Source organism: Spermophilus citellus (genome assembly GCF_964194105.1).
Source record: "Spermophilus citellus genome assembly, chromosome: 2".
Lineage (NCBI taxonomy): Eukaryota > Metazoa > Chordata > Mammalia > Rodentia > Sciuridae > Spermophilus > Spermophilus citellus.
In genome coordinates this window covers 175,878,966-176,455,681 of record NC_138183.1, presented here as the reverse complement: position 1 = coordinate 176,455,681, position 576,716 = coordinate 175,878,966, and the positions used below count along the sequence as shown (strand labels likewise).

Genomic DNA, 576,716 nt, shown 5'->3' with positions numbered 1-576,716 from the left:
ATTTGAACTCTGTTTTGCCTCTTCTACCTTGTGCATTCTAGATGATATGCTGTTGACCTTGGATACTTTAATGATAGAAATGAAAAATAATAGGACAAGCCAAAGAACATTGGCCACAAATGCTGGTGCTTACTTCATATTTGTGTGCAGAACACTGTGAGACTGAATTCTGAACTGTTTTTCCTTGTTGCACACTTCTCAGGGGAGCAGAGTTTACTTCACTGCCTTGGTTCCCACAAATGAAAAACAGAACATGAATAGTTATCTAGAGTGCAAATGAAATATGTATTGAAGTGGTTAAATGGTAGAAACCAGTCTTGGGTGGTTTTAAGGACATTAAATCATCTCTGTCCCTTCGCGTGAAACTATGCATTTAGAAGGAGGTGAACCAGTAATTCTAAATGACCACTGTCACATACCATACACTTACTGTGGGTGAAATGAGGTTGCTATTACCATGGAAATAGTTTCGTTTTCTCCTTTTTGGAGTATAAACACACATAGATCGAATATAGTTCAAGGTTGCATTTCACATTTATCTTTTCTAAGTTCATTCTACAAAGACAAGGACAGGAGGGAAATACTAGTCATGTATGCTTAGTGTTATTCCATTGGCTCTCTTACACCCAGCTCTTTGAGGATGTCCTGGAACTTAGTTGTCACTAGATGATGCTGGCAACTTTCCTTAAGGACAGTCATGGTGAAAGATTAGATGTCTTTCTTCTTTAGTGTTGCCATTCAAAGATTGACACATTTATTTCAACTTGGATTTGAAATCTATATCTCCTTGGCAAAGAGGATTCCAAGTCAGTTACTCCTTTAGAGTGTAAGGATGTAATTCTGTGACTATCCCTGGCACTCAGGAAAAAATAAATAAAATAAAAGGAAGAAGAAGAAATGAAATAATTTCTAGGCCAAGTGTCTAGTCATCACCATGGCTCCCTGGAGTTTTTTATGCTGAGGTGTCCTTTGCAACTTACTGCATGAGTTAGGAGGACTACTGAAGAATCAGCTGTAGATGGTCCCACTACTTCTTAAGGGATTGGAGGTCTATATTATTTGAAAGACAAAAAAGGAAATTATTATTGCCTATGCTTGGTTACATTAACAACAAAAATTGTTGAGGATATTAAAAAGAAAGAACAAAATTTGACTGCCCTTTTCCCACTGTACTCCACTGTACTCCCTTCTCTGTTTTGCTTCTCCTTCTTCCACCCTCAAATATCAAATGAATGCCAGACGTTGTACTGGTACCTGTAAATATTTTGTGAATGGAGCAGACCTCTTTTTCTGTCTTCACAGAGTCCCAGTCTCATGGGGAAGACAGATGAATGAACAAGAAATCACAATATGGTATTCATAGTCTCAGAAAATTCTAGTGCTGGGGAAGACACTTAGGTTGGGTGTCCCAGATCATTAGAGCTGCTTTAACACAAGCCATTAAACAAAGTAGCCTGTAAACAACAGAAGTTTATTTATTTACTTTTCATGGTTCTGAAGGTTGAGAAATCCAAGTTCGACACACTGGCAGATTTGGTATCTGGTAAGAGCCCATTTTCTGGCTCATACATGGCACCTTCTGGCTGTGACCTCACATGGGACCTCTTTCAGAAAGACAACTGTTCACACCCATAAGGGTTCTGCCTTTGGAGTTTAGGTATCAGCCTTTGAATGTGGAGGACACAAATCTTCAGACTATAGCAATGGGGAAAGGGCAGGAGACCCCAGGCTTCTTTTCTCCTTCTCTGCATTCTTTCTTTCTCTTTTTCCTCCATCTCTGTTGTTATTTGAACTAAACTTCAGCACTTGTCCCAACTGAAATTATGGCTTCAATAACTACTTTTTGTTATTAAGCATAAGATATAATTTGTAATATTTTCCTCCAAGTCTTGAACTTAGAAGATTTATCTCCATTCTACATGCTTCTTTTAGAGGCATGTCCACTAGTTTTTCATTAAGAGAAAGGGGTAATAAATAAGCCACATTTCTTTTCAGCATTTGTTGAGGTAGCTCTCTGAGCAATTCATGCTGTTTATTTCATTCTCTGGTTGGAGAAACTGGCCTCACTATGAAAAATAATGTCCAAATACCCTTGAAACTATATTTTCTCTTTAGTATGGGCAGGACCTAAAGAAGTGTCTTAAGGACTGAAATGCTATTTATTCCATGTTTGACACGTACAAATCCTCCTATATAAAATGTCATTAGGGAGGCATATTGAGCTGTGTGGCCTCAGCTGATAGGTACTTTTCAGCTTTTATCACTGTCTGTGTTGGAAAATTAAGTGTAATCAAGGGTGCTTTCATTTCTTTATTAACTCTAGTGGGCATATTTTATATTAAGAAATTTAGTACAACATTTTGCCTTGGAGAAATGTGTATCCCTTTCTGCTCTAACAGCCTCAGCCTTCCCAGTCTGGAGTGCTGAAGGCTTGGAAAGGCCTTATGCCTGCTCCCTGGTTGAAAGCTGTCTGCTCAGGATGACAGCAATTGTTTTCAGAGACTCAATTCGTTTATAGTTCTGTTTTGCTGAAAGAAAATATCTTCCAGTTGTAGGGGTGGTGACCATTTGCCAGAAGTTTTATAGAAATGCCAGCTGAAATTTGGGGTGTGCTTTCCGGGTGTCTTGTGCTGATTCCACCTGACAACATTCATTCTCTGTGATTCATGCTCCATAATTCTCAGTTAACTCTGGCACATCATCCATGGAGTTACATTTCGTGAGCAAATGGCCCATTAGCATGTGTCTGTGTGCCGCCCTGTGCTCATATAAATCTTCTGAATAACTCTGGACTTAGCCACTGTTCCTGCCTAGCGTGCAGAGGCATGGAAGGCTGCTGGCCTGACACTGCCTTGCCTGTCCCGTGGCCACAGAAGCTCCATAAATTCCCACCCTGTCAACTTTTGTACCAGCACATTCATTGAAAGTATTCACTGGAAAAGATATCAGTTTGACATTTGGGAATTTTCTCAAATTCTTATTCAGGAAAGAAAAGAAAAAGGGAGATAGAGAATTCTTATTGATCTGTATGTGCCTGCACTTGTAAAAGATTAAAATAATATAAAGACTGTTATTGTGAGCACATTCTTTCTTGTTCTTGAAGAATTTCTATGTGGAAATCCCCAGCCAGGAATCTAATTAGTTAACTTTAAGGATAAGAAGAGAGTGATAGGTGTGTCTCCAATGGGGACAAGGAGTGAGAAAGCACAGCAGCATGGACAGGGCACAGATGTTGGTAGAGGTTCTTGGACCAAGAACAGCAGCTTGGGAACAATTCCTGTTAGGAAGGAACCAGCCGCAGTGGGTGATGGTAAGTGATCCCAAAGAAACAGAGCTACCAATTAGACCTCTCACCTCCTGTGTGTTTGATTTAGCCTCTTAATCAGATGCTGAAATATGGTTTTACCTCAAAGTATATTAAAGGCACTTAAAAAGAAATCTTTAATTCTGACAGTTCTCATCAGAAGCTATTGATTAACGTTATTTATTTACAAAGACTCCTTATGTTAGGCTAACACCCTAAAATCCTTGAGTAGTCCAAGTCTGTGAAAATTCTTTGTGGGACTGCATAAGGTTGTATCCCTGCAGGATGACATGTATGAACATGTGCTCATTGGAACTCAGAAATTGGTTCCTCATTCATTTCCTTATGCAGGCAATTAGATTATTGAAAACTCAGGTTCTTAAAATTTTAGAGTACATTGTTAGCATTATTGTCTTTTTCTTTTTGTGGTGCTGGGGGTTGAAGCATTATTGTATTTTAAGATATATAGAGAATTTAGCTCTAAGTCCCTCTTTTAAAAAGTAAACAAAATCAATTTATCCCTTAGAGATAAAAGGGGAAGGAAACAAAGACTGGTTCCAACTTTGTATTAGTAATCACTGTCATTACATTATTTCATTTAATCTTAACCTTGTCTGTCACACAGCTTAATTATCCTCATTTCACTTATGGGGAAACTCGATGCTCAGAGAGGCTGAGGAACTCACCCAGGGAAACACAGAAAAAGGCAGAGATGGATTTTCAATTTAGATCTATCAAGGCTGATGCCTGTATTTTTTCCACTGCCCATTAGTAAAGCCACTGAACTAGTTGGTGACAAAGAGTATGGGCTAGGTCCCAGGGCCTTAACTCTCTTAAATATCTCTCTATTATTTCCACATATTATTGTACTTAGTTTAGAAACATTTGAACATGCGTGCTTATTGTAAAGAATATTAATATTAATATAGAATCCTATTCTTAATTTTTAAAAAGTAAAAACTTACTTGAGGCTATCATATCAAAATCCACCCCCTCTCATTCTTTTTAATATTTGGCTCTTTGTATAAAAGTTAATTGGGGTCTCAGATGCACCACTAACTTAATTTTAATCTCTGGCATTCTTCTGTATTTATTTCTTTTCCATTCAGATGATAAGTATGCATTTGGGGTTACCCTGATTAATGTTTTACACATTTCTCCAGGCATTCATGGAAAATTGACTAAAATACAAGTTACCCTTGGCTTCAGAAAACTTCTGATTGGCATTTAGAACCATGCACAAAATATACCCCTTAGTAAGCAATGTTCCACTTACAATTTTTTTCCTTTTAAGGAAGGAAGAGGAAGAGGAGTCATTTTCATAGGAGATTTTGATTACAGTAAAGCTAGACCATGATTTGAATTTTTTTTTCTATTTCAGTCTTTTACCTGGCATAGGAAGAATTAAAAAATAGATGTATTCAGGTGTTTTTTACATGATGAGCTGGAATGGAATGCAGAATCAGCTTTTTCCCCCCCTCTTCATCTCAGAGCTAAAATATCACCATATCTTAAATTGCCTTGGGTCAGAACACTCTTTGTTGAATTATTCAACAGTTTGAACTGGTAGAATTAGAGGATTCATTAGACTGAAGGTCAAAAGTTAAGTTAAAAACATTTCCTTATAGTTATGATATGACTCATAATGTTGACAGTCCAGAAAGGCTGTTGGAGCTGAGAGGTGTGTGGTCTTAATGAGCTAGAAACTGTTTGGCTTGGCCATTTAGCCCCCCAACTACTCAGGAGTGCCCTGAATTCAAATCATATAGGTCTACGTTCAGACGTGCAAGCAACTATGCAAGTACAATGTCCTCTGATTCTTTTCACAAAAAGTTGAGAGTCAAAATTATCCCATTGATATATTTTAATTTTCTTGTTTTTTACTGACATCTCATGAAAGAATAAACCTGGCTCACAGAGTTCGAGCAAACAGAATATTTCTTTTCTTCAATTGAACTTTAAGTTACTTGTTGGAAGAGCCTTGACTTGAAGTTGTAAAATGGAAACTATATGAAAAAGATTTCTCATTAGAAGTGATGGCAAAAGAAATGATAATAATATTGTGCATGTTCCGAGTACCAAGCTCTCTTGGGCCATAAGATATTTACCCATCTTTTTTCCAATACAATTGTATGTATAGAGCACTTAGTATTAATTATCACCACTTTAGACACGGGGAACATGGTTTGCAATCTCCACATCTCACCACTCTTCCCATTTGGCACCTTACTTGAAGCATTAGTTGTTGGTTTGGATGCTTCAGAAATAACTGGTGGTGAAGCCATATGTGGAATGAGATTCTGACCTTGGCTTTGGCCCTTGTCCTCTCCAGGTGATTGGTGACATCTTGTGGATTTGAAAGGTAAGATTCCAAGCTGCCAGGGGGTGATAACTCTGAACATCATTTGGTAAATATGACCACTTTCAGTTTTCAGAATACATTGCCTCCTGGGCTTCAAATATATTACCCTACCATGGTTTCCCTCTATCTCACTGGCCTGTCCTGCTTGATCTCCTTTATTGACCTTCCTACCAAACTCTAAATTTTCAAAGTGTTTCAGAGTCTGAACTCAGGCCCTCCTCTTATCTATACTATCCCCTATACCTCTAGGGAGGTTGTCTAGTCTATTGGTTCTAAGAACTTTCTATACTCCTACGTTTTTATACATAATTGAACTCTCTTGAGTACCTAAGGGACATCTACAAATGTGGTGGAAGAAAACTTATTTTTCCCACCATGGCCCTAAATCTGCTTTCATTTGAGTCTTTCCAGTCTTTGTAAATAGTACCACTCTTCAACTAATTTCTTAAGCCCAAATTCTAGAAGTCATCCTTGATTCCTCTCTCCCTTATTTCCCATGTCCAATCCATTAGCAAATCCTATCTGTTTTTACTTTCAGAATGTATCCCAAACCAGAATACTCCCCACCGTCTTTACTGTTCCCACTGTGTTCAGTCTCTCCCCCAGATACTCCTGCAGCAGCCTCTGCTCCTTGCCTCCAGTCCTGCCCTGCGATGGTCCATCCTCCACGCTGAGCCAGGATGTTCATCTGACCAGATCTCTGACAGTTTACTTAAAACCTGCCAGTGGCTTCTGTTGGAGAGTATAACAGACTCCATGCCATAACCTCAAGGTTCCTTCCTACTCTGATTTTATCTTCCTCTGCTGAGCCCCTGGTATTGGGTGCCACACTAACTTTATCTGCATCTTGAATCTCTCAAATGTTCCTGCCTTGCCACTTCTATCTCTGCTGCTCTTCTGCTTCCTGTTCCTCCCAGGTTTACTCTGCTGTTCTGTCCTCACTGGTGTCTAGACTCCTTCTTCCCAGGAGTCATTCCTGACCACCCTGGCTAAAACAGTTTCTCCTCTGTCACTCTGTTAGGATGATCCTCTATCACTCTCTTCATTGCACATTTTAGTGCTTAAAATGATCTGTGTTTGTATTCTGCTCTCAGCCTCCCACCACAAGAACTTAAGTTTCTTGAGGAAAGGGAATCTGTCTGCTTGCTTCACTGCTCTACTCCCCAGTTCTCAGAAGGGTGCTTAGTACATAGTAGCTGTCCAATAAACACTGGTTGACTGACTGATATTTAACACTCAGCATTTTTCTCTTCATTTCTGTAGCCCTTTTGATTTATCCTTTGAAGAAAGAAAGAACGATTTCCTTTGATATGCTGGACTGAGTAAATTGGGTTTGCCCCATTCATCTGAAGAAATTATGCTGCCAGATCCCATAAATCTTTTTAATGTAACTTAGCTTTTTTCTGCCATCCTCTAAGTTCTCACTTTGGGATAGGATTTATTTTATGTTGCAAAACTGTTGTCCCATTTTTAAACTGGTGTGTGACAACTTTTGGAAGTTGACTATACTGATTCCTTTCACTTCTGTCATGGATTGGGACTTGTTGGCTATGAGACTGCTTCTTTTTCTGATGGCTGTAAAAGAATTTAGACCAACTCTCCTAAGCAGTCTTTGTCTTCCATCTCATTTTTTTCTGAATTGCAGAAGAAAAAAAAATCTCTGGTTTATGCATTGAAGAGCTCTTTTTTTATATTTTTTTCTAAAGTCCTCATATCAGATGTGGACATGATGATGGGAAGAAGCAGTGAAGCCCCTGTAAGGCATTGGAGGGAAATTGAGGGGGTCCCATATTCACTGTACCATGTGCCTGTGGGAGTCTCCTCTGGCTGGAAACCAAGCAGGGAAGAAATCTACTATGGAATACAGAGTGGGTTTTGCCAACCTTCTGGTTAAGGATTCTCTATCCCAACATAAACCTTGCATTCCTATAACTACTTTTGAGTTCCTGAGTAGTTTTATGAGTTACTGAGTAGTTGTGATGATGGGAATTTGGATGGGATGTTTGGGAAGATGAATGATATGAATTGTATGCTCAGGAAGCTCCTAATTAATAAATACAAAAATAACCAACATAAAAGGCAGAATATGATTTGAACCATAACATAGAAAAAAGCAAGATGCAATGGATGTTTAAATGGGGGAGGGGGACTCATATGCAGGTTGGAGGTAGAATGCAAGAGAATGAAGAGGGAAAGTGGCATAGGAGAGGGACCACTTGAAGAGGACACGTGGCATGGGTTGGGGCAGCCCAGAGAAAAGGTTTCAAAAATAAACAAAATGTTAAGGAAGGGTATCCTCAGGTATCCCTCCTGTGGGTTGTTGTTTAAGACCTTGGAAAACACCATAAAGGAAATAATTGCCAAGGAAGTGTGCTAGACTTTTTGCAAAAGTAAGATCTGATGGAATAGTCCGAGAAGGGCGATAGCTGGGTCAAATGGTGGATCCATTCCCAGCTTTCCCAGGAATCTCCATACTGCTTTCCAAATTGGCCTCATCATTTTGCAGTCCCACCAGCAGTGTACAAGTGTACCCTTTTCCCCACATCCTCGCCAACACTTATTGTTGTTTGACTTCATAATGGCTGCCAATCTTACTGGAGTGAGATGGTATCTTAGGGTGGTTTTGATTTGCATTTCTCTGATTGCTAGAGATGGTGAGCATTTTTTCATGTACTTGTTGATTGATTGTATGTCCTCCTCTGAGAAGTGTCTGTTCAGGTCCTTGGCCCATTTGTTGATTAGGTTATGTGTTATCTTATTGTTTAATTTTTTGAGTTCTTTGTACATTCTGGATATTAGGGCTCTATCTGAGGTGTGGGGGGTAAAAATTTGTTCCCAGGATGTAGGCTCTCTATTTACCTCTTTTATTGTTTCTCTTGCTGAGAAAAAACTTTTTAGTTTAAGTAAGTCATCAATGATTATAGCGGCACAATTCACAATAGCTAGACTGTGGAACCAACCTAGATGCCCCTCAATAGATGAATGGATAAAAAAAAATGTGGCATCTATACACAATGGAGTATTATGCAGCACTAAGAAATGACAAAATCATAGAATTTGCAGGGAAATGGATGGCATTAGAGCAGATTATGCTAAGTGAAGCTAGCCAAGCCCTAAAAAACAAATGCCAAATGTCTGCTTTGATATAAAGAGAGCAACTAAGAACAGAACAGGAAGGAAGAGCATGAGGAAAAGACTACAGTAAACAAAGACAAATGGGGGGAGAGAAAGGGAGAGAGAAGGGAAAGCATATGGAAATGGTAGGAGACCTTCAATGATACATAAAATTATAAGAGGTTATGAGGGGCAAGGGGGAGGGGAAATAAGGGAGAGAATTGAACAACAGCAAAGGAGGTAGAGAGGGAAGATGGGAGGGGAGGAGAGGGGAGGGGGGATAGTAGGGGATAGGAAAGGTAGCAGAATACAACAGTCACTAATATGCCATTATGTAAAAATGTGAATATGTAATAGATGTGATTCTGCAATCTGTATTTGGGGTGAAAATGGGAGTTCAAAACCCAATTTGAGTCAAATGTATGAAAGATGATATATCATGAGCTCTGTAATGTTTTAAATAATCAATAAAAAAAAGATAAAAAAAAGTAAGATCTGATGAGCCAAATGGAATGTTCATCTGCAGAGCTGCCATCCAGCTGACAGATGGAGACCTGGCCCTGAGCCCTGCCCAATGTTGTGTCTGTCAGCAGGGAAGCAGGGGAAGCCCCACCCGTGGCCCCTGAGGGCTGGGTTTCCCACAATCAGATTTTCTTATAACTCCTTGCACTCTTTTCCATAACTGGCAACCCTCCCCAACCACTACTTACCTCCTATTTTTTCCTTAAATCTTCTATTTTGCTTAAATAAATCTGATCCTATCCTAAACAATAGTATCTTTAAAATCACAAGTCTGATGTACCAGTTGTCTGTGTTCCAAAACTGTAAATCCACTGCATTAGTTTCATCTATTATATATAATGATGCCAAACTGTTTATAGAGAACCTGTATATTTTGCGTTTAAAATCATTTTAGCTTTTGGAGAGAAATAAAATAAATTCTTCAGCCTCTTTGTAGCAGTCCAATTAAGTCCTTCCCCTTCGTCTCCTCTCTTTCCCCCTTCCACAGTCTGTAACATTCTGAGCCTGCAGGGATTGTAGAGGACATAATAAAAAAAGATCTTAGTATTTTAGGATTTGAAGTGCAATGAAAGGAAATTACTGACACACTGAATCGCCATTTAATGGGAGATGGTGATATCGATCTGGTAATGTTTCCTGCAGCCCTAGTTGTAATAACTGTATAATATCACACACTTTATCAAAATAATTTAAAAGCTGGCAAATGAAGTTGTTATGGAGCCTCTGAGTAAAATGAAATGAAAGTCAGAGGGTCTAGAAGATGGTGAGGGAGGAACAGAAAGGCCTGTAGGACTACATTATAAGACTATGAAGCTCTGGGTCAGAACAGATTTCTGAGGGTTAAGTTAATGTCTACATAGGGCTGAATTTCTTGGACATTGATATTTTTCAGAGTGTACAAAATGACGCCCTCATCTCCTCATTTGCTTTAGCCATTTTTCTTAATGGATCTAAGTTAGCATGTGAATTTGTTTGACTTGTAGAATTTGATTATTAGAACACTTCTGGTATCACAAGGAGACTTTACGAGGAGTGTGTTATTAGCAGGTTGCAAGCCAAGTGCAGAACTCAACACATTGTTTTTTATAGCCCATAAAGAAATGGGTGGTCTTACCAAAAATTTAATAAAATTGTGATGGAATTCTTCAGCTTCTTTATTAAAAAATTAGGTTTTAATATTCCTGGAACACTATTATTTTAATCAGCTTGTGCTCTGATTATCCTTTATAGGTACTAACATTTTTGAATTTTGAAATTTCTGCAGTATAATTTCTACATTGTTTTCTTTGCGTGCATGATCTAGAACATGACTACATAGACATGATTGAGCTTAATTGAGGAAGATTCTTCTTTTGTTTAGGAAATAAACAGGTATTCTTTTATTACTATAATACCATGAAGTGTACTCTAAAGCCTTTTGGATTTCGTTCTCCAATTAAATATTTCTAATAACTTGGAGTTATTAGATTTCTAATAACTAATAATTTGATTTCAGATGAGTGATAAAGAGTGTTTTCTAGGAAATTAAATAGAACAAATTAATTTCAATGTTGAGTTAAATTTGGAGACCCAGGTTTTTCTTAGCATTTCAAAAACATTAATTTACTTGACTACTTCAGGCTTATTCTCAAACCTCATTCTCTGTAACTGTGATATACCAATTGTAAGACATTCTTTAACAATTAAGCAATTTGAGATTTCCTCTAGGAAACATTTTAGCCAAGAGCATAAACCTTAAAGACTTGTTACCTACTAAGAGACTTTCTATAATATTGCATTTCTGTGTTTCCTTTACCAGTCTAAGGAGATAAATGGAATATTTTGATCTTAAAATCATTTAATAGTCTTCATTTGGCCATTTTTTGAACCCAGAGGAAAATAGAACATTGAATACTTGACTTTTCCTTTGACTGTGGGCATACCACTTTTCCAGGCTTTTATGTGTTTATTTTGCTGTATTTGCTCTATGGATGCTAACGTAAAGAACATTTCACAGCTGTTGGAAACCTTTAGATTTTTATGAACAGTGACTTTGTAAATGAGGATTTTGAGAAGATATGTTTTAAATGAGGTCCCATTCACTCACATACATGATGTATGCTTTTGCATTTTAGTTATGCTTACTGGGTATTTACTGCAACCTGAATACACACTGCAACAATAGCAGAGACTTCTACTGCAGTGTGTGTCATCAACCCTAAGCCCTGATTTCCCAGGCTTCCCAGCTACCACACTGAAAGAAGGTGCTGCCCCATCCCTGTCCATCTCTCTGTTAGGGATGCGGTCATCCTAAGCAGACCCTCATCTCCCATCTCTTGCTGAATTAAGGCCACAGCATTCTCTCAGACTTCCAGGTGTCTTCTTTCTGCCACAGCATTCTCTAGGACTTCCATGTCTTTTCTTTCTGCCTAGCAATGAAGCCACAAAGCCAGAATAATTTCTCAATTTTGGTCACTTTCAACATTTAACTCCCTCATTACATCAGATCCAAACTTCTGTGTCTGAATTTATAATGCTGTGATTATCAGCTTGAAGTTCTATATTCACCCTTACTTATTTCCCAAATCCCAACAGCCCTTCTGCTCATGTCTCTTCTATTAATTGGCAAACATATAAATATATGCAAATTCTTCTACCATAATTCTTCTGTAAGCTCAATTATGAACCCTTCCTCTCAGCTTTTCTGGAATCTATTTCCTTTTTTTTTTTTACTCCAAATGTGTCTATTCTGTAATACTTTCTAAAATATTTATTAATGTATTTATTTATTGATTGTTAACCTCCTCATGTATCTAAATGCACTTACTTTTCCTCACTTCTGAGGACCACATTTTTTGGGGGGTGGAATTGAATCTAGGGGTCCTTTACCACTGAACTATATCTCAGTCCTTTTTGTTCTAAATTTTGAGACAGGGTGTCACTAAATTGGTTAGGACTTTGCTAAGTTGTTGAGGCTGGCCTTGAATTTGGCATCCTCCTGCCTCAGCCTCCCAAATCTGTGGGAATACAGGTGTGCCCCACCATACCCAACTCTGAGGATGGCATTTAAGTTTCTACCACCTAGTTAACATGTAACTACCAACTGCTCATTTATGTGCTGTATAACATTAAAAAATTTCCAAATGTTCATTTTGATGACAGTGATGCTTAATTTAAGACTTATAGACTTATATATATTTTTGTTTGTATCACAACTTTTTATTTCTAAGAATCCCATTTTTCCAGCAACTGTCCAAACCTATAAAATGAAGGAGTTGGATTAAGTGTATATCTTTAGAATACTTTCACCAATGAAATTGGAATAAAATTAAGAGTACACAGTTAAACTTATGTTTATGCTGTCATATGTATGTGATACATATAACACAAGACCTTTTGGGGGGTGGGGTTACTAGGGAGTTAACTCACAGGCACTCAATCACTGAACCACATCCCCAGCCCTATTTTGAATTTTATTTAGAGAAAGGGTCTCACTGAGTTGCTTAGTGCCTCACTTTTGCTGAGGCTGGCTTTGAACTCAAGATCCTCCTTCCTCAGCTTCCTGAGCTGCTGGGATTATAGGCATGTGCCACTGTGGCCAGCCTGAGGTCCATTTTTTTTAAGAGCCCTGTATCTTCTCCCCCATTAAATCAAGAACTGAATGTGAAGAGGATGTTGCTTTATTGTTAAATGATGGAATGCATTTTCTGTTAAGAAATTTTCTGTGTTTGCATCTGCATTGGCAAATAGTCCTGAACCAAAAGGCTTTCTTTAATTCAAATTATTTTACAAAGCAATACCTTACACACTATTTTAAAATTTTCTATTATTATTTATCAGTCTAGCAATGCAAAATAGTCATAGATTTATAAAATCATAGAATGTTTGACCAAAAAGAACATTAATAATCAGTTTTTATCAGAATTTTGACCTGTTTGAGACTGCAAGTAGACATTTTGCTTTGTTCTGTGTGGCAGACTAGGTGATTGTTGGAAATCTTCGCTCCTTTTCCTCATCTCCATAGGAGGAATGGATATTAGACTTGAACTTGCACCTTGCTTTGGCTTCTGGTTGGTAGAATCTACTTCTGATACGGCCATGTGAATTTCTTTGAGCAATGAATGGAATGTCAGTATTCATGACACTAGGAGAGGCATGAAACATGTCTTGTTCTTTTCCATTATCATGAAAACTTCCCTAGATAGCTGCTTCCCTTCAGCATGGGTGCCTGAAGGGAATGTGTAGAATCTGCAGTGAGAAGTCAAGGCCTTGCTAATCCCCTGCCCCCTCCTTTTCCCTCCCATCCCTCTTCCCTATCTAGAATTCATGGATTAGCAGGATGGTGGAATGTGATGGACATCATTATACAAAGTACATGTATGAAGACTTGAATTGGGTGTCAACGTACTTTATATACAGAGATAAGAAAAATTATAGTATATGTGTATTAAGATTTGTAATGAAAAAAAAAAGAAACAACAACAAAGTACATGTATAAAGGCATAAATTGGTGTGAATATATTTTACATACAGAGATATGAAAAACTGTGCCCTATATGTGTAATAAGAATTGTAATACTTTCCACTGCTGTCGTGTATTTAAGAAAAAAAAAAAAAAAAAGAAGTCAAGGCCTGCTAAGACTACACACTGAAGCAGAGCTACTGACCTGTTTAAATCACAGCGGAGTTGTGAACCCATGAATGTGGAAAAGAAAATATTTATTATTGTATTATATTGAGTTTGGTTACTTTGTTATACAGTATTATTCTAACAATAGCTAACTGATAATATCCTCATAGGACAACTGTATTTGTTATAAATAGTTTTGATTTCTATTATAAACTTCCTTAACTAACTCTCTTAAGTTTTTTTCTGACTTCACAGACACCCCATTTTTATTCTAAAACAATCTGGTGCTCATTATTCATGGGCTGCTTGTACCTATAGCTCACCCCTCAGTGTGCCCACAAACTTTTGCTCCCACTGTTTTAGGTGCTTTTGCAGTTGTAGTGGTGCTTAAATTTGTTAATACCAGTTGAACTTATATGTTTTTATGAAATACTATGTAAATTAGTGAAATTCACGTGAGGGAGATCTGCTTCTATAAAATTGTGTAAAATGCTAGGAAAAAGCTAGATTCCAAAAGTTCCTATGAAATCATAATATCCATAGGATGCTTTGTGAATATCTCTCTGTTTTACTTTATCTTAAAGAATGCCTAATTAGAAATCCTAGGCAGTGACCCCTGTGTACTGTTCATGCAAGACAGTGTTGAAATTCCAACCAGAAGAAATACACTCACATGCAGGGGAGGTGGGATGGAGAAGTGGACTTGGCCCTTCTCAAGTGACTGAATGAACTCATATGTTTATGTATTTTATGTTAAAAAAATACATGTTTGAAGAATGATTTATTATTTAATGCATGTTTAACATTAATTAAGCAATTACCAGATTAGAGGATAGCTTTGTTAGGAATATCACCTTGAAGATTACTCTCTATAGAAAAATGTTGGGATATTTATGAAGTCTCTGACTTTGGTATAAACATTTTCTCATGCTCATTCTTAATTATGGTAGTTGTTAGAGGTAGGCGTATACTTGAATGCTCTATACCTTTATCATTTTGTTGGGCCTCTTTGGATTTTCCATGTGCAACTTTAGGGTCATATTTTTTTTGTTCATTAAATCTAGATATCTCCTTAGATAATCTAAACTAATGGGAATGCTAGTAAATGGAACACACACACTGCAAAAAGACTTGTGAATAAACTCTTCTTTGTGGCAGGTATTTGGGATCAAACCCAGGGCCTTACATGTGGTAGGCAATCTCTCTACCACAAGTTACACTCCCAGCCCATGAATCAATTCTAATTTTGAACTCCATTTGCACAAAGTTAGTTTGTAACCTGCAGTGATTCACATTAGGTCTTCCTGTCATTAGTGACAATCAGAAAAAAAATATGGCTCCAAAGTGAGGCACATTTCTCTGGAGACCAGCTCATCTTGAAAGAGAGTATGTCTAGAGTATAATACATGCTGATCGAGTCCTGTTTGTTCCTACATTTTCCTATCTTGGATGGCTTCCTGTCCTCTGGTGGTAAGTGCCATTTTGGATCTGCAGAACATAGGAGTGCCAAGAGCAGCTGAGAAAATGAGAGCTATACCTCTTAAATATAAAATGTCTGTAACAAACAGATGAATCCCTAGCATGAATCATGTAAAGGTGATCCAAGAAAAGACAATATCATTTAAAATCATATTACTGTGCCTTTTATCTAAGAATTTATAGGCCTTTTGTGCTGTGCATAAGATGAACTTAAGGTATGCATTTAAGCTTAAATGTTTATTAGGCCCTACTTGCCTTCTGTCCATGCTGTGGTCAACTCCTGTGTAGTCCATCCTCCCCCTTCACTGACTGCTGAATGTCTTCCCCATAGGTACAAAGGGTAAGTGTAGTTCCATTTGGAGACAAAGCCCTAAGAATTGAGGGCACATTATCCCTCAGGACTAAGCAGGAACATTTAATGAATGTCAATAAGAGGAAAGTTCTGGAGGGAACCTGAACAGCACATTTGCCAGGAGAGATGGGTGAAATCCCTTTACAACCTCTATCATAATTCCTTTACAACCATGCTACCTTCCCGCTCTTAAATAGCAAGGGCTATCTACATTTCTCCATCACAGAGGTTCTTTACCATCTTTGGAATCAGTCACCAAATCTTTTATATTCAAGCAGCTTAATATCCTTTTCACATATCCCTCTTTTTTTGAACAATTGTAAGATTAATTATAATTATTTAGTTTACTGAACATAAACTGTTTAATTTAATTTTATGTGTTTTACATGTTTTAATTCTCTGTCTCTCTTCTAAAGAGGAGTTTCTTTTTATATTCCCATTAAGCAGGAAAAATAACAAAATTGAAGAATATTTCTCCAAGACTCATAGCAAGTTGGTTGTGAATGAGGATTTGAAGCCAGTCCAGTCTTAAACCAGAGCCCATGAGCTCAGTTATCTTGCCCTATCAAATCATTATGAAATGATCTGTGTTTCTCAAGGAAAACATATTTGTAGTAAAAATTAGAAAAAAGTCATTTTTGCTTTAGATTTTGCATGGAATCATAAGGCAAAATAACTTTAGCATTCATTTAGTGCTGAAGCCTCCTTTCAAGGAAGGGGTAACTTTAATGATTTGCTTAGAAGAGATCCAAGACATGATCTGAGATTCTCTGACTCTCTGACTAGCTTTTATATCTTGTCATACAAATTTAATATCACAAAGTCCCATTCTTATAGCAATCATGAAGGTTCGGTATAGAAGGAAAAATAATCTGATAGAATTGGATGTGAGTGCTGTGAAATACCTGTTTTTAATACTTAAAACATATTTGGAATCAATTCAAAAGGCAACTTTTTTTCTGTTGTTTGAAAAGCATCATTTAAGAAATACATTCAGTAACTAATTAGTGGGAATGGAATGTTAGACAATTGTGTCTATCCCTTTTTCTGTGGTGCTGTTGTCTTGCTTCAGGCCAGAATTATTGCAATAGCCTTCAAAATGGCTTTTCTGTCAACATAACCATTATCTGTCATTGTCACAAGCATGACCTTTCTCAATCACAAATATGATCATGTTCCTCTTTCCCTTAAAACATTTCAGAGGTTCTCATAACTAACTGTGACAGAGTTAACTCATCTCCAGGGCTGTTCTGGTTTGGGCCTGTCCATCTCTTCAGCTTCGTCTCTTTTTGACCACTCCCTCACCCCCATACATACTACTGTGGTCTGGCCTTACCAATTTTGCTTGCCCTTTCTGGAGGTGCCATGCCATTTCATACCCATGTGCTTCAAACCCAGCTCCTTGCATCAACACTGCCCTTCTCTTTCCTAGTATTTTATTTTTAACCTCAGTTCTATTTTTTAAACAATTTGTTCTCTTTGACTTAATAATTTCATTTCTGAGAACCTTTTTCAATGCAACAAATATTTATGTGCAAATATGTTCATTGCTACTACTTAAAATAGTGAACTCCAATATTTTAAGCAACTGAAATACCTAATGGTAAGGGAGTTGTTTAATAAATACCATGAAGTATTACACACCCAATAGATTGATATTTTTACCAATATTTGATAACATAAGAGATCTATAATATTATATTAAGTGAAAAGAGTCCAACACACACATATGTATTTCCACTTTTATATTTTGGTGTCTGTGATTATGTTAAGTTGGGAGGGGAAGAGAGTGCAAAACATCATTGTAAGGATGTATTTTAAAATTCATAGAAGCTCTTTGAGTGACAGGATATACATGGTTTTTATTTTTTCTTTATATTATCACTTATTATTTTTTGTAAGTTTCCACAAGTGTGGGTGTATATTGTAACCAAGGAAAAAATTTTGATTAAACACATGCAAACGAGTGCAAATTCTGCCCTCCAGGGATCCCCTTAAATCCCCTTGACAACTCCCTGCTGCTGGTTGCCTCTCTGTTTCCTCAGGCCCTGCACTCAACTTCAGCTGTGCATCTGTGGTGCTGAATGCTCATCAATGATTTACACATCTCTTCCTAATGCTGCACTATGATATTCATAAGGGCAAGCATGAGTCTTAAATGACTTTCTCTCATAGCCTAGCACAGTTATGATGAGTGCTCAATCAAATCAATAAACTAGAAATGAGCCCCTTCCTGGAGGTAGGCATCCCCACCCCCACTCCCTGCCACTCTCTCCCTGATTTCCAGTGTGATGACTTTAGCCCTAGAGAGGACTATGGCCTTGGAGAAATGGTTGTGTGTTTCTATCACTCTTTTTCCTAGTGAAGTAAAACTGAAGTTCATATTCAAGGCTCCTACTCTTTAAATCCCTACCTCTACCATCTGACCTGTACAAACTATGTCTCCTCTTTAAAGTCTGTTTTAAATGTCATCAGGTTATTAAAGCCTCTCCTGGTGTCCCTAGTCTGAACTGGAGATTTAAAATCTCTTTATCAGGACTTCTTGTCTCTTGCCTTGTTTTTTGTTCACATCAGTTTCTGAAACTTTAAAGATTTAGTCATTCCTCAATGTATATACACATCAGAATGTGGTATTGTGCATCATAAATAATTACAGTTTTCCATCTGTCAACTAAATGAATTAAACTATTGCTTTTAAAAAAAAAAAAGACTTTAAGTATGGTAAGCATTAATGCATGTCCTTTCAGTCCTTAACAGTGCTTAATGGTATTGTTTGCATGGCAAGTACTCTGTTAATGATTGTTTCCTTATATTTTACTAAGACCTTTCCTTACCTGGAAATTTTAAATTTAGAACTTTCTTTGCCCAAGAACTTCATATGTTTCTTTTTTGTTCCCACCTCTCCAGGGGTTATTTTTCTTTTTCTTTTTGCTCAAAGTGAAATAAGGACAAGTATGATTACACTACTGGTATGATTCTGCACCATATTCATATATTTCTTTTTTTTTGAGAGAGAGAGAGAGAGAGAGAGAGAGAGAGAGAGAATTTTTTAATATTTATTTTTTAGTTCTCAGCGGACACAACATCTTTGGTTTTTTTTTTTTTTTTTTTGTATGTGGTGTTGAGGATTGAACCTGGGCCGCACGAATGTAAGGCGAGCGCGCTACCGCTTGAGCCACATCCCCAGCCCTATTCATATATTTCTGATCCTGTTTTTCCTTTATTTTGTCTTGCTCTATAGTAGTTATCACCATCTGATATGGTAAATGGTTTACTATACATTTATTGATCTGTGGCCTTGGATAGATAGTAGAGATAACTACCTCTTTGGTTCATCACTTTATCCCCAGAATGTGTGATTGTCTGATACATAGAAGGTGCTTCGTAAATATTTGTGAAATGAACAATGAAGTATGAATAAATTCAATTCTAATTAAATCAACAAGCAGGTGCTAAGTGCTTACTATTTACAAAGCACCATAAAAAGGATTTCAGATAAATCAAAGATGTTGAACCATGACTTCTGGTCCACAGAATTTGTTTCCCACTCTCAGATATAAAGTACAGTATGAGCTTTGATGAGAAATTTTATTTAAGAATAAGAGACAGCTCTGGGTATTGAGCAAGACAATGATTCAAAGTCTTGGGAAAGGTCATTTGTGGTGAGGGAGAACTGAAAGGGAAGTATGGGAAACTGACCTGTTGGGACTCCATTGGTATCCACCTAGTAAGAATTAATAGAGAACAGGTCTCAGGTGACCATGGGCATACTCGGGAAGTTTCAGAGTTTATAATACAAAGTGCTATAAAGAGACGTATTGAAGATGGAATCAGTAGAACTCAGCTTCTTACTTTATTTCTTCATTCATGTTATAAGAATTGGCCAGCTCTGTAAAGATTATTTAGAAAATATAAATTAATTTGTGTTCAACATTAACTTTTGTTATGAATTCAGGTAATCTCCGCATTGGATTTGATTCAGTAAACACATGGCTCTATCTTCTATACATTGCATTTAATTGACATTTACAATATGATTTAAATTCTACAAAATAAAACTTTGAGGTAAGCATCTTTGCTTTATAATGAAATCATTGCAGTTACAGAAATTGAGTGATTTCTCCATAGTCAGGAAACAAGTAACTTATTGCTCTAGTGCTAGTAAGTGCTGGACTAGTACTAAAACCTCACTTTTAGACTCCTATGAAAATTCTAGTTTAGTTCTCTGTCTACAGCCCAGTCCAATTCTCTAAATAGATACCTGGAAAATCTTCCTTTATTATCTTGGTGTATTGCCTCCCAAAAGATCATACCAGCTACCATTTTATTTCCATAAAAGCAAAAGCATATCTGAGGCTTTCTTATCAGTGAAAAGCTTTGTTCATGAGTTGAAAGACAGCCATATTTTCACTCAACTTATAGGTTGGAGCATTATAAAATTGATCAGGTAAAATTTTGACACCGAACTGCCACCTTAAGAATTAAACCTTGGGGCTGGGGATGTGGCTCAAGCGGTAGCGTGCTGGCCTGGCATGCGTGCGGCCTGGGTTCGATCCTCAGCACCACGTACAGACAAAGATGTTGTGTCCACCGATAACTAGAAAATAAATATTAAAAATCCTCTCTCTCTCTCTCTCTCTCTCTCTTTAAAAAAAAAAGAATTAAACCTTACATCGTTTTCTGAAGCATCCTAGCTGCTGTCACAGCTAAACTTGGTTCTAACACTACACCAGCTCTGTTACACCTCCTAGATTCTCTACTCATTAGTTTTCATGGTTTGGGGTTCAGAGAGTTTTTAGCTAGCAGTTCACTGAATGCCCAAATAGTTGAATCCAGTTTCTTTGCAACTTTTACAGATAATGATGACCTATTTGGTTGAATAGATTCCTGGTTACACCTTTGATTCAGAAACAACTAAGCAATGTACTTCTCCTACCCTTTTTCAGTGGGATTGGACTGACATGTTTTCATGCTTTATGGAAACATTTGTTAAAGTGCCCTGTGGGTAAAACATGAGATCCACAGGATGAATACAATATGTTATTCATTCATGCATGTGTTTATCACTTTACCTCACAGACTCTTTATTCTGCTAGTGCACCTTGACAGATGTGAACCAGACATTGTCCTTGCCTTCATGCACCTCCAAATCTACAGAGGGATAAGGTACTGCTCCCTTGAAGCCTTTGGTAACCCACCCAAGGAAGTGGTAGTCTTCCTTTTGCTTCTGGGGACAAAAAAAGATTTCCTTTGATTTTATTAAATCCCTTATCCATTGTATTGCATTTCTATATTTATACACCTCTGTGGATTTTCTAGGGCTTAGAGCAAATTATATTCATTCATTTCTACCTTCTCAGTACCAAAGACAGCATGGGATAGTTACTTAAAGAATGCATTATGAATAAATAAGCAAATAAAAATGTTAGGTGCATAATAAAATACCCTTCCAATTAGAGGGTAGTGGAGGAAGTGGCTTTCGAGCTGCCTCTGCTGGATGGATGTGTAGAAAAGGGCCTCACAACAGTGCACAGATCACATCAAGGATGGAGGTGGGAAAAGATAAGGCCTCTGTGAACTATAGGAAATGGTTCCATCAGGATGGAGTATGGGGTTCACAGAGAGAGGGATAAAGAAATAATGTTGGAAAAGAAGCATGAGGTCCACTGTTTTCAGAGAGAACACTGAGTGAACACAATTAATGTTCACTGGACTTTACTAAAATTCTAAAGATTCTATATCTCTTAGGTTTCAAGGTGAAAAAGGTGACTGGGTCAGTATAGATATATTATCATGAGAGATGAAAGCCTGGAAAATTCTTCATTGAGTCCTGGACCAGCAAAGACTATGGTGGCAAGGATAGCCAGAGCTCTTGAAATGGGCCTATATGATCTCAGGGTTATTGCATGTTGGATTCATTTGTCAATCTTGAGGCACACTTGCTTCAAACAAAACCTGTGTTGGGTGTTATTTTCTTTTTTATGTAACTTTTTCATTTATATATGATAGCAGAATGCATTACAATTTTTATTGCATATATAGAGCAAAATTTTTCATATCTCTGGTTGTATACATAGCATATTCACACCAATTTGTGTCTTCATACATGTACTTCATACATGTGATGATCATCATATTCCACCATCATTAATTACTCCATGCCCCCTCCCTTCCTCTCCAACCCCTCTGCCCTATCTAGAGTTTGTCTATTCCTCCCATGATCCTGCTCCCTATCCCACTATGAATCAGCCTCCTTATATCAAAGAAAACATTTGGCATTTGTTTTTTTGGGATTGGCTAACTTCACTTAGCATTATATTCTTCAACTCCAATCATTTACCTGCAAATGCCATGATTTTATTCTCTTTTATTGATGAGTAATATTCCATTGTGTATATAGGCCACTTTTTTTTACCCATTCATCTATTGAAGGACATCTAGGTTGGTTCCACAGTTTAGCTATTGTGAATTGTGCTGCTATAAACATTGATGTAGCTGTGTCCCTGTAGTATGCTGTTTTTATGTCCTTTTGGGTATAGTCTGAGGAGAGGGACAGCTGGGTCAAATGGTGGTTCCATTCCCAATTTTCCAAGAAATCTCCATACTGCTTTCCATATTAGCTGCACCAATTTGCAGTCCTACCAGCAGTGTATGAGGGTACCTTTTCCCCCACATTCTCGCCAACACTATTGTTATTTATCTTCATAATAGCTGCCATTCTGACTGGAGTGAGATGAAATCTTAGAGTGGTTTTGATTTGCATTTCTCTAATTGTTAGTGATGATGAACATTTTTTCATGTATTTGTTGATTCATTGTACATCATCCTCAGAGAAGTGTCTGTTCAGGTCCTTGGCCCATTTATTGATTGCGTTATTTGAGGTTTTTTTGGTGTTTAGCTTTTTGAGTTCTTTATATACCCTAATGATTAGTGTGCTATGTGATGTGTGAGGGGTAAAGATTTGCTCCCAAGATATAGGCTCACTGTTCACCTCACAAATGGTTTCTTTTGCTGAGAAGAAGCTTTTTAGTTTGAGTCCATCCCATTTATTGGTTCTTGATTTTAATTCTTGGGCCACAGGAAGCTTATTAAGGAAGTTGGAGCCTAATCCCACATGATGAAGATTAGGGCCTACTTTTTCTCCTACTAGATGTAGGGTATCTGGTGGTATTCCTGAGTCCTTGATCTACTTTGAGTTGAGTTTTGTGCAAGGTGAGAGATAGGGGTTTAATTTCATTTTGTTGCATATGGATTTCCAGTTTTCCCAGCATCATTTGTTGAAGAGGCTATCTTTTGTCCAATGCATGTTCTTGGAACCTTTGTATAATATAAAATAATTGAAGTTTTGTGGGTTAGTCTCTGTGTCCTCTATTCTGTACCATTGGTCTACCAGTTTGTTTTGGTGCAATACAATACCATGCTGTTTTTGTTACTATTGCTCTGTAGCATAGTTTAAGTTCTGGTATAGTGATGCCACCTGCTTCACTGTTCCTGCTAAGTATTGCTTTAGCTATTCTGGGTCTCTTATTTTTCCATATGAATTTCATTATTGCTTTTTCTATTTCTATGAGGAATGCCATTGGGATTTTGATCAGAATTGCATTAAATCTGTATAGTGCTTTTAGTACTATAATCATTTTGATAATATTAAGTTTGCCTATCCAAGAGCAAGGTAGATCTTTCCATCTTCTAAGGTCTTCTTTGATTTCTTTCTTTAGGGTTCCGTAATTTTCATTATATAGGTCTTTCACCTCTTTCTTTAAGTTGGTTCCCGAGTATTTTTTTTTTCTTTTGAGGCTATTGAGAATGGAGTAGTTTTCTTCATTTCCCTTTCTGAGGATTTGTCACTAATATACAGAAATGCCATTGGTTTATGGGTGTTGATTTTACATCCTTCTAATTTGCTGAATTCATTTACTAGTTCTAGGTTTTTTCTGGTGGAACTTTTAGGGTCTTCCAGGTATAGAATCATATCATCAGGAAATAGTGCCAAATTGAGTTCTTTTTTTTTTTTTCCTATGTGTATCCCTTTAATTTCTTTTGTCTGTCTAATTGCTCTGGCCAGTGTTTCAAGAACTATATTGAATAGAAGTCGTGAAAGAGGGCATCCCTGTCTTGTTCCAGATTTTAGAGGGAATGCCTTCAATTTTTCTCCATTTAGAATGATGTTGGCCTGAGGCTTATGGTAGATAGCCTTTACAATGTTGAGATATGTTCCTGTTATCCCTATTTTTCTAGTGTTTTGAACATAAAAGTGTGCTGTATTTTGTCAAATGCTTTTCTGCATCTATTGAGATGATAATATGATTCTTATCTTTAAATCTATTGATGTGATGAATTACATTTATTGATTTCTGTATGTTGAACCAACCTTGCATCCCTGGGATGAATCCCACTTGGTCATGGTGCACTATCTTTTTGACATGTTTTTGTATTCAATTTTCCAGAATTTTCTTGAGAATTTTTGCATCTATGTTCATTAGAGATATTGGTCTAAAGTTTTCTTTTTTTGTGTGATGCGTCTTTGCCTGGTTTTGGGATCAGAGTAATTTTGGCTTCACAGAATGAGTTTGGAAGTGTTGCCTCTTTTTCTATTTCCTGAAATAAATTAGAGAGTATTCGTATTAATTCTTGTTTTAATGTTTTGTAGAACTTGGCTGTGTATCCATGCCGTCCTGGGCTTTTCTTCTTTGTAGACTTTTGATGGTGTCTGCTATTTCGTCACTTGAAACTGATCTGTTAAATTGTGTATATCATCCTGATTCAATTTGGGCAAATTATATGACTCTAGAAAATTGTCGATGCCTTTGATATTTTCTATTTTATTGGAGTGCAAGTTTTCAAAATAATTTCTAATTATCTTCTATATTTCTGTAGTGTCTGTTGTGATATTTCCTTTTCTTTTCTTCACGTATGTTAGTGATTTGAGTTTTCTTCTCCTTTTTGTTAGCATGGCTAAGGGTCTGTCAATTTTATTCATTTTTTCAAAGAACCAACTTTTTGTTCTGTCATTTTTTTTTTCAATTGTGTCTTTTGTTTCCATTTCATTGATTTCAGCTCTGACTTTAGTTATTTCCTGTCTTCTGCTGCTTTTTGTGTTGATTTGTTCTTCTTTTTTTAGGGCTTTGAGATGTAGTGTTCACTCATTTATTTGTTGACTTTTTCTTCTTTTAAGGAATGAACTCCATGCAATGAACTTTCCTCTTAGAACTGATTTCATAGTGTCCCAGAGACTTTGATATGTTGTATCTGTGTTCTCATTCACCTCTAAAACTTTTTAATCTCCTCCTTGAGATCTTCTGTAACCCATTGTTCATTTAGTAGCATATTATTTAGTCTCCAGGTGTTGGAGTAGATTTTATTTCTTATTTTATCATTGATTTCTAATTTCATTCCATTATGATTTGATAGAATTCAGGGTAGTATCTCTACTTTTTTGTGGCATAGTATATGGTTTATTTTAGAGAAGGCTCTATATGCTGCTGAGAAGAAAGTATATTCTCTCATTGAAGGTTGGAATGTTCTTTGATATAATGAGAGCAACTATGAACAGAGTAGGGAGGAAGAGTAGGAAGAAAAGATTAACTTTAAACAGAGACATGAGATGGGAGGGAAAGGGAGAGAAAAGGGAAATTGCATGGAAATGAAGGGAGACCCTCATTGCTATACAAAATTATATATAAGAGGTTGTGAGGGGAATGGGAAAATAAACAAGGAGAATGAATTACAGTAGATGGGGTAGAGAGAGAAGATGTGAGGGAAGGGGAGGGGGGATTGTAGGGGATAGGAAAGGTAGCAGAATACAACAATTACTAATAGGGCATTATGTAAAATTGTGGATGTGTAACCGACGTGATTCTGCAATCTGCATTTGGGGTAAAATTGGGAGTTCATAACCCACTTCAATCTAATGTATGACATATGATATGTCAAGAGCTTTGTAATGTTGTGAACAACCAATAAAAAAAAGGAATGTTCTATATATGTCAGTTAAGTCTAAGTTATTCATGTGTTATTGAATTCTATAGTTTCTTTGTTCAGCTTTTGTTTAGAAGATCTATCTAGTGATGAAAGAAGTATGTTAAAGTCACCCAAAATTATTGTGTTGTTTTCTATTTGTCTCTTGAACTTAAGAAGAGTTTGTTTGATGTACATAGCTGCCCCATTGTTTGGGGCATATATATTTAGAATTGTTAAGTCTTGTTGGTGTATGGTTCCCTTGAGCAGTATGTAGTGTCCTTCTTTATCCTTTTTGATTGACTTTACTTTGAAGTCTACTTTATTTGATATGAGGATGGAAACCCCTGCTTGCTTTTGCAGTCCATGTGAGTGGTATGATTTTTCCCAACCCTTTACCTTGGAGGCAGCATATTATTGTTTTTTTTTTAATCCAGTCTCCTAGACTATGTCTTTTTATTGGTGAGTTTATGCCATTCACATTCAGGGTTATTATTGAGACATGATTTGTATTCCCAGCCATTTTTGTTTATTTTTAGTATTTAATATGACTTGGTTTCTCCTCTGATTAGATTTTCCTTTAGTGTAATCCCTCCCTCTGCTGATTTTCATCATTTTTTTTTCCATTTTCTTTCCTTGGAATATTTTGCTGAGGATGTTCTGTAGTGTAGGCTTTCTAGTTGTAAATTCTTTTAACTCTTGTCTATCATGGAAGGTTTTTATTTCATCATCAAATCTAAAGCTTAGTTTTGCTGGATATAGGATTCTTGGTTGGCATCCATTTTCTTTCAGGGATTGGTATATGTTGTTCCACAAGCTCCTGGGTTAAGGGTCTGAGTTGAAAAATCTACTGAGATACCAATTGGTCTCCCCCTGTATGTGATCTGATTCCTCTCTCTTGTGACTTTATCCTTATTCTGTATGCTAGGCATTTTCATTATAATGTGCCTTTGTGTAGATCTGTTGTAATTTTGTACATTTGGTATCCTCTAAACCTCTTGTATTTGGTTTTCCAATTTGTTCTTCATGCTTGAGAAATTTTCTGATATTATCTCATTGAAGAGATTGTACATTCTTTTTGAATCTCTGTGCCTTCCTCTATCCTAATAATTCTTATATTTGGTCTTTCAATGCTGTCCCATAATTCTTGGATGTTCTATTCATGGTTTCTAACTTTCTTCACTATGTAACCAACTTTATTTTCCAGATTGTATACATTTTCTTCATTATCTGATGTTGTTCTTCCAAGTGATCTAGTCTGTTGGTTAAGCTTTCTATTGACTTTTTTATTTGATTTATTGTATCCTTCATTTCAAGGATTTTCTGACTTTTTTTGAGGTCTCTATCTCTCTCTTGAAGTAATCTTTTGCTATTTGTATTTGCTCTCTTATCTCATTGTTGGAGTGATAAAGTTTTGCTTGCTTTGCAGTCCATGTGAATGGTATGATTTTTTCCAACCCTTTACCTTGGAGGTATTTGCTCATTTCAGTCATTCTTTAATTCATAGATTATTTTAATTATGAATCTCCTGAACTCCTTCTCTGACATTTTATCAACTTCACTGTCCATAGGTTCTGTTATTATAGTGTCTTGATTTGTTTGGGTCACTTTCCTGCCTTGTTTTTTCATGTTGTCTATGTGTCTTCCTTTCCTGCAGTGTGGATCTTGTAGTACCTGTGCAGATTGTCTGTACCTCACCTTGATGTTGGGCTTCCAGACCCTGCTGGTGTTCCTCAATGGATGCCACTTCATCCTGTGTCTGGGACCTGCATAAGTTGGAATGGGTGGATCTGGGCCATTGGGCTCGACCTCCCGAGGTAGTCTGCTGGTAGGAAGGGGCAGTCCTGCACCAAAGGCTAAGCTTTGGCCGTATCTGCCTGACCCAGGGAGTGGTGAACCCACCCTATTGAAATCCTGGATCCTATGTGGGCTGTTGTGAGCCTTCTAGGCTGGATCTTGGCTCTTGTTGTGCACTGGTCAGCAGTGAGGGGTGTTCCTGCACCAGAGGTTAGGCTCTGACAGTGTCTGCCCCACAGGGAAAGGGGTCGACCCAGCACGCTGTGCATCTGGGCCCTGCAGAGGCCTGTGTGGATGGATCTGGTATGTGGGATGTTTTAAATGAACTTTGCAGAGACTTCATTGCTCTTCTACCTAAGTTCTTTGCACATGCTTCCAACAGATTACTTCAAATATTGTCTGGGCAGTGCTGAAACTCTGTGTTCTCCACAAGATGGCTGTGACTGGCTGATGCTTTTCGTGTTTCCTCAGAGCCAAGTGCAGTGCTGGCTCATGGAAGATCCTCTATAAATATCTTCCAAATGGAATTGAATTTCTGAAATGTAGACGGAGATACTATTACCTCAGGGACATCAGAGACAGTTGTTGTCTGGACTGGGGGTAGGTGCTAATAGCTCATGGGTAAATTCTCTGTTAGGAAATTAACAATGCAGGTATTCTTTTCTTGCTTCCTTGATACAATGGGAATAAGAGATGAGCAAAGACACAGTGTATTGTCATCACACCAGTGCTTATCTCTATGACATGAATTGAGGAGTACTCAGAAGGCTTGAGGTAGAAAGTTGAAGACAAAAGACTGAAATCTTCCTTTATATATATAATCAGTTCTGGGGATCTAACTCAAGGCCTTGTACATGTGCTCTACCCCTGAGCTACACCCCTAGCCTTGTCTCTCATTTTTAATAAGGAAGAAATGAGAGAGTGAGTTTAATAGAGCTATATGGGCTCTGCTTAAGATTTACATGTGCACAGCTAAGGTCACAACCTCAGAAAACACACCCTGTCTTTTTGTTTTTTGCTTAGATACATACCTGCACACACATATAGTTTTTACAAAGGACAAATTCTTTTGTATTAACATAGTATTGTTATTTTCCATGCGATTATTATTTTGCCACATGCTACAGTGGAAGTGCCTGGATACACTGTGCAAGCCTTTATGTGTGTAGGAATGTGAAAGCCCTAGGATAGTGGGCAGATATAATGCACATTGCAGAGTGTTAAGTGCTGAACTTGTTTCTTTCAGAGAATTATTCCATTCTTGCAGCAACAGTGCAACTCATTTGAGGAGTGCGCTCCAGTGGCTATTTGATCATCTGTGTGACATCTGGGGATGGGCAGTTAGGTTTCTCTCTTTTTTATGAAATAATCTGTCTTAGCCAAATATGAAATTATTTCCTTTATGCTCAGGAAAAAACCAATCATCTTGGCAGAAGAATCTTGGATCTGGTTGTTTGGGGCATGTTCCGTGTTTTGTCTTATAAAAAGAGGCATTTTCATGTTTTGAATTCAGTGCCAAAATTATGAAAGTTTCTTCAGTTATTTATGTTTTGTGTCTGTGTGTTGAATTGAAGCAGTGGAGGGCAGAAATGGCCATTGGTTTATTTGGATATTTTCTATGTTTTTTTCTAGAATGCCCCACCTGGCTTCCCCTGCCCTCCTCACAAGCTCCTGGGGTTGCAGTGGGCAGGATGGCAGGCAGTGGGTAAACAGCTTGGCAGCAGTCCTGAGTGCCACTGCTAATGCTCTTCTCAAGATGAGAGTGTTGGCAAAAACGGCTGCTTACCGACAGCAGTTCCCCTCCCTCTCCCTGGGGACTGAGTGTCTTCCCTTTTCTGTTGGCCTGAGGCTTTAGATCAGACATGGTTCCTAATGGGAAGCGCTCCCCAGTTTTGGCAGTGGGAATATGCATTGCTGGTGATGCTTTGTCATTCCAGCAGCTGATTTATTGCAGAGGTTCAGTATGTAGTGTCTGTAAATTGGAAAACTTCAGGGTTCAAGTGTTTTTTATTGACTTCTAGGCAGACAATCATTGTGCCAGGGTTTTTGATTATTCCAAGCTTTATATCAAAGAAACATGGATGATCTGGTGGTGAGTAATGGATTTGAATGCTGAGATCCTGGAAATAGCTTTGAGAACCTTCTTATACGCACAGAGGGAATTTACTCCATTTTTTTTTTCATTCAGTTCTTTATGTAATCAGCAAATAATAACTGAGTGGAATGGATTGTGTTATTCAAATACAGAACATGTTTTTAGTGTAGCTGTTTTCCTGAATGACCACGCTTGAATTAGCAATAGTTTTTGATAACGAGTCTATTTAGGAAAGCTTCATATTTCCCTTGTTTTAATAATATATGACACACTTAGGGCACAGTTATGGGTATTTAACAATAGTGATAGCATGGGAGAAAGAATTCTAGCTATTGCTAGCTATCTGTTGATTATACACTAAGAGCTAATTTGGCTTTTGCTATTAAGTCTCATGGCATCTGCTAGAGAAACTGTTTCTGGTGGTAGAGAGTAAGTTAGTGGTGCAGCCTGAAATATTCAATGAATCAAACTGTGACTTCAAGTTGGCTGTTCCTCCCTCTTAAGCAAAAGACAATATGTGAAGTATTCTGATTACAGCTCTGATCTTCAGCTTTAAGAAGTTGCCCTTTGAGCTTGCTCTGTAAATAGTGATTAGTTTGCAAGGCTTCAATTTTGGTCCTTCACCACCCAGAATGGTGCCGGGGCACTGAAGGAAAGTGCTTTTCCCACTGCAGAGGTACTTTAACAGTACATTCTTTAGCAGGGAGACTAAAATAGGTTTCCTATTGTTCCAATGGGTGTTTTAAGTGCTTTGCAGGTGTATCTGAGAGAATAGAGGTATTTATTTTTAATGAGAAGAACTGAAGAATAAAAACAATCACTGCCTTGGAGAATTGCAGATCAAAGCTTTCTTCATTATAAAACAAATGAAGGCCTCCATCCTAGGAGCTAGTAAATTCATTAATTTTTAATAGAGGAATAGGATATAAATGGTAATTTAATTCTTTGGGGAAAAGATCGTTTAAGTGGTGTTTAAAAATCTACATACTTAGGTGGTTTGCACTGAAAACCTGCCATGATATCTAAGGTAGTAAAGGTACCGTGCAGTTGAGAAACTTGTTCAATAGCACCAAGGGCCCCTCATAATTGTTCTGATTGTAACCAGGGTATTTGTGCTCTAGCCATGTGAGCTGTTCTTATGGAGCTATTCAAATCAGGAATGTAACTCTCAAGAAGTAGAGCTATAGCTGGGCGTGGTGGTGCATACCTGTTATCTCAGCAGCTTGGGAGGCTGAGGCAGGAGGATCTTGAGTTCAAAGCCAGCCTCAACAAAAATGAGGCACTAAGCAACTCAATGAGACCCTATCTCTAAATAAAATACAAAGTAGAGCTGAGAATGTGGCTCTGTAGTAGATTGCCCCTGAGTTTAATAATAATGATAATAATAATAATAATAATAATAATAATTAGAAAAAGAAGAGGAGGAGGAGGAGGAGGAGGAGGAGGAGGAGGAGCTGAGTGCAAGAAATGATAAGCAAATTCCAAATCTTTCAGATCTTCTACTCAATGCTTTTCCTAGTCAGTTAACATCATCCCTCTCCCTTCCAAATACTGGTGCTCTATCTTAAGTGATCCCCTGGTAGATGGTTTCTTTCACTCTTCAAGCAGCAACCATGATACTCATTGAAGAAATAAGCTCTGCTGTTCAAATTACAAATAGTTCCAAGGAAAGCCAGGCTGCTCAGAAAGTGCCACAGGTTCCCAGGGGCAGCTCCTTCAGAAAGCATATCTGCTATAAACTGACCACATTGGAATGGTCGCAGAGTTGGGGACGTGGCATTTGTTTGAGTGGCTTGCATTAGAAACTTTACTGCAAGTACAGAACAATCATAGAGCAAGTGATTTGATATGGTACAGGGGTACACATGGGGCATGCATTTGCAAAATAGTCACTCTAGGGCTGAGAAATATCTTCTGAGAAATAAGATGAATTATGAAATAAAAAGTATTGAGACATGTCCACTGACAGATGACTGGATAGAGAAAACATGGTATACACATAGAATGTAACAATATTTAGTCTTTCAAAAGAAGTCAACTCTGCAATATGTGACAACACTGGTGAACCTTTAGGACATGATGCTAGTGAAATTAACCACTCACATAAAGACAAATAAATCTAAGTAAATAAATCTCAAAAAACAAAAGTGATAGAATCAGTGTAGAATGATGGTTACCAATGACTTGAAGGCAGGGAGAAATGGGGGTTAATCAAAGAGCATAATGATTTATTTAAGCAAGATAAATAAGTTCTAGAGATTTTGTGTAAAACATTGCACTTCTAATCCACATTGGAAACTCATCTTGTTCCTTCTCTGCTTTAGATATGAGGAAACTGTGGTTCATGGTGATCAATGGACATCTCAGGACTTTAAGGAAGTCAGTACTTCTTGCATCTCCTCTTCTTTCACTTGTCATGCTGATTATTTATACTTTTCCGCATGCTAAATCCTTTCCTGGAACAAGGCAACACATAAATAAATGAATGCATTTATGCATGCTATATTTTAATATGTTCGTTATCATCAATCTGTTTATCTGTATGATAAATTTACATTGGTTTGCCTATCCTGCTTGCTGTCCCTCTTCCACTCCTCAAATTTAGAGTTATATGAAGACAAGGTCCTTGCTTAAACTAAAATAAACAGCATCTAAAATTCTGTCCTGTGCCTGAGTATTAAAAAAAAAAAAAAGAAAGAAAAGAAAAGAAAAAGAAGAACATTGCTAGAGAAGGAGCATCATAAATAAAATACTTACATTTTTGGCTCCTGGGGTGGTAGGACCACACTTAGTTAGCTCTTTGGTGGAGGACAGTAAAGCCTGATCCAGATAAAAGAAGGGTTCCCCATGTCACTGACTCCCTCTTCCTTTCTTGTGAATGTGCTCTCAGTTCTGCTTCAGAACTGCTCGTGCCTGAATAATGGTGGCTGTGTGCTCCAGTCCGGGCTTTAGGACTCACCACTGGCTTGGGGTCAGAGAGTTTGGTCAGGCCTTAATGCAGAGAGGTACAGGGCTGTGAAAACAATCATAGGTATCCTTTTTGTGGTCCATCCAAGAGCATGTGTTCTCTAAATTATCTCTTTGGTGGTTTTAGTCGCATGTGTTGGGTAGCAGCTTAAAAACTTCTAGGGTTTGAAAGGCGAATCCCCCAGGAGGGACAATTCTAGTGCTTTCCACGTTGGGGTAATCAGTTTTCCTTGCTTTTATTCTGTGTTTTAGTTCCCCTAAATTCCAAATTTTAGTGTATTCAGTGTTTTCCCAGCATCCTGAATAGGATCTTTAAAGAACTTCCAAAACTTGACATGTCCAAAATACATCTTCAGTCATTTACCCCACACACGAGTTTCTTCTGCAATCTTATTACTTGTCTCATCTCAGTAAATAACAGCTCTGTTATCTTTCCAAATTGGAGTCTCCAGTTTGTGTGTGTGTGTGTGTGTGTGTGTGTGTGTGTGTGTGTGTGGAGACAGAGAGAGACAGACAGACAAACAGACAGAAAGAAACATATTTTACACCCAACCTTTCAGCAAATCCTCGTGGATTTGTCTTGAGAATATTACCAGAACCTGATCACTTTTCATTGTTACCAACTTGGTCCAGGTCACCATTCTCTCTCCCTAGGAATAATTGCAGTAATCTCTCAACGGGTCTCCTTACTTCTATTGTGCTTTGTTGTGGTCAATTTGCAACACAGAAGCTCCTTAATATTATTGTACTTTGATCATATCATCTCTCTCCTCTGCTCAAAACACTAATGGTTTTCTATGTAACTCAGAGTAACCTTCATGAAAACTGCAGAATCTGGCTCCTGACTTTATTTTTATCCTTCTCCGGTCCTTGGCTCTCCCCCACTGCCACCCTCCTATTCCTTGAGTACATACCAGCCTGCTTTTACCTGAGGCCTTTGCTTTAGCTGTGTCTTCAGCCCAACATGCTCTTCGCTACACTACACTCCTTTACTTGCTTTACATCTTTATTTAAGGGTCCCTTTCTTGGTAGACCTTACCTGAATACACTATTGAGAACTGCCTGCCTGTCCCCCATCCCAGCCTTCTCTCTTTCTCCACTGTCCTTGGCATCATTTGACCTTCATATATTGTAGTTATTTTCTGCATTTCCTTTCAGTCTCCCTCAACTAGAATGCAGACCCCTTAGGGGCAAAGATTATTATCTGGCTTTTGTCTGGGCCTGTATCACTAGCTCCTTAATGGTTCCTGTCCCATAATAAGCCATCAGTATATTGAATAAATGAATGGATGCCTTCCAGAAAAATCTACCTTTTCATGGCCCAAAGGTTCTGTTTTCTGTGCTATTAATATTTAATAAGAGATATTCCAAGCTCACCAGCAGGAGGAATATATTGAGTTTATACGTTCTCTCCAGCTGCACACCAGTCACCTTGTGACACCAATGTTACTTCTCTAACTAATTACAAAATGTCCACATCATTGTAGTGGTGATATTATAAATGCTAACTGGAAAAGTTTGGACTGGCAAAGACATGTAAGAAGCTACATGCACCCTTAACTGTCTTCTTAAGGGACTAACGCAGCAAAAATATTTAACACTCACTGAGCATTGACTCCAGGTTAAACTCTGCTTTTTATACTCTTTCTCTCTTCCTTTCTGTCTGTCTGTCTGTCTCTCTCTCTCTTTCTTTCTCGGAGGTAGGTGAATGTTTCCTCCATTTTATAAATGAGGAACCAGAGATTTAAAGATCTTAAGTAATTTATCGAATTCAAAGTGTACTTGGTAGCAGATGCAGGATGCTAACCCCAAGGTGTTTTCATCACTCTCCTCTGCTGCAGGGCTTCCTCCTGAGCACATGGACTGAAGGATACTTCCTTTTGCCTTTAGTGGGAGTCTGATGCTTGTACTCATAAAATTGGGCCCAACCTGGAGAGTGAGAACAGGGTGAGAATATTACTTCTCAAAAGGTTGGGACAGTGTCTAATCCATAACCCTCAGCTTTTCGGCCTCTGAGGCGAAAGAGCATTAACTAATTAGAAATTCTGTTGAAAATAGGAGCCCAAAGTTTCTGTCTCCTCTTCCTGAACAAAATGATTTGGTCTAAATGCATATTGTGCTCTGACAGCCAAAAGTAATTACTACTTTCCTAGGCCTGAGCCTCAGAGAAATCCACAATGTACTCTGATCACCAAAATCAGAGGATTTCACGACTGGAATAGTTTTTGGAGATTTGCAATACTTCTCTTCCCAAGGGTACTCCAGCCATTTAGAAACACCTGTGAGTTCTCCAGCCCATTGCTGTCCTTCTCACCCTGGGCCTTTGCATGCTTTGCTCCCTGTCCTATTAAACTTACCCTCTGGTGAACCCCAGGTGAACCCCAACTGCACTTTAAGTTTCAGTAAAGAAGAGTTTAAACAATTGAAAATTTGCAGGTTTATTTAAAAAAAAAATAAAATAAAACCAGACAGGACTACCATGACTTGCTTTTTTGTCTAATGTTTTTTTTTCCCCAAAACAAAATATTTAGGTATATAATGGTATGTGTGGATGCTAGCATATGAAATTTTGGTTAATGATTAAATCCCTTTATCTGATTCGTGAAATCCAAATAATTGTATCTATTAACTGATATTAATGGCCTGCAATCAAGACACAGCCTGTTGGTTAAACATATTCTTAGATTGATGATAAACAGAGGAATAATTTTTAAAATATGCTAAGTTCGTATCTTTAGCACAAGAGTATGACTACATTAAGTATGGGTTTATCATTATTATCCTCAGGGAAAGAAGGCGTCAGGTTATTTTTTAATGAATCCAGATGTACAGACTGTATTTTTCCTCAAATTTAAACGTACCTCCAGCGGTAGTTTCAAAGGTAGAGCTGTTGAACATGACCGTGGGGATGGTAAGTGAGGTGAGACAGCTGCTTTTGTCTGTGAGGAAACTTAATTTGTGTGACACTTGCCTTCTGTCTCCCAGAAAATTAGCATGTGCAGTTTTAAAACACAAAATGGGATGCTACCATGTTTATTAAGCAAATTCAGTTTATGTCCCTGCATATCAATGTGATGATGGAAAAAATATATACTTTGTACTGCACATAGAAAACTCTTCCCACCTGAAATGCCACTTTTGTTTAAGAGGGACATTTAAATGTGGAACCCACTAGGCAGGGAGGGAATTGACATTTATCGAGCATCACTTTTGTGCCTGGCAGTGGGCTAGACACATGCTTTGTGCAAAAGCTGGCATTTCTCACTGGATTCTGACATCAGAGGTGTTGGCACATCTCAAACTCTTCTGAATAAAATTAGCTCTCAATTATCTGCACTGATGGAGGAGAACAGCAATGTAGGGACCCCAGCAAGTGATCTCCCAGAGCTTTTTTGGATGCCTGAGAAGGGACAGGAGAGGACTTTCAAGAAGATGAGGTTTCTATTGCTCCAAACCCTGCTGTCTTATCTGATCCTACTGAGGGAAGGGGGTCAGTTGTGAGGTTGTTGGTAGGTTATCAAATTGGATAAGGAAAAATTATATATGTAACATTAGAGGCACTACTCCCCAAATGATTAGCAATAGAGTGTTATGTCATAGGCATAGGCATGATTAGATAGGTCATAGGCATGATTATATTTTTTCTTTATATTCACACATATTCTTTAAAATTTTAAGGCCTATTTAGACCCTTTATCCTGTTTATTTTTCTTTCCTTTAATTCCAAAGTAATTCAATTGTTGAAAATTTAGACATGAATTTAAGCAAGAAAATTATAGTCATTGCCTGTGAGATCAAGTGACTTTGGTACATAAACATTGCTACAATTTTGAAGTAGAGCCTCCAATATTACACGTATAAGTTTTTCTTTTGCCCAATTTGAATATATGGCACATACTCTTTTATTTAATATATTAGCAATCAGTTCTTTAAACTGGGCAATTAAAAAACTAATAGCTTTTCAGGTAGTGAGACATCTCAAGCAAAGAATGGGGAACTTCTAGCCTTCATAGCCACTGGAAACTAATTATTATATAACAAAGGCCGTCAGCTCTGTTTATAATAATAATGCAGCATGGTCTTTCAAATCATAAAAATTTTAAATATTAGGAGGTACCTGACTCTTACAGTGTTACTAAGAGTAGATAAAGGAGGTTTCATTTTGTCCATATTCCCTCATGAGGGACTGAGGTATTCTGCTAGAGCCGGTCGCCCACAAGTATATATTCGGACAGGTACTCAGATTTCTAATGAAATGGCTTTTCTACCACATTATTAAATCCATCAATGTCTTAGTCAGCTTGGGCTGCCATATCAATAGACACCATAGACTGGGTGACTCAAATGACAGATATTTATTTTCTCACAGCTCTGGAGGCAGGGAAATCTAAGATCAAGGTTTGCCCAATTTGGTTTCTGGTGAGGGTTCTCTTCTTGGCTCATAGACAACTCTTTTTGCTTTGTCCTCACATGACCTTTCCTTGGAGTATACAGATGAAAAAAGAACATCCCCTGGTGTCTCTTCTTATAAGAATGCCAATCAGAACAGATCATGGCCACACCCTTGTGACCTTATTCAATCTTAGTTGTTACTTGTTACTTGTTAGTTCCATAGAAGCTCCATCTCTACATCCAGCCACACTGGTGTTTAGGGGTTCAGCGTATGAATGGAGCGTGGGGTGGGCACTCACATTCGGTCTGTAACAGTTGTCCAACAAAAAAAATATGATGTTCCTATTGTTATACTCCCAAGGGATGGAGATGTATCCATAAGCAATTGTCATATCATGCTGTACTGGAGAAGAGTGTGGACCTATTAACCCTAAATTCCAGACGGCATTCATTGGAGAGTCACATGTGTGTCATTCCGTAAAAGACAAGTAGGTGTCAGACAGAAGAGGGACAACGATCAAGGGTTGTTGAAGCTATTGCCTACCTTTGGCACAAAGAGAACTTATTTTTACCTTTTCTTCCTTATTTTGTTTTATTTATATAATTTTGCTAAATTATATAAAACTTTGTAAGTCATACAAATCTTCTACCTCATACCTCTGTTTTGTTTGGTAATACAATTAATAAAATTAAATTAAATTTAGAACCTTGAGTTAGGCAGTTGTCATAGTGTTAATTCCAGGCATGTCTGTTTTCCTCTTCCAAGTCATGTCTTTTTAAAGAGAGTTGAAAGATTTGGCAGTGCCTGTATAATCTCTATCAATCCCTATTGATCTCTCCTGGTGTAGGTTGCTTGCTTTATTCAGTGGCCATAGGCATGATTTCTTCCCTCAAGGTCTATCTGATCACCTTGGCAGGCACAAACCTGAAATCTAAATGTGTCTTCTAAGAAAAGGACTTCAGAGAACTGGAGGTTTTCCATAAAATACATTTCTCATGTCATGATCTCATTTACTCATTCAACTCATATTTATTGAGCAGTAACGACTTGTCATAAACTCTTCTAGGTGGAACTAGTATGTACAAAGGAAAATAAGGTAATTCTTTACCCTGGGGTGCATATAGGCTGGAACAGAGTTGGGAAACAGCCTTCAGCTCACACACAGACTTGGTTCACAGAGGCTCCAGGCACATCTCTGGACAAGGTTTCTGAGATTGCATTCAGACTTGGCCAGGATAGCATGCTGGATTAATGAGGCCACCATGGGTCACAGGCAGGGAATACAGGGAAAAGGAAACAATGACTTGCAAACTGAATGGTATCCTGTCTGAACCCAATTTTTTCACTGAGTTACCAATAAATGATCAAACTAATAATAAAAAGGTATCACTTTCAATGGGAAAAAAATCATTGGGTCCATAATGATCAGTTATTGTATCTTTACATTTTGGTTATGAATACATTTTTATCCTCTGGTAAGATTTTCTGCCTAGTTTTTCTTCCCTTTCCTTTTTAAGTTTTACATTGGAGTTTGAAAAATTTCCTCTTGAGAGAGTGATCCATTGTTGGCAGGGATTTATTAATGTACTTCCATAAAAGGCCCAGATGAAGCCAGCTGATTTGCTGCCTGTGGAAAGAAGGGGACTTAAACCCTTGACTTTTTCTTTTTCCTTTTACACAGTAATCCTGACATTGCATGCTTTTAAAAACCCAGGACCCAGCCTAGATCATAGAATTTCTGAGATAAAACTCAGGCATCAGATTCTGATGCATGGCCTTGGAGTACCATTGTCTTACCAAAGCAAGCACAGCCTCCTCCAGGTTTGGGTTGGTTGGACAGCTGGTGCAGTACAGCTGTTCTTTGCAATCAGGCAGCTAGAACGTGGGAGTAAAAAAAGGACGCCACAGAAGAGGTTTCTCCTGGACCATGGTCTTTGGGCAAATGCTGGGCAAACAGATAAAGCAGAGGTATACTTGTCCAACTCTACAACCATAATCTTTATGCTTCCCCTGATTAAAACTTAAAATTCTATCTCTAATTCCCACAAAATCTTTAGAAGGCAGAACAGAGTTGTGGCTAAGAGCACATGTTTGAGACCACAGACTTTAGAGTTAGAACAAACTGAATTCAAATTCCAATGAAGTAGGTACCCTTAAGCATGTTACATAACTTTATCATGACTCAGTTTTCACCTCTGAAAAGTGGTGGAATAATACTTAGATTTATGATTGTTTAATGATTGAAAGAGACATTGTTCACAAAGAGCAAGCACTTCATTATACTGGTTGTAGAGGGAAGGCTCAGTAAGCATGTGTTGTCATTGTAGCTGTATATCTGGTGTGAAGGTCAATCACATCTGTGGGCCATGAGTCCCACCACAGCACTGTCAATGCTGGGGAGTCACCATCCACCTGAGGACCTAGGAGCGGGAACCAAGTTCAGGAAGCTACTAGTGGCAAAGTACATATTAAGTCCAACTGGTCACAGTCCTTTTGTTTCACAGGTTTTGGTAATTAGTGAAATAAATGCATGAGATATTTAAAAATTATTATGAAACACTGTGAAAAGGCCCAGAATGAAATGGAGCTATGTCAGCAGTTAGCCTGCCCTTTCCATCTCATCCCGACTTCCCGAGTCTCCAGGATGGTGCATGAGGGATGGCTCCATTGTACTTGCTGCCCTGAATCATGGTCATCATCATGCTATTGCATTCTCCAGGCTCGGAACCAAGATAGGACAACAGATTTCCTTCCTGGATTTGAATGTGTTATCCTAAATGCATTGGACAACACATTGACCCAGAATGGTAAATAGTAAGTGATCCCTAGATTTCATTTTGTAATTTTTTTTTTTAAAGAGAGAGTGAGAGAGGAGAGAGAGAGAGAGAGAGAATTTTTAATATTTTTTTTATTTTTTAGTTCTCGGCGGACACAACATCTTTGTTGGTATGTGGTGCTGAGGATCGAACCCGGGCCGCACGCATGCCAGGCGAGCGCGCTACCGCTTGAGCCACATTCCCAGCCCTTCATTTTGTAATTAAAGCCTCTCTGCATTGGATTACCCAAACTTCAAATAAGCAACAAAGTTGAAGCTTCAGTTTTAGCTTTCTTGTTCCTATCTTGTGCTCTAGCAACATGCAAAGCAAGGTGCGAAAGGATCTGCAGAAGGGACCAAAGAATTAGATGGTCTATGGCTTTGTCACTTCCTAGACTTAGATCCTCCTTCCTGAAGTTCTTCTTGAATTTCTGTCCTTTTCAGCCAGCTTCAACGTCTTTGCTCTGAATTCTCAGTGTTTCACTGACATTTTTTATGCCATTTTTTCTTTTATTAAAATTATGCCCAAATTTCTACAAGCCTTATATAGGAGAGGACTTACTTGGTTATTTTTGCATTTCTTCCTCATATCTAACACAGAGACTTTTACATATAAGTACTTAACATTTGTTAATTAAATGGATACAAATTTGGGGATATCAAAAGAAATAAAACCATATCACTGTCTCACCATTATTCTGACCATCAAATAATAACATTTAGTAAAATGTTAAAATTTATTTTTAAATATTTTACTGTAACACAGAATTCAGACCATTTAGATTCCTTTTATGAATTTGTTTTTCCAGACCTTAGTTCATTCTCCAAACAAAATCTGTGGCCAGACTCGATGGAAAGCTTCTACCATTAATTTTTCCCTCCAATCACACAGCCATTTTGTAAGAATGCAAACATATTGTTTTCTGTGTTCTTCTGGTTTCTAAGTGAGTGTAGTTATCATTTAGAATTCTCCCACCTGCTTCCAGATGTCAAAGTAAGGGGGAGATTACTCTTGAGAGCTCATCAATTCTGCTTCAGTGGACACTGGGAGGTTGCAAGATGGATAATTTTGCCTGTGAATTCTTTTTTGAAATCTTAAATTGTTCACAATCTGTGTAAACTCTTGCTTTACTGAATAGGTTGGGAAGGTGAGATGGCAATAATTTAGTAAAAAATTCTGTCCAGCAAAAGGTGAACTTAATAAACCAGCATTTACTTGCCTGGTGTAAGCTCTATTTTGGAAGAATATGCTTGTTTCTGTGAGCACAAGGAAATGGGGGTGGTGAAGACATCCAGGATAAGACAAGTGGTGATTGACAGCCCAGCTGGTGGAGATGGGTAATTGGAAATTCATGGCACATAAATCTCCTAGTACTTATCTTGAAGCACAGGAAGAGAGGAGATCTGAGAAGAGGAACATTTAACTCTTTCAAAGGGATCTAATAATGTAGCAGATCTTTAAGTTCTTCGTTTTAACTTTAATTAAATTATGGTTTTCTGTCTTAGAGAGATAAATGCATTCTGCTTAAGAAAATGGCTTTGTGCATAGTAAATGGAAATACGCAAGACTGTTGGAGAAGCTCTTTGTTTATTTGTTTAGAATATGGAATCCTTTCCCATGGGTCCCCTTCTTTAGAAAGCAATTGTTTCCCCTTACTTTTGATGGGTTTCTGGTTTCTTTGTATACAGGGGTATCTGTCTTATGTGTTTAGTTTCTAATTTCCAAATTGGTGATTTTTGTGTTTTTTTTTTATTTTTAATGAGGAGATATTAGATCATTAGCAAGTAACTCAAACCAAAAATAGTAGTTCGATCATTCATCTTTCTTATCAAAGTTCCGTGCTTTCTTTGACAGTTGGGGTCCTTGGTTTAACATCACTGAAATGGACAACCACTTTTCATTCTCTTCTTTATGATAGCCTATCCTATTATTAAATATGATCATTAAGTCATTTCTAATTTATTTATTTTTTGGTCCAGGCCTACATAAATAACTACAAATTTTCAATTTCAACAAAGTTAAGTATGTTGAACTTGTTGGGGTGTGAATGAGCTGGGCTGATCTCCCCGGATCCTTTCTATAAGTGGATGGATCTCTTGAAGCAGTGGATCTATTTTATCTGCTGGACTTGCATTGTCTCTGCCTCCTTTTTTGTTGATGTTCAGAACACTTATCTTAGTGCCCTGTATGCTCAAAGATTTGTTGCCACATCTGTGTTGTTTCTGGCTGGCAAAGTGTTGCATCTGTTGTAACTCTGGAGTTCCTGCTGGTGAACAGAGCTACACTGTTGGAGGCTAGCTTTCCATGGCTTCAGAGCTTGAAGGAGCCTCCTTTCCTAACATCTGGTAGAGAGGCCTGAAGGGAGCAGAGCTGGAGGGGTGCACTGAGGAACAGAGACAGAAGTGAGAACAGTTATAATGATGGGTATGTGAGGAATATTAATCAATACGAGAACTAAGCTTTGGGATTGCCGAGCATTTGTGTTAAGCATCTTGAAAGGATCCAAGAAAGGAAAGGTGAGCTTTTTCCGAGTATCTAGAGTCAGCAAACCCAGGTTATCATCTGAATTCTTCCAGGAGCCAAACTAGTTACTTGGGTTGGACTAGGTCTTTACAATGAGAAGGATGAGAAGAGCTGGACTAGACAATGGGTTCAGTAGAGAAAAAGATGCCATAAACTTTCTTGCCCTTTCCAAAGGCCATGAAGGCTCTTTTCTGACTGTGTAAAGTGAATGTTATCTCACACAATGCCTTGGAATGCGCAGAGGAAGACAGTGCATACATACAGATTGTCTGGTTCCATGTGAAACAAGGTAATGGCAGGAGGTAGATGCCAGGGGATAGGGGAAGACTTATATTTGACAATCACAGTAGGAAACCTTAGGTAGAAGTGATTATCAAGCTTTTAAAACCATATTTCCTGTCTTAAAGAAGCACTGCAATTAATATATGCTTCTTCAGTGAAGGAAACAAAAAGCCACATCTTCATTGAAACGACACCAGCAGCAGCTGTCAGCAGGTTTTACCAGGAAGCTTCCGGGTTCACTGCAAGGTTAGATTCAGTTCTGTCACCCTTAAGGACTGTTGTGAATTGTAAAGCAACACCCAAAAACAAATATAAAATTTACTAGCAACACCCAAAATTTTGATGGACCCATACCATACCTACAGAAAGAAGTCCAGCTCTGTAGCCTGACACATCCCAACCTGTACAAACTCTCATTCACACCTTTCTTTTATCCTCATCCCATTTACCCAATAGATACGAACTGACTCGGTGCTAGGCATTGTGCTAGATGCTCATGATTCAAAATGAGTTATGTTTCCTGTTGTCAGTGAATTCACATTCTAACCTTGTGGTCAGTGTGGAACAGATCACACCATTAGGCAAGTGTACACTACAAGGGGCATTTCAAAAGGGTGCAATGAACTTGTATTTGCTTGTTATCTTTCTTATGCTTAAATTTTGTTTTTCACAAGTCTTAGAGCAAAGCCTAATTTTTCAATCAAGTCCATGTTTGTAGTTTGCTTTCATGGACTCTTTTCAGTGGTATTCATGTGAGGGGTTTGCTTATGCAGTTACCATGTTACCAGGTCTTTTGTTCCCCAGAGGCCATAAGAACTTCAAAGGTAGGGTATTTGTCTTATTTGCTTTCTTGAAAACTAAGAGCTCAATGAAGTTCACAAGAATGTAGATAGGCTGTTGTGTCAGAAACTTTGCAATTGCCATTCCCTCTGTCTAAAACACTTTCCCTACATATCTTTTAATTGATGACTTGGTCTCAGAGAGGCCCTTCATAACTACCATGTCTAAACTAGGCCCTTCTCTTCATTCCAGTCTCTCTTTATAATTTGGCAAGCTGTATTTTTTTCATAGCACATGTCACTGTGTGGATTTTCTTTTCTTTCCCTTTTTTTTAAGGTACCAGAGATTGAACCCAAAGGTGTTTAACCACTGAGCTTTTTCTTTTTTATTTTGAGACAGGGTCTCCCTAAGTTACTTAGACACTCGCTCAATTGCTGAGGCTGTCTTTGAACTTGTACTCCTCCTGCTTTACCCTTGCTAGGTGCTGGGATTACAGGTATATGTTACTATGCTCTGCACTGTGTAAAATTTTATATTTGTTTTTGGGTGTTGCTAGTAAATGTGAACTTCTTTAAGAGTGGAGATCTTGTCTTTCTCATAAACTGTATTTTTTGCTGATAGAACTTTACCTGGCCTGTAGAAAGACTTCAGCATGTATTGTCAAATATATGAATCACATTTGGTTTCCTTTTTGCCTGGTTGTCCTTCTATTAAAAGATGAGCTCTTTGCAATTTTTCATAGCATCTTCCCTCTCTCTGGGATTGTTTGAATTGTTCTGGCACCTTAAAGATCACAGCAGCAGGATGGCATTTTGCTCTTGCCACATTTGGCTCTGTGCTGCTGACCTTTCCTGGAGTCCTCCTCAGCAGATGCAGCACAGAAAAGGAGTTTTTTTTTTAATCATGGATCCCCAAACCCTTTACTCTTGAGCTTTTGGTGACCAGCAATCCTAGGGTCAGGGTTTGGCTTCTGATCTCCTTTGTCTTTCTCCGCAGTCTATCTCCTGGGAGTCAGCAGGCCTATGCTGATATATGAGTTACATTGGAGAGGGGAGAAAATTGACTTATTTTTTTCTTTCTCCTCTGTGATTGCTAGCTGTTTTGTAAGGAGAAAGGGCATGTGAATGAAGGAAGAGGATAGGTAGATAACAAAGAAGAGAGGGTAAGCCTATCAAGTGCCTTAAGTGCAGAAGCCCTACTCATCTGGCTGGAGGGGGTTGGAAGAGCATCTTTCTCACTTCCCTGTAGGATCTATTCCCTTCCCCCTGTAAAGAGGGAGGGACATAGGCACATATTGCTCCATTTCAGTCTGCTCCGACTCTCATCCAAGTCCTCCTTCCCCTTTGACTATCATGCTTTTTGTAGTCTAGGGGGTGTGATGGGGTAAGAGGAACAGAATTAGCTTTGCTTAGTGGCAAGCCTAGCCTCACTCTTGACTGGGGTCAGTCTCAGTTTGGGGACTCAAACAGCCAGTTAAATTGCTATCATTATTCCTGAGTAAGTTTCTTAATTGTTTCACAGTTATTTCAGGAGAACAGGGAGCTCTCAATTATTGAAGCGTCAGATGTCTTAACTATATCATCTCTGTATCCCTTTTATTAAGTCTAGAATTTTGTTGCTGTTTGTTTCCATTAAGCTATAAGCCCAAGAATTCACAGGATTTCTCTATTCTTCCCAAGGAGCCCTGAAGCATTCAGTGTTCAGCCTCCTGCAGCAGTAGCTCCCAAAATCCCACTGACATAATCCTAAGGGAATTAACCCTTCCCTTTACTTTGGGCATGGAAACATGCACACACCCAGGCACAGAGATGTATGTATATAGGCATACATGGCCCTCTCCACCACAAGAACATGGTTGCCTGCTTTGCACAGGTGATCATTAGCATAAGTGGTGGCAGCTGCCTAAGGACAGGAAGAAGTTTTAAATACTCCTGGATAATAAAATTCAAACCTCCTGGTGGTTTTATGTCAGGGAAATTGAAATTCTAGGGGAAAAAAAATAGCCTTTGTTTGCAGCATGGCTACATAATGAACTAAACTAGTATTTAGCCAGCTGAAAACTCTGGCAGCTTATTGTGAAAATATAAATCATATTACCCACCTACCCTTTTCTCATGTTAAGCTTGGTATGGGAAGGTTATTTTATTTCCTATTTTTTTTATTTTAAACTTGAAGCTACTTATAAATTAAGTTTAATTTAGGGAAAAAAAAGAAAAAAATTGCTGAGAACAACTGGTAGATATCATCCATTTGTGGAATAGTATCTGACTTCGAGAGCATGGAAGGTATTATGTTTTCAGACAGTCTGTATCTATGTAAATATCTTTTTTAGTTTTTCACCCTGATGGAAAAATCCAAATTGAACTCATAGCCCTACTTTGAACGAGAAATAGTCTCAAGTTAGAATGAATTATTATAATCACTGTTTTTATTAATCACTTAATGATTATATGGTGTTGATTAATTGTCTGACAGTGTTATGTTAATAAGATTTCCAGGAAGGGAAAGAAATCATTTCATGTACCTGGGTTTAGTTTAATTGTATTCACCCAAACAGTATTTACTTAATAACAACTATGGAAATAAGCACAGATTCAGGCTTTGTCCTCGTCATTTTAGTGCACAGTTAATGAATGGAATGGGTGCCTGTGGAAAATTTTTTTGGGAGAGCTATTCAGAGGCCTGAGTCACAGGGATGTGCTCCAACCTCATTAGAGTGTTTGCAGTTTGATTCAGAAATGTTCAGTGCCTACCATAGTTCCGTGTGATTGATACTCACTAAGGAGAAGGACTGAGAACTCCTGCATAATTTTAAATCTGTGCTGGGTTGAGTACAAATAAGGAAAACTCTTTATGTGAAGAGTTTAACTGGCTAATTTTCCTAGAATGCACTTTAAAATTTGGAGCTACTTTTTGGATTGAGCCATTTGCCCTAGTTTTAAAATTCTGTTGTGTTGTTTTCTCTTGTCTTTTCCTTTTGTTGCACAGTGATGTAAATTATTTACCTACCTGTTGGAAAGGAGACCCCATCCCTACAAACCAGCACTTGAATTGAAGTGTCTTGTGAATGTCTTCGGAAGACTTATATGGGAGATCATGCAGTTTTCTAACTCTTAGAAGGGCCATCTGGATATTTAACACTTTGAGGGATGAACATCGTCTTGATCATAGGATTTGAAGAAATGAATCCTTTGTTTGCAACTGAGTGGCAGGCATTGCTTCAGTATTTTCTTCTTCTAGCATCTAGAAGGTCTTTGAATTTCTGGCCATAAAAATAAACTTAAGAACAATGAATTTATTGTTTAGCTCAGAGTTCTAGTAACACAGCTTAGTTGCCAATCTATCTTTTAATTTTTTTTCCTTTGTGAAATATTTGTAGTTTTGGATGGATGGATAGAAAAACAAGTTGCGATAACAGAGGTGAGTGAAGTTACCTGATCATTTAAACATTTTATTTTGAACAAAAACTTAGCAGTTGGTGCTGTAAACTTTGAGAAAGCATTGAGAGTCTATTGAAACACAATTTAGAGGGTTTTAGAATAACAATAAATAATAAATACAGAATCCTGTATCGAAATTGTGTGCTTATATAAAGATTTCAGTTGAAAACCCATGAGGTTGGACAATATATTTTGTTTTGTTTTGAAGGTGTGTTTTTAGAATATTTTCTGGAAAATTAAAGTGCTTTGTCATGTAGTTTTCAATCCACTCTCTAGTATGCTCCTCATAATATTTCTTCCTCCTTTATCCTTTCTAGGAGGTCTCTGGTCAGGAGTGTGCCTGAAACAGCTCCAGCAGCTCCCTTGCTGGCCTACAGCTTCCCTCCTGCATAGCACAACAGGGTTCCTCCTGGGTCTGCATGGTAATTCTCAGACTGGTTTCTCTGGGAGTCACTGAACCAATGGTCTCTACCTGGCAATCTGATGGATGTGGACTTAAACCCCAGGTTCTGGGGAGAAAGAGCTGGTGAAGACTTGTGTGCTAGTTGGGAAGGTGCCCCAGTCTTAGTAACAGTGTAGCCTTCTCTTTCTGGAATATACACTCTTACTGTCACAGAATTTCCTCATAGTTGAGTTTAGTTGTATGTATATAGCTTGTATAACTGAAAATTAAGTCTAGCAGCTTATAGTTAAGCCAGCTATGTGATTGTCTCATAGCTGTTTGCAGATGTAAAGGGGCAAAGATAATTAGTATCTGGGTTCTGTCTTTGATCAGGGAAGAGGAGCGTGGGACAGATGAAGTCTGTTCTGTTCTACCTGGGTAGGGGGGCATTAGCTGAAGAGCAAAAGTTAAGAAGCAAGCGTATGTCTGGGACATAGACAAATTAGATCTCTTGTTCACCTGAAGGAGGTGAAGTAAAGCACAGCTAAAATGAAGCTGAGATTTGGCAACCAGTGGGCTGCTAGTGGTCAGCAGGGGTGAACACTGGAATATGGGCCACCCTTTGGGCCCTTTCTTCAGAGACAGGTGTAGCATGCTGGGCAGGGGTGATCATCTAAATGGGTCAGACCAACCCAGGCATGACAATTAAAAGTGTAGGTTGCTGAATTCAATCAATTCTGGCTCAGATAAAGGATATAAATGGAATATGCTGGATATGTTTGATTAATAGACATTTGTTTTTTTTTTTTTTTAAGTTATCCATTTGTTTCAAAGTTCTCTCATTATAAGCCATGGTTGCTAATAGGAAAGTGGCGGCATTTTTCTGTTCTCTCTGCCTCTGCCCTCTCCTTCACAGCAGTGCAGCTGCTGAAGAATCTTGAAATGCCAGCAGAAGGCTAAAAGGAAGGCTTTGAGTTTTCACATTGTCAAAAAGCAGGTGGTCCTGAGAGATGCTATTTTATATATGAACCAATTATGTTGGTTTGGGGGTAATTTGATTTTTATAATTTTCTCTTTCCAAAGTCCCTATTCTAAAAGAAACAGATCCTCCATACGGTAGAATTCTAATTAATGAATGTGGAAGGAATGATGGAATAGAACATCACCATGTGTTCAGCATCAAAGCAATGACTGTCATATACAGAATCATCAACAGGTGCTGAAATTAGTGGGTGAAAAGTGTAATGAGAAACAAGCTATTTGCCTAATCCCAAAGTATCTCCCTGCAAGAAACTTCAAAAAGGAAAGTTGTAATTTCACAGTGGAGTTATCACTAGTAGCGAGACACATCGTTATCTCCTGCCTCTTGATATGGTGCTAGAGAAAACATTACTTCTAGGATATTCTGTTTCAAGATGTACACCATGGGCTAATCATGAAAAAACATCAGATAAACCCAAATTGAAAAACATTCTACATAGGTAACCAGTGCTCTTCAGCTGCCATAATCATTAAAGACAACAAAGATTTAGGACATGTCACAGATTAGGAGAGACCAAAATAGACCTGAATTAGATTCTGGATCAGTAAAGGACCTGGGTTAGTGGCATAATATCAATATTAATTTCCTGTCATTGTTGGATAGTTAATATCTGGGAAAGCTGAGTGAAGGGCAGGTGAAAACTCCTTTTAGTTTTCAGACTTTTTGTGAATTTGAAATTTTTCTTAAAGTAAGACTCTCCTTTGTTTAGGAGACATGAATGTTTATTGGATTAATGGATTCATTCATTCTCTCATGCCCTGCCTCTGCATTCAGCTAGTTGTTCTTTTTTTTTTTTTTTTAAGAGAGAGTGAGAGAGGAGAGAGAGAGAGAGAGAGAGAGAGAGAGAGAGAGAGAGAGAGAGAGAGAGAGAACTTTTAATATTTATTTTTTAGTTCTCGGCGGACACAACATCTTTGTTGGTATGTGGTGCTGAGGATCGAACCCGGGCCGCACGCATGCCAGGCGAGCGCGCTACCGCTTGAGCCACATCCCCAGCCCCCAGCTAGTTGTTCTTGTGAGAAAACAAAAGCAAAGAATAGACTTCCTTTTCATGTTCTTATTTTACTTGAATATTTGGACATAATTTTTTTTAGTTTCTCAGGGTGACATTAAGGAAGCACTAGTAAGAGCAACTCCCCCTGGTTCTGTGGCCGGGGAGGAAAGGCCATCTTTCCCAGTAGCTGTCCTTCCGTAGCAGTGCTCCCACAGACAGTCCCATTGGCAGTAAAGGCATATTTCCTGCAAAGTTACTGTAGCTTAAGTTTCAGAATCCCTCACTCTCAAGGAGCCTTTTCCAAGCCCTCTACTTGAATTTAAATTCATGATTTTTATATTCCTAAAGAGGGTCCTCCAATAGGAATAGCCATCAGTCCCCACAGTATCTGGACCAGCTCCTTAAGGGGAACACATAGCCTGAGGTAGCCCCATACAGAACAACACAGCCTGTTTATTTACATCCTGGCTTACTTTCAAAATAGCACAGAGGAAAACAGCACCCTGCTGAAGCCAAAGTAGAATATTTCAAAAGTTGTCCATTGTTTAATTTGGCGCACTACCTGGCTAGGCAGAAATACAATCAAGTGAAACAAAAGTAAATGGAAATGGGAAGCATTCCCATAAGCAGACTGAAATTGAACACATTCAGTCAGAAGATCAGCTTTGGCTCATTCAAAAGATCACTTTCCTGAGGAATGTACTTTGGATGCTTGGAAGTATCATTGCTTAGAATGTGCCTTGAAACTGCAGCTGTAAAATATCAGCTTACTTACTACCACCACCATCCCCGGCCCAGCCACCATCTCAGATAAGCTCACCGCACAAGGTCTTTCAGCATTGTATGTTCAAGTACCAGACCTCACAAGAAGAGGCAAATTATTCATATGTAGAAATCTGTGTTAAATAAAATTCAGAATGAAGCCAAGGAGCATGAAATTTGGACTTGGTGTTGACAGTCCCTCATTCCTGTCGCATATTAATTTTATGTCCCTCCTCAGCTTGTGTCATTGCCTGAAGATTATTTAAATGTAGGTTTTCATATTCTGTGATTTAACTCTTTAAGACCTTTAGTAACTCATGGGAATTAGTGATCTCTTCTTTTATGAGCATTTTAAATTGAGCTTATTCTTATGTAAATTTGATCTTCAGTAATTTTATCAGAGGGATTTTTAGCCAGATGTGAACCTAACTATTGTAGAACTGAACTTACCAGCAACATTTTGTTTCCTGGTCATAGGGCATCTGAAATTGTAGGATTAGAACTATAATACAAGAAACAGGGCACTCATTTTGAAGTTATTTCTCATCTCATGATTTTTACAATTTGTGTGTTTGTGTATGCACACGTGTTATTGGAAAGTTTTCTTCCACAGGTTGGTTGGATATTTGTGCTTCCAGAGTAAGCAAAAGACAGAATATTACAAACCACTTACAAGTGGTTTGTAATAATAAGTTGAACTAGTTGCCCTAGAAATAAAATACTGCTAAATGAAGAGCTGTGGAAAAAGCCTCATGTGAGAATAGTTCCTTTATTTAAAAAATGCTTAAAAGTAGCAGTGTTGTTTTGGATGTTATTTTATCTCTGAGCTATGAAAAAAATCAGTTGTTTGGTAGTGAAATGAAACTAGAACCATAAAGAGAATACCAATTTTTAAGGAAAGCATACCATGTAGGTTACTGAGTTATGTTTTCCAGGGAATGTGTATTTATCACTCATTTGCCAAAACATCAGAATTATGAGATAGAGAATGCAGTGAGCATTAGCATTCCCTGTGAATCAAACTTGGAAAAGTTCATTTATGAAATAGCCCACTGGCCATAGATGTAAGGTTGGCTCTTCATCTAAGTTGTACCCCCCCCCTTTTTTAAATTAGTTGTTGGTGGACCTTTATTTTATTTATTTGTATGTGGATTGCTGAGAATAGAACCCAGTGCCTCATGCACGATAGGCAACGCACTACCACTGAGCCACAACCCCAACCCCAAGTTGTACCCTTTTTATCCTTAATGTCTGATATATGTATGCTCCCCACCCCGGAGTTGGGCTTTTATTCTACAAAGAATTTTTTTTTTCAAATCACCAGACGTAGGTTCCGGGCAATTTTATTTTATGGAGATGCTAAAAGGCAGTTTATTTCATATTGATCATACCAGGGAGCTTGCCAAGTATAGTGCTAATTGGGTCCTCTGGAATTCTACTCCCTCGGGACCAAGAGCTTTCTAGTAAGGAGGGGAATAAACCCACAGGCTGCATAAAAATAAAATCCAGGAACCCTCAATATCTCGATCACTGATTGCTGGTGATTTGGCCAGCTCATTTTGTATCCAGTTGCTTATTTCAATTAGTTTGTTTTGTGTTATGTTTCCCCACACCCTTCTTTCCTGCAAAGCTCTGAAGCCTTGTTTTGAAAACTGCTGCCCCAGAGTGCACTGGCTTGGCGGTCCTGTTCTCATTGTTCCATGCTCATTCCATATGTGGGTCACATCCTCTGGCTCTCCCCCTAGCCCTTCAGCCAACCCCCTTCCCTTTCTTGTCCATACATTGGTGCATGTTCTCTCTCTCTCTCTCTCTCTCTCTCTCTCTCTCTCTCTCTCTCTCTCACACACACACACACACACACACACACACACACCCATACACACACTGCATACTTTTCTCCCTTAAGAGGCAGAGGCAGGGTAGATTCTTTCAGGACCTTGGAAGCAGTGCCATTGAGACTTAAAAAGATGATTGCTGTGCATTTAGTTTATGGCAAACACCACTTCACCTTCATGAGAGTAATTATTCTGTTCTTCTCCCTTTTTCCTTTTCCCCACCCCATGTCCCTTTACCCTCACTTCTTCCAGGACAAAGGTTTTTTTTTTTTTTTTTTTTTTTTTTTTTTTTTTTTTAAGAAACTAAGATTGCTGCTTCGGCAGGCCCTTTCTTGTTACCCTGGTAGCGGGTATCTCAGGCAGTGAATGAAGGATGGAGCAGGCAGGCAGAAGTTTTGATGAACAATTCTTTAGGGACGGTGGGAAGAGTCCACTGAGAAATGTGCATTGCAGGCATGCCTGCTGGGTTTATTATGCTGGTTATCTGTCACTTATTCTGACTAAAAGGTAAGGGCTTCTGTAATTTGTTGCTGCAAAGAATTGTTGCATTGTTCTCTTTCTAAGGCTTCCAACTAATTGGCTCTTGAGGGAAGTTTGGAATGGGAGTTTTTGCTTGACTTCTGTAGCTTATCCTGTTAGGTCGATCTGTTTTTTGAAAAATATATGAATGAGAAATAACCCTGGCTATCAATGGAATGTCTATTGACTTGTTTCTGAGGAAAAACAAACAAACAAAAAATAACTTTGATTCCATGATATTTCTTCCTGTTTATTTAAGACATTTTTGTTTGCCAGTTAAGAGATGTGGTGTAGTGGAGTCAATATTTTCAGTGATTTGGCAATAGGAGCCTATGATCTTATACCAAGATAAGAATATTTTAATTCAGCAGATTGCATTTTTACCAATTCAAAATAATTTAGTAGTCAGAGTGAGGGGAATTATTTAAATGGATTAGTATCCACTGGTGAGTTATTCTAATATGGGAAAATACTTGTTGATAAATACAAAGCATCGACTGACTTGCCTCTTGTTTTCTATGGGTTAAAAGAGAATTTTCTGTGTTCCTTCAGAATTCAAATATGAATTGAACTATCGACAAAAAGAATCAGCAATCAGAACTATTAGAAAAGAATATAGATTTCAAGGTTATATTATTAAACTTATCTACTTAAAGTAATCGAAACGAGGAGAACATCAGTTGTCTATTATCTCAGAGAAAAACTTGCATTTGATTAAGAAACAAATTTCAAAGAAGATTGAATATCGTGTGGAATTATATAGTTGAAAACTAAGTTTTTTTTTTTTTTTAAAAAAGATGATTACACCTTATTTTCTTAAGTGCTGGTGATTTACAAGGACTCTGGTAGCAATATAAGATGTATTTTATTGGGATGGAAATCCCTTTAATGATATTTTATTTTATGGCTGCTTCTCAGGGCATATGATGTGCATTGCAGTTTAGCTCTGTTTATCAATCTGTCTCCTGAGTCATAAATGTAGGAAAGATATGTTTGACTACTCAATTTACGACCATTTATTTTATTTGCTACTTTATGGAATTTGTTCAAAGGTCATGTGGGAAACATGTCCTCCAAAAGATGTATGTATGTATCTACTGGAACCACTTAGTGATGTGAGCATCACCTACTAAGTTTCCTTAGTGATTGGAATTAAGAAGAGACAAGAAGTGCTCCGGATATTGAAAGGAGAATGTCATCTGCAAAAGGGTGAAGTTTTTTTTTTTTTTTTTTCCTTGACCCTAACTCAAAGCTGCTAGAAATTGAGCAGGTAGCATAGGACCCAGGTTTTCCAGTATGCTTCTCTCCCACAACTAACCTTGACATCACCCTCAGTCCCTTGTCTTGTTAAATTTCCAGTAAATTTCCTGTGTTTCTTTATGGTGTCAGCAGACAGTCCTTTCAAAATCAACAGGGGTTGGCCCAGAACATTGCATACCTATGAAGATCACAAAATTTTTCTTTCTGTTTTATCTCAATCATATCTGACTTAGTACAAAGAAAAATATAAGCTAAGTGTTTCATATCCATTTTTTTCTCTTCTGAGTTTGTAAATTTTCTTACCTTTCTGAAATTTTAACCAGATATACTCCTTACATAAATGTCCATCTTAGAGCTTTTCATGTACTAACCCAGTGACTTTCAACCTGGGATGTTCAAAGGCTCACTTGTGAAACATTTAAATAATGTAGCCTCCAGGGAGTTAGTGATTCTGAGAGTTTGTGCCTGGTTCTCCGTAGTTGTTCAGTAATATTCACTGAATGTTAAATTCTGAGATGTTTTCAAAGTAGAGTCTGACAGGTCATATAGAATAAGAATGACTCATTGCAAAATTTTTTCCTCTTCCTCTTTGGTTGAATTTTTAGAAGGGCAAGTCACTACTTGTATGCTTCTTACAAATAAGGTTTCTTTTGCAGAGATTTCCAAACCACTGAAAGTAGATGAATTGCCCTTAAAAGGCTAATTGGACGCAACAATGATTTTCCATCACACAAAATAAATGATGATTTCTGAATCAGTAAAACTAACAACAATAGTCTTAGAAATTGCTGTGAACACCATTCCCATGATTCTTGCATGAATCTCAAAATGATATATGAAGAGAACCCAGCAGAAAGAGTGCAAACATTCTTTTGGTGGCAGTCTCATCCTTTTGGGTGAGTCATTTTTCAGTTTGAACCAGAAATAATGTACTTCTTGAATAATAATTAATGTTGCGCAAACAACTCTTAAGGCATCTAGGCATCAGATGAGACACCGGTCTGTAACCTAAACACTGCTTTCCTATTATAGCTGCTTCTCTCTGGTACTTTCCTTAGTTTAGAGTAGATCTTCAAAAATTTTGAGAGTCCCTGAAGCTATAAGGACAAGATTCAAAAGGAAAAACAAAAAGACTCAAATGTTTTCTGTTGTATGAATACTTGAATTAGAGTAGATGATCTTTAAGGAAGTCACATTTTTCTAATCTTTGAATTTTAATCTTTATTTCTTTTATGCATGTAATCAATTCTAGAAGAGGCTATAACTTTTTTTTTGAAAAAGCAAATTTATTCCAAAGCAATTGATACATTTAACGACAAATGTAAAGTAAAGCAAATGTTATGTTTATGTGTAATGACCTCCTAGAGAAACACTAGATGAATGAAGAAAACTGCAGCCAGATGAACCCTACATAGGAATACCAAAGTGCGGCGCCTCTCACCCACATCTAGCATTATAACTTTCCCTTTGATTTTAAAACACCCCTTTTCCACCACTTCACAATAACTCACAAACCACATCCCTTTTCACAGCAAATTCTAGGTTTTTTTTTTTTAATGAGGTGAAGTGCTATATTTATTGTAGTATTTATGTATTTTTTAATGATTTAACATGTGTAAAACTGTGCTACCATTTTTATTAGGTCCCTGCCTAAAATAAATAAATAAATAAATGTGTTTTACAATGTTTTTGATTGATTGTTGTATCTCAAAGCCTCACTTACCCCATAATACAATTTTTATTGTGTGATTTTGAAGAGCACCAAGAATTTTAGGAATGCATATGCTTTTGTTAGAGCAGTATGGAACGGACTTTGGTGTGATGAAATTCTTCAGGGCTAGGTGCTGAGGATATTTACCACATCCGGGCATTGCTTTCTATGACTGTGGTTCGTGTGGCATGCTTTTCCCTGCCTTCCATTTTTTTTTTTTTCTCCTCAGTCCTTATAAGATTGAGGCTGAGGCAGGAGGATTGTGAGTTCAAAGCCACCTTCAGCAACTGAGCAAGGCCCTAAGCAACTCAGTGAGACCCTGTCTCTAAATAAAATATATAAAAGGGCTGGGGATGTGGTTCAGTGGTTGAGCGCCCCTGAGTTCAATCCCCAGTACCAAAAAAATAAAGATTGCCTTGGAGGAATCATTTTTCAAACCTCCATACCTCAGGGAAAGAACTCAGAGAAAGTTGACTACTGAGACATGGTTAGATACTTGATCTGATTCAAGGAATAAGATGTTTTGAGGCTTTGGCTAACTAATAATTAGGTCATTGTACCATATAATTTTAAACAGATTTTAAGGTTCGCAGGAGAACATAGGGATGGTAGCCTACTTTTGTTGGTATGAAAGTTTAGTCAAATGAATCCAAATTTGATAATTTTGCATTTTAGAAAATGCCAAGCTCTTCATTATATGAAACAAGGAAAATTGCTGGTCTGGTTTAGTAAAAGGGAAAGGGAATTTTAATCCTCAGAAGTAGGAGGAAGGTAAGAATATACTACAGTCTTGTTTGTTTTTAGTGTCTGCTAATTATTGTGGGTCTAGGAGTTAGGGTTCAGGCTTTTGCTTCTGATTCTCCTCAGGGTTCTGAATTTTGAACACAAGCAGTTATAATGCAACACTACTATTGGTATTCTCTTGTCACTTCCTGTTGGGTTAATGCTTATTTTACCACCAAACTTGTGCTCAGGAACTTTGCATAACTTCTTTAGGTCATTGAATGTCATTAGGCCTGCATTTAGAGCTGGAATTGGGGTCCTGGGTTTGTGCTCAGGCCCCCCAGCTGGTTTCTGGCTGTTATCTAGAATACCACATAGCAAGATTCTTTTGTTCCTTAATTGACAAAGGGAGTTCATCTCCCACTTCTCCATTTGAACATTTTTCTTTAAAGAGGATCACTTGGAAGCTTCCAAGGCATAGCTAAAAATAGTTAGTGAAGTCACAGGACCACTGTCTGAACTCAGGTACTTGGCTGTTGAGCATGGTGCCTTGGGCATTATCCATACCTAACCTGTTTTTTACTCTTACATATACTTAGTTTAATTTATTGCCTTAAAAGACTTGGCATCGAGAAGAGGAAACACCACAAGAAACACTGAAACTGAAATATAAATAAGTTGGTAAGGCACACAAAAATGATAATCTTGCTAATAACCTTGATATTATCTTGAGCAGATTTTCAAACTAAGATGACCAGGTGCTAGAAATATAAAAGAGAGTACCCACTCAATCCAATTGGCTCTTTATTTACTGAGATTAAAAATTATTCATACTGACTCTGTGGTTACTGTCAAGAGGTGCTTAGAAACTGAAGCCTGGATCTATGAAAATTACACAAAGAAATTAAGCTATTTAAGCAAATATTTCAACTAACTACACAGTTTATTTTTGATATGGTATTGAATAGTTAAACCTCAATGAACATGTTAACATGTACATGATCCTAAACAAATAAACCCTGATGTAATGTTATTTTAAATGTTAACTTAGATGAATTATGATTTTTCTTATAAAATATATTGGAAATAAATAGCATATGCTTCTTTTCAATGGGGCAAGGTTGGAATTTGTCTTCATACATAATGGATATTATTAAAATTGTATTAAATGAACTTTGTGATAAAATCATTAATAATGTATTGATCTCGAGTGAAATGCTTCATTTTAAATCCCTTATCACATAACATGTAAAAATTAAAAGATTTTTCCTTAGGAGTTTCCAATGATTACATATAATGGTAGAAATGGAGCTCCCAAGCAAGAAATAAATAGAAAATGCTAGGCTGAAAAGTCTCCAAAGACTCTGTAGAGTCTACAATTCTCTGATATATCTCAAGAAAGCAGAATTAGAATGACAAAGACGGGTAGGAAGCTGAGAAGACCCTTCACTTGGAACTCAGTTAGTGAGTATAGGAAGTCTCATTTAGCAGAAGAAAAATGAGGTTTCAAAACTCAGACACAATCTGTGCCCTAAGATAACATGCTTATTGGCAGCACTCTTACTGTTGGGTTTTGAAGAAATATATACCAAATGCATATTTATTAGTTGCTTTGATTTAAAAAAAAAAACTAATCTAAATGTCTTTTTTTCTATTGACAATGATCCTCTTAATATCATGCCAAAAATATGCCCCCAGCTATCCATGCTTAACAAGTTGAATTGGAGATGGTTTACCTCTTGAGTACCTAACAATTAACTGCTTCGGTTAGTCTTGGCAAGTTATACAACCAAGTTGTCAATTTATTTTCTAATGTCTCTGAAATTAAGCTGAAAAAATGCACACAATTCACCATGCAGGAATTGCATAGTACCTATCTTTTCTTTAAATGATTAAATCACACTTTGGAACCATGCAACTTCAATCAGCTTTACTTTGTTCATAGATCTGGATTAGGGAAGGTCTGTGACACCTTTAGTTGTGTTGAGCAGAGGAGACCAATAACCACAGTATTGCTTTCAGATAATGATTTCCCACATTCTAGTCTCTCTCTACTCTAGAGCCAGCCTCCTTGGGAAGAGGGAGAACCTAGCTTTTATTCGAATAGAGAAGGAATTAGCTAGTCATATTGCTAATATGTGCCACTGAACTTAACAGCTGTGCCATCAGGGAGGTGGCATATAAAGGAATATAGGACCTCAGGAATTGTGCTTCTGAACCTGACATGGCATTAGATTCACTACAATATGGCCAAAATTCCAGAGTGTCCTTTTTACTTAGGGTACTAGCAAGAATTATTTTGAGTGCAACCACTAAAAGGAAAAAAATGAATGAATGAAGAATACCAGGAGAATGCATAATTAAAATGTTTCCTTCCACTCCTCTGAATATGTAGACATGAAGATTCTTAAGTTTTCCCCTCCTTTAATATTATTCTTTTGTTCTAAGGAATATTTAGAGTTTTCTCCAATGGAAATTTTTTAGTTTTGCCTGCTACAGCTGAGTGACCACAGATTGGCAATTTTGCTTGCAAACCAAATGATTTGGCTCTTTGAACTTCATTAGCATCAGAAAGGAAGGTCACCTGATGTGCTGGCTAAGGTACTCTAGCAGAAGAAGGTGGTGCTAGCTTAGTGAAGTGGGGGGAGGTTTATCTTCAGAAATCTTGAGACCTGAGGATCTTGCACTGGGCAATAAATAAGCAAAGCCATGCTCTTGGGTATTGTTAAATGTCAAGTTCTCTCTGCTGGTTTGAAGAGAAGTCTATGGCAAGTTTCTGTGGCTTCTTTATGACTGTCAGTAAATGCCTGCTGCAGATGGAAGAGTGATGCCTTATATGTCACGGCACACAGCTTTTCCAAAGGCTTTTCCTCCCTCCACACTTCTACCATTCCATAATGTATAGGAAACATGGGGGAAGACAAGGAAGTCTGGCCAGGCTAGGAGACCAAGTATTGGATGCAGTTAGTCAACACTCTGAACCAACTGGTCTGGAGTGATTTCCTTGAAGGGACTTCAGCCTGAACAAGCTTTAAAACATGGTGTCCTAATTTTAATAGCCCTTAGTTTTTCCATTTGGATTTATTCCATACAAAAGCCCCCACCCGTGAGGAAATTTGGCCCAAAGTAACAGGAAGGAAGGAATTTTTCCAGATCTTCTACTACTTCTTTAGCAGAAGTTATCTGTTTTTATCTTGAAAATATTTTGAACTTTGCAAACTCCAATTCACATATATCCATGACATACAAGAAATATCTTACCATAGCATGGGGCTTAACTGAGATAAGGTGGTGAAGCAACCCTGATGCTCTATCCCATTCTGATCAAGTGATAAGGCAGGAAGCAATCTTTGAGGAAGCTTCTCTGAGTTTATAGAACAGAACAAGTTACCATTTCCCCAGGAATGAAGATAGGATCCTTTGTGCTCCCACATTTTATTTTTCCTACTTAGACATTGTTATGGTTTGGATGTGAGGTGTCCCCCAAAATCGAATGTGTGAGACAATGCACGGAGATTTAGAGGAGAAATTATTGGGTTATGAAAGCCTGAACTCAATCAGTGAAATTAATCACCTGATGGGATTAACTGAGTGGTAATTGAAGGCAGGAAGGGTATGGCTGGAGGAGGTGGGGCATCTGGGGCATGGCTTTGGGGTATATATTTGTATTTGTATTTGGGGTATATATTCTCTCTCTTTCTGCTTCCTGGTCATCCATCATGTGAGCCACTTCCCCTGGTGACATTCTTCCACCATGATGTTCTGGTTCACCTTGAGCCCCAAGGAATGGAGTCAGCTGTCTGTGGACTGAGACCTCTGAAACTATGAGCCTCAGTATAAACGTTTCCTCCTCTTAAACTCTTCTTGTCAGGTCTTTTAGTCACAGCAGTGAAAAAGCTGACTAAAACAATCATTTCAAAACATTGTGAAATTTTTGCAGCTCTGATATTGTATCATCCTTGGGTTTAGCAATGGTGGTGTATTTTGAAAATTAGGGATATGTGTAAGGGAAGAGAAATATGGAGAGTTCTAATTCAGTGAGATTTGTATTTTAGGGCATTTCTAGTCCAGAGAAAAGAATCCTTCTTTCTTCCTTATTGTTTATTTAGTCTTAATTGTATATCTCTCCTTTGAAGAAAAATGATCTCTTTGAAGAAAAACTTCGTTTTATAAAAATGAATTCATTTGTACTTTCTTAGAATTGAAATTTTGTTTTTCTTAAATATAGTCAATAGTACTGACCAATCCAGAGTTATTTTCTTGAATTAATAGAAGATCTAGAAAATTTTGGTTGAAGTTCAAAGTTGAAGATGATAGTGGGGGGAGTGGTAAGCTCAAATCTTAACTGGCAATACCGGCCAGGAAAGAGGGTTGTAGCACAGGTAGGTGTTGTAAGGTGGATGGTGGGATTCTGCAACTATATCACCAGAAAGTGCAAATGCTTCATGTGGAATTCATTAATTCTGTCATCCTTTTACAACTATTTATGGAGACTGTTCTGTGTGCTGGCATTCCCACAGTTGTGAACAAAACAAATGACTTTGTATGGGTCCTTCTTTAAATGTATATATATATATATATACACACACACACACACACACAATATAGCAAAATGGGCAATAAAATGACAAACAAGGTTCTTTTCCCCTAAGTAATCAGTGTGTTTCATAATTGTGAGGCAAAATGCCATTGAAGCCATCTTCTAGATGTGTTGTGGTGTTTTTTTTTTTTTTTTTTAATTGCTCAAATTGATTGGTGTACAACTGGTTGATATTCTGGAATGAGTCAAAATGGTGAGCAGTGAGGATATATCTTCAACAGATATCACTAACTGATGGGAAATATAATAAGTGGTATAATTCAAACAATTTTTGATTGCCTGAGATTTTAAGGAACAATAAGCCATTTTTATTTCACTTCATGTTGCTTTAAAAAAATCTTTAAAACCTGCTTCAATCCTTTCTTGTGTTCAGTAAAGAAAATATTGCAGATCTTCTTTCTATCAGCTCCAACAACAAAGACTGATTCATTTCATACCCTGTACAGTGTTGTTGATACAAAAGAAAAAAAAAAATGAGTAAGACATAGTCCCCATCCTTAAGGAGCTTACAAGATTGAGGATTTGAAGTATTACATGAATCTGCTTCTGCAAATCATTTTTTCTTGCAGGGTTCTGTAGATGTATGTGTAGGATATAGAGAAAGTTGAGCTACGAATATGTACAACCCAGTATAAATCCAGGGAGTCAATTGCTAATAAATATCTGCTATAGACATATCTGCTAGTATCATTTGCCATTTCTAATCAAGTGTGGGTAAAAATGAGACTCAGAGACATGAAGGCTCTGAAAACCCCGGATTTGCTTATGTTAGTGTTTTCCAAATTTTATTTAATGGAATGATGTTAAAAGTTATATGGGAGGAGGAGGGAAGAAGAAGATAGATGGAGTTTCCCTGGTCAAATGAGTTTCAAACATCTAGCTAAAGGAAATGAGTAGGTTTTGCTTATGAGTGCTTCCCCCTAAACTTTTACTTTGCTGATGTGCTTTGTGAGTCTCCAACCTGGGATATAGCAGTAGCAGTAGTTCCCAAACTTAGCATCATAATTATAAAGTGCTGGGCTCTACAGACTCACTGAATCAAAATTCTGCCAATTGGGAATGGGAGATTTTCATTTAAAACACATTTGGGAGATTACTCTTAGGCAGCCTTAGTTACATTTAGACAGAGTTAATCTGTTGCAGCACTGGTCCCAGGTATCATTGACATGCAGCAAGCAGCCCTCCCCAACGTATTTCACAGCAGAGTTCCTTTTATCCAAGAAATGCACATTGGCATTTATGGAGCTAACAGTTTGGAAAATGCTGGCTCACACATTCTTACTCAAGGCTCAAGAAATGATAGTTAACCTGGTTATTGGTTAGGGACTTCACATTGAATTGTTGTGGTTCAGAAAGCACTAAAGATCAAGTCCAGTTTTAGGAACCCTGGTGTTTTTCATTTAAATTATGGTACCTTTATTTTTTCTTTTCCAGCTATGAAGGTAGAATGTTATATGGTGTAAACTTTGCTTTTTTCCTTCACTTTCATAGAGAATAGTGCTTAAAAGTTTTGGATTTCTAAAACCTGAATCCCCATAGATAATAACTTTGTTTAATTAGAGTGAATTTGACAAGGTCTTACATGAAATAGGGAGGTCTTCAAGGGAAAGAGAGAGAAGAATTTTATTTTTAGGTCTGAACTCCAGCTTATTAATATTTTTTGCTCACAAGCATTAAAGTGATAAAATTAGACACCTCCCCCCCAAAAAAATACTGGTCTGGAAAAGAAGATGACTTTTCTGAGGGGGAACAGGTAGAAAAATCTCTCCAGAGGGATTTAGCTGCTTTTCAGAGCAAAGCTATGCAGCTGGACTTGGACAGCTCATTCAATCCAGACTTTGCACTCTTGTGTGGATTTGGAGATTCAGTTTTGTCTTAAAAGGAGAGGATAGGGGGCTGGGGATGTGGCTCAAGCAGTAGCGCAGCACTCGCCTGAGCACCACATAAAAATAAAATAAAGATGTTGTGTCCATTGAAAACTAAAAAATAAATATTAAAAAAAATTATTTTCTCTCTCTCTCTAAAAAAAAAAAAAAGGAGGGGATAGTTTCTAATAGTAACCCAGAAGCAGCCATTAGCCTTAGAGGAAATCTAAACACAACCTTTATTTGGAATATTCGGTGTGATAAACTGCTTTTTTGTGAAACTCATATTTGAGTTTCTGTTTACTTTCTTTGTTCCAAAAATGATTGCTTTTGTCTAGTTGTCATAGCTGAGGCTTAAGGCCATAAATGCTGAGATTGAAAGTGTGTGGAAGGGCTTTGAAAATTTGTGTATAGTCACTAAAAATCTTAATTGGCAAAATGCAGACTCCGGTTAGATTTAGGCCTTATCTTAATGTCCAGGGATAATGAAGTACCATACTACTGTGTGAATGGTGACCTCTAACCCATTTCATTTGTGTTATAATTGATGTAAAGACACATTGAAGTAAAGAACAATTACTGCTGAAGTTCCTGCAAGCTGGAACTCTTTGTGAGATCCCCCAGAGGCTTTTGCTGAAGACTGACACCAGAAATTTGAGGATGAGTCTAGCAGAGATATTCTAGGAACCAGGACCTTTAATCTGATAACATTTAATACCCATTTCAAATATGTTAGGTAAATTATGTCAAGGCTCCAGGGAGATGTCTCTGGAATCTGAACATTCTCCAGAGATTGTTGTTTGACATTTGGAGCAGGTGAGAGTCCTACAGCTTGTGAAGTCATTAAGGTGCAATTATGACAAGCTTGACTTGATCCTTTCAGATTTGCCTGCCAGCCTTGACAGCTCCAAACAGTTGGTGGGGACCTGAAGACACTTCTTCTCCTGTTCCTTATAGCACAAATAGTGAAAATAGCCTGGTCTCTATTCCTAGAGCTGCATGAAAGAAATTCTTGCTAAGCAAAATAGAAGGCCCTTAGCTTGACGCTTACTATTTAATCAGAAACCTTGACCCTATTATCAATGACTCCCTGGTGTATAGAACAAGTATAATAATTTTTCCTCTTATTTCCTTTTTTCCCCATATGTTTTAATTGAAGGCACACATTTTCTCATTGTCAGGTGACTCCTTAGCTTAGTTCCTGTCTAACATGTGGCTACAATGGTGTCTGTGCTCTCAGAATGCAAGGCTGTGTCATTTTTTGAGCAGCTTGAAAAAACAGATGAAGAGAAAAGGACAATGTTACCTGACACCTATGTATCTGGAAAACAAAACAATTCACAGTGTCTCCTCCCTTATGCACATTTCTGGTCATTTCATCAGCCTAAATTGAACACATGCTAGCTGCAAAGGAAATCAACCATGATCATCACCGAGGATTCAGAATACTTCCTTTCTAAAGAAATGTAGTGCTATTTAAGCAACACCACAGGAACAAATATTGGGTAGGTGTTTTAGGCAGCTGCTTTTTTTTTTTTCCTGCTGTGACCAAAAGACTTAATGGGAACACTTTTAGAGGAGGAAAAGTTTATTTTGGGGCTCATAGTTTCAGAGCTCTCAGTCCATAGATAGCCAATTCTGTTGCTCTGGGCTGGAGGGGAGGCTGGACATCATGGAGGAAGAGTGTGATAGAGGAAAGCAGCTAGGAATATTGCACCAGGAAACAGACAGAGACTACCCCCACCACTGACAAAATATATATTCTAAAGGCATGCCCCCAATGACTCAACCCCTCCTGCCATACCTCACCTATTTACAGCACCCATCCAATTGATCACTATCAGGGGAGCAATGCACTGATTAGGTTAAGGCTCTCATAATCTAATTATTTTACCTCTAAGCACATGAGCTTTTGGGGGATACCTCATATCTAAACCGTAACAGTAGACAAAAGCAGTCTTGCACCATATTGCAGTTTAGATTTTGTGCAAATTGCCTTATGAATTAGAGGCATTGAAAACTGGGCAAACAGTTGATCCAAATCCTTCCAACCTGCTCCGTGTGAACTAAACATGCCTAATGTCTGTATTATGTATTAAGTGTCATGGACAATGAAGGAAACATTTTTGAACAAGCCACCTGCTGCCCCGAACCCCACCCTTCACTTTGGGACAGCATCTCTTCCTTTCATTATATCTCACAGGACAGTTGTAGTTAATGTGGATATAATGGATGCAGTGTTGGAGTATATTTGACCATGGCTGGTTCCCCATCAAATGGCATCCAAACAAACAAGCATGAAGCCTGTTGTTTCTGTCTCACCTGCTGAGACATGGAACAACAGCCAGTTGTGGTCTCTTTACATAATCTGCAGGAGCCTTATGCTCCTCTGCCCATCACCAGAAACTGGAGGCTTATTTCCTGTTGGCTCATTTACTATCAAAACTCAGAAATAAAGGCTGATGATTAATTCTCTAGATTAGTGAGTCAAAGTCTAATAATTCTTTGATAATTCTAGGAATGAATGCTTTCCAGAGGCCATGATTCCAGCGCTGTACAAGGTAGCTGTTTTCTTATCCTGATATTACCATTGAGAAGCAAATTTGAAGTTCCCTTTCCACTGTTCAGTCATTATTTAAGGTGAAAAAGGTATAATATAAAGTTTAAGATATTTCTTATTTAGTTGAGATACCAAAAGAAGTATTTATTATTTACAAGATATGGAGTTGCTTTTGCTTATGATGCAACTTCTTAGTAACAATTTATTTCATTCTTTTTTCTAGATGAAAAGAAAAATGAGGCTTCCAATTAAAAAGCGTCTAGGCCAAATGGAAGGCTTTCTTTTATTACTATGTTTTTCTCTCTGCAAAGCCTGGAGTCAGAACCACAGATTCAGGGTATTCACGTTTCTTTACAGTTTAAGCAGAGTGAAGAAGTGAATGAATAGAAAGAGGCCATACTAGGTGAAAACTAGAAGAATGAGGATTTTTTTTTTTATTATTTTCTTAGAGAACTCACATTTTGATGGATCCTAATATTGGGGTAGAGTATTTCATAAAATTCAGAAGGCAGGATTTATGAGTATAGCAACCTATACAACATTTCAAAAACACCTACTAACCTGCATATTTCATCCTAGAACAAAGAAACTCAGTAGGCAGTTTTCTTTAATCACTCCCCAAGATTATTACAGGATGAATTACATATCCCTCTCCTGTTGCTTGTAGCCCTTGAGTGATTTGCAGACAACACGGACTCCCCATGTGTTTAGGAAAGGGAGGTGGTAGCACTGACCTTTAAATAGCTGAGAGACGTGGGCCCTAGCCACTGGATCTGTCAGCAATTAGCCATTTGGCAGTGACTTCGAGAAACTTGCTTAACCTAAGAGAGTTCTCACCAGTAAAACAAAAGGGTTATTTGTCTCCTTTAACTTCCAAAATGAGTGCAATGAGTGCGTTGTTTCACATTGGAGTGCACAGTTTCAGGTAATCTGGGAATTCCTGAGCTATTGATCTGGGCTTAATAGTTTTTAAAGATGCACAGAGAAGAGGTAGAAGCTTCCACCCATCCCTGTGCCTACATTTCTCTTCCTCTTTCTCACAAGAGGACAGGGTGGTACCCTGTGGGAGGCTATGATTTTCATTGCTCCTGATCAGCTCTGGATGTTGCTTAGGCCCCTGTCTGGTTCTTGCCCCATTTGGTATTTGGGTGTGTTTCTCCTTCTTTTTTTCCTCTGAGTTCTCAGACATTCCTAGTGCTCTTGACTCCTGTCCCCAAGCCAAACCTGCCCTCCAGCTTCAGAATGCCACTCTTTACTTACCATCCACTTCTCCACTGTCTCAAAATGAAGCCAAATTTAGGGAGTTGGTAGATTACTTGACTAATATGATGGACGTTAGGGTGACACATGATGTTGGACTTTGGCGAGGGTATTTGCATCTCACCATCTTGTGCCCCTGAAAAAGAGCTTAAATTAGTGGAATATGTGGAAGAGATAAGAATAACAGCTTATAAGACCTTCTCATCCTATGCCAAAGGCTTCATGAAATCTGTGATCAGATCTGTTAGCCTGTTTATGGCTTCTGAGCATTGTGTCATCTTTAAAAAGGCTTCTCCCCTGTCAGGATTATAGAAATATTTTGAATTTTTTTTGGAAGATTTCCTTCCTTCTTTGCTTCCTTCCTACCTTTCTTCTTATTTTACTTTAGTTTGTTTATAGATTTCTGATTCTTATATGACTCCAGATAGTCTTCTAAATTTACTTTCAAACCCTTATAACTTATTTTAGGAAAGAAAATAAGATATAAAATTTCAACAGAAAACAAGTGAACTTCTAGTAGTCCCGGAATTGGAAAACCACTCAAGGAGAAATCAGTGATACAAACCACCCATAAGATCCTAGCATCCTCTAGGGCAACTCTGGAATCCTAGAAGCTGTAAACTAGAGCAAGTGCCCTTCTCATATTTATCAAGGATGTTTCAGGACCAGTATGCCAGGGTTTAGGGCTTGGGAGAGGTAATGGGCCAGTCCTTTGAGTTGGTTCCCCAATCAGTAGTGTGAGGGAATAGGCTTAACAAGGGCGTACTTACGACATCAAACATGGTGAAAAAGCACAAAAGTGTGCAACCTTAGAACTTTTTTTTCCCTCCATATAATCACTAATATCATTTGAGGCCCCACCCTAATAGTTTTGTCTAACTAATTATTTCCCAAAGGTGCCACCTCCAAATACCACTAACATGTGAATCTGGAGACTAAGTTCCCACTTTCCTTAAAAGTAAGTATCTTGAAATGAAGGGGAAGGTTTAGTGGAATGTGCTAAAGACCCACAGTTACCCATATTTGAGGATTTATGTTTTATTTAATCATCATCAATAAGGGGATGCATGTGTTTTTGATGCAGAATGGGGATCCAACAAAATTCATGAAAAATGTATTTAGATAATATGATCATCCTAATATCATGGGGAACATACATACAGAATTAGCCGGGAGGAATTTTTGTTGAGGTAAATGAAGTCAAGAAATAATGTGTGGAGGGAAGTGTTGCGGAATGGTATTGGCCAAATTATATTGTTATATTGTTTGCTTGAATGAATATGTAACAACAAAGTTCATCATTGTGTATAACTATAATGCACCAATAAAAATGTAGAAAAAAAAAAAGAAAAAGAAATGGGCAGAGAAGGAATTCATCTTCGTCAAGTCTTTCTTGGAAAACAACAAATAGGTCTTAGGTTACAAGGATGGTGGACTACAAATGGTTACAGATTACTTGTGTTCTTTTGATATATTTTAAAGTACCTAAAATATATTTAAATTCATGAAACACAGCAGAACACGATATCAGGATGTGAAAGATGAGGTTGGTCATCCCAGCGGTCAGAGGTGAGATCAACAAGGGGACCCTGAGCTGGATCCTGTCCTTGAACCAGGGCTGGCCTCTTTCAGGTTGCCACAGCTACAACCAAATATATAGCATTTCATAAAGGACATCAGACTTTAAAACAAAATTCCAGAGTTAAATTTCCAGTAAATCAATTATCACTTAAGCTAAGATCTATTGAAGAAGAACAAATCCTCATCCTGTGTTACTGCTTACCTACTCTGTCTTGAAGCATAGATGAAATGATTTTGTTGATTTGTATGTGTCCCCCTGCCCCAATTTTATATGCTGGAAACTTAATTTTCAAATTCATATGTTGGTGGGTGTTTAGAGGAAGGGCTTTTGGGGGTGGTAATTAGAGTGAGATGAGGTTATAAGAGTGGGGTCCCAGGATGGGATTATAGGCTAAGAAGAAAAAGGGGACCTGAGCCTTCATGCTCTTGTGCTCTCTCATGTGCTCTGCCATGTTATGGTGCAGAAAGGGGCCCTCACCAGGTGCTGGCCTCTTGATGCTGAGGCATGGGCTGAATCAACCTCTGTTGTGTAATAGCTATCCAGTCAGTAGTGTTCTGTTAGAGCAACAAAAAATGGACTGAGACATTAGATATCTCTAATATCAGAAGCTAGGAACCCGGGATATTAGCCTGAGAGATTAATCTGGGATTCATGAGCTCATTGATTTGCTGATGTTTCTTACTGTCTCTGAGCCTCAGCTTCTCCACCTATAAGAAGAGAAATAAATAGTTCCCCCTTATCTGGGGAGGATCCCAGCAGATGCATGAAATTGTGGGTAATATCAAACCATATGTATAATATTTTTTTAATATATTACATAAAAACCTATGGTAAGGTTTAATTTATAAATTAGGCACAGTAAGAGATTAAAACAATATCTAACAATAAAATAAAAATTATAAAAATAGAATGTAATAAAGTGGTGTGAATGTGGTCTTTTTCTGGAGTTTTCCATTTAATATGTTTAGACCATATTATTCTTCAGTAACTGAAACTACAGATAAGCAGGGGCCACTGGGTTGCTTAATTCATAGAATTGCTAAGGAAAAAAAACTAGTGAATGTATTTGAAAATTTTGGAAAACTGTGCAGATGGTGGAGACTATCAAATATATCAGTGCTATAAATGGTTATGAATCTTTTTGAAGGGATTCTTTCTGATATAGGTCAGATTCCTTCAGATGACAATAAAATATTTACCTTGCCTCATTGTACCTTGAAGCATTTAGGATTACGAATACAATTTTAAAAAACATAACATTAGAAGGAAAATTTGAATTGTATTTTCTACTCGATAATGGAAGGTGTGATAAATTAAGCTTTTCAGGGCCCTGATCACATTGACTACTGTTGTTCATCTCCCTGTGTCTAGCTAACTGAGTGCTGGGCACATAGAAGACAATAATAGAGGTTGTTTGGTGATCAGAGACAACAGAACTCTGCTCCAAATTTACCTGCAATGTGGACAGTCAGGGTACTAATATCCTGTTAGAGTCTTATAGTACTTCCATATCGCTCAGAATCAGTTCAAATAAAAATGCCAAAATTACCTCTCCTTTGGGGGAGATGAAATGGTGTGTAGAAAAAGGCTCTTGAGCACCCTGCCACTGCCTTTGTCTACATTGTCACCTACCTGCCACAAAGATGTGTGACTTTCATTTGCTTCAACGCTGACTTTTCCAAAAACTGGACTTTGGAGAACTTGATGGGAAACAGACCTTAGCAGGCAGTTCATGAGTAGGCATCATTAGTATTTCTCCTTTTTGCACTCAGGCATCTGTAAGAGTTGTTTTTACCTAACAGAATTTTGACAATTAGAACCTTCCTCATGCCAGCAGAGCCCAAAGGATTGACACAGTTGCTAGGGGGAAACTGCCTCTATGGACTAACGTGTTTTAAACCTCTGCTTCTGAAAGTTGGGGCCCAACTTAAATTCTTCCTGCTGCGCTTCTGTTGCTGGGCACCTATCTTTCTTTGTTCTGTGTCTGAGACAGTAAACAGAGCATAATGGTTGCACAAGCACCAAGTTCTTTTGTGATAGCCTGGGAGCTTTATACAAGGGGTTCTGAACAGGTTGCAAAAGAGGCTGCTGTTGAATGCCAAACAAAACAAAACAAAATAAAGATAAAACAAAAAAGCAACAACAACAAAATCCCTCTCCAGTCCTGGCTTGTTAGCGTTTTCCAAGGCTTTGGGGATTTTACCTATCAGTGAGTTAGAAACCTTGACAGTTTCTGCAGTAATAAATGTCAAAAAAAAAAATTGAAACTTGCACACGGGATGATAAATAGAAATTTCTGACCTGTGCTTTATAGACAAAAGCCCTGTTAGTATGTACTTTTCTTAGTCACTAGAAATTAGCCAAACTTAAAAAGGCTTTGTAAATTTAATGTTCTAAACTGAAGGTTGCAAATCTTAGCATAAGAAGAAAACATGCCACAAAGTAGTTGAAGTTGTAGTGGAAAGAGAACTGAAGAAACAGGAAACCTGAATTGTTTTCCTAGAGATCATTTAGGACATTCAAATGTCCTAAACATGGAAAGATGTAAGTCAAAATAAAATGCTAATTTTTGAACTGTTGCAAGACTCCATGTATGTTGAAATTAGTGGATTTCTAGTATTATGATTGAAATATTTGGCATAAATTCAGGAAAGCTGTCCTCTCCCTCTCCCTGCTTCATTGATGTTCTAGCAATTCTGTGTCTGCCTAGTAGGAAAGCTAGCAGAGCTCTTGACTCTGTTATGGTCTACCTTCTGACTCTGAGCAAGACATTTCTTTTTCCTTGCCCTTGGCTTCCTTAGCAGAACAGCGAGAGACAGTTTATGCATTAAACTTCAAGATACTTTGAGATACATGATTTCATAAGAGCTCTGTGAGATAGGTGAGGAGCAAGGTCAGACTTTAAGTGTTTTGCCCAGGGTCACTAGACAAACAGGAGTACAACTCATGTCTTCATGCTCCCAATCCAATTTCTTCTATCCCGCCTCGATGCATGGTTTGGATTTATTATAAACCCTTTTGGCATGGCATTGTAGTGTGGACAAAAATATGCAAATAAATTAAGTCTTTTATTGCTTCATTGTTATTTATTTGAGTAAATATTCATTCGAATGTTGCTATTATGCCTCCAAAATGTGTAATTGTTTTATTATTGAGAATATTAGCACTTTGGAAAGAAAGGCTTTTAATATTGGATAAACATAGCAATATTGAATAATGTGAAGTATTTTAATGAGTTTCCATTGACTTTAGTTTGCAAATTATGGTAATGGTGTAAAGGAAGAGATTTCTTATTAGGGAGACTGATAGGAGTATAATGTGTGTGTGTGTGTGTGTGTGTGTGTGTGTGTGTGTAAAAACATGCATGAATATATTTATAGCTTTCAGATGTTGATATTGAATTGTTATTGAATGCTATACACAATTGTGTAAATGTTAAGAAATTCAAACCTGTAATGAAATATTTATCATATCGAAAACTATGTAATTGGGAATGTTGTTTGGGATATTTTTTTTAGCCCAACTCTACAGTGTGGTGGATCAAGAGTAACTTAACATTATTTAGTGCTCCTGTTGTCCAGTTAAACATGAGCTGTGGTTGAGTGGATAATGAAATGCAGTGCACATAGGTGTGTTTTCTTTCTTTCTGTTTTTGTTCTGAATGAGAGTTCCATTGAAACCTCTCTCAGATATTAAAAGTCCTTCTCTGATCTGAATAAATATTTTCTCTTCAGGCAGGTCATATATTATAGTTTGTTTAACAAAATAAAGGCTTGTGGCAGAGGCACATGAACTGCAGATAATGGTAAAACAGCACTGGACATAGCCCCCCAGGGCAGGTGCAGAGTGTTATTTTAGCAGTAAACCCCTCCTTATTAAAGTGTCTGTCATGGGGGCTTCAGAAGCAGCTGACCTCCTTTCTAACTAAAGTGGCTATAAAACCACAGTCTAACTCCTTGTCTTTTATCAGGGACCAAGGCACTTCAAGACTAAACACCAGTTTCTTTTCTTTGGTTCTGTGAATTTCCTAACATAGTGGAATCTAAAGTGAATGAAATACTGAATTTGAACTTGGTTTTTGAAAAAAAATGGAGTTTTCCACTTTATGTTCTTGAGATTCAATTATTTTAAAAATTTACTGATTAAAGATACTTTGGTCATAAAATAAAGGGAATTTATAAGTGGAAAAATAATGTATTAAATAATAATACATATACAAACTATGAGATCTGGGATGAATTAACTTGACTAAAGGTCACACTGTTTTCTTAAGATAGCCCTCTTTATCTTAGAATTCCTTATCAGATCTCCCTACCTCTTACCTACCTACTCCCTGGGTTATATCCCACACATGCTAGCTACAAAAACTATAGTTTTCCTCAAGCAGCTTTTCTATCATGATGCTTCTCTGATCAATAAAAGGAAAACTGACAAATTAGTGATTCCACAGTTGCTTCTAGGATAAAGCTCTTGGGCCTTAAGTTTGGTATTTAAGGTTTGAACTCTGCCCATTCTGCCCCTGTTTTTCCTCCAGTTTGGCTAAACTGAGTCTGACCCTTTATCAAGTACAAGACAGGCCTTGTTCTTTCCCATATGTGTTTATTTCCTTTGCTCCTTCTGGAGTTGGGGCTGAAAATATCCCAATCAATCATTAGAAACCTTTCTGTCCTCTGTGATCCACCTCAGAGAACAGTGTGCTGCCGTGGTGAGCAGTCTAGGCATTGAAGTCAGATACACCTATGTTGGAAATGGAACTACTAGGTATGCATATGTGGGCAAGGACAATAAAACTTCCAAACCTCAGTCTCATTATGTGCAAAACAGATAATGGTTTAGTTTTCTGTGACAATAAAATAAAATAATATAGGTCAGACACATATGATTGCAATGCTTAGCACTCAGCAGAATATTATTTGATGCTTTGTCCTCCATGCTGGGTCTCTGTTTCCCTGCTCCCACACAGCAATTAGTCTTCCCCTCTGTGTTCTCTTAGACCTTTGTGTCCTTATTCTATGGCATTTGCCATGTTCTTTTAGCATTTTCTTCCCTTAAGCTGCTTGAGGTTGGTTTCTGTTAGGTGTTCCACAAATGTTAGTTGAAATAAATTGAATTATAGAACAGTGTTCTTAATAATAGTAAAGTTTAAATTATTTCAGCATAAAAGAAATAAGAATGTTAGATGATTGATAGTTCCTAAGTCATGCCAGAAACCTAAGCATCATATTTTTTATAGTATTAACTGGAAACTGAACTTAAAATCAGCAGAATGGAAAGCCAGATACTTACATTATTAGTCTTCCCCATATGACTGGGGAGACCTGAAAAGGTCAAATAGGTACCTGAAGGTCATTCAGATGTTTAGTTATTTGTGTCCACAGCATTTCGGCTTCAGCACCACTGGTTTGATCTACTCCTGTATTAGTTCATTTTATGTTTCTATAAACAATATACTAGAGACTGGGTGATTTATAAAGAAAAGAAATTCATTTGGCTCACAATGCTATAGAACGGGAGATCCAAGAGCCTGGCACCAACATCTGGCACACTGTGTCATAACATGGCGGAAAGTGAATAGGCAAGAGTGAGACAGTAAGCTAGCAAAAGAGACAGGGCATGAAGATGGACTTGTTCTATAACACCCACTCTCTGGAAAATGAACCCACTCCCACTAGTACTAACCAATTCCCCAGAGAATGGCATTAATCCATTTGTGAGGGTGGGTCCCTCATGATTTAAACACCTCCCCTTAGACCCCACCTCCCAACACTGCCACAATGGTGGCTGTTCAACATATGAGTTTGTGGGGCACAGATATTGACCATATTGACGCCCTTTGTAAAGTTACAAACATTTATTATAGTAGTGATTCTTGAATGTTTAGATTATCAATCCATACAAGCAGTATTAATTCTCTGTTAATCATAACTGACTTAACCTGGAATCACTGAAATTCTAGAAACAAGAGTCAAGGATGGGCAACAGCAATAGCTAGCGTTGGTCTTTGAGCAGGAAGGAGGAGCAGTAAGTGGTCAACATGTGGCTGGCACTGCAGGGCGCCTGCACCTCTCCTCTACATACTGAATGGGTCTTCTCATAATCCCTTTACCCCCTTAGCTGGCTGTCAGTTTAAAGCTTCATGTCCTGGAACTCAAGAGTTCTCAAGAAGTCTTGTCTTGCAGTATCAAAGAAGAGTAACAGTATACTACAGACTGGGTGATTTAAAAAGAAAAGAAGTTTATTTGAATTCACTTTCATAGTTTCCTCATGTACAATATATCATACTTTCTACTTCTGCTTCGTAAATGTCTTAAATTAAAAGTGATTTTTTTCCTCCATTAAGCAGTTGCAAAACACTTTTAAAGGGAACAATATTTGGGGTTCTCCCACATGCTTGAGCTACAAAGCATTAACACTTCTACAAAGTGTTTCTTTAAGCATGACCCTTCTCTGATCCCTTGACCAAAATAGAAAGATAAATAAAAGCTAAAGGGGGGACAAACATTTTTCATTGTCCTAAGTTGAGTAAATTATAAATAGTGAGAGATTTGAGTGAAAATGCAATTGCTAAGCAAGATAATTGACCAGGATTCCTGTATCCACATATTTCCATTTCTTCTCATTTAGAGTGACATCATGAAGTGATGAAAGTAATAATATAGAGGAGGTAACAGCATTATATTTGGTGGATATTTGAAATTAGGAGTAATTTGAATATAATTAAAATTTTAATAAAATTATGTATTATGATTTTTTGTCAAGATCTACCTTTATCAGGATCCATTTTATACCTTCCGCATAAAAGTGTAATGTACTACTTCTGAATTATTTTCATTACTTTTTAATTTCAGTCATCTATAGAGGGATTCCAGAGGATTCCACGGATAAAGGAGAGATTCTGCCATGAATTAGGAAGACACATCCTATGTGCAAATAATGCCATTCATATATATTTTATAATTCTCTCCCTGGTAGAAGGTGGAAACACCACCTTAAGGAAGAAAGATATCTGCCTCAATTATGGGAAGACTTTGAAACAGCCCCAGGCCAGCATTTGTGAAACCTGTTCAGAGCTCCTCTCTTCTGTCAGTGAAGAGCTGACTCAGATAAGAATTGGCCACAATTAAATTAAGCTTATGTGAGGAAATGTCAAGTTGGAGGGACTGCCCTGTGTGTTCATCATTGATTAGACCTGTGGGAATCCTTACCCAGAAAGGCCTTGTGCTGCCAGGATCTTGATGAACCCTGCATATATTAGAAAGGAGAGTGCTCACCACAGCCCATGTCTGGTGGTTGTGCAGCAGCCTTAGACATGGAACCATCTCTGTCACCTGTTCTATTTGAGCACCTTTGGGAGTGTCCTTAGCCCACATGCTCCCATGTTAGGTGTTGGATCCAGCTTCTATTGGCCTGCAAAGGGAACCTAAATTATTTTTCATTAAAAAAAGGTGGGAAATTTCCCCCAAAGTCTTTCCCTCTTGTCTTAGCCATCGAATGTATTGCAAAGCTCTTAAATGATTTCACACTGAAATTTTTAGTCTTTGATTTTTCCTTTAGGTGAACTCATCAATTATGGCTTTTTTGATAGGCAGGAAAATCTTACAGTCAATCAGATGATAGACATAACATGATGTATTAGAATTATTATATACTTCTTTGAATTTGAATAGAGTAATTTGAAATTATGTATTCTACCATAAGTACTCCCTCCATTATATACATAAATATATAAATACTTAGGGGTATAAAAAGCATCATACATTATTGACTATATTCTACTTATAAGTGTATGGTTCAGTAGTATTAAGTATATTCTTATTGTCTAATGAAACTGTAAATTAAAGGTTTGAGGTGGTACTAATTCAGGGTCAAAGGCACACAATGTGTCACATAGATTGTGATCATGTTGTAATTTGTAAATGAAGTTAAAATTGAATCAATGGAGAAGGAAGAAGAACTATAATAAGAGATCATTTTTAAATTTCCCCCCAAAAGACACAACCATACCTAAAGTTTCAAAAGCAACAGACGGATAAATGTTGTATCATAAGGATATATATTCCATATACCTTTTATATGAACCTGAAGGGCAAAATTATATGAATAATTAATTTGTCTGTTTCAGGTTTATTGATGAAGAGAGCAATAATCTGTTGAGAACAGATCTTAAGCGTTTTACAAAACAAATAATGAGTAATTATCTGATTGCAAAACCAAATAATCTAAATTACTATATAATATTTCTTGGTGGTTTCTGAGTGAAATAGCAAATCCAAGATTGCTCTTTTTTTTATTGTTGGTTGTTCAAAACATTACATAGTTCTTGACATATCATATTTCACACTTTGATTCAAGTGGGTTATGAACTCCCATTTTTACCCCATATACAGATTGCAGAATCACATCAGTTACACTTCCATTGATTTACATATTGCCATACTAGTGTCTGTTGTATTCTGCTGCCTTTCCTATCCTCTACTATCCCCCTTCCCCTCCCCTCTCCTCCCCTCTTCTCTCTCTACCCCCTCTACTGTAATTCATTTCTCCCCCTTGTATTATTTTTCCTTTTCCCCTCACTTCCTCTTGTATGTAATTCTGTATAACCCTGAGAGTCTCCTTCCATTTCCATGCAATTTCCCTTCTCTCTCGCTTTCCCTCCCACCTCTCATCCCTGTTTAATGTTAATCTTCTTCTCATGCTCTTCCTCCCTACTCTGTTCTCAGTTACTCTCCCTATATCAAAGAATAGAGGACACAGAAACCAATCCACAAAACTACAACTATCTTATATTTGATAAAGGGGCTAAAAGCATGCAATGGAGGAAGGATAGCATCTTCAACAAATGGTGCTGGGAAAACTGGAAATCCATTTGCATCAAAATGAAACTGAATCCCTTTCTCTCGCCATGCACAAAAGTTAACTCAAAATGGATCAAGGAGCTTGATATCAAATCAGAGACACGGCGTCTGATAGAAGAAAAAGTTGGCTACGATCTACATACTGTGGGGCCGGGCTCCAAATTCCTCAATAGGAAACCCATAGCACAAGAGTTAATAACAAGAATCAACAAATGGGACTTACTCAAACTAAAAAGTTTTTTCTCAGCAAAAGAAACAATAAGAGAAGTAAATAGGGAGCCTACATCCTGGGAACAAATCTTTACTCCTCACACTTCAGATAGAGCTCTAATATCCAGAGTATACCAAGATTGCTCTTTAGGAGAAATAAACTCATAGATGACATGGCTTTCATCTGAGTTTCTATGGCAATATGTAAATAATCATGTTCTTTCAACTTCTAGAAGATCACATTGAAACCCAGTAGTGTTATAACCATTCATTTTTGGTCCAGGCCTTGGGCTTTCATCTAGAGCTACCACCCACTAGCCTGGTTGTGATGTGCACACAGCTTTGAGGGCCATCATTTCACTTCCAAGGGCAGGGTGCTGCTTGATAATACCCCTGAAGTGCCTTCTCCCAACCTCCCTAACTAGAAATGCACACTTTCAAGTTAGCTTAGATGACATAGCAGTGATGCATAGGACACAGCAACATGGTGAGCCCCCTTTCTGTGTTGGATGTTATTTCCCAATTTAGCAAATGCTTCTCAGATGCCAGGTATTTGTTCTTGCAGAATATTTGTGAGGCAAAAGCCTAGTTGATGCCAAAACATATGGTTAGGCATACTTGGTCTAGGTAATTTTTCACTAACTATGTCTCTATGTCATTTGTTTTATCTTCCAAAAAAATGTATAAGTAAGGGAAAGGTGATTTTTTTACCCACATGAAGCTCAGAACTAACGTGTTGTTTTGTTGTAGAAAATGGCAGTTCCTGGGAAAGAGTTGTGGAGCTTAGTGGAGTCTTTTAAACTTGAAGTGTTTGGTGTATAAACTTTTCTGTTGCTAATTTTATTATTAATATTATTTACTTTTGTCTTATAGAATCTGCTAATAACACATGAGAGATTGACAAGCAAGCTTATATTTGTAGTGACTGAGTGACATTTGCTCATAGTGGTCAAATCTCTAGGGCTTCTTTCTTTAGTTAAAAGAAAGAGGAAAATGGGAAAGGTCTGTTAAACACAATAGAAATCTATTCTAAATGAAAATTCAGATCTGAACCCCTTGGGTAGAATAGTTTGGTAAAGGTTAAACAAACCTTCTCTCACTCTTGTGGGACTTTAAAATAAATTTCATCTAAATTCTTGTCAGCTTTCCTGTACAGCTGTCCCCAAACATCTGCTGTGGATGCTCAAAATTGCCACTTCCCCCTTTCACCGTTTACATATGCTTGTGTAAACTATTTATTTGTAATACATAATTAGTGGCAAAGTGTATGCTTCGTTTTTAACTACATATACTCAGGGGTGGACTAGAAGAAAACCATCTACTTAAATATGTGGAATGAATCTGCTTGGTTTAAGGCTTGTCTGAGCAATGGTCTCATTCACTTTCCAGAAGCTGTGGCGTGTAAGGGGTATTTTAAGTCTATTTAGATTATTGTAGCATGGGGTAGAATTGTGGGAGTTGTGCTCTATTTCTCCATCCAGGGCAGGGCTTAATAGTCTGCCTTATAAACTACCTTATAAACCATGCTTCAGAATAAAATGATTTCCCCCAAAGTCATGGAAAAGTGTGGCTGCTTGAATGCTGGGGAGTATGTTGTCTTAGTAGTCATGCAGAGAAAATTATGTAAACCTCTGGAGACATGGCCCCGTGTTGACCTGGAAAGATCAATCTTCCAGGGTCTTGATTTTGTCGGCAGAGTAATGCTTCTGTAAAGAGTGAGATTCAAGTCAGGTTGGTCGAAGACTGGAGAACATTAGTCCTTGGGAGCAAACAGGGATTCTAGCTGTCAGGGTGACTGATGGCCTTGCCACATGTGAATGCTTCCTGGAGAAATCAGGCCAAATTGTTCTACCACTGAGAGGAGAAGGTCCCTTCATTCTCTGTTCTGGCCAGAGAGCTCAGAACCCTGCCAGGATCCTATTGTGTGGATGAAAATCATCGGGGCACTAGCATAAGGATGTCCAATTCTTCCCATAAGATTCCCAGAAATAACCTCACCTGGGACATTATTCTGGGAATATTTCAATGGCATCAGAAGGGCTCTGTGCAGTCTCTCTGCCATGCCACTATTCTTTTAGTAATTTTTTTCTATATTCTGGTCTCGATCCTTCTCAATATAATTTCACCACATTCCCTAACCTAGGGTTTCTCTACCTCCACATTATAGACATTTAGGACAGTTAATTCTTTGCTTTGGGGCTGTTCTATGTAGAATGTTTAGCATCATTTCTGACCTATGCCCCCTAGATACCAGTCTCCTCACTGTGGTAACAAAAATGTCTGTAGACATTGCCATGTGCCTTCTGGGAGTTCAAAATTGCTTCCAGTTGAAAACTACTAATTTATCCTATATTTTCTTAGAATTTCATGAGATATTTATGATTCATTGGCAATAAATAATCACTGAGCAGCTTCTATATCCAAAAATATTTGGTAGGGGCAATAGCAATATCCATAAGAGATAGTCCCCTTCTTTATATAGTTTACAGTCAAGTTGGAACAACTGATAATAATCAAATAGTTTTACTAAAATGAGCTTAGAATGTCAGTAAGTATTGCAAAGGAAATGTACTGGGTGCACTGATAACACAACTAGTCTTGGGCATGCTAGAAGACACCCTGCTTGTGTTTTTGTGATAGGCAGTTGGGGAAAGAAAAAAAGAGTTGAACTTGGGGAAACATGTGCAAAGCACCTGAGGAGGAGATGCTCTGCCAGGAACAGAAAGAAGGCTTATGCATCCAGAGCACAGAGAGCGGTCTGAGATGATGCAAAATAATAATAATAATAATAATAATAATAATAAATACATAAATAATTAAAAAATAAAATAAAAATAAAACAGGGCCAAATTTGGCAGAAACTTCTCAGCCTTGTTGACAGTCTTGGCCTTTTTTGTCCTGAAAGTCTGGGAAAGATATTGAAGTGTTTCAACAGGGCTAGGATATACTGAGGTTTTTAACTATGTGGCTGATTTGCTGTAGCAGGGATGCTGTGCGGCAGGTGAGAGTGCTGTTCTTTCCTGCACAGAGTGCTCATGTCTGGTCCTGTACTGGTACTCTCAGTCTCATAGGCCATGAGGTCTGATCTGCTCCCTCTCCAAGGCCCTGGATTTGAACTCACTGAGTTCTACATGCATTTTCTTTTAGAAAACTGTTACATTTGATTGATCTTTTAATTATGCCTTTCATTTTTAAAAGTAACATCAAGGTCCCAAGGAGGGGATTGGGAAAACAAGTAGATTTTCCTTGTTCATGGAACTTTATTTGAAGGATACAGTATATCCCAAGAAGTCCTTCCATTGTCCACATCACTCATGGGGCTGGATTTTTTTCAGAATTATGATGTACAGCAAAATTAACAGACACTCAGGAAGTAGTTCATCATATCTTTTGGTGAGTTCAATAGCCTGCCTTGTTCTTGTTCTCTTCATTATTCTTCCAGAAGAGGACCTGCCCTTGGCCTCACCCTCTGTGGCAGAGCCTTTATGGACAGCACTCTGTTCAGGCCAATTCTGAAGCACTGAGTGTTCTTACACCTAGTTTACTTATGGCTGCTTAAGGATATAATGCTAAAGTTGTATATGCTGGAAACAATTAGCTAGAAATTCTTGAACGACTCTTTAGTCAAGTGTCTATAAAAATTTCTACAAATATCCCACCCCTCTAAGAAAATATGCTCCCTTTCTTAAGTAAACATATAATAGGATCCAATAGACTCATGATTTTGCAGCCTTGGGGTTTTATAGTTGAGATGGAGAGTAATTGAGAGTTGTCCATGTTGACCTGATCTTGGGAATATCGTGGGTAGTTTCCACCTGGGAATTGAACCAGCAACCCTAGTCTCATTAGCACTGTGTACTAATCTAGGCATCTCTGGCATCAATGTATAAGCCAATAATAAATAATTTTAATGGGGAGTGAGTATGAGAAAGCTGGAAGCAACCAAATTTGCATTTTGCCTTATTTGCTAAGATGCTTGTCAGTGATGGCAATGTGAAGAGACAAGACTGACAAGATTTCTGGATTGTCAGCAAACTTCTAGATGCCATTTCTTGACCCATATGAGAGCTGTTTTAAATCCTGGAACATTTTTTGCAGCCTATTTCCAAATAATTTTCTTTGCCTCCTCTGGTGTTATAATTTCTCTTGATATACACTGTGTTTATCTAAATGTTTTTTTTAAACTCTTCTTTTTAAGTTCATGCAGATTGCTGCCTGAGGTAGTCTCAGCAATTTCCTGAAATTATTTCTTAATTTCTTATATAATTATATTCACCCCATCCTCCCATTTCCTGACCTTCATAAGACTACATATAATATGGTAGTGTCCTATTATAGACAGTTGAGTATCTCCTGTCTCCTTAAATTTATTTAGCAATTATACATTGGTTACCTACCATATGAGAACTCAGTGTTGCTGCCTTATATTCTGAGGTGATGTTTCACCAAATAGACACTTCAAAAAAAGCCCATCTGAGCTTGTGGTTTGCTTTGTCCAGGGTAAAATCTGGTTCTATGTGCAATCATAAGAAGATGGAAAATTGGATTTTTTTTCTGAAGAAGTCTGCCGAAAGTTCAGGATGTTTTCTCATTTATATCATGCTCCTCTGGGGTTTCAGTTCTGTTGGGAATGGGCATGTGATGGTCTTTTACTTGACTTATGTCACAGTTCTGTGCATGTCCCAGCCCTGCCATCACGCACTGGCTTTCACTGGCCCTGCAAGGCCTCAGTTCCTCAGCAGGAAAGGGGCCTGTGCATAGAGCCCCTCCATATTTTGTTTCCATGATTCTGGATTTAAAGACTCAGATACTTGTTTTCTTGAAGAAGACTCACTTTTAAAGGGTGATGGCAATTGGGATGGCTATAGAGATGCTAACTTTTGGAAATATGGCAGATGGCATGGACTTGACCGAGCAATAAATATCCATCACATCAGAATATAGAAAGCAGAGGGCTTTGAGAGCACCTTTTCTCTCAACTACCTTGTGATTAGTTACTATTGGAATTAATATTTAAAGACATTTGTTGCATTAGAAATGATTTGCGCCTCTTCCCTTTTTAGGTACTTATTCCAGTTTAAATACTATGACTGCAAAAGGATATATTTTGTTTTATTTTGTTGTTTTGTTTTTCTTAACTGGAGCATGAAAGAATACTAATGTACTTACCCTTTGGTTTCTGTCAGCAAGGCCCACCAGAGAAAATTTGAAATCATGAATTTTTTTTTCTGGAACATTTTCACAGACAGCCAAGCATAGGAACAAATTATATCCTCTCCATACATTTTTTTTTCTCTCTTACACCATGATGAATTTCTTTCTCCAGAGGGAGAAGTGATTTTTTAAAAGGCTTGAACAACATGCTAATCTTTCTTTCTGATAGCCCCTGGTTGAATTACCCATGAATTTGAAGCATTTACTGATGAAATGATACTTGACATTAACCAGTGTTGTATGGAAATATTTCCAGCACCTGGGGAGAAAATAAAGGAGGGTATTCATAACACTGCCGCTGTGTGGCTGAATCTTCCATTTTTCTCAGAATCAATCTGAATTATGCTTGCTTCATGCTGACTGACTTTTCTCCTGAGAGACCACTTTTGGACAACAGAAAGATTTGCACCACTGGAAAAAGTTAGAATTTACAGTATTATTATAATAAAAAAGGTTGGGTTTGGGTAATGGTCTGCTTGACTGGTTGGCAGATCAACTGGGGACTTGGTTTGGGAATTTTTTTTTTCATTGTGCAGAATGACAGAAGGTGATATATCCCTGTAAATCAAATACTCGGCTGGCTTGTAAAGCCCTGCTTCAATATGGAGCACAGAGTAGACAGGCAGAATTTCCAGAGAAAGATGAAATATGAAAATTGGCTTTTGATTTTATATCTCTGGGTGGTTTTGATTTGGCAAAGTGATTTTGGCCTTTGACAAAGTAAAAATAGATGATGATTTAAAAAAAATATATGGATTATTCAACAAGATTATTCCCCTTATGTCATTTTTTGTAGCTCACAGAACTGCAAATTCTCTATTTGCTGCTTTTTAAATGGAAAAGAAAATAGCATAACCAGGGATGGAGCAGCCCTTTCGTTCTTGGGTTGAAATGTATGCATGTGCTCATCTGACCCATGTTGGAGCAATTTCTTTAGGAGTATTGCTTAGCTCCGTTTCAATGAGAGTTCATACACTATGGTGTGATGTAGAAGGAAAAGCGATGAACTAGACTCAAGAATCCTGGGGTTTCCACCCCGCCTCCAAAACTTTTCAGGCAACTGTTTGGAAAACAGGAGCTGAAAACTTTCTGTTGTTTAGTGACATTGTATCCTCATATAATTATAGTATATGTTGTAATGTGTCACATTTGTGGTGACACTGGTGTAAACAAACCTCTTGTGCTGCCAGTGGGATAAATATAGCATGTGTGGTTCTGTACAGCACGTCATACTTGATAATGATAGTAAATGACAGTGTGACCAGTTTATGTATTTACCATGCTATCCTTATAGTATTTAGAGTGAACTCCTTCTTTTAAAAAGTTAAGTTTTCTGTAAAGGTGGGTGCCCTGTTACACTGGCAGCAGCCTCACGCATCTCATGCTACCCACCTCATGATTGCATTTCTCAGAATGCACGCATTCTTTAAGTGATAGGTGTCTGTATTTACTAAATCCTGAAGACAGACGACCATGGAGCCTAATTTATAATAGTGAAAATAGATGATAAACAATAAATGGACACTGTGGCTTCATATGCAGATAATAGTTCAGGGCAAATTATTAGAATTGACTATGGATGGGAGATGGGGAAGACTCATTTTGGAGCATATTAAAGGCTCCAGGAAGTTCTAAGTTAAGGAAAGTTAAGAAATCTCTTTACCTTTGTTAAATCAATATTTTCTAAAGGGCTTTTTGTTTGTTTTGTTGCATAGCTGTTCACATCTCATACAATTCGTGTTGTGAAACAGAGTTTGGGAAAGGAGGGACTATTTATTTCCCTAAGATCTTCATGTTTTATGATTATGTTCCTAGTTTCTTGGATCCTCATTTTTGTCTTCTCTCTGGAGCATGCTGTAGATAGATTTTGGTGTGTGTTGACTAGCCCATTTTCATTAAAAAATTAATTGGATTTTGGCTTTTTAGGGCACTTCTTTAGACACTAGAAAAAGAAGGAGGAATAAGACCTAGAACTTTCCTTCAGGAACCTGGCAGTCCAATAGATGACTTAAGAGCCCACTTAGCAGCTTACACATAAGGAAGGAAGTGCCAGCAGAGCCATTCTCAGAGGTACAATACAATGTGTATAGCAGAATTTTCAAAATGTAGTCCCAGAATCAGTGTCTCCTAGGAACCTATTAGAACTATAAATTCTCAGACCCCACCGGAGACTAATAGACTCAGAAACTCTGGGGTGGCCTAGTAATCCAAATTTAACCTGGCCTAGGAAGTTTGTGATGCCCTGTGTAGTTTGTTTGTTTGTTTTTTTTTTTTTTAGGTAGAGTGAGAGAGGAGAGAGAGAGAGAATTTTTTTTTTAAATATTTTATTTTTTAGTTATCGGCGGACACAACATCCTTGTTTTTTTTTGTATGTGGTGCTGAGGATCGAACCCGGGCCGCACGCATGCCAGGCAAGCACGCTACCGCTTGAGCCACATCCCCAGCCCTGCCCTGTGTAGTTTGAATCACAGCTAAAAAGTGGTGCTTACTTTTAGCTGGGAATCATTGAGATAGCTTCATAGAGTAAAGTTTAGAAGATGATTAAAACTTGTAGAAGTGGATGTGTACAGACCTGGATTCATGAAAGAAGGAAGAGTAATAACAATGAAATTCACAGTGAATATCTGAGTTTCATTTTTAGCTGTTCCCTGGCACATTGTGTGACTTTGTTCCTATCACTTTATTCTCTCAATCTATTTCCTCAGTGGTAAAACTAAGGTGTTGAGCTAGATAGCTTTATGACCCCACTTGGCTATAAAACTCAGTGACTTTATGTGGCTTAGCTAAACATTTCATTATATAATCCGAATAATGGCATGGCATGGATTATTTGTGATCTGAATACCTAGCATATTATTGTGTGTGCTGTCCAACTACAATGGTTTTTATTAAAACATTCACACACACACACACACACACACACACACACTTTTTCTTCTTTGCAGGCAATCATTAGCATGAGCCAGAGAGTACAACTTTATTCCCGAGTGTGTCATACAGACAGTCTATAACTGATTTCAGGAGCAAGGACCCAGAACATAAAGTAGTACCATGAGGATGGTAATTTGAGCAGTACCAGAATGGGCTGCTCCAGAATATAGGCTTAGTAGCATCTGGCTATTCTGGGACTCATCACAAAGAGAAATCTTGTTCAAACTCCCCAGGAATTAAATATCAGGTCTGAAGAGTAGGTCCCTAAAGCCGCTGTAGTTTCCTAAGTTTAAAAGTGTTCTTGCAGGAGTGGGAACAAATTATAGACTGTGGCAATAGCCTGTCATCCATGTCACCATATACAGGACTCCTTTGTGACACTGACTGCAAACCCTGGCATGAGCCTGGCATCTGTGGAAGGGACATTTTGTATCAGGGACAGGGCCCCCAGATTATTTATCCTTAACCTAGGTGTCACTAATTTTCTGTTCTGTCTCTGCTTCTGAACACTGAATTAATGATAAAGTCAGTTAATATTTATAGAACATTTACTATGTGCTAGACACTATGCAAAGTCTTCAACATGACAGTGGGAATTTTACAGATAGAAAAATTGAGACTTAAGAAACTTTAGGTGTTTGTCCTGGATCACTTAGCCAAACATGGCAAAGCTGGGATTCAACTCAAGTTTGTCTGACCTTTGGGACAAATATAGTAACCTTCCTTTGTTTTAAAAAAGAAATGATATCTGTTCTTTAATCTTTGATGTGGCTTTTCCTATAGGGAATGAAATTGTGAAGTGGTTGTGAATTTCCTTTTCTATAAATCTTCCTTAATGACAATATCCGCTACCTACTATGTGCCAGAAAGTGTTTTAGGTGCTTCATATTTATTTACTCCACTCTGTTCTGGTAGGCACTGTTGTTTTGATTTTGTAGAAGAAATCAAGGCCACGGAGGTTCAGTAAAGTTTCCAAGTTGTGCAGCTAGTAAACAGCAGAGCTGGGACATATACCCAGGCAGTTGCGTACCTAAGTGTGTGTTCTAGAACAATGCATGTCTTCGTGCTTGTGAGGGTCCCACAGCACACATCTGAGCAGACACTACTCTTCCATTTGTAGTATGAACACAAGTCATTTTCATTAGGGACACCTGGAAGGGGAGATTCCATATGTTGACTTTGTTCTTTTGTTTTGCAGTTTGTCATAACCTATTTCCTCAGTAACCTCTTTCTCTCCATAGAAAACCTCTTAATAATATATAAGAGGAAATATGGAGTGAAAATGGAATATTTTTTTCAGATGTTTTACTCTTCAGAGGTCTCAGCTATTTAAGGAGGCCAGTTTAATGGTAGCAGAAAACAGCTTCACAAGGTTACCAATGCAAGCCCAGACACCTGCAGAGTCAAGGATGTCCCAGACACATGGCTTCAGTGACTGCTTGTTTTAGTCAGCCTTTCCACCTCAATGTCAAAAAACCTGACAAGAACAACATAGGAGGAAATATAATTTGGAGGTTGTGGTTTTAAAGGTTTTATTCCACAGACAGCCAACTCCATTGCTCTGGGCCCAAGGTGGAACAGAACACTATGGTGGAAGGGTGTGGCACAGGACATGGCAGTTAAGAAGCAGAAGAGATCCACTCACCAGGGACAAAATATAAACCCCAAAGGCATGCCCCCAGTGACCCACCTCCTCCAGCCACACACAGCCTGCCTAAAGCTACCCCTCAGTTAATCCACGTTAGTGGATTAATTCATCGATTAGATTAAGGCTCTCATACCCTAATCATTTCACCTCTGAAAATGTTTGCATTGTCTAACATATGAGCTGTAGGAGGACACCTCATATCTAAATCATAACACTGCTGTTCCCTGCCCCTGAACTCTTTGGTATTTACTTATCTCCTGGAAGGAAAAATCTGTATGCCCTTCTGAGTCCCACACCAAGATCCATCCGAACAGAGAGAGAAGGGCAGAATGGGGAAGCACACAAGGGCTGCCTCTGAAAAATAAATGTCTCAAAGATTAATGGCTCCATGATCTCTTTGGAGATTATATAAAAATTATTGATTATGTTACTAAGTTGTAGAAAATAGGTTCTGAGGCTGGGAACTAAGTGCTTTCTTTAAAATAATCTAGAAGCAGCAGTATAAATCAATGTGCAGAGCATCTCAAACACCGTAAGTATCATATCGGCTTCACAAGCAGCTTGGCTTCTATGTGGGAAAAAAATCTGAACAGTTATCTTGGAAAGCTAAAAAAAAAAAAAAAAAAAAAAGACAACAGCTGGGTGTTGTGGTGCACACTTTAATCTCAGCAACTTGGGAGTCTAAGGCAGGAGAATTGCAAGTTCAAAGCCAGCATCAGTAACTTTGCAAGTAACTCCAAACAACTTAGAGAAACCCTGCCTCAAAATAAAAAGGGCTGGGATGTGGGATGTGGCTTAGTGGTTAAGAGCCCCTGCATTCAATTACTGGTAGGAAAAAAAAAAAGGCATCAAATGGGGTTGTGGCTCAGTGGTCCAGTGCTCGCTTAGCACGCGCAAGGCACGGGGTTCAATCCTCAGCACCACATAACATAATAAATAAAACAAATGTATAAAAAAATTATAATGAAGTCCTAACTTCTAGCACTTGTATATTTCCCATATCAGTGGAAAAGGGGCAAGCTACAATAATTTGTGCCAAATATTTTTTTTTTCTTATGCAAAAATAAAGATACAAAATACTATATGATATTTGTTTTGTTTTGTTTTAACAACTGAATCTGATGAGTTCAGTCTTGTTCAGTTATTTTGGAGTTAAACTAAATTTTAGTGCACTATCCTATTCATGTATTTAATCATGTTTTGAAATATTTTCAACTTGCCTGTATGACCAGTCATTATGGATAAGAAAAAATGTCAACTGTGTATCTTGCTGAAAGAAAGAAACAGTATGCAAGAGTATCAATTTTTGTATAGTAAAATGAGATTTTTGTTTTCATATTGTGACAACATTCTTTGCTCTGAAGGATTCAAGAAAAGGTCTTTAAAGGCAACTACACCCATAGGAACATTAAATGATTATTCATAAACAGTTAAATACTTAAAGGAGCAAGTAACACCAGGGGGAGTAATAAAGTGTCAGAACATGAAAATCACTCCAAACTGACAGTAAAACAGGGCTCAGAGATTGTCACGTGGTTCTGTGGACAACAATACAATTGATGCACTTTACAGCTTGGTGTTAGCTCTGCACCTTTGGAGAACTGAGACCTTTTTTACTTAATGGGCCTCTGTTTCCTCACCTGCAAACCCAGGAGATTAGACAAAACGATCTTTAAGGCTCTTTTTAGCCTGTATAATTTCCAGATTCTGTTTCCTGAGGTAAGATGTGCTTATTTGGGAGGATTTGGAAACTCAGTATGTTAAAGGCCTCTGGGTCCCTGGTTCATCCATGCTGCAATGTTCCATTGTTTGTCTCTCCTCTAGCAGGTGCTTTACTGGATGCCAGGAATGGAATGATTCTCAAATGCCATTCAGCATGGGGTTCAGGGTGGGGTGGTGATTGAAGTCAGAAAAGTTCAGCTGAACAGAATTTATGGTTGGGTAAGTTTCCCTCTCTGGTCGCTATGGAGTCTGGACTCCTGGGGCAAAATATCAGCAAAACTGCTCTCCAAGGTAGTCTCCACAGCTTAAAATGATGAGTGGGAAATGAGGCAGAAACTGAATTTGTTATTTCCCTGGAGCACTAAGGGTACTCCCAGCGTTTTACTTGGAGAGAGTGTAACCTGGCCCTTGTATCCCCCCCGCAAGAGCCTGTTTCACTGCGCTGTCATTCCAGTGAAACTAAAAATGCCTCCACAGTTTGGGAATATTTTCAGATGATGGAAAAAAGGTATATGGAATATCATTCAACATTCTGCTAGTCCAATCTATGATGGGTTAAGAGGGATCTATCACTCTCATATGTCAGACAAACATACTGTACAAAATAGGCACCGCCATTGGCAAGGGCCCTGTGGGGTGCTCCATTCTCCCAGGTGGTGCATTCTAACTTACCTCATCCAAAAAAAACCCCAAAGAATACTTTTTTAACAAAGTTTCCTCTGAAATGACCAGCATCCCAGTGGTGTCACTCTAGGAACCTTTGGGGCAGCGTTGCTAGCCATCTGCCTTGATCTCTGTCCTGGTTTCTTGAGCTGTGTCTGTTTCTCATAGTTATGGCATGAGACATTTCCTGAGGACAGACAGAGGAGCTGCACATGAATCTGACTTTTTTTTTTTTAATAAAGTATTATGTCTTTTCATGTTTGCAAGCTTTCTTCCCTTTTCTACTTGCTACTCAGTGTTTTCTAGATGTTTCAGCAGATGACAGCAGCCACACATATTTCATCCCCAGTTGAAACCAAGCATATGCCCCGAGATTTTCTTTATAAATGAGAGTATCTCATAAGATAGAGCTAACAATAAACAGGAAAACCTTAGGGTGGGGATCAGGAATGACCTGAGCTCTAATATAGACTCTGCTACTAGGAAAAGGAGATTTGACATTCTCATTCACAACAAGGCTAAAATATTATTTGCCGTGCCAGTCTTGGATTTAAAAGTGTTTTTAAAACTACAAAAATAATTTGTGATGTTTAATATGTTAAACTTCTGGAGGGGATAATTTTAACTTGAAGTCAGTAATTAGAACTAATATAAAACCAGAAAGTAGATAACTAAATAGAGGTACTAGATGAATTATATGTTTTGCCATCAGTGATATTTGTTGACTGGTTCAATAGAATTTAATTATATCATCTCCATTTCCAGGAGTCTTAATCGTCATTCTCACTTATGAATAATTTAGAGAGAATGCTCATGTGGTGAGGAAAAGCATCACTTTTAGAGTGAAAAGGCTCAGGGTCTGATATTCTGCTTTGCCACTTAGTACCAGAAGAATATTGCTTGGGCCAATGGCCCAATCAAATAGTGCAACTTCTCTAATACTCAGTTTTCTTGTGTGTGGTTGAGTTAAATAGCACCTGTTGTTCAGGATTCTTGTGAAGATTAAATATAACCAAGTGGGAAATGGCACAGTGCTTACATTATCATATGTCTGCAGAAGGATTCACTTCTCATGTACTCCATCTCTACACCCCTATAGAAGAGGATGAGAAAGGAACTCTCAGGAATGTGGCTGAAGAGTATGAGTTGGTGTAAGAAATCATATTTGGAAACTTCAAAAATATGAGCTATCATACTCATAGACTCAAGCATTCCTCCCCTTCCCATCCAAGCCCCATGTTAGAAATTTGATAGATTTTACTGGTTAGGACAGAAAATTGTTTTTATCTTTTAATCTAATTGGTCATAGAACTATGGACTATCAAAATTTAGTAGTCACTGATGAAAATAATTGAACATAGCTCTTTAACTCATTAAATTTTTCTTGCAAGAAATTGTTACCTCCTTTGTTCTGAGTAGTGAGTCCACAGAGGGATATTACTTAGGATATGCAGTTCCTTGGGATCATTCATCCTCTCTGCTTTATTACATGGTGGCTTGTTACTTCTCATGGTGTTGGATTGTATATAAATGTTGATTGTATTAGTAATACTTTGAAATGTTTAATTAAAACACTATAATTATATGTAAGTAATTGTATAACACCTGATAAACAATATTCATTGAAAAAAATTAGAGAATGAAAATATGCCTCCAAATCCTGCAATAGTTAAGCCTTTTAAAATATAAAGATGCAACTGAATATATACACATTAAAAATAATAGGCTCATTCCATACATTCTATTTGAGGACCTTTTTATTTTGCATTATCTTTTACTGTACCTGAAAATATACATCTTTGTAATATTATTTTTAATGACTAGGAAGTATTTTGCTTTATGAAGTTACCATGAGTTGTTTGACTATCAGTTGATAGTCCTTTAGTATCATTTTAGTTATTTTAAACTGTGCTGTAATGAACATATATATAAATATTCTCATAGGATAATTATGTAGATGGCAATTCTCAGAGATAAATGTGCTTAAGGCCTCCAATACATATTTCAAATTGACTTTCAGAATATAAGAAATCTTTTACCAATGAACTATGCCCTCAGCAATCTCAAAGTGTCTCTTTAAAAATATTCAAACAAGATGTAGTTAAATCCCCGTGTCTTTGAATTCCATATATCTAGCAGTGGTGGCTGAGTTCCTGTTTTTCTTAAATGGATATTTGAATAAAAAATTTTTATTATGAAGTTTTCTAATACACTGTTTAACAACAGGTATTTCCTCTTCTTTCTCTCACTCTCTTTCAGGAGAATTTATGTTTTTTTTTTTTCTCTTTCTGCTCCCCCCCCCTCCAGGATGGAAGTATGATGTGATGGATATAATTATGGGACTCTGTGTGGGTACACGACCTCCTTCTTCTTGCCTCGTCCTCCTGCTTCTCAAGCTTTTGGCCACAGTATCCCAAGGGCTGCCAGGGACCGGGCCACTGGGCTTCCACTTCACTCATTCCATTTATAATGCGACAGTGTATGAGAACTCCGCCGCAAGGACCTACGTCAGCAGCCAGAGTAGAATGGGCATCACCTTAATAGATCTGTCCTGGGATATCAAATACAGAATAGTGTCCGGAGACGAGGAAGGCTTTTTCAAAGCAGAGGAAGTCATCATTGCAGATTTCTGTTTCCTCAGAATAAGAACTAAAGGTGGCAATTCTGCCATACTGAATAGGGAAATTCAGGACAATTATTTATTGATTGTAAAAGGTTCTGTCAGAGGAGAGGATTTGGAAGCATGGACCAAAGTAAATATCCAGGTTTTAGATATGAATGATCTGAGGCCCCTGTTTTCACCCACAACCTACTCTGTTACAATAGCAGAAAGCACACCTCTGAGGACTAGTGTCGCCCAGGTGACAGCAACAGATGCAGATATTGGTTCCAATGGAGAATTCTACTACTACTTCAAAAACAAAGTTGATCTCTTTTCAGTTCACCCCACGAGTGGTGTTATTTCTTTAAGTGGACGGCTAAACTATGACGAAAAGAATAGGTACGATCTGGAGATTTTGGCTGTGGACCGGGGAATGAAACTCTACGGTAACAATGGAGTGAGCAGTACTGCCAAGCTTTATGTTCACATTGAACGTATAAATGAACACGCCCCAACAATCCACGTTGTCACTCATGTTCCCTATTCATTAGACAAAGAGCCGACATATGCGGTGGTGACAGTCGATGACCAAGATGAGGGGGCCAACGGAGAGATTGAATCTGTTTCCATTGTGGCTGGGGATCCTTTAGATCAGTTCTTCCTGGCTAAGGAAGGAAAGTGGATGAATGAGTACAAGATTCAGGAGAGGAAGCAGGTTGACTGGGAAAGCTTTGCCTACGGCTACAATCTCACCCTTCAAGCAAAAGACAAAGGGTCACCTCAGAAGTTTTCAGCACTAAAGACAGTTCACATTACCAACCCTAGAAGAGACACTGTCCCAGTTAGATTCGAAAAAGAGGTGTACGACGTGAGCATAAGTGAGTTTTCTCCTCCTGGTGTTGTGGTTGCTATAGTAAAATTAAATCCTGAACCTTTAGATGTGGAATATAAGTTATCTCCAAATGAGGATGCAGAGTACTTCAAAATTAATCCTCGGTCAGGTCTGATTGTCACAGCACAGCCACTGAATACCATTAAGAAGGAGGTTTATAAGTTGGAGGTGACAAACAAGGAAGGAGATTTAAAAGCACAAGTTACCATCAGCATCGAAGATGCAAATGACCACACCCCAGAATTTCAGCATCCACTGTATGATACTTTTGTGAATGAAAGTGTTCCCGTGGGAACGAGCATTCTTACTGTTTCAGCTTCTGATAAGGATAAAGGAGAAAATGGGTACATCACCTATAGTATTGCCAGCCTGAATATGTTACCATTTGCCATTAACCAGTTTACAGGTGTTATTAGCACAACTGAAGAATTGGATTTTGAATCCTCTCCTGAAACTTATAGATTCATCGTTAGAGCCTCTGACTGGGGTTCTCCATACCGCCATGAAAGTGAGGTAAATGTGACCATACGAATAGGGAATGTCAATGACAACAACCCTCTCTTTGAAAAAGTGGCTTGCCAGGGAGTTATTTCATATGACTTTCCAGTTGGTGGTCACATCACCGCTGTCTCAGCAATCGATATTGATGAACTTGAACTTGTAAAGTACAAAATCATTTCTGGAAATGATCTTGGCTTCTTTTATTTAAACCCAGACTCTGGTGTTTTACAGCTTAAAAAGTCACTGATGAATTCTGGCATTAAAAATGGTAATTTTGCCCTCAGAATTACAGCAACTGATGGAGAGAATTTTGCAGACCCCATGGCTATTAACATTTCAGTTCTCCATGGGAAAGTGTCTTCAAAGAGCTTCAGCTGCAGAGAAACTCGTGTGGCTCAGAAACTGGCAGAAAAACTACTCATTAAAGCAAAAGCAAATGGGAAATTGAATCTGGAAGATGGATTTCTTGACTTTTATTCAGTTAATAGACAAGGACCACATTTCGACAAGTCTTTTCCTTCTGATGTGGCTGTGAAGGAGGATCTGCCGGTTGGTGCTAACATCCTGAAGATTAAAGCCTATGATGCTGACTCTGGCTTCAATGGAAAGGTGCTATTTACAATATCTGATGGAAATACAGATAGCTGCTTTAATATTGACATGGAGACTGGGCAACTTAAAGTGCTTATGCCTATGGATCGAGAGCACACTGACCTCTATCTCCTTAATATCACTATCTATGACTTAGGTAATCCACAGAAATCATCATGGAGGTTGCTGACCATCAATGTGGAGGATGCTAATGATAACAGCCCAATTTTTCTTCAAGACAGTTACTCAGTTAACATTCTTGAAAGCTCAAGTATTGGTACGGAGATTATTCAAGTGGAAGCCAGAGACAAAGACTTGGGTTCTAATGGTGAAGTGACTTACTCAGTCTTGACAGATACACACCAGTTTGCCATCAATAGCTCAACTGGCATCATTTATGTTGCTGACCAATTGGACAGGGAATCCAAAGCAAACTATTCTTTGAAAATTGAAGCCAGAGACAGGGCCGAAAGTGGCCAGCAGCTGTTTTCGGTGGTCACTCTTAAGGTTTTTTTGGATGATGTCAATGACTGCTCCCCAGCTTTCATTCCGAGTAGCTATAGTGTGAAGGTACTTGAAGATCTCCCTGTTGGCACTGTCATAGCTTGGCTGGAGACCCATGATCCAGATCTTGGATTGGGGGGTCAGGTGCGTTACTCTTTGGTCAATGACTATAATGGGAGATTTGAAATAGATAAAGCAAGTGGTGCCATTCGCTTGAGCAAAGAGCTTGACTATGAAAAACAGCAGTTCTATAACCTCACTGTTCGGGCCAAAGACAAAGGGAGACCTGTTTCTCTGTCATCTGTTTCCTTTGTTGAAGTGGAAGTGGTGGATGTCAACGAAAACCTACACACACCCTATTTCCCAGACTTTGCTGTTGTTGGATCTGTAAAAGAAAACTCACGCATTGGAACAAGTGTGCTTCAGGTGACTGCCCGGGATGAAGACTCTGGAAGGGACGGAGAGATCCAGTACTCTATCAGGGATGGCAGTGGTCTTGGAAGGTTCAATATAGATGATGAAAGTGGTAAGTTTAATATTTTGTGCCAGAAATGATTTTTCACCTCTTTAAAATCAACATTGGAAGAGGTGTATTTAGACACTCCAATATAATGATAAACGAGTTTGCATTTGGGACAATATAATGCACAGTAATTTTTCTTCTTAGAACTTATTAGTTTATAAGATCTATTTATACTGTAATAGCCATGATTCCCAATAGAAGTCATGGTTCTATTTTGTTTTGTTTTTTCCTGCTCAACACTACTGCTACCGGGTTATCTTTTGATAAGCATAAGTAATTGTCACCCCTGTTGATTATACTCCTGACCCTCATGAAATGAGTAACTCTGATAAAGTAAATTACATTTGAATTGGATTTAAATTAGAAGTGTGAAATGGATTTTCAAATGGATCATATATAGGAATCTTTCTTTTTCCAGCAAGGTTTTGCTGAAGTCACATTGCATTAGTGTCTTGATCTTTCATGTTTGATGGTTACATCTGGCCCTTGAGTGATAGGGGTTTGGGATTTACACTTTATATTCTCCACTAATACATAAAGGTATGCTCCTACAGACATTTTACAACACAATAGAAGATCCATGTTGTGAATTTTATTTATAAACATTTTAAGATTTTATTTGTGAAAATTTATTTTTTTTATAGAGCTTTAAAAACACAGGACACAATTGTCCCAATATTTTCATTGCTCCTTACCTGCTTATTTATTCTCAATCTTAGATACAGAAATTTTTTCAAATACCTGGTATTGTTATTATTTGTCTTTAAATGTACATGTCCCTGGACACATGCATGAGTCTGCATTCCATTATTAGTGCTGTGCATTTTTCTACTCTGAATAGATTACAGACATCTCAAGGGAGGAGTTGTGTCATCTCTTTTCCTGTGTAAATGGCAATATTAGCTCTTTATAGTGTTCAGGGGAAATTTTTATTTATTAACCAATTTTCTGCAATATTGAAAGAGTGGTTTTCTCCCTGACTTAGTTCAGGCTGCCATAATGAAATATCATGGTCTGAGTAGCTTAAACAACAGACATTCATTTCCCAGTTCTGGAAGCTGGAAGTCTGAGATCTGTGAGTCTGCCAGGGTCAAGGTGAAGACTTTGTTCTGGGTTTGCAGACTGCTAACTTTTTTTCTGTATCCTTTTAAATGGTAGAGAGGGTGCTTTGGTATTTTATTCTTAGAGTGTCACTAATGCCATCATGGAAACCACGCCATCATGACCTCATTTAAACCTAATTACTTCTCAAAGGTCCCACCTTCAAATACCATCACCTTTGGCAGAGGGCACATATCAACATATTACTTTTCAGAGACAGAAATATTCAATCTATAATATTGAGACCCAGTGATGATGATGATGACTAGAACAGGTCTTAGGAAGGTATCATTACAGAGATGCTAACAGTATATTTATAATATTAGAAAAAGGATTTTAAAAACTATATTAAATATTGGGCAGGAAAACAATTTTACATTCCCTTTCAAATTTAAACTATAGCTTTTGTTTGTATACGTTCTAATAATGGCCAGTGTAAGTTGTAAAATTAATATCCATATCATAATGAAGGAAAAGTTCAAAGTCAGGAAAATTCAGTCTTTCTGTATGCATATTCTGTGTTTCATTTTTATCTCCTGTTATTTGGCTGGAATATATTTACATCTTTGAAGTACAAATCAAGAAGAGAAGGGAATTAAACTTTACTGAATGCCCACTCTGTGCTAAAACTCCAATTCTACTAATAATGACTTCATTGACACTGTCAGTCTTTTGAGGAAGGTCTTACTTAGTTTCCCCAATAGCGTCATGAGGTAAGATTAATAATTATCAGCTCATGAACTGAGTTTCCAAGGAGATATGCAACTTAGCACCTAGTTTCAAACATGGGTCTGAGTAGCTGCAGTCTACCATGCTTTCCTTTATCTGAAGACAACTATGTGTTTCCTTGTGTATTCTCAAGCATACTTAAATTTGGTGTTCTAAAATCTGTAAGGCAATTGAGCATTAAACACTTTTCAAAATACTTACAACACTGGACTCACTGACTGCTGATCTGACCATGGATTCCCCTTTGTTATGGTTTAAATGTAGTGTCCCCAAGAAGCTCAAGTGTGAGACAGTGCAAGAAGGTTTGGAGGAGAAATGATTGGGTTATAGCCTTAACCTAATCAGCGATTTAGTCCTTGATGGAATTAACTGGGTGGTAACTGGAGGCTGGTGGGATGTAGCTGGAGGAAGTTCATTGGAGGCACGGCTATGGGGTATATATTTTATATCTGGAGAGTGGAATGTCTCTCTCTCTCTCTCTCTCTCTCTCTCTCTCTCTCTCTCTCTCTCTCTCCCTCCCCCTCCTGTCTGATCATCAGGTGAGCCACACTCTCCACCCATGATATCCTGCCTCTATTAAGCTCTGAGGAATGAAGCCAGCCACTTATGGGCTGAGACCTCTGAAACTCTGAGCCCCTAAATAAACTTTTTCTCCTCTATAGTTGTTCTGGTGAGATCTTTTAGTCACAGCAGTTAAAAAACTGACTAAAACACCCTTCGTATTTTTTTTTTTTTTTTTTGCATAGTCTCAGTGTTTACGTGGCTCTTCAGTAACCTCACTTCGTTTTGTGACAGGTGGATGTGAGTAGGAAGGTGAACAGGAAGATATTGAACTGAATCATTAACCACTACTATTATTTTATATTATTTTTGCCTTTGGTGTTATTTTTGAAAATGTGTGTACAGTTTCATCTGATGATAAATCTACCCTTATGATGCTTGACTCCTACAGTTTGATATTCTTTGTCTCTGTTGAAAAGATAATACTGCACTCTTCATTTGTTCCAATGTATTCTGGGTTTTATACAATAAATTTTGGTAACAGTGAAGATAATGTCACTTATATTTTGACATTGCTTCCTGTCTTAAAGAGTAATTTCCTGCAAACATTCACATTTTTTCATTGAAAAGCAGCTAAGTTGGGTACACATACCCATTAGAGGACATAAGCTGAATATAGGCACTGCATCTCCTCAAGTTGTAACCGAGTGCTCTTTCCTGTGCATTCAATTATATATATTTCTGATTTGTTTTTCCAGAGGCTTTTTTAATTTTTTAAGACTTTAGTACCAATTTCCTTTCCCCTTTGTCATTTCATGTTAGTCCCTTCTCTTAAAAAATAAAACTAGATTTTCTCTATACCATGGAAAAAAAGATTTGAACTTGTTGTGAGACATTTTTTATAAAGATTAGAATTTCCACATACTAATATTTGTAAACATCATTTTTTCTTCTCTCTACTTACAGATTTTAGCATCTATGCCCAAATAAACTGATGAAAAATGATACTTGGACTTGTGCAAGGGGGATGAAAGAATTGAGGGAAAGTTTGACAATTCTATGTCTAACATATGTATTGTATGCTGTAATATAGTAAGACATCACCATAGTGCTGTTAGGTGCATACTACTGTTGGGTAATCCATCATCTCTGCTCCTCCAAGTGCTAAAAGTCTTGGTCTGAGCTGCTGGCAGAATGAACATCTACTTAGCCCTGCACCTATTCCTGAGTCCAGACTTGGACTTGACCTATATACATAGAATGGTCTGAACTTGTTTAGCTTTTTGTCTTTTAAAATTTTCAATTCAGGGGGCTGGGGCTGGGGCTGGGGCTGGGACTCAGTGGTAGAGCGCTTGACTAGCATTGTGAGGCCCTGGGTTCGATCCTCAGCACCACACAAAAATAAATACATAAAATAAAGGTATTGTGTCCATCTACAACTAAAAAAAAACTTATTTTTTTTTCAATTCAGCTCCCCAGGGTTAAATGATGACTTGCATGGGTAGCTGGTTTTCAATATTATAGTGCACATGAATCATCTAGGGAGTTTGTTAACAATGCCTATCCCCAGGCTAAATTTCCAAATATTTGATTTTATAGATTCTGGGGTGGAAGCACAGGAACCTTCACTTCAGCACTTCATGCATTCCTTTCACATATGATTCGGAAATACTACTCTAAATTTACTTGATCTCCTAACAGAACAGCTAACAGATTCTATCTTTTCTGTAAGATGCAATATTTTTAAGATATTAAATTTTATTTTCCTTCTTATTTCAAAAGACAGATAATTTAGCCCATGTCTTAGATACATTTTCTTTCTAATCAAATTTTACAATCCAAATAAATATTTTATTGCTTATCAGCAGTGATCTTTTTCTGAATACCTCTCTGATGGATCCAAAACCTCTTTCTGTGCTTCAGTAATTGTGGTGCTTCTATTTTGTGAATGTGCATATGCTGGGATTAGCTGATACATTTAGTAGTTTTATGTTCTTGGCTTTTTGAAGCTCACTGAACAAAACCATACCTTTGAAATTCTTTACCATGCACTGGCATTTAATAAATGTTTAATAATGTTCACAGTAAATGGATTAACTAGGGCCCCCAACTATAGTGGATTTGATCACAGTTTAAATCACTAGTCTGTAAGATGCAATTTAATCATTTTTTCCTTCACAAAGAATGCATTCTTATTCTTTGGCTCAACAGGGATTCATATTCTTGACTACTCAGAGGTATTAGAAGCTTTTAGAAAGAGCACATTGTGTATTTTAAATTGTGGTTTTTCTCTTAGATTCTTTTGTAAGCTACAAACTTGAACAAGGATTTCACCATTCTATTTATCTGAGGTTAATTAAAGAAATGTTTAATTGAGATGACCAATTTCCAGCTTGGGATTTTAATCATGAGTAATTGAGAATATATCATGCCATCCATTATTACTAATTGCATTATGTCTTCCATTTATCAAGGTTCTATTATGTACCACATACTGTGGTGGGTGCTTTTAAAGTAATATTTCTCATTGTCATAATAGTCCAACAAGGTAGATTTACTGAGACTTGTCCAATCAAGGTCATGCATCTGCTAGTTGTCAGTGCTGAAATTTGAGCTCCAATTGTTTCCTATTTTCCACTCTAGAATGCTGTCACTATCTTGTTAATAAGCATTTGTATTAGTCTGATTTTTCTGCATTATTGCTTTATAACATTCATAACTTCATTGACTTATCCAAATAAACATTTTTTTTTGTCTTCCTCTGGAGTCTATGAGAACAGCTGAAGCAGCACTGTTGCAGGCTGCAGATTGAGCTACTGTCTGGTCCACGAGTCTTCTGATTCCAGGATGTGAGGTTCTCAATGTGGAGGTAGGAGAGAAAGAAGGATGGTGAAGACTTGAAGAGCCTCTCTCCAAACTGGCCCATATTCTTATAGCCAGAGCAGGTCACGAGGCCAGGCTGAATGCATCAGTGTGGGGCGAAGAGAATACTCCTGGCTTTAGTCTGAATGTCGGTGTCTCTTCAGAATTCATATGTTGGAACCTGATACCTAATATGAAAGTCTTAGGAGGTGAGGCCTTTAGGAAGTGTTGAAGTCATGGGGATTCATACCCTTGCAAGGAAGAAGCACAAGGGAGCTACCTTGCCCTTCTGCCATGTAATGAATAACTAGAAGGCATCATATATGAGAAAGAGCCCATGCCAGGCACTGAATATTCTGGCACTGAATATTCTTGATCGTGATTTCCCAGCTTCTAGAACTGTGAGCAATAAATTCCTCTTATTTATAATATATAATACATATATTATATATAATAAATATAATATATACAATAAATATTATATATAATTTATATATAATATAATAAATATATATACAACACATACATATATATATACATATATATATGTGTATATATATATATACACATATATATATATCACCCAGTGGAATGTATCTTAATATAGCAACCCTTACATGCTGAGATATTCTAACAGGGGAGAGTCAAGGAGAGAAATGAATAATCACTAAATAATAGTATAATCTGACAAAGCATGTGTTTGTTAGCTTTTTTCCACTTTGACCAAAGTACTTGACAAGAGCATTTATAGGAAAAGTTTATTTGGGGGTTCATGGTTTCAGAGGTCTTAATCCATAGACTGCAGCCAACTTCAGTCCTCTGGGCCTTAGATGAGGCAGCATATCATGGACGAAGAGGAAAGAAAGCAGCTGAGGACATGGTCACCACCAGGAAGTAGAGAGAGAGACAACTCTCTGTAACATGGGAAAAATGATAACCCAAAGGAACACCCCCAGTGACCCACCTGTTCATCCACACCCTTCCTGCCTACAGTTACCACCCAGTTAATACCTACCAGGGGATTAATGGACTGATTTGGATAAGGCTTTCATAACCTGATAATTTCACTCTGAATTTTCTTGCATGGTCTCACATATGAGCTTTTTTGGGACAATTCATATATAAACCATAACAGCACATTACAATGCTCACCATTATATTCATTTATCTAACATGATGTTAGAAATGTAAGAGGCACTGCGCCAGACACTATAGATACAAACGTGCAGATATAAGACACAGACTTTCCATAGTGGGAAGTTTTCCAGTCAGAATGTATCTGCAGTTGATGATTCTGGTGGCAGTGGCAGAAGTGGTTAACATTTACTGAGCACTGTTTGTTTATGTGCCAAGTTCTTTGCAAAATGCTTTATACAGATGGTCTCATTCAGTTGTCCCAGGAGGTAGGGACAGTTATTTCCTTATTTTTACACATCTGGTGTTATAAGAGGAAAATCTCAAATGCGCAAATGTGTATGTATTTACATTGACCCTCCTTTGTATTGTGGCAAGCGTTTTTCCAACTTATCTGAGCATAAAGTGCTCTTTTTACTTTAAATATTTTGATAGAATCAGCAGAGGCTTAGGAGACCTAATGTATGCTGGAATTCAAATAAATATCCAAAAGAGGTGTCTCAAGACACATTAATTCCTATAAAACAATTGCTATATTGGGAAGATAATTTATTCCAACAGTAAATAAATAAAAATATTCTTAATCATATTCAGTGTGTTAGTTCTCTCCTGTTTGTCTCTTCAGATTCCCTTCTACCCTTCTTTCTGCTCTGTGTGCAGGAGGCAGGCTTCCTTGGTCTATTTTATGGTTGGACATTGGTGGAAATATAGGGAGGGAGAAGGAAAGTTGTGTCAGGGTATTAATGTTTTTGACTCTTCCATACTGTTCACTGTGAGCCGGTTGCATCCCTTAACTGATGGGTGATAACCGTTTCAGGCTGTATCTTTATTTTTTAAACTTTCCCTAAACTCTGACCACAACTTTATAAATAGTCTACTTATTAAATACTCCTCAGTTACTCAGTTTTAGTGTACCATTTGTTTTTTGCCAAGACCCTGACTGATAAAATATTTTTCTTATGTAAATATTTTTATAACAGATTTTAAATTTAAGTTTAAATATATTTTGAGAAATGATGTTTTCTAGCAGTTCCTGTTAATTCCAGTTTCTAAAATGCTGCTCTTATGTGTTGACACATTTCATTGAAGCCCTGGAAAAACAGTAGAGAGGTAATTATTTGGTACTTTCATTTCATAAGGTAAGATAATGAAAACAGGATATCTCTCCATCTGACATGTAATTGCCACATCTTGTCTACCAGAAAAGCATAGTTGACACACTACGTAAAGGAAAAAAAGGGTGATCAGCTGAATAATAGAGTACCAGGATCTTTCAGGCTCTCAAACATTGTGGTGCTCTACTTTGATCTACAGGGAGAAGGATTCATTTTAGCTATTGGTCAAGGAAAGAATAAAGACACATAACTGAGTAGCTTTTATTTAGTTAGTTTAACTGAAGAAGTGTTTACTAGCTTCATTGGCTAAGTGTAATATTGTTTATTTGCTGTATCTGATCATCAGATAATCAAGAGCAGGATCATGAAAACCAAGAAAGAGAGAAGATGTGCTGTTAGAAAAAATGAGGACCCTTTTGTCATTAACCATAGCCCCGATATTTACAGGGGTATTTATTCCCCACAGTAGCATGTCTCTTACGTTCTGTAACATCATATAAGCTTCTTTTTTTATTTTAATTCAGAGGCACCAGAAATCATATTTTTCTTACAGATGGTTGTTAATCCTTCTAGATTCTTTTTCTAGCTTTTTTTCAAACTTGTCTGCTACTCCTGTTTGACAAAATGAGGAGTAAGACAGATGATATTTGGCAGCTTTGGTGTAATTCATGACAAATCTGGACTAAATGGTGTTCCCTGTCCTCATTCTTTTTTTGAGATGATGTATTTCTTTACCCCACCCATCTAAATCAAAAGAGGCTCATTGAATTTTGGCCCAGACTTGCCCTTAAAATTTCCCCTTAGGACACAAGCAAGCAAAGGAGAGGAGTGAAGTTATGATCAAGTGACAGCAGAAACTTTTCTTGGCTCGAAACTTTATGAACATAATTATTCAAAAGGAAAAAATAATGTTTCCCAGAAGAGCCCTGAGCACTCTACAAGATTTTGATGAACTTAGGAATTGTCATGTAAGCCAGGTGGGAGGAAGGATTAGAAGCTTCTGGAAAACAATGAACAGCATGGTTTTATTACTCTTTTCAGCAGGTGCCTTCTTCTTGACCTTTTCTTAACTGTTGGCTGAAGGTAATTTAGGTTTTAATAGAGGACTGTTGGTTCAAATCTGTAATTATGTCTGCAATTGTGTATCAAGCTTGAGCTGCTGTTGTCCTGCATAACCAGTAAATGATAAAAATAATGACATCCATAAAGAAGTAATCCAAATAGAATAGCAAGCCAATAGCACAGAAACTTGTGTTGAATTTTCTTGGTAAGTAGTCTACATTTTATAGTTAATAATGGATGTCTGTAGGGCTTTCTGTACCTTCAAGTCAGGGTCCTTTTTTCTCAAGTGCCAAGTAGATGGCAGATTGTTTTTATTTATTCAATTAACAAAGTGAAAATTTCAGAAGTATAGTAAGCAGAGGCACCTACAATAATATCAAATGGTTGCTTTATATATTAATTTCTCTCTAGAGGGTAGTGGAATAAATTTATTGCCCTCTGTGACTTTGGATAGCTTGCATCTCATTTCAATCTTCTAAAAATGGGGTTTCTTTGCAGGTGTTTTGTATGCACATTGAAGGATATTTTCATTTATTATTACAGTTGGAAGAATTAGAGAGTTTGATAAATATTTATGTGATGCCACTACATTGACAATGTTTCATTGAAAAGAAAATGAAATGAAAATGAAAATGGTCTGTATTTTTAGTTTGCCACTTTTGATGAAAACATGTCTTATCTACAGATGGAATCTACAGAGGATTGTGTGTAGGATTCAGTTCAATTTATATTAAGTTCTGGGCACTGGTATAGGAATTATTGAACATAATAGGACTCTACAAATTTTCCCATTCAACATTGTAGGACTTAGTGGCTCCTCTGGGCCACTCTTTGTGATTAAATTCACAGATTTTCATTTGCATAGTATAGTTAATTTTGTAGTTGCTTTTAAAAAGCAATATACTGGTGAGAATGATACCAAGTAAAATAACATGTTAAATATGAAATGTCTTGATCTAAAAAGTGAATAAAATTGGAAAGAATTAAGATGAAAATTTTAAGTGCGCCTGCACACATTAAAAGTTGGAGCCTCAGCATTACTCTTCAGCATTGTGGGATGATGTTTACAAAGTTCAATTCACAGCAAGATGGTTTAAAGATAACTGGAATGTTAAAGTGAGTTGATGATGGTACATAATCATGGCTTAATTGCAAAGAAATGCCTAACCCTAGAAATGAATCTAGGTTTTGTGGGCTTGATGCCCACAATTAGGTGACTACTTTGAGAAAAAAACATAAACAGTTATGACAATAAAATTATTGTGTTTGTTTACAACAGGTAAAGAAATTACAGTAACATGAGTTTAAAAGTCAATAAATACCACAAATATTACAAAACTCAGGAAAATTGATTACATGACTAGTACATTTCTCAAATTTTTCTGTATTTTGGGTTGCAGTTTTGATGTGTATTTTTTTCTCCATAGGATAATAATGTTGTAATCATTGCTATAGAAAGCATAGAAAGATTCTTTACTTTTCCTTCAGCATGGTTGATTGAAATTTGATTTTTATTATTGAAAGTTTATAGAAGTGTTTCTCCAAAATCAGAAGTTATTATTAGTAATGCTGAATAAATTATTAACATTGTTAAATTTGGAAATTTCTATCAAGTTTTCTTTCTATTATAGATATTCTTACTCTTAATAATATTTCCACAGGTCTGGGCTTCATAAAAAAAAATTCTAGTAATTTCTATGTCTGTGACTCTAAACAACTAAAGAAAAAGGTTGTGGTACATTTATAATGCATATGCTGCATTATTCAGGAGAGAACTTTGATTTTGACTGTGTAGAAAAGAACCAAATCTTCCAATAATGAGTATACACAGCCTGTGATTTGGGCTTTTCCTCAGACTAGCTTCTGGCTCTATATATGCTACTAATGCCATATTTCCAGTGTAGCCTCACAGGATATTTTTATGTGGTGATAAAATTTTTGTCCTTCATGAGACATGCTGGATGTCTGAATGTAGAAGACAGGAGGAGGGTTTTCAGGAACCATTTCTACAATGAATGTTTAACAAGGATTTATCATTACATGCAATTGATTTGTATTACATAAATAATCCCACTAAATGCAAACTAACTGAACCCTTTACTCAATTATTCCTCAGATCTCCAAAATGCTTGTGGCCACTTTATCTAATATGATACAGAATACAATGGAGAGGTATTTAGAGGGAAAAGAGAAGGAAAAGTTTTGAATTATTATTAAAAATATTTACTTTTAGCTGGGGTGGTGCATACCTATAATCCTAATGACTCAGCAGGCTGAGGAAGGAGGATCACAAGTTCAAAGCCAGCCTCAGCAATTTAGCAAGGCCTCAGCACCAGTTAGAGTCTTGTCTCAAAATAAAAAAATAAATGTGCTGGGGATGTGGCTTAGTGGCAAAGTGACCCTGGGTTCTATCCCCAGTGTGTGTGTGTGTGTGTGTGTGTGTGTGTATTACAAATTTTACAAAATGACTGAGTGCATGAACCACTGTTAGGGTGTTCCTTTTGCCTTAAAAGCTTTTTTTTTTTTTTTTTGCAGCTTCATGTTAAATATGCATCTTCCCAGCAATTTAGTAAAGGAATCTTTTTATGAAAAAAGAACTCTTCAGGGCTGGGGATATGGTTCAGTGATAGAGTGCTTCCTTGCATGCACGCATGAGGCCCTGATACCATGAAAATGAATGAATAAGAAGAAAGTCTTCAAGTCATTGAAGGGAGTGACTTAGGTGGTTCAGGGAGCAAAGTCTAGTTCTGATTTGAAGAAGGATGCCAATGACTAGACCCAGGTTTAAGGTTGTTGCCGCTCTTGTAGCATTTACTGAGCCAGTAGACAGTAGTGCAAAGGACTGGTTCCCTGGTATCTCTATGTATGTTGAGGTGGTACTCTGAGTGGTTTTGGTTCCCTTGTGTCTGTGTATGTTGAGGAAGTGCCCTGGATGTTCTGTAGCAAAGGCAGCATTTGAACAGTAAGAAATCTGCAGTTTTACCAAGCATAGAGCCTTAGGCTCACTGCCATTTCAGAGCAGCTGGCTGAGGAGAGATTTGCAGTGTTGTTGGGCACACTCTCTTCTATAGCACCTCTTGGGAATTCTCTACTAAGAATACATCATCATCCAGGAAGAAAATAAAAAGGGCTTTGAGAGCTGTGCTAATCATTGTCCTAGAATGCTTTCACTTAAACTCTATCCATACTGTAAAGCATAGCTTGGTAACTTGGGTTTCTCCTAAGCAGTAAGGAGTCTTTTCTAACCACAGTTTACACATTGCTCTTATAATCTATTACAAAAATCCAATTAATTATTATAATTTACACATCAAGAACACATCTTACATCAATACTGTCATCCCTGTGGGATGCAGGTTTTGGAAGAAGGTTTTCTGATTTCATTGACTGGAACTTAGAACACTATGATTACTAAAAGTAAACATTGCTTTGAGATCAGCTTTGATAGGGAATTCTGTATTTGGAATATCCAAATATCAGGCCCTGAGATCATAAATAAGTCCGTAGAGATGGAAAATAAGATTGGCCTTCCTCATGGGTGTTGGTTCCCTGCCCTGAGATATATCATGCTTTTTTTTTCCCACAAAACCAGGCACAGTGATGTAGTTCTTTCTTGCACCTTGAGGATATTTCTAATGGAATATTTGGTTAATAATGGAATAGTGGCTAAACCAAATGGTCTCTTAAATAAAAGTCACAATGATTAAATATTGGATAACCATTTTGTAAAGTATTGCTTTTGATATGAAAATATCAGTTTTACTCCTTCTTCTGACTGATAGTTTATCCCAGAATGGTCTTTTTTTCTAAACAGTCAGAAATGGGATGGGCAAGCTCTCTATTTATGGCCACTGTATTCTTATTTCAAAACTGGGATAGTGTATGTGTAGATGTTAAAAAAATGTTAATATTAATTCAATGTTGTATATTCCATAGGCAGATAGCATGATTCAAAATGTATAATAATAATTTATTTAATTTAGAACTTCATAATTTAAGGATACACTTAAGAGCCAGGATATAAGCACAAATCATGCTGAGAGTTTCCAAATAGTCTTTAAAAATTCCTTTAAAAGGAATTTGCATTAATCTGCTCCCTCTGGCGTCCCATGCAGGCGTGGAAATGAGGTTCCCATGGGTGGAATGGGCTGGCTGAGAAATAAAAGCTAAGAAAAATAGAACAACAAAAAACCGCAGGACACAGAAAATAGTTTCAAAAGCAGGGAAGAATGGGCAAGCCAGTCAAATGGATTGGACTTCTATACTCTGGCAAAATGGAGCCCGTGCCTGCTTTATTTATATTGGGAAACATCAAAGGCCTTTCATAGAATGTTCTTCACCACAAAAGGTTAAAAATGGGCTGTTCAGTTCCCAATAAGTATTCAGGAAATGCCCATCTCTGGAGCTACTGTGAGGGATCTTCCTAGCAGAGCAGAGATAAAGGTCATGTGCACTGAGCAATCTATTGCCTCTGGAGAACCTTGGATAGTTTGCAATGCCAAACCTAAATCTCCCTGGCTACCACACCATGTAATTCACAGATGGCTTCTCGCAATCTACCTAAACTCTTGTGTTTTACCCATACCCTATTTACTTTTACTTTGCACATAATTCTAATAAGATAGACTTCCAGACATATAATCCTATAGTATTTTAGAAACTGCAAAACAGAGATATTGCTAGAAGTTCAGAATACTAAAACCAACGAGAAATGACCCTACTAATAAGGCAACAACAAAAAAAGTAAATAGTTGACTTTCATGGTGTGTTTTATTAACAGGTGTTGAATAAATATTCACTCATTTACTTTCACAAGGGTTCTAGAAGGCAGCTACTCTTTCACCCACATCTTACAGATGAGAAAACAAAAACTTGATTTTAATTTTCTTGTCCAGTGTTTCCTATCTTGTGGAGGAGCTGGGATTTGGTCTAAGAAGGTCAGCCCCAGAGCCTGGGAGCTTAATTAAGACGCTTTCTGGTTAAACAACTCTGAGTGTCTCCTACAGGCTTAAGCCCAGTGATCTCTTCACTTCATCATCACACAGTGTCACCGAAGTTGGCTATAACTAAGACTAAGAATCATCATCATGGCCCAGGTTCCCTAGAAGACAGAACCCAAGGGTGAAGACACATGAGGATGTTATATTGAGGGTGCAATCCTGGAAGCAAGAGTACGGAACAAGGGGGATCCGACTGATGGAAGGGAGACCCAGTACAAATGGGCATATCCTTAAGTTGGCTGTAACTTTCTCACTCCCAGCCTGTTTCTCAGTCTCCTACATATCTCTTGAGAGGCCACATAGAATCACTGTGTTTTGGACAATTCTACCTGGACTTAGAGGGAAGGGCAAGCAGTTTCTCTGCTGGCTTCCCATTTCTGATCTCTTACTAATCTGATCTTCTACATCATGTATCAACTCACAAGGCTTCTTGGCTGTGCTCAGTGTATCTGATTTGGGGGTACAGTGTGCATACTCTCATGTGTTGTGGTCTCCCTTTTGTCAGTGAGTGCCTTGGAGGGCCTCTTTGCTCTGTGGTCAGAAATTAGGGTGAATAGTTGAAGTTTAGGCTGCTGTAGAGCAGCTGGGCTGAGCAGATCTTGGTGGTACATAGACTGGGTCTGGTCAGAGAACTACAATACACTTTGGAAAGACTGCATCATAGAGCGAGTGAAGAAGAGAGAGTGCTAGCTCAAAACAAACCCCCCCACAAATTATGCCTATCTGCTGCACTACTTGGAAAGCTCAACCATGCAAAAGGACACATTTCCAAAGTGTCCTGGTTCATCAAGTTTTTGTGATTTATTTCCTTGAACCCTAGACTGCTTAAAACTATGAGGAAAAAAATTCTAGCATTTTGTCCTTTTTGACTGATGTGGGCCAAGCATCTTTTTATACTCCTCCTTCCTTGTGAACATCCAAAGTCAGAGGGTGATTTTCTCAAACATATGTGCATAAATTCATGAGTTGAAAGCAAGGAGGGAAATAGAAGAGGGGCTAAAGGTTGAGGATGTTGAGAGAGTTTTGTCTGCTGAACTTATTTTCCCATCTTCATTGTTAATCACAATATCATAATCATCTTTTTTGTCCCTCATCCCCTTCTCAGCACCATCTCTACCATCACGTGACACTTACCTAGAACTATGTGCTAGGCATTCTTCAAGGGGCTTCATGTATTTGAACTCATTCATACCTTGCATTAAACTTATGAGGTTGGTATACCTATTACTCCAGATACACGGGAACTAAAATTGAGAGAAGGCACATAACTTGCCAAAGTTCACAATGCTAGCCTGTGATAGAACCAGGATCTAGTTTCAGGTTCATCTTACTCCACAGCCCTTTCTCTTGTTCTGACCACATATTGCTCCTTGGGCACCCACATTTGTATCCTTTTAGATTAATGATACCTCCCCCCCACCATGTGTATCCCATTTTCTATTGTGCCTTGGATGACAGGGGCTTCCAGGAAATATCTGCCTTATTCACTTATGCATTATATATTATGTCATGCAATAATAATGCAATGCATAATGTTATAATGAACATATGAATATTATAAAATATATCACATCTAAGATAATCAAGAATTTATAATATATAATATAAAATAACATGCAGTATTGTGGCACATTTTTGTAATAGTAAGGTTTCTTTACTGAAACAGATGGAACTAGCAGGTCGTAGAGTTTGTGTGTGAGAGAGAGAGACAAAGTGCATTTAGTGAGAAGGAGAGGAGAGAAGACAAGTTAAGGGATTTACTAGGGAAACTGTTCATATGATTATGGAAGCTGAGAAGTTCCACAGTAGGCCATCTGTAAACTTGAGAACCAGGGAAGCTAGTAGCATGGCCCAGTTCAATCTGAAGGCCTTCAGACCAAGAAAGCTGAATGTGTTAACTCTCAATCCAAGGCCAAAGTCCTGAGATCCTGAAGGAGGAGGACACTGGTATAAGCCTCCAACTCCGAAGGCTGAGCAACCAGAATTCTGATGTCCAAGAGAAAGAAAAGAAGGCTTCCCAGCTCCAGAAGAGAGACCTTTCCTATCTTCTGTTTAGTCCAGGTCCCCAGTCAATTAGGGGATGTCCAAGCATGTGGAGTGAAGGCAGACCTCCCATGTTCAATATCCTGATTCACATGCACTCTCCCCTGGAAATGCCCTCATAAATATATCCAGAAATTACTGCTTTACCAGTTGTGTTTCCCTTAATCCAGTCACATTGTCACTAAAATAATCCACTACACATTCTCATGCAGAAGTAGATAATGATCATGTTTAATATGTTAGATGGTTTTAACTGCTAAGTGGGAAAATAATGCAAGTAAGGGGGGGGGGGAAGAGCACACAGGTGGTGGTAGTGGGTTCTAAAGAAGCTTCACTGAGAAGCTGGCCTCTGGATAAAGTACTAAAGGAATTTTAGTTTTGTAAACTGGTTATTTTAACTTACAAGGGAGCAGGAATGGTGGGGAGCAAGTCTGGTTATTTGCCACTGACTTTGATAACTACTCTTTGTAATTAGAACAAAACAGTCTAAACTGTAGGAAGAATGTAATTTAAAAGATGAAGTTGTAAATGCAGATTTGTTAAGCATAGAAGTATTCTATTTTCAATAATTTTCTGTTTTGATATAAACGAACGCCATCTCAAACTCTCCTATCCCCAGCAAGTCTATACTTTAAGGGGAAAAACTTGTTCATTACTCCCTCACTCCACTCTTTTTAATTGTACGCAGGCACTTCTCCCTTCTTGGGTTCCATTTTCTAAATACTGCTACATAGCAATTATGCTTTTATGACTGTAAGATGGATTATCTCTAAACATCCTGGGTGAACTGATTGTTGTGTCAGGTGTATTGTCTGAGTTGCTGGCAATGGAGACAGCTTCATTCCTTGCTTAAGAGACTCTCATTCTAGCTGGAAGGATAAGCATGGATGCAGGGAAAGGGGAAGTGTATCTACCCATTTAACAAACACACATCCGCACCTAAATTATTAATTTTCAAAGGTTTAGAGAAATTTAATATAATCCCTACCAAAATTATGATTCAATTGGATTTTAAAAAAATGATTCATTGATTTCTTGAAATCCTTTGAACCCAGTGTCCTGAGCTGACATCTGAGGAACTGAGATTATTGAGATGAAGTGACTTTACTGTAGCCTCCCAGCTGCTCCATGGTACAGCTGAGCCTTGAACCCTGGACTTACAAATGTAGGTACTACTCTGCTCAAAGCTGTCCTGATCATTTAGAAGCTGCTTTTGCTACGTTAGGTTGTCATCATTAACTGGATTTATTACCAAGATGTGGAGTTTCTGACATGGCTGGAAGTAAACATCTCCTTTTACTAGACTTCCAGTGCCAGAGTTGGCTGTGTGTGCACTTTATATTTATGTTGTGAAGTTTGTGGTCACCATCTTTCATGGTATTTTACAACCTGGTATTTCACATTTTATTGTTTATGTGCTGAAAAAAAAATCACATGTAACATTTGAAGCAAAGACAAAAGCACATAATTTTAATGACACATCTTCACCTTCTACTTACAAAACTCCGTAAGTCATTAACATATGCAAACAATTATTTTCCCAAAGTATCTTTTTACTCTGCAATTATTATGTTGTTTTTGGTAAGCCCAACATTAAAACGCTGAGTATTTAAATGAGAAACAGTACCATTGTTATAAAATACTAGAGAGGTATGAAAAACTCAAATACAAACCATCCCTTTTGTGGCTCCAGGCAGTGTATGTTAAATGAAGTGATGCCCCTCTGCACTCCATCTTCCCTTGACTGAACACAGGGATGTTGAAAATTCTATGCTGGAATTGACATGGCCAGGCCACTTAGCTGGGGGGTGGGTGGGGAAAGAAAGGTTTTTGCATTCTTTTGTCCTGAAAAAACCAATGTAGTTCTCCAGCTGAGACAGGTTGAGTTTCTAGCCCCTTAGTAAAATTAAATTGTTTGCTCTGTCTAATATCAATTCTGGTTTCAGGCAGAAAGTGCTACAGTGGGAAAGTAACTCGTGTGGGGAGCACGAACAATGTGCTACCGGCTCTCAATAAAATAGTTAATCATTCTGGGGACCTCAAATGCTCACCTAACATGCAGAGCTGGGAAACCAGCTTTGGGTGGATGTCATTCTAAGAACGTGTCTCTTTGTTGCGGGGGGAATAAGTCCTAGTTGGCTCGTGGGATTCTTAATAAAGATGTTGGAAACAGCCATCTCTGTTTTGGCTTCTAACTGGAAGCCAAATAAAGGTCAGAAGCCATGATGGTCTCAAATGGATCTTAGAATCTCTCACTTTGGAGAGAGGGGGTCGTTTTGTTCACATGGGTATTTGTTGTTATTGTTTTTGTCTGTTTTCTTAGTGTTACTGAGTTGCTCTGATTTGGAAAATCTTAGACACATGAGCCCCAAGTAATTGTACTGAGAAGTGTAGGAAATATTGAGCAAGAGGCTATTGGATTTCCATAAGTAAGCAAATATATTCTAAGAGCTCATGGGTGAAAATTGCCTTTTATTTAATGAGTCATTTTTATTGGAAGGTAATGATTATATCCAGGCCATAAATACAGTGTAAATTCTCCTCAGTGGACATTAAAAAGATGACTTTCAATTGGAAGCAGCTTTTTAAAGGGCTTAAGGATATTGTGGTATAAATTTTCAAACCTGAGCATTCTGTATATGTATGGATATGAAGAAGTGAATGAAAGTCAACAAGGGTTTATGCATGGGAACAAATGTTTCTGACCCTAAGCTATAGGTCATGTAGGAACGTGAAGAAAGAGACAGTGATATAACAGTTAAAGCTTTAAAATCATTGTTGTATACAACATTTTATTGCCCGGAGTATCACCTGGTTTATCTAGCTCTCTCCTCACATTATAGATGAGGATACTGAGGTTCAGGGAAGTTTGGTGACATGCCCAAATACCTAATGTTTTCAACATATCATCCACTTCTTTTGCATTTTAAAAATGTGTAATTTTAAGAGCTAGCAATTTGAACAAAAGAGTCATCAAAATCTAACTTTTTCACTCAAGAACATTCAACTAGAAATAAGAACTATAGCTTGTGGTTAAATTTAATTTTTATGCAAGATAATTTTTGAAACTTGAACTGTGTTGTGCATAAACCTAGGAAACAAAAACTGTGGTCTAGTCACTAAGTCATATTCAGATTCTTTGTCATGTTTTCTGTTCAGCCGCCAGACAGCAAGGGAGAGGACTTTCCAAGCCAATAGTTATACCACCAGGATCTCTTACTCTGTTTTTCTAACCAGCTCTGTAGGGCCAGATAGTTTTATTAGGGCTACTGAGCATATCTAAGATGTGGGTGTGCAGGTATCACTTGAACTTTCATCCCTTGGCAACACTTTCCTTTGATTCCACATATCTCATCCCTTCTGCTTGATGGTACTCTCCATGAGGGAAGGATTTATTTCTGATGCACATCATGCTTGTCTCATTCAAAGCTCAGCATAGGATCCCTGCTCATTATATGCCTTTGGTAGGAAAGGAAGGATCAGCTCTACATAAGCAATAGTAGCCCATTGCCCGTGATTAATTCTTTTCCAAAGATCGAGTTAAATGAGGAAGATATGACTGGGACATCAGCTTCACCCCTGTACATGCAGAGGGGATCTGTTCTAGTAAACTTTGATTTCATAGGGTTCACAGCTTTAAATAATGCACATACCAATGCAAGAAATCTATATGCTAAGAATCTACGAAAACCTTGACTATAAATACTGGAGTTTTGTCCTTTTTTCCCCAGCCTTTAAGATGATGATAGATATAATGATAATGCATTTACATTTTAAAAATATTTGATGCTTCAGTAATTTTCACTGTGTTTCATTGACCACAGCAGCCTTTTAGCTTGTGTTTTCAGTGACTCTGAAACTTTGACAGAGCCAGCAAAGCCAGCCCATCACTTTTTTTACTATTGTGGTCCCTCAGATTTCCAGTATTTTCTTGTCACCTGACTTACTTTTCCCTAATGAGTGTTTTCTGTTCTCTTAAGCAGTTCTTAGGCTGATGTTTTTTAAAAATGTCTGCTACCTGGGAGACATATCCACAAGATGGTCATTATCTTTCTTCTCTCTTCTCTTTTATTAAGACCTCATAAACCTATTATTGGTGCTGCAGCTCACTGTGCTCCCCCATAACCTGTCTCTCTTCCACAGGCCTTCTCTCATCCCATGGGTGTAACTTGGGGTTCATTTCAGCCATCAGTTTTTATTTAAGACATTTCATGCTATTTCAGCTCTACCCAGGGTGTTATTTTCACCATTCTCTTAAAGATTTTTCTTTATCTTTGAGATAAAGATTATACCTTAAGTATGATATTTTAGTGTTAAGTCCCTCAGTTTTCACTTTATATACGTTGACCTCTTTGGGTATCTCTTTGCAAAAGTATTTTAGTGCTTGTCTTGGTTGGTCTGCTATAGCAGCATCCCATAAAGGTAGTAGTTTATAAGTAACAGAAATGTATTTCCTACAGGTCAGGAGGTTGGAAAGTTCAAGAGCAAAGATTCAGAAGGTTTTGTGTTGGGTGAAAGCATGCTTTCTTCTCCAAAGATGGTGCCTTACAGCCATGCACTTATATTGTGGAAGGGATGAGGAGTTTTTCTTAGGTAACTTTTATAAGGGCACCAATTCATTCCTGAGAACTCTGTCCCAAAACCTAATCACTTCCCAAAGACCCATTTCCTAAAACCATCACCTGGGGCTTAAAATTTTAATATGCATTTTGAAGAGGCACAGTCATTTTAACCACTGCAGTATATTTGCAGTATATTTCCAATTTAAAGCCTTGGTTTTGTCATTCTCTTCCACTTTGAATTCCCATCCCTATATGCTCCTGGTTGGCACTACTTTTCTGATCTCTTTAAAATGTTCTGTTCCCCTTCATCTTGGAAAACATTGTTTTAAGTTTGCTCCACTATTGATTTATGCTATGTACTAAAAGAGTTATTTCATTACAGCACAGAGCACAGTGCCTGGATTCCTTACATATTTATTTCAGTCTTTCTCATCGCAAAACACATTCATAAATTTGAAACACAAAAGTATGAAATTGTCAAACACTTCTGCATTTACCAAGCTGTAGCCTCATTTGCCTTCTGGCAGGTAGCAGAAGATACTTTTGGTAATTACCCTCTTTCATGGAAATAGGGAAAAGTTCCCTGTGATGATGTGCAGAAGGCTTCTTTTGCATACACCAGGCAGATCTGAAGCCGCTTGCTAACTCAGGCTAAGGTAAATCATTCTATTCTTGCTGCCATGAAAACCTCTTTGCTGGGCTGTAGATGAGAGGAAAAGAAGCCTTACACCTTGGACTGGGAGTATTCACCTTCTGGTAGCCAGGGGACTTCCTGTGAACAAATGAAAAAAAAAGTTTGCAGGTATTCTCTTGGCTTTAGCTTCCTCATCTGTTCAGAGTGAGGGCCCAAATCTTCAGAGCTGTGACCAAAAACATCCTAAGTACTAGGGAAAAAAATGTATCTTTTTAAATCCAGTTTTGAGCTCTATATTTGTCAGTGTTTCAGAACTGCTAAAATGATTAGAACAGAATCTTTGAAGAAGAATTTGGGCTTCATAGTTCTATGCATGTGAGGTAGAAGAAGCTCAAAAAGGCATCAGACCAGGGGTGGGAAGGATGATATCCCAGAATTAAGCTGTGAAGTTTAGGAGAGGTGAAGAGCTACCTTGAAGGAGCTGGATGGGTCATTAACTTCGAGAGCATTTGGAAAAAGTAACCCTGAGATACAATATGGATAGTGCTATTGGGTGGTGTTGGGTCAGAACACCACCAAGTAATCAGATTCCCGTGAGCTCGCCTGTGTAGTCAAAGAAGGCAGGAATGATATGTTACAGGTATGATTTTTGTTCTCGGAGTAATTGGTGTTAAATGTTATAAGAGGGTCTTTGTGTGAGCAAGGTTAGATTGGAAAACAAATGAACATGCATCTGTCATATCAGGTGAGTGCCTCTTACCTCAAAACCCCCATCTGGGGTTGGCCTTGGATACGGACTATGCCTCTATAATGCCTGAGGTAAACAGTTTGGACCTGATACATGAAATGCTGCTTTCTCTGTGGCTCTCAGCATTTTGAGTTCTTTAATCAGTTCTGTAGTCCCCCCAGACCCCTGTCTTCCTCTTCTGGCAATACTTGACTGTCTGCTTGATCTGTGAAATGTGGTTTATACAACTGTTTCTTTTCTTCTTTTCCAAACCCCCTGAAATAAGCCACATTGACTGAGCTCCATCATGTGAGATGGTGCCCATGTGACCTTCACAGTAACCCCATGAGGCATAATTATCCACACTTCAGAGATGAGAATACACAGCCAGCATAATTTAGCTTTCTCCATACAGCAGAGGCGAGACCGAGTTCCCCTCACCCTCAGGCCAACTCTTTTTGGAGAAATTACCTCTGTGTGACTCTTCAGCCTTTGATTTAGCAGTTAGAATTCTTTTACGGATAGTGAGAGGTATGTGTGTGGGGGGGGTCATATTTCCATGAATGGGGGCTGACATATAAACTCCTATTCCATGCCCCAGTTGACTTTAGTGTATCAGTGAGCTCAGTGAGCTCCTGATGAGATCATATCCTAAGAGAAATGTTACAGTTTTCCTGGCTTGTTGTTTTTGTTGTGTGTTTGTTGCTTTGCTTTATTGAAAAGAAACTCAGGATAAAATTCTCCATTTTAAAGTGTATACATAAGTGGCATTTAGTGCATTCACAATGGTGCACAACCACCACTTCTGTGTTCTAAAACACTTTCATCCCTCTTAAAGAAAATGCCACACCTATTAAGCTATCATTGCCTATTCCCCTGTCCCTCATTCCCTGGGAACTTCCAGTGTGATCTGTTTTCTTTTTCTGATTTTTGTAAGAATACAGCATAGTCATATTAAAGACAGGGATGCAACATGATATAGTTAACACCAAATTTAAAAGAGAAGGTAGATTCTTGGGAACTGGAACAACTTCTTTTATGTTATTGTAAATCTATAAGTTGGGCTCTAAGAATCTTGTTTTATCTTCCCTTTAGTAATGAAAAGAAGGTGGTATGTCCTGACTTAGGAAGTGACTAGATAATTTCTTTTCCAAACAGGTAACCAAATTCCCATAATATAATTAATCAATGAAGTGTCTTGTTTTCATTTTAAACTTTCCATTATTTTTTGTGAATTGTATGAATTGTAGTAACAGTGCAGGGTAAAAGATTGGAAAATTTGTGGATTATTGCCCCATTTTAAGCACCTCATTCAATTTGTTAGGGAAATTCCACTTCATTTTAAAGGGAAATATCTGAAACATGGATAGAATATTCATTATGGGAATGAAGGAAACATGAGGTGCTGTCTTTTTCTCAAACATTGGAGGGCAATTTTTGTCCTTTCAGCAAGATTTTTGCTTCATGACTCTTTGTTGGTTCTTCATTGCAGCATTGAAGTTACTTTCAGAGGGCCAAATCTCATAAAATGCCAGGGTAGCAAGGAGAAAATTGAACTCTTTGGCTAAAATCAGTTGCTTATTATGTTAGGAGACAGGGGCTTCATGAAAATGTCTCATGTTAAGGGGCAGGAGCCAGGTTTTCTTTTTATTATCCTGGATTCTAATACTGACTTCCAGTATTTAATAGTAAAATGACATGGCTTCACTTGTATTTTTAATTTCTTCAAGCTTGAGAGTTGCATGAATTATAAACTGGCCCTTAGAAATGGATTTTAGAGTTGGTGTTTAAAATATAAAAGTTACCGAAATTCCTAGTGGAGGGTTGGCAGGAGTGTCATTTTCAGGAACAAGCAATATTTATATTGTTCTTTGTTCAATGTTTTGTAGAGTTTTCACTTGATAAATCTGGTTGTTATTAAAGTGACAAAGCTAATAGAGCTACCTGCTGAGGACTCTTTCCCAGGAAGGAACCGTGAACAAACCTTCCATTTACTGAGGGGAGCCAGTTATGAGAACCTGCCTTCTAAGAGCGACCCCTAAGGTTTGAACTGGAACACTGCCCCCCACACCTGAGTGTCACTTGGCTGTAATCTGCTGCCACCATCTAATGCCTGTCAGACTCCAGCTTGAATTCATTCCAAAAGTATATTCCTTGGCCCTTCCTTATGCTTAAAACAAAAAGTAAGGATTTTCCTCCTTCCCATCAGACAGATCTTGAGATATCCCAATCTGATGGCCCTTTTCATATGTGTATAGAGAAGGATGTTATTGGGCACACTAGCTTATAAATCAGGATCTAATGTTGTTGCACATAGCTATGTCCTGGTTCCTGTGTTTTAACATTGGTCTGCATCCAGTCAATAGTGTGGGGGTGTTCAACCATTTGCCTCTTAAACCAGCATTCTGATGTTGGTGACATGCAGACCACACTTTGAGAAACACTGATCTAGCCTATTGAAATCATGCTGGGCTTTGATTCTGTCACCATACATATTTATTGTCTCCGCCTCCAGTTTGGAATCATGTGAACATTTGGTGAGAAGTCCATGACCTAATCCCAGTCATTAAGAAAAATGTTGACAGATATGAGACTGAATTCAGAGCCCTGAGGCAAGCCACTAGAGACTTCTCTCCAGGTTGACACTCTGCCTCGTGAATACTGAAATTCAATCCATTTGAAACCCCCTTCTTGAACTTGTCATTCAGCACACATTTTTCCCTGTCTTGTCCTCTGGGATCTCATGAGAAATTTTGTCAAGTGCCTTGCTGACATCTAGATATGCTAGATCTACAGAGTTTCCCTGATCTACGAGTTCAACAAACATTTTTTTTTTTAAGAGAGAGTGAGAGAGGAGAGAGAGTGAGAGAATTTTTTTTAATATTTATTTTTTAGTTCTCGGCGGACACAACATCCTTGTTGGTATGTGGTGCTGAGGATCGAACCCGGGCCGCACGCATGCCAGACGAGCGCGCTACCGCTTGAGCCACATCCCCAGCCCAACATTTTTTTTTAAGAATGAAAAAAGAGAGTGAGGACAAATAAAATGAAAAAAGGAAAATAAAGAATGATATTTAATTTGTCATAATGCTTCTTTTCCTGCTGATCCAGAGATAAAATTTACACCAACGTATTTCTTTTTTACACCTTGATTATAAGCTATGCTTCACAACACTCCACTAATGCTTAACAAAGAAATCCACATGCATTTTATAGAGGCCCCCCACTGCTCATGCAGGAACATAAGCAGACCTAAGATTACAATGCTAATCTTAGCCTTCTTTGTGTGATGGGAAGTGGGGGCATTAACTCTAAATCAGTGGTTTGGGGTGGGGTCCAGAGAGGGATATTTCAGTAAAAATTTTCAATGGCTTCAAACTGGTCATCCCTCACTCTATCATCCTGGATCAGACCACCATAGGCTGCCTCTCCTCCCTTCATTGCTAAGTGGTCCTGATAAGTTTGTTTGCTCCTTTTGTATCATAGGGAGTGAGTTGCTGTCCAGAAGAGAAAAGGTAACTCTCTCGAAGCACATTTGAATGACAAAACTATACTTCTTAGTAAACATATTCCTAGGAAATAGGAAATCAGTAGTTGGAATGGGTATGTCTTGGAATTTTGACCCTGAAGCCACAGAAAATAACTTTAACTCATAGCTCATTCAATTTCTCTCCCAGCCCTCTGCCTTGTGATTCATTGTGAAGAGCTGAAGCAAACCAAATTTCAGCACTCACAGAAGCTAAGAGTTCCCAGCGTTGGGGAGATCACACACTGCTATCATCCCTGGAAGATTGATGGTTCAAAAGCTCTGCTGATGTGCAGATTGAAAAAGTGGGGGAAGCAAATTAATTATATTCAAAAGAAATTTAAAGGAGAGACTAATCAGTGCAGTAGAAGCCACTGGGAGCTGTTTACAGATGTGCCGAGATGTAAGAAAATCAGTATTGGCTTTGTGTGGAGGAAGGAGTGGGGCTCCTCTCCTCAAGCTAATTAAAACGGGCTTATCTGTAAATTTAGTTATTCATAAAGCTTGCTTCCAGAGAGCTGCTGTTTTTCTAATAGGATGGGAAGGCTGGGTTTCTGTAAATGTGGGTCAGCCATGTGATTGAGTGACCCAGATTTCTATAGACTTCCAGAAGAAAGAGCAGAGAGAGGATCTGCCAACTCCAGGCTGCACAGCCCAGCATGGGTGCACCTAGTGCCTACTCCATATACTGACAGCAGAGTTTGAACTTGAATGCTTTCACTTGGAAATCACATTGTAACATTGCTTCTAAAAAAAAGCACCAACCACCAGATCTTTCTGGGTATTTTGGATTATGTCTGTTTTTAAAGTCATGAAGAGACGTTTTTAGCATCTTAGTTACGGTATATTTTTACAGGCTGTAGCTATGGTTGTGAATGGTTGCAATAGCAGGAAGCATAGGAACTGGTGCTAGAAACCCCCAGTGTCCATTGGTGCCCAGTCAATTCTGGAAGTGGACTCATGCCTATTTTAGATGGCTCATCTTATTAGCATTTTATTATCCCTCTGCTCATTTCCCTATAATGTAGCAACTGTTTTTTATTGCACAGTCACCAGTTTTTTCCTACTATAAATTATATTCAAGATTGCATAGTTCACGGTAGAAAAACTAGAAAAGATGAATAAGCAAAACATAAAAGAAGGTAAAAATTAGGACCAAGAAAATAAAATTTACTATTTCTACTACCACTCAGAAATAATCATTCTTATTATTTTGATGCAATGTTGCTATCTGGTTTCAAATCATAGCTCTGTCACTTCTCAGCTATAGGATTTGGGCAAATTACTTGATCTCTTCAGTGTCTCAGTTTCCTGATTGGTAAAATACAGATGCTTGCCTCAAGATAATGCCTTGAAATTCACAAAAGACTTTGAACATTCAATAAGTGTTTGTTATAAAAGATATTAAATGAATTTTAGATGAAATATTTCCCTTCTTCCCATGTGGCATGAGGTTGTTTGTGTATCTGGTACCCAGTCCATTGCCTACAGCAACACTAAAAACCTGGTGGAACTTTCTTAACCTAGTGTCTGAGCAGTGCATGTGATGTAAATGTTAGCTGTTATTATTTCCTGGCACATTATTAGTATTCATTAGGGCTGTTGAATAAATGGATGTCAGTTGTAGTCATTCCCTTGGGTAGTTTTAGACTTAAGAGCTAAAGCAAGAGAAGATTCATGAAATGATAAGTAAGTTGTGAACTGTCTGGTACCCAAGTTGAGGGGAGAATTCCCTGGGGGGCTGTTTTATTTGGGGGTTTTCTTGATGTGTTTAGTTGATTAAACTGCTCTTCTTGCAGTGCAAGTGTTACTAGGTAATAAGTCTAAGATAAGACCCTAGATCATATCACCAGAGAATGGGGAATATGCCTTAGTTTCATTCATTCATCTTTTCCATTTTCCTTTCAATAAGCATTTCCTGAATACTTACTGAATGCCAGAAACTAGGTCAGATTTAGGAGATCCAAATAAATATTTTCAGAGGCCACTGTATTGTTAGGAAGTCCACTGACTCAATAGGAAATATAAATATACTGTGACAAATGATATGAACCAGCAATGCCCAGGGATTTTGGAAGCTGATATCTGCATGTTCATGTGCATGCATGCATTTCTCTCTCTCTCTCTCTCTCTCTCTCTCTCTCTCTCTCTCTCTCTCTCTGTGTGTGTGTGTGTGTGTGTGTGTGTGTGTGTGTGTGTGTTTGCAGGGAAGGATATCAGAGCATCATCCACAGGGAGATACCATTGAAATCAAGTCCCAATAGGGGAATAGGCATTAGCCTCTTCTGGTGGGTGGGGCTTATTACAAGGATACAAGGGTATCATTTGCAAAGCTCAACAAGTGTGAGAAATCTCAGAAGATGAGTAATCATTTGTAGTTCACCATGGCAAGAAATCTGGGGTAAGGAAGAGTATGAAGAGTCTTTTTAGTGCTGAATAGGGTTGGTTGTCACTGAATGATTTTTAAGGTGGGAATGACATGATTGGAGCTGCATTTTGGAAAACCAACCAAAAGCTGTGTGCATATGGGGTGAGGGATAGACTGGATCCATGGAGACTAATTATAGAAAATTCAGAAATGAGGGTCTGGAGAAAAGGTGGGCAGTAGCAACAAAGCAAAGGGATCAGTTCAAGATATTAAGGAGGGAGAATTCCCAGTATTTGGCACTCAGTGGACATACCTGTATCTGTGTGTGACCATGGGAGGGAATGAGTGACTGAACCATTGATGATGGTTCTCAAGGTCCTGGCTTGTTATGGTGTGCATAGAATGGTGAGACCTTTAATCTAGGTTGAAAATATAGGCGAAAAAGGAAGGTTAAGGCAGGGGGATCATGTCCAAGTGGATTTTGATGAGCTGTTGGCACATATCAGGTAGAGCTTCAGAGCAGAAGTGGTGCCACGGGGAACTGTCATGGATACAAAGCTGGAAAGCAGGAATTTCTTCATGCAGATTGTTGTCTTCTGGTAAGATCAATGTATATATCTTGATTTTTTTTCTCATTAAAGAGGTCCAAGAGCTACCAGCTTACATTAAGTTCTGTCTCCTTACAGTTAATTGTCTCTTCAATAAAGAACTATGGTGTGCTATTTTAAATACAGTACAAGGATTTCTTCCTGGCCAAGGGACTTAATCTCAACAACTAATTTCCATTTTTTAGGCTTTTTTCCAGGCTATGTGAGGCAGCACTTAGAAGCAGAGAAAAGTAGATTAGAAGTGACTATAGTTTTTGATGATTTTGCTCCAAGCTGATAAAGTAATGAAATTTTTATGATATCAGCACGGTTTGTAGATGTGCCATAATTATTTGTTTCTTTTTTTAAATAAAGGAAATGAAATTCATGGGGACCTATGCCCTCACCTTGTGGCTGAATCTGTCTAATGCTGTCCATCCATGTCCCCTACTTGTTTGGTCAAGTCATTTTAATACATTTCAAGGTAGATGCCTCCTAATCTCCTGACCATCACCAAAAGGCTCAAAGGTAATACTTAGTGCTCATTTGTTTACAGTGCTCAAAGCCTCAGGTAAAGATATTTCCTGGAAGAGTAAGGATGGGAAAGCAATAAACAGAAAGATGAAGATGTGGCTATAATTTATTTTTAATTGTTCTCACTATGTATTTCAGACATGGCAAAATAAAATTTAGGTTCATATTTCAACAGCCTTAATTTAGAACTTATTATTGTACACCAGAAATTGAGGTGAGCTTCCTCATAGAGAGATAAGGAATTGCATGTTTCTAAAAAATAAGGGCATAGAAGTTCTAACCTGAAGAAGTGTATAAAATTTCTAGGGAAGATAGGTTTAAAGTGCATAACAAATGAGACAAGTACTTTAATATAAATATATTCATACTAGTATGGGGTTTCAGAGCAAAACCACCCAGAAGCATAAGAAAGTGTTTGCAGAGGAATTGTTGTGGGCAGTCTACATGTTGTCTCTCCTGTCTGAACCAGATACCATCGCCCTGGGGATTAAGGTTTCAACATATGAATTTGGGATAGACAGTTCATTGCACTAATTCACACAGCCAGTTAAGTGAAAGGCAAAACCAAATACAGGCTTTCTTAAACTCCAAATCTCTTTTAATTTCATTTCATTAAAGCACCCTATTCACTAGCATTCCTATATATGGAGATAGGTGTGATATTACCTCTCTGTGGCTACTCTTGTAAAAAAGGACCAATATACGTAGGTGATCTTGTTATCTTAGTTCAGATCTCACAGAATTGGGATTTAGGGAGGTTGTAGCTGTGGAAGTGCGGAGCACCGAGCACTAGTGGGTTTGTGAAGAAGAAATTCAAGAAAGAAAGGAAGCCAGAGGGATGTGCTGTTAGCTGTTTGCAACAGTGAGCAACTGGAGCTTACTCCAGAGGAAAAACTCTGGGAAACAGTACGAAGCACAGTTCAAAATTACTCTGTTCAAGGAGTAAGGGAACCAGGGTATTGAGGCTCATGTCCATTCAGTCACTGGTTGGGAGTTGCCAGAACATGAAGGAATTAATTTTTGGCCCATTCAGTCTGCTATGAGGTGGCAAAGTAGCCTTAATTAGTTCCAGAGAAAATTTCCAGACTCGAAGATATAGAGGCAGTGGCAAACCATCCATAGTACCCTGAGATGACAAAGTTTCAGGGTATCAGGGAGGCTTCTAGAGAGTCTTCTCTGCCTACCACCTTCCTTGTGTGGATCTGGGCTTACATCTGAGTTCCCTGGGTACCTCCCCTTTTCTCCTAAGGGATAGAACAGTGATGGCTTCCATTGTCTTTCCTGGGACAGGGCTAAGCACTCACAAACACCTCTATCCAATGCTTACAGCTTCACAAGATAGTTATTCTATAGATAAGAAAATAGTGGACAAACTTAAAATCAAGTGTAAGAGAAGGTTTATCTACAAAGGAAGTTAAGTAAAAATGTATTTAAGTAGTAAAGACTAATTATATTAGAAATACCTCAAGAAAGTACAGACTCAGTTCCCAAAAGCATGATACATAAAAATTCCTACCATATATTGAGTGGTGTGGCTTTGACATATTATTGTACAGTACTTTATAGTAATTTAATCTCCACAGTAGCAGTTAGAAGTGAGGAAAATTACTTTCCCCTTTCACTGATGATAAAACAGAGGCATGGAGAAGTTAATTGCCAATGATGGCATATGAGTAAGTGTCAGAGCTGGTGTCAGGACTATTTCCAGTGCATGTTCCCTTAAATACTGTGGAATGATAGCAGTGTAACACCTCGAGATAGTAAACTTTGAGTTTTTCTTTTCCACACTGTCTTATCTATGGTCTTTCTAATCAGCTGGTGGCCTTTACTTTACCTGTGGAGAATCAGGGGCATCTTGGTAGGGAGCAGAGTAAGCGGGAGGCATGTCCATAGAAAAGCAAAGAAAGCAAAGGAAAAAAAATCTTGTTATTTTTAAACTTCCAAAATAGACTTTTGAAGTCCACATCAAAAAATGACAATTTTAAAAGCAAACTTTTTGATCTTAAGAGCCAAGTTTCGTTGGGAGAAAAGGTTCCTGGAATAAAGCATGAAGGTTTCTAAGAGCCAGGAACAGAGTGTGTGTCATGATGGATTGGAAAGAGACCAGAGGAAGATGTAAAAGCTTCCCTTTCTCACTTGGTTCTTCTAGTACCTGCTGAGGATACTTAACGAGTCGAAGAGAATTAAATGGGGCTCCAGCAGGGAACAGCAGTCTGGGATTGCTGCCATGGAGCTGGATCTGGACTGACCCTGGAGAAGAGAGGCAAAGTTTTGGAGAGTGTGTCTACCATCATCTCTAAAAAATGAGGGGACCCATTCAAAACCTACTATCCTTCACTTTTGGAAAGAGCACTGAAGTCTCCTGGATCATGGAGCCATGGTGGTTGCTCACTGGAGTTTATCAGACTTTCCATTGGTGGCTACTCATGGGGATCTTACATCCAATTCAGCATTTCCTCAGTATACTCCAAGATTGTACCAATACTTGGTATGAACCATCGAGTTTTGATATTACGTTTTACATGTTCCAGAAAACTCAAAGCCTTGAAAAGAAAACCCACTTCTTAGCTTGGGGGTGGGGTGCTAACTAGATTTTAAAAGGAGAGCTAAAGAGTATCTAAAATGTTTTTCCTACCACAGTCAGGACCCAAGTCAGATCCTGAGGGTAGTTGCTGGGAAAATTGTAGGGCAGGAGGATCCATTAAGGCAGGGGATCAGAGTGAGCAAAGGTGTGGTCATGGAAAAGCAGTTAGTGTTATGGAAGTGCTTAACCCTTTTAGTTACAGATTGAGACTAGAATCACATGATGGTCTTAAACGACAGGTTATACTTTAACCTTCAGCTAGTGAGTATTGGGGAGCCACTGAATCTATTTGTTTGTTGATTTTTCTAGTTTTTATAATACCTTGATGAAATCCTCTATTAAACATTCACAGAGGCATATGACTCACTTGTTATTCAAAAAAGAGGCTAACAACCCATGAAGCTGAAGATAACATAACTGAGAAGAGGTAGAATACAGCAGATTTGAATTTATATCCATGCAAGACAGAAGCTGTGTCCTTCAAACTCTACCAACCCATTCTTCAGCTTCTCATCCACCTTTGATAATGCTTGAGTAGAGAGAAGTCAGACTGCTCTTGATATCTAGCAGAAAGACGGTTGAACAACCAGATGTGTCCCTGAAAACTTGCAAATAAATATTGCCCCCTAAACCTCCAACCCCTCAGCAGGTTTTCTATCTTTGCTATACCCAGGTTGTGTGGCCCTTCATTTTCGAAATGTCCACCCTGACTGGAAAGTTTAATCAGTGTCCATCAGCCATGAGAATTAGTCCCAAGACTGTAGGTAATTAGTTCTTTATCCAAACATCTTAGTTTCTGGATCTGCATTTTATAAAAGATTAGTGTGTATAATTTTTTATTCTCACTTCTTCAGAGTGACTTCATCCTGTGTTAAAGGAAGACAATTTGCTTTCCTGTGGGTTCTTATTATTTATATGTGAGTTAGATCTGTATTCTGTCAGCTCATTAATTTGTCTACTTTTTATTCAGTTAATGACAAATATGGACTATGCAAATGTTTGACATTCAAAACGGACAGCTCTGCAGTTTGTTGCTGTTAAATCATTTACTCATCCCAACTTAGAGATTTATCTAAATTAGCATGACAGTGGCTGTGTTTTCTGGTATTTGTACCTGTCCATTCTAGAGTTAAACTTGGCATCTCAGAGTTTGGAATGATACCCATTAACATCAACAGTCCTTATAATTCCAGTGACTTTGGAGGCTGAGACAGGAGGATTGCAATTTCCAGGCCAGCCTCAGGAATTTAAATAGGCCCTAAGCAAATTAGTGAGACCCTGTTTCAAAAGAAAAACATCAAAAGGCCTGGGGAGGTAGGTAAGTGGCTAAGTCCCTCTGGATTCAATTCCCAAAACTAAAACAAAACAAAACAAAACAAAATCTGTCCTTAGGGGTAAATAGGACAAGTATTCAAAATGCTCCTTTCATAGACATGGCATCCACAATACAAGGAGTTATGCTACTATCAGTGGAGTGGGAAGACTAACTTTTGTAACATTCAGCATGACACTTAAGGCAGAAGTAACTCAGACTTCTACCCACATAATACTCCATGTAGACACATAGACATACACAGTTATATTCCAGCTCAACTCAACCATGTCCACTTTCCAGGATATTTCATGTGTTTTCTTACCTGTAAGTATTTGCAGATGTTGTTGTTATCATTGATAATAATGATGATGATGACAGTAACAATGATAGCTATCAATTATTGCATGTTAAGCTCTTTACTCACATTTTCACTCAGTATTACTATTTTCTCATTTAAGAGATGAAGAGTTAAAGCTTAGAGCATTTGGTAAACTAGGATGCATGTCTGTCTGTTCCCTATGCCTTGGCTATGCCTCCTCCCTAGTCACCTGCCTGATCAGTTTATCCTCAGGACTCAGGGTATCCTTCTTTTCCTCTCCACACCTTCCAGAATCCTCAGTGTGTATTGAGTGCTGCCCACCTGGAGTGTCTACACCACCCTATACATTACTGGAGCATGTTACACACTGCCCTGTATTGGTTGGTTTATCTGGCTAAGAAGTCCTTTTCTAGAGACAGAGTGCCACATCTGTCTTGTTTAATATTGCATCCTTGGGATGAATATTGTGTTGGACTGTCATTGCTCAGAAAAGGAATGAATGACTGAAAAATAACCTGGCAGATGTGGAGGAAGAATATTCCCTGAGCCCTCAACTATTTTGAGTTTGCGATCCTTGATCCTTGAAGCTCTTACCTTGCTAGCCCATGGTAGGTGATAAACAAAGATTTTTTTGACTGAATGAGTCTGACAAAGATGAATCTGAGCAATTTATGATAGGAAGCTTTTGGGACCTGGCAGTATCTAAGACTGTTCAGGAGACTGGATAGTGGAGGAGATAGGAAGAATGGGGTAGAGTGAGTAGTAATCTGTATTCTATCACCCAGTTGCTAACTGGCCATCTTCTCTTTAGTCTTTGGCAGTTTCATGAAAAGCTGGTGGTGATTTCTTGTTTTCCAAGTAGAACCTAAATATCATTTATGTAAGCAAAGAACAAAATAATTCTTTGGTTGCTATTCCTTTTCTAGTTGGCTTTATACCATCAGAGACTGATGAAAGACTTATAGAAGGCAGACAGGGCTTACCTGATTTTTCAGGCCTTACCTGATTTTTGTCTGCTTGTGTGTGTGTGTGTGTGTGTGTGTGTTTGTATGTGTGTGAGTGTGTGTTCACACTCATGCATGTCTGTCTGGGTATTGGAGAGAGGCTCTGTTTTGCCACCAGCTCTCTATGAAAGGCAATGCTGTCATCACAGTGAAACATGTGGCATCAAAGCAGCAGCGGCAATTATGCCACCATTTGGATGTCTGTGCTATGGCAGCATCTGCTGATGCTTTGAGACTCCTCTGCCAGGACTTCGCCTGCCAAACCATCGGAACCATATGTTCTCATCAGCAGGAGTACCCGCATCCCGTCTTTCAGGGGTGAGGCATCATAGATCAATGACCGACATCTCGAACTGGATAAGCACAGCTTGTGTTTGGCTTTGATGATGGAGGGGAAGGGACTGGATGCTCAGCAATTCTGACATTAAAAACAATAGGTATTAAACAATAATGTTGAATTGACTTCTGCTTCACCATAATTGATGGTGTAATTAATAGATTAATTAATTTCCATGAGTGCAGTACTTTTCCGAGACCTAATCTACAGACTGATTGTTAGTGAGCAGCATTGTTAAACAGAATAGTGTGAAGTGCTTCACTCAGAGGCAGTTGCGTAGCTAAGAAGTGGCAGGAGTCTTTTTCTTACTGGAGAGAATCCCCATTCTGTGTTGATAACAGGAATTTCATATGCTGCTGACTTCTTATCTTGCAATATTTCCAGAATTGCTCCTGACTGCTTTCTAATTGTTACTGATGTACATATTTTATTTTCCACCCTCTCTTCCTCCTATAAAGGGATATGCTTGCCAAGGGCAGGGATTGCATATTCTTTTCTTTCCCACAACCTGCAACAGCATTGCACACTTAGGAAGTGGTCAATAAATCACTCAATGAAAGAATAACATTGGAAAATAAAATTTATTTAGGAAGCATTACAGTATAGTTAAGTCACTGGCATATTATAAAAACTCCACATTTATCAAATATTTTTCTACATATAAAAAGAATTAAAGCAGAAATCTCTCTAATTTTTGAATTAGATCCACAATCTTTCTAGTTTCTCAGACAGTTCACAATAAATAGGAAAAAATTTTTTCTTTAAACATATGCCATAGAATATTTGCACCTATCTATAAAAGTGAAGGCTATTGGAATCTTTAAAATGGATACAAGATTTTAGTTATATCCCTACTCTTTTTTAATATTTATTTATTTTATTTTTTTATTTTTTAGTTCTCGGCGGACACAACATCTTTGTTGGTATGTGGTGCTGAGGATCGAACCCGGGCCGCACACATGCCAGGCGAGCGTGCTACCGCTTGAGCCACATCCCCAGCCCCATCCCTAATCTTTTTTAACTCTTCTAACTAAAATGCATTATCCATACTCCCAGGATTCGACTTCCATTAAGGTGGAGATATCTTTCATTTCCGCTGTGCCTGTGATGGTTTAGATGTGAGTTGTCCCCCAAAAGCTCATGTGTAAGACAATGTGAGAGGATTCAGAGAGTTAATGATTGGTTATGAGAGCCTTAACCCAATCAATGAATTAATACCCTAATGAATTATGGGATTAACTGAGTGGTAAGTAGAGACAGGTGGGGTGTGACAGGAGAAGGTAGGTCCCTGGGGTCATGCCTTTGGGGTTTATATTTGTATTTGGCAAATGGCTATCTCTCTCTCTGTGTCTCTCTCTCTCTCTCTCTCTCTCTCTCTCTCCTTTCTGATCACCATGTGAGCTGTTTCCCTCCACCATGATTTCCTGTCTCAACTTGAGCCCCAAATAATGAAAACTGCTTTTTATGGACTGAGACTTCTGAAATTGTGAGCCCCCAAATAAACTTTTCCTCCTCTACCATTTTGCTGGTCAGGTCTTTTAGTCACATTGGAAAAAAGCTGACTGAAACATTGCCTGGGAGAAAACTTGACACATAGTAGGTACTGAATGTTTATTGAATTAATGAATGAAGGAACCCCACTTCCTTTCTAAACCATTTGAGAATGATATGCAGTAATCACTTTCCTGCTTAATACAACTAGTTAAAATATTTTCAGGAGGACTAAAGTTTTTTCCAACAATTTTCATAGATTTAGTTCTTTTTTGTCCTTTGCCAGTTTCTTGTTTGTCTTTCTGTAAAACTAAACGACTTGTTGTTGAAGTAGACACTTGAATGAATTCATGGCATTGACATTATTCCGCCTTTAGAGTCTGACCTGTAATAGTGGGTGCACAGTGGAAATTTGTTGAAACGTTGAGACCTGTCTGCTTGACCATCAGCTCCTTGCTATATATGGCACCTTGTCATTCATTAGAGTTTGTGAGACAAAACTATGTTGAGTCACAATCTTCCAGACCAATCCCTCTCACACTGTCTGCCAAGAGTCCTGCCCTTCCTTTTCACTCTTCTTCAAAGATGTTCCTTTTTTCATGCCTTCCTCTTCCTTCCTGTTTTACATCCATTGCACACATTCAGTGTCACTTGTGCATCCTGAATCGTCTGCTACTGTGTTCATATTGACCAACTGGTTGTGTTGTAATGCACCCATATGAGGGGATGCTAGCTTTTTCACCCAGGCATCTTTCCAGGCTCCTTTCACCAACTGCCACTCTCCATCCCCTTGCTGCCTGACACCTAGTCCATCCCTGGTATAGTCAAGACCCTGTAAATGTTTGCAGAAGGGCAAGGCGTGAGCTTCCTCACATACAAGGGTAATGTAAGTGGGAGTTGCTTTGAACAGCCTGGAGAAGCAGTGCACATCCATGCACCAGACGGTTACAGAGATGATCCCCAGAAACTCTAAGAGATAAAAATAATCATAAAGACTTGATTCTGAGGAATCACAGACATGGAGTTACTGAGTGCAACATTAAAGTGTGAGCAGGTGCAACCAGGCTTTGATTCCTTATCTCAATCACCATCAAACTTCCTCTTCAACTACTCTGCCATCTTACATACAGGGAATTTTATGTTAGCCAGTGGTGCAAAATGTAGTTCTTCTACTTTTCTCATCCATCCTGGCAGTGGGAGGCCTTGCTCATATGCATGGATAACATCAAGGAGTGGGCTTGTGGCCAGTGGGAATCGGGTATAGAGACATGATACAAATCAGCTGCCTCATCTAGCCCAGAGGAGGAAGAGAGCCAGGGTCCCTTCGGAAGTGTTGTAATGAGATGAGATGGAAACGGCAGTTCAGCAGATCATGCAGGTTTCTTAGTATCTTGTTCTTAGTATCTGAGTAAGACATTAGGTTTTGTTTTGTTGTCCCTTTGTTACCTTTATTGACTACACAGTTTTATAAATAAATAAGATTGAGTAATAATGCTATTTTTCTCAGCTAATAATACTGTAATCCTGTATCATAAGAATTTGGTGCCGTTTGACTTGTGTCACTGATATGCCATACGCTGGGCTGCAGCAAAGCTAAAGCTGGTTGCAAAGTACTTTTTGGTTTGCCCTTTATAAAATAAATTTTAACAGGTTTGTTTTTTTTGTTTTTTTTTTTGGGGGGAGGATAAGGACTTGGGCATTAAGAAATACATTTGCCCAGATGTTAAAAGTTAATTTCTAAGGGATAGGGGGATCTTGTTTATGGTATGTGAAGGAAGCTTAAAGGGAATTAGTTTAATTGTGTAAGAATATGAAGCAATCTTCTGCCGTCTGTTGTCAACAGCACATGGGTCCCTGAAGGTCTGCTTTTCCATTACTCTGATTTTCTCCCTGTCTGGATGGAGTTCCCAATATCATTAACATGCCTCACATACTTTCTTTTGAAGCTTTGGCTGGGTTAAATCATTTTTACTTATGCAAAGTGGATTGGCTAAACCCTTTTCCCCAAATACCTGCCAAAACCAGCTAGTTTTGTTTTCTTTTGCAAGAAACACATGGCCAGTCTCACACAGTATATCACCAGATCACCAGCTACTCTGTTTAATTGTGCTGCTCCTCACACCCGTCTTCCCAGAAAAGCTTGCTGTTTTTAGGAACTGCCTTGCATGCTCCACCCACAAACATGCCACCTCTTCTCCTTTCCCAGACTTTTCTTTTTTTTTTCTTTTTTTTTTTTTTTGTAAATTTTGCCTGCCTCCTATCTTGAGGAGATTTCCCAAATAGATATCAGTGGCAATCTATTTGCCTAGGCTGTGGTATACACTGCTTTTACATACTGCTTTTGACTACAATACACAGTAGGCATTGGATTTTACATTGTGATCCCAAACACACACCTATGCACACTCACACACACACAAACACACAACACACACACACACCCCAAAACCTTTTTTAGATCAATACTGTAGTAGTTTCATACTCCTGTCATTATCATTGCACTAAGAAGTTGGTGAATTAACAGAGATCGATGTTCTGGAAGCTTTGGAAACAAAAGGTCTGAGGATGTGGGTAGGATTTGACTCTCAGGCAGAACTCTTTGTCTCTTTGTAGCTTCTGGAGGTTGTCAGCATCTCCCCTTTTGCCTAGTTTTAGGTGCCTCACTGCGGTCACTTGCTGCTTCTCCCCATATCTTCACGTGGTTTTCCCTCCATGCATTTCAGTTTCTGTGTCCCAATTTTCCCTTGTTATAAGGACACCAGTCATTGGATTAAAGCCTACTGCACTGCCTCCATTTTAGATTGATGACCTATGTGCAACCCATATGATCACATAAGGTCAGAGGTATATTGGAGCTGGGAGTACCTACAGTTAGGACTCCAATATGTTGCAGGGGCAAACATAATTCAATGCATTACAAATAACTTACCCTTTAAGAATATCTTCATATCTATTCTATTCTGTTCTTTCATTTATAAATTGTGGTTGCTTCTCCATAAGTTTGATTTCATATCCATTTTAAAATACCAGTTAGGGCAGTGTACTTAATTTGAATCTTGACTTCTCTGATCTTTAAGTTCTTTCCTATAAAAATATACTTTTACTTTATAAGATAGTAGTGAGAATTAGATGGTGGAATGAGTTAGACATCATTACCCTAAGTACATGTATGAAGACACGAATGGTGTGAAAATACTTTGTGTACAATCAGTGACTTGAAAAATTGTGCTCTATATGTATAATATGAAATGAATTTCATTCTGCCATCATGTATAATAAATTGGAATAAATAAATTTAAAAAAGCAAATTTTAAGAAAATATTTGATAAGTTAAGCAAAATAAAGATAAAGTAAAAATGAACAATAATTTATGAGCATTAACAGCTCAATGAACTTATATAGAACCTTTTATATCTAATTAGGATCAGGATCTCTAATTGTTCATCAAAAAATTCAACAAAAGCATGGAATCATCAATTACGTATATTTCTATATTCGTACCTTACAAGATAAAATTGTGCATTTATCTCCAGTCTTATAGAAACAAGTGTTTGGTTTTTGTTTAATTATTATTTTGTTAAGAGTCCCATGATTGACATTTTGTATCACAATCTGGCATAAAACCCATGTTCTACAGTTTCTTTTGAAGGTTTTTAATTATAGGGTGAAAATTGAAAACACAATAATGTGAGTATAGAATTCTCTACTGATATAAAAAGGAGTTAACTATTTTCCTATAAAGTTTTACGATCATCTTGCCCACATCTAATTTGATGACTGATTTTTAAAAATTTGATTCTCATTCAACTTCATTTTTTTTATGTACACAGGAATATTTTTTGGCTTGTGAAATATTTAATTATAAAATGCTGTTAACAAGTAAAACTGGCATACATAGTTTGGGGCACATACACAACTAATGCATGATACACATAGGGCTCAACCATTGGGACACTAAGAAGAGATGTCCTTGAGAATTGTCTACTGGCCATGACCCTCTCTTCTTGCCTTGGGAATGGTTTGTATTTTGCAGAAGGAATGGATAACAGTGATGGACTTAGTGAGCTGGCTAAGTAATGTTGAATTAAGGAAGCTTTTCTGTATAACAGCCATTGATGCAAATCAGTTCTTAGTCACAGACAGCCTAGATATTCAGGGATGCTTCTCCACACCTTCTGCACTCTCCCCATCTGTCTGTCTACCCACCATAGACCTAGGGTGTGTGATTGGGAAGACAGATCTGGCCATCAAGAGTGAAATGTCTTCTTTGATATAATGAGAGCAACTAAGAACAGAACAGGGAGGAAGAGCAGGAAGAAAAGATTAACATTAAACAGAGTCATGAGGTGGGAGGGAAAGGGAGAAAAAAAGGGAAATCACATGGAAATGGAGGGAGCCCCTCATTGTTATACAAAATTACATATAAGAGGTTATGGGGGGAATGGGATAACAATCATGGAGGGAAATAAATTACAGTAGATGGGGTAGAGAGAGAAGATGGGAGGGGAGGGGGAGGGGGATAGTAAAGGATAGGAAAGGTAGCAGAATACAACAGTCACTAATATGGCAGTATGTAAAAATGTGATGTGCAACCGATGTGATTCTGCAATCTGTATACGGGGTAAAAATGGGAGTTCATAACCCACTTGATTCTAATGTATGAAATATGATATGTCAAGAGCTTTGTAATGTTGTGAACAACCAATAAAAAAAAAGAAAAAAAATACAAGATTGAACAATTAACTAAACAAGATTAAACCTGAGAAGACCATAAAAAAAAAAAAAAAAGAGTGAAGGACGCATATCAAGAGTGAAGCAGTATGGAGGAATGAGTGAGTTGGATATGTGTTTCCTTGTGCCTGCTGTGTTTCAGGGGTGCTCTTGGTAATAGACTTGGGATCTATGTTCCTATTTAGGAGTAGAGACTATTGACTTCTCCTGGCTCTTGCTTAGCACTTCCCAGACTGCCAGGAAGAGAATGCACACCACAGTGTAGAAGCTTTCTTTACTCATGGAAGTGACCTTTTGTCAGTGCCAGAATTTTTATCCAGCAAAATGAGTGTAAAGTGAACTTTAAAAAAGGCAGATGTGTAACTTCATTAGGTATTTATTACGAAATGTCAAGGGGGTGATTTATTAAGTTGCCAAGGCATTGCCAAAGAAACCCATAGGAGGCCCAAAGGGTGGCTTAAAATAGCTGAGAGCCATTTCTTTGTAACTGTCTTAGTTTTGTATCACTTATTCACAGAAGGAAAGTGCTTTTGATTTTGACTGTTCTTTTGTGTTTTCTCTGTGGATCACAATCCTCAACCAGCAGGCATAATGCTCAGAGTATAAGGTTAGTGAGAAATGGCAAGTATTGTTTCTGAGCCAGAAAGAATCCAAAAATAAAGATGCTTAAAATTAAAAGTATAGTGGCAATTAATGATCATATCATCTGACATTTGTGAATTACTTATTTTTCGTCAAATATGCATTCTTTCTTTTTTTTTACAAACAGCCCAGTGAAGAAGGGACTGCCACCAACAATGAAATCAACCTAGCTGAGAACAACAACAATGATAAAAATTATTGGGGGCTAATTAGGATTGAAATCTGGAAAAAACAGATTCAACCACTCTTGAAAATGTGCTCCAAGGTTTTACAAAATGGTGGCCATCTGTAAAGCTTAAAACTGCAGTGTGGTAGTGGTCACATCATTTGCTTGTACAGACTAGTGATTGCTAACAAGAGTTGAGCTGTCTTAGCAGGAAGAGATGGGTTGTTGTCGCAATCTCTAGGTCATTTAGGCGTTTTCACAAATGATTAACAAAAGCTAGTAAACTGCAGTTTGGCACAGTCCAAATGTCAACATGCTTCTTGGTGCGCATGTTCAGGCAGCCTAGTTCAAAGGGTCAGCTACAGAGATGTCTGACACCAATTTAACAGTGGCCCCCTGACTATCTTTTAAGTGCCTTGAATGAATGCTACTCCATTTTTATTTGCTTCCTCAATAGTATTCTCTATGCAGTTTTCACATCCAGGAAACTGAAGCTTGGACATTTAAATGCTACATAAACAACAACATGGTAAACTACTCAAATAGAAGTAATATAGGTGTAGAAATTAAATATAATATTAATGAAGTAAACCAATATGATCAACAAATGAGTGGAAGTACAAATCAATAATATTCAAAAGAATATTTAATTTCAGGTTCTGTAGAAATTAAAAGAATTATATGAGTACCTGCACATTCTTACAAGAGAATGATAGGAGACACAATATGCTAGGAATTTTGAAAAATCTGAAGAAAATGGAAAAATTTCTGGATACCCTATAGATTATTAAAATTGACCAGGGAAGAAATAGGAACTCTGAAAAGATTAAAACCATAAAGAAGGACAATTCTAACTTCAGTTTTGACGCAGAAATTGTTTGGAAGTTCTTGTTCCCATCATTCAAGAAAAAAAAAAAATGGACCAACTGAAAACTGGCTTTTGTTGATATTTGGTTACCTAAAATAGAACCTTCCAAGTGCAATAAACTGGCAGGGACTTTTGATTCTGACAAATTACTGGAGATGGAGTACACACTAGTAGGAGACTAAAAAACGCCTATGGGCTTCTGCCAAATGAGGTCCCCTCACTTGTACAGCTTTCTTCCCTGGGACCCTATCAGGTGTTCAGAGGAAAGATCCAAGAAAGCTCCTCCATGGCCTGGAAGAATATCCCTGAAGAAGGATAGAGAGACTTATGAAGTTCACATCCCTGAGCCATGGCTCATAAAAGGTGTGTGAGACTTAGGAGATTTGAGAACACCTCCTCCTTCACACCTACCACTCCAGGGACAAACATTCAGAGTAACAGCACAGTTCCACTGAAAAAGCTACAAGACACAGAGTGGTACAGAGGGAATCTCTGGAGAGGGAGAGGAGGAACAAATGAGTGGTACAGAGGGAGAGCTGGGAGAGGAGGAACAGATGAGCCCAAATAAGCCTTTACTACCAATAGCCACAATGCACATTAAAAGCACAACTCATCTCAGATCAATATAAATTCTCACACTAAAGGCCTCTGTATCTCAGTACTCACTATCCCAGACACTATGTCTGGCTTTCAAAAAAGTTTTACAAGATATGCCAATAGTAAAGAATAAAAAGAAAACAGTCTGAAGCAACAAAGCAATACTGAGAACCAGATTCAGATATGACACAGATTTTGCAAAACTCGGACAGAATTTTAAATGACTGTGGCTAACATGTTAAAGATACTAATGAAAATTTGCCTAATACAAAAGCACATATGGATAATTTGAGCAGAGATATATGGAAACTCTAAGAAAAAAATTAAGAGAAAACAATGAAATAAAGCACACAGAAATGGAAATAAAAGTGTGGCTTCAGAAGGCTCTCCCAGGTAGACAACACAGCCAAGGGGGAAAATTGGCAAACTTGGAGATAAGTTCTCAGTTCCCCACTCAGTGTTGTCTCCTTAAATGATTTAATTAGTAGATTTCTCATTGACTGGCTATTTCCCTGATCTAGCCTTTATTCCTCTTATTCAGAAGAAGGAAAGTTGCCCTTTGGAACATTTGAGAGCTCCCCCACCCCAAACAGAAAGCTAGATAACTAATCATTGCAGTGTGTGAGTACATGCCAGGTGGATAAGTTAATAAGATTTCCAGAAACAAAATGTAAAAAGAAAAAGAGGGGGGAAAACAGACAAACAAGCATGGTGAGATTCCATAAAAGATGTGAATTGAAAGGTCAGGAAAAAAGAAAGAACAGGGTAGAAAAAATGCTGAAGTAATGTTAGTCAAAAATTTTCCAAAATTAATGATACACTCAAACCACAATTTAAAGAAGCTCAGAGCATCCCAGAAAGGAGAGATACCAAACACTGAAAATAAACAAAAACCCACACCAAATACCAAATACCTCATACCTAGACATGCTTTATTTAACTTTAACAAACAAAAGTCACAGGGAAAGTCCTAAAGGAAACTGGGGTTGAAGCTGTAGTAGAACCAAAAGTCCAAACTTTTTTGCTTTTCCTTCACCTCCATCCCACCACGCCTTCTTCACTAATAAGACTCCAGTTTGTGATCTTTTTAAATAAAAAGTCTAGGAAATTAAAGGAAGAGGGAAGACAAAGCAAGGGAAACTGCACTGTTTTGTAAGGCTAACCTTTTCACCCAAACTGGACAAGCTCAGGATAAGAAAAACCATAGGAAATTCTTACTTACAAATATTCATGTGAAAATACTGAGTAAAATATTAGTAACTCAATCCAAAAGTGTGACAAAAATGCATTATCCCTGCATTATGTTAAGTGAAATAAACCAAACACAGAAAGTCAAGGATCATTTTTTTTTTTCTCTCATATTTGGAAGCAAGACAGTTAAAAGGGGGAAAAATGAGGGCATCTCACAAAAATCCTAAGGGGGACAAGTAGAATAGAGAAAGGGGCCTAGTAGAAGGGAGGATGGGAGGAAAGGGGAGGTACTGAGGAATGATATATATATATATATATATATATATATATATATATATATATATATATATATATATATATGTAGTTTTTATTTTAGTTGTAATTGAACACAATACCTTTATTTTTATTTATTTAGTTTTATGTGGTGCTGAGGATCAAACCCAGTGCCTCACACATGCCAGGCAAGTGTCCTACCACTGAACCACAACCCAAGCCCTGGGGAATTATATTGACCAAATTATATTATGTACATGTAGGAATTTCTAACAATCCCACTATTATGTATAATTATAATGTACCAATAAAAATATGGAAAAAGTATGTTTCTCCAATTAGAACTTATCCTAGGAGAGAATTCAACATTAAGAAATGTCAATTATTAAAAAAGGAGGAACAGACTGATGAAAAGAGGTTATTTGCTTAGTCATGCAGCTATTAATTGGTATTATTGTTATATCAACTTGCACACATCAGAGTCTGAGGACTCCTCCTGAAGACAGCAAACAAAAGGAGAAAATGGTGTGATGGACACAGTTGTAATGACAACAACAAGATAAGCTGGTATTTGATGACATGAGCCTCTATTGTTTTTTGGTTTCTTTCACCCTTTTTATTTTACCCAACGTTCTCAGTTCCCCACTCAGTGTTGTCTCCTTAAATGATTTAATTAGTAGATTTCTCATTGACTGGCTATTTCCCTGATCTAGCCTTTCTTCCTCTTATTCAGAAGAAGGAAGGTTGCCCTTTGGAACATCTGAGAGCTCCCCCACCCCAAACAGAAAGCTAGATAACTAATCATTGCAGTGTGTGAGTACCTGCCAGGTGGATATTATAGATATTAACTCCTAAAAGTAGGAATTTAGAAGTGAGAGTCAGGTATAGTCTAGGAAGATAAAATAAAAGAGTTAGATTTGGGCCTTTAAATTCAGAATTGCCATTGGAAGAGGTGGTGGAGTCCATATCCATGTTCTCAGCCAGGGCGGCAGCATTGCTAAAGGCCCTCAGGTAGGAGTGTGCAGGGCATTGGATGCTACAGTCTACTCCATCTGGAGGGAGAATTCTGTATTGAAGAGAAATGGAAAATAAGCATGGGAAAAGTCTGCTAGGGATTCTATCCTGCAAAGCAAGACAAATAAAGGATTTGAAACTTTCAAGAATTCACTCATTAATTTATTCATTCAACAAACCTCAAGTGTCTATTCTGAACAGTCCCTATGGTACCATCCACAGTGCAGGTATTAAAAGGACATGACTATTGTCATCAAGGAAATTTGCAGCTAGAAAGACACATGTATGTAATGACAATACACCTTGACAAGTGCTATGCTAGTGCAAACTATAAGTGGGTATAGGAGGCCCAAGAGGAGTTATTAATTCTATTAGGCAGGAGGAAGAATAACACAGAGCTGGGAGAATACAATCCAAAATAAAATACACTGGAAAACTTATAGTGGAAGATCCATCTTCATCAAATTCCAACTACTGATCCTCACTGAAAATTAGCCTGTGTTTGGTCACAGCCTAACTGCATTGTGTGAAGATCATGGCATCAAGGCCCATATGGGAGTTGAAGCTGTCTACTGGCAGCTGCTTCTTGATTCCTCTGATGGTTGATTTTATGTGTCAGCTTGAAGGGGCTAAGCCAGACATTTTATCAGATAGCTGGCAAAACATTATTTCTGGATGTGTCGGAGGATGTTTCTGAAAGAGACTAGCATTTGAATTGTTTCATTTCATCCTTTTTATTTTACCCAAAGTTCTCAGTTCCCCATTCTTTTAAAATAATTCTGGAAACTCACTGCAGTCTATATAGCAGTTGTGTTGAATTTGTGGGTGGACATCTTCCAATACATGAGGACTCAGACAAAATTAAAAGGCAGAGGAACTATGGCTTTGCTCTTTCTTCTGACTTGGGACTTGCATCTACTCCTGTCCTTGAACACGGGCAGTCCTGGTACTGGAGTGTTTGGACTAAGACAGAGATTTACACCATTGGCTTCCATGGTTTTCAGACTTATGGATTTGAACCAGAACTATTCCATCATCTTTCCTGGGCTTTCAGCTTGCGGATGGCAGATCCCGAGCCTTCTCAGTCTTTATATCATGTGAGCCAACCCCTCACAATAAATTTCTGTATATGTGTCTGTGCATGCATGTGCACACATGTGTATGTTTATTCTGTTCTCTGGAAACCCTGACTAATTCAGTGCCCCTTTCAGTGTATTCATCATGACCATTTCTCCTTAGCCAGAGATACCCTGTTTGACAGATGGTTTATTCCATGTACAACGGTTGCTTTCTCTTTCTTGTACATATATTATGCTGATCATGGGAATTGCCACCACCAAGTGTCCTAGAGGAACAAAGCATCATTGAGGATGTACCTGGGGTCATTGTTAGAATAGCACCCGTGTAATCTGAAATTCATTGTGGTCCACTTATTCATAAGCCCTACTACTAATTTTCTATGCAGTGATCTCATAGAATACTCTTTCCAATGGCATCTAAGGATGGCATTACATCAAGGTCCCAGTTCATATGTTAAAATTTATTCATCAGTTAGAGAACTTTTAGAAAAAATATATTTGAATAGTGGATAAGGAGGTAAGGCAAGAAAATTGCTAGAAATGTTATGTCCTTAAGCAATTTTCAGAAATATAAAATTTTCAATACAATGGCATTTGAATCTGTTTTCAGCAAAATTGTTTTGTGTTGAGCTTTTCCCCAAATTTCTAGTTAAATCTGTGAACATTTTGAAACCCTGAATATTTCAAGACATATTCTTGAAGTTTGAAATATGATCTTTTTTTCTCAGTACTGAGTAAATTTTGAAATAAGTTATATTCTGTAAAATCTAAAAAATTAAAAAAATTAAAGCTTCACACTTGTTTGTATTTGTTTTTGTTTTTTTTTTTTACTTATACAGTGCTGCTTACATATCCTCTCTAGTCTCCACTAAGAGTTCAATTTTTATTTTTTTTAATCAAGAAGCAATAAAGTTATTATAGGGAGGCCCTGTACTTTTTGAGCCATATTTTCCATGGTTTTGTCTTAATGTTCACAGGGAGATTGTCTTGTTCTCTGATAAATCAGTTGTTTTAGTGGTCTACAGAATGAGATCTATTTTGTTTCTGATTCCTTGTGTTACCCCAGGCCCTGATAAAAGCATACTTTAGTAGGAGTTTATATACTTCCTCTCTAATTGTATCTTTATCACATAAGGGGTACTTAAAAATTCATTCCTAAGTGTTACTTTCTTAAATAAATACCTTAGTGCCTCCTAAATTAGAGTAACCAAGGGAACAGTCTTCTTGTTTCTCTGAGTATAATCTGGTATCTTTGCTTTGTGACCATGATTAATTTGCTGGCATGGAAGCTGTACAGACTGCAGAGAGCTTCCAGAACTGTTTTAAGAGAGACAGATAACTTACTTAGTTCCTACCAATAAGATACTCCATGTGGGCCTGAGCATTTTGATTTCAGCTGCTTTCCAGAAACCAGTAACAGTAAATCACAGTTGTTCCCCAATGTGCAGATTCCAGGTGTGTCTGAAATCCAGGTGACTGAAATCTCCAATGTGTCTTGGATAGATGTATCCTTCTAAGTAAATGCTAAACTGGCCCAGGTTGCATCCGTTTCCTGGCCAGTTGAAGAATCTATCCTACAGAGCATGAGGGTAGGGAAGGCTCTGTTTTCTCAAGAAGCTGTCAAGCCAATGATTTTTTAAATTTCTCTTTGTAATATGTTATAACCTAGCCCCAGGGAAATCGTCACAGTAAAGGGCCATGGGAGTTGAAACATTTTTGAAGGTGAAACTCAACTATTCAAACTGCCAGATACCAACTTCATGGCACCATCTCTACACAGGTGTAATTCAGGTGATTCTATTGTATAGAAACATTCTTTGGGAGATATTACAAGAGACAAGAAGTGGCAGATTGTTTAAGATAGAAAGAGACTGACTAGATAGAAAGATGGAGACTGACTAGTCACATTTAAGAGAGCTTTTTTGAGACAATGTGTTTGATTTATTTCCCATTAGAAATGGAGTGAATGGCAAGTGCCTGGTAGTATACTAGGAGCTGGGGACACAGGCAGGCACAATTCTTTTAGAGCTTCTTAAAATTCTGTCTTTCCACTTCTTACATCTTCAAAGCACCTAGAACACTGTCTAATAGCAGGTGCTTAATCAATATTTATTGAGCGATATCATGAACAAATATTTAGAATGGATTTGCCTGATATCCATGATGTGTTCCTAACTACCGTGTTGCTGGTACCTTAGCTTTAGTTCATGCATTTACTGTAATTTGCCTGTGTCACTCTGGGTTGATTTGAGAGGAAATGCCTTTGATTACAGAAATACAACAAGTCAGGATTGATCAGATTGAAATCTAACATAAGCACCTAATTTAATGAGGAGAGAAAAAATTACCCAAACAAGAGCATGTGTAATTATGCTAAATTTCATGACTTCAGGGTCATAAATGGATTTTTCTTGATGTTCATCTGACACGAATTAATTCCAGTTGTTGCTGACTGTTAAGCAGCGGCTTGTAGGGTCCTTTATAATAAGAGGACATTAATTCTTGTTAAAATATGATGAGCCTCCTGCAGAATCACACATTTCATTCATATGGATGCTGCTAATAAGGAGACAATGAAGGACCAGGAGGATCAGAGGGAAGCTTTTGCTGCTGAAATTGATGGGGAATGAACCTTCCATCCCAGGAGGCAGAGGGGCAAGGAAGAGCTGGAGAGGGAGCCGTGTGCTCAGGCTGCTGCAACAGAACACAGACTGGCGGCTCACCTGACAGAAATGTATCTTCTCACAATAAAATTGGAGAGTTCAAGATCAAGGATCTAGCAGGACTCAGTTTTTCTCTTCCTGGCTTGTAGAAAGATGACAGCTTCATCCTCACATGCCTCTCTTCTAATCACTCTAGAAGAGAGAGCGAGAGCAAGTGACAAAGAGAGTGCTCTGGTGTCTTTTCCTATAAGGACACCAATCTTGTCAGATTGGGATCCACCCTTATGACCTTGCTTGACCCACATTACCCCTTGATAGGACCTTGCTTCAACTCCAGTGGCTTTGGAGGTTGGAGTTTCAATATATGAACTTTGATGAGAAACAGTCCAGTCTATAGTAGTGGGACAACTTAGGCCTGAACTTCAGTTCTTTCTCTGCTCAACTGCTTGGCTTCTGGCCAGTTGTTTAGGCCCTCAACCCCATAGCTCCCCTGACTCTCCCATGGCTGTTATAATCACAGCCTGACTCAGGAGATTACAGTGAGTTAAATCACTATATGGAAGACCTCACTCAGGACAGAGCACAGAGTGGATATTCACCAAGGGCGGGCCCTGCACCTCCCCCCTTACTTCATTATGCACACACAGATTTTGTCCCCCTTTGCCTGATGAGGCTAGGCTCAAGCTTTGCAGGAACATTTTGATGTCGATGCCCCTCTCAGTGATAACTGGATCATTTTTCAGGAGGACAGAAAAACCTTCAGAAGCCTGGATCAAATATGAATGTGGACTATCTGAATTAGTGGCGACTTTGAGAAAATGAACAGATAAGCAAGCACAGTGATTCCTATGGAAATGATGGCATATTGATGCCAAGGAAGGCATTTTTAACGATTTCAGTAAATGAGAGAGTGACCTTAATTCTATCCTTTCAAATTATGGGATTAGGCAGAGGACTTGCTTTGATGAGAAAATAAAATGGAATAATTTTCAGCAGAATTCCATTTTAATATTATGCCCATCTTTAAATATTTTTCTTTAATAATCCTGTCAACTGTTAATGAATTAAACATTATGTATAGAAGTGTTGTTTTTATTTCCTGTGCTGCAAATAAGTCTCATGAGGAAAAATTCTGCATCTTCTCTGGGCTTTCTATCCATGGTATTTGAAATTAAGTGTCTCTGGCCCAGCATTATATATAATTCTTATTCATGATTTTAGCACAGATGTTAATAAATGTCATCACAGTATATTAGCTTGCTTTATTAACTTAAATTAATGAAGCTTTCATATATATATATATATATATATATATATATATATATATATAAACATATCAGTACAGCCGGAGCATCAACATTTTTAAAGAAATAAGCATATTCCCTGCCGCCTGTACTTAAGGAAAAAAAATTCATCATGTGTAGATGCAACTGCATTTCAATACCTTTGTAGATTTTTGTTAAATATGCTACTTGTGCCCTGTTCGCTAATGAGCTAATATCAGTCCTCAGCTAGGGTTTATCTGTGGAATTTCCTCAGATCAGCAAATGCATCTTCTTTCATTCATTCAGCCTGTGGAGTAGTTGTCAGTTGGTGCTATTCAGTGTGACAGGAGGGAGGAAAAAAAGCCATGCTTTAAAGTGCTGTCAAATTGTTATAGTTTTTTTTTTTTTTTTTGGTTTCAGTCCTTGTATTTGGTATTCAAAAGAAACCTTTTATTTTAGGGCATTGAGTACAAAATTAGATCAGTTCCATGAGATAATGACCATATTTCTCAGTTATGAGCCAGTGTGATTGCAGGGTAGAGCTTAGAGCTCAGAGTTGCTTCTTGCTGTGGTTCCTAGATGAGGTGGACTCAGCTTTTTCATATTCTTTTGTGCTTGGCCAGTCTCAGACAGCGTTCCATACCACAGTTGGAATAACAGACCTTTAATTTTCCTGAATAGAGTGTAGTGAAATGGATGTAATCTTTTTGACGACTAAATTGTGCCAGTGTCTTGGTTTATCTATCCATTTGTAAGCAAAGGTAAACAAGGGGCATACATTGTTTGATTGTGGAAAAAGAGAAAAAAATGCATGGAATAAGCAAGGGTCAAAATGTAAAGAAATTTTTAAAAGCCTACTTCTTAGATTTCTTTGACCTGGGGATCTTTTTAGGATTAAGACTATATCTGCTCTGTGTGTGTTGATGGGTGATCTGTTTATCATCAGATGTATTGCAGCTATGGGACTCAAACATCCAGAAATCTTTTGTGCTATGATCTGTTCTGTCTTCTTCACCCTTTTGCTAATTCTAGTATGTAGCTATTTAAAAATGCATTGTACTTTATTTTTTTTAATGATGTGTGTGTGTGTGTGTGTGTGTGTGTGTGTGTGTGTGTGTGTGAAGAATCACTCTCAGGCTTATTTGAGGGAAAGTAGGATTTTAACCATGCTTCTACACATCTGAGAGATTATGATATGTTGCCCTGGTGCTAGGCATACAAAATAAAAAATACCTTTGTTTAGTCAACTTGAGTTAACTTGAAGCCCAAGAGACATACTCCAGTTTTTTCTTTAAGGGATCCTTATTTTGCTGCTGTAAATTTTTTGTGTTTTTTTTTTCTTTTTGTTCTTAGTCAATAAGTAAGCTAAGTAGCTAATGGTAAAAGGAGGTAAATGTACACAATAATTTTCCAGATCTGTTTCTGGCCCAGAATTCATCTGTAACCAGCATGATTTCAGACATGCCAGGTTCTTATTTGCTCATTGACCTCCCTGGCCTCCCTGCCAGAGTTAGGGAAAATAAACAATAAATAAAAAGTATGGCTCCTTTCCTGCCATTTTCTTGGAATATAATCTTGGGGACATATGCCAAAACTCTAATGAGAAAAAATAAACCTTATGGGAAGGAAATTTTCATACATCAGAGTAGATTTTCTTCTTTTTTCTTTATTGTGAATGTCAGATATGGCTAGTATGTGGAATAATTTCATACACATAGATGAGAAGATCTTAAAGCTATAGAGTCACTTATGCAGAGGAACAGGGCAAAGAAATACATATGAAATGATAAAATCATTGACAATCTCTAGACAACATATTTGACCATATTTTTTTTTTTTTGGGGGGGGGGAGTTTAAAGACAGTGTTTCTTGATCCCTAACATCTTCAGGGCACCAACTTAGGCATTGGGGGAATTTCAAAGTCTAATCAGACCAAAGTCTCAAGTGAAGTGTATAAAATTCTGTGGTATAAGAGCAGTGTCCAATGCTCACAGAAGTGTGGATGCATTTTTATGAGGTAAGAGTAGGAATGATAGTGTTTGTTTCATTGTGTCTGAAGGTGCCTCTAGGCCTGCAGCTTATCACAAATGCAATTTTAGCAGGGAAGCCCAGCTACCTGTATTTTAACAAACAATAATACTAATGAGATAGAAAAGGAGAGGCAGTGGAAGGCAGGGAAAGGGCAGTAAAGGTCAACAAGAGGTCAAACATGAGGATAGGCATTTTAATATGTCTTAACATGTTATAAGACAGTTCCTATTTCTCAGAAAGGGCATGAATGTCCATCTTGCCCAAAGCAAATGCATATTCCACAATCTAGCTGTTCCCATTTCAGGACAATTGAAATACCAAAAACCATCAAGAAGAGTTTATCGACTTCTCCTTATGTGCCTTTAAAAAGAAAAGTGCTTTAATATTTAAATAGCACTCTTGCCCTTCCCAAGCATGTTTCACTGGAGTTCTGAATCTTTCTCTCACTTTCCTTTTCAATAAAATTCCTCTTTGTTTGCTTACCACAGTGTTCATTCTTTGACTCTGTGGAACAAGGACCAGATCCCGACTCCTGACAGTAACACTGATACTTGCTAAAATTTGAGAAACACTATTTTTGCTCAGTGTTGTTATGGTTTGGATATGAAATGTTCCCCAAAAGCTCCTGTGGTAAGGCAGGAATGTTCAGATTTGAAATGATTGGCTTGTGAAAGCTGTAACCTAATAAGTCTATCCTAGTTTGAATTAACTAACTGGGTGATAGGTGGGTTATGACTGAAGGAGTTTGGTCACTAGGGGCATGCCCTGGAAAGGTTCATCTTCCTTATCCTCCCTCACCATTCTGTCTTTTCTTCTCATCTACCATGCGTGGAACATGCTCCTCTGTGTTTCCCTTTGGCCATGATGCCCCACATCATCTTGGGCCTGGAGCATGAAATTGGTTGACCAATTCTAAAAATGTGAAATCAAATGTTTTGGTTATAGAATTGAAACTATAAAAATGTGAACCAAAATAATTTTTTCCCTCTAAATTGTTCTTCTAGAGTATTTTAGTTATAGCAATGAAAAGCTTACTAACACAGAAATTGATATGAAAAAATGGGGTCATTGCTGTGATTAAACTGATTATGTGGTTCAGAAGCCTTTGAAGCTGGTTTGTAGGAGGAATTTGGAAAATTTTGCATATGCATGCTGGAGAAGCTTGGGAATGTTGTAAATGGATTTCAATGTATAATTCTGGTGGGAATCCACAACACTAGAATGCAGACAGTAAAAACTGTGTTCCTGAGGATTCAGAGGATAATAAAGATTCTATTTGGAATTAGACTAGAGTCCATTCAAGTTCTCTGCTAGACTATAGCATATCTACATTTCACCCATGTCCCAAGACTTTATATAAGGCTGAATTTAAACATAATGGACTAATTGAGGAAATGTCAAGGCAGCACAGCAGTCTGTAAGTGGCATGGATTTTTATGGAAGTTTTTAGCCAGCTTTACTGTGAGAATCAGTAGCAAAGGGTAGAGCTGAGGATTTAAAAATCCTGTAGTTAGGCCAGAAAAAAAAATGCATGTAAAACTGGCACTAAGAAAGGTGTGATTATTGAAGAGATTATTGTAATTAAAGAGAGGTTAAATACTTTACACAAAGGCAATAGAAAAGATGGCTTGAAGGAATCTCAGGAATTGAAGACTATACCCTTTGCAGGTTCAAGGAGTAACAGTAAAAATTCCTTTGAGAAGAGATTCCTGTGGCACCCTTCTCACACAGGAGTGCCTGGGAATCTCTAAAACTGTGAAATCAAATAAACTTAATTTAGATGTTTTGGTTATAGCATTGAAAAGATGACTAATACAAACATAGAAGAAGAGAAACAAGGTGTTCTTAGAGGATACTATGTTTTACTTAGGCAGGAGAAGCAGGCAGAATATGAGTAGGCACTGCAGGAAAGCAAACTTCAAAAATTCCTTAAAGTGCTGACTCTTTTAGTGACTCCAGCCCTTAGAATGAAATATTTACTTTCTATTTCATCTAAATTCATCATGCTTTCACATAAGCCCATTTCCTCTGTTTTTGTTCTCAGTGGAATTGTGAATCATGGTGATCATATTTTGTATAATAGCCTTTGCTATATTTCAAGGAGGATATTAAGTTCCCCACAGTCTTTGCTATCCCATTCTAATTAATAATCATTTGTCAGTCTTCTCTTACCTTCCAACTCTTTTATCATCTTCATTGCTCTTCTCTGGACTTTCCCCAAATTTTCTATATTTCTCCAAAGTTACATAGACTGAAGTTAACCTGTGCTGCAGTGTGTTGCAGGCAGAGTGGATGACCATCTTAGTGCCCCACATGTTATTTTTTCTTTTTGAGAATTTACCTTGAGAAGTAGCAGAGTGTAGGATAGTATTTTTATCCCTTTGTCCTGGGACTCATGGAAGATTCCTGGATCTATCTAGGAACCAACAGGGCCTGGAGAGTAAATAACTACCATTATATTCCCACATAGATTATTTTTTTTCATTTAACATATTTGATTGTATTAGGATTAATAAAATTCAAAATCTGTTACTTTATCTTTTTAATTTTTCTTAATAAAGAGTAAAAATCCAGCTATTAGGTGGGAATTTATACAATTATTTTAATTTTAAGAGTAGTTTTAAATTCACAGAAAAATTAAAAAAACAACAGACATTTCCCACATGCTGCCTGACCCCCTCACATGCCAGCCTCCCTACCATCAACATCTGCTACCACAGTGGTGCTTTTCTTATGGATGAGGAACCTATACTGACTCTTCATTATCACACAATTTTCATAGTTGACATTAGGGTTCACTCTTCATGTTGTATGGGTTTGGGCAATAATATAATGTCATGCCTCTATTGTTATATATCATACAAAGTAATTTCACTGCCCTAAAAATCTATTGTTCTCTTTCTATTCATTGCCCAATGCCTAGAAACTACTCATCTTTTCACTGGCTCCATAATTTTTCCATTTCCAACATGTCATGTGAATGGATTCATACTTTGTAAAATCTATAATCTCAACAAAGGAGTCCTTCTTTGTCTGACACCACATTGGTTGGAGAATTAGTCCAGATAGAGGGCATGGTGGGCTGTCCTTGTCTGTTTAATAGGGAGAATGACATCCATTTACCATTGAATTGATTGTGATGATAAAGTGTTACTATAAGAGAACATGATAGGTGTTTAGCAAATGGTAGAGATGACTTATGTCTATTGACTATTTTTCTCATATGTGCCTTTTATTCATCATGATCATTTTGTTCAGCTAGCCCCACTGTATTTTGACAACATCCATCTAATCTTCAACTACAAATATCTATGCTCTTTCCACATTCTTGTGTTTATATTTCTATGAGTAGGTACAAAAGGTAAGTTCAGTTTTGAGAACTCTGTAATTCTAAATTGGCCTTCTCTATACATTTTCTTGGCCATATTCTACAGGAAGTCTAGAATTGCATTTTTTTTCCTGCTTTAAGTAAAAGCAACTCTAAAGGAAATAATACGGGGTAGGTTTTCTGAATAGCACAAAGTTGAATATTTAAGATAGTTTTCTATATAATCATTTTGTGTTTTCACCAGGAACATTATTTCCATGTGTGTTGACAGGCAGGAAAGTAAAATTTCTCATCCAGGAGTCTGCAACATGTTGGAGACTAAATAAATGTCCTTAGAAGAACTGAGATGAAGATATGACTAGTCTCAATGGGCCTCTCATGAAGCAGATGGACTTTGTTGGACCAATCTCTTCATAACTTGGGTCCTGTGTCCCTATGTGTGATGCTAACACCCTGTGTCCCTTTCAGTGGTTGCCGTAGAAACAGACATACTTGGTTTGCATTCTATGAGAAGAAATCTGAGAGTGCTACTGGATGCATTTGTTTTTGATGCGTTGCTGCTGGACTTGGGATGAACAGTCTTTATGATTTCCTCATGCTGTGTACTGCAATATCATTTCCTGTCCTTGTTACATATTTTTTTTCTATCTTTAGGGTTTACTTTGAGTAAAAATTCACTTCTCTAAAAGCAATCTGGGAGAGATCACTAACAAACATACCCACAAATCACCAAAGCATAAAGAGGGTACTAGGAGCTCTCCTAGAAACCAAGATGGTCCCAGAAACTAGTGAGCAAGAGTTTGATGCTTATCACAATGGATTTGGTGATCTGGTCAATGTAGGATACTTGAAGTCAATAAGAAAGTTAGATCTTGTAGGTAATTTTCATTTTGCCAAGCTCAAGCACTGGATGTTTTGCACTGAAAAATTCGATTAGTTAATTTCATAAAATTTTATTTAAAATTTATACTGTCGTTTCATGTTCTTTACAATGTGTTGTTGCATCAGTTTTGCATTTTTCTGCTACTTCTTGGCCTAGAAGAACTATAGCACATCAACTTGGATAGTTTTCCTTCTTGGAAATATGTTTGAAAAGGCTGTACATAATTAAGGAATGATTTTCTCTGCATGAGAACATACATACTGCCCTCTTGTAAATGGGCTTTTAAAAAATCTAAAGAATATACCTACTTTGATAAATTTGGCTTGTATTTCAATGTTTTTGCAGTAACATCATTGCTGCAAAACATTCTGAATTGAAAAATGCAAAACTTTCTTCTCCCCTTATTCACAACGGTGCCAATGGTGCTAGTGATGGTGGTAGTGGTGGTGGTAGTGGTGGTGGTGCAGGGGCGAAGCGGGAAGGCTTGGAGTAGATTTTCTTGCCAATTTCAGTGCAAATTAGCCATAGTGTCCTGTTCTCCTTACATGTTAGAATCCTCAAATAATCCTGCCATTTCACAATTTGAAATGGGTTCTCATCTGATCTAAATTACTGGGCAGTGACATTCCACAGCTTGATCAGCCTCCTTATGTGTGACATGCCTTGGGTGTTGAATTCCTACATGTTTGTGTGTTCCTGGCACGTCTGAATCAGGATGGGCATGGAATCAGCATCCTTGGAGTGGGAACAGATGCCTCAGGCCATTCACTACTATGTCCCCCTGAATCACTGGAGCAGCAGAATTGCATTGGACTTACCTCATATTGGCCACAGTTTCAGAAGAGTGGATCTCCCTAGCCTTAGTCTCCCTCCATGCTTCAGATATGAGTGTCTGTGTATTGTCATGGTTTAAAAAAGAACATTTGTAGTGACAGCAAGGACCAAAAATATCAATAGGCATACATCTACATGCTGGCAGATGGTTCAAGGAAACCAAAGTCGAAGACTAATTTTGAGGGGTTTCCCTTGTATTGATGGCTTTGTAATGCTCAAATTGGACCCAGAAATATGATTTATTATAGCCACAACCATATTAAAGATGGAAAAGGGTATGAGTAACCATCCTGAGAAAAGTACAAATCTTCCAGTGTAAGAATTTTTGCTTTATTTTGAACTTACTCCTTGCATTTCAGAGCCAACCATCTTCTCACAGTTAGTCATAACTACACAATATCTTTTTTTGTTTTTAGAATTTTGTAAGTTAACATTAGTGATAATTAGTGTGTATGGCTCTCAAGTCAGTGCATTTTATATATATTTTTTTCTAGTTGGGAAAATGAATATTCTGTTATCCTAAGTATATGTGAGAAATCACTGGAAAAGCCACCTGGTTCAGTTTAGTTACAGACTTTATCAATGCTTTAGCTCCTATACAACACTGACTTGCATTGGGATGTGAAACAGTTCAAATAGGAAACTGTCACTAGTCCCTGGAACACAGTAAACGTTTTAGCAATCTACTCCAGAAATATTGCCAGACAAATGATATTTTAGTGCACTGTGAGGTCACTTTTAGGAGGCCTTTGTTTAGAAAGTTCTGGTTAAGAGGAAAAACAGAAAAACTGAAAAGACCCTCTCTTGATAGCTCCTCTAGTATTCTTTACAGGTGCAGATCTGTCCACACCCTGCTGAGAAAGATTGATGTATTTGACCTTTGGTTGGAGCGAGGATGGGCACCAGGACAGATGCTGGAGGGAGGCTAGGCCATGTTCTAAGGCATCTGGCCAAGGCATTTTGGATGTATGCCTTGGAAAATACCAGTCAGGCAGGACAAAATTTGGACCTGGCAGGGGAATGAAGGATAAAGAGGGTATTGAGGCAATTATTTCATTCTATGGCTTTGTGTGTGTGTGTGTGTGTGTGTGTGTGTGAGTATTTAAAGGTGAACTTTAAGTTATCATTGCTTTTACACAACTGCTGTTTTCCTAGTTCTTAAAACTACATGGTGATTTTGTTTTTGTTTAGCTCCTACTTTTAAAAAACTAACAAATTATGCAAGCTATTTCTAAATCACAGCTGTGGGAAGGAGTTCATGGTCAGCTGGTAACAAGGTTGTGTTTCTCATTAGATGATTAACCTTATTCAAGGGACTTGATCCAACATAGGAAACTCTCAAATTCAACATAGGAAACCAAGGATTGGGTACCTCTTAGATGCTTTGCTAGGTTTTAGGGATACCAAAATGAGAAGATATGGATCCTCCTCTCCTAGCACATATTATATAATAGGAACATGGATATGTAAATGAGAAATTACAAAATAGTGTTGTGCATGGATAGTCATGGAAATATGCATAAGGTAAGAGAATTTGCTTAGAAGAGGTCACGCTTATCTTTCCTGGAAAAGTGAGTGAATCAAAAGTCTTCAGAGAAGAAGTGATGTGACAGGTTGATAGGAACTCAACAGAAAGACAAATGGTACAGGATGGGAAACTTTGGGCAGAAAATTGCAAAGGTGGAGTTTTTATGTATCTTAACTTTGAACTACTCTCTCTTTCTTTCTAGGATTGAACCCAGAGACTCTTTATTTTTCTAGTTTGAAACAGAGTTCTGCTGAGTTTCTGAGACTGTCCTTGAAGTTTTGATCCTCTTACCTCAGCCTCCTGAATTGTTGAGATTACCAGATTACCGTAAACCACTCTTGATGGAAAAGAACTGATTTATAGTATATTTAAATATAAAACAATACAACAGAACACCTAGTGTCAAAGAATGACTTTGCTAATAACATGGTCAGCACTTCTACTGCTCAGGAGATTAGTCCTCTTTGAATGTATGAGAGGAGACATTAGCAGGAGGTTTAGAAGGTGCTTTTCCCTTAAGCAGAAACTACTCAAAGAATTCCTGTAAGTTGTTACCTGGAGTTCTTAGGTAGGAACTCTGGTCTCTTTCTTTGCTTCACTCATTGGGGTATGACCTTCAACAGGTCATCTAATGGATTTTCACTTGCCTCTTGATCAAAATGAGCTGTTTCTATGGACAGTTCTCTTTCAACTCTGATTTCATCACCTGTGAAACTAACTTTGAATATGTTTTATAATAAAGAAAGAAGAATAGCATTGGGTAACTAAGGTACTTCATTGCAGTTAGCACTTAGTATCTCTGTAACTTATTAAAGCATTTGAAGTAATGGAAAACTTGAAGAAGCCATATTACTAGGCTGGAGAAAAAAATTACTTTTAAAAAATTATTTAAGAATAATTATAACAGGAACAACAAACTTCAGAAGTTAAACAACCTCTCCCTCTCCCTTCAATAAAATAAAACAAATATACCCTTCATTACAACCCTAGGCATCTATTAGATACTGTGCCATGTGGTCCTGGTGGTGGTCCTCCAGGTGCTACCTTGCATGTCAAGTCATCAAAAAGCAATGAGCACTTTAGGCAAAGACAAGGCTTATGGCAGGTCTACCTCCTCGCTGTGCTTGAAGGTCCCTAGGACTCATCTTAAGTGCTTATTGATGCTGCTGTTCTCGACAAAATGTCAGCCACCAAGAGTACTCGCTCCTGTCTGCAGTGATCAATGCATAATGTAGTTTGCTTAGGGAATTTACTTGGACTCTTTTCTGAATCAAATATCTGTTTACAAGAGCTTTCTTTTTTATCATACTGGGGATTGAACCCAGAGACTCACACATACTAGGCAAACTTTCTACCACTGAGCTACATTCCCAGCCACAAAACCCCCAAATTTTTATGGATATATCTTGCTGGAAATTGCCTCAAGTGCTATTAATAAACAACAAAGTCAAATTCCCTATGCTTATAATACTTTCGGTATTTATATGACAAAGATGTACCTATTGCAACTTTTAGGCAGTCATTAGAACTGAAGTGAAAACAATTTTATAATATCTGGACATCGAGACAAACACTAATCTATCTTTTAAAAATTATAGACAAAGAGTTTTCAACATAGACTTTGGCCTTTCTCTGGTCCACCTCCCCATCGGATTCCTGATTTAAATTCCCTGAATGATAACCTATGGGCTTCTTGTTCCCTTCCCCCAGTTAATACTCTATGAACAAATATTGGTGCTGTCTATAAAAACTTCTTTGGAAGCCGAATCATTTTTGTGACCTTTGGATCTTATTTTCCTTATGTAAGCATTCAATTACCAAAAAAAAAAAAAAAGCTTTCATAAAAGCTGAATGTTTCTGTTGTTATGCCCTGGTCCTACTGTCATCCCTATGAGGCATACCTAAATATGATTTAAAGGAATTTCATGTTTCTAAACAGGCATGACTTACAGGAAACCTTGTAGTAGGTTGCAGGTTGTAGACATCTATTTAACCTACATAGATCCAGGATATTTCATGGGGCTCCAGTTTTAGTCAGTCATGTTATAGGATGCCTAGAGCAGAGAGTTGGGGGTTTGTAAAGCTGAAGATTCCCATGAAGATTAATTGTATGATACTAAGAAGAGATAGGAGGAATTTATTAAATTTCTTTTATATCTCAATTTTTTAGGTGTATTGGGATAGTGATTATCTTCATGGTTAAATTAGAAAGGTAACAGGGATTTTTAATTTCCACTCTCTGCCTTTCCCATGTTCTGTGATCGGTGCAGCTGTTGTGTATTTGTTCATTTCCAGCTGTGTACCTGTCACTAAAGCAGAGTCCCCTGACTAGTCTTAAAGGAGATAAGTGTGACTCTGGAGGTAGTGATTCAATTTCAGCTGGACTCTTCTTAATTTATCTGAGTTATCATGCCTTTCCTCAGGCTAAATTACAAAATCACAGCCTGCTGGCTCATAAGATATTGGCCATCTTTAGAGGACAAGCTTACAATGTCTTAAAGGAAGATGAGAAACTTGTTTATATGAAAGATTGTTTCCTTAAAAATGCCTGAGGCAGAATAAAACAGAGAGTCCATTTTGATTTTAAGCCCTTACTTCTGTGGGTAAATAAAGTTATAATAGATTTTATAAAGTTTATTACTATTTGCAGGGGGAGTCTGGAACTTGCCATGACACCATTTGAATCACAAAGTCTAAAATATCCCTATCTGACCCTTTTGAGAAAAAGTTTGCCAACCCCTATTCATTAGGACCATATACATGATAATCACAAATCATAAAAGGAAAGAGTCTTACTGCTAAATCTACACATTGTGGTTTTTGCTATCCCAAAAAGTGGCTAAACTTTTTGACCACTCATTTAAGATGCAGTGGTAGAAAAGGTTAGAACCAAGATTGCGTGTCTATAAAGATGCTCAGTCTGTTTTGGGACACTGTCACATCCTAGAGACCCTTTTCTTTCCTCCCTGTGACTTAATATTGAGTGGGGTTTCACATCAAATTTCTGGTCCCAAAAGCTCTCTTTCAGCTCATCAGCTCAAATAGTGGTTAGGAGTAGAAAGGACTATCTATCATAACTAAAGCTTTACTGATAATTTAAATTATATAAAATTCAGGACTTTGGCATCTTGACTCAGTAAATCTTTCCTGTATTTCCTCTTTTTATTTAAACAAAGGGAAAATACACCAACAGATTAAAGTGCACTTACAAACCCAGCTGGCTGATTTTTAAACTCCCAAAGGAGCACTTGCTTCCCAATTACACTATTTTTCCTTTTTATCAAATTGCAAGAAACAGTAACTCAATTGATTTAAATGATTTCTATCACACATAGCATTTAAGACTAGTAATGGGCTTATTGTGCTCAGTCATAGTGGTGGTATTTTTATTCTATGAATGTATTTTCAGTAGTACTCATAAAATAACCAGTTTGACTTCATTTATTAACATTTTCATTTTCCATTAACTGATATTTTCCTGTCCCAATTAATTCTTCTGCCTGTTGATATTATACAACTCAATAGAAATGTGTCTTCCAAAAGAATAAACAAAACACTCTCTGAACTTTGAATAGGATAGTTTTACTTGAATACATCTAAAAGAATAACTCTTGAGGTTTTTTTTTTTTAGTCAAATTTCACTTTAATGTTTAATTTGACTATCACTTTGAATATCACTTTGAATTTATATTAATTTTGATGGCTTAATATTTATTTGTTTACTATTGCTTAAAGCCTTGATGTTAAAAAAGAATTTAATTTCTAGATAAGATAATATGATTACATTTTTATTTATTTATCTCTTGTTGCAAAATTAATTCCAAAAGATGTCTGATCTTGTATTGACAGGTTTCAGTTTGGTGTTTCTTTCTCTGTTGAATCTCTTTCAGTCTGTTTCTAAGGCAATCTATGCCTACATAAGGCATCTGAATTATTCTTTTAGCTTCCTCCTGTTTTATTGGCAAGTGACCGTGTGTATGGTAATTGAGCAATTGTGTGCTTACATGGGTTTATGAAATTTGCATGAACAACTTTTGGAGATCTTAAATTTTTTGTCTCTAAACAGACTTGAAAAGGAAGCTTTCTGAAATAGTGTCTTTTGGTTAAAAATATGCATTTTATTGAATGACAACCAACCTCAAAACATTGATGATTCGTTTCCCTGTTTGTTGGCCATATCATGTATTTTTGTTCTCCTGAAGACTCTGCCAACTTTTCACTTTGAAGGGGGCAGGAGAATTGGTAAAATAGAAGGAAAATAAAAGCCAATGACAGAGCCCCCAGCAGAGTGCCAGTCAAGTGAACTAAGCCCTCCAGGTGTCTTCAGAGTTGTACCTGTTCCTAACTTCCTAAGCTACTGTGCTTTCTTCCCTGTGTGACAAATGAAAATGCTGATATTTAGAGGTAAAGTATATCCTGTGTCTGGGTCCCAGCACAAATGACAGAAAAGTACTGCATGCAGGTGTGACTAGCACTAAAGACCATGTGCTGCTCTGTGAGCCCCTTCACCCAGCTGTAAGGAAACCCTTATGCCATTGTTTATTGGGCAGTCCAGTCAGATTTCATTGAATATGCCATCCAGAGGGACATCCAATTTTCTTGGCATGACCAGTCAGAAAGATACACCTCCCTTCTTTTTTCATAACATCTTCCCACAAGTTGTTTCCTTGTTTGAATGCCAACTCATTCATTAATGAACTGGACCCTCCTGCAGCCTATGCCTCCCCATCCCACCCCATCCCTGTCTCTTGCTCCTACTTCCTTGGGCTGCCTTCAGTTTTTCAGTCTCTTGAGGCAACCTTGGATGAAAAAGTGCTGGTGTTGAAACTTGGCTCCTTTAGCTTGAGCTACTTCCCATCTTGGAGACATGGGACCTGTTCAGTCCCTGACAGCATCTCTGAGTGCCCTGTGAAGAGGTTAGGTTTGAATGCACTTTGAAGAGGAGAGCCTTGGAGCATGCATGGGTGGAGGACAGCTGGGAGAGTCCTTGAGAAGCAAAGTGTTTGAGCAGAGCCAGGGCAGGAGGCAAGAGTGCCTGTGTGGGTGGAGGACTGTAAGGTGCTTAAGGGTGCATTGCCAGAGGAACAAAAGGCTGAGAAGGAGGCCTAGGCTGCCAAATAGAGCCTCAAATGTGAATGTGAGTTTGGATTTTATTATGTTTGCAATGAAAAGCTGCTGAGACTTAGTGCCAGAGAAACTGTGCCTTGTATTGTGTCTGGACCAGCTGTCAATATATTTATTGCATAGCCAGTGGTCAAATCTAAATTTTATGGATCTTCCTGCCAGGGATATTAACTAGATGAGATGTAAGTTAAAGTAATGAGAGCATAATCCATAGGATGTTTGTGTGTTATTTATTTCCCCTCTCTGTGTATATAGCATTCATAGAAAACTTGAGAAGCATTAAGGGAAAAGCATTCTCGAATCATGTTCCTATTTGATATATATATATGATCTCGCTAAACATACAGTTACAAGAAATCATAGTAAAGATGCTAGAGCACAGATAAAGTCAAACATGAGACTTGCACTTTGCCCTTCCTTTCCTGTCTTCAGTGTGACCCGAGGCAATAATTAAAACTCTACGCTGGACAGCCAGGGATTGGTCTAAGCTGAAACTGAGTTATGAAGCCATTCACGAGTCATGCCATGAAGTTAGTGGGTTGAAAGAGCGTTGGAAATGACACATAATAAAAAGTAAAACAGCCTATTGCGTTGCACACCATAAGGGTCATTTTTATACTGTGACAGAAAATATATTTTTATTGTGAGTCACTGAGAAGTCTGAAAAACATTGTAAGTGAAAGGAAATCATTACTTTGAAATATCATCAAATACTTCAAAATATCATGAATCTCTTTTTAGCTCTTTATGTAAGTAAGGTCATCATTAAATTTGTCATCCAAACTAGGATATATTTCAGAGGGACATGGGGTATCTCTTTATTACATTGTGACAGTAAGTATAAATGGGACTGCAGCAAGCTAATTAGGAAATATGCTCAGTCTGCCTGTATTAGAGTTCTCTAGAGAATATTTAGAATATTCACTGCATTTGAAAACATATACAGTGTTTGTGCATGTATATTATGTGTGTATATATGTATATATTATATATGTATATGTGTGTGTTGTGTGTGTGTGTGTGTGTATATATACACACTCACATTATTTTAGGAACTGGCAAGGCAGACCAGCAGGTGGACCATTGCAATAGGAGTTGACTTTGCCTTATAGCAAACTGCTACAAAGTAGTTGAAACATTTAGTACAAACTTAATTTTGGTTTTCTTAGAATATTTGAAGAAAAACAATTTTGCAAAGCTCCATATCAAAATCTGTCCAAGTGAAACAGTTATCTCTTCTTTTGTTGACTTAATAGAGTTGTGTTTTGGGGGCAAATTACTTCTTCTTTAGGAAACTTTAGCCTTTGTTCTTAAGGCCTTCATCTGATTAGGTGAGACCCACCTATATGATAAAGTCAATCAGCTTTATCCCAAATCTACTAATTGTGAATATTAATTATATCTAAAGAACACCTTTATGGCAACATTGAGAGATGCTGGCATCCAAGCAAACAATTGAATGCCATAGACTAACCAAGTTGTCATTCAAAACTAACCATTATACTATTTAAGAAAGAAGATTGGCAGAACACAGCTGAAATTTCCCTTTAATGTTCAGTGGCCTCTGCTGAGGATGCACTGTTTATCCAGATTGTTCTATCACCATTTACATTTATTATAGTTAGCTTGGAGCTCATTGAATATTGCCATTATGGTCTTGTGACTTTTTAAAATAATTAGCAAAAATGTTTGACATCTTTGTTAATTGGGCTTTTGACTAGATGTACTTATTTAATTCAAATTATTTTGATAGCTTATGAAATGAGTTCATGAACTATTTGGAGAAAAATCTTTATGAATAGCTTGTCTGTGGAGCCATTGTTTATCCTATAGATATTGCCACAAAAATAACTTTCTAAATATTAATCAAGTTGCCATTTCTCTTGCTGCAGGAGAAACTATGGGGGTTTGTAAAGTGACCAGAGAGTTTTGAGTTTGGAAAAGTTGCAGGAAGTAACCATCAGTCAGCTTTGCGGAACAGTAGACTACAACAAAGTATCTAGTAAACCCTTAGCAGAAATTTAATTTTGAACTTGGTAGCATCTTTGAAGAAAGAAACAATTTTGATACTGAAAAAGTTCAAAGCAATTCATTACTCTTCTTTCTTCCTGGCTGATCCTTTTCTCTAGGGTGTTGACTTCCTTTTTTTTTTTTTTTTTTTTTTTTGCTTTTTCTATTTTTGGAAACACTTGCAAATTCTAGAACTATAATTTGGAAACTGTCTTTGATGTGTGAAAGAGAAGAAATTGAAAATGATGCATCTGATCTGATCACAGTGTGCTCATTAACTTTTGAGTATTTTCTTACCCATCATTTTTCTGAATTTTTTTAAATCACAAAGATCATATTGACTACATACTTTTACATGCTGTTTCTTCCAGGTGATTTAATAAGATAACACTTTCCAATAGCAATAAGTACCTCTTATAAATGTGATGTGTACTGTTTGCCTAATATTTCATCATATGCATTTAGTCACAATTAACTTGTTTAGGTCTTAAGTGTTGGAACCTTTGGTTGTTTCTCAGTTCTTTCCTACTGTTATAAATAATAGGGCAATGAGCAGCATTTTGTGAATGAAGTGTTTTGTATTTTTTTTTTTTTTGGTAGGAAGATAGTTATCCCTGATTATTTTGACATTCCCACTGGGCTCTGCCTACCTTGAGTCTTGAGATTGGCAGGAGAGGGTGCAACCAGCATCCCCAGAGAACTCCATGTCTTCATGAACTATTTTGTAAGTGTCAGCAAAAAACTGCTTCTTAAGGAAAGTCATTAACTAGGGTAGAGAGGGTTGAACTTCAGAGGATGCTGCTCAAGAGAGAAGAATGCCTCATATTATCATGGATTAATGGAGACCTGTGGACGCAGAGCTCAAACAATTCCTAGTTTAGAAAAGTAAGGCAGTAGTGAAATGAAAATCCCCTTGCTTGGGATGCTCATGATCTTCACTGGCAATGCCTCATGAATGTGACTAGCCAGAGGATCAAGGGGGAAGGCAGTTTTCTTAGAATCTCATTTGCACAGCTATTTGCATCCTTTCTACTGACAGCCAAAGTATAATAAGGGCTCATGTCTCACATATTTCACAAATCAGTGATCAGTATGACCCGTGTTAGTATTGGGGCTGCAAAATCCTCTGGTTGCCTTTTTTTTCTACATGTAATGTGTCAGGCAACTTGTGCTCTCCCACCCCTCCCCAGGGAGTATCTCCACTCTAGACACCCTTGATCATGTTGCAAGTAGGATGTAGGTGCTTCGAATCTCTCCTGTCCCCCTTCCATTTCTCAGTCTAGGACTTTGATGCTGGTTCACAGCACTGCTGTGGAGCCAGGCAGATCTCAAGGAAGAATCAGTCTTTGCTGCTAATTAGCTGTGTAGCACAGCTCCTTAACCTTGCTGGGCTTCTTTCTTCCTGTGTAGCATGGTTACTTAATGCCTGCTTCACAGGGTTGTGTTGGAGATTGAATAGGGAAACTACACTTGTAGCAATTTGCAAATTACTTGGTATCTGACAAATATTTGTTAAATGCAGCTGTTTCTATTTTTATCAATGTATGACCCAGATGATGGTTAAGCCAGTGTCCTCCTATGTGAAATTTTAGTGCCTCAGTGGGCAGCTCTTTCCTGGTTTCTGCCCTGTGACAGCTACTGGAGGGAGTGAGAATAACAAGACTCAGCCAGAGGCAATGACGTGATTTTGAAGGAAGTTATTCTTTTAAACCCTCCCCTTCTTTTTGTCTTTGTGTTTTCATTGTCTATTCTCTGCCTGGTACTGTGGCAAGTGCTGGGCCATTTGTCTGTTTGTGGTGCTGGGGATCAAACCCAGGGCCTCACACACATGCTAGGTGAGTGTTCTACCCCTGAACTACACCCTAACCCAGGATGAGGATTTTAAGTTAAATGAAATGCCACTCTTGTCCTCACATCATCAGCGTGGTCAAGTTATTTTCATACTACTAGCATAATAATGCATAAATTAAAGCAACATGCACATTCTAAGTGTTCACAGGTCCAAAGGAGTCCCTTCAGTTTCACTCCCAGAATATCTCAGCTTTGCCAGAGCTTTCTTTGTGAAGGAACAGGTTCTCACCCTTCAGACTTCAGCACTGTCAACTCAACATCACTTCAGGGACTCTAATTTCAGGCCCCATTCCTGAAACTGTTTCTTCAGTGCTTGGTTTGGCATCAGCAAACACTGTCCTAAAGGATAAAGGTGAAAATCTGCTTTTCAGACCCTGAGGCGAGGTCCCATCAAGACCAGTCTCTGGCTCAGTGCCCTGTGCCAATGGGGTCCATCTGTTCTGTTTTGGCCTATGAGTTCCTAATTTCTGACAAGTCCACTCTGTGTTCTGGTTCCTGTTCAGTGTTGTCTTGCCTCCTGAGCACAAGTCGGGATAGGGTGGCATAGCATACCAGCCCCCGAAAGGAAATCAGGATAGGTCCTATTAATGTATTTTAATGCTTCTCATAAAAGCCTCCTGAAATTTCCATCTCACATGAGAAATAGTTTTATGATACTGGTTTCTTAGTGCTATCTCAAGTCCTTTCTTTGCATTATTGGTTATATTTTTGCTGGAATTCTAATCAATGGATAGATATCTAACAAGTAGTGATAGTAATGCTTTATGTTTATTTAGTATATTGTGCTTTTTTTTTTCATTGCTATCTCTCGTAGACTTACAGGACAAAACTTATTTACCTAAGAAATGTTCTGAGTAGTCAGCAAATAAACTCTCACCTTTATTTTGAAAAATGCAAAAGACTTGAAAACTGAGACAGGAAAGATTTAAACTGCTCTTAAAAATCTCATGGAATATCAGAATTGAACATACTTCCATGATTATTGAATGAAGTTTACCCATTTTAACTATAAGAAAAGTTACAGCCAATTTACAATTTTTGCACATTTGTTTTGATTTTTGCAGTATTGGGGATTAAACACAGTCCTTAACCATACTATACTAGACAATTGCTCTACCTACTACTAAGCTATGTCTCCAGCCTTAAAATATGTGTGTGTGTATGATATATATATATATATATATATATATATATATATATATATATATATATTATGATATATTATATTATATTATATTATATTATATTATATATATATTATATATGTGTGTGTGTATTTATACACACATACTTGTATACATACATGCACACAGATACACACACAGACACACACACACACCCCCCACACACACATACACACTTTTAAGATAGGGCCTTGCCAAATTGCCCAGGCTTTAAACTTTCTCCTGCCTCAACCTCCTAAGTTACTGGGATTATGGATGTTTGCCTCACAACCAGGTTCCCCATTGTTAATTATCAGTGATTGATCAGAGGTTGAACAACTGGATTTGAATCTGGCTCACTTTCTTATTAGCTGTGTGATCTTTGGGCAAGTTACTTATCCTTTCCAAGTTTCAGTCTCCTTATCTTTTTTTTAAAAAAAGGGCAATTATCTCAGTCTGGTTTACAGACTTGTTTGAAGTTAAATAAGGTATGGTTGCCACTGGTTGTTAAGCTTGAAATGCACACTCAGTAAACAGGAGTTGTTTTGATGGATTATGGAGAAGGGCAGGAAGCATTCCACTTTGAGCTGGACTGCAAATAAGGAAAAGATTTCTAACAGGTGCCAGTGGTGGGTGAGAATATTCCAGGAAGAAACAGAAGCAGAGAATTAAGGGTCTTAGTGGAAGCAGTTTGGCTCTGTTGTGTAATGCATGAATGCAAGTACGAGAGGCCAACTCTGAAAACATTGTTGAAACTGGATCGTGGTCAATCTTAAATGTCAGGACATGGAATATGAGCTCCAATTATTGATAAGGGGCAGGATGACAAGCACTAGATAGCCTTAATTTGTGCGGGGAAAAAAAGAGACAGAAATAGGGATGGATGCAGACTCAGATTCAAAGACATGAGTAGCCCTGTGCTAAGGGGGAGTAATTGAGTAGCTGTGTGTAAAGGGGAAAGTTACCCTTTTTTAAAGATGGAAGTATTAAAAGTAGTCTTGTGTTTTGCGGGTGGTTTGAAAACTTGAAAATGTGTCCTGGCAATTCCAATTTTAGAGACTTTTGTAGAAGCAATGATTTAAAACTAGCAACAACTTCATTTTCTAATAATGGGGATTTGTTTGGATAAATAAATATAAGCTAAATAAATAAATTGAAAAATAGTTAAAATTAATTATAGATGTTAAATTATTTCACATATTAGTTTAAACTCATGAGGGTCTATACTTGTGCTTGCTTTTCTTTTTCTTTCTTTCTTTCTTTCTTTCTTTCTTTCTTTCTTTCTTTCTTTCTTTCTTTGCTGAGCCAGGGAGTGAATCCAGGGCTTCATACATGATGCCAGGCAAGCAGTCTACCACTGGGCTATGCCCCCAGCTCTCCTGGCCTTATGTTTTCAATCATAAAACTCTGGAAATAATATAAACCAAAGTGGTGGCAATGGTTTTCTTAAGTGGTTGTGTCATGGATGATTCCATTTATTATAGTAAAATATATATAACAAAATTTATCATTTTAACCATTTTAAGTGTACAGTTCTATATAAGTGTAGAGTTCTGTAGTGTTAAATATATTTTTATCATTATACAACCATCACCACTATGTCTTTCCAGAATAAAGGTACTTTTTCCTTATTCTTTTTTTGGGGGGGCCTGGGGCGGGTGGGTACCAGGTACTGAGGAGCACTCGGCCACTGAGCCATATCCCCAGCCTTATTTTGTATTTTATATAGAAGCAGGGTTTCACTGAGTTGCTTAGCACTACGCTTTTGCTGAGGCTGGCTTTGAACTCGCAATCCTGCAATCCTTCTGTCTCAGCCTCCAAACTACTGGGATTACAGGCATGTGCCACCATGCCCAGTTCCTTTTATTCATTGTTTGAATCTTTGATTTCATATTCAAAACACAATATAGTTAAAACACAAATAATTAGGATTTGATACTACATAGGATATTATTACTGAGCTATGGGAAGGTATAGAAAACTGTTAAATATCAGAAAATCGAGAGTATTTTAGCATCTTTCTCTAATGTGTTCTCTTATTAAGCATATTCATTCCACAATATGAAAGCAGGATATCCCTGTAAGATAAGATCAAAAATTCCATAACAAAGTGTCCTTCAATAAGAAACACATGGTTTTATTGAGGGCTGTTTCCAAAGTTGACTTTTCCCCCCAACATTTAGCAATTGTCTACTGCATGGATGCACAGTTGTACTAATGAATGCAAGAATAAATATGACAAGATCTCTGCCCTTCCAGGAATTCATAATTTAGTCCCTGATTGTAGTGGAAGCAAATACATATGTAAATATCCTCATACAAGACCTTCTGAAATATGCTATTGAGAGGTACATGGTTCTCTGGATGGGTGGATTTCTGTCAGGGTGGTTAGCTAAGGAGCGTTGAAAGAAGGGAGATTGGTACTGAGCCTTGAAGGGTGGGTAACTTTGACAAGGTGGATATGCTTGGAAAAAGTGTTCTGCATGGAGAGTACTGTGCAGAAGTAGAGACTCATAGGATGGTGTTCAGTTATTGTATTAGCTAAGATTTTCTGAGAAGCAGAATTGGAAGCAAAGATTGAATTACACTATTTTATTAGGGTATAGTCCCCAAAAGCATTAGTAGGGAAATAAGGAAGTGAGGGAGGGAAGGTTCCCAAGTGGGTGAATAGAGTTCAAAGCTATTGGGGAGCTCTGGTAAACTGTTCAAAACATACTGAAGATTTACCCCAACTGAAGGGTAAGGAAGCCACGGTTTATAAGTCTCAGACTACCTATCATTGGTTGAGGACGGTCTCCACAAGATTCACTCCGACCCTTCTGGCTTGCCCTGCATGAGCAGCGTATACTTCTGTGGCTATAACTAAAAGCTCTTAGGCAGCAATTAAGATGTGATATTCATAGTTAGAGCCTTCAGCATGTAGAGAATAAAGGGGATAGAATGTTGAGAGGTGTCTCCATGCAATGAATGGTCACTGGTGCAGGTGTCAATCAAAGAAACAAAAACAGAGGCCAGAGATCAAGTGATATGGAATGCAATGTCTTGAAGGTTTTTGAGGAGGGTTTCAATAAGGATTGAAAATGGAAAGCAAAGTTTGGCCTATGGGTAGTTTCTATGTCTCCAAACCCCAAACTTTCCAATATGCAATAACCTGAGTGGTATAATCGAAAGGGCTTGCCTCTGTGAGTTGATTCTAGTTCTAGCTATCCTATTAATTAATTGTGTCACCTCGGGCACATCCCTTGACCTCTCTGAGTTTCCAGCCCCTGTTGTGTAAAATGGGGCAATTGTTTCCAATGGATTGCATCAGTGAGATGCAATTTGTATGAGTTCAAAGATGTGATATGACGCCTACCTTACTACTTGTCATTTATTAAGTTCGTAAGTGTATTGCATGTTAAACAGAGAGGTAATCTAATTTCACAGTTAAATAAAGTGCTAATTTAAATTACTTTTGAAATTAAAATGTTAATGGAATAAATTTGCTGGGTTTAATAAATGAACTCTCAAGCATCCCCCTCCTCCCCACCCGTTCTCTGAATCCTCCACTTCGTATTGTCAGTCTCTCTGCTCCTTGTTCTTCCACCACATCTGGGATTCTAGAACTATTTTTATTTAGTGTTGGTTTACTTTTATCTGTGGCTGTTTTGGCAGCAGGAATTATATCCATTTGCCTGACAGAGAGTTTTACATGGAGCATGTGTTTAAAAGATTAATATAAGCAGTTGCTTCTGAAACAATTTAATCTTGCTTTCTCCACAGTAATGAAAAATGAATAATCAAAAGCAGTAAATTGTGTCTAGAAGATAATAAATACTTCTTAGAGCATTTTAGCACTGACTATGAATTACAGCTGACCCCCAAATCAGGAGGGGTGAGTATGACCAATTGAAAATCCACTGTGTGTGCTGGGCTATAATATCAGTTTTCAGCTGCTAGATTCATTTCATTGCTCTGTATCAGAACCTAGAGAGTCTGCTGTCTGTCTCCTTGATTTAAAATGAAAAATGGCATCCTGTGACAATTAGGGGAGAATGTGTTTAAACTGTAGTAAAACAGGCCTTTCCCCTTTCTGTCTCTTGGCCAGCACACAAACCTTAGTACACCTAAGTAAGGATTTAAGATAGAAATAGTTACAACTTAATTAATTCTAGGTTCAGCCACTACAAGCAGAGAAGCCTCTAGGGATGTATTTTATCTGAACCACATCATCTTTGTGCCCATGGATACCCCTTGAGCAAACTCAAGAAAGATCTCTCAGAGACCCTATCTTTGATCCCCCACTTTCTATAGGTGTATTTATGCCCAGCATTTCCTGTAGAAAAAAAGACATTGTAAAAATGAATGCATCTCTCTAATGAGGTATTCTGTAAGGTCTGATGCCCTAACAAATTTGCCTTCATTTTTAGGTACAAAACTTAGGAAATATATTTGAGCACCCGTAGTCTTCAGATTGCTAAATAATACATATAATAATTAAATGTAAATAAACATAAATGCACCTGTCTCATCTCTGCCTTGAGGAAATTTCAAAATCATTTCACAAATATAGACTCAATGATCTTCACAAAGCAGCAACTTGGCAGACACAAGAGTTCCCTGCAAATCGGGTGGCAAAAGGGATGTGGACATGACTTGGATCAGGCTGCCTTGATCTGGGAATCTGCCTGCCTTCAGTGTGTTTTAATGTGCTTACATCTCCTTGCTGCTCTGGTACAGGGAAATCACATTTTCACACACTGAACAAAAAAAACAAGACATCTTCCTCTGAAGAAACCCTGCAGGGAATTGTCCCATGTCTTATGTAGTGAAAAAAACAAACAAACAAACAAACAAACAAAAAAAACCCTTAGGCTGCATCTCTGAAGACCAAAGGTCCAGTTTTTCCACACCACCTGTTAGATGAGATACTGGAGCTGCTGTGTCTGACCTCATCAAAGTTAGCATGCTCTGAAATGAAGACAAAACTCATTTTCTCCATTTTTCAAACATGATTTTAATAACAAATGAAACAGTGCATGATATGCATAAGCCCCCTGACAATCTCGATGGTGAAATACAAGCACAAATAAGGAATGGCCCTTTGAATGCACCTTCCGAAGGTTTGTTTCTCTTGTGTGTCTGTTTTGAATCTATTGAAATTGCAAATGTAGCTATTTAAAAGTTTTAGTCCAGGAATATTTTCATGTCTCATAACTTCATGTAAACTGTGCTTTCAAACCTAGAAGGGCAATTTTGAAATCTTCTAACTCAGAGAAAAATCAAACCAGTCTTTTGACAGAGGAGAGGCTCTTTCTAGTTTATTGTTCCTAAAAATAAGATTTCCTAATTTGGTGCAGCTGTTGGGAAGCAGACATGGAATGTCAGTAGTCACAAGTCTCCAAGTTCATGCTGCACTGTATTGTCAAATCCTTGCAGAGCTACCGAGTAAATTCCTGGCATATGTGTTTTCTTCTAACAATTCAATGCAACTTACTTTTAAAATCTGTTTTTATAGAAATGTTCAGGTTCTCCTAGACTCTTTTGAACTATTGCCAGGATGTGAGTTAAGCCCTTGAGTTGGCCATGAGAACAGAGGTTGAAAACCAAAGATGAATAGTCATGCGGTCTCTTACCACATGAGAATTATCCAGTTAATTTTTCGAGTCGCCAAGGCCAGTCTAGCAGGAAGCATGTATTTTATTTTCATTCTAAACATGACATATTGTGATATTTCCTAAAGAGCTTTTGCAAGAAACCAATCCATTATACATGGGAAGATGGCTGTTTCTCCATGAGCTCTTCCTTTTGACCATCTATTTAAATGTGCCATGCTGTTTTTGCACTGTAATAATAAGAGAAGAAGGAGGAAAAGTTAAGAGTAGGAAGGAGGAGATGGAGGAGAAGTTGGGGAGGAGGAGGAAGAAGAGGAAGACATCATAATGACGACCTTTAAATTGTATATACTTTTATCACTTACTAAGTGGTTATATATGCTAGTATCTCATTTAAAACTTAAAATGCCCAAGGAAGATAGTTGTCATCACAAGTGTTGCCACAATTCTTTTGTGACATTATTTCCTATGTGTCATGTAGCTTAAAATTGACATAGCTAGAGCTGGAATTTCTGTTCAAAGTCTGAAATTTTTCCACCCGTTGACTACCAATCTGCATTCATATACCTGCATGTATAAATAAGATTTTGTGAAACATATAAATAAGAGTATCTGCCCCATAAACTTGAAGACAGAATATTGGTTGTGCTTTTCTGCTCCTTATTCCTCCTGGTCTGTGTTCCCTTCTTGAGGTGATAGGCCTGTTAGCAATTATTTAATCCACTTACCTGGTTAATTGAGAAAACTGAGCCCCTGGAAGTTAAGTCACAGTTATAAAGTAAAAGACCTTGAACTTGAACCCAGGTTTCCTGTCCACTGCCCTTTTATTTTTACTCTCTATTGTCATGCATTTAATCTTTTCTCAACAGTTATGCAGTGAATACTATACAGTGAATACTATATAGAAACCTGATAAATAAAATTATATCATGATAGGAAAATAAACATGGAGAACTGTTATAGTTCATTTCAGACAGAAGGGGAAAATGTCTACCAAGCTCTCCAGAAGAAAAATACTTTAATTAATGCATATTGTCAAGAAAAAAAATAACGCAAAATATAGCTTACATTGTTTTCCTAAAAACAGAGTTAGTTTTTAATTTTGTTTTTGGTAGTTGTAGATGGACAGAATGTCTTTATTTTATTTGTTTATTTTTATGTGGTGCTAAGGATTGACCTCACACACGCTAGGCAAGCACTCTGCCTCTGAGCTCCAGCTCCAGCCCAAGCACAGTGATTTTTAAGAATGCATGAATCAGAGAAGAATGCAGGCAGCTCTCAATGCATGTGCCCTTGCGTTTTACAGACAACAGGAAATTAGCAGAAATTGTGAATTTGGAATGTAATGACTATACCTTTTGACAGATTCTCTCTTGGAAGGAAAATCTTCTGTTGTTTTAATGGCACACAATAAAATTGAAAAGGCACAGTTGGTTAAGGTTCTAACCTTCAGTTCCTTAAAGAGCTAATTAACTGAAAGTGAGGCCATTAGTATGGGCCTTAAACCAATATGACTGGCATCCTTATGAAAGGGAGAAATTTGGATTTGTACATATAAGAAGGAAGATAAGATAAAGTTTCAGGGAAAAGACAGTCAAGAAGCAGCCACAGAAGAAGATAAATCTGCTGACACCTTGATCTCAGACTTGTGAAACTGAGAAAATAGTATGTTGTTCGAAACCCCCAATCTGTGGTACTTTGCTGTGGCAGGCCAAGCAAACTGAAGCACTGTTTGAAGTCAATATCTCTCACACTTGGCTGTGTTTCAAAATCAATTTAGAATTCCCTCCCCAACAATATCATTGCTCAGTCCACTATCCTAGGGCAGTACAAGCTGGGGATGCTGTGGATTTCAAAGTTTCCCAGGAGATTGTGACACAGTTTGGGGATGAGAATCACTGGTTTATGTTGTCTTCCCAGAAGAATTCCCACCTAGTTCCCTTTAGGAAGAGAAAACAAGTCTTCCATTCTGTCTGGGTTATTTGAGCTCATTACTCAGGGCAGAGCAAGACATTCTACATGGATCAATAATGGTCCAGGCTGGACCTTGATTCCTTAGAATCAATGGAGTTTTATTTTAAAATACAGAGTCACAGAAACTCTGATTCCATCAGTCTCTGGAGCTCTAGGACAGAGACACCTGTTTTGTACTGTAAGACTACAAGTGATCCTGATGATATTTTAGAGTAAGAGTGAACCTACTGTATGTTTTATATATATATATGTATTGTCTTCAATAAGGAAAAATTACCTATAAATACAAAAGGAACCTGTTGATTTTCTTTTCTATGATTGTTTCCTGGGGCCCATTTTCTTTATTACATTCTTCAATGATTAGAGTGTCAAGGGGAGTGATTTTAACAAGTAGATGTGGAATTTTGCAGTTTGGTGTTTTGTGGTAATGACCTCAGGTTAATCAGCATTTTCTTTTTCTGAAGCCTGCTGTTGGGGCAAAAGGTCTGATGCTAACAAATTATGTTGTTCACAATTGAAGTGTAAATTGAACTCCTAGTTCATTTGTTTGCCAATCATCCATCCCTTTTTATGGACATAATAATAAGTTTCTTTGGGGAATTTACCTGACTGGTACACTTACACATAAATGCAACATTTCATTGACTTAAAGTCACTGATGCCCAGCCAAAGTAAGTGAAGATCAAGTTTGAAGAAGAAGAAGAGGAAGAGAAGAAGGAAGAGGCAGAGGAGGCAGCCTATGGGAAGTCAAACTAGATGTCAAAATAATAATTAGCATGTGTTATGCTTATGTATGATTACAAAACAGCCCTATGAGATGTAACTGTTACTATCTCTATTATACAGATGAGGAAATTAAGCCAGGTGAGAGGTATTGGGTATTTCACCCAGTTTTCCTGAACTGGGACGTGTCAGAAGCAGTTGACTCCTCTTGTCAATTATCACCCTCTGTTGACTTCATGTCTTACCCACCAACTCCTGAGCCCTTTTCTCAGATTGTTTTATTCCCTTTTAGGTCTAATTCTAGTAAAGTTGGCTTTCTAAGCAATATTGAGTAAGATCAAATTTCTCAATGAATTAAAAATATCTATTTATTAGTCAGCTTTGCATCACTGTCACCAAAAGACCTGGCAAGAACAGCACAGAAGAGAAGTTTATTTTGGCTCATGGTTGCAGAGTTTCAGTCCACATTCAGCAGATTCCATAGCTCCAGGCCCAAGATGAGGTAGAACATCATGATGGAAGGGCGTGGCAGAGAAAAGTAACTTAGGACATGATAGCCAGGAAAGAGAGAGCACCTCTCACCAGGAACAAAACAGCGATCTCCAAGGCACCCCCTCTCCATGATCTATATCCTCTAGCCACACCCTACCTGCCTAAGATTAACACCCTATTAATCCTTCTCAGTGCATTAATGCACTGGTTAGGTCACACCTCTCATGATCTAATCAATTTACCTCTGAAAATTCTTGCATTGTCTTGCACATGAACTTTTGGGGGACATCTCATGTCTAAACCATAACATACCAAAGCTATAACTTATGAAATAGTAATATTCACAGTGATTTTTTTCTCTTTTATACAATTTTATTACAAAGGAAATGCACTACCATTTTCTTGAACATAGTTTCTGTATTATATCTTCCCATGCGTTGAACTGTAAAGGAATCCATATGCCCATAGTCTATATTCATAATTCCACATTAATACCAAACTATATTCATTTTTGCCTTTTATCTTCTAATCTTTGAAATACTGGTTTTTTTGTATCATTGCAAATGGAGATGGATACTTTTCATATTTAGTTTTTCATCCATGCAAAACTATTTTCTGTAGATCCAGGTGGTCAGCAAAGAAAATATCTGCCAAAGGTCTTTTGAGTTGATAGATCTAAATTTACAGTCTTATGTCTTTACATTTCCAACATGAACTCTTAATGTTGTCTGGATTATAAATTATTCAAAATACATCTCTAAATCTGTAAAATTTGGCATAGTGAAGAATCAATTAGTTAGCCAAAAAATCTTGACCAAATGCAGCCTAAGAGTGATTATGAAAATGACCTCTAGCTTCCTGAAAATGATGTGTGTGTGTGTGTGTGTGTGTGTGTGTGTGTGTGTGTGTGTGTAGTGGTTTTAAGCACACATTCTGATGTTAGGCTCACTGGATTATAATCCTGGCTACAATATGCATGCCCCGAGTTACCCTAGAGAAATTATTTATCTTCTCAAGTTTTAACTTTCTTTTCTATAAAGTGAGGATAATAATATCTATTTGCAGGTAGAGAGTAAAGATGGTACTCTGTGAGCTGTGCTCTTCTGGACTACTAAATTATCAGTATCAGCTGCATGGTGCCCTAGTACTAACCAGTTAAAAAGTATTAAAATCAGAATTCTATTTACACCAAACTGAAGTGAGGTAATTATAAAAAGTAAAGTAACTCCTGTGTATGAGGACAATAGAGTAAGATCACAAAATGAAATTTCTCTGGTTTTATTTGAGTAGAGACAGAAAAACCTTTCAATTCCTGTATCTGGGTAAGGTTCCCATAGGGGAGGTTACATTGTGCAGAGTGTCAGAACATGGGACTTCATGTGAGCTGGCCAGGAGTCAGGAGCAGTGGCCAGGGATGTGGAAACAATTTTGGAAGAAGTGGAAAAAAAGACTGGAAATGGTTCTTATCTGAGACTAATCCCATGAGCCACAGGAGAGGAAGCTTGACCTGTCCAGAGCTTTCCAGAGCAATATGTGCTGTAGTTTTTCAGAAGGGTGGATGTTGAATAGAAGCCTGCAAACACACTGACAGAAAGAAAGGATGCAGAATTAGGTATGAATTAACCTTAATTTTCAAGGTCATTTTTTCACATGAGAGAGAACTTACGAGAGGCAACGATCTGGTGTGGGGAATTCAACTCCTGGTTCAGCCCCTTACTACTTGTATGACAATGGATGAGTCTTTTTGATTTTCTGAAGCCAGAAAGTGGGGATAAATATAGCACTTAATTTTTTAGGGTTTCTGGGAAGATTAAGTAAATTAATTTATGCAAGTGCTTGGAAGTAAAATAACAAAAAGTATAAGCATTCAGTAAATGTTGGCTCCATAGTGGCCATACCTAGTCTGATGGATCCTCCTCCTCCTCCTCCTCCTCCTCCTCCTCCTCCTCCTCCTCCTCCTCCTCCTCCTCCATCTTCTTCTTCTTGTGTGCTCTTCAAGTTTTTTCCTCTCTTTTTATCATGATTGTACCTGTATTTACATACATTTCCAATTAAGAGGCCAGTTTCTGCTTTTCTGGGGTCAAATAAGTGTATGGTGTTATGAATCATAAGTCCTGAGCCTATCATTAAATTATAGATGTGGAAACAATTATTACTCAGGTTGGGAATCACTTATTATTTTCATGAATCCTTAAAATGTAAAATCTAAAGTCTAATAGAACACTTTAGCAGGTAGAACAAAATCTCTAAATAGTCTTAACATTTTTGAAGTTAGAACATGAATTTATTTTCATCACAAGTGTTTGCTCAGAATTCGAATGGCTTTTCTTATTCTCAAAGCTACTCACTTCAGCTGGAGTTTGGTTAGTTATTTCTCCCTCCCCCCTTAATTATTTTCTTGTTGCCTGCTGAAAATGTGCTAGGAAAACAGAAAGAGTTTTTTTCACGCTTCCTTTCACTCTGCTCTTTTGCAATCAGAATCTCGGGGATTTGACTTGTCACTAAGCCCAGTTTAGAGCCACTCATCTCTGCATTCTGCTGTTAAGTTTTTCATGCTGTTACTTCAGAATGTACTACAAGGCTCACAGATGTTGCTATGCACGCAGTTCCAAAGGGCAGCATGGGGCTGCCCAGGTGCCAGGCTATGTCTCGAGTCTGGGGAAGTGTGCAGCGGGCTGGCACTTGGTGCTAGGCCCTCATGAATTGTGGGTTCAGCAGGGGATGCAGGATTTGGACTGTGCTCAGTGGTAGATAGTTTCAGAACTTTCTTATTTACTCCTGACAATATTCTATCTCCTATTTTGCTTTATCAGATTTTAGTTCATGGATGTAGGTTAGTATCAAAGCCCAATGTGTTTGCAAAAATTGAATCCTAGAATTATACAGATGGACACATTACCTCTTCACCTGCTTCCCCAACTGCAGCAGTGTCTGAGACCTGTGAGAGGCAAGTGAATGTGTTTTCTTGTGGACAGTTAATCTCAAGATGAAGAAGTTCAGAGTGAAATATTCCAAGTCAGTCTCCCAAAATGTACTGAATCAATGAGTCACCCCTCTTCGAAATGAATGGAATGAGTCAACAGTTTGAAGAGAGGGCAAGAGGGCAAGTTTAGGGAAAATGTATCCTCATGAAAACCAGTAAAGGGTAAAGTTCAGATGAGGAAACATAAGCACAGAAATATTCAATAACTTGCAAAAGGCTTTTTTAGTTCCTCTACAGTGGAGCTGAAAATTGAATACAGTCTTTTCACCTTGTGCTGAGTTGGTGCTTTTTGCCAAATTGAAAATTTAGAATTATAATGCAGAAAAGAGCTCCCCGCTCTTTTGCATTCAGAATCACATGGATTTGACTTGTCACTATGCCCAATTTAGAGCCACTGATCTCTGCATTCTAGCATGAGGGTCCTTTGTAATCTAGAATCCAAAACAAGATTTTAGAACAATAAATAGGTCTTTTCTCCTTGAGGTTTACTTCATCTTTGTTAATTCTTTGTTGAAAATTCTAAATGCTTTGTTATCCACAGCCATAATCACTCCATTCTTATGAAGTTATCCTGGCCATTGAACTTTTTTTCCCCTGAAACTAGCTGTGAGTGTATATACCCAGTCTCGTGGCTTCCTTCTGCATACCTTGTTTGGCTCTACTTTTACTGCTTTCTTGGTCTGAGATGAATGCTGCCCTAGCACTGATGGGCTGGATGGGCTGAGACAACTGTGTAAACACCCACTGCCTGAGCTGACCACCCTGGGCTCTGGCAGGCCAACTGAAGTCCCATCATTGCTTTGAGGCTTTACTTCTTAAAAACATCTGTCTTCTTCTTTCAAATGTAAGTAACATAATGTTTAATAGTTAAACTTCATAATCACAGTTTTAAACTTGGCATTGAATGCTAAACTGCATCCTTTTCAAGGACAGCTTGCACAGCCTTTCTGCAGGAGTGGGGCCCTGATTCAAATTGCATCTATGATCAGAGATCAGCTTCCTTGTGGCAGGGGGTAGAGTAGAGGGGAGGGGATCTATAGGTGCGATTTGCATTAATAGACTTTCTGGAAGATCTTTATGAATGAGCTAGAAAAAGGCACTGAAGATATGTATAATATCAGAGCCTCTGTTCCTACAAGGCTTTAAGAAGCACACATGGACTTGAAACAATTAGCAGCAGCAAGATTTGCTGCTACAAAGAAGGAGGAAGAGGAGGAGAGAGAGAAATCTTGAACTCAGAGTTAGTCATGGGAAGTTGGAATTGTATCTCCTTTGGGCGAATCAAAGATATGTTCTAGAAGCCAAGATATCACAAAGTCTGCTTATGCATGGTAATTTTAGGATAATAAAATAAGCATTGTTTCTGTGGCTCTGCTAAACTAATAGTGCAAACGAGTTATGGGTTGTATTTCCTTGAAATGTTATTAACTAAATAGATTTGTGTTGTTTAGAAACTAGTTTTTCAATATGGCACATTTTCATTGCAAAAATTGAAAAATCCTGTTAAACTTGGCCTTCCAAATTAAAATGTCTCAAGAAATCAATAAGTTTTAAAATAGAATCTTGATCCTTACTGATCAGTCTCTTGAAATTTACCCTATAGATAATTTTTCTAAAAACTATAGAATAGCTTTCATTTAGAATACCAAAAAGCAGTATCTTTCATATTTTTTCCCTTTCCCCCTCATGGTTGAAATCCTCAGTAGATGTGCAGGAAAGTGTAAGTGATTTTTGCAAAGTGGTTGCTCAACCATTTCCTGTCTCAAAAGAGAAAGGGAATCCTTCCCCTATCTCCAGAGCTTCCCCTCCTTGGTGTGAAGAGTTCCAATTTATGCCTAGGTTTATTGGCAGGTCACACTAGGGGGAGACTGTCCCAAGCAGTTTAATTTCTGTTGTGGAGCTAGTAAACCTTCAGCATAGCTCTGTGGACAGGGTTGTAACCAGCTTTCCATAACAAGTTCTGTCTTTGATTCCCTTGTGCTAGCATTATTCTTTGGACTGTCATAACTGGCACCTTTGGATATTTCTATGACCTTGAAAATTAGAATAATTAAGTTTCCTCTTGCACAGTGGGACTTGATATGCATAATTAACAGCAGCCAGCATTCCCTGGAGAACAAATTTTTGAAAGACATTAAAGAAGGAAAGATGCAAACCTTTTGAATGAGTGGAAGTGAACATTAGTTTTGAGAGTGATAGTATTTGGATGTTCTTTATCATGAGTATAAATATATTTCCATGAAATTTAATAATGCATTTTCAATCCTTCACTTTACTTGGTAGGACCTATCATACGAAACAGAAGAAAGTGAATAATTGGCAACTGAATGAAAGAAAAGGCAAAAATTGAAAATCTCCTTTATACAGGAGAAAAAATTAGTTGCAGGTTATAGTAACTGTGTTACTATAGACAAATTTGAGACCCCAACAATTGCTTATCTGTATTTTATTTTTCCAAATTTTGAATATACCTGGTATGAGTTAGTCACTTAGTAGCTTCCTAAAAAATCAGCAAAAAAAAAAAATGTTATTGAGTGTATTTCTTTAGAGGCTTCTCCAAAGAACTCTGATTTTTATAGCAATACTTTCTCTTAAATTTTCTTTAGATGTTTATAGATGGTTAGACTGATGCAGAGAGACAGAGATGGGGAAAACGTAGTTCAACCAGAATCAGTTTTGTCTGTCTGTTGAGTGTTTTGAAAAATACAGTTTGCTTTCATCCACTGAGAGTTAGAAGAACATAGTGTAGATATAGACTCTTAGCCAGTGAGCATGAGTGTACCATGCTGTAATGCTCTTGGCTGGCAAGTTCTCATAGTGGTATATTCTTCCCTTAGATTCTCATTCTGGGTTTTGTTTCATGTTGTTGAGCCTAATGTCAAAAAGTAGGATAGTGTCTGACTGTTTTTTATAAAGAATAGCAGTCTAGAAAAACAACATGGATTTTACAGTGATTTTAAACATTTTCAGGAAAATGATCTGGTAGCAGAAACCAACAGGCATTAGAGAATAGTGAAGTCTTTGGTCTTTATTAACATCTTTGCCACTGAGGGGTGTCAACCAATAATTTATGAGTGGTAGTTGATAGAGAACAGAGCAGAGGAGAAGTTATCTGAAGAGTTTGGAAATGTTGTTAAAGTACTATGATGGAGACATACTACCCATAGAGATGGTGCTACCATGACCTTGTACACCATGACTCTGGTCGTGTTAAAGAAAATGTGAATATTCATTCTTTGATAGAAATTACTAAAAAATGAAGGGGTGTGCAGTTCAAATGTCCTATAAACATTCATTGTGCCATCTGAATTTGATATCCCTATTTTTGTTATTGACCTCCACCCTCTACCATTCATATCTTTGCCAATTATCTTCTCTTCCAAAATAAATCAATATTGAGAGAATATGAACATTAGGAAATTAATCAATTTGGGCCACCATTGGATGGTATGGCTGTAGACTAACCATTGTACAATAATGTGTCATTTGGGGAGAATATTACTGAATATTCTTAGTATTAGAATGATGTTCAATGTTTATTTTCAATTCTGTGAATCTGAAAATAGTAACATTTCAATTTTAAAAATTGTAGGATGGTCTGGTCTTCCAGGAGAGCCAAGATTACTGTCTGAGCATAGCTTCGATTTATCCACACCTTACAATTTTAGCATGATGACTCTCTCTGTTCCCAGAAATTGTGGCTCTGACAAGCTCCTGCTATAGTCACTTCATTAATCTTACTCTACCAGGACACCTGTTCACTACTGTGCAGTGTCGGCTGATATCATGCAGTAATTATGTTGTTAATTCATGGGCTGATGTTTTCCAGGCTGAAGCATGACTTCCTGTAGGCAGTGATCTGGGAAATCAAATCAAGAAGGCAAAGAAAACATTGGCAATTGTCAGCTTCCACGAGGTTGGCTATACGATATGACTTTGGGTAGAGAGTGCTGTTTCTTGAATATGGTCTTTTTTCATAGGGCTGCTACTCAGCAGAAGTTCTATGAGATGAGTGGTGATACAAAGTCTAAACTCCTGAGTGAGATTTAACTGGAGCCTAAACTAGTTCCACTCCTTACTTTCAGATCTTGGAATGACTTAACCTCTCAATGTCCTTCTTTGCCTGAGGGGGAATAATAATAAAAGGATCAACATCAGATAGAAACTCTAGCCCCCAAAACACTCAATAAATGTTAATGTCTATTATTATTTAGCAAATATGTATTGATACCTATTTTTTAGTTGGCAGCATGGAAAAGCTTCTTGGAGAAAATTGTTCTCTGGTCCAGCTTTGATTCTAAGAATAAATGAACATGTAGAGATAAGACCGAAGGTTCTTAGATTAAGGATAGGCAGCACATATGGTCCACTGTGGCTTGGACCCTTGGGTCCTGGGAATCTGCAAAGGAGATTTCTATCTTTCACGTATAGAAGTTTTTGCGATTTCTGAAAGACTTGGTCTCCAATTTCATTCCTACTACTTCGTAGCCAAATGACCTTAGGCAAGTTACTTGACTGGGTACTTAGTTTCTTCCAACAGTGCAGATAATAATAGTGCCTATTTTCTGGGGTCACTTTGGGGAATAAATGAGCAAAATATGTCAGATGCCCAAATCAGTGTCTAGGACAAGGTAAAACACACAGAAGCAAATGGTTTTGTTTATATAATATTGTTACTTATGGAGGTTATAGTTTCACTGGGGAGGCAGATCTGGCCTGTGAAATAATAACTAATCTGTGATTTATTGCCACATATGTAGTCAAGGATAGCAATTTCAAACTTTTCACCCAAAATATTTTTTATTTCCTCTTCCAATCATTCTATTAAAAAACAGAACAAAAATTTTCAATTTCTATTTATAAAACCAATGAGTAAATGTTGTAAACAAATTATACAATAATCATAAACAAAATGAAGAACAAATCAGATGCATAATTGCACTACTCTGAAATAACAATTGTTAGCACCTGGCATGCTGGCTTTCCATATCTTTGTTCTTGCTTATATATTTCAGCTTTTAAAGGTAAAATTTTCTATGCTGTTTGCCACCTGTTTTGCATTTAATAGAAAATATAAATATTTTAATTTACCAATGCATGTGTCTAAACAATTTTAGTGATTAAATACTGTTCTGTTGTATTAATATGCTACAATTCATTCAAATGGTCTCCATTGCTGCATATTTAGAGAGTGTCCATTTGCTTGTATGTGCCTTGGTAAATAGCACTACAATGAGATTATCTTAAACCTAAATGGCCATGCACATTGTTCCAATGTGATGTTTTATCTGAACTCCTGGGAGAGAGAATGGTCATGGGTCTGCAGCTAGAAGATAGGAGAAAAGTAGGACTGTTGCCCACTTTCTGGACAAGAAAACACAAAGGAGAAAGGCAATCCCAAGCAGCAAGACGGGAGGACAGGCAGACTATAAAATGTGACATGTGAGAGAAAAGGCAAGGCAAGCAAAAGAGTTCATGTAGGTTCTGTGGATGAATTCTAAAAATACTGTACAATTGATAGGAAAGGACTTCTCTGGAGCACCAGTGTCTGAACCTTCCTTTACCTTTGACTCTCATCTCCTCTACTCCCAAAGGGTAGGGTAGAGAGAGACTCAGAGCTCTTGGCTAGAAAACCTTCTTGAAGCAGATTTACCTATCTTGAATGGGCAGAGAGGAAATGTAAGCATGCTTCAGATAGAAGATATGCATATTTGGTTGGTTCCTATCAGCTCTGAGAAGCTTGCAGGACAATTGCAGGCTTTTGTGATCACTCTGGGAAACCTCTGCTGCTGTCTGGGAGTTGCTTTGCAAAGAAGGCCCGTGTCTACCTTGGTTCCCCAGAAAAATTAGAAGGAAAAACTAATTCGTGAATGTCCATAGTTATCCTTGCCTTTAAAAAAAATCAGTTGGGCTGGGGATGTGGCTCAAGTGGTAGCGCGCTCGCCTGGCATGCGTGCGGCCTGGGTTCGATCCTCAGCACCACATACCAACAAAGATGTTGTGTCCGCCGAGAACTAAAAAATAAATATTAAAAATTCTCTCTCTCTCTCTCTCTCTCTCTCTCTCTCCCTCCCTCCCTCCCTCCCTCCCTCTTTAAAAAAAATAAAAAAATCAATTAAAATTACCATGTGCAAATCACCTTAATCTCCCCAAGGCTATATTTAATATAATTATACATAAAAATAAACTCAAGCTGGGCACTGTAGTACACACCTATAATCCCAGTGACTCAGGAGGTTGAGGTAGGAGGATAACATGTTCGAGGCGAGTCCCAGCAATTTAGCAAGGCCCTAAGCAAATTAGGAGACCCTGTCTCAAAATTTTAAAAATGAAGAAAGGGCTGGGGATGTAGCTTAGTGGTAAAGTGCATAGGCACCATAAATAAATAAGTAAGTAAGTAAATAAATAATAGCAAGTTTAAAAACCCTAAAATATCTTCAACTATGAGGTCAGAATTAAGCCAGATGCCTACCTGCCTTTCACCCTGGTAGGGTCTTAGAAGACAGCCTCACTTTCCTTTTCAAAGCCTCTCACTTGGGAACAAAAGAACACTCCAGTTTTAACCAACAAACCACCTATCACTAGGGGGGTTTCCATTTTTCTTTTTCATGCTAAGGTAAACAGTGCTATAATGAGACAATGCTACTCCAGTTTGCTTGTTTTAAATATTTTAACTAATGGAATTTTATTGTATTCTTGCCTTGGGGACTTGAAGCAGTAGGCAGACCTATACAGGACTCACTGATAAATAATAAATGCCTTAATGCCCATTAATCTATATTTGGAAGTGACGTTTCCCTTGCTGTTTCCAGGTTCTGGCATTTACTTGTACTCTTTGCCTCTGTGTGTATAGGTTTATACAGCTGCACTTTCTGCAGAAAGATTTCCTTTAAATTCCAGAACCTGTAACATATATTTTTCTCTGCTACTTACTCAGTAGGGAAGAATGTTCATATTAGAATGAGGTCAAGCTTGTTTTCTGTAATTTGCAATGAAACTCTGAGAAATCTAGTGCTCTTATCTGCACCCCCTTATTTCTGCTATTTCCCCTTCTCAGCCACCAGCAGAGTGACCTTTCTTCATTTATTTCTTTCACCTGCTCAGTTTCCAAGGTGGTGTAGGGCATTGTGACTGTAGTTTTAAGAATAAATGACTTTTCATTAGCTTTTCCAAAGTAAAGGTCCACACATGGTGGGCTTTTGCAGTGTGTGATACCTATAGAGAGAACTGCCACAAGGCAGCGCATTTTTGCTTAATTTTGCTTAATTTTGAGTTGAGCAGACTGTGAGGCAGGGACAGAATCAGTCCTACCTGCACCCTGAGTCCTGTTCTGGGATTTTGTATCAGTGTTTAGTCCACTGCCTTCACTCTGCAAAATTCATCTGCTAGAATTCTACAAGCTTTGTAGGGGACATGCACAAGCACTCTGATAACTTCTCTAAATTTGAATTCAGAGATTTGCAACTATTTGTTATAATGTATTAAGAAAGTCCATATTTTCCTATCTTAAGAAGGCAATTACTGACAACTGAAATGCAGGCAGTCCTCTGTTACCATGCCTGAGTCCTGCACTGCATGTGGCCTGCAGAGGGGTAGGTCCATCTATACTTTGGCAGCTTCTGTGGGAGCACAGTATACAAGTCGTGGATGCCTGAATAGTGCAGCAGCTTGGGGAGATCCAGGTGGCCATGAAAGCTGCTTCTGCAGTGCTCAGGAGGTGAGGGAGCATGGAGTGGTGGCAAGAGTGAAGGCTTTTAGTGCCTGTCCTGACCCCTCCTTGCCAGCTTTGCAGCTTGGGTAAATATCAAACACATCTTCCACATTATGGCAATAATACTACTTGTATGCCTACCTTCTGGGCTATTGTCAGGTTCCATTAAATAAGCTCCTTTGATCTTTCAGAATACTCTAACTTCACTGCCTGTGCCTGCAAGAGGAAGTGCTTAGCAATATTTGATGTTAGAATGAATATAAAGTATTTCACAGATAATTTCTGTCAAACCTTTTTGATTGTGGAGCAGTTGGGTATTATTCACTTTGTGCTAGTTTGAGGGTAGAACAAATGCCCCACTTGCTTGATTGGGTTTAGCCAACAGCAGTTTGATGTCATTGTACATTCTATCTGGCCAAACATCAAAACCATATTTCCCTGGGGCCCAAGATTGGGAATCTAGCTGTTGCAGGACACGATGTGGTTTTGCTATTGCTTCAAATGCTAGTTGATCTTTAACTCTGCATGCCTGTCTGCATGCCTGGAGCTTCTTCAAAGTGTAATATTAAGCAAGAAGAGCTACAGTTGGTGCAAGCAAAGAAAAGATATGCTTTCCTTTGTTTTGTCTTTGGCCCAGGGTTTACTGCTGCCAGGGACCTATTTATTAGCCAGCTTTAAAAAAACAGCTGTTCTCTGTCTTCTCTTTTCCTCAGTGATGCCTGTCTTGGATATTTGGGCACAGCTTAATGTTAGGCAATGCTCTGTAAAGTGAGTCCTGGGAAATGGATTTCATATCACTTTCAGAGGTTAGAGAAATGGAAGCATAAATATTGAATCCACATATTAAAGCGAGGGTAGATAATTAAGCTCTTGTCGGGTCCCCAGCAGCTTGTTGATGTGTTTTTATTTTCTAGTGAATGAGTGATGTTCTTCAAAGGGAGGTGCCTTCTGGGAAATCAGGTCTCTACTGAAGCATAGCAATGATCCCTGCATTGCCATGTTCTGCACAGGTCCGGCTCTAACCCACAGGCAAGCGGCGGGGCTGGACTAATTACACAGCTGTCAGAATCACACAAATGAATGGACTGGGAGTGCTGCTTCCTTATCTGTGACAGTGTTTGTTGGTTTGAATTTCACTTTTTTTTTTTCCACAGTGATATTTTAGCAAGGAAGAGAACACTCATATGAAATTGAAAACTTTCTGAAAACAGTATTAGAATATGTATTTGTACATGCTTGCAGAGTGATAGAGAGCTGGCTACTAGCACAAAGACACCCTTGCTTGTAAGACAAATAGGTGAAATTTAGCCTCACGCAATAAGGGAGTGACCTTTACATCCTGCAGAAACATACTTGCACGCACACCACGTGCACCCAGACATATGTCATGGATCTTGTGTGGCTAAAGTATAATTATATTGTAGACATATAATGGGAAGCTTTTCTTTTTCACTTTACGATGTTCCTCTGTGAGTAGGGGAGGGAACTTCCTTCCTGAATTAACCATTATCACAGGCCTACAGATACATAGGGAAATCATCCAGAAACCAAATATGTGGTCTTTTTTTGTTCTGAGCTGTGTAAAGAGGAAAATCTTGAAGGGTCATGCTGTGCCCTTATTGAAGCCCATGGCTACTGGAGCCTAAAGGAAAAATCGGTAATACTGATCCTTTTTTTATACAGAAGTTTGATATTTTGTGTATTGTGGATTACATTTATTACGATTCCTTTAAATGTTGCACTAAGATATTATTTAACTTGATTATGAGGGCAGGTACCTCTCTTGTTTTACCCTAGTCTCAGCTGTGCTTGTCCCTTGCATTTCTCTGTGGAATGAGAGAGAGAGAAAGAAGCTTTCCTTCTGCTGCTCCTGCTGCCCTTAGTGCTTCTGCCCCTGCCCCCGCCCCCACCACTATGCCTGGTGATGTGATAGCAACTGAATCAGATGTAGTCCCCACATTCACAGAGTTAATGGTCTGGAAGTAACGATAAGCAAAATCAGATTAAACACATTTAAAAGTAAACACATTTATAAAAATTAGAGTCCACACATTTATAAGTGATTTTTTTATAAAATGCAGTGTGATGAAAAAAATGAACACAATGATGTTAAAAAATAATAGGAGAGGATGTGATGCTGGAGAACTTTCCTTGAGAAGTTAGAATAGGCACACAGATGAACTGATATTTCAATTGACACCTGATGAGAGTGAGCCACCCACAAGATGAACTGGGGGAAAGGACTCCAACTGGATTCCACTGTGTGGATGAACAGCCAGAATTAGAAATATAAGATTAACTGGTGAGTACTCTGTAGTGGAGGAGGTGAGAGGTACAGGAGTGCACTGGAGTCAATGCAGACAGAGGGGCCAGTTGCATAGGGAGTTTGAAGATTGGGTCAGAAGCCTAAGTAAGGGAGTGATGGAGTTTAGGAGACATCTCTGAGAAACTGTCTCTTAAACTCACAACTGTCTCTATTACTTATATGAAAAAAAAATCTGGAGATCAAGAACTATCTTTACTGTATATACAGGAAGTCTCAGAATCAGAATTCCATACTGTGAATATACAAGTATTTTTATTTTCTGCATGTGTTCTTCAACAAGTTTTCTTTTCTCTTGTTTTATGAAGAAAATACCCACTTATGGTTTAAAAAAATTTATCCTGAATGTATAGGAGGACTCAGCATCCCTCTGTTCTAAGAACCTATGCAGGAAGGAGATACCTTAGAAAGCAAATAGCAAGGAAACAATGAAGGACTTCTCAGAGAACCTCTCCCAAAGCTGATTTCTCCCTTTCTTATTCTCTGATAAAACCCAGGATGTTTTGTGTGTTGTTTTACCTGATCTATTCCTTTGCTCTTGCTGAAGAGTTTTAATACCAAAATCATTGGTTCTCATCCTTTAACATCCTGATGCAGTGATAGATTTCTATTTTTTGATGCTTTTCATCAAGAATTATGTTTCAGGAATTGGAATTCTAATAATATATAAGAAGTTAATAAAAGTGATCGTTTTATTTCTTGGTCAAAACATCTTTCAACACTTCATATTCTGTTGTATCTTAGAGAGAGCTATCACTTTTATGCAACCAACTCTGTTGTGCATTGGGCATCTTTTATGGCCTTGATTCTTCCATTCGCAAACATACATTGGTATCATGGGCTAAGAACTGTGCTAGGTACCCAACAAGCACAAACTCCATACATGGGATCCAGAGGCCCCATCCTTGCTGGCCTATGGGGGTGACAGAAGGTGGTTTGATGTGCTTTTAAAGCATGGAAGAGTGAGAAATTTATTTTTCCTAGATATTTTGGAAAGCTTCACAGAGGAGCAAATATTTGTGCCCACACTAAAAAGATGCCTAATGATGTGTGATATTTACCAAATTTATATAGTGTTTGTTAGATATAGTCTCTAGAGTATTCTGATTTTATACCACTGTTTTCTGAATGAATGACAAATATTCTTTACAAATTATTATCATTGGTTGTATTTATTAGGAGATACTAGGGCACAATAATTAAGATTATTGGTTACAGAACAAGACAGTCTGTACAAATTTCAGTTCTGCCTGTTGCCAATGTGTGTACCTTGGGAAAAGACTCTGAAAACCTCAGAAGTTCAGGTTCCTTGTCTGTAGAATGAGAATGGATAATATTGGAACATGCCTCATGGAATTACTGTGAAAACAAATGATAAGCCATGGGAAACACTATTTATTATAGTGGCCGACAGTTAACAAATGCAAATGGAAGTTATTTTTATAAACATCAGAATTGACTTAGGGTGTTTATTCCCAAGTACATTCCCCTACATTTCTTTCGATTCTCATTTAGGGTAATTTCAGGGCTTCCCCATGCCCACATTTTGCTTCCATCAACAGAGTTACTTTCAGTTGCAAGTTGACTTACCTAACAGCTCTCATGGTTATCATGGCTACCTCAGAAATATACATAGAGCCACTTAAAGAACTATTTCTCACATGAAATAATATTATTGTATCTAATAATCACATGTTTGCCAATAATGCCAAAGTGAACTAATTTGATAATTGTGGAAGAATATTGAAAAATGACAAGGAAAAATAAATGCTTCTGAGAAGTTTGTAGAATATCCAGAGCCTTAATTTAAGCCTCCATTTTCTGTTTAAATGCTCTTTCTTTGGAATGTGAAAATATTCCTGGCACATAAATCCTTGTCTGGCTTCACTGTGCCTATAACATATAAAATACTCTGGGACCTATTTGGAAGGACAATGCCATTTAAACCCTGAGAGCTAATGAGAAGGCCAAGGCATACATTTGATAAGCTTTGTCATCTTTTTGTCTGAAGATCATAGACCTTGCATTTTAATTTACTATACATAATGCTTTCTTAATGAGTTCCAGTGGATGGCCATTGAAACATGCTGGAGCAGCTGCCAACGTGATTATGGGGTGGGGGGAGCATTTGTTTGATTTACGTGATATGCAGTTAGGGTAACTAATATTTGCAGCAAGGGTACAATAAAGGCAGGAAAAAAATCTTCAGTATTACTGTGGATAGGAGAAAGGTGCTAAATCAATTTATTTTTTTCCTGTACGTGTGAAAACTACTAATTGCAAGCTAATGGAATTGCATTTTAAATGTTGAGTGTCTTGCTAGACCATGGTATGCTTTATGCCAGAAAGTTCATAGTAAGCCAATGCAATTATCAGAATTATTTTTTAAGTGAAAATTGAATTGAGGCTTCCCAAGTACTGATTTGGCTATGTTATAAAGCATTGCCATCAAAAATAAATTGTTGGTTGGCAAAAAGATTGGAGATAATTCCTAGGAGTAAAGCATGAACAAAGTCCCATACATGATCAGGATAATCACAAATAGTAGTTACACGGTTTTGGTGTTAACAGTGTTGAAAGCCACTCAAATGCATCACCTCATTTAATCCTCTTAATGATTCTGCATCAGGTATTATTGTCCCATCTTTGGGAAACCAGGGCTTTAATAGCTTAATTGATTTACCCAAAATAGCAAGTGGTAAAGGTGTGATATGAACTCTGATTCTGACCTTCAGTTTCATGTTCAGGGATAATATCTGTCCTAAAGCCTTCAAACATTATTGTTTCCAAAAAATCATGTCATGAAATTATTTGCTCACTTGTAAAGAGTTATCTGTATGGATGTATGGGATGCTTAGTTCTATTACCAATTATAAACAGTTAAACCAACAATGAGAAAGGAAAATGGCAAACAAATAGTTGAAGACCTAAAATTGAAGGTGTACATAATAGAATGGTTTCTGGATGTTGAGTTATCAGTGTTTTATCTCCTGTTTCTGGAACATAATTCACATCTATCATTGCTGCTCTGCACATCTCTCCCATTCCTGCCCACTCATCCTAGCCACGTTGACACACATCTGCATCCTTTCCTGATATCATTGACATATTTAGAAATTCTCCTTTGTTGTGAACACACACACTCATTGGGAAGTCTTTAATTATTATCTTGCTTTTTGTAGTTATCCTTACCTTTGGATTAATTGAAAGAGTCATTATCCCTACTCTACATGTAAACACAATACCTGGTTTTATCTACTTGAAGTCCTCAAATGTCCTCATCCCTGGTCTACAAATAACTTATATAATCATGTCTGTATATGTTCAGGGCTCCTTAGTTGGGCATTTGTTGCTTGGTGTTGGTCTGGTGTGCAGAACCTGTGCCTGTGATGTCTTCCTGGTACAGTGACAGGCATGAGACACTCACTTGAGGATGAATGTTGAGGGCTGAGCTGACCACTCCGCAGTATCTGGAGGCAACTGAATCACTGATTTTAAATATTTGTTGTAGATCTATGTCAGTGTTTTTTCAATCCTGGGGCTTCAGCATTGACTTCTTTCTTCCACCCTGTTTGATGAAAGGAAAATATAAATGCTAACGCAGGTCCATAGTACTGTACTAAACCCTAAGGACAAGATATGTTTCAGAATGTAGGATTTAGGAAGGCAATAGGGAGTGAGTGTTAAGGCACATGAAATCACACATGAAACATAAGCATGGCATTCTCTGCAGAGCCCTGGGCCATGCCTTGTAATCAAATACATTTAATAATTTGGTGGCAAAACATATGGAGAGTCACACTAGTGGGCTAAATATAATAATCTCACATCAGGCCAGGTTAGGTTTAACCATCAAACTGTTTCTGGTTAAATCAGATTTTGCAGTCAAATGAGTTCTCAGAGCTTTGGGGATTTTAAAATTGTGGATAGGGCAAGGATTGCAGCCCTATAGTATGTCATACTATAGTAATTTGACATGTCATTTGCTTGACAAAAATACACATTTCTATAATAAAATTAATCAAATTAGAATACGGTCGGTTTAACCTAGTGCTTTATAAACATATATAGAATTCTTAGTTCTTTTGTTATATATAACCTTTCTAAGAGGATCTGTAATGCACTGATTCTCTGGATTCAGAAGACTGGCTTGCTATAATTTTCTACTTTTTTCTTGGAGAAACTGAGGTAGGGTCAGCACAAAGGCAAGTGATATATAAAAAGTAAGGATAGTTTTAGAGGATCTAGGCCAATCTTTAAATCAATTTTTTTGTGTGTGTGTGTGGGGGGAGGGGGTAATTTCTTCTTCCTGGATGTAAAGCCACATCCAAACTATCACGGTGTCTTGTCATCCCAAAGTCATTTTCAAGTGTATCCTGAATTTTGGAGCCAAATAATAATTTCTCAGCCTGACTTCATTGTCTATTTGGGTTATAACTTAACAAACCATAGGGCTGACCAAGGTCATTGTGTATGTTAGTGATGATTAAAAGAGAAAAGGCAGGCATGTGGGATCTTGATTGTTTCATATGAAAACCCCAAATTGTTTAGGAACTCATAAATTAGTCCTGTTTAATGTTTATGAAGATAATTAGGGAAAGATTGCTTTGAAGTAATAACTGTTATAAAAATGAGACCTTTTTAAAACCCTGATTTATAAAGCACTTATTTGCCTTCAAGAATTTTGGGGGCTGATTTATAAGCTGATTCACCATCTGTCTCTTCTTGGCAAAACAAGGGAGAAATGGTTGGATATTACTTTAGGAGCTAGATTAAAATATTAATTGTATATTTTACATAAGCTAGAAATAGGGGGAGCTAGTCTTTGCTTTTGATCATGATTGACTTCTGTTTTCCACATAGCATCTTCTACAATCTTCTACTTTGTGATTATTTAAGATAACAAATAAACTCTAAATAGGAAAGGTGAAGCTTGAAATACAATGATGTTGATAGTCAAAATTTTTACAGTTACATTTCATTTATAGCTTGTAACAGTTAAATATCTGGAATGTATTATCCAATTATGCTCCAATTCCAAATGGAAAAGTCACCATTATACTATTATGATTAATATTTTGTACTCATGGAGTGCCTCTGGCATGATACTCAGGGTGTTTATTTTCATTATCTTCTAAAGGCTTACTGGCCATGCTGATACTGTGGGAGGAATTTCAGGCCATGGAGGTTGAGTAATTTGTGGAAGGTTGAATATAGGTCTGTCAGACTTGGCAGGAAGTTCTCTTCTATTCCACACTTGACCTTGATTCTTTTAAAATTTTAGTTAATTACAAGCAAATGTTTCATAAACTCAAGGCAGTTCTTCTAGTGGTCCAGACCATCAGACTTTGGGATCAAGGTGTTTTTGAGTTCCTCTCACTCTGAGTTGATTCAGTCTTCTATCACGGTTACATAAAGGGACACACCTTATTTTGTAATCCTCACAATCCAGTACAGCTATATTTTCTACCTGGATCTGGCTCACATCTCCTTAAACTGTCCTGAATTGTAAGCATGAGCGTAGAAACCATATGCCTCCTCCATGACTGGGGTACAAATTGCCTTTTCCCATCTCTTGTCTATTTGTCTTAATTGTCTCATCTGTCTTACTTAGATTGTAAGCCCTTTGGGAAACACTGAGCTCTGCTGTACATGGAACCCACAAAACTTCTTGGGTTATTATTTCCCATTAGTTGAGACAGCAGTGATCTGAGGGTGATCATTTTCGGTAGGTTTGGCTTAAATGTCTGGCTTTAGAAACAGAAGTCCTGCACACAAGCACACAGTGCTCTTTATTTTGTTTCAACACTACTTGCAATCTGGTGCTTTTCAACATCCCATCTCTTAGGTTAATTTGTCTTCCATTATTCCAATTCTGAAAGAGTCTTTCCATTATATTTATATGGAAAACTTTAAAACTTTTTAAATATAATTTTAGAAAAATTTTAGAAAAAAGAAATAGGCATACAAAGAAGGAAATATACTTGTAATGCCATCAACTAGCAATGAATTACATTTAGTGCCATAGTTCTTGATAATCTTTAAAATGTTATTTTTTCATTTAATATTTTTTTAACATTCATCTCCTTGATACTAGCTTTAATGTCTTCATAGAAGGATAATTTCTAAATATGCCAATTCCCTCTTTGTTGGAGATTTTCATTTTTCTATTTTCAGTATTGTATAGGCACAATACTTGCTTCATTTTGCTACCATAAACAATGCTTTGATGACCATCTTTGAAGCCTACATCTTTTTAGTATACTTTAATTATTTTTCTAGTTTTAACTCATTTAAGTATATTTCTTGGGTAAAATGGTATAAGCATCCTTAAGGGTCTTAATATATGAACAATTTTAGTGGAGGAAAAGTTTATTCTAGAGCTCATAGTTTCAGAGGTCTTACTCCATAGAAGGCCAGCTCTATTCCTTGGAGCTTGAGATGAGGCAGAACATCATGGCAGAAGATTGTGGCAGAGAGAAGCAGCTCACATCATGATCAAGAAGGGGGGAGAGAGAGAGAGAGAGAGAGAGAGAGAGAGAGAGAGAGAGAGAGAGAGACTGACTTCACTCTGCCAAAGACACACTCTGATTCCCATCTCCTCCAGCCACACCCTACCATTTTAGTTACCACTCTGTTAATCCTAACAGGGGATTCGTTCACTGATTGGGTTAAGACTCTTACAACCCAATCATTACTCCTCTGAACCTTCTTGCATTGCCTCACATGTGAGATTTTGGGGGACACCTCACATCCAAACCATAACACCATTCTCTATAACTTAATCTTGAAGGTTTTTCAACCAATTGTGATAGGTTGAACGGAGTGATAAATCTAGACTTTTTAATTTAGTTTTTTTTTCTCAAGCATTCTGAAAATATTGAGTCAAGTGTGAATTCCAAGGCAGTGAAACAGAGTATTTTCTGTAAAACACCACTGATCCTTGTACATGCACAGGTTGTTTTCCATCTAAACTAATAATTCAAGTAAATGTATCTTTTTAAATATCTTCTGTGTTTGGCATACGGTGCTGTAAGCCTCTAGTACAACAGAATTTTCTACATAAGAGTTGAGCTACAGGGCTGGGAGTGTATCTCAGTGGTAGAGAGCTTGCTTAGCATGAGCAAAAGCTTGGATAAAACCAAAAAGCAAACAAACAAATAAAACCTACTAACATAACACCTTTTCAGTGCCTAAATCAACTTGCCAATGTAAGCACAGTGTTGACTCCTTCAGACATTCTACCTCCTGGTTTGCTTCCCCTTTACCCAGATTACTGTTGAACCATCCAGAGATGCTAGATGACATTCAGCAATCCCACTTAGCATCAAGGACTTCTATGATCTAAGCCTTCCCCTCTTGCCCAGCTCTCAGGCTGTACAGGCCAAATTGTGCTTCTAAGAAGGCTGTTTGTTCTTCCATTCATCTGTGGCTTCCAGTTTGTTCTTCCTCATGTTTGGAATTTTCTTCTGTTTTTTTTTTTTTTTTAAATTAAATCTGCCTCGCAAATCCCACTTATCCTTTAAGAATTAGCTTAAATGTAAACTTCTGGAGAAAGTCTTTCCTGAGCTTCAGATGCTCCCGTGAGCACTTGTACTCCTCTGCAGTATCACTACCTGTGCACCATGGCCCTTGGTTTGTGTATCTCTCTAATTAGGCTTATAAGCTTCTTAGAGTCAGAGACCATGTTCTTCATGTTTGTATACTTAATTGGCACAGTACTTACCACAAACACTCAGTAAATATTTGTTAATTTAATTGGAATTAGAAATTTTCTCATTATGTGTATTGTGGGGTTGCAGAGGGAAAAAAAAGTCTAGAGATATCAAACTGGTTAGCAACCATCTTATATTTTACCCCATCTGTCTCTAGCATTTCATCTTTTTTTCTTTGAAAACTTTTAGTGGACTGCAATTATTTTGAAATTTTATTCAGTCATTCCTAGTATTTGGAATATCACTTAATTTCACCTGCAAATTTAGTAAGCACATCCTTGCCTTGCCAATTGTGGCATTAATATCAATAGAAATAGATTGGACTTTGAGGAATTATTCTTGTGAGAAAATGTGGTAAATCTCTCCAAGTGCTGATGAGTCCTTTGTTTTCTTTGGTTTTATATTTAAGTTAAATATTAACTCCTAAAGTTGTGGCTACAGTAGGCATATTTATGTTATGACTGATAGACAGGACATCAGAGGACTCTGGTCAACAAATCCTCTCAAAGAGGACACACTATGAACTTAGGCACTGGCAAATACTCAAGAACATTTTTCTCCCTATAGTTAAAAAAAATATACCATTGATACACTCCTAGTCCGGAAGGATGTTGCTGTAGACAGACTCTTGCAGCAGCTTCCTCAGGTATCCGTAGCATGGATCTGCCATCACTCACGGCTCTTGTCAGGACACCCCTGCCAGCCTGTGTGTGAAGCTGAGAACCACAAACATGTGTAGGCGTGTTGTCATTAAGTAAGTAAGTTTAAAATCAAACTAGAGAGTTCTCTGCTTCCTGATCATCAGGTGAGCCATTTCCCTCTGCTACTCTCTTCCACCATGACTTTCTGCCTCACCTCAAGCTCCAAGGAATGGAGCCTGCTGTCTATGGACTAATACTTCTGAAACTGTGAGCCCTCAAATAAAACTTTCCTCCTCTGAAAAACGAACAAACAAACAAACGAAAGAAGTTAATGTTTGATTGTCACACAACAAAGGAGCAGCCTTCTTTTCCTCCGAGATGAAAAAGGCCCTCCCCTCCACCTCTCAGATATTTTATAAACCCTGAGCTGAGGCTCACTCTTCTGGTTGTTCCATTTTTATTTAGTACAGTGTCATCTTGCACAATGGGGGCTCCTGGGCCAGCTAACAGGCTACAATCACCTCCCTACTAATAAAGAGTAGCTGTAGTGGCAACACATTTCTTTATCAGAAATTTATAATTAGGAGTAGACTCAATAAAGGAGATATACAAATGTATTGTCAAAAAGAGAATATATAAAACATAAGTAATGGTGAACCCCTACAAAAGTTTTGAGCCATTAAACCCAAAATATTTCTGGGCTTCGGAGTCAGGGGATGAGTATAAATTCTACCTTAACCCACCAGGATTCCTGTCTAAATGCATTGCATGTGCTGGGCATATGGGATGAAGAGGCTGGATGTCATTCCAGCTCATAAGATGCTTAGAGTGCAGGGTTGTTGCAGTCTTGGCTGGGCACAGAATCACGAGCCACTCAAGCAGGAACAAAACTTTATTTTTGAAAAAGCCGCCAATCCTCCGTATGCGCCGGCAAGCCAAAACCCGTCCACCCATGTGTCTGTCTACCGGAACCGGGGGCCCGGACCTCCCCCGGAATTCAGGAGTCCCGTAACATGAGTCCCATAGCAGGCCAAGGTGAACAGCAGGAGTCCATATGAATTTCCATATGAATGTAAATCTTAACATAATCATATCATCTCAGTGGCTAGTTGGCGTCACTTTACAACCAAAGGTGCCATGCATCATATTATTTGCTTGTGGCTCCTAGCACAGGGTGGCAAGATAAGTGACCACAGGGCAGTGAGTGTCTCCATGAGGACTGAAAACTCCAGAGAAACCAGAGCAGGTGTAACTACTGGAAAATAGCATCTGGGGAAAATCAGAAAAAAAAAGCAAAAACGGAAGTGCAAGTTATCATGTAGCAAGGTGAAGGGAGAAGCAGTTCTTTGGGCTTAGCTGTTGCCAAGAGTAAATGACAATAATTGGTTATGCTTAGGCCAATGACAAAAGGGAATGGAAAAAACAGATAACAGGGAGAACATGAAAATGGCTAAAATGTGCTCAGCTAACTTTCTAATCTCCTGTTCCTCAGTGATTCTATATGTGTTTTTAGATGCCCTTCAATGGATGAATGGATTAAAAAAGGTGACATTTATACATAGTGGAATATTACTCAGCACTAAAAAATAATAAGATCATGGCATTTACAGGGAAATGAATGGCATTAGAGCAGATTATGCTAAGTGAAGTTAGCCAATCCAAATAAAAACAAATGTCTGATATAAGGAGGGTGACTCAAAATGGGGCCGGGAAGAAGAGCATGGGAAGAAGATTCCTCTAGATAGGGAAAAAAGGTGGGAGAGAAAGGGAAGGAGAAGGGGAATTGCATAGATTGGTTGAAAGAGACTCTCATCATTATACAAAACACATGTATGAAGATGTGAGAAAAAAAAGGATAGCGTTACTTTAGAATAGGTAGAGAGAAGTTATGGAAGGGGAGGGGAAGGGATGTGGGGATAGGAAAGATAGTAGAATGAAACAAACATTATCATTACTGTGTGTATATATGTGACTGCATGACCAATATGATTCTGCAACCTGTACACTCAGAAAAATGAGAAATTATATCCCATCTGATTCAAATATATGATATATCAAAGTCATTGTACTGTCATGTATAACTAATTAAAACAAATTTTAAAAAAAATTTAAAAAAAAGAAAAAGAAGCCAGAACATTGGTGCTGTTACTTGGCTACTGTGCATATTTCAGTGACATATTTCTTGGAATCAGAAGGGTTTTGTTTGGTTTTGTCTATGTTTAATTAAATTGTTTAAGAACATTAAAAATTCCCTGTTATGGTAAAAAAAAAAAAGTAAAGAAATATAGGCTGTAACGTCATGATGACAAACTGCCTGGCCTACCTCAAGGGAACAGAGTCTTTCCTAGGTGGTCGCTGGTCTCTAAGATGTCTCCCCTTTCCACGCCTGGCTCGACACACATCGCTTCCTGTTCAGCTTGCATCACCCACCCTGTTTGCCTGTGTGTCTTCACCATCACCATGGCCCAGTCCTTGGACACCGGGATTGTGTCTCTCCTCTGGTTTCTGGGGTATGACTCCTCCTTCATTATCTCCTGTCTGCTTGGAGATCCTGGGATTCTCCACCTCTTTTTTGTCCTAGTCCTGTTTATAGGGGGCTCTTTCAAGATGTCGCTCATTTCCTGGTAGAGTGCTCACTATTCCAGTGGTGATCTGCTGCCCATTTTGTTCAGGCTGTCTATTTTTTGTCTTTGGGTCACTGATGAACAATAGATGTGGACATACCCTAAGAAGCCCCTGGACTCCTTTTCCTTGTGGGAGCTCAGGGTCAGGAGGAAGGCAGACCAGTTCAGAAAGACCCCACATATACATGAGAAAAGCCAGCAAGATACCTCCCACAGAGACAAAGCCTTGAAATCCTCTGTGGCTGGAAGGGTTCAGTTCCTAACTCTACAAATAAGTATTTTGTTAATCCTGAAGCTCTAATTTATTGACTAGGGGAAGGAAAACACACACACACACACACACACACACACACACAACACACACACACACACACACTGAAACTTCAGCAGAAGAAGAAATAGGTGAGAATATCCTAAATTCTAAAAGAAAAGTTTTGATTATCCGTAGTAGACTTGTTTATGAATATGCATTTGGAGCATGATATTTTAAATCTTAAGTTAAAGACTAGAATCATTATTGTCAGATGTAAATTAAAATTTATTTTTAGGGAGTCACTTCCATACAAATCCCCATAAAAAGGCTTTATGGAGAAAGCAGGTCATAAAATCAAGTGAAAAGGAAGAAATTAAAGACCAAAGGTTAATGTGGAGCAAAGGAGAAAGGCTAGGTGATTTACGAGACAAGTCGAGTGAGAGATCAACTCCCTTTCAAGGTTCACATGTCTCATGGAGACACCAGGCTGGCCAGCAGTGAGGGAGTGTGTGTGTACATGTGTGTGAGAACAAGGGTGAGGTTGGGAGAGGGCTCTAGGGCTGGGTTAGTGGGCAATAAAGAGGTGTCTTCAAAATACTAAGAGTATGACTGGGAAGACACATAGAAAAAGAGCAATCTTTAACTTAATTTGGCTTTGCCTGGAGCATTGGGCTTTTTACGTTGAAGTCACCTGAAAGCATCTGACCAGATGGAAATGTTAGTCTGCTGATAATGTACATCATTTGTGTAACCCAATCTCACAATAACTCATGTGAGCCATCTAAGTACATTTGGGCCATAAGAAAAACTATTAGCAAGTCAAGTTTCCTTTTATCATCCATAGGCTATTATTCATTTTCACGGAGACAGAAAGTTCGGAATTTTATTGAACTTACCAGCAGAGTAGCGCGCGCGCGTGCACACACACACACACACACACACACACACCTACTCCATACACTTTAGCAGGCAAACTGTACAAAATAAGACACATGAGATACTGCAGTAAGTGGAGAGCAAACAATTTCAGCAGTTCACCTGGGGTGCCTTAGAAGACATTTGAATGCATTGTCTTTATTAAAGTTAGTGAGTGGGCTATGTGGTAGGTACTGAGTGGTCTCTGTAAGAATGAAAAGCCAGTGCTTCTCATTGTGACTTACAAGCTTTATAAATGAGGACAGTCAAAGAACTTAAGCTGGAGGGGCCCAATATAGAAGGAGGAGGGAAACTCATGTTGATTAAAATGTATACTGAGTACTCTGCTTTAGAGGATAAAGTTGAAGAAACGGGTACCCACAACCCCAAACTAACTAAATTCTTTTCTGCAAATTATATAGCAAGTCACCTTTACCAAGAATATTTCCTGAGACTCTGACCTCCACCTGTTTATTTCTTCTGCTACGTTGGCTACCATGTGAGGTCTTGTTTCCTGTGGCCAGTTACTTAATTCTGTTCAGATTGCTAGTAGCCAAAGGTGGTGATGTAAAGTGTAAATGAATACTTTGTGTTGAAAATATCTCCATATGCTACCTTTTAGTTTCTGAATACCTGATGGAAAGTTCATTAATGAACTTTGTTAGTAAATCCAAAGAGACCATAATTGGTTTTTCATTTATTATTTTTAATTGAAACTGTCTGACAGTTTTATTTAAAACACTTCCCCACAGAGGAGGATGGGGATTGCTATGGTAACATGAGATTGTTCTGTGTAACAGATGACAATGAAGATCCCTCTAGTTGGGTTTTCCTGGTGTGAAGTGTATTTTTGTCTATGGCTTCGTGCTCTGTGTAGGTGGTAAACACAGCATTCTAAAAATACAAACCGATAGACTCCTAATTTAGGGGATTGAATAAATAGTACAAAATGATATATGCAGTCTAAACCCAAATATTGAACATTTCTTTCCTCTCTTTTCTAGATAACTCTTGTTCTTATCCTTTTGTAAGCACTTATTCTTATAGACATGACTTGACTTTAAATATTCCAATTCATTTTCCCCCTGATATTATTTATCTCACTAAAGTCAACGGATGACTTTAAAAGTCAACGGCCCATTTACCCCCTAAATCTACATCTCCTATGGTGCTAAATGTTTGTCCATGTGTTTATCTTATTGTCTATATTTAACCTTGGATATGAGCATCTCAAAGGTAGAAAATGTGTTATTCAGCTTTGTACCTCTTAGACTTATCACAAGCTTATACCTGACCCTAGAGCAAATATCCAGCAAATATGAAAGATTGAATTTATTCAATGTTCACTGGATTTTTCTATGTCAGTATTAGAACACGAGATAGATGGCTCAGGCTTTGCAAGTTATCACTTGACCTTGCTTAACTTATAAGAGCTTGCTTGGGGAGGCCTGGCAACACAGTAGCATGGCATGGGTCTATGTAACCACAGGCTCATTAGAAGTCAGTTATACTTTCCCAGGTAATGACCTTTAGTATAGAAGCCATAAGGTCTTGAATTACCTGTGAGTAAGCTAGAAAGGCACTTTACTTTCCTAAAGTGTCCTTGGGGGAAAATTATAGTATAGAGAAGTTATTTAAGGCAGCTAGCTATAGGTTAAGCACTGGCTATGTGAGACCAGGAAAACAGTTTCAAAATAAAGTGTTTCCCTTGTCCTTGCAAACAGGAGTTTCAGTTTTCAAGATGCTTATTTCAAGATGATGTTGAGCTGATAAATGAATTCATCACCTTGACACTCTCTCCAGCCACTTTTGCTCTTGACACTAAAGTTTCTCCAGATGACAACATCATTTTCCTAGATACTTGGGTTTGATATATTGGAGTCATTTTGTTTTCTTTTTTAAAAAATTCTTACAGGGACTTTTAAATTCTGTAGGTTTAACTTTCCCGTGGAGCTGGAAGTTCATCTCCTGCTGGTGGTTTCCAATCATTGTTCTTTAGTGTACCTGGCCCCAGGAATTGTCAATTATTGCTTATAGTGTGTCCCAATCTCCTTACTTAAGGTATAGCATGTAAATCTAGTGTTTCCATGCATTAGCTCTGTGCTATGAATATGTCTGTTACCTTATTTGCACCTCAGGTTTCTCCAGTGAAAAGTAAGGTTAATAATAATCCCTATCTGATAGAAATGTTGGAAGTATTCATTGAAAAATGTTGGGAAAGCAATGGTAATAGGATTGGTCTTATTTTAATAATGGAAAGTTAGTGGAATTTGCTTAAGTATTTCATTGAAGATCGGGAAGTGGTGATTTGACAAGGTACAGTCAAAAATAGTTTTTATTTGGGACTGGGGTTGTGGCTCAGTGATAGAGTGCTTGCCTTGCATGTATGAAATATTGGGTTCGATCCTCAGCACCACGTGAAAAAAATAATAATAGGGGCTGGGGCTGCTGCTCAGCCATAGCACACTTGCCTGGCATGTGTGAGGCACTGGGTTTGATTCTCAATACCGCATATAAATAAATAAAATAAAGTCTATCAACAACTAAAACAAATTTAAAAAATAATAAACAAAATAAAGTTAAAAAAAAACAGTTATTTGAAAATAAGCTATTTTTATATCTGTCCCACTGAAATATAAACACAGCATTATACACATAACAGAATTGTACAGTATAGGCCTATCAACCTCTTTCTGTCACCCTGGGTTGTTAGTTTGAATTTTTTAAAATTGATTTTTTGCTTTTTTCCCCAGTGAAGATGTAAAGTTCTTAAAGAGAGAAAATAGGTGTTCTATTTCCATTCATGTGCAGCACATGGACCAGTTAAACCTGACGACAGGTTGTTTTTCATCTCCAAAAGTGGAGTTTCAGGGACCCAACCTCATAAAAGTTATTGTCAATATGTTTTGATTGCTTAATAATTAAAACTCTGTGTTCTAAATATTTTCCACTTATTTCCTTTTAGTATAAAGATTCCCTTGAAGGAAAGATTTTAAGGTTTTATTCCCTTTGGTATTGCAAAAATACCTGCAAACAGTTTAAGATTTTTTTAAAAAAAAAACTCGTATTGTTTGAGTCTGAAAAAATTATGCTGCTTTGCCCTTCTTTATTTTCTTGTGTGTCACTATGGGAACCTGCCATCCTCAATCTTGTATTAAGCAGACAAATATACATACAAATGGAAAGAGCACCACAATAAACAAAGGGAAGAATATGTAAGTCTAAAAACCCAAATTTCAGGCCAGTTTGGTTTCTGGTTAGTGGCATAACTATGGGCAAATCATTTATGGGGTCTCTTTTTTTTCATTTATAAATAGAATGATTAGACTAGATGCTTCCATAGTCTTTCCAACCAGTAGAACTTTTCAGTTTGTAGAGAGCTCTCTAAAAAATTGAGAAATTGTCACGATAATCTATTACCTAGTTGGGAGAAATGGTTTCTTACAGACTTTTCTCACTGTGCCAAATTCCCCTTTCATTGTAAAAGAATAGTCATCCATTAGGGCTGAAAACTTCCCTGTTGCTGTGTGGGTGATTGATAGGGCTGCCCTGCAAAAGCCAGCACTTTGGCATGAATGGTATAACAGCCTCGGCTATGTGACCCACTAGCCCAGATCAAGTCTGCCTGTTCTGCAAGGCATGGATCTCGATAGCTGTGAAGCAGGGAGGCAGGGTGGAGGAAGGTGAAAGTTAACTCCCCCCACAATTAAGGGAATGACAAAAGTCATAATAATTTTACCCTCTTAATCATTTAAAATGGTTATAACAGTTGTTACCACATTTTGTTCATCCACTAGCATTTGTTTAGTGCTTACTGTATTCTAGGCTCTTGGGAGACGTACATCCAGTAAACTATATAAAATTGAGTTGTGGAAAAATGCAATCAGAATTTTGGGTTTTTAAAAACAATTTAAAAAGGAAAATATTTTTACTTTTCATTGCTCACATTGAAGGATTTTGGAGCCATCTATTGAAAGAAGGTCAGTGTGCATAAAGGGTATGAGGGGGATAAATGCAAAATTCAGTAGGTGCTCCAAGGACTCTCAAAAGACTTGAGACATTGTCCACATATGATAATGATTTTATTCCCCAAACATGTTTCTGAGATAAATATGAGAGACATTACAGTACCCATTTTATAAATGACTGAAATGTGGCAAAGATATTCAGTGACTTGCCCAAGGCCAAACTTGGCAGACTCCAAAATTTTAGAATGGTCCCACTTTCAGCAAATTTCTTGATTCACTCATTTAGGAAATATTTATAGGTATTTACTATGTATCTGTAGTGTAAGGACCTAAATTAAGGCTCAATATTTCCAATATTCCTCCTTCTCAAAGGAGCCAGGTGAAATTCCTGCTCATTCCTGAATGGCAGGTCTCAGTTCACGCCAGTTAGCAGAATTATTCAGACAAGCCAATCACATCACCCCATGAGAAGCAGGGGACACTATACCCTGTTGGTACTACTTTAAAAGGCGGAAATTCAAGAATTTGATATATTTTGGAGTTAGCTGCCTCTGTGTACTTTGGCTTATGGAACAAACTAAGATCAGAACTTTTTACCCTAGAATTTAAAAAAGCATTTGCTTTAAAAGGCTTCAGTGAGTGAGTTTTTATGGAATGCAGTCCAAGGGGTGTAAGGCAAGAGGAACAGCTGACTTTGTGTTTCACTGCCCCAGTGAATTTACATGAAACAAGTTTTATAGCTCACTCAAAGATTACCAGTAAAAGGAATCTAATCCTCCATATGTACTCCCTCAGTGGCATTTTATGATGCATGTGGATTTTCCTGGGAGATCAGAGAGGCTCCAGGATAGAGTAAATGGAAGCAGTGCACATTTTATTGTGACTATAAGTAAAAGTAATTGCAAATGCACACTTAGAAGCACAAAGGGGGTTGTCCAGTTGCTGATTTTGAAATAAAATAGTACCATTGTCGGTTGTATAGTGAAAATATAAATACATCAATCGTGCCAAGTGAAATTATGATTTGTTCCCTTATGAGATAGCAAGAGAAGATACTTAGGAGTGTATCCAGCAAATATTTGTTGTGCAAATAAAACTTTGGCTAAAGGAAACTACTAAACTGCTATGTTCAGTCCCTTTTGTTTAATCACATAAATGAGAAGATACTATTGCAAACTTAGAGAGTTTTTTTTCCTTGAGAAATATGATTAATAATGTGTTACACTGATGAGAAACTGAACTAGTGACCAGGAAGGAACACTTGCATTGTTCATATAATCTTTGCTTCATTTTGTTGTTTGTTGAGTTGATTTCCCATATATGAGTGTACATTGCAAGGAAAATGCTAAACCCTTTCTTTTCTTTTTAAATATTTATTTTTTAGTTGTAGCTGGACACAATACCTTTATTTATTTATTTTTATGTGGTGCTAAGGATCGAACCCAGGGCCTTGCAAGTGAGAGGTAAGCGCTCTACTGCTGAGCCACAACCCCAGCCCCATGAATTTTGTTAATGACCATGTTTTGTTCTAAATCAAATCTTCTCAGCCTGGAGCTTCCAAATTGGCTTTGTGTCTAGGCTAGTTAGTTATAAACATAATTTTTGTTACTTCACAAATTCCACTGTATTATTTCCCCCTTAACTATTTCCTTTTTCCTTCTCTTTTGTTTATTTTGTCATACTAAAATTATTATCATAATATAGATTGTCAGTTTGGGCAATTCATGTGTATACTATCAAAAAAGGGAAATCTCTGGAAAATACCCCATAAGATACTGTTGATGAGAGTGCCCATTTATACTCGGATGGTAGATGTAAGTATAGCATGAAACTCAGTCAAATAAATCTGGGAAATTAAAAAATAAAAATTACGTAGAACTATGTAATATAGCTTGCATTAGGTATACTCAGAGAAGAAAAAACAAAGATTTGAAATATTTGATTGTGGAAGTTCATAATGATAATGTAGAATCAGTCATTGAACTACAGAATAAAATCAAATCATTTAATCTAAAACCCACAGCTTATTGCGCATGAGTTATATTAGAAAGATTGAGTTGCACTTGCTATCTCTCTGCAGAGCAATAACTGTAAATTTCACCCTATATGTTCACTTCCATATTGCATCTTCAGCTAATAACCACCATTAATAATATTCTGAAATCAGATTCCCAGGTTGCTAGAGTATAACTGTAGCATGTTTTAGGTGAACTGAATTTATTCTTTCATAAAGAAGTTAATTGGACAAGTAATTTTTGAGAGGTGTCTTTGGAAATTGTTTAAAGTAATGTGAGTGAGTGCACACAATTTTATTTGTACAACCTAGCACTTTTCTAGGCGTACAACTTTTGGAAAATAATATTTTTAGATTAAAGAATGTAGAGGTAAGCTTATATGTGGGCATTTCCAAGGAAAAATAGGTCATTTTAAAGATTCAGTTAATTTCAAATTGAATAATTTTACAAATTGGAAAAAAAAACTTGATAGGCACCCATGAAAATAAGCCATTTTAAAACCCCTTGGAATGCTAGTCTCAGTTTATATGTGGGCCCACTATTTATGTTGTGGATACTATGGCACATAGAAGGTCTTACATAAACGTTGAAGATTGAAGAAGAAATTCACCTCTGTCCTTTCTGCTCATTTGCTTCTTGGCAGATTTCACTGTGGAAGAGCTTAGGGAGATTGAAATGCACCAAGTAACCAGAGTTAAGTCCAGAGAACAGTGGTGTTCAAAGTCATGCTTCTCTGGAGGCAGAAAAGGAGAACTGAACTGAAATGAAGCTGTGTTGAGAATATTGAAATAATTGGATCATATGTTGATAAACTGACTTATTTTAATTATCTTAATGAGGGCTTCAAATATAAAAGATTGCAGAGCAGTGAAAGGGACTGAACACCAAAATTAGTGTCTGGACAGCTAATACTTTAGTTCTGTATATATTGTCTGAAAGAAACCATGTCTCCACCCCCACCCCCAACACATACACAAACACACAAATGCAGTTACAAATTCATAAGTACTAAATACAACAGGTCCCATGGGAATTCTCAGTCAACTGCTAGAGTAAATCAGAAAGGCAGGGGAACAGTTCTCAATGGCAAATGACATAATGCCAGCTTCTGTGTACTCCCAAGAACTATATTAAAATAATGATTTGATGACAGGACTTCCGATTGGCTAACTAGATAATTGAAACCTTATCAAAACTCTGTGAATCTATTTCTAGATCAATACTGCTCCTGGATAGGCAATCCAGTTCTGCAGGCAGGAAATAAAAGAGGTTAAAGCCACAAAGCCAGATTTAGGGTAGCTGTACCTGAACAAAGAAGCTTTCAGGTTGGCACTGAATGCTGTAGGTATGAGATATAGGAAAGATATGGATAATTTCCATGAATTACTCTAAGGACTCATATGTGAAATAGAGGAGAGTCTGCTGTTTTTTTGGTAGACTCATCTTTGTTTTGCTTTAATTTGCTCTCAGAATAAAACACTCCAGAATTGTCCTTTGGGGGGCTGTTACTGCGGATTGGTTAGTTACTTTATTGACTGTGTATTAACACTCTCTGAACTACGTGTTCTGCCTGTTTCTGTACTAAATTATGCTTTCCAGCCCAGGCCGATGGTGGTGCCTGCTTTAGAGGAATATTTTGCTGCGGTTGTTTTTTGTACAGGAGGTCAGGTCCCTCTTACATTTCAGTAGTGACTAATGAGAGAACAAAGTAAAGAATCCAGGGTAAAGCATATAGTATTCGATTTCATCCATTTTATCCACCCATTTGTGTTTGTGCTTATAGAATAAGTGTGTGTGTGTGTGTGTGTGTGTGTGTGTGTATTTATTTATTTATTTGAAATGATTTTTCTAAACAAAGCACTTTTCTTCCCACAAAGGTAAAATCTGATCCCTACCTTTGTGGCCACCATAAACCAGAGGAGGGTTTGAAATTAGTTTTACATTCTACCAAGATCTTATCACTTTATACCCCTAATAGAAGCCTTTTTCTTAAGTGAAAGTCTTTTCTAAAATATTGAGGAACCTGACCTTCATTTGGAGAAGAGGTGAGAAGGAAGGGCAGGATTTTAAGAGCCATCTCTTTCTGAAAGAACTTTCTGGAAGAAATTTCTTGACACCCCTACACAGGACAATAAGATCCAGTCCCTGCCTTCAAGAAGGTTTTATTCTTACAATTGTAGTACTGCATGATAAGTGCCATGAGCATTGGTTTCCATACCACGAGGTCCCCATTTAATAATTTGGATTCTAGAATCAGGAGTCTTACATATTACTGGCCCAATGCCATTTCTTAGGAGAATCAAATGCATTAAATGAATAGAAATGCCTGTTGTGTAGTAACTTTCCAGTAACTGGTGGTGTGGTTGTTTTCCTGTGTTGTTACTCATGTGCTCTTTCATAGAAGTGGGTTCCATGTTTTACTGCTTGAAATTCTGCATTTGCTGGTGTGTATGCCCATCTCTCTTTCTAGGTTAAAAGCTCCATGAGAGTAAGAACCACGCCTCTTCTTGCCTCTCATCTTAGCTCCAATGCTCAGTGCAGTGCCTGGCACAAAGTAAACAATCAAAAAGAACAATGCACATTCGATGAATGAATTAATAGTAACAGGGGTAGAAAAATAAACCAGGAGGCTTGGTCTCAGATGAGCACGGTTCTTTCTTCCTGGCCTGAGCTCAGTTTCCTCTGAATTTATTCTCTAAACATGCCAGTCCTTTTCTCCCACTTTCCCACCACTGATTTGTGGTGAGAGCATACAGTAAGTCTGTTAGCCGTGTCCTTGGTCTGAGACTCTGGGTCTCCTCACCATCAAGCATGGTCTGCTTTTCCATGGAACGTAGAGGAGAGGTAGCCTTGAATAATTTTATTAGAGTGCAACACTTGGGCATCTTTGCTTCTTGAGATTTTCCTTCTTATTTTAATGTTTTCCCAAGCACAATATCCACCAGATGCTAATACAACACCACTGTTCTAAACTAAATTATGTTCGCTTCTCTCTGAGATCAAAAACTGTGTGTCCCAAATTCTGCAACTCTTTGTCAGGGCTGGTTGAAGTGCTGAAAAAATATACTGCATTACAGCTCTTTTTGCAGGAGGATAAAGAGAAGAGAAGCTCCTTCTTGATTACAAAAAGATACGTGCATCTTATAATCCCTCCCCACTTTTTAACTTTCTCCCTAGAGCAACAAAAGAGAAAAAAAAAAAAAAGACAGCCCAGAAAACTAGAGTCTGCAACATTCTCTGGAGATGTTTTCCCTTCCTACCCTATTTCATTAACCTTTCTTCTGAGACTACTTTTGAATGTCTGGGTTTAATTAAGAGTTTTAGCATGTAGTATAGAAGGAACCCATCTCTCCTTTGGCTTATTCTTTCATCTGACTTGGGTTGAATGTACATATATTTGCTGAGAATTAATTATAATTGCTTTTGACAAAAGAAATAGCTGTTTTTATGTCTGCAAATCCTTAAGGCTTGCTTATATGCAACTAATGATGATAGCCATTGACATAATCAGTTCTAATGGTCTCTACTGTCTTCCTAGTTTTGCATATAGGAATATAATTCAAAATTTAGAAAGGTTGGGATTGAATGGCTCTTTGTTCTGTATTTAAAACATTACTTCAGTGTTCTGAAGAAATAGAAGGATGTCTGTTACTGCAAATTAGATTTGAGTCTTGGCTTTACTGCCTAGCTCTGGGGATGGAGAGATTCTTGCGTTCTTTAAGGCTGTGTGCTCAACTCTCAGATACCACCTTCCTGAGCAGTGGAGATCATTGAAAGGTATATGTCTAAAAAGACTCTGTGAAGTGGTTTTTAACCATGATTGATTTTTTTAATTTCTACTTCAAATTATCCTTTCAAGGATATTTTTGCACATGTTTCAATGCTACATTTGGAAAACAAAGTTCATCTATTATTACTGATTTTAAAAAATCAGTGACACTATACAATAAGGTTTAGGACATACAGGCCATAGAACACTTATACTGTTTATAAAGAATTTTGTCATACATTAATTTGGTCCTATTTTTCTAGGGGGGGGGGCGGCAAGGGGAAGATACTCTTGCTAGGCAGCTTGATGTATATATTTCTATTAACCCAGCAACCTTGTGAGCTAGTTAAAATTAGCTTTACTTTTTAGATAAAAAGTAGGATCAAAGTCGAAGGTCATGCAGTTTGAACTTCAATCTTCATCATTCTCATTCCCTTGACCTCACTGACATGATTCTTTTCTGTGAAGAAGAATGTAAATAAATCAATAAGGGGCCTTAACTTCACCAGAGTGAACCATTATGCAAATTAGTTTTTTAAAAATCTTAACTTTCCACTGTGTTAATATGGAAATGTGTGGGATTAAAAGGGACCTTCAATTGTTTATTCTTCTATATAGCTCTCAGGTAGGGCCAATGATGCTGATGCTAAAACCAAAATACTATGGCAGTGGTTCCATTCTGAGTTTTCTGAGGAATTTCCATACTGTTTAGGATAAATGAATACGTTAGTTAGGATTTATGTTGTCTCTTACCAAATTAGAATGTAAACTATTTTATTTGCTAAAGATGAAGTGATCTAAAATAGTAAAAAAGGAAAAAAAAAAAGAACATGACAGGTCAGAATGGGGTTACATAAAATGCATGTCCCTTACATTTTCTGTGTGGGTCAACTTTAGAAATTGTGTTGGTATAGGAGGTGGTATTTGTGGGCCAGAGTCACAGTGAATTCTTTTTAGACCATATACCTTGCTACTCTGGCCAGTTTATTGGACCACTGAGGCCCCTAACTGATGGGCAGCCAGTGATAATAGTACTTGTGATTTAAGTGCCTGTTATATACCAGAACTGTTTATAAACTTAAAGTTGTTATTAAACATTTTTTCATGTTTAAAATGAAATGAACATAAATGTAAGATTTTTGGCATGTTTACTCTTTACATATTTACCATATATTGGGACCTTCTGGTCATATTTTTTTCTTAGCTATAGAACACTGAAATTTGTAAGTCTAGAAATTCTTTGCTCCTAAAGTTGAAGCTAGTATATTCTCTTTCAAGACACATTTTATTAAAGGAAGGTCAAAAGAAAAAAATACTATGGCAGTGATTCTTGTCTGGATAGTGATCCCCTGCTTCTGCTCTCCGGGGCATATTGGACTATGTCTGCACTCACTGGCATCCAGTGGAGACCAGGGATGCTGCCAAAGGCGCTAAAAATCACAGGACAGTCCCACCTCTCACAACGAAGAATTGTATAGTCCAAATGACAACAATTCTGTGTCATGAAAGATGACTCTACATGGAGAAGTTGGGGAAGAATTTCTGGCTGAGATGACTTCAGAATGGAGGTTTAAAATATAGTTAAGAATTCTCTGAGCAGACAAGGGATGAAAGGGACATTCCAGACAAGGGGTATGGCAATTGTAGGAATACAGAAGCCTGAAATAAAGCTGTATGTGTAGGCAATTCTGAGCTCTTTGACATTGCTTGAGCTTTTCTGGAAGGAGAGGTTTGGGGTGATGCTAGAGCATGTGCTAAGGTCCTTTCTTCCAATAATAGTTCACATTAAAGTCAAATTCCAAGTTCATTTTTTTTTTCCTGATGATAATTCTTACTGCTAGACAGCCAGTGAACAACATTACTGATTCTTGAGAGAATCATGCAGAGACGTTTAGACAGCCATCATATAGGCAGATAGTCAAGCCTCGCAGTGGCTTCATACAGGCCTACACTTGCTTCTTCTCTGGGTACTGAGAGGATTGAACTACTTATATGTGATGTTACCATGCTGAGCTAAATACTTTTCCTCAGCTTTTACATCCACAGTCCCCATGTCTATATCTCATGCATGGTCTAGGCTTCAGAGTAGTTTGATTGAGCTGTATGTGGAAGTGAGACTCAGAGTGTTCTTATGCAGTAATTCAGGGCTATGGACCTCTTCCAATGAAACTTGTTAGACCTATGTGCTTCTAAATCAATTTCTAATTGTATATGGGCTCATATCACACAAGACTGCCCTGCCCTCCTTGATTTTAACACTGTAGCTTCAGTTTGGTTAGATAAAGCCTATTCAGTGAATTCTTGTCATCAATTTTCTGACAAACCTTGGTTTTAATCCTGATTTTGGGCATTTGCCTGTTGTATGACTTCTCTTTAAGCTACAGTTTCTATATTTTTTAAATGGAAATCATAATACTTACCAAAATTGTATTCAAGCCTGAGCTTTGTGACCTTGGGTAAGTTATTTAACTTCTCAGAGTATCACTGGGTGATCTGGGAGAATTAAGTAAAAAAAAAAAAAAAAAAAAAAAAAAAAAAAAAACATTTAAAATTCTTGGCACACAATAGATTCTGCACAAATGCTTGTTCCCTTCTCTCTGAGGCAGTCATCATCAAGATGTTTCGTGGATTTTACTGCTGGCAAAAACAAATGAGGTTAAATAGAAGTCAGAGGTGAAAATGAGGGGAATCACAGAGTTTCTGTTTTGTTCAACTTTGTTTTTTTTTTAAGTTTCACATAAGTGCAAAGTTATTCTTGTTCTTGAACTTGACTGGATTTCAAGTGACTTGTGATTCTCCAAGGTGAAGTTTATTTTAGATGGTTTTGACCTTGGATGGAGAATTCTAGACCTTGCCTGCACCATCCTGCAATATAATATATTCTATCTCCAATCTCAGCTTGAATTTCCAGAATTTGTCCTTTAGTTCAGTCACTGCTCTGGCCTTGGGGTATGCTTGCATTAGACCTCCAAGTGGTGGGCAGAAGATTCCTACAGATGCCCATAGCTCCTGCCTCTTGGCACTTGACCTTCCTCTGAGCTGTTGACAGTCACTTCTTAATGGTGATGTTTCTCCCTCATATTCTTATTGTTCCCTGGCCCAGACTAAACTCAATTTGTAGTGCATTTTAAGAAAGCTTCCAACAATCTTTGGTAATTTTTTTAGACACCTTACACTGCTTGCTCTTCCTTGAATATGGCAATGTATCATTCATTCTGACTGGATTTCCCTTTTGCATTCAACTGTGAGCTACAGTGTTCCTCTTAAGCTTCAAATGAAAAAATGCTTTCTCCCCTGTATCTGATTGCATTTGTAGTCATCTTTATTATAATACTTTGCATTGTTAGTTTTCATGTGTGTTCCCTGTAGGATTTTGAGTCACAGGAGCTATGAGAGCTAAATCTTCATTGAATCTGTTAGAATGTGCTTTACTGCACATGACTAAGGAGGCAGGGAAGGAAGCATAAAAGAACTGAATATATGCTGAAAGATAATGGCAGGAATGCAGGTATGATAGCTCAAATCATTGTCTCAGTGACCCTGAGAACTAAGCACATGGGAAGAGAAGAAACCATGAGGGGTAGGTGTCTCAGAGGCTGAGCAGAAATTAGCAGTTGGCTGAGAGGATGGCTTGTTGGAATGTGCAGGAGTCACATAGACCTGGGGCAAATCTTCATTCTGTCACTTAGAAGCTCTGTGATCTCATGCAAATTGAGTTCCTTAATTCTGCTTTTCATTTTTGATAAGAATGTGGTTAGTATTATCTACTTAGATATAATGCATTTTCCCATAATAGGCACTCAATAAAATACCATTAGTGTTAACTTTGAGATTGACAATATACATACCCAAATGTGTGATTTCTGGTATCTGTTGCAGGTATTGGTTAAATTGTCTGATTATACCATAATTTCTACTTTTATCATTGTAATCATCATGATTATTTAAAAATACTTTGCTGTAGTGAACACTTTCTGTACATGTATCTTCTGATTAAATATTTTTCAATAATCTTGAAAAATAAGAGGTTTTATTTTCATACATATTACACAGCTGAGGAAATTATGAGAGGATATGAGTGACTTGCCCAATGTTTTCCATCAGCAATTAGCATTTAAGTCCAAACCATGCTATGGCAGAACCTTCAGTCCTCACTACTGTCCCACAGGCTGCTTCCAACACTGTCAGTAAACACCTATATGAAGCTGTCATAAGTACTTGAGGGACTTAAAAGAATAGGCAGAAGGATGCAATTCATGCATCACAAAATCTTATATTTCAAGGCCTCAACTCTCAAGCACCTAGGAATGAACTATAGAACCAGGTAATCCCAATATAGCAGTATCCCTAATATATCAGTTTTTTGCTTAATTGATGAGACCACTCAGCATACTTCAGAGGCAGCATGGAAATTGGCTTACGAGATGAATTTTTGTTATCTTTCTTTAAAGCACTCAGATTAATAGAAATATATACTGATACTCAATTTTAAAAAGACAAGAGTCTGGTGTGTCTTTCTTTCCTGATAGTCCATAAACTCCTGAAGGTTAAATAGCAACTTCTGTTTAATAATAAAATATTGCCTTTGCCTAGCACATTATACTTTCCCAAGTGCTTTTATAAACTCTTCTTTTTTGATCTACATAGCAACCCAGTGAGGTAGGCAGGGCAAAAGACATTATTCTTTATGAATAGATGAGATGGCTGAAGCTCTTAGCAAGGGTGAGTTATCCAAGGTCACACAGTTAATTAGTGACAGAGCCGGGGCTGCAATCCAGGTCTCTGCTCAGCGTGCATTTCCCAAATGCCTATTTCAGTGGGTTTGGACAGCTGCAACAATTTGTACACAATGAAGTGTTCAACAAATGTTGACTGGCTGATTTGGCTCTGAACAATTGAAAGATATTTGCCACCATGATTTTCATTGTTTCTTTTATGTAGCTTTGGGGTGCATTATTTCTACTTTGCTAGTGTACATGAGACAAGCAGAAAACAAACCATTGATCCGTTTTGAAAATGGTTTAATGAGAAAGTCTTCAGAGCAAACAAGTTTGCTGTTACAGTCATTCACCAATACTGACTCTCCTCTCTTGGTCATTGCTGGAAGTAATCACCCTATATCTGGTCAAATGGGGAGGACACCCATCCAACTCCATTGACTCCCAAGACATAACATCCACTAGAATATCCTGAGAGAGTAATAAAACTTTGTACATAGTGTACTATTTTTTTTCCAGATCCTTGATAGAATAGTTGAACAGAGTTCTTTGTTGTATGAGCCACAAAGACTTGGGATTTGGGTTATTAGTTATTTGAACCCAAATCAGCTGGTTTAAATCAGAGTTCAAGAGACATTTCCAAGTGTTAGCTATTTATTTTGGTAATGTGTAAAATCTTCATTCGATATGCATTTTCTTTGGTGTTGATCTTTCCAAAAGATGAGCACTGACAATATTCAGTGAATAAATTTGAGGACTGATGATTGATCAAATCTGTTGTGCAGATTATGGGTTCAGGCTTGGGTTAGGATCACTCTGCCAGCACTTACCCATCCTGTGAGCTGCCCCACTTACCAAAAGGATATTTACTTAAAACCAGTGGAGTTCGAAGCATATGCAGACTTTTGCTTAAATAATATTCAGGTTGGATGATGTTTTTTTTCATGCAGTAAATATTTGTTAAATATTTGTTGTGTGAATGCAACGTGGTATCATAGACCTTCTCAATCTGCTTCCCCTACCTTTCTGTTGCTCCCCACCCTGTTTCTCATCACCTTTTGTAGTACCTCTTAGAAAACTCTTTTCCCATAGCTCCTTTCCAGCTTAAGGATCTTATCCAACCTGGGACCCCATGCCACACTCCATTCCCCTGGGGGAGGTTCTCTAAATACCTATCCATGTCAGAGTTCACACATTGCTGGTGCCTCTTTTCCCCCTGCACCAGCAATGTGTCCTATCTGGGGTAGCTCTGAAGGCTACTGGGCTGTGCATAACAGGGAGTGAAGGGGCTGTGCTCTACTCATGTTTGCATACCCAGAGGAGATGACAGAGGTGAGCACACCACAGACACTGGCAAATTCCCTGTTAGGTTGAATGAAGGAAGGAATCCTGGATTTAGCCCACAGGTGTTGGATTCACAGACCTATTTAGGGGAGGAGGAAGGGGGTTGCAATGCTATAGTCTGAGAATAGTGTTTGAAGAGACTGATGCATTTGGAAAGCCCCCAAATACACCAGTGAAGGCAGCAATCCAGAGCTGGGAAGGACTGAAGATTCTGCCTAGCATCTCCTGCCATGAATTTTGTACCTCACAGTCATTGCGGTGATTAACACAGAGTATGCCTCAGGCCTTTCTTTGGCCTCCTCACTGGGGTGGAGGATATTTTGCACTGAACCTGACTTCAGTGATGAGATTCAGTAGCATCTGTCTAGAGTTGGACAAATGGAATTTGAAAGCCTCAGTCTCCATATTACTTGTTTCTAGGTCCTTGGGCTTCCCCTTCCGTAAGTAGTTTAATATCTATCTAGTGTCACACTTCATCACTCTTTGTCACAGTGGCATTTCTCCCCATTCCTGCCCCCCTTAGGCTTTCTCCACAAGAGAAGGGACCACAGCTGTGCTGTGCTGCCTGGCGCTTCAGGTCTGGGCCATTTTTGTTAGATAATGAATCTGTATCATGAGGGTTATTTCTACAGAGAGTATTCAAATTAAAATCAATGTCTATGTGCACTTTAAATACTATTGACATGTGTATAGAACTAGTCCTTTGGCAAAAAAAAACTATCTTTTTAATATGGAGAATTGTATACAAATAAGAACAGAAGTGAATGCTGCTCTTGCAGATGTTTCTTGTTTCTCTTAATGCCTCTGAGGTGGACATCATTCCTATCCCTATGAGGAAGGAAACTGAGGATCTGAGAAATTGATTAGTTGGCTGGTCGTCACACAACTACTTAATGACAGAGTCAGACCTTGACCCAAGTCTGTCTCCAGATTTTATGACATGACATCATCAGGTAATTATTGAGGTGACACAGCTTAAATTGGTCAGAAGTCATAAATCAATAGGACAGGATACTACATAAAGGGGCTCAGTTTGTGATCATTTTTGTCATGTCTTACTTAAAAGCAAAAGGTGGATGACAGTCCTTTTGTGGGTTTCTTCTACTCTTTACAGCTCTGCAGTTAGAAGAAGCCTTGGGTGTTGTGGTTTGTAATCTGTAATACAGGTAGCACACTTGCAAGGGAGACACAAGAGAGTCTGCTTTCAAGATCTCTCTTAATGACTCTTCGGTTGATTCAGCAGATGTGCATTCAGCTCTGTTGTTCCAGTTACAGTGTACTAAGCTCCAGGATGCAGCTGTAGGGCAGGGACAGAAAGACTTGTTCCTACCCTCAAAGGATTTACTGTCTAGTATGCTACTTACTGTTCTCTCTTTCTTAAAAAATAAAAAATAAAAAAGCAGCTAAACTTCGTGTTTATTAGCTAGTAGTATGGGCTGCTCCATTTATATTGTATTGCATTTCTCTGTTACCTACTCTTTGGGTATCATTCATTTATCAAACATTCATTGACTTTCTGTGTGCTCTGCCCTGTGCTGGGTACAGCTGATACAGAGGCAGTTGTTATATAATCTTTGACCTTGAGTAGTATGTTAGAGGGAAATTGCTGTAGAGCATGATGAGTGTTTTATTGATGGTACATGAGATTTGTTTTGGAAATCCAGTGGATGGAATGACTAATTCTATGGGGAAGAGACAGGGAAAGAATTGAGAAAGTCTCCATATGGTGTAGGCTGACCTGATTATTTCAGTTCATTTCCTGAGTGGTTGTTTGGAACCGTATATTTCATTACATCATATAAAGTGCAACTGTAACTTGGGATGCTATGAGGAAGCAAAGAAGCTGCAGAGAGAGTAAGCCTCTCTGACTGCCCAGCATCTGCATCTGAGCTTTGTTGGCTTGGTTGCTCTCTGTATCACCTTCAGTAATCATGTGCATGAGCAAAGCCATGATTGCTTTTTGGTAAATGATCATTATTGGAAAGATAAAACTCCAAGTGACTTAGAAAGTCAGTCAGTTGGTTTGTGCTAGGACAGGCTGCACAGGAACTGTGACTTCTCATAGTGGAGTGATAGCATAGAATAGAACTGGGAGAGCTTATGACAACATCTGAGACTTGGAGCATCAATGCAGGGCATCCATTCCCCTCAGGAATGTTGAGGGTCTCATGCAGAATTTTTTGATATTCAGATTGGGGTTTAACTGAAGTACAAGCAATAGGTGAATAATAGTAAGCATAAGTAATGTAAAATTCCAAATGTGTTTAAGCTTCCCATGGCTTTTGCATTCCATGCTGTATCATGAGACTGAGATACAACAGATGCTTAATAAATGTTGACTGAAATTAAAAAGGTTCGATGACATTAAAATGCCAAGACTCATCATAGCTATTACATATTCATTTGTTTATTTAAGAATCAATTCCTAGGAATTCATATTACACCATATAGTATTACTTTAGATTACGTTATTATACAATTTAATAGTGTATCAGTTACATAAAGGGGCTCAGTTTGTGATCATTTTTGACAGGTCTTACTTAATAATCTTATTATCTATAAGGTATTTCTTTTCTTTTAGAACAAGATTTGTTTTGAAGATTAAACCTACCTATTTATCAGTACACCACTGATGTTCCAAATGTTGGCCAACATGATCAGACTGATTGTGAAAGAAATCTGAGGGAGGAAAAATAAGATAAAATGTTACAAAACAGCGACATCTGTTAACTCTCACTCGTGTCTAATGTGTGTGTTTCCTTTTACTGTTTCTCTGTCTCCCTGAAAACATCCTTCCTGGATGTTTCCTCCTTATCAGAACTAAGTAGTAAGAAGCAATTTTTTTTCAAGCCAGATGTGACAGAACACACATCAGCATTCAGGAATGAGGCTTTTGCAATAGGTAACAGTGTAATCGGTTTTGCCAGCAGCAGAATGTACAATCCTATTAGAGATGGGGAAAGGAAAAGTATCACCTTAATTTACCTCCAGGCAATAGAGCAATAACTTGAGGTGCCTCAGGCTGCCTGTATAAGGATACTTTAATCACACAGTAAAAACATTTTTAGTCTACCACCTGCTTTAGATGAGGGAAAACTGTCCTAAGTTAATAAAAGAAATTCATCCAGCATACAGTCTGGCAATCATGATATGCTATTTTTAATCTTTGTCAACATTAAATCTGTTAAAGAAATTTAGCAGGTTACAATGAGATCATCTCCCCCCACCACCCCATTCTCTATGTCCATTGCAGAAAAATTGGAAGATGGCTTTTGGATGAGATGGATAGTACACAAGAAGGAATTGCTCCAAAATTAAGGGAAGTCAGAGTTTCATTCCACAACCCTTGGATCCAAGCTGCTTTCTATTGTCTTGTACCACTGGGACTGAACTCATTATAGTAACCATCAAACTAGAAAGTCTTCAGCTGGGGGTATTTCTTATGTTTGCTTTCTGGCTGTATAGGGAATGTGATCTTTAATTAGTTCAGGTTGTAAAATATTACAGAGAATTTCCCAGACACACTTTGCTTTGTCGTCTAGGTCAGCAAATGCAATTCTGTTTTAATTGTGGCTGAGCTATTGTCTTAGACTGGTATTCCTAGAGTGCCTTTTACCAATTAATGGTAATATACTACTGGGAAATCATGTTGCCTTGTGGAAGCCTGTAAATAGCAATGCTCTAATAGGCTGTCTATTAATAGTAATACAGAGTCAGGGACCTAATGCCATTAAATGGCAGTATTCATGTGTGAAACCCTTCTAGTAACTACTTAAAGAAATTTCAGCAGTCAATTGTGGGCACAGTGTATGTGTATGTGTGTGCAAGCTCACACACATGCTTCCCTCCTGTCCTTCTCTCCTTTGTCTTTCTGTTGGGCTCTTTTCTAATATGAATTTCTATTTTCTGTCAACTCTATGATGGATTGGGTTCAGGGAAGCAACATGTGCCAGTCATTGCCTTTGAACCTGTACTTCAGATGTGTGGCATTTTATTTCCTCTCCTGCCTCTTGGCTTATCAATTCTAGCAGTGTAGTTTTGACATGTGCAAATTAATAATCATTCAGTCCAAATGAATATGGTGACCTCTGTGCTCACATGATGTACTGAAAGGAGAGGGATGTAGTGCTTGTGAACTCAAGGAGTTTACAATTTAATGAGAGAAGCAAGAAAGCTACTTTGGTGTGTGTATATATATTTCCACCTCTCTCTAATAGGTTGTCAACTTATAATAGTTTAATGGAACCACATACATTTTACATTTATGTGTGAGAGAGTCTTGAGAACAATAGTTAATTTTGTGAAAGTCAGAATTATGAATTGAAATGATTTCTCTCGTCTAGAGAGCTGGTTCAAAAGCAAGGCAAGAAAATATTGCAAAATAAAAATAAATCAGAAAAATGCATGTTGGACAGATGGCCTAACAGTTTATTTGAAAAATACCTTGATGTTTTAGATGGCTCTAACCTGAGATGAGGCAGTGTATGAGGCAGTTTTTCTTGAGAAACTTGAAGCAGCCTCTGAGCACAGTGATGGACAAATGTGGATGAACTCAGTTCTCAAACACCATCTGGAAAAGACAGATAGTTGATAGGTGTGCTCATTGTTTAAAGTGCTTGAGGTGAAGAGCCTGAATACATATTCAAGGTTATTTCAGTGGATCAAAAATGTACACAGGCAAATGTACAGACAGGATGTAAGAAATAATTTCCTAACACTCGCAGTGTTGATGGAACAGAAAGGCCTGAGATGTGGTGAGCTCATAAATATTGGGCCTTCTAACCCAGACCAAAAGGATGCTAAAAACTGAGGCTTCCCATGGACGGATATGTGGATTTTGTGACTATGAGGTGCTTACCCATGCTTGAGGTTCTCAAGATTTTTCAAATGGACATAGATATAAATTGGATTCTAACACTGATTAATAATGTGGCCTTGAGAAGGTTACTTAAACTTTCTTCCTTATCTCTAAAAGGTGCTTCATAAAGTACCTATAAATACACTGTAGTAAGCACTCACAAACAGGTAGTGTTATTGTTCTAATCTTACATACTGCTCGTCCTTCTTGGCTTCAGTCTGAAAGCTGAGCTTAGGATCAGGTGGAGGAAACCCGATGGAATGCTTGGATCACAGCCTCTTGGTGTTATTAGCCAGGGCTCCATTTCTCAGCTGAGTGTCAAGAGGTAAGTAGCAGTTTCTGTCAGTGTGGAAACAGAGAAGTTCCGTCTACTTTGCTTGTTTACAATGTCCATAGAATTTGGAAAGTGACACATGATCCTTCCATTTAAGGAAAATACCTGATGATTGTATGCATACTACTATACAAAAATTATATTAATAATTATATTAATAAATAATTTTAAAATAATGATATTAACACATAATTACTAATATTTAAAGAATGCTTATGTGAAGGCACTGTGCTAAGCACTTTACATGGTAAATAATCAGTGTTTGTTATCCTTATTATTGTGTTAGGTAGATTAAGAGCATTGCATTATCAAAATTTCAAGTCATTTTATAAGGTGGCATCTCCAATTTATAGATAAGGAAACTGAAAGAAGTTGTTACTTCTATGAAGCAAATCACTAATAAATGACAGTTAAAATCAGGATCTTTGAACTGGAATTTCACTCTGCTGCCTGACTCCAGAATCCCCGCCTTTTCTCCTCCCCATCCACCTATCTCTCTCTCTCTCTCTCTCTCACACACACACACAAATATTATCTATCCTTATTACATACGCCACACTGATTTTTCTATTTGATCATGTTTCATTTAAAAAAATACACAGGTCAAACCTATTTCATTGATTTCACATTTTATTAAGTGATCATTACGAAGTATAATTAAAAAATAATGGACAGTAGTTCTTTTCCTTACTCTAAGAAAAAAAAAGTTCTTTGCACATCAGAAGGATTATAATTCACATATATGTAAAATGACTTGCTTCCTGCTCTTTTGAGATGGTACCATGAAGTGGTGTCATTTCCTAGTGGCAGAGGTTATGGTGAAGGAGAAGCGCATTATGTGAATCACATTATCCAAATGAATTACACTGTCATCTGAATTCAAAGAGATACCTTGTTCCAAATCAGAGTCCTAAGTGACTTGAACATTTCCATCAGAGATTGTGAATTATTATGTAATGGAAGCTAAATAGTTGTAGTTTTTCATTTTAGAACAGCCATAGCTGTCAGGCTCAGATCACACTCCAAAGACCAGTGGTGCCATGAAAAATACAGCCCTAGAGCCAGAAGACCTCACAGATCCCACAGATGAGCCAGACTTCTTGGGAGGTCAGTGCTAAGACCTGGGCATTGAGGGAGCAGGTCTACCTTGTTTTAGTGATTTTTTTTTCCACCCCTCCTTTTTGGATTATACCCAGCTACAACTACTACTACACCTATTTTTTTAAGTAGCATTTGAAACCTCTCTGGTCTCTCTACTCAGGGGCTCAGGTTTGATAGCAGAAACAGAAGTAAGACATTCCAAAAGCCTGTAGGTTGTGAACAACTGTTACTTAGAGGCTTAATATTGTTTCTCTGCAGGAAAACATGCAAATGGCTGATTAAGTCTACATTAAAAATAAAGCATTTTTATAGTTGATTTCAAAGTCCTATGTCGGCCATGTCTTTGAAGCACTCCTTTAATTGGTTATGAATAAATACAATACATTTTTGCCTCTCCTTCCTTGCTATAATTTCTTTCTATAAGAACAGTAACCCGGGTAGATTTTATAAACTTTCCTATAAGATTTGCCTTTTGGCCTATTCCCTGGCAAAACATTTTTGTGAGTGACTGCAGCTTAGGAATGCCTCCTTTTCATTCAAAACATATTTGCTGAGTGATTATGTGTATCATTTGTGGGGAGGACAAAAGATGAATGCGAGATTTCGCCCCTTTGAGACAGTCATTGAGGAGTCAGACATAGAAAGAAAACTTCAGAATCAGGAATAAAATGCCATAATAATGGTAGGTAAAAATACAATGGTGAAATAAGTGACCAAGTCTGTTTTAATGGTTTCACAAAGCAGAAAGGGTTCGATTTGTGAATTAACTTAAGTAGGTGTGTGGGGGTGGGTGTAATTCCAGCTGGAGGGAACAACATGGAGGAGCTGGGGAATAAACTCAGCAGCTTCTAAGGTTTATGGAGTACACAGGTGGATGGAACAGGAGATAAGATTGGAGAGAGGAGTAAAAAGATCCTGAAGATGGCCATGCATGACTCCTTAAGATTGGCGAGGCCTGCCTGCTCCCTCCTTTCAACCAACTTGATGATGACCTTCCCTTCTGATCCTGTATGGGCCAGAGTTTTCTGAAGAAGGACTGGGCTCTTGGGCTTCTGAGAATGGCTCCAACTGATGCCCCCTCTGCACTTGTTTCTGGTCTTCCTGTGACTGTCTGCCAGAGCTTGAGCAGACTTTATACTTGATTCATGACTGAAGTTTACATCTCCAGTCTCAGCTGCTAGCTGTGCAGCAGAGGCATTTTGGAAGAGCAGAACAGCCAAACATGAACGTGGTGGTGTGTTGCTGATCTACACCACTGCCCTCTCTGTGATGTCTCTGCAGTGGAACAAGCTTACAGGTCTACATCTGCTTCAGTTTTTTGCAGGCTATGTGAAAGCTGTGCCAACCAGTGGGGAGCTTAGATTTTCTTAGCTGGGTCCCCTACTATTCTAATTAAACCTTACTTATAACAGCTCCTCCTGTCTCTGCTCTCCTAGGGCTAACTAGGTGTATTCTTTTGCTTTACAAGTCATTGCAATATGTTGAACATTGTTAATGGGTGTGAAAAATGACAGTAATTCTCTGCTGGACTCTTCCTACACAGTCAGCAAAGATCCATTGGAAGTAGAAACATCACTCACTCATTCAATAAATATTTATGATTTAAGTACTATGTGCCCTAACTGTCAGGCACACATTCTGAAGGTGCTGGGGTCTATGTTGAATAAAACAGGCAGGATGCTCTTTGCCCTGGGGGATATAATAGTCAGTATGTGGGTGATAGCCAATGACTTCATAATTAAGGCCGCTTGTGATGAAACAAGCTCCTCAACAGCAGAACTACACTTCTGAGGCTACAGAACATGCCTAAGATTTTGAGCAAACAGCTGGTCTGAAACAATCCCCCAAACCAAAATTTCCTATGCAAACTAGTCCAAAGTCGTTTCCTGAAACTCCATGACTACCCCTGCATTTTCTTTTAACATCACATCTTCCACTCTTTCTTCGTTTCTGTTGTAGTCTTACATAGTTACCTAGAATTTTATCTCCACTGAGCTCTGAAAAGCAGCTGGGTAAAAGTAAGAAAGGTGGATGTAGAAATGGCCCCAGGAACCCAAAGGTTCTTTTTTCTAGATAACTTTCCTCTTTTTTCTGTGATCATAGCTTATCCTTATTTGGCCAAGGTAGTGATCTTCATTTAACTTAAAGCTTCGAATGTTGAGCGATCCCTCCCCAATACCAGTCTTATACATTTTTTACTTAAGACAAGCTTCCTTTGGATAATGGATATCTTGTCAGAAACATGAATGCTTAGACTATACCTAGCATTAAAATCTTTCACTTGAGCTAGTCATGCAGGTTTTTAAACAACATGTTAATAAGGTTAGAACATTTTTAATATTGTCTTCAGGTTTCACAATAGCCCAGATATCATATTATCCTTGCTTTTCAAAAAGTTTTTTCTGCAATAGTTGTTTCTGATTATACACATATTACTTGGTTTGCACTATGGGCAGTGCCTAAATAAATACTCTTACAAAGTGAGAAAAATCAGTGTGATTTTTCATCTCCATCTTGAGAAAACTACATAGCAGTTTTTTTCTTAGATCTCAATAGTTTGTCCCAAAACTAATGTTGTTCCCTATTCCTATTTATATAGCTTATGATCACTAAGCACATTTAAATAGAGATATTTTAAATGAGCATAAATTGTCTTCAGCAAAAGGCAGTGTGAGGACAACAGACCAGTCCTAGACAGCCCCCTTCTCCTTCTGTTCTTTTCCCTTATTGAACATCAACATCTAGGTGTTCACCATGTGGAAGTTGTGTGAGTACACACTGAATTCTGTTTTAAGGACTATTGCTACATAAGAATTCTTTTGTTTTCTTGTCAAAGCCTGGTCTAACAGAGTTAGTATTTATCTGTGTCTCGTCAGTGCCTCTGGTGCTGTGGACAGAGCAAGTGGGCACATTTCATCTTAATTAGGAATGGAAGATGAATACAAGTAGGGTGTGTGTGTCAGAGGTTAGAGCCATTTAATGGGATGAACTGTGAATGAAAATTGGAAAACAATCCAAGAAATCTATAGAAGATGAGAACTGGAGAAACTCAATTAGAAAAAAAAAAAAAACATAGACTTTGCTCCTTTGGGCCCTGGTTTACTTGTGCTATTGTAGTTGCTTATTTGATTATAAAAAGAAAAGCAAAGAGTTTATTGTTTCCATTGTAAAAAAAAGGTAGGTTGATTTTCAGGAGTCCATTCATGGGTTCTAATGCTTTTATATATATATGTATTCCCTATAACCTAATCAGCCAAACCTAATTAACAAAGTACGGCCTTGTCTATGTGATTATGACAACACTGGTCAAAGGAAGGGGCAGTTTGGCAAGATTTAACCTGAATGGATGAAAGCAAACAGAAACTTTACAGAGTCCTTTTCCCATGGTATGATTTCATACACTTGCCGTAATAAATGTAGTTATTATATTTTAAGTCACATGACATATATATGTGAAGGACAAAACAACACTAAGCTTAAACCCCAATCTATTTTCCTTTGTTTGTTCCATGTTTCATTTCCATTACCTAGAATGTTTTCTGCCCAGGGAATAAATTCAGCTATTTTAGTAAAAGCAGTCTCAGTATCCTATGTACAGTTATCTGTGGAACCTCAGTAAAAATATTTTCTTGGTAAACATCAAATCAACTGTGGAAGTCAGAATGCGTTCACTTGAGAAAAGAATACGTGAGCTATGTGCTTTCGCTATTTTATTAGAAAGTTATGGAAGGTTGTTACTCCTTATGGGGTAGTAAATATGAGATTTGTTATCTGTGTGGATGTGGTTGTACTTAGAGTTTTCTTATCTGATATGGGAGAAATGGAAAAAAAAAAAGTATACCCTGTGCTTGGAGAAAAAGTTATCCAAGATTTCCACAGAGTTTCAGCGTAAAAGGAGAGAAACTGAAGTCAACTGGCTGTTTTTGAAGAATAGACATTGTACTATACTGTCATGCTTACCAAGTGAATGCACGTGATTTAGTGAGTCTGTAGGTGTGGAAAAACCCTTCAAATCATTTCAGCTTCCAGAACATTTTTTTTCCAAGTGTATCTTCTTGAAAGAGAAAAGCAGTTTCCAAGCAAAACTCAAAAATTCCCAATCCAAATGTTCAAAACCCCCAGACACTGTTTGTGCTGAGTTAGAGAGTTGCAGGGTTGGTAGTAAATAAGTCTAAAAATTGGATTAAAGTATAACTAATATCTGACAGTGCATCTACCTTCAGATGTTCTTGCTTCAAGAGCTAAAGGTTATGTTCTGACATTTCATTAAAAACTCCACATTTTTCAAGGCTGAAGAATTTGGTTTAGTGGGCAAATTTTTAATTTAATTAAAATTATGCCTCAAGCAAAATCTTTCTTGATAGCAAAAGTTTCAGCACATTTATCTGTCAACAATGTTTTCTCTCATTGCAAGTCATGGTGTTTTTGTTGTGGATTGAATAATTACAATACCAAAAGGAATGGTTTAACAGTGCTGATTTAGGAGGTCAGGTGTTACCCCATTAGTTGGGAAATTGTAGTGTGTGTGTGTGTGTGTGTGTGTGTGTGTGTGTGTGTGTATGTTACCCAATAAATACTATAAAACATATCAGATACTGCTGGTGGCAGTATAATTAGTGCATCCTTTCTACTGCTCATCAGTTAATCCTAATGGGATTAATTGAGTGGTAACTGGAGGTAGGGGGTGTGTGGCTGGAGGAACTGGTTCCTTGGAGGTAGGGCTGTGGAGCATATATTTTGTATCTGAAAAGTGCAGTCTCTCTCTGCTTCCTGATCACCATGTGAACTGTTTCCCTATTCCACATTCTTCTGATGATGTTCAGCCTCACCTTGAGCCCTGAGGAATGGAGACTACTGTCTGTGGATTGAGACCTCTGAAAACCATGAGCTCCTGAATAAACCTTTCCTCCTTTAAAATTGTTCTGGTCAGATCCTTTAGTCATAGCAGTGAGAAAAGTGACTAAAGCACCATATGTAAACATCAACTCTAAGTGAATCAAAGGCCTAAGAATTAAACCAGAGATGCTGTACCCAGTACTTCAACATATTGGCAAAGGAACTGACTTCCTGAACAAGACTCTTAAAGCCTAAGAAATAAAATAGAATTCAATAAATGAGATGGCTTCAAACTAAAATGTTTCTTCACAGCAAAAGAAACAATCAAGGGCATTAAGAGAGAACCCATAGAATATGAGAAAATCTTTACCATCTCACCCTAAGTAAGGCATTATTTCCAAGATATACAAATACTCAAAAAGCTTAACACCAAAAAAAAAAAAAAACCAAATCACCCAACCTATAATTGAGTAAAGGAACTGAACAGACCCTTCTCAAAAGAAGAAATAGCAGTAATCAACAAATATGTGAAAAGATGTTCAACATCTCTAATAATTAGAGTAATGCAAATTAAAACTACAGAGATTTCATCTCACTCTGGTCAGAAGGGCAATTATCAAGAACACAGTAACAACAAATGTTAGCAAGGATGTGGGGAAAAGGGAATGCTCATATATTGTTGGTGGGACTGCAAATTGGTGCAACCATTCTGGAAAGCAATATGAAGATTTCTCAGGAAACTGGGAATAGAACCACCATTTGACCCAGTTAACCCATTTCATATTCCCCAAAGGACTTAAAATCAGCATACTACTGTGTCACAGCCACAACCACATCAATGTTTATAGCAACATAAGTCACAATAGCTGAGCTATGGAACCAACCTAGATGTCCATCAAAATACGAATGGATTCAGAAATTGTGATGTATGTATACACAATGGAATATTACTCAGTCATAAAGAAGAATGGAATTATGGCATTTATTGATGGATATATCTGGAGACTATCATGCTAAGTGAAATAAGCCAATCATAATAAACTAAAGGTCAAATGTTTTTACTGATATGTGAAAGCTAAGTTACAATAAAGGAAGGAAGGGAAGAAGAGAAGTCTAGTAGATTAGACAAAGGGATATGAAAGGAAAGAGGGGATAGAAATAGGAAAGACAGGAAATCATTTAGAAATATAGTTATTAATGTGGAACAATGTTCAGTATGCAACAGGGAGGGTGCATAATCACACAGAAATATTTTGCTTTGGGGTGAAAATAATATAGAGCAAAGGCAATACACCAGTAATATTAATAGTTACTATCTCTAGGCCATAATATAATGGGTGTTTTATTAAAAGTTGTTGGTATTTTATAGTTTCTTTTACAATGAAGTATTAAATAATTTTAAATACAATTATTGTCCTAACAAAGAGTTTGAATGTTCCGGAAGTTCCTGCGAGGTGAAAGAACTCCCTCTCCCATTCCCTTTTTCTCAAATAGGAATAGAAAAAAAGGCACTTCAGCTTTCTTTCCATAGCTATTTCTTATTTCTTGACTATTAGTATTAGAAAATATTTGTAGATGCATAACCAACATCCTTTCTGCTGTCCTTAGTGCTCATTTTCTACTTCTAAAGAAATAGAATCCAATTGTTGATCTTGATGTTACAAACTCCGAATTTTCAGCCACTCAACCCAAGCAATTCTTGACTTCATTTCATACATTATGTGAGAGTACTGATTCCACTGCTCTAAGTTTCGACCTTCTTGACTTTCTTTTCTTTTTGGGTGTATGGATCAGTGTCATTGTGTTGGGTGGTGAGTATGCAAATTAGCAATGACCACAGGTTACAGAAAGAGAAAACACCCTAAGCTAGATGTGTTTCCCTCATCCTGCTGCTCTCCTCCCAGTTTTATGCATTCCGTGCTTGGTGCCAGCTACACAGATTACAGTATCCACAGAGAGAACAGGTATATATTTTGAGTGCTCTAAAACTGGTACCCAAAAGTTTGTCTTTAAAAAAATCAAGTAGTGAGCCTATGTTTTCTGAGCCTACCCAACTTCACTGGCGAGGAGGCTTTTGAGCATGAAGCTAAATTTTAGAATTCCTGGTTCCCAAACAGACAAGGAGAGCTGTCTGTTTTCATTAACTCCAAATAAAAGCTTGAATTCAGCCTGCAGCCCTTTGCCTTAATCTCATGTGCAACTCTCCGGCTTGAAGCCTTGTGAAATAACGAGGAAGGAAGGCTGCTTGGGTTTGTGGACATAATTGTTCCCCACAACTGTGTCGTGGGGTTTTCTTTGCTTTCTGCAAAGATAAAAGATGTCTAATCAATGGGCTTCTGAGTGAGGAGGTGGGAAGAGTAGGACAAAAGTGTCCAAGGGTGGATGTGCCTCTGTGGATGAGAGCTTGGGAGAATGCCTCATGTTGCTTTTTCTGGGAGCCTGGACGCATTGATTCCCATTACTGTGTGCATGTAGGGGCAAGGCAGTATTTAAGGCCATGATAAAAGCTTCTGATGTCTTCATCAAGCTGCATCCTTGCTTCAAGCCTGGAGGATATTACCATGACTCTATCCACAATCTAGGTAGCAAAGGGACAACACATTACTGGACACTATTTTTAGAGAATTGTCTTATTAAATAGGGTGATTCACAGATGGAGCATAGAATTTCAGAGCCTATCAAGTCTGCATATACATCAGAGATGAGTAAAATTTAGTACAAGCTCAATCTGTCCCCATTCTATTTTATGATAACAGAATAGCAAAATATCTAGTTGAATCAAGATTTTTTGTCCTCATGCACTTATTCTTTGGGATGTTTGTCTTGCCTGAATTTACTAAATGTTATGATGTTATCCTTCATTTACATATTCAACATTTATAGTTTCCAATTTCCAGCCACTATCCTAGGATAAAGAACAGAAGAAGTCAAAATGTTCTTTTCCCACAGAGAGTTCATAGTAAAATGAGAATGAAACTAAAGTGCTGAAAACAAAACAAAACAAAAAAACAAAAACTCAGAAGAGGAAGGGGTAAGCCCCTAGCCTTGGCTGGCTGGGTAGGGAGAGTTCTCTGAATTCTCTGGGAGACATGGGAGATTTGAGAGGCAGGGATGGAATGAGTAGCTTGTGCAGACATGCACAGAAGCAGAAGAGGGATGGATAGTAAAGGAGGAGTCAATCCTCCAATTGCTGGGTCTCAAAGCATTCCAACATCTGAGGATCTTCTGGGGAGATGTAAAATTGGATTCAGAAGAGTACATTGCAGCAACTTTTAGAAATTGTGGAGAATAATGAAACTACTTAATATCCTACTACCAAAGAGCTGATGCTAACCTATTGTGAGGAGCACATGGGCTTGGGATTGCTCTCTTTTTCATGATAATGCACGCATGTGGATAGATCATCAGGGGCATGCCTCAGGAATGAAAGGAGTGTGTGACTCCCATTCAGGGCTCTGCATTCCAAGCCTGACTTTGCCTACTTGATTTACTGAGTGGCTCACTTTTAAAAATTCCAGTTAAAATAATGCATTAAAGTATATATTTAAATCTATACCAAATATGTGATATATGAAGCATAGGAAAGTGTAGGTATATGAGAAATACATACACTAAAATGTATTAGAAACATTATAAACATATAAGTGAAGTCTCTCTCTACTCACATTTTCTGTACTAATCTCCATTCATCCCATTTCTGCCCATCTCAGTTGTGCCGTGTGTTTCAGACTGGCAGTAGTTACAGACATGATTCTAGGGTGCCTGGAGTGACCCTGATTGGGCCTATGTAGGTAGGAACCCCCATTCTTCCTTAACTCTTATCACACTCTGTGAAGATCATTGATCCTTGCTACAGCATTAAAAGCCTCACACAGATCCAGGGTTGCATGGAAAAATCAGAAAAATAGCAACTGTGAGATCTTGCTGGAACCAAGCAAGAGCTGGCTAAAGGTGAGAGAGGACCCGTGAAGGTGTTTTATGTGCTTTCAGGAATAAATCAAGTTAGACTTTGACTCTTGAAGAAATAAGCAATCTAAAACTGCAGTGAGGGGAGGGGAGGGGGGATAGTAGAGGATAGGAAAGGTAGCAGAATACAACAGTCACTAATATGGCAGTATGTAAAAATGTGGATGTGTAACCGATGTGATTCTGCAATCTGTATTTGGGGTAAAAATGGGAGTTCATAACCCACTTGATTCTAATGTATGAAATATGATATGTCAAGAGCTTTGTAATGTTGTGAACAACCAATAAAAAAATAAATAAAATAAAACTGCAGTGAGCTGTCAACACTAGTGGAGATTGGGTGAAAGAGACAAGAAATTCTGTATGTTTCTTTGTTCCTTCCTGTGATTCTATAATTATTCCAGAATAAAAAGTTTAAACATTTTTTTTTAATGCCTGAGAACTGAAAGGTGCTATTTTGGTTGATTGGAGAGGATTAAATATATTATACATTAAATAAACAGAGTCTATTGGGTGTATCTACAAAGAATATACCATCAAAGTGTTTTTTTTTTATTTTGTTTGTTTTAAATTGCCATATTTATCTCTGCCAGGTAATTTTCATCATGTGATGAGTTCATGACCTCAAAGCATTCCTAAAAAAAACATATGTCCATGGATTGTTCAGAACTGTCATGGATGGTTGGGTGTCATTCTTTTTAGACAAGATGTCACTGGAGATGTGCTTTGTGGCATATGGGGATATGACTAGAAAGTAGATAAGGTGAAAAGCCATGCATGTAATATTTATCTGATTATGAACAGCTCCATCCATTTTTCCCTTTTATCTCAAATATTTAAAGCCAATTTAATGAGTACCAATGTACATACATATTTTTTCTCATATTTGTTCATGGATAAAGAAGAATAATTATAGCAAATATATGTCTCATGCTGAGATCAACTAATTCAAGTTCAAGCTGTGCATAGTTTTGCAGCAATAAATCAATAAATACTATCAGTGGGTCTGTTATATAGTTAAATATTAAGATGCCCCAAGAATTCTAGGCAGTTATTGTCTTTATTATACAGTAAATGAAGATGACATGCAAAAAATATTTAAAACATAAGCATTCTCAAAAACAAAGCTTAGAAAAATTTCAACTAATTTTTTTTTATAATTGATGTTGGCTTCTTTTTTGTTGTTTTTTTTTTTATTTATATTTTTTTAATGTGGTGCTGAGGATTGAACCCATGGTCTCACACGTGCAAGGCGAGCACTCTACCACTAAGCCACAACCCCAGCCCCCCCAACTAAATTTTTAAAGAATGTTAAATGGCATTTTCATGAATATAAAATGTGAGCATGTTATTTAACTCTGCTTTGAGCATTTTAATGATAGGTGAAAACTTGAGGGACAGGATGTGTTCCTGCCTGGGCTATCACTTAAGTGCTTTCCACTGAGAAGCACTACTTGAAGTCTCTAAGAAGTTCCCTGTAGATAAGACATTATTTATACCCATTCCAATTCCACTCAATACACATTTGTAAATGAAAGGGGTCATATCCTATTGATTCAGATTGGGATGAAGAAAGGACTAGCAGTCAACATAGCACCTGAGAAAGGAATTCTTAGACTGGAGAAGGAAAGCCCTGGAAAGACACCATTATCTTCTGATACTTGAAGCACTATCACAAGTAAAATACTGTTTACAGACTTGTTCACTTTTATCCTGGGATGTGTATAAAGATACAGGTAGGAATAGTGTCCAAAGTTACAGAGACCTATTGTTTGTCTCAGTGTGAAGAATCTTATATTAACTTAAACTGCCTAGTATGTAGTGAAGCTCCATACTACTCAGACATACTTGAATCTGAGCAGAGCTGGGTGCTGGATTAGGAATGTTATGTATGTATAGGGGGAAGGGTTTCCTTAGGGAGCCTGTTGTGCCTAGAATTCTTTGAGGTCAAATCTGATTGAGCAACGTTAGTTGATTTACCCCTTTGGTGATGACCACTAGCCTACTGCTGATTACTTGTCCAACACACACATCTACTGAATATCTGCTGTGTGCCAGGCACTATTGCAGGAAGTGAGATCATATTGGTTAACCAGAGACTCTGCCCATACAGAACCTACTTTCTACTAACAGGCATATGGAAGAGATGCTTTTCTGAGATAAAAACTCCAGTACTGTGCTGGTAATAGACCAAAAATATGTCACAGGCACTCATGTTCTGCATATTTTTATAAATCAAAACAGATTCTCATTGAAAAGAATCCATTCTGCTTTTGTTTTTCATATTTATATTTGCAAAGGCATAACAGGATATACCAAGATGTATCTCTTTTTTATGATTGCTACAGTCAGTATGGAGAACCCAAATAAAATATAATATTGCTTAAATAATGACACTTCTCTATCAAAGGAGTGAAACCTGTACATATGAAATTCTATGTGGGTTTGACTTCTACATAGATTAACAGGACAATATAGTTTTGGCTAGTGACTGTTTTCAAGTTTCACACACCAAAATTTGATAACTGGAGATTGCCTTTACTGATGGAGTGAACACTGGCATATTATTTAACATAAATCTGTTTCCTAATCTGTAAAATAGCAAATGCCTCATGAGTGCTTGCACTGTAAGAGATTTGCTGAATGAATGAAAAATTTGAAATACTCAATGAGGAATGCTTCTATCACAACTATCATTGTAACAAGTACACAACATTTTCTACACAATGATGGGTGTGGAGGAAGTGATAGTAGTAACGACTGGTTATAAAGCTGTCTCTCTGTGGAGATGATATGATCCTCTGTGGAAAACTATGAATTTATTAAACAAAAATCTGTTAGCACTAATAAGTGAGTTGAACAAGGTTGCATGATACGAGATCAACATACAACAATCATATTTTATTTTATATACTAGCAACCAACAATTAAAATTAAAAGTAAAATGATAATGGCATTTGCAAAACAAAAATATAGTTTAGAGATAAATTTGACAAAAGATATGCAAGATCTGTATTCTGAGTCTATAAAGCGGTGCTGTGCTTTGTCTTCCATCCAGAAACGGCCTGGTTTCATGTCATGTCCATCTCCGACTAAAGATCTCCAATTGCCCTGTGCAGCAGCACCACTCATGGTTGTGAGTGATTCCACCAAACTAGCCATGGTATCTGTAATGGTGTGTGTCCTCTTCTCGGATGTACTCACACCTGGCTTGGTATCCAGCCCTCAGAGCCTTCTCTTAACCTTAATGTCCTATTGACATTCTATTCTAGCTCAGCCCAGTTATAGAACTGTTATTCAATTAGCAAACACACATCACTGTGTTTATAATCACAAGTTTTGTTTTAACTTTTTCTTATTTTCTTCTCATTCCCCTATCTTGCATCTGCTTTTCAAATGTCACATTGGCATTTCTATTCTGACACCAGGTATCACTCATAATTTTTCAGGAATTTATTATGCTTTACATATTTCCACTGATAATATTTAAGATTGTCCATTGTCTCATAGCATGTCAACATGCAGCATTCTTTGGTGAATAACTTTGGAACTGAAATGTCAACATCAATTGGGTAAATCTCACTTTGAATGTTTTAGCTATTCTGAGCTGTGGGCAACTCTCAAGTCTGAGTATTTAAGCTTGTTTCTGGACAGACGCCTTCTTCCATCCCAGTTGCTATAGTTGGCAGTTAGCTTATGCAGGGTCTGCAGGCCAAATTATGTGTCTAATTTAGACAAAAGTCCAATAGGAATACAGAGGCTAGAGTGTTCCAGGACACAACTAGAAAGCAGGTTCTTGAATACTTTGTGGATTTTTAAAAAAATCTTTAAAAGGATTTACATGAATTTCACACCTTCTGTGAATACCCTATTAGAGATTTTATAAGCTGAGACCCAGATTTTCCCAAGATGATGGCCATCGCTTTTGATTCTCTCCCCATGTTGGATGAGGTCATACCAAGCACTGTGTTTTCTCTGTGATTTTTTCTGGAAGATGTCTGATTTCCTGGTTGACACTTGTTTCAGCTATGAAATGGAAAAGTTGTGGGTTAGTGGATCTGATATTTTTGTGTAACCAATTTAAAATGATCGTCTATGAGCATCTATTAAAGTGGGTCAGGGTTTATTTAGGGCCGTTCGTAGAATTCTTGAGGAGGATAGAACTCCTTCAGAAAGTGTGTTGAAATGTCTGCTTCTCTGATTGTTGTGGAATAACTGTGACATTTGATTTTCAAGGAAACAGTATGGAGGAGGCTTACATCCTTACAGGCAAAGGGCTATCAATTCTACCAGGCAAAAGAACATTTGAAAGTTTTCTTTTTCATTTTTGTGAATGAAAAATTTAGCAAAGAAGAGATTTTTGTTGCATAGGTGATCAACTCAACATCAGGTCAAATGGAGATATGGGCTGGCAGTGGTGGCATTGATTTCCTATGTGACATGAAAGTGTTTTGATCCCAGACCCACTATCTTCCCATTCCTCCCGGTTGTCTCTTTCTCTATATGTATGACATGTCTATCTCCAAAATTCAAATAAAGCATTTATGAATGCAATTATGCTTCACAAATAGTAGATGAACTATTTAATCCAATCCCACCAAGAATCATTTTCTTATGTAAAGAGTGACATCTGCATTTAATCTCACATTATGGATTTTTTTTTCCCCATATGCCAAGATTATTCAGCACACCCTCTGGAATGGGGCTGCTGACTCGGGGTCTTCCGTTTGCTGTAGCAGTCATACTCTCACCATTTTTTCTTAGGGGTCATCACTGCTGCAGATGTTCTTGACCGTGAGACAACAGGGTCCTATTGGCTGACGGTGTATGCCACAGACCGGGGTGTGGTCCCACTCTACGCCACTATTGAGGTCTACATTGAAGTTGAAGATGTGAATGACAATGCCCCACTGACCTCGGAGCCTATTTATTATCCTGTTGTCATGGAAAATTCTCCCAAGGATGTATCTGTCATTCAGATCCAGGCTGAAGATCCAGACTCGAGTTCCAATGACAAACTGACATACAGGATCACAAGTGGGAATCCTCAAAATTTTTTTGCCATCAATATCAAAACAGGTAAGGGAAGGCTTATATGATTATTTTTTAATATCGATAGTCCAGGATTTAAATTTATCACCCTGACCCTTGTTGTTCCAGATTGTTTATTTTATTGTCTAGAGAACAACATCTCCTTTCTGGAGGTGGTTTCTGGAAAGGTGAGTGCTCCTCCTGTTTCTTTGGTGTGTGTTGATTTCACCTAACACTGAAGTGAAGTGGTCTAACAGGAGTCGAGCTTTCATAGAAAGCAGTGGATTTGCTTTGCCCATAATAATGAAATGTGGTTTCCTGGATGCTCATATTGCTGTCTGCTTTCTTTTCTTTCCTGAGAGAGGGTATCCTGGCCTGTCCAGGGTTCTTGGGCAAGTGTAGCCTGGTCTGCCCAGCTGACTTTGCAAGGCCTGTCCTTCTATGAACTTCTCCCTTGCTTGGTTCTGTCCAGCTTTCTGTAGACAATATCCTTTAACCTTATACTCCCACACATTTTGTGACCCCTGCACTGTCCATTAATGAGTGTCAATTTTCAAACAACTTCCGGTGTCTCAATCTTTTCATAGAATATGAAAAACTTTAATTTTTTAAAATCTTTTGCTCAAAAGGTTTCTAAAGATTATAATAAGAGCTGAATTTGTTAGATAAAGGTCACAAAGGCCTGAGGATTGGGAGCAGGTGTGCAGTTTGGTTGACTGTGCTCTGAGACAAGGATACCCACTGGAAAGGTGCTCTGCAGAGGGCCACTGCTTGCTTGTGATTTGCCACTTTTAGATCTGAACAAAGGAATAAAACACTCAGAGGTGTAGTTGACAGGGTATTATTCATTGAAATTTAGAATAATGTAAATTAATTTTTCCCTGGGTCAGTGAGCGGGTACTGGTCTAAAGTTAGGCTGGGTTGATACTTGTTTGTATGGGCAGACTCAGCTTTCCCAACGAACTACTGAGAGGATTGATATTTACTTCTGCCTTTATTTCTTAAAGGAGAAATGTACAGTTGACCCCACACAGGTTATCAATGTCAGATTGCTATTGAAATAATTTCATCAGAATGCCAGATTTTTTTAAAAAACATATTGTCACTTTTCTCTGATTTTTGAACTAGTCAGTGATTATGTTACTCAGACTTCTGATTCAAATGATATATGACAGGATTTGTCTGGTGTTTGATAGAGTGGTCATCAGCTAGCAGTGTCTGACTAAGGCCACCTTGTATGGAAGGGGAGGACTCAGAGGAGCCTGGCCAAACTGTCAGAGCCACACTAAGTCTGGGCAAGTCCCCAGGCACCCATGGAACCAACCTCCTGATTTTTTTGTTATGACAAAGAAATTCATGTACTATGCAGACAGATAAATAAATTTAAAGACTTTACATATGTAAAAGTAAGGGTAAGGGAAGAGGGAGAGAGGACAGAGAGAAAGCAAAGATATTTTAAAAGTCCCGGTAAAGAAGTTGACGGCACAGACATCTTCGTATTCACCACCCAGTGGACTTTTCAAATGCCCTAGTCAGATTCTGTGTCTTTCATCTTGATCCTGTTGCCACCAAGTGGTCATTTCATTAGTGGTGGGCCCAGCATTCTCCTTTGAAGTTTAAAAAAAAAAAAAACTGAAAAAGGTTAGTTTCAAGTGTCTTCTTCTACTTTGGACTGAAAATGAAGAAAAACAGTATAGGTAAGAATTTGGGTAGGATGTGAAGAACTTAGACAACATATTTTGTACACTGATATAACTAAAGCTGTCTTTTATACGACTTTTTTTTTTTTTTTAATTTCAAAGACCTGTATTATCATAGTTTGGCCTACATTGCATAGTAAGAGCCTTAGTCACATCCATAATTTTCTGACCTTGCCATAGAATTTAAAAGAGTATTTGTGCCAGGAATGACATTTTTGTTTAACTGGTCTAATTGTGTTAAAGAAACATATAGCCTACTTTGTAGTTTTCAGACACAGAAAATGAAGATACTGGATTTTATTTGTCAAGTTATTCAATCACTAAGTATTTATTTTGCCTATTAGTTTTACAGCAAGATCTAATAAAAAAGATTATAAACTTAAGACATGGTCCAAAACTTTCAGGGACACAAAGTAGAATGAAATTAATATAATAATTAATAAATACTTATGATGGAGTGAAAGAATACAATAATTGATTTCAGTAGGGGAGCTTTACTCTGTATAGTGTTGGTGAGAGGGATGGTCAAGGGAGGTCTCCATGGAGGAAGCAGAATTTGGGGTTAGAAACTCTGGGCTTCAAATTCTTGCTCTGCATTTTCTAACTGGGAAACATTGTGGAACCCACCAAATCCAACAGACCTGGCTTCACCAGCTTGAGACTCGGGCAAGGTATTGAACCTCTCGGAAATTCAGGTTTTAGCAATGAAAGATTGTTGCAGAGTTTAGGGGTCCTCACGTGAAATGTTTACCACAGGGTCACAGCAAATGTTGATACCCTATCCTGTTTACATTTATCACAGACACATCACTTAATTTCTTTGGCCCTCAGTTTCTCATCGGAAAGTGAGAATGAGATGGTTTACTCCACAAGGTGGCTCGTGGAAAAACAATGCATGATGAGTTTGAAGGCTGTTGGTAAATGACAGAGCTCTATAAGACTCCTGTGATTTCTATGCCCGTTTCTTTTTGTAAAAATTGATTAATTAATTTATTTTAATTAGGTATTGACTGCAGGATGCATTTTGATTCATTGTACACAATTGCAGTACAACTTTTCATTTCTCTGGTTGTGCACGATGTAGCATTGCACCTTATGTATAGTCATACATGTACCTAGGGTAAGGATGTCCATCTCATTCCACCATCTTTATTTCTTATGAGACCCACAGAACCACAAGCCATGTGAAATTCTCCTTCAGTGTGTTGCTCTAGGTGTGTTGCTCTCTGTGGCACTCAACAGACTCGCTAGCAGGAATTCTAATTTTGGGCATTTCTTCCCATTCCTCAAAAGTCATTTATGTGGAAAAGTTACATCAGTATAACATTTTCCAGTAGTGAAGTGGGAGGAATAGCTAACCAATGAATTTAGAAAAGATTTATGCTTTAGATTTTTTTCCAATGGAATGTTGACACTAATAAATTGACCTTTTATTCTTTTCTTTGTGGTACAGCTGAAATTTATAGAGTTTTGTTTGGTTTTGACAATGCACTACATAATAAGTAAAGATTAAAATGATTAATACAAATGCAAATTATGTCAATACTTATGGTCTACAACTTGTAGCAGATAACAGATGTCCCTCACACCAAAGGAAGTGATTCTCTATTGGATAGTCTGTTCCTTACCCGAAGAATCACTTGGGCTTTTTCTACCAGACTTAGGATCTCGTAGAATGAGTACTCTGTATACTTTCTTCAGTAATTATTTTTAGCTTAAGAAGAAAAATAAAAGTTGTAGTGCTGTGAGGCCTTTGGGGAGCTGTATGAGGAACTCTTGATTAATTCCAGACGGAGCAGCTGAATTCAAGCACAGCAGAGTCTTGCTGGTGCTTTCAGAGGCTCACCCACATGTTCCAAGAAGGTGACACTAAGAGCAGATGTTCAAGCCTCTTTGGGTTAGCAGGAACTTTACTTCTTTCCATCAACTGTAAAAAATTCAAACTGGCCACTCACTAATCATCCAGGCTAAATTAGGGAACAGGGGTGGGAAGTTCCTCTAGAACTTCAGAAGTTAATTTTCATCATGTTTACCATATAGATCCACTTAGCACAGGGCTGACATGCCACCATTAGTAGAGCTACTCAATAATTGTAAACCATAAGTATGTTTTCATCCCATATTCCCTAGTAGAAAGATTGTATAAACTATAAGCAAACTGCTTCAGGTCTCTACTGTCTTCTGAGGAAGGCACCCTTTGAAATCAGTGTTACCTTGACTTACTAGTTGATATGTAGTACCAGGGCATAAATTCAGTTTTATAAAATACATTATGTACCACAGTTGACCTAAGCTTCGGGTGTTGGCAGGGTGGAAGATAAGACAGAAGAGAGTTTCTGCACTTAGGGAATTTAGTCTTGTGGAAAACATGAACCATCACATATATGATACTCTTATAAGGCAATTGCATAAGGAAGCTTATTTTAAAAATAAATGGTTGAACTCTGGACTATCAGCTGTAAACAGGGTAATATTGGTCAGAGCAGGTGAGGCGGCTGGGAGCTGCACAGAACTGAAATGGGCCCTGAAGAATGGGTTGATCTGCAGGGAGAGAAGCCTGTTGAATACCCAGGGACCATAAACTAGGTACACTGACCTGGAAAGCCTGTGTGTTCCTATTTGAGCTCCTTTCAGAGACGTGATATCATCAGAAAAGGTATTTAAAAGAGCCATGAATCTCCAGAGCCTTATAATTAGAAGTACCAAATAAAAATGCAAATCCCTTGTTTGGGGTTTGATAATATTTAGATTTTAAAGAGCATCCTTTTTAAAAACATTTTTTTTGAAGACATCTATTTCTAAAAATAATTGTTTTAGAAGGAAAAATGTATGTTTTAGTCAGCATTTTCCTGGCAGTGATTAAAAAAACTGACAAGAAAAATTTTAGAGGAGGAAAAGTTTACTTGGAGTCTCAGTCCATGGACAGCTGGCTCCATTCCTTGGGGCTTGAGGTGAGGCTGCACATCATTTCTTTGGCTTCTGGTGAGCACCTTGGGATAAGCCTGAGTAAAGTGCACTTTATGTGTAAGGGGACCACCTTACAGTAGAGTGTGGTGGAGGGAAGAGGCTCATGTAATGATCAGAAGCAGAGGGACACTTCACTTGTCAGATACAAAATATACACCCCAAAGCCACGCCCCTCCAGTGCCCACCTCCTCTAACCACACCCTGCCTGACTTCAGTTACCATTCAGTTAATCCCCTTCAGGAGGTTAATTCATTGATTGTGTCAAGGCTGCCATAACTCAGTCATTTCTCCTCTAAACCGTTTAGCATTGTCTCATACATGAATTTGGGGGTGACACCTCACATCCAAACCATAACAGCAATCATAAAGAGATCCTTTTAGTCTTTCCATTCCTTTCATTAAACATAGGTCCAGGATCAGCATATATGCTTTACTCAGAGTGTGTATCTATAAAGAGGATCTTTGCTTAATCCAGATCATCCAATGATTTATTATCAGAACTTGGACTTTCTATGTCTGTTTCTACTGTCTCTCTGTCTCCCTCTGAGCTTTTGCTCACTGGCATCTCCATGGGCATTTGAGTGCTGATGAAGCTTGGCTTTCTTTGGCTTCTGGTGAGCATCTTGGGGATAAGCCTGAGTAAAGTGTACTTTATGTGTAAGTGGACCACCTGCCCACTACCCCCACCCAGATCATTTGAGAGAAAGAAATCTTTAATACCTACCTTACAAGAATACCTCAAGTTCTACCTTTAACTATTGATTCCTTTGGGTGTAGACATTTTTTCCTATTAAATGGGAGATTATAGCTTATTACAATATTATATATCCTTACTTTTTGATCAAGTCTAAATAATAGCAGCTTGCCTTTTGGTATATGGCATAAGACTTTAGGAGCAAGTGTTAACATTAATTTAAAAAAAAGTAACAGAGGAATTCAAGTCCCACTCCAATCTGATAATCACCTGGTGAGCTTACTAGACCAAGATTCCTGGGGTGTAGCTGGGTGATTTGCATTTCTAACAAGTTCCTGGGTAATGCTGAAGTTGTTCCCCAGGGATCCTAAAGAGCAAGGCTGTAGAATTCATTTACCAGAGGGAAACAGAATAGGTAACAGGATGCTGAGAAACCCACCTGAGAAAAAGGGAACCAACTTTATAAATCATTCCCCTTTCACCTAATAGTGCTAGAATTTTGAGAATTTACTATGAAATTCAAAGTGCACACTCCACCCATTAACCAAATCAATTCTCATATCCTTGCTTATAGTTTTTGTTTTATGAATTGTAGGAAAAAATGAAAATTCCATCTTTGTAATTGTCCATAAGCAAGGACTCATACAGATTCCTAAGGTTTGTGGTTAATAAAAAAAATTGGGTTACATAATGTTTGTCCACACTTGTATTATTTCCAAATATATAGAATCAAGCAGAATTTGTTACTAAGTGGAGTCCAGACGTACTTCAATAAATAAAACACTATTGGATTTTAGTGGGCCATTATTTAAAAAGCATTAGCTCATGAGACAGTGGTATTTCAAAATAATTTGCCATTCTAAGTAAGCTAAGCCCTACATTTGTGCCCAGATCTGTTTCGTGGTTATCAGCTTAGAAAACCATCTTTTCTAGGATATCAGAAGAAAGCCTTACTTTGTGTATAATTACAGAGATTTAAAGGAAAAAAATACTGTGTGAGGGACAAGAGTACAAATAGTGGTGTTTGTATTTCAGAGGAAATGTGGAAATCTCTTATTGTTGGATCTTATTTCTCCTTTCTTTCTGGATGGCATGGCCCTTCCTAATGGAAAGCTAAATTCTCCTGAATGGGTGGAAATGGCTGCTGGATGATGAGTTGATATTCATAAGTACCAGGCACAAAGCAGATAATGTAGCGAATGAGTATGTATGAAACTGTAAATCACCCTTGCTCCTTCTTTCAGCCATGAAAGGAGGCCTTGTCCTATAGAACATTAAATTGTGTTCATTTAATCCAACAAGTCCAGTAGAACAAATCGAGCTCATGCAGATTTATCACAGGGGGTTATTTAAATTCAGCAGTGACCTTTGCATCCATATGAATGTGCTTCAAATGAACAAGGACAAAGGGAACTTCTCTGCACTGCCTTTATGTCCTGGGGAGGCTGCTCCTTTCCTCATTTGATGGACTCTCAACTGTGGGATGGAGGCAGGGAGGTAGGGGTCTCTGTGGATGGAGACAGCTTGGTCAGGTTAGGCTATCCTGCAAGGGAGAGCCTGCTCCCCCCTAGGCTGGACTCTGGCTCTACCTTCCTGTGGCTTGGTTTTGTTTACATGCTTGTTAATATATGTACCAATTTCAGAGTTTCTGAACCCCATACTATTGACATTTTAGGTTAGATAATTCTTTTTTCTGTGAAATTGTCCTGTGAATTTAAAAATATTTAGCAGCATTCCTGTCCTCTACAATGCTTGTCCCCTTCCCCCTAGTTGTAACAATAAAAATCTCTAAACATTTTTTTTTAATGTCTGGGGATATGGATTGCCCCTTTGAAAATCACTGATCTAATATGAAATACTTCATAGAACCCCATTCCATATGGCCCTTGTGAAACATCCTGTACAAAATAAATGACTAGCCATGGAGGCATGATAGTGTTGTTAACTTTAATAAAAGAAAGTGTGTGTGCATTATGCATGTGTATGCATACATATTAATATTAATAATAAAAATGAAATAAAATAAAAACAGGGAGAAATCCAAAGCTGCCTCTCACTTCCCTTTAACTTCAGACATTCTGAGTACTTGAAATCAAATCCATTAGGAAAAGAGAGGACAAAACAATAACAAAACTTCAAACATAATAAATGTGCATGAAGTTATCTCTTTCTCAGCTCTTCGTATTTGAAGAGGATTTGGCTGGCAACAAAATTCTCATCTGAATCTGTTTTGAGCAGCTTTCTCCAGAAAACAGCATGAAGAGATTATTTTGAGAGTTTCAGGGTTTATTCCCTTGAAATGCTTAAGCAGCTCCAAATCCTGTTCCTGCTTAATGTCAGCCTTCTGATGGATAAATATGTGGATTGTTTCATTCCTGGAATAAAGGTGGATGAAACACAGAGGGTGGGGGGAATCCTTTTGACCTCAATTTGGGATTCTGCAGTCATGTACCTAGATGAAGTCTCTGGAGGGCTTTAGCATTCTTAGTAAGTGTGAAGGGCTCATTTACAATCTCTGGGGAACTGGTAGGTTTGCAAGGACTTATATCACTGTTCAGATTACCATCTTTGGATACATCATAGGATTTTGAAGACTTCAACTGAGTGTGAGCTGGTGAGACCATGTGTAGCAGGAAGAATTTGACCCCCAAATAAATTGACATTCTGAAGGACAGGGCTGCCAGTTAGGCAACAGCATGTGCTTTACTATGTCTGTGAGAAACAGATTTGGATATCCAAGTTAACACAGTTGTTACTTGTAAAAGGAGTTTTAGGTACCATTTCTTTACAAAATTGAAATTGCAGGCAGGGATCAAGAGCTTTGGTGAAAAGAAGATAGAAATGAGCAGGCAGGAGCTAAATGATAAAAGTGTGGGAGAAATGATTCTGTACCTAGCTGGGAACCTGGCCTGGGTGGAGGTGGCTCTGGAACACTTAATGGAGCTGCAATGCATTGGTCACCCATGAGGCTAATGGCATTGCTCCATCTTCCATGTTGCCCCTGTCCTGTTGACCCACAGAGAGGAGATGGAAAGGGGGGCTGGGCTCCTGGAGAGCCACCCTGTCTCTCCAGCTCAGCTGTGGGGGGAACTGCTATTGGAAATTACTGAGAATGATTTGGGAGGGTGATGGAGTCACATAAATAAAGCAGATGATGGAGTTGTATTTATGTATAAAAAAGAGATTGATTGAAGTCATAAATTTCTCTTTTATTTCTTCTATCTGGGCGTTATTTCCACAGCAGTAATTTACTGCATTGGTTTATTACTTTCTTCTGTTCTGAAAGAAACTGTGAATTTTAATTGAAACTACTGCCCGCCTCCCACCATTCTTGGATGCCATTGTCAGGGAGATACTCCCCAGCTGTGTGCCCCTCCCTCCTGGGTATGACGGCAAAGTGGGAAGAAGAGCCCTAATCCAGAGCACCAATTACTACTCAGTGCCCAAGCCATGCTGGTGTGCTCACATGTTAGTGCATTTTATAATCACCACAATCATAGGGAAAAATTGAGGTTCTAGAGACATAGGTGGCTTGCCCAAAGTCACCAAGCTGCTCAATGCAGAGCTGGGCTTGATCTGATTAATCATCTTGATGCTAAAAACAAATGCTATTGAATTTGAAAAATAGGACTACTTGAACAGACCCATTAATGATCCCAGGACTTTGGAGGTCAGGGCAGTCTTTCAGGTGATTATGTGTACTCTTTGTTTAACAGGTGTGTTAGGAGTTGAATTAAATCAACCAAAAAGATAGGTTAAAGTCCTAGCCTCTACTTCATATCTATGAATGTGACCTTTTTTGGGAAATTGTATCTTTTGTGGATGTTAAGTGAAAATGAAGTCCTGTTAGAAAAAGGTGGGTCCTATCTCAATGACCAATGTCCTCAGAAGAGGAGAATTTGAACTGGAGGAAAGGCACTGAAAAGAAGAAAAAGTAACACAGTTTCCTCACCCCTTGTAAGATTCATTTATGAGTCCCTTTAACAAAAGGCAGGGAAAGCAAGAGAAAAGCATGCAAATTTATTTAACCCAAGTTTATGTGACTGGAGAGTCTTCAGAAATGAAGATCCATAGACATAAGGAAAACTGTATATTTGTATCTTCAGTTTGGATGAAAATGGACAGTTGCATGGAAGAATACTGGACAGAAAGGCCATGACCTAGTGGTGATAAACTGTGGGGAACTTAGCAAGGCCTCTTGATTCAGATTCTTCTTGGCTGCTTAGTTTCTTCCTACCAGGAATGCACAGGATGCCTGTTTCATGAAGGTCTTAAAAAGACTAGAGGATGGGAGATCAAAAGGACTTTCCACTTCTGCAGTTTTCTCTGTTTCCTTGAATTACTTGAAATAGTATGCCCAGGGGTCACATTCTGGAGTGTTGCATTCTGAGCCCCAGCAACAGCCACATGAAGATGGAGGCAAAGACTAGAATTGGAGGCAAGAGATTGGAGTGATGGTGCCAAAAAAGCAAGGAATACCAAGAATGGCAAGCAATCACTAACTAGGAAAAGACTAGGAAGTATTCTTTCCTGGAGCTGATACCCTGGTTTTGGCCCCCAAAACTGTATGAGAGTAAATTTCTGTTATTTAAGCAGCCTGGTTTGCAGTAGTTTGTGATGGCAGCCCAAGGAAGCTCCTACAAGGTGCATTTCAGGGCCCACTGACTTCCACCTCAGTGCTCTGTTCATTAAACCAAATGCTCAGAATTTTAGCACCTTCTCACTACTTCTTCCTTAGCATTAGCCAGATGATTTGTGCTTGCTGTTTGTTTTGCAGTACTAGTGATCTGTTTGAGCTTGATAACTTCATAGAGTAGTTGTATAAGGGGAGAAGTTTGATAAGAGATCTATATAGCATTGAATTACTACAGTCATTTCAGGACATGTGGAACATCCTCCATGGATGATGCTATCTCATCCTCTAGGGTGTTCATGCAAAAGGTGGCGAGGTCACATGGAAGCTACTCTTGACCGGCATTCAGTGTGTGTCACAAAGTAGGATCTCACAAGAGTCTTGCTCATTCTGTCATTTCTCTGGAAGCACCTTTCCAAAAAAAAAAAAAAAAAAAAAATCATTGAAGGTACCTACAGTAACTGCAGGATGAAGTATAGTTTCATCATTGACCTTGAGAATTTAAAGTTCAGTTTTGTCATTTTCTGACATCTTTAAGTGACTTTCTTCTTAGCATCTTAACATTCTTATAAAATTATGAATGTTTTTTTCACATTGAGGTAGATTATTCTAGGAAACCATATGGAACTCTAACAATAAAATTATAAAGCAAGCATGTGGTGAGTTATTTGGAGCAGTCTCATTAATTTGTAGCAAAATGACACATTTATTTTACATTTTGCCACACATAGTCATAGTTAGGCTACATAGTAACCCTAGAAAGAAGCCACATGGAGTGGTATGTAAAAGCTTGCATTTGAATCCTGGCTCTACTACTTCTTAGCTATGTGATGTTGGGCAAATTACTCAACTTCTCAGAACTTAGTTTTCTCTATGAAAATGTAAATAATTGTAGTAAATAATGAATCTCTATTAAGATTAAATATGTTGACATATGTGAAGTACTTTAAAGAATACTTGTTATGTAGTAAACTCTAAATAAATGTTAAAAATATATGCAAGTACAGAGTTTGTTTTAGCTAACGGCCTTGTATCAGTGAGATATTGTATCAGTGAGACCTTAGGTGGTTGCTGTTTTCTAACTATGAATATGTAAAACACTTTACCTGTAGGTTCATTTGGTTCCTTTTTGATTAAGACCATGTTGGCTTTCATATAGGTTGTCATCTAAATAAGCTGTGACTGACGAGTGAACTGTGATGGTTTGAAGGGGAGGTCATCTCTCAGGCCTGTAGAAACCTCTCTCCCTGTCTTAGATATTTCAATTTACCGATAATAATATAATATGATACCTTGAAAAGTGCACTAGTACAGGTACTTGAGTTATCTATTCTATCCAGTCCCCACCACTAATTTCTCTTATAACATTGAGCAAGTTTGTTTCATGTCTATAGGCCTCAGAACTCTCAGAACTGACACTTTTCTGTGTTTCTTGCCCTTAGAGCCTCGAATATGCCCTTCAGTGCTAATATATACTTCTGCCATCAAAACTTGAAATGAGGTTGTCTTTATATAAGCAAAATGACCATAACATGCTCTGGAGGCCATGTCAGAAGAAAGGCTCAGGAAAGAAGAGCTATTCCCTAATGTGGCTTGTTACACAAATGTTAAAAACTAAAATGAGACTTTAGATTTGGTATTTATGGGGAGTTCAGTGAAAGGTATCTGCCTGTAGGTCACATTATCTCTGGCATTTTCCATTGAGTGATTTGAAAATTTGCCATCACTTTTCATCTTTCATTCATGAAATGTTTTGCATCATGACCTAAAATAAGATGTTATCCAGCATGTGCTTTGATTAAGCCCTGAATTACATTTTAATAGTTCTTAGATAAATATTTACTGGGTTAAATTTTATCCATAGTGTTTCATGGGAAAATTTGCCAAAGTTGTTGTTTAAAATGAATTATTCAATTTTAGACAACTCATATTTAATCTGTTAAACAAGACATGCATGAAAAACAACCTGTCTTCTCAGAATTTCACCCTGTGAAATTCACCCTTTGTGCTCTTGAGAAGGACAAAATCCCTTTGGTTGGAAGTCTGTCTCATCCACATACTAATGATAGAGTAATGGGCAAGTTTCTTAAATTTTTATAACTTAGGTTCCCCATCATTAAAATGGTGAAAACTGAGTTGTTGTGAGACTTAAACAGGCTGGTATATTTTATAAAGCACTTACCTTATCTGTGAATGTATAAAGTGGTATAAAATATTAACTATTATAGCTATTATTAGAAGCATCCAAAATTCTTTTCCTTCAACAGAATTTGCTTATAAACAATTCTCTTTCTTGAAAATTGACGACAATCTGCCTTAAAAATTTACAATATATGCTACTATGCTTTCATGTTTTATGAGTGCCTACTGTATACCAGGTGCTGTACCAGACACAGAAGGCCCAAGAATGAATTAACAACAATGTTACTCTTTAAAAACTGACAGACAAGAATTCACTCTCAGCTGACAGTTATTGCTACTGTCATACAACTTCAAAATGAAGACATTAAGCAAATAATATTATGGGTTTTATGGGATTTTTTTCCATCAATAATAAATGGTTATACTATTTATTGGTTGTTTTAGGAAGGAAAGCCTTTGAGAACATGAGTGAGGAGATGTAAAATAAATCCATCCCATTAGAAGCAGACTATTACAGGCAGAAAATGTGGAGCCTTTGCCAATGCACCATTTTTAAATATGTTGCCATTGCAGATACTTCAGTTAAGCAAGACAAATCCAATTTTACCTCCCACCACTTAAGTAATCTCCTCCTTGTAAAATTTCCTATTTTATAAAGACATACTTCATCATGGCTGTATACATCCTAAATAGTTCATTTTTTACTTAGTTAAATTGTTTTCTGTCATAGTGAGAAATGCTTTCTTCTGAAGAAATGGTGTTCATGTGCAGGAAATAGGAATATTTATTAAAATGGTTTATTAGGAAACTAGATTTAGACATATTTCTACAATTTTAGTATTTAAGTATTTTTATTGCCCAATGAAATGACTATAGTGTAAAGCAGTCTGTGATAATCAGAGGCTCCAAATTCTCACTTTTATACTTAATTAAATGTAGTTGGTGGATATATTTTTGCATGCACGTACTTAGAAATATCAGTGATGTTTTGAATAGATCAATAGATCAATGCTTTTGCTGGGTTGTAATAGCTAGTAAATGACTTAAATTATTTTGTGCTTTCATCCTATTCTGATTTAATAAGCCTTTATGAATTTAGGATGCTATACATAGTTGTGGGGAGAACACAAAGAAATAGGAAACTTGTCAGGCCTAAAAGAGCAAATGGGCTGTTTACAAGGCAAAACTCCCTTAAAATAAAGGAGAAAACTGTGTTTGAGGGTGAATTCTAAGTTTGTAACTGTATCTCATCTTCAAATTTTAGTCTTATCTAGTATATCCCAAGACAGAGAAATTATATGTTAGAGGTTTTCCAGATAACTGGAGTTTAACACTTTGAATTCCAAAACAAATAAGCAGAAAAAGAGTGTATATTTCTGGACCCTTTCAAAAGTGTATCAAATGTGTCTTCCAATTTTTCAGACACAAGCTACTGAATGGAGTGATGGAAGCAGGGGGGGCTTCTTGGACTTATATACTCAGTTATATAGGGCCCCATTCTATGAAGGGGAACACACTCTGCTGTCACTGTCTGAAATTCTTCATAATTTTTGATCAAGGGGCTTTGCATTTTCATTTTGAACTGGGCCCTGCAAATTATGAAGCCCATCATGGATTTAAGGTGTTCATTTGGACTGTTAGTTATTGTCTGGGACCATCTGATGCACGAATATCTGTGCTTCCTCCCTTGAGCCCTGCCAGCATTCACTTGGTTCTCAGTATGCCTCTCTCTTCTAGGACTCTGCCTCCTCATTTTCTGCTTCTCATCTGCCGAGACATCATATAAATAAGGTATTAGAATAGTAAGTAGGCTGCGAATCACTAGGCTCTAAAAGGGTCACCTTGAAGACTCCTCCCACGGAGTACAAGTGCAGCCCAGTCAGTGGACAGGCTTTGCAGTATCTAATTCTGGGATCAAGGGCTGTTGCATCACTGATTGCAGTGGTGAAGAGGCTCTCTGGATGGAAACACCAGGTGGGACCATACAGTTCTGGCCCATTTCCATGGAAGGAAAATTGTCACAAATAATCTATTTTAAAAGCCTGCTTTTTTTAGAAATCCTAGAAAGTAAGATGAGGTTTCTATTAATGAGACTCAAGTTGCATAAATCTTATAAATTATACAGATTTAACTGTTGACTATATAGAACCTATTAGATTACAATAATTTCTGTGTCTTTGGATTGTTCATCCACCTTCAATGCACTATAGTGCTCTTGGTTGGTACCCTCTTATCCCAGTGTGAGCATGGTATATCTTTTTGACATAAGTTCTAGTTTGTTTAGCTTTCCACATAAGTACACAAGTGCATTTTTCATTGTCTACATAGACTCCTACCAGCCAAATGAAACTTGTGAGCTTCTCTGTGTGGTGATTTTTAATTTTCTTCTGGTGCATTTTTCTAGTTTCCAGTATCCAGTCTGTAGCAAAAAGAAAGCAAAACCAAAGAAATATTCTATTGTTACTTTTTAGGCTACTCACTGTGTAGAAATTGTGCTGCCATTTATGTTATAAAGAAATAAGTTTCTTTAGACTGGGGAAAGTGTTGCTTCTTATTAAATATTTGTTCATTTGTCCATTAATTCATCTATGTATTCATTCATTATTTCTTTAAATATCTGGTGTTATTTATTGAGCATCTACTGGGCTCTAGGCCTTTACCAACGAGATGTAGATCACTCTGTAAAAGCCAGACTGTTAGCAGGTCAGACTTTGCATATGTGGTCAAAACCTTATCATCTACCAGGAAAGCTCTTTGTTTTTGTGGTAGACACTAGGGAAAGAATAAGACAATGATTATCCATCGAGATGTCAGGAGACACAAAGCAGATGTTCTAAGGGAATGCTGAATGAGTGAATGAATATATATTGCTGATAATAGATATCACTAATATTTTACCAGGGTACCTAAATTCATCTCTGTAGCAAATGGCTCTAAACCCTTTCTAAAATATAATCATAACTGAAATTCTCCTAATTGCTTTTGTTTAAATTTCCACTTGACATTTGAACTATTTTCAAAATATCATCTCTGGATTCACTTTGTCTCTTATGAATTGAAAGAAATTTTATATTGACACAATTTCTAAGACTTCAGAATGTGCATACTACTAGAGATTTCATAATCGTTCATGAAGGAAAATTAAGAAGTCATTAGTCTCTTTTTAAATCAGTTTATCCTAGGATACTGAAGTGTTTTGGGAATTATAGCATCAATTGTGTGCCAGATTTTAACATTAATTGAAATGGTTAAAGACTTGGGCATGGTTAAAACAATGTCACAATGCCCTTCTACCTCTGGGATGCTGTCATTCTGTTATGCTTGATTTTAATATGATTTGATATAAGTGTGGGGGGGAAGCAGAAAATTATTTGGAGAATGCGTTTTACTTTCATAAATAGGAGTAATACGGGAGTTGGTTTTGCTAATACAAATCATAACAATAATTGCTGTCATAATTGTAATTCATGTGGTGCTTCACATTATTAGAGCATTCACATTCTTTATCTCTTCTAGGTTAGTAATAACCTGCTTTACAAAATCAAAGTCTAACTAGGGAACCTATAGAAAAGTTCTCTAGAATTAGAATTTCATATCTCAGAAAAAAGACAGATCTAGGTGACCCTGTTTAGATTCTTAGTTTTTGAAGAAAGTCAACTCTTCATTATATTGATAGTTAAATAAAAGGGTGGGGGAATAAAAGAAGAGACAGATGTTCATAAACTTCACTATGAACAACAAATTAAAAACTGTGAGTTATATACCTTATGGGTTAGGTCTGTCATCGTCTCATCATAAATAAACTAAATTCAGTGTTTTCTGGTCTTTAATGAGCTGATGGTGTTGTTCTTCCTTAATTAGGAATTACTTAATTTAATAATCATGTATGAAAAATCAGCCCCAACTCAGATACTATGCTAGGCCCTGGCAGCACAGACTGAGAACACATTGTTCCCAAGATACACAGGGTCTGTCAGAACACTTCCCACTGGCTTTTGTTATAATTTTATGGCAACTTCATTTTTAAGGATCTATACTGAACAATGGATCTTTCCCCTTTCCACCTTTAATTTCCTTTGCATCCTAGGTTCTTTATCAAGACAAGAATAACTATGAGCTAACTTTTCTGTGCACTAGGGGAGTTACTCTTGTGTGAATCCTGTGTTCATCCCTTTTATCGAGCAAGAGTCCTAGACGGTTCTGTTTGGGGACACGCAGTACCCAATGAAACATTAAAATATTCAGACTTCTTAAAGGATGCTGACGAGGAAAATCTAGCTTTTCAAGATAAATGTAGAACTACCAGTTTGTTGTAACTGCCAATCAAATGTGCACTGGGACACACTGTGTTCATCCTCTCCTGCCCAAGATGTAAATTGTGCTGTGAAAGCCAGACTTTTATGCTAACCCAGACTTAGCATAGGTGCTCAGAGCCCTATCACCTACCAGGAATTCTCTTTGTTTGTTTTGTGGTACTGGGGATCAAAACCAGGAGCACTGCACCATTAAACTATATCCCATTAAGCCGTGAGTCTCCTGCCTCAAATTCCCCAGTCACTGGGATTACAGGTGTGAGCCACCACACCTGGATAGGAAAGCTCTTAGGATGGAGACTTCAGGTGCTTCCAGGTACACAAGAGGGCATGAAAACAGAGAGAAAACCAGGCACAGTTTTTGTTTTTCCCACTGTCCTGGGTTGTTTGGGAATTTTCCCTGCCAATCATCTATTTCAAGGTTGGCACTTTTTCTTCTCTGCAGCCTTAAATGTTTCATACTATGTACCTAAACCAGCCATCTGTGGATGTGCTGCTACCTAGCAAATAACCTTTCCATCTTGAGAGCCTAACTTACAGTTGAATGTGACTGAGCATTTCTAAGATGAAGTGTCAATCCTGGAAATTTAGGGAAATTGTTATTTTTTTCCAACTCTTCTCTCCACATGCTTAGATTTTTTTTTTTCCTATACGTTGTTTATCATAACTTTTCCCTGTGGTTGAAGATAACAGATTTTTGCTTTTAATTCAAGAAATGCCTTCTGCTGTAATGTTTTGCAACATGATATTTTCCAACTATCAAGGGAGTGTGTGTTGTCTGATTGTATTTTTTGCATGTGAAACGGTGGGAATGGTGATAATACCCTGCAGTGTAAGAAGCCTCTGCCCTTCCATCCCTGTCAGTGTGTTTAAGGGAATGTAAAGGACTTTTTTTTTTGTCATTGTAATTTAAATTCAGAAGGAGCCTATTTGTATGGTAATCATAAGCTAAGGAAAACAGTGTTTCATTTCTCTTTGGGATTTGTTTTCTGACATCTTCACATTCTCCAGTTCTTTAACCCGGCAACAGCATATTAACAGCAGTTCATACTCTATTTTAACATGTAGAACAGTACCCAGAAGATTAATACATGATGAGGAGAAAGAAGGAAGGAGGGAGGTTGAGGCCATAATTAATTTTGCTTTTATATTCAATGTGCTGGTGTTTTCTGATTGCAACTGAAATTACAGTCGCCTCAGAGTTTTTACTATCAAAAAAAAAATGATGGTATACAGTGAAGCACAAATAATATTGCCCTTTTAAAGATTAAGGTTCCAACGTGGGGATACAAATGATATTCTCATTGTTAGGGTCTGTTATTTTTCAAGAGGCTGTTTTACAGAGGGGGGGAAAGAGGGTAATTTTCTTTCTGTAAGCACAGTCAGGAAAGGCTTCCTTAGCTGGTTGCTCTTCTGGCTTGCCCTGAACAGAAGATAGGTAATTAAAAAGACTTCTCTCCCAATTCAGGTGATTACTGCATATTCTTGTCTTAAATGAGAGAATCGTGAGACTCGGGGTTATATCTTCAATCACACAAATGACACTTTTTTTTTTCACAAAACAATCTAAATTAGATTCATTTCTGCCAATGATCCTATTAGATGAGGTGATTCTTTTAATACCTGAGTTCCCTTTGGAGCAGGGCTTTTATACTAAGGTGCCTGCCCTGGCAGGTAGGTAATGCTGGGATTGACATGTGGCTGATAAAAAAGCCTCTCCCCCAGGGTGCACAGGCATTGGCTATGTCTGCTGGAAGCTTTGCTGTAAACCAGTACAAGTGACCAAATGGACAGTCCCCCCGCCATCCAAAAAGAGGGAACACCTTTTTAATCCCAAAGATGACTGAGTCCAAAACATCACACTGAGGCAACCAAATTTCCTTTTTCAAGAGATGGTGTAAAGTACTATTTTCATGTGAAATCCCCTGATAGTTATACGTAGTAGTTCAAATCTGAAAAAAAAAGCAATCTTTTTGTCTGCCAAGCAAAACATGCCTTAGCATCCCAGGTCCTGGATGAAACAGAGAACAAAGAGAAACACATGTAGCAAGTATAATGTGGTAAAATTAATAAACTACGCTAACAAAACTGTTGATAAAATATATTCCACTGGGTTCAGTGGATAGCACACACCTATAATCCCAATGGCTTGGGAAGATGAGGCAGGAGGATCACAAATTCAAAGCCAGCCTCAGCAAAAGAAAGGTGCTAAGCAACTCAGTAAGACCCTGTCTCTAAATAAAATACAAAATAGAGCTGGAGATGTGGCTCAGTGGTCAAGTGCCCCTAAGCTAAATTCCCAGTACCAAACACACACACACACACACACACACACACACACACACACACATATACACACACATTCCATCCTCTGACTCCGAGAAATAGTCAAGTCTGAAAAAACAGGATTGAGATCATCTTGAAGTCCTCCTTGAGCCAGAATGTAGTAGAGTGGACAAAACTTATGCTGCTTAGCCCTGCTCCTCCCTGACTTTTTATCCCCTGGCTCTGCTCCAGTTGAATGTGTGTGACACCTCTGGACACATGTGCAAGCTCTGCTTTCTCCTTGTAGAAAACTTCTGCTTGTCCAGCCATCAGCCCTGGGCACTGGGGAGGCCTGTCCTGCCCCCAGGGAGAATGGATCCAGTGAAGAGATGCTGGAAACAAACTAGGTGGTCTTTTGGGTAGAACAGTCTAATGCCTCTGGACTCAAGCTTGGTATAGACTTTTTACTTAGAAGATGTGTGGAAGGTCAGGCAGAGGTTCCTGGTGGGTACCACTCTTTGGACGCTTAGATTCCTAGCCCTGCAGGGAGATACATGGTAAAGGAGGGCCAGAGATGTCTTCTGCCTTGTATGGCAAGGGCAGCAGCCTTGGTGACTGAAATCTAAAGGCAGCATTGGTTAGAACCCTTCATTTTTAGAATATATATTTTCCAGGTGAGATCTTAGAGGTCATTTTATTAATCCAAAGGCCACAATTTGCAAAGTCACGATCCTGAATTATTAAAAGCAATACACTTTTCTACAGAATCCCAGGCTTTTTAAACATATCTGAATTTACTCCCTAATCTAGTTGCTTACTGGGTTGCTTACCCAGAGCCTTGCTTTGCTCCTCTGGAAAATGGGGATGAAGTGGATTTTATTCTGTCATATCAGGGCTTTTCCTGCCCACTTTGAGGTTGAGGCATGGATGCTGGATCATTCTTCCTCAGGGAATGTTGATCCCATCTAACTCTATCTGCCAAGTTTGCAAGCTTAGGCTTTTCTAGTGAAATACATAGACATCCTTAGGCTGCCTTTTCAGTTCTTGAGTTATCTATTTCTCTTTCCATAAGAAAAACAGCAACAGAGAAAGGAAAATGGCAGAATAATGTTGTTTACACAAGAAAAAGGTCATATCTCTTTACTGAATCTGATGGTGATAACTTCTCAAATTTTAGGGTTGCTGTAACCATTTTCAAACCTGTAAGTAATTTTTAAAATTAGTTTGTGCAAAAGACTCAGCTCCTAGATTCTTGTCTAAGTTTCCCTGGAAACCTACAGTGTAGCTTTCATGAATCACCTCACTAAAGAGCTTTTAAAACAAGGCTTTTTGTTTTTGTTTTTATGAAGGAAAAAAAGAAGACAGGGAGGGAAATTTCCCCTACTAAGAGAAAAATATTTTAGACACAATTTAAATTAAAGTCTGTTTTCAATTATAAGACCATTTTGTGGAGTTTAAGGTTTAATCATGAGGTTAGAGAAGTTGGCATTTGCAGTTTTAACTGGCCAACCACAGTGACCATTGAGGGTTGGCATGGAGCTTGTCTTCTCTTCTGTTTAGGATACCAAGTCAGTTGTTCAAAAGAGAAAGTCTGGTTAATTACCCTGTAGAGATCATAATGCTAATTGTCTGATTCTAAGTCTTTTTCAGCCTGAAAACCTCATTATAAAGTACTTCTTTTATGTGCAGAATAGTGCTAAATGTATAAAGATGTCATAATTGCCCTTCATCTGGGAAAGGTAATGCATAATATTGGATACCCATTTCTTCATGGACTCCCTCTCATTTTTCATGTCTCAGCCATTGTCTCCATACCACGACATTTTCACTGGGGACAAGCCATAACCCATGCTTTTGGTACAAGTAGGAAGAGAATTGTTTATTATTGTTGTAATATTGATTATGATATTATTGAAATATCAGGATATGTCAAACCAGGAAACATGTTCAAAACGTTTTCTGCTCCTGTCACCACTGAGGAGCCTTTTGCTTTTGCAGTGTTGAAGAACAGGGCTTTATTTTTTACTCACCATCAGTCTGTCATCGAAGTCTCATTCTCTCTTCATCGGTTACATGGCCCCAATTAACTGGAAGATGGATTATGTAGTGGGACTCAGATGATGTAGAAGAAGATATATGAGACTGTTATGACTGGCATTTAGTGAAGGTATAGGATGATGATGGTAACAAATCATACTTCAGTATATCTTTTCCAAGCATACTTAACACCCATTATCTTATACTGATAACACACACTCATAATAAAACACTGAAGTGTGTAGTATTACATGATGACTTCCCATTTGTCATTGAAGAAGCTGAAGTTCAGACATCTAACTTATCAGAATTACTTAACTAATAAATAGCAGGATTGGGATTCAAGGCCAGATTCATTGACCCAAAATCCTGTGTTTTTGTCCAATACATCATGGACAGATAAATAAATGAATGATAGCTAACCTTTTCTAGTAATCGGAACTGTTTTACACAAATAGTGTCTTGCCATTTCATTTCATTTCATTCCAACAAGACAGAGGGAGGGTATCATGATTTGCTGCACTTGATAGACAGCGACACTGAGGCACAGAGAGTTTTAGAAATGGCCCCAAATCACACAGTTTGTAAGTGCAAAAATTGGGATTAATCCCAGTTCAGATTTACTCTGGAGCTTCTAGAGTGCTGTGGAGCCTTTTGACTAATAGCCAGGTTTTGTTTTTAAAGCCCTTCATATGCTGTTTAACAGATAATGCTGAGGAATTAAGCCAAAAAATAGATGGTGCATTGTCTACGTTTGAGTTTTCTGAATAAATATTTCCCAAAGGAGCATTTTTTTTCCAGTTGCATGAGCTATTGTGTACTGTCTTACCACCCCGCTGAAATGAATAGATCACCAGCCAAAAGGAAAGAGTCAGCAAGCTGCTTGCTGAGGTTTCTTAGTGTTCAATGATTAGAGAGGATAATTATTAATATTATTCTACGATTTACTTTTCATAGGCTACTATCCCCATCTGCCAATGTAAATATATGTCTTGACTGAAAAATCAGTATCTTTTCCAGGGAAATTTTCATGGTTGTCTTCTTTCTAAAGTCACTCCTTGTGACTTTGCTGCATTAGGCAGTGATGACCACTGGGAATATTGGCCAAATCCTCTTCCCTGCTGACCTGAGTACCCTCTCTGCAGAGTCCCTGCTAAGATAGAAATTCATAAACAATAGGTGGCCATTGCCAGCAATTGGAACACAGCAGTCCTAGTCCTTGGCAGCAATTGGCAAGTGATTACCCAAATCCCCTGCCAAGAGAAAGCTACGACTTTTGGAATTACCTTGTTCCTTTCACCTGGTTGGCACATTTCTGTCTTTAGAAAAGAAAAATAAATAAATAAATAAATAAAGCTTTGTGTGTGAAAATGTCTTTGCAGCTTTCAGGTCGCAACTGTCTTGGCATGGTATATTTGAAGGCACAATGAGTGCCTTTCCATGTTGAAATGCAGTTATTTCCCTGAGTATGAGATTTGACGGAAAGTCTCCTTTCTCTTATTGGCATCTGAGCTGAAATTTATTTAGATTGTGTAAGTGTGTCAGCACTTGGTATATCAATATGTTGAGTGATAAACTGTTATGGTTTAGATGTGAGGTGTTCCCCCAAAACTCACATGAAAGACAATGCAAGAAGGTTTTGAGGAGAAATGATTCAATTATAGCTTTAACCTAATCAGTGAATTAATCCCTGATGGGATAAACTGGGTGGTAACTGGAGCTACTAGGGAGCTTAAGAGGTGTGGCTGGAGGAAGTGGTTTATTGGGGGTGTGGCTGTGGGGAATATTATTTTGTATCTAGAGCATGGAGTCTCTCTCTGCTTTTTGATCATCATGTGAGCTGGCTTCCTTTGCCACATTCTTCCCCCATGATGTTCTGCATCACCTCCAGCCCCAAGGAATGGAGCTGGCCTTCTATGGATTAACACCTCTAAAACCATGAGCCCTCAAATAAACTTTTCTTCCCTAAAATTGTTCTGGTCAGATCTTTTGGTCACATCAGCAAAAAGCTTACTAACACATCAGTCGTAACTAATTTTTTCTTTCAATACAAGCATAGGCTCAATAGTATTCATTAGGTATATAACCTAGCCTTCCCATTCCATAGCAGAGGAAATGGATACAAAGTTTAATTAATTCACCAAAGGCCATGAACCTAATTGAATTCATTGAGTGTTCATTAACCTCCCACTATGTGTGGAAGGGATGCCATCAGGTAATAATTTAAAGTATTTTGTAGAGGAAATACCTTACTATATACAAAACAAACAACAACATAAATCTTGGTCCAGTTAAGAAATAAAATATTATCATGGATGATATCAGTATCAGTCGTTGAGTAGAGCTAGACATAGTAGTCTGAACGGACCACAGAAGGTTTATCATCTGAACTCACTAATTTATTAACTCAACAGAGATGTATGGAACTCTTATGTGTCAAGAACTTCCCAGACTCTGGGGATAACACAGTAAAAAAGGTCCCATTAGGGAGCTTGGTCCAGTTGGGCACAAAGAGAAATGGGGAATAGAAGTACAATGTGATGAGAAGTTTAGTTAGGGTTCTGTGGGAATGCAGGCTTAGGAAACCCTAAGCATAGATTCCAGGGATCTAGAAATGGGTTGCATAGGAGAGAAAAAAATAATGTATTTCTTCACTGGTCACAAGTTTCATGGCTGAGATTCTTGTAATAAAAGACGAATCAATAAGAGAAAAATGTACAACTTTTATTTAAGAGAATCTTATATGACATGGAAAACTTCAGAAATGAAAATGGGAAATTGTATGTTTGTGCTGAGATCTGATGAAATGTAGATGGTTGAGTAGAAGGATGACTGAACAAAAGAACTTATGATCTAATGATAATAAACTCAGGGAACTTAGAAAAGCCCATCCCTCTTGGTGTCCCTGTATGACCTTTCTTCTCTCCAGACATAAGGCAAAACACCTGTAAAATGAGGGTCTTTGAAGAAGGGAGAGAGAAGGCCAGAGTGACCTTATTTTTTTTATGACATACCTCAGAGAAGAGGTGAGATGAAGTGAAGGGAATGACCTACTTGCTTCTGCTGCAGTTTCTAAGGTCTATTTTGTGATAGTGTTTTCTGAACCCTATCAGTGTGTGGGTGTGCATGTGTGTGTGTGTGTGTGTGTGTGTGTGTGTGCGCACACACACACACATATGCTAAGCACTTTATCTAATTCCCACAGCAATGTGAGGTGATATGCACATTATTAACTGAGGTTTATGTACTTGCTTAGGGCCATATAGCCAGCAGATAGAAGATCAGGATTCTAATTTAGGTCTATAGGATGTAGAGCTGTACTCTTAGGAGCCACTTAGGCAAAATGATTTTAGTTAACATTTAAAACGTGGCTACCACTAGATGTAATGATGTATCTGTAGACACCATGGTGTTACAGGTAGTCCTGAACCTGGATGATCAGGGAGCTACTGTCATCTTGCTCCTAACTACCGAGTGCTGACGGTCTGTCAGCAGTTCCTTATGGTACCCTTGTGTCCAGCAGCCTCCTGACCTTATCTTCATAGAATCTCAGCATTCCAGCTGCTTCTATGACTCTGAGGGCCACAGTCACTCTCACTTTTGCAGGTCACCTGCTCTTTGAACCAGCACACATGTTCTTCTCTTTTCCTACTAATTGAGCTACCACTTATCTCTGACCTAAGGTCCACCCACCTGGGAAGTATACCACCTCAGTCTCAGAATATGACCCAATATGAACTTCTGTCGCCCAGATAAAATTGATTCACAGACAAAGTGCTTATGCCTGTCCACCTATCATATATGCATTCTTGATCTGAGCCTTCTGGGTTGGGCTGAACCTCAAGGTCATATAGACTAATTGGAGAGGAGGAAAATAGCCTCAATTTCAGCAGATGTCTGGGTCCTGCCTGGAAAACACCTTCTGAAAGAACTTGAATTGGAAATACAAGGTTCACATTTGCATTCTGTAGGGCTTTATAAATCTGTCTACTCTAGAAAAACCATTCTATGCCTACTCATCTTAGCTAGATTTAAAACATGGCACCTAATTCTCCTCTGCTTTCCATCTGATTGCAACTTTGGCCTAGGTGATTTGTCCCTCTCGTGTGTGTGTGTGTGTGTGTGTGTGTGTGTGTGTGTGTGTGTGTTTTCATTAGCACACTTAGCACACTTTTCCTTAACACTGCTGTTGAAATGGGTAAACACACTCTTCATAGATCCTGCAGTGCAACCTTTTATATTTTACAATGACTGCTAGTATTGCAAAAATGGAAGGCAAGTCAGGAATTTTTCTTCTTTTACAGTTCTGTGTAACTTAGAATGCTCAAGGTAACCATTTCTTACTGAAACTGCTATACTTGGTCATATTATTACAAGACGCACATTATGGGCTTGTTGTTTTGACAGTGAAACATCTTTAGCCTAAAATTTTAAATTACTTATCCAGCGAAGGTTTGTTGCTGTTCAATAATACCTCTCTGGTATTGCTTGCTCAGATTCAAGGTTTTCTTTTTTAACTCTATCAAGTAAGAAGTGTCAGATTCAGTGAGGTATAAGAGAAGCTTGTCTTTATGTTTTTCAGGAGAAATAATATTTTATCTTAGAGCAGGCTTCCTGCTTTTGGTATGCTCAAAGGAATTCATTTGACTGTTTATGATGTTATTTAATTTTCAATAATTATTCAAGCATATATAACCAAAGACTTCTATGTAGTAGGCAGATGGATCAGCAATTGTGCATGTAATTAGAAATAACCCTTCAAATACAAAAGTAGGTTTTACTATTCAGCATCTTAAAATTGCTAACATTACAAATTGCCCATATCCTGAGGTTGCAGGCAATGATGTAAAATTTTAAGTATAAGAATTCAAATGAAAATTTTAGCCTCTTCAGCATCAAGCAGTTATTGCATTACAGTAGAAAATCATGGAAAAATCATTTAAAGAGATATTCTCTCATTTAAAAAAAAATTGTTTACAGTGCTGTGGCTTAAGCTAAGGGCCATGCTCATGCTGAAACAAGAGTTCTATCACTAGGCTACACCTCAGTCAAATTCTTTCATATTCTTACTTTTTGTAGCATAAAAAATTTGATATGTTTATACCTAATTATAGCTTGAATAATTAAGTTTTAAATAATTTAGATTGGAGTATATTTTTATAGCAAGGGTCACATATTCAAATGGAAATAAATCAAATAAGAATCACATCAGTAAATATAACTCAAATTTTAATATTCTTACAGAGTTAGAAGAGAAAATATTCTATATTCTATTTGTAGCATGAAGACTAAATTTCATATTTACAATTGTCAATAAACATAGGAGATATATTTCATTTCCTTTTTTTTATATTTATTTATTTTTTTTTTAGTTCTTGGCAGACACAACATCTTTGTTGGTATGTGGTGCTGAGGATCGAACCTGGGCCGCACGCATGCCAGGCGAGCGCGCTACCGCTTGAGCCACATCCCCAGCCCGATATATTTCATTTCCCATTGTGGGGGCAGAATCATGGTGAAATGTGTTGTGGCTTTAGATTAGTGAGTTCTAGATTCAAGTTAATGGCCTGCTATTGACAAAGTAAGTAATTTTGAGCAAAACCTTTATGCTTAAAGGATTTTTTTTAGCATTTGTATAGTTGTGAATACTGTTTCAGCAGTCCCTAACATGGTTCCTGACATCCAAATAACATCTTTATAAAAACTTATTGAAGAAAGAAAAGGAGAAAAAATGAATTAGAATAGAATTTCAGTGGATTAGACAAAGGGGGATGAAGGGAAGGGAGGGTGCTTAGGACTAGGAAAGACAATAGAATGAATTGGATGTAACTTTCCTAAGTTCATATATGAATATACCACAGTGAAACTCCACATAATGTGCAACCACAGAATGTGATCCTAATATACTCCCTGTAGGCATTATATGTAAAATTACACTTAACTGTCATGCATATCTAAAAAGAACAAATAAAAAAAGAAATGTAAAGGGAAATAGAGGATGACATAGACTTACAAATCTTATGAGAAATAAAAACAAAAATACCTCAGGTTCATCCCATTTCTGAGGGGGAAAAAATCCACATTTGCAAGGAGAAATATCACCACCTCATGGCCTTTTATAATAATACTACTAATCATGAGAATTCTGGTTGTATTTTTGCAACTCTAAGCATCACCTCTTTATTCTTAGATCAAGCTATGTGTTGTCCATAAACCAGGTGTTGTCTACTCTTCCTTTTTTAAGTAATGAGATGGGTGTGAGGTCTATATGTTTGTGGAGTTCCTACTTGGTTCCAAGAGCTTTGGAAACTACAAAGATGAATTAGACATGAGTTCTGGCTTCAAAGAGCTTAGAGTTTGGAGAGACTGTTTCTTCCAGAAAGAAGAAATTCACAGCTGGAGCATTCTGACCTCAGGCTCTTTAAGTTACCAGACATCTGTTCAGTTCTAGAATGTGGGAAGTCCACACTTACACATGAAAACCAGAGTTTATGTGCAAAGCAATGGAAGAAAGTGGTCTTTTGCCACACTGGAAACAGAATCAAACTCTAGAGGGTATTGATAGGGAAAATGAGGACATAAGTTCTAGAATCTACTATTTCTTTCTCATTGTAGGAGGCAGGCTAGAGTAGCAATTGGTTTAGGAAAGAAAAAAAAATGAATGGGAGAGTTGGCAGCATTAAGTGTTCATTTTAAACCCTAAGGAGAGGGGATACAGTAGATATAGAAGGAGGAGACACTGGCTCAGTGCAATTAATGCTTGTAGCAACTGTAAGCTAACTCTAATTCCATCTTTGATCCCACCTCCTCTGATGATAATAGAAAAGTCAAGAAATTTATTTTATGCCCTACTTTATTGCCAGGGTTTATATTGTCTGTTGTCCTTGCATGCTATTATAAGACAAAGAAGTCTCCTTTCCTCAGGAAGAATCTCATGCTAGATGCATCAAGGTGCAAGGTGCGTTTCTGCCAGTCTCTCTGACCATGTTCGCTGTCACAACTGTCATTGGAAAAAGTGTGAGACATCCACACAGCTTCCAGTGCTGCTGTGTCTGCTGCCCAGAAACTCATATCTGGAAGAAGATGCTGCTGGGGATTAGAAAGCAGTAGTACCTTTTTAGTCAATTTTTTTTTTCTGACTGTGCTAATTCACTAGTATCTTAGAAAGGGAAAGGCTACTATAACAGAGACATGTTTTTTAGTCCTATGGTCAAACAAGATCTTTGATACCACATACATATACAGGAACTCCAAAACCTCTCATTTCAATCTTTCCTTATGATCTCTAGAGTAGGTTGGTGCTTTAAATTGAAAATTTGCAGAAATACTGCAAAGCTACTTCCATTTTATGTTCCTGGAAAACTAGATGACTTGATGAGATGATTCTGAGTTCTTGTGATTTTTCACTGCAATGGTGTATTAGGGAATCCTACTACAGCATTAACAATTTAAGTAGCTGGGTTCAAAATAGGAAAATATGTTTCCTTTGGTTATGGTTAGGAATAATCTTATGCAGTTTTACATTGGAAATAGCTTGAACTGCATGCCATAAAATTAGTTTAAACTGGAAATGGGAAGCTGTGATTATTCAAAGATGTTTTCCTTTTTTTAAATCATACCAAGGGCTTTGGGATAACAGTTTATGTACCTTTAACTCTTCCGCCAAAGCTGGTTTTTCTTTAAGGCATGTATTGGTTTGTTCATTCAGGCATGTCTAGACCACCTTCTGGTCAGTTCCTTTTCAGCTAACTCCCAGCACTGAGTTGAGCAGGGAGGTTGTTCCCTTATCACTGCCCCTTTGTGCCTTGTGTCTGAGCAAAAAAATGAAAGCAGTGGCCTGTGCTGACTAATCCTGGCAGCTACACTTCCTCATCAAGCTGGGCCAGAGCACATCTCCTCTCAGTCATTGGCAGAATCAGCCGTATTCACAGTTTCATTCTCAGTTTGTGCTGCTTCATGTTTTTAATCAAAGATACACAGGCAGTCATAAATTACCATGCTCACCCCCAAACCCCACATTTCGCCAACCCTTTCTATAGTCTGTTGGTTAAAAGTGTGCATTTTGTGTTTACATCCTGATTCTTCTACTATTGACTTCTGACTGGGCAAATTATGAACAAATCCTGAAAGTCGCAGTCTACTCATTTTCAAAATAATAGTAATAATTGTCCTTTCTAGGCTGGGTTATGATGAAGAGATCAAGGTCATGAATGCACAAGACTTAATTCAGGCAGCTCCTGGGACATAGTAAATGCTCAACAAATGTCACTTATAATTACTGTTGTCTTTATAAGTTCATACAGAGCCAGTTTAGCTCACTGCAGAGAACTGCACTGTTCTGTAAACCATCTCAGCTAGAGGCTATTCTGTTCTGCCCTCTATGGAGGAAGAGGTTTTTGAGGTAATTTGTACCATTCTCATACTCCAAATCTGTCCATTCTTTTAGCTGTTATCTGTGGCTCCCAGACACCTTCTTCAAATCATGTGCTCTGTTCCTAGCTTACCATTGCTTTTCCATCCCAGCCCTCACTATTAACTCAGCACCTATGATGCCTCCATGGACGATCACCTAAAGTTCATCATTTCAGTCTAAACCATCTTCTCTATTCTTCAGCTCACTGCCATGGAAAAGTTAGTGTGTTTCATCACATTCTACCCCTGAAACCAAATTTTCAGTGTGCTTTGATCTACCTTCCCTGTCCTCATGTCTCCCTGCCCTTTGAAAAGCCATAGTGATTTATCATTATTCACACATTCACTCTCTAATTCCAAAAATAGCCATTGAGTCCCTCTTCAGATTCTGTTACTCCAAGGTGCTGGAATAAGACCAGGAAGAAGACAATCATGAGCACACAGAGCTTCAACACCCAATTTATCATCCTGAAGCTCTGGGTCACTGCAGTCTTGGGTTGTAACTGCTGATTTTAGGCTACCAGGGCCCAATAGAGAAAGGGAATAAAGTCAAGAATTTCTCGTTAGCTCTATTATAGATTATTCCTTGCAAATGCCCCAGGGTGGGCCCAATTACAACACATAATGTTGGGCCCCAAAATGAAACTTCTTGCGGCTCTATCCTGAGTTCCTGATACTATCTCACATGACTGCACCTCTGACTCAAACCTGGCTTGAGTAAAAATTCAATCAGTATTTCTTAAATTCATGTCTATGCATTTCTCACTTTCAATCTCGTAACTAGTCTCTAATTGCTGCTTTAGAAATTCATTTCCCATAATTTTTTTAATCTCTCTTTTACTGCCTATCACATTCTTCAAACTTTCCACTTTCAAACTTTTCCAGTTTCCTGCATCTTCCCTCCTCCTTCTTTACTTCCTGCAGAACATAGCCCAGTTTTTTTTTTTTTTTTTTTTTTGAGAGTTGATACCATTAAACACAAGTTCCCTGGACTTCCCTTAAGCTGTTTCTCCCTTCATATTATCTCACTATCACTCCATTATAGCGAGCATCAGGAGGGATCTCAGGGTTCTTATGCCTCCATGATTCTTTGACCAGTGCCCAGGCTAGTGACTTTCAGTATAGCACAAGTCCAAAGGACTGTTCGTGAATCCCTTCCCAAGGAGCCGTCCAGAGCACTTGCCTTAGTCAGACTGAAATTCTCAGTGCAGTGAATCCACATTTCATATCTTTGTGCCTTTACTGCTAGGACCAACTCTTAAGCTAGAAGTCAGCCAGACTGAGCTCTTGTTTTACCCATTCCCGTGATTTCCTTCACTCTGACCTTGCCAAGACAGGACTGGTCCATTCTTGAGTCATTCTGATGTCAGATGCTATGCTTCACCTGAACCCAGGTGTGATGTGGACATAGCCTGCAGCTCTAGGGAATCTCTAAGTTCTTGAGCCATAGAGGAATTGATAAAAATTGTGCTTAGTAAGGCTCTATGGCTTTGCAAGTGAAGAAAATAGAATTTTATGATGCTTTACAATGTCCTGAAATCTTGCCTCTGATGTACTATGGACCTAGAAAAGTTTTAAATTTAATAAGTAAAATAAGATAACTTATCCAAGGATTGACTTTTGGGGGGTAAAGATTCACCAGGATGCCTTAGACAAAACATAAAAGTTTCATAGGCCTGAAGGGTCTTGCCACATGTTTTATGAGCTTCATTTTAGAGTGGCTTCTTTTATTTGGCCAGCATAGATATCTCATGTTTCCATATTCAGGCATTTGCTGCCAGCTCCCAGATATGAATTAATCCAGAAAGTGCATCCTTCTCTAGTAAGGGCCTGGGCTTGCCAGGTATACACAGGACTGTGATTTCTAGGGGAGAAGAGGATATTTTCTGTCCTCTCAGAGACCCTTGATTGTCATAGTGCTTATTCCAGGGAGCATAATTACAAACCACTGATAGGAATATAGTTTAATAACTCCAGAAAATATTTGTTTAGGTAAGAGGGAAATTTCCTTTCCTGAAGATAAGCTCTTGGCTAACCAGCCTTAAATTGCCTTTTAAAATGTCTCTCAGAAGCTGAAATGTGAGTGCAATGCGTAATATGTTCATGTGTGTGTGAGCAGTGTGTGCCTGTGTGTGTTTAAGCTGCTGAGTACTTAAAACCTGCTTTGTATTTTGAGGGTTATTTCTAGGAGATGAGCCTGTCCAATTTATCTCTGGCACTGAGCAAAGCCCTATTTGTCTCTGGCATGAAGCAGGCTTAGCTCATCTGGTGCCGTCTCTGGTTATCACACTACTCAGCAGGGGTAATTTGTTTTGTTTTATTTCTGTCCCAAAAGGTAATTAATAATACAGGAACAAAATTGTCTGTGTGGTGTTTTTATATTTTGATTACCCAAAGAAGTATTTTTCAGGAGCCTTTCCAAATAGCTATTTTGCACCTGGCTGAAAAACCGCTCTCCTTGGTGACAAAGAGCTAACTTTTGGAAACCTTCCAGGGGTCCATTCCTTCACCTTCACACACCTCCAAGCCCCATTTAATGTGGGTCAAGGAGGATTTTAGAGGGTATTAATATCAATGAATAGTCTTTGGTGCATAGTAACTCTGAGCCAAAACAGTTTTCTGGCCTCTGCCAGGGATACAAAAAATCCTTCAGCACGCTATTATACACTAGGCATTTTACTCAGCTCTTTCCTTACATCTTATTTAATCTTCACAACAACCAATGAGGTCTCTACTATTGATCTCCATTTCAGAAGTGAAGAAAGTGAGATTTATAGTAGCATAGTATTCAGAACCCATGTTTATATTTTGAGAGTAATGCCTCCCAACCATGTGATCTGTCAGTGGTGCAGTACTGGCTAACTCAGTGGGCTGCAGGGCCTCACTTGGGATTTGGGGTTGCAGCTGGGTGGCAGTACACCCTCTTCCCAAGAAGGCACTTGCTCCTGGTAGGCAGAAGACAGTGCAGGCCACTGGTGCCAGGTAATACTGAATTTTTAATACCAGCTGAACATATAGTGCTTTTCATTATAATTAGTTTTTTTAGAGGGGGTGGGGCGAGTACTGGGGGTTGAACTTAGGGGCACTTGACCACTCAGCCACATCCCCAGACCTATTTTGTGTTTTTATTTAGAGACAGGGTTTCCCTGAGTTGCTTAGCACCTCACTTTTGCTGAGGCTGGCTTTGAACTCCCAATCCTCCTGCCTCAGTCTCCTGAGCTGCTGGGATTACAGGCATGCGTCACTGTGCCCAGATCATTATAATTCTTTTTAAGTGTGGTAGTCATTGCTCCCTTTTTTAAAGAGAGAGAGAGAGAGAGAGAGAGAGAGAGAGAGAGAGAGAGAGAGAGAGAAGAGAAGAGAAGAGAAGAGAAGAGAAGAGAGAACTTTTTAATATTTATTTTTCAGTGTTTTTTTTTTTTTTTTGGTGGACACAACATCTTTATTATTTTTTTTATGTGGTGCTGCGGATCAAACCCAGCACCCCGCACATGCCAGGAGAGCGCGTTACCGCTTAAGCCACATCCTCAGCCCCTGCTCCCTTTTCTTTTTTTTTCATAAGTGATGAATGGAAGTTTAGAGAGACTACGTTCTTTTCCCCAAATCAGTTAATAATTGGAATTATCGGTCTTAAAAATAGAGCAAACTTGTGACCTGACAATTCTATTCCTGGATATATACCTATGGTACATGAAAATACGTATCCATTTAAAAGTATACAGATGTTTTTAGTAGCATTGTTCATAACAACCAAAAGGTAGGATACCCACACATCCATCAACTTATAAGTGAATAAGAAAATGTGGTATATCATCTATAAAAGCCATGACAATATTCATAAATAAAAGCAATATAATATAAATGCATATATTATAACATGGATGAACCTTGAAAACATGCCCAAAATATTGTCCACTGTGGACAATACTGCTTCCACTGCTGTGTCTCTATATGAATATATACTCATACCCAGTCACTTCTTCTGGAAAACCACAACTCACCATTGGTGGTCTTCTTTGGAGAGGAGAGGCAGAAGTGTGTTCTGTTAACAGACTTACTTAATTTTAATTCACATATCACAAGATTTACTTCTCTAAAATGTAAAAGCCAATGGGTTGAGGATATATTCATTTATGCAAACATCATCACAATCAATTGTAGAAGGCTTGCATCACCTTAGAGAGAAACCTTGATCCCTTTAGCTATTGCCCACCAGACCCCTTATGGCCTGAGCCCTAAGCAACAGTGAGCCTGCTTTCTGTCACTGTTTGCTTATGCTGGACATTTCATGCAACTGGAATCATGTAATATGCAGTCTTTTGTGACTGGCTTCTTTATCTCAGCATGTTTTCAAGGTTCATCCATGTTATAATATATACATTTATATTATATTGCTTTTATTTATGAATATTGTCATGGCTTTTATAGATGATATACCACATTTTCTTATTCACTTATAAGTTGATGGATGTGTGGGTATTCTACCTTTTGGTTGTTATGAACAATGCTACTATAAACATCTGTATACTTTTGACTGGATACATATTTCCATGTACCATAGGTATATATCCAGGAATAGAATTGTCAGGTCACAAGTTTGCTCTATGTTTAACTGATTGAGGAATTTCCCTATGTTTTCCAAAGTGGTTGCAACATTTTACATTCCCACTAGCGAGAAAATGGAAGTCTTAATTTTTCCATGTCCTTCTGAAAGCTTATTAACTGACGTTTTAATTTTAGCCTTCATGCTGGGTTAGTGGTATCTTATTGTGGTTTTAGATTTACAGTTGATTACTGACTAATGATGTTTAATGTCTTCTCGTGCTTATAGGGCCATTTGTGTATCTTCTTTGGAGGAATGTTTGTTCAAATCATTTTCCCTTTTTAAATTGAAATGTTTTGTCTCATTATTGAGTTGTTGGAGTTCTTCATATATTGTATATATAATACCCTTGTCAGATTTGTGATTAGCAAATATTTGGGGTTTTTTTTCTAAATAGTGTCCTATGAAGAAATTGCTTTTATTTTAATTTTGATTAAGCATAATTCATCTATTTTTTTCTTTAGATTTTGTCCCTTGAGCTTTGGCTATCATATCAAAAACTCATTGGCAAATTCCAGGCCACAAAGATATGCCATTTTGCTTTCTTACTTATATTTGTTTTTCTAAAATATATTTTCATTTTTGTGGGTATGTTGCCTGGTTCTAGAATACTGGAATCTGTTGTAAAAGATGTGCATACTCTTAGAAACTTTTCTTATCTGATTTCAGCTTTGAGCTTTCTAAAGACTTCATTCTGCCCATCAAATATAATTTTTGTTCACTATATGTGCTGAGAGACCTCTGCTTGGAGTTTTGATGTTGTACATTGGTCAGTTTGTAAATGAGCCATATATTTAGATTCCTGTGTTTTATCTGATGTTATGTTTCTTTTTTATTACTCCATTGATCTCATGAATTAGCCTTATAAAATTATTTCTGCAGAAACACTGGAGTATTTACTGTAAAAACTTTTCATGCTTTAAAAATTGTGAGAGAAGCTTTTAGAAAAATGAAGAATGCCTGTCAATGTGCTACCCTCTTATGTTAACTTTTTGACAGAATATTTAAAAGGTGATTTAAGGCTGGTTAGGCAGCACTTATCTGTAGGAAAGAAAATTTTTCTTTCAGTTACTTAATAGCCTATCTGAGTCACTTGCAAGGAAAATTCTCCAAATTTCACAGATGTTTTTGTCACTACAGTACCCTAGTGTATACAGTGTGGCTGACACTTTTATAGCTGTTCTCCTTTGGTATTGACAGTCTTTCAGATCTTTCTACTTGGTATGTGTGTGTGAGTTTACCAAAAATGTTTCCATTATGATACTTTTATTTACCAAATGTATTAATAAAGTTCCAAGAGCTCTTTGAAGGAAAGTATGACATTTTTAATGAAAAAGTCAATTATTTATTTGTTTAATATAGTAAAACTGACACCAAAGACTATGCAATTGAAAGTACCTTGGAGTGTTGAAATACCCTTTTTAAAAATGTGTTTTTGAAGTTATAGATGGACAGAATGCCTTTATTTTATTTGTTTATTTTTTATATGGTGCTAAGAATCGAACCCAGTGCCTCACGCATGCTAGGCAAGCGCGCTACCACTTGAGCCACATCCCCAGCCCCGAAACACCGTTTTTAACATAGAGGATTTTACCAAATTTCATGAAAGAGCTTGTCTCTTATACATCTGGTAACTTTCTTCTTTCGTTTTCTCAGAGGGAATAATGATATTTTTCAAATTGGTATCAACCATTTGATAATTTTAAACAGTAAATAGAAATGTCTTTGCTCACGAAGAAAGAATATTTGGGGGTGTTAATTTTAGTAGCATCTGTATTTATTTACTATATTGAGAAATTAAATTCCCTACCTAGGATAGTTAATACCTTCGACCTCACTGCCCTGTTTTCTGGATGTTTTAATGTCCCCACTGACAGCATTCACTAAGCCATTTCCTGACCCTGCTTAATTCTCAATACCACTGTTCAGCCCTTCTCTAGCTAACAGTAAGTTTTTACATACATGAAGCAGTACTTGGATATTTATATGCATAAGTAATATGTATGTGTGTCTACCTCCTGTATTAGGTAGCCACCTATAGTGTTCAGAACAGGAAACTGTGCCTTCATTATTATCTTCATGTCTCTCCTGTTTGCACATAGGGCAAAATAAATACTTATTTTTTATTCATTTGTCTTCCTGTTTCTCTATTGTGTTACTTGACCTTGTTGAACCTCAATCTTCTTATCTATTAAATATAGCATTTTACAATATGTGCTTTTCAAAATACCTATCTACCTCTACATCTCTATATAATGGGAATGGACTCAAGGAATTACTATGAAGGTCAAAAAAATTCCATGGTATACTGCTGCATTCTAGGAAATCAGGAAAGGTGATGGTGTGATTCCAGTCCACTTCTGAAGGCCTGAGAACTGAAGAGTGGAAGATGGAGAGGTAGAGGGATGCTGATGCAGTCCTGGAGTCTGAATGCCCAAGAACCAGGAACTGTGATGTCCAAGGACAGGAGAAAATGGTGTATGACCCAGCTCAAGAAAAGAGAGAGAGAATTCACTCTGACTGTCATTTTGTTCTGTCCAGGCCCTCAAAGAATTGGATGATGCCCACCCATATTTTACTTATATACTGATTTCTTTAATCAATATACCGATTCAAATGCTGATCTCTTCTGAAAACACTTCCACAGGCATATCCAGAAGTAATATTTTACCAGCTACCTGGACATCACTTAGCTCATTTAAATTAACACATAAAAGTAACCATCACATAGTGCTATAGCAAGCATGAATTGAGAAAACTTTATATCAGTTCTGTCCTTTAAGCTAGACCTGGCAGTTGCTAGAGAATGAGACTTCTGTATCCTGTATCTGTGTCTTCCACCATAGATTCTTTTCTCCCACTTCTATGCCATCTCCAGCATCAACATTCAGAAAGTATATTCTGATTGGTTAATGGGCAGCTACATAATTCTCTGACTATAGAGAGAATTATCTGAACATAATATGTAGACTACATAGCAGCAACAGCATATATGTAAGTGGGAAGGTTTATAAATTATTGTAACTTGCTGTATTAGTCAGTTTTTTTTTTACTGCTGTGACTGAAAGATCCAACCAGCACAACTATAGAGGAGGAAAGGTTTATTTGAAGTCTCACAGTTTTAGAGGTCTCAGTCCCTAGACCACTGGCTCCATTCCTCAAGGCTTGAGCTGAGGCAGAACAACATGGCAGGGGGATGTGGCAAAGAGAAGCAGCTCACGTGATAATCAGAAAGCAGAGAGAGAGAGAGAGAGAGAGAGAGAGAGAGAGAGAGAGAGAGAGAGAGAGAGATCTCCACTTGCCAGATACAAAATATACACCCCAAAACCACATCCTCAATGCCCACCTCCTCTAGCCACACCCTCCTCACCCTCAGTTACCACTCAGTTAATCCCTATCAGGGGATTTTAATTCACTGATTGGGTTAAGGCTCTTACAACTCAATCATTTTTTCTCTGAACCTTTTCGCATTGTTTCACATGTAATCACCTCACATCCAAACCATAACATTTGCTAACACAGTGGTCTCCCAGCCTTTGATCATGCACTATTACAAGTAAATCATTTTTGAATAGGCATCCCCACATGCTGCCCTATTTTGGTACTGATTGAAAAATGGATTTATATCAACCAACTTCAAAAACTGGAGGGTCATCCAAATATATTATTGTTATTATATCTTTTTCTATAAAATGTCTCAGTATGCTTTAAAACAAAGATATGAACATGGATAATCATCATGAAAAATAACTAAGTTTAAGTGAAGTTCAAGAAATTCTCAATCCTGAATAAACTTAAATCTGACCTTCTGTGAAACTCTGCTAAAAATCTATCCCTTTAAAAAAATCCAAAATATTTATTGAAGGCCTGGTAGATCACCTGGCACTATTCTAGACACTGAGAATAGAGTAAGGCACAAGTCAACGTGGTCTATGCCCTTAACACAAATCAACCTGTCAGTAGTGGATCAGCAGATGGGGGCAATCAAAAGCATTTTGCCATTTCTAAGTATATCTAATTTAAATACCTCCAAGATCAAAATAATATAAGTTTTACTTATATTTAGTATTTAATACTGACAGTACCCTCTTATCCATTAATTAGATGGTGTCCTGCCAGGTACAGATTCACCAGTATCCTGAAGTAGCAAGTAGGCTGAGGAAGTAGGCTATTAAGCAAATCTTTATGTAATGCATTGCTTTAGAGCAAGCAAAAGATTATATGTATATGACAGTGCCTCATTGGAATTAAAGGTAGCAAAGGAAAGAACAGACTTTGTGTTCCCTGTTAAACCATATACACAAAACTGTGACAGAACCTCAGGCAACTGTTAGAACATTGTGATTAGACCAATTACAATATAGTTTTGGAAAGCCAGAGTGTCACTACCTTCTAAAAGGGTATACGAGATCTGCACTCTCTGGCCCTTGCTTACTTTTCTAATCTTGTAAACTCTTCTTTCATATGTGTACATTCTAGAATGTCATCCTTCACCCATTTATTTCACAGTCCTTGACTCATCCTTCAAAACTCTGCTGAAAGATTATCTCCTATATGAAGTCATCCTGGATATTTCCAGACAGGTATTCACACTGTGCTCTGACCTCCAGCGGCATCTTCCAGTGGATGCCTGTCAATTCTTAGGTCACTGTATTTTAACTATCTTTATTTCTCTCTTTCCCTCACTTGTGAACTAATGACAACATCCTGTCTTTGTGAAAAGTAAAGTAGTTTTGACTGGGGGACATTGTGAATTTACCTTAATTAGAGGTCAAAAAACATACCCCCCAATACGTATACCCTATCAGCTATCACAGGACTGAGGTTCATGTTGCAGATTTCCAATCCCTCTGTTTGCAAGCAAACTGAGACTTATAATGACTGGAAGATAGCCTGGTGATATCAGTTTGGAATAATCCCTGCTCTTTTACATATCAGCTCCATGACTATGTTAGCCAGATTTTTGTTATTGTGACCAAAATATCTGATAGTAACAACTTAGAGGATGAAGAGTTCATGAGGAGTTCATGGTTTCAGGGGTTCAGTATGTGATTCTTGGCTCTGTTGCTCTGGGCCTGAGGTGAGGCAGAACATCATGGTAAAAGGATATGGCAGAGAAGGGCTACTCACCTTATGTCAGCCAGGGAGCAAGGAGAAAGGGAGGAGCCAGAGATAAAATATATAATCCCCCACACATGACCCCAGTGACCCACTTCCTCTAGCCATGCCCTACCTGCCTACAGTTCACACTCAGTAATCTATTCAAATTATTAATCCATCATGTGGATTAATCCACTGATTAATTTATAGCTCTCTTTACTCCCTGCATGAACACAGGAGCTTTTGGAGGACACCTTATATCCAAACCATAGCAATGCTCTTATGTTACTTATCTCATTATGCCTCAGTTTCCTTTTATGTAAAGTGAAGATAACAATCATATCTATTTCATAGCATTGCTGTGAAGTAAGAGCAATGTGATAATGCATACGAAACTCTGAGAACATCCAATAAATGCTAACTGTTTTTGCTAAAAAGCAATGTCTTTATAATTGCAAATGAGTAGAGGTAGCCTTCAGTCAAAGTATAAACAACACATAGGCTCTTGCTTGTTTTGAGTTAGACATGATGGCATGGCTGGAGGGAGGGCATGTCAGGTACAGGATGAAACATAAAAAGAATGGAGCACCAAAACCTCAATTGCCCCTGTTTCCCCAAGTGCAATTGATAAGTTTAGCTGATTTCCTAGGTACTAGTGGGAAGTTACCAGAGACACTGCTGCTTATGTATTTTTTGCTGTTGTTTTTATTTATTTCCCCAAGAGAAATTGTCGGCTTTGCTATATATCCTATTGTATTCATGAGAAATTGCAGTAGTTCCTTACTCAATTAAAGTCTCCCTCCTTTAATTTTTTTTTTTATTTTGCATATTTAATAAAGCTACAATGATCCCTGCCTTTCTTAGGAGCCTGGTGTATGCAGTGGGAATTGCAAGCCTTTACCGTCTCAGTGGCTCATCTCAGTAATTGGTTGGAAAAGTGATTTCCAACAGCTTGTGCTATCTGGAGTTACGATTGAGCTCTTCATCTCACCACAGGCCTCCTTGTCAGCCTGTGATATGTTATTGCTCTCTTTTGTCTGACTGTACATGCTCTTTTAACGTCTCTGGCAACAAGGTCTCTGGAATCCACAATTTTAGTTGGTGATGAGAATTATGGTCAGTGTTTACTTGACACTCCTTTTGGTACCAGGTAGTAAAACTGAGTGATGGCTGTTGAGTAAAGGACAAGGTGAACATGCAACAGTTGGCGAGTGCAAAACTGTAGTTGATTTGAGTTGAATTCTCTCATTAGCCTTTTACTCAATTCTGTTCCCTGGTGTTTTCCAGCTGCTGCTGGAAAAAATAGTAATAAATCCTTTGTATCTTTCCTCTAGAGAGTGAGAGGATTGTCCTTGGTTATCCTTGTGTTTGCACAAAAGGCAGATGTCCAATGAGGGATTGTGTGAGAGAGACTCTAAGCATAGTATTAGATCATCAATGATATTACGTTGGGAAGATTCCACACAGTTTTGATTAAGAAAATTTGTAAACACACACAAGAGGAAAGAGTGTAGATTAATGACTCCCTATATGTCCACCATTCAGCTTCATCAGCCATCCATCCTTAGCCAATCTCATTTCCTCTAGGACACTGGCAATTCCTTTTGCCCAGCAGACTATTTTGGGGAAAAAAAATGGATAGACAAGATTTTGACACTATAGTGTAGATAATTTGGTAAATTAAATAAATATACAGTTTATTTAGCATTGTCAATCTTTAAGGGATGGTTACTAAGAAGCTTTACAAGACGTTTTAAATGCCTCTGATTGAAGGAGTCAAGTTCCTGTCTGTCTGCACTTTGTTTTGCCCACACAGAACCTGTCTCTTGTAGCTTAATATCTAATGGAACTAAACTATGAGCAAATTACAATTTCAATGTAATTTTTTTTGGCATCAGGGATTGAACTCAGGGGCACTTGACCACTGAGCCACATCCCCAGACCTAATTTGTATTTTATTTAGAGACAGGATCTCACTGAGTTGCTTAGCGCCTCGCTTTTGCTGAGGCTGGCTTTGAACTTGTGATCCTCTTGCCTCAGCCTCCCCAGCCACTGGGATTATAGGCATGAGACAGTGTGCCTGGCTAAAGTAAGGATTCTTGTTCATTCATTCATTGCTTCCTTCAGTGAATGTCAATAAGTGTATCTCTTCCCCATGGGATTACTCTGAAGACGAAATGCCTGTCTTCTTAAAGAGTGTTCCGTAAGGGGTATGAAGTACCATTTTATAATTACTATACATGGGACTATCCTGGGAGCTAAGATTAAAAAAACAAATGTCTTAGTTTCTTCCTAGAACTCTCTAACTACAAATATCAGAATCACTTTAGAGTCTATCAAGAGAGCCTAGACTTAAAGAATGAAGGAGGAGAAAAACAGGCAAGAACAGGCTAGAACAATTGGTGGGAGGGTCCTGAAGGACAGGATGCCCTTTCTGAAGTCTGGGCTGCTCAGCATGGGGTCCTGAGGGAAGGATGGGCAGTGGCTGCCACCTGGGCTCTGGTAATCTGCTACAAGTGGCAGCTGCCACCACAGACCTATGGCCAACACCTAACAGTCAGCAGGTTCCTTCCGGCTCCAGTGAAGCTTAGCTCAGCTGGTTATCCATAACTCAGAGGTGTCTTTTTCATACAGTGACTATCACTGCCATCAAATAACATCTTCTCTACAGTTTTTACTATGACTTAAGGCAAATTTTGTGAAATGTCACCTTGGACCTAAAATTTTAGTGTGTGATCCCATTGTACACTCACAAGTCTTTTGCATAAACCTAGTAAGATTAACATAGCTGCTGTCACTATTCTTTATCTGTATTTACCTTTCTTTCTTCACCTCTCATTTAGTGTTTAGCTCTTCTTTTCTGGTTCTTAGTTTTGTTCCTCTAAATCCCATATTTTCTTTGTGGTTCCGTTCCCATTTTGATTTCTTTATCTTCTCACTATCCCTGGTCTGTTTTCTCTCAGCTTTATTCTTGTTCATTTAGATAGTGTTAGCTATGTCCCCATGTGCCTGGCATTAGAGGTTTGCATGAGTTTGAAAGAGACAAAGCTTTTGCCCTTAGGAGGCTCAACACACAGTGAAATATTTTATTCCCAAACGACATTTAACCACAACATAAATAAGTAATCTTATTAAGGGTCTTCCATTTTAAAGAAAATATTTGCTTAAGTTACAGTATTATTTGCTTAAGTTTAATATTTGCTTAAGTTACAGTATTTGCTTAAGTTACAGAACCTTGTCGTCAACAAGGTTCATGGATAACTTTTTTCCCCCAGTACTGGAGATTGAACTTGGGCACTCTACCACTTAGCTACACCCCTAACCCTTTTTATTTTGAGATAGGGTCTGGCTAAATTGTCTAGGCTGACCTCAAATGTGTAATCCTCCTGCCTTAACCTCCCAAGTAGCTTGGATTACAGGCATGCCTGGACTCATGGGTAATTTTTAAGCTGAAAAGCTGTTAGATTCTGAAATGAGCTTCAGCCTGAAGCTATTCAGGATCAAATGATAACCCTGAGCATCTGACAATGAAAATAAAATGGAATAAGCACTGAAGATAGTTCAGTATTTCCTCTCCCACATGCTAAATTTCAAGGGACATTTTAAAGAATGCTACTCTTTTGTTACTAGTCCAGGTTATTAATATCTGACCATGAATAAAAAATCTGTCAATATTGCAACCTTAATGATATGGTTAAATGAAAGACAGCATGTGTCAATGAATTGTTATAATCATTAGCATCAGAACAGGTGTAAAAATTAAAAACCTCACTGGTATGAAAGAATTAAATGACTGTTTACATTGTGCTGCTTTTACCTAGTTAACTAGTAATTGAAGTAGCTAATTGCTGAATGGGTGAGTTGCCCTTGTTCAACCTATTTTGTTACCATGGCAACATAACCCTTCATCTACTGTAACATACATTGAATTTTCAGTACTTACAGTTTAAGCATTTGATTTCCTTATGAGTTAACTGCAGAGCTTATAATATCTTGCTAACCAAATTAAAGGAATTGATGCCATGTTGATATGGTGCCTAGAATTCAACTGAAAAAAAGAAGACAGATTTATTAAAGAGATTTCCATGTCAAAAATTGAGAAATGCCATGGGTTGATTTAGGCCCAAATGATGAATTGCACAAAAATTAAGCCATTTTATCTTATATTTCATTTCCTTTACTTTTTCTTCACTTTTTCCTATAGTTTCAACTAATTTAGGAAATTATTATATTCTACGACCTGTTCAGGTGCTAAAAGCACAAAGATGAAAAATAATGTTTCTGTTTTTCATAAGTCTACAGACTAGTAAGGAAGCATCAGCTAAATTGTCATCTCAGGCTATAAGTGCTTATGTAAATGTGTTGCTGGAGGACCCTAATTTGCTCACCAACTCTTCCCCATCTTTCTGGCTCCCCTGAGAGTGGGGAGCTGTGGACCAATGAAAAAGCATCCCACCAAGATCATACCTCTTCTCAGTAAGAACTGTCATGCTCCTAGAAACATCCGTCTGCTTTCTGTTTTGCTGAGCAGCTGCTTCTCTTTGTAGTATGTTGAATAGTGGTTCCCAAAAGCAAAGACCAAGTCCTAAACTTCAATACTGAGAATGTCATCTTACTTGGAAATAGGAGCTTTGCAGATGTGATTAAGAATCCTGATGATAGCATCCTGGATTTAAGATAGGCTCTAAATCCAATGTTGCAAATCCTTTTAAAAGACAAAAAAGAAAAAGGCATAGAAACAGAAGTGGGGCATATTAGGATTGAGGTAGAGACTGGAGTCATATATCCTCAAGCCAAGGAAAATCAAGGGTTGCCAGCAAAGCCAGAGCTAGAAGACAGGCATGATCCAGATTCTCCCTCAGAGCTTTGTTGCCCCCCATCCCTGCTGACACCTTGATTTTGGACTTTTGGCCTTCAGAACTGTGAGGGAGTAAGTGTCTATTGTCTTAAGCTATCCGTTTTGTGGGCATTTGTTATGGCAGCCCTAGGAAACTAAACACTGGTGAATTTAAAAAACTAATAAAAGAAAGTTGAAATCACCTGTAATAAAAGTTCTCCATCGAACCTTTATACAGCATATAAGGGGCACATTCCTCTTAAGGCAGGTTTAATAAAAGAGCAAACATTTATTTTCTCAGGGTTGACATGCATCAGAACATCCCAAGGGCCTTAAGCAAGAAGAAAAATTTGATTTATGTCTCCATGCTGTTTAAAAATAGTGTAGCCGTGGGTAAGGCTGATTGTCACAGGGTAGCCCTACATACCTGTGTGATCCTTGCCAACCAAAGTTAAATACACATATCTGAAATCATATTGTATCAGCATAGCCACAGGAAGTAAAATCCCTACTCCAGACTCCTCTTTCTTACACAAAACACAGGAGAGACCTTGAAATGTGCTCATGGTACCCACCACAAATCCTAGAAGTATTCCTTCCCATGATGCCTTCCATTCAAATTTCTCAGTGACTTTCAACACCTTAACCTGAAAGCAGGTTCAGGAATAGAGCCCAGTATCTGCTCAGCCCCCACCATGTGCCTCTGAATCAGGGCTTCTGTTTCTTTATTGATGAACTGGGCGGTAATAATATTCACGGGAAATGTTGCTTATCAGTCTCCACAATAGGAGGAGAAAGCAGATGCATTTATCCTTAAGGATTGACTTGTTTTCTTCTGATAAATCTGTAAATCATGAGCTCCTTTCACTTTAATGGGTTTGAGGTTGTGTCTTTGGCACATCTTGTTGGTGCTATGTTGCTATTTCTAGTATTGATGACTAATATTTGGGGTTAATTGCTGCATTTCAGGCTTTGAGCTAAGTATTTAACATTTATTTTGATTTTATGTTTTGTAGAAATTACATGATGGGGTAATGATGACCTCATTATCATCTCTGCTTTGCAAATAAAGAAACCCAGGCTTCAAGTGTTTCTGTTATTACCTCTAGATCTACTGCTATTAAGGAACTGGCTTGCCCTCAGATTCCAGTATGAAGGCTTTAGAACCCAAGCTCCCAACCACACAAAATATTATTATTATGCCTTGCAGCTTGCTTTAAAAAATCAGTCCTGTTGTTACTTCCCCTTTATTCTAATTTCCTCTTTTATTAAGTATTTGTCCTTTTGTATTCCATGTGTACCTTTCACCTACTTCTTGAATTTGGGAGGACAACATGTAAAAAAAAAACTGCAGGTGATGTAGGGATTGCTTAAACCAATGAGGGTAAACTCCATCCCAAGATATGGCACACAAAAGCATACTGTCCCTTTGGTGTCCTGTGCAATGAAAACCTCCAACAACTCTCCAAGTTTTGCTCTCTTCTATTTCTTTCTACTTCTCAGGCCATGTCATGAACTGATTGAACACAATGTTCCAGAAAAAATAGTAATAATCCCAATTGTCTGTGAGTCAATTAGATGTCATAAAATGAATCAAGTTTACATTTAAATATCGTTTTTATATTTTATCTCTCATACTTTCAACTTAATGAAATGTAAAGGATTAAGTCCTTTCTAAGGACCTCATTGAGTTTTTTCTGAGTACTGGTGTGTGGGGTAGGGTGGGATGGAGGAATTCTTCTTTCAATAATGTTAACATTTCTCTATCTTTCTTGAACCCAAGTTTCTCCATCTGTAAAATGGGACTGATGGTAGTTACTTCACAGACTTGCCATTATAATTTAGTGATAAGAACATACACTAACCGATATTTGGTGCTTCTAAATTGTGTGGAAAAAAGATTGTACATATCCACATTAATACTTCATCTTCTTTTCTTCCCTGAGAGCTTTTTTTTTTTTTAACATATTTTAAAATCTAAATGAGTTACTAGAGTTTTCTTCAGAACTATTTGCAGTTTGTTCCCCTGCCTCCCCCCAACCTGGAATGGAATGTTGAAGTCTGAAATAAAGGAAAGATATTTAAAAGTATTAAAGGTCTTGCCTTTTAGATTGTATTCAGATGTGTCACACCTAGTTTGAGGTTTACATACTAATTACTTTGGTCTAATAATTAGCTGTCATATAATGAATTATAAATTGTGAGTTTAAAAATGTGTGCTGATTTTAAGTACAACCTCTGCCAGTGTAGGTAATTGCTTAGTCCTGGTACTGGATTCTTAGCACATGCAAATTATCCAAGTAGCTTCTGAAGGAAGAACTTCAGATCCTTAAAGAATGAAACTGAAGCAGGAGCAGTTCTTCGTGAGTGCCAGCTTTGTCACGGAGCTGCATTTATTTTCTCTGGTGAATAGGGGTCTCCCTAAAGTTAATTCTTGGAGAATATTTAGTTACTAGGTTTGGTTTCAATTTTTGTTGATCTCAACCTTTATCTGACCTTGTCTGTGTCATTAAATAGCATCTTGTGGTGAGGTCTTTGGGACATTTTTACAAACAGGTGGATTATATCACAAGTAAATTTATAAATCTTTAGCCCAAGAGGAGAGTTCATATTTCCCTGCTATAGATCAGGTGTTCATTCCTAAGCAGGATGTATATGCTGCTTTTATTTCAGTAAATACAGTTCTTGAAACACTTTCTACCACTGTGATAATCAATTTGGATTCCAGCCTCTGTGATCAAATGTTAAACATTGCAGATTTGAGCAAAGCATTCTAAGTTTGCACATTTGTGTAATACCTCATCTGAAAGTCTGCAGTAATTATGAGGCAAAGTTCTAATCCCTTGAGCCTTTGCCTTATATAGAAGGGGGAAAGATAGAACTATTCTAGCTTTCTTGCCATGGCAAGAGAATAGACTTCTTTAAGAAAAAAAAATATGGAAAAGTTTTTTATAACTTAGATTTTATTTTTGATAACTAAAAAGAAGAGAAAGAAGCAGTAAGCTTTCATTACATGAAAACTTGGAATTTTCTCAACAAAGAAGAGCTGTTTTAGAAAAAAACTAATATTGTGGTAAGGAGATTCCTGAAGGTGGGCTGCTTAGGGAGGGCTTCATAAAAAAATTCTTGGGGCATCAGAGTGTTGGGAGATACCTAGTCAATTCCAATGAAAAAAGCAAATGTGGCCAGGTACAGTGAAGCATGCCTGTAACCCCAGCAATTTAGAGGCTGAGGCAGGAGGATGGGAAGTTTGAGGTCAGCCTGGGTAACTTTGCAAGATTCTGTCTCAAAACAAAATAAAAAGGGCTGGAGTATAGCACCAATGGGTTCAATCCCCAGTACCACCAAATAAAGATAAAGAAGAAGAAGAACAAGAAGAGGAGGAGGAGGAGGAGGAGGAGGAGGAGAAAACCAGATGTGTTTATGATATATTATGATATAGACTTTTTTTCTGTTTGTAATATACAGTAGTTGATTGTGTTTTCTTTCCTAAATCATGCTAAGGGGAAAAGGAGAAGGAAGAGATAGAGATGGAGGTGGTAGAGATCAAGAAAGAAGAGAAAGAAAGGAAAAGAAATAAGAGGTGAAGGGAACATCAAACTAGTGAATGCACATACTGGAAAGTAAGCTGCTTAAAAATTAGATATGTTAGAAGTAGATCACATACTTATTATGCCTTTATATTATGTACTGTGTGATAGAATTCTTCATATATACTCTTCCTAAGTGTCATGTTTGAAAATTATGTGCAAACTAATAAATTCCTGACCCCAAGAAATGCTGAAATAGTTCCCAAAATGTAACAATTTGAGTCTTAAATGTAAATCTTAGCAAAAAGAAAAACTTTCTATTTTGTTCCATATCAACAACAGTAGTCAGAGGATTACTTCACCTACAGTGACCAGTAATCACAGAATTACTGACAGATTGTGAGTGTGCTAAGTAATTTTAAATGATTATACAATGCATTAAAAATTCAGGGTTTTGAGGGTGGACTGTTGTTTTGTAATGACCATTTCTATAACCAGTTTAAAAGCAAACTCATGCATTCCTGATTTACCCTGTGAATTACCTGTTGTTCTCATAATCATTTTATCCAACAAAAACCTAGATAGCATGAGCAATCTATTGGAAGTCACACACCTAAGAAGCAGTGACCCGTGTCTTCAGACTGCAGGCCAGTGTGGGCCATCCGCTAAGCCATGTTGCCCACAACACAGTTCCACTGAATACATTTCCTCTTTTGATAATGGACTGCAATTTTGAAGGTGTTATTATACTGTACTCTTTTCCACACACATTAGGAGCCAAGAGCCTGGGAAAAGCATCCAATTCTAGTCCCTGTTTTACCAGTCTATCTCACCTGAATCAAGTAATCTTCCTAGGCCTCTCTTTCCCAGTTTATAAAATAAGGGGTAATAAAACCTTCCATCTCTCAGGGAGGCATATTTTAAGGACACATCGGATCACTTATGATAGAAGCTTTATGTTCTTTGGAATAAAAGTACATGACAAAGTAACATTTTTCACCATGATCGTGTAATATATCATAAAAACCAATGCTGGAAGGTAATTAAGTATGTGGCTTTGACATAGGAGTTGAAAGGAATGAAAAACTGATGAAATAAAAATAGTCATCTTGGTGACTGGAATGGCATTGCCTTATAAGGGCATTTCTGAATCTCTGGTTCAATAAGACAGTTCTTTATCAAAAACAAGATACATATCTACAGCTTCATTAATTGTGTTGTAAGCTAAAATCCAGATTCATTTAGGAGTATAATTTGTAACATAAAAGATCAACAATCTATTATTAAACTGCTGGGTCAAGATTCTAAAATAAATGAAACAATTGGAAAAAAAACAGAAACGGATCACTGAAAATGATTCAAGAATTAGGAAGCAGAACCTGTTAGGGAAAGATTGGAGGGATAAAATAAAGTAGAAGCTAAGGCTGAAGGATGAGAGAAATATGAGCAGCAGATGGTGACTGGAGAACAGAATGAAAAGAAATTGGTTTAAATTATGACCAGAGGTTTACAGGTAGTGCCCAAGGGAGGGCCTGATGCTTCTGAGGTTGTAAGCTACTGGAATGTACTATTGATTGAATTTATGGAATCTCTCTTTTTTTTTCTGGAGATATATTCAATAATAGGCCACCTTTCCATCTCAGCAAATTGCTGGAGGCTGTGGATAAAAGGGTACATTCTATCATATATTGTGGTTATGCCCTAAGATAATTAAATTTGGGGACATAGTACTTCAGGATGTGAAGTCTATCACTAGAAGAGCTACAGTATTTCAGGACCCCAATCAAATGCTACTGGGCATATTAAGTAAAGGCTTGTGTTCTATTTTAAAGAAAAAATATAGTTACTATTTCTCATAGCTGGAGAATTCTGACTACCTTAGCATGGGCATCAGAAAAATATCATCTTAATCAGAAACCTACTATGACAATATATATGAGGTTATGGAATTCACCACATTATAGCATCTTCTGAATAACCTTGTACCTCAAATGGCAAAAACAATTGGATATCTACTTTAAATGATATCAAAAATTTATTTTAAAATAGAAATTATATAACCTGAGTATTTGAGGATGTTTTAAATAGGTATATCAGTAAAAACAAATGTTTTATCATAGACTAAAATAGTATGCAAATTCAGATTGCCTTATAAGCCCAATAACTGCTTGAATTGCTTTAGTCACATAGAGTAGCATGGGTTGTAACCTTGTTTTTTTTAACTTTCATTGTCATGGAAAATAATTTTAAATATGAGCTTTTGGTTTATATTTTAAAAAGCAATGAGTCGGGATAAATAACAACTCATATGCCTCTTACTGAAGTTCTTACTTTTCCTCTTCACTCCAGCTTTGTTCTTCCAGTCAAACTCTAGATTCCTACATAGATGCTTCAGTATATCCTGGACCCATAACAATGCCCTGTGACCTATGTTGTCTCACAATATTACCACGGTGTGTTTCATTTTACTTATGTTTGAAGTATTCTTCTGTCGTCACTACCTGTCCTGACAAAATTCTACTGATTCTCTATTCCCTCCTCACCACCAATTTGTAGGACAGTTTTGTAGATTCACCCCAGGTATCTTGCTCATGCCTTCTTTTTGGCACTTATCTGAATCTGGCCTGAATTATAGTTTTCTATCTTATTCTTAATCTTTCTCCTTTTGATTAGGAGCATTTAAAGGTATCAGTGGCTTATTTATCCTTTCTTCTCTGCCTAGTTATCTTGCACATATTAGTTATTTACTAAATTTATGTTGAGTCAACTTTACATAGTGCTTACTGTTTACCTAGAGTTCTGCCTCTTGCCTTTAGACAAGTATTTCTGGCCACTCCCATTTTTACCCTTGTAGCCTGGGTTCCTCTGAATCTTTATTTCAGCTACCTAATCTGAGCCTGCCTGGCCTTCTTGACTGTTTCATACTCTCCTGCCAAGCTTTGGAGCTCTATTAAAGCCCCAGAGCTATGATTTAACAGCTCAGGGAAACTCTCCAACCATTGCCTTCTTTGTTCCATTCCCTATCCCCATGTTTGATTTGGGGTCCCTTTTTTCCACACATTTGGCTTTGGCCACTCTGCCTAATTCCATCATGTCATTGCCCAAGCTGGACAGCTCTCGGCTTTGATTTCCGTTTCAGTTCTGCCCAGGAACTGGCTCTTGTCTCTCCTTTCCCTGTACTTGTTACAGCCCCAGTGTGAACCTGGCCCTCGCCTCTCACCATTCCATGTACTCAGATCCTAGCAGGGCAGAGAGCTTGCAGAGAAGGAAATCATGGCCTGTGTGTAGCTAGCAAGTCATCTTCCTATCCTGACACCCCAGAACTCCTACAACCTGCCCTCACCCAGTCTAGACAAGCTTCATTGCGTGTCCTGTCCAGTAGCCCCTGTTCACTGTAAAGCTGTTCTTGTTGACTCTTGACAAGGTCTCTTCCCTGCTTGAGGTTTTACCCAGACCACACTGAGATGGCCCCTCACCTAGAATTTCCTCTTCCTTATTCTTAGTTTTTCACAATAATTTCTTTACGTTCTGATTCAAGACCTACTTACCTTCTGTACGATGTTTCTGTGACAATTGGGCTGCGTGACTTTTGCCCATTTTACTCACACAGTACCTACAACTGGGCTGAGACTGCATTGTTATCCTCTGATTGTTCCAAGAATGGGCATCTCATCACACCAGCCAATTTATAAAGCTCTCATGCAATTAGTTATTCAGATTGCCTTATATGCCCAATAGCTGCTTGAATTGCTTTAGTCACAGAGTAGCTTGTTGTAACCTTGTTTTTGTAACTTTAATTATCATGGAAAAGGATTTCAACTTTCATTATCATGGAAAAGGTGGGGACAATACCAGAACCTTGGTACTTACATCTTCCTCAAAATTTATGTAAGTGTTCATATGTATAATGAAAATGTGTGTGTGTGTGTGTGTGTGTATAGATACATACAAATGTACATCTTGGTATGTGTCAGGAAGGATATTAAATGCTTATGTGAATTATTTAATTCAACCTGCACAACTTGGGCTGCCACATAAAATACTACAAATAACTCACCCTGTGATATCTTAAAGTTATTATCCTAAAAATTAATAACTAGGGCTGAGGTTGTGGGTCAGTGGTAGAGCACTTGCCTAGCATACATGAGGTAGTAGGTTAGATCCCTGGCACCACATAAAAAATAAACAAATAAAATAAAGGTATTGTGTCCATCCACAATTAAAAAAAAACTTTAAAAATTGTTATGTATCTGATTTTAAAACTTAACTGACCATCCTGTATTTTAATTTGATATTTATAGCAACCCTTTACGTGACAGTTCAGAGGGGCAGGTGTATGTTATATCCAGTGCATTATAACTGAGGACACTGAGACATAGAGGCATGGAATAATTTGCCCAGAGATACACATCAGATGAAATCTGTTGTTCTGTGTTCTTTAAGCACTAAGGTGGTCCACACCATGACATGACATCCTTTAAGGACAGTCTCTAATTCATCACAGAGTTAATTGCACAACTTCTGGATCATCTTCAGGTCTTCTGTTTCTAACATAAGACTTATTCAATAGTTGGAAAATGCACAGTACTTTGAATATTAGTTTCATGTAGAAATGGACCTCATCTGAGAATGAAAGCAAAATGTAGCTCCAAAATGTAGCCACTACAAGGACTCTACGAGGCAGTGGAGATAAAATGCGTTGTTCACAATGAAGCACCTTTTAAATACTCTTAACCAGTTTTGTGTTTACATAATATACTTCCCTGTAAATATTGGCTTCCTTTATTAGACCTTTATTACAGTGAAATCACATTAGCACTTTGCAGATTTTTTTTAAACCCACCCATTTCTTACAATTACATTAAATTAAGTTTAATTCAGCCTCTCTTATTTAAAAGAAAATATCTCTGCATTTATTGGGTCTAATTAGCATTATGCAGACCTTTCCCATTAAGTGAAGGCACTTGGAATATTCCCCTTGAATAGAGAAATCCTTTTTCCTATTGATAATGAAGAAGAGGAGAGGAAGTTTAGGGAGCTTTTCAGGATACAGTTCTTTGTGCTTTGTCTTTCCCTCCTTTCTGTTGAGGGAAGGCAGGGCTTGGTGGGAAGCTTTGCACTGGACTGGTCTATGGAAACCAGACTTAATGGAGGAGAAGGGAGATCTGTAGCTTCTCAAAATGGTAGGTACTAATATGTTGGCTCAGATGTGAAGACCTAGGTGAACCTCCATTTGACACACAATTTGCCTACGGAGACCTTAACAAAACTCTAGTGTCAATATGTCTTTTGGTCCTCTTGCCCTCCCTCCCAACCTTTGAACCTTTTTCCTTCTCTACTCCTCTCTGATAATAGTCCCACACAGCCTCTGAAGCTCCACAGGTACCTCTTGTGTTGGTGGACCTCAGTCATACCTCATTTTCACTGTCATTGATGTTAGTGGAGCTGATGATGTTTGTTTAAAGTAATTTGAGGGCTGGGGATGTGGCTCAAGCGGTGGCACGCTCGCCTGACGTGCGTGTGGCCCGGGTTCGATCCTCAGCCCCACATGCCAACGGAGATGTTGCGTCCGCCGAGAACTAAAAAATAAATATTGAGAATTCTCTCTCTCTCTCAAAAAAAAAAAAAAAAAGTAATTTGAATTACTCTCAGGTTGCCCAATCTCTGCAGATGTCTTCCTTTTTTCTCTTTCTTTTTTCATTTTTAAAATTTTTCTTTTATTTGGAAGGAATTTTACTTGTAAACTGGCTGTGCTTGCCTATAGAATATGATTTCTTCTGATAGTTTATCATAGACCAGAAAGACGTAGAAAATATTTTTGAATTGAGACATCTAAGTTAGCTAGATTAAAAGTTCTTATTGGTACTAAACAAAGAAAACTGCAAGTTCTTGTGGCAAGGCAAGGATTGTCTTTAAATAGAACAGGGTTGAGTTCTGGCTCTGGCTTTGATTTCTCTTTTTCCTTGTCTGAACACATTGTTTAAATTAAAGCTACCATTTTGCATTTCTGAGAAGGTTAAGGGAAGTAATACGGCTTGACTAATTTTGAATCTCCATAAATTATGGCTACTATTATTGTATTTATTACAGATGATGACTCAGGTCAGTAGTGTTATTCATCCTTATCCATAGTTTTACCCACTTCCTCCCAGGGCACAATGACTTGATTTTAGTAGCAACAAAGTTGGGGATTATAGTGGTGATCATTGGATCCCATAAAGACCCATTCTTTTTTGTGGGGGGGGGATTTATTTATTTGTTTGTTTGTTTTTACACTTGGTTTATCTGTGATTCATGGAGATTATTGAATTGGTACAGAAATATTTGTATCTTGACATTCAGCTAACTCTGCCCCTGGAATGTAAGGAATGCATTTGGGATGTCTTTCTTTTTTCCTTTTTCTTTTTTGGCATGTTAGTGCCATCTATTTGTGAAACAGTTATGTCAAAGAATATAAAATAGAAGTAGAAACAGGATCTTCAATGGGCAACTGACAAGGTAGTGGTGATGGTAGAAAGGTAGTGGGGAATTCATTTATTGTAATTCTTGATAGTCTCGATTCTCAAGAAAGTCTGTGTAGTAACTATTTATAAATTAAAATATTTCTTTGGGGACTACTTCATTTTCTAAATATGCAGATGAACATTTTCAGAGATTGAAAAAATGCAAAAAAAAAAAGACTGATTGGAAAATTAAGTCATTATCTCAGTTGGAGGGCAGTATTTTGCCTAGAGCTGTGTTTTGAATAGCCTGTGGAATTTACTTAGATTATTTGAACTAGAGATTTGTAATTTAAAATGATATCCTTTGTATTTATGTAGAAGCTTTCATTTTGAGAATGCTTACTGCTGAAAAATACCTTTTCTAGCATCCTGTGGGAGAAGAAAAGATCAGAATGATAATAACAGTCCTTAAAAATGAAGTTATTAGAAGAGTAATTAATATTTGCAAATCCTTGATAACCATATAATCCAGATTCTGTTGTTGTGCTGGGCACATTCTGTAGGAAAGAGGGATTAGGAGAACAGGAAGGATATCATAACGTGTTTCATATTCAGTGTTTCACATTTGGGTGACTAAAAATTTAATTTTGCACTGTCTTCCTATGGTATGTATCATCAACATTCTTGCCAGGATATCTTAAGGTAATAAGCTTGGTTCAGCTCATCCATGTCTTAAAAGGTTATATCATCGGACACATCTTTTATAACACTACCTTAAAGAGAGAAATTAGAAACTTCTACAGATAAGTAATAAAAGTTGGCATTCAATTATTCCTCCAAACTACCAGACCCTATTCTAAATGCTTTACATAGATGCACACATGAATCTTTATAGTCGTTCTGCAAGATAGGGATGTGATTCCTGTTTTACAAATGGGAAATAAAAGCATAGAAAGAGAAAGCCAGTTGGTGAAATTACACAGCTGGTGAGAGCTGGCTTCAAGACTCAGACCTAGGAAGTTGGATTCCAGAGCCCATTGTTTGGGTCCATACTCTCTGCTGCCTCTTCATTCTCTTTCTTCTCCTTCTTCTTTATCTTTTCCTCCCCACCTGCCCCCCCCCCCACACACATTAAATGTACCATATCTGTTGCTACCAAAATAAATACATAAATTCTTCTTTCCTATTTCCTTCTTCCTCCCTTCTATCTTCCTTCCTTTCTCCTTCCTTCCTATGTCCTTCCTCCCTCCTCCCTTCCTCTTTTCCTTCCTTCCTCCTAAAACTTCCTCCCTCTCTTCCTATTTCCAATAAAGGTGTGAGACTGGGTGGGGCTGGGTGCACTTGAGGAAGGTTACTGATCAGGGTGGCACACTGAAATCAGAACTGGAGTGGAGGGCAGTAGCTGGTCATGTGGGGAGATGAGATTGGCCACAGGCTCTCTATTGAGCAAATAAGTCAGTGCATAAAAGAAATCAGTATTTTTCTGGCATGTTTTCAGGATATATATTTAGCTATAGAAATAAATACAAATGCAAGAGTGTGTGTATGCCTATGTATTAAAAGGCACTTCTGACCTCTGTCCATGAGAGAGGACTGGGAGCTGGGTCATCTCAGGAGTAAGGTGGACACCCAGAGCCCAGCCTGCAGCCCTCAACAGATAAAGTGGTGAAGGCCATGGGGACTGAAGACTGTCTTTGTGAACACCTAGTACCACATGTGACCTCAGGTTAGATTATTTCATCAAAAAGGAAATTATCAAGATAACTAGTCAAACTTTGAGTGGAGACCCTGAGTGAAGGGAATATGAATTCTTGTTCCTTGTACACTTCTTCCAGCTTTTCTGTAAGTTTGAAAATAAGTAACAATTGAAATTTAAAAGATGTTAATAATGGCCAAGAATAATAATTGTCTTGTTACTTTCTTGTTCTTTTTGTCAGTAAATTTAAACTTTTGGGATTTGACCAAATTCCCAGAATCAAGGATGATTAAACTCCACTAATCGTGGATTAAAATGAGTCTCTGTTAATTACAAATAATGAATCTGAATAATGGCAGTATTTTTGTACTCTTTCTTTTCGGAATGTACTTTGATTCACAGAAATACCATGCGTTTAAGAAATGGGCTGTGTTTCAGCAACCTATTTCCCTGAATTGCTTTTTGTAAAATCATGTTTCTGAATGATACTAACTGCAGAGGGTTTTAGAACATAGGTCCCAGGTAGTTAAGGGAAAGGTACTTTCCTTGCCTTGGAATAATTTCAACTGTGAGAGGCATGCACAAAGCCACCCAGCAGATTTTCTATTAGTATATGTTTGCTTGGATTTGTAGCTGAGAATCTTCCTACAGTTGTTTTTGTTTTCTTTAGCTCATTTTCCTCCAGAGATGGACAAATATCAATATAATATTTTTATAAGGATGTTTTCTTGTATGTTAAATCTGCCATGCGACCAGCACGCTAGCTTCATACTAGAGGTCCTAAGCATAGAAGTTAACTAGTGAGATCAAAATAAAGACACATAACTCAATTTACCTTTTTCTTGACCAGTTCAGAGATGGCCCTTCCCAGCTCCTGCCTTGAGCCACCTGGTGGGGTAGCGAGGTTTACACAAGAGACTAGCAGGAGAGAGGGGGGGAGCACGCCATAGAGTGGTCTTTTATTGGGGAACAAGAAATTCAGGGGAAAATTCCATCCAATGAAGGTCGAGGGGGACAGCATTACAAGGTCAGGGTAAGTGATTGGTCTCAGTCACGCCCCCACAGGGATGGGCTAAAAAGGGTGGGGATAAGTTCCCAGGCAGCTTGGCCAGAACGCCTCACACCCAGTCAGGGAGGTGCCCAATCACGTGTGAGAACTGCTTCCCACAGTTAAATTTGACATGTTTTTGCAATCCCCTTAAATTTGAATTAATTCAGTAAATCCTCAGGATAGGGACCTGGATCAGTAGGAAGTGGTGTATTTAATAATACTAACCTGGTTATTGGTATAATTTTGTTAAGGCAAAGTTCATGTACCACTTTTCTCTAGTTTCCAGTTTTTCACTTTTATTTCCAACATGCTATGATCAATATCTTTGTAGATAGTTTGTTTTTATTTTCTCCTTACAATTAATTCCTGGAAATAAACTTTCAGGTCAAAAGAATGTATATCATTTTAGGGTTTTTATAAATGCTGCCAAATTATTTAAAATCACAAATACTAAAATGTTCCTCATCCATTTTAACTACCCAAATTATTTTTAACACACACACACACACACACACACACACACACACACACACACAAAAGAATAAATGCTGCAGACCATCATGTTTAACTTAACAAAAAATAAATAAATAAAGCCTCAGGTTTGGATTTCCAGTATATTCTTAGAGAGATGAATTTGTTGGTCCAGACCATGTCATGATATTACCTGTCCCCAGGCAGTCTTCTCAAAAAATGGGAGTATAAATTCTGGCCCCTGAAGACATAGTGGAGGCCCAGTGGAAAATAATGTTCCTCCCTTAAATAAACACTTGGCTCTTCTTCCCACCTTTTTGCTTTGCTTTTTTTTTTTTTTTTTTTTTTTTTTTGAGGGAAACATGTTTTTTGTTTGTTTGTTTGTTTAGGGAAATTGAATACAAATTCTTCCCCTTTTCCACTTTAAAACATTTTCTGACCTTATCTAAAGCTAAATCTCAACAAAGATAATATTTGTTCATTTTTCTTCAGCAGCAGAATTGGAACAAAGGTAGCCAGTGTCTGTTGTAAAATCCCTCACCATTTCTCAGTCTCAGGACTTCCAGGTCTGTAGGCAGTGCCTGCCTACCTTGCTTCACTCTCAGGTGGATGGCCAGAGGGTCTAAACATCTCCACATTCTGACCTCTCCCAGTAGGTTCATGCTCAAGACTCAGAGCACATCTTTTCAACCATGGTGTCTTTTCCCCACCATTTTCCTTGAGTGTGTTAAGAAAACAGTGTTTTTAATGATGGCCTCAGTTGCTGTTTCTTTTTGATGTCATTTTGGCATGACTCACACATTTTTCATTTGCTTTTTGCAGTAGGATGCTGTTCCAGGGCAGAGATGAAATGTTTTCTTTTTCCAGTAACTTGCAAGTGTGGTACATCCATTAAATCCAGTTACACATGTAACAGAATGTACTATTGTTATTGGCAGTGACCTCATTGATTAATTACAGGCTGACCCTCTTGACAACTTCCTACTGATTTTATTTCCTGAGTGATTAGTTCCAATGTTGCTTATGCAGTTGGAGTAAAGGAGGCTTACAATAATAGTCCTGCTTTGGAACACTCTCTGTTCTTCTGACATTAATTAGCAAAACACTCCACAGAGGAAAATGGGTATTTATTCTGTCATAGATGAAAGGGGTTAAGAGACTTGTTGCAGGCCATTTAGCAAGTCACTTGCACCCATCAGAGGGCATGAGAAGAAATCAGCCATTTTTTTTTTGGGGGGGGGGATATCTGCTGTCTGGGTTTGGGTGGGATGAAGGCAGCCAAAGATCCACAGAAAAGCAAACTGTGTGTGGCATGTTTCCTACAAAATATGGTTGTCCACTGCCTGGTTCCCATTTTTAAATGTAGATAGAAACGTGAAATGCAGCCACTCTCTCATAGTTTGGGAACTGATTCCTATTAAGGAATTAGTGAGGAATTACAATAATTATAATAAAAGTTAAGCTGTCCTTACAAAGACACTCCTAAAGAACAGTACCATAATAAAGACGCAAAATTGTTCCCCTTAATGTCAGTTGGTTTGGAGTGATAGAACAAGTTGATAGGCTACCTCTTCTCCATGCAGTTAAACAAGGACCAGTATTTCTCATCTCATGAATATATCTCCTTGGACGTTGTCTTTATCTCCATGGCTGATGGTGGGTCATAGGCAAATATATGTCCCAGCTCACACAATATGAAAGAAAGGAAACTCAAGGCACACATGACCTGACTTTTACATTGGAAATGATCCAGAAGTAGCATTCTACTGGCCTGGACTAGCAAACCCATCTGTAAAGGAGGCTAAGGAATGTTTGTGGTTTCCAACTCGGTTGCCCTGATTTCCCATTGCTATGAAAGAAGAAAACAGATCATGGGAGCAGGTGGCAGATCCACCACAGATATATTTGCCATGGCCCTTCTCCTTTAAAAGGTTTATCAGAGGGCCCATGACAAGCATGTGCAAGTGCTCACCATGTTGATTGAATGTGCTACTTTAGGTGTGAAAAAATGGAGGAAATTCCATTTTGCACAATCCAAGTCCTGACCTTGCAAAACATACACATTACCTAGGCCCAAGTTTTTCTTCATAATTTAATCATGCTGCTTGCTTAAGCCTGAACCTGTTCACTTGCTCAGCAAAGTGGATATATTATATTTGTTTTACTTGAGTAAGCTTTTATTCTTGAATGAGTTTTGATTCTTTCTCCCTCAACATAAATAGCATTCCTTCTCCTCAGATCTCAATAACAGAGATATGACACGAATAACTGAGGCCTCATTGAGGTGATTCATATTGTGAGGTTGCTGTCCACTTCTATATCAAGTGTCATTTGTCATAAAAGGATGCTTAAATAAAGGAAATCAATCTTGTATCAACAGCAAATGCATGGAACATGAGCCTGCTTCATCAAACCAACATAAATAGATGTCTAGACGTGCATCTTTGACCCAAAAGGTCTAAATTAAATTCCAGTAGATTTATAAGTTGGAACAAACTTCTCTCTATATATTTTTTCACCTTTTTCTTTATCTTTTTCTTTTGGTCTTATTTAATATCACTTCAGTAAATATTTTTCAATAACCTGCTATGAATCAAGTTCTACATATGATTCAGAAGTTTAGCAGGTAAAGGTTGCCACATATAGAAGTTTTTAGTTCAGTGAATTTATTCATATGTGCTATAATTAATATATAAACAATATACAATAGGAGTATGGGGGAAGGAAATATGTTAATTACCTTTCTGTCACTATGACAACATACCAAATTTTTTATAGAGAGAAAAGGTGTATTTTGGCTCACTCTCCTGGAGGTTCCATTCTGAGATCGAGTGGCCCTATGACTTTAGGCTTTTGGCAAGGACAGCACATCATGGTCGGGCTACTTGGTGGGACAAAGCCAAGAAGCAAAGAAAAGAGCAGGTTCCTTCAGTTCCCTTCATGTCTCCAGTGACCTAAGAACCACAAATAAGGCTCTACTTCCTAAGGTTCCACTACTTCTCAATAGTGCCACCCTGGGAATAAAGCCATTATTTATTTAACACACAAACCTTTGGGACACTCAACATGCAAACTACAGCAGAGAGATGAATTCAAAGTGAAAAGTTTCAGAAAGGCCATTTGGGAAAGGGAGATATGGTAGAAAGACTGTGCCTGGCAAGACGAATTTAGTTACAGAGCTGGAAAAAGATAAGAAAGGGAGTGCCCTAGTACATTTGGAGGGCCATAAACAGGCAGAAGCTACATTTCAGGTGGGTTAAAGAGTTTCTCATCATAAAATCAAAATTAAGATTTTAATTTTTACTACTTCTATCAACCCTAAAAAGAGTCTTAACTAGATATAAAAAATTACATAATGCCCCCAAACAAATGCTTGTTTATCCATAGACTAGTCTTCTGTATTGTATAGTAATCTCCTAGTTTGGTCAGGTACAAGTGCTTCACCAAACAGGAGTTTATTGCCTATTATTTACAGGCTGAGCATGGTTTGCTGGTACATGGGGGCAAAAACAAAGGAGAAATATGTAGCAAACATTTATCAGGTTTTGGCCTACATCATTTACTTTTCTTTGTCTATTGTTAACATCCTTCTAGCTCAGTATATGTGGCCACATGATACAGGATTTTGGTACAGAGCCTAAGCTATACTTAGTTGGTTACAATAGAAAATGAGTTAGAAATTTTAAGAGTCAACACATACCCATTTCCACTACTGCACCGATAGAAATTCAAACACAAACCCATTAGTTTGACCTCTGTGTGTGTTCTCAATGAAATATAAATAAGGGCTAGCAAGCTAATGGCCTGGATGGTTTATGGTGGGTTTCCAAACTGCTAAATCAAATGCAAGGCCTTTTGAAAGAATTCTATTACCACACCAAAGGTAAATTTACCTGCCTCTGAAATAAAGCAATAAAACCCACTTAACGCACTTATAAAGGCCTTCCGGCTTTGAAAATGTGGCTTTGGGGATCTCACATCCTCTTAAACTGAAGCTTAACATTCCTCTTCTCTATGAGCCAGGGGATACTTATGGTACCTAATGGGCCCCTGTGCTTGCCACGATGGGTTGGTTCCCTCAGCATGAGCCTTCTGTGTAGTAGGAAGCACTGTGAGAAGCAATTTGGGAAGTATTCAGGAACGAAGTGAAATGCATATATGCATTGCTACCAGTCCAGAATGTGTTAGTGAATCATCAATGCAACAAAAGCAGAGCAGACAGGACACTTAGTGTATTAATTATGTCATCTTTAATTCCCTTACTTTGCCTGTAATGTTACCTTTTCAGAAGGAGTTTTTATATCTAAAGCAGTTTTGCGATTGCAGAAACTAGTAAGAATGCCAAGTCAATTTTTTTTAACAACTTTCAGCTTTTCTTTTTTTTTTTTTTTAAAGAGAGAGTGAGAGAGGAGAGAGAGAGAGAGAGAGAGAGAGAGAGAGAGAGAGAGAGAGAGAATTTTTTTAATATTTATTTTTTAGTTCTCGGCGGACACAACATCTTTGTTGGTATGTGCTGAGGATCGAACCCGGGCCGCACGCATGCCAGGCGAGCGCGCTACCACTTGAGCCACATCCCCAGCCCGCCAAGTCAATTTTTGCTAAACTATAAGCATACCAGCTATTGTACAAAGCTCTTGTGACAGGAGCTTAAAATATTTTTACTCCCCACAGGTATCGAATTTTATCATTTTACCTGCAGGCAGAATAGCAAGCATCTAACTTCTGGCACGTGAACTGTTACAAAGGGAAATGAACATTTTCTATCCTTCTTTCTTTGGACCTGTCTTGTTTTAACAATAGTTAAACTCCAGAGGTAGACTTTTGGGTCATTTATTCAGTATCCATTTTGGGGTATTAGAGATACAGCATAAACAAGACAGTTCCATTAATCTTATGGTCAAGAAGCTAGCATCATCTTTAAACTTGTCTCCTCAATATTTTGTAGACAACAGTATTGCCCAGATAACTTCTAATACCTTGCTCAGATACCTTCTAATTTATTTTTAAGAGTATGAACCATTTTTGATAATAATTAAAACAAACCATTTAAAAACATTATACCTATGATAAAAAGTTGACATTTAAACACTGACAGATATGTGATGATATTAGACTTATATTTCTTTAGGTATTATGGACATTAAACTTACTTGTTTCTCTGGATTTTCCTTTTTGTTTGTGGTAAAATAAATATCATATAGAATTTATCATCTTAAACATTTTAGAGTATATAACACAGTAATACCAAGTACATTTATATAGTTGTACACCTGATCTCCAGAACTTTTTTTGTCTTTCAAGACTTTATACTGATTAAGCAATTATGTCTCATCGCCAATCACTTTTTCTCTATGAATTTGAATTTAACTATTCTAAGTACGTCTTCTAAGTTGAATCATGCAGTATTTGTTTTTTTGTGACTGGCTTATTTAGCAAAATATCTTCAGGTTTCATCCCTGTAACTTTTCTCAGAATCTCCTTCCTTTTAAAGGCTGAATAATATTCCATTATTATAAGTATATACTACATTTTGTTTATCTATCCATCTGTTGAAAGACATTTAGATTGCTTATACCTTTTGGCAATGGGGTATACTGTTGCTATGAATATTAAATTCTTTGAGCTCCTGCTTTTATTTCTTTGGGGTATATATCCAGAAGTGGAGTTTCTAGATAATCTGGTAATTTTATTGAGGAATTTCCATAGTCTTTTTCCATAGCAGCTGCACCATTTTACATTCCCACCCACAGTGCACAGGGGCCCAATTTCTGTATGTACTCACCCCTCTTGTTATTTTCTCTTTGATTGTTTATTTTTTAAGAGTAACTATCTGGGGCTGGGGATGTGGCTCAAGTGGTAGCGCGCTCGCCTGGCATGCGTGCGGCCCGGGTTCGATCCTCAGCACCACATACAAAACAGAGATGTTGTGTCTGCTGATAACTGAAAAATAAAAATATTTAAAAAAGAGTAACTATCTAATGAACATGAGGTGAGATCTAATCTCATTCATGGAGCACCCACTGAGGGAAAGGCCCCAGATACTGGCTTCTAAGATCCTTTTCTTTGTAAGTAGTTGAAAAGTCAACAATTATCTATTGGCATCAGCTAACAATGAGGCACACTCTGAATCTTCTACGTTCTAGAAAGATAACTAATGTAAGGCTGAGGGTCTACAACACTGACCATGTAGCACTCTTTGTCTAAAGGATTCACATGAAAAAAGTTCCATGATTATGAATAAGTTGTTTGAAATCTGTTTGCTAAACTTTTATTAGAATACATGCCAATATAACATGTGATTTGATTCCTGTGGTAGGCCAGGAAAATCTATTGAAACAAAAAACCAAACCAAAACAAAATGATAACTATGCATAGTAGATTTTTGTTAGAAAGCATTATTTAAATCATATATGTTCCTGCTTGTAGTTTATTATTCCAGAAACACAAGTTCCTACCCTCCATTGTATATGCACCCTTAACAAAAAATAGAAGGAACAGGAGCCCCTTCTCTGGGACCCTGTCTTCCTCTATTTTGAAGCGGTGGCATGCATAATGGTAGGAGGTTTGAATCGAGAACTAGAAAGAATTTCCAGTCAGTCTTGAGGAGGTGAGGTAGCTATACATTCCAAGACATTTGGGTACCTTCTTTTTTTTTTTCCTTTTTAATTAACATTGCTGCATAAGTCTAGAACTCAATCTTGTCTCCCTTATCTGCCAGATCTTCTGAACCATCAAACAATGGCCATTTTCACCTTTGTGTACTAATTCACCTATTACCTTAGTGATTTATTCATTGATTGGATCAGTTAACCAAAAAAAAAAATTGAAAACAGATTTTTAATACCTAGTACATATCTGGCATTGTGCTGGACCCAGGAGATACAGTGGTAAAAAGGACAACTTAGCTTTAGCACTTAAGGTCTGTTGGTATTTATGAATTATTCATAAGTGAGAAACTCTTAGTCAAAGTACTGCCTATACATATTGCAATAGTACTACATGTTGATTTCCGTAAAATCTAACCACCCATCCTTGTTATTTGCTGCCAAAATCTATAGCATGATTCAGAATGCTTTCCCTTTTGCTAGTGCTTCTAAATGGACATGAGGTAGAATGCTTACAGGAAAAGACAGAGAAAGAGAAATAGAGTAAGGAGGTTAACTTAAAATAAAAATGTGGTGTTAGGAAAAAGCATACAAATTCTTTCATATATATATATGGAGTTAGGAATAAGGATTATCTGGATTTTTGCATGACTCCACATCAACTATGTGTGTTCTTTTTCATTGCTTTCTTCTTTTTGTAAGTTTCTTTCTATCTCTCCTCCTCCTCCTCCTCCTCCTCCTCCTCCTCCTCCTCCTCCTCCTCCTCTTCCTCCTTCTTTTTCTTCTTTTGCTGGCAAGAATTATGGTATTTGACAGGGATGTGAACCTCTTACAGAATCTGACTTCAGAAGCACATGAGCTCGGAAGAGGGTGGTGGAGATGGAGTCTCTCATTATGCACATTATCCCTCCCCATCATGGCTCCTCTGAGACTCCTCCTCAACTTTCCAGCCTATGTGTCTTCTTGGCTTCACCTTAAATTGCACTTCTGAGAAGGCTGGAATTTGTTGAATTGAGTACAAGGATGTGGGCAGCTGAACAAAAAGTGTTTTATTTATTTCCTGACAGGCTTTTAACAGGCTGTGGTTATAATGGGAGAGAAATACATTCTGTCCACAACACGAATTGCTTTTCTTTCTGAACATTATGGTGGTACTTCCTGGCCCAGGATTTCCCTGCTTGTTGAATTTGGTCTTTTTTGTTGTTGTTCTATGAACTAAGAAAGAAAAGAACAAGACCTTTGTAACCCCTATAGTGAAGTAATAATTAAGTCTTTATAAAGGCAGGCTTATTCCCACATCTCCTTCCAAGGTGCAGGACATATTTTCTCAATAGGAAACACTTTAAATATTCATTTGTAATGTATGGAGCATTAGAAAGCATAAGTAAATATGACCTTATTTTCATGGAGCTTCACCTTAGGCACGTAGAGGCATGTTCTCAAGTGTTGTTAATGTTACACATAACAGTGTTGATCAGACTCCCTGGACCAGATTCCCAAACCCATTATCATGATCTCTCACTTGCAAGTTCCTGGGGCAGGCAGGTATGATTGATATCTATTCTGTTGATGTCAATCAACAGAATGACATCTGTTCTTGACTAGCTTAGAACAAGACAGACCACTGGGCAATGTCTGTATGTGCGTCTCAGGAGGGATTGCAGGGGTTGAGGTTGTGATGGCTGAGAGCTGGTTGGTGTGAAGTTTATGAGAGTGATATTTCCAAAAATCATCCCTAATCAATACATGACTCACAAAGAATAATTACTATTTTTTAAAGAAATATACTGTATTTATTATGAAAGTTTTAAGAGTTTATGGGGAGATCATAGCCATATTGGGTAGGTACATTGTGAGTGAGGCCTTCCCCATTGAGTGATCCGAGACCATGGCTCCCCCAAATCGCACTTTCTGAAGAACATCAATAACTCTAGAAGTTCCATTTAGGATGGGTTAGAGAAGCAGTCATACTAGAAGGTGCTCCAGAGACCTGTCCTAAAGCCACATTTACAGGGTCAACACGATTTTATTTTTTAGATTACATGTTCATTCAAAGTCCCTCATAGGCTGGTAGGATTATGGATGCCATATTTTAGTGAAACTCTCTTCTAGATAGGGTAGCTGCAGTTACACTGATGCCATGCACGAGGCCACCACCCATTCTCTCTCTGATGAAAGAAGACCATGTCTCTGTGGACCTTATCATGCAGAGTGAAGGGAGTAAGCCATGGATGCAAAGAGAATGGATGTCCTTCTCCATTGCTTTTGGAATCCAGTTATAAGAACAACAAACTTCCTTTATTTGGCCTTATTTATCAAAAAGCATTGACTATAATTTACATCAGTCTTTAATTCTGTCAAACACTATCGTATATCGTAGTGCCACCAAGTACTGGTCTCTTGTTCCCCTCAGCACGGCCAAGTAAGTTCTCAAGAGCTTGATAGCAATTTCTATGTAGCTCTTTCCCAATGTGCTTACTCTGAATGACTAAGATTTTTGTGAGTTTCTTTCCACTAGCTCCTTCTCTTTATCACTTGAACAAACCAACATTCACGTAAATTTCATTCTCTTCACATTCTAGTGCCCATCCCCTTTATTATCTGCACACATTTTTTGTCTTTGCATCTGCCTCATTGCATCCTCCTGCATGTCAGTACATAGTTTACAATGTGATTTCATAAATTGTCTCAATTGTTAAAAATCTGCCTGAAATTGCAGATAACTGGGTCAAGTTGAAAATGACTCTGGGAAGTTTCCTTTTTAAAACTCTATATTTGCTTTATTTTGAGGCAAGGTCCTGTTATGTTGCTTACACAGATCTTTTGAGCTCTCACAATCTTCCCACTAGCCTCCCAAGTAGCTTGGACTGTGGGCATGCTCCACCACAATTGACTGGGAGTCTTCTTTTATAGCTGTATAAAACACATTTAATTATGATACCATTTGCATAATTATCCATCAAATACTTATTTTTTAAAGACTTCTTGTATACTTATAAACAATAGGCACTTTGTACTCCTTATAACAAAATCTTAGGATACCATTATTCTTCATTTATGGCTAAGAAAATGGAAACTCAGAACTTATCTTTTGCCCAGACTCACAAAGTTGGTAAAATGACAGAGACATCATTTAAATTGTTGTCTCTGTGACTCCAACCAAGCTCTGCCATGTTCTTTATGGAGGCCCCTTCATGGCTGGAGAGTTCTTGGCTTTGGTGAGTCTCTTTGTCCATTTCTCAAGCAATTCTTCCCTACTTGTTGATTTGCATAGAGGACAGGAATACAAGGTTTGGCATATTGCTTGCCTCCCTACAAGAGTGCTGAAAGTGTTGATTCAAAGTATATTCTGATAAATGTATGCTTTTCTTATGAAATGGATTCTATTACACATTATTGATAACAGGATACAAAACTAAATGATCCAAGGATTCATGACTGGTCTCATAAGTTCAACATACCAGACTGACATGAATCAAAATGAGAAAAACTTTTTGGGAAAATGTTTGAAATAGGAAAATTGAAAAATGCATCAGTAACCTATGGTAATACAAAAGCTCTCATTCATTTAAAAATCTGTATTTCATTTTGAGTTTCTTAAGAGAACAATCTCTACAGGATATCTTTTTCTTTGAAGCTCATAGTTGGAGAATAAAATTGAAATCCACACTGAAGAATCTGATGGGAATCATGAATGATCAAACATGTGAACTTGTGATATAAATTCTGGATAGCTTTTTAAAATGGTTTTCTTAAACCATCTGCATAATAGTGCACCTCAGGCTTGCCTTTGTATATCACATTAGAGTTTCCACAAAATCTTTTGAGGTCCACAGAGCTCTCTCAAGGAGGAGTATGGATGTTCTCTCCTTAAATGCACAACCTTTGGCAGGAGCTAGGCTCTCTATCCCTCTATTTCTTCAAAGTGATAATGGTGATGATGAAGATAAAGACCTAAAAGCATTATTCTTAAGATTAAGGGATGTAATGGTCAAAAGTACTCAGCTCAGTTCCCAGCACAAAATGCATACTCAGTAGAGGTCAGGTCCTCTCTGAGTGGTTTTGACTCCTGTTCTGTGATCCTTTCTCCATATCACCTGCTCCTGCTGGTCATAGAATAAAATTCTCAAAATGCAGCCTCTTCAGACGATATCATATCTGAAGAGAGAACAGTATTCTGCTGTTTCTAAACCTCACTGCTTGGTGCCACTGTCCAAAGGAGAACATGCCTTGTTTGAGGGAACCAGCTCAAGAAAAAACATTAATAGAAAGTCCAATAGTGCCATTCACCAAGCCCCATCCCAGATAAATATCAGATCAAATTGTAGTTCCTTAGCAACCAAAAACACATTGAAGAAAAGATAGCCTTTCAAACAAATGGTGGTGAGAAAACTGGCTATCCATATGTAGAATAATGAAAATAGATCCCTTATCTCTTGCCCTGCACAAAAGTCAACTCAAAGTGCATGAAAGACCTAGGAATTAGAACAAAAACTCTGCAACTGCTAGAAGAGATTCATGGGGTCAACAATCCAACACATTGGTACAGTCACCAGCTTCCTTAACAAGAACCCTAAAGCTCAAGAAATAAAACAGAGAATCAATAAATGGAGATGACATAAAATTTAAAAGCTTTGTACAGTAAAGGAACAAGAGTGTAAAAAGACAACCTACAGAATGGGAGAGAAATTTTCAGCTGCTATTCTGACAGGAGATTAACGCATATTAAGAACTAAAAAAATTTAACATCAGAAGAACAAATAATACACTCAATAAATGAGCAAATGATCTAAACAGGCATCTTTCAAAAGAAGAAATGCATATTATCAACAAATATATGAAGAAAATATTCAAGATCCTTAGCAATCAGGGAAATGCAATTCAAAACTATACTGAGATTTTATCTCACTCCAGTTCGAATGACCACCATCAAGGATACAAACAATAGTAATTGCTTGTTAGGACATGAGAGGAAAAAGGTACACTTATACATTGTTGATGGAACTGTAAATGAGTACAACACTTTGGAAAGTAGTGTGGAGATCCTCAGAAGACTAGGAATGGACCCAACATTTGACTGAGCTATTCCATTCCTTAATATTTGTTTCTTAGTAATCTGAATTAGTGATTACAGAGATTAAAGTTCACATTTGTGGTTGATTTTTCGTCAGTAAAAATATGTACTAAGCATATGAGATTACCATAATTTTTTTGTCCTCACCAGGGAGGAGGTGCCCCACATATAAAGAAGGATTTAATCTCATCCCAGTTAGAATGGTAATCGTCATCAAGAATACAGACAACAATAAATGTTGGTGAGGATGTGGGGAAAAGGTACACTCATACATGGCTGGTGGGAATGCAAATTCATGCAACCACTACAGAAAGCAGTATGGAGAGTCTCCCGACAACTTGGAATGGAACCTTCATTTGACCCACTCCTCGGTTTATACCCAAAGGACTTAAAATCAGCATACTACAGTGACATGGCCATGTCAATGTTTGTAGCAGCTGAATTCACAATGGCTAAGCTACGGACCCAACCTAGGTTCCCTTTGATAGATGAGTGGATTAAGAAAATGTGGTACATATATTTGATGGGATATTACTCAGTTTTAAAGAATAATGAAATTATGGCTTTTGCAGGTAAATAGATGGAGTTGGAGAATGTCATGCTAAGTGAATTATGCCAGTTCCAAATAATCAAAGTCCAAATGTTTTATCTGATATGCGGATACTAACTCACAATGGGGGTGGGATGCTAGGGGAAGAATAGAGTTACTTTAGATTAAATAGAGGGGAGTGAAGGGAGGAGAAGGTTTATGGAGATAGGAAGGATATTAGAATGAAAGAGACATTATTGCCTTATGTACATATATGACTGCATGACCAATGTGGTTGTACAACATGTACAACCAGAAAAAATGATAAATTATACCCCATTTATATATGGTATATCAAAGTGCATTGATTCATTCTACTGTCATGTATAAGTTATTAAAACAAAAAAAATTTATAAAGTAGAGGGAAAAAAAGAAATTAAAAGTCAAACAAACTCAAGTAAAAAAAAATGAGTTTGTGTGGGTAGAGGTTCAATGAGGCCCAGCTGGCCTCTCCTCTGAGTTAACTGCATGAACTTCTGATTACTCCTGATTTTTCCTGCCTGGCTAAGATGGTGCCTTCAAGAAAGTTAAAAATTCATTATAAAGCAAGGACTTATATTTCTACAAATTAAGCACAAATGTTTATAATAAAGTACTTAATTCTGAGAGTAAGTACATTAGAAATTTGGATTACGTAGGTGAAGCTATTAGAGAAGGTTTCATGGAATAGGATCAACATAAGATTGACCTCGAATAATTACTTATAGTTGTATGTTCACCCACTCATTCATTCATTTGATAAATATTAAGTGTCAACTATGTGCAGGTTTATACAATAATCAAACCAAGTGAAGATTCTTTCATAGAACATATGCTGTACTAAGGATAGACAGATAATAGATAAGTAAATAAAAATAAATGAATCAGCCTCCTTATATCAGGGAAAATATTAGGCATTTGGTTATTTGGGATTGGCTAACTTCACTTAGCATTATCTTCTCTAACTCCATCTATTTACCTGCAAATGCCATGATTTTATTCTCTTTTATTGCTGAGTAATATTCCATTGTGTATATAGGCCACATTTTTTTTATCCATTCATCTATTGAAGGGCATCTAGGTTAGTTCCAGTTTAGCTATTGTGAATTGTGCTGCCATAACATTGATGTGGCTGTATCCCTGTAGTATGCTGTTTTTAAGTCGTTTGGGTATAGACTGTGGAGAGGGATAGATGGGTCAAATGCTGGTTCCATTCCCAATTTTCCAAGAAATCTCCATATTTCTTTCCATATTGGCTGCAACAATTTGCAGGCCCACCAGCAGTGTATGAGTGTACCTTTTCTCCCACATCCTCACCAACACTTATTGTTGTTTGTATTCATAATAGCTGTCATTCTAACTGGAGTGAGATGAAATCTTAGAGTAATTTTGGTTTGCATTTCTCTAATTGCTGGTGATGATGAACATTTTTTCGTATATTTGTTGATTGATTGTATATCATCTTCTGAGAAGTGTCTATTTAGGTCCTTGGCCCGTTTATTGATTGGCTAATTTGGGTTTTTTTGTTTTGTTTTGTTGTTGTTTTTGGTGCTTAGCTTTTTGAGTTCTTTATAAACTCTAGAGATTAGTGCTCTGTGTGTGAGGGATAAAGATTTGCTCCCAAGATGTAGGCTCTCTATTTACCTCACAGATTGTTTCTTTTGCTGAAAAGAAACCAAAAAAACCAAATGCCGAATGTTTTCTCTGCTATAAGGAGGATGATTCATAGTGGGGTAGGGAGGGGAAACATGGGGGGAATAGATGAACTCTAGATAGGGCAGAGGGGAAAGGAGGGAGTATGGGGATAGAAATGATGGTGGAATGTGATGGACATTATTATCCAAAGTACAAGTATAAAGATACAAATTCGTGTGAATATACTTTGATTACAACCAGAGATATGAAAAATTGTGCTTTATTTGTGTAATAAGAATGGTAATAATGCATTACGCTGTCATATATAAATAAAAAAAATAATAAAAAAGAAATTAAGACATTTCATAGAATGAAAAATACTAGTAAAAATAAATGAATGTTGGGGGAAGATATCAGGGGCCACTTTAGAGAAGGTGACTGGGAAAGATATTGGTGGTAGTAAGGTTTTACCTTAAACTTGAATGGTGAGAATAGGAGCAAACCCAGCAATTTCAGGGAACAGAGAAAAGGCCTTCGAGGCAGGAGCCAGGAGAAGGAAGCAGGGTGCCATCAAACAGAGAGAGAGAGAGAGAGAGAGAGAGAGAGAGAGAGAGAGAGAGAGCTGGAGCACATAGGCATTTAGAATTTAGTGTTAAGTGCAAAAAGGAGCCAGGAGAAGGTTTCAAGTGGGGAGTGATGTGAACCAACTGCTTTTTAAAAGGTTGTCTGGCTTCTATAAGAAGAAAGCGGGGATGGGGCAGGAGTAAAAATAGGCAACAATATTTCAGAAAGGCAGCTTCAAATGAAAAAGCACAAACTTCAAGGTTTGTGTGTGTGGCTGTGTGCTCATGGCATGTTGGGGGAGGTAGTCTGATCAAGGGTAAGGCAATGGCAAAAGATATCAAGTTGGAGGGAGCGGCATGAACGTGTGCAATCTTAGAATGGACTCTTCTACACAAAAATGAATTTCTGTAGCTTCAAGAGACATTTCTCTTCTGTCCTTCTGCAAAAGAGTTTAGGGTTTGCATTCACATCATTTTTTTCAACACTTGATAGCCTCTGAAAATTCACATAAAAGAAATAAATGTGTAACCAGGTCCTGATTTCAAATTGGTGTAGTACTTAAAAATCTAGCCTTCTGCAAATCTGTGGATTTGGAAGATGGATGATTCCAGCCAGATATTTATAACACACATGCATCTGCTTCTCCCTCAGTGAGAATGATAGTTGACGTTTATTAGGTTCATACTGCCTGGAAGGTGTACTTCGAAGTGCTTATGGGTATTACCTTATTTAATTGCCCCATCTATTTTATCTCGATTTTGCCAATGGGGAGACAGGCACAGATTGGCTGATTAGCTTCTTCTAGGTGATAGGAAATGAAAGATGTTGCCAGGATTTGAACCCAGGCAGTCTTGACTTCTGCATTTGGGTTATAAATTGGCTTACATGCCTTTGGCTTCATTGACTGGTGCCAGATTCCAGCAGGAATCATTAGGGAGAGAGGCATAACTAACACATGCTGCAAATCCAGGAAGTTCAGATGAGTGGTTCTGACTCAGTGCTCCTGGGAAGGGCTGGCTTTTCTGATCCAATTATGGGTTTCTTTGTTGTTAAACAGCTTCTGTGATCCATTCCAGCCTAACAGATCTTAATAGATCAATGGAGGTTGTTTATTGTTGGGTTTATTTAAAAAATAAATAAATATAAAAAATCAAGCTTTCTGAGCCTTATTAGCAGAGAATTCATTAGACTCAGGGTGGGTTAATTTTCAATCCATTTATTAGTTGACCCTGGAAGATATCAGCACAAAAATAAAGGTAGTCATTCCAGCCACTTTGATTTGCTTTTCAATAAGAGTCCTGAGAGATGTCTATATAGTAGGTTCATATCGCAAAGATATAATTGCTTTCAGTGTGCATACTGCAAGATATGGTGATAAATCATTTAACCCAAACTTTACTAATTACAATAAATGTATAAAAATCATGTAGTGATGGCTTATGTTTTCTTAGTAATTCCTAAAGTTCGGTAAATTTTGCTGGGCTTCTAAGTCTTAGTGAGAATTACAGGCTTTCTCCAGCTCTTTGCTGCTTCCTGATCTAGCCTTATAGTAACTTTTCCTATCATGAGTTGCTCTGGGGAAAGCATTTCTAGGTCCATGCAATTCTACAGTTACTTCTTCTCCCTTCTAAGAGATTAGATTGTATATGAATAAATTAGTCCCAAAGTCCTGAACTCACCCAAAGTTTAAATGAGGAAAGAATAACAAACTGTGTTTATAATTCTCAAGGTTAATTGCTTCATAATTTCAGTTTTAAAAATTGTGGTTTTATTAAAGCTTTATGAAAAACAGCTGCACCTCAATTTCAGCAAGGTACTGGAACTTCATAAGTTCCATATTTATTATAAAGGTGTAGGTTCATTTCATATTATTAGCTATTTGGTTTGATGCCGTTCATTTCCCCTGTCAGTTTTACTGGTGTCTGCTTTGTCCTATTTATTTCTCTATGTCCCCATGTCTTCACTGTCTTTGGACTGTCACAACACTTACTGTCAGGCTTTGTACACATTTTTGTGAAATTGTATGGTTCTGAGAAGTTCACCAGCTTGCACTTCAGTAACTAGCAGTGGAAATGGAGTACCCATAAGAAGCACAACATATGCTTTTGAAATACGTTTTTTTTCTGCCCTACTCACCATTTCAAGTTCCCTGTTTTCACATGGACTGGATTCTTATACTCTACGTTGTGAAGCCAAACCAAGATACATTTTAATCATATTCTTAATTCAGTCTAAAATGTCCTCCTAGCCACTTAGTTCTAGATGCAACGGTAGACATCAGAATTTTTCTGTGAAGAGGAGGCCAACTCAGTTTTCGTTTGTACTGCAATGGATGTCATTTGTGTATACCTATGAGATCTCCCTCAGAATAGATATGTTTCCAAGGGTTCAATTCTATTCTGTGAGGCCCAGCAGATATGATAGTGAGTTTTCTGTATTCCTGGCAACAGAGACAACTTCTTAAGAGTCTTTATCTTAGGTACCAGTTGAATAGAAAATAAAATGTTCAAAATAATGCTTTGTTTAAAAAGCAAATATGAGGGCTGGGGCAGTAGCTCAGTGGTACAGCACTTGCCTGGCATGTGTGAGGCACTGGGTTTGATCCTCAGCACCACATAAAAATAAATAAATAAAAATAAAAATATTGCATTCATTTACAACTAAAAAGAATTTTTAAAAAAGCAAATATGTATGAATCAATTTGCTAGTTGTAAATTATTTTCTTTTTTATTATAAATTTGAGCTCAAAGAATACAGAATAATCTTATAAACTTAATGATCTTTAATTAGTCTTTAATATCTCTACATAGTAGTCTGGGATCCATGAGGAAATAATGGCAAAGGAACTGTCCTTTTTGCAGGTTATGTGTCTATAATCCTTCCTAGGTAGCTTCCAATCCCCTGTCCCCAGGTCAAACTCTGCAATACTTTGTGACCATATATACTGTTTCAAGTAGAGCATTTCTTTTCTCTAACTTAAACTTTATGTAGGCTTTTGGTACTCACTGATCTTCATTTATTGACCCTATTGGATATATTCATTCTACTTACATTTCGTCCCCTTATTCTGTTCCCAGTAGCATCTCTAAATAGGGATGATAGAATAGGGATGATAGAATAGGGCTGATATCTATTCTACTGCATTCCTCTGCATTCACTGGCACGGTACTCTCATTCTTTGGCCAAGTGATTAATGTGACAATGTTGTGCAATGGCTACAGCAAAAGATTCAAGATCAAGTAGGTCTGGGTTCACATGTGGTCTCCACTAGATATTATCTGAGTGCCTGTGTGAGCAAACTATTTAACCATTTTGAACTTGGTGTTGCACATCTGTAAATATAATGCTTTCCATGCAATATTTATGAAGATGAACATGAGATAAGAAAGTAAAGCACTAAATATAGCACCTGGCTTAATGGGAGGTGCAGGGCTCAGTGTGTGAAGACCCTTCCCTAGTGCATGCAGCATCACCGCTGTGTTGCTCCACCAGCACTCAGTCACTAACTTCCTACAAGGCAGAAGCATGGACTGTCTCCTTTGGAATTTGAACACAAAGGCAAATCTGATGGACGGGAAGGATTTGACAAATACTGACTCTTTTGTAAATGACATAAGCAATCTTCGATCCTCCTTTTGAGGATACAAATTGGCAGCATGTGTGTCAGGGGAAGCCCCCATAGAGCACCCCATCCCAACCAAGTTTCTTGGAGTGGGCTGAGCAATGCCTGGGGCCAAAAGACACTCGTCCCAGCTATTTTACTGTGCACTGACTCTTACTCAGTTATGGGCAAAATGGTGAACAAGACAGATATATCTTGGCCCTCAGACAAGGTTTTATCAGATGAGGAAAGTGTCTTTAAATTAACACACACGACTATAGAATAAAGATCAGAGCACACCATGATAAAGATAAGGGGAGGGAGAACTAATATAGTTTGGAAATCTCCTCGGAAAAAATAAGTGAGGCATTAGTAATTGAAATCACATATAGACTTATTTTGTATTCCTCCATCCTTCACAAAATTAAATCTCATAAAAATTAACCTCAAAATAATGCCATAAGATAGCTATGGTTGTCTCCCTTTTCAAAATTGGAAAACTAAACTCTGGGGAGAGTAATTCTACCAAAGCCAACCCCTATAAGGTGGCAGAACTTGGACCACTGCCAAGAGTATTCCCAGTCTTTTGCCCAGGTGGGGTAATCAATTTGTAATACTCCTTGCTAGGGCCCCTTAGCGAGATTGCTTCCAAGTATCGGTTTTCAGAATGGGTAACGAGCCAAGGAAGTGTGCTCAAAAGGGGCAGACAGTAAATCCAGTGAACATAGCCTGTCATACTTTAACCAGAAACTCATGTTCTTTTCTCATTTACAAGCTGAATAAGTTAGTGGTGTGATAAAGCTTCTGCTTTTTCCCCTCATTAGACCATCAACAAATGGTGACTGACTCCCTGTCCTGACTCCCTCCTGGTTTATACTTGCTTTTGTGAATCAAAAAACCATCAGCATTTTCTCAGTGAAACGAGTCATGAGATTTCTCTTATTACAGTGTTTGTGCCTCATAATTCTGTCCCAGGAGTTTCCTAATGAGGTTTTATTTCCTTTTAAATTATTAGGCAGAAAATTCTGTTCTTGTTTGGGCCAGAGCCATATCATCCCTTCCAGCCTCATCCAGTTTGCAAACATCTTCCTTCTGCCTGGAGGAGCATGCAGCATGCAAGATCTTCCATGGAAATGGAAGCTTCTCTAGGTCAGGGATCTGGTACCCATCGCACACAATACCTGGACCCTGTATGGAATTCAGCCAGGCAGGAAAGATGCTCTGCTTTTGCTGCTTCTGCCCTCCCACCTCTTCTTTCCAGCTCACGGATGAGCAAATGCCTCCACTTGAAGATGATAATAGCAATAATAAAAGCACTTTCATTTGCTGAGTGCTGTCTCTATGTCAGTCATTCTGCTAACTGCTTTATATGCAGTTTAATCCTCACAATTATTTTTAAGGTGGCTATTATTAAATCATATCTTACAGTGAAGGAAACTAAGACTTAAAAATGCTCAACTGATATGTTCAAGGCACATTGTCAGTAAACCTGAGATTGGAGATAGGACTTAAAAAACTTGCCCTGTGTGAGTCACAAGTCTGGTTCTCAAGCAATTTGTGTGGGTGTTAGTGCAGAGAAGTTTGGGAAGTACCCACACCTCACTTCAACTTCTGATCATTTGGCTCATTGTGGGCACCCTTGCCCTGCTAACACAGCAAAGCAGGGAAATAGAGGACCAATTAATGAGCCCCAAACTGTTAATTTACAAATGCATCTCCACCCTCTCTGTTCCCCAGTAGCAATGAAGAGATATAGCTGACCATTGAAGGCCGTCAATGCCACTCGTTTTCGCCTAAGTCATCTCTCCTAATGAGTTGAAGGATTTTCATATTTTTGGTGGGTTTGAATTTTCTGTGATGCTGAGAAATATTTGTTGGTGGTTAGTGTAAATACTTGCTGGAATTTCCCCCATGACATAACTACTGTTGCATTCTTGCACCTCTTCAGGTACCACTGTGGTAAGGAAGGCAGCATGGCTTCTGACAGAGGCTACAGAGAAAGAGGAAAAACGACCTGCCCAAAGTCATGCAGTTAGTTGGTGGTGTCATCTATATGATTAAAAAACATGACAACAACCACATGATCCTTTTACACATACTTTTGGAGAAATTTTTAAATGGTGTTTGGTTAATAACAATATTTTGTCTCCTTAGGGGAACTACATCACCCTACTAGTATCAAATTTGCTTTATAGCAATGTTTAGGAATCTCTTGCATATATGAATGGATAATTATTGTTTTGCTGTACAGTCTTAAAACAAATTAACCAAGCAGCACTATATTTTAAACGTGTATTTAACAGTAAGAGAAACAATGCACATGTTAGCATCCTTTTGAATACCATGTGATTCAAATTGCCCCCATATTTCATGTACTACATAATGTCATAATCTTTTGTTCCACATGAATCACATTATTTAGTCTTAAAACTATTCTCATACTCACTTCTCATTTACTTTTAAAATGACAACAACAACAGTTTACTCTTGCTGATTTATTTTTTTTTTCAGTCAGTTCTCTATATGCCTTTAATGTGACTGGTCTCTCCCTTGCATAGCCCTGTATAATTTCCTTTGTCCTGATAAGACTTCGGACCACCAACTCTCATATCTACCTAAATTTCCTTAGACATGTAGTCAAGTAAATAGAATGTTTTCCATTTTATGAACACTTTTTTTTTTCTTGAAATGAAATACTACAAATACCATGACATTCAACACTGTGGTTGAGGTTTTAAGTATGTTCAGGAAATTAAAAGCTAGGATCCCTGCAGGAACTATGTGATAATGATACATGGATGATAAGTGTAACAAATTTCACATATATCCAAAAGAGCTGAGTCATCACTGCCTTTTTGCTGTGAACAAATACCAATTCCCTGACCTCAGAATCTTCAAACGTTAAGTTAATGCATTTTATTTCCATTTCCAGTGAGTTGTTTGAGGCAGTATTACACACATGAGTTCTGATGGGTTTTATATTACCAGGATATTGATACTTGCCAACGCTCAGTTAATTTACTTTTCATTTTCAACTCCTTATGGAATGATATGCTGTTAGTTGTTACTTTTCAATCTTATGTTCACGCTTTCATATTGCAATTACTCAGCTTTTAATAGAAAGCTAAATGGAAAAATCCTGCTTGAGTGTGAAATATGTGGATTTGCAGGTTACATATTTCCTACCTCTTTCTTCTTTCTACATCATATCTCAAAACTTCAAGCCTGATTTTTCCTGACAGTGTAATGAAATAGGATATAGCTTATGGAATGGGATAGCTGATTGCATAGTAGTATTCCTGGGTAATTATGCCTATGAGAATTAAGAATGGATAAGAACTTGATAGTGAGATAATATACTCCATGAAAATATAATCCTGAGTCCAGCAATTAAAACCTCCTCATTTCCATCACAGCAGTATTTTACTGCAGAATCAATGCCTCTGGAGCAGCATTTCCAACCAGGGCAGGCGGAAATAACTTTAGAGTCAGAGAGCTAGGGAATACTCTTAGAGCCTTCCCTTTTGAGGAGTCTGCTCCTCCAAAAGCAAACTGTTGCCATGGATTGAGTTTCCAAAGGCAAAGACACTCTACAGAACAAGGAGGGAAAAGATTTAAAATAAGTAGAAATCTTTTGCACAAGGACTCCATAAGTTTGTATTTTTGTGACCATGGTTTATAAATGCAGCTGTTTTGTGTTATGTGGGCCGCTCTAGAAAGTCTGAATTTCAAATCAAAAGAGAGCTTTATTTTCCTGGCCAGGGACTGTCACCCACATAGAGACTCAAGCTCTGTGGGAGGACAGCAGCTTCCTGGTCCCTCCAAGGAGAATAGAAGCACAAAAACCTCATCTCAGTGACTTGTTTATCACCATGTAAGCTAGCCAATCACAGAAATTAAAACATTAATAAGTGGGACCTGTGGGCTCTAGGTAGGACTGGATTTTCCAGTCAGCAAGCAAGCGATAAACAAAAGCTGGAAAAAAAAAAAGAAAAAAGCATTAGATTTGCAATTCAGTTGACCACAGTCCTGGGTTTAGGCAGGTGCTAGACAGTTGTATCCTGAATTTTGGGGGTTGGCAGGGTGAGAATCTACTTCAAAGTCATGTAGACCCACAAGGACATTCAAACCCAGGATGTAGCTCACCATGACTACCAATGCATCCTGACTAGGGTACAATTTGTGGGGTACAAAGTACAGAAAACAATTTTTTATAAGAAAACAGCTTTCATTTCAGTTTCTCAGAAAAAGCTCTTGTAACAGTGTTTTATAGAAGGCAGCAAAATGGAGTCTTAGGCCTGTTTATGACAGTTCTTGCTTTATAATTGTCTTATCTCACTTATCAAAATCTTATATCTATACTCTATATTTTTACTAATCTATAACCTATAACTTACACTCTTATTGATTGTATTTATCAATTCACACCATACCATTTGTTGTATATTCATGTTGAGCATTGGATCCTTGAATGCTTACTAAACTAGGATCTTTTCTTTCTTACTGATGACTTATTCATGATTATTAAATAACTGACAGTGGATTCTTTGATTCTTCGAACTCTAATGAACTGTGTGAACCTTTTTTTTTTTTCATGGTATCTCTGTGTCAATTCCAAACCAGGAATGAACTCTTAAGTGCCTCCTTGATGATAGCAAATTGCTTACAGTGGCTCAAAATGGGTTAGGAGAGTTTCTTATTTACTAATTATTATGAATTTGGATCAAAACCTGTTCAGAACTTGTAGATGTCAGTATCTCTTTGTTTTGTGTGTGGGGCTGTGTGCATGTTTGGTGTAGTGCACATGAGTTCACATGTTAACCTGTGTTTTTAAATGTGCACTACACACATCCCTAATGGAATCCAAGTTTGGATTTGCTTTTGAATAACAACTGCACCAAAAGCTCATTATACTTTAGGCACTTTCTGAGCTGAATTATATGCAGACAATACAATGTATGTTAGTATCAGAATTTGTTTGGGGACTAAAAAAAGACAACTAATGATTCAAATATGAAATTAAAAACCAACAGTTATCATATTTACAAATGAAAGCTCCTTCATCTCTGAATAAGAAAGCAAACAGGAAGGGTGCTGTGTGTGTGTGTGTGTGTGTGTGTGTGTGTGTGTGTGTCTACAATTTCTAAGCATATTGTTCCTGTTAATATGTTGTTCTTATTTCGTTTGCAGTCTTCCAAGAAGCTTGGAAGCTGTATCATTTATTATCATTTGTAGAGTTTGTACATTTAGTAATTTACATTGAGCTATTTGATATCATCAGACTAAAAATGTCTTTCCCAGTTAGTAAGTGAAACTAAGATTTACTTATTAAATTTGAAATTTTGTCAATAATCCTTTAAACAAATTCCCCTTTTAGGCTTCTCATTTTCCCACATTAATAGTGCACAAACATTTTAAAACAGATTCCTTTTGAAATGATTTTTTTTTCATTTAACACAAATTTAAGTTGATGTTAAGTGAAAATTTGAGGTGATTTAATTTTGATTGAGCCGACATTTATTTTATACTTTTACAAAGGATCTGCTATCAACATTTAACAATGAAACTAAATTAGTAGTAAAAGCCATATGAGAAAGAGTGTTCTAGTCACCTTTCCAGGAGGTCTTTTTTTTTTTTTTTTTTTTTTTTTTTTTTTTTTTTTTTTTTTGAGCATAGTCTATATACAAAATTTTGGTCAGATGTAAATCTTTTAAAAAGATATTAACCCTTAAAGTTTTTCTTAGATATGAATTAGATTTTGTAGAGTAATTCTAATGAGTTCTTTCTAAGCCTTGAAACATATTTGTATTATCACTAAAAACATTTTGCTAACATTTATTATATATACATTTTTATATATTTTAAAAATATACATACATTTTAAAAATAGACATTTTAAAGTGTGAAGCTCTGTCATTCTGGGCCTTTAAAAATATTCTAAAGTTTAATTACTAATATAGATCATGTCACTTGTAGGTCCAACTTTTCTCTTTTAGCCTTTTTCACATATATTTTTTTTCATTTTTCCTTCTAAGTAAACAGGCTTCAGATCTCCCTTTTACTTGAAGTCTCACATTTAGTATCTTGTCCTGGGGAAGCTTTCTTTGGCATCTCAGATGAGCCTCTGTTTCCTGTTTTATGAACTCAAAGCACCTACATTTTTTATAGCACTTTCCATAATTGAAATTACAGAATTAAAATGTCTCTTTAGTGCTTTCTGTCCCTCACCACTACACACTTGGCAGATTGGAGATTATGTTTACCCTGCTCATTGAGGACGCCCAGAAATTAGTAGGTGCTTTGATATTTGTGGAGACCATGACAGGCTTTCATCCTCTGCCTTCTTCACTGAGATGTTCTTGTCTGAACACATGTAAGTTAATGTTTATAGGAGAATATTTCAAAATCCAGGATCCAGGCTGAATCGAACCAATTTTCTCCATGAGTCTTTCATAGGTCTTATTCTGATGACACTTTTTTTTTTTTTTTGGTCTTTGATTCTCAAAAACATTTTTTTCTTTCTTCAGAAAAAAATCAGTAAACGGTCAACCAAGATTATCAAGTGACTGTCTTCTTTCTGTTTCTTGATACTCCAGTGGTATGGGAATAATTGAGGGAAGGCAGAGATCAAATTACAATAGTCTCATCAGAGGTTATTCAGAAAATACTGTGGAAAGGCCAAAAAAGGCTAAATATCTGGACCTCTCTTAAGACAGAAGAATAGAGACGTTTGCTGCAACTTCATCAGAGACCTTTACTAGGAGATTTGCTTTCACTGAGTAACAAGCTTCTTAGTCTTTTTGTGCCTTAGTTTCTTTGTCTCCAAAATGAAGAAAAACAGCAGAACCTACCCAGTATTAGTCTTAAAGATTAAGAGAGAGAATTTGCTAATACATGGAAAGTGCTCAATTAACACAGTATTAGGCATGTTGGGAAAACCCCATAAAATTTAACTATCTTATTGCTTTTTCCATATGTAGAATTAACCCAGTGTCCCCTCATTTTTCTTTCTTTATTTTTTTTGATATTGTTATAGAACTTGTTCATAAATAACAATTTCAATTTTGTACTAAATCTTTTAATCTCTTTGTCACAAAATAGCCATAGACACAACAGCTTGTCAGGTATCCCTCACCCCATCCCTGCAAAATTCTCCACTTGGAAAAATTTAATTAGGGGATACAGCTAATATGGGAAGGATAAGAAACTTATAAGTTAAGGATTTTTTTTTTCTCAGAAGAACAAGAGAAAGTTGGAGAATATAATTGGAATTCAAGCACTGGCTGATTGGGGAAAGTAGACACTCCCAGAAAATGTGGGAGAAATAAGATGAGGGACTTATTTTATCTGAATAAAGCCAACATTTACATGTGATTCTGTCAGAAGACCTTTCTTTATGTGGTATTAGATATGAGGTATCCCCTGAAAGCTGACTTGTGAGACAATGCAAGAATTTTCAGAGATGAAGTGATTAGATGATGACAGGTGTAAAGTAATCAGTGGATTAATCCATTGGTATGAATTAACTGGATAGTAGCTGTGAGAAGGTAGGGTCTGGGGATGTGCTTTGGGGGTTTCTACTTTGTTCTTGATAAGCAGAGTTTTTTATGCTTCCTGGTTGCCATTACCTGGTTGCCATTCTTCTGCCATGCCCTTCTGAAGTGATGTTCTGCCTCAACTCAGGCCGAGTTTTCGCCAGTCAGCCATAAACTAAACCTCTGAAACCATAAGCCAAATTAAGCTTTTCCTCCTCTAAGTTGTTCTTTTCAGTTAGTTTGGCTGCGGGGAAAAAAAAAACTAACTAAAATATGGGAAATTAGTCAAGAACAAATAGAAATAATACAGATTATGCCAGAGAGAAGTGATGGTATTCTTTTGATTTTCACAAATATATTCAAGCCTGCTTGGAACTAAATGCCTTACTAACTTAAATTATAACGTAAAGACTATTTATACTGTCTGCTAGCACATGATTAAATAAGAAATGTTCCAGAGAAGTGTTTTGTGAAGTTCATAGGTGGGAGAAGTGACATCAATTGGAGGAATCAACAGCTTCCTGGAAAGTAGTGGTATTGATGATGGACCTTGAAGGACTGGTGAAGTTTTAGTGGGTAAAGATAAGATTCATGCTGAAGCATCCAGTAGGATCTAAAGTTGCCATCTTTTGTTCTTTTCACCAGAGCGTAGCTTAGAATAATGGATCATGGCCTTCTTTTTTGAGGCAGACATTGGAAGCCACAGTTGTGACTTCCAACCTCTTCATGCTCCTCATTTATAGAATTGGAAAATCAGAGATCTGGTTTATTAAACACCTTTTTTTTTTTTTTTTTGGAGGTGAGACTATTGAGTTCAAAAATAATTAAATGTAAAAAAATGAACTGAGTTAAAAGAATGCAATAAGCCTCTGAACCAACTTGGATTGATTTTTAAAGTTATGAGAAAGACAGGTGTGGTGGTGCATATCTGTAATCTCAGCAACTTGGGAGGCTGAGACAGGAGGATTAAAAATTCAAGACTAGCCTCTGTAATTTATGAGGCTGTAAGCAACTTATTGAGACTATGTCTCAAAATATAAAAGCCAGCCATGGTGGCACATACCTATAACCCAAGCGGCTCTAGAGACTGTGGCAGAAGGATCATAAGTTCAAAGCCATCCTGAGAAACTTAGTGAGACCCTAAGCAACTCAGCAAGACAAAATAAAATATCTACAAAATAAAATAGGGCTGGAGATGTGGCTCAGTGGTTAAGTGCCCCCTGGGTTCAATCCCTAGTACGGATAGGTAGGTAGATAGATAGATAGATAGATAGATAGATAGATAGATAGGGCTGGGGATGTGGCTCAGTGGTTAAGCTAAGTGCCACTAGATTAAATTCCCACAAAGAAAAAAGTAATGAAAATCGTAACTCTTTTTTGTAATAGGTGTTTTTTAGTATCTGTTTTGAAAAATCATATGAGCACACATGAACTCACCAAGTATCCTCCCTCAATTACCCACCAACTCCTCTTTCCTTACTCTTTTGAGAATACCTCCCAAATCCCACCTTTCAGTCAATTTGAAAATTGGTCAAGGAAGTGCGGGCAGTTGATTCCCTAAGAGCTTCTGTTAAAGCCTCACGGGGAAGCTAGTAATTGGCATTCAGGGCAGAGAGTAAATGATGGAATATGTGCTTTGTTTGTTGATAGTAATGTCCCTCTTCCACTTCTGAACTTAGTAATTTGAATTTTTTCAATTTTTCTTAGTCATTGTTGCTAAATTTTGTGTACCTTTTCAAGAAATAACTTTTGGTTATGATGATTCCTTCCCCCACGCCACTCCCCAGCTCCCCTCCCTCTCCCTTTTTCCTACTTCATTAATTTCCACTATCTTGTGTATAATTTCTTCTAGTTGCTTTAGGTTTAGGTTACTTATCTTTTTCCCTGTTTCTAAAAGTGAAATTTTAGATTATTAATTTAAATATTTTTAATATAAGCATTTATAGCTAGAAATTTTCCTCTAAACTTTACTTTTGTTCTATCCCATAAGTTTTAGTATATTGTGTTTATATTTTACTTTTGTCTTAAAATATGTCTAATTTATCTTGTAATTCCTATATACACTGTCTCATCATTTAGGAATATGTATAATTTTCATGAATATCATTTTGTGTGGTAAAAGAACATATTTTGTATTATTTCATTATATTTAAATTTATTGAGGCTGGTTTTTGTTTGTTGTTTTAGGTACCAGGGATTGAACTCAGGGGCACTGGACCACTGAGCCACATCCTCAACCTTGTTTTGTATTTTATTTAGAGACAGGGTCTCACTGAGTTGTTTAGCAACTCACCATTTTTGAGGCTACCTTTGAACCCATGATCCTCCTGCCTCAACCTCCCAAGCCGCTGGGATTACAGGCATGTACCACCACACCCAGTTTGAGGCTGGTTTTATGGTCTAAGATATGGTCTATAGAGTAAATTCTTTGATATAGAAGTTTTAACAGTATAAATTTCACACAGATGTAATCTCCATGATTCAAAAAATTTCTTTTTTCTCCACAATAGCTTCCTGTAGCAATATTTTAACTTTTTTTAATAAAATTTCAGTCAAACTATCTTTTAAGCTATTTAGGGAAACTGTCATTTTCTTTGATTTGGCATGCTCTCATTCACCCTTATCCTCCAATTATTTTAAAGATAATGTCTGTAATTTATATTTTTAATTTATGATTATGTCTTCTGGTTTTATTTCCACTAAAGGCTGGATTGGTTGAAGACTTAATTGGCTTTATTTGCAATTCTAGAATAGGGCAAAACTCCATTCCATAAAATACAATTAAATGTTTCAACTAAAATCAGGCCATAAAATGGAAACTACCTTTCCATCTGTGCAAGCTATTTTTTCAGGACAAGGTGCATATGTATATGACCTTGTAAGTCCAGAAGAAACAAAAGTCTCTGATTAGTATAACCTGAAGAATGAGAACACAGCAGTGAGGACCTAAATTAGAAGTGAGATGGACTGTGACAAATTACGGGATAGACCAGAAAAAAATAGAGAGACTGGAAACCCACAGTTATCCACAAGTTTCAGTTGGTCTGACACAGTGGTAAGACCATTCCATCAAGATTCCCAGTTACAACCAATCAAAGGCTGAATTTTTTTCATTGTTGCCTCTATCACTGTCTTTGTTGTCCGAGGGTGCTGTAATAGAATCTTAGAATTCTAGAGCCTAGGTGGCTTAACGACAAACGTCTGTTTCTCACAATTCTGGAGATTTCTAGGAATTTCAACATGAAAGAGCTGATAAATTCAGTGTTTAGTGAGGGCCCTGTTCCTGATTTTCATATAGTCAGCAAGAGAGATGGAGAGAAAGAAAGAAAGCCCTCCTGTGTCTGTTCTTTTATGGGCACCAAGTGTTGTCGTGAGGACTCACCCCTCATGACACAGAGGCTCCATCCCAAATATATTAATATTAGGAATTAAAGTTTCAACATATGAATTTGAGGGGGAAGTGGTTACAAACATACAGTCTGTATTTTTTACCATCTCAAATCAAGACATGATCTTGAAAACCACCTCCTGATTTAATTCCAAAACTGAACTCTGTCTTTTTTTTCTAGTTTTATTGATTTTATTTTTTTTTTAAATACATGACAGCAGAATGCATTACAGTTCTCATCAAACATATAGAGCACAATTTTTCATATCTTTGTATATAGAGTATGTTCATGCCAATTTGTGCCTTTATACATGTATTTTGTTATTTTTTGCATTATAATTCTTATTACACATATATACCACAGTTTTTCATATCTGTTTACATATAAAGTATGAACTCTGTCTTTTATCCTTATCAGAATGTCTCCTTCCCAGTCAACCAAGGGAACACACTTGCATATGCTGAGGTTTCGTCAGGGAATCAGGAGTATCCAAATGAGCAGAGAAGTGGAGAGCATACAATAATTCTTTGTCTTTTGCAGGAGGTGGGGAGATAAAAATTAATTTTAAGAAGGCCTTTGAAAAGTCACTATTTTCGGACAGATTAAAATCACCAACATTTCTAGCTTATCTTTAAGGCTTATATTTCATTCCCAAAACCTCCTCCTTGAGATGTAGAAGCTCATTTAACCATATCAGCGCTCTTGAGACTAAATAGAGAGAATCAAATGTCCCACAACATTGCTTGGCATAAGCCCCCCTCTGTGATCTGGCTCACTCTTCTAGATTCCATGGCAGTGTTATTAGCTTCCACAGTGCATGCCACTGAGGACCATCTTGTTTCCTTTACATTACTGATCAGGATGGTTCTGCTACTTGGTCTTTTACTCTAGAGCCTTGTCCTTCCAATCTGTGCTATTTTGAGAGTGACTCTGGATAGCTGTTCTTTGAATTGCTTGGGTTGGTATGGTAACAATGGCATTAAAATTGTTTGTGCATGTAATAAAAGCCAACCTCAATGAATAGCCACAGCATTGTTTCTCATGCCATGGTGAGTGGAACCCCTCAATCAGAAACCCCTGGGAGGTTTGTTTAAAAGCCAGATTTGGATACAATACCTTTGGGTTGTGGTTCAGCAATCTATGTTTTAAAAATCCACTTAATTCTAATACATTAAAGTTTTAGACCTGGTGATTTAGCACTGTTGGTAGGTACTCCATGTAGGTATGAATTCTTACCTCGTAGTTAACCTATAGTTAATTTTGCCCTAACATCTTAAAAAATTTGGTGGAATATAATTATGAAAGAGTTCCTGAGAATAATGCAAATAATTGGTTCTCTTATTAATGTAGTTATTTTTGTACTCAACATTATTTATTGATCAGGCAGTATTCCCACTATAATCCCTTGCTAAGCAATTTTTCGTGAGTTCATAACCACTAACTTTTTACACAGGCAAATAAATAGCGGGTGAGACCATTGTCGAGTAAGAGTTGATTGGAATCCATCATCGCTGTTTCCTCAACCTTGACTCCTGAGGTACATCTGAGGTTTTCCCTTGTGATAAGAAACAAGCATGCTAGTAGATTTATTTATCAACCTCCTAGCTGAAGCATCACATATCACAAGTCACACATGACCTGCTTTCATGAGATTTTAAGAAGAAGTAGTGAAAAATCAGCTAAAAGGAGAGGAAAAAGGGCTTTTCAATTGCAGGGTCACATAGAGTTCTCGTTTGAGCCTGAGTAGTTTCATAGTGAAGCCACAAAAGTTAATAAAAAGGAGTTTAAATCTTCTGCCTGAGATGAGTCTCTTCTCTGAGACTCCCCGCAAGACACTTGGCAGCCTCGTGTCTGCGTCTGCTCTGTGAACAAGCTTCCTCTCAAAGAATTACGATTCTGTTCCTGGGTGTTCCATGATGATATATCAGTCACTGACAGCGAGATCCCCTCAGGGGCCTCCCTGCAACTTTGGATCCAAGGAACCTCCCACAACGAGGCTGACCCTAGTGATGTTTTCCAAGGCCTTTCCCACTTGGCTCTTGAAATCCATGGTGTTCACCCCTGATATTGTCTTAAAACCTTAGAAAAAGCCTGAATGCAAAAAGTTTCTATCATGTCAGCCTGCAACGGTTCCATACAGCAATTCAATTCTAATTAAATATTGCAGAAGAAGAAGGTGTGTTCCCTCCAATGATCTATAAGCTTGATGAATACAGGCACCTTGTCCTATGAATTTTAGCATTTTTAGTGTTCTTCACATCACCTGCTTTTCTCACCTCACCTCCTCTATTGACTCACTTAATGCAATAACTCACACTGCAATACATGGGCTACCTATATGCCTATTAAAATTACAACAAATTAATTTGTTAAATCAGATGGATTAGCAGATGATATATCAACTAATTTTTGTAGTATGTGTAACAAGAATAGAATGTAAGTATGCCATATCATGTTGTATGAAAGCAAGATAATTCACTTCTTACATGCTACACTAGGGTACTAAATTGTGGGGGAAGAAAGATTAGATACTGATTGTTTCTAAATTGCAGCACTTAAAATATTATAGAATTAGTATTGTTGCCTTGTAGATATTTAAAATTTTTAGCCCTTACAACAAATCTGAAACTCTTACTGTGTGCTCATTACTGTACTAGATCCCAAAACAAACAAGGATGCAAAAACAGACAAGACACGGCCCCTAATCCCTAGAAGCTCACAAGCAAGAAACCATTATAGTGAAGTACAGTAGCTTGACATAGCCATGTACACACTGTGAGAGCAGTTCAGGAGAGGAAATAAGCCCTACTGAAGTCAGGGAAAGCTTCCTGGAGAAGCCCCTGAAGGTGATGACACCTGACTGTGGTTGTGCAGTGTCCTTCCAGGTGAAGGGCAACAGAAAACACATTCCCTTGGAGAAGAAGGAATGTGAATAGAAATGGGAGGTGTCTGACAGATTTAAAAAGCTGGATCAGTTGGAGAGCATGGACTTGAAGAAGGAGAAATCAGTAAGATAAAAATCTAGGAGGAGTCGGCTGAGTCAGATTCTGAAGGACCTGGCATGTTTAGGCTAAGGATACTTTGTCCGCCCTGGTACCAGCAGAGTTGCACTGAATGTTTTGGAATAAGATTAGCCATATAGAAAGGCAGCCAGGAGAACTGGGAGACCGCAAGATTCTGGAACCTCTCATAGAGATCCAGGTGAAAGATGGCTACAGTCTAATGGTGGGGTAGAGTAAAGGAAGCAAGACTATGAAAATACTGAGCAGATAAAATCAGTGAGACCAGAGACTTCTTGGCTCTAGGTCAAAAGAGAGAAAGAGGAAAAAAGTCAAAGTCTACCTTGGTGGAGCGATTTGTCTGTTAGGGCTGCTATGAAAAGTACTACAAACTCTGTGACTTAACAGAGATTTATTGTCTTATAGTTCTGGAGGTTGTAAATCTAAAATCAATGTTTGGGTAGGTTGGATCTTCCTGAGGGCTGAGGGAAGGAACTGTTTCAGGTCTCTTTCTGGGTTGTAAATGACATCGTATGTCTTTTCATATCACCTTCCCTGGATGTACTTCTTTCTTTGTATCTAAATTTCCCCATTTTGCAAGAACTCTAGTCAAATTGATTTTGAGCCTATTGTAATGACTTTGTTTTAATTGGATAACCTCTGAAAAGGCCCTTTCTCTAAACAGGACACAATTTAACCCTTAATGGTGTTGGGGATGATCTGCTGAGACAGAGAGGCAAGAGGAGATTTGATAGATATGGGGGGAAGAGGATGAAATTGGTTTCATGCTATGCTGCTCATGTAGCATTTCCTTAAATATACTAGTATCATCGTCTCATTTGCTGCTTGCTTTTGTGACTTTTATATTATGCTTGTACAGTAACTTGGTTTCCGTTTATCTTGCTTTACTATTTGATTCTTCTGACAGTACCTAAGGGAATGGGGCTGTGGAGAAACCCTGGGCTGCCCAGCTTATACACAGCTGTCAGATCCTATAGCATTGAATGCATTCTGCTTAGATGACATTAATCCATGTTTCAACCGCCCCTCCCCAAGACAGGGGCTGTCATCACTGAGAATGACACCTGAGGCCAGTAAAATTAGCCCTTAGAAGCTCTTCACAATCATGTTGTTAGCAAGAGCCCCCAACAAAACTCAAGACCCATAGGCCAGGAGGCAAAGATGTTGCTGTCAAATTTAGCAGCTAAATATGCTCAGATCCTATGTTGATGACTCTTTATTTTCCCTAGAGTTGTCATTGGCTCTGGCCATTTGGTGCTTTATGGGGCGAAGTAGTATGGGTGGATTGTCAATTCCCAGGTCAATAAACCAAGAATACGTCCTTCAAATTTTTTTAAAAGCAAGATTGTCAATATTAGCCAAATCCCAAGGCACACTTAGTGAACCTCAAGCCTGAGATTCCTCTCCTTTGTCACTTTGAAAGATTGGGTCCTGTTGAAGGCAAAGATGAATTGTGACCCAGACAGGAGAATCACATCGGGCAGAAAGACTTCCTGGCTTTAATTAAAGTACTGAAATTGATGAGTATTGTAAGTGACTTGCCAAATTGCCTGACAAAATGATTTCCACAGATAACTCCTTGTTTTCAGAAAAAATGCAAGAAAGTAGCCAGAGCTTTGAAGTGAACCAAACAAATGACATCCTAAATGGAGGATTAGCTGGAAGATGCCTGAGGTCTGGAAAACTACCAAGTATTACTCTAGAAAACTCCTTTTATTACAGCCCCTGGAGCAGCCCCACAGTCTGACACTGGATTTGTATAATGTTGTTTTTCTCCCCAATTTACAAGAGACATCAGAATTATATTTGCCTAAATTATTATTATTGAGAGTTACTTTTAAAGAAAGACAATTTGGATAATAGTTTTGAAAGTTAAGATTTAATTTGGTAGCTTCATTTCATTCTCTGACTTAAGCAGAGAATTTGGATAAATAACAACATAACAACCTGAGACATTTTAAGTTAGAGAGATTTTTAAAAAATGATCTTACTGTGTGTTTTTTTTTAATTTTTTTAAAAGCTAAGTTGAAAAATTGTTTTAGATCAAGTAAAAGGGAATTTTAAACTGGCTTAGCACATTGTAATTTTTTATTATTATTGTTCAAAACAAACAAAAAGAGATATTGATGCTTTTCTTAATGTGTTCATTTGTAAAATGGCTCAGTGGCTTCTGTTTTGGGTAGTTTCTTGGATCCTTTTGGGGGCCAATTATTATAGCCCACAAGACCAATATGAATGGGAGAGTAGTTCTAGAATTTTGTGCTGTTGGAGAAATTAATGGTGTTTTTATGAGGAACTGGAATAACTGTGAGATGATTTAGAATTTATCCCTAAGCCAACAAAGAGTTAAGGAGTACCCAGAGTAAATGGAATGCTGTCAGGAGCTGTTGGAGCAGATATCCTCTGCTCCATTGGATCTGCCAGCTATTAAATGCACTTATTTCACTTCTCCTGAGCTATGCATGGTACTTGTCCTGCGATGAAGGGAGCACCATCTCTGTACTCCACATCCCACCAGCAGCCATTTGATGTACCTACCTAGTGATATGCTGAGAAAAAAAGAATGAGTGGATTTTAAAATGAAGCTGCACCATCATTGAGCTAGGCACAGACATCCTCCCTCTGAATTTTAATCAGCCTGTGAATTCCCGCTTATTAGTTATGGTTAATCTACAGATGTCTTACTTTCTGAAGGCCTTCAGAGAAAATTAAATGTCGTTGAATCATTGGGGTCTTCTTTGATATGTATGTAGCTCATGTTAAAATTAATGAGTGTTCATCATAAGAGAGACCTCTTTCTATAGAGGATAGTAAGGAAGACACAGCAGTGATTTCAGTGGCCCTGCATGAGCACATTAGGTCAATGGCTTTATTCGTAGGTGAAGGTTCTGTTGCCTCAGAGGAGATAAATGCAGCCTAAGGCAGGATGACTTTATGATGGGGGGAGAGAGATGGAAAAGTAAGCCACCTCCTCTCAATGTCTCCTCAGATAACAGTCCACAGCATGGAAGGGATTCTATCATGAAAGTGTTCCCTGAGATTTAAAATATTCTCATATAGTATAGCTTCTAAATCTTCTGCAATTTATAGTTGGCTGGGGGCAGAGAGAGCAAAGGAGAGAGAGAGACAGAGATGCCCACTTAGGAAAATAACTTCTTATTAATGAATAACAAAGACTCTGTCTTATGGGGTAATTGAGTGTCATGTGGATATGACAATTCTAGTCTCACTTCTTTTGACTTTGATTTCCTCAACAATAAATTGAGGTAGTTAAGTCAGGTTCCCTTGAAGTTTCCCCTTGCTCTAAGAGTCAATGATTATAATGTAGACAGCACAGTATGTATGCAATTGATAAATAGGGTGGTGGCATTATAAGGATGAGATGATGTTAATCATGAAGGATTACAGGAAAAGGTGCAGAAGGAACAGCTTTGCAAGTGAGCAAAGCTGTACAGAGCATGGGGCTGTGGAGTCAGGAGATAGCACAACAGTGGCTTGATACCTACTGCGTGACATGGAGGATGCTTATTTCCCTCTGCCATCATTTTGCCATTTGACACACAAGACAAGGTAGTCTTCCTTGTTGGTTTGCTGTGTGGTGTAATTTAGAAACTGTATGTCCAGGGTACAGCATCGTATCTGCCTGTGGCAGGCCAACAACAGTAGTCTTTATTGTTGAGTAAAGCATAAGAGCACTCACACATTGGCATGTTGAGCAAATATTCCCTAAAATCATTCTAAATAACTCTTAGAATGCAAAGTTGATCATTTTATGTCCTCCATGGGAGTTTGGTATTTGAAATCTTGATTCTCTTCATAAGGGAATTTTTATAATGCTAATTACCTACATATAATTTATCTGATTTATTAAGTTTGACTTCAGTTTTTTGGATTTTCTTAAGGAAGATCAACCCTGAAAGCTTAGTAATATCTTGCTTATTCACATTTGCCCTCTTTTGTGAACAGCTGTGATGATATGTGATGACTGACTTCAAGAAAAATGCCTCCCCCTCCTCTCTTGAAAAATTAAAGTAGAGGAAGATTTTCTTCCAGTGATTGTTCTCATAGGCTGAATGGTCTTTAAATTGCAATTGACAGAGTGCTTAGTGGAATGCTATATTTAGGAACTATTGTGTACCTATGTCTATTATCTGTGTTTCCTTTTCTTTTCCACAAGGTGGTGTTTCCATGGAAAAAGTGCATTTGTTGCTTAGGAGATTGTCCACTCTTCTCTTTTTGCTTATCCTTCCCATTTAATCCCAGGCAAGTTTGTGATATCACTCACAGTTGCCATGGAAACTATTATGATGTCATGTGTGTGGAGCTATTATGTAAAGTGGTGACTTAGCAGCCAGATCTTCTGAAACAAAAGAGGTGCATGCCATGTCTGTGCACACACACATACAGACACATACATATACTGCAGGAATCATTTGAAATGATCCTATCACAGAATTTATGAAGGGAGAAATGCATCAGACCTTCTTTTCTTAATCAAGTGGAACTTATATTCTGCTTTCAGAAATTCTGGCTTCTCAGTCAAGATTAAGAAGAATGTACAACTTTTCTCACTTAAGTTACCAACCAAATCTGTAGCACTCTGCACCAAGACCAATTAATTTGTAGCATGCACTTAGCTCTTTCCCTATAAGTTGATCATTCTTAATCAGTGTGACTGGAAATTAATCAAGATACAGTAGAAATGTAAAATTCTGTTACTCATAACTAAGCTAAAAATTGTAGTCTGCTAAAGGTAAAAGGAAAGGAGAATAATATTTTATCGAGTTCTGTCTAAATGCTAAGTAGTTAACATTCCCAGGACCAACTTCCTCTTGTCTGCTTGCACCATTTTTTTTTTTACCTTCAGCAACAACCTATAAACACTAGCAGAATCTCTCCCATCCAGTTTCCATTTTCCACTCCTATTTAAATCATACTCCTACCCCATCTCTCTCATTCCACTTTGTACTAAGTGTCTTGAAAGGATAATCCACAGTTCCCAACCAACCTGTACATCAGAATCATTAAGGGAACCTATAAAATACAGACTTTCAGATTCCCATTCATTGTTTTCAACTTAGAACATTCAGAATGTGGCCCAGATCTTTCTATTTTTTGCAAGTTCCCTGGATGATTCTAATGAACTGTCAGGTAGTGGAACACTAATTGTGTACTGTCTGCTTCTAATTTTCTCTTTTCCCATTCTCCCATCATCCATAAACAATCTGATTTCTATCCTTTTGACAGTGAAAATGCTTTTGCCAGGATCACCACAGCTGTCAGTGCTGTCAAGTGCAATGTCATGTTGGTCCACTTCCAAATACTTTATATTGCTACCCTTTCTCACTTTGGAATTGTCTCCCCTTAACCCCTATGATTTCTTTTGTAGATTACCTTAAATGTTGGTTTATACATCAATATACTATGCTCAGCCCTCTAATCTTATTTCTCTACAGACTGAGCAAGTTCACCTCTTCTAAAGGCTTAACTATCACATGTATGTTGATGATATCCATATGCACCTACAATTTTGACCATCTCTTACCTGAGTTGAAGAATCAGAGCTATACCTATGTGCTGGTGTATGTTTCTGAATTCCCTACAAGCTGCTTAGACTCAACTTGTCCTAAACTGAACCTATTGTCTTCCCCACTAAAGCTTCTATCGTGTAACAGCATTCCACTGTCAACAAAGATAAAAACTTGAAATCATACTTGTCTAACTTACCTCTAATATTAAACAATCACAAAATCTTTCAATTTATTTCCTAAACATTTCTTGCATATATTTTCTTTTTTGTGTATCTCAGCTTAAGACTCTCATCACCCCTCGAGACAGTCTTCTAACAGGTTTTCTAGGTATCTAGTAGTAATTTATGTTATTGTCCCCACCCCCATTATTGGATAGCTAGCTCCATGAAGTCAGAAAATATGGCTTCTTCATGCTGAATTCTCAGCACCTAGCTCAATGTCTGGCAGGTGATCAATAGAGTTAGATAAATGAAAGCTGAACCATCCAGCACACAGCTCCTTTGGAAGTTCTTACTTACAGATCAAACATATAAAGTGATGAGCTTTAGGGCTAGAGTGTTTAAAACTTGAATTGCTGGCATTCAGGTTGCTATTGGTATAAAGTCTAGAATTTTGCAATTCATTTCCCTCCTTCGGGTCTTCAGCACCAAACTAGGTCAGCTGTAAATTTTCCGTCACAGTGAGAGGGAACTGTCCATTTCACTTTAAAGTGACCTTTCTCTAGTTTCATTGCCTCAAATCCCAACTTTACAGTGAGTTACTCAGACTTGTATATTCTCTCCCGACTTATTCAAATTAGTGTTGAAGTATAGACATTTTCAATGTGGTTTGGGTCTTTGCTGCCATACAGAGTTACCATGGCCATCTCCTCACTGAAATTGATTTCCCTGTTGGATCTTTCAGAAAGTAGATATGCTACTGTGATAAAATGTCATTGAGAAATTAAAACCTGACACTCATTTATTACATAGGATGTCATGCACAGGCAGAAAGCAGAGTTCAGGGCAGCAAGTGCTTGTCCAATAAGCCATGGATTTGGGACAACTGAATTCTCCTGTCTTCTTTTTTAACTCACAAAGCTGCTGAGTTTCCCTGTGACTCTACATCTCCCTCTGTAAAACTTGCCAACTTTTCTGCCCCTTCACTGGATAGCTACATTATGTATAAAGAACACTTGTAGTTTCTGGGAGGAAACATGTCAACTTAAATAAGTGATTATTGGGTGATAGATGACATTTGAAAGCCTATACAGTTACTCTTTTTAGGATTATATTTGCTGTATTTTTCTTTGCTTCAGTCACTCTTTACGAAAGACCATCAGCATAGAACATCTGTAAGGACTTGTAGCATAGTTTGTTGCATAACCTGCCATGTAGTAAATATAGCTATTCTAGCAAGACTGACTTATCCATGCTAATGAGGACTAGGCATGGTATGGATAATTTAAACCTACAGATAATATAAAAATCTTGAGTCTCCCAGTATTTTTTATCTTTTCCTGCTGTCAAGCCAGCAGTCATTTGAATTTTATATCCTCTTCCTTCCCAGTGTGCTTTCATGAAAGGCACTAATGAGAGGCAAATGGCCAAGAGACAGGCGGGTTAAGGCAGAGGAGCTATAGTAAGGGAATGAGCCCAGGCAACAACTGGATAATCAGCTCCTGGAAATCAGCTCTAGAAAGCATTTATTAGGCTCATTTTGACTGCTCCTGGAGGATAGGCAATCACTTCTATTCTGTAGGCATGGAGTAAGGCCTCCTCAGGGCCGGGTCCTGTTCAATGGCACAAGGAGAGGTTGGTAAAGTAAACAAGAGGATATTATATAAAAATTACTATGTAAAACACAGCCTCTTATGACACAGTGTCATCAGGGAAGTTACATTTTTTTTTTTTTTGCAGGTGTAACAGCAGAAGGCAAAGAAGTGTTAGTGGCTTTTCACCTTCTGGCCCATACATTTGCTCTCCACTTTTCAGTGTGGGGAACACTCAGAGGCCACTTCTTACCAGGGCCTGAAGTAGAAAGAAGTGCCTCTCTTCATCTCCCAGTCTTTGCAGAAATAAATTGTCTTAGAGCACATGGGAACAGTGGGCAGCTTTTGCCACTTCCTCTAATAAAATGTCTCTTGTTCTATGGGACTTTGCCACCTGTGCTTATTCCCAACACATTTCTCCTCATTCTGCATTGGCTCTGGTTGTTGATAATAACTCAAGTCTTGGGTTTAAAATTTACTATATTGATAGTTGTTCTTCATTTTTCATTTTCTTTTGTTTTCTAGTGCTTCATAATACTTGTTATTTGACTCAATGTCACAACTCTTTTAACTTATGTATAAGTAACTTTGCAAACAACAAGAGGGCTACAATTGAGTGTTGTTATTATTATTTTTAAGCCCTATCAGCCAGTAGTTCTTAACTTAGAAGAAAGTCCTTTCCCAGCCTTGACATAAAGGAGTTCTGGTTCCCAGTGAACTCAGGCAGATATTTCTTATCTGATGGGTAACAGTGCATTTGATGGTCATATTATCCAGGCCAACATAAGCCAAATATGTTGCCAGACAGTGACTTTAAGAACTTTCTTTTGTCTGCCAGCATGCTAACAAGAAGGCTGATGCCCCTGTGAACTCAACAACTGTCAATGATTGAATGGAAGTCGCACAGTCGAGCAGAAGGTTGAATAACCCACAGTGTGTCACTCATCCTCTTATCCTCAAATTCAGAAGACTGGCATGGGGAAAGAAGAGCAAGGAGTTTTGGCATAAGAATAAATAGCAGTTAACTTCCCCTTTTATGCAATGTATAGATTAGCAAGCCATGTTCTATCCATCAAGCTCTGGCTCCTCCCACGGCTTATGGTCTTGGAGTTAAAGGATAGAAAATTAAATTTATCACTTGGTAAATATGAGTCTTGTCACTAATGAACCTCTTTCCAATGGTATTATTCCAATGTAAACTTTAATGGGTAAGGTTAGCAGAGAAAGTAAACTTGAGCATGTCAGAATTCAGTTGAACTCCTCACTTGCATGCAGCTGTCACTGTTTTCTGCTTAGGATAGAGTCACTTATCCATTGTTTCTAATACTGAGTGTTGTGCTAAGTGCTGTGGATGTAGGCATTAATGAGCAGTGCGTTCTTGCAAGGAGCTCACACTAAAGGAGAGATTTCACACATGACCATGCAACACTGTGGTATGCATACAACATTTTAGTCTTCATTTTAAGGAAGGGAGACTTCTCTGTTCACTGCCCAATTGAAGACTTAGTAACTGTGTGATAAACAGTCATTCTCTTGACCATAGGCAAAGACAGAATCAGAAATGAAGGGAGTCCAACTTTAAGGTCTTAAATGGGTACATCCCAAACAGGGGAGACCCATTGACAGGGACTGGTATGACAGACTCAGTGCTTTGTTTATGACTTACCTCTTATTATTTGTTCTAGCCATTTTGGATCCAGATCTATTCACTAAACTACTTGGGAACCCAAATTTCCATTTTGTGACCTGTTTCTTGCAAGCCTCATGACGTAGATGAACTCGTATTTTCTAGTCATCTATCCATTACATCTCACTTAAATTTCCCTCAGTGCTGCTGCTTAAGTCTGTTTTCTCCTGACTGATTCCCAGTAACAGTAGGGAACGATAGGGAATAAGTAATAATAGGGAATAAGATATATATTGAAATTAAGTCACCTCCATATTCTCTTCTTTTAGCTCTACAATTTTGGTTCTTTTGCTTTGGTTTCATAAATCTTATTTTCTACTCCTGAATCATGATTATAGTTATCTACGCCAGGGAGTAGAGTAAAGGACTTCTTGTAAGTCCCCAGCAATCAGAGACAATGAGATCCTCTGCAGGAATTGGCACCCTACCCAGGATAGGAATAGATGAGTTCAGCACAAGAATGAGATGAGCAGTGTAATGGGTCAAATATTAATGTTCCCCCTAAGTCCATATCCTGCACTCTTAGTCCTTAGTGTGGCTATATTTAAAGATGGGGCCTCTAAGTCACTGAAGTTAAATAAGATCATAAGAGTGGGGCATTGATCAGTAAGATTAGGATTAGTGTTCTTATAAAAGAGGACCCTCCCTCTCTCTCTTTCTCTCTCTCTCTTTCCTACTACACATGGACCCCAACCCCACCATGACTATACGCTAAAGAAAGGTCATGTGAGAACATAGCAAGAAGATGGCCATCTGCAAACCAAAAAGAGGGACCTTTAAGGAAACAACCCTGATGATAGTTTGATGCCAGATTTCCAGCTGCAGAACTGAGAAAATAAATATCCATTGCTTGGTCTCTCCAGCGGGAGGTCTTTTGTCATGGCAGCCCCACAGCTCTCCAGCAGTCCTTGTGCTGCTACTCTCTGCCTCCATCACCATGAGGTCTGTGACTTTGGGAGGAACTACCATGCTTAGGTGGGGTTTCCTTCCTTCCTTCCTTTCTTTCTTTTTTTTTTCTTCTTCTTTTTTTTTTCTCCTCCCATTGCTCCAATCCACTATCCCACACAATATTTAAGACAAAATTTTCAGGAGTCATTTTCATGTTACTGATGTTGAGGAATCCATTTTGCAGCAGTTTCATTCTTGAACCAGGGTCTTACTGTATGCTGCAATTTTCCACTAGAATTGACTTAATCTGTGCAACATTCAAATAAAATAATAACCGTATGATGAGGGCATTCAACTTCATTATTAAAATATCAGGAATCACTGTCTGATGAGGTCTTCAGCATTATGTTTTAATTATATATGGAGAAAAAGAGTTCTTAGGCTTCAACTCAGGGTGTAATTTAAAAAAATATATTTAAATTAACTTTGAAGCACCTTTCAGCCATTTGTTCAATAGTTAAATTCCCCAGAATGCCTACTGTTTTCTCTCTATTTTTTGACATTATTGTCTTTCTGGAAACAGAGCTGCTATTTAACTCAGCTAGTGCTGAACAGAAACTGATTGTTCTCTTTTGATGTAACTGGAGTGACTTAAATACTTACAGTCCTTTGTGTTAACAGAAGATTAAAGTGTAGGAGAAAAGTGTTCTGTCTTACAACTCAAAATAAATATTTCAGTCTGAAGTGGCTATAATTTCTTTAGGAAAAGCATATTTGGTCACTTGGTATTCAGTAAAAAGCCTTAGAAATAGATGTGAGCAGTTCCTATAGGACCCTCTATTCTTAAAAGATGCAAAGCCATTCTTTGACTTTGGTCATTTTACGTGATTGGACAGAGAAAGAAGCTGAGGCTAAGTTATACCAGGGACTCTTCTTTCTATAAATCAGAGACTTGTCATTACCTTATTCATAATCCATATTCCAGTCAGAATTCTTCAGAAATTACAATTTCTATCCATCATTCCATCTTAAAGGACTTCCTGCATCAGGGACAAGCATGTCTTAAGACGTTTAGGTAGAATTGAGACAAATTAGGTCATTCTAACTGTTGGGAAGTGAGTTTTAGCAGCTCTCAACAATCTCTTTGGGCATTTACTAGTCTCTGAGAAACAAAGATCCAACAATAAAAGAGAAATCAATGTGTTATGAAAAATAATAAAGTCAGCAAGACTCATAATAGCAGATGGCTTTCTACTGCATAGCACAGTTCAGAATTTACCCAAGACTATATTTGTGCTGGGCTCCAGACTTCACAACTTTTCCTTGGGTCTAGGTGAATGGTACAAACTAAATTTTTTAGTCAACTTGTTTCTGTCAAAAGTCACCTGAGGACAACCCAGGAATGTCCTTTGCATCAGCAGTCTCAGCCATTATATTCTTTAAATAACTTCATGACAAATCCTGAGTGAAATTAATTTACCTTGGCTACAAATGTCAATATTACCCACAATTTGGGTGCTGGTCCTATGTCCCTTCTCTACATGGATATTTGGTCATCCCTGTGAATAGCCTTTGCCAATCCACTTACTACTTCTTTTCAAAATTGTTCTTCCAAGCTTCTCCAACTTGCTCATTTCTGACTAACATTCAAAAGATCACTTGTCTATTGCAGCAAACCATCACTGAGCTAGTACTCAGTGCCAAGTGTTTTGCTGCAAGTGTGGACCAAAGTGAGATGAGCGTGCAAAGACACATGGAAAGGAAAAGATGGTCCCCTGTATCATGAGGCTCATAGTTGCCAGGGGCTGTCAGCTGTGAGAATGAATGTTGGAAAAGCAAGTGTTTTATTGCATATTGGTTTTAGAAAAAGCACCAGACTTCTTGTATACCTTCTCTTCTCAGAGCTATAGATCTAACTTAGAAAAGTCCAGACCTATTATCCTACTCCTTCAGAAAAGAAGATGACTTGGTAGAGAGAGTGTCTGACAGGAATTGGGAAGGATAATGCCTATGTTTACACCATTTGTCTCACCAGAAACAAAATAAGGGCTATGTAACCTGTCTCGCCTCTTGTTGAAAACATAAAGTAAAATTCTCTCATTTTTGTAATGAATTGTCATAAAGAATAATAATAACTCTGGCATATCTCTTCAGTTAATAGCATTGAAGCCATGAATGCCTTCCTCACAGAAGGACTGAGCAAATTGCAACACAATTTTCACTTCTACTGAGTAGCTGGATAACCTGTATGTTGACATGAACACACAGCAAGAACTGTAAGCACTTCATTCATATTTGCCTCTGTGGTTATGAAAATCTCCCAAGAAAACAAGAGCAAGATAACTGTGAATAATGAGGTTTATCTTTCTTTGCTGAGCTTCTGAATATTTTCTATACTATGGAAATATTTCTAACTTTATCATGTTCTTGATAATGACATCTCCTCATTATACATGGGTATTTTGTTTTAAAAATAAATTAACTAGTATATCAGGCATATGGAAATCCTGGATATAAATTTAACTCTCAGAAAAAGCTCATGTTATTTGAATATTACCTTTTCTACCTTAATATACTTCACATCCCTCTCTCAGGCGATGGGTACTATTGAAGTTTAGAAAGTCCATATACTTCATGTTATGTTTGGCACATGCTCTGGAATGGAGCATAGTCATGTGGAAATACAAATCTTGCCAAATGGATTTTATTGACTTCACTTTGAAATACATAGAACACTGGGGGAAAAACACAAACAAAAAGGTTGAGAGGTGCTCATTGGACTAGATGATGACTTTTTGCATTTTAAAATTAACTTACATTAACTAAATAGGTATATAAAGGCAAGTGTAGATCTCACCCTGAACTCACATGCATTTTCATGATCTGTTGAACATGATCTTGACTCAAATGCACTAAAGTAGATAGGGCCCTTTTAGGACCCTTTGTCTTTGCATTCTTTACTTTTATTTCTCTATCACCTTGCCTTAGCTGATATCTTAAGTACATTCTATCCTGATTGTCAGTACAGGTTATATCTCATTGCTTCTCCCCTTACCTCTAATTATATTGTATATAAATTTAAAATTTTGGATTCTAAATGTCTTAAATCTGAAAAGAAATGTTTGGTATTTCATTTAAATCTAAATGAATATGAGTTCTGAAAATGTGGTTGTTCTACTTATGTTTGGACCCATTTTAGATTTTATAATTGAATCAGAAACTTAGCATGCCTCCCAGAAAATGTCATCTCTAATAATAGTTTTCAGAAGTCACAAAGTCACTTCTATGTGAATTTTGCTTTTCTGGGTTGTATTGGGTTACGCTCATGACGAAGTAAGTATACTGCATACTTGATTTCTAATACCTGTTTAATTTTTTTTCTAAAAATTTAATGTTCTTTAAAGAACCCAATGATGATTTGTCTGGAGGAGATAATGGTCATGTTTCAGACTGTTCTAGTATTTTTTCACTGACTTATTATTAACCCCTTAGAGCCCCTCCTAGTCTGACAAAGGCTGTGTGTAATAGAGAAGATACAGATCCCATGTCCACAAGCATAATCAGCATGTTTTATTGCTCATGGACCTACATTTCTCTGAATTAATGCGTTAGTTATTATACTAATAAAAGTATATTAATGCTACAATGAGAGGCACAGACACGGACAAGTTAAGTCCAGGCTGCCTTCCCAACTAAATCCCTCTTCTTCAGGAATCAGCCATCTAGCCCTTCTTTAGCTTGTGAATTAGGGTATGAATGGTGGGAGGTAGAGATGGGGATAATGACCTCAACACCTATGTAGGGTCTGAGGGACCTCAGTTTTAACATTTATCACATAAAGCAAGATTCCCAGAGGGTACCTTTAAGCTATCTCCCATTCTCCTTGTGTTGGGAAGCAACACAAGAGTGTGTTTTATCTTAGTGGAATAAATTACACCATGAGAACCATGCATGCTCAGGGCTGGGTGTTGGTTTCCACAGTTTAGAGAAAGAAGATCACCAAAATCCCCTATTTTTATACAAATAGCACTGCAATGTAGTCATGAATGTATCACCCCCCTCTCTCTGAGGTTCCTAACCCATCTGGCCTGTCCACTCTACTGGGAGACACTTAGGGTGCGGATGGAGCTTGACAATACATCCAAGTATAGAAATAACCTCCAAGCAGAAATGTCTAAGAGTCATGTACTTCTCTCTACCAACAAGGTGGATGTACTTGAGGGACTCTAGGACCTTTCAGTTATGAATGTATCATGCTTTTTAGTCCTTTACTAGTTGATTCACTTGCAGGTAGACTCTATTATTGACAGCTATTACTTAGTCTTATGAACTATGTGAGTTTTACTCACACCTATTTTTGTTAGTGTTTTCTAGAATGAAAATCTAATTTATTAAATCACATTACAGGAAAGGGCAGGGGCTACACTCAAACTCATGAGCTTGGTGTTAAAGGTTTCTGTGGACAGTGCCAGGCCAGGTGCCCAAATGTGCTATACACCTACTTCCCTATCCCTCCTCCTTGAAGCATCTATTTCCCCTAATCCCCCTGTTCAAATCCTGTTCTTCTTTAAATATCTCCTCATTCCCAGCACTCTTTGTCATGGAATTGTGATTTGGGGAGGGTGTTTCTTTTTGAAAATACTGGAGCAGAGAGTTTGGAGAGGCTACATCAGGTGCTCTAACTGATTATAGAGAAGTTAGGTTCCACCTGCCCCAGGTTTAGTGTTGTAGTCAGGAACTTTAGAGTTCCAGAGCTTGGAGAAACAAAAGCCTATTACTCCTGCTAGTGGTAAGGAAGGACGTCCAGCTCTGGCAAGTAACTTCATTTTGCCAAACATGATTTTTGCTCTTTTTATCTGAAAATCAGATACTATATTTTGATAAGTTCCTCAGAGGAATTCTCTATGTATTTGTTAAACACGGTAATGCACACAAATGGGTTAGCCTGGTGCCTGAATCACAGTAAGTGCTCAGTAATTATTAATTATAACCATTATAGTGATTATTTCATTGTTATTAATAGAACAAGTTAGAAACATGGGAAAGCTTTACTCAAAATGCACACACATAAAAATAAGGACACAAAATTATAAAATGATTTGACAGATTGTAATTTTCTGTGGTACATCCCTTTGAATTGTGAGCACATAGCACCTTCTCTTTTGAGTGTGTATTTTATGAGTGTAGCTAGCATGAGGTCTTTTGAATACTCCAACTTTGCCTAGTATTTAATGATTTCTTCAGATTAAAAGATTATGCTTGCCCTGTTTTGTTGATACTCTGTTCACATTTCATGGGGGGTATGCCATCATTTCTTTCCCCCTGCAAGGCAGAGTTGTTGATTGTGGTTGGCCCATAATGAAACATGCCATTCAATAGTTAATGAACATGATTTTGTGTTCCATCATAAAACCTGACAAGATGGAGGAATTTATATCCCGTGTGACAAAATTTTATTCTAATATGTGTGTTCTTTTTTTCTCTCTCCATATATATGTATGAGCACACTTTGTTTGTATGTTTACAATTATATGTTAAGCATCTACATATTATAAACATACCAGATTGGTTCTTTATTTCCTAAGGCTTTCATAATAAGTCACCACAAACTTCAAGGCTTAACACATCAGAAATTTATTCCCCTATGATTCTGGAGGTCAGAAGTCTGAAATTAATGTTTCAGCAGGGCTGTGCTGTCTCTGAAGCCTCCAGGGAAAGGTTCTTTCTTTCCTCCTACAGCTTCTGGTGGCTCCAGGTATTTCTTGGTGTGGGGCTAAGTAACTGCAGCCTCGGTCCCTGTCTTTCCATCGTCTTTTCTTCTGTGTCCCAAACCTTCCCCTGCCTTTCTCTTCTAAAGATATCTGTTATTGGATTAAGGTCCACCCACATAATCCAGGATGATCTCATCTCAAGAGCTTTAACCTAATTATGTCTTCAAAGATCCTTTCTCCAGCTCAAGCCATATCCATACATTCTAGGGGTTAAGGGGAACCGCCATTCAACACTACATGCACAATATAGCCATTTTGTTACTGTATCATTTTTGTGAGGCTTCAAAATGGAGTTTGTTACTATTATTATAAGACTCGAGTAAACAAAAAATAGTACTTGTTAATAGCTGAGAAATTACATTCACAAATTAAGTACTACAGAAATGCCGTGATTGTACAAAGAAAGGAAGCTACAAGGAGATTCCAAAGCACTCTTATAGGAGCTTTGAGGAATACTGAATTCTTATGAAAACCACTTATTCAGCCTAAACCACATGTATGTTCCTCCAAATGAGAAGAGCTGTGGTAGGTCATCAGATGCATGTATTGAAGAAGGAGCCTGAGAATCTTTCTTTGTGATCTGCCTTTGCAAAAAGTTAGAAACTGATTTATGACAGCCACAGAAGCAGGTACAGAAAAGTTCCTGCCATATCTGCCTTGGCCTTGAGCCTTATCCTCTTTCATATCTTCAACTGATGATTTCCTTTGGATCCCTGAGTGCCATGATTCAGGGATGTCCTCACATAAGAGCATGGCTAGCCTTCCCCTTTAGTTGTCATCAGCAGAGTCTAACAAGTTGGCAGGATCAATCAGCACCAGGACAACAAGCGGATACAATTTGGTATTTTAACCACTAGTGCAAAACTGGACTGTCATCTCAATTATTCTCTGGGTCCCACACAATCATTTGACTGGCAGGAAGCCCATTCTACTAAGCAGATATTGGAAGGTGTTTTTGGACGTCATCCTAACCAGAGAATTCAGGCTATATTTAAATTGACAAGAAATTCTTATGATAATGTAAAGATGGTGACTGTTTTTTTTTTTTTACCTTTAATTTGCATCCTTAAACAGGGGCAGATAGTGAAGCACTACTGCCTACTTGAGAATGGCTGAGCATTTCTGCAAAGCACTGAGCATGGCTTTTCAGCCCTCACCCCTTGGGAGATAGCAGAATATATCACTGACACTTCCCTCCAGCTTCCCCCTTGATGGAACCAGCAACAAGCTTTTTATAGATGCCTGGAGTGCTGGGCATTTCCATGATGAGAACTCTTAATAACTTTGTCCTCTCCTTTGCAGAACAGAACAAAACCACCAAGGGTCTGATACAGAGAAGACAGAGCTAACCCTTACTCTCCACCAGGCATCACATTCCTGCTTTGTCCAGATCATGTCATTCCATCCTCACATTAGCCCTGTGAGGTGGTACAATGAATAAAGGCATCAGTACATTTTTTCAGCTTCTGGATGCTTATATTTTGCTTTTGATTGCTACATACCTACAGATATAATAACCTGTGAGGAAGTCATTCCAAAAAAGCTTCAGGGATCAGGCTGAAATGTGAGCCCAGACCATCATGCTGCACCAGGTTGTAGATTAATGCAGATATCCTGGTCTTTCACTGATTTCTCCTCTTCCATGAGTTAGAGAGCTGCACCCTCAGAAGCAGAGAGGCATTCTAGATGCCAAGCAGACTATGTTAGCAAAAGACCCTGCTCAGACAGCCCTGTAGTGGGTTTCCCCTGGCACCCAAACTCTGCTCAGAGGCTTCAGTAAAACTCCAGTCAGACAGTGGGGGAAATTTGTCCAGTTTTATGATTTATAGTAAGAAGATGTGCCTTGTGATCCCTGATTATGCTTATGTGACTGTATAGTTTGGGGTAAGTCCTTAATGCCTCTGAAACATCTTGTGCTTCTGTGGAATGGGGATAATACCCCTGTCATCCTCCAACAAGAAGGTGAAGTAAAAGATACACTGTAAGCTGTAAACATGGTGGTATAGACACTAAGGTGCTATTACAAGGATATGCCACACTCAGAGATGGGTAGATAGTCCTTGCATCACTAACCCCCCAGCCATAGTCACTCCCTGTGAACATTCCAGACTGGTATGGGAGCATGCAACACAAGATTCTACCACTACTTAGGCTCAGATGCTGCAGGCAAGCCGTTCTACTCTAAGCACTTTGACTACAGCACAGTGTTGGGAGGGATATCTAATACTTTTTACAAACCTGATGATATTTGTAAGGCCACTGTTGTACTGACATATGAACCTACATAAAATGACTCACAGAGTGCATCACAACAAGCAGACACCTAGTAAACAAGTAAAAGAATGAATACATACCTGTGAGATCCTATTCAGTGTGATGTGAGATTACTGCAATCATACTAGGGAGGAGAAAGTGCTGACTTTGCAACTGTCCTTGTCAATGTCTGGTTGCCTGTGCTGCTGCCCACCAGGGCAGCCCAAGGCCATCTCTGGGGCTGAGGACCCATGTGGCAGCCTGAGAGCATCAGACAGGCCAGAGGCCACTTCTGAAACTTGAACTGTCATATTAGCATCTATCTTTAGCAGAAGTGCCAAGCACCCACCTCAGTTTCAGTTCATCAACCTGAATATTCCCTCTGTCAACTATTTTTGGATTTTGTTCCCCCTGGATCAGTAATCATGTTGCTAAATTTTGAGATGTCAAGCAGACATTCTGAGTATTCTTGACCTCTTCACTGGGATATGCTGTGAAAAACATAGTTTCTGATACCTGTCACTGTCCAGATTTTGTATTGCCAAAGAAGACACACGTGTTCCCCTGATAACTCTAATCCTTGGCCTCATGCTTAAAATAAAACGATTGCCTCCTAAATCCCCTTCTCACACGTATTCTCACACATACTTCTGGCAGGAGATAGACTTTGATGAATTCTCTATTATGAGTTCACTGGTGCACATGATTACGTTCCCTTTGCTTTGCAGTACAGAGATGTGACTCTATTGTCCCGAGGCCAAAAATCCCATAAAGATGACATACCAGGCTTGTTATGTGCACCACCACCTCTGCGCAGCTCAGTGCCAGCCCAGGTATTGCACTTTGGGGGCAGAGTCAGAAGTTAATTGAAATGGCTTCTACATCACATCTCATAGAGAATCCTTTCTCTAACGTGGATGACTGCTTATATCTCCATACAGAAATTCTTCCCTTTTGCTGTGCAAGCATAAGTAGAAATACAAAGTCTCAGAGAACAGGGACTTTCCTCTTGATGGGAGTGACAAGGTGACAGAGGGAGGACTTATGGAGGAAGCCCTTCAGTGGTTATTAGCACTTTGCTGTAACAGAGTGAGCCATTTAAAAAAAAAAAAAGTTTTCATAATCCTGCTGCACTTTTTACTTTGGTCCATGTTAAGAAGTTTTCTGAGTCGATGGCAAAGAACATCCTTAAAATGTGTGAAAACCAAATGTAAGATAAAAAACATAATTGCAGTTTAGACTTCAGATTTATTTGAAAAGGGGATAATGATAGTAATTACCCAGTTTGAGTTTTGTAGAAGGCTAATTAGATCCCCAAAGCATTTGTATGCACAAGGAAAACCATAAATACAAAAGACCATCTGGTCCTTATCAGCGTACAACACTAGTACTGTCTGTAATTATTTTTTTTCTATATTGTTTTGATGTTGACATTTTATGGAGCAATACGTTCTACTCTGGTTAGAGAATAACCTACATTTTTAAAAAAATAACTGGGGGGTTTTGCCCTTTCTCTTAATAAAAGTTTTAGGATTTCACAGGTTAAGGAGACATTTTAGAGAGGCTTTTTTAGAGAAACATGTAAACATCTTTTCATTAGCCTCATTATAACAGAAATGTATTGTTTATAAACTTCTTTGTCTTATCTGACTTGTCTTCTTAGTTACTTAGTCTTTCAAATACTTGGATTCAGTAAGCCTTATGTTTGTGTTTGTGGTGTTGTTGTTGTTTTTCTTTTAGGTAAAATTCAGAAGGACATTTTCCTGTGTTGTATGTGCACAGAAGTGCAACCTTCTCACTCACTTTCTGTAGTTAGCACCATGCCTGGAAATTTGGATGTTACAAAAGTGACACTGTTTGTTTTCCTTTTCCCTTGTTTGTTTTCTGTTCCCTTGTCTGTCTCACACTAGCATGCCAGCTTTATAAGGACAGAGAGTTCATCTCATTTGTTTTATCTGCAGCTCCCACAATATCACTGGGTATATATGGTGAGTATCCCATAGCTCTTGCTTGAAGGGAATACGTAAATGAGGTAGAATATGTGACTTAAACCTCTGGATGTTTATGACTGGTTTGCTAGCAACTGTTATAGAACAGGCCATCTCAAAATTCCCAACTGCATTTTCTGTGGAATGCTAATTGCATCCCTCTTTATAGAATCCGTTGTAAGAATTCTGTTTCGGAATCATGCCAGGTGTGGCTTGTTAGACTTGTTCTTTTTCCTTCCTAGTAAGAACTAGGACAATTCTCATTTTCTTTCTCCATTGACTTCTAGGAGGCTCAGACCCCAAATTGAAACTGAGGTGATTATGTTTGGCGTATTTGTAATGTCTCCTTTTTTGGGATCCTAATATTTTAATTGTTCTGCTCTTTCATTGTATGAACATTTTACTTAATCTGTCTCAATAACTCCCCACAGAATCAGTTCAGCAGCCACATACTGAGCTCTTCATGCATGTACTGTCCTTAGAATTACAAAAGAAAGACATGAGCACTGTTATGAAAAACAAAGTAGATCTGTATTCAAAAAGAACCAATAGTTTAGCTTAGGATACATGTACAGAGAATGTTAAAGACAATGGCAAATTTGAGGAATGGAGTAATGGCTGACAATAAAATGCAGTAATTGCTAACAATAAAATGAGCAAAGTGACTTATGGACAACTGACTGAGTCCTTGAATGCTCTAGTCCAAAGCCTGCTTCTAATTGGGAAAGCACTAGGTCAATATGACATGCTATTTTAAATGCATGGAATGTGTACTTTCTCAAGAAGTTAAATATTTCATGGATATGTTCTTCTGAACTGTTTCCTCATACAGGAAATAGGTCAAAATTCTTAAAACATTTTTTTGGTCTAATGGCTTAAAGTCCCAACATAAGCAGCTACCTTTACTAGGGGGGGTCTGGAAGATGCCAGGTCAGTAAGTCCATTTTGTGCTTCTGGTGTGTTCAGGGTTCAAATGGAGAGACAGTGCTTTGGTTCATTGGCAATGAGAGCCTGTCAAATAATCCTTATTTCCCCAGTTGTGTCTCTCAATTTTAATTCCCCTATTCCTCTTAACAAGGGAAATGGTAGCATTTGCCTGATACTTGGTGAGAGAAATAGACTGCTCCAGCATAATTGGAGTTTCCTAATAAATGTTAAATGTACAGAACAGGAAATCATTACAGGAAATTATGTGCACTTGGTTCCTATGCTGTTTTTCACACTTTTAAAAAGACTCGTTTGTTCTATTTTACTGATAAGCCTGCATTTCAATAGGCTCTCTCACCTCTCAGGGATAAAATGGTCTGAATGAGGATTTCAGTAAAAATTCACCTGGTTATTTTTCTAGGAAGAGGAATGTCGTCAAAAGGCCAGGACCAGTAGAGGTAGGAAGTGGTTGGGTTTTTGTTTATTTGTCTGTTTTGTTTCGTTTTGTCTTTTTTTTTTTTTAATTCTGAAAGTTTGTCATACTCTATTCTAGCAAGGGTAGTGGTGGGTGGAGTAGGGAAGATGGCAAAATTCTTTCTGGGATGCAAATAGCAGATGCATCAAGTTTGGAGAAGTGGAACTTCCTACAAAGAGGAAACATGAAGGTTGTTACTTGAAGAGTAGTTGAAGTCTTGACACCACTAAACTCAGACAAGGCACTTTAGTCATTTGTACACAGGTGGCACCTTTTTTTCTCTTACCCATGCACTGTGGTGAATGCCTTGGTATATTCTGAAGGCCCCTTCAAGGTTGAGTCACTCATTCTTCCTGCTTCTGGGGGTACTGGAAGCTGGTGACTCTCAGTCAATTCCATCTCTGGGAATAACCTTCTAGTGAAGAGAGCCAATCTGATCTCTCCAGGGACACTCCACTCCCCTGGGTGTATTGAGCCCCCCCACCCTCAAGGTGGCAACACAGGGGGCCATCCCAGCTCTATAGCTCCTTCTGGATCAAATAAAGCCTTTGTTGCAATCCAGTTCCTCCTTCTGTCCCATCCTGCTTCATTTTTAGCCCCATGACTGTTGATTCTTCAACCTGCATGCTGATATCCAACTCCATCTGCTTCCCAGAGCAGCTGAGCCAAGACCCAAAGCAATGAACTATCTACAAAAATTCAACAAATAAGTATGAATCATATATTGTATAAATATACATAAGCATGATTTATAATTATGCATGTTTATATATGTGTATATGTATGTATGTGATTCACAATTTTATATATTTATATTTAAATATATATGTATAAGTGTGTGTTTATATATATTTTAAACCAGGGGCTCATAGTAGGAATAAAGGCACACATTTGAATAAGGCCTATGAAGATACCACAGTTGGAAGCTGCCAACACACACAGGATCACCCAGAAATGCGGCAGAGTATCTCTGGGTAACTGCCTCTAGAATTGAGCAATGCCTGTCTTCCTTTCTATTTTCCCTTCCATTTCTGTTCCTTTCCTCTGCAGCCCTGTTCTGAATGCCTCTGCCTCCATTTGTCTTTATAATTCAGTTTCATGTACTTGCCCACTGAGGCATAAATGGTGATATTTGTCTTTCATATCTAGTGTGTGGAGAAGTGTCTGGGCATATGATGAAACAGGCTCACCCTGGATTGTGATGAAGACTGGCATTTCTCACTAATTACAAAGAATATAGGATTCCTGGACCTATTGATTTCCATTAAACTTGTGTGGAGTTATGAATCTTAAAATAGAAGTCCACAGCTATAGCTACCTTAGGATAGTGTTTTATTGCAAACAAGACTCTAGAGAGTACCATAAAAATCAGCCTTTGACGCTTGTCTTAGGGTTTTATGACTTAAAGAATTGCTTGCACTTTATCCGCAAATGTTTCCCAGCCATCCTGTGTAATGCCGGCCTGACTGAAGGAAAAGCTACTGGCAAAGTGAAGGCAGAGCTCTAGAGCTCTCCTGGAATTGTTGTCTTCATCCTTTTTCTTTTATCTGTTGTTGAGGATTTGTCTTCTTAGTATATTCCTTCTCTGGGCATCTATCATCATGTTTTGGAAAGATTTTCTCCAGAGTTACATAGCCGGAGCTGCATTCTTGGCTGAGTGCTTTTTTAAACCTCGTCTCCATGGGCTGCACACGTTGCCATGTAATGCAGGGCATATCAGAAAGAGGAAAACAGACCTTGTGTCCTGCTAAAACCAGGCTGCTCTTTGATAAGTTTGGTATCAGAGATCACATTGAAATCAGATGGGCATTCTTTCTTTGTCCTTTTCTCACTTCTTCAGCAAGTATTTGTTGAGTACTTACTTGATACCATCATATATATGTGCTTCCTTTCTCCCTTTTTACTTTACTTCTCTAGCAAATAAATTAAGAAATGAGTCCCCTTCCTAAAATATGGCGGAGAGGCTGAGGATATGACTCAGTGGAAGAGCACATGCTTAGTATTCACAAAGCTCTGCATTAGATCCTCAGCATCAAAAGAAACAAATATACAAACAGAAACAAAGAGACTGCTGGATTATCACCTTTGTGCGTGGAGAAGAGTAGTTTCCTCAGCCCTCCAGGAATGACCAAATGTTAGAGAGCCAGTGACCAGATCTATAGGAGCTGATTGACATGTCATTTTCTGCTGTTATGATTGAGTGCATACTTTTTCAGCTACCAGAATAGTAGTGTCTGCCCTTCATTTCAGGAATCAGAAGACTGCTAGGAATCAGAGAAGAGCCACTAGCTGATATTAATGTATACTCATTCCAGAATGTGATGGATACTAAGATGCAATTCCTTCTGATCTTCCAAAGCCCTAACTTTCTGGTGACTTGGATCTTCTAGATACCCAGTCTTTGTCTGCTCTGTACTGGAGATGTCCTGAGAAATCTTAATACTCAGTGTTGTGTTTTTTTTTTCTACCCTACCCATATTTGCATATGTACATTGTCCTTGTCATTTCAACATACAGCTATTGCTGAGTGTCCATTATTTATTGAGTAGATATAGGGTAGGGGTTCATTAGCAGTAAGAATCAGACAGCCATGGGCAGTGAACATGCAGGTAAATGTTGTTCACACTCACATTCCTAATTAGTAGAGCTTGTTGATTTTTTTGGTGTAAATATTTTCACTTTGGCCAACTTTAAGCTACCAAAACAAAATCATTGAACAGAGAGTTTGGGAAGTATGAGAGCATGATTGGTTTCTGTGAACTGGTGTCATACACCATCAGGTCTAGGACTGAGCCTAGATTCCATCCCTTGCCCATCCTCGGGAACATTCACCCTTTCTAAGTCCCAAATTCCTCATGTGAAATGAAGTTAATATGAAAATATTTGTTTTAAATGATTATTGTGAAAACTAAGTGATATTTCAGAATAGTAGTTCCCCCTTATCTGCAGGGGATATATACCCAGACCCTGGGGGAATGCCTGAAATAAAGAATAATACCAAACCCTATATATTGTATGCTTTTTCTGAGATGAAGTTTAATGTGTAAGTTATGAACAGTAGGAGATTAACAATAACTAATAATGAAATGGAATAGTTATAATGATATAATAAAAGTTATTTAAATCTTATGAATTATTTATTTCTGTAATTTTCCATTTAATAATTTCCTACTGGGGTTGACTGCAGATAACTGAAATTGTAGAAAATGAAACCAAGGATAAGAGGGGGGCAGGTCTCCTGCACAGCACTCGGCAAGAGGAATATAGTAACCATTCAGTAAGGAATGGCTAGTTAGCTAGATGCACTACATACCTTAATCTCGTCAGTAATCCAGATCCTTCTCTGGAATATCATTACTTCTGATGAAGTTTCATTATAAACCAAGTCAGTTCATGAGGTTGGTTTCCACTGTGGAAAATACCTAGGGATAATACCTAACAAGCAGAGTGGGGCTTATTATCCTGGTCATCTCTGGTTCCATCATTCTATTTACTTAAAGAGCAATTATTAAATAGCTGCTGTTCATGAAAGACTGTATTGTGCTAGATACTGGTAGGAGAAATACCCAATTATGTCTAGACCTTGCTCACGCAGTTTATGGTCAGTGGAGGGAGACGGACCTGTGTACAAGGAATAGAATTATAAGACAGCCAGGCTGATAGAAGCCAGGGAAACACCATCACTGTTGGATAATTCTTTTGCAGCAGACTGTTTGGTCTTGGTCAACACCCATCAGCAGGGACAGGCCTTGTGTGAACATGCTTTCATGTTGTGTCAGTCTTTCCTGAGTATGGGGTAAAAGGGACTGTTGCTCTTCTGATCTCTCTGGGACTGTGTATTGCTTTGGACTAGAACCTCACTGGGGAAGTCTGAGTCTTTTAATAAGAGTGGAGGCATTTCTTTTTGCAAGCTTCTACTGCATTCCATCTCACTTAGCATTTTTGTCAGCTTTTTTTTACCGCTTTTACCAAAAGTCCTCAAAAAAACAATATTAAGGAGGAAAAATTTATTTGTCTTATAGTTTCAGAGGTTTCAGTCCATAGACGGCTGACTCCATTGCTCTGGTCCCAAAGTGAGGCAGAGCATCATGACAGAAGGGCATGGCAGAGATAAGTGGTTCAAAACATGGCACTAAGAAGCAGAGAGAGAGAGGTTTTCCTCACCACGAACAAAATACAAGCCTCAAATGCATGCCCTTGTGATCTATGTCCTCTGGCCACACCCCATCTGCTGACAGTTACCACCCAGCTAATCCCTATCAGAGGATCAGCACACTAATTAGGTGAAGATTCTCATAACACAATCATTTTACCTCTAAATTTTTTGGCATTGTCTCATACATGAGCTTCTGGGGACATCTGATATCTAAACCATCTCACCCTGTCAGAGTCAAAGGTGCACCATAAATACTTGGAAATGATGCTGATGGTAGGGAGCCCCTACTCCTATCCAGGTTTCCCGTTTTTTCTCCAGTCTACTTACATCTTCTGAATTGTGTGGGAAATAAGAATCCACTCGGGATCATGTGTCTTTCCTAAGCAAGGCCAAAGCTGTCTTTGCCTAATAATTACTGTCAGCTCTTGGACTTCCAAGTATTTAAGTGTTGTGTCTGACATCTAGGGGATGCTTTTGTTTAAAGAAATAGAAAAACGTTTACCAATTTGCATGAACTGTTTAATTGTCTGCTTTCCTGTCTGGATACTGAATAGTAAACACTTTGAGATTAAAAGACCTACTCATGTATTCCCGATCCCCACAGAGAGCTGACAGTGTGGAGCACCTAGACTCAGTGAGTATGTAAAGGAAATGAGAACCATGCTCTGTGAGGGAGACGTTGTTCTCTTTCCTTTTATATACACACTGTCTGATACCCACCTCTCTTTGCAATTCATCCAGGGCAAAAGCACCACAGTCTAACTCCAAGACCCAACTCCCGGTGCCTCTGCTGCCACCACCCTTCTCTTTTCCTCTCTACAGCAAGACACCACCTTTGGCCACATGTATCCATCCAGAATAACCTCCATTCTCATCAGAGTTGTAGGTCACTTACATATATTTTTCTATCTAGTTAAGGGGGTCAGATACTCAGAGTAACATTATTTTTAAATATTCAATTCCCACTGTACTTTCAAGTCCATAAAACTGATTTTTGCTTTCAAGAATATATACTAAGGCTCTTCAAAGAAGTAAACTTACACAAAAGAATTGACCCACATTTTCTATTACCACTGATCCTAGGTTACTCAGAGCCACAAACAAGACTTTGGATTAAAGTGCAGACACCAATAACTGTAGAGAAAGGACCTCCAAACATGAGGCGTCTCCTGTTCTCTTCTAATTCCCAAGAGGCTGTCTTCAGCTGAATGTCTCCCCTGGCTTAAAATCCCTTCAGAAATGAGAGGGAAAGGAGTCTTAAGATTCTCAGGAAAAAAATAGCCATTCTTTTGTACAAGTACCTATTAGTGTAACAATTTTACATCTTCCATGTAAATGAAATACTTAGGAAGATGCTCTTGGAAAGTGCTACTGCCTTTGCTGGTCCTGGCTTTTGCCTCATTCCTGTTGCCTTGGTCCTGCATCTGGGCTCACAGTATGCTTAAGATACTATTTCCTGCTTGTCAAACACAAGTGTGCACATGTGCAGGTGTGTGTGTGTGTGTGTGTGTGTGTGTGTGTGTGTGTGTGAGAGAGAGAGAGAGAGAGAGAGAGAGAGAAGGAGAGAGTCTTCAGGTGTACATGTGTGTACATATGTGTGTCTGTACTTCAACATCTAACCTAAATATCCTCCCTACCATGAACCTACTTTAATCCCCAAGCCAGGATTCACTGAATCTGCTTCTGTTTCCTGATGTCACTTTCTCCCATTCCAGTGGCCTTTCTTTGCTGCTTATGGTATTATAAGTTGTGGGTGTACCTGATTTGTCAAATACCATTATTAACTGATTGGATAAACAACTGAAGATGGGGCCCGGAATCATCTCTGCAGCCCCACCCTCCCACCAATATGATGTTATGTATCTATTAGTGTTCATTAAAGGCCATCAGATCAGATCCCTGCTTTCCAAAAACATACTAAAATATAGATGTGTTGGGGAACATCCAGAACTCCTTTTACAAAAGCAATGGGTTGTTCTGACAGGATTGAGAAACAATGGGGTCTGGTTCACAGTAGATCTGTTAATTGTTTCTATATATTGCAGTTGGAAAGTCCAGTTCCTTATTATTTCCTTCCTACTGTGAACCTAACAAATTACATTTTCTCTTCTTCACTGCCAAAGTATGAGCTTAATTGGCATTAATTCTTGAGTGAATTTTAAATATGTCTACTTTCTTATTTTATTTTTCAACAGAATGTATTAGTTGTGCTGCTTTTAAAAAGGGCCTCTCATTGTTCTAGAAAAATGATTCCTGCACATATTGCTTACCACTTCTCAAAATTCTCCATAAATCCTATAGAGATATCAAAACATTTCTAAGCCTTTCCATGTTTTGTTTTTGAGTTTACTTATAAATTATTAAATCATCCTATTTTAAAGTATTATTCCTTTCTTTTCCCGAAGCATATTTTGAAACTAGCTTAAAGATCATTCTTTGCAAAGGACGACAGAAATCCACTTATTTAATGAACTTTAGATATTGCACCCACTGTATCGTTCAGAAGAAGTAGTAATGAGATGAATTTATTATACATTTCCTTCAGAATTTCAACTCACTTTTCCAGTCTGGTTTCCCTTTACTGCTTTTCACTAAAGTCCCAACCAGGGTGAGCATTGTTTTTGAAATCAGAGACTGACACTTGGAACATCTATGCCTAATTGTTTCCCAAAAGTGTACAGTCAACCTATAAGTCTCATTTTTTTTCACTAGTCAGAGTTCAGATAGCCAAAAGATTTGTCCAACTTAAGCTGCATAGAACAGAACTCTAGATATCTGTGTGCCCTGCGATCACCTTGTCTTTTATTAAAATGAGATCCTTCTTGCTTATTCCCTGTCTCTATAAATAATGCTCTCTTTTTCCTAGCTATCCAGACCAAAAACCAAACCAAACTGACCAAATAATAGAAAAAAAAATTTAAATATATGAGTCACCCATTATTCTCTCTCTCCCTTATCCTTTTCTCCATTTCCATCAGTAAATCCTGTTGGGAGGCCCTTACCCTGACCACTACTACTCTCATTACCAAAACCCTAGTCCATCCCTTTTCCCACCCAGATGGGTGCGTAGCCCACCAGGTCCCTCTGTTTTTACTCCTATCTACTACACTGTAGTTTCCTCGCAACAGCCAAAATGATCTTTCTAAAGAATAAATCAGAACATATCAGTTCCCTGGTGTTTTCATCAGCTTTTTCACTGCTGTGACTAAAAGACCTGACAATAACAATTGTAGAGGAGGAAAAGTTTATTTGGGGGCCCAAGGTTTCAGAGGTCTCAATCCAGAGACAGCAGGCTCCATTTTTCAGGTCTCAGGATGTGGCTGAACATCATAGTGGAAGAGTGTGGTGGAGGGAAGTGGATCACATGATGATCAAGAAGTTGAAAGAGAGACTCCATTGGCCAGATACAAAATAGGTACCCCAAAATCAAGTCCCCAGGGATCCAACTCCTCCTGCCACTCTCTATTCACCTTCAGTTACCACTGTGTTAATACCATCAGGGGATGAATTCACTGGTTGGTTAAGTTCTCACAACCCAGCCATTTCTCCTCTAAACCTTCTTGCATTGTCTCACACAGGAGCTTCTGGGGGACACCACACATCCAAACTATAACACCTGATTATCATCCTTTAATAACTTCCCCCCCTGAAGAAGGAAGATTCAAGTTCCTTAATATCTTAGGTGATCTCACCAAGTTGTCTCCCCCTCACTTCTTCATGTAGTACAATCTCTGTGACTTCCTCTCAAGCTCCCATCTCATCTCATGTGCAGTCTTTCTTTGTCCATGTTATGGTATAGATATGAGGTGTCCCCCAAATGCTCACATAGATATGAGGTGTCCCCCAAATGTTCACAGGTGAATGATTGGGTTATGAGAGCCTTATCCTAATCAGTGGAATAATCTACTGATCCGGATTAACTGGGAGTTCACTGTAGACAGGTAAGGGGGTCTGGAGAGGTGGGTCACTGAGGATGTGCTTATGGGGTCTGTATTTGTCCCTGGAGAGTGGAGCCCTCTCTCTGCTTCCTGGGTACCGTGTCCTGAGTTACTTGCTTTCACCATGCACCTGCCATGATGTTCTGCCTTATCTTGGGCCCAGAGATATGAAGTTGGCTGATCATAGACCGAATTCTGAAACTATGAGCCAAAACAAACATTTCCTCCTCTAAGTGGTTCTTGTTGGGTATATTGACAGTATATTGACAGTGATGCAAAAACTGACTAAACAGTCTAGTGTGATCTCTTCTAGGTTTCTGAAAGGTTATCAGCTTCTAATTATTCTAGTCTCAACTGAAACGGTGCCTCCTTAGTGAGAACTTCCTAATCCCTCTCAAATGGTCACACCCTCTCACTACACACATATGTGCAGCTAGTGAATATCTTGTTCTCTTGCTATATTCTCTTTCTGGCATTCATTGCTATCTGGAATAAATCAATGAATAAGATTGTTTGCTTCTTCCCAACAGTACAAAGTCTCTTGGAGGTAGGAATAGGATCAGTTTTTCATGTGTGAGATCCCTAGCATCTAGAACAATTTCTGACACTTTACAGACACACAATAAATGTTAGACAATGGAAGACTAACTGGAGGGATACAGGAATACTGGCTCTATCTCTTTGTGACTATGGATATATTGCTTAATTCTTCTACATTTCTTTTCTTCCTTTTCCCTTGGGTTCATCATTGGGTTTAATAAACTAATCTATAAATTGTGTTTATTATTCAGCCAAAATATAGTAATTCTTTAAACTCTCAGTAAAATAAGCAAGAGTAAATATTTGTAACCACCTCTACATTTTTTGCCTCATTGTCCCACCTGTCCAGAACCCTTGGGCTTAACTCTCCATAAAGTGCTCTACAAATCTTCCTTGACCCTCTCAACTGAAAGTACCTCTCCTGACTGACCGCCCCCATGCCAGTGTGCTTTGAACATGGCAGTTTTCTCTGTCATATGTTCAACTATTCAATCGCCTTTTAGTGTTTATAGTATACTGAGAATTGTGATAGGTGCAAAAATATTTATTTTGGTGAATTATGATACACTGAATCCTAATTTTAAAGTCTGAAATCTGAATTTTTTTGAGTACCAATACACTGGCCAAAAATCTTTGTATTGTGGAGCATTTTGGATTTCATATTTTTGGATTAAGAGTGCTCAACTGATAAACTGTATGCAAATATTCCATAATCCAGAAAACTCCCAAATATGAAACACTTCTAATCCCAAACATTTCAGGAATGGGTTAGTTAAACTGTGTTGGTTCATTTCTGAACTTCATTCAGAAGCTCCTTGAGAACATCTCTGCGTTTGATTCTGCTTTGCAACCTCATCTTGCCCAGCATTACATTGTACGTTCAGTCCATTTCATAAATAAGGAATGAATGAATGAATGAATGACTCTTAAGCTTGACTCTTAAGCTACTAGATGTACTGAGTCCACTCCCTCTTGTCCATTGTTGTACTTCACAGAGTCACTGTGAAATACTTGGACTCTCTGCCTACTACACTGGCAGAGGCCCAGAGACCTCTTTGTTTTGGGCTTTTGAGCCCCCAAAACTTGATTGCTTGACCTCATGGTTGATTCAATCCATTCATGGGCTTTGTTGTTGTTGTTGTTGTTGTTGTTAAACGTTGATACTAGTAATGTTGCCAAGTCATCTTCCATGTAGAAACAAAATTATACAGTGTTTAGTATTATGAAGATGGGGCTTGCTTGCTGAATTTACCTTTGTTACAGCTATAAAATGTAGACAACCAAGCACTATACAGTGGCACATGCTTGTAATTTCAGTGACTTTGGAGACTGAGATGAGTATTCCAAATCCAAAGCCAACTTTGGCAACTGAGGGAAACCCTGTCTCTAAATAAAAAATAAAAAGAGCTGAGGATGTAGCTCAGTGATAGAGCACCCTGGGTTCAATTCCCAGTACAAAAAAAAAAAAAAAAAAAAAAAAAAAAGAATATAGACAACAAACTGTTTATGAATTTCTTTGTTCCATTACAATCTACCCTGGTGGTAACCTAGGGGTTCTGAAGTGAACCCTTGCCCTGGGCTCAGTCCCTCATCCTCCAGGAAATAGATGCCTTCTTTCCTCTCTTATTCTTAGCACCTGCATTTTTCCTCCTACATATTTGATTTTATAATCTAAGCCACCTGCTCATTGCACACAGCCCATCTTCTTAATATAATGACAGGGCAAAACCACCACACACAGACATAAAATTTCAACAATGGCTTAGACCACCATTAGTCCTTCATGTTTTGCTCTTCCAAGAATGGATTTTCAAGTTTAAATTTACTTCTAATTCAGAGCAACTGTAGTTTTGCTAATTGCTTTAAATGGTTTCTGTATAAAGGTACTTAGCATTAATGGCACTCTTTGGATTTTTAAGAGTGAGTTACATTCATTAATTAGCCAATTCATACAGCATCCCTGGGTGGAGGATTTTTTATCAACCTGGACTCTATTTTACAGATGGAGGAACTCAAACTTGAGACAGGTTGACTCAAACTTGAAACTTGATTCTTGGAGCTTCATATTTTACCATTTATTTTTCTGTCCTTCTTCCCTTGCTCATTTAACCACATTGCCTCTTACCTAACTACCTGGCTTCCAGATTCCATTGTGCATGTGTGTGTGTGTGTGTGTGTGTGTGTGTGTGTGTGTGTGTAGTGAGGTGTGTTTGAGAGGCACAGCAGTGACACAAAATAAAACTTACCAACCAGCTCTAGGAGTTAAGCTAAAGAAGACCTGATTCTGTAGAAGTAGAGTGTTGGTTGAAGCAGGGGTTTATATTTCCATAGGGAAGTCACATCACTAATTATTCTTTAGACATCTTTATATAAGGCATGCCTATTTTCCAATGGCATTATTAAAAAACCCATTCCAAAGTTCAGAATGTGATTGGACTGATCTTCCATTACACTGAGTGGTTGACCAACCTCAAAAATACATCTCCAGCAGCACATGCAGACATCTGCCCAGTAAACTAAAGTGAGAATTTTTTACTAAATAAAGATAAAGGTGCCTGGGCATGGTGGTACATACCTGTAATCCTAGCTACTTTAGATGCTGAGACTGGAGAATGGCATATTTGAGGCCAGCCTCTGAAACTTGGCAAGAAGACACTATCTCAAGATTAAAAAATGAAAGGGCTGGGGATATAACTCAGTGATAGAGCACCCTAGGTTCAACCTCTAATAGCAAACAAACAAACAAAAACAAAAACTATTCACTTCATAAATCCAGGGTAAAAAAAAGAAGTGTAGTCTACAGTGTTTATTTATTCTAGCTATGGAATTCACACATATTCTTTGAAGCTTTCCCAGAAGAATTATATAGCATTTTGTCATTCATCAAAATAGGCATATTTATCAAATTTTCAGAAGCATAAAGATAAAAGGAAAAGCAAATACTTTCAAATAGTGAATCAGGACTCAGGGAGAAGAGATGGTGAGAAGAGGTTGGTAATATCTAAATAAGTTCAAGACATTTCAGTTTAGTTTGTGATTCCAATGCCTATGCCCTGTGAGACTTGACAAATCCATTACAAAGGACATGACATTCCCAGCACATTTTTAGTGGTCAGATAATATCTGAAATTTTATGTCCAATTCTGAATTATATAGACCAGTGCTGTCTAATGCAAATAGAGTAGAAGCCAAATACGTAATTTCAATCTTTCTGTCAGCCACATTACAAAGGTAAAATTCAATAGGAAAAATTAATTCTGCAATATATGTTTTATTTATCTCAACATATTCTAAACATTTCAAATTTTGATGTGTAGTGACTATAAAAATGTTATAACGCATTTCACATTCTTTTTATACTGTTTTAAAATCCAATGTGCATTTTACACTAATAGCACATCTCAATTTAAATGCTAAGTTTTCTTCAGAAATACTTCATCCGTATTTAGATTTCACGAAATTTACAGTTGAAAAAATAAATTCACACATCCAAGTTGTTTCAAACATATTCAAATGTTTTCCAAAAATGAAATCAACTATCAATTTTAAAATTTAAGTTTGAACTGTTTAAAATTGAGTGAAATTTAAAGAGTTCTTCAGTCACACTGGCCACAGTTCATGTGCACAGTCACCATGTGAAGACAGTGGCTACCATATTTCACAGCACAGGTCTAGACTCTGTCATCCACAGTGTAGTTGTGAGAAGGTGGCACAGTCTCAAGCAGAAACAGTGGGCATTGTTGGAGGAGCTGCTTACGTGTCAGGGCACAGAGGAGGAGGTTGAACTGAATGCCTCTGCCTTCATTCAAGTTCATCCGGTTTTCCAGAACCTAGGTCCAAGGGTTTGTGTTTTCGCCTGTTCCCTTCCTAGAGGTAGTTGACTCAGGGCTGACTAAGGCTGGAGCATTTTTAGTCTCTTGTATATTTACTGTGCCACCTGTCTCTTAAGAGTTTCTCTCAAAGTAGACATGCTTATAGGTCCTCAAGGACAGGTCACATTTTCTGCATAAACAAACTCCAAGCTTATCAGTTTAGCATAGCCTGTAAGGAGCTGTAAGTGCCTTATCGATAAAAGGTCTAAAAAGAAGTTATTGTCCACGGTGCCTTGATGAATGTCATCATCATCATCATTTTATTACCCTCATTCCTCAGGCCCCTTTTTCAGTCCATCAAACCCCAACTATACAGCCACAGCTCTTGTTTGGGATAATGAAAACCAGATCCTTGTACCACATGTCAAGCTATATAGTTTATGGAAAAGAGAAAAGAACTAAAATGTAGTAGAGTTTTTATATAACTCCCACAGAGCAAAGACTGGTCAGCTTTCCCCTACCTCTTTTCTAACAGCTGAGAACACTGTCCTAAAATCCAAAGAGGTTGACTAGCTTGCCCCAAATCACACAGAAGGGTTTAGGTGTGAATCCATAGGGATTACCTCCCAGGTCTGTTATTTCTACTATTCATGCCTATTGGAAAACAGAGCTCAAGGAATCTGATAACACAGTGAGAGTTCATTCTGACGACTGTGGTGTATACTGAATTTCTACAGCCAAATGGGGATGCAGTCTTCAGCTTAGAAAGCTCATAAACTCATAGGCAAACTACCTTCCTGTCCCTGAAACATCAGATAAGGATTCTACTTTCATCTTCACTTTCTAAGAATGCTCACTGATATTATCATAAGAGTTACTCTCTATTCCTCATAATTATCCTCATTTTGTAGATGAAAAATTCAGGAAGTTTCTGAGAGAAAAAATATGTACTGGGATAAGGCCACTTGCTTCTTGTGAAATCATCTCTCAGGGCTTCTGCCTAACTTCAGGCCCCATCTGTGAACCCAGAGTGTAGTAGAGAAGAGGGAGACATTGATGGTAGTGCTGGCTGACAGATGAAAGTATATTGCATGGAGAGGCCCAGCTGGAGAGAGGAGAGAGTGCCTGCCAAGGGCATCTTGGGAAACTCAGACTGGATCTCCTACACATGTGGACAATGACCATGGAAGTATGCTGTTCCTACATAGTAACTTTCAGCAAAGTTGAAAGGTACTAGGATTAAACAAACAAACAAACAGTTGAAGCACCATCCAAGATTTAGAGTTCCTTCCTGGGATTTTCACTTAGCCACATATTGAGAATTTGGCTAAGCTTTCCGGAGACCATATATAATGGCATAACTTGGCATGAACATACTTTATATACAGTTACAAAAACTTGTGCTGTAAATGGGTAATAATGAGTGTAATACATTCCACTACTGTCATGCATGTAAAATAAATAAATAAATAAATAAAACTTGAGAGGAAAAGTAGAGACGACTTAGAACAGCAATGATAAGCACCACAGCATTTTTTTTATCTTGATCTAATGAAATACAGGGAGCAATATAATAAGCATCATAAGAACCCAAATAATGCACTGAATTTCCAGTGAAATTTGTTTGTTTTTGGCAAACTGGGTTAACATCTAACCTAAATGTAAATTACTGATTTGAAAGACATGCTGATGTACTGAAGAGAACTGGGAGGCAGGCAGTTTAAAAAGTGTATTAAATGCATGAAAGAGATGATTTCCTAAGTTGACATTAGAGTTGAATGAGCATACCAAGAGTACCTCAGTTTCTCTTGCAACATCGTAGAAAGTACTAAGGTATAGGTAGGAAGGGCAGGGTTCAGCCAGACTCAGGTGATGGAATAAGCAAGCATAATCTTTTTGAGGTTCAGGAGGTCTGTCCACTGAGCTCCAAAAGTAATAACCTGCCCTACAATGCAGAGAAGTCATGCTTGCCCTCGGCAGCTTGTGCTAATAGCTTGTTTTAAGCACGATGGAGAGGTATCCTATCACCGTGACTTCACAGGTGATTATAATCAGTGTAAGAGCTAGTATATGGCTAAGAGGGAAACACTTCTGGTCTCAGCTGCTGTGGTTTCAGTTGTGGTCCTATACTGTGGACATAACCTTTCCTTATACTGAGATTCATGGCTTGGAGACAAAGGTAAATCATAGTCAGCTATCACTGACCTCATGGACTGAAAAGCTTTCATCATATACAGCTGTCGATTAAAATCTTCTCCCAAACCATAAGCACATAAAATATACCTTGTTCTAGATCACATCTTAAACAGTAACAGCTGCCTTCTCAGCGGGGCTTCTTCAACATTTGGGACTCATGGCCATAAGAGTTATGTCAACAGACCTAGTAAAAGTTAATCTTTTAAAAATATTATTCTACTTCTCTATCTGCACATATATATATATTTTTTAATCCGGGCACTTCATTATATTAAAACTTTTTTATGAAGCAGAAACAGTCACAAGATTGAAACAAAGAAGTGTGCTGAGTGGTGCTGTACATGACTCAGAACCACAGAGGACCAGAGGAACAGGTGGAGCTGGGGGTTGAGGCAGGGTGAACAGGGCAAGAGGGCAGCTCCCCAGGAGAGCCCTCCAGACACCGATTTTCCCAGTTCTCAAAAACACTACTTCAGAAGTATTCCTGGAATAAACTTGATAAACTATGGCCACATGCAGAGACAAAGGTGTGTGTGTGTGGTCTTTTGAACCCTGGCCATGGGCTGTGATGTTTCCAGCCCTGCCCTGCAGCTCTGAGATGTTCTTAGTATATGTGGTGATGAATTTGACTCCAGGATTTCACTGGACCTCTGAGGGACCCCTAGAATCATGAGGACAGTTTTACAGGTGGACTCTGAGGCACAATGAAGGGCATCAGAGTGTGGGCTGAGAAGTGCTTTTTTAATTTCCCCCCTGTTTTCAACAATGCACTGGTGTCATTTTTTTCTTTTAGAGCATGTTGACACATGTCCACTCAAATACATGAACATTCTCATCTCCACTGATCTGTTTGGAAGTATCAAGAAATCCATGTGGGGGAGAAAACGCATTTGTCTTTAGAAAATCTGAAAAAGTGAATGTTTCAGAAAGAACTGGAGATAGGGAAGAGGCATTTTACAAATTATCAATAAATCAGCATCTAATTTTTTACTAAAATAAGCACTGACTGTTTATATAGCCCAGGTGGAGACCATGAGAAGGAATTAAAGAAGGAGACATACAAAGAGTTTTTGTGATTTGTTTGAGGCCAGAGGATCTTCAAGCAAATGTAAGGTGCATACCTCATATCTCTGTGAATGTGGGCGATTATTATACAGAAAACTGACTTTCTTGATAGCCAAGCAGATGCTCTGTGTTTTTTTCTACCACTGTGTAAATATCACTACTATTGTTTTTATAACATGCCAGGCCAGTGTAAATACAGGAGGAGCAGTATTTTATGATTAGAATCTTATCCATTCACATTGTTACTCAGAATCCAAGTTGCTAGTGCAAGGTCAACTAATGTAGAGTAATATCAGGGCATTTTGTGCCAAAATCTACTATCAGAGGCCAGCACAAGCATGATGTCATTCTTGCAAGCATAAAAGAAACTGTATATCACACATGGGGCTGGAGAACTTCTCCCTACTTGTTTCTGTATTTCCCAGCTCTTGAGTGAGGAATGAATTTACAAAGAAGAGTCAGCCTCTGCTCTGAGGTCTACTCCTATTTAACCTGTTTCCTTTCTAGAGTAATTCCTTCATAAATAGAGGACAAATTGTGGTTTTTTTCCTGGAAGATATTAAACAACTGATAATTGGGGTTAGACCCTGAATTTAGCCAGAGTCACAGAAGCTTGTATTTTTATGCAAGGAACAAATTTATTTTTATAAAATCTGATGAGTACACAACATCAAAACCTCACAATTACATTGCCAAATAAAAGGCACTTCTCTTGGTCTTGCTCTGCCAATGGAAGTCTTGAAACGGGGTTGGGCAGAAAGGGTCACGACAAGCAGAGAAGGCGGATGAACACCAGAGAATAAGGAAGGTCTAATCTTTGCAATTTTGTCAGTTCACTGAGTCATTTGTCATGTTTCATCACATCATCTTCAGTTCTCTCTTCCCCACTGGGACCTGGCTGATCAGCTTGGAGCTTTTAGCTGCTGATGTGATAGGAAGACTGTGCTCTCTCCCAGGAATGGAGCAAAGGAGATTGTGGGCTCCAAGCCTAGGGAGCCATTTCCACTCAGCACTCCTTTATTTCGCATGTCTATCGGAATGGCCCTGCTCCCGATGAACTCCTACTCCACTGTGGGAGACTGGCTTAGGAAGACGGTGATGGGGCAGGTTAGAGATGTGAGCCTTGTGTTCCAGAATCCCAGAGGCTGATGAGATTGCTTACCACCTAGGGAGTTGGGAGGACACTTAAAGGCCACGTTGGCCTTTGGGATGAAACCTGAGACAGGTCAGTAGACTGAACATGGGTGAAAAGAGAATTCTAAGCTGAAAAAATAAGATCAAATAGCAAGGATGCATTTGGAGAACATTGAGTGGTTTATTTGTCTTGGGCATACAGGTTGAGAGAGCTAAGGACGGAAGGAGAGCTTGACACTGGATTGTAATGAGCCTTGAAGGTTAGAATAAGGGGATTTCGCCTGATTCACTAGACAGACAAGAAGTCAGTGAAGCCTTTGATGCAGGAAATGACATGGCCATTCCTGCAGTTTGGAAGACTACAGTTGCCAACTGAAAATCACTGCCCCTTTCCCTGTCTGCCTCCTACCCTGTGCTTGAGACTTGACTCAGTGACTCAAGCAGCAGCTCTCTCTGGAATTTCTCATGTAAAATCTTATATTCAGTATGCCCCAAAGTTCTACTAATCTCGACTGATTTCTCCTTGTTGAGAAATGGGTCATCTACCCACTCAGTTGGTCCAACTAAAAAACTATATATAAAAAATTACAATTCTTGTCATTCTTAAATGCCCTGTCTCCACTTTCCACATCAAACTAGTCACCATACCCAACAGCTCTAACTCCCACTTCATGGACTCACTCACTTCCTCTTCTCATCACCATCCCACTAGCTTAAAGCAGGTCCCCATCAGCCAATTAAGTTCTAATTCTTTTTCTTCCTAGTCCAGCTTTCATGTGACTGCTGGGAATTGTTTGAAAATGTAGATATGCTTATATAAGTTGGTGATTCTAGGTAATAACTGACTCTTCATTAACAAAGTAAAACCCTGCTCCATAGAGAATCATAAAAGAACCCTCGTGGTTTTGCGTCTTCTCCTTTAAATACTGACACCCCCTACTGCCGCCTCACACATGCACTATGTCTGGGCTTGTGTTTTCCAGATGTACATGATTGCTCGCCTCTCTTCAGTTTTACATAAAAATGTATGTTCAGCATGGTGCATTCTTTATCTGCTTGGCAAACTCCTACTCATACTTAAAAATCTAACTGGATCCTTTCCTTTGTTACCTCTTCACAATGACTAGCTTACTATTTTGTGCTCTAGAACATGTAGTACATAAAATAGTGTAACATTTTTAATCTGTTGAATTGTAACAAGTTATTTCACAAAATCGGCTTATACTGTCAGGCTGTGAATCGCTTGAAGGTGCTCTGATCTTAAGTCCTCCTCCTGTCAGTTTATACTCAGAAGACTACTCAATGTCTATAGATTGAGTGAAGGACAGAGATGATTACACTCACAATCTTGGTATGAAATTGTCAATGTGCCACTTCTTAACAAGGCTTTCAAGTCTCCACTCAGTGTACTTTTTATTGTTCTATAAAATGAACAATAAATAGAGATAAAACATAGAGATAATAGAGGTAAAACACTTAGCACAGCATCTGCAAATGTATCATTCCCACAAACATACACTCCCACTTTTAAAAAGAGATCATTTATATCCTTTAAAAAATAGTGATGTCATTGTGACCTATGGAAAAGAACATGGAAAATGTCATTAATTTGAAATATACTTTCATCCCAGCATTTTAAACATCAAATTAACTTTTGAATGCCTTTAAGACAGCATCTTCTTCATATAATATATTTAAATATTAGGGGATTTTTTAAAATTTGTTTTCTTTTAGAAGTGGATGATTTTATGAATTCCTATCCTATTTAATAGGTTTTTCTTTCCCACCCTTCCCTCCAACCCTTACTCCCAACAAAGGCAGATTGGCTATTTGTTTTGATTTTTTTTTTTTGCAATGTTCTATTTAATAAAGAAGAGTCATCTTAATATTGTTATATGTTTGGTCTGAAATTTCCACCCTAAAAATCCTCAGCAGGAGTGTCATTGGTCTCATTAGTCACCTGTGACAGTGTTGATCTGTGCTTAACAACTCCAAGAGCTTGTAGGGTCATTTTTATCCAATTACATCCTATAGTCAAAATCATTTTAATACTGTGAGACAAAAGAGGTTAGAAGAGTCTCTGTTTGTCTCAAAAATAAATGAAGATACCTCCACAACCACCCACAAGTGCAAGTTGGCATTTGGTTTGAATGCCACAGCCCTACATTATTTGACCTCACATGGTATAATTGTCAGCAAGGAACGGTTGACCAGATGCCTCTCACGATGTGACGTTGTCAAGTACAGAAGGATGACTCCAGTGAAAATAACAGATTTGGGAACATTTAACAAGTACCAACTGTAGTCATGTTCATCTGGTTCTGCTGACACAAGGTTTCTCTTCTTAATTAATAAGAAAAAGAAAGAAAGAAAATACTCAAATTAGGCAACACTAGTGAAAGCAATAGATATATTTCTCAAAGGGTGCCCAAAGTAGTTTTTCTAGGCTTTCTGAGGTGTTCCTGAATAGAATCATAAAGAAAATGGTGCCAACTCAGTTGCTGTTCACTGAAATCCAAAAAATTAAGGGAATACCACAGATCAGTCGAGCATGATCTCCTTCTTCCTCATCATGGTCTCAGCTCCAAGCTCTGGGAGGGAAACCATCTGTGTGCACATAATCTCCTGTCCCACTTGCTGTGGTCCTCTCTCTGTTCTCCACTAGAGAAAATCCCCTGATCCTATTCTGATGTAGCCCCAGTGTTACAGTGAAGATGACTTTTCCTGTGGTGGAGATACTGTTTCCTCTAATCCAGTCTTTCTTTTCCTCCATTTAAAAACCACTCGCACACTGAGGTTATATTTTTTCTCATTTGGCACTCTGATCATGCTGTTGTTTCTGTTTCATTTGATGCAAATTCTATTATGTTACCTGTTGGTAGCTTGCTGCTACAAAAAAAAAAAAGGCTCAAAAAGGGTTGAGTTATACAAGTAGTGAAAATAGTGAACAAGGAATATCAAGCATGAGAAGAGTCAGGGTGAAAAATTTCTGTTTAATGATTTAATTAATAAAGCTGTTCATTTGACAAGGGAGCAAATAATACTCAATAGGGTCATTTATTCAGATTTTTATTTCCAGGTCATAGTTATTGATCAGTTTAAAAGTCATTTAAAATATATCCTCAGGGGACAGGTTAAAAGTGTTATTTGTTCTGCTGAAGTAAGAGATAACAGCATAGCTTAAGACTCTCAGGGGGAGGAGGAAGACAGGGGAGCTGAGCTATCTCCCCGCCTTATTATTATCTGCAGTTAGCCAGCAGAAGGGCAAAGAGCAAGAAGCAAGGGAGTGGGAGGTTATCCTGGGTCAACCTAAATGGCACACATCTGCTCCTCACATTCCATTGGCTGAAGTCCATCACATGGCTATATCCAGCTGCAAGGGAGGCTGGGTAGTCTAGTCCAGCCATGTGCCCAAGCAGCACAGGACCTAGATCAAAACAAATATTTTGAACCTTGGCTTATTCACTTGTAAAATCAAAACAGTGATGCCTAAGATTCTACTTGTAATTCTGATATCTTTCATGCCAACTGAATAGACCTGATTGTGCTACTACATGAGAAGTTATCTCTTAGAGGAACTTTCCAACATTTATAAGTTAAAACTAGTAAGACATGGGCTTCATGGGGTTTGTTAAGAAGAAACATTCCATGTCATCTCTTTCCTGTTTGGGACATCTAGGATGAGGTAGCTTTTCTTACTGTTCTCCTTAGCTGCTTCTACCCTTTCCCCTCTGCTACTTAACCCCAGCAGGCTCATAAACAAAACACAACAGAAACAAAATACCAAGAAAACAGCACCACACCACTATCACACTTCCCCTCCAAGGTAATTTTGAACACATGCCAACTCCCTTTAGGACAGAGGCCAAGCATTTTGGCAGATCCCTTTGGAAGTTTGAAGCCAGAGTGCTGACAGTTGAGACCTTAGTGAATGGGCCTGCAGAGGAGCCAGTGCTGATTAACGACACACACACAGACTGCCCAAAGAATGTTGGCTCTTGCTGGGGCGGTGATGTCATCCCTAGCAACAGGTGGCAGCCCTCTTTCTCTGAGCCCTCTTAGCAGAGGTCCTAGTGTTCCCAGTCATGAATGAGGAACAATAAGGCATCCACGGGGTTAACTGCCACTTTCACTTGCTCCTTTGTAGAACTGGGGCCTTTCCCATAGAAATGTCATTGGCTTGAACTGATTTCTTTTTTTCTGCTGCCCAAATGTCAGAGTCTCATATAAAAGTGGATCGTGAGCAACTTTCGCCACTGAAGCCTTTTCAATAGCAGCATAATAATGTGTGCGCTTTCCTTGTGCAAATAGAGGTGAACCTGTCTCAGGGAGGGCAGTAGGATGTGAGCCTGCCCTGGGCTTCCCATTAGGGAAGATCATCAGAGTTGCATGAAACTTGCATTGCCTGTTGCATTCAGATATTGCTTTTTAAACTCTGGTTTGGAAGCAGAAAGGTCTTTATGACTAGATGGCAAGACCACAAAGTTATGAGAACTCAGAGTTCTTACAGGAAGTTCCAAATGGACACGTCCCAATATTAGCTAATATCAGGATTGAGGTTGGCCAAATGCAACCTAAATCAATAGCTCTCAATCCCATTATACCAGAAACATAAGCCTTTTGCAAATGCACATCCTCCGTACCTTCCATGTACTCACACATAGAGTAGAAGACTCTAAGAATTAAACATGGTCCTTTCCCATAGGAGATTAAAGGTAGGCCTGGGAATGTCTATTTTTCCAGTGCTCCAGGTGGTTCAGATTCAGGTAGTGTTGGACAGATTACATGGAGATGGAGAGATAGCATGGGTCACTGAGTCACCCATTGTGGGTTTGAATCTGGACTATACTACTTACAAACTATGAGACCTTCATCAAATTATTTAACATTACTGAACTTTGATTGCTAGTATAGGTAAAACAAGGAAAGAAGTTTCTTCCTGGATCTTTGTGAGATTTAGAATAATGTATGTCAAGCTCCTAGCACAGTGCTGAGTACTTTACATATGTCTGTGTTTACACTTGGTCTAGGTTTCTCAAAGCTCTTATCTGTAACATGTAAGGGTTGGACAAGGTTACTTCTAATTGCTTTTCTAAGCTTTAACATTCTGTGGTGCCACTCTAGCATTGGTATAAACTTTCCAGGTGGGTTGCATCCAAGCAGTGTTAAAAATTTCCCTACAAGGAAATGAGTTCTTTTTCTATAGACTAGGATCCAATGAGAAAGTCATAAGCCAAGCAGGACCAAAAAATGCCTGAGGGAAGACATATCTGTCTTCAGTGATTTTAATTCACAAGATTACAAAGGGTCCTATAAAATATCCCCAGCTTCCCAAGACACTTTTTACAGTACCATCAGCCTTGATTTAGGTAGAAATTTTTCCAGCTTATTTATGGTTTCACTGTACACTGTGCCCTGCAAGAAAACATCTAAGTTAACTCTCACCATCTCAAGGAATACTTTCTTCTTGCTAATAGAACTAATTCTTTCACCCTTCGGAGCCTGAGCTTGGTTTCAGACAGAGAGATCCCAGCTCCAAAGATTTCTAGCTTTATGATCTCACACAGTCTCTTAATGACCCTGAGCCTGTATAGCAGTCTTCTGAGCCAGCACAGCTATTGTGCAAATTGAATGAAATAACTCACGCCCTCTGCAAGCACATGGAGGAGACCTACATAAAGTGGCTTACTTCTTGATTTTCTAGGCAAGCCTATGTTCATTGTATCCATGCTTTGTGAATATGCGGATACATATTTTGACCATATCCCTTCTCATGCCTGTTATTCCCAGACCTGATCTATCTTACACAGAATTTATACTGTGAACACACCAATTATCTGTTCCTCAGTACTTTGCATATCTTTGTTATGGTCCATATGAAAAAGCAACTCATTTTTCGACCCTGAGTTAGGGTAAGATATTTTAGTCATTATATTTAAAGGCAGGGAGGACTTTAGTGTAATGAGAGTTGAGAGCATATGCATTTGGAAAAGCATCTCTGACTTCCAATTCTGGGCCAATCACTTTTTAACTATAAGCCTTCAGGCAAGTAATTTAATGACTGAATCTCTGTTCCTTATCCATAAAATGGGAATAATCATGCAACTTTGCAATGGGGTTGGGAAGATTACATGAGAACATATAAATGCATCTATTAGTTCTGCAGCTAATTAGTACTACTATCAAACTGCTGTTCCAAATGGGCAGCAGGGACTACAGAAGGAATATGGATCAGAAGTCAAAGATCCAATTCTGCCACCAACTGGCTACATGACTGCAGAGGAGCCATTTAACCCATTTGTGTCTTTTTTTTCTAAGCTGTCAAAAGGCATAATCATTCTTCTCATGCAGATACCACAGTGGTGCTTTCTGACTAAAAGGAAATAACATAAAAGTGGTGTCATTATTTTTATTAATGCTCTAATTATCCTTTTTGGTGCTACCCAGAGATGGCTTTCATTCCTGATGACTTGGCATCTGCTTTATCAACAAGCTTTTGAGGCATGGGCAGCCTCTCATTTATCTTAAACGAGTATGTTTGTGATAGGAATGTTTCATTTCTTTTCACTGAAATAACTACTTTTTATTCTGGAAGATTCCTTAAAAGCAGGCTTTGCATTTGCAAATTTCAAATGATACCATGCTGATCAGTACCCAAACCCATGTCTCTCCCTGCCCAATTAGACAAAGTCATAGTACAGCCTTTTCTTGATAGGGATCTGTAACCGTGTTACATGTTTCTTTATTAATGAAATACAGCAAATAGCATCCTTTTAGAGGATACTCAGATTACCTCTGGGAGGAAGCACTTTGTTAATGAGCTGAACCGCCTTGTTTGGGGAGATGAGTTGTGTTGACATATCAGGTATCCTTTTGAGCCAGCTTGCCGAGCGCCTGGGAATTGGGGCCAGACAGTGTTTCATGACACAAGTTTCCTGAATTCCATTGCCTGAAATTTTCTGTAGCAAAGTGGGAGCTAGATTATTTACACTGTGATAACATCTGCAGAAGAAATGGCTTGAATTTCAAAAGAGAAAAGGCATTTTATAAATGGGTCACACCTGTGGCGGGGAAATGAGACAGGTTAGGGTGGACAAATTGTCTGGACACAAAAACACTCCGTGTTTAGCCAGAGCTTACTCATAGGACAAGAGGAAGGCTCAGGAAGCCACTGAATCCCACACTGATGATCATTCATGTCACTCCTTTCCTCAGAAACTCTTAAGTAGCTTTCCATTGCTATGAAAATAATTCTTTTAAAATGCTAAGCCTAATGTACAAAGTCCCTGCAAGCCCCTGCAAGTTCCTGCAAGCCCCTCCAGCCTCATTTTACACCATCACTCCTTCGTTTACGCTTCTGAAGCCATACTGGTTGCCTTCCCACTACCCTAATTCATCAGTCTCTTTCCAACTTCAGGTTATTATCACATACTGGTTACTGCCTAGAATGTTTTCCTATTCTCAGTTTATCCAATTGGACTCATCTTTAAGATCTCTTGCTCAATTTGACCTTCTCTGTATATATCCACCAAAGTTTGGACCATTTATCTATCCCCTTTTGATCATGTTCACTAGTTTTCTTTCAAAGCACTTACTATAATTTCCAATCCAATATTTGTGCACTTACTTAATATGTCTTTTATACTAGGCTATGAATTCCACCAGGGCAAGGGTTGAGTCTTCTTTCTTCTTCATGACATCTCTTTTTTTATCTGAGTAAATGCTTAGATAATAATGGTGGCTTCCTAAGTAACTTTGGGATGAATTAATAAATAAAGTTATTGGTATAGTTACTGCCAAGCATACAGAATATATGTTATCCAATGTATATTTACAGTATTATGATCAGTCTCCAGACCCATCCATCTAATCACAGTTCACAGGACTTGGTTCTCAGACTTGATTATCCCATTTGAAACACCCTTATAATCAGACTGTCCATTGCATGGTCTGTAGCCCACCCATTATTAAATAGGCAGAAAAAGCCAGCAGAAGCATCTTTACAGCAGAAATAAAGTGTTTCCAGACACTGGAGAATTTGAGGTAAATACTACTGAAGTCTCTGCCCTTTGCTTTAAATGGTTGTCACTTATGATAGAAAATGTCTGGCAGCTGTACTTTTGTATAGTTTCTGGTGACAAACATACCTGGTAGAATAAGAAAGGTCTCAGTAGCAATTAGAACCAGAAAACAAAACAAAACAAAAACCTTATAAGTCAGAACAGTGATCTAAACCTCTTTTATATACAGATTGGGGAGTTTGTTCTGAGGAGGGTAACCAAGCTGCTGTGACATGATCTGAAATTCTTGAATCAGGGAAAGGAACTGAGACATAACAATTATCCTTAAGAGCCTAAGGAAAAATCCCATGTTTGACATTAAGTATTCAAAGAGATACCATATAGAACCAAAGTAGATTTTCTTTTGTTTTAGTACTCACAAGGGAAGGATGGCCTATCATGAAGACATGAGCAGAATTCAGGTAAGGGTTGGTTGACCATCTGGTAGGGATATTGCACAAAAGATTCATGTATTAACTCTGAAACCCTTTCCAACTCTGGTGTATAGTGATTCTTATTCTATTTGGGATGATTACTAAAAAACCACTCCATTTGGCTTGGCTTTGGGTCTAGGCTACTTAACTACACAACTCAGAATAGGAAGGTCAATCTAAGTTTCCAAATTGGTCTAAAGGGGGGAAAATTCCAAATTAGATAATTTGCTCAGTCTTACTCAACCAACTCATACTCGGCAAAAATTATAGACCACAGAGTTTTTCCATGTGCATTTTTGTTTATATTTCAACTGTTATTTATATATTGATTACATTCAATTCAAAAAACACTAATAAGCACCTACTGTATGTGGTCATCTAACAAACCTTTATTACATGTTTACCATGGGCAACATTGTAGATCTTGCCATTTGAGAACTCATGGCCAAGTTCAGACAAATACTCAGAAGTAATAGGCATGTTCCTACGGTACTAATTGAGTGCAGAGAAGACTATATAAGCATCCCATGTGAGAATAAGGGTGAGGGAGGCTTCTCTAAGAAGGTTCATCCATAGGCACTCAAATGCAGAGACAGTTGAGATGTGTTTTCTCTCCTCCAAGTGACTGTTATAGAGTGGGCATTTTGTGATCAGAAGGTGCCTAAACATTCACAGGGTGCTATACTGCTTCTTTATGTACTGGACTCTCCTATTGATTTTTTAGCTATGACAAGGTCACTTTTCAAAGTAGTCTGGATTCTAGTCATGAAATTAAGAAAACCATTCTTAGGAGTCTGGAAAGGAGATGATGCAAAATTGGAACGTCAGTGGGAAAACAGAGATTTTTCTTGGCATCTTTCACAACTGTCAATATAAACATGTAATACAGTTCAGACAAGGTGCTGGGTGTGATACAGAAACAATGATGAGTTTGGAGATACAGAGGATGGATACTGTGATATTCTTGATGCCTCTGATGACTATGAGCTTCTGTCGTTTAGAGCAAAGATATTTTTGAGTGTATTGAGGACCCAGAGAAGCATGGATATTAGTGCAAGAACATTGAAATTCTGGGGTCAATATGTGACCACTCCCTCTTTTTCCTATATCCTCTCTAACTCTGCCTCTTGGTCCTTAGTTGTGTTACCTCACCTTGCTTTTTAAAAGCACAAACCTATCTAGGAAGAAATACACATAATTAAGATTTTGGAAGGAGCAAGATAAATGCGTTGTATTCATTAAGTTGTCTTCCTAATTAGGACATCCTCTGAGAATTGGAACTGCTAGATTTTGTTCCTTGTTCCTCTTCTGAAATTGATCTTCCTCTGACTCACTTTCTTATCATTTTAATGGGATGAGAATGCTTGTTACCTTCATAATTTTAAATGGTGTCCTGAGAATTCATTTCCTACAGCTTTAGTAGTCAAGAATATCTAATTCTCAAGCAGGAAGCATGAGTGTTATTCTCTTTGTGGTCCTTGAGAAACATTTGGTGTCTGTTTGTTCTACTGAGAGACGAAATGAGCAGTGAGATAAACCTATCTTTGTTTTAGAGAGAACCTCATCTGTGCAACAGGAGGAAGAAAATTGTTCTTAAATGTATAGCCAGGTCTTTCGAGAATCTGTTCCTCACCACAATTTAGTGGTGAACTTCTCGGTATAGATGGACCTAAAGTCCATCCCAACAGCACTTAAACTTAGAACTCAATGGGTAGCAATTAGGAGAAATTTAAGGCATACCCAGGAGGCTCCAAAAGTAAATATTTCTCTGGGCAGATGTGTTATAGCTGAATTAACTGGGTGTTTGTGCAACTGCAATGAATCGGAGAGATAACAGTCTTTACTGCCTGTAGATGCAGCCTATGATTCCAAAATACAAGTGGTGTTAAATGTTCCCAGTGGAGGTTCAGGCCGTTTGCTAAGCAAACCATTGCTGCTGCCAGGTGATAATCATGCTGCCTTAGGTTATTTGTCCAATTCAAAGTAATGAGGTTCCCACCACCCTCCACGTGAGGTGTGTTTATCTTACGAGAACTTGGGTCAAATTGAACTTAAATTTCGCTTGATCGTATTTTCTGCTAAGAACCATTCTGAGAAGAGTGAAACACAAGATTTATTTCTCTAATATTATTCCTTGTTTAAAGGCTTTTCCAGGGAAAAATGATCTCCCCTTTTAGGTTGATTGGGTAATTTGGGGTGATTACTCCAGCCCCTCACTTTAACAGGTAAGAAAGCTGTAAAGAGATGTAGCTGCCTGGATGACCTGGTCTCGGCTGTTTTCATTCTGAGATCATTTACAGGAGTGACATTTGTGAGATCCCTGCCAATGTATAATAACCTGAGAGGGGACGATGAGTGCAGAGGGGGAGCCCACAGGGGCCAGAAAACAAAACAAAACAACAACAAAAATAAAACAAAATAAACAAACAAACAAAAACAGTGAATGCCTGTGAAGCAGCGAGCAGCAAATACCTGATGTGGCCTAAGATAGTGCTTGTTACCTTTGTTCCAATTTAACCAAAATGACAATTATTCTAAACAGGAACTGTCCACTGAGGACAGAATAAGGCAGGTATTCACACGCTTCGACCTTCATACTAGATGCTTTTTATCATCATAATTTATATTTCCAATAAGTGCATACATTGGTGTTAGTCCCCATCTAACAGATAAGGAATGAGAGTCTTCCCAATACCACACGGAAAGCAAATTAGAAAATCTGGAATGGAATCCAATCTGTCTTATTCCACTCAACTTACATTTGGCTGAGGTCTGCATGATCATCACAAAGGCACTACACGATCAGAGACATAAAATGCAGGCATTATCTCCAAAGGTCACACCTGAAAAATTCCTGAAGGAATTAAGGCTTCCTGGTGCCTCGTCTGCATTTAATTTCAATACATTTTTTTAACTGAATCAATAAATGAGATGAAATTTAAACTGTGTTTTGAAATAGGTATGGCTGAGAAGATGAAGACCTTTGAGCAGGACTGCTCCATTGCAGAATGGCTGGCGAGTTTATCAATGCACATTGTTTTTTTATCCTCATCTCTGTATTGAAGCCTGAGATGGGAGAGACTTTAAGTGCTGTTTTGTTTTTGCTGAAAGCAATACTTTCTCTTTGAAATAGAACTTTGTATCCCTTGTCTCCACTTGTACCTATTAAAACACTAAGTACTGGCACTGTGCAAAGGAGAGTCAGGGCTGGTGAGGAAGCATTGAAGGCCCTGGGTATCAGGTTGAGTTGGGACTATACACAACAGATTCCTAAAGACATGGTAAGGGATGTACAGATGGTGATAAGCACATGAATTGTGCAGTTACAGTAGGTACTGTGATCTCTGCTACAGGTGCAAACACTGAGTTCAGTATGGTTATAAAATTTCTCGAGAATGTAGAGTGTCTGGGAGGAGAAACTTGGATATATAGCTTTGTTGTCTGGTCTCTGGTGCCTTCTCCACTATTCTTCTCTAAAATCCAAAAGCCACAAATGCCCTTGCCTAAAGAAGGGCAAGATGGAAGAAAATAAACAGCTGGAAACATTTGTTTGGGACTTGCCACAGAACAGCCCCATTTATACAGGAAGAAGAATACACCTGAGCAAAGCAGGTGTATTATCTGTAAGTGATACTTGCCCTGATAGTTGCTCTGATGACCTCACTAACAGGAGACAAAAATGAACTCTGAGACTTGCATCCAGGCCATCAACCTAAATGAGATTAGATTTTTTAACCTTCACACTGACCTCTTTTGTCTGATGGCAGAAATTACATCCTTCACACTGGAATTTTCTGGCAGCTGAGTGCTGACCACGAGGCATTGTTACGAGAGCAAATTTCTAATGATGGTCTTTCCTGATAGTTGGCCCCCAAAGGCCCCTGGTTTTTGGAAAGAGAATGGGAAGTTCTAAGGTTTTCCTGAATATATTCTGAGCTCTTAATTTTCAAATTAATCATGTGATTATTTGGTATTTATATGAGAGTAATTATGTGAAACTGTTAAATATGCTAATAACTTTATAGGGAGAAGCAAGGATCACATTGAGTCCTTGCTGAGTCCAGGTACTTTCCCACCAATGGCATTCCATGTTCACTATGGCCCCAGGAGGTGGATGTGAATATTCTCACTGTGTGAGTGAGAAAGCTGAAACTCAAAGAAATTGAGTCATTGGCCCACAGTCATTTAGCTGGGAAGTGTGGAGGCTTGAAGCTGAGTCTGGGCCTTTCTGACTTCCTCAAAATATCCTTCGGCTTAGTTTCTGATGGAGAGTATACAAAAACTTTTAGTGGTAGAGTCAAAACCAATACTTAATATGTTCACTGTGAAAATTCAAATAGGACAGAAAGCATGCAAAATATTTAAAAGCAGGGAAAGGATAACTTCAGTGACGATTGTAAGTATTTTGCATAGAGGCATTCATTTGTTTTATTCAACAATCATTAATCAACTGCCTAGTGTGTGCCATAGAACTTCTGGGCACCAAGGGGATATGGGAGCAAATAAGACAGAGATGAAGCACCCACTTTTTATGGTTTACATTCTAGAGAAGGAAAGAGATAATAGGTAAATGAACAAACATGCAAACAGCATAGTTTCAGTCAGATACAGGCAGGGCAACTTCAGGTGTGGTGATCAAAGAATCAAAGAGTTCTATTAGGAGGTGACATTTGACCTGAGATCTGTTTGATAAAGAAGAAACTAGCTATGCAAAAGAAAAATGACCAAAGGAAGCTCAAGGGCAAAAGTTTAAGGGAGGAATGAAGTCTACATGGATAAGAAACAGGAAGAATAGTAGAATAGTTGGAACCTGGTGATAAATAATCAATACTTTGGTGAAATGAGTAGAGTGTATGTTAGGTAGATAGCAAGAGGGATATCTGGAAAGGATATAACCCAAGGGAGAAATCCCATAAAGGAGTAGGAGAAAGTCCAATGGCCACAGTCCTGGTAGAGCTCTTTGAAGACATGTTGCATTTGATACCTTTAGGGCCTTCTTCAGTTAACAGTGCTCTTGCTGGATATTTAATTTCATTGATCCTACAGTAGCTCAGTGCCTTAAAATAAAAGCACTGCCCACCTTCAAGGTCAAGCCTTTCTGAAGCAGTATTGGAGTAGGAAGGAGGGGGATGTGGCCCCAGACCCACTGGGAACCAGAAAGCAATACAGACTCTTATCTGGACATGCTTTCTAGTAAATGAGTGAAAGAAAGAATAGTAATAAAGATAGACTAGTGGAAGATAAAATTTAAAAGGAAGAGGAGTCTTGTGTTATGGTTAAGAATCAAGATTGTGGAGTCTGACAACACATTTGTATTTTAAAGCTCTGTCACTTATTAATTTTAAAATTTTGTCAAGTTACCTGGTCTTATTAAGACTCAATCCTCTCCTCTGCAAAATGGGGATAATAATAGTATTTTAAAAGTTTTGAAATTTAGCATTATTTTGAGGAAAAAAAATTGCATGTAAAATGCTCAGCATACCATGTAGGCAATCATTAGAAAATGTCATTAATTGTCAACTATATTAAGAAGAATCTGAGGAGAGATTTTAGAAATGTGTGGGTATGTGAGAAAAGACAAAAAGAGTTCATAAAGCAGTTCTGAGTGTTTCTGGGCAGAAGCATCATCCATTTGGAAGTAAGTGTGTGCAAATGAATCCGACAAATTACTGCTGCTCTCTGGGCCCTACTTTCCTTATCTTGTAAACTAAAGTGGATGTCAGGGCAAAATAATAAATGTTCTCACTTGAGTTCAGTCTTGAAACTCTACTGTTTAATTAGTTCGTCACAGACACCTGGCATTTAGCTGCAATCTAAAAATAGATTAGAACAGCCAAAGGCTGAGGGATTTCTTAGGACACACAACTGAAACTTTCAATGCCCGAATCAGGACAGTGTTGGGTGAACTGGGATGGCTTGTTACCCTACACATGTCACTTGCTTCCAAGAGGATGAAGAGGGAATGGGGAAGAAGTGGTACTTCCATGGCATCCGACTAGCACTCTTCTGCTTCCCAGCCTGTTGCTTTGTAAGGGTCACATACTTGCTTCTAATGTGCCCTTGGTCCTTTTATTCTGAGCCTAACAGCAGGAGAGAGGGGACTTGACCCTTTATCACCTACAGTTCCTTGATGTATAAAAATGTTTCCATGCCAGAAGTTCAGAGAGCCCCTTGCAGAGCTGACTAATTGCCTGCTGTTTTCCTTCCATTCCCAACAACATATAAAACAAAATTCCAAGGTTTCCCCTAAAATTTCATGAAATAACTTGGGGACAGGTTTAGGGGATCTTTTTTATCTCTGTATTTTTTCTTTCCCATCAGAATATATGAAATTTGCTTCTCCTCTTTCTCTACCTGGCAAAAAAAGGCTTTCTAACATAAGAGAACCCTGCCTGAGAGCCTTCCCTTGCAGGCCTAGGTGTTGTTAAAGGCTGACTCCTCCATGCCTCTGTGTTTTCTTTTGCATAATTCTACCTGAGCATTTAGCCACATATCTCTGTTTATTCACTGAACATTGCCTATTGCTCTCAGCATTTTTTGAAGGCCAGGTGCCAAGTCTAGCCAACATTATAATTCCTTTGTATTAAAGACATAGACACACACACCCCACCCCGTCCCCACACACAAAAATTACTCTGGAGCCCAGAATGGCTGATGAGGCTGTGGAATGTGACCTGCCCTTTGACCTGTCTACTGCTCTGGTTTGTTAATACAAAACCTTCCAACAATTTTCTTTTCCATGGTAAAAATGAAACCCATTAAAACAGTTTCCAACCTTAGTGAGACTAGCTAGAATCCCACGATTTCTAGTGTCAGTGCATTAATGTGACTCAAAAGAATTAAAATTGCAGCAAAATTAAATAATCTTGTTGAATGGGTTGCTAAGCCAGGCACCAGTTCTGTGACATGTAGCTTCGACATGTACAAGTACTAATTATCCACTAATTACAACCACAGTAGCATTGAGCTCATTTTCACCAAGAATGAAGGACTGACACAGTGTTGTGAAGGGTTTAAAAATCCACTCTCAGGCTCTATGCATAGCCATTTGTTGAAAAGATACTGAATTTCTCAAAGTATGAATAAAGAAGCCTTCTTTTAATTTAGTGGCATATTCATTTGGCTAGCTGGTTTTTAAATTGTGTGCCTACCCATTATAAATCCTTAGTGCCACAGAAAGAATAGAAAGCTGTGAAAATGTGAGAAACATTTTGCAGCTATACTTCTGGCCCTTCACCAGACTGCTTGGGCAGAGGTCGAGCTGGGGATGACAAGTAAAGGAGGAAGGAAGGAGAGACAGAGGAACCTGAACTTGGGAGCCCAGCTGACTGGCCACCAGCTATGGTGCTTACTTTAAATAGCCAGAGGGTGTGCCTCATATCAGTTCTGCCATCAATGTTCTTGTCCCTGAAATAGAAAAGGAAAACCCAAACAGACTTTTTCCACCACTACTAAGGGAACCAGTAAAGAACAGCCAAGCAAATAATTGCAGATAAAGATGAAAAATAATTTCAGAAAGATGAAAACTTAGGAGTTAGGCAGATCTAGCTTCTTAGCATTGTAACACTCAATAAATGATATGTATTTATGTGATTTGGGGGATACATATGGAATAATAAATAGGATAGCTGCTGTGGCAGTCTTCAGGGCTGCCCACCTCTCCCTAACCCCTGTCCCAAACCAATCACAAAGCCAGTATTTGCTACTGATTCTACTTTAGTTTTTCTAACCCTTTTGGTGGTTCTCTAACTTGAAGGACTGTTCTTTTCTCTTTTTCCTGGAACAAGAAACTAAAATGCCTCCCAACTCATCCTATAGATAAGACGTGGCTGATGCACCCCCTTTGCATGATCCTTTCTAGGCACTTAGTGGCATTTTAGAAATATTAATTCATCAATCTCCAGCCAAGAAGTGTGATCTTACGAGGCCCTTTGATGCAGACTCTATTTTGACACTTACTCTACAGTGCATTGTGAATTGGAGAATCCAGAAGTTAGCTATTTGTGCAACCTCCCTCTTTCTGTTCCCCCACCCCTCACTGTTTTAACAGTTTTTAGGAACTAAAACACAATCTAAGCCCTCTCCAACAGGCTACCAATCTCCACTTACATGTGACAGATTCTTGGATAAATAACATAATTTAGTTAAACAAAAAGTTTAAGCAAAAGAGAAATAAAATACATATTAGAAAGAGTCAAGAAAAACTAATTAGCATTGGCAATCTGCCATTTCCCCCCATTAACCTCAATTAACCACACAGACTACAGACTCTGACATATGATACCAGAAAACATGGATTTTTATGAACCTGAAATACTTTATGCTAAAAAAAACCTAAACAATAATTATCACAGCACACAATTTCATTTTGAATTTATTTGGAAGCATTTTCAAAAATTCATGAAGTTTTACAAGCCATAATGTAAATGCTGAGTGAATATTCTCACACATATGATACCAGAAAATATGGCTTTTTATGAACCTGAAATACTTTATGCTAAAAAAAACCTAAACAATAATTATCACAGCACACAATTTCATTTTGAATTTATTTGGAAGCATTTTCAAAAATTCATGAAGTTTTACAAGCCATAATGTAAATGCTGAGTGAATATTCTCACACATATGGACCATTACCTGCTTTGGATGGTGGTGGTACATGTTTGTGAGACACAACAAACAACACGTACTTATAAATTTTATTATAGCAATACTTATTTAGCTATGTTTATGTCTACTAATTTAATTATATTGCTATTATAGTCTACCCATTAAATTCACTAATATTTATTGATCACAATTTATATGGTGGGTCCTGTGCTAAGCATGGACGATAGAAAGATTAGCTGAGCTTCTTAAAATGTGCTCCTTTAATGAACACTAAATGAATGAAAGCATGTTTTATTCTGTGAAAGTCACAGTCTATTGAAGAAATAAACACTGTGTTTATAATGGAATTATTTATAATGAGCAGAAGGAAAATACAACTCTTCCTCCTGAATTAATATGCCATTTCTTCCAAGGAGTTATAATTCTAACCCATCTTTTATTGCCACTTGTTTTATACCCCCAGTGAGGAAGAGCTTATCTTCTCCCCTGTAAAATCACTGCCATGCCACAGAGGAAGAAACTGGAGCATACAACATACATTTTTAAGGAATCACACATAATCACTGTGTTGATGAAGTACAAACTCCATCATTTTTATAAGAGATGAATCTTCTTCCCAAAGATCACAAGAACTCTGGAACACCATTAATTCAGACTCTCACTGAAGATGATCTCTCTTAACATTTGAAAACGTGGATTCCTGAATTACTTCAGGAAACACATGTTTACTGCTTTCAAATAAACACATAAGGTTAATGCTACTATTAACATAGTGTTGCCAAGCCCAAGACCTGCTTAGCCAGACTTTAATGAAGAGTGACGCAGGCTGTTTGTAATTAGGACATCAAAATCATGGTTGTTAAAATTAAAGTGCTTTGCAAATGGTTTGCCTTGAGTACATTAAATATTCCCATGAGACTTTTCTGTCCTATTAATTTACCTAGGTAGTACTAAGGTAAGCTTCAACCAGCCATGGAACTATTACAAATTCTCAGATAGGTGGGATGAAAAAATAATGAGATTTTATAGTGTTTATATAAACTTAAGAGAAAAGGAAAGGGTCAAATTATGTGAAAATTAACAGGAAAATGTGTGGTATTTTTTAAAAAGTGTTATCAGTATTCAGATAACATTCAAAGCTTTCCTTAAAAAGTGATATTTTCTGCAGATTAAAAAAATTGGTTTCAAAACATTGCTCCTAAGAGATCTTGTATAAATTATGGAGTAAAACTGATCTTAAAGAATTGCATGCCCACAAAACAGACATATTTTCAAGACTCTGCACATTCTATGAGTAATTTGCACATTATATATCCTCCTGATTTTATTTATCACATGAAAACAGATGTAGAAACAAATTATTTGCAGTGAAATGATTTCTGAGGGGTGTGCCAAGGCTGTTTTCACACCTCTGGAGTGTGGCAGAAGTTAAGGAACATTCTGGTGTTCATTTGAATAACAGAAAGAAATGTCAACTTTTAGTTGCTTGGTTATTAAATTTTCAGACATTGTCAGAGTGACCAATCTAGAAACAATCAGGTTTACCTTTTGCATGTAAGATATGCCACCCCAGTGTTCTTGGGGTTTGTAACAAAAAATAAAATCCAATGCACTGATTATTGTAAAAACAGAATCTGCTAAGAATAGGGCTCCATGCTAAGCCCTTTATCTGTACTGTTTCTAATAAAACCTCTGAGGACCTTAGTGCTGTATCCATTGCAGAGGTAAGACTAAGATCAGAGAAGTCATGTAAATTCTCTTTATTCACACAGCTGAAAAGAAGAAGAGCCAAGATTCATACTCAGGTTTACCTTTTTCACTAAAATTTTGTCTGTTAATCTCAGATGAAGATTTGACATTTTAACCTTCTCCAAATTTTCTGTAGGAATTTTATTCAACATTAGAGTTTCAGCATAAATGGAACTTACTCCCTCATCTTTTCCAAACACACAATTCTTTTATTTTTTTAATTTTTATTTATTTATTTTTTTTTTTTTTGGTATTGGGGATTGAACCCAGGGGAGCTTAACCACTGAACCACATCCCCAGCATTCCCCCACCACTTTTTGTTATAAATTTTAAATTTTGAGACAGGGTCTCACTAAGTTGCTGAGGCTGGCCTTCAACTTACAATCCTCCTCCCTCACCCTTGGGAGCCATTGGGATTACAGGGGTGTGCTACGGCACCTGGCTCCAAAGCACAATTCTGTGTCATTGGTTCTTTCTCAGGAACACTCAAGAGTTGTCAGGGTGTATATTAGACCATGCTTTGAGCTGCAGTTCTTCTCTCACTGTATTGTTACTTCCAAGAGAACAAATAAGGGGCCTCTTTGCTCTTCCCAATGTGCCTGTGTCCACTTATGCTTTTGTGGGGAAGAGGACGCGTCACCACCAGCAATGTGTTGTCTTTCCTCTGCTAGGAGGATCTTGGGGCCAGATGGATCAAGATGGGGTGAATGCTACAGGCAGTAAAAGAGAGTGCCCAAATGAAGCCTTGAAACTGTAGTTGAGATAAGCCAAAGAAGTAAGGAAAGACAGGAAGCATGTGTCAGATCTACAGTTAAAACAAACATGGCTGTCACATAATGTAGACATTTACTGGAGATTCAGAACAAAACTTCGTGGAATTCAGATAAGAATATGCAGGAGACCATACTCCAGCTGTCTCCATTTATTGGACTTTCATTTCTTTTGTATCATGAAGTTGAACATTGCTCATGGTGGGAAAAATAGATGATTTAGATAAGGCAAAAAATTAATTATGATAAACCACCAACCAGACAATGGTCACTGTATGTGCAGTGACTCTTACCCTTGACTGAATATTAGAATTGCCTAGCCAATTTTTAACAATTACTATGCCTCGGTCTCAATCCATACTGAATAATTCAGAATCTCTGGGTACAGGACACTAACATCAGTATGTTCTTTAAAAACCCCTCAAGTGATTCATTTGTGCAACCAAATTTGAAAATCAACAATGTTCTAGAGCCAGGCCTCTGAACATTTAATATGCAGACCAATCACCTAGGTCTGTGAGAAATCTGAAGCGCTGCAAGTCTAACCAGCTCCCCAATAAAACTCACAATGCTGCTCCATTCACCTTCTGAGTAGCAAGGACATATACCATACTCCCAATGAAATTTAACATTTAACAACACATGAATGAAAGTTCTTTTATCAATAAGTCTTTGAGTTTATTATTTAAGCCGTGAGCCTCATTTTCCTTCTCTGTCAGATGAAAATATATATATATATATATATATATATATATATATATATATATATATATATATATTGTCCGAAATGTTTAGAGACATTTCAGGGAAGTCTCAGGATAGGAAGGAAGCAAGATTAGGCCACTGAACACATGTAGTATTGCTGGCACTATGCTGAAGACTGATAATAACAATAATATTATTTGGGCATTTATATGAGCCAGGAACAGAACTAAGCATTTTAAATTGATTTCTTAATTTAATAAGCTTCATTTTACAGATGAGGAAGCAGAAATTTAGAGAAGCTAAGTAACTTGCCCACAGACATGCAGCTGCCTGCAGTAAGCCAGGCATGGGAAGCCAAGTGACTAGTCTGGTGCCAGAGCCCAAGTACTGGTTAGTACACTGTTAACGGTACATCACAATGCTTCCCAGAATAGATATCTCTAGGACCCATCTATATGGTAGAATTTAGATTGCCAGCCATTTCTGCTTCTTTATTTTGATCATCCAATATTTGGAATTGTGCAAAAAAAAAAATCTTGGCAGAAAGAGAAGAGGGTAGATGTATGCCATATTGCACATCTGAGAACACACACCAGTAGTATGTTAATGGCACCTAAAGATGGCATCATTTTATATGACATCTTTAATATTTGTCTGCCATCTGCAGCTAAATTTCTCTGAAGAAACCAATATGGCATTTAAGGTTTAGTTAAATAGCCTAGAGACTTCTTCAGGTGCATAACTGCTTCCTCATCTAGACTGAATCAGAAAGTAGAGCCCGAGGGCTGTGTGTGATTGGGAGGGATTGGTGATGAGGAGAGGAATTGAGGGAGGAACAGATGGGACTGGGAAGTCTTCAGGCATTCTGGCAAAACTGGTCCTAACAGTAGATGTGTGTGCATGTGAGCACATGTATATTATGCATATATGGATGTGTGGCAGGGCCATCAGGTACAGGAGAGAATTACACAGAGGAGAGGCCTTTGGGAGTATTCCTAACCAAAACACCATCTTCTCCACTCCCTCCTGTTTTGGCCCTACCTTATTCTTCACTCTGATGATAAGTTGCCTTGACCCAGATGCCCCTCACCCATCTAGTCTGTCATGAGTCCTTCTCCGAGGGAGCAGGGCTTGCCTAAGCCTCAGCACTCTCCCTCTGGGTTGTGGGCAACTCCATCTGTCAACTAGGCCAGAAGGCAAGGTGCAGGGTGTATGCCAGCATCAACACACTTCCTTCACAAGCTGGCTGTTTCTCTTTTCTACCTTAGTGGCTACAGAATCCTCAATCCAAAGGGAAAAGTGTTTCTGGCAGAAGAGTGCTTGCTGCCTGAGATTTCCCTGCTGCTAAAGCAGATTTGGGAAATGCCATCCATTGGCTTGTAAGGAAAGAAAATGAAACTTATCTGTTACAAAAACCAACAGCGATGAACCATGTTTGACCCATGGTGTCTTCTTCATACTTTGGTTTGCAATACACCCTCACTTGTACAGTTTTAAAACTTCAATTAGCATATTGTAGATTATTATTTATGAAGAAAAGTCTAAGTTGCAGGCTTAAGTAATTCCATGTAATTCCATCAGTGATTTTCCCTATCAAATTCTCTAAGAAAATTTAATAGCTGCAGTATGTGCTCAGTTGAGCAAATCCAAATCTTTACACCTGAAGAAACAGCCCTTACTTAAGGAATATATCTCATGGGCCAATTTCTAGAATCTTTCTTTTACCACCCCCCAATAACTAATACAGAATCTCTTGTACACATTTTTCTTTCTGCCTGTTCCTTTCTTTTCAAATAAATATTATATAGAGATTCCAATAATACTTATTACTTGGTTGTTTTATCTTTATACAGACCAAATGCATGTCTTCATCCCAATTTTAATTCTTCCTATAATCTTGAAATATACATTTGCTCTCTGTCCATTTCATTTCTCTCCAAATTCAATGTGTAGCCTTTATATCCATGTGAAAATACTGTAAGGAACATTTTATTCAGGTCAAAAAGAGAGGTGAAAACAGAGGTTTGGGAAGTCAGAATTGTGTGGAATTGATAATAAATATAGAAATAATCAAGGTGTGGTTGGTTGGTTTGTTGTTGTTCCCTACATAAAAGCTCACACTTACAGTTAACTGACATTTTCCACTTTCCCCTTTCTGAGAAATATGAATATGGATGCTTAATTCTGTGAAAAAGTGAGCAGTTTTTTTTTTTTTTTTTTTTTTTTTTTTTTCTGAAAGAGTGACTGCAGGTTCTGCACAGCTGGACTTCAGACATTTAGAAGAAAGCGGGATTAGGTGAGAGAACAGGAAAGGGCCAAAAGAATCATCTTCTTGGAATGTTTTCAAGCTTTTAGACTCTTCACCCTGTGTTCCCTCAGTCACCCACCTCACTGATCACTGTCCTCTAGCTCCTTTGATTCCAAGCTGAAGAGAAGCTGGAAGGTGCTGCCTGCCTCTCACTGCCTGGAGAGAGACTTTGCATATCCCTAGATGAGGAGGAGATGCAGTTGCTGGTAATCTCAACCAGGTGCTGACAGAGTGATAATGGGAAGGCGATTTTGCTAACACCCTACATCTTCTGTAGCGAGACAAGGAAGAAGCTTCAACATTAGAGCCCTTTAGATTGATTCTGGCAGTCATTAGGCAAGTTATTTAACTTAACTTCTCTCTATAAATGGAATCCAAATAATTTCTATTTCCCTGAAATGTCAAAATTAGAAGAAAAATTAGAGTGAAAACATATATTAGGTCTGTATAAAAAATAAATGAATAATGTGCGCACTTAGGGCATCTGGTATCTGAATTATTGTGACGTTTCAAAAGACCTTGTATAAACTCTTTAGGACAGGGCATGGCACACAGTCAGAACTCATTAAAGGTTGTATACTACTGCATTATAGTATGCAGTAGTAATTTCCCACATTTCTCAATAAATTAAGTAGAAATCAGGATGTTGGAGAACCATGGAATGGCTATAATACTGCTGTTCAGAAGATTATAACAATTACAAATCTTAAATTGGCAGATTAAAATTAAAAAGAGGCTCTTAGGAATAGCTCTAACGAACTCCAAAGAATTGGAGAAACATTAAAATTATTAAAACACTGGAAGAGAACATTCAGATAACTTTAATTTCTTTATATTGGGACTTTTGTGGCACTCTCTATGAAGCAACACTGATAGCTCTAGAAGATCATCCACATCACCCTCACTCAGACAAGTTTTGCTTGGTACCTACCATGTGCCAGTTTCCTTGTTAAACACCCAGAACACAAGATGAATCAGAGCTATTCACTATCCTTTTGCTTCTGTCCTATTAGGCAAGACTGAATCTTTAACAAATAATTAGAGCAAAATTTGGGGAGCTGTAAGAATATTATTTATATACTCAGCAAATTTGAAAGGCAATGATCCCGGGCCTTGAACTACACTGGTGAACTCCCAAAGTCTCTGCCTTCCTGAAACTGTGATAGAGAGGGAGAAACCGACAACAGATGAGCTGCAGGAAGCCTGATGAGTGGAGGAAGCCTGAGAAGGCCTCACTGAGAAGGCATCACCTGAATTTTCTGTAAGGATGGTGAGAGGTTTACCAGACGGCTGGGCCTGACCATGCAGAAATGGTCAGTAGAGGAAATATGATATGAAAAACACAGAGAACTCAGAAAGTGTAGCTCACTGGTTGATAAATCCAATTGTATTGTTTTAAGACCAAGCCCAGCTTCCAGCAGTCTTAACAGAATTATGCTGAAACAGCTAAGACATGCACTGCTTCAAGTAGCACTTAAGGAAAATGTGTCTGTCATGGCAATAGATTACACAGCTGCATCCCAGGACACCCACAGGGAGAAAAATCAGGGAAACTATGTCATGCTTAGGAGTATCACTTCTCTGACCATAACTACTTAGAATATTTGGAGTTCTCTTTTGAACAGGCAGTCACATTTTTGACTCAGGATTTTTCTCAGAGAGAGATTGTTAGAATTTCTTCTGTCTCCACAACAACAACAACAACAACAACAAAAATCAAAAGCAGCCATTTTTAAAGTTAATTGCATGGTTGCAACCATGTACTCCCCTCCCTCCCCCCCTTATTGAGTATCATTCACTTAGAACTGGTGTAATTCCCCTTCTAAATTGGAGGTTTGCATAAGTAATTATATCAAATGATGTGTTTGTTTATATCTCCAAACCACATTCAAAACTTGCCTATGATTTATCTTTGAAATTCAATTTCATCATGTCAGTCCCCAATTTACTCTGCCCAGTGGATCTACAGTTACATGTGTGATGTGCTCGCCACTCTCTTACGTAGATTACAGAATGGGATTGCCTTCCACAGCAGTGAGTCCGGTGGTTGAAGAGAGAAGTTGTTCTGTTTCTTTCTCTTCTCCATTCTAAGACCCCAATGCACGCAGCTACCACAAAGTTGTTAAAAATGAAGAAGCGGCATTTGTGATTTTAACTAATTCTGGACGATGAGGAGCAACTCACTTCTTTCCTTTATGACTATATGGCAGTGCTGCTAAGGTTTTATAGCTCATGAGAAGTACGTACCTTTAGAAGAAAGAAAGCTTCTTAATATGGCTGGCCCTGACATGAAAACAAGATTTATTTTTCACTGTGAATAACTGTCAGTTGTTGCCTTAACCCAGAAAAGTTCATTGTTTCTGTGTTCCAGATTCCCGTGGACAATCTTAATCATTCTATTTATTCCAACCCCTCTTCATGCCTGATGCCTAATTCATTTTATTCATTCCTTCATTTATTCATTTACTGATTCATTCAAGTGTCTGTCTTTTCCAAATATGAAAGACTTATTAAACCTAAATGGGCAGAGTTTATGATTTCCAACTGATGTTGACACCTTTATTGATAAAGAACTTATGTAAAATAACATTCACCCACTTGAAGAATATGATTCAATACTTTCAGAATGTGTGCATAACTGTGAAATTATAACCACAGTATCACCATGATCTTGTTTAGAAGATTCTCATCACCCCAAAAAGAAACCTCACACCCATTATCAGACAGTCCCTCTCCCCTGCCTGACTGTATTTGTCTTCCTGATGGTTTCTACTTTTGATTTGGATGTTTTTTCTTGCCTTTTACTTATCTCTGTGAAAATAAAGAAGATGGAAGCCCAGAGAGCTGAAGCCTACAGATGCTTTCCTGTGCTTTTTGCTCTAGGAATGGGATCTTCCTGGCTCCCCATAGTTCCAGATTCTCTATTGTGTGACATTTGGGGTTTTTCAGGAAGCCCATCTCTTTCTCTGTTAGCTAATAAATTTTATGTAAACACATTCTGGTACAGGCCTGCCCATGGAAATATGTGAAATATGGTGAAAATATGTGAATTTTCTAAAGAATTGCCGTCAGAGTCATCAGGAGAGGAAGCTGACTGTTTCATTGTACAGTCTTGGCCTTATGACTCCGAGTGAGGAGGAGCAGTGATGACATGAGAGTCCTCAGGGAAACAGGGGGCAAAGAGGTGGCTACTCCTTTGTGCCTGAAAAAGCCACAGATGAGCAGCAGGGTGGAGGCCCATAGCCCTTTCACCCATTTGCAACCTCTACATAATAAGCATGTCTCATACCCATTGTGACCTCTAACAGAGGATGCCCCCCTGAGGAGGCAGTGAGGCTGGAAGAAAGCCTCCCCTGCCTTATTAGAAGACAGCTACCCCCCACTTGAAAGGATTATCCATGACATATGACCTTGTCTGAGAGCGTAGCCAGAAAATGAAGATCCTGTGTTAGACACCTACCAGTGCAAGCAGACAGACCTTTAATCAATATGAATCCAAGAGCTGTGCTTCCTTTATTCCTCCTGTATCACCCCATCCTCCAAATCACTCACACATCTCCCCTTTGCCCTCTCCCTGTAGCACCACATGCACACACATCAAGCCCAATGGTGCGATCCAGGTACTAAAGCAGCTGAGCATATTTCATTCTTGGATATAGCTAGTCAGGCAGAAAAAAATCATGTCAATAAAGTCACAGTGAAATTCAACAAAGGATAGTAGAATTAGGCAGCACCTTTCTTTTAGAATCAGAGGACCATCTCAGGCATCATCTCAAGGGAATCTGGTACACTAAATGAGAGATGAAATAGAGAACAAATCTGTGTTTTCAGATTTTCCCAGAAGATTCTAATGGATATCTGGAGAAGGGAAGGTACTGACCCTCTCAATTGAAACTCCTACTGACACTCTTCATTCCATAACCTCTGACAGTAACTTTTACTTATACCCAAGAGTACCTAGTACTCTCCATTCACACAGAGGAACTCTGTAAATGGTTTTAAGTGCATGCAATGTCACATAAATGCACTTTCCACACACAAAACAATACTGTCCTAAACGAATACATTCTAAGTCTGTAGCAAAATTGAAGATTAGAATATAACAGTCTCTTCCATGGCAAATATTGATAGCTAAGCATTATTGAATTCCTTTTCTTTCTTATAGGCAGGGAGCTAGGTGCTTCCCACCCGACCCCATGAAGGACCTGTCTGTCTAGTAGGAAATTACAGACATGTGAGCAAAAGATTTTTTTTGGATAGATCAAAGAACAATGATGGAGAAGTGTACTGGTTATGTGGGGGGCAAATCAGATGGGCACCCAATCCTGGAAATGAGGGTCAGTGAAGGCTAACACCTGAGCTGAATTTGGAGAATCTGGAGGTATTGCACAGCCTGGTGAATAGAGTTGATAATAGTGATTGTACATTTCAAAAATTGCTGAGTGAACTTCAAATGTTCTCTTCTCATAAAAATAAGTATTCTGGATGTTGGATATGTAAATTCACTTGATTTAATTATTTCACATAGTATTCAAAAATCATAACATCACATTGGACTTAACATATATATTTATACATACACAGGCATATATATATATATATATATATATATATACACACACACACACACACACACACACACACACACACACACACACATATACACACACATACACACATTTCCAATTTATAAGAAAGAAAGAAAAGGAAAAACCTAAGGTATTGTGGGGTGGGCCACATCCAGAATGAATTCATGAAAAGGAAGATCTCTGTGATGGAAACAGGTTTTCTCCCCATGGGGTGCAGAGATAGAGGGAATCAGGCCAGCTTGTTTCTCTCTCTCTCTCTCTCTCTCTCTCTCTCTCTCTCTCTCTCTCATGGAATTTGTTTATTGAGAATTAAAGTTAACACTCCTAAATTAAGTATTCACTCATGAATTTTCTTTGTCACTGTCCTGTCAATGGACATAAGAGAAAATATAGCACAGAACTAAAACAAGGAAATGATAATTAACAAAATATCTAGTGGGCCAGCTTGTCAAGAGCCTTGCTACCCTGAGTAAGATATTGTTTTGAAGCCCATGGGAAACTGTTTAATCTTCTGTGCCTCTTCTTTGCATTCACTAAAATGCATGTTCTCCCATCCACCACTGTGTATGACACAGAAGCTTCAGGTCAAGAACCTCTCCACTGATCCCACTGAAACACCGTTCCCCCATTCCATGTGCCTTGCCAGCATTGGGATTTCGTTTTTCATGATTTCCTGTTTTTTCCTTGTCAATCAGAATGTACCATGAAAACAACCCAACTCACATTCACTTCAGGGACATGGTGGAATTGAGAAACCGAAAATAAATTTGACCTTCTAATTGCCACTTGACAATAAGAATAATAAAACCTGCAAAAGACAAATTGGTGCAATTGGCTGGGAGGCCTTGAAGATTTCCATCATCCCATTCCCCTTTCTTTGTCTTTATACTCAAAAGGTGATTCATTTATGAGAAACGGTGTTGGAAGAAAGGGAGACCTTTTCCCTGTGGAATTATTTTGTGTCAAGATTTAAACAAGTAAAAGAATGATAAAATTATGTATGTGATCTTTGGTGTGTGAGTTATTAAATTTACAATGCTTATGTGTACAGGAAGTTATTATGGAAATAACCTTTTTTTAAAATATAACAAAACATTATATGAGAATATAAAAATTAAGTAAGAAAGTGCTATTACATAGCCCTAATGTAACCAGTGTCAACAACCTATTAGTTGTTCAAGAACTTTAAAATCTTTAATGAGGCTCCAACAGTAGAATTTCAGTCATATGTAAATGAATCTTTGAAATGCCTCATTATCAGAACAACAATGGTTCTTTAGTGACTTCTCAGGTCCCCAAAGATAACAACACCTGGCTATGGTAAGCAAAACCAGATCAATTTTTCATATTTTCTTCATCAACTTTGCTTTACCAATGATTTGTGAGCCTATTCTGATTGTCATGGGGGAACTGGAGAGTTTACTGTCCACTGTCACTTTTGCTTTTCCTTTAAATGGAGTTGTTTCCCACAGTCGGTAATCTACTTGCCCCAGATATTTAAAAGTCAAATATTCTCATTTCTACACAGGTCTGATTACCACAACTTCAAGGAAATTGGATCGAGAGCAGCAGGCAGAGCATTTTCTGGAGGTAAGTGCACAGAGGAAATGGCTCTTGTTAAAATTTTTGCTAAACTCCCTGAGCCTTCATCACAAATGGGAACTTTTAATACACTGGAAAAATCGGTTGCAAAATGAAGTTGCCTCTCTTAGGCTGAGTGCTTCAGAATTTAGAGAGTTCTGATGCATTCCCATCCGTCTGCTCTTGTGAGCCAAGCAAGAGTGATAAAGAGGCCTTTACCTGCACTAAAGACAGGCAGCTGCATGGATATTTCTGCCTTAACTTCAGGCCTCTTTGTCAATAATCAGAAAAGAAAGTTCCAGAGCAGCGTCCCGTGGGCCCACTGCCCCATGAAAGGAGAAAGAGCAGCAGTGCTGCGGTTCAAGTGAAGTGCACTTCTTTCCCCTCATTTCTTTTTCTGGGGAGATGGTTGAGAAAGAGAAGGCTGCTGGTTGATTCATGGCTCAAGGTGACTGTTTCTGAAACCATAAAATGTTCTCCTATAATTCATTAAGACAGGAACAGCAGCAATAGAAAACTCTAAGAGCATTATTTCTGGTAGAGAAAAAAAAAACACTATAAGGCAAGGAATGAGAAAATAGACATGAAAGAGCGTTGTGGAACATTCCTCCTATATGTATTGAGTATCTTTATTGAAAAGGTTGAAGTCTGCGTAGTTTGTATGGCACTTTGATCTGAGTGTGACTGTGTGATATGAAGGGATGACAATATTCAGAACCTAGGGCTTTGATAAGGGTCTATGATGTGTCCATGCTTCTAAAATGATCTTTCTATTTCGCAGACCCACTTACCGGAATTCATCCACCATACTTATGTGTGTGCATGCACACACCCTCCTCAAATCTTATGACAGGATCTCTTCTAGCATCTTCCTTTAAGTCATATCAGCAGTAATGATCTAGTTAAAGAACACTGGAGCTGGGAGTCATGGCACAGGCCTATAATACATGATGTGGGAGTCTGAGGCAGGAGGATAGCAAGTTTGAGTCCAGACTTGGCAATTTGGAGACCCTGTATTAAAATAAAATTCTTAAAGAGAAAAAAAAAAAGCTGGGGTGGCAGCTTAGTGATAGACTACCCTTGGGTTCAATCCCCAGAATCCCAAGAAAAGAATACTGAACTAGGAGTCTGGGCCCATGGGTTTTTAAGCTGCCCTGACATGATTAACTCAAAGCTGTGGCCAGTGCTATTTAATTACCCGGGATCTCAGTTTCCCCTATTGTGAAATGTGGCAAATAATTGCTAATCCATATACCTCAAAGGATCACTATTAGAATCAAACCTTATATTCTGTATCAAAGTATTTTTTGAAACTTACAAGGTATTAGACATAGAAAAGGATGATTATTATCATGCAGCCCTATGATAATCCTTTTAAAACATTACTATCATCTCATAAAGATGGAAGATTCCAGGCTGCCAAAAATAATTATAATAATTGTTTTTTTCAAAATCCTATTAATGGGTCACAGTACCTACCTGGTCCAGAATTACAGAACATTTGCCAGAGTAATAACACCTTATGTTTTATTAATGTGCTTCTTTCCTTTTCAGAAGAGAGTCCAGGACTCCTGGAGAGACAATGTTCTTAGATAGTTGAACCCATTACCTCCCAGCAGGAGGAAGGGAGGGCATCTCATTAGCTGGGGAATCTGCTGAGATCACTTGCCTTGTCCTTACTAGGTGGTGTCATGAGGGGTATGTGGTGCAGAGTGACCATTATAGGATAAACCTACAAGGAAAAGAGGCAAGGATGTTTTCCAGGCATTGAAGTTACTTCCCCAAAGAATCCTTAGTGCTTTCATATCCTCTACACACTTACATAGATGCTGAGTAACAGTTTGGTAGTATTTGCAGATATGGAAAACCCAGTTTGGGATCTAGAACATAATTTTACTGTTGTGGTTATAATCTGCTTAGGGAGGTAGGGTAGCATAGCAATTAACCTCCTAGCAGTGTTGGGCAATTAAAATATCTGTAAAACATCCAGTTCAAGAGCTTTGTAATGTTGTGAACAACCAATAAAAAAAAAATAAAAAAGAAATGGCAAGATAAGTAAGTTACCTACAGGAAAAAAAAAAAAAAAACATCCAGTTCAGTATCTGGCACTAAGTACATGCTCAGGAAAGCATAGTTAAATAATCATTGTGGTCTTAATCATTATTATATGGTGACATGATAGTTGCACCCTCCTAAAGATTGAACTTCATTTCCATACCTCAGGAAGGATGGTTTTCCCACACACCAGAAATACAGAAGGAGCCCAGGTACTAACCACTGAACTCAGCTTGTATACCAGGACTACCTTATGTGCTGGGGACACAGAGGGAACAGGAGGGTGGGAAGGCACATGATACATGAGTAAATGGTATAATCAGACAGAAGCTCCATGAGGCCACTAAAATAGGTTCCATGATACTGCCTGAAAGCAGACGGGGGTGGTATGCAAAACTCAATAGATTGATGAGGAAAGCCCGAGGAGGTGACATTTGGTAACATGATGCCTAGATTCTGTTCAAGAAACAGAACTAAGGCCAGTGTGGTGAAAAGTGCAAAGTGGAGCAGAGGTAGAGGATTGTAGGTGACAGGAAAGCAAGTTGGAAAAGCAGAGGGCTGCAGTGAGGATTCTGATTTTTTTCCTTAGTGCAATGGAGAGCCAGTAAATAGGTGGCAGGGTCTAATCTGTGTTGTAACGGCAGAGTTGGGCTGGAGCAGGAGCTGTGGGGAGATATGGGAGCCTGGGAAACTTTTAGAGAGGTCCAGATGAGATGATGGATGATCGTGGTTTGGAGGAGGGTGAGGGCAGTGGGTCAAATAGGGAATTGTCTAATACAGATCCCATCATGATTCCTCGTAAAAGCAGCAAAGTAGTTTTTTTTAAAATTTTCAAAGTGAAATCGTATGTATTATAGAGCATCTGAATCTTACCAATTTTCCTCAAGTTGGTCCTCCATTCCCCTGCCAGCTCCCAGGATCCCCCAACTGTCACATTTAGTAAATCTTCTTTTAAGACTTTCAAAAACTAGCTGAATCTCAGCCTCTTCCTCTTCCTCCTTCTCCACTACCTTCTTTCTCTTACTTGCACATACTATTGTACATTTCTTGGCCATGCTGATTTTGTTCTCTATAACATTGCTGTAAGAATTTGAACACCCTCCAGTTCTTTGTTTCTGAAAGGATCATGGAAGGAATATTGCTTTAACTTAGTTCTGCTAAAAAAAATGAGTAAAAGAATATTATTCAGAGTGTGGGACAGAGTCTTTTGTTAGACACAAAATTTTGTAACTGAAAGTACATTTTGTGAGTTGTGAAGACTGGGTGTGGGTAATTAACCTCCTGGAGAGTCTTTAATTGCCAAGATAACCTTATGCTCCTCTTAAACTCATATTCACCTCCTGGCTCTATTTTGTACTTTTCCTTTCCAATAAAACAAAATTGACTTTTCTTGAAAGGACCTACTTAGAAGCTGACTTGGCAGGTATGCTCTGACTAGGTAACCAGGAGGACATTAATGACTTGTTTGTAGTTTGCTGTCCCCCTGATAGAAGGCACTTTAATTCCCTGCTGGCACTCTGTACATTGACTGAAGCTACTTAGCTTTGTGTGGGCCACAAGGTTTTGTGAATCAGTAAAGCATTCACCTTAAATCTGTAGTTATCACAGGAAGGCTGTCATTATTAGAATTCAAAGGACTTGCTAAAGCAACAAGAGCAGCAAAGAACTGTAGGAAAATTCACAAGTACAGCTTACACTTTTTTCTTTTTAAAGAGAGAAAGAGAGAGAATTTTAATATTTATTTTTTAGTTTTCAGTAGACACAACATCTTTGTTTGTATGTGGTGCTGAGGATCAAACCCCGGGCCGCACGCATGCCAGGCCAGTGCGCTACCGCTTGAGCCATATCCCCAGCCCCCAAGCTTACACTTCTTTAGTGAATTCTAAGTGTAAACTCTTCTGGTTTGGAACTATGTTATGTAAAAATATTACACTAATCTCTCCCTACCAAAAAAGTGCAAAAATACAGAGGTTTTAGCTCATATAATCCAAGTCCAGTTCATCTCTTGAAAGCCCATTATAATTGTAGAGGAGATTGAAAGCTAATTACAGCATGTAGATACAGAAAGTTGATAAAATATGCATAAAATAAATAGTGAATTAACGTTTTAGATTGGTAGTTTTGACTTTATTCCTGATTGCTTCATTATCAGAGAAGGCAGCTGTGAAATAGGGAATGAATATCCTCTTTCTTATAATCACTTGTAGATTGTTTTCTCACCTAGGACTTTTTTAAGCTCCCTGTGGATAAACCTTAGTTTATCATGGTAGTGAACTCAGGGAATGCTTGGACACTAAATTCCAGCCTGCCTGAGATTATGTTTTGTTACTCTTCATTGAGCTTCGATGGGCCACTGAGTCTCTCTGAGCTCCCTTTCCCTCATCTGTAAAGTGAATAACAATTCCTGCATTAGGCTTGGGATAGAGAATAGATGAACCCAGAGCTGAAAAGATGCATCTGTTTGTGCAGTTCCATGAGCTGTGGGGACCGCGGTCAGCACAGACCATCCGACTGGCCTCTGTGTTCAGAGTAGTTAGCTCAGCTCCTGGGAACAGGGTCCACTCAGTAAATATGTGAGTGAAAAGAATTATTTCCCCCTAAATGAGATCATAGAGAGGGCAGGATTAGCATGTGGGAAACAACATGAGTTTTGAGACAGAAGGAACTCTCACCTGCTTGCATCTTCATGAGTTTGCTAAGCTAGAGTAAATTCCTCTTTTTCCTTATCTGCAAAATGGGAATGATAAGACCTACTTAGCATATAAACTACATAAAGGGCTGGCACACATTCAAGCCACCAAATAATTTTTGGCCCTCTCCCTTTCCCCCACACCATCCTTTTTCCCTTGTCTTCAAAACATACATTGTCAGCTCCCTTTCTTTTTCTGTGACTCTGGTAGTTTGAATAGCATATAGCAATTTGATTATTCTTAAAAGATATATCCACTTAAATAGTCCTATAGTCCTGGCTTAATTATGTGTGAATCTTTATCTCGATTGCTGAAAGAGTGTTATTTTGCTTCCCTTTTGATCTTGAAATGCTTCTCTGTTCAGGGCTGGATGGTTCTGATAAAAGTCTCCCAAAGAGAAGAGAACAGAGTATTTTATTTGCAAATCAAAAAAAGATGACAAGCCCCAGTAACCAGTATAAAGACAGCAGATGAGAAATTACGCTGAGTATGTACGTATAACTTGAAGTAGCCCAGAAAATGTGCTGAGATTTTATAGTGAAGGTGGTATAAATATCAAAGCATATTACAGGGGAATACATTAGATCCATAGGAATGCATATTATTTAGTGTCTGTCCTTCTAAAACACTCATCCATCATCCTGTGCAAGATACAACTCAGGAGACCATTTTTTTTCTTCCTGTCTGAAATTCTCATCCATTTTCATAGTTTGATTTTCAGAGGGAAAAGTATTGCTCTTCAGTAAGTTTTTATAACATTTCCTCTTGCCTTAGGATGCAAACTGATTTCTTCAGTGAGTGCACATCCTACCTTGGTTAGCATCTCCTTTTGAAATGATGATTTCTACTGACAAAGAACAGCTGCAGGTCCTCTTCTTCCATTAAGCAGTCCATATTTTGACCATTTAAGTCCAAAAGAAATGGATGTTTCTCTCACCAGGCTCCTTTTTTAGCCACCCTAAAACGTTCTATAGGTGTCAATAGGTCCTAAAAGAAAAATGGTATGTCCGTGCATGAAAACAGCAGCATTATCAGGCATCAGTCTCAGAAGACGAGTTTGTCCCAACTTCAGTGTTCCCAAGCTCCTGGAAAGGTCCATGAAGCTTGATGCCCAACAAATCCCTGTGATGCAGCTGCCCACCCCTTCCCATCCTCTCCAGTCATTCTCTTTCCACAACCTCCCCTTCTCGGGCTTCAGTTGTTCACATTCTTATCGTATCAACTTCAGTAAAGATAAGGGGAATCTACCGTCTATTTTTTCTTTCTTTCTTAAATGCTTTATCAAATTCCTCTTCTGGGTCTGGTATTAGGCCCGTCACCAAAGTTCTCTTAGGGAGTCAGTGTGTTTTCATGCTGACTGTTTTTTCTTTGACTTCACTGTAGTCTCTTAGAGTACCTGACTCTGTGAGTTAGGTGGAGGAGGCACTTCCCTTAGTCTTTGTCTTGGATCAAAGAGCTGATTTTCATTCATGTAAAAAATGCTGCCAGGCATGGTAGCACATGCCTGTAATCCCAGCGGCTTGGGAGGCTGAGACAGGAGGATCATGAGTTCAAAGCCAGCCTCAGCAATAGCAAGGGGCTAAGCAACTCAGTGAGACCTGTCACTAAAAAAAAATATAAAATAGGGCTGGGATGCGGCTCAGTGGTCTAGTGCCCCTGAGTACAATCCCCAGTATCCCCCCCCCCCCAAAAAAAAAAACTTCTTCTCTCCCATTATATGGACCTAGACACAGACTTTAAAAAGTGTACAACAAGAGACAAGGTCACAAGCACTTCCTAGCAGTGTCTGGTAAAGGTCTCCTTGTCTTTTTAGGACAGATATGACTCTAAATGTCCATCAGCACATTGAAATGTGGCTAATTGATTCCTTGGTTCCCATGGCCCTTCTGTAATAACTGATTGGCTCAGGTGTCAGGGCAGTGCACTCTCAAGCATTAATGTCTACTTATCTGAAGAAAGGAGGTTTTCTCTTTTGCCCTTTGGTTGTCTATACACCACTCCTTGCTACTCCTCTGCCATTCACTGTGAGCCCAGCTCTAGACAGGGCTTGTTCTCTGCAGGGTACTGCCCTGAACTGCAGGACAAAGTCCATCTGAGGAGGTGGTATATCCACATTGCAGGTGGCAGCTTGTACTCCAGCAAGGAGTGACTGCAGAACAGTTCTTAGGAACTGAACTGTGTCTCCCCAAAATGCATGTGTTGAAGTCCAAACCCCCAATACCTCAGAAAATGATTTTATTTAGAGATGGGGTCTCTGAAGAAGTTATTAAGTTAAAATGAGGTTGTTAGGGTAGGCCCTAATTCAATATGACTGGTCCTTATCAGAAAAGGAAATTTGGACATAGACATATACAGAAGAAAATGAAAGTCCTCTACAAGGCAAGGAAAGAGATCTCATAAAGAAGTCTTGAAAAACCCTTGATCTCAGACTTCTAGTCTCCAGGATTATGAGAAAATAAATTTCTATAATTTAGGCTGTTCAGTCTTATGTACTTATGATGGTGTCCCTAGCAAACTAATATAGCAGAGAGACTTCATTTACTATCCCGTCCTACCAAACTATAATTTCAAGGAGGGAGAAAAACAGTTTCATTTAAATATGATGGTTTCCATACTACATAGGTCAAGAAAGACATATTCTCCCAGTTAAAATTCCCACAGAAGGCCCTCTAATGGCACATGGTGGCATCTAGCTACTTTTCTACCCTAAAACCCCTGTCTTCTGGGGGGGGGGGGACTCCTTCCTCCACACTTTCAGTGAATATTTCCATCCCACTTTCCTAAAAGGCCTGACCCTTTCCTCAAATAAGTTTTTCTTGCCCAAGAACAAACTCTTCCCCAGATCTAGATTTCTTTAAACTATGAGATTCTTTAGTCTAATACCCCCAAAAGCTATCAAGAAGCCAATCAGGGGTGGCCTTGGACACTCCAAGTCCAGGTAAACAAAGAGTATTATTGATGGGGGTGATGATGATGATGGTGATGGTGATGGGGTGATAGTGGTGGTGGTGATGATGATACAAATAGTAAATTCTACATCTGACACACACAAGCTTTTAAAGGCAAATAGTAATACTTAGATTAAGCATGTTAAATAAATTAGATGGCAAGATGCCCACAGAACGTGGCAGGTAATTCTGAGGAGAACCCATTTGCAGGTGAGGGTAGAAAGAGAAGGGTAGTAGGACTTAGCCAGTAGTAGGTATGGAAGTAGAAAGGCCCAATATTTTCAGAAAGTTTTACTTAAGAAAATGAAATCGCATCTACATGCCAAATACCCCTAAATTAAATGCTTCGAATTTCATATTTTAGCACTACAAGCTAAGAAGTCAGCTCATGTTCTACAGCATTTGATAGAAAGGAAGGTGTATTTCCTATCTGTCTCATAATTTGTAGTCCTCTCACAATGAAGTAATTCACACATTTTGGAGAATGAAATTAGTTTTTTGTCTTCTCTTCACACCACATTTTTTTTTAATGTGCCTTTTTGAAAGAAAAAAAAAAGAGAGAGAGAGAAAATAAGAAATGAGTCCATGACCCTGTCCTAAGAGGCCTGTTAGAGTTGGAAATGATGGTGTGTAGGAATTTGTTGGATTTCAGCTGTATGACCCCTCTTCAGATGCCAGCTCTCTCTGACTGAGAAAGGGAGGGGTGGCCGTGGGTCTTTGTCTGCTCTATTTCCCACTGGCAGTAGTTCCTCACTTTTTAAATTTGTTTGTCTGTGTCCCTGGTTAACCTCCAACTGAATAATCTATAGCCAAACACTTATATATGCTAGGAGAACTATCTGGAATAAATCTTTGATTCCATGTATAACCACCTCTAATTTATGTATTTGTGAAAGGACTCATTTGTTTTGTTTCCCCTTAAATCTGAACACTGATAAGTCGAGCAACATTCTGAGACATGTTCACTTGGACCTGGGGAGGTCCTTCTATCTAGTGGCTCAGCCTGGAAATGGAAATGAGCCGGCTTTGGCTGCTCTGCTCACCCGTGCTGTGCAAGCAGATAATTGCTCCAGGCAGGTCACAGCTTGTTGAGCTGTGCACACAGGCTGTGGGGAGCTGAGGCTCTGCTTTGTTTTCACTTGTGAATGGTTTCTGAATGTGATGCTATGTTGTTGCTTCCTTTAAGTCTTCCAGGGCAAACCGCTGTAACATCCCCAAGCATTCGTTAGGTTCTTGGGGTGAGTAGGAGGGGAGACCTCTTACCTCAAAGGTCTTATACAAATGGCTTTTCCTTCTCAAAGAAGAGGTTCACATTTCCCTGATGAGTCTGAACAATTCACAAGAACTCCCACCTGCCAATCACATATCCAGGGAACCCAGACTGGCATCTCCCCCATAGGGCAATGATGGTAAATTGGCCCTCTACCTTTGCTTCTGCAGCTCCTTTTCCATCTCTTTCCTTTGTGTTGCTTTCCTAGTTTATTTTGTATAGCACACTCTCTGAGCCATGATGATCTGTCCTGATTAATTTCATTTGGGGTTTTCAGAAACCACTGATGCCCATGTCTAACACCAGATATATATGACCCAGTTTAGCACTTCAAGTCTGTCTGTAGGAAAATAAATGTATTATATATATATGTGTGTGTGTGTGTGTGTGTGTGTGTGCGCGCGCGTGCGCGCGCAAGCATATGTGTGTATACCCTCTCATATACATGAGCATCAGGTTTAGAACATGAGAGCCAACTCTATTAATTATCAGGATATTCTACTTTGGCTTGCTTCCAGTTTATAGCATAGAGTTTTGCTCAAAGGAAATGTTGTTTCAGGACCTTTCAAGTGAGTTGTTTTTGTGGCAAATCAGAGGCTACCAACCTCATCTATTTTGTGGCAAGACTGGTTTATTGAAATGTTGAGATGGTTTTCAGCATAACAATGCAGAATGCTGTAACAAAATTAAGTCAGAGGAGCCCTAGATGTCAGCCAAGGCAAATGCCATTAGCATCTTAAAATTGGGGAAACCAACAATAAATATGGCTATATATTTTCTGGATGTAGCACTCTATGTATTTACATAATTATCCAATTAAACTTTCTGAAAAATAAAGCATCTCTTATAAAACAATATCCTAATTGTAGTGATCTTTTAAAGTTTATATAAACTAATCTTTTTATTATAAGTATAGATTAAGACGTTTAAAGCACAGGACTTGGAGATGGACAGACATATACACTCATTAACCCTGTAAACTCAAGCCAAATTATTTAATCTAAACTTCACTTTTCTCACTTGTAAGAATGGGACAATAATAATACCTTCTTTATAGGATTTTATGAGAATTGGCATGTTGCATGTGCAATGCACATATTAAATATTCAGTATGTATTAGCAATTATAATTAGAAGCTTAAATTTCTACCTTATGTTTCCTGAAGTAATCTTCTTAGGACAGAATTCTTAGTACTTAAGGCGTTATATTATATTATGCATTGTATTAACAGTTTGGCATAATTGTTGAATATACTTAAGGAACTTAAATAAGATAGCATCTATGAATGTTACCAGAGAAGTTCATGGAACATGGTACATACTCAAAATATTAATTCCCTCCTTCCTTTTCTGAAGAAGAACCCAAAGCTTCAGAGCACAGTTTACCCTCTCACATACATGGCCTCTGGTTGGGTAATTCAGAATACTCATTTTCCTAAGATAGGCCAATGAATGGCTTTGGAATGGCTTTGAAGAAGATTTTGGGGGCTTTCCTATTGGATCTGTGGTCCCTTTGCTTTTCTAAGCCAGAATCTGAGATGGGAACAAAGGCATTCAAGCTCAGTTGGCAGAGCAGAAGCATTCTCGTGAATCCTAGATCTCAATAAATTAGTCTTGAGACTAGGAAGGGAGAGCCAAATAATTTCCTTCAGTCAGCTATCTCTAAGCCTATCCATCCTTGTTACTAATCCCAGAGCTTTTCCCCAGAATCTTAACTCCTTTAAAGCCTTAAATTGTATTTACTCATTAATGCAATAGGTATGTTTAATATATAAAGAATGGGAATTTGTGTGTATTATCAAATGATACCATAATTCAGAAATCAGAGCTATTAGTACTTTCAAATGCCACCTCTCCTTCAGGCCATTCTCCACTCTGGTAGCCAGTTGCAGGATATGCTCCATGGAGATTTTATATGTTTTCTTTCCTGTCCTACCTTTGGTGAAGGTCACCAATAAGAGGGAGGGTCAGAGCTGAGGAGTACACTTCTTATTACTGCTAACACCTAGAACAGTGCCAGACACTCAATGACTATTGATTGATATGAACTTTAGGGTTCTAGGTAATTCACAACCAGATAATCCATCTTTACCCAGAGATCCACAGGGATTAGGCTGAGCATGCAGAGGAGGTTCCTAGCTGAGGGTTCACAGGATTCCCAGAGGGCCAGCTGACAAAGGATGGGAACTGATTTCATTGCATTACGTCCCAGTTTGCAAAAAGGCTGTTGGCCCATCCTACCCCCTGTTTGGAGTCTAAGAGCAGTTCCTAAATCACATTTACCTCCCTAGAATCCATCATCCTCAGGAGGCCATAAATATATAATTTAAGAGGAAGAGATTAGATTTTTCATGAAGTACCCTGTTATAATTCCTAGCTTGCCATTATACACTTTTAAATATGCTGATAAATCAAAATTAGACATGGGGCTAACCCTGTGCTCATATATACTTTCATAATTAAGATAAAATCTTCTTTTAGATCACTATTTTCAAGTAAAATAGAAAAAAATATTACATTTTTAAGAAATGTGTTAGTACTTGGTAGTAGCCCTGTTTCAAAACTTCATGAAGGCAAAATACTTTAGTCTACACAGAATCCACAGAGCAAAGGGCTTGTGACCAACTTAGAATGTATTCTAATTCTCTTCATGTGGAGAGAGACATCACTCTTTGTTTTGTTTTTAAGTTGAATGCTGTGAAAGCAACTTCTAAACACCTCAATTGTCAAATGACTGAGCTTTTGTCTTTATGCTGTAGGGCAGGCGCCTAGTACTGAGAATGAGTTTGGCAAAGCCTCACCTTTATGCGTTCCATGATTACCATCCAAAGGTGTAAGAACCTCTTCCAATTGAGTGAAGGAGAATCCAGAAAGGCTGCATTAAATCAAAGCCACATTATAGCCTGCCAGCAGAGAGCTGTAACAGCAACACACAGACTCTTGGTATGCAGGAATTAGAGGTTCTCTTGTTTGGTTCTGGCTAGAGAACATGACAAGCTTTTGTTTAGCATTTTTACAACAGGAGATGTTGCTCTGACTCTATCAGCAGTAGCCAGGGCCTGCTTGCTCTACCTCTGGATGAAGAATTATAAATATCCCTGTGCAAGGCCGTGACAGATGCATGATGTGTGCTTTGATACATGCACAAAACCATTTACCCATCTTCAAAAATAATGCTTCTAGGAGCAAGTCATTTTAAAGTTCCTGTCATACCACAAGGACTTCAACCTGTAAGGAAGAGTGAACTCAATTTCTCATGATTTAAAGCATGTGTGTACATACCTTAGTGAGAGGGAGAAAATGAGAATCTGTTCTAAAACTCTTGTAAAAGAAATTCCACAGCGCCTATGTTATGATTTTTTAAAGTACAATTATTTCTAATTATAGTATATAATTAGAAACATGCAACTCAATGTACCAGAACCATATATAATAATGTTCCTTGTAGAAAAATGGAGAAGCAGAGAGTGACAGAGAGAAAATGATATGGAGATAAGCAAATGAGAAAACTTGGACTGATACTTACAATCTACCCAACTAATGATGATGACATCTGACATTTTGATATATAATCTTTCAGGACTTTTTTGTATTTACATATGCACATACATTGTATATAATCCTCAAGTAGGGGGCCATACATCACATTTTCTAGAGAACTACAGGTTACAGCCCAGCCTCCCTCTCTATTCATAATTCTGTAGGATTGGTTTAGTGTGCACTTTGAGGCTATTATCCTTCCTTATGCCTGGGGGTCATTTCATACAAAGATCCCGGTATCATCTTATGTAATTTTGCTGATCATTTCAGGTACTTGACCAGTCTGCACATAGGTATGAGCAAAACATTCCTCTTCTGACCTGTTAAACTACTCTACCTTATAAAATTCACTGATTAAAGGACAAAATACATAGAAAATTTTTATATAAATAACTCTAAAACACTTGGAAAAAAGACTTCTGAATATTAACTCATGCCATTGGGGAAATTATATCAGATACCTGAACATATAACCTAAACAAGTAATCAGCTATATAAGCAATTTACCCACAAATATGAACAACTTCCCTCTTCCCTAGTGTAGATTAATATTCTACCTTTTGACATTCTTTCATTGAAGACAAAATGATATTATAAACATCTTTTCCCAAAAGTACAAATGATTCCTACAAAATCATAAAATTTCAGAGATAGATAGTACCCCAGTAATCATCTAGTCTAGATGATGGACTATTTAAATCCCAAATGAAAGATCTGGGTAAACATTTGCCAAATGTGGGCATGCGAGCGACATTCACATTTGGCATAGCTGTCTGCATTCTCTACTAGTAACAAATTGTACTGTAAAAAGAGGGAAAGGATCCAAACCAAACTGTGACTGAGGCTTGACATGTCTTTGAGAGGGCACATATGCCTTCCTATGTTTAAAAGCAAACTCCCATCAGAAGATGCAAGAGAAAGAAGAGCAGCCCTGGGCTCCCTTCACACATTCCCCATCAGCTTCAACTCAGAGCTATTCAGTAAAAGAGACTCTGGAAAGACTCTAGCATGCATGGCAAGAATAAGTCATCTTTGCCCTCAACAAAACTCCACTTTCAGGCAACCTTGAGATGTGGTTTTAGTGAGGGAAGACAAGAGAAATAATGATATTCTATGAAATATCCTTTTTTGCAATGAAACTATGAAGGAATATAAAATTCATATGCATGAGTCTGTTGTGAGACCACAGATTACAAAGTCCTTAAGATTATTTTTGTTTTCTTCCTGGTATAGAGTTTATACTTAGAGTCTAAGAAAGTGTTTGCTGAATTGAATCAAAAACTATACTCTTTTCATCTACTTTCTTGTATTCAAGCAGAAGAAAGAAAAGATGAATCTCAACTTAAATTTACAATTACTTTTTTTTTTATTTGGGAGGAGCTTTAAGCTATTTAGTGCTGTGTCCAGGTATTCCTAAAGACATATGTATGAAACTGTAGACACCTAACAAACAAAAAGAACAGTTTAGAAACTGTAGGGGGAAGCCCCATCTATGAGATTGCCACTTGGTAAGATAAATGTATCTGGATCTCTTACAGTTCAATTTCATGAGGTCATCCACTGGGTTACTTGCCCCCAGAAGGATAGAGTGCATGGCTCATGCTTATCTGGAGATTTCCAAAGGCTAGCCCAAGCACACAAGGTTGAAATCAGCACTCGGACCAATTTACATATGGCTTCTCACACTGCTTTCCACTTCACAAGGGTGTTCAGGCACAAGGGCTGACATAGCAGATTAAGGAGGCAAGCCAGTGGAAAGTGCAGCTGCTGGAGGTGATAAGTAGGCCCAGAGATGGACTCCTGATCTTGGGTGATAGGTGAGTTTTGAAACGGGAACTGCCCTTGACTGCCACAACTGAGATTTGGAGTAAGAGTTCAGAACCACAAAGAATTATAAGCAAAGGGTAAAAGCATTGTTCTCACTGCTTTGCTGTTCTCTTTTTGATTGTCATACATTTCAATGGCATCCAGATGTTCCATTATTTTAGCTACCAACTTGGGAAATTACATTGTAGCTACTTTCAAAGTTGTCAGAACACTAAACTCAACAATGACAGTTTATAACCCATTTTCTCTAAAGTGCTTAATTTTTTTTTCTTAACCCTGATGGGCTGGCATTTAAATAAAGAAAGTCAAGATTCTGAAACTCATTTAGTTTCCATATATGCAAAGTTATTCTTTGTGCTCATCCACATGCATATTGGTTCTTACACACATACATATTAGGTATACTGTATCTTAACTTTTTTTCCATTTGTGTCTAGATTTGTTTAAAAATAGGAAATTCGCTTCATGCTTTAACTTTTAATAGTTTCACTCTAAGACTAAAATATCTAAATTCTTTTGGGATTCAAATGTATATACTTTTCTGAAAACTGAAGGCTAGTTAAAAAACCAATATTATTTAATGTGAAAATGTGTATTTTCCTAGCTGAATCAAAAACATAATGGTGCATATATCATATTTTACAACTGATTTAAGATTTCCCAGAAAACTCCATCTGTAATTTTCAGTTGCAAGGGGATGAAGTTCTTCAGTATAATGCCTACAGCATTCTTATGGTAATTTTGAAATTGGGAGACTTGGCCACATTCATAAATGGTAACTGTAGAAAATCGGCTACTTTCAAATCAAACAAAGGCATAGAGAACCTTGAGGATACTTTTGAAAAGAGACTATTTCTAACAAGGCTGGTTAGAGTGTCTATTCCTAAAGCAGATGAATGGGAGAGTTCTTATAAGACGATAGCTGTTGCTTTTTTTTTTTTTTTTTTTTGTATAGACTGCTTGTATTATCTGTCTGTACAGTACTTAGCACCTTGTTGAACTCAATAAATATGCAGTGGTGATAATATTATTGCTCAGAATTCATTTAGCACTTTCACATCTTTTGAGTGTCACAATGTTCTGCCTACTAGGTACAGGGAATTTTAATTTAATGCTCATTCTGAGGCTTAAAGCTTGGAAGTGTAATGACCCATGTAAGATAATCCTCCACTTCAGCAGGACATTTTTGGAGCAAAGCCACTGAGTTGTCCAGGAATTCATTAAAACTCAGAGCAACTTTACTTCCCACACTAAAATCTGGAGGCTCAGTTTACTAGCTTTTCCAATCACTACTTTCTGAGCCATCTATGTCACAATTCCTCAAGGCACCAAAAAAGCAGAAAAAGAGAAACTATGAATAGATCTCTGAGAATTAAACAGCCCAAATCAACCTTTATCAAACTGCAACAGAGGTTAGAATAGAAATCAAAAAGACCTGGAAGAAGTTCAGGCCAGCCATTTGTTCTTCAGACTAATTTACTTATCACTAGATTTTGGAAAAATTAGCTGGTTTCTACACATTTTCTCTTATGAAGTTACATTTCCTCTTTGATTAATACAAATGACCCCCAAACAGTTTTTATAACAATAATATCCTTGGCAAGTTTTTTACTGACACAATTTCTGGCATCTAAGTAAGCCCCGTGGAACGGTTGTATTGTATGAATGAATGATCCAGGAAGGGAAACATTAAGTTTCTCTAGAAACTCTAGTCTTGGTTATTTTATTGCTTCTTCTAAAAGAGAAATGGTGCTGGGTATGTAGCTCAGAGGTACGGCACTTGCTTAGTATCTATGAGGCCCTGGGTTAAAACCCTAGCACCCTGTGCGCAGCGCGCGCGAGTACACACACACACACACACACACACACACACACTCACACACACAATACAAAGTGAAAACTGCTATTTGGGTTAACTGACTAAATCGTTTTAATTTTTCTTGCATCTCATTTGGAGATTATAAGGCAACCAGTCTGATTTTAAAAATCTAATTTGTTAAGAAGATAATAAAATGATCTGAGAATTTAAATTAAATCAATATAAATTATCATTCATGATAATATAGAAATATTTGATGTGAGATTCAGTTAACAGACCATGGTTGATAAGTTACTCTAGAACATATATAAATATACACACATGTGAATTCTTCTACCACATAAGCCATAGTAATCACATTGGAGGTGTTATGGTTTAAATATAAGGTGTTCCCGAAACTCATGTATGAGACAATGCAACAGTGTTCACAAGTGAAATGATTAGATTATGAGAGGTCTAACCTAACTGATATGGATTAACTAGGTGGTAACTGTAGGCAGGTAGAGTGTGACTAGAGGAGGTAGGTCACTGGGGATCTTTAGGGTATATATTTTGTACCTAATGAGCAGAGTGCATGCTTATCTCTCTATCTTTCCCTCTCCTGGCATCCCCATATTTCCTTTTCTTTACCTCTCTCCCCTTCCTGGTCACCATGTCCTTAGCTAATTTCCTCTTTTACATTCTCCTGCCATGACGTTCTGCCTCACCTTAGACCCAGAAGTATTGTGTTTTGGCCATCCATGAAACTTTAAACCAAAATAACCTTTCCCCCTCTAGGATTTTCTTGTCACGTACTTTGGTCACAGCAATGCAAGGCTAACTAAAACACAAGGTTACCCTATAATAGTAGGGGATACCACAATAACATAAGGAAAATACTAATCAATTGCAGGACAGATAGTCCATAATACAATTATGTTCCTGATTATGAGAAACAGGTTTTATGTTCTGTGAGGTTAAAGGGCAGACTTCCCAGGTGGGAGGAAATATTTGGGGCTCAGATAAGAAGAGGAACAATGTCACAGAAGAGAACATTCATGATCCAAGCAGATGTCCAAGGGATGGGGATGGCACCCTTGGGAAATTGTGACAAAAGTAGTAAGGAAAGTAGGAATTGGAGAGCAGAAAAGGAGGAAGACACATATAGTTCCAATTTGATACATGAGAAAATACAGAACCAAGGAAGGTTGTTGAGCATAACAGTGATATGATAAAAGTCATATGCAAAGATATTTGTCTGATGAAAGGGAACTTCGGAGTTCAAAGAGACTGTGACTAAACCGGCCAGTAAAGAGGAAGCAGATCTGGGCTTGAAGGTATAGCAACCCAACCACACCTGGGAAATCAGTAAGATATAAGAGGAATGGACAAGTGAGTGGGCAAAACTCTGTGACTGGATAGAATTTTGAAGGGAAGAATAAGGGTAGACCCGTTGGAAGGAAGTCAGAAGGTGATATTACATAGCAGATCTGTATAGACTTCATTCAGCCAGGTTCATCCATGTTTCTTCTAAATGAAATGATGTGGTCATTTTGACCACTGCTACCTGACTAATCAGCTATTTGCTCACCATAATGAATGAACTCGGGATTACTCTTGTCTTAAGCTTTGAATTTCCGATGTAGAAAAGAAGTCTTATATAAGCATTTTCTGGAAAAATAGAAAAATCATTGTTATTCTTTTTTATTGAAAATTTTGCATGTGTTTTCATTTTATTTTTTCCATAAAGTTCTGTACCCTGCATATCATGATTACTCTGGCCATCTGCATTGTTTCTTAGAACAACTGAGTTTGACTTAGGACCATGTGCTTTCATTTTTTTCTTAACTGCATGTTTCCTTAGGGTTTGACACCAAGGAGTATGTAATTCACTCACTTTGTCTGATTAATACATCATCCTATCTTAACTGCTATTATGTGGAGAAGGAATCTAGAGAGAGACTCACTTGGGGGTAGGAGGGAGTTTTCCCTTTGTGTTGTGGTGGTCTAATGTTCTTATGGAGAATAGCAACTGATGGAGCATTTGCATAGCAAGAAGAAGCCTATTGTGGCAGGCTGACATTGAGAGGTATTTATGGAAAAAAGTTGATTGTAGGTCCAGGCAATCCAGGGTTTGAATCAAGATTCTGTCATATATTTGCAGAATGATCTAGAACAAATTATTATTCCATGATAATTTCAGTGTGTTCAGCTGTGAATTACAATAATAACAACTAATTCATTGGTTGTTTTAAGTGCTGAATAGAAGGGATATAAAGAGAGAATGACAGAATGTCTTATAGATAGCAATATGTCAACTATTAGTTCCCTTCTTCTTTAAGGCAAAATTAGGGGGGGGGGAAAAACTTGCATATTTCATTGTCCCTGATACCCCCTAGCACAATCTTAACATATTCAATAAGTATTTAACTTAGTGGATACAAAAGCATAAGGAAACTTTGAGGACTATAAAAAGTAGCAATAAAATCAAATAGACTTATTTTCCTTCCAGTGGGTGGGAACTGGTAATAAAGCTCTTCAGCTAAAGTACATCTATAGGATTGTGGGTGTGTGCATTGCAATTCCAAAGGTGAGTGGCTTTATTCTACCTCACAGATCTGTCAGGAGTCTAAGCATGACTCACCCTCCCACAGATGGGTTGGTTAATTATGTTATTAGAATGTCAGAATTATCTGGAATGTCTTTGTCACCCATTTGACAAGAGACCTCAATTTGATACTGCTGTGTTTGAAATAGCTGAAAAAAAATGCAGATGTTGTATGAGATGATGTATGAACCTATATGGAGGACTTTTTTCAAAATGTTTTATGACAGCCTTTTTTCCTCCTTTTTTCTGTTCTTTCACTATCATAATGTTCTAAATTTAAAGTTAATTTTAGTTCACTTCTACAACCATTTCTTGAAAGCCTAAGATATGCAGATTCTGTGCTCAGGATTATGGGGACATAAGATGAATAAGATGTGGCACACTGGGACTCTTGTCCCTACCTCTTCAAAAGTACAGAAGACTTTCATCAGGACAAAATCATCAGTTATGATCTTTATCAAGATGTTTTTTATTCATAACAATAAGGGTAAAATGGATGGTGTCATTCTGGATTTAGCAAGGTAGTCACCATGGATTGTAAAATGGTCACGAATTTTTGCAGCATTTTCTTTCAAGAGGTGGAGACTATTTCCATACTATTTCTGTTAACTATTATGGAATGAACTGTGATACTAAATCATACTAGCTTCCCTTACCCTAGTTTTTTTTTCTTATTATCCTGACCAAACCCCCAGTTCTTATCTTTGTACATAATAATTTTACATACATCTATTTTTCTATGAGTCTTCTCACACTTTCTTGGGAACTAGGTATGATATTAATAATTAATAATTCTATGCTTACTATGGAAACACATTGGGAAAAGTCCAAATAAGACTTTACTTTCAATGGTCCTTCTTTTGCTTAAGGGAAAACTGGTACCTGGGTAAAAGCTGAGAGTTTTTCCACTGTCAGGTTGCTTCACCAGGGGTGGTGTGGACTTCATGATGTTTCCCATAGCACATTTCAGGGTCAATAAATATTTGTTGCATTGCTTGCTCTCCTTTGGGTTTTTTCCCATACCACAGGGACTTGATAATGTAATTTGTGACCTGAACTTGTAGGATATAGAGAGCTAAAATTTGAAATACATCCACTTTCCAGAGATAACCTGGAGTATATATTCTAGGTAGAGTAAGAGATTGATTTGTATCTATATCTTCCCACTGCTTAATATAATGACTAACCCTTAGGCCCTAAAATGTGTTTTGAAATAATTACTGATTGATCTTCAGGAGCAATTTAATATCTTTGAATCTCTGGGATTAATTATCTTTTACCTAGAGCTTGAAACACTAAAAATTAAACAAGAAGTCACTGTTAATATAGTCATTTTAACCTGTAACTTAAAATGCTTTTAAAATGTAATCCAACTAACTTCTTAGGGTGGGGTATTGGGAATCAAACCCAGGATTATTTTACTTCTGAGCTACATCCCCAGCCCTGTATTTATAAATTTTATTTTGAAATAGATTCTCATGAAGTTTGCTGAGGCTGGCCTCAAACATGGGATCCTGCTACCGCTACCTCAGCCTTCTGAGTCACTGGAACTACAGGGGTATAACATCACACTCAGGCAGTTAACAGTTTCTTTAAGGAATAGATAGGTACAGTAACTTGGGCTACATTTCAGTCTCTGTAAATGAATCTATTTTTCTGGACTTTTTAATTGTACAAGTGAAGATATGCTTTTATTGAAAAACATGTCTCAAGATAATGAACTGTGATGAAGTTGATGTAGCTCAACAATACAACAAACACTAAGTTCAAAGATAATTCATATTAAAGGAACTTATTTAGCAGATTTTGAATTGGTATAATTTAATAATTCATTATAAAATGAAAAACATTAAGCAAAGTTAGATGGCTATTTATATACTTCAAACTACTGTTAAAAATACAGAGAAAAATTAATTTCCAGAGATAGGAGTATGGAATATGGAAAGGGAGATAAAGTAAACAATAAATGAAGACAGTTGAAGATATTCTTTGGACTTCTAAAAATGTTAGGAAACAATCCAGGATTCTAACCTGGCTTATAGGAATAAGGTACACAGTTTGTGTGGCCACATCAGCAAATCCAGCTAATGTAAGAAATATGTTATTACAAAATAAAGTGGGAGGTCTAAGTTCTTACCCATTATCAGTAACAGAAAAATATGAAGTAAAAATCTATGTGATGAAAAATATGGGGGATGAAAGTGTTCTAAAATTAGATTATGGAAATGATGGACTGTACAATTCTGTAAATTTACTAGAAACAATTTTTTTTAACACTTAGGTGAACTTTATGGTATATATGTTAGATTTCAATAAAACTGATATTTTAAAAGGCTGTTTCCTAGTGAACAAATGAAATAATGGTTTGACTTATATATACTTATAAAGGTAGCAGGGTCCTAATAAAACTACAGCTGAAGCAAATAGCAATTATAACATTAAAGTGCAAGCATCAACTACCTAAGAAATTTTCTGAAAATTATAGGTTGCTGTAGTTATGACTGTACCATATGAGTTACAAATGCTGCATCCCGGATGCTCATGCCAATCAGCAGATGTTTTTTTGAGTTCCGCTGTGATAATAGAGGCTATTCTTGGAAAGTCAGAGGTATAAAATATAAAACACAATTGTATCAATTACCTTTTGTTATGTAACAATACTTGGTAGCTTAAAACACTCACCATTTGTTTCATTTACATCACAGTGTTGTGGGGTGCTAGGTTCTCAGTTGGTTTAGGTAGTCCCAGATGGGTTTTTATAAGAGACTGTGGTCAACTGACAACAAGGCTATTGATGATCCAGGATGAACTCATTCCTGTGTCTGGCAGCTGACAAAATCCTCTGAGGCACTCAGTTCCTTGTGTGGTCTCACATCCTGTAGCTTGGCTTTATAATGGTCTCAGATTTCAAGAGCAGCAAGGTCAGAAACTGCGAAGCTCCTTGAGAATCAGGATGAGGATTTGCCCCAGATCACTTAGACTGTATTTTATTGGTTAAAGCAAAGCCATCAAGCCAGCCCAATTCAAAGGGTAGGGCAATAGAATCCACTAATCAATAGGAGATGCAAAATTCAATGGCCATGTTTGCAATCTACTACAACAATTTCGCTAAATCTACCCAGTTTGTCCCTTCTATTTTAATTTAGGTAAGTGTCATGATAAAGATGACTTTGCCCTGGGTAAAGTGGTTTGACTTATATATACTTATAAAGGTAGCAGGGTCCTAATAAAACTACAGCTGAAGCAAATAGCAATTATAACATTAAAGTGCAAGCATCAACTACCTAAGGAATTTTTTGAAAATTGTGGGTTGCTGTAGTTATGACTGTACCAAGTGAGTTACAAATACTATATGAACATGTAATCATAGTATCACGTCTATATTAAAACTTTGAATTACAATTGCTCCATTAGAAGTGGGTAGAAATAACAGCATCTTTTGGTCTTTAACCCACTTGAATCAATCTGTGAAATATGGTATATTAAGAACTATGTAATGTTTTGAACAACCAACAATAAAATAATTAAAAAAAAAAGAAAAAACATACCTATGAAAATTTTAAGTAGAGAAATAAATAGCAAAAGAAATAGCTAATTAAAAAAAAATTTTGCTTGGAACTTTTGCCACGGGTTTACTTAGCATAAAGATTGCTTTGTATCCCTAATGTACATGCTATTAAATAGGATCCTAACTCTAGAGGAGGGAAACACAAAGTGGGTTTCACACTATGGTTAGTGCATACTGGATAATTCCAAATCAGCTACATTATAACATGTGTTCTGATTCTGCTAATGTGCCAATTAGAACATTTCTCACAGCGAAAGAAAAAGCTCAGGAGTAGACCAAAACATTCACATGAATACAAGACAAGAATGGGGAAAACACTTCAAACTCTATTGACTAATTTTATAACAGAAATTTATAAAATCTATAGTCTCGGTTAAGCTATCCATCAAAGAAAAATTAGCACGTAGTGAGAAATTGCCAAATGTGATCTCACAACCCTGTCAAAACTGTGAAATCATCATCCCACTGCCAATTTTCCCTACAAAAGGGGCTCCCCTTTAATGTAGAGAAGAGAATGCCCAAGGCCAGCCAGAAAATCCACTTTTAACTCCTCTGGTGCTTGACGTTAGTTATGTCAGTGCCAGAGACCTTTGTCCACAGCCATTAAAATGTTTTACATGTTTTAATTGCATACTTTAAATGGATGAACTTTATGGTATGATAGTTACACCTCAATAAAGCTGATTGTTTTTTTAAAAAAAGACTGTATCCTGGTGAGAGAATGAAATAATAGTAATTTATATATACTTAGAAACGCAGCAGTGATTCTAATAAATTCTCAGTTGAAACAAATGGCAATTGCAAGATTAAAGATGCAAACATCAACCTCTTAAGGAAGTTTCTGAGAGTCATGCCTTGAACTTTGAAAATCTTTAGGTTCAAGCTAGGGTCTCAAAGATAAAAGTCCATAGCTCAACCTCCTCATTGAAGTGTAGCATTCAGTTTGACCTCCTATCCCTAGGCATTCGTTTTCAATGAACACAGCTTCCGGTGTGATGTTGTCAAATCTAGTGTCCACTTTCAGTTTATCTGATAGAAGAAAAAAAGTTAAAAGGATCTTTTTGCTCTAGAAATTTCCACAAACCTGGCATCCTCATATCTTAAGAGGTATCTTAAATGGCCCTTGCTTTCGGTATTATGTTGCCTCAGATACAGTTGAGATTTTTCCAATAAAAGTACTGGACATGTGGCATACTAACTTAGGCTGATAAGTAGCTGTTATATTATTCTTTGAAGTAGAGATACCTCTTCTGTGCCATAGACCTCAGGCTAATATGTTTATAAGACATGTTTTACATGTTTATCTCCTGAGTCAAGGGTGGAATAATGGCTAAAGCCTTGTCAGAGTGCCACAGTAGGGAAGCTGCCCCTTTTTCTATAGACCTCTATAAGTGGACACATTATCTTTTCATTTACAAACATTTATTTTTTGATTTTCAAATTAATCGATTACTAACTTTTTCTAGAGCTCTTAATTACTTCATCAAATTTATTAACATACCAACTATAGAGTTTAAAGAATCTCACATTAGATGGAATTATTTTAGCAGCTAGACAATTTGTAGGATGTTCTAGTTCTCATTTCTGTATTCATAGTAGCATTTTCAGGGCTATTCAACTACCCCCAAACTAAGGATCACAAGTGATTTAATCTTCTTGTCACTGTCTAATATTTAGTAAAATGTATTTTATAGTCAAGAATCATAATATTTCAGGTGGTCCATATATTCCTCACAAATATGAAACTTTGCTGAGGTAAGATCTATGATATGAGCAACCATATCAACAAGAAATGGTGGAAGTTTAATTACTAAATGCCATAAATATAAATCATATATATGTTTATATGTGGCAGACTTATATGTTTTGAGGCATTGGCAAAAGGATAATACAATGCCTAGAATTCAAAATTTAAAGATTTAAATGACAGAGAATGGAAAGATACTTGAGTGTCTGGAATAACCCCTAAACATATGACATGATAAAATTTAACAAGAAAAGCTGTCAAATTGGTTTACCAAATTAAAGCTGATAAGTGTCTCTGGCTGCAAATAGAAAAATGGCCAAGGTTTTGACTAGGAGAACAACTCCAGAAAAGCCTGAACAGGTCAAAGACATCCCATCTCAAATGATAAGCTAGTTTGCTGTTATCTAATAACCTAGGTATGTAATAAATGGGATATCCACTTTGTAGAAGTGGGCAGATGGAGTCAGCATGAAAAGTGAATACTGTCCAAAGCAGTAGAAAAGAAATGAATAGGATTACTCAAGAGAGCAGGACACTGTTAAGTTCTTCTAGTATTAAATCTACTCAATAGAAGTCTAAGTCACTCTATGATTTTTAACCCAATAAAATGAACATTCACTGAAACACTGCTCTTAAAACAAAATGAAAAAAAAATAGTCATCTAAAGCTTCTCTAATTAGTCTTTTTAAAAAGCTGTTAAACCTATCCAATCTAATATGAATTTCCATTAACTTCATAAACAGTTACAGGAAAGAAATGTTTTGGTAAATTTAGCACATTGATTTTTGGCAAATTGGCTTCTGGAAGACTGGTTGTTTTATATATTGTTTATTTCAGAATATTGATTTTTAGTGATTTGGTTTTCTTATCATATCTTCCCTCAGAGAATAAACTGGATAATTGAAGATTCATTTTTAAAAATAAACACATATCAAGTGTCAATAGTCCCTGGTTAGGAACCTGAGTACACAATGGTACCCATCTCCTGCAGGGATCCTTTACGTCTATCCCACATGGTCTGGGATGATCTTTGTCTGTAAGGCAACATCCTAAATTTCCCACATGGCTCTGTCTGTGGGCTTCCTGAAGATGCCAACTCTCTTACTCTGCTGCTCACTGCTCCTGTTACCACTCGTCCTGGCCACCACTGAGGCTAGACTCCCCACATCTTTTTCCTTGTCTTCTTTTTATTTAAATTCTTGCAGTTCTCTGTCACCTGCTGCTCTTCTTGGGGTTCTCAGCCTTTAAGAGAACATGCTGGCCAGTTGTGTCAGTTCCATACCTCTGTAAAGGTGGACTAAACAACTGAAGTTCATGAGTGAGGTGCTTGGGTCTTACACTTTGCAAGGATGGTTTTACATTGCTATGATGTTCTGGATATTCTACTCCCAGGTAAAGTATTTTTTAGAAACCTATGAATTGCCAGAGTCTGGATTAGAAATCACAATATTTTTCCTTAATGCAGGAAGATATATATCTTATATATGTTATTGGTATATTAAGATAAATGCTAAATATTTTGAATAGTTAAAAAGATGAACTTGTATGCACATTGTGATCAAGGCATACCCATGTAATTTTGTACATATATAATATATAAAGTGCTTTGTTAAAAAAAATCAGGGGGCTGGGTTGTAGCTCAGTGATAGAGCGCTTGCCTAGCATGTGTGAGGCACTGGGTTCAATTCTCAGCACCGCATATAAATAAAATAAAAGTCCATTGACAACTAAATGTGTGTGTGTGTGCGTGCGTGTGTGTGTGTGTGTAAAAATCAGGATCAAATGTTAAGAAAAGAAAAGTGTTTTCACTTGAAACGTTTACAAGGAAGTTTAGACTTCAGAAGAACTAACTACTATAATAACGAACACTATCTGGGTTTGGTTTGGTTTGGTTTGGTTTTAATCAGTCCACATTTATTTCCTAGGGCTACTATTAAACAAATCAGCACAGACTTACTGGTTTAAAACAGCAAGAATTTATTCTCTCACACTTTTGGAAGCCAGAAGTTCAACACTGATTTCCCTACCAAAATTAAGGTATCAGTGGGGCCAGTCTCTCTATGGAAACTCTGGGGAAGAGTGTGTTCCATGCTTCTTCCAGTGGCAGGTGAACTTGTGGAGGTATCACTCCAATCACTGTCTCCTCTTCCATGTTTCACGTCACTCTGTCTCCCATAAATGCAGGTGTGATGTCCCCTACAGCCCATCAGGGTAATCCAGGATGACCTTCTCATTTCAAGACCTTTAGTCACATTTGGAAAGATGATTTTTCCAAATAAGTTATATTTGCAGGTCCCACAGATTTGGATTTACTAATCTTTGGGTCCATTATTCAATCCACTACACAAGGGTTACATTGTTTTTATTGAGGATCAGAATTCACAGAAAAAGATCCAAGATTTAATTTAAGTTGAATTTAGGATGTTCTACCTTATTTGTTTACCCATATAAAGTAGCTGATTTTTTTTTTTTTATCTGACTGTCCTCCCCAATGTGCATGATCATTAGGTTAGGGTTATAATATTGCTTTCTTAGACAAATGCATACAGAAAAAAAAATGACCCAGGATCAATGCTAGAAGCCTGTAATCCCATCCGCTCAGGGGATTGAGACAGGAAGATTGCAAGTTTGAGGGCAGCCTAGGCAGTTTAGCAAGGCCCGAAGGAACTTATTGAGATCCTTTCTCAAAATAAAAAGGGCTAGGGATATAGTTCAGTGGTAAAGTACTTCTGGGTATAGCCTCAGTACAAAAAAAAAAAAATTGGCAAATTCAGAACCCTCAATAAATGTCAGTTGTTGATGGCAGTGTTGTTGCTGTATGTTTAGATCCCCATGCAGGAAAACAGATTGAAATTCTTAAAAAGAAAACACTAAGACAACAAATGTTATATGGATAGAAGAACTGGGTGTCAGATTGCTTTACTTTTAAAAATTAATTAAAATTTTAATTTAAAATGTCCACTTAATCTGAATGCTCTTGAGACTGCTCTAGAATTCACAGTAAATCTCTTACTCAGAATCTATGAGATTTCCTTGAAAATAGAAGACAAAACAGTAGAATAAAGGACACCAAGGCTAAGAAGAGGGAGGAAGAAAAGGAAAGGGGAGATACTAGGGACCAAAATTGATCAAATTGTACTGTTTTATGTGTGCATGTACAAATATGTAACAGTAAATCCAACTCTTATGTGTAATTACTATGCATCATAACATTTTGTAAAGAATTTATGAAAATTCTAGTGGTTATTTTTTAGTGACTAATAAGATTATGAGCTTTTTCTTATTTTTATTTTCCTATTTTCATGATATCTTACAGTAAGCAGATATTTCACCATAAAAAATTATTAAAATTTGATTTTTTCATATTGAGCTTTAGAGTTTACAGTTACATGGATCATCTTAATCCCAGCTCTATGATGATGACATTATTTCCCCATTTGGAAGGTGAGAACACAATCCAAGGCTTCACACAGCAAGCAAAAGGAAAAAAAGAAAGGATCAGTCTTTTTTCTCTTAATTTCAAGTTGCTGTGAGGTTGGTGATTTCCATAAAAAAATGTATGTTTGCCTGTTTTTAAATGTGTGCTGGAAAAAGAGGATTTTTCTAAAATCAAATCCCAGTTTCCATTAGAATTCCTAGAAGTTTCAGAATGTATTTACTGGCATATTAATTAACATTTTCCACAATTCTTTTTATTTCTACAAACTTCTAGAAACTTCTTGGAAATGTTCATTTATATGTTGGATACATCTTACTCAAGTCTCATAAATAACAAATTTTAATAAGGTATATTTTATAAAAAAAAACTTTCACCTCCATCAAATTTTCTGTTCCCCACCTTTATGTCTTCTTCTATCCAAGAACTCATGCAGTTTTTCTAAAATGAGCAGAATAAGTTCTTTCCAGAAAGTTGACCTTTCTTTATAAAGTTTGGTTCAAAGTCACTTTGATTTTCAGTGGTCTCCCCATTACCAATGCCCTTACCCACCAACTTTCACACATTGAAGCAAAATTCTTCTGAATATTAGTGGTGTGGTGAGAATGTCCTTCAGTTCAACACTCTCCATCATCCTTCTAGAAGTTGGTATTGAGTTAATAAATATGGAAGTGTACACAAGGAAGTTAACTGATGTTTTGATTTCCAGTTATTCTCAAGGCTAGAAATATTTTCAAAGCATCACAAGATCATTAGTTCACTACCGAGACCAGTTTTACCCCAAGAGACATTTGGTAATGTCTGGAGACATTTTTTCGTTGTCCAATGCAAAGGACAAGTGTCTGTGGGCAAAAGCCCAGGGTGCTGCTGAGCAGCCTGCTGTGCACAGGAAAGCCCCTTACAACAAAAAAATTATATAACCCAAAACATCAATAGTGCTCATGTGGAGAAAGGCTGGCATAGATCAGTAACACTTAACTCTCATCTCCATTTTATAGATGTTCTCAGTTCTTTTCCCACTGAAGGACACAAAGATATAGATTTTGCATGCACTTAAACTATTCAAGTGACTGAGATTCACTCTTACTTATTCTTGGTAACTTTGTGTAGCAAATGGCTTGCATGTCACCTTACCTAGGGTAATGAGACTGCCTTCCTATCCGGTACTTAAGGATTTCCTGTGAGGCCTGAGATTCATTCATTTGGATAAAAAGCATTTAGGACGGTAGGAAGACCCCCAAAGGTCCAGTGAGTTGTGCCTTCATCTATATCCTCTATTTAGACCTCTATATCAACAGGGTTTTGGTTTTGTTTTTATAAAATAAAGGATGCTGTTTACATGTCCTCAGTAAACTCAATTATGACATCATGCCAGCCCCAAGCATAATGGCAGCACATAAACATCACTTAATACATGTTTGCTGAACAGGTGACTTTAATTCTGTTATTAGAGCTTCACATCCAATTTTAGATCATAAAATCCAGTAATCTATAGTTTATCAGCACATTTTCAGAATTGCTTTTCCTTCTGACTTCTGTCTTTGTTTATCCACTGTTTTTTTTTAATTGCAATCTGAGGATCTATTTTTCACCCATTTAACTCACCAATTTACTAATTATTTCTTATTCTAAGTGATGGTAACATTGCCAGAAAGGAATAAGATCTTTCAGAAATGAGGAAGCCAAACTTTAGTCAAGGCAATATGTAACTTAATTATAATATTTAGAGAGACAAGATGCTAAAAGAATCTATTCATAGAAAGATCAGAATAGAATTTGGGTCATAGAGAAAGAACTTGTGGAAGTAAAGGAGTACTCAGTCTGTACTCCTGCATGTAGGTTAGGATCTATTTTTTTCATCAATTACTCACTCATTCACCTATTTGGTAAGAATATTCAAAGATGAATAAAATGTTGTCAATATCTTCAGACAGATCATGGCTTGGTGAGGAGAAAAAGGACAGTAAAGAGACCTTCCTGGACAGTTTGTTAAGTGCTATTAGAGGGGTCAGAGAGCAGAGGTGGAGTTGGAGGATGGAGTGGTGATGGAGGCAGCATCCCTGAGGGGTAACCACTGGATTTCATGTTAAAAAAATTATAGAAAGTTAGATCCAAAACAACCTGTTCAGACAAAGAGGACAATCTCTGGGGACAAGTAGTTTACTGGAGGCTGGAGGAGAAGAGACATGGAGTGGGAAAGGACACAGGGACAGTGGGAGGAAGCCCAAGAGCAATGGAGGCTGGCATGAAACTGGGTGTCAACAGGCTTTGTGTGCCTTGTTAGTGAGTTTGGATACAACTGGGAGCCACTGGGGGAAGTGGATTATTCAGTGGCCACTACTTATGTGAATAAAATAATTCTATGTTCTGGGAAGCTGGATGTGAACACAAGTGGATTGGAATGTTCTGATGTTATTAGCTCAAGACCTGTGTTTGAAAGTTCAGGAAATTAATTTAAATAGGTAGGATAAGGCAAGACTATGTTAGAATTTCACCTTTTGGATGGTCCCCCATCTACAAAGTGATACAGTGTTTAGCGCCATGTACACAGTGTCCTAGATGAGAAGAAGAACCAGGGTGTGAATACCAGATATGTGATTGTTACTTAAGTGTCAAGGATAGGGACCTAGGACTCTGTGAGCTTAGATAAATGAAAGCATTGTGGTCTCTGGGTCAATAGACAGGTCAGATGTATTTGAGAGAGACATGGAAGCTATATTTGGCACATTAGGTTGTAGATGCACAAAAGTCAAAAAAGGACAAGGGACACCTCCCATTATGACCTTGGATGTATGTGATAAAAGCTTCTGAAGTAAATTGAAGCCGGAGGTACAGATTTGGATATCCTTAAAATAGAATATTGTCTTGAAAGTACATAAATAGTTTCTGATGCTCTTTATGTCAGTTTTTAAAATAAGTTTCCTAATGTTAATTACTTGCTTTTGTGTGACATTCAATTAGCTGATGAACAGTGCAGAACTTTAGGTAAAATTTTCTTTGAAGGTAAACATCTGTTTCATATATACTAGTACCTAATAAGCTAAGAAGCCCTGCAGCCTCAGTAACTCCCTTGTGATGAATTGGCACTTTTGGAAGCTGTGTCAATTTTCCCAGCCTCCAAAACATTATCCGATACTTTGTCTTGTTAGGGGTGATAGGAATTAAACCCAGGGTCACACATGTGCTAAGCACATTCTCTGCTACTAAGCCACACCCCAGCCCAGTGTTCTACTATGTAGAAGAACATTGCTAGTTAAATAATGGGAAGAGTTCTTAATACCTGGATTCTGTATATGGTAGTCTGTGTCCTTCTTTTAAACAAAGGATGATTTCTGGAAAAAGGAGAGAAGTGAGCTAAGATGTCAGTGGAACCCAGCCTGGTTGAATGCCTCATATGTACTGGGCACCAGATTAGATAAAAGGGGCAGCAAGTTCTTAGTGGGACAAGTAAAGTAAACAGTCACAATGAATGTGGAGGAGGTGTTGAACAAAAACCTGAAAAGCACTAGAAGAGGCAGAAGTGACTTTGCCTGGGCAGTAGGATAAAAGGAAATATACTGTGTAATGATATTGAGCTCAGCCCACAGCTAAGTCACATTTTTTTTTAGCAATGAAATGTGATGATGTCAGTTAGCCATCCTAATAATGTTCTGAAAAATAAAGTCAATTCATTTTTAAAAGCAATATACTTGTTTATATGGAACATTATAAGTAGTCAAAAATGAAGGGGAAAAAAGGTAGTTATTCATTCTCTTGGCAGGAAGAGAAAAGAACAAGGTGTAAATATTCCAGAAATAAAAGTTTTGTATGCAAATAAACAAATACAAGAAGAGCAGGCATGATGCACATGTTTGTTGGGAAATCATACTGAAAATGATGGCAAATGAACCATCATGGTTGCTTTACTAACTGATCTCTGAACCTGCAAAGGGGAAGCATGAATTGTAAACAGAGCAAGACCAGATAAAAAGAGAATCATCAGGAGGCTATTGCCTGCCTCAGGTATGAATGAAAGGGTACTAGAAGTAAGGAGAAGAGGATGGAGAAGAGAATATGGATTTCACATAGACTTAGGTGGTAGAATGAACAGAACTTGATGGCTAATAAAATGTGTGAATAAATCAGCGAGGATTCTAGAATGCCAGTTTAGGAACTCCCATAGTATCTGAACATGCATGTTTGACTTAGAGCACGCGTATCTGACCCCTTCTGTTGCAGAATGACCAGCCTGATTTTTCTAGCACCAATGTTCTTCTCCTTGATTCTTTGCATGACACTTTGGGAAGTAGCATTAACACTTTCAGGTCACTAGGGGGCTAATCATAGCCATTTTCATGATTGTAAAACTGAATTGCAGTTTTGAGAGAATAATCATGGCAGTTTGGTTCACACAGGGGCATTTCCTGGAAGATGATGTCACTGTCTTAGAACAAAGTCATTTGCATTAAGACCATTTCATAAGGCCACTGTCATGAAAGTCATTATTTAGACAGCTTTTATTCTCTAATTCTTAGCCACCTCAGAAGTCCACTGAATACTAAATCCTTTGTTCATTCTAAGTGTTTATGTGTTTAACTTATGGACACAGATCATTCAAAAATCAATGATTAGAAGGTAAATGAGTGGACATAGATAGATAGGTTCATATATAGAAATTAATGATAACAGATAGTACTCTGCTTCCATAAATGTGTTAGCAATTGTAAAGAAAAATAAGTTTACAAGGATTCAGCATAAACACAAGCCAACATGTATTATACATTGGCTACATATGAAGCACAGCAATGTGCTTTTACATACCAGCACTTGGAAAAGAGAAATGGAGAGTCATTCGCTTTGGAATCCCTAGTGCCTAACCTAGTTCCTGTCAAGTGTGAGTGCCCTATAAATATCTGCTGAATAATTAACATGGTATTTCACTTAATTCTGGTAAAATCTCTGTGTGGCACAAATTACTACTTCTATAAAACAGACCTGGGCATTAAATCATAATTTAAAGTTGCCCAAGGTTACACAGCTACGAAGTGATAGGGAAACCAGAATTCTCATATGAGCCTGTCTGTTCCGGAACATTGTTTCTCTCTTCTTCTCCACTGTCATAGAGACAGCTCTTTCAAAGGCACTTTGTGAACTTATGCACCATTCCTGCTTGGGAACTGAGTTACTCTGTGAGATTATGGAGCACTCCTATCACAATGGGCAGCTGACCTGTTTGTGCTGACAGACATTCCATACCTCTATCTCAAGCTGCTCATGGGAAGCACTAGCAGATTGTCCAAGCTGAGATGGGCCACAGCCCACCAGCTTCAAGAAATGATCATGATATTGACTTTCATGGAACCAGTTTTGAAAGAGGCTCACTAAGTCCAGAAGTAAACCCTGTGCAGAGCAAGCCATAATTCCTTACCCACAGACTATCAGACCATGTGCAGATAACCATGAAAATGACTCCCATTGATTCAGTAGGACCCAATTACACTGCAAAAGAGTGAAATGGAGTAGAAGAATGGCATTTGCAGGCAGAACAGTTAAGTGATATAAAATAAGTAATGCCAATTGACCCCTGAGATGTTTGACTAGACCCACATAAAACTGATAAGAAAATAGGTTTAGGGGATCTGAACCATTGTGGAATCCCATGCTATTAGCACTGGCCTGCAAAACTTTCCAGAAAGTTGTCAGACCTTATTTATCTACTTATACAGAATATGGTTGAAATTTCACCTTTATTAAAGAAACTCATAAATTTAACAACACTTTTGAAAATATAAGATTCCTAGTATTTGAATTATGTAGTCAGAATCTGATCTATGTATTTATAAAATCTACTTCTCAAATGCAATCTCAGTCACTTCTGGGGTGGTCTTTCATTTTTCCTCCTTTCATATCTGTAAAAAGGAGATAAAATCCTCCTACCCTGCCCCCTTTCACTGATGTCTTTAGAAAGCTGGAACCAGACTGATTACAGACCTTTGTTGCCATGAAGAGACAACAGAATGTGGTTAAGGAAGAAGAAAGAGCCTTAACTATGAATTTTTTTTCTCTGATGGTTAATTTTTTTCTCTTATACCTTTCCAAAAAGGTGGCAAGGTGACATCTACTTAGAGTGCACTTAATTGCAACTTTCGGGAGACTGAAACAGTAATACCTCAGAGAATCTTCAGTCACAATTCAAAATGTTTGGAAATGCAGAAGATGAAGTGTACTGTCAGAGGAGGGGGAATAAATTGGAATTTCGAATAATCTTTCTGGTGATTACACTCTGCAACAAAGAGGGTCTACCAGCCCTGATTTTAGTCTCTGATTTCCATTCATCTGGGGGCCTTTCATTGTGATCAGGGTCTTTCTGGGTAGTCATGGTGCTGATGGTCTAAGGAATAGCAAAAAGCATTTTGTTCATTATGTGGTAACCTCAGACACAAGTAATTTGACCCTAATCCCTATCTGCAGCAATCCATAGGCAAGTTAGAAGCTTTTCTCAGAGTGACTCCATGAAACACAGTCAAAAGCGTGTGGGTGTGACTCTGTGAGTGTGAGTGTTTATTTATATATAATGGAACAAAATAAAGTCATGTGAATAACAAAAACTAATCACCTAGCCATTAAGAGTTGATGTTTAATTTTTGCATAGAATTGTTTAAAAAAAGCAGTCAGAATTTTTGATATATTTCAATTAACTTTTTAAAAATTCAGTGGAATTGATTACTATAATTTGAGAAGAATAATTTTTGAATAGCTGTTTTACTCATATAACTCACAAATCAGGAGTCCAGGAATAACATGGTGTTAGGAGTTGTTCATCTGCGTAATGATGTTATTAGGAAGCCCCATTCCTCAGCCCCACCCATGATGGAAGTTGGATCATCCTGAATCTGGCTCCCTCTTATTTCTAAGACAGCACACAAAACAAAAAAAGCTGCTGATTCACAGTGAGATAAGATGCCGGGGTAGTAGAGAAAAATCAGGGCAAATAAACTCACTGTCCTCTAAACTCATAATTCTTACATTTGAAAAGGATGTATAAAACCTATGATCTTTTGTTCCATAGCATTTTGGGAGAAGTACAGTTCTTAAGAATAAGCAGGACATTGAGAAATCATCTGGGCAGCTTTCCAAAACAATGCAAATACATCACTCCTGATAGATTTTAAAATATCCCATTTTATGAGAAAGAATTCCATAATCACCTTATAAAAAGAAAAGTCAGTAATGCAGATTTCTTTTGGGGGGCATTTGATTTCCCTAATATAAAGGGTATTTCAACCAGATTTTCCAGGGCAAAGGGTGGCTTTTAAATCGGTGACCACCAGGAATTTTTAACTTGATTACTTTCATACACAGTGCATGTATACAGCCTATTCTGTCTTCCCTATCCCTTCATTATTTGTAAAGATGATTGTCTCCTCTTCAAGTTGGGAAATTCCTTTGGGTTGGAGACCACATTTGAGCTCTTCTTCACCTCCCTCCCCTCAGTGCATTCACATTCGATTCCCAAGGGATAATTACTGAGCATGGAATACATATTACAGACAAAGAATGGATTCAAAGTATTTGAACACAAGCAACGGAATACTTTGATGGATGAAGACATACTACCCAACCTATATAACAGTTATTTTGATACAATTAGTTGATTCTTTTCCTAGGAATGTATATGAATTTGAGGTGGTACCACATAAGTCTGCAATGGTTTTATAGCATCAGCCTGAATTTCACAAAGTGCTAAGTCTGTTGAGACCATGCTGTCACCTTTGAGTAGAATAATTTCCAGCAAAGCTTTTGACCTTGCTGGGTCTTTTATCTCCTATCAAATGGAATTAGTATTGCTCAACTTTCCCAGTGAAGCTGTTGGTAGGATCAAATGAGATCACAGATAGGAAGTCTTCTGAAGAGGTTATATGAATGAGGTGGTCTCAGTAGTATTTTGCTACTAAAAATCCAGAACATTACAAGTCCTCACCACCCTGTGGTTTTCAAAAGTAAATTCCCCTGGCATCAGAACTACCAAACTCAAGAGCATCAAGAAAGAGCACTGAGACTTGAGCTGGCTTGGGAATCCTAGGTCTGTCCAGTCCAGGAGAAGCTGTAGAAGAGGACAGGAGTCTCATCATCAGCATGCCCTGGATTGCAATGACGTGTCCTGGGCTTTTGACCATCCTGGTTCAAAACCAGATGGACCAGAATCTGGAGAACAGCCTTTCATCTTCACTAGGTAGCATTCAGCTGCCTGAAAGGCAATGTCCTAGATCCTCGTGCAGTCTTTTCGTTTGTATAATTTCTGGAGATTTCCAGGGAAGTCTGTAAGACCACATGCGATGGTAATGGTCCTATTCATCGGAGCATGGAAACTAATAACGTTATGATCCATCAATATCCTATTTCCATAAAGTCTTTTCAGTAATGATTTTTAATCACAAATTTCTTTCTATTTTTTATTCTAGTAAAAAAAATCTAATCAGCTAGGGAGTTTCATACACTGATTCCTCGAACTGTCATACTGCAAGGCTTCCCCAGACCTTCTCTATATATTTTGGTAAATTATTTTCCTCCATTGGTCTAGAATCCCAGTACACTCCCTTGACAAAGCCAGCAGGAAAAGAAAGATGCTTATTCACAAAGTTACACGTTTCAGTCTGGAATGAGACTTTTCAGGACAACTGAAGCAAATAACTCAACCTTCCGTGAGCGTGCACTGTGGTGTTAAATCTCGCCAGTGCTTGGCAGTCTCCACTGCCTCTCACACATTCTGTAATGTGGTTTGGGAATATTTCTCCCAAAGTGCTTTTGCCATAAAGTAAAAATAGCTTTGGCTGCCCGCTAAATAGAGTTCTTACAAAGAGACATTCATTATTCATTGCTCACTTTTCTCCAAGGCTGCCCACCAGGGATTGCAGAAGGTTTTACACATAGGTACTTGTGGTCCTGACCTTCTGAGAAGAGCATTTTGGGAGGAAGTGAAGGAAATAGGACTGTCTTGGCAATGTCATGCCCTGCTTTGCAACCAGAATGGTGAAGATATATCTGTTCAGCTCAGGGGTGCCTCTGGCCTAAGTTAATATAGCTCATAGTAGGAAGTTAAATTTTATCATCATTATAACACACTGAAAATAAACTTCAAGACTGGAAAATATCATCTGTAAAATCTGCTTTTATTGTGTTTTTACTCAGCAAAGAAACTGAGTACTTACTGGAAATCTTTCTTTTCAAATGTCTTTCCAGTGTTTTGGCTAGGCAAACAGCTATTTCTGGAGTTTACAGATATACAACTAAGTTATACATTTTTAATTGACTCCTGGGATGGTGTGATTTATCTTTCATGATTTAGCATATTTAATGTAGTTTGCTTTTGACATGGGCAGAAAGTTCCCCAGCCACAGTTTTTATCCTACTTAAGCCTGATGATAGAGCCTGTCTGGGGCTTAATAAAGAGAATGTTCTTTAGCAATCTGCCCCTATTCTTGAAGAGCAAAAGTAAAGAATCATTTTAAGGATTTAAATGGAATTTAAGTTTTTTTCAGTTTTTTAAATTGTTCTTTTAGGATATTATTTATTCTGAATCCATATGATTGGATGGTCAAAAGAAAAATGCCCCTCTCCGTGAAGAGATTTTAGAAATAATATAAATGCTCAAAAGAAGACTGTTGCTTTCTTTTCAAAAGTCATTTCAAATTTCCAGGAATTCATAACAAAGGGAATACTAAAACATCCATATGATTTTTTGTTTCTTCCTTACTATAATATTAACATTTCAGGCTTTTTGCTTCTTTGGTCAATTTTGTATTTTATATCTCTGATGGGTTTCATTTTCTGGATATGAAAATTTATTTCACTGTTAATATTTTTCATGTTTGAGTTTTACTATCTTTGGCAGTTTACTTCTTCCATACATTTCCTTCACTCATTCTGATGTCGGTCTTGGGAATGGAAAGATGAAAGACATAATTCCTGACCTCAAAGAACTCACAGGCCTACTTTTGGCCGAAACAGTTTTACACAGATTCCAGGCAGTTTGATGCAAATCAACATGAACTTTGAAGGAACCCAGAGGAGAAAGAGTTTAGACCTGCGACTGACTTTCTATCTTGAAGGCAAGAGCTAGTGAATATAAATACACATGTAATGAATCTCCTGGGTACAGATACATGATAAATACTTCCTAAGTATTGGTTATTGATAGTAATATTCACCCTTGAATTCATCTGTCTCAGTCTAGTTAGGTATACCAAGTTAGTCTTTACTTAAAACTTACATATACTCCCTGTCATCTTTGTGAAAGTAATTAAGATACTTTCAGAATCTAAGATGAAGCAGCTTTCTCTTTTAGCAGCTGTATCCTGAGATGTATTTCCCCAGAGATTTTAATTTTATTATGTGTAAAGAATAAATACAACCTGTTGTGTGATGAACACAAGAATACACAGGGTTTTTAATAGCTCTGTTAATGGGATAATGAATAACATTTGTTTCTAACCGACAGGATATCTACCTAATTTATTAGCAATCTAAGATGCTTGCTATGACTCAAAATTAAAATAACATGCCATTAGGAGTAGGAAAACAAAATAGGATAAATAATTTTTTCACTGACGCAAGGCCCTTTTCCTCAAGTCTCTGATGAAAAAATAACAGGAAATGGCGTTCCTTCAGCATCTATTATGTTTCAGGACACCATTCTGAATATTGACTTTTCCGTGGTTGATGTGCCTTTGTCTTCACCGCTAGGCAATTTACAGGCTAGTTAAATGCAGGAATGTTAAAGAGAACAGATACATAATTCTTAGATGTGTGATTTGGGAGCACATTGGTGTAGGGACAAAGTCAAGGAAAGCACAAGAAAGAGTAATTCCACCTGAGCAGCATATAGGAACAAAGAGATACATCAGTTATCAGAGGAGTTTGTAAAAACTGCAAAAGTAGGAGTGTAAAAGACATTCCACGTGATGGGAACCCCAACTGAGTTACAAGGACCTTGAAGTACATACTCCACTGAATGACAAATAAGCACAGATAAGCTCCACAGAGGAAGGAAGCTTTTGTGTTTAGCACTGTACACCCAGTGTCTGAAACACTGTGCCTCGCAGGCACTTTAGTGTGTGTTGAATGGGGTGATCTGATTGTCTGCATGATTAGCACTTTAGGTGTAGAGTGCCTAGAAACCAGAGGCTACAGATAGCCCAGTGGACAAGTTGTGCCGATACTGAAGGATCTTATATGTTAATGTGAGAGAGTACGGACTTCTGGTACTTAAGGACTCCCTAATGTACTTTGAAATGTCTGAACAGAGTGATGTTATCAGCAACACTCAAAATTTCTTCCATCTAATGTGTTTGAGAATACTGGGTTAAAAACAAAGTTAAACCAGCGTTTTTGCTTAGACTTTCTCTGAACCTTTACTCTGGTCATGTGCATTATAAAGTTCTGAGAGGGGATCTATACTATTCTTCAAACATCTAGAGTCCTGGACCTTCTTTGAAGGCAATCAGCTTGCAGGTCTAGTGTTCTTCACAACACATTTTATGAAATCTGTTCTAACAAGGAGCCGTTAAAACCTTTCAGAAGGGTATTGATATGGTCTGAATTTAATTTTAGATGACTTTTTGTTCTTTTAAGAAGTGGAATGGGGGTGAGGCAGAATCGGAGGTAGTGAGATCAGGCTAAAGACAGGTGTGACAGTTTAGAGGGTAGATGATGGAAGCCTGACACCTAGAACAGAGAAGGGGACAAGAGATAGCACTGGTATTTCAGAGGTAGACTGATATTTCACAGGGCACTGAATGTGGCCCACATTCTTTGTTGCCAAGCTTTGTTTCCAGTCCTCATCCTGAGGACCTATCTAATTCATAGCGGTTGGTCTCTCTGGTTAATGCCTCATCAGATGTTCACAGGTAGCAAGAGGAGTGACCAAGATGACTCACATTTTTAGCCTAAATGATTTCATGGCCAAAGATGTCTGACTTTTTCCTCACACTTCTTTTAATTTTTCTAAAATCTGAAATCATGATTCCTAGGGAAGGAATGATGAGTGTGCAACCCTTTTGCTCTGAAGAGGCTCTGCCCAGAGCAAAGGTTTTATCTTTACTAGGCGTTAAAAGATATGTACTGTCATGCCAGATACATTGTTACCATGACCTTGCAACTCCAGTGCCTTCAGAGCCCACTCAAACATCATAAATAAGTGAAGTGTGTAGCAAGCTCAGTGTTTGCATATTAAATTTACATGAAACTTCTTCATTTAAAAAAAATGTATTCCCTTCCATTCATCTTTAAATATGCACTCTTCTCCATCCATATTTTATAACCATTTTTGATAGGAACATTTCTCTATTCTAACAAAAACTTCTGCACTGTAGGGGTGATGAATGACAACTGATGCATCTGCAGTGTCAGAGACACAATGGAGATTGGTGAGATGGTTATTTTGATTTTTCTAGAGAAGCAAAAAGAGTTTGAAGTTTTATATGAAATCTCTCTCATTTTAAACATTTTTTTCAATACACTCTATGAGCCAAATAAAAAGCATCATCTCTGAGTTCACAATCTCTACCTTAATCAGTACGAGCTTTTGCTTTCGTACATACACAAGGTCTAATTCCTATATGTTGTTAATTTTAAGATTCATATTTTTAGGGTGGACAAGATATTAAATGACCTGCTAAGTTGCCCCGTATAAATCTATGTTGAATTGCTAAGTAAGAAGAGAAAAATCATGTTTCCTGAGTCAGTAATTTAAACAGGGTCCTTATTCTTGTATTAATTCTTGACTGTGGTGCCTGGTGGAAAGGTGAGTGCTGAAATCCAAACAGCATCATCATTAGAGCTAAAGCATGAGAATCTGCCAAGATCAAAATATCTGAAATTCAGGGTGAAGTCCAGTGCTGTGAAATAAAAGTGAAACCACCAATGCATACTTTCCAATGGCTTTAATACCTGGAGGATTCCATTTGATACAGAGAGGAATGTGGAATACAGTATTAGCTAAGGCCTCCATGTCAGGGGAATTGTGAACTAGTTCAGGGAGACTCAGTCCTGCAGCTAACATGATGTCACATCTTGGTTCATGGCAGAACTCTTAATGACACACATGTGAGCACAGAGATTAGACCCATCTGTTTGAAAGGGGGAGTTAGCACATGGGTGGTAATCACCATCCTTCTAAAGAAACTTTGAGGAGGTGTTTAGTTCCTGCTGATAGGGAAGATTAGAATCAAGCAAGTTTTATGAATAGGAAATGATGAGCAGATGAGGCTGGAAAGAAATGGAAATGTGATGAGATTAGTAGATGATGCATACCTCTCTGCAGGGAAAAAAAAAAAAAGCTTTAAGAGACCTCAGGCTGGGAAATACTTTATTTCCTGAAGTACAAGGAAGAGATTTGGACAAAGCTGTAATATTAGCAGTCACTGCCAAAGTGAATTGGTCAAGGATCTTTCTTAAAAAACTGTCACTTAAAAGTTGTGGATCTAAGCATGGTGAGGAAAAGATTTCTTTGTCATTCTGAGATGCCAGATTCACACATGCATTCAACCAAAAAAGATTTATTGAAAACTACTTATGTGGTAGCCCTAGGCAAGACCCTGAGAGGCTCACAAACTTGTGTACATCAACACCCTGTAGAAGACAGACCACAGGTACTCATAGGGGATTTCTGGATGGATTATGAACTGATTTTGTCTTAAGGCTTCCCAATATTGTGGCTTCTCTTAATTGTAGTGAGAAAAAAAGAAAGGCCACAAAAATGATTAGTGTGAATCAGTGGCCCCAAGAACTAGGTTCCCTGGTTCCTTAGGAAAACAAAATTTCTGAAAGGAAGTTCGAAGCAAACTCTTATTGGAAGATTTTTCTCATCTATTTCCATAGAACTGGCAATCATAACATTTAATGAATATTTTTCTTGTTTCCATGTAAGCAACTTTCCCTGAATGGAATATACCCATTTTTTTAGGAAACTGTTTCATGCCTTCTAGATCCACCTCTTCCCCAAATCCCCCCTTTCTTATTTCTTTCATTTTCTTCTTTTCTATCTCCCTCCTTGAATCCTTTATTCCTTTCTTGATTCTTCCTTCTTCTCTTCCTTCTTTCCTTTCTTTCCTTTTATTTTTTTCTTTTCCTGATTTCAGATGAAAACTTCTTATAAAATAAACCATTCCGTAAATTCATTCAACATGGTATGTATACATTTCTTAAAACATCTGCTTTGATGAAATTAGAGCAGGTCACAATCCACTCAACTCAATTATACCTAGTAAATAGCCACCACAGAATGTGGAAGGTGGAGTAGGAAGTGACTGGAATCTCCCCATCTCCAGTTGATTTCTTAATGCCAAAGTTATAAGACAAATAGTAGAAATCACATGTAATGAAACTAAGGGCAGGTTGTTTAATGTTGGCTTCCTCTTGCTTTTCTGTCTTGGAAAATGTGAGGGATGGTACAGGTTAATTTTATTTCTATGATTTCACCTTTCAGAAAGTTTATCTCTAAGAGTTGCTGCTCCTTTGAGACCTACCCTTTAATTTACCATTTGGCCGTAGTTTTCTTTATAGAAATGGCAGGAAGCGCTTGTCTTTCCAGGACTGTGGTAGTCTGAGCTCATGGGCAGGAAGATCTGTATTCCAGCCCCAGCCTTTACATCCACTCCTGAGTATTCTTTGAGAAGGTCACTTCCCTGTTTCTCCACCTGTGAAGATGAGATAAAGTTACTTTCAACTTCTCTGTTATCTTGGGAGGATTAAAGTATTTAATGTTTGTGAAGCATTTTGAAGATAAAAAGTAGAGAGTAAATATAAGGTCTATTCTAAATCTGTTCTTTTATATAAAGACCTCAGCATTTAGGAAAATACCTAAATTAAAACTTTTAATATATATGTATACATACATGCATGTACATATGTATGTATACATACTCATCTATACATACACACAACTGAATATCTGAATTCATATGAATTTATGAATGCATGATGTGTTCAAAGCTCAAAAGCCAACCTGGAATTGTGGAACCAATCTCTTAGAATGATTGAGGTTACTTCTAGTAAGATGATGTTGGGCTAAGAAGCTCATCCCCCTGGACCTCAGTTTCCTCATCAAAATGGGTGAAATGAACCAGAATGATGTCTCAGTCCCCTTTCCTCGGGTGTTCTCTTAATATTTCTTGGCTTTCCTGAGTATAATAGAGATAAGGAAGGAGAGTTTTATTTACCCTGAAGTTCTTCTGTACATAAGAGAATATGGTAAGGGTAAGAAAATGCTCTCTATTTATTTCTATACTGTGAACTAATCTGGAATGGAGACACCCAGTCACACATGAATGGTGAAGACTGCCCTTGACTTACAACTGGTCTTGTGAGGAACTAGTGAACATAGATAGGCATCCTCACTACAATTAATTTTCAACAGCTACAGCATCTAAAATTGGGCTAGTGGGAACTGTTTCTTGTATTCAGCAACCTTCATAGATATATTTTTTAAATGTAATCATATCCAAGAACAGGGTAACGGATTTGTATTTTTAGTAATTATCATAGGGTTTCCCAATGTTTGCTCATGTTGATGCACCTATAAAATTATATTTGCACAATACCTTTAGGTAAACGGAAGGGGAAAAACCCACATACAGGTGACTAACCTGATAGTCCATCCAATCATGGGGCTCAGTCATGCCCATCTCCCCAAGAAATAAGGGATCAGTATTGCAGCACATCTAAAACCTACTCGCCACATGTGTCTGAATGCTCTGCCTTAATTTAATTGGCTTTATCTTTAGATTTCTTTCTTGCCCAGAACCTGTCATCTACATCCTAAGACTCTTGGTAAAGAGAGGAGAGAGGAATAAACATTTTAAGCATCATCTTCTTCTTTAGAAGAGTAGCGGGTGTTAAAGTAGTTCATAAAAACAACCAAGAGTGCTGCGTCCGGCGAAATGGACCGAGTCCGGCGGGAGACGTCGGGGTTAAAAGAATTCACAGGACACCAAGGTTCTTCATCCAGGGAGAGTCTGACTTTATTATCTCAGCTCATACTTATATATTTCTTTCAGACAGAATGGAAAGTTACTGGTAGGCGGAAGCAAGGACGGAGGGGGGCAGGTGGTCCTTGTCGACTCATACTAAGCCTTCAACCAGGAACCTTATCAGACCAAGCAGGTCAGGAGGTTCCCACATGACCATTATAGGCTGAATATGAAAACAGACACCACAAATCTTTCAAGGCCTTGGGAGCTGGCCTCTTTGACGTGCACAACAAGAAACCAGGGCCGGCACCAAGCCCCGGGGGCCAGGGGGGATCCGAGCCAGCAGTTCCCCCTCTTTTGTTTGTTGCACGTCAAAGGGAATCAAGTAGCCCCTGTCTTAGGTCGTTCACTGCCCTTACAGTGCTTACCCGTCTCTGGGGAGGCCCCATTCCCCTGTCTTAGGTTGCAGTGTAAGCGTGAAAGTTGCCCGTCTCTGGGTACTACAAGATCAGCTCATTGTTACCAAGGCATTTAGTGGTAGCGATCCAGCCAGTCATTATTGGGTCTCTAATTGGTTCCGGTTCGACAAGGCATAGAGTCAGAGGAGAGGAATAACAAAAATAAAGAAGGAAAAGGGGGTAAAAGGAGGAAGGCATGAAGCAGGGATCATTGTAGAAAAATCATCTTCGAATCGGTCGGAGACAAACTTCAGCAAGATCATCCTTGGTTTGTAGGCGTTGATAATGAACCTGTATTGGCTTAGAAGTCAGAATGTTAATTTGATCTTTAATAAATTGTGTCATTCTCTTGACAAGGCAGGGGCCTACAGCAACTATAAGGAGGAGACTGAAAAGCGGTCCCATATTGTGAGTGGCGGCATCTGCTTTAGCATTGCCTTCCGCCAGAGGTCCAGGAAGCTCTGAATGTCCTCGGATATGTCCAATGAATAAAGAATCTCGTCTAGCCCAAACAAGAAGCTGAACCGTTTGTAATTGTTCCATGATGGTAGATTGTCTGCCAATATAGGGGGCTGTTTCAATAACTAAGGCTAAATTGGCAACATAGAGACTATCAGTATACATATTAAGTGGGGTGGAATTGTAAAGTTTAAGAGCCATAATTAGAGCCTCAACTTCTGATCTTTGGGCAGACAGTTTAGGAACAGGGTGTCGAATTACTTGAGATCCATCAAAAACAACAGCAAACCCCCCTTTAGCTCCATCTGTATAAACAGTCTGAGCTCCTGAGATAGGTTCCCTTTTAATAATTTTAGGAAAAATAATAGGACATTTTTTAAGGCCTTCTAGAAGTTTATGTCAGGGGAAGTGATTATCAATTTGACCTTTGAAATTACAGAGAAAAAGACACCAAAGATCATGTTCTTGTTGCAATTTTAAAATCATATCCTGGGTATAGGGTTGAATGAGAATGTCAAAAGTCTTTCCAAACAATGCATCACCCAAATATTTGGCTTTCCAGATCAGATTTATCACTAGTTCATAAAAGGGAGTTATCACCCGAAAGTTAGAAGCGGGTAGATGGACCCAATAAATGGGACCTGTTTGCCAAAACACTCCAGTAGGAGTTAATTTTGATGGCAGGATTATAAATGATAGGGGTATAGAATAATCTATCTGGGTAACCTGTATCTTTTGTGGGGCTGTTTTTATTAACCTGAGTGCCTTCAAGGCTTTTGGAGTAGGTTTTCACAGGGAGGTGGGTGAGGGGTCTCCTCTCAAAAGGTCATATAGGGGTTTAAGTTAGTAGTTCAATATACTTAATGTTTAATCAACAATGTGAATTTATTTACCAAAATTAATCTTTATCTTAAACAGTAAGAATTATTAGGCAATAAGGATCTTTCTTTAAAGAAATAAACTTACATTTTAATAGGTGTTTATCATATCAGAATATGGACAAAATTTTTGTTCACATTAGTATAGTTAAATTAGGAAAATAACCTGAAATACCCTTAAATTAATTATAGTCAGTTTAGTATATATAAATCTCTTTTTTAATTGTTCTAACTTTTTACATCATCTGTTTAGATACCAATATAAAAATCTTTTTCTCCCTTTTTTTTTTTTTTTTGGAAAATGAATATAAAGACCTTGTTTTACCCAAAGATGATTTCTTTCTTTTTTTTGGGGATCTATGTGTGCTTTTTTTTTTTTTGTTGAAGCATCTTTTTCTTAAAAAAAATATACTTTGGAACAATTTCTGAAAACCTTAGAATCTATAAACAAATTATTATACTTTGATAAGAAATATCAATGAAAATATAGTTAAAACCCTTAGATATTTTGTAGAAATAATTATAATAATTTATCATCTTGTAAGTTTAAACAGTAACCTTGAGAATTAGAAATTACTTGATTGTATTTTCACTTAAAAGTAAATTTATAGTAAACACACTTATCTCAAATATCTGTAACTGAAAAGGCAGAGTATCTTGATAAATGTAAATATAAAACATAAATTATGGGTTTCCTGTTGAAGAAAAACAATTAGGCAAATATATATTAACTAATCAATTAGGCATGTGCTAATTAATTTATAGATTAACAAATATAGGTTATTTAAATATCTAAAAAATATATATTAAGAATAAGAGCATAACTTATAATTGTATTAACTTTATGTAACCACGTGGCCTTAAAATATTTGGATCCATTTTAATTTATTTTTAACTAGGAGTGCACTCTTTTATGTGACGTCACTTGATGTAACTGAAATAAGATCCTTGAGTATACATTTTTATTTTTATAGTTAGCAATGAGAATAAGGATTTTTTGGTCATCACAGGAACTTTGCCGGCTTGTTCCTGTGGCGAGCAAATGCATCCTCATAACCTCCAAAATTAAAGGTAAAATACAAAGAAGCATATTTGATATCTCTCATCAATAGAACATTATTTAGTAACACAACTATAAAGAAAAAGGTTATTTAACTTAGAACTAGCTTAAATTTAGGACTGTAACATAGAAACTTGTAGAATTAAATTTTGTCTGAAAAAGATATCTTTCGTTAGCATTTACAGGTAGGCATCTTTTAAAAATACAGGCTCTGAGCAGCTCCGGTAGAAATCTGAAACACAGCAGTACAGGTTAGTGGCTGGAAGGCGGGACTAGAAGTCCTGTCTGAGTGACTGTGGAAGAACCAATCGGTAGCCCGCAAAAGTGTGGGAGGTGGGACCAGGAAGCCGCTCTTCCGGCCAGGCAGTCCATGGTTACCATGGTGATGTAAACAGCATGGAGTCCGCTGCCCATTTTTGGGGCAAAAGTTCCCCAAGTTTTCCTAACCGATTGTATTTTGTTTGATTTTGTCTGCATTTTTCCCCGCCTGGCCAAGATCTTACTGCGGTAGCAGCTTGTTCTGTCTCTGGATCGCCCCATACACTCTGCCTTCTGGGGTTGTCCTCGTCCCAATCGGGGTTATAAGGAGGGAGCGCAACAGGGATTGGGGCCGTAGGTGCTTTAAATTTTGACTTCTTCTTTCGACCCTCCAGTTCCTCCTCCTGCCAGCTGTTACCATGGAGCCCAGTTAGTAACTCCCTTATCTTAGAAATGTACTCAGCACTGTGAAGCCCAGCTCAAGGCTAGAGGCCTTGTTTACATATTTTTGTGAAAAACTAGTAAGGGAGTGTCCAGTGCCTGGAGTGCTAATTTTCAGACAGTAGCCAAATAAAACAGGGCAACATGAAAATAGAAAATTTATCTACATTGAACTTTTTTGTAGAGATTCTTTTGTTGAAAGTCCTAAAATAAGCCATGGTGAATATTTTGGAGAAGGTCAGTTAAGACTTTTCTGTGGGCCTATTAGGGAGGGGGAAGATGAGAAGGCAGGGTTGAGAGCAGCTAGGGTGGATCTAAGAATGAAGAAGGAGATATGAAAGAATAATGGGAAAGGGGTAAGGACTCTGCCATTTGCTCTTCCTGGACCTGGTTAAGGACCTGTTCACATTCTGCAAGCTGTTCCTTAATCTTTATTTTATCTATTAGCAAAGCATCTTTAACCAGTCTCCATAAAGAGAAAGTGGCGTTTGGGATACTTTCCGGACCTTGATCCCTCAACAATCTTTGTAAATCACATCTGACCTGATCCCAATCATTGTTATTAAGAAATCCCCCTGTCAGAAACCAAGGACATGCCTGGGCAATAACTTCAACGAATTCTGTTGCAGTTTTTGTTTTTATTCCGGTTCCCTGTGTGTTCAACAGCTCTCTGAGTTCGTTGGCCAGACGAACTTTGGCTGCTGAGTTACCCATGGTAGCTACCTGTTCCTAGTTTAAGTTTCAATTTTTCCCCCTTCTCTTTACGAAGGCTTTTTTCCCCTTCTCTTTACGAAGGCTTTTTTTTTTTTCCCCTTCTCTTTACGAAGGCTATTTTTCCCCTTCTCTTTACGAAGGCTTCTTTTCCCCTTCTCTTTACGAAGGCTATTTTTCCCCTTCTCTTTACGAAGGCTTCTTTTCCCCTTCTCTTTACGAAGGCTTCTTTTCCCCTTCTCTTTACGAAGGCTATTTTTCCCCTTCTCTTTACGAAGGCTATTTTTCCCCTTCTCTTTACGAAGGCTTTTTTTCCCCTTCTCTTTACGAAGGCTTTTTTTCCCCTTCTCTTTATGAAGGCTTTTTTTCCCCTTCTCTTTACGAAGGCTATTTTTCCCCTTCTCTTTACGAAGGCTATTTTTCCCCTTCTCTTTACGAAGGCTTCTTTTCCCCTTCTCTTTACAAAGGCTTCTTTTCCCCTTCTCTTTACGAAGGCTATTTTTCCCCTTCTCTTTACGAAGGCTATTAATCCTCCCTCTTCGTGGAGGGAGCCCCGCCCGCTTACCTTCCGCGATCTCGGTAGGAACCTCCAATTGCCGCGTCCGGCGAAATGGACCGAGTCCGGCGGGAGACGTCGGGGTTAAAAGAATTCACAGGACACCAAGGTTCTTCATCCAGAGGGAGACTCTGTGTCTTTATTATCTCAGCTCATACTTATATATTTCTTTCAGACAGAATGGAAAGTTACTGGTAGGCGGAAGCAAGGACGGAGGGGGGCAGGTGGTCCTTGTCGACTCATACTAAGCCTTCAACCAGGAACCTTATCAGACCCAAGCAGGTCAGGAGGTTCCCACATGACCATTATAGGCTGAATATGAAAACAGACACCACAAATCTTTCAAGGCCTTGGGAGCTGGCCTCTTTGACGTGCACAACAAGAAACCAGGGCCGGCACCAAGCCCCGGGGGCCAGGGGGGATCCGAGCCAGCACAAGAGGATCAGAATAAAGACACAAAGTACTGGGGAAGAAGAGGAGTTATTGCCATGATAGGGAAAAAACATGTGACAACCAAGTCTGAATGCACAGAGGTTTGGTATTTGAGAGGTTACACCCAGAATGCAGTATTCAACCCGAACAGAGGCAGACTGATAGTAACAGGTAGAGATTAGGAGCATAGACCCCAGTCCAGGTTGAAGTACTGATCAGTAGTATAGGAATAATCTTTGCACCTCCCCTTGGATAGATGAAAGGATAGATAGTTCATATTTGTTTGTAAAGATAAATAGTTATTTTGTTGTTGTTAAGCACTTAGACAAGTGTCTGATACATGGGTAATATGGAGTTCATGATAAATAAGAATAGTAGAGAAACCAAGACTGAACAGTCCCTCCTCCCTCTCATGTCAGAAGGACAAAGCAAATTTTGTGAGAGAGTTGAAGATTTAGCAGTTCAACAAGAGTGGACAAGTATCTAGCTGCATTCAGTGAGTTTGAGTCTCAAGCCTTGGGGTGCTGAAAGAAGTTGTCACTGTGCCCCTCCCCCACAACCTGATAGGTTCTAAGCAGTGGAGGAAGAGAACACGAAAGGTGCCCAAAGACTGAAGACAGTCCGCAGTGGTCCTAGTTATCAAAAGAGGGGAAAGACTTGATTCTAGAAGCACAACTAAGAGCTTGATGCAGATCCAAAGCCATATTTGGGGAAAGAATGTGAAACATATGGTTAACAGATGCTGTTAGCTTAGCTGTACAGGGTAGGGAAAAGAGCATGAGCTGTGACGCCAACCTGACTTGGGTGCAGACTGGCATTCTGTCACTTACTGGCTGAGCGGCCTTCTGCAAGTTGCTGAACTTCAGAGCCTTCTTATCTGCAGCCATAGACTAGAAATGGAAAGGCCTATAGGACTCCTGTGGAAAACAATGACAGCCTGATGTAAATTGTCACACAGAGGCTTGAGCAAAGTTGGTAGGCAATAGTGACAACAGTGTAGGTTGAGTATCCCTCATCCGAAATGTTTAGGACCACAAGAGTTTGGGATTTGGGAATATTTGTAGACATGTGATGATATATCTTAGAAAGGGACTCAAGTCTAAACACAAAATTCATTTACATTTCATATACAACTTATATACAAGGCCTGAAAATGATTTTAAACCATATTTTTTGTATGCCTATATTTTTATTACAATCCCTTGCATGAAGTAGGTCCACTGTAGAAAGTTCCATTTGTACCATTGTGTCAGAGATGAAGAAATTTCAGATTTTTAGCATTTTGAATATCAAATTTCCAGATTAAGGGTGACCAACATGTACAACTAAAGGGACAGCAGAACCTAATGGCTTAGACCAGGGTCAGAAAACTTTTCTATTCAGTATCAAATAGCAAGTACTTTAACTTTGTTATCCTTGCAGTCTCTACCTGATCTATTCAACCATGCCTTTGTGGCAGGAAGTAGACCCAGATAATACGTTAGTGAATAGGCATGGCAGCATTACTATAAAACTTTATGCACAAAACCAGAATCCCCCCTTGTTGGTACAAATATGTAAACCCAAAAGCTCAGAAAGCTGAGACAGGAGGATTCAAGTTCAAAGCCAGTATTGGCAACTTAGGGACACCCCGTCTCAAAATAAAAAATAAAAAGGGATAGAAATATAGCTCAGTGCATAAGCACCCCTGGATTCAATCCCTGATAGAAATAAATAAATAAATAAATAAATAAATAAATAAATAAATAAATAAAATAAGCAAGAGCCAAATTTGGTCTACAATTTGCTGATCCCTTGTTTAGAGCCAAATTTCCAGTTTGAAACAAGTTTCTGCCATTTGCAAGATGTGTTACCTTGGCCCAGACCAAGTTCACTTTCCTGCTGTGTCTGATGGAGGCAACAATAGTACCAACTTGGTGGTAGCACTGAAAGAGACCTTGTGTGGGCTGTGCTGCTCGTGGTGTGTGAACACATGGCACCTGTTGTCCTTATCCCCATAGCCTGGAAGAGCAAACAAAACAGCCTATGAGATGACATTAAGGAACGAATGTAAAACCCTGCAAGAGGAATCCACCCACTTACAGTTTATTGCTTTATGCAGGAAAAGACCTAATTTGTTCACTTCTTTCATATCACAGAGTTGTGTGAAATGGCTGCTGCCTAAAATAAGCATAGTCAGGAGCTGAATTTATGGAGGTGAGATTCTCTCCTGGACAATGGAGGTAGTTTGCCCAGGTCTGACTTAGGTGATTCTGCTGTTGTTGTGCCTTGGCCATCATATTTTAAGAATGAAGGTAGTATGTGGGAAAACATCCTGAAAGACATTAACAGAATTATGAATAATGATTATATGAATTTGAGTTTTTAAGTTTCAGTTAAGCATTCTCAAATATTTTTTATGGGTAGCAAAACATAGCCACTCAAATTATTTGACCCTCATCCCATCTGGATGTGGGGTTTATAAATTTGCTTCTTAAACCTGAACTTTGAGACTGTTGGACAATGGGATATGGTACAGGTCATGCTTTGCCAGTTTGTGAGCCTAATTTAAGAAGCTGACCACTGCCCTTTCTAACCTTTGTCTGTTTCTCTTAGAACCTAGCTAAGGTCATAGCCCTTGGCTATAACCAACCAAAAATCAGATGACTACAGGCACCTTGACTGCAATTGCCTGAGAGGTTCCAAATAAGAATGCCTCATTCAATTCCTAGAATCATGGGAAATAATAAAAAGATTCCAGTTATTTTAAGCCATCTAGTTTTGTCTTATACAGTAATAAATAACTGATATAACATGGAAGAGGAATCTGTTTTTTTATAATTACAAACAATAATCCTGGTCTGTGGGAAGCTATAGGCAGTCAAGAATTAGGATGTACAGGCAGGTAAATCTGGATTCAGCATTAAGAGTTTCATGAGGTGTTTGTGAGAGAAGGGTGATCTGGAGAGAAAGGAACCCTATACACTGCTGGTGGTTATGTATTCTAGTATAGCCATTATTTTAAAAAATGGGTTCTCCCCAAATTATAAATAGAACTATAATATGATCCAATAATCCCACTTCTGGGCATGTATCCAAAGGACACAATATGTTGAGCTTTACACTCCCATGTTCATTGCAGTATTTTTCACAAAAGTCAGGAAATGGAAACAACCAATGTGTCCACCAAACTGACAAATGGATAAAAGAAATGTAGTATATACACAATGGAATACTATTCAGCCATAAAAAGCATGTCATAACTACAGATTTCTCAATATCTATCAATTTTTGAATTTATGAAGTTCTTGTATCTCCCAAGAAGAGACTTCAAAACATATCCCTATTTGTAATTGTGTCAAGGGACCTGTATTGGGACCTTCTGGCTCTGCCTGGCATTTGTAGACCACAAAGGCACCAAAGAGGAATAAAGTGGGTTTTACTGTCTTTTCAGTGTAACTGAACTATTGTGTTTTCTTTTGTTACATGTTAGAAGTTAGCACCTTTAAAAGCTAATTTTTCAGGATTTGATTAATTGCTAGGACCACTGATTATTGATCAGTGACAAGAGGAGTTAATCTAGGTTAGCATGGCCATATTCTCTTGTCAGCTTGTGACAGCAGAATACACATGAATCACTGCTGAACAATGGATCATCCCTTACATCATTAATGAAAAATGATGCAGAGGAGGAGGTAAAGGGTATTTACCTCAGTTAGTTTTGCTTCAGTCCCCAGTACATGGGCTAGTTCCAAAGAGTGGGTTGAGGCCTAGGGCAGCTTGAAGTAGGAAATCTGAGCATTGAAAATTAATATTCTAGGTACAAACATAGCAGGGAAAATGAAGGATTTAGAGAAATTACAATGGAAATTAAAACTTGAGGGTGGTAACATGCTTCAGCAAACACTTAAAAAGAGTACACAGCATTCCAAGAAAGAGTTGAAAAAGGCAAGGTCCTTGCCTTGCAGCAGCTCACGGTGTACTGAAGAAGCCAAATTATATGAATAAGTCATTTCAGTAAATTGTTGACAAATGTGCACTAATGCAAGCACAATTTTGAGAAGTGGCTGACCATCGTTTTGCATGAGCTTAGGCTTGGTATTGCTCTCAGTGGTATGAAGTGGGTATAAAACCAAGTGCATGGTTAAAACCACAGCTTTCTCCACCATCATTCATAGACTCATATAGGAAGAAGCACTTGGGAGATTTGCTTAGTTCTCACAGAGACCCTTCAGTGTCTGCATTCATTCCCTTTATTATCATAGTGATAAGTTTTATGTACATCAATTCTTGATTTCATTTAATAGCATTCACTTGGCATTTAGATGTTACCAGGTGCCAGAACATAACAATGACTAAGACACAGTCCCTGACCTCAGGTTGCTTACAGGCTGAAAGGACTGAATGGAGGTCAATGAGCAAATAGACATTTAAGATGCAAGATGATAATCAGTGTCTTAGAACCACACATTCAGTGAGAAGGAACATCCGGAGGACAGCGCCTTCAGTCCACAAGAGGGAGGGAATAGCTCCCCAGAAGTGTTTGCACTGAAACTTCTGAAATGAGTCAAGTGTATTTCCAAGACAAGGCATCCCATGGAGACAAACAGCTGCTCAATGGCATGGAGGTGTAGAACCTAGCATGCAGAGACTACCCAAGCTCACCAGGTAGCTGAACACAGGTGGGAAAGGGTCAGAGAGGGAATGATGATTATCAAAGGCATCCATAGAATCATCTTCAAGGAGCTCTTGAGGAGTGTTTATAGGTCAGTGGCATAATCAAATTTTTGAAGAAGAAATAATGTTTTACAACAAAGATAAAACCTAGGGGCAGGGAAATCAAGAGGTGACAGCTGGCCAACTAAGATGAGAATAAGCCCATCCTAGGGCAGTGTGGCCTGAGAGATTGGCATGAGTGATGATGCACATAAGATACTTGATGACCTCCAAGTTTGACTAAATGTGGCTAGTTCAACAATTAGTGCACACCCAGGACTCTGGTGGGCACCAATTTGTGAGAAGGTGTAAGTGTCATCCAATGAGACCATGAATAAAAGAGGAGGAAGTTTGAGGGTAATGATTTCACATTGTATCCTCTGGAGAGTTAAGGGAGGTCAGGTGTACCTGAGAAGTTCAGAAAGAGGATCCTAGTAAGGATTTAAACATGATGTTTCAGAAAGCATGGACAAGAGATGATGCAAAATGGAGAGTTATCAAAATATATTTAACTATATCAAATATAGTTAAAGCCATGAGTAAGGAGACAGAGAAGTATATGACCAAAAGATTGGAAAGGCTTTCAGTGCTATGTTATGAAGGGCCTTGAATGATCTCACAAGGTTTTACAAGGTGAAACCGCTTTGTCTAAAGAAATTGTCCACGTAGGACCTGAATTACAGTTCAATTCATTAAACAAGCATTTATAGAGCATGTTGTCTGGACACAGGAGGAGGGCAATGAAGAAGCAAGCAGAGTTGGCCTTTGCCTTTGAGAAACCTATCTCCTTACATGGAGTCCTAATTATTTTCACAATAATAAGCACTACAGAAGAATAGTATTTAAGAGTACAATGTCACTCTGTCTCTGAGGTAGCAATCCTGAGAAAGTGGCGTGTCAGCTGGGCTTAAATGATGAGTGAATGACAGGGATGGCATTCCAGGGGAGAGTGCTTGGGTCCCTGAGGGGTGCCACTATGGCCTGGGGAAGCCAGGGAATTGGGTGCTTGTGGTGAGGCGGTGACGTAGGTGACTCACTCCCCTTGGCACATTGCCATGGGCAGAGACTGCAAGACTTGGGCTTGGAAACCAGGTCTGCTCCAAAGAGCATTTTTGTAAGCAGCAGGATACTCCGATAGGCAGGATAGCTCTTTGCTCAGCAGCTACCAGGCCTCGGAGTCCAGGGCAGGGCATTTATGGAGAGTCATTGAGGAGAAGGCAAAGTGTTTGTGCCTGTTGAAGACAGTGTCAGTTGTCTGAACTTGGAAAGGGGCTGTTCTAGAAGTAAGGAGAGTCAGAGTGGTTGAGCAGCTAAGAATCAATGTGTTTTGGTCAACATAGCTCTCCCGGGAGGATAACGTTTGTTATCAGCAACAGCCGAATGTGCAACAGCCGAACGTGCCTCTTTAGATCTCTGCCTGTCTAGGAAAAAGCTCAAAAGTCCATATCCAGCCCTGGCACATATTGGCCCTGAGTGGTTCTTTTGTGAAACACAACAAACCAAGTGGGAAAATAACCTTGGAAGGAAACTGGATTGATTTTTCAAAGAAAGCAGGAACTTCTATGAAAATTTATCCTACATCTACTAAAGCTATCCTTCCTGACAGCTTGTAAGAGAAAACAAAAGAGATTGTGATTCCATTTTGGGGAAGAAAAAAAAAGCTTTTAATTTGTCTTCCCCCTTTTTTGGCCTTATTTTCAGTTCTTCCAGTCAGATTGTTTGACTAGAAGAAAAAATGGCTGATCAGGCATACTGATTCATTGTTGTTCTTCTTCTGTTGACACTGAGCACATCTTTACATTCCTTTTAGTCTCCAAATACATATTTTGAAATAATAAACTGTCTTATTCAAGGTAATGATTCAATATAGTTGCTTCTCAGTTTTTGTGTGTCAACAATGAAATACCGAAATTTTAACACCTTAACATTAGCACTGTAATTAGGTCTGTAAGCCTCTGTTTTCTCATCTGTAAAATGGGAATAAATAAACCTCTCCAACTTACAGAAGAGCACATTTTGGAATGTGAGTGAGGTGATGGATGAAAGAGTACTTTAAAAACTGTGTCTTACCAATCAAACATTAGGTGTTAATATTTTAGTCATTTTTATCACTAATGACCAACAAGAAAATTATTCACCAAAGACTCAAAGAATTTTTATATCTTCCATTAGGTCACTTAAGTACTCTTCATTAGTTTCTTTCCCCTCAATTTTCATGGACACATAGGATAGCATCTTAGAGACATGGGAGTGCACTTCCACCTCCCTCCTGTTTCCTAGAGAAGAAAAAAGAATATTTTGTGACTGGCAAAAAATATTTTAACTGTCAAATGTACTTAAAATCAGCCATCTTAATTGCAATGTGTACATCACAGTTTTCCTTTTGTTTCATAACAATGTTTTTTAAAAAATCACAAATTTTACACAAAGATATCTGCTCACATTGCTGTAACAAAATACTAGAAGCTAGGTGGTTTAAACAGAGAAATCTATTTCTCACCATTCTGGAGTGTTTAATTCTATTCAGGCTACTTAAAAAAAAAAAAAAAACAAAAAAACAAAAAAACCTCGACTGGGTAATTTATGGGAGGTACTTATTGCTCAAAGTTCTTGAGGCTAAGAAGTCCAATATCAGGCCATCAGCACATTCAGTGTCAGGTGAGGGCCTGTTTTTAGAGATGGTACCTCTGGCAACTTCTTCATATGACAGGATGGGACAAACAAGTTTCATTTGCCTTTTATACGGACACTAATTCCATTCATGAAGTCCTTATGACCTAATCATAACCTAAAGGCCCCACTTATCAATACTGTTGCACAGGGGATATGGTTTCATCTTACAACACGAAGTCTGGCAAGTCCAAGGTCAAAGTTCTGGCAGGGTTTAATCTCTGGTTAGGGATCTCTTCCTGATTTGTAGACAGCCACCTTCTTGCTGTTGGCTCATGGCTAAGAAAGATGAGGCTGCCTGGTGTCTCCTACAAGAGCTCTACCCTTATGACCTCATTTAATCTAACTCACTTCCTTAAAGGCCCTATCTCCAAGCAGTGATGTAGGGCATTAGACCTTCAACATATGCATTTTGAGGAGATGCAGTTGAGCTCATAACTAGATATAAATAAGAGAAGAAAATGAGTCCTAAAAGAATTTCAATGTGATAGCATTTTCCATGGGTTAGAAGAAACATCCATGGGTCAACATTTAATAAGGGTTATATTTTATTATTTTATGTCTGTTTGAGACATGTATTCTAGATTCGCTACAACCAAAGAACCTAGCATATGTTATAATGTCCATCCTATTTCTTCTTTCTCTCCACTTCACGCTACAATGAACCCACTTTATGGGTTCATATTAACTAAAATATTTGTGCATTGCCCCCCATTCACAGGTTGAAATCTAATCTCCAGAGTGTTTATGTCAGAAGATGGGTATCTTTGGGGAGTGATTAGGTTATGAAGGATTGCCCTCATGAATGAGATTAGTGAGTGCCCTAATGAAAGAAAGACCTCGGAGAGCTAGATAGACCCTTCTACCACAAGAGAACACAGTTAGAAGGTGCTGTCTATGGGGATTATGCCCTTCTCCAACTCCACTGATGCCTTGACCTTGGACTTCCTAGACTCCAGAACTGTGAGAAATGCATTTCTGCTTTTAAAGACCACTAGTCAAAGGTAATTTTATATAACAACAGGGACTGACTATTAGCCCTACTGCCCCCTACCCTTTCTGCATGACTTCCATTGCTGGTCTTGGGGCATTCTTCCCTTTTAGGGGCCAACTATGAGAGAGTCATACACATGTATGAACCAGTCGTAAGAAAGTTTCAGATGCTCTAGTGTACAAAATGAGTCTTTGTGGGGTGGGCAAGGGAAGAAGTACTGAGTATGACTTTCATTCTTTCTAACTGCATCATGCTTTCTCTTTCCAAACTCAGGTAACTGTGACAGATGGTGGTTCTTCTCCAAAACAATCAACCATTTGGGTGGTGGTTCAGGTTCTGGATGAAAATGACAACAAGCCCCAGTTCCCTGAGAAGGTTTACCAGATCAAACTGCCAGAACGTGACCGAAAGAAAAGAGGGGAACCCATCTACAGGGCTTTTGCCTATGATAGAGATGAGGGACCCAATGCAGAAATCTCGTACAGTATTGTGGATGGAAATGATGATGGAAAGTTCTTCATTGACCCTAAAACTGGCATGGTATCCTCCAGAAAGCAATTTACAGCAGGGAGTTATGATATCCTAACGGTAAGATCTTCTGAATTCCAGCAATATTGATGGGAGAGGGAGTTACTTTCTTATTTGTGTTTATTTCTTTGAGTAATACATCTTTAGCGCAAAAAGTGCAACCAATCAGATATGGAAGACTTCTTTCTGGGAGGCAAGCATAGGTAAGACCTCTTGGCTATTTTGGTGAAATTCTTAAATAATGAAACAGTTCCCTTTTGTTGTGTCCCATAAGCCAATCTCTCCCACTCCCACAGTCTTCTGGAGCCTACATACCCAACCACACTTCCTGTGTCCTAAGTCATTTTCAAGGCACTGACCATAGACAGAAACCAAGAGTAGGGGAATAACAGAGTGATATATTTCTCCCTAATATTCAACATATCAGTCAATGTATCCCCAAGACTTTCCAAAGAAAGCAAATTTTGTAATTGTTGACAATATGATAGAATCTGAATTTAGCTGTATAAATTGTGAGACACAAACCACAACGATGTTTATTCTGTAAAAAGTAAAGAAAAAGCAAGAAAACAGTGACTAAATGTTTTGGTAAGTTAGAAAGTTAAAAATAAACACAAACCTAACACCATCTCAAGTAGAAACTTAAACTCTCATAGCTAATGTGTCCATGTGCTGTTCCTACCCCAACTACGTTAGATATGGAATGCCTATGCTTTGGGCATAGGGTACTGGTCATTCTTATAAGTGATGGACCTTTTCAAGGTCCCAAAAATGTCAAGAGTCAGCATCATCCAGCATCCTTTTCGTTGTTCTCTGCCTTCTCTGCTGTAGACAGTCTTTATTATATTAAAAGTCCCTTGATTTTTCTTTTCACATCTATGTTTTGGAACTAGGCTCCATCCCCTGCTCAGTACATGTCTAGAACAGTGGGCAGAGACAAGATAAGAAAGTGCCATCCTGTTTCTAACTGTTGGAAGCTTTGATGTGGTACATATTTATTACAGCTGTATGACACTTGTGGCTGGGAAATCATTGAGGATCGGATGGATTATAATGGACACTATTGGTGCCCTGCCCAGATCTCTTCTAACACACTGGTTCATCTATCCCCAACCTGCTGTGAGTGTTGCCTGCCAAGGGCTCACAGCTGCCCCCTCATCCAGAATATAATTTTTGGCTGATCCTTGACCCAAGAGATTCCACACTTCCACCCACCACCCTAGCAGTCTACAGCCAGTATCTTAATGGGACCCAAAATACAAAAGTTCAGTCCCTTTACCTTGAGGTGGATTAACCTCTTGCAAATTTCAGAGCCCTACTGACCCCCTCATCATTGCTGAAGAAAGCATGTCTCCTCAGTTTCTAAGCTAGGACCACATCCTTGCTTAGTGCCTGTCCTGATTTTTTGTCCTTTCTCCTGAAAGCACTTTCTTCAAAAAACCACTTGGACTTAAATCCCTGCTTGGCTCCTAGGGAACTTGGCCCCAGGCATATATCTTTAAGCTTTCTCCTTCCCACAGGGATTTTCTGGGCAAAGCAGTCATCCATTAACACATAACAGAAAAGTGCTATGCATTGTTGCTATTTTCAAAGGCTATCACTACTAGTTCTGTACCCATCAATGTTATTTTAAAACACAATATTTAAAAATTCCTTTTTAAATTTTATTTTATTTTGTTTTGGCTTGCCTTTTTGTCAATGTGTTCTGCACCTTGAACTTTTTGACCTTCCCATTGGGTCCAGGATACTATAGCAGTCTCATGTTGCTGGATGAAGTTGTGCATCCCATGGCCCTTATGTGAGCCAGTTTAGGGCCACAGAGGAGTCACCAACTCCATCCTCCCACCATGCTGCCTCCAGGAGCCCACAATGCCACTGAGAACTCTCCCTTTCTCCCTCACAGTTGACATAACTGAAGGGCCTTAAGGGCAGTTCATCTGAGTCTGTGCCTTCCCCATGCCTATCTCACTCGCCCTTCCAGGCCTCTGTAAGTGGAGAGCATCTCCAGAATGCAGCAGAATGAAAGAGCTGCAAAACACAACCATGTGCACACACACGTTTTCACCCACAGGGATTCACAATGCACCTTATTTCCCTTTCGTCTCACCACCAGAGGGAAGGTTCAGGGTCATGCTATAAGGAATCAAATTAGCTATTCCTATTAAATAAACTATCATCCATGCCCATAAAGCACTATAAAGTATAAGTGCAACATCTGATTTTCAAGGTTTTTATATCTGTAAAGCTGGTGGTTGTTCAGATCAGCCCCTGCAAATATGGAGTGAGGTAGTTTCTCCCCCCATTCCAGAGTCCACTCTCCCCAAGTCTCCACTCTTCTCTTCCTCTTGCTGACACTCTGCTGAGGATAAACTCTTGGCCCAACACCATGTGAGTGACAGAGTTTAATTTCCAGAAGATCAGAGTTCTAAGACATTGTTCTGTGTTCTCTCCGTGTGTGAGTAGATCAAGGCCGTGGACAATGGCCGCCCACAGAAATCCTCCACTGCCCGCCTGCACATTGAATGGATTAAGAAACCACCCCCTTCACCTATACCACTGACCTTCGACGAGCCATTTTATAACTTCACAGTCATGGAAAGTGATAGAGTAACCGAGATTGTGGGGGTGGTGTCTGTACAACCAGCCAACACCCCTCTGTGGTTTGACATAGTTGGTAAGTTCAATTCCTCCAGAACACTATCAGGCAATGTAATTAACTGTTTGGAACAACTAGCCAAAAAAGAAAAAAAAAAAAAAAAAGAAAAAGAAAAACTAACAAAAAAAGCAAAAGAAAAGAAAAAAACTAATAATTAGTGCTGAGATTAAAAGATCCATAGTGCTGGAATGCAAAAGAGCCAGTAAAATGAATAATTGACCTGTGCTTTCGTTCCAACTCTGTAGCTCAGCTGAACAGAAAGTGCTCTCTGGCTGGATTTTCCATAGTTTGTTATTTACTGCAATCTTAATGTCTTTCTGTGTGTCATTTAAATTCTATTGTCACACTTGGCTAATCTCATTTCTAAATGTATTGATGGTACTAGACTTGCTGTCCTTCATTTCTCTCTTTTTCTTCACCTTTTTTTCTGCATTCTGTTCTTTTTTTTTCTGCTCCCGACTGCCCTGCTTCAAGGTGGCAAGCATGCTCGAGAGATGTTCTATATTCTACAGACAGCTTGTGGGCAGAACTGTTCAACAGAAGGTACCCTTAGTGCAAACACATTTGCTAAAATACAGCTATCCAATCTGCCTTTTATGGTTTTTTTTTTTTGAAGCAAATTGAATTACATCTTTCATAACTGCCTGTGACAGGCTGAAGTGCAGCCCACAGACTTCATACATGCCTCTAACAGCTATTGCATTACTCGTATCCAATGACTCCTTTGTTTGAGGTTTGATGGGGTTTGGGGTTTTTTTTTTTGGGTGGAGGGGTTAGTTTGGACTTTTTTTTTTTCCTTTTCTTTTGAGGTATGTGGGCTCTTTGTTGTTTTGTTTTTATCTTTTGGTAGGTTGGTTTATTTAACTGGGCCTTTTCCAATTGAAAAATAAATGTATTCCAGCCCCTCTGTTTTGCAGCAGTAGTGCCATTCATAGACCAAAAAGCCCCATCAGGAGAGTCCCCTGGCAGCTGTCCATAAAAGGACGGGCAGGAAATGGAACCTAGATATATAGCCAGTAAGCCTCCTGCGCAAGCTGAATAGAGAAAGCAGATGGAAGCATGCAGGATAGACCTTGGGAGCCAACCTTTAAATTCCTTGAAAGAAAGCAAGCAAGCATGCCAGGCTGCAAAAGGAAAGGGCAAACAGCACTGCAGCCCACCACAAAACCGGCAGGGAGAGAGGCACTGGAGAGGAAATGAGTGCCCAGGACTAGGAAACAAAATAGGCTGTTGCTAAGAAGAGAGCAGGGAGAGTGTGTGCAGGCACAGACCTGACACTGTGTTGGGCTGAAGCTGACTTCCCACGCTTCTCTGTGGGAGGCAGAGAATCCAGGAGAAAGCTGGTCTGGGGGAATCATTTCCTTCCACATGTCACTGCCTGGACAGGATGGGCAGGAATCTGCTTCTCTCCAGGATAGCTTGGTCTGGGGAAAGCATTTAGGATGTTCCACATCTGTTTTAATGAGGCACAGAGAAAGAATGCTTCATGGCCCCCGGTCGAGCCTCAGCAGAGAGTCCCCTGAACTCCCAAAAAGAAAAAGCTTGTTTTCTACACATTTCATTTTATGAAACGACAGTAGAACACCTTTGTTTTACTTAATTAGTGTTAATCACAGCAGCTCTGCACATGACCATCCTCATACCAAGCTTTTAATTCCTTCTTCATCCATTTGAAATGCATCCACTTCTGATCCATGAAAGATGCCTCCACTACTTTATCTTCTCAGTAATTTTCAGCTCATTAAGATATTATCTGATTTAGTTCTTTTTTTTCAGGTGCAACAAAGTGTTGCACCTATCAGCATCTAGCTGTCTGTTGTTGGTGCAGTATTGGTGATACTCGCACTACTACTCCCAGTCAGAGTCTCAGAAAATGCATTTTCAGTTTCAGCATGTATGCCTGCTACTGGGTCTTCAGGAGCATGTGCAATACTGATTTCTTTAAGCAGCTGTAAGAAAAGTGCAGTAGAAACCAAACAGGCAAGAGAATGCTTAATGTGGAATGATTTGCCCTCTCTCATCAGGCACTGATTTCTCTCTCTCCTTCACACCTGGGTTTGCAAGCACCTCTACTACCTAAGGATGTCCTCTCTACTCTTTCCATGCATGCAAGATCCTGACCCAGCCCATCCCACCCATGCAAACTATGACGCCATTGCTTGTTCTCAAATTTAGAAATCTTACAAGACACTTTCTCTGATGCTTACTCCGACCAACGACCTGATTATCCAGATCAGGTTTGCAGTTCTTCAGCATTCCTATGTGTGTGTGTTCGTGTGTAGGGAAGCATGCCTAGTAGTGCTGCATGTAACCTTACTTGAAAGTTTTTCATTCCAAATACTAGTCCTGTCCTATGTTTTTATTTGCATTTATCCCATCTCCATTCTTAACCCTTAACATCCACGCTCATGTCTCCTCATTCCTTCCTTCTGCCAATGCTTCTGTTGCTATGTGCCCTGCTGTTTCCATTACAAACCTAAAGTGACTGGTGGAGATGCCCCAGGCAGCCAATATATTAACCCTGTTTAATGGTTTTGAGACTTATTCAGACTTAATGTGACTTTTCACTGTATTCCCAGCCATAGCAACCTCAGCATCTTTTAGCAAAATGGGAACATCACAGATCTAAGAAAAGATGGGTAGTTTATAGAAAAGAGCCATCATGCAAGAGTCCTTTTGGACTGTCCAACTATAAATCTAGGAACAATTATCCAGAACATGGCATTCTTTTGCATGTTTGTTTTTTATTCAATGCTGTACTCTTCCTATAGAATCTCCTTCATTTCAGAGCACCCAGTAGTTGGCTTAATGAAGACTTTCAGAGTTGACCCTCTGGTCTAGATACCTCCATCACAGAGATTTCTCTGTAAATCTGGTAACATCTTAGCCAAGCTTTCTTTTACAAATTGAACTTACTGGGCCAGATGCCCAAACAGAACATAATTTTATTTCCATTCTCACATCCAGCCAACAACATCATGAAACGCCAACCCTTAATTTCACCATAGAAATAAAATCCTTTTCCCAGGTGCTGGTTGCTTTCAGTACTGCTATGGTCACCCCTCCACAAATCCCCTTTTGAAAATCTTTTTAATCTGTCAGTTTTTTTTTTTCCAATCTGCTGACAGCATCTTTCCCCTTCTCTAAACACCTATTGTTTTCTTTATCATATTCAGATGTTCCTGTCTTGCTTTCAAGATTCCTTGCTTATTTATCTTTGGCCATGGAAATTCTCATCTTTCTTCCTCATCTTTCTTCCCTTCCTCCTTATAAAAATATCTTTTTTGACCAAACTAAGATAGGGGACGGAGAGGGAGCAATGCCCCTTAGTGTTTAAGATTTAGCAGTGCATCATAGGTGAATGCAAAGAATAGTCACAAAGCATATAACGCCAGCATGCAGCGGAAATGAGGTCTCAGATTAAAGCTCAGGTCTTGTCCAGGTAAATAGGCTTAGGAATCTTCCAGGTACAGTCAAGATTTATTTCCATTACAGACTTAATATATTCAGACACCTGTACAGATGGCTGAGATACAAAATCTAAACCATCCTGATCTAGTACTTACAGCTCACCAATGTTCCAATGAATTCTCATTAAGTAAGCAGAAGCAGTGTTTCAGCTTGCTTTTTTTTCCCTGAGAGCATAGTGCCCTCATTTTCACAGTTTCAAACTTACCTGATTCTAATTTAACTGCATTTTTTTCCTCCTATCATGATATGAATTCACAAAACTGGTGAGCAAGATTTTGTTCCCAAGCCTAGACCCTTGCACCAGCGATCTGTCAGGCACGTTCTTGTGTCTCCAAAGAGACCACTGCTTACACTGTTACTGAGTTAGACTCACTTCAGCTTCCAGAAACAGAAGCCCTACTTATAACTGAGTTAAGAAGGCTGTAATTAAAAGGAAACATAATAAAGTTCAGCTGTTCCATGTTTAAACAGCCCAACGCACAGCATGTTCCTCCTCTGTGTTAAAAGGGAAAGAAAATGAAGGGAACAAAAATAACCCATAATCCTTTGTGGTTTTTATCACATAGCTTCACACTTCTCAGGAGACTATGGTTTTGACTCCACAGCTCCTTGATTTACATACTCTCCAGTGTGCACACAATCTGGTTTATAGTTCAGTCCACAAATCTTTATTCTGATGGCAAATTATAAATTCAAATATTACACCATTATTACACAATTCCTTCTTACCTACATACTTACCTCAGTTTGATGGGAGATGCTACCACCCATTTCTTTTGCTTTTCATCTGAATGGGATTAGAGGAATTCTTTTACTTATAGATAGCAAGCACCTATAATCTTTATTTGCCTCATCCAGTGTATTGAGAGGAGAAAGGCTATTCTGTGAAAATTATTTTTCTTATGGTGAGTGCTAGCACATAATTGCAGCTTTCACTGAAAACACACACACACACACACAATACACACACATATACATAAACACATACATACATAGATTGATGTATACATCGTGGTACTGGGAATTGATCCTAGAAACACTCTTCCACTTATCTACATTCCAAGTCCTTTTAATTTTTTATTTCAAGACAGGGTCTTTTTAAGTTGCTGAGGCTGGCCTCCAACTTGCAATCTTCCTGCCTCAGCCTCCAGAGTTGCTGGGATTACATATGTGTGCCATGATTCCCAGCTCTCATTGAAATGTCTTTCTGTGTTATAGTACATAAAGGCCACATTGGCTCTTAGTACATAATAAGCTTCTGACTTCTTGGCTGTTGCTGCTCATAAATTTATGGCCTTTATTTCTTGAATCTTGTCTGCTGTGGAGTCATGGTTTATTGAGAATTGAGTCAAGGAAACAAGTTGAAATCTGATAGCGCTCAAAGTGACCTTGTTTTGTGACTAGTGCTTGGGCATCTCTGGATCTTCCTGACGAGGTAGCCTTATTTCTTCACAAAAAACTCTTCCTCACCTCTCCTGAGAGAAAACAGGAAAATGAAGCCAAGATCCCATAGTATTTCTGGGGATCATTTGAGGTCACCTCCATGTAAAGTTTATTTATTTATTTCTAAAATGTGTCTCCATCAGAGTGAATTTTATCAAATTCAACTGACATCAAACACTCCATTTCCCCTGCTTGGCCATCTTTCCCATCCCAAATAACTTTGCTTTTCTCCATCGCAACAATCTCATCCATAGAAGTATATCTGAAAAAACTTTAGGAAAATAATAAGTCTAAAAATACTCCTTATATTAATTGTAAGAAATTAACTAGATTCTAGAAAGAATTTTCGTCCTGTCGCCATTTCCTGAACTCCACATGGTGTCTCCTGCCCTTCATGTCAATATCCTTTTCAGCCCAGTATTGTGCTTGCTTCATTCCAAGGCATAAAATTATTCATGATCACATTGTAATTGGTATGTCATATTTTTCCTAAAGTTCGGTGTATGTGCTGAACTTGAATGAACAGCTTGTGCATGACTCCCTTAATTCATTAAGGTTCAGCTGCTCAGTGTTTTGGAAGTTTCTCACATAACACTTCCCTCTTGGACACTAACTAGATTTGGTTGGAAATTTACAATTACATGTGCAGAAGAATGGGAGGAGGGACCTAGAAGCTTCTCCACAGGAGAAACTCTGATATTCTCCACAAAGAGAGACAGTGGTGTTCCGTACCCATCTTTAAAGTAAAACTAGACTCTGACTTGGTTCAATGCCTGGCTACACAGCACATTCAAGCAGTAGCTGCTGGATTCAAATATTTTCATTCATGTCCTATTTTTAAAGCCTTTTCTAGGACATTCCTACTTGCTGTGTTTAACTTTTAGATCCAGCAGAAATCCAACGCATCTCTTCTGCTCTTTGTTTACTCTATTACACCTGTCTTGACCAAAAATGGTCAAAGAGAAATGTCCCTAATGTGAATTATCTGTTATGTGGGCTGTTCACAACCTTGCTTTTAACCATCTCTGCCGCACACCCCTGCAGCAACCGCTCAGGCTGTGACGTTTCTAATTTCCCACTTTGTTGAAACTCAGACCAGCTGGGCAATGTCCTCCCGTCCCCACCTTTTATTTAGCCTCACGCTATTGCACTGAACACACTTTGGCTTTGCATGTTCTGTTACTGGCTCTGAGGAAGCACACATTGTTTAAATGGAATGCTGCTAGTGAAAATGGACTCCTTGCATTTGATATTCTCACCCTGGGTGATTTGGACATGGTTTCCAACAAAAATGGAATCACCTTTCAGGCTAAAAGGGAGCCTGAAAAATGAGACCTGGGGGAGAGACATGGAGTCATTTATGAAATGGGATGCTTAAATGTAGGTTATTAAAGTGCGTGAGGTTTGATGGTGAACTGCTGGTCGAGATTCTGTGTCCCTTGTCAGAAATTCATTTGAAAACTCAAGGAGGATTTTGTTTTACATGAAATCTTGTCTTAACTAGGAACAAATGTCCTGGAAATGAGTATCAGAGATTTCTGGTATTATTGGTAGACTGAAAAGTATTCAATAGCATCTCTCTCTCTTTATTTTTTTTAAGTTATAGATGGACACAATACCTTTATTTTACTTATTTAGGTATATGCAGTGCTAAGACTAGAACCCAGTGCCTCACACATACCTGGTGAGTGCTCTACCACTGAGCCACAACCCCAGCCCAGTAGCATATCTCTTAATCACCCTATACCCTGCTTTTCTAATAATCTACCTCTCATACCTTTAAGAGGTTTCTGGTCTGGAGTTTTGAAAGAGTAAGGTGGATGAAGGACATATACACAAACATGCACACAGAGGAAGAGACAGAACTATTTAAAAAAAGATGTCATAAAATGATGCAAAAAAGTATTACTTAATACCAAGAAGCTAGGAAAAAGCATACAATCTATATGACGTGAGTAAAATATGTCAATTTTACACCACTAAACATATAGACTTATTATGTATATTTGTATATGGCTCTGAGGAAAACATAAGCAAGAGCATACAGAATTGCCCCATTTAACCAGTAACTGAAGCTTAAAGACTTAGCTTCCATATTCTTGAAATATTATTTTCATTTGGATAAAACTGAAGTTTTATAACTTGCATTTCAGTTTTGTTTTGACCTACAAATTTTTACTTTCTGAAATAATCAACATTGGAGGATGCCCCAACCACACCCACCAAATCAGAGTCTTTAGATTTAAGAAAGTAAACAGGTTAGAGAAAGAAAACATCATAAAGATAATTTAAGTTTTATTTAATGCCCACCAGAAACAACTGGAGAAGTGGCATCCCTGTCTTTCTCACAAGTCTTAAGGAGTGATACCATATCTTTTCTTTGAAAGTTTCTATGGCAAAGTTGTCTCAGAGTGTACCACTCGATAGCAAGTAATTTTTCTTTCTTTGTTCATTAAGATAGTTACACCAGCTACTTGAGTCAGCTTGCATTTTATTTCATGTGCTTATCGACATGACACATCCCCTTTGAATGAGAAGTAGTGACCTAAGGCTGGCTTCCTTTTCAGCCTAGACTGTACCCCTCTGTCCTTATCCTATCCTTCAAATGATTTTATTTTTTAGTTAACATTTAGTGCTTCTCAGCAAATCAATTAAATATATTAATTGGAAGATGAATCTCTTTTTAGATGAAAATTTTCAAAAAGTATATCATCTCTGAGCAATTTTCTGGTATTTCTGTATCTCCATAACTTTAATTAAATGTCAAGGGCAATTATATTCTCTCTAGCAATTAAATAATCTTAAGTTTATATGACAGCTGCAAGCAATAGGCATTTGCAATATGTATGACCATGTTTTTATAAAAAAAAATAAAACAATATTTATTATGAGCCACTATACATCAAATTCAGGTAAAATCTTCATGTCCCTTAACTAAGCTGCCCATTCATAATTGTAATATAGAAATGCATTGTTCATTTTTCAGCAAAATAAAATACAGAGGATATATAATGTAAAAAAAGCAAAGGTTATTTTTCTAAGATATGGAATTCAATAAATACATTGCACTATGTGAAGGAGTTAAATAAAAGTATTGTTCAAGAATAAAATTAACTGACACATGAAATTTCATACTAAAACAGAGTAATATGCTGATGTTTAATTGAAATCATTGCATAATTTTTTTACCATATATTCTCTCCCCCCCCAAAAAAAAACCTTTATTTTGAGAAGATCATAAAACACACTTTGGTTCACAGAGATAGAAACTTCACCAGTAATTTCAACAACACCAGTGTTGTCTTATGTATACTGACCACAGGCTATGACTTTTGCCTGACCCAGGGGGGACTACGTAGTTTTCTAAACTTTCATACAAATTATTTTCCAGTTGGTATTATATAACTTGATGTTTTCCTTTACTTTTTTCCCAATTTCATTCTGTGACTCTTTAATAAACTTTTTATATTTTTAGGAGAAAATTTATTCCCACTGTTGAAAAGGCAAAACAAATGTTTCTATAATTATTCCATGTTTCAGATAAAAAACTTTTTACATGAAATTCAAATTTTTTTGCTTTCCCTTTTTTCCCAGTATTCATAATTTTGTTTCTGACATTTAATTGAGGGAATCTGAACTCGACCAGCCAAATGTTTACCATCAATACCAGAACAGATTTTAAAATGTCTACTCTTTTTTATTAATAATATTTGAACTATTCATTTACTTATAACTTAGTCTATTTTAGAAAAAGCAAAGCATCTTCAAATTCTTAGCACAGAAGCCATAAGGGGTTAAGGGACATTAGCTTTCTAAATATTTTATGGAGTCAATTTATGCTTCACTACTCTAACATTACTGCTGAGGTTTTTCTTTGCAATACATTCTTTTTTTGGTAACATTTGTTATATATTATAGAGGCTGTATTTGAAATATAAATTAAGTTAGAAATAAAGAGGTCCCTTTTAAGATGTACAAAATTAAGCTACATGGATGCCTGTCAGAAAGTATTTCTATGTAAGAGCTCCTTTAAAGTTATATGCTTTAATTCATGTAATAATTTCTTAGATGTGCTAATTTCATACTGTTTCTGTGAAATCATCAGGAGGGAATTTTGACAGCTCTTTTGATGCAGAGAAGGGTGTTGGGACAATTGTCATTGCAAAACCTTTGGATGCAGAACAGAGGTCCATCTATAACATGAGTGTGGAAGTCACCGATGGGACAAATGTTGCTGTCACTCAGGTAAGATTAAGTTACTGAATAGCAGGAATGCAGAAGGACCTGCCAAAGTAAAAATTGCAAGCAATGAAAAACATGTCTGGGAAGTAGTAAATTATGTCCACAGATTTCTAGTGTTCAAAAAAATCATTTTCAAGAACAAACTAAAAACAAAGGGCTCTGTCAATGACATTATATCACTTAACTGCCTTTTTAAAGAAATTATGATTGTTCATGCATGAAAGAATGAGACATATTTGTTTCTTTATCAGTTACTGAAAGTTTATCTCTTTGACAGCAAATCAATTTTCCTTGAATTTGCAAAGATGAGTTTATCTATGATGTCTGCATTAACACTCCATGAGATTCTTCACCTCCTTATTTTTTTAGTCACAAAAGTTAAAGCTAGAGAATACCTAAAAGTCCAAATTCACCTTATAGAGATTGATGTTGTTATGGTTTGGGTATGTGGTATTCCCCAAAATCCCATATGTGAGCCAATGCAAGAATGTTCAGAGGTGAAATGATTAGATTATGAGAGCTGGAACCTATCTGGTGGATTAGTTAACTTGAGTAGATTAACTTGAATAGAGTAACTGTAGGCAGGTAGGGTGTGGTTGGAAGAAGTAGGTCACTGCGGGTGTGCTTTTGGGGTTTATACTTTCTCCCTGATGGGCAGAGCACTCTCTCTGCTTCCTGGTTGCCATGTCCTGAGCTGCTTTCCTTTGACATGACCTTCTACCATGATGTTCTGCCTTACTCAGACCCAGGATTATGGAGTCAGTCAACCATGGACTGAACCTCTGAAACCCTGAGGCAAAATAAACTTCCTCCTCTGAGTTGTTCTTGTCAGGTTATTTGGACACAGAAATGTAGAACTTACTAAAATATACATTATCTGTGCAAGGTCACATGGCTCTAATAAAGAACAAGGTCTGGAATCTAGGTATCCCATTCTCCTGCATCTAACATCTGTGCCAGTGATCTTTCTCCTGGCTACATAGTAGGATCCCCTGGTTGTCGGTGTGAAGTAAAAACAATGATGTCTGGGACCCATCTCCAGGGATTCTATTGATTCCAGCATGCAGTCAAAGGTGGGGACTGCTTCTTATACTCTGCTGCTTGAGTCCATGTTAAAGGGCATTGAAAGTCAGAAGTGAAAAATCTCCAGGCTTCTCACATGGTTCAGTACCTCTTCCTAAATATGACTAACACAATGCTGGACATCAACATCAGACAATTTGAGATAAATATGTTTTTTTTTATTTTTAGCACCAGAGATCTAGCACACTTATGGTAGAGGTCTGGAACACATGCCTATGCTGTAAACCCCTGTCTTTCTCTCTGCTTCTTTCTGCTGTTCCCATCGTCCAAAAGACATCATTAATTGATCAAAGCCTTTTCCCCTCCTGAGACCAGATATATCCTCAGGAACTTTCTCAACACAATGCTTCGGGTACTGAGGTTGAAATTTTTGTTAATCTGGAAGCAAGCATTAATTTATTTTAAATGTTACATAAGCTTTTATAAGTACACACTGGTAAAAGAGGGAGAGAGAGAATTTCATGTTCATGTCTAGCCAACTGCATTGCAATCGGAAGCTGTTTTGAAAATATTATGAGACTCTTTCCTTTAAGTTTGTTAGTAATTGTAGAATGGTAGAATTTGAAGGAAGCAGCGGAGTTCATTTTAGAACAATCTCTTTACTTTTCATTTGAATATACCCAGAACAGGGGTGTGACTTGCACATGTTAAGAAAGCCAGTGTGTGATAGTTTCACATCCTCCAACCTGTGTTACTTCCTTGTACCTGGGATGACCATATGACCCCGTTTGCCTTAAAGAATGCCATCTACCCCTGTTGCGCTGGCATAATCTTCAATAATACCCCATTCACTCTTAAAATTGCCCCCGTCGGGACAATAAATTATATGGTCTTCCTACCAACCATCCTGCCCCAGGGTATTTTCAAGATTTAATCTAGATCTATGCAAAGGTGATCCCACAGAAAACACAGTCTCATTTCCTGCCCTGAAGACTAACATAGAACAACCCACCTGCAGAATTGCTACATCTTTAGTGCTAATTCATTTTGTAAATTTAAATTAGATTTTTAAAATTAGCTACTTCTCAGCATACCCAACCTTAAATTTTATTGCCCCTTAAAAACCCAAGATATATTTGAGTAAAATACAAATCAAGCATAAAATCATATTCATTTCCAGAATTTTCTCTGTTGTTTTATACTGGTTGAAATAAATGATATTCAGTGTGCCAAGAATGTCATAGATATTCATTAAGTAATTTTAGTGTAAGTGAATGAACTGTAGACATGACACATCAGCAGGGTCTGTAGGAATGTAGTCTGTGTCTCAGAAGCATACAACTGATTAATGTTAACAACAACAAAAAAAAAGAAAGAAAGAAGAAAAAAATTAACAAAACTTTTATTTTAGAATTCCATTAGGACCAGATGAGAAATCACTTAACAGCAGTTGTTCCACAAGTACTTCTTAAGTTCATACATATGCTTGCAGCTGTACTTGGTGCCTGAGATCAAAATGATACAGTTGTTGTTGTTTTAATTTTTAAAATGTACTTTTTAAATTTAATTTACCAATTAATTTGTTTATTTTGAAATGAGGTCTCACTTCATTGCCTAGGCTGGTCTTGAACTCCTGGGCTCAGATGACCCTCACCTCAGCCTCCCAAGTAGCTACGACTAGAGGTGTGCGCCGCTGTAGCAGCTAGTGATGTAGAGTTTTAAATGTAGATGTCTCATATGCATTCATTTAAACATGAAGCATATATTGCAAGACTTTGAAAGCACCCATTATTTGAGTCCCATTTTGTTGATTTTATTTCAGACTAACATATAGTTAGCCTTTTCAAAGGAATTGGAAAATTAGGATGAACTTGGAAGTCCCCCTTGGTAGGGCCAAGCTAAGGAGGTCAATAAAGAGTATCGAGAGATTTCTTGGCAAAAGTATCTCAGTCAGTTTCTAGAAGCATTACCTTCTTAAGTAAGAACTAACAGTTTCTAAAATATAAACTTTTGAGTCATCATTATGTTATTGTCATCAGAAAACCACCTTCCAAGCCTCTGCTAATCGAGGCCTTTCTCACATTGACCAAGGCTTCCCGGCTGTGGTGGCAAGCATGAGGCTCTGAATCAGGCAATACCATTGATGTCAAGGACATTTTGACAAAGGCATTCTAAATTTCTTCTAGAAACCATTAATACATCTTCCAATGAATGACCCTGGACAATTTAATGATTCCACCATCAAGCAGAGAACCTTCTCCACTTAATTAAGTATATGTTTTGGAGTCCAAACCACTTGTTCAGTAACTTTTTGGGATATCTTCTTTTTCTTTTGGGATGATACAATATAGTGTGATCTACGCTTCAAAAAAGCCATAAACAACATGCTTAATTTTACTTCACAAATGTCCAGTAACTCAGAGCCTGAGGGATTTGGTGTCTACTTGAGAACCTTTCCTTCATCTTCAGTTTCTTCCTGTTCTTCCAATTCTCTCAGGATTCTTGTGCCTCAGAATACAATATCTGATGACAAATAAATACCTCACCAAGATTGCCTAGTGTGAGTACAGAATATAAAAATTATGGATTTCAAGTTGCAAAGATTCAGATAAAGCATTTACAGAAACCTCCTGGTAACACAAAGTCTTATGCATAAAACAGGTTTTAAAGAATTTTTGTGAAAGACATTATTATACTTTAAAATATAACATAGAATAAAAGTGGACCCCATGTTGATGTCATGGAGGCCTGGAAATGTGGGGTGTCTGGCTTAGAACAGGTCAAAGGGTTGAGGGAGGCAGTACTGTCTGTGCATCTGGTTAGAGATGAGATGAGGAATCACAGGGGCACTGGCTATTCTAGACAGGTGACGAGTGGGCAGCCAAGTGGAATCAGGGCCCATAAAGAGCAGAGATAATGAAAGGCCAGAGGAGGTGAGATTACCATCCCGCCAAACACAAAGGAACACTACAAAATTTAAGAGGAATTCTATCCTAGTTCCCAGATGGTGCTCTTTACATTTCATTTACCTGGAAAGGAACCAGGATTTCTTGTAGAAATAGCAAATTCCAGGTTTAAAGCAGGAGTGTGGGGCAGACTGCTTTTTATGCCAGAAAAGCCTAGTGGAGTGATATTGAAAGTGACAAAAGGCAACTTGAATTGGTTTCCACTAGTCAAAGATGGAAACTGATTTCACTCTCAAAATTACTTCATGAGGCAGCTACTTTTGTTACAAGGAGAATGACCCTCCTCTTCTCCAGAGATGTCCACATCATAATCTTTAGGATTTTGATGTGCTATATTTCATGGCAAGGGGGCCTTTGAAGGTTAATCAAGGTTACAGATCTTAAGATAGGGAGAGGATACCGGAGTATCCAAGGAGGCCCAATCAAATCACAGAAAAGAGGTGGTAAAGCCGAAGTAGAGATTCTAAGTGTGAAAAGGATTTGAGACATCATTACTAGCTCAAACAGAGAGGTAACAGACAAGGAGTACAGGTGACCTTACAGAATTGGAAAAGGTTCTCAGCTGACAGCAAGGGAAGAAAGAGTGACACCAGTCCTAGAACACAAGACACTATATTTGATCAATAACCTGAGTGAATTTGGAATAGACTAATTTCTAAGCACTTCTAGCAAGGAGCACATTTATGTCAATCCTTGATTTGGGCCTTGAATTCAGGCCTGCAAGACCTGAGTAATAATAATGCATGTTGTTTTAAATTTCTAAATTTGTGGTGACAGTTTATGTGGAAATAGATGTCTATTCCACTGTTGTCACCCATTTTATCGTTAGGGAAATAGAGACAAAGCAAAGTTAAATAACCTGAGTAGATCATGAGCGATCTACCCAGTCAGTAAGTTTCCTGAACCTGCTCTCTTAACCACTACGATGTTGTCTCTCAAAGGCAAGATTAAATCTCTGATACCTTTCTAAGAAAGGCATATTAGAGGAATAAATTTTAAAGATAGCCTCCTGGGAAACATGATACCACCTGTGGCCATGAGGGTATTTCATTGCCAGTCATGCATCCTAGGAAGAGTGCAAAATACCACTTCCTCATAACCCTCACTTCAACCCACTGAGTTTATGTGCCCCAGAGATATGTTACCAGGGATGAGACTGCCAAGCCAATATGAGTGTTTCAGTCAACTTTTTTTGCTGCTGCGAGTAAAATATCTGGCCAGAAAAAATTTAGAGTAGGAAAAGTTTATTTGGGGGTTCATGGTATCAGAGGTCTCAATCCATACACAGCATGCTCCATTCCTAGGGCCTCAAGGTGAGGCAGGATATCATGGCAGAAGAATATGGCAGAAAGAAGCAACTCACATGATGATCAACAAGCAGAGAGAGAAAGAGACTCCACTCCTCAGATACAAATATATACCCTAAAGTCACACTCCAATTCCCACCTCCTCCAGCCACACCCTACTACTTCAGTTACCATTCAATTAATCCCTATCAGGTGATTAATTCACTGATTGGGTTAAGGCTCTCACAACCCAATCATTTCCCCTCTAAACCCCCTCTCACTGTCTCACACGTGAGCTTTTGGGGGACGCCTCACATCCAAACCATGACAATGAGCCACCACATCTTTGCAACAAATTTAAATAAATATACAACATGGCACTTCTAAAGAGTCAGTGCATAAAAATCAGTAATATATAATAGCTGATGTTTGCATAGTAAGACTTAAATTATAAGATTTGTTTTTAAGTTTCATTTCCCAGCAGCCCTGGGGTAGTTAAGTCAGGTTTTATCATTACACTCAGTTTACAATGATAAACTGAGGCTCAGAACATTTAGGTAGCCTGCCTAGGTGTGCACAAGTACAGACATTGTTCTTGCTTCTCAAAATCACATATTATTCCAGGTACATCTCTCTATAAATACATCCCCTACACATCTGTATATACCTGCAAAGTATACAATTTGATTCACCAGGAAAATCATCTGGTTTAAAGGAAGGAGCACTGACTCAGGGTCAGGTGGCCCAAGGTCAAGTCAGCACTTGCCCAATTTCTGTGTTATCAAAGGAGGTAGCTTATTCTCTAAGGCTAATTTTTTTTCTTCCTTATAGCGATCAGACCTTACATGTATCATGGGCTATAGTAAGAATTGAAAAAGATATTATGAAAATGTTCTAGGACTATATGATGTACTGAACACATACAGACTTTATTAATGCAATCTGGTTTTCAACTTAAAATTGGAATAACATACCTGATAACTATAAATTATGTGTGTGACTTTTATTATTATTCATTAAAGACAGCAGAGATAGTCATGGCCAAATAATAATCTCAAAGTTACATTGATTTGATTCAGGGACTTAGGATGTGTAATTTTGTGATTTTTAATATGCTTTTCTTATTCAAATCATGCTTTGGATTTGTAAAGATAGTAAAACCTTCTTGTGTTTTTGTATTCTGCAGCCACACCTAATGTGAAAAATCTCTTTCCAATAATCTCCAAAATTTCTTGAACCCATAGAGGCACTTAAATGAGTTTGGCCATAGCTGTTCTTCCAAAAGGTCAGCATTCCTTGGGGCTGGAAGGGCTTTGACCTACATTCTAAGGTTATCTTTGACTGCCACCCTTTGAAGCTTCCATTACTTTATGCTGCTGTATTTGGAGTTCCTTAGAAAGCAGATTTTACCTTGAAGATTCGGATTTCCTCTTATCTCTGCCTTCCACTCCACACCTGCTTATAAAAGGAGGGGGGGAGTAAATCATTTTTGCTAACGCTTGTTCCATGAGTCCTAGATCAAGAGCCTCCCCGGGGACGTCTCTCTCATGGAGGGCTACCTTTCATCCAGTTAAGTGTCATCTGCCACTTAGTAGGTGAAAAAAGCAGTGGCCCAAACCTTCCTTGTGTGTCTAGATTAAGGAAATGCTGAAACAACTGTACAGCATATAGATGAAGTGAGGCAGCAAGCTGATTCTTAAAATATAAGGTGCTCTATTAAAAAAAAAAAGAAGATAAAATCTCAGTATATGTAATAGTTGTGTGCCTGACAACTCAGGAGAAAATCAATTTTTGAAAATGGATTCCAATTTCATAGGCAGCAGGGAATTTTCTATTTAAAATAATGTCATGATTAATGCTCCTGAAATGAGAATGGCCATGTCCATTATCTATTTTTAAACTAGGATTTCTCCATAGCAAAAAAAAAAACATAATATTTGAACACATATTGGTTCACATAAATGTTACATATATTTATTCTTGATGTGTATGTCACTTGGATGCACAGGGAGATGATATGATGGAATGAATAGAATTGGCTCCATAGGACTAAATTCGGGTCTAGCCTTAGTCTCATGACTTAGAGCACATCCCTTAACATTTTCCCCATTGATAAACTAGGAACATTGAAGTCCATAAAATGAATACGATACAGATTTATACACTGTAAAAGGAGTACATAGCTGACATGGTTTTTATACTTGTGCATTCAAACAAAAAAAACCTGTGATCTTGGGGAGAATATAAGGGGCTTCACCTTGAAATCACAACCATAGGATGTTTTGAATATGGTTTTGAAATACCAGCAGAGGCAGAACAGAATTTCAGTAATTTAGAACATAATTGGCTCTAATAAAAGACAGAGCTCTTACTCTACAACTCGCCCCCGTGGACACTTCATACCAAGAGCCTTTGTAAAGCAGGACTTGGCATCTACCCAGACTTAGCTTAGAGGAGCCTGCAGAACCCAAAGTGTTTGTGGTGGGCAGCATTGAACCAGCTCTGAGGAGACTTCCTATATTCGGGTTTCCTCCTGCTTTGATTCCATTGTACTTCTTTAGGCATTTCAATTACCATTTTGAACACAACATCTTTGAGAGTTACTTTGCTTTGTTTGTTAGTTCAGGAACTCACAAATGGCCCCAACTGTGGGAAATAAAAAGCAAATGAGGAGAAGGAAGTCTTTTACAGGGAAACACTTGTTCTGACTGTAGATTAGGCTCAGGACAAAGCAAGCAGAAAGAGGCAAGCTTTTCAAGAGCACATCAACTTTGAAACTTCATGAAGGTCAGGGCAGGCTTGCTGGCTGGAAAGGCTTTTTCATCAGTTAATATAACTGCCTCTGTGAACACAATTATTTTAGCATCTTGAGTAAGTTAACTTGAACTTTTTAAAGGAAATAGTTGGCATTCAAAGAAATCTGGTATGGTTTTGCACATATGTTGAATATAGAAACAACACCCAAACTATGCTGGCACACCTCTCAACCCTTTTTGTAGCACAGACTTTAGGGTAGAGCTCATCCCATGTCTGTGTCATTCCCAAAGGCAAGTCATCCTGGCCTGGGAGTGATAGCACTTTCCTCTCACTCAGAAAAGGATATCTGTACCAAAGTGAGTGACCATGTAGCCACTTGTAAGGATAGACATGGTCGAGCTATATTTATTTTTTAAAATAAATAGCTTTCTGGAATATAGACAAATGCTAGCATATTATTGAATGGAAAATCATTAGAAGTTCTCCTATTAGGATTAAGAGAAGAGCTTCACTATGCCCACTACCATTTAATATTGTTCTGCAAGTATTAGAAAATGCAATTAGACAAGTTATCATATACTGTATCCTAGGAATTATCAAGGAATAGATTAGACTATCTCTAGTTGCAGTATGATTATACAGCAAAAAAACTTGAAAGAATAAATGAAAAAACAATTGCAAATGATAAGAAATTTCAGTAAAAGAACAGGTTATAAATTTAACACATATTAAATAGCATACATATACAGTCAGAGAAATTAAAAAATTGAAAAGATACACTGATGTTTTAGTCAGTTTTTTTCACTGCTGTGACTAAGAAGAACAAAACCTAACAAGAACAATTAGAGGAGGAAAAGTTTATATGGGGGCTCCTAGATTCAGAAGTATAACTTCATTGTTTTTACCTGTAGGAGAGGCACAACATCAAGGCAGAAGAGTGTGGCAGAGGAAAGTAGCTGAGGACATGGTACCAATAAGCAGAGAGGGTTCCCCTCACCATGGACACAATATATATCCACAAAGCACATGCCCAGTAATGAACTTTGTCTAGCCATACCTTACCTGCCTGCAATTGCCACCCAGTTAATCCCTTTCAGAGAATTAATACACTGATTAGGTTAAGGTTCTCATAATGCAATCATTTCACCTCTAAGCTCTCTTATATTGTCCTACACATGAGGTCTTTTTAAAATTTATTTATTCTAATTTGTTATAAACAATGGCAGAATGCAATTTATTTCATATTACACATATAGAGCCCAGTTTTTCAAGTCACTGATTGTACACAAAGTATTTTCACACCATTTGTGTCTTCATACATGTACTTAGGGTAATGATGTCCAACTCATTCCACCATCATTCCTACTCTCTTGCCCTCTCCTTTCCCCTCCCTCCCCTTTGCCCTATCTGAAGTTCCTCCATTCCATTCCTCCCATGCCCCCCTCCACTCCACTCCCATTGCCATTATGAGTCAGCATCCTCATATCAAAGAAAACATTCAGTCTTTGTTTTGGGGGGGCATTGGCTTACTTAGCATTATATTCTCCAACTCCATCCATTTACTTGCAAATGCCATGATTTTATTCTCTTTAATGCTGAGTAATGATCCATTGTGTATATATACCAAAGATTCCCTATCCATTCATCTATTGAGGGGCATCTGAGTTGGTTCCACAATTTAGCTATTGTGAATTATGTTGCTATAAACATTGGTGTGGCTGTGTCCCTGTAGTATGCTGTTTTTAAGTCCTTTGGGTATAAGCCATAGAGTGGGATGGCTGGGTCAAATGGTGGTTCCATTCCAGGTTTTCCGGGGAATCTCCATACTGCTTTCCAGACTGGCTGCACCAATTTGCAGTCCCACCAGCAATGTATGAGTGTGCCTTTTTCCCTATATCCTTGCCAAAACTTATTGTTGTTGTTTGTATTCTTGATAGCTGCCATTCTGACTGGAGTGAGATGAAATCTTAGAGTAGTTTTTATTTGCATTTCTATAATTGCTAGAGATGATGAACATTTTTTCATGTTTGTGGATTAATTGTATATCCTCTTCTGAGAAGTATCTGTTCAGTTCCTTGGCCCATTTATTGATTGGGTAATTTGAGGTTTGGGGGTTGAGGTTTTTAAGTGCTTTATATATCCTAGAGATTAGGATATATATATATATATATATATATATGATGTGCTTGTGGTAAAGATTTGCTCCCATTCTGTAGGCTCCCACACATGAGATCTCATATCTAAACCATAACAATTGAAAATGTGATCCCTCTTAGGATAGCACATCCTTTAAAAAGTGTTTAAAATATATTTGAAGTAAACTAAAATATCCCAGAAAAGCAAAACAGTAAATTTAAACAAATGAGAAAACATTCTGTGTTCTTGGAGAGGAGGACTACATTATAAAAAGAAGTCAGTTCTCCCAGAGTCAATCTGTACTTTTAGCATAATTCCCATTAAAACACCATCAAGTTTCTTTCCTGTGCTACATAAGTTGATTATAAAGTTTTTAAGGAGGAACAATAAGCAAAAATAGCCAAGAAACTAAGGAAAAAAATAAAAGAGGGCTTATTTCAAACACAAAACATATCATAAAGCCTCTATAATTAAAACATTTTGATATTGGTATATGAAAAGACAGATGAACCAATGAAACAGAATAGAAAATCCAGAAATATACTAATTACATATGTGAATTAAAGATAGATTAAAATGGCTTCTCAAATGAATGGAACGTAATAGTCCTCCAAAAAGTAGCATTGAGATAAATGCACAGCCATGTGGAAAAAAAAATAAAACTGGATTCATTCCTCGCATGATATGCCAGGAAAAATTCTGAATGAATTAGAAATATAAATGAAAGAAAAAGGAAATATACAAGTGCTATTTTTTCAGATGAGTTTGTTCATCTATAACACAATATTACATAGAATATTCTAAACTGTAGCATAACACCCAGAAATACAGCCAAGCACTATGGAACATGCCTGTAACCCCAGCTACTTAGGAGGCTGAGTTAGCAGCATTGCAAATCCAAAGGAGCCTGAGCAAATCAGTTGGACCCTGAATCAAAATTAAAAAGACTGTAATTTCACAAGTACCAATGAATGAATGAAATAACAAATAAATAAATAACATTCATAAATAATAAGGGAAAAGATTGATTTTTTCACCTTTCACCTAAAAAAATCACTATGAGCAAAATAAAATACATGAAAAAAATGAAAATACATTTGCAATTTTTATCACCAAGTTTCCAAAAATAAAGAAGGAAAAGACCAGCTAAATCATAGAAGAATGGGCTGATAAAAATAGTTTAACGGAAAAAGAAATGCAAATGACTCTTAAATATATAAAAAGATATTCAACCTTACTCATAACAAGAAAAATGCAAATTAAAAACTACACTGAGATGTCATTTCTCATCTATCAGATTGACAATAAAAAAATCCAAATCTTTCCACATACTGTTGCCAAGACTGTGAGAGACAACCATTCTTATATATTGTTATGGCAATGCAAAATGATAAGTCTTTGGAAAAGAAAAATACAGAAATATCTAACAAAACTATAAAAGTACTAATCCTCTCATCAAGCAATTCCAACTCTAGAACCCAAACATATGCTAGCAAAAATATGAAAAGACATGGATACAAGGCTCGTTTGCATACTCTAAGAGGGAAAATTGGAAATATCTTAAATGAATGCCAATAGAAGACTAATTAAATTAACAACGATACATCTGCCTATTGGAAGAGTATCTCTATGCTGTTGTATCATTATCTGAAGGATTCCCAACAATATCACTATTTACATTTTGGATTAGATTATTATTTGATAGTGGGGATTGCCCTGTGCACTGTAGTATGCTTGGCAAAATCTCTAGCCACATTAAATGTCAGCAATATCCTTTTGTCCAGTTGTGACAATGAAATATATCTCCTGATACCTCCCAAGTGACATTTTTGTTACATGTCCTCAGCAAGAAAGAATCATGTCCAATTGAGGACCAATGCTAATTTTATGTTAATTCTAAATGTAATGTTACTGCAATGTGAATGAAAAAGATTAGTAGGGAAAACTACATACAAAAAGATTATATTAACAAAATAGTTTAACAAACCATAAAAGTTTTTACTTTAAATTACCAGTAGGAGAATAAGGGAATAGGATGAATGGAACAGGTAGAAAAGCCAAATTTCTTTGAATATGCAATTTTTGTGAAATTGAGGTTGATACCTTTTTATATAGAATAAGACAAAATTAAATGTTAAAAAGGCAAGTCTAAATTTTGAAAGTAAATGGAAGCAAATGTTGTCAAATATATATCTGGTTAGTGGCATGTCTTCCAAAGAAGAATTATTCCAAGTGACTTTAATCATACTAATTTGACTTCACATTCCTAAGAACAAAAAGAACTGAAAAATAATATTAAATTGTTTTCAATGACCATAATTGCAATGTAATTATAATAACAATGGTGGTCTTGTTATTCTGGGACTTTTGTGTATGAGTTCCAGATAAAGCAATGGCTAATTATGATGAAATCATTTAATATGAAAAATGTCATCCTGTCAGAGAAAGGAGAAAAAAATGTAAAAAATAATGGCCTTGAGTAAAACTTGATGCTCTATTTTTGAAATGGAAACAGCAGTATGAACTCATAAAATATTTGTTTTAAAAACACTCCTTTCCAAACTGTGTCTGATGAAACCCCAAACATGTAGTAAATCCAGTAGCAATGAGAATTCCTAGCACTGGATTGTGATCTATCAATATAACCATTTCTAACTAAAAGGAAACCAATACTTTTTGAAGAAATGGATAATTTAGAGTTGGGACAGAAAATACAGATACCTCTGGAAAAAATTATCAGTAGCAATTATCAGAAAGCAAGAAAGTTCTGGAGCTGTGTCAAAAAAATCTTGAGAGCCAACCTGAAAACACTCCCACTGGCCAAGAAAGGATTATCCATGTAACAGTGAATATAATGGCTGCAGTGGACAGAAAAAAATACAATGTGATTAAAGTCATGACATATAATGTTTTTAAAAATACCTCAATAGCTACTTTTAGAGATGTTAAGGAACCAATATCTTATTTGTCAATAATAGAGGGAAAGAATTAATCCTTAATCCTGCCTTTCTGATATGAAGTATATTCCAGAATAACCAAATAATGGAGAAATTTCTATTTACAGAACTATCCCAGCTACCAAAATAGGAAGGGACCACAGAATGAGAAATCACCTCTTGAAATTTTTAACAAATTTGTGTTACCTATGTAATGATCATCATGGCAGCTAGCATTACAGATTTAGAGGAGAACCTGATGTCATGCATTTCCAGAAGGAAGTGTACTATTATAGGATATTTGTAAAAAAAAAAAAAAAAAAAAAAAAAAAAGAAAAGAAAAAAAAAAAAAGAAACTGGACCTCAATATTATTGAGTCTCCTAGACCAAAATGCCAATTTATAACAATTACAGGGAACAGACGGATGTGCAGAACAAAACCACGGGGATGCTATGAGCAAATTTCTGACTGCAAACTAAAGAGGAAATAGCTCAGTTTCTTCAAGAATGATAATGATCCATAAAAATTGCAAGGAAACAGACTGAAATATAAGTGATAAGATAAAATGAAATTAAAGGACATATAAACTGAATGCAAATTTTTTTATTTTGTGTATCTTGATTGAAAGAAATTAATATATACATGAATAAACACATATGTACATAAACATGCACAACAGGATTAAAAACCATTGAAGAAATATGATACATGAAATATTGGTATTAATGAATTATTGTTTTCTTTGTTTGGATATAATTATACTCTTGTATGTGTTTGTGCATGTGTGTGTTTCTGTTTATTCTGACTCCCTATAATTTAGGGATATATATATATATATATATATATATATATATATATATATACTAAAATTATATAATAGCTAGAGTTTTCTTTAAAATAAAATGGGGTACCAAGTGAAGATAAACAGGAAGCTAAGATGAAACCAGATTTGCTACATGTGAATCATGGTCAGAACTGAGTGATGAATATTTGAGCATACATTAAGTTATTAGTTTTATATGCACTTAGAAAATTTTATAGAAAAATGCTTTCTGAAAGAAAATAACTTGGAAATATTATATTTTAGCTATCATTAGCACCATGTTCTTGAATCCTCCTGTCTTAGTCACCTTGTTCACTGCTGTGACTAAAACACCTGATAAGAACAATTTTGAAGGAGGAAAAGTTCATTTAGGGGTTCAGTGTTTCAGAGGTCTCAGTCCATAGACAGTCAGCTCCATTCCTCAGGGCTTGAAGTGAGGCAAAACATCATGGCAGAATGGTGTGGCAGAGGGAAGTGGCTCACATGATGATCAGGAAGCAAAGAGAGACTTCACACACCAGATACAAAATATATACCCCATACCCCGAGGGCACACCCCCAGGGACCCACCTCCTCTAGCCACACCCTACAGGCCTTCAGCCCCCACTTAGTTAATCCCATCAGGGAATCATTTCACTGACTGGATTAAGCCCTGTAACCAATCATTTCACCTCTGAAGGTTCTCGCATGGTCTCACACATGAGCTTTTGGTGGACACTTGCTATCTAAACCATAACACCTCCCAAAGCTGTCAATGCTACCCTTGAGAAGCTTGACTGTGCTGTGTCCAGCTCTGTTCCTTCTTCCCTTTCCTCTCTTTACTTATGCTTTTCCCATTCTGTGACTGCCACCATGTAAGTCCATTATGAGAAGAAGCCCATAGAAATAAACTAAGATAATAGTAATTTACTAAGAAGGTCACCTTGTGATCTTTTCCATTGTGCCTCAAATAATCCCATGAAATTATCACCTTCTGGTGGCTGTCTCGTCTGTTCGATTAATAGTGAAGATATTGATCAGCTCATTGTTTATATTCCTGATAATGTGAATTACTAATTACACAGGGTTTTCTTATAAGAGAGCTTTCTACATGTTGAGATAGCTGCTAGGTGTTACGATTCAAAGACATGGGGGAAGTGATGAGGAAGGAGCCTCTTTTATTAACAATGAGTGAACTGGCATTAGTGATCACTCTTGTCTTCTTTTAACTATAGGTATTTATTAAAGTGCTGGATAATAATGATAATGGCCCAGAATTCTCTCAGCCTCATTATGATGTGACGATTTCTGAGGACGTGCTTCCGGATACAGAGATATTGCAGATTGAAGCCACAGATAGAGATGAGAAGCACAAGCTGAGCTACACTGTCCACAGCAGCATCGACTCCATCAGCATGAGAAAGTTCCGGATCGACCCCAGCTCTGGTGTGCTGTATACTGCTGAGAGACTAGATCATGAAGCCCAGGACAAGCACATTCTCAATATAATGGTAGGTAGGGGCAAATGGCTAATATGCTGTCCTGACAGGATCACTAACCTTTCAAGGTACAAAAGTCTTCAAAAGTACAGGGCCCTTAATTTTTGTAAGTAGTAGTGAATTTGACTTTTTCACTGCCAGATTGCATTTACTTTTGCCTTTTTATTTCAATAAAGAATTACTGTTGTTAGATAGCAGCTTCATGTTTTTTGTCAAGCTGAAATATTAGACAAGTTTTGCAGACACTGGCAGACAAGAAAATTTTGCCAACAGACTGGCTTGACAGGGGAGGAGTAAGCCATATTCCCAGGCTCTACCACTGGTTTGCATCCAGAAGTTGTGTGGAAAAGTTGAGAAGTCTGTCATAAGGGCACTTACTTATCCAGCCTGTGCAATTCTCAGTCCCTGAAAGCATTTATAGACCTGATTGGGTACTTTTTGTACTGCCATTGAACCTAGAAGTGAATACTGGCACACAAAGAGATCTCAACACACTCTAAAGCCTGTGGAGAGTCTTAAGTCTCAATTTGTGTTCAAATTAGGTAGGAGAAGTAATTGAAAAGTAGAGATTAATAAGAAACTCTATGGCCTATAATCTGTTCCTTTAATGATCCATGAACCCCATGGGCAATGCACAGCCACTGCCTAACAGAGCCCTGCATTCCTTAAAACCTAGTAGGATGACACAGACTTAATCTTGAGCACTGATTGGCTTTAAAACACTCTAAGACTCTATGAATTCCCAAGAAGCAGCTAAAAGTAATGTTGCACTAAATGCCACTTTTCCTTCCCAAGACTGGAGAATTTCCTGGGCAAGAGGAAATTTGAGTATCATGCCCTCAGTTGTGGGTTCCAGCTAAGGCTCCAGGGAACTGAAGGGGTGATTCCCAGAGGTCATCTGATCCACCCCCTGGCCTTCATTCATTCAACAGATGATATTTTTTGAGTACATACTGTGCACCAAGCACTATTCTAAGCACTGAAGACACAAAAGAGAAAAAGTCTCTGCACCCTTGGAGCTAACAGTTGAAATTGACCTAGATGTTAATAATTCCAAAATAAAGAGTTCACCTTGGTCCTTGGGTGTGGATACACCAGTCTACAGAAATTCAGCATACTCATTGTTTTGATTTTGCATGTGTTTTCTTCAAGGGCAGAACTTGTGCCAGTTACTAACTCCATTCTCATGGTTTCTCAAGTCATTTCTGTTTATTGTTTGCTTAACAAACTCGGAATTCAGTTTGGTCACCCTCTACCAAGTATCATTTATGTAATTGAATATTTAGAGCAAACAAATCCTTTATGCTGCCTTTCTCCAAGCTAAACCATTTTAGTCATGTTACTTATTCCTTCCAGGTACTATTTATGAAACCCCCTTCTCTTTGATGGCTCTTCTCAGCACATTTTCTAATTTATTCACATTTCTGTGAAGTTATGCAGCCTAAAATTGAACAAGCCAAGAATACACATTTAACTAGTACTGTATCAAATTATAGCAGAACCATGTGGTTAAAGTATTGATTGTTTATAAGCTTCAGCCATATGCAAACCAGGGGACATTTTAAAGCCATCAAGCCAAGTTTTTTGATGGAGTTACAAGAAGGATCTCAATTTTAGAAATTGATTGTAGTCATCTTACCAGTGGTCAGGATTCTCTCTCAGCTCTGGGCCTTTGAGTATATTGGATCTTCTTGCCTCAAAGTGCCACATGCGATGATCAGCACCATTTTACTACTTCTACCTGTTCTTGTCACTTCTTCCAGGAAGCTGAATGCTAGGTTAGGCTCTTCTTACTGCTTATTCTGAGGGCACATTTAGGTAACCCATGCTGGCACTTATCACTGGGTACTATACCTGCCTATTTAATTATTTGTAATCCCAAATCGACCCTAAGCTTCTGGAGGGTAGAAGCCATATCCAATTTACTACTGAGGCGCCAGAGTTAAGCAAGGAACTTGTTGGATAATAGATGACAATAAATGTTTGTTGAATGAATGAATGGCAATGCCCACATTGTATTCATCAATTCCACTCTTTAGTTTCTCCTTTAGAAGAGCCTCTGTCCACCATTCCATGAGCAGATATTAATACACATAACAAGGGGAAAGTGGCTGTGCAAGGGGTCCCAGAGCAGAATGCTGTGTTTGTGATATTTTTGATATCAAGGCATTGATTCTGCAGACACAGGCTGAACAGAGACTATAGGACAGGCTTCCTGAGCAAAAAGATGATGTAGCCCCTGCTCTTGATTTGCTTACCATGTTCTTGCTTGGTATACCATTGTTAATTGAGCATGTACTAAGTATCTGGAACTGGGTCAAGAACTGTGTGCATCATCTTTTTTTGTTGTTGTTTTCATCACAGACATAGCCATTGAGTTCTTTGCTGTTTAAGAGTTTAGTCCTACTGCTTCTTGTATTTTGCCTAAAGGTCAGAGATCAGGAGTTTCCTTATCGAAGAAACTTAGCCCGAGTCATTGTGAATGTGGAAGATGCTAATGATCACAGTCCTTATTTTACCAACCCACTATATGAAGCATCCGTGTTTGAGTCGGCTGCTCTGGGATCAGCTGTTCTGCAAGTGACGGCTCTGGACAAAGACAAAGGGGAAAATGCAGAACTCATATATACCATAGAAGCAGGTGAGAGCTGTTACACGGCATAGATTACAGCATAATGCATGGCATTCAACCTCAGTAGTATCTATCACCATGGTGAATTCAGATTGATACCACTGGAACATCTCTAATGAAATCTTGGCCAAGCACCACCCATTTTTTTTTGTGATAATGGTGCATAAAGTTCTTGGCGTGTCAGTATTATGTCTTCCATTGTTGACAGCAAGGAGAGTTTCCTTCCCTGTGTTCAATCTTGGATTTTCCTGGAATGAAGAAGAAATGTGTAATGCATTCTGTGGCTTTTACCCATGGGCCAACAAGTTATGGTTTCAGACTGAAATAACCAAAGCCTCCTTCTTGTCACCTGAGGGCTGCTGGGCTGTTGAACTGAATCTTATGTGTCTTTGTTTACTTGTCAGTAGGTGGGCTGTGGCTTTCAGAATCCCTACACCCTCACAGTTAGCACAATTCACCTCACTGGAGGCAGTCTGAGTAGCAGAGAGTTTGGTAGCTATGGGGTCTGAACTACCTGCTTAACCTGACAGATAAGTAAGTACGGGCTCTTGTTTTGTTAAATTTGAGATCTTTTAAAATCTATTTAACACCCATAGTGTACTGATGGTTGCAAGACCATAGTGTACTGTTGGTTGAAGATCAATAGCTAGAAAGCATCTATGACAGAGAGATTTATGTCCAAGGAAGAGATATAACTGTGAGCCTGAAAATGACAAATACCCTTTGTCTGCTCTATTTTCCTTATCCTGTTCTATCTTTTTCGAATATGCAAGCCACATATTTCCAAAACGTTTTGCAACATTATGTCTGTTGTGCATAATGCCAAATGTAATCTCCTTTTATGCCAGCGATAGATATGCCTTCATTTAAACGTAGAGTATTTTTGTGAGTAGTTGAATTAAAATAGGAATGCTAGAATGACAGTTTTTGGACTAGAAATTTTAGAAAAGGAAAAGCCAATAGCCTTCTTAAAAAAAAGTTTCTATATCAAATGATAATCTAAAATTATTCCCTGTATTAGGTGTCCACATTTTATGAGTCTATTCTAAGCTTGTGGGCTCTTACGCGCCATCTCTATCTCTCTGTCTCTCTCTACGTCTCTCTCTCTCCATATGTGTGTGTATGTGTGTGTGTGTGTATGCATGTAAAGAAAAGATGTTAGTCCATGATAGTCAGGTTCTGTGGAATTTTATTTCAGCCTAAAGCTTGACCAGTATTTAGAAATGCATTCCTTATTTATCAAGGAAGAGTTTTATTATTTAATTATGCGATCCTTGCTTTCATGGTACCACAAAAATATATGGAAAATTCTCAAAAATTTTTTGAGAATATGTACATGACAACACAGTTGTCACCTAATCCAACAATTCTTTTTATTCTCTGTATGGTTTTCTCTGAGTTTGTCTTTTCTCTTTCCCTCTATTCATTCATGCATGTACATTGCTTCATGACATTGTGATCATTTGGATATGAAGTTTTATTTCTACGTCCTTGTCATTTTCTAAACATTTGTCTAAGTGTCCACCTGCTTTTTATATTTGTCATTTAAACACTACTTTTACTTCTCTTACTTAGCCGAAGAATCTTTCACCCAATGGGGAGTGATTTACTCACCATTCAGCTGAAAAGACTGCTTCTCTTATTTTAACTTCCATGATTGCAACATGGTGCTCAGTTATTTCTTTAATAACTGACTAAATCAAGAGAAAAGTTATTTCCTTAAAACATCCGATTGTTATATATTACTAAAAAAAAAATTAAAGAAAACACAGGTTTATTCACCTGATTCAAAAATAAAAATATTTCTGTGGGTTAGGGAAATCCCATATATATAGAAAACCTAAATCTCCAGAAAACTAAACTTTTTTTGATATCTCAAAAAAAGTTATTTTTGTTGAAGTGGGCACCAAGCTAATGAGAATTACAACACACGCAAGAAATCTCTCGTAGACATTGAGACCTTCACAGACTCGAAGACCTACCTTGAGCCTAAACTGGTCCTTCCCAGATTATAGAAAGAAAGACAGATCACAGGTGCTTCAGTATTTTTAGCACATGGTCAGTGGTTGTGTAAAATGTTATGTTTTATTTAACTTCTCTCACAGACCTCCGATAAGCGAGATTTTTCTCTATTTTATGATGTGCTATAAATTCCCTCTCTCTTGCTTGGCCTCTAAAGTAACTACAGAAGCTTTATATTTTAGTCTGAAGAACTGAGTTTTGAGTTTGAATAGAATTTGAGGGCAGCATTTCAGGACTTATTTTAGCCTGGGTTTTCTGTTTGTTGCCAATGGTGATTCTGAAGTAGCACAGCACAAGAGAGACACAAATAAGAGTTGAGTTAGAACATGGCATATTGGATCCCAAGGGGATAGAGAATTAAAATTCGCTTTTGATTTACATCTCCTCCCAATCATTTCAACAAATAATTATCAAGCACCCTCTTTGTGTCAGACACTGTGCAATACATCAGATAATATGAAAAACACAGCTTTTGCCTAGTTGCCAAAAGTCTAAACAAAGCCATAGGTTCCAAGAAAATAAGCAAGTAGAGATTCCTTTTCAAAGATTCAGGAATAGAAGGAGAGGATATGCAGGAACGGGATCTCAAGGAAATGGGTCAGTGTATTGAAGAGAGAAAGAGAACCTGAAGTATGAGTCCAGAATCCTGAGAGGGTATAACAAGTGGATCAGTTTCCAGGGGACAGCAGGGCCATGAAGTTCAAGTGGAGGTCAAGAGCTGGATCACCTTCATTCCTGCTTTCATGTATCTTGCTAGGAATGAAGAAATGTTGCTGGGGCTGGTACAAGGAAGGATTTGTCTATAAACTCTGAGGTAGGACACCATAACCAGTGAAGGCAGCAACTTGGCTCAGTTGCTGTCCCTGGAAGGTGACCATTGATAAAGTGAAATGACAGCTGGCTCAAATGTTGGATCTATGCCTGATTCCACTGTGCTCATCACTGAAAATGTAAAAGCTCACCCAAACATCATAAAATTCTGTTGTTGTCATCACAGAACAATCATGTTTGGTGGCAAAGTGAAAAAAAAATCATGCTGACATCAAAGATGACATTGTTTAATATCACATTGTGGGGTTGGAATTAAATTGGTCTCTCTATTAGATATGCTTCCTCTTGAAAAGTGTTTTATTGAAGTAGATTTTATAGGAATATGACCTTTTGCTTTATGGACATGGATATGTTTATTTAATAAATATACACCAAGAAGTGTAGACACAGCTGTATTTGCTGTATATTTCAATAAGCATGTCACAATGACCCCTAAATCCAAGAGCCTGTCTTAATGATTTTGACATTTAAATGGTTTATACGCTTGCCATACTACAGTACTCAAAAAGAAGGAAAGATCTAGCTATAGTTGAGTAACCAGGATCTTTAAATGTAGATTTAAAAGAGTTTCAACACAAAATAAATGGTGTTCTTACAAAAGCGTTGGAGAGTCCAAGGAGGGAAAACATAAAGCAACTTGGGAAGGATGTAACTTCACACCGTCTACTATTTTTGAACTCCTGCCCCTACCCACCTTCTTTACATTCTTCAGATCTTTTGTTTCTTTGCTCCTCTTTTGTTTCAGTCATCCTCAACAATCCCAGATTCCAAATTTTTGCATGTTTTAGAGGTGGTGTCATGGCCCATAGCTCTCCCCATGCCAGACCTGGCAAAACAGGTCACCATGTCTTTGTTTCATAAGGGTTTTGATTAAAGTTCTTGGGTTTAAGGCTGTTCTCAAGTGCTTAGTGAGTAGAGTGGCTACAGATTGGAGCAATGAACTTGTAGTATTTTATGTCTTCTTTAATGTCTGTCTGTACCTCTGTGTGTTCAAGGGCATGGGAGAAGGTTAGAGCAGTCGTGAAGAACAGGGGAAAATTCAGGGGGAAAAAAAAAAGTACAACTTGCAAAACAAACAATGACTTGGGAAGAATTCTCTGTGACTGATAAAACCCACCACACCAAAGTGGCATTTGGAGGAAGTTGATTTATTTATTTATTTTTAAAATATCTTTATTTTATTTATTTATTTTTATGTGGTGCTGAAGATCGGACCCAGGGCCTCGCATGTGCTAGGCGAATGCTCTACTGCCGAGCCACAACCCCAGCCCTGAGGAAGTTGATTTTGATTGATAGGGTGAGATAGCACTAATACCATGTAGCATATATTATCTTTGAGATAAATAGTAACCAAATGCCTGCATGATGATCTTCCAAAACTAAATGTGAACATGGCACTGGTTTAGGTATAGATAGATAGATAATTTTTTTTTCTTCCCTGTACTAGCAACATTGGTATGTGTGTCATCCAGTCTGTCCCTCTTCTCACAGGGTTAGGAATGAGGAAGTCCTACATATTTATAGCAGAAATAGCTCTCCTATAAGCTCTTATTCTCTGGCTTAAATGTACCCCATTGTGTGCCACTGCTGCCACTGCTGTTTTTAACCTAGATCAAAAAACTATGGATCTAAAGTTTATAATTTTACTGGAAAACTCATATCACTTTCTTTTCAACATCCTGGAAAGAGAAGTCTCTTTTTTCTTTGTTGGTTTGTTTTCTCTTTCAGAACAATAAGAGATGAATAGAAATATAGGTATCTATTTTCTGTTGGCCACATTGCACTAGAGTTTCTTTACATGAAGGGTCAACCTTCAGAAAACCTTTTTTTTTTTTTAATGACTCCCTTGTAATTCCTTTTCCTCATTGATTTCTGTATTTTAGGGAACACTGGAAACACATTTAAGATCGAGCCAGTCCTCGGCATCATCACTGTTTCCAAAGAACCAGACATGACAACGATGGGTCAGTTTGTCCTGTCAGTCAAAGTCACAGATCAAGGTTCCCCACCAATGTCTGCCACTGCAATTGTGCGCATTTCCGTCACCATGTCTGATAACTCTCACCCCAAGTTCACTCATAAAGACTACCAAGCTGAAGTAAATGAAAATGTGGATATTGGAACCTCCGTCATTCTAATCTCTGCCATCAGTCAATCTACCCTCATTTATGAAGTCAAAGATGGAAACACTGGTGGGGTCTTTACCATAAATCCATATTCTGGAGTCATCACCACTCGGAGGGCTCTGGATTATGAGCATACTTCCTCTTACCAACTCATCATTCAGGCCACTAACATGGCAGGAATGGCTTCCAATGCCACGGTCAATATTCAGATTGTTGATGAAAATGATAATGCTCCAGTTTTTCTCTTCTCTCAATACTCAGGCAGCCTAAGTGAGGCTGCCCCAGTCAACAGCATTGTCAGGAGCTTGGATAACAGCCCACTGGTAATTCGAGCCACCGATGCTGACAGCAATCAGAATGCACTACTCGTGTATCAGATTGTAGAGTCTACAGCCAAGAAGTTCTTCACAGTGGACTCCAGTACAGGTGCAATCAGAACAATTGCCAACCTGGACCATGAGACCATTGCCCATTTCCATTTTCATGTGCATGTGAGAGATAGTGGTAGCCCCCAGCTGACGGCAGAGAGTCCTGTTGAAGTGAACATTGAGGTTACAGATGTGAATGATAACCCACCTGTTTTTACTCAGGCTGTGTTTGAGACTGTCTTACTTCTCCCCACCTATGTTGGTGTGGAGGTACTGAAAGTTAGTGCCACAGACCCTGACTCTGAGGTGCCTCCTGAACTGACATACAGCCTAATGGAAGGCAGCTTGGATCATTTTTTAATTGACTCAAATAGTGGAATACTCACCATAAAAAACAACAACCTCTCCAAAGATCACTACATGCTGATAGTTAAAGTGTCTGATGGAAAGTTCTACAGCACATCCATGGTCACCATCATGGTTAAAGAAGCCATGGATAGTGGCCTTCACTTTACACAAAGTTTTTATTCCACCTCAATCTCAGAGAACAACACTAACATAACCAAAGTTGCTATTGTCAATGCAGTTGGAAACCGCCTTAATGAGCCCTTAAAATATAGCATCTTAAACCCAGGAAATAAATTCAAGATAAAATCTACCTCAGGAGTCATTCAGACCACTGGAGTCCCCTTTGACCGTGAAGAACAAGAATTATATGAGTTGGTGGTGGAAGCCAACCGTGAACTAGACCATCTACGTGTGGCTAGAGTAGTGGTCAGGGTTAACATTGAAGACATCAATGACAATTCTCCGGTCTTTGTGGGTCTCCCTTACTATGCTGCTGTGCAAGTTGATGCTGAGCCAGGGACTCTTATATACCGGGTAACAGCCATTGACAAAGATAAAGGTGCAAATGGAGAAGTGACCTATGTCCTACAGGATGACTATGGCCACTTTGAAATTGATCCAAATTCAGGGAATGTTATTTTGAAAGAAGCATTCAATTCTGACTTGTCCAACATTGAGTATGGAGTCACCATCTTAGCCAAAGATGGTGGAAAACCCTCTTTGTCCACATCTGTGGAACTTCCCATCACCATTGTCAACAAAGCAATGCCTGTGTTTGATAAGCCCTTTTATACAGCTTCCATCAATGAAGACGTGAGAATGGACATTCCCATTCTAAGCATCAATGCTACCAGTCCAGAAGGCCAAGGCATCATATATATTATTATTGATGGGGATCCTTTTAAACAGTTTAACATTGACTTTGACACCGGGGTCCTGAAAGTTGTGAGTCCTTTGGATTATGAAGTTACACCTGTTTACAAATTGACAGTAAGAGCTAGTGACGCCCTTACTGGTGCCAGGGCGGAGGTCACGGTCGACTTGCTAGTTAATGATGTAAATGACAACCCTCCTATTTTTGATCAGCCTGCCTACAATACAACATTATCAGAAGCATCTCTCATTGGGACACCTGTTTTGCAAGTTGTCTCTACTGATGGAGATTCAGAAAACAATAAAATGGTGCATTATCAGATTGTGCAGGATACATACAACAGCACAGATTATTTTCACATCGACAGTTCAAGTGGCTTAATCCTGACAGCAAGGATGCTGGACCATGAATTGGTGCAACACTGCACTTTGAAAGTCAGAGCAACAGATAGTGGCTTCCCCTCACTGAGCAGTGAGGTTCTAGTTCATATCCACATCTCTGACATAAATGATAACCCTCCAGTGTTTAATCAGCTAATTTATGAATCATATGTGAGTGAACTAGCCCCCCGGGGTCATTTTGTAACCTGTGTTCAAGCCTCAGATGCAGACAGTTCGGACTTTGACCGGTTGGAATATAGTATTTTATCTGGGAATGACCGGACAAGCTTTCTGATTGACAGCAAGAGTGGCGTCATCACACTGTCCAACCACCGAAAGCAGCGGATGGAGCCGCTGTACAGTCTCAATGTGTCTGTTTCTGACGGGTTGTTCACCAGCACTGCACAGGTGCACATCAGGGTACTGGGAGCTAACTTGTACAGCCCTGCCTTCTCACAAAGCACATATGTAGCTGAGGTGAGAGAGAATGCAGCTGCTGGGACAAAGGTAATTCACGTGCGAGCCACAGATGGGGATCCTGGAACATATGGGCAGATCAGCTATGCCATCATCAATGACTTTGCCAAGGATCGATTCCTCATAGACAGCAACGGACAGGTCATAACTACAGAAAAGCTAGACCGGGAAAACCCTCTAGAAGGAGATGTTAGTATCTTTTTGAGGGCTCTTGATGGTGGTGGGAGAACAACTTTCTGCACTGTGAGGGTGATTGTGGTGGATGAAAATGACAATGCTCCCCAGTTCATGACAGTGGAATACAGAGCCAGTGTCAGGGCGGATGTTGGAAAGGGCCACTTGGTCACCCAAGTTCAAGCCATGGACCCAGATGATGGAGCCAATTCAAGGATTACTTATTCCCTATATAGTGAGGCCTCCGTCTCAGTGGCTGACCTCCTGGAAATTGATCCTGACAATGGCTGGATGGTTACAAAGGGCAATTTTAACCAGCTGAAAAATACAGTGCTGTCATTCTTTGTCAAAGCAGTAGACGGGGGCATTCCAGTAAAGCACTCTCTCATCCCTGTCTATATCCACGTCTTGCCCCCTGAAACATTCTTGCCTTCATTCACCCAGTCTCAGTACTCTTTTACCATTGCAGAAGATACAGCCATTGGAGGCACCGTGGACACCCTGAGGATTTTGCCCAGTCAGAATGTCCAGTTCAGCACAGTTAATGGGGAACGACCAGAGAATAACAAAGGGGGTGTCTTCATCATAGAACAGGACACAGGCACTATCAAGCTTGACAAGCGCCTTGACCATGAAATTACGCCAGCTTTTCACTTTAAAGTAGCAGCCACTATACCCCTGGACAAGGTAGACATTGTGTTTACTGTGGATGTAGATATCAAGGTATTGGATTTGAATGACAACAAGCCAATCTTTGAGACTTCAAGCTACGAGACCATCATAATGGAAGGGATGCCTGTCGGCACCAAACTCACACAGGTGAGAGCTAGCGATATGGATTGGGGAGCCAATGGGCAGGTCACTTATTCCCTCCACTCAGATTCCCACCCCGAGAAGGTAATGGAAGCCTTCAATATTGACAGCAACACAGGCTGGATCAGTACCTTGAAGGACCTGGATCATGAGACAGACCCTGCATTCTCCTTCTCCGTGGTGGCCTCTGACCTTGGAGAGGCATTCTCTCTTTCTTCCACAGCCTTGGTCTCTGTCAGAGTGACAGACATAAATGACAATGCACCAGTCTTTGCCCATGAGGTGTACCGAGGGAACGTGAAGGAGAGCGACCCACCAGGCGAGGTGGTGGCTGTCCTCAGCACCTGGGACAGGGACACTTCTGACATCAATCGCCAAGTGAGCTACCATATTACAGGTATGTCTCATTGCCCACTGTTCTCACCATGTCCCCTGCTTATCACACAAAAGTGGGAGGCAGCAGGGGTAAGAGCAGGAGAGAAGATAAAAGGTGACATGAGGACCTGAACATAATAAAGCATTTCTGGTGAGAAGTAAAAGATCTCTAATAGATTTGTTTTTTTTTTTTTTCAGTTGTTGGTTGTTATTAACTCAACCTTACTTTGGAGTTCATTAGTTTGCTTACAACATTTACCCAGGATGACATCCAATTCTCTTGTCACTTCTTATCATTTTAAAAAGGAGTCTGGTCACACATTTTAATTGAAGAAATACAACTGATAGCTCTTTGCGATTGGGGAGAGATATTTTTAACAATATTTCTTTTCTTTACGTTTTTAGTGTTCAGAAAAAAACAAATAACTTGATCCCAGTAAGCTTCACATACAAGCTCCTCCTGGTCATAAAAACACTTAGGCATACACATATATAAATTAGAAGACAGGGTTTGATCCTTTGCTGAGAAATCCTAAATTACAGCTCCAAACCAATGGGCATTTCTTCTGAGAACTCTTATTTTTGGGGGGGATCCCTTTTCTGTCTTTCTAAATTGTAAGTAGCTGTTCTTTGGGAAGGCCAAGATAGAAAGATGAGGTCATCAGGAGTATGCAAAAAAAATGTCACTATTGCTCTGCAGGGTTGAGGATTTCCTATCACAGTGCAAAGAGTTGTCACTGATTGGGAGTAGCTTCCTAGAGGTAACTTGCCTTCAACAACAAAGAAGAAAGTATTGATGGTGTGGAGAAAGCTTCCTAGAAACTATTCAGAGGTGGGGGTTATAGCAAATATTTTTATGCTGTGACATTCAAAGCCAGAACATAAACAATGTGCCAAAAGATTTTAAAGATTCCATCAATACTTGTAATCAGGTGGCTTTCCCTTTAGAAAAAAACACATTATTCACAGTGAAAAATGAATTAATTAGAATGCCCTTAGGACACAGAATCTACTTAACTATGTTAGTGGAAAAGTTAATTAATCACTGCAGAATAAGATCCACAGTAGACCAAACATGTCGATGTGTGGGGTTGCCACACTTTTTAGCCTGGTGCTTCTATTTCCTATATGGAACTGGATGCTCAGTAGTGTTTTCTGCTTAAGAGCACTTTATGTATCTTATGCTTTATCTGATATTTTCTGCCTTTTTCCATAAAAATACACATTTCTGCAATTAAAGCCTGAACGAAAGTGGTGAGGAAAGAAAGGAGAGTGGAACAACAGTTTGATTAAATAAATGCAAATAGCATTTAGCTTTGGAGGAAGAAAAGGCTTCTTAGACATTCTGAGAGATACTTTTCTATTTGGAGGAATTGTTACTCGGTCTTAATTATTTACACATAGTCTCTGAATTCTCAGGAGAAGATTTCAAGGGACCATCCCATTGACTTTTCTGAAGTAATGAGTACAGAGTAGCTTAAAGCTACTGTTACTATTAGCCATGCCAACCACCAACTGATTTTAATTAGATTTAACTTTTGCTCTTGATGTAGCAAAACGTGGCTGTGCTGCCTCAGATTAACAAAGGACCATTAATCATTTTATGTGTAACAAAAGAACGGTGTGGGCCTGCCTGCACTGAAAGCACTTAATAGAGAGGTTAAATTTGTGTGCACTGAAATAATATTCAACTAAAGCATAATTGAATCCTAGCCAGTGGTGGAGGAAAGTGATATCCCAGGGAGGACCCCGAGTCTCCCTAGAGTATGGTTTCTCCGCCACAGTGTGGTTGATATTTGGGGGCTGGATAGTTCTTTGCTGTGAGGGGCTGTCCTACATATTGTAGGATGTTCAGCAGCATCCCAGACTTCTACCCATGAGATTCCAGTAGTATATACCACCATCACTACCCTTCAGTGCAGCAACCAAAAATATCTCCAGACACTGAAAATCTCTGCCCCAGAGGAATATACAGCCCTCACCTTTTCTGCACTGTTCTTATAATTTGGTTCTGTTTTTCCTGTTATTGCCTCATAGTGCTAAAGCCCTGGAACTAACCACCTCCCTGTGCCATATAGTCAAGAGTGTAGCCAAGCACTCGTAATTTTACTCCTTCCTGTTCAGTCTACCTGTAGGGCCATGATGTCTTCCCTCTGTTTTTTGGGGATGCATTGTAAGAAGGTGAGATGGCTTTGTTCTTGCAGGGAAGTAGCAGCCAGCATACAGTATGTGTTCCTTATTTATTTATTGTGCTAAAGGATAAATTTAGGCACATTAAAATTTCAAAGAGTCTATCTGAGTCAACAGCAATTCATGAACTGGATAACTCCAGACTGCAAATTGTTCAGAGTTCCACCAAAGGGGCATTAAGAAAAAACTCACTTATAAGATACTCATGTAAGCAAGACAGAAAATATTTGGGTAAAGTGGAATCATAACCTTAAAATCCCTGATAGAGTTAGTTAGCAGTTTCTTTATATTAAAGTTTCATTTTACTGTTTTCATTGAGTTGTGTTTTGGTTTTACCTATAAGAACTCAGCCTCATGACCTCCTAATTAATTATTTTAACTATTATCGACCTTTCCCTCTAGAATGTGAGCTTACCATCAAAGCAGGATTTTTTGCTGGTTTTGCCCACTGCTGTAGCTCTGTTGCCTAGAACCAACCGAGGCCTAACAGATGATAAATATAGTTGCACAGTGCTGAATTAGATGAGATAGTGATCCTTCAACTCGACTCTGGACCTTCTTGCTAGTTTTCTTCAGCCCAATCTTTTTCAGTGTTTGAATTGGCAAGATTTCCCTCTTAGGGATTAGAAGGTCAAGGTAGTTTTCTTTCCTCTTCCTACCATGTGCTGCGCTACTTTGTCTCTGTAGTTTAATGAAGTGGAAAAGTAATATGACTGGGACCACTGTCAGTGTTTCGGCATCATAAAATGCTGTTCCACTTCATCTCTTCTACTTTTCTTCCACTTTTACCAGCTTCACTCTGATACATTTGATCTAATTGCAGTGCTTATCTTTGGACCGCTCTTTAAATGACCCCTCGTTAGGGCTATTTAATACTAATGGGTCTTCCTCTGTCGTGGAAACTTTTCTCCCCAAACTCCAGTCCTTATGAGCAGAGCACAGCTGTATGATAAAGCCTTCATTAAAAGATTCCTTAATAGAACTGACTGCCTTTTCTTGATTGCATAATCAACAGCTAATGAAATTGTCTTGGTAACAAGAACTAGAGTGTATTACATCCTCTCTTGAGACCAAGTGGAAAGACAATTGTATCATCCCAAGAAGACGATTGATTGTCACAGTTTGAATTTGATTTTCCTTAAGGGGAACTAAACAAGAGATCATCTCCAGTTTCTCTAAGTGGATTTTATTCTCTTGAAAAAAGTTGCTGTTTTACTTTCCACATAAGCTAAGCATATAAATATCACACTTTGCTGTAAGGGAATCCAAGGAAGTATCTTTTGTTTCAGTACCGTAAATGCTACAGTGTGAGGGGCACCTGGATGCACCCCCCATAGATTTCATTGCTCATCTTCAGAAGCTCTATTTTCCTTGCAGGAGGAAACCCCCGAGGAAGGTTTGCCCTGGGCCTGGTGCAGAGTGAGTGGAAAGTATATGTGAAGAGACCTTTAGATAGAGAAGAACAGGACATTTACTTTCTCAATATCACTGCCACCGATGGGCTCTTTGTCACACAGGCCATGGTGGAAGTGACCGTCAGTGATGTAAATGACAATAGCCCAGTGTGTGATCAGGTGAGTTAAAGCTCTGGGGGATAAAGTTCTTCTGTTTACTCTGTGTCTGTAAAATTAAATTCAAAACCCATTTCACAGGAATACCTTCTGCTCCTACCTCCAGTTGATTAAGAGCTATAATTGGACATAAGAGGGTAGGAGGTAGAGGCAAGGATAAAATGTTCTAAACATGAAGACAATAATAGATAGATAGCAAGACCAGGTATCCAATTTTGTCCCCTCTCCTCTGAAAAACACAATAAAAAATAAAATAGGAAGTTTTAAAATTAAATGATTTTTAAGTAATTCATAAAGGACCTTAAAACTTCTGTCTAAATCACCGGTATCATGTAAGAGAAATGAAGTGCTCTACCCATTTGGCTAGCTGTTTGTGTAAGTACACAAGGCTGGATAGTGGCAATGCTGAATACAGATTCCCAGGCTGCTTATCCTTCAGTTTTCCATTACTGTATAAAATACAATGTCAACACAAGGTGTTGTATGAGATTTCATTTCCTTTGTTACTTATAATAAATCACAATTTATGGTTTTTCTCACCATGTAGGCCAAAAGACAATATTAGTGTTCTGTAGCTTAGAAAAGTAGTGTATGTAGATTTTATCTCTCATTTCAAGTGTTAGTAGTGACTCTTTAGAGAATTGAAAAGAATCCCAGGAACTGACCTAACTTTCCTATGTGCATATATGAATATATCACAGTAAATCTCATCACTATACATATCCACAATGCACTAATTTTAAAAAAGAGAAAACTGTTGGTGAATGATAAAATCAGTAGAGTGTTTAAAAAGTGAAATTTTTTTAAAAATCATATATTGCTAATATGGCAACTGTCCCACAAATACTAATGATTTGATTACTCTTGTTCACCTTTGCCCAGTCTTCATATACAGCATTATTCCCCGAAGATATTCCATCAAATAAAATCATACTGAAGGTCAGTGCCAAGGATGCCGACATTGGATCCAATGGAGATATACGATATTCACTCTATGGATCTGGAAGCAATGAATTTTTTCTAGATGCAGAAAGTGGTAAGTTGAAATCTATTCTTTGGGTAAATGCCATTGTTTGTCCACAAAAGAAGCTAAACTCTCATGTGGTCTTGTCACTGGTGAATAGTTGGTACCCAAGAGTGTTAGTAGGATGCTCATCATCTAGGATTCTAAGAAACAATGAGAAGACATGGCATGCAAATATGGAACTACACAGGCTTTATTTGGTTCACAAAATTTGCCTATACTTTACCTATGTTTATTAGCATCAAGTATCACATCTCTCTATTTTTTTTTCTCATGTCTGTGAGTTAAGAGGAATCACAGCTCCAATGTAGTTGCCATGCAAGCTGGGGAGTAATGCATAATAAGGAGAATTTCTTCATTTTGAATTCCCTTTCAAATCCCTTTCTGATTCTTATTAACATAGTTGTCAAGTTTTATTAAACATTCCTGCCTAGTTTCTCCAAACCTTTGAGTGTTATTTAGGTGAAATTTATAAGGTAAAACATTATGTAAACTAAGGGCAGTTGCCAACATTGAAGTCCAGAGCTAAGGGAAAAGTCATTTTCTACAGAGGCAAATTATGAATTGGATGGTTCATCCAATGGTCTTTTTAAATACACTGTAGATTGAATTTTGCCAGTGTTGGGTTAGTCATAGTGAACAATGACTAGTTTTCGAAAAGGTAATGACTCCTCCTTGACCCACTCCCAAGGTCCATTGTGGAAGAGCTGACTTAGCTGCATGGGCATATACTAGTTAGCTATTTGAGCCCCATGATAATTATTCAGACAGTAACATTTATTGAGTAGCTAGTGGACATGAAATCCCTTGAGCACGGGTTGTTTTCTTTTTCTTGGAGCCTACCACACAAATCCCACGAAGTATTTTGTCTTCCAGTAGGAAAGACAGGAAAGTAAACCCTAATGAAAGGTGTACCCAGAAGAAATATAAAGGAACTTGCATCTGGGCCCATTGGAAGAAGTAGCCAATATGGTGATGAGATGGAACTGTTTAAAGGAAGGACCAGAATTTTAATTGATTCCAGGGGCTAAACCAGGACACTGCAGGTTAACAGGGACAGCATGAACGGAGAGCACAGCACACCCAGCCAGCGAATGTTGAGCACAAAAGTGACAGTAAAAACAACTTTAAGCCCAATCATAGAGGGCCTTGAATGTCCCACTGAAGAGCCACTGGTGGCTTTTTGAATAGGAGAGGGAAATGAGCCCAGCCGTGTTTGAGAACTAGCTGGCTGCATGAGCGAAGCCATAGGAGGAACTGCCTTATAAACTCAGGTGGCTTAGTCCAAATGCCTACCAATTTTACTGAAGAGTAATAATATTTCACAAGTCATGCTTTCACTAATTTGCATTCATTTGAGTTTATCGCTGTGTCTGTTGTCATTTTCTATTGAAACTTAGCAGCAAAAATTCTCCATGGGGGCTGCTGACCAGTTCCTACACAGCTTTTTCAGTGGTAAAAGCCGATGTAACACAACTCCTCATCACCTTCCGAACCGCTGCTGCTCTAGAGCTCCTCAGGTTTCCCACATCCACCTGATGCCTCCCCCAGCAACCACCGACCTTCTCACAGCCCAGAATTATAGTGGTCCTTCAAAACCATAATTCAGCTTGCCTTATAAAAATTGAACATCAGGAAGCAAAGAGTTTGCCCTCCTGGATCTATGGGTTAGTGACATTACTGACCATCAGACAACTAGAGACATCAGTCCATGCTTTGTGCTTTTCTACTGAGGTTCTCTGTGTAGCCAAAAGAAAGAACCTATAACAACCATGTTTTGAAAAGAGATTAATTGACTTGAAGGTTATGCAGTTGGTTTGTAGTTGCATCCATAATTCCATAATTTTCCCCTGGTACCTAAAAGAAAGTGAATATGATCTATTTGTTTGATTAACGGAGAACTTGAGCCAAGTCTCCTTGGTCCTTCTTGGATTTCCAATCCTTTATATGATTAGTTCTCCATTTTTCAAAGTAAGACAGTTTTTGAAAAGCCAAATCAACCATAATGCCATTTCCTTTCACAGGTGAGTTAAAAACCTTGTCTCTATTGGACCGGGAGAGAGTCCCAGTGTACAACCTCATCACCAAGGCCACTGATGGGGGTGGCAGGTTCTGCCAGTCCGACATCCACCTGATTCTAGAAGACGTGAATGATAATCCCCCTCTGTTTTCTTCTGATCACTATAACACCTGTGTCTATGAGAACACAGCCACCAAGGCTCTGTTGACCAGAGTGCAAGCTGTAGACCCCGACATCGGTAAGTCAGTTGCACTGGCCAAGTGTCTCCCTGTTCACTCACTGGACACCTTGTCTCTAGGGGTGGCTTTCCCTTTAGTTTGATTAGGACCTTCCCTCAGCCCTCTTGGTGGTCTACCACAAGAACATGGGCATTAAACCACGTTTAAGGTCTTCAGTGAGTGCATTACTTATGCATGGGAAAATTCTCTAAGTTTGTCCTACCTACTTTTCCTAGAGTTTGAAGAGGAGATACTATGAATTCCTTTACCTTTTAACAAAGTGTTCGGGTGGGGTTTTTTAAAAACCTTTTGAATAAAAACAATAGCTTTCTTACTTGCCCGTTCCTCCTAAACATAGTTAAAATGCTGTGTTGTATGGCAGGGAGAATTCATTTCCATTTCTAAGAAGAATTGCATCACATGCTTCAGCTGAAATATGACAATCTAGATTTATTGTAGTGCCCCATAGTGCAAAGACCAATTACTAAATGTGCTGCCAGTTCAATATGGACTTTTTTTTAACTGCCATTTTCCAGAGTATTTTTGTCACTTATAAACTGACATTGCTAGGCAGAGTTGAGGGATGGGGAGATAAGAAGGAATTAGAACTGAAAGTTGCTAATAAAGTTTGTGTTCAAATCCACTTTACATAATGAGATGATGAGTTAGAAAAGATTAGAGTTAATTGCTAGATAGACCTTCTGAGAATGCATAAGTTATTGAGGTGACTACATGATGGAATATAAATACTAAAGGGCATACAGAAGCCTCTTGGTTGTGCATTTTAAGAGCCATAAATCAGAGGACTAGAGAATGATGGGGTGGGTCTGCTATGCTAAGCAGACCTTTATATAATTCAGTATCTTATTGCTTAATTCTTAGTTGAAATAAAAATTATTGGGCTAATGGAAAAGTAAATACATGATAATTAGTTGAAAACAAACGTAGTGCCCAGGATCTCTGCATATTTCCCCTTAGAGAAATTAGTTGGCTACACTGAATGATTGCTTTTACCACATTAGCATAATTTCTGAGCTGAGAACTAACCTTTTAAAAGTATGCATATTATTGTAAATAAATTACAAATAAATAGAAAAAAAAACTCTTTTATTGGTATGTAATTGTGTAGTACCTACAAATACTTTTTTAAAAAGAAGATTTAGAAAGCATTCTCTGGACTCTTATTAGCAGACTTTTAGGGAAAAGAAGATAGAATTAATGCAAATGAATCTTCTAATCATTTTAAATTTTATTTTAGAATGGGTAGTTAGATGAAATTTTAAAAGCTAAAAAAAATTGAATTTTTCTATTCAATTCCTTCACAAAGGAATCAGGTGTACTCAAGCTGTGGTAGAATGGATTCGAAGTCTAATTAGTGCACATGATGCTTCAGACAGTGCAGGGATAAGACGGAGTGTGACTGACTCACAGATTTGGCACTTGGAGCTGTTTTACAACTTGTGGTGAAGAATATACAGTTAGCCATGTCCTCCTTTCACCACTTCTGAGTCAACTGGCCAGATTGGGCGCTGGAGTCGAAGAAATGTCCAGACTCAGGTCATTTAATAGGGCAGAGAAGACAAAGACTTTAAAGGACCAAAACCAGGATGAAGACTTTACTACACCTCCACCTGCTCCTGAGTAAAAGGCTTATGTGCACAGCTTCAAATGGAGACAGAGGTCACAGGTGCTGCTGACACATGTGTATGAAGTCGATTCATGATCCCATCAGTCTTAGGAACAAGTTCAGTGAGAGATGCCAGATTTTGGGTTATTTTCTCAGTGTTTGTCAATCTCAGCTTCAAAAAGTAAAAGAGAGCAAATAACACCCTAAGAAACACAAACTTAGCTCCTACTGAGTTCCAGGCACCAGGCTGAGGAAGTGGCTGAGAGTCTTGGTTGGAGCTTGCAGGGGATTTCAGCAGCAGTAGCATCAGTCTGAGCCGCTGTCAAATAAATGCCAACATTATCCAGAATCCCTGTGTGTCATTGACTCAGGACTTGTGACCTTGTCATTAGTGGCCTGAACAAAACACTTCTAACTCAAGAATAATAACCATTTCTCTGTCTTTCACAAGGGATCATAGGCTAGTAGAGGCTGTGCACTAAGATTACCAGGTTGTTGAATGCAGAAGCCATTTGGGGATCAAAGTGAACCTCTGACTGGAATCTGAGTTCAGGCACAAATGGCCTTTAGACTGAATATAGCTTTCTGGAACCTTAAGTTTTACACACACAGTTTTCAAAAGGGTTCAAATTAGTTGTCATTATTTAAAAGTCAGATTTTTATTTGAAATTTACATGTGTGGCATTTTATAAAAATAATAACACTTAGAAGGCCCTGCCATTTCAGGGGCACAGGTCTAACAATGGTTTAATAAATAGCACCTGCCTCCTTGATCTCCACCACAAGTCTCTTCTTCCCTATGGCCAGCCACTTGGCTTACTTATGTTACCACCTGACCTCACTTTCAAACCCTTTTCTAAAGTGACAAGAAAATTTCTGATTTTTTATAAAAAGTTTTATTTTAAAATAATTAAATGGCAGGAGGTCAAGGACCTCTTTCCCCTGAGCCCTTCACCCATGGTAACATCTTGCCTAATTGTAGTACATTATCAAAACCAGCAAATTCACATAAGTGAATCCTTACAGCTTGTTCAGATCTCAGCACACATTCCTGCAAGTGTTTTTGAACAGTTTTATCATTTCTGCAGCTTCAGGTAAGGACACCACATTTCCACATGAGACCCCCTCATGCTATCCCTTTGTAGCCACACCCACCTCCTTCCTGAACCTCCTTCTCCACCTCTATCTCTTGGCAATCACTAATTTTCATATCTATAATCTTCTTATTTCAGAAATGTTATTTAAATGAAATCACACATTCTGAAACCTTTTTTTTTTCTCTCTCTTGAGATTTGTTCAAGTTGCCTAATTAGTTTTGAAGAACATTGTCTTCATTAGTGTAAATGACAGGGATGCTTGGTTCATGAAACTTCTTTTGTTATGCATATTTCTTTACCAAGTAGAAAAATATTTTACCAGTTCTGTACTATGAAAGTTTGCACCCTTCAAAAATTCGAATGTTGGCATACACCTATAATCCCAGCAGTTTAGGAGGCTGAAGCAGGAGTATCACAATTTCAAAGCCAGCCTCAGCAACTTAGCAAGTCTCTAAACAGATTAGCAAGATTCTGTCTCAAAATTATAAGTAAAATAAAAATAAATGGGCTGGGATGTGACTCCATGGTCAAGTGCCCTTGAGATTCAATCCCTGGTAACAACAACGACAACAAAAATTTATATATTGAAATCTAGTCCTCCCTCCAAATGGTATTAAGAGAAGAAGTCTTTGGGAGATGGTTAAGTCATAAAATTGGAACCAAATTGAATTAATGCCTTGTAAAAGAGACTTGAGAAGCCTATTTGCCCACCTCACTTTGTGAGGATGCATAGAATATACCATCTATGAGGAATGGGCCCTCACCAGACACCAAGCCTGCTAATAATTTGACCTTGGAATTCCCAGTCTCCAAACCACAAGCAATAAATATATTGTGATTATGAATTACTCAGTTTAAGCTATTTTGTTTTTGCAGTCTAAATGGATCAAGATAGCCATCGTTTGACTACACTATATACAAGGTTACTATAACTTGCAGAGAAAAGACAAAGATATAATGCATCTGAAATCTGATTCCATGACTTCATTAGTTCAAAGCCCTTACCATGAGATGTTAAACCTACCTAAGCTGACTTTCTAATTTTAAAGCATATTATTACTTTGAGCCAAACAACTCTTTTCCTATGAATTATTCATAATGAACCAACATCAATGTTAGAGTAACTGCCTAGGTCAGGAGTAAAATAAAAAACAGAGGAAGACAAGATAATTTTAACACCCATTTTATGAGTTCTAAGAAATGATATGGCAACTGTCTAGATTTTAAGACACGTACTAAGTTCTCAGTTTTCCTGTAAAATGAAAATATCTTCAAACCTATAAACTATAGATGCAACTTCATGACCCAACCTTTACAAAACTCTAATCCTTTCAGTAAAGACAAGAACTTTTGCTGCATTACCACTTTGGTACTAATGTCCTGGGTTTAGTCTATCTCTTCAAAGTAGAATTTGTTCCCAGGTTCCTCATTTTGAGAATGTTTTTAAATTAGCAAAAGAAATATGCAGTAATGAGGATCAAAAATTCTGCAACCATTTTAGGCAAAATGACATTTAAATAAAATGTAAATTTGTACTGGGAAATTATGCTGCTGTCCATAATTTATTAAGAGGTCAATTTTGGAATATTTGAGATGTGAAAGGATCATATTTTTCCTCTTGGATAAGAGACAGAAAGCAAGGAAATGTTCTAATGAGCAACTCTGTCCTTTCTGGTAAAATATTTCCTGCAACGTTTGGAATACCTTTCAGAGTTTTCAGAGGAACTTAGAGGATCAGAAAGTACATTTCAGTTACTTTCCATTCAACTGAATAAATATTTAGTGAGAAGTTAAGCAGTAAGCACCACAGAAGGAACAGCAAAGCTCCCAGAGATGAGGGACATGCAGCGACAGGCACAAATGGTACGCAGTGGTAAAGTTAGGAACCCGGAACACACCCTCAGTAAAGGGCAGAGCTCCCCAAACAGAGAGGATGTCAGCAGTCTGAGATGGGAAGGCATTCAGGAGTGAATGAAGAACATGAAGATAAAGTCACAAAGTAGGCACAGTTTGGGCCCAACTAAATAGGAAATACCATGTTGTCCAGGACAGATGAGAGAGAGATAAGAAGAAAAATATACTTAAGTCAGTCAGTGGAAAAGAACTGCCAAACAGTTTCTAGAAAACAAACAGACAAACCTGTTCTAGGTTTTGGGAATGTAATAGAATAAGAGATTCCAAAGTGGGTTGGAACAATTGAACTTAAAGCATGGGGAAAGCTCCTAGGAGGATATTGAGAAAGACTACAAGGACCAACGAGAGCACTGGCTTTAGTACTTAGAAAATGAAAGGATCAGAGGAAAGCCAGATTGATATTTCAAAGGTGAAATCTGCAGCTTTTGGCAACTTGATGGGCTGATAGCAAGGTAGAGAGACTGGTCAAGGTTCCAACCATGGGCACCAGGCAAGGGTACTGCATGAACAAAAATTGCACAGGTGGTCTAAAGTAAGACCTGGTGCAGACATAAAGGTGGAAACTTGGGTACACATTGGTGGTGATAACATATACCTCCATAAAGAAGTCAGGAGTTAGGAGAAGTTTGTTAAACATGAAAGAATAGAAGGTCTTATAGTCATAATGGGGAACAGGAAATACAAATGAACATTCTAAGGAAAATATAAGAATATTTTTGAAAAATTGCATCTGTAAGGTAGTAATATGGTGAGGATTAGTCTAGCACAGGTCCCCATAAGGACATTAAAATATAAATAATGAAGTTTCAACAGGGGCATCTCAGGGAATGGTATTAACATTTAAGTTGAGTCTTACAAGTTGAGGCTTGAACTTAAACAAAGAATAGAAAGAAGGAGTAGTAACAGAGAAAGGGAGTAAGGGAAAGATGAAGACTGTATTATTCAGGATAGACTTGGCTTGTCTGAGGTAAATTTTAAAGTCTCAGTGTCTTAGCACAGGAACAGTTTAATTCTTGCCCATGGCAAGGATAGATTGGTGGGAATCCAACCAACTCAGAATTCTGGCACTCCATCTTGTCACCACCACCTTCTTGATCTTTAGCCTCCAGAGTCACCACAATAAGGAATAGGAGGGGTGAAGAGAGCATGCTAGCTCTCAGATGCCTCACCCTGGGAGAGCCCCAAATCACCAGAAATGGTCACACAGCTGACCCAGCTGCACAGGAGGCTGGGAGACATAAAGGAGTTCTTGGGCGGTTGTGGAGGCAGGCAGCAAGAGGGAATGAATTGTGTCTGCCATAATGGTGAGGGCAGAAAAGGGCAACTGGTATGTCCCAAAGACAAGGAGAAAATGACATTGCTCATATGGGTAGGGAGTGTTAGCCTCAGCAATATGGAAGGACCATTTAGCCTTAGAAATGAAAGAAAAGGGAGAACAGAAAGTAAACAATTGAAACCTAAATAAAGAAATTAAAAGGGAGATGCAGAGCAAAACCCAATAGGAGCACACTTCTGCCCTCGGTCATCTGCATACAGTCAGTGGTTCTACCACCTCAGGCCAGCAGAACAGCAGCTGCACTGGGTGCTGGAGTTCAGGGAGTATTCCAGGGGTGAGGTGAGATGTAAGAGGAAGGCAATAGACCCGAGGAAGGGAAATATTCCTCCCCTGAGGGCTCTGCAGGCTCAGGTCACGTGGCTATGGTGGGCCCAGTCTGTAGAATGAATTGCATTAACAGAAAATATAAAAATTGCTGAGTCTTCCAGAATGATGTCTTTCCCCTAAAATTAGTTAGATTACAGGAAAAAGACCCAGAAAACTACCCTCTTGGCAGAACTTTTCTGTTTTGATCTGATCATGTGTCTTTGCTGTCCTTGGATCCTCTATTCTAGGCTGACATTCACTATAATAATCTAAGTTTGCTCTCCACAGTGGAATTCATACACCAAGTATTTCATGAGGCAGGTGGTGTCATGGTCCTTGTGCTCGGCTCTAGTGGTGTAGGCAGAAGCTGAATTGAACTTGTTTTTCCAAAGCACGGATCTTGTCAGAGGCTGTGATGAGCTTGCCCAGGGCCTTGGTGTGCAGGTTGCTCTAGATCAACAGCTCCTCAGGAAGGAGGAGGAGGCACTCAAATGAGAGGAATGTGCTTTACACTTGATTCTAATGTATGAAATATGATATGTCAAGAGCTTTGTAATGTTGTGAACAACCAATAAAAAAAATTAAAACTCACAAAATAAACTACTTTATAATTTAATACTAAAAAAAAAGTAGTCATTGAATGTTGTTAGAAACAGAACTCTTTACAAAACCATTTTAACTGAACCTTTACAGTAGTTTTCCTGCCTCTTCCAGCTCATCCTAGCCTTTTCTAGACTTCCACTTTTTGAGAGCCATAAAAATAAAACAAAAAAAAATGTAGAGGTGAGATGAGTCCAAAGGAAAATGTTGAAAATGAGATGCTGGAACTCTAATGAGAAATTACGTAAGTGCCCTGGGTTTACAGTTCCTGCATCTTCCTGAGACAGAGCCTGAGAAGTGCTGCTCACAGCAAGCTGTGAGAATGAGAGATGCTCACTCATCCACACCCGGACTCTGGATGTTGTGCTTCAGACTGAATGGCCAATGCAAAGTTCCGACTCCCTGTGGCAGGGTTTAATTTTAAATTTTCTATCATCTGATTTTCTGACATCATGAAGAAAAAAAGTATATATATATATATATATATATATATATATATATATATATATATGTGTGTGTGTGTGTGTGTGTGTGTGTGTGTGTGTGTGTGTCTGTGTTTTCAAAATTTGCTCTATGAAACTCCAGTCTATTGAGGCCTTGCTAAATATATTACCACTCGCACTGGATCTCAAAATAAACAAAAGAAGCGCACCTAAAAGAAGAGGTAAATTTTAAAGCATTCATTGCCTCCAGCATCAGGATGTGAGGAACCAGGTAGAGGGGCCATCTGTGGAACTGGGAAGGAATTGGCTTTATCCATCTGTGCCACAATAGAGGCATATAAATATCCTGCCAGTTCTTCCTTTTGGGATTCAAAGGTTGTATCCCAGCTGAGACAGCACCCCAGTTTCCTCTGGATCTTGTTGGTCAGCCACAGGGATATCCTCAAATGCTGGTCAGGGACATATCTAGTAATCAGATTGTCCAAGAGGATACATAGATGTGGGAAAACACTGGATGATTAGCGCCTTGTGACCCTGAGCAAGTCTTTGGCATCCCTGTGCCTCAAGTTCCTCTTCCACAATGTGAGAATAACAGTATCTCACTTTGATAACCTCAAAAGGTCAATGTGACATTTGCCTAAGCATGAAGGGCAAAGCTCTTTTTACTGGTAAGGCCATGTTTTCCTACTGGAGATAGCTTTCCTTGCTTTGAACTCCCATAGCATTCATGATTATTCTGGCATGGGACGACTGCTTGCGTGGCTCTTCTCTACCAATCTCAAACCCTCCCAAGCAAGATCCATGCCTAATAAGAACTTTAAATGATAATAATCATAATGTGGCTATTAGCATCTACTTTTGCAGGTTCTATGCCATACCAGGCACTGTGCCAAATGCTTTAGATACATTATTTCCATTTTTCAAACATCCCTATATGTTAGCATTTTTTGTTCTATTTAATGTATGAATAAACTCTGAGGAGTTAAGTAAGTTGCTCTGAGCAATAAGCTAGTTAGCAGAAGGGGCTACAGACATTATGAAAAGGGCCTCAAGAGGGTTGGTGAACAGATATCCAACTGATAAGGATACTATAGTTCAAGGCAGCAGTTCTCAAATGTGGTCCCTGGTAGCAGTGTCACCTGGGGGTGGGTTATAAATGCAAACTCTGAGTAAGAGACTCTAGACTAATGGCTCTCAGAAGTTGTCAGGCATCATAGTCATTTGTTAAAACCCAGATTGCTAGGCCTCTCCCTCAGTTTCTGACTGAACGGTGATCTGATAATTTACATTTCAGACTAGTTCCTAGGTGATGTTGGTGCTACTATTCCCAGAACCACACTTTGAGAACCACTTGCTTATAAATTCTTAATAGTTTTGTGTCATGAATACCTTGACAGAGGTGATACTACAGATGTCCCTCAGAATAATGTTTTACAACTTGTGAAACAAAATGAAAAGATTACAAATACAATAAATGTGTCTGGCTATTTTCTAAAGTTGTTATATACTAACATAAATTTTTTCTCCAACGCAAGAAATAATAAGACCTAGCATAATAGGTCAGGTAACTGCCATATTTCAAAGTAGTGTTAAGCAAATTTGTGTGCAGCAATCATAGAAGAAGAAGAAAATACCTGTGGTTTTTATTGGTTACAAAATCAGAGGTGCTGCTCCTACCATGGTGCTTTGTTGCCCTCATGGATAATTGAATGTGGTGCCAAATCAGTTCCAGGTTAGTGAAAAGAAAATGTCAGTTATTTTCTCCTGTGGTAGTTGCATCTATCTTGACCCTCCATGAGCCCCACCTCCTGGTACTCTTGCCTCTCCCTTGAGAGTGGGCTGTACTTACTGACTCACTTCCAATGCACAGAATATGGCAGAAATAATGCTGTCACCTTTGAAGTTAGGTTATAGAAAGACTTGTACTCAGCCTGGGCATGCCTTCTATATTAGTCTGCTGGGGCTACCATAACAAAATACCACAGAGTCCTGGTGGCTTAAAAAAAAGAAATATATTTTCTCACAGTTCTAGAGTCTGGAAGTCCCCATGTGAGAACATGACGAGAAGGCAGTTGTCTGTGAACTAGGTAGAGAGCCTTCACCAAAACCTGGCTGATGTTAACACACTGAATTTTTAAAGGATAATAATCATAATGTGTGTTAGCTTCAGCTAGGTTCTGGTGAGGGCTCCCTACCTAGTTTACAGATAACTTCCTTCTCGCCATGTCCTCACATGACCTTTCCTAGGTGCCCATGGATAGAAAGAGAGAGAGAAAGAGAAAGAGGAGAGAGAGAGAGAGAGAGAGAGATCTTTTTTCTTCCTCTTATAAGGCCCCATCCTATCATATTAATATTAAGATAGCACCGTTATGACCTTCATTACCTCCTAAAAGACTTATCTCAATACACATTCTCATTGGAGATTTAAGATTCGATATATAGCTTTTAAGAGGAACACAGTTCAGTCCATAACACTCTTTCTCACTCTCTCTTGAGTCACTCACTGCAGGGGGAGACAACCACAGTGTTGTGTGGCTGAGAGAGACCCACCTTGCATGGGATTAAGATGCACCAACCACTACACAAGTGAGCTTGAAAGTGGAGCCCCAACTCCCTTCACTTAAGCCATTAAATAAAACCATGGCCCTGTATGACAGCTTGCCTGCAACTTCATAAGAAACCTTGATTTAAAGACAGTCAGCTAAGCCACATATGAACTTGTGTCCCATAGAATCCATGAAATAATAAATATGTTACTTTGTGCTGCTGTGTTCTGGGGTAATTTGACATAACTCAGTAATATAGAATTAATACACTAATGCAAGTTCATAAGCATCCTGAATTCTGTCCTTAAGAATCTTCTAGAGGGCTGGGGATGTGGCTCAAGCGGTAGCGCGCTCGCCTGGCATGCGTGCGGCCCGGGTTCGATCCTCAGCACCACATACCAACAAAGATGTTGTGTCCGCCGAGAACTAAAAAATAAATATTAAAAATTCTCTCTCTCTCTCTCTCTCTCTCTCTCTCTCTCTCCTCTCTCACTCTCTCTAAAAAAAAAAAAAGAATCTTCTAGAATAGTCGTTGTCTTTCCACAGGCTCCCCTCTCTGAGAAACTTGGGCAGTCATGCAAATCAGTGCAATCAAAGCAGGGACCACCCTTTGGGAGGACCAGTGCAGCCCCATGGAGATCAGAGCTGCTGGGGCATGGCAGGGCACAGGTGATGATATGATTACTGCCAGGTGCTCCTTTCCTATGATCTCAGGGACTCTCTGGGGCATGAGGTCCAGTCCACCTCCTGCAGAAATAATAGTTCTAGTAAGTCTTAGTGTATCACCACTGAAAAGATCCTGAGACAAAATCCAGTCAAATTTCCTCTGTTTCTGAGGATTAAATTGAGGCTCAGGAAGAATACTTCCCCAGGATGACTCAGTTGCAGGACTGAATCTGAAAGAAGGATGTCATCACCTTGGGGCAACACATTTTTCTATATTCCAGTAATTTCTACTGGAAAAGGTTTCAAGAGATTCAGTTCTTATTTCAGCTTCTCTTATGTGTCATATAGTCTATGCTCTGCTTAATGCTTAGAAGTCGTTATCTCTAAGCCTCTAGGTCAGCCATTTAATGTGTGTTTTCTTTTTCCTTCCACAAAGCTCTGTTATTCTCCAAAGTGTTAAATCTTTGAAGGTGGCTGAAGGACTATTAAAATGTCAGTAAAAGTTAAATAACCCTCCCTGAAGACGGAGAGACATGAGTCATTGAGTCATTCCCTAGAGGACGTTATGGTCAAAGCCTTTTGTCTGCTGTAGATATCAAAAAATATAATCCTAAATTAGAAGCCTTTCTCCAGAGAGCTTGAATAACTTACACATGTAATCTTACTTTGAAAAGAACAGATCTTGGTACTTTTACCAGCAGACAGGGAAACTGAGGTTCAAAGTGGTTGTAGCTCCTTCCAAGGCATCTGTTAAATGGATAGTGGATATCAGAGGAATCTGGGCCCCATTAAGCCCTCCCTGAAATCTTTCCCTTCTACCAATATTAGGACCCCCTTCTTCAGTGCATGCATCTAGATGGCAGGACTGTGACAGCCTGCCATTTCTGTGTCACATTGGCCTGTCACTTTGAAAAGTGTCATCATAGAGTGGCTTTGGGATGAGACCTGATTAAATATTCCAGCTCCTTCTTTACTAGTGCTGTCTTACGTTCCCCAACCCTTCTGAACACCCACTTCCCCTCTGGTACTGGTTATCAGCCCTGACTGTACATCTGAATCCCCAGGGGAGCTTTAAAAAACAAACTAGATAAATAAACAAACAGGCAAGATCTTCTCCAAAATCAGACTGAGATGGGGCTGGACATTTTTCCCCCTGTGTGACTGTGGTGTCTTGCTTAATTTAGGAGTCTTTGTATTTGACAATTGTATGTTATTGCTATTATTACGCTTTTTAAAATCCAATTTCTCCCAAGCAGGGCTCAAAACACTAGTTGTCAAATGAAACAATAATTCCTTCCAGAAAGGGGTATCTTAGGCAAGCATTGGCAGGAATTCTTCATCTCTAATGGTTAGGCACAGTGGTGGTTTCTCATGTGCTCCCTTGTTCACATGCCACCTCATTTGTAGATGCCGCATGTTAGTAACAGGTCCCTTAGCTGCTCAGTTGGATCAGTCCTAATCCAATACAGAGCAATGCAGGAATGGATTTAAGAGGTGAGCAGTGTAGGGCTAAGGATGTGGCTCAGTGGTAGAGTGCTTGCCAAGCATGCATGAGGCCCCTGGGTTTGATCCCCAGAACTGCAGGTGTGGAGAGGGGGTGAGTAGACTGGTTAGAGAATATTACCCACTCCTTGGCATTTTGTGCAGAAACACCAAGGACCTCTAGCTTTGACTTTCTGCCTCTTCGGGGCATGTTGATACTCAGTGGGGTATGCTTATCAGTTTTACCACAGGATATATGCTGTCACTTCCCCTTGTGAGGTCTCCCTGACAGGCACAATTATGTTGTCCATCATCTGCTGGTGAGCACTTTTAATACTTCTCACATATTACAAAACACTTCCCACTCACACACCCTCTCCAACTTGTTCCTTCCAAGCTTCCTAATTCTCTCTTGCCTAATTTATTCATCAACTTAGTCCCAGTTTCCAGTTCACTCCAGCTATAATTGGTTATAATAGCTCCGGCATCTTGTAGTTGGCTCTGAAAAAAAGACAGTTTTCAACTTCTACCATTCTGAACTTAAGGATTTAGCAATAACAAACCCTTAACCCACCTGTGGATGAGGATACTTTGCAATTTTAGCATCCATGCCTTCACATGTATCACCTAAAAAGCCCTTTCTTCCTCTCAATTTTCTACTTTGGTATTCCTGACAACTTCTACTTTTCCTTCATGACTCACTTTATTTGTTTACTTCTCTGGGACATTTCCTTGGCCACCCCTCTCCATAATCAACTCTATATAGATTTGTTTCCCAAGCAATGAGAACCAGTGTGGGGAGAGGTGTTGGGAGACACTTTTCTTTGCATCGCCAGTGCCTGCCATGCAGCAGGAGTTCTTCAGTATTTATTAGATAAATCAATGAATTGATCCAGTGGTCACAATTAGTGGCCTATATAGAGAACCTTTTGAGTATAATTGTTGAGTTGTGGTCCAGCACAGAAGTCCTGTGTACCAATAAAGTTTTCAATACTTAATTGAATAATTAATTTACTTACATTTTTACAATTCCAGGCATAATGCTAAGCTATAGACAGTTGCAAGAGTTTATCTGCAGCTGAACTGTAGCTTTTTAGGTTATCATACAAGACGGTCTCACCCAGCAAAGGGGTCGGCTCCATGGGTGTGCAGCCTGTGTAGTCCAACAGGGCCCCATGCTTGGAAAAGCCTGTTCTTGCTTTAATGCTCGGCCTGTGGCTGTGTTCACTGCTTTATATTTTTTAAACAAGAAGTGTGCATTTTAATTTTGCAAGGAAACCCACAACCATGTCGTCAGTCCTAGTGGGAGATCTACTTTCAATTCACTTGGTAGGTCCTCCAGAGATTTTTGGTGCAGTTCTTAGGATCTCCCTGACTCTGTGACTGCTACTGCCTTCTATCTTATTTTGACTATTTAAGCCAAGGAGCTATTGACCCCAGGAGTTGGTATTCTGCCCTGAGGAATGTGCCAGCTTTAGTCATCACTCAATAAAAAAAAAAACTTTTAAATGGTACTTTAAACAGAAGTAATTAGAGAGTCTATTTAAAAGTACAGTAATTTCTAACTTAAAAAGTATTGCTAATTCTATGGACCTCCTTATAGTAACTTTGTGTTTTATTTCATATCATCCAAAGGCATATTTCAAAGATAAAAAAAGCAGTCAGTTTGATCTGTTTGACTATAATGGGATTCTATTTGCCTTTCACAAAGGATGAGAGAAGAATTTTAGGTTACCCATTTTCTTTAACTGCTTAATTTGAGTGTAAAAATTAGTTTTAAAAATATTCCTTGAAATAATTTTATAATTGAATCTTTGACAAAAGTGATTTTTTAAAGTAATGTCTATCTTTCTGAAGATGAACTAAAAGGAAAAATGGAAATACCCAGAAGAAAAGCCTATACAATACATATCTTTTTCTATAATTATGTCAAATGGTATGTATGTTGAGAATTAAATTGGATTGGAAAATAACTTGAAAACTTGACTATTCTCCAAAATTAATATTAAAGAATTATTTTCCATATACATGATTTTTGTAATAGTTATTTTACTAATTATACATATGTTCTGTGCCCTGTGTAAAACCCAGAAAAATAAGCAAAAAGGAAAAACAACATTTTTACCATGGGGACCATTTTGATTGAAGTGCCTTCTTCCTTTTGGCTGTACAAAGTGAACTCATAAACTATATATTGTTTGGTACATGATTTTTTCCACTAACTTGCAAACATATTTCCAAATCATTATATATTCTTTTATATACTTTGACATTTTATGTACTAACATATATATAGAGAGAAGGTACCATAATTTATTTATCTGATCCTCACTATAGAAAATCTAATAATTATTATCTTTTTAACAATAACTTTTTATATATTTACAAATATTTTATATAGATTTTTTTAGATATTCCTGATTTCTTTACATTGCACCCTCTGGGCATTTTTAAATTATTTTAACACATAAATTTACAGTGGGCATATGTGCAATATCTGCATCACCTTCCACAGGTTCATAATCATGATTGTATACTTGCTTTGGTCCTTGGTTGTTTCCTCTGCAATTCAACATTTACTACTCTTTGTGTGCCTGGCTCTGTGCTCAGTACTTAACATAAAAATGAATAAGAACAGTCCCCCTTCCAAAAGGTACATTAATCTAGTAGGAGAGAGGACACACATACAATTAATGATAATGCAAAAATAATATTAAGGGATCAAAGAGAAGGAAGTAACTAAGGACACTAAGCAAGCTGTTCCAGAGGAGACCCCACAAAGAGAATTTAGGGGTTTTTTTTTCTTTTTTAAGAGAGAGAGAGAGGAGAGAAAGAGAGAGAGAGAGAGAGAGAGAGAGAGAGAGAGAGAATTGTTTTTAATATTTATTTTTCAGTTTTCGGTGGACACAACATCTTTATTTCATTTTTTTTTAATGTGGTGCTGAGGATCGAACCCAGCACCCTGCGCATGCCAGGTGAGCGCGTTACCACTTGAGCCACATCCCCAGCCCCGAATGTAGAGTTTTGACAAGAGAGCAAGGGACAACATTCTGAGTAGAAAGCAAAGCAGGAACACAGGCCTGGAGAAGTAAATATTCACAGTGTCTTGGATCATGACTGGGGTGGAATAACACAATGGATGGGAAATAGGAGATAACAACAGAAGGATGGGTTATGAACAGATATAAAGGACTGGAGTTCCATCATCAAAACTTTTTGCTTCTGTCTATACGAATTGAGAAGTCAGTGATTGTCTTAGCCCATTTTCTGTTGCCATAAGTAAATACCGTGTATTGGGTACTTTATAAAACCCCATGGTTCTGGAGGCTGGGAGGTCAAAGGACCATGTTTGGTGAAGACCTTTTACTGGTGGGAACTCTGCAGTGTCCCAAGGCAGGGAAGGACATCAAATGGCAAAACAGAACCAAACTGGCTTTAACAGACCCACTCTAAAGATAACCCACTAACAATTAATTTATTAATCCATGAACGGGTTAATCCATTCACAAGGGCAGAGTCCTCATGACCTAATCACCCCATACCTGTTAATGGCACACAGTGAAAATTGAAGTCCAACATGAGGTTTGGTGGAATCAATAAAGCCGTAGTAGTGACTATTCCCAGCTGCTGGAGAAAGCCTGGATCCAGAGTTCTAGGAACTCCACTGTGGTGAAGTTGGCCAGGAGGGGATGTGCCCTGTGGTTGTTGGCAATTAGGACTCTTGGAACAGTTCAGTTGAGAGGGAATGAGAGCCTCACCTGGATGGGAGTCTTGCCACAGGATATTCAAGAAACACCTCAGAGACACATTCAAAATAACCTGGTGTTCTAGTTCATATGAGAGGGAAGTTGGGAGAAGACACATAGCAAACTCTCAACTACATAGTTAAGTAAGTCCTCATCAAGGTGCTGTGCTCCTAGAGTTAGGGATGACGCCTCTGGGTCCCACTTTTCCCAACTCATTTTTGCATGCCAAAAGTGGTCACACAAGCAGGTGACACTTGGGAAATCTTTATTAAATGGAAGGGTGATACCCAGTATTTCCTGTGAAAAAGATAGAAACATTCCATTTTTTCTAAAGAAACAACACTGTCTTAGGATAAGACCATAGCAAAGAAACACAATGACATATTCAAGAACCAAATCTTTGTTTATCGTTTTTCATCAAAGGATAATCCTTATAGCTTAAATAAGAGCATGACTTAATCACCAAGCCTGGGTCATAAAGGCTGTGGAATCTAAATATATGTGTGCAGTTTTTTTCTTTTTTATTGGTTGTTCACAACATTACAAAGCTCTTGACATATCATATTTCATACATTAGATTGAAGTGGGTTATGAACCCCCAATTTTACCCCAAATGCAGATTGCAGAATCACGTCGGTTACACATCCACAATTTTACATAATGCCCTATTAGTAATTGTTGTATTCTGCTACCTTTCCTATCCCCTACTATCCCCCCTCCCCTCCCCTCCCATCTTCTCTCTCTACCCCATCTACTGTAATTCATTTCTCTCCTTGTTTATTTTCCCATTCCCCTCCCAACCTCTTATATGTAATTTTGTATAGCAATGAGGGTCTCCCTTCATTTCCATGCAATTTCCCTTTTCTCTCCCTTTCCCTCCCATCTCATGTCTCTGTTTAATGTTAATCTTTTCTTCCCGCTCTTCCTCCCTGCTCTGTTCATAGTTGCTCTCATTATATCAAAGAAGACATTTGGTATTTGTTTTTTAGGGATTGGCTAGCTTCACTAAGCACAATCTGCTCTAGTGCCATCCATTTCCCTGCAAATTCTATGATTTTGTCATTTTTTATTGCTGCATAGTACTCCATTGTGTATAGATGCCACATTTTTTTTATCCATTCATCTATTGAAGGGCATCTGGGTTGGTTCCACAGTCTAGCTATTGTGAATTGTGCTGCTATGAACATCGATGTGGCAGTATCCCTGTAGCATGCTCTTTTAAGATCTTCAGGGAATAGTCTGAGAAGGGCAATAGCAGGGTCAAATGGTGGTTCCATTCCCAGCTTTCCCAGGAATCTCCAAACTGCTTTCCAAATTGGCCGCACCAATTTGCAGTCCCACCAGCAATGTACAAGTGTACCCTTTTCTCCACATCCTCGCCGGCACTTGTTGTTGTTTGACTTCATAGTGGCTGCCAATCTTACTGGAGTGAGATGGTATCTTAGGGTGGTTTTGATTTGCATTTCTCTGACTGCTAGAGATGGTGAGCATTTTTTCATGTACTTGTTGATTGATTGTATGTCCTCCTCTGAGAAGTGTCTGTTCAGGTCCTTGGCCCATTTGTTGATTGGGTTATTTGTTATCTTATTGTCTAATTTTTTGAGTTCTTTGTATACTCTGGATATTAGGGCTCTATCTGAAATGTGAGGAGTAAAAATTTGTTCCCAGGATGTAGGCTCCCTATTTACCTCTCTTATTGTTTCTCTTGCTGAGAAAAAACTTTTCAGTTTAAGAAAGTCCCATTTGTTGATTCTTGTTGTTAACTCTTGTGCTATGGGTGTCCTATTAAGGAATTTGGAGCCTGACCCCACAATATGTAGATCGGAGCCAACTTTTTCTTCTATCAGACGCAGAGTCTCTGATTTGATATCAAGCTCCTTGATCCATTTTGAGTTAACTTTTGTGCATGGCGAGAGAAAGGGATTCAGTTTCATTTTGTTGCATATGGATTTCCAGTTTTCCCAACACCATTTGTTAAAGATGCTATCCTTCCTCCATTGCATGCTTTTAGCCCCTTTATCAAATATAAGATAGTTGTAACTTTGTGGATTAGTCTCTGTGTCCTCTATTCTATACCATTGGTCCACCCGCCTGTTTTGGTACCAGTACCATGCTGTTTTTGTCACTATTGCTCTGTAATATAGTTTGAAATCTAGTATCGCTATACCGCCTGATTCACACTTCCTGCTTAGAATTGCTTTTGCTATTCTGGGTCTTTTATTTTTCCATATGAATTTCATGATTGCTTTATCTATTTCTACAAGAAATGCCGTTGGGATTTTGATTGGCATTGCATTAAACCTATAGAGAACTTTTGGTAATATCGCCATATTGATGATGTTAATTCTGCCTATCCATGAACATGGTATATTTTTCCATCTTCTAAGATCTTCTTCTACTTCTCTCTTTAGGGTTCTGTAGTTTTCATTGTATAAATCTTTCACCTCTTTTGTTAGGTTGATTCCCAAGTATTTAATTTTTTTTGAGGATATTGTGAATGGAGTGTTTTTCCTCATTTCCGTTTCAGAAGTTTTGTCGCTGATATACAGAAATGCCTTTGATTTACGCGTGTTGATTTTATATCCTGCCACTTTGCTGAATTCATTTATTAGTTCTAGTAGTTTCTTTGTAGACCCTTTTGGGTCTTCTAGGTATAGAATCATGTCATCTGCAAATAGTGATAATTTAAGTTCTTCTTTTCCAATTTTTATGCCTTTAATTTCTTTCGTCTGTCTAATTGCTCTGGCCAGTGTTTCGAGAACTATATTGAATAGAAGTGGTGATAGAGGGCATCCCTGTCTTGTTCCGGATTTTAGAGGGAATGCCTTCAACTTTTGTCCATTCAGAATGATGCTAGCCTGAGGCTTAGCATAGATAGCTTTTACAATGTCAAGGTAAGTTCCTGTTATCCCTAGTTTTTCTAATGTTTTGAACATAAAGGGATGCTGTACTTTGTCAAATGCTTTCTCTGCATCTATCGAGATGATCATATGGTTCTTATCTTTAAGTCTATTGATGTGGTGAATAACATTTATTGATTTCCGTATGTTGAACCATCCTTGCATCCCAGGGAATGAATCCTACTTCATCATGGTGCACAATTTGTTTGGTGTGTTTTTGTATTCGATTCGCCAGAATTTTATTGAGGATTTTTGCATCTAGGTTCATTAGAGATATTGGTCTGTAGTTTTCTTTCTTTGAGGTGTCTTTGTCTGGTTTCGGAATCAGGGTGATGTTGGCCTCATAGAATGAATTTGGAAGAGGTCCCTCTTTTTCTATTTCCTGAAATAACTTGAAAAGTATTGGTATTAATTCTTCTTTAAAGGTTTTGTAAAACTCCGCTATATACCCATCCGGTCCTGGGCTTTTCTTGGTTGGTAGTCTTTTGATGGCTTCTTCAATTTCATCCATTGATATTGGTCTGTTCAAATTGTGTGTATCCTCCTGACTCAGTCTGGGCAAATCATATGACTTAAGAAATTTATCGATGTCTTCACTGTCTTCTATTTTATTGGAATATAGGTTTTCAAAATAATTTCTAATTGTCTTCTGTATGTCTGTAGCATCTGTTGTGATATTGCCTTTTTCATCCCGTATGTTAGTAATTTGAGTTCTCTCTCTTCTTCTCTTCGTTAGCATGGCTAAAGGTCTGTCGATCTTATTTATTTTTTCGAAGGACCAACTTTTAGTTTTGTTAATTTTTTCAATAGTTTCTTTTGTTTCAATTTCATTGATTTCCACTCTGATTTTAATTATTTGCCTTCTGCTACATTTGCTGTTGGTTTGCTCTTCCTTTTCTAGGGCTTTGAGATGAAGTGTGAGCTCATTTATTTGTTGGTTTTTTCTTTTTTTGAGGAATGACCACCAGGCGATGAATTTTCCTCTTAAAACTGCTTTCATTGTGTCCCATAGATTCCGATATGTTGTGTCTGTATTTTCATTTATCTCTAAGAATTTTTTGATTTCCTCCTTTATGTCTTCTGTAACCCATTGATTATTCAGTAACATATTGTTCATTTTCCATGTGATGTAGGATTTTTCCTTCCTTCTTTTATCATTGATTTCCAGTTTCATTCCATTATGATCAGATAAAATGCATGGTATTATCTCCACCCTTTTATATTTACTGAGGGTTGCCCTATGGCATAATATATGGTCTATTTTTGAGAAGGATCCATGTGCTGCTGAGAAAAAAGTATATCCATTTGATGATGGTTGATATATTCTATATATGTCAGTTAAGTCTAGGTTATTGATTGTGATATTGAGTTCTATAGTTTCTTTATTCAACTTTTGTTTGGAGGATCTGTCCAATGGTGAGAGAGGTGTGTTGAAGTCTCCCATAATTATTGTTTTGTGGTCTATTTGATTCTTGAACTTGAGGAGAATTTGTTTTATGAATGTCGCAGCACCATTATTTGGTGCATAAATATTGATAATTGTTATGTCTTGTTGGTGAATGGTTCCTTTTAACAGTATATAATGACCTTCTTTATCCCTTTTGATTAACTTAGTCTTGAAGTCGATTTTATTCGATATGAGGATGGCCACCCCTGCTTGCTTACGAGGACCGTGTGTGTGGTATATTTTTTCCCATCCTTTCACCTTCAGCCTGTGTATGTCTTTTCCAATCAGATGTGTCTCCTGGAGGCAGCATATTGTTGGATTTGTTTTTTTAATCCATGATACCAGCCTATGTCGCTTTATTGGAGAGTTTAAGCCATTAACATTCAGAGTTACTATTGATATATGGTTTGTACTTCCATCCATGTTTGATTGTTTATCCTTTTTTTAAAAAAATTTAGTTTTTTTAAACAAATTTAGTTTGTTTCTCCATGATTATCTTTCCCCTCACCCTCTGTCTTTACTGAGGCACTTCCCACTGATGGTTTTGGTTATTGTTTTTCATTTCTTCCTCGTGTAGTGTTTTGCTCAAAATGCTTTGCAATGCTGGTTTTCTGGCTGCAAATTCTTTTAACTTTTGTTTATCATGAAAGATTTTTATTTCGTTGTCATACCTGAAGCTTAATTTTGCTGGATACAGAATTCTTGTTTGGCATCCATTGTCTTTCAGTGTTTGAAATACATTGTTCCATGACCTTCTTGCTTTCAGTGTCTGTGATGAAAAATCCGTTGTTAACCTTATTGGTTTACCCCTGAATGTAATCTGTCTCCTTTCTCTTGTAGCTTTTAATATTTTCTCTTTGTTCTGTACATTGGATATCTTCATAACAATGTGTCTTGGCGTTGGTCTACTGTGATTTTGTGTGCTCGGTGTCCTGTATGCATCTTCAATTTGTATATCTGTTTCCTTTTTTATTTCTGGAAAGTTTTCTGTAATTATTTCATTCAGCAGGTTACTCATTCCCTTGGTTTGAATCTCTGTACCTTCTTCTATCCCGATGACTTGGTTTTTTTATGTTATTCCATAACTCTTGGATGTTTTTCTCGTGATTTTTTACCAGCCTTTCTGAGTTGGCTAGACTGTTTTCAAGATGATATATTTTGTCTTCATTATCTGACGTTCTGGCTTCTACTTGCTCCACTCTTTTAGTGATACTCTCAATTGAGTTTGTAATTTGGTTTATCGTTTCCTTCATTTCTAGAATTATTGTTTGATTATTTTTTATAATCTCTATCTCCTGATAAAGATGCTTAACTTCTTCTTTTATCTGTTTGTGTAATTCATTCTCAATGTGTTCTTTCGCTGCTTGAATTTGCTGTCTTGTATCCTCTTTAAGGTTCCATTCCATCTGTCTAAGGTGTTCCTTGAGTTTTTTATATGACCATTTTTCTGATGACTCTAGGTCCTCCTGAATATTTAGGCTGTCCTGTATTGTTTGTACTCCTTTTCTTCCTTGCTTTTTGAAGCTGCTCATGTTACTTCTTGTTCTGTTTGACTGCTGAGTTACTGTTTACTCCTATAAATTTATTTGATGCTTGGGAGGAATGGTATTAGAAGGGAAGGGAAGAAGTCACTGTAGCCGCAGGTTTCAATGAAGTTATCTCCTCCGCCGCAGTCTGATGACGTCAGTTCTCTGCCATAGTGGTGTCTCTTGCAAATGGTGACAGTTCGTTTCCCTTTGCCGGGTGACCAATGCAACGGGTGGGTCCTTACTGTCTCTCCCAAGCCCCGTTTCAAACCTGTGGCCACTACCTATGAAGGCTCGGTAGGCATTTACCTCCGTAGGATGAGAAGGGCTGACCAGTTGTTTCAGCCGGATGGATTGATGCTGAGTCACAGCTGTTTGTCTGCGGGAAGCAGGCAAATGGGAGCTTGAGTTCATCCGATCCGGGCTCAGTGTGTGTTCTGAGAGGCCCAGACTGTTCGCCCCAGATCCACGTCAGCTCAGCATTGCCTATTGATCCTCTTCCTCCTGAAGGTTGGCCTCATTCGGGGTGTTCTCCCTCTCCGCTTTGCCGCCATTGTTCATTTTCCCGGTCCTTCCTCGCGGGGCAGGGCTGGGGCGGGGCTCTGTGTGCAGTTTTGATCACTGATAAATAGGCATTAATAAAATGCAGGAGTAAGTACTGGCTCAGAGACAAGTTACTAGGTGGCCTGGGCCCTAGAGTCAGGGAACCAACTGCAATGGGATATGAAGGAACTTGGAGGGTGATTGAAATGCACTGTATCTTGATGGGAGCATAGAGTAAACATAGGGTTCCATAATGTAAACATTTATTGGAATTCAGGAGCTGGACCCTTAAAATGTATTCCTGTTGTTATATGTAAATCATGCCATCTCAATGAAATTGATAGAAAAATAAACAAAAATTGTTGAAATTGCTTCAAATTATTTCTTCTTCAGTTACCTACTCCACATAAATGTCTTTGTAAAAGTCAGTTTATAGCAATTTAGTACCAACCACATTATTGCCACCTACAAGCCAGATTCTGTGAAGGTGATGGGGGACACAGAATTCAATGTACAGACAAGGCTCTGTAGAGAGGGAGTCAGAGCAGCTGCCGGTGTAAGACACCAAAATGAACATAGCATAGCATAGCTCTTGATAGTTTTGAAACGTGGGGATCCTAATCTCAGGAAGAAGGGAGAAAAAATTGCATAAAGGCCAGATCAAAATAATCTTGATACATTTTTTTTGTATTGGTGATTCTGGTCATTTGGTTTCAGTGCTGATTCTAATATCTCTGACATTCTCATATAAACAGCTGAGCTATTCTGACATGGGGCTAGATCCATGGAGATGATCCTAATACTGGGGGTTATTTCTCACTGAAGCACAAAACTTTATGCTTGTGTATCTAAGCTATACAAATGGATTCTGAAAGATTAATCAAATGATACTAATATGCTGTGTTAAGCTTTCTTTCCATCCAGAAGATTTCAGTAGCTCATTATGATCCAGCTTAAAGCAGATTTTTCCCTTGTGGATATCAGCCAGAAACTTAATGAGCAGTTGGGTAGAGAGGGTAGTCCACTGGAAACAGTAATGAAACTAGCTCTACTTGTTGAATTTGAAAATAGGTTGTGGTACTGAAAGATAATCTCAGATCTCAGCTCACCTGGGATCTGCCACTCTTACCCAGTGAAGATCCAGTGAAGTTCAGTGATCTGCCCAAATACATGTGTGGAGTTTGGTCAGATCATAGGCTAGAGGGAAAATCTTTTGTCTTTAAGATTGGACCACACTGCTTTAATTTTAAAGTATTTAAAACCTGACTTTTCATACCATAGTGATGCATGCATACTCATTTTTATAGCAGCATAATTGCCAGTAGCCAAACTAACAGCCTAAGTGTTATCAACAGATGAATGGATAAAGAAAATGTATATATATATACACAATGAAGTTTTATTGACTCATAAGAAAAAAATATAAGTTATGTAATTTGTAAAAAAAAAAAAAGATGGAACTAGAGACAATCATGTTAAGCAAAATGTGCCAAACTCAGAAGGTCAAGGGTCATATGTTTTCTCTCCTATATGGAAACTAGACAGGAAAAAGGAAAAGATAGGTGGAAAAGCAAGAATTGTGTGAAAATCAAAGGGAGATCAGTAGAGGAAAGTGACCAGGGGATGTGAGGAGGAAAAGAGATGAGAAGTGCTGGTAAGGGATATTGGCCAAATTATATTGTTATATTGTGTGCATGAAATAACAAATTTCATCATTATGTAAAACTATAATATACCAATAAAAAATGTAGAAAGAGGGAAAAAAATCTTGACTTTTGTGCCAGTGCATGTCCAGAAGTCCATCTTCCCCTTTGGCCAAATTGAGAGAAACCTAGACTCCATTTCAAAGCTTTCCAAAAGAGAAAGTATAGATGTGGCAGCCCATCCCAGGATTTCACAGCTTTCCCTGCAGAGACTATCTATGTGCTATTTCTTTCCTCCAACACCATTCCATAAAAATGCCACTATATATTACTTACTTTGAGCAAATATGGATTTTAATCATCCTGTTTTTATTTGATTTTAATCCTCTGAAGTTCTGCCTGCTCCATTTGCCTCAGTTAACACACAAAAACTTCACTTCTAATGAAAGTCAAACTTCTCTTGGTAGCCAGGCATTTTAGCATTTTAAGAAGCTAAGTAGCTCCATCCTCATTAAATTAGGCTCAAATTGGAGAAGAGAATTACATACTTAAAAACACAAATGCCAAATGATGGATTAATGTTATACATTAATGTAACACATTGTGACATGAAGTAGGAGCATTAGACCAATTAGCAAGCGAGTCCTCTCCTCGGGTTCATCTTTTCTGCTGGATATGTAGTAAAAGGATGGCAACTTGAAGAATGGCATTTATCAAGCCCCTTCGGAAAGAAAGTTTCCCCTTTAGTGACATGACCTGAATTTATTGAACAAAGGCAGCACCACATCTCCTGATAACATAGCAAAGGATCACTAAAAGTACTGCCACTGCATTGACATTTATGCTTGTGACCTTATTTCTAAAAAATATTGAAATCCATTGTGATTGTGTCTAAACTGTGGTTTTAATGTGGTCTAGAAATCTATCTCAATTTTTTTCCTTGAGAACTAGCAAATCCTAAGTGGTGTCATTTAGCAGGGGTTTATTATTATTATTATTATTATTTGCATATTTCCCCTGTCCCTTGCTATTCTGGTCTTGCTTTCATGTCAGTCTGATTGTAACAGAGAGAAGGGGGCAACAATAAATCTAGCTCCTCCTGGTGCAAATGCCAAAGATACTGTCAAAAGTAAAATGTATGGAGAGATATGTATGGGGAGTGTGGGTCAGCAACTTGCTGTGGGCGGGGAAGGGATGGTTTTCTGCTAGGGTAAAATGGAAAAAATCCTGTCACTGGGTTTAAATTAGCAGAATCTGCCTGGAGGGGAGCCATGGTCTTTGTGTGGCTGATTAATGTCAGCCTTGTAATGCAGCACTCTAACAACAGGGCTAGCCCGCTGAGCAGGGCATCTCATGCTTAGAGCATCAGAGTCCAGCCAAGTGCCTCTGAAGAGATCTGGAAGGGAAAGTGGCAGGCCTGGAACACAGGCGATGATATTTTTAATTATACTGGAGCTATTTGTCCTAATGAAGGAAGCACAGGCAGCCACTAACTGTACTTTCCTTTCAGGCTCTGCTGCTGTAAAGAGTGGCAAAGTGCAAATCCAACCCCCTGCTTGTTCTAATTCAACCCTGTTTCAGAACAGTTTGTCAGAAATTACCTTCCTGCATAAACTAATCTTTGGGGCTGAATAGGTGAGATATCCAGATACACATCTCCTAAAATCCCTACAAAGTTCACCCCAGGGACTTTTTTGGTGAACAATTTAATCATGCAGCTACACTAGAAAACAGCCAGAAAGCATCCCTAAGACTTCTGCTCTAGAGCCTTATTTCAGGGGACTTAAAGAGAAAAAGAAAGCCCTCTTGTTTTCAATACCAGCACAAATAAAATCTGAGGTTGATGTTTATATATTACAGGGTAGTTGTTTTGAAAGAGAAATAAAAGTAAATGATGAAACTTTGGGGGGAAAAAATGGACCCTCTGGAATGGAACCAAGAAAAAGCTCTCTGTGTCAACCTTTTGGTTAAAGCCACATAATACGATTTATGTCATCCCCTTCAGATATATGATTTTATTGGCTTTCTGGGAATTTGGGTTTAAGGAAAATTGTATGTTGGGAGAGTAAAATGTTTAACTCTTGTTGTTGTAGAATGCCTGCCCTCTTGGTAAGGTATCATAAGAGTAAAAAAATAATAATAATTAAAAGCACAGCTAGATCCTCCCCTCTGAGATCCTATGTTCTAGAGTTCCATATTTCACAAAGACACTTTTGGGTGGTTGTCATAGCAAAGACGCCAACTGACATCTGTCTTCATAAAGAGCCTTTAGCATCATATGGCACTTTACCCCTATAAAGTTGTTACATTTTCCTTCTTATAAAGCACAAGGACTAAAGCAAATTTGTGATTAACACCATTTTCAAATGCTGAGATCCTCCATACAAAACAGTTATCGATGGATATTTCCTGGTTGTTATGTTTTAGCCTAGTATGTGTTAAGATGGTGTTTTGGTCACTACATGAATTTTTTTAAAATCACAAAGCTGGAAAGTTCCCTCAGACTACATCTGCTCCCCTCACTGATGGAACGCTCCAGGATCCCCTAACCCTTAGATTTCTTTCCCCTGCTAAACTCCCTCATGGCTTTGCATGTTATCTGTCTACTGATGACCTTCAGATTTATAGCTCCAGCTTGGGCTTCTCCACCTAACTCTAGTCTCTTCTACCTAACTTCTCACTTGAACTCTCCACTGAATATCAAATACCCATCTCAAACTTAATCTTCATAGGGTTTCTGGTCTTTCAACCAAAATCTAGTCCTCTTGCATCCCTCTCCATCTCAGCTAGTCATAATTACATCTCTCTAGTTGCTCCGGTCAAAACTAAAAGTCATCCTGGAAGCCTCTTTCTCTGCCATCCCATATACTACCAGCTCCAGAATCAGAAAACATTCCTTTCTCATCACTCCGAGTTCAGAATCTGGGACCCCCTCACTTACATGCTCAGACTGGAACCCCATCCCTTATCACCGCTCCCAGCACCATCACCTCTGTTCCAGTCGCCATTATTACAAGCGTGTAATCCTGCAGGGGTTTGCTGACTGGTGGATCTGCTTCTGCTCTGACTGCCCTTCAGTCTGTACACAACCAGAAGCTGAAGGGATCTAGTTAATATCTAAGCCACATCCTATGACTCTCCTCTCAAAATCCTCCAGTGGTTTCCACCTCACTACCATGACCCACTGGAATGTAAAAACTTCCTTAAGAAATGCTAGACTTTCACCCATTGCTGGAACTTCTAGCACCTAGAATTGTGCCTGGTTGATTCTGAATAAATATGTTTTGAAGTCATTAATTATTTAACTAGTTAGTTTCTGTTTATCTTTCTGTGTCACATTTTTACCCATGTATCTATTAGTATCTAAAAGTTTTTCTTAAAATTTGTTTTGGAGGGGGGGAATTTTACGTTAACAGTAACCAATGAATTCTGATATTTATTGTCAATATTTTCCCAGTTTTTAAAGGTTTTAATTTAGTTGTATATTTTTTTTTACAAACTGAAACTTTCATTTCTGTTGTACCATAGCTATTTTTGTAATGATTATTTTTCTCTGGGTGGCCCTTTAAAACTCAGCAAAGTAGGGGCTGGGAATGTGGCTCAAGCGGTAACGCGCTTGCCTGGCATGCGCAGGGCGCTGGGTTCGATCCTCAGCACCACATAAAATAAAGATGTTGTGTCCACCAAAAACTAAAATATTTTGGGCTGGGGGTATGGCTCAGCGGTTGAGGGCTCGCCTGGCATGTGCGAGGCCCTGGGTTCGATCCTCAGCACCACGTAAAAATAAAATAAAAGTATTGTGTCCAACTACAACTAAATAAACAAAATATTTTTAAATAAATAAATATTTTAAAATTCTCTTTCTCTCTTCTCTCTCTCTCTCTAAAAAAAAAAAAACTCAGCAAAACGTTCATATTTTAGTGCAGAGCATCTAGCTATGTTCTTGTCTCCTCACATTCTTGTGTCACCTCCCACAGGAATCAACAGGAAGGTTGTGTACTCCCTGGCGGACTCAGCCAACGGGTTCTTCTCCATTGACAGTTCGTCTGGCATCATCAGCCTGGAGCAGCAACTGGACCGAGAGCAGCAGTCTTCTTACAACATCACTGTGCGGGCCACTGACCAGAGTCCTGGACAGTCCCTTTCCTCTTTTGCCATGGTCACCATCACTGTCCTGGACATTAATGACAACCCCCCTGTGTTTGAGAGGAGGGACTACCTGGTAACTGTGCCTGAGGATACCTCCCCTGGCACCCAAGTCCTTGCTGTTTTTGCCACCAGCAAAGATATTGGCACCAATGCTGAGATTACATATCTCATCCGGTCTGGGAATGAGCAGGGGAAATTTAGAATCAACCCAAAGACAGGTGGGTAAATAGCAACCAACCGAGAATTCAGAACCTCACAATGTCCTGCTTCTCCCCTTCTTAATGGGCTCTTTTTCCTCCTCCTTCCTCCATTACAAGGAAAGCAGGTGTTCTGCTGGCTAAGTCTCCAGCACTCTGCTTCTAAGAAGAATACCCCTGCTAAATTTCAGGCTTCTTGCTGTGGATTTACTTGGCAAAACTTGACCCTAGGTTTGGCTTCAAGATTTCTATCAAGGAAGGCTTGGGAGGAGTAATGTCCTTCCTCTATGGACAATGTGCTTCCATGGAGGAAGCACACTGAGAAGAAGTAGTATTTGCATTCCGAGCATGAACACACCCATGTGTGTTTGTGTGTGTATTTCATTTGGATCATATCTGCTGGGAAATTATCCTAGAGATGAGCTTCCACCTGCCTCTGTCCATTAATGTAGACTGTGCTTTGTGGTCACTGGCCAAGGAGGACATTGGTCATGATCTACACCGGTGACCTGCAGGCTTTACCACACCAGCACCCCACATAGACTCTACCAGTTGGTGGAAATAGCACTGCATTTAAGCCCTGCTCATTCCTCCTGGTTAGAACATCATCGTTTCTCACCACACTCTTCAAACGTTAGAGGGGATGTGCAGCATCACTTAGGGAAAATGTGCCTAGAAGCCAAAAAAAAAAAAAAATACCCAAAATACAGCCCTTGGGCTTAATCTTCAATAGAGAGTTAATAAATTGTAGAGGCATTTTAGGGTAAGTAAAGAGGGTTATTCAGAAAAGGTGTTTGTATATTCTTGGAAGGCTAAGCATACTACTCTTGTGTTTTCGTAGAATTTGTATTTTTATTTGAAAGCCCTTTTGTGGATATTCTTATTTGTTAAACAATCCCCCTGTGGATAGGCAAGGTGCCTCACATTTTGTAGATAAGGAAAATGAGACTCTCACACCTTCCCACCTTTTAGCCTATTTCCCTCATCACCTGAGGAGTTATGTACCTGTTGAGAAGGTGGCAAAGAGGGTTCAACTCTCTTTGGGGATGGTCACCATATACAAATAAGGAGGTATAATTAGCAGCACTATTTAACATGGCAAATATGTCAGATTCCTCTTAACACATTAGGTGTTTCTCACATATTCCAAATAAGAAAAGCAAAGCTTCAGAGAGGTTACACCTTTTTCCCCCCAGTGTTCATTAGTAAATGGATTATCCCAGATATGAACTTGGCTTTTCCTGACTCTGGAATTCATGTTCTAACCTCCATATAATGTAACACTACCAACTGCTGGAACATCAAGCATGCAGGAGATACAGGTCTCACTTTTGGGTAGAAATATTGGTAAGGAATTGCACTAGCAGCTTCTCTCAGCAGTGCTTCTGTTTATTAAGGTCATTACTTCAAATTAAAATGTATGGGGACTTCCCTTATTTAACTGTGTTAGCTTTAATCTGTCTAGTTATGACCATGGTATATGAACACCATGGGGAAATGGATAAGTACCATTTAAATCTGGCATTGGATAACAAGACTGGGTTGCAAAATAAAGCAGGAGGGGTGGGAAGTGCTAGGAAAATTTAATTACAGGGACAAAGAGGCTCTGTGGTAGGTATGTCTACTATTTCTTACCTTAAATAGAAGTGGACTATTAGCAGTCTTAGTAACCAGAGAAGTCCTCTCTCTGGAAATGTGAATGGATGTGACCTTCTCCCTGTCCTAATGATTGTTTTCCAAGTGAGAGGAAAGTTTTGTTTTTGAGAACTGCTGTATGGGTAGTACAAAGACCATCTGCCAGTCACAGAGTATGCTAGATCTTCTCACCAGAAAGGGCTAGGTGAGGAGTGATGTAGCCCTTAAAGAGCCCTTCCTAGAGGTGGCACCTAACTAGAGTTTTCGGTTATTCTAATTGTTTAATTTAGACAACTCTATGACTTGGACATTATCATCTCTTTTCTATATGTAAAGACATTAAACTCACACTCAATATTTGACCACTGTCTGATTACCATGAAGATCCTTTTTCCTATGTCACTATGCCTTGAGATTTCTGAGACTTTTACCCATTTTGTGCCATAATAGTTTGAAATAAGCATTTCATAACTTGACAAAGCACCTTTGTGGTTAATTCAATTTCAGCTAAGTCTGCAAGTATTTACTTGCTGACAAGGAGAAGGATCATATGATCACATCTACACATCTCATCTCATTCTGGGTATACCTGGGTCCACCTGAGGAAATGGAAGACACTTACCAGGGATGGTTGCCCCTGTTCTTATTCCCTAGTTGCATGAGCAGATTTTCATGCTTCTTGAGAGATGTTCAGAAACTGTTGCAGGAACATGCAAAGATTTTTCATTTATTTAGTGTTGTGTTTGATGGATAGCTATGCTTTACTGAAAGCATTAATCAGATTTCTGGAATGCTTTCAGGGAGGCATTAAATAAATTCCTGAATATCTGAAATTCTTGGCTGGAGATGATGTTGTAAATATTACCATGATTATAGAATGGCTGACCAATGTTTTTCCCTAATCAAATCTAAAGCTCCCCATTTTTCTTTAAAGGGGGTATTTCTGTCTCAGAAGTCCTGGACTATGAATTATGCCGAAAATTCTACCTAGTGGTAGAAGCTAAAGATGGGGGCACCCCAGCTCTCAGTGCTGCGGCCACTGTGAGCATCAATCTCACAGATGTGAATGACAACCCTCCCAAGTTCAGTCAAGATGTTTACAGTGCTGTCATCAGTGAAGATGCCTTGGTGGGAGAGTCTGTCATTCTGGTAAGTGCCAGGGATGTCTAGATGTCTGAGACTATTATTACTCATTATAACGAAGACGTTAACAAAATCTCTGTTTGATTTTCTTCACTTTCCCTTTTCAGTGTCTTTGTGTCCCCACAGTGCTAGTCAGACACAAGCCTTTCAATGGTATCATCTCCAGTTTGTACATTAGAGTGGATTAGATAGATTAATTTATATCAAGGCTATAGTGACTTTTTTTCCCCATAGTGTATACTTTTTTAGGAAACCTAAACAGACCATGTAAAGAATTTTAAATAATGGTTCCTACTAGTATATAAACTTGGATGATAAGTTATTAGATAGCTTGAAGATTATTATTTTTTTCTTCACAGTATGGTAGATATAGTTGATTAAGATATATTGTACATTTCAAAATCACTGAGAATAAGTTTCAAATATTTGAGGTGATGGGTTGTTAATTAGCTTAAATTAGTCATTCCACATTATATCCATAAATCATAACATCACTTTGTAACCCATAAATATGTATGCTATAATTTGCTAGTTTATAATAAAAATTATTGGGTTGCTAAAGATAAACTAAACTTGGCTTACCACTACCACCACCCACACAATCACAGAGTAGGGCAGCTACAAATGGGCCACTCTTGGAGGAGCCCTTTAGGGAAGGAATTTTTTGTGATAATACTTAGAACAAGCCATGTGTTTGGAGAACTCAGGTTTTCTTATGCCACAATTACATTTTGAAAATGAGTTATCATCCTCTCTGGATCCTGGGTGGGACAAGTCTCTTCCACCCAAACATCTCTCCTTTGATTGCCCCAGCATCAGATGTAGGTGGCTGCAGCTCTCTACTATATACTTTAGAGGTAGACTTTCCAAGCCCTCTCTTGTTCCTGGATATTATAAGACTCTTCTAGTGCATTTAAATATACACATGAACAATACAGAGTAGTAGACAGTGGGCAGCACATTGGCTATGTGGTAAAAGGGAATATTCTTATACCTCCCTACATGGAAATGCATAGGTTTATAGAATGTATAACTCTATAGCAGAAACCACTATTTGCAGAATTGGGAAGGAATCATGAAAGCACTACCATTGGCTGACTTTGGGCTCTCACTGTCTCAAGCCTGGGGAAAATCAAGCATGACAAGCACCAGGTTGTAGGCAGAGGAAATTAGCAAAGAATGAGATGGGGCTCCACTGGGGCTTATCACTGCCATTGGTGAGCTGAGCTCCTAGGAATACTGTCAGTTCTGGAACTCTAAGAATAAAACCTTTCTCTGTCTCATGTGTTATGTCTTTTCTATGTTTTTCTTGGTTTCCATGAAGCTAATAGCAGAAGATGTAGACAGCCAGCCCAATGCACAGATTCATTTTTCCATTGTAAGTGGAGATCGGGACAATGAATTTGCAGTGGATCCTGTTTTGGGACTTGTAAAGGTTAAGAAGAAACTGGATCGGGAACGGGTAAGCTATTCAAGACCAACTCCTTTCCCATCCACACCTATGTCTCCACTGGAATCAGGGGCACAGGCTTCATGAGTATAAATAGCAAGGTTCTCTATTCTAAATATTTAGAATAAATAGGGATACATTAAAATGGAGTGTGGAGTATTTGGGTTAGACTTCCTGCCAATAATAGCAGCTGGCAATTGTTTATATATGGAGGTTTGAAAAGAAAGAGCAAATATGTGTCTTTCAGAATGGCTTAAATTTCAGTCCATCTGCAAGTGAGGGCAGAAAAGTACCTTCAGTGTTAGGATCCTGTGGCACTGGTTTCCTGAGTAACTTTAGCCCTAAGTGAGCAGATACAAAAAGATCACCTGAAAGAATCTAAGCCATAAAGAATGGTACAGAATATTCCTATGTCCATTAAATGTTAAACTGAGTTTCTAAACCTTGTCTTTTTGACCAAAACGTGTGTCTTCAAAGAGAAATTAAATATAGAAACAAGTGTCATAGTAGCGATGCTAAAAAGCAGATGGAATCTACAGGGTGTTGTATTTCCATACCTCCACAAATACTAAAACTAGTAAGTCAGACAGGTCAGGGGTGACAATGGTTGTGATGAACAAGGGCCCAGAGCTGTGGCTCTAACAGGGAGTGGTTTTGTCTCCCAGGGACACTGAGCAATGTTTGAAAACATTTTTGATTGTTAAAGCTGAGCAGAGCGTGACACTGGCTCCTGGTGGGTAAAGTCCAGGGATGCCTTCAACCTTCCTACAGCGTCCTCAACAGCAGAGAATGCTCTTCAGCTGCAAATGTTAGATGTTGAGAAACCTGGGCTAGAGAACCACAGAAAGGTGGCTGATCTATAACAAAGCAGAGTAGGAACCTGCAGTTCCTGAGAGCCCAGAAGAAAAGAAGTGCTGCTGTTTCTTACTGTCACCTCTTTGTGCCTTGGCAGGTGTCTGGATACTCACTGCTTGTCCAGGCAACAGACAGTGGTGTTCCTGCAATGTCATCAACTGCAACTGTCAACATCGATATCTCTGACGTAAATGACAACAGCCCAGTGTTTACACCTGCCAACTATACTGCTGTGATTCAGGTAAGCAGATCTCACTTGCCAGGCACTCATCTGTATGCATTCAGCCCACTTCCTGTGCTATGTTTCCCTCCCTGTCTTATTTGGTTTGAGTTTACCATAGATTAGGTAATTTATAAACAACAGAAATTTATTGTCTACATTCTTGAGACTGGGAAGTCCAGGATCAAGGCTTCATCCGATTCTGTGTCTGGTGAGGGTCTTGTCTCTGCTTCAATGCAGCTTTCTAGCTGTGTCCTCACGTGGTTTATAAAGCAAACAAGCTTCCTCAGGGCCTCTTTTATAAGGATGCTAATCCCTATCAAAGGTTCCACCTCTTAATACTATTGCATTGGGAATTTCATACCAACATATGACTTCGGGGAGAACATGAACATTCAGATCATGGCATTCATTTGGGTTTCTTATTATTTCTTAGTAGGTATGAAAAAGCCTGATTCTTCTACCACAGCTGATGAATAAATGTTGCTAAGAGGTATCCAGGACAGGGTTCTTTCATGTATCAGTTGTTTTATGTACACTGTCTATCCCCACAGCAACCTATAAAATAGGACGGTGGATTGACCTCCACCTGAGAGTCAAGGAGAGAAGGATTGTGAGGTTAAGTAGTTCACCAAGATCCTGGTAAGTAGTAGAGTCAGGATTTGAATTTGGGTCTGACTTTGGGGGGGGAAAAACCCCAACTCTGTAATGATAGGCAATCTTTAAGCAACTTTGTGCTGTTCTGACAGGGGAGGGAGATTGATAAGAACCATCTCATTATTCAGAGGGAGATTGGCATCAGGGTAGAGCTGCTACTCATTAAAATTAATCTTCCATGGGCAATTTGTTTAGCCCTTTAAATTCACCTGCGTCTAAAACTTAGACTACAGGATATAACTTACAGCTTGTATTCTGCTCTCAGAGAAAATGAATCTTCTTCCCATTTACTTTTTATTCAGAAGATATTTCATGAGCACAGTTCCAGGTGCTGAGCTTCCTTTACCTCCCCATATTTTTAGAAGCCGGAGACCCAACCTAAGCTGGATCAACCCTGACATACTGTCAGTGCAGAGGGCTTGGAGGAGACAGAAATTTAACTGGAGAATCATCTCTTGCCTTGTCCAGCTTGGTATCAGAATTGCCCCCAAGGGCTACCAGGATTGCTAGCCAGGGCTTTGTGGGTAGAAAGTAAGGTGAGAGTGGCCACATCTTGAGGGACACTTTGGGATGACATCGAAGACTCTGAGTCTGGCCACCCTCAGCAGGCTTCCTCAGCCCCCATGCTGCAGAGCTGTCCAGGGATCAGAGCAAGCAGCTACCTGCTGGTTCCAGCCCCTTTGTCAATGGAATCCTTTCCTTTGGAGAGGAAGTTGCATTTCCTCTTCTCCCTTGTTTTTCTCACCAGCTGTGCATGCTGATCACTCTCCTGCTTCCACGAAACTTCACCCAGGCCTGTGCCTTCCTCCATGTCCGTCTCAGATTACTCATCTCCATGACCATTGCCCCCCATGGCACTCTTTCCTCTCACAGTCTCTGCTTGCCTCCCCCCACAACAAAATGGGCTTTGCCTACTCATAATTCATTTTATGACACATATCCATGGCTTGGCAGACTGTTTTCAAATGCAGATGGCAAGTCGGTCTGGGAGTGGTGGTGGGGTCCCCTCTGCAGGGCCTGTCTGTGTCTTTGTGCACCTTTCTTATCCATGTGGTGACCCCGAGGGCACACATTCTTTCTCCCTCTCTCCCTCTATTCTGTAGAGGAAATGGCCTTTATAGAGTGAGCAAACAAATCAATAAATCTCCTGCTTTGTGTGATGCTGAGTATGTTGTTCATGGAGAAGAGTAAATCTTCCCTGGGCTGAGGTTTCTCCATGATGGGTTCCAGAGGGAAGCTATGATGACCAAGAGGGCACTTGAGAAAAGGAGCAGGAGACCTTCGAGGTTCTATTGCCTTCCTCTTTCAAAACACATGCCTTCCAGGCTGGGGCTGTGGCTCTGTGGTAGAGTGCTTGCCTGGCATGCGTGGGACCCTGGGTTCAATCCTCAGCACCACATAAAAATGGAGGTATTGCATCCATCTACAACTAAAAAAAAAAAAAAAAAAAAAAATTAAAAAAAAACATGCCTTTCTTTCCCCAAGCCAGAATGATTTCTTTATTCCAACATATGGTTTTTATAAGGCTAATTTGGCACACAAAACTTGAGTGGGCCTGCCCTCCACACTGCAGCAGCGTATCACTATCTCCATCTCTGCAGCTCAAACCCATTTAATCCTTGAGTCGATGCCATCAGGAGGCAGGAGCCAACAAAGCTGACTTCAGACCCAGACCACGGTAGCACTGAAGTCTAAACAGAGGGGGGCAAGGAAACCAGTGCCTGTGCTATGGAGGATTTAGTTTGGCATTTTCAAAGAGAAGATAACTTCAAGAAAGAAAGGCAAAGAGTCTTTGTTTTCTCCTTTTGCGGAAAAGAGTGAGGGATTCTGCAAGATAACACTTACAATATAGCATCAGGGTTTCCAAAGACTCATGATGCAATGATTCCCTTTCTCTTTATTTTCAAGTTGAGGAATATTCCATCCCCCTTCTCTCTTCTAGAGAAACATGGCAAAACTGTATTCTAGGGTGGGTTTTAAAAGCTTCATCTTCCACCTGGACTGTGCTTTTGCATATTGACTGGGAAATTGCCAGCATGTCCCCTTAAAACATCCAATGTTGTGACATTGTGTCACAGTGTTGGACCTCAGCATATTCGTATTATGAGTGTGAAGAAGAGCCTCCCCCACAACCCCACCAGGAGAGATTTCTCCTGGCCTGAGAAGATCTCCAGTGTTGCCACCAAGACTGGAGAGAGCCATGTAAATGGGAACAATCCCAGAGGTTTCCTGATAAATGCTGGGCACTTTGACCTGATGAAGGACAAGGTGCACCCCACACTATCCTGGGAATCTATAAGCCGGTTCCACATGAGGACTTTGTGTTCTCATCTACAGAGGGCTATCTTGTGAGGCAGACACTGATGGAAAGAGGATGCTTGCCAACACCATCATGTTGAGAAGGCAAGAGGATGTCACAGGGAACCCCTTCCACTAAAGCCCAGTTCCTAGCTTTTCACTCACCACCAGCGATGAGGGATTTTAAAAAAAATGTGAAGAGAAGTATAATTTTTATCTTCCTTTTTATCCTTTACTCTTATGCAGGAAAATAAGCCAGTAGGCACCAGCATCTTGCAGCTGGTGGTAACAGACAGGGATTCCTTTCACAATGGGCCTCCCTTCTCCTTCTCCATTTTGTCGGGAAATGAAGAGGATGAGTTTGTGTTGGACCCTCATGGGATCCTTCGGTCAGCAGTGGTCTTCCAGCACACAGAATCTCCAGAATATGTGCTCTGTGTCCAGGTATGGCCTCGTTCTTTGTCCACATCAGGCTGCCTGTCTCTCTGTCTTGTTTCACTGCCTGTCGGTTGGCTTTTCTTTGTCGAACAAGTCAACATAATTCATTACTGTGAAGGAATGTTCCCTTTTTAATCTCAAATTCAATTTCACACCAATAAAAGCGACCTGTGTGTGTGAAATTGAACAGGAAGGAAAGGAAGCTGGCTGGTTCAGGAAGGACGTTTCTGTAGGTTGAGCCTGGCAGACAGTCACTTCACCTAAGTCGGCATTCTAAGACTCTTGGGATTGTAATTAACCCCCAAAGAAACTCATTGGTTAAAGCTTGTGGCTCTATCCTGAGTATTGTTTGCCACATTACCCTACTGGAGGAAGCTACCAGTCACTTCCTTAGTGGAATTGAGTCATAGTATGTCCTCTGCTTGCCAGGCCTCCCTGGTGTGGCAGGAGGAGACCAAAGACTCAATTGGCACTAGCCTTCCAGGATCTCTCCTCCAGGTCATTGGCCTGTGTGAAATGAAATGGGACAGATAGGCAAAAAACAGAGGGTATGCAAAGGATATAAAGGGGAGCAAAAAAAAAAAAAAAAACCAAGAGAGAACACAAGAGTTCCCCCATGTGAACTGTGACAATACTCAGATTTGGATTCCATCAGTAAAGTTGAGTGACTTTTCAACCCACAGGTGCCCACAGAGAGCAGCCCACACCAAGTATGTATAGTGGCAATGATAAAAATAGCAATCCTTTGTATTTGTATAGATTTGAGTAGATGTTAAGGGCTGAAGGTATAGCTCAGTCATAGTATGTGTGAGGCCCTGAGTTCCATTCCTGGCAACACACACACACACACACACACACACACACTACATGTTATCTCTTTGGATAATTTATACCTTGTCCTACTCCTTGAAACCATCCAAATTAATAACTGCCAGCTCTGAGCATGCCAGTGAACTCTTCAGTTGCTGCCATTCTTTTAACAATTTATATCACAGTATAGGGACTCAAGGCCCAAAAATGTTTTCCAGTGTCTTCTCACAGCAGGGAGTACATTGTTTCCATCTTCTGTCTAGTTGTTAGAAAGCAGATACCATATCTCAGGCTTTGGAATCCCTGTAGCAGGCCCTATCCTCCTAGTACCTTGAAATAAACTACCACCAGAGCCCATGTTTTCTTCCTTTATAAGGTCTCTGGGTGCCTCAATGATGCTCCCTTTGCCATCTTATTGCCCCATACACGTACTATTCTATTAGAGCTTCCTAGGTAATTCCTCTGCTCATTTTCTTCTAACTCATCCCTCCTGGGTCAATCATTCCAGTTCAATTATTTGTTTTCTTAAGTGAGAGATGAACAAATTATAACCCTTTGGCCAAATCCTGCCCTCAGCCTCTTTTTTCTAAATAAAGTTTTATTGGATGTAGCCTCACCCATGCTTCATGGCCACTTCCAGGCCCTAAGGACAGAATTAAGTGATTGTGATAGAGACCATATGACCCACAAAGCCTAAAGTATTGGCTGTCTAGCCCTTTGCAGAAAAGGTTTGCTTACTCCTGCCCTCAACTAATACTTTAGCTGTAAACTAAAACTCAAGCACTACAGTGCTTGAAAACTTGGGCCCTGCAAGCCACATTCTACCCACAAATTTCAGATTTTGAATTTCAGGGTTTGGGGGTAGATAACACCTTCCAGTCCTCCTCTGACCACAGGCCCATTACCCTGTTACCAAATACCTAGCAGCTTCATGCCTTCTGCCACCTTTCCAGCTTCTGACATTGGAACCTCTGGCCTGGAGTTCAAACTTGTCATTGATATTTGAAAGCTCTCCACTGTTTGACTTTAAGTTCATCTAATTTGCCAAAATTATCTCTTCCTATAGGAAGTCTCCAATTCAGCATCTCTGGTTCACATTGCTAAGCAAATAGATAATGAGGGTGACATTAGTAATAAAAATAGCAATAATCATGTGAATTATCAAATTCAAAATATTTCTATGTGTTAAGCCTGTGCTAAGTACTTTACAATCACTCTCTTTTGGTCTCCAGCATACAAGAACCCTGTGAGATACATACTCCTGTTTTACTCAGATTAAAGAGACCAAAATTGAGGTTCAGAGAAGTTGAGCAACTTACTCAAAGATGGATATGAAATGAGTGGCAGAACTAAGATTCAAATTCTGGCCCGTGTGATGTCCAAGCACTTGCTCTTACACTGCCTTCCACATGCAATGATACATCTCCCCAGATTCCATTTAGCCTTTGGCCCCACAATCTCAGATACCCACCCTGTGGACCCAGCCCCTGGGACTCTTCCCTTCTTCCGAAGCCTTACATCACTGACTGCCTCCACATTGCATGTGGCAGGAGTTCAGTAAAGATCTTCTGTCAGTGGGGCTGTTGCAGCAATGCTTATGTCAAGAAGAGAAAGGGTTTGATATTTTGTTGTTGTTGTTTTGGGGGTCTAACTATTTTTCCCTTTGGTGTGCTTTTTTTTTTTAATTCACTCTGATATAATTCCCAGTTAAATAAAATGTCATTTCCTAAATGTACAGAACAGTGGCATCTGGTCCAATCCAAAGGAAAGAATCCACCAGAGAACAAAGATCCCTTTTCCAACTGGAAATACCATTTTATGAAGTTTTCCCTGTGGTTTCTGTCCACAATGAAAATAAGGCCAGCCTGTGTGGGCATGCTGGGTCTCATAGCACCCCCATCCTCCTTCCCTCTTCACCCCCACCAGCGTTGTTGTATTGACACATTTTATTGTCCATAACAGAGTGCACATATGGGGATTGAAGGTGATAAATCATTCCCCTTACTTAAATGCAGATCCTCAGCATTTTACACAGTCATGACAGGAGATTGAGGAAAAAACAAACTCAGTTAAAGGTACAGACATCTTCTGAGGGTTTTTTTTTATAACTATGATTTTTTTTCTCAATTCCTTGTTTTTCTGCCTCTTGGTGGCCCTAGGCAAAGGACTCAGGAAAGCCACAGCAAGTTTCTCAGTCCTACATTCGCGTGAGGGTCATTGAAGAAAGTATCCACAAGCCCACTGCCATTCCTTTGGAAATTTTCATTGTCACCATGGAGGATGACTTTCCTGGTGGGGTCATTGGGAAGATCCATGCCACAGATCAAGACATGTATGATGTACTCACGTTTGCACTGAAATCAGAACAGAAAAGCTTGTTCAAAGTGAATAGTCATGATGGAAAAATCATTGCCCTGGGTGGCCTGGACAGTGGCAAGTATGTTCTTAATGTGTCTGTGAGCGACGGACGCTTCCAGGTGCCCATTGATGTGGTCGTGCATGTGGAACAGCTGGTGCACGAAATGCTGCAGAACACCGTCACCATCCGCTTTGAGAATGTGTCCCCTGAGGACTTCGTGGGATTGCACATGCATGGGTTCCGGCGCACCCTGCGGAATGCAGTCCTCACCCAGAAGCAGGACAGCCTGCGTATCATCAGCATCCAGCCCGTGGCAGGCACCAACCAGCTGGACATGCTATTTGCAGTGGAGATGCACAGCAGTGAGTTCTATAAACCAGCCTACCTGATCCAGAAGCTGTCCAATGCCAGGCGACACCTGGAGAATGTCATGCGCATCTCAGCCATCCTGGAAAAGAATTGCTCGGGCCTGGACTGTCAGGAGCAGCACTGTGAGCAAGGCTTGTCGCTGGATTCCCATGCACTCATGACTTACAGCACAGCACGCATCAGCTTTGTGTGTCCACGTTTCTACAGGAATGTGCGTTGTACCTGTAACGGTGAGTGTAGTATAGAATTCCCTGCCACCTCTTGAAATTTTAGGAGTCAACTGGGTTATCATTTCTTCAAGGCATGCACTCAGTCACTTATTCAACTGAATATTAATGGACCACCTGTTATGTGCCAAATAACCATGAAAGATTCTGGAACTGCAGGAGAAATAAGAGAAGTCAGCCCTCACTCCCTTGTAAGTTTAGCCTAGTGAGCAGCACAGACAGGCAAGGCCAGCTGATAAGCATGGTTAGATAGAATACAATGGGGGTTGGGGACAATGAGAGGGAAGTTTTTCTAAAAAGAGTGTCCTACAGGCTGAGATAAAGATCAAGTAGGAATTAGGGAGGGGAAGGAGAATATTCCAGGCAGGGACAGCTTGTATGAGAAAAGCTTAAAGGCAAAAGAAGAACCCACATGGAGGAGACAGAAAGAGCTTTTCTCTTGCTAGCAGGAGGCAGCAGTAATGACAAATGAGATTGTAAAGCGGACCCAGTGATCACATGAGGGCCATTTGCCAGGATGAAGAATTTATAAATTATCCCAAGGCACTGGAAGCCATTGGCTGATTAGAAGTGAAGAAGTGACAGGATCAGATCTGTCTTCACAAAGGGCAGCAGAGGGGAATGGATGAGATGGGGTCAGGGCAGAGGGAGGGAAACAAGTTGGGAATATGTGGCAGAGGGTAAAGGCAGTTCGATTGCTTCAGTGAAAAACAGGGGCCAGATGTCCAGAAGCACAGTCAGGGGATGGATTCAGCCCTAAGAGCCACAAGGACAGAATGGTTCATGTTAGTTGATGTGACTACAGTCATTGAACCTTGACCTTTAGTGGTCAAAGGCCATAGCTGCACAGAGTCGCATGCCCACAGTGGTCAGTGAGAAGAATTACTCTCTCTTTTTCCTCTCCCTGATATGTGGAGCCATAAATTCACTGCTCTCTTCTAAGAAAATTGCACCCAGAGTTTTTCTGTCCAGTGTGAACTTGATCCACAGGAACTGTGGCCAGAAGGAAGGCCATTTGTAAAACATTCCTGTAGGTAATTGGGGCCAGACAGTGCCCCTGGCCTCTTTGCTTGGAGGAAGTTCTTGGTTGCATTTTGGAGAATAAGCTTATGAGAGGGAGGACCTAGGGATCACAACTGCCTCCGACAGATATTTAAGACAGTCTTAAAGCAGCCCAGAAAGGTGCCAGGCATTCACTCAGTGGTACCCAGTAAATTGTTTGCATTTTTATTAGGTTAGATGCAGTGATGACCAGACCTGTGAAATATGTAAATTCTCTGCAAAGTGACTTGAAGCACCCATGTTAGGTAAAATGCATTTCTGGCAGATGTCACCACCATTCAGAATTTATGAATGCCAGCTGTGCAGGTCTTATCTAAATTCCCTTTGCTGGCAAATTGATTTCTGCACCAAAGTTCTGTTAGGGCCTACATGCAGTGATTCACAGCAGGGTTCAAAAGGGGTTTTGGACAGGACAGGGCAGACTCTGCAGGAGAATTAATTCTGAGAACTCAGCAAAAATCTGTGGAGGTTGCAATGTCCTAGGCACGGAAGACTCAACATGAAAAAATACCATCTCTGCTCTTAGGAGCTGGCTCTGGTGTAGTCAGTCTGCAAGCCCCTACTTGCTCTAATACTGCCATAATAAGTGCCACAGAGCAAAAAGCACAAGGCCCTCTTGTGGCTTCTGTGATGTTTATACACAGAGACCACACATGTCCTGGGTCTTCAGGGATGAGTGTGAGTTCATCTAGAAGGCATCTAGAGGAGGCCTTGCAGAATTTCATTAAAGGAGGGAATTTAGAAGGATCATTTAGGGGGAAGGGGTAGGAGAGGACTTACTCTTCATTTTGTATGAGATGCTAATGTTTTAAATGAAATAGGTTTCAAGGTGATGTCCCTGATTAGGACTCCTATTCTCTAGTCCCCACAAACCTTTCTATTTCCATTAAATCTAGAATTTCAGAAGTTTTACTAATTAAGTCCCTAGATAACCTAAAAGGAGGCCTTCCAAGTTTGAAAAGTGAGTGCTTTTTCAAACAAGAGCTTGGTCTGCATAGTCAGACCAAGCTCTCAGCTTCTTCTGACCTTTTAGTCACCCTTATAATTAAATTTAAATAAAATTCTAGATTTTAGCAATAAAAGGGGCTCAAAAGGTCATCTGTGAAGACCCATCTTCAGTAGGGGATGTATGATAATCACCATTTTATAAATGTGGAAGTTAAATGCCTTGCCCAGGGCTGTACCCCTGGTGAGAGTGTCCTGCTGACTCAGCACAGGGTCCCCTTGGTCCCTATTTTATTATGTGCTCTTAAGAACAAGAACTTTTCTATTTTTTTTTCCATGTGAATCATAACCTCAATACTATGTACTCTATGAGAATACCCAAATAAGCCCATTTTCTTAGCAAACTGATCATCAGCCTCACAATAGGATTCCAGAAAGACACAGGTTCTCAGTCTCCAGTATGCAGAGGGATTTTGGGAAACGTTGAGCCCCATACTCAGATATGGACAGTAGGTTTAGGCTACCTTGAAACCTACACTTACTTTCTGTGCCACACACGTGCTGCTGATCAAGAAAATTTAGAGAGATCTCACAGGAAGGTAAAGAGAAAAAAATTTCCTCCAAAGTCAGAGGGAAAACTCTTGGTTGTAATAGTAATCACCCTCACACTTCTTCTAAAGTTTCCTTCTAAGTAAAAATACAGTGAAGATTTGTTAAGGTAAACATTAGTTATTTTTAGGCATCTTCTCATTTATTGGGCAGATGGACAGGAGAGGTCATTTAATTCAACAAATGCTCCTCCCCCTCCACACACACACACACACACCACACACACACACACACACACACACACACACACACACACACAACTTGTATTGACTACTTATCTGTTTACCATAGGAGGCCCACAAATTTATTAAATGAAGTTTCCCAGTACTCCTAGAATAATTAGCATGATAAATAGGATAGGTAGCTATCCATTCTGCGCTGTATAGAAATGTTGATACAGATGTGGCCTCAGTGTTCTACCCTCCTCCCAATCTCCAGCTCATCTTTTTGTCATGCAGATTTTTGGGTTCAATTATCATCATTAGCATCTTGAACCAAAATGCTGACTTGTGTTAACCAAATGAAAACAGACTTGAATTTTAATGCCAAATAAGCTCATTAAATTCTAGCCACCATGAAGCATCACATTTGAACAGAACTTCAAGAGATACAAAGTTCTGATGTCAGGAGATGGCTTCTGGTGAACTTCAGATATTCAATGAACATTCTCCCTTCAGTAAGAATCTTACACCAACTCTCAATCTTACATCAACTCTCAATCTTACAGATGGAGAGTGAGACATGCCCTGGAGCCTCCATGAGGAAAGCCGGAGGACAGGGCACCAGAACAACCCATAAGCTGCACTAAGACTCCATCTTTTAAAGTTTCCATTGATTTTCAAAAGTCTGATATAGAAATATATCAAAAAATGAGGGAATGAACTCCCAAGGAGACAATCAGAGTTTACAACCAAAGTGTCCTATGAGATTAATGGCAGAACCGGATCCCTCGTTTGCCACCTTTATTTAGGAATGGAATCTAGAGTTCCCAGTGAAATCAGTGAGGCATTATGAACATTACCATGTGTGAAGCCCTCTGCTAGACAGAGATGAGTGAGACAGCAGGGGCAAGTGCTCTCATAGGGTGCTCAGGGTACTGAGAACAGTGCCGTAACCCTGGAGATGATACTACCTGAAAGGATGCTTAGAATGAGGCACATGCCCAGGATGAAGTGTTCCAGGCTGAGGATCCTATGAGCAAAAGTGTGATGTGAGAAACACCATGCAATTCAATGCACAGGTCAAGGCAAGGACGCACGTGACAACTCATATGTGTTGAGCCATGACCAGGTTCATGCTATGTTTCACATATATATAATTACATTGAACCCTTGCTGTAACCCAGTAGGGTAGGTATCATTAACTTCAGATATTAAGGAATCCAAGTCTTGGCAAGGTCAATTAACTTGCTCATGGTCAGGGAGCTAATAAATGGCTGAACCAAGATTCCTACCTGACCGTTTAATTCAAAGCATTTTTTACCATTATATTTTACTACCTCTGTGAATATTTGGAAGGAACTTGGAAGCTACTTATTTCAATCTCCTACCCAATACATACATCCCATTTACTATGTCCCTGTCATAGAAATTCAATTGACAGATAAATAGAGCTGTTTATGGGTGACCATGCTAATTATCTTCTATTAAGCACAATAAAATAAAATAATGAAGATTTCTATGAGATAGTCTTAAAACTTAGCTTTGACGAATTTTTGGAAAATGAGCAATATTTGAGATTGAGTTTACTCTTAGGGTAGTGTTTGTTAATGCTAATTATCTGAAGACAGGGTCAACAGGCCTGATCCCAGTGGTTTCAAATAATCCTAAATGTTTTCTCTGAATCTTAAAAAGGTTCCGTATGAAGTAGGAAGTTTCTATTTTTCATTCATAAGAGATCTATCTCTGCAAATCCTTTATCTCCAGGACACATGAGACCAAAGTTATCAGAAAGGTTTGACACTGCTTCTACATGTGAATATTCCTTATATATTCCATCCATGTACAACAGCCTTCAGGGAGTATGTCTGAAATGAAGCTGCATTCACCCTTTAGTGAAATCACATAGAAAAGATGGCTGAATCAAGAAAACGGCATTCTGAGTGGGTCTTTGCTTCTGAGCATATACAACAGACAACTTCAAAGCTGAAACCTGGGGGGAACATGGTTTAAAACATCTTGCAGACCATGTATTAAAAAGACAGCTCGTTAACTTATGTGGCATTGGCCAGGACCTAGCATTTTGGCAAAGCATATGGGTACAGGGTGTGGGGTGTTTACAGTTAGTTATTGGATTCTTCAATGTAATGAAGCAGCAACATAAATCAAGAGGGTAAGTCAGTAAGAGTGGCAGTATAATAAACATAGCTAGAAACTGATGTATTGGCTGATGGCACAGACTTAAACCCAGGGGCTCTGTGAATGCTGAGGAGATGAGATGAGAGTCATAAATATGGTAGTGAGACCCTTACAAAACCTTCAGAGGACCACCCTTCTCCTTGCATTTTCCAAAGCACTGAAGTTCCTGCTCCAACTAATCATCTGTTGTCAATATCATGGAAAGTGACCTAAATTTCCACCTCAGCAAACCTTTCAGAGAATAGCCACACTGTGTGCACATGTACCTGGTGGAGGGGCCAGGTTTGAACACCCGCACCTGAGATGGGGAAGGCAGTGCCAACACACAGCAACATGCATCCTGGGAATTGCTGAATAAAAAGCTTCAGGCCCTATTTATGCCTCCAATGCACACACTATTGCCTATCATCTGTCATCTTATAAATCAAGAATCTTGCCCAAGAAGAACTGCATGTAAAATGATCACACCTAAGTTCCCATTGCTGCCAGGTTGTTAGTTGAGTTTGTGTCTCAATTTTGAGAATTTGTTTAATTTCTTTTTCAATCTTTACAAATTGCTTTCACATACACTAGCCCATTTAATTTTCACAATGCTATGAAGAATCCTTATCCTGATTTTTTTTTTGTAAAGGAAATCAAGACACAGAAAAGTCAAGCAAATTATTCAAGTACACACATTGAATAAATCAAATGACTAGCCAGGGCCAAAATCCAGGCCCGCAGCTTGCCAATGCAGTCAGTACCCTTTCGGATCACACTACACCACCTTCCCAAGGGAACCTGGAAATGGGAACAGAGCTTACTCCTCCTGCTTTATGTTGTGACAGGAACTAAAAATGTCTGGTCCTGCCCTTGCATACAATAAATGGTGTCAGCTGGTTTGATAAAGTGGGAGCCTTCTCCCTTCATGCTCACTCTGGCACCAAATTGATGGATGCCTGGGGACGCAGAGCATGCAGGTCTACAAGCCCTCACTCCCCAAGCTGTCACTGAGCACAGCACAAGTTCATTAAACCTGGATTATCTAATGATAGTTAATAAGATAAACTTCCCCTGAGAAGCCAAAAGGAGTTGACACTGTTGTCTCTTAACTGGTACTCAGGAGCTGATGAGGCACTTTCTGCCAGCACAGAGAGAGTCTTTAAGGCTCTTAACAGTAATAGGTATATACACTTTCCTGAAAAGGGGATGACATCAACATGTGATTTCTAAAAACAAGTTAACCCATTATCACTCACTTAAAGCTTACTGGATTTTATGGAGCTAGATAACTTAGAGCTTTGACTAGAAAGAGGATTGCTGTACCCAAAGTGTCCCCAGGCCCCAAAGCTGCGTTCATCAGAGGCATCCAAAGGTCAAGTTCCTCTGATAATGTGTATTTCAGAATGGACCTAATTTCTTAGATAGTTTGCAGAAAGGAAAGTAATGCTGTATTACATAGAGAGAATCTTTAGTTTTGAGGAATACGCTTTTCAATGGCTTTGAAAGTGTTTACTAGGAATAGACTGCACATGATCACACCAATCTCCAGCTAAGGAGGGTGATGCATGTACACTGACCTACAAGTTCTAGTCTGCCTCATATTCCTTGAGCAGCAAGAGTGGGCCAGGGAGCAGAGCACCCTGACAGCAGCAGCTGGATTATATGTGTATGATGGGGCATGTTCCAGGCTGGGACTTGGAAGGAGGCCCCAGAGGATTTTTTAAAGCATCGAGATATATATTCCTTACCAAAAATTGTCCCCTTGACCCTAAAGAAACCATGAAAACAAAAAGAAAGAAAAAGAACCTATTAAAGTCAATGGCTGCTGGAATGAATGTTATTAGGTATCTAATATTTACATCAATACTATTAACTTTAGAATGTACTTGTTGCAATATTTATATTATTGTTTTCAATATATTCTCAAGCTACATTTTTGAAAGTGGAGATTTGCTCTAGTATAATCCATTGATTGGTGACTATGATTTAATTATGGCACAAGATAATTAGAATGAAAGCTAGGTGCAGCGGCACACACTTAGAATCCTAGCAACTCAGAAAGGCTGAAGCGGGAGAACCACAAGTTCCCGATCAGTCTTGGCAACTTACAGAGTCCCTGTCTGAAAATTTTTTAAAAGGGCTGGTAATTTAGCTCAGTGGTGTAGTGCCCCTGGGTTCAATACCCAATAAAAGCAAGAGGGGTGGGGGGAGGGAGAAAGGAGAGGAGGAGGGACAAAGGGAGAAAAGAAAAAGAAAATTAGAATAAAAGGAGCTGTGAGTTTGAGATTTAGTTGGTGGTTGAAGTGGCTTTGTGCTTTAACCCAAAATAGGAGATATGGATGATAAGGTGAGAGGCCCTGTACTAATTCCCAGAGCAGAATTGGTGGTAAAAGAAAAAGCCAAAATGTGAATAAAAAGTAGAAGTACTCAAATGCTGAATTTGCTCCAAAATATGGTATTTAGCTTTTATTATATACACTCACAAATGTTTTAGTTTGTTTTCTTTTTAAAATATTACCATAATTCCTACAGGGATATGTAACTTTGCCATCACAGGTCTGAAGTTATCTAGCCCCCTTTTAATTCTTTGAAACAGAGCCTTTTAAACTAGATTTTTGATAATGCAATGTTTCTTAACAAAGCAGTCATTTCATAAACCAGAACAGACTATAAATGTAATATCTCAAGGTGTATCTCAGAAACATAGAAACTTATAGAAAAGGTAACCTTAGACTATCTTTCTTTCTTTCTAATAGAAAAAAGATGTTCATGGAACATGAACAACCTACAAACATAAACTATTAATAATTTGAAGGTAATATCCTGGTAATTCAGAAGTTACTTTTTTTTTCTTAGTACTGGGTCTTCAGAATTGAAGGGCCTAGTACATACTAGGCAAGTGTTCTACCACACTTGCCTAGTGAGCTACATCCCCAGCCTCAGTTACACCTATTTGATGGAATGTTTTGGTGTGATTTTGGTACACTGTCACCTCCATGTGGCTGAGTTTAGCGTTGGGTTCAGTTTCCATTTGGGAGCATATATTAACTCCTGGTGAATATTGAGGAGTAACCTGGAGGCTGCAGGCAGTCAGAGACTGAGATGAAACCACCAATGAGACAGCAGAGAGTCGGCAGGGAAAGTAGTGAACATACCATGAACAAACATCCCATATATGATAAGGTTAAGCCACCAACCATGGCTGGTACAGTTTCTGTTACTCAAGCCCAAGTTAAAACATTCCCTTTCTTTGTGAAGACTTCTGCTGTTGCCCCAGGAGACGAATTGTTTCTCCTCTGGTGCTTCCATTGCACTCACATACCTCTATCAAAACAGTTGTCTAATCATATAGTATTCTGCATTCTCATGTTGGCATTGTTTCCTGCCATCTTTATATGTCCAGGCCCATCACCTCCTTGGCCTTGAATAGTTATTTTATTGAGTTAGTATTTTAATTTTTTTTTATTGAGTGAATATGCCAAACATTGTTTAAAAACTGGTTATCAAAGCGTTTTGAAATAGGCCATGAGATGGTTAAACAGCTGTTTTATGTTCCATGAATATTAATCAGCACATGACAAGAATAAAGATTTGGGGGAAGAAAATTAGAAGATGTATTTCAGGGCAGTTGGGTCTTGTGGAACCATTTGTAGAGATCATTCTCAATTTTCAGTTAGAAATGCCTTCATCTTCTAGACTTCATAAGCTGGATCAGTGCCAAGAGTGCCTTGTATGATGGAGCTATAAACCGGTGGAAAATAGGATTTATGAATTCTGGGTTTGCCGGTGCTACTTATATTGCTTCTCTTGAGGATTATAGTTCTTAAAATGTTTGTGTGCAGTTAGCATTACACTTCTGCTTTTCCTAAGAAATGATGGTATCCTGAAACACTGCTTAATGACAAGGAGAGCCATCACGGAGGGGAGCCTGATGACTGGCCAGCTCTTCCAAGGGACAGAGCAGCTGATGTTAGGGCTGTTCTCGGTTCATGGAGAAGGGGCAATACCTTAGGCCACTACTAGCCCATTTAGGAAATAACCATTCCAGTCATGGATTATTTGAGTCTCCTTTCCTACAGTCCTATTACTACTTACACTCTTGCCAGGTTGAAAGGGGTCTAATTACACTTGAAATATCCAGGTCCTTTGAAAAGTGTTCTTCCCTCAGTGGACCCATATCTGCCCTCAACACAGTTCTGACCGAATTCCCTTGGGGCCTGAATTCTGCCTTAATCAGTTAATCTGCTTTCCAGGTTTTCCCTCCTGAAGGATTAACCTTTTATCATACTGTGCTGTGAACATCGAACAGGTAGAAAGAAAGCCTTTCTTTGCCAAGGATAATACTACTATTTTTGATAGCTGCTAGGGCATGCTTCCATCTAATCAATAAAATAGCATGTAGCAGAAGGGATTAGGAAGCAATGCAAGTTGTGCTTTCACAATTGAGAATTAGGCATATTTTCTGTAGAAACATTTTTCCCTACTGCCCTGAAATCAACAACTAACATCTTTTTTGGTCTACCCTCAAGTTTTTTAGGGCAAAGATAAGCTGTAGAAGAAATATAAATACAGGGGCACATGCAAATGGCTGCCAAGATGCAGGAACCCCACTCCGGTCAATACTAGTAGAACCTTTGCACAGTGATCTTTCTTCAGCTGAGCTTGGTCCAAGGGCAAATGAACATACTTTATCCTAAAGGAGGAGAAGCTCTATTTCCATTTGCTACTTTTTTTTTTTTTTGAGACTATGTTGCCTGCCCCACCTCAGCCTCCAGGTGTGCCCAGTTTCTATTTACATCTTACCTGCTTCAGTCTGGACATGAGCTTTAGGCAGTTATAGGTGAAGCCCATTTGAGTGCCTCTGCTTCCGGATAGCCTCTTTATTACTTGGCTCAGAGCTTGTAGAAGCCAGCTCTTGATCCATTCCTATGATCCCTAAAATGTTGGGTGAATCCTTTTGTGTACTGATCATGCCTGTTCCCACTTTGTCACAGGAGGACTGTGCCCAGGGTCCAACGATCCTTGTGTGGAGAAGCCGTGTCCGGGTGACATGCAGTGTGTTGGTTATGAAGCCAGCAGGAGACCGTTTCTCTGCCAGTGTCCACCCGGGAAGCTTGGAGAGTGCTCAGGTACAGAGGGTTTTGGAATGACAAGGGTCTAATTTCATACTTCTGAAACACTTGCCCTGGAGTAAATCACATGCCCAGGCCTTTCCAGGAGACATCACTGTATGCATGCAGTGATTTTCTTCAGGATGGAAAATAGTTAACAGCCATTCATTCTCACATTTACTTGGGATTTAGTGCAGCAGCACTGTACTAAAGAAAATTGTAAAGACTGAGCTCCTCAAATAAAAAGGAGACCACAACAGGTGTTCTCAGCTGTGAAGAATGTGAAATTATGGAAAATAGAAGTCTATCCATTAGGCAGAGTCAGACTATCTGTGGCAGAGCTTTTGATGTTCAGAGGGCAGCACAAATTCATAGTCATAAACAGATGAACAGGAGGTAAAACTGAGCTGATCCTGTTGATCATCCATATAGTAACCCCAACCAGAGCAATAAGTAGCTCTCCCCTGGAAATGTACAACCAAAATCATGTTCCAGAGAGAAAGAGAGAAAAAATCAGTGTTTAGATGGTTTTAATTCAAATGATTGTTTCTTTTCTTCACTTGATTTCAATATTTCTTTTGATTTACAGATTATCTACCACTCCTTGCCTCTAAAAAGAGTATTATTCATTTTGGGTATCCATAGAATCCTCATTTTGTTATAAGTATATTTTAAATACAGACACACCAATACCAATTTTGGAATCCAAGTAATATTTATTAAGTAATGATAATAATAGTAATTACAGTGGAAATAAAAAATAATTAGGTCTACTATGTGTAAGGCACTTTGTTAAGCAGTGGGTTTTAGAAATTCTGCCTTTGCAAAGAGAAGCATTGTTCATAAAAAACAGAAGCCAAGGTTCTTTTGCAGTTGATTTTAAGAATGGAGCTGCCCATAAGTCAAAGGGTCAACCAAAATGCTTGCATAAGTCAACTAAGTCTTAGAATTAAAAGAAAAGGGTGCTGCTCCTGCCCCACTATGTGTGCTATGCACTTAGCAGATGGATTTGCAGGTGACCATAAAATCAAATCTTATGACTTCTGATGTCACTTTTGGCAAAACTCTTTTGTCCTTTCTAGGTAGAAAACTTTGTCCTTGATTATCATCCCCTTGGTATATTTTCACATTTCCAACTTTCACCCCAGCAAGGCCATTTTTTCAGCCATTACTTTCCTTGTTATAACATAAAGTTGAAGACAATTTTTAAAAGATGGTGAACTCAGAATTGGGCAATGGGGACTTGGACTAAATATTCTGGGAAGGGAAGCCTTGAAATCAACAGCCAGAAAATGGAATTGTGACTATTCATGAATTTCCTTCCTATCAGTTACTTTTTTTCAACATAGTGCAAATGACATCAATTGGCTATTTGAAATTAGGATAGTGGAGGAATATGGATATTATTTTAAAATGGTTTGTAGTCTTTGTTTCACAGAACTGAAAGTTCTTAAGTGCCTAAGTGAAGGGGGATTGAGAGAGTCATGAAGTGATATCTTAATGCTATTTTTTGAAAGTGGCAGTTGGAATTTAGTGACACTAAGAAAAACAGGTTGTAGAACTTTACCAAGTTGCCCTTGGTATAAGATAAAAAGACTTTTTGGTAGCTGACTGGTTAATATTTTTTTAATTTTGAAATTAGAGTATGACATAAAATGAAGAACCAGTTTTTAAATCAAAACTGCTTTCTCCTTGATGCCTTCATTAATTTCCTATGGTCTTTAACCAATTTGCTTGGCAGATTTTGAGTAATTTTGTGTATCCCGCTTGTTTCTGGATGTTAAAAAAAAATCATGTCTTCTTGTAATGGTCTTCTCAGGGCACACTTCTCTCAGCTTTGCTGGAAACAGTTACATCAAATATCGGCTTTCCGAAAATAGCAATGAAGAGGATTTCAAGCTAGCTCTGCGCCTGCGAACCCTGCAAAGCAATGGGATTATAATGTACACCAGAGCAAATCCCTGTATAATTCTGAAGGTGTGTAAAATGGGGTATCTTTTCCTATGGTCAGTTTTCAGGTGAGTATTTTGGCTTTGGGTTGGGGACTGATGAAATCAGTTTTGATTTTGTGCTCTTTTGAGTTTAGAAAAACCAGAGCAGACTTCAGGGCAAAGGAGAGCAGCAGCAGGACTGGGAAGTGTGCCAATGTCCCATTTCCTTTTGAGTATTTGGCTTCAAAATTGGCTCTTGGTAGATTGGGGCATCTCCCTCTAGGGAGGATTCAAGGACTGGCCTCCTTTGAGCTATAACTGCTCAACAGTTCATTAGAAGAGTGCCCTCATCAGTTCCATGCCAGGTGGTCTTTAAAGGATTGTCTGTCCCCTCTTCTACCACAGTGGTCTGTCCCCACTGACCTCTGAAGGCAACTTCTCTTCCTGCTTAGTGGGGAAGTTGGAAATCAGGTAAGATAAGACTCCACATACCCTATCATGACCAAAGTAATCCAATTGCTAAATCATTCCCCAGACTCAAAAACCCTGTTATGGCACGCAGATTTCCTTTAGAGCAAATAAGGCATTTGTATTCAGCTCAGGGCACCTAGTGCTTTCATGAGAACGACAACAAAAATACTAACAGCTTTATGTACTTCATTTCTAAAAAAATAAAGTTAATATTGTTATACATTATCATCCCCATTGGATGAAGAAGAGGACAGCAGTTTAGAGAGGTTATATTATTTAGCCAGGCTTGCATAGCTAAGTGGCAAGTCCTGGACCCCGCCCTTCAGGGTCTCTCTCTTTTCATGCCTTTGATCTTCATGACATCCTCTCTCTCTTGCCGCTGAAACTCATTTCATCAGAGATCACATTCTGGACAACTGTAGACCAGATCCAGCCTTCTAGCATGAGGACAAGGGAGATGTATTTCATTTGATGCTATTCTCAGCAGGTTGCTATATCTGACCATTGTAAGTGCTTTTCAGAAACTCTCAGAGCCTCTCTAGTATTTTAGAGGAGCTGGAAATCTTTCCCTCACCAAGATTCGTACTTAACTAGGAATATGAAGGGCCTTTCTAGCATCTATACTTTGATTGTTCAATATGTCATATCCAAGTCGATTGGGTGGCCCAGTATCTAATTCTGAAGGCTGATGAGGTGGGAGAGAAATACAGAGCATGTTAAACCCCAGTAACTCCACATAACTATCACATAGACCAAAACTCACCTACTTTGCTATAACCAGTATTGCTGGGTGGCCAGCGTGAGTGAGCAGAGAGTTGGAGTTTAAAAGTTGGATATTTTTATGGTGCATCTCCCACTATCCTTATTTATTCAACTCAGAGAATAATTTTAGCTCTGGAGTGGAAAGGAACATTTTTAGAAGAAAATAAAAGAAGCACTATAGATGCACAGTTTTAGAGGAAATATGTTCAAGTCAGATATTTCCAGTAGAAGAAGAAAAATTCAAAAGCCTACACCCTGTTTTTATCCACTACTGGCTCCTCTAGCAGTCTGTCTTGGGTTAGTAGATCATTTTCTAAATAGTCCTGACAGTTGGGGTTTTGTGTAATCGCTGGGAAGGTCCCTACCCGTTCTGAGCTTCCACTCCCAGTGGCTCTCCCTGGTCTCACTGATGGTCCCTCCTCCTCCTCCAGGACTGTGGGTTACAGAACGTCCCTATGAGACAGATACTTTCTATTAACAAATCTCTGTAGAGCACTAAATTTGAGAGAGGACAAAAGCAGTGGACCTGAATGGCTTGATCCTAAAATGGAGCTTGTCATTTGACACTTCACTGACAAGTGTCTGCAATGTGCAGATCCCTAGGGATGGAATGGAAGAATAATTAAACCTTTTAGGCAGCTCCAGTTCCTAAGGTATATTGTATTTCAAGAAACAAGCATGTTTGTGAAAGTTGTGTAAATTGAACTTCTATAAATGGAATTGCAATAAACTAGGGATGGTTGCCATTTGAAGGACCCCTTCCATTAATCCCTTTGTAATGTGAATCATCACCCCTACTCTGTCCTGTAAGTTTGCTTTTCATATGTTGGGTTTGAGCAAAGCAGGACCCAGCTGTACTGAACTACTGCAGATACTCTCCCACAGTCACCAGCAATATCCACTTAGGGGATTTGAATCTGTTTGCTTAACATTTTCAGCCTCATGCAAGACTTAATTTCATTGGCTTTAGGCACAGTATGTGCCTTTAACTTTGGTTTAGCAACTAAGCTGAAATGCTTTGTTTAAACTGCACCTCTTCATTGTTTATATTTCCTCAGTCAGAGTGGCTGTCTAAAAACATACTTAACACAATCAGTGGAGTGAAGGGCACCCCTTAAAGATAGGTAAAGAATTTAATGGATACCTCAAGAAGTTAAAATGCTCATGGACAAAGAGTTACTGCCTCTTGGCAATAATAAAAGGCACTCATTCCCCACCTATCCTTAATACCTTGTCTTCCGAAAGAGAGTTCAGGCTTACCATAAACACCCAAATGCAATAAAATGCAATAAAATCAAAGCACCATTAAGATGAAAATAAAAGGTTAAGAGCCAACCATTGAAGCAGAGAAGGGAGGGATATCATTAATAAAAAAAAAATCTAGCTCCAGGGGAACTACTTTGATTCAATATAAATCATAATTCTGAGTTTCCTGGCAGCCAAAGGAACCATGAAAATAGTGGGATAGATTCTGTGACTCTCCTCATACCTATAAAAGAAACATGTTACCAGAAGAGATATAAAGATAAATTTCCAAGAGAGAAAATTTTTATCTGTGTCAGTCTTTCTGTTGCAATATACCTAAAGCACAAGGAGACCTTGGCTGTTAATCTAGAAATATCAAGTGCTTACCTTTTAAGAAAGTTAACAGGTAATATATTCTCAGAGATGGCTATTTTGAGATCGAAACAAAGATAGAGAAAGTTCATTTGATTTATAAAACTGACAACTTGGTATGGCCAGATCCTCCCAGCATAGACCAAAAAGTACCAAGGAGTAATCTTCCCACCAGACTCAAGAGTTCCAAGGTCTATGTAAGAGGGTCACTGAGAAGTGAATTAAACTAATAATTATATTATATAATAACAATAAAATTCCTAACGGTTTACAAAGTACTTTCACATACATGTATTTTTGATTCTCATTTCCTCTCCTTATGGGTTTGAATCTCTACATTTGCCTCAGAGGGATTTGGTGACTTGCTCAAAGGAATATCTAGTCAATAGTGGGTCTGGGCATGTGACAGAGGCAAGCATGTTGAAGTACTCAGAAGTTATCAAAAAAAAAAAAAAAAGAGAGAGTCAAGGGGCTGCGATGATCATTCATCCATTTATTTATTTCTTCAGAGCATACTTTGGAGCACTTACCCTGGGCCAGGTAGCCATTAATATGAAAATAGATTTTTTAAAGTCTCTTTTTCAAAAAATATTTAATACACTTCTTATAAGATCCATAATTGTGCTTCATTTTCTAGAGCCTCACACCAAGGATCTGATGTTATAAGACTTTGTGCCATAATTGACACTTTTACTCAAAATCCTACTTTTCCACAAAATTACTTTTTAGCTCAGATTTCTCATCTTTTGACCAGAAGCCACTGAATATCTGTTAAAGCACATCACTAATTTCAAACAATTGCAAGGATCTAAATACTTTATAACATTAGAGCAACACTCTCTGAATGATGCATTTACCTAGCTCAATCACATCCTTTCAGTATTATTATTATTATAGACTATTCTTACAGCTTTATGCACACCTCAATTTTTATTAAAATAGTTTGCCCTCTGATTTGAGAAAGCTTCATCCTTTGAAAAGAAGGATCTTTTAAAACTAGATAGATCCTATTCTGAAGAAAAGAAAAGTTGAATGGGATCAGAGCATATTTTTCCAGTGTGAGAGGTCTCAGACATGAAAAGAACAAATTGTTCTTTCCTCTCCCTAGCATAATATGCATGGAAATAGCAAAAGGTTATTAACTTTTCACAAGGTAACTTTTGGCATCAGCATTCTAGGTTGTCATATAAACAAGGCTGATAACCAAACTAGAACTGTGAAGATTCAAATGATTTTTTCTTTGTAAAATGGTGAGGATCATGTAAGCATCTGGTTTCTTTCATTTAGCAACATTACTGCAGTTATTTTAAAACAGGAAAAAAGGACACTTAATCATGCTCAGTGTTCATATGGGATAATTTTATTCCTTAATTACAGAACTTTGAGCTGTGCAAGTAGATTCAGTCATGTCAGTCCTTCTGGGTGAATTTGTAACTAGTTATTAATTCAAAGGGACTCAGTAGGAGTAGGAAAGGGGAATGGACCAAATAATATACTAATTGAACATTCTTTTACAAAATTTTACATGAATTGCAACCACCATCAGATTTTCCATGATAGACTAGGGATGGCATACTGTAGCCACAGGGCAAAACAGCAGATGGGCGATGGCAGAAAAAAAGTAGTCTCCAAAGTCACATTTGATCATTTTATTGCTTACATTGAAATACAAATATGGATATTATCCGGGAGCTGTCACTGAACACATATTCTGGTATGACTTACAATATCCATTCATTCCATTTTGTGACCAACAACAAAAAGGCAAAAGCAATTGTATGAGAGTATATGTGAAAGGTCCCTGACAAGAAAATAAATATATTTGTCTCAGTCCTTTTATATCTGAACATTTATGTTACAGAGCAGAATATGTATGTAAAAAGTATGTACTCTGGGGCCAAGCATTCTGCAGTGGGCACAGTATCCTTGTAAAACAAGCCACAGTAGTTCTGTTCTCCAGATTCAAACCCAGAGAAACCAAGCCACTGTCACCAGTTACGTAGATGCTAAAGCCACCTGAGTGGTACTTGACAGAGCCTGAGTTAGATTCAGCATTCCTCAATTCCCAGGGCTCGGCCTGGTTCACAAAGCCCCCTGTGTTCCATACATACATGTTAATATGGTATGAACCTATAAACTTTATATGCAGATGAGAGGGTACCAGAATGAGAGAATCTATGGATTCACAAAAGCAGAATTAGTTGTTTTGGGAACATACTTAAACATAATTGAAGAAATGTTTAATTTGTGATAATGGGTAGTGCCATGATACTCACTAAGTCTACCATGAGTAAAACTCATTTTGGAAAGTTTCAGCTCATTTCTATGAATTCAATGGATATTTTATATCTCCTTAGCTGTTAGTGACCTGGAAGGTCTGTGTTGCCCTGTCATTTCCTTTCCTTTCATTTTCTTTTCTTCTCTTGACAAGTATCTGTGTTCGGTCCAGAAATACAAAAGCCAACAGATCCTCCATGGACAGCCAGCCCCCCTTTCATGACTGGCACTGGCCTCCACGGGATCTTTTTGTTGGATCATAGACACAGGCCAGAAAAGAAGCTTTTGTCTAACAGTTTCTGGCTGTGAATCCCTTCATGGCCAAATATAAACTTGGCTAGACAGGGGCCAGCCCTCATGGCCATGATGCTAAAGCTACCTAACATTTTTTTTTAGAAATATGGACAAAGGTGGACCACAAAGGAGTCAAAGGCCAGCCCATCACCTCAGCAACAGTTGAACTGGCTCTCCATGGAGGATCAATTGCGACCCAGCAGCTCGTTACTAACCAGTGTGCTTCAATTGCACATGCTTTCCCCTGGGGTTAGTCTCCTGGAGGGAGATGGATGCTGTCCCTATACCAGTGCAATCAAAGCAATTCTCAATTATAGCACCCTAGACCAGAGGCTGAAAATACCCACAAGGTATAAGTAGCTAACTAGAAGATCCTCCTGGAAGAACAGATGTTGTTAAATATACATATGTTCTAAGCAAATGGTAAGGCCTGAGCACTTTGTGATGCACTACATACCAAAGAACTATTTTAAGAATAATGCTAGTGTTTAATAGAGAAAAGTTTCCAAAGCTAAAATACTTATGAAGCTGAGAACTAGGAAATCTGAATTTCTTCCTGTTCTCTTTCTCTCCCCTATAGCACATTCAAATAAACTTATTTGAGGAATATATAAGTATATACATGTAGTCAACTCCCCCATTAAACCATAAGGCCAGAAGGGCAGAGTCAATAATTCTTTTTTTCCTCCACAGCACCTATTACACTGCTTAGCATGTGCTGCATGTCCAAAAAGTATTAATGAGTTCACAGAGATCATTCCTATGGTGGAAATGACTAAGAAGGGTGCAGAGAATAAATACATCTAAACAAGGATATTGCTGTGAATTTTAAAAGGGAGAAGGTCCAGAGAAGAGAAACGATAGATTTCTAAAGTGGTGTTCAGGTCACTAAATACAGGAAGGTTTGCAACACATCAAGCATGCATTTTCATGACAGATAATGGGGAAGGGTGTTAAAAATCAAACCACAGCAGATTTGACTGTATCAAAAGCAATATTCATCTTGAGACTCCTTATGAAGCCCTCAGGTTAGTTAAGGTCATATGGTGTTTGGGAACATATTGAAAGATGCAAAATGTAAAAGGGTTCGGGTATTGCTTCCCACACAGATTGTGGACGGCAAGCTGTGGTTTCAGCTGGACTGCGGTAGTGGCCCTGGAATCTTGGGCATCTCCGGCCGCACTGTCAATGATGGGAGCTGGCACTCTGTCTTCCTGGAGCTCAACCGCAACTTCACGAGCCTTTCCTTAGATGACAGCTACGTGGAACGACGTAGGGCACCCCTCTACTTCCAAACTCTGAACACGGAGAGTACCATCTACTTCGGTGCCCTGGTGCAGGCAGACAACATCCGCAGCCTGACCGACACGCGGATCACGCAGGTGCTCAGCGGCTTCCAGGGCTGCCTGGACTCAGTGGTGCTGAACAACAATGAGCTGCCTCTACAGAACAAGCGCAGCAGCTTCGCAGAAGTTGTGGGCCTGACAGAGCTGAAGCTGGGCTGCGTGCTCTACCCCGATGCTTGCGAGCGCAGTCCCTGTCAGCATGGTGGCAGCTGCATAGGCATGCCCTCTGGGGGTGAGTGCATGGGCGCTATGGGCACACTGCAGGGAGGGCAGCGGGGAGCCTGTGATGTATGTGGCAGTACCACCTGCAGGAGGCACTGTCCACATAGCCATAACTAACCCAGGAGCTCTCCTTGAGCGGAGTACTCACACCCAAGATGCACACAGAACTTCTTAATCCTCTTTACCAAAGGGAAGTTTCAGAGCTTGTCTATTACTGTCCAGTTTAGCCAGTCTGTTGCAGAATCCCTCAAGAGCAGTATGATACCCAGGAGACCATAGATGCCACGAATTCTGCCCCTTCCCCTGTCCACCCCAAAACTTTCTAGTCTTCTGTGGCTTGAGCTAACAGGACACCATTTCAAGTTGGACCTTCATGAGCCAACTACCTGTCACTGAAGAATGATGTGTAGCAGTCTGAGTTGCATAAACATAACTCTTCTGGGAGCTACAAGTGGTTGGGGATGAATCTGGCACCCCAAGAATAGAACTATAGTGGAGGCCCTTGGAGCATACTTGAAAGCATATTAAACAGTCTAGTGATGGGGCTCTAAAAAGGAGCAGGAAGTCAAGAATAAGTAGAAGGAGGCTAGGCATGGTGGCCCATGCCTATAATCCCAGTAGCTCTGAGGCTGAGGCAGGAGGGTCAAAAGTTCAAAGCCAGCCATCCCAATGATGCGGTGCTAAGGCAACCCAGTGAGACCCTGTTTCTAAATTAAATACAAAATAAGGCTGGGGATGTGGTTTAGTGCCCTTGAGTTCAATCCCAGGTACCCAATAAATAAATAAGGAGAGGGAAATGTACATGAAATCTCAGGAGGGATAACATTAAAGGAGGACATGATGCTTTACCCCAATATTTTTCCCCAAAGATACATTATTAGGAAAGAAAGAGATTTTTAAAAAAGGGTGGGAGGGAGAGATTTATAGAGTATTTCTATTGTTTGAGGGAAAAGCCAAGATTATTTAAGATCTAGGAGTATAAAGATAAAAGAATCCCTGACTTTACCCAGATGCTGTTTCTGTGTTAAGGTAAACTAGGTCAGACATTCTTCTGGCTGAAATTTGCTACCTCCCAACAGCCCTACCACTGATTCCACTCCAGCCTCTTTGCTGTGTTGCTCAGCAGTAGTGTGATTAGCAAATTTAAACCTTCTTCACAAATCACTTAAAAGATTCTGCTGTGTGCATTACCATCTAATGTTTGTGAAGCCCAACTCCAAATTTAGAGTCCATTTTATTATTAGAATGTTATAAACTGTCCGTGAAATGATGCACGGCCGATATACAGACACCAAAGTTGTTTAGACTTGCATATGTTACTGCCACAATGAGGGCCAAGTACCCTGGGGGGAAATTTCTGCCGTCTCAATTTAAGAAATCTATTTGCTGTTTTTACTGTCTCAGCAGTATATGTAAATAAAGGGTTGTTATGGTGCCATAATTCCCGAATGATGGGCAGTAACTATACTTCAGTGGTTCTATAAACCAGCCCATTATGACAAGTCATGGCCAGTTTTTCACCAGGCAAAACAATTCTACTAGTGTGAGCCATCTACGATATATAAAAGGAGCATATAATTAAATTGGGTTGAAACAGAACACCACTCCATGTCAAATCCTGGGTACACAGCCACAAATTGTAACATACTTTTAACGATGGCAGGACGTTGTTTTTGCTGGCAGAGCTGTGGGCTTCCACAATGGGTTATCTTTAAAATAATAATAATCACTGAGTGAAGGGAAAAGACCATGGAATCTCACTCTTCAATGTGCATTTTATTTTTTTATTGCCATGAAATCCTTTAGTTAAGTATTCAGGGCAGGTATGTTAATTAAATGACTAAGACCCATATAAGAAACAGAAATTTTCTCTACTTTTTAATCCCTTTTGGTTTAATCGAATTTTAGCATGAAGGACCCACCTGCCATATACTTTTCACATGGCCTTGAGAACTTTCCATCCCATCCCTAATGGCCCAGCCTTGCCTAGAACACACTCCCCGCTCCTCCCGCTGCTCTTAACTTCATTCTATTATTGGTACTGGGGTTGGGACTCTAAATAGGTTCTCTTTCTTACAAAATGATACAGCCTTTTATCAGTTCAATTCTCCCTTTTGTACTTAGGGGCTATGTTTTTCCAAAACAAAGATAATTTCTTTCCTTACCTCCATCTACACAACTCCCTTCTCTCAAACTTGCTATCTCTGTTGAGTAGAGGGGGCCCCATAGGAGCAGCCTGCCCACCAAAGCTATTCCCAAGCCTAGTTCAGTGGTACTTAGTTCAGCAGCCCCTGAGAGTATGGTCTCCCATTACTTCCCTGAGGACCAAAAGCACAGGATTCCTCTTCTAATGTGTGAGAAATTACTTACCTACTTCCTGATTATAGGAATGAGGTCTTGGCCTCTAAGAAAAGAGGAGAAAGAATCGATTTTCTTGGTCTCATATCAGAGGAATTTTTGCTAGGTTCCTGTATCCTACCTGCAAATTCCCTAGTGCCAAATAGAGGAGGGTAAAAGAGAAAAGAAAAGAAAAGAAAAGAAAGAACCAATAATTTGGTCTTTACCTATATGTATGAAACTGTATAGTTAATTATAAGGTTACTTAAAATAAAAGGAAAATCTTCTTAGCTACAATAGCTTAGTTTAAAAAGAAGAATAAGACTTGAGATTTTAATGAAAAAGTATTCATCCCTCAAGAATTCTCTCTAGCTGCCAAGAAGATCTAATCACAGAGACAGACAGTCTTGGGTCCCCAGATCAAAGACTGGGATGCATGCAGAATTCAAAGAGGAAATCTGGGCTAGGGAAAGTAGGATGAAGTGCTTAAAAGGTGACTCCTTGCACATGACAGCACTGAGGACAAAATTTATTTATTTGAATTTCTTTCTGTTGTTGGAACCTGTGCCATGTGTTCCTCTAAAATTTCAGGACACATGTTTCAGCATGGTCTTCCCCTTGACCACTGAAGAACACTGAAGCATTGGTCATTGCCTCTCCCGGTAAGAGACTCCATTCTCAAGCTGTGTCCATCCTAGCATATTGTTGCAGAACATTTAGAACCTTTAAGGCAGGCAACCCACAGCAAGAAGCATTTTCTTGCAGGAAAGTAGGATGTTCCAACCACCCCAAACCCAATCAAACCTTTGGCATGAATCAGGGCAAGGAAGCCACATCTTCTAGTTTGGAATGACATGGTCAGCGGTTTTTACCAATGTTATAACATTGGCTGCCCCAGAAGGAAGCCATAAGAACCCCAGGGGAGTCAGATCCCAGAATGCTGACTTGTAATAAGAGGGTAAATATGACTCTGTAAATCAACCACAGAGGGAAGGCTTTCTCTCTTGGTAATGCCTTAAGATTATATGTATTTCATAAACATGAACTGGAAATAGCAACCACCCTGGAAAAGAAATGGTTAGGGCCTATTCTAACCCTTACATTTCCAGACCCAGTAAGCAGGGGGAAAAACCCAGTAAGCACCCACGATCTGAATAAGGAGTGCCCAATCCTCTGTGTCTTATTGTACTGAGCTCAAGTCTACTAACAGAAATTTTAATTGAGGCTAAGCTATCATTTGGTAAAGCAATGCACTAAGTCAGGCAGTCATTAGTCCAGAAATAGACACTCAGACAGTTTTGCATGAGACTAGAAGCCTAAGGCCTGAAATGAAAAGTTGGGTACATTTTTAGTAGTAAGACTTACTATTTGTTAGACCTTTGCTGTGTGTTTCACACTGTGATAAGGGATTACCTTTTTAAAGAGTTTATTCTCTGGGATATTTAATTCTCACAACAATGCTATGGAGATGGTCTGTTTTTCCCTCCTACTGACCCACTCCCTAAGAAGAAATGGGCCTGAGAAGCTACTAACTAGCCTAGCATCACAAAAGTGATGAAGCCAAATTTGACCCAGATTGTGGGAACTCGCCAGTCTAGACTCTTGCCCCTTGATACTCAAAGTGTGTTCCAAAGGCCAGCAGCATCATCACTGGGAATGTTAGAAAATCAGTATCTCAGATCCTACCCCAAACCCACTCAATCAATCTGAATTGTAATAAGCTCCCTACATGATATACTTACTGATTTTTCTATTTCCAAACTACCCTGGAACCTGGGGAAAATTCTAGTTCTTTTTTTTCTCATAGTATAGACATGCAGGTACAACTCTAGGATACACTAGATCGTCTGAAGACCTTGTTAAGATGAGACAGTGTTATTTTTTTAAGTTTCTTGATTATTAATGAAAAAGGAAAACCTATTTACTGGCTCCATCAATTGCCATCCATATCAGAGGTACTTTCTGTTAGGTGAAATTGTATTTGCCAATTATTGTGCTTACTGCCAAGAAAAGTTTGGAGGTAAGGTGCCCAACATACAGAATCTGAATCCACAAGGGAAGAATTTTGACATTTTTATTTTAAACAAGTCTTCAGGATGGTTCTTTGCACATCCGAGTTTCAAAACTACTGACATTCACAAATCTCAATGACTCTGTGCTTGCAGGAATGCCCCTTGGTGAGTTCCAGGAGAGGTAAACAGACATAGAATACAGGGAAATTAAAAGTCAAATAAACAGCCTATATTTTTAAAAAACTTTTTGATGAAATATGAAGCATTGTTCCCCTGTTAAGAATTTTGGGTTACCCTGAGCTCCTCTCAAAGATAAAAATAATAGTGTCTGTCTATTCTCTCTAAGCAGTCGTGAGTATTCTGGCTATCAGGTTGCATGAAATGAATTCCCAAGTGTTGCAAATGCTCAGATGTTTTGGGCAACCAAGTCCTCATGCCACTTTGGGCCAGGGTTTGTTGAGTATTTCGTTTCCTTAACTTGTAAGGAATCACTGGTATAGATCGATTGGATCTATCAATCTTCAATTGAGTGTCTGCATTATGCTGAGCTCTGTGTTGAATTCTGGGCCTCACTGCTCTCTCCATGATCAATAAATGCCACTTGTGCAGCCTCCTTCTCCTCACAGATGGTTTAGGGAAGTTGAACAGGGTTCCCATATATGTTTCACCTACTGGCCCATTGAATAGAAACACCAGTAGAAAGAAGCCAGACTCACTGTGAATATACTGCAGGCATAATTTGGGTGAGTTTTGCAGCTTTGGAATTTTTTTTTCTTTTTCTGGGTAACATTCTTCTAAATATTGAATTAATATTTTGTTGTTGTTGTTGTTGTTTTGTACTTTGGGAAATTCTCACAATAATAGCATTAATAATTATAGCTACTATAGAAAAACTCAAAATCCTAAAGTAGGTTATGTGCGCACATAAAAGAACATACTAGAAGGTGAGAATTTATTGTGTGCCTAATGTTGTGAGTACACTAAAGGTTTGTAGAGCTTCAAAGAAAATATTAAAGGTTTGGCCCAATATACAATGTATGAAAGGTGAGCCCACTCTCCTAGGGAAAGTTATAGTTCTCCTCTTCAAAGGTTTTTATTTTACAAGGTCTAAAGGCATTGGATGTAGCCTGCTTGGTTAAAGAGAAAAGTCAAAGTGACTAAAAGTTGAAATGGCAAGGTAGTGATGGAGGCCATGGCTGGCTGGCTGCTGAGCTTGTCCCCACTTGTGATTAGTGTCTCATATGATAATTCATCCACCTGGTTTCTCACATGAATTAAGATTTGCATAAATCAGAGGTCTGAATATCTCCCAGTATTGAGCCCAACAGCCACAGTAAAAATCTCCCATAGCATGCAGTTGTTTGGTTTATGAGCAACACAGAGATGAAGTTGATTTCAGAATCCATAGTGATCAGAACAATAAAGTGCCTAATGTTTATGTGCTGCATTGTGGTTTATGAATCCAGAAATCGTTTTGTTCCCTTCGAAGTGTTGGTGAGTAGCACTTGTCAGAAAAAAGTAAGGAAGTTCCTGAAGGTCAGGCACTGCACTCATGATCATATTCAGCTGGTGGGCAACAGCCAGAACTTAAACTTACACTCAGGGCCCCACCACACATCACAGACACCTCCTCAAGTCCTGTAAGTTCTTGGAGTTTCTAAATAAAATCCTTAAGTTAGCAATCATGGAAGTTGATACTGACTGAGATCCCATGTGCTCATTGCATATTTATTGTCATTACTTTTACCTTTGTGCAGCAGGCAGGTATTATATCCTTTATCAAGGCTGCCAAGCCGGGATCAGACTGATGCTCACCTATACCACCAAGTGGGGCAGAGGGTAGAAGCCATTACCTGGATGAATCAGGTCAGAAACAACTGCTAAGTCAAAGGAGTAAAATATAAATTACCTTGATTTTTTTTTTCTTTTTGCCTGCCCAGCCCAAATTCCCTCCATAATTGCTTATTCCATTTCTATTTTTGCATGTAATAGTTTTTGCAATGTTCATCTTTGAGCAAGGAAAGGAGAAGGCATTTTAAGTTTGTCTGGGTACAGATTTCAAAACCATCTGCATCTGCTATAACTAGAAGGATTGTAAACAGGAACACAGCTTTGAGACAGTGCTTAAAAATACACTTCTTATTTTGCCAAGATTTGAAATAAAAGAAACTATGGCTTTTTTTGTATATGTATCTCAATGTTGGTAAAACCGTTTCCTTTCTAAATTTGGGAACCGAGTATTAAGTATATTTGCCACTCATTAGCATAGGCAATGGTGAGGAAAAACATCTTATTTAAGCTTCCATTTCCTCACCTGTAAAATAATTATGATAATAGTACCTATGGCATAAAATTGTTGTAAGAATGAAATGCATAGACAGTTCTTAGAATTTTTCTAACACATAACAATCTATTGTTCTTATTAATGATTTTCTAGTTTAATATTCTCCTGCCAAACAGAAAGAAAATCTACTCTTTTTAATAAGATTTTGAAATTATCCAATGAGTTAATTTTTTCTTTTATGTTTATCAAAGTGTCAAATACTATTTGTGATCAAATAATGCCTGGATAAATCTTGGGACTCTGTTCCCTTTATTTGTGTGTGATACTAACTTATGGTAATGCTTGGAAAGTGTAGAAACTTTATTATGCTACTCACTTTATTATTTAATGATTATTTTGCTCCCAGAAGGAGAGTCTAATGTTGTGCACCTTGTTATAGCTTATCTGCTTCCTGGAGAGCAATGGGAAATAACTACAAGTCTGTCCCTCTTATTCCCAGCACATAGGAGCTCTGGCTCACTGACAAGTGATAATGTTAAAACAGATTTAGAGAAATATTTGAGAATCAGTAATATGGATTTGAGTTTGACTCAATCACTTAATACATTCTTGGACAATCACTGGTCTCTCTAGCACTCCCATCGAGTTGGGATGGTACTGGGGTCTATTCTTTTTCTTGTCCTACTATCATGACTAGAAAGTAATTTTAAACAATAAAGCATTAGATTCACTTAGTGTCATTATGGCAAACGTTGTTATCATAAAATTATTAAAAATAGGGCCCAAGATATGATAATTAAATAATAACCAAAGCTTTGTGAAAACAATTTAATTTTGATAAACTGGCCTTTCATAGAGGCTGAACAATAGATATCATTCTTCTTTAATTAAAAAAAAACAATATAAGTACTTTTTTAAAAAAGTCAAATTGCTTTCCCCTTCACAGTGTTAACATAAAAACTTCTCCAAATTTAAAGTTCTAAAAGATTTCTTCCAAAGTGCCTCTGCTCCTTTACCCCATGGGTTTCAGATTGCAAGAGCAGATCATAGACAGTTTACCTCTTTCTGATAACAGAGAAATTTGCAAAGGAAATATAATGAAGTACAGGGGTTAGAAATACAGTTCAGGACAATGGTGACAGGTTAGGACTCTGAAGCCAGACTGCCTGAGTTCACCAGCCTCATGATCCTGAATCAGCAATCGGCTTCTCCAAGCCTCTGTTTACTGATGAAAATCTGTAAAAAGCTTCTAAATGATGTTTTCTTGACTTTGCAATCCCAGTGTCTATCATAGTACCTATTTCGGGGGTATGCTAGTAAACCAGTTCTTTAAAAGTAAAGCCCCATATTTGTAGCATTTGCTGATTTCTTTGGTGTAAATACTCACACCATGGGGCTGGGGTTGTGGCTCAGTGGTAGAGCATTCACCTAACACATGCAAAGCTCTGGGTTCGATCCACGGCACCACATATAAATAAATAAAATAAAGATAAATACATAAATAAATAAATACTTGCACCATGTCTGATGTTAGGCTACCAGTGGTTTAACAACTGGCATGCCAGTTTCCCCGGTATCTAGCAGTCATATCTCAGGACCTCTGAACTGGCTCCAGCAAAACACTGCTGATTACTTAAGCACTCATGTGGAGGTGAATCAGTCAAGCTGGCTGCTGTATCAATAGTATTAGATGTCCCACAAAAAGATAATGAAAATAACAAAATACAGAAAGAAATGTGCATGAGTGAAATAGCATACTAGAAGTGATATCCCATTTTAACATTCCCATTTTCCAAGGCACAGAGACATCAGATTGCCTCTCTGCCTTTGGATAAGGATGCGTCCCATGACTCATAGTAGTGTCTAGTTTCCTTGATAGTGATTTAAATATTCCTTATTTCTAGACAACCTCTCCTTAGCCCCTTTCTTCTTCCAGCTTCCCTCTATCAGGAGATTGAGTTTTATTTAAGAAATTGTTAGAGGTTTGCCAAATAGGAGCTGGATGATTTATCCAAGTTGCTTTAGCCCCTTCCTGGATTTCCTCCCTTCTCATTCATTGATGTGCATTCCTGTGCTGTGCCAGTCTCACCCTATCCTTCAGTCTAAGAAAGAATATAAGCATCCTCACAGGTCATTCTGTCTCTAAATGACATGCCACTCCTGATCAAGAATTAGCCAGATGACACAAAGAAGCATTCTTCGCAATCCCAAGGGCTTTCAGAAATTCCCAATTCCATTAAGGAGAGAAACTTCCCAAATTGGAAAAAATAACCCTAAGTCAGCACAGTTTGAATCAAGTGTACCTTAGACTACTGCCTCCTTACCCACAGGCTTCAGGCCAGCCTTCTTTGAAATCCATGAGAGTACACGCTGTCTCAGTCTATAGATTTTCAACTGTCTTATATCTATAGCAATCAATTCACAAAATCCCAACATTAGTCCTTAACCACATTGTTAGCCCAAGAGCCCAGCACATAAGAGTGAGGATGGCTCTTTACAGTATTTGCAAAAGATCTTAGGAAAAAAGAAAGCCTCATTGGCTACTTAAACATAGTGGTGATAGCTGTCACAACCCAACTATCATGATAGTAATTTTTTACTTTTAATTTCAATCCCTCAGTGACCTAACATCTCACTATGACCCACCTTTTCATGTTTTTAGTACTGTATTATAATTGCACGTAGTAGTGGAGTTCATTGTGACACATTCATATACAAACTCACATATGCCCAGAATATCACTTGCTCCCATACATTCTTCAGTACTTCCCTTTTCACTACCCTCTTCCAGTTTCCTGTTCCCTTTCCCTGATCTGTGGAAGATCAGAAGAGTAGAGAACAGGGAACATATGTATTTCATTTTGGTGCATTATAATTTGACATAGAAATAGAACTCACTGTGATATATTCATACATGCATAAAACATAATTTGGTTGATTTTATTCCCCCATTCTTGCCTTTCTCATCCTTCCTCCCTCTTCCTTGGTCCCCTACCTCTACTCTATTGATCTCTCTTCCAATTTTGTAAGATCTGCTTTTTTAAAATTACTTTTTCCTCTCTAGTTTCCACATAATGGGGGAAAGCATTTGCTTCTTGACTTTCTGAGTCTGATTTATCTCACTTAGAATGATATTCTCCAGTTCCATCCATTTACTAGGAAATACCATAATTCCATTCTTCTTTATAGATGAGTAGAACTCCATTGTATATATATGCACCACATTATCTTTATCCATTCATCTGTGGATGGTCACCTGGGGTGGCTCCCTAACCAGCTGTTATAAACATTGGAATGCAAATTTCACCATAGTATGATAATTTAAGTTTTTTATTCTATCATCTCTTAGCATCTCCACATTGGGGACCAAGTTTTAAGCACCATCGAGGACACACTTAAATCATATCCAAACCACAGCAGGCATAAAATAAGAATTAGTTAAAAAGTTTGTTTAAGAAGCTGGTAGAACTTATCTGGATTCCTACCCACCGCCCGCATACCGTGCAACCATTTGCCCAAATTCCTGGCAAAACTGCATGTACTACTGAAAGGCAGGGTCTTAGAACTAGAGATTATCTGGCACTGTGCTTCACAGAAAGGTTTAAATAAACATGATGTTCATTGGATGCAAAGCACCACAACCATCCCTCCTCCTTCACCAGCTAATCTTTCCAGTATGGGACTTCAGACCTTTGTCCTCCCTCTGTGCAGGTGATAAAAGGAATTAATTCTAGAGAAATCGGCCAACCCAAAGATACTGACTCAGTTTCACAGTTTATGAGCCCCTCTCATGTGCTCAGAACCTTCTACCAGATTTCTAGTTCTCAGTGACCCACTCTTCAACATAAGCCTATAAGTAAAGATTAACCAACAAGTAAGGAAATCCTCTAACTCAAATATATATGGAGAGAAAGATTAACTTTAAGAAATCCCCTTGCTTTACTTAGAGGATGGCAAGGCCAAATCTCATAGTGTAGGCTGGCAGGCTAGAAATGCATGTAGGAGTTGATCTTGCAGTCTTGAATTTCAAAATCACATAGCAACCAATGGGCTGGAAACTTAGGAAAGAGTCTTCTATATTGCAGTCTGAGGCAGAATTCCTTCTTCTTAAGGGATCAAACTGAATGGACAAGATCCACCTACATCATGCTTTATTTAAAGGTAATGAAATGTAAATGTTAGCACACACACAGATACCTTCACAGAAACATCTAGACTAGTGTTTAACCAAAGAACTGGGCACCAGTGACCTAGCCAAGTTGACACATAAAGAATAAAAACAAAAAGTTGTGCATGAAAATTAAAGCAATCAAAGTTCTCTACATGACAGTGTAAACAGCATTTATAGTTGTAGTACTATCAATACTGATTATTGATGAAACCAAGGTTATCATATATTGGAATGTAGAGCTATCAAAAGATGTCTCCATGAGGTGGGGCCAAAGGCTTTAAATAAAAGTCACAGAGGAAAGCCAATAGAAAATCCCTATGACTAAAATAACCAGAAAATTTTAAAATTTCACAGAATGAAATATTGGAAATAAAAGGAATGCCCAAGTTACTTGAGGTTATTTAAATGCTTCATTATACAAAACAAAACATGTAAAATGGTCTGACTCTTCATTATGCACATGTATAACTTTAACAACAATAACAAGAAGGATAAAAGTGAATCTTGGGGTACCCCCATTTTCTTATTGATGCATTATAGTTGTACATACTGATGGCATTTTTGTTACATATTTTATAATACAAAATATAACAATATAATTTGGTCAATAACACTCCCCAGCACTCACCCCGTATCTTCTACCCCTTGGTCCCTTTTCTCTACTAATTTCCCTTTGATTTTCATGAGATCTTCCCCTCTTTTTTCTATTTCCTCTCTAGCTTCCACATATGAAAGAAAACATAGGACCTTTGGGGTTCTTTTTAAGAAGGGAAAAAAGAATACCCTTACTAATTATTCATCCCTTCCTACTCTGAGAAATAGATAATTCTGTTTCCTTTTACATAATGCTACCTCATTTGATATTTAATAATCTTTGTGGTAGGGATATTACTAACTATTTCTGCATGATGGGTTCATGAATAGAGAAAGAAAAAAACAGTACAAAAATCAGGACCTAAATAGGGAAGCTAGGTGAAGACTAGAATTCTTCCATTACTCCCTGAATATGTCAGTCCGAGGCTCAACTGATTTGACAAATATCCTCATTTTACCTTTCCTTCCCTCCACTTCCCTTTAGGGGGTGCTTTCAGTTCTTGGCTAAAGAAAAAAGGCACAGGGAGGGCTGGGGATGTGACTCAAGAGGTAGCACGCTCACCTGGCATGCGTGCGGCCCGGGTTCAATCCTCAGCACCACATACAAACAAAGATGTTGTGTCCACCAATAACTAAAAAATAAATATTAAAAAAAAGGCACAGGGATAGGAGAGGGGCTCAATAAAGTAGATAGCATGGAACCCATAGAACACTACTCCCATCTGGAATTGTCCTGATGTTTATAGTAGCAGTGTGGTGGAGAAAGCATCCCCTGTCCGTGTGCTCGCATGTATGCGTGCACACACAAGCGCGCGCGCGCACACAGACACACACACACACACACACACACACACACACTCCCTTGTGCCCCATCTTGGTGTCTGCTGTAGGTATCTGTTCTTTGTGCATCTTTTACAGTTTTCTCCAACATCCATGCATGTGGTTAATTAGGTGAATTTTTGTGTACCACTAGGGAATTCAAATTGGAACTTGGCATTTTTGTGGCTAGATGTATTCCAAATAACTAATTTGTTAATCATCTTTGGAATTTGGCCCCTGCTTAAGATACTGTTCAACAGAGAACTGGGAGAAAATGTTACATATTACAGCTGAGTCCCAAAGCCTTCTGAGCATCACCAGTGGCACACCTGGCTCATGAAGCGCTCTGTTTCCTCAGGCTACCAGTGTACCTGTCTCTCACAGTTCACGGGGAGAAACTGTGAATCAGAGATCACAGCCTGCTTCCCAAACCCTTGCCGTAATGGAGGATCCTGTGACCCAATAGGAAACACTTTCATCTGCAGTTGTAAAGCTGGACTCACCGGAGTCACGTAAGTGGGATTATGTAAAAGTCTCTTGCCATGCTGCTGCTTATTACTAAGAAAACAAACCAGTAATACTTCACCAGGATAAAATGTTTACCACTGATAGGTAGGGCAGGCAGAGGGTTAATGTCTTGATGTATAAAGAGCGCTTTCAAGTGATTAAAAGGTTAGTAGGGAATATCTCTGGGTAGTGTGGTAATGGGTAATTTACATATTTTTTTTACTTTATACTTCTCTATTTTTTCAAAAAATTTATAACTGCTATATACTTTGTTATTATGGAAAAATGTAAAGAAAGCCATTGATGCCACCTAATATATCTAGTATAATTCTGAGTCAGATATACTACTCCTTTCTCTAATCCATTAATAAGACTCTACTGCCAATGTTTTATGATCATTCTAAGAAACTAAACCTTACCTTTCTTTTGCAAACCTTTTTTTTTCTCCAAGAAATGAATGAAATTAAAGTGCAAAATGGAAAGGGAATGTTTTAAATTCTTAGTAAAATTCCACTTTCCTTGATCATTTCGTGGGTGTGTGTGTGTGTGTGTGTATATATATATATATATATATATATATATATATATATAAAATCTCAAGCAAGTGATGCTCTAATTACAGATCAGTCTTATGTATTCATTAGAGCAAATCTCCTGAGGACTTTTCCAGGAAATACTTAGCTGACTTTGAATTGCTGGATGTAATTTAAAGCAATAAAGCTGCATTTATTTTTAAATACTTCGTGATTCTAACTAATTTCCGGCTGACCTGGCCTCAATATGTTCAAATTGGGGATATTTGGCTACATTTTAAAAGGTGGATTACCAAAAATATAGGTGATTGGGCCTTTTAAATGAACACATTAGAATAATTGCTAAAACAGAGAAAAGGAGGAAAGAAGGTCTATGTTTTCAGAGTGTTGAAGTAAGAAATGTAAGACTTAAATGTGTTTTATAATTCTACTCAAAGCCAATCATGGATTGCTTTAAAGGGAACAAAATTGATTTAGTTATTTTTCATTAGAATGCTTTAGTAATTTCTTCCTGATAATCTGCCTTAATATTAGCCTTTAACATAAGCATAGAATCTGGAAGTTAGCCATTCACCCACCCACCTAAGCCTGCAATCCCCAGCTTCCCAGAGGGACCAAACATAACTGTAACCATTAAAGGAAAAGATCAGAACTCAAAATATTTTCCTCACCAGAAACTCTATAATGGGTATATAGATTCACAGTTCTTCATTCTACCATCTCAAAAGCTTGGAGAACCAAAATGGCAAACTAATTTGATGGCAAAACCTGTTAAAAACTACTCTGAGGCTCTTTCTAGTCTTTATTTCTCTAATTCAGTGCAAATATCCATGTTTCTGTGCAGAAACATTGGTGTATTTGATTATGAGGTCCTATGCCAGCATCAGTTACTATGGGGCCCAGGAGTATTTTACATAATGTGAGAGTGATGTATTGTCTATCCTTTCTAAACCTATGTAGTTTAAAATTCTGACATGCACCTGGTTGGGAGAATTTGGAGCCCAGTACCTTTCCATAGCATCTGTTGGTTCTTTTTGAACTGCTCCTCTCCTGGCACCCTCTTCCCTACTATACCCCACTAGTGGACAAAGACTTGAGAGAGAGGGTTGGGAGGAATACTTTTACACAAGATGATGACTTGGGGGTGGGAGGCTGTGGGCACAGAAATGCCTGAATGAACTGCCCCCCCCACACACACACACACCCTATATGTCACATTCTTCACCTATACCTTTGAGGTGCTTTCTTGTCTTTTAATGATGTCCTCCCCCCACACACACATACACACCTTTTTTTTTTTTTTTTTTTTTGAGCTCTGGTGCACAAGGCTGTGTCTACTGGTTCTGATGTTGGGGAGGGGCTTCTGTGTGTTTTGTTGCTGAAGGTGTGAGGAGGACATCAATGAGTGTGAGCGGGAGGAGTGTGAGAATGGCGGCTCCTGTGTCAACATGTTCGGCTCCTTCCTTTGCAACTGCACACCGGGCTTCGTGGGCCAGTACTGCGGGCTCCGCCCGGTGGTGGTACCCAACATCCAGGCCGGCCACTCCTACGTGGGCAAGGAAGAGCTCATCGGCATTGCAGTCGTCCTCTTTGTCATCTTCACCCTGGTCGTCCTCTTCATCGTCTTCCGCAAAAAGGTCTTCCACAAGAACTACTCCCGCAACAACATCACTCTGGTGCAGGACCCCGCCACGGCGGCCCTGCTCAACAAGAGCAATGGCATCCCGTTCCGGAACCTGCGTGGCAGTGGGGATGGCCGCAACGTCTACCAGGAGGTGGGGCCCCCGCAGGTGCCCGTGCGTCCCATGGCCTACACCCCCTGCTTCCAGAGCGACTCCAGGAGCAACCTAGATAAGATCGTGGACGGACTGGGCGGAGAGCACCAGGAGATGACCACGTTTCACCCAGAGTCTCCCCGCATCCTGACAGCCCGGCGGGGTGTAGTCGTGTGCAGTGTGGCCCCCAACCTTCCAGCTGTGTCGCCCTGCCGCTCTGACTGCGACTCCATTAGGAAGAATGGCTGGGATGCTGGAACCGAAAGTGAGTAGGAAGTGTCAGTGGCTCGTTTTGTTTTCCCCCTGAACTGAAGTCTGTAATGCCTTGGCACCATGACAGAAATTAAGGGAAGGGAAGGAGAACTACATGACCAGAGCATTCACTGTGGCCTGTCCTAATACGGAATGTTCACACTGGTTCATTTATGATGGGGGAAAATAAGTCTGAGAAAGGGTAACACCACATGTCCAAGGTTACAGCCGGTAGGAGGCAGGTAGTGTTCCAATCTGGGTCTGCCAGCATCCCTACAATCCATGCTCTTTTCAGAGTACAGCACCATTGACCATAATGCAAGCTAGCCACATAAGTGATACCCAAAGTATGTTCTGGAAGGTTAGGAGAAGGTAGTATTTCTAGTCCTAGAGTGAACACTTGAGTAAAGTAGAAGGACAAAACTAGAGTTGAATGTTTAGACTTCAACTGCACGCCACATGGTTGACTGTATAGGAGGGTGAGCTTACCAAGGAGCAAGAGCAGAGAGGGTGGTCAAACCAGGCTTCCAAAAGGACCTTGGAAATGCCTACTTATGGGTGGTGGGCAGAAGTTGAGGGATAGGAAGGGAGGCACATACTTACCAAGGAAGAAAAGAGGAGAGGGCAGCTGTGCAGAAACCAAGAGAGAGGGTCAGTAAGGTCAGCAGTATGAAGTACTAAGCTACCATCTAGGAGATAGATACAGGGTTAAAATACATATGCTGAACTAAGCCAGATGCAGCAGTGCATGCCTGTAATCCCAGCAGCTCAGAAGGCTGAGGCAGAAGGATTGCAAGTTCAAAGCCAGCCTCAGCAATTTATCAAGGCCCTAAGCAACTCAGTGAGACCCTGTCTCAAAAATAAGTAAATAAAAGGGGATGGGGATGGGGATGCAACTCAGTGGTTAAGTACCCTTGGGTTCAATCAACCCAACCGTTGGTAACAAAAACAAAGAAACAATGATATGCTGAACATGGAGCTGTTAAAGTAGAAGCCAGAAGGCAAGGATTAAGGATAAAGAGATTTGGTGGGAACACTATGGTAAAGCACCACTACTGGGTGCTGAGTCTTCTCGTTAGATGGTCACAGCTAAATGCTGTTATACCAGGAAGGCACAATTACTAGCTTATCCTTTCATGGAGGAAAAAAAATAGCTTAGGTAAGTGACATAATTTGCCTAAAGTCGTGTAACTAGCAAAATGAGGAGTCTGTACTTCAAGTTCCTCACTCTGCTGATGCTCTTTGGAGCTTCATCAGCAAGGATGGAGAGGAAAATAAGAGGAAAGAATGGATGTCTTGATGAGAAACGGGGGCCAAGAATGAGATCTTTCTGCTCTAGTGCTGCCCCAGCATGCCATCTGCTGATTCTGTCTTTCTGTAGACATGCTTATTATTTTAAGTAGTTGCCTTTAGATTTTAATCATAAATATGTTCCCTCTCAAATTATCTGTAGAGTTAAGCTTTACCAGAGTATTGCCAGTCCACTAGCAAAAAGGCATTTTTTTTTCCTTTTTTTTTTTTTGGAATGACAAAGGGGGTTTTGAATAAATGGAGGAGCAGAGGAGTTTTATGCATAGCACTTCATTCACCAGTGCGGACCATTTGTCATTTTATTTCTTGTGGTTCAGGGCTAAGATTGTGTATACCTTGTGCTTTACTGAGGCACATCTTCGTATTTTGTGGTGTGGCTGTTGGGGGTTGAATTTCTCCCTGGTGTCTCTCTCTACTTACATGAGTTGTTTATCCAACTCATCATTTTGCTGTGGTTTCAACATCTGACAGCAGATGCAGAGCCACCCTGCCTGCTCCTGACATCACCCTTTATGGACAAAACAGTGATTTCTGTGACCACGAAGAACAACTGTTCCTTAATCACAAGTCTGAGTCTCTTTGTACCCTGTGTTACGTGATGATTTGCAGCTTTTCCTGGTGATCATTTTCCACCCCCGCTTCGTGAAGTGACAGCTTTATTTCCAGAATCCACCTCAGGCCAAAACTCACATTTCCCCCCAAAGTATTGTTGGGTTTTATTGAATACATTTCCTTCTTTGTTAAGCAAGGCAGAGTTAGCTAGTGAGACGATCTCTGGGCAACCAATTCATTTTGAACTTGACAACCTCAAGATGTGGGCTGTTTTTATTGCTTCCTTTAGTCTATCAAATAAGGAAGTAGTCCTGGTGTTGTGTGTGTGTTTGTGTGTGTGTGTGTGTGTGTGTGTGGTGGGGGGGAGGGGCCAGGCTATCTTTGTACAGCAAAGAGGGAAGAAGTATGTGGCTAATGCACATCCATACCGCTGACTGCCCTCCTGCAGACAGTGCAGAACATTGTTATTCCCAAAAATGATACCACGCTGCCCTCTAGAAGGCAGAACTTAAAACTCCACTTGCTCCCCAGAGATGGAAGCCAGGATAAATGTAATTGCATTCCTGCCTATAAAATATTTATACCCCTATTTTAAAAGTAATCTCATTTAACCTGGTGTTGACACCACCTTGGTTCATGTAAATGATGTAAATTCAGTCTGAATGGCAAAGAGCAATGTAGCCACTTCATCCTCGTTTCACTCTTCATGAAGTCACTTCACTTTGAGGAGGGAACAGCTACTTTCAGCTGTCAGCTATTTGGAAGCTCATTTACCACGGGTTAAAGGTTTCAAATCCATAATGTAAATCACTTGATTGACAGAACTTGGCCCCCTATGGCACAATCAATTTTCTCTTGTGCAGCTAAGTTATTTTCTCCAAGCAAATGAAAGAGCCCCAAGAAGTGAACTAGGTTGAGGTAGGAGGGCCATACTGAAAATATGCACAAGGTAACCAATGTCATTTTTGCTTTCTCTTTGGCTGTCTGTGAAGACAAAGGGGTTGATGACCCGGGAGAAGTGACCTGCTTTGCAGGCAGTAATAAAGGCAGCAACTCTGAAGTTCAATCCCTCAGCTCCTTTCAGTCAGATTCTGGTGACGACAATGGTAAGGAGTCTTCAGATTTGTTCCGGAGGGTGGGTTCTGTTTCCTTTGCACTGAAAGACAGTGGTTGAGGGGAGGTTGATGTGACCGGCTTTGTTTCTTGATGTGTTCTTGGGTTTTGAGTGTGTTCACCAGCTTTTCTAATTAACTTCATTGTTGAGTGTCATTGCCAAAGGTGGCTCTATTGAGCTGCAGCTCAGAGCAGACCCAGGAATCTGCATCAGGGATTGACAATGTTCCCCTGGACCTCCAGTAAGGAGTCCTCCTTGATTTGGTTCCAGATAGATCTACTTCATGCCAAGCATGCCTTTTAGCAAATAGGCTGATTTATTTCTTTTTTTAAATTTTATGTTAAAATTAAAATCTTACCTTTTCACTGTATATCCAACCTCCCCATCATGAGAAGTTTTACCAGAGATAAGACTACATTCCTATAGAACCAGTGACATCTTCATTCAGTTGAATCTTCCTTATAATAATTTGGGGTCCTGGGCTTTTGGAGACTTACTTTAAAATTATGGAGCAGCTCCTTGGAAATATGCACAACCACCCAGAATGCTGTGTGCAAGTCCTTAAGGTCCACAGACTGCTGTGGTGGCTCCAAAGCTACCACCATGACCTCTTTTGAACCTGTACTATGGAGAGGGTGTGAATGCTGCACTGGGTTTTCTGAGCTGAGGAACCAACTCCAAAAGATGGGTTGTCCTTCATAGGGCACAAGAGAAGTCGAAACTGTCATAAAGTAGTGAATGTTTACCATATGGTGACAAGCTGAGAATAATTTCAAATAGTCATCCACAGCAACAGGTAGACTCACCTTGGTTTATACCTTGGGTAATTTTCCCCGCAATACAAAAATTGGATACATTAAGTTATGTTATCATTCACCCCATGAACTCTTGCTGTTTTTTTTTTCTGTGTGCTGAGTCATTTTATGTGCATTTTATAGCAGAAGTACAATCTGAAAATGGCACAGTCCTTGCCTCTAAGGTGAATGCAGAAGCAGGTGAGCTTCGAGATCAGAGAAGCAATCATGAAAATATAATAGTCTCCTTTTACCACCCTACCCCCCAATCTGTTTCACCTCCTTGCTCAGGACCTGGCCATCCTGAGAAGTATCTAAGCCTCAGTCTATCTGTAAACTGGGATAACAAGCCCCTATGATAGTAGATTTCTCCTGACCCTTCTCAGATCAAGGGCACAGACTTTTGACCTTTGTTTGCCTCTGTGCATCCTGCATTTCTCATCCATCCCCAGTCAGAAGACTAACTGTAACTAGTTTGCATTTTACATAAACTCCAAGAATATACAGTTTCCAAACTCCAGGCAGCAGCACCAGTAACAATGCCTGATGGACTGTTATCACAGGCTCTTAAGGTCGCATACTTGCCTTTTGATGTTTAACATTCTAGACTAATCTTGATGCAAACAGGTGGTGTTAGAAACCTTCATCAAATTTTTTATGCCAAGTTAACTCTCAAGAAACTGTGGGTGTCAGTCCCTCAAGCAACCAAATAGATCACACGATCTCCTTCTTTAGTCTATTTGAGAGACCAGTTGCTGACTTTTGTCCAAGCCTTGGCATCAGGAGCTGGGCCTTGAGTTGGTCTGGGCTATCAGTAGCATCACATCATGAGTGTGAAGCCATCAGGTCTGCAAAGGTTATTGGGTTTGGAGCAGCATGATTGACCAACAACTAATTATCCCTGGAATAGTGAGGTCTTTCTCTGAGAGCCTTTGGGAGTTGCTAATGAGAAATTAGCATGAGCTTGATGAGCCACTGCCTTCCTAGATTGATTTTACTGGGCCATGAGGTGTGAATTTATGACCCTGCAATCCCTGCCAATCATGCTTTTCAGGACGACTGCCCCAGGACTTGCTGCTGTTTCTCTTCCCTTCCAACAATCCCCAGGACCCCCTAGATAAAAGTGTCTACTGACATATTCCCTAAGGGTCAGATTGCAGAGAGTGTGTTTGTGTGCTGCACCTGTTGTTATTGTTGTTGTTGTGTTGTTGTTGTTGTTGTTAAAAGAATTTAACATGTGTTTAAAATACACTACTAACCTGAAGGTGTCCTTCCCCTCCCTCCCATCTTCTTCTTCCTGCCACAAGCATCCATAGTGACTGTCATTCAGCTTGTCAACAATGTAGTTGACACTATAGAAAATGAAGGTATTTACTTTATTTTCTTCCTTAGCATGTCTTTGTATAAAGAATTATCATTTTTAAAATTTTGCTTCCTTGTTAATTTATATCAGGGATGATTTTAATAAACAGAGGGAGCAATACTCTGGGGATTTTAAGATTTGGGGTGCTTTCTATGAATTAGAATAGATTTAACACTTTTGAAAAAAATCTTGTTCATAATTTTTAAACATGTGGGTTACTCTTCTTATAAAATCCCTTCCAAAGATGGGTACACAATTAATTGGAATCCAAATTAATATTAAATTCATTCTTATATTCAACATGCATTTATTGAGCACCTACTGTGAGTTGGAGATATTTGTGAAATCACCATACTATGGGGATTAGTTTCAATTAGTAACTTTTATTAGTAATTTAATAAAATTAGGATGACATATATGGGAATTACCTTTTTATCTTCTGAATGGGGAAACTTTTTAAAAGCTAAACTTAGTCATACCCCATCGTTCTTTTCTTTTGAAGAAAACCTTTCTTATTGGTTGATATTAACTATACAGAATAGTGAGTCTCATTGTGATATGTCTGTACATGCATATAACATAATTGAGCCCATAGTTCTCTAGGATCATCTTTTTTTTTTCAAGTCTCTTAAAATGTTCTGCTTTATTTCCCTTGACATGACTTGAACTGTCAGATTTACTTTTCACTTTGTATTTAAACAGTGTCTGTCATGGACCAAGGACAGAACTACAACAGAGGTGACTGTGCCACAACCCCAGCATAACATTTTATTTATGCATTTTTTGCATTGCTGAGTTCATTCTTACCCCCATCTCTGTCCCTCTCCCTCTATCTTTGCTGAGTTCCTCTCTTTGAATTTCGCATGTTTCAGGCGTCCTGTGTGCTCAGTTCTGGAGGTGAAAGCTCCACCAGCATTCCTCTGCAGCCTCATCCCTCTGCCTGCGCACCTCCTTGCCTTCTGTGGTCCACAGTGCAGTGGATCCATCTCTCTCTGCAAGCATGCTGCCAGCCTGGCTATGCATATAGCATGTGGAGAGGAAGAGGGAGTGGGGTTGGGGTCAAGGGTCCTAGGACTATGCTCCCTCAGCAAACCTCTGCTGTCACCTCTCATGCCATGGCTGAGTGTGAGGCTCTGCTGCAACCAGGCACCATCTCTCCAATTGTCATTGCCTTGTGCTCCCTGGGTCAGAGCATGGTTGGCCCTGAGAACCCTTGTAAGAAGCATGTAGGTAATCCTGGCTTCTGAGGGTCTTCTGGATATTAAGAATTGCATGTCATATCCCATCTCTGTTTCTTTCCCAGCCCTACCCCAGCTCCACTCTGGAGGAAACTAACTGTCATGGTGTTTCTCTCACAGCCTATCACTGGGACACCTCTGACTGGATGCCAGGAGCCCGCCTGTCAGACATAGAGGAAGTGCCCAACTATGAGAACCAGGATGGAGGGTCTGCACACCAGGGCAGCACTCGGGAATTGGAGAGTGATTACTACCTGGGCGGCTATGACATTGATAGCGAATATCCACCCCCTCATGAAGAAGAGTTCTTGAGTCAGGACCAGCTGCCCCCACCACTTCCTGAGGACTTCCCGGACCAATATGAGGCCCTACCACCCTCCCAGCCTGTCTCACTGGCCAGCACACTGAGCCCAGACTGCAGGAGGAGGCCCCAGTTTCATCCTAGCCAGTACCTCCCCCCTCACCCATTTCCCAACGAAACGGATTTAGTGGGCCCACCTGCCAGCTGTGAATTTAGTACTTTTGCCATGAGCATGAACCAGGGCACAGAGGCCACAGGCCCAACAGACAGTGTGTCTCTGTCCTTGCACAATTCCAGAGGCACCTCATCCTCGGATGTATCGGCCAACTGTGGCTTTGAGGATTCTGAAGTAGCCATGAGTGACTACGAGAGTGTGGGGGAGCTCAGCCTCTCCGGCCTCCACATTCCCTTTGCAGAGACCCAGCACCAGACCCAAGTTTAGAGCACATGTTGCAGGTGCTTTGCTCTTTTTGTCATGGAATAGTGGAAGGAGATTGGCTGGGCAATGTGTCTCCACGGAGAGTGGACAAATGGTATTTTCCACGAGTAACTTCTTCAGGAGTCGTACTGTCACAAGCAAGCTTGGTTCTGATCAGGTGAAAAGGAGAGCTCAGAAATTGTTTCTGAGAAGGGATTGATAACCCTTGCAGGAGCACCTCAATTCATGGCTAAGAATGCAAGGGTGGGGGAAGAATGACCTCAAATGAAACAGGAGATCTTGTATGGTTCTGTGCAGTATTATGCCCTGGAAAGTGTGACAGCATCAGCCCTTGCAGTATTAATAACTGGCAACAATCAGGGAGGCATTGTTGCATGTAATTTTGAGCCAATGAAATGAAAATAGTAGTAATGATTGTTGGAAAAGTTAGTCTCTTAGGTGAAAGAAAAAGAGAAACAAATATTAAATGAACAAAGAAATGGGCTGAAGGCCTCTGAAATCAATTCTATTTTTTTTAATAAGCTGCCCAATTTTCAGCTATAAAATTTGGTTTGAGTAACATGATTAGTAGGCTGAGTTATTTTGTTTGTTTGTGTTAAGCATCCAATGTAACATAGTTGGGTTTTATGTTCTTTGAGGAAGTTATCAATGAAGAGCAATATGAGGCTGGTTGTTTCATCTCGTGGGTTGGGAAGGTTAATGCTAGAACATTAGAAAGAAGAAGGTGATTATCTAGTTTTGTGTTTTCTGTTAAATATACCTGCCAAAACTACAATTCTAACATTGCTGCAAAAATTGGCTTCTGTTTATATATTGTTCTCCAGAATAAGAGATATTTAGAAATTTAAGTAAATTCACAAATTTGGGGTGGGGGGGAGAAAGAAAATATATTTTCAAATTTTCAGCCTGGATAATCACAATTCTTGATAATGTAGATAAAAGGAGAGTTATTCTAAATTGGTAGCATCATCATTATAAATACATTTAAAAAGAAGAAGAAGGTAGATTAGTTATTGTGTATAAATTATAATAGCGTGTGTGTCTGGGCCTATGTACAAATATGTGCTTGCACTCAATAAGGCTGCTCTTGAGGAAAGCTAACATGAAGGTTTTAGGAAATGGACCATGTTGAAAATCCTGCCAGCGAGCAAGGTGTACCTTCCAATTTTTCTGATCTCTATGATGTTAGAGGAACACCAAATGCTGTATTTTACTCTGATTCAGTTAACTTTATTTTGGTACTGCCATTTATATTAACTTAAAGCAAAACTGTGCTTTTTAAAAACAGTATTTTATAATTTTCCAAAACTAACCTCAATTTGAAAAATGTGTAATGTTTCTTTACACCCTGGGGGTTTCCTCCCATCAGACAATGTGGGCTTTGGCCATGACTTTCCAAAAATGACAGGAGAATCATTCCACTGGAAACACATTAACCCAATACTCAAAAGTTCAAGTTGACAGGTTGAGTGATTTTCCTCTTTTGCTTCAATCAGATTATGGCTACCCATGCTGTGGCCATGGTAAATAAATGCATATTTGCACTATCTTGCTTAATGAGCAAATCTGTGTGTCCACCGTTTCTGATGACATCTGGCATTGGTGTGTAAATTGTACTGTCCTGAGTCTGCATGTCGTCCACACAGATGTGTTTTTAGTTGTTTCAAATGTGTTTAATTCACTTACTTCTTTGTAGAAATCAGTGTTTCTGAACATTTTTCATAAAAAAAAAATTCATTTTCATTCCCAAACTTTCTAAGTGGATATACTTCACAGGTTTTTCAGCCCTTCTCTTCCTGTCTCTTGGTCAGAACTACTCGTGGAGGCATTAATCTACACTGTGGTCTTGAAATAAATGAATTTCACTAAGGCTGCTATGGAGAATAAAGTCTTTGGTATTTTTCTTATGTAAGAAGCACATTTGCAAGAATCACAAAGAAAATGACAAACTAATGGTCTAGAATTGAATCACTGCTACCCTTTTAATAATGCAATGACATAAAAACCATCAAAGTAAAACTAACAATTCATTTCTTGCCCCCAGGAAATATTAGAAGGAGATTAATGCAGATGAGTCACTACTGCTTACACAGCACCTCTTCCAGGGGGAATGCCTGACTGACATCATAATGAAGGCATAAATAGATCCTAATGCAATTGTGAAGTCACCAAAGAAAATTGTGCCCACCCTTGGCTGTGACCTATAATAAATGCCTATTTCTTAAGGGTATAATGCCCTGATTCTCTGCAGAATATCTTTGC

At 38.4% G+C, this 576,716-nt stretch overlaps 1 protein-coding gene across 3 annotated transcripts; it reads left to right on the top strand.

Moving 5' to 3' along the window:
• Positions 1 to 91,439: 91,439 nt before the first annotated feature.
• On the top strand, positions 91,440 to 574,962 carry FAT3 (FAT atypical cadherin 3; the record flags this gene model as incomplete). 3 transcript variants are annotated; one of them, XM_081281174.1, is made up of 28 exons in its annotated part: positions 91,440 to 94,746; positions 233,141 to 233,455; positions 389,157 to 389,218; positions 446,528 to 446,842; positions 449,246 to 449,456; positions 449,913 to 449,981; positions 458,458 to 458,597; positions 473,737 to 474,012; positions 476,431 to 476,641; positions 481,369 to 485,442; positions 488,988 to 489,184; positions 490,064 to 490,217; positions 492,230 to 492,463; positions 520,243 to 520,632; positions 523,181 to 523,395; positions 524,714 to 524,851; positions 525,792 to 525,935; positions 529,116 to 529,313; positions 532,277 to 533,075; positions 543,022 to 543,156; positions 544,958 to 545,115; positions 551,600 to 552,068; positions 564,634 to 564,787; positions 566,700 to 567,355; positions 570,198 to 570,311; positions 572,421 to 572,480; positions 573,179 to 573,214; positions 573,835 to 574,962. In XM_081281174.1, 28 exons carry the CDS (start codon positions 91,455 to 91,457, stop codon positions 574,455 to 574,457), a joined length of 13,839 nt encoding a protein of 4,612 aa, XP_081137300.1. In that variant the 3' UTR covers positions 574,458 to 574,962. The 3 variants fall into 3 exon arrangements, with proteins under 3 accessions (XP_081137300.1, XP_081137301.1, XP_081137299.1); XM_081281175.1 differs by lacking the exon at positions 449,913 to 449,981 and having other exon boundaries at positions 91,443 to 94,746; XM_081281173.1 differs by lacking the exons at positions 449,913 to 449,981; positions 572,421 to 572,480; positions 573,179 to 573,214 and having other exon boundaries at positions 91,455 to 94,746.
• Positions 574,963 to 576,716: the final 1,754 nt, after the last annotated feature.